General features: G+C 45.4%; 1 protein-coding gene across 1 annotated transcript; it reads left to right on the top strand.

The window, feature by feature from the left end:
• The first annotated feature begins 163,526 nt into the window (after positions 1-163,526).
• Positions 163,527-525,161, top strand: TNFSF11 (TNF superfamily member 11). The gene is made up of 5 exons (XM_069640032.1): positions 163,527-163,905; positions 294,973-295,140; positions 423,986-424,031; positions 448,388-448,480; positions 517,041-525,161. The coding sequence occupies exons 1-5, from the start codon at positions 163,705-163,707 to the stop codon at positions 517,472-517,474; spliced, it is 942 nt and encodes a 313-aa protein (XP_069496133.1). The 5' UTR covers positions 163,527-163,704; the 3' UTR covers positions 517,475-525,161.
• Positions 525,162-576,716: the final 51,555 nt, after the last annotated feature.

Genomic DNA, 576,716 nt, shown 5'->3' with positions numbered 1-576,716 from the left:
CCAGGGAGCTCATGATTACAAAGAAATGGAGAGACTACAAAAGGCTGTCGTGCCAACATGAAGAAATTAAAAGAAAAGATCTAGATCACATGTCGAAAATCAGCATGGAACAGGCCATGTCAGAGCAGGGGATACTGCTGAGGGGGTGCTGGATAGTTACCCCGTCATCGCTTTGCAGAGGACTGGTACAGTTGGCACACGAGGGACTCTGAGGGATAGAGGCAACTAAGAACCTGCTGAGACAATCGACGTGGTTCCCACAGATGGACAACATGGTTGAAGAAACGGTGAGAAGCTGCCTTCCATGTCAATGTATCGCCACTTCCCCTACAGCCTACAAGTATCCCCGAAGAGGTGTCGAAAGGGGTCGCAATGGACTTCTATGGACCACTTGAGGATGGGGGGCACCTCCTAGTGATCATAGACAAATTCTCAAGGTTCCCATCATTAAATACACCGAGTCCACAGCCTTCACCCAAGTGGTCGGTATCCTGGCCGAAGTATTCAGCGAATGGCGCATCCCCACCACAGCAAAAACAGACAATGGACTGCCGTTTAACGGCCATGAATTCTAGAGATTTGCTAGACACCTTGGCTTTAACCATCTGTGAATAGCACTGTGATGGCTGCATGCCAATGGGATGGTGGAGCGGTTCATGCAATCAATCAAAGGAACCATCCAGAAAGCAGCCATCGAGGGGATGCCAATACAACAGGCCTTATGCCGCTTGCTCCGCCACAATCGAAATACACTGCATTCTGTGACCGGAGTGTCACCCGGGGACCTGATGAGGGACATACCAAGCCAAGATACATCTACCCCAAGGGGCCGTCCGGACTCAGATGAGCATGGAAGACTGAGCAGCGCTAGAAGACAAGGTCAGAGAGTGGGATGCTGTGGCAAAAGAAGCAGCTAAAGAAAGGACAGACCAGACCTGGGGAGCGAAGGAGAACACCTTTGAAGAAGGAGAAAAAGTGCTAGTGAAACAGCGCATGCAGAGAAAACAAACACCCGATACGATGGCCACCCCCTCCGGGTGACAGAAATAATAAGGACCATGATAATGACTGCCAATGCACAAAAAGCCATCATGAGGAACGTGTGATTCTTTAGACACTTCAAGCCTGAGGATGACACTGAGTAAGGGGAAAACATACCCGGAGGAGAGATCGAAGAAGCAGAGGGACATCCCCTGACCCCAGAGGCAGTAGGGGAAGGAGACCCAGCCAAGGGTCGCCCCTGGCGACTCATCAAGAGACCATGCAGACTCATTGAAGAAGTGTAACATGGACATAAGGAGATATGTGAGGGGGAGGTGTTATGAGCTAGAAGGAGGACAAGAAGGAGGACAGTGAAGGGTTAAGTTATGTGAGAGGCAGGAGGAGGAGGGGCCCACCAAGGGAAGTGCATTAATTAGTTGAATTAAGAGTTATTATATAGACGTGTCCTGTCATTCTTCCGTCCTGTGCCAGGGACGAATCCTACTAGCAGGGCACTATGGCTTTAAGTGGTATGGGGAGCCCTGACAGACTTTAAAAAGTGCTGCTGATCTGGTGCTCCACCAAGCTCAAACCGAGTATTGAGCACAAGTCTTTTCTGAGCAGGTATCGGCACAGGTGGAAAGGTGGGCACATTGTTATAATTCCTTTTGCTACACCGCTGTAGAGGAGTAGTTGAATGTCTCTGCAGGAAGTCCCGCCCCCATTCAACCTATATGCTGGAACCCGGAAATTGCGACATGCACAATGTCGGTGATGGTGCCTATTGCACAAAGAGCCTTCGAGACAAGGTATCCATTGAGACAACCCTATATGATGTATCCCAGTAGAGATGATAGTCTCTTGGAGGAGATCCCTGAAGGAGTATGAAGACGAGAGAAAGAGAGGCCGGTGACGTCACAAGACATGAGCGTGATGCACTGAGAAGAGTGGCTGAAGAAGAGAATGCCTAGACCTTATAGAACCTAATGATGAAGTAAAGAATCGAGAAGACTTTCATATGCGGAATTAATATTGCATGTGTGAAGAGCACTGCAGAAAATGCAAGCCATTTCATAATTGTACAGATGCAGCAACACAAGTAGACTAAGTAATCTTAAAGGCACACTGCGGAAGTACCCGTCAAAGTGGCTGTCGGTTGAGTCAGATGTTGCTCCCTTGGACTCCCTCTGATATTCCTTTCTGTCTGGAGCTCTGCCCCCTACCTGTGACCACCATAAGTATAGCAGTGCGCACGTACTAGCGTGTGCGCACTGCGAAAGTGTCTGTCGAAGTGGCTTCGGGCTGAGTCGGATGTTGCTCTGCTCCCTTGGACTTCCTCTGATATTCCTTTCTGTCTGCTACACTTCTGCTTAAGTATACACCTTACACAGAACTGCTTCATGAACTCTTATTTCTTAACAACTATAAATCAAATTCAGCCTGTCTCTTTCTGTATTCATTAGGAGCTGTGCCCGCTTCCCATGATGACCATAAGTATAGCATCGCGCATGCACTAGCACGCACACTGCGAAAGTGCCCGTCAAAGTGGCTGGCGGCTGTCAGCTGTTCAGCTGTGCGGCCACGGCACTAGATCCATGATATTACTCCGGACGGGGTCAGAGCCCATAAGTAATGGCATTCTGGTTTTAGCCATCTGTGTTCTTGAAGTTGACTGATTTCCACGTGGATTGCTTGGAACGTTATCCCCCGTACACGTGGACCAGCAACGTCTCCGTTAAGAATTGAAATCGGCTACTGGGTAGTGCCTTAAGTCATCGGGTGAAAGGAGAGATTTTTTTCAAAACAATCTGCAAATCTTCTTTGTTTTCACATGCTGGTTTTCTGAATTGAAGTGTTCTGAATTTCGTGCGTTGTGTATGCATGTTTCCTTAAGCCTTCACTAATATTTGTACCACCAGTTTGGTGGTAGGGCTTTTGTTAAGATAGTTTTAGTTGAAGGCGCTCAAGCCTTGTATTTTTCTATTGGGCCTTAGGCATGAACCCTTTTCTTCACTGAAGTATGAGCAAATACAGGGGCCGGTGGATGTACGATGGCATTCTTTCGGCACCATTAGTTTTTACGCCTGTGAAAAATACGATGAGACGTGCTCTGGCTATGCCCTTGCCCCTGTCCCCTCCCCTAATTGCAGACCTCACAATGTTGGAGTTGGAGGGAGGGTGGACTTTGCTGCTTCTAATAGAAACCGGTCAGCTGCCTATTATGCCTGAGAGAGTAATTAGTTAGACGCTGAATGATAAAAATGTTCCCTGATATGGGGATGGATACCTCCCTTCTGGACACGCCTCTAATTTTTTGGAGGGTGCCATTTTGCTCACTGCACTCTCCTAGCATGTTGTTGATTGGATGGGAGAGGAAGAAGACCGGGTTTCTTCGGCTCAGTTACCTGGAGTCAAGAGGACACTTGGAGAATCATTGGAGGGGTGTGAAAATTGAACTTAGTATTTTGAATGAGGTGAGGGAGAATACCCAGTGTTTGAAATCCAATCCATCTTTCTGGTTCTACTCAAAATACAGAATGTAAGAGAGCTTGGTGTCAGTAAGGATTCTCCTCCCTGTTCTTGCTGTGATAAGAACAGTCAAACTAATAAGGGGGGTGAAGACATCGAAGCACCAATCCTGGATGGGCTTGAAGGACAGTTCCCCCATGCCCTCTGTGTGTGTGCCCCTGCTTATTCCCCTCGAGGTGAATCCGTACTTGGAACGTGCTAATGTGGGTCTGGAGGAATTGGGGGTACCCCCACTGAGAAGGTGGCCATATCTTTGAGCCAGGTACCTCCAAGAAAAGGTAGGAGCAAAAAGAGGAAGATTAAGCTCCCTATAGAGAAAGGAGAGAAAAAACATTTACGTAGATCTTGGCGTAACTTCATTGGTGAAGAGGTTGCGGCCTCTCAGTATTTGGATGATGATGTGGTTATTGTAGAAGAGGCAGTGGTGGCATTGGAACCCAGTATGTTGGGGCAAAGAGAAGGTTTTGGCCCAACGCCAGACTCCTTAAATGAGGCCATGAAACATAAAGGCAAACAAATAAATAACAAAAGAAATAACAACCATGGTAGGAAAGATCATAGAACAGCCTTGCCGGTACCTGGTCTTAAACAGGGTGCCAGAGTGTATCAGCTGTTCACTATAAACAAATCAGCAGCAGAAACTGCAGTAACGGGGAGAAATTCCAACCCTCCCGAGACAAAGAAATCGGGGACCACTCCTTTGAGTGTGGATTCCGTACCGGTTGTGGAAATTATCCTGACAGACCCTCTTTAAAAAATCCAGGATGCTGCTGTTGAAAGAATTTCAGGCCCAGGGTGTCATATAGTTCCTGCATGTAATTCCGCATTAGCCATTGATTCAGATTCTGTTCATGCTGCAGCTGTAGGCGTGATGGGTAACAACCTCCCCGTAACTGATGCAGGGTCCTCGCCCTCGGAGGATCTTGCAATCTTGGTTAGGCAGTCAATACTTAATTTGCTGGAGATACATCAAGGTGTGAGCGGTATCACGAGGAATGAAGAAGGGGTTGGGGCGAGGTTTGTCCCCCCCCCCTGCCCGTAAGCGTACCTTCTCCTCTTGATTTGAACAGAGGGGATCTAGGAGGTAGAGTATGGAATCGGATAGCTCCATTAGCCAATAAAGTGGTTTCTTTGACACAGCCTGGGGATGTTTCTGGAGGCAGAATTTGTAATACTACCTCTGAGGGGGGGGACTGGGTGGAGAGTTGGGAATTCATTAGTCTCTTCCACTAAGGAAGAAGCTTCCACTGTGCAGCAGGTAGGTGGGTCCCAGAGGGGCAGAATGTGTAACACCACTACTATGGGGGAGATGGAGGAGTCAGGTAGTGGACATGGAAGGGGAAAGCAGCATGGCACTGGAAGCACATCTGGGGGAGGTAGTGGGATAAGTAAAACCATTCACAACAGGGAGTTCAATTATGTGCTATGGAGACACCCCCACTATCCAGATGACCCCAGCGTTCTACTTTTCTACACGTTTTCGTATGGGGGCCAGATTCATTAAATCGCTGGAGGATTTTGGCACAGTTTAACGAAAATATCCGCCTATTCCGTATATCATCGGGGACATTAAATTGGTGGATTTTATTCATCCAGAGCGATTTGATTACGTGCGCATATACTTCCACTCAGGCGCGGTTTACGACGCAGTATTTTTGGAAGCAGAGTCCTTCAACAAATTTGGTTATGACATCTTAAACTAAAGTGGGGGGGTTTTAATCCTTGAGGTGCGGGGTCTCTGGAAGGGCGTAGAGGAGGAAATATCGACGAGTCTCACGTGAGGAAGATCTCATCTCAGGGGCCAGAGGTGAATAATGACCCGGACCTGAGATGGTTAGCCTTGAGTCTTCATGAGTCCATCTGTAAATTGCAGGGATTATAGGACAATATTTAGCCAGGCCCCAGAACTTTCCCTGTTGTCCTGGAATTCCAGAGGTTCCTGGTTCCTTTGGAATTCTTCTGAAACATGTAACATACTGGCCTGTTGTTCATTTATATGTATCCAGAAGACCTGGCTCATCCTGCCTTTTGCTTTGGATGGTTTCACAGTATTTTTTTAACCAGCTGTAAAAGGTTTGAGAGGAAGAGCCTCGGGAGGACTAATGGTGGCAGTAAGGACTGATATTAATGTGAAAGTATTGAAATGTTGTGAAAGTATTGAAATGTTTAATGTAACAAAATAATGTTTGGCGGTATTACTGGAGCAAAAACCAGGATTGTGCCACCATTTTTTGTTGATTGTTAACATTTATTGGACTCCGGACACTAATTTGAGGGACTTCCTTAAGTTATTGAATGTATTAATCCTAAAATGTCAGGAAATGTGTGCTCGTCTCCATATTGCTATAGCTGGCGATCTGAATGCAGAAATTGGCAAGAATGGGGGTCCAGTATCTTGTATGGGAAAAGCCTTAGGTATTTTTGATAGCCTGCCGAACAAACTTTGGGAAGGAAGTCACAAGGGTATGACGAGGAAACTATTTCAAGGGCATCTATGGTATAACTCCTTTATAAATTGGGGTCTATACTGTGCAAATGATTTATAGTCATCAGAACCCCATACCTGGACTAACGGGACCTTGTATTTTATTATTGATTATGTGTTCTTGTCTAAGTCTCTATTCGATGTGGTGAACTCATTCATGCTTTTACATTCACCCTGTAGCAATCATAAAATGCTTAGACTGATTCTTAGCTTGGAGGGGGCACGGGAAAAACTGGACATATACCCATTTACCCTGGTAACCAACAAAGCCTTGACATGAATATCTTGGCATAAGGATAACGTAGATAAATTGAACGCGGCCTTTGTGCACGACTTTACATTTCAGGAACTAGGAAAGAAGTTAACCTTCTATAGGCATGACGTGTTCGGCCATTTTGTTGAAACATCTATGCAGAAGGCAATGATTCCTGTGAGAAATAACAACTTTCATCCATATGTTTAGCAAAGACGTTAAATCTATGAAGAACTGTAGAAATAGGGAGATCAGACATATACGCAATTCGTTCTTTCCACTCTATGTTAAAATAACTATGATAAGGAACGTAAAAAACAAATGGAAAAATTGTGTGAAGAATTATCAGGCCCAATTCTATCAAACAGACAGTTAGAATGTGCTAGCTGCCCTGCGTGATGCCTCCTCGAGAAAGTTTTGGGCACTGATCAAGCGGAGGGAATTCTCGCTAGTGTTGGTTCCAACAGTCTCCATTTCAGAGGACGCGTGGGCAGGGCATTTTGGCTCACTTTATGCGCCTTCAGCAGTTGACTGGACCCTCCACACAGCAGTGCAGCTCTCCCCCTGGAGTTTGACCTTTTCGCAGGTGAAGATTAAAACTTTGATTAGTCGATTCTCTTCTACCCGTGCTGTGGGGCCAAATGGGTTTGGAAATGTAATTCTGAAAGGCAACAGTGATCTCTGGTCATCAGGACAAGATGTATTCCTGAAACTTGGCACATATCTTATATCGATCCTATTTACAAGAAGGGTAATAGGTGCTGTCCGTCCAACTACAGACCTATCGCCCTTCTTGATGCTGATTCTAAAATCTTTGACGGCCTTGTACTTAAGCATATTCAGGAGTGGTCAGACCAGCACAATTAGCCATTCGATTTTCCAGTTCGGCTTCAAGAAGAATGTTGGTACAGATACATGTGGTCTGTTGTTAAAGGTATTACAAGTGAAGGCCTGGAGGTCAGGCAGTTCTCCTATCTATATGGCCTCCATGGATTTTTCTCTTGCTTTTGACCTCGTTGGCAGAAATATACTTTGGTCGAAATTAGTCGTCGCTTGGTTGCTTTCCCATTTACTTACAATTCTGTACCATCTTCATGAAGGATCTAGGCTCAAAAACTGGCTTAATAATGCCTGTGTTTTCCCCCACTCTATATGAGTTTTGAACGGGTTACGACAGGGGTGCATTTTTACACCTACCATCTTCAACTTGTACGTTGCACATGTGGGTACAATTTTGCAAAGAGTTGCCTTCGCAGCCCCCACGGTGGAAGGTGTTAAGGTGTGCTGGACGGCCTATGCAGATAATTTTATGCTGTATGATTATACGCCCAAAGGCTTCCAGCGCCTCTTAAGTGCATTCAGGGAATACGCACTGTCAAATTAATTGAATATTAATACAAAAAAGACAGTGATTCTGTGTTTGTTGGGGAGAATGTGCCCTACGAAGTATTCGTGGTTCTTCAATCATGAGAAGTTAGTAGTCGCATCGTCCATTTGATATCTAGGTTATCCTATTTTTGGGTACAAAAAAAAATCAAACTATAGATATTTACCTGGATGGGAAAGTGGGGCCTCAGATAGCACAATTGAAAAAAATAGACCAAAAATATGGTAAATTCTCTTTTATTCCTACCTTGCGGTACTATAAATGTAAAATAATTCCTAATTTCTGTTATGGTCTTGAGCTTTTCCCCTTTGGTGTAGAGAGGAGCTCTATAAACATGAATCTCGTATTTTGAAGTCAATCTTAAGATGTCTCCCTAAGTGTGTGCCATTGGCCACCCTGAGATACGAAGTTGGCTTGTTCTCTATGGCGAATGTGGTGGAGTGGCGACGGCGCTCACTTCTCAGAAAGTTTGTTACCAATAGGATATCTACTCTGTATGCCATTATGGGGACTGGCCTGTGGAGTGGAGTTGCCGAATCACTGTATTTGTCGAGATTGAACATTGAAAGTCTTGACATTCTGGGTAAAATAGGGGCATCTCTTGAGCTCCCTATATTCAATGCACTGAAGGTAAAAAAAACTCCTGGAATACACAGAATGGAACAGTACGGTGGATATGGTCCTTGAAACCAAGTTGTATTGTCAACTTGTCTCCCATCACAAAAAGGGTGGGGTAATGGTGCCTTATCTGGTTAAATTCCCGGACAAACATTGAAGGCCGGAGTTTATGCGGTTCAGATATGCTCCGGACAGGAGAAATTATTGATATAAGAGAGAAAAGATCTGGGCAACTTTCAGTGTGTAGATTCTGTCTTAGGGCAGATGGTACTGAAACATTAAAACACGTATGGACAGAATGTGTAGCACTGAGAGCAGAATGTTTAGGATGCTTAGCAAATCTGTACCAAACCCCCAATGTGTAGACTTAAACATCCTGTGGCTGGAAATGATGTATGGTCGATGGGTTACTCTACAGATTGCCACAGTTAGTTTGAAAAAAAATTAATTGAGGTATTGTTTCTTTAACTGATTTTCTGAATCTAATCTGAAAATCTGCATTTGTGTGTGGAGATAATGGCCCTCATTACGACCCTGGCGGAAAGCGACTGACCGGAGCGCCACAGCGTAAATAGCGTTTCCGCCATTGCACGAAGGAGCAAAGTGCGGCCCATTCCGACCCATCGGGCACGAGCACCACGGCATGGCGGAAGTGCAAAGTCCGCGATGGCGGAAATGACCCCAAAACGGCCCACACCGCCGCCGTACGGCGCCCTAGGTGCAATACCGCCACCCCTCTTAGCGGTCACCGCAGTGTGCGCCTACCGGAAAGTACGGTGGCCGGAAATATACGGAAACGGAAGTTAAAACATGGGCCCGGAACGGGAAACATCCCGGCGTACACCTATAAATACACTAAAACCACACAACCACTAAAATCACTACCCTGAAACACACCCCAACCCGTCAACCACCCTAGCGAAACCAAGAAAAATGGGAAAAGTAGCGAAGAAAGCGTGCGACCGCAAGCGGCAGGTCCACTTCTCCCGTGAGGAACTCACCGTGCTAACAGAGACCCTCCAGGAGAATGCTGCCGTCGTCTTCTGCACGCAAATGACCAGGACGGCACTTGCAAACAAGAAGGCCATATGGGCTCTGGTGGCACAGCGGGTAAGTGCGGTGGGGACCGCACCCCGCACCCCACAGCAATGCCGCAAGCGATGGGACGACCTGCGGATACGCGTCCGCAGCATACTCTCTGCCAACCGCAACATTGCCACAGCCACCGGGGGAGGTCCTGAATCACCCATCAAGTTGACCCCCTGGGAAGAAATCTGTGCCTCCACCATCGGAATGGAGAGCATAGAGGGAGTCGGAGGGATGGAGAAAGGAGTGCAGACATCCGAAGATTCAGGTAGGTGGGCCAGATAAAACAATGCCAAATCCACACAGTCCATCCATGTGAAGTACCATGCGTCCACATAGTGCAACAGAAACACATGTCCAGGAGAACGTCCACACACATCGGCCTGCAAGCGCACGTTAAAACCCACAATAAATACATAAATAATTAAAAACCCCTAATACACGCACTACACGTGCAGCAGGCACACCCTAACTGCAGGCTGCCAGACAACTGCACCCTCACTCCACACACAAATCAAAGCACCTCCAAGGCCCCGACCCAAATCACCCTCAGGTACCACCCCAATGCATGTGATACAATGCCATTCCAATTCCCACAGACCCATCAATAACCCTCGCCCTCCTTTACTCCACCACAGGGTCCGATCCAAACGACGAGCTACAGGACACCCCTACCAGCACACCTGCAAAGAGGGCCAAGACCAACGGCCAGAGACCCTCCACCTCAGCTGCACGCATCAAGACACGGCAGCAGCACAAATCAGGTGCCAGCACAGAGGAGGGAACATCAACAGGCACCCCAGCAGCCAGCATGCCCACAACACCACCACCACAGGTCCCCCCAATGGATGCCACAGAAGGCACTGCCTCTGGTGGCAGCAGCACCATAGGTGACACCCCATTGATGGCAGCATGCTCGGACACAGAAAACGGGGATGCCGAAGTCAGATCCATCCATGACCTGTCCCAATCCCCCTGTCTGTTCCATCCCGTACAACATGAGGATACCACGCAGGGGCACCCACCAGACGACGACTGGCCATCCCCCACAAGCCCTGTGGCAAGGCAACATGAGGACAACAGCCCCTCTGTGACACCCCCGCAAATGGCCATGGCCCAGCAGAGGCAACAGTCCCTCGACCAGTTGATCGAACAACAGCAGCAACTGGCCACACTCCTCAAGGACCATGCCGATGAATGTGGGGGCACTAAGGCAGACATAGAAACATCAACTGAGACACTTAGGGCAGAAATGGCGAGAGGTACAGAGACGCTAAGGGCACAAATTGAGAGAAGCACCGAGAGCCTGAGGGGGGAACTGCATGCGACGTCCAAAGACGTATGTGCCGAACTTGCCGCAGTGCGCCGTGTGCTCACTGAGCTCTCGCAAACCCTTAGGGACATGCATGGACGTGAGCAGGCAGACACATCATCCGTTGCAAGTTCCGTCCAGGGCAGCCCCCAACGTAGATCTGGGAGGAACCTGCGCTCCACAGGCAGGGGTGCCCTTGATACCCGCAGAGGGGGCATGCAATAGCGACAGCCCACTTACAATGAGCATCTCTGGACACTGGTGTTCGGGGGGGAGGTAGGAGGGTGGAGGGGGTGTGTTGGGCTCACTTGGGTGGCGGGTCGATAGGGTGTTCAACATGATATCACATATGCCATAAAAAGTGCACGATCAACCAATGAGAAGTGTGGACATTGATCTTTGTGTACTAGGCCATCATAGGCGTACAGTCCATATTGTGCATGTCCCAGACACACGCAGTGCCACGAGTCCCGTGTCCATGTATCAGCCACCAGGCGTGAGTGCTAGAAGCATACATCAATGAGATGCTGACGAATGTCACGGGCCTCCGGTGCCTCGCAGACTCCATGAGGTGCTGCCACATCCCCACCCTCATCATGACCATCATCAGGTGCTTGCAGTTCTGCGTCAGGGGGCATGGGCACATTTCTACGTACGCACATGTTGTGGAGCATGACACATGCCATCACCATCTTTGCAACCTTCTCATGGCGGTACAGGAGTGCCCCGCCAGACCTGCTGAGGCAGCGGAAACGGGTCTTCAGTAGGCCGAATGCCTGTTCAATGACTACACGGGTACGTGAGTGGGCATGGTTGTAGTCCTCCTCATGCTGGTCCCGTGGGTTCCGGACTGGTGTGAGGAGCCATCTCTTCAGTGGATATCCAGCATCACCTGTATGTGGACGAGAAACGTATGATGTGGAATGCCATTGATACGTACGCACACCCCCCCCCCCTTCCTGGCAGGTCAATGCCAATTCACATACCCCACATCATCATGCATGTAATGAGACTCACCGAGTAGCCAGGATCTGTTCCCTGCGTGTCGCTCCATGTAGCGTGGTATTGTAGAGTTCCTCAAGACCATCGAATCATGGGTTGATCCAGGGAATCGGGCACAACAATGTGTAATGATCCTGTTGGAGTCACACACCATCTGTACATTCAGGGAATGAAATTGTTTTCGGTTGCGGTACTGGGCCTCCATGGCATGTGGGACGACCAATTCAACATGGGTGCAGTCGATGGCACCAATGCAACCCGGTATGCCGGCAAGTGCATGAAATCCCACTTTTGTGTTGGTTATTTCCTGCTCCGAGCGTGGTAGAGAGATGTAGTCGTCTGCGTGCTTCAGGAGGGCATCGAGCACTTGCAATAGTGTCCGTGAGAACAGTGGCTGAGAAATGCCATGCAACTGTCCGACTGTGTGCTGGTAGGTGCCTGTGGCCAGGAAGTGGAGTACAGACACCACCTTCAGTAGGGGTGGGATGGCGGTTGGGCTATCTATCATGCTGACAAGGTCAGCCTGTGTCATGTCCACAATGGCGGTTATGGTGTCCCGGTCCAGACGGTAGAGGGTGTGTATCTGCTCATCAGTGAGGTTGAACGGATGTGCTCGGAGGCGTGGGATTGCGGGCTGCCTGCGTGGTGGTAGTGGCTGTGCTGGCAGCCCTTGCTGGCCCTGCCTTGGCCTCCTCCTCCTCCTGCGTCTCCTCCGTGCGGCTGGTTGTAGTTGGTGTTCGTCTTCTTCTTGGAGTCGGAGCGCTTGCAGTGCTATCAGGTCCCCCAGGGCCAACATCGCGAGTCCTGCCGGTAGCATTTCGGTGTGGTTGTGGGAGGAGACTGGCTGTGCAATTTATGTGTTTTCAGGCTGTATGGCCTCCACCTGTGGTGATTGATTCCACCTGTGCAAACTGCTCTCCCCTTTGGCCGAGCACGTCCCGCGCACAACGCTGCAAATCGGGGAATTGTATCTTGCTATTGCAACCATGTATTTGTACCCGATGGCCGTGTAAGATTGGTTGATATGTTCATTCTGCTGTGGTCCCATTGTTTCACATACTATCTGTGCAGTCGCGAACTGACTTGTGAGGGGTCAGTGGAACGTAGTACTCGAGTAACGGTGGACCCTCATGCAACACTGCACCGAGGTTCAACGACGGGCGGGGCGTCCCATTCGTGGGTGAAGGCAGTTGCCATTTTCACACACAGCCGCACTCGATGGAATAATTAGTGATTTCAAACGGCCACAGATGCCTTTTCGACGTGATGTTGCAAATGAGGAATTCGAGGGGCGGCGCTTTCGGTTTCCAGCTAGCGGCGAGGAGATGCCCACAGGTCTGACTGCAAATGTAACGTTCTATTGTTCTATGTCCTTGAGACAGGGCCCATGGCGAGGGAGCAATGATTGATATGAATAGTTTGGGATGCGCAATAGCTACGTGGGCGATGAGGCCGTCCGTTCCCAAAAACATGTTACTTCACAACACTGGAATTACGGGCTGGGGCACTGTGGATTTAGCAGGCTGCATAACGCACGGACTCAATGGATGTTTCTAATGTTATGTGAGTAATTATTCAGGCATTTTGATCCCGGGATGAGGGAATGATGGATGGATGCATGGGCAGGTGATTTGATACAGAGTTTGCCATGTACAGGGCTTCTTGGGATCTATCCGCCTCCCCTACGCTATGTGATGCAGGGCTGCCATTGTGGGACCATCGTCCATCTGGCCTTGTTGAGCCCTCCCTGTCTCGAGGCGCCCTCAGACACTTGTGTCCATGCACGTTAACATTCCCATCTGATGGAATCTGTTTTGACAGACGCATGCACAGGTACACTCGTTTGTGATGGTGTTTGCACCTCGATATAGATGGCTATGAGTCGCAAGTGGTTTTGGGGTGGTGATGATCCTTTTGGTTGGGCTAGCATGCATATGGCTGTGGATTTCGTGTGATCATTGAAGTGAGTAGTTGGAATGTAGTTCTGATGGCCATTCTGTTCTTTTTCTTTTCTTTTGGTTGACAGGTATCTCCTCCCCTTTTGCCACTGCCATCTGTATGCCACTCCTGCAGATGGATTTTACTCCCGACACCTGCTGCTTCGTGTTAATGGGTGGAGCAGCATTATGATCTTATGGGACGATCGCCAATGGCCCACATGCCCTTACGCAGTACTGGTGGCTCGGAGCAACATTTCGGCCTTTCAGCTGGACTAGTGCCTCCCCATTGGGACGGGCATGCGGTTCTGTGCGCTTCCATGTTGCCTTTTCGTACGTGATTGTGGCTCTGTGTACTATGGGGGAACAGGGCGACACACAGGTAGTGGCTGGTCATTTCTTGCGGAAGCAGCCCACAATGGTGATTGGTGTTTTGGAGTTCATGGCCTGATGGCTGTATGGGCTTGGTGATTTTGATGTGCATTAAATTTCTATTCGGATTTGGCCCGTGTAGCGTTTTTCTTTGCAAGTGATGTGGCATATGCCAATTTGGGGGGCGATGTATTGTGAGGAGATCTGCATCGGGTTCCGGCTTCGGGGTTTAGTTGCGTGGTACTGTACTGGCCGCGTTTGCCTACGAAGCCCAGTGAGGTCAGGGATGGGGGCTGGCAATATGACAGTTTGAATGTTGTCATGCTCAGGGGCGGGGGATTGGGTTTTGTGTGACAGATGCCGGTCAGCCAGGTGGACTGGTGGAATGATGTGATTTTCGGAATATTGCTGGTCACAGGTGCCTGTGTTTGCGTGCGTTTCTTGGTGGGGGACTGTGGTCATGTCCATTGGGATGGCTTCTGTATTCGTGCCATCTGTGCCCTGCAGCTCCCATTGGCCCTTGTTGTGTTTCTTTTGTTCGTTGGCATGCATGGGTGACTTGTACATTTCAATGGTTGCATTGTGGCTTCATTGCACCTACGGGGAGTTGTACTTTGTGGGCAGGGAGCGGTGTACAGGCACTCAGTGGGGCCGTTTACGGTTGATTCGCGATGCCGTACTTCTCGCCATGGCGGAATGGTACATTACGCCATGCCTGATGGCGTTAGGTACATGTCCGCTAGGGTCGGAATTGGCGTACCGTTGCACCATGGTGGTGTTTGCGGTTTGGCATGGCGCGCGCGCGCGTGCTTGGTGCAGTTAGCGTTGGCGTTCACTACGGTGTCGCTAATGGCTTCGTACTTTGCGGTGACGGGTCATAGTCGCACCGAGCGCTATTCGATGGCGGTATTGCATTTCCGCCATCGTTTTTCGATTTCCGCAAGGGTCGTAATGAGGGCCAATGTGTTTTAATTAACATTGAGTGTTTTATCAGTATATGTTTTGTATGTTACTTTTGGTGTACAATTTTGTCAAAATTTATGACTGCTTTTCTTGTCTTCTGTATTTTTGTATTTTCTGTAAGTTTGTATTAAATTGAATCTTCTTTTAACTTTTGTAAAGGTTACTTTGTAACCATATATAAATAAATAAATAAATAAGTAATCTTAAAGGCTGGCTATAAGTAGTGAATAGACTGAAGGCGGTGCCGCCATTATATAGAATTCTGAACATCAGTGTCACATATTTTAGTAGGCTCAGACCCACAGAGGAAGAAGGATCGGAGGGCTGTGTCGGAATAGGAAAACAGCTGAAAACCGAGGAGAGGCCTGAAACGGCTTCTGGCTTGATATCAAGGATGGAGCAGCCAAGAACCGGTTATCTATCCTTTAAGAACAGTGGACGTAAGAAGCTGAATCAGCCCTTGTTAAGGTGCGAGGAAAGAACACCATGAGTGTCAAGTTTATTAATTTAAGACAATTAAATGCTACAAAACAGGACAAAATACAGTCACCATGCCCGTGAACTGAGGACGAAAATACGAGGGGATGTGCAGACCTGAACTACGATAAGGATTTGCCTATACTCCTTTTTATTCTCAGGAGCAATGATACTTTGAAAGGCCAAGTTCAAAGACAATCTGAATGGCAGATGGCAGGAGTGATGAGAGATGATGGGCTCACTGAGTCCACTCCCCAGCACCTGGGGTAAAAGCTTATGTGCTGCTAGTGAGCCGAATGTTCCAGAAGGGCACAAGCGTGCCAACCAATTGCAGAAGGCCATATAACAAAGGGCCTTATAGTCTGAGAGCCAATAATATGCTGTGTTCTTAATAACTGATGAAGATGACTTGCACTAGGGGTGAGCATAAATTGGCCACCTGACTGTAGAGACTCAAACACAACCCAACCATTTATAGAAAGTATAGTTAGATATTCCCCTTGAACCAACCACAATCCCATGTAGGGTTTCTTAGTTTGCCACATAGTATGACATCAAATATGTTAAGTTTTTGTTATGAAAGAAATGTTTTTTATGAAATGCGTTGAGGCTATGCTGTGTGACGTCCGTTGAAACTCCCTGTTTTAGACAATTGAAAATAAAACAGTCGAGAGAGACATTTCGCCAATTTCCTGAGTCGGTCTTATTGTTTAGTATTGCAGTAATTTCGTGTTACTGATTTAAAAGGGCACCCCGTGGGTTCACTGCCCTCTTATTTTGTTTCTTAATCCAAGGTGCCGTCCCCTGCAGTCAGTCTTTTCACTACAAAGAGTCGACCATCTCTGTTGGTTGGGGAAGGGCTGGGGGGGCCGGGTGGGTAGTGCTTGGTGAAATGACTTCCTTCAGGGGTCGGTGGCTTAGATTAAGAAACAAAAGGAGAGGTGGGTGCAACAAAATGAATGTTAGCAATTTGCCCACCTCTCCCCAACATTTTTTTTTAAAGGCACTGCCACCTCTTGTTCACATCCCCCAGCCAAGTACTTATGCAGGACCCCCTTGTTAAAGCCCCTTCCCGCTGATTCCCTGCCTCACTTAAAGCACATGGTGGGGGGTCACTAATTCATATTGCACGTCATCCTTGGCACGTCCTTAGACGCTTCCAAGGATGAGCGACCTCAACCGACCTTTCCTTCCAAATATGCGGCTCCGTCCGTGATCACAGCAGCAGCAGGAAATGTTTTTGTGTTTTTTGTATTTTTAAATGGGGCACTCATCCCCAATGTGCTCCCTAGTCTGCCTGTGTGCATGTGTGTGATGTGTACACAACTGCAAAGCTATGGTAGCCCCATGTCAGTTTCCTACATGCAGGACTAAAGAAGGGCCACCTGGCTCTTATATGAACACCTTTGCCAGCCCCTAGTTCTAGCCCCAACTTCTGTGGGCATTATTTTGTTTAAACATATCATTAATCATAAGCTTGACTCCATCAGTATGAACATGTTTCAGATTATGTTTTTTCCCAAATATTAGCTTTGTTGTATTTACTAAACATAGTAAACACTGTATGGGAGTGTATTCGTTGTTGTAAAGATATAGGGCTCCATGCTAAAAGGACACTATCGCCTGCATCAGACAATACTGGGATTTGAAGACCCCTCACATAGGGAACGGCTGCATTTCTGTGCACAATGTTAAGTATGGTGAGTTAGTAAATAAGTTACATAGGAGGGGGACCAACACACAACCTTGCCTGACACTTCCCCTTGCGTCGATTGGACTGCTTACTTTGCCAACCTTACTACATCTCACCACTGCGCTGTTACTGTCATGCAAGAGTATTACTATGTATAAAATGCCTAAAGTGTGCTCACCTCTGCCAAGGCAAGCCGCATCTTGGACCTATCCACAGAATCAAAAGCTGCAGCCACGTCCATAAACACCACGTATCGATTCTCCTCTTTGATGAAAAAGGTCCTGGCTAAAAGTGGATATAAATTCAGTACCTGATGTTCTGCCTAAAACCCAACTGGGAAATTGTTGACACAGTCGTGGAGCAGTTCTAGAACGATTTTACCACATACTTAAAGACATTGGGCCTCATTACAACAAGTTCGGCCGCGGAATGAACGGTGCCGGTAAGGGTCCGGCACCGTTCATTCCGGGCCGCCTCATTACGAGGTCTGCATCGGGTCCCGCTGAGGACGTCTGGTCAGACCAGGCGTCCTTAGCGGGACCCGCTAGCAGACCAGGATGCTAACAACAGGCCTGTCATTAACGGGCCAGAATCATCCTGGCTACCACCGAACCCCTCCTGGGAAACCAACAACCTCCGTGTCCTGTCAGGCTTCCCCCACTCATAGCCCAACGCAGAGGTGCATTTACAGAAGTCCAAATCTCCTCCTGCATTATGCGCCCCGTTCCGCACCATGTACAAGACGCGTCCCAGGACCTGCGCTGTACACGTAATGCGCACATAGTCACTTCCGCGTTCCAGCTCTACTCGCTGGAACGCACCACGACGACCAAGAGATGTCATCATCCTGCTACAGACGACGCAGGCACTACTCCACTCTCTTCCGGTTTCAAGTCCGAATGCTGGAACGCTCCGCGATGTTCCAACAATGTCATCACTTCGCCACGAACACCGTGGAAGGCACATCTGCGGCAGGCACCCGTAACTGAAGGGGCAATGGAAGCCTGCATTTTCAGCTGCCTGGGACACACCTCCTGCTGGCGGACTGCCAGCATCAGCGGGAGCAAGGGCATCCGCACAACCCGCTTCCTGGGATGCACTTCCCACACGGCGTCCCCAGACAGTCTTTCGGGGCAAGCACTTTCAGGACATATGAATCCCCCCAGCCAACAGAGCCCTGTCACTCTCTGGCTCCTGAACTCCGTCAGTTGTCCCTCCAGCACTCCGGACCAACACGCAACAGGAACTGCCCCTGCCAGCACCACCCGGCCTGCTGGAAACAGGAACCGGTCCTCACATTACACACCGACCTGTGTGTCACACATCCCCAGGCACCAGCCGGGCTTACACCAGCCACAAGCCCCACCTGGCCGACTTGTTCCTTACGGCAGACGTTCGGCAAACCACCGCACACCAACCTGTGTGCCGGTCGGTTTCCAAGGCACCAGCTGGGGATCTGACAACCACAAGCTCCACCCGGCCAGCTTGGTCCTGATGGCAGACACTCCTCAGATTACTGCACACTGGCTTGTGTGCTGGACAGGCTCCTTTATTCAGCACCACCCGGCCTGCTGAAGAACCTGCACAGTCCAGATCAAAACAACTCTGGACATCAACCTGCCGAAAGCTTGGTACTAGACATGAAATCACTGGAGGGCAATGCTTCCTGGATCCAGACTGTCCCCTCCTCGACAGGATCCCATCCTCGTCGCCAGTGTAATAACTTGGTAGCTGAAGAACACACGGACCAGCAGGTAAGATATTAAGTAGGTTTATTGTTGCCAGGAACAACATTGGCATGTCCTTTCCAAGCCAGCATACCTCCAACTGCCAGGCATAGAATCCAGCTTCAGATAACAACACACCAACACTCCACTCACACTGACCTCACCACATTCCATGTACAGTGATGTCATCACCTCATCCAAGATACATTACAACAGGGCTCAAATGGGAATGGGGATGTACCGGGTCTGGGTCCCGGGAAAGGGAATTACCGGGCCCTCCAAGGTCAGAATGGCCCAGCAGAACCCGGACCCGGTAACCAAACTCGAAATGAGGCCCATTGTTGTGCAAAGATATTGGCCTATAATTACCGGGTGTACTCCGTTTTTTAACTTGAGGCATAAAATGGCGTTCTTCCTATTGGCCTGGAATTAGTGTTTTTCAACAAATACATGAAATACCCTCGTAAACCGGGGGGCCAAAGGTCTTCATGGCTGATGAAGATGTCAGAAAGTCTGGGCCCAGCCTTTAACCAGCTTTAAGAGGAGATAATGCAGGCTTACTTCAAAGTCGGGGAAACCCATTCTCCTTGAGCATTAATAGGTTAGAGAAAGAAGTAAGTTGGCCAGTGGTAATCGAGCCGAAGTTCTTGAGGCAGCACAATCTCCATTTTCTGATTTCTTTCAAAATTGGGACTATGTCTTACCATTTCTAAAAATAATGTTTAGTTTGTGTTGTCTGCTGCTTCAACAAGGTCTTCCAAACCTTTATATGTTAATTCAATTTTACAGCATTTACGCACCGCGTTGCATCTTGATAGAATATTGTCTAGATTTGCATTCTTTTTTTTGAGGGTCTGCAGCACCTTCTTTTTTATTACCTTACAATCTCAATGTAACAAACTTGCTAAATTGGATTTGATTCTAATCTTATTTTGTTGTAGAAAAGACTTTACCTAGGCCTTTCATTGCAGTGGCACCTCGTCCATAATGGCGAAGAGGCACCAACCCACCTGAACCTTTGCCCTTTATGGACGAGCAGCGCCAGCTCAGTGTCGTCAAGGAACACCCCGCAGCTGCTTGTTGCCACGCAGGGACTGCTCAGGGGCTGGCTTAAACTGTCTAAGGGAAAGAAGGTTTCTCTTTGACAGTTTAATTCCTCAGCTCACATGCCCAATGAGCCATGCAAGGCTGGGGGAGTGGGGCTTTGCTTCCCCAGTCTTGCGTGGCCCATTGTTCTAGCTGGGTACATATTGAGTCTCATGCACTACTGCTCTGTCGTGACCTCCTCAGCACCCATCCACACGTCGGAGCTCCTGGGTTGCTTCCTGGAGCATAGCCATCCTTCCTAAATCCTAATCTTGGCCAAATCAACTCACGCATTTTAAGCCTCCTCTACGAACTTTCCCAAACCTGGACTTTAGTCCCCGAGGGCGTTCCTACTACAAAGCGCTTTGAGGCCATACACATGGGAAAAGGAGCTATATAAATGACTACTACAATACAATACAGGCTGGAGAACTGCACATTTGTATGTGAGAGGGGGCACTCCTGCACCTCCGCACACCTACAAACGGAACAGGGTGACAGCGGGTGTCGGGCAATCAGTGCTCCAGCACGCAAGTGCTTCAAAACCGATTGCAAACTGTCTGGCTTTTTATCCAATTTTTCACTGAAAGTGTGCTGTACATGGCACCATTTTAACCTATTATTTAAAAGAATTCTCGGATGGAAGCCCAACTCCGGACCGCCCTTGCTTGGTTCGGCTGCCTCGCTATGCTTGGTCACATTTGCAAATTTCTGGCAAATATTTACACCCCACCAATTAAAAAATTCACCAGCAGCGACTATTTCATATGAACATCATCATTTATCAAAATGTCATCTGAGGGAGCTAGAGCGGCTGAACATCCCTCCAAAAGCGTTATGTTTTTTATATAAAACATTCCGTTAAATGCTCGCGATTGGATATCTTCCAGCGTAAATTGCTGCTATATAATGAAAGTAATCAGCATAAAATAAATTTGGAATATAGATAATGCTGTGCTTCTAAGAATTAATAAAAACTTAAATGACCATATTTTTAGAATGTGAGAAAATGGTTTTAGCTAGGAATTTTTATTTGAAGAACATTCTAGCTATTACACAAGAATTATCCATGGAGGAGAATGTGGTGCATTTCTACAAATGGCATCCCAATTGTATAACTATTAGTTTATGTAGATATGTTTAGATATATTTAGACATTATTAGAGAGTAATGGATATGTACTTGTACTGTTTATGTTAAACCTGACATCATGCAAAGAGCAAAGACTGTAATGAAGGCTTTATTTGTATATCTATTAACATGCCTGATATGTAGAAGATACTTTTCTAACATGCATTTTTATTATTTGTATACTTTTCAATCTCTGCCCTTGGGAGAAGGTAGTGGGGAACTGAACATAGATTAACACCTGCAGGTCCTAGATGGCATATCAGTGGGTAACGAAAACATTCAAAAGAAGCCATTTACCAAAGCCCCCACCTCCCCCAATCTCCAAACAACGAAAGAGCCACCAACATGGATTTAGCTAAAGCTTCCATTATATGTATTTGTATTTATATTTGTATTTTCTTTATTTGTATAGTGCTCCAAGCACTAGGGCATCTGGGCGCATTTCTTCAAGGTTACAGTTACATTTGTACAGAATCATGGTTACAATTACAGGTACTGAAGTAAGTATAATGCATTGGCTAGCAGGAGTGAGAATGTACACAAAGCCATGTAACGCAGATACTAGGTGAAGAGATATTTACAGAGATATATGTATGCATCTTTGAATAGAAAATCTTGTGGTGTCTATTCCCCCTTGGAATGGCAAATCTGAAGGGGAAAGACACACTCTGCAAAGGGGTGTGTGAAGGTTCGACCGCTTTATCAATATAGAAACCAGGGAATCCAGAGCCTTAAGCCCACCCCAGGGAATCCTGAATTATTTTATGGCCCAACTACACTTCAAGGTTGCAATAGCCAGGCCCAGGCCCCTCTGGAAACCCTCAATCGGAAAATCCTGGATTCTTGGGTGCCCCCGCCTTCCCCAGTGATGAGTATGGGCCTTCCTGGCAGCTTTTCTCCTAGAAAACTGCATCACTTTAGCAGTTACTTCTGAGTGTCCCATATTAATTAGTTCCTGCTTCTCAACAAGAAGTCCAAGAGTTTGAGCTGGAAGAATTTGACAAACACCGTAGAAATAAGAGGAAAGACAACAAGTGATCCAGTTCACTATAAAGTCATCAGCGTGTTCCCTTGCCTTGAGAAGGGTCACAGCTTTGGGCTCATATAGGTGTCAGGGTATTTTCACATGTGCTAAACATATCTATCAATGAAACCTAAAACTTGTGAAAAATGGGACTGAAAGCCCATTTAGATAGACAAAAGTGTAAGGAGTATGGATACACCCTGCTGAGCTGACTCACCCTCTGTGTGTCGCCCCCTTCAATAGGTACACCGACAAAAGAGGAAACATGTGCTTCTGCACACTGCAGACAATGTTCCACTGCCATTCCCAGGGACTATATTCTCAAGCCCATGTACATGTTTATGTATGCTTTGTCCACTGTATTGTCTGTCCTCACAAGGCTAGAATTCCCATTGATGTGCTGAGAGAAAGTCCTAGGAGCTAGACAAATTGCAAATAGCGGGTTACAGTTGGATGAATTCTGAGCATGACACTCGGTCAACTCCTCTTGGGCCACATGATGCCTCCATGTGGCACCACATAACAGCACAGTTGTATCAATCATCACCTCTTCCAGGTCTGCTGGGTGGGGCACTGCCTCCCCTCTATAGGGAGCTTGAAATGACCAACCACTGCAGGGCCCCCTGATTTTCACTGACACTGGACCTAGAGTGTTGAAATCTTGCTATGCTCGATTTCAGTGACCTAGAAGATACCTTGATAGGGGTTTCAGGTGCAACCTGGTCTGTGGAACAAGAACAACTCCTGCTGTCTGTCTCACCAGACAGTCAGTCATTCCCTGGATGATGCTCCCTGACCTTTCAATAGACTGTGGATTCTCATCTTGGATATTTGCCTGTCAATGAGGGGTAAAAACAATTTCCCCAAATGCATCTATAATCTTACCCCTATGACACAGAGACTCTGTGATGAACTACCGGTGCCAAAAATAGCACACACTCAATGCATAGGCTTTGTTGCTCGATTTGCTGTATATCAGCATGGACCATCCAAACTTTAAAATACGGATGCATACCAATGAGACGTAGCAATCACACTACCAGTGCCCATTCTATTGTTACGCTTTGGGGTTTGGTTAGAAAAGTAGCACTTTGACATGGAAATATTGATAAAGTGTGGTGTACTGGGAAACCGCAGATGTTGAGTCAATTTGGAATGGATGATAAGCATACTGTAGGCCTAACACTGTTAAACAATCATCCTAATTAATGAGTGGGATGACCTGCTGCAGAGTCTCCATTTTGATATCAGATTTTTGCGATCCATTTTTCAACTATCTTATGATCCAGCACTTGTCGATATTGCCCCACCTTGGGAACCAAAACTATTATGAATTAGAATCTGAATCCTGCTTCCTTTAACTTCCCCATTGGACCTTTAAACAGATGTAAACCTTGATAACTCAGATTTTAACTGCAAAGTGTTACCATAGAGTGGAGAAGAACACTTCCTTCCATAAAAGGATGTTTTCCCCAAAGTTTGTTTATTTATCCTAATCTCCTTTGTAACATCAATGCAATTCAATGTCAGTCATTACTTTAAAAAAAAAGGAACAGATCATTATATAAATTGAAATCAACAAATGTAACTACAAATAATAAACCTCGTAAACAGGAATGCATATTATGATTTCTACAAGAGTGCCCTCCGCCAACCCGCCATTGGCACTATACCTAAGTAGCCCTTTCAGTTCATTTTTCCACGTCATCTCTTGAGCTTAGCTTACTCTTTTCTTCTGTGTGTCCTAAAAGGATTGTTTGACAAGATCGTTTAGCAAATCCCTGAAGAGGTTTCCTCTAGAGGGCATAATTATGTATATCTCATTTTTAATAGCATCTGCTATACAGTGCTTTATGTAGATACTTAACTGGGCTGTGGCAGACGCACCCCAAATTAGTGCTTCAGCCGTTAACACATCCATGGCCATATCTGACATATCTGATATCTAATGGGCCTGACACTCCATAGTCTGCAAAGTGTCTCCACTATCAAGCCATTTAGTGTGGGATCCCGGGTAGAAGTGGCTTTGGCCGTGATAGATGACTTGCCTGAAAAATTGAATACCAATGACTCCAGGTGTACCACATCTGACGAATCAGCGTTGTCTCTCTTATCAGGTATCTGTTTATCAGAATTGCTGGACTCCTCACTCAGGGGGATTCCAGTGAGCCCTTATATAGTGCGCAGTGTGACGCAGGCAGTGACCTTGGGATAACCTTTTATGCACTGTGCTTCTGATAGAAAATCCCTGCCAATGAACACAAATATCTGTAAGTGGATGTAATATTTGGAAATCGAAGACTAACGCTTTAGAAACAGTAACCAGGGCAATGGTGTAACAGACTAATTTAAACATTAAGACATAAATGCAGCCGTCGTGATTTCTGCGAGACGGCAAAGGTGGTCAGTGAGAAATATGATTCAGCTACTGAAAGCCTTTCTCAAATCAGGGCTATTTGTGCTTCGCAGCATTTAAATATTTATAGTCCTTGTTGGTTTGTTTGTGTTCCTTTTGTATAGGGTCCAATCCCTCGAATTCAAGCCCTCTGGCATCTCTCGCGTTCGCGCTGCTGCTCGCGCATTCATTGAAGCTCATTGAATGCACGAGCAGCAGCGCGAACGCGAGAGATGCCGGAGGGCTTGAATTTGAGAGTTGAAGCTGATTTGAGAAAGGCTTTCAGTAGCCGAAACACGTGTTATCACTAAGGGCATAATATTAAAACTCAAGTTTATGATATAAAAACATCTGGCGCATTTCTTGACTTCTGAGTATGTATAAATACCTTACGCAGCTAAATACACCCCTCTGCGGTCAGGCTACGCCCAGGTCTAGCCTTGTGTGTCAGGTAGAGACCTCATACACCAAGGTCAAGCTCACTAAACAAATAAAGCCCTGTAGGTAAGGTACAGTATCCCATTCTTATTTACTTCTATAGGCATAGTACAATGTGCATTTTTACTAGTGCTAAATGGGGCTGTAAGGCGACTACATGAGGAAGCAGAGGGAGAGGGAAGAGTCATGTTACATTGTGTCACATGGCATTTCTAGAGTGCTTAACAAACATTGGTATGGAATTAAAGCGCTGGGGCAGTAATGAGTCTCATAGCCCGCCTGTGTGAATACTAAATACCACTAAAGAGGTATTATGTGTAGTGACCTAGACTTCCTATATTGATTGAGAGGGTGAGGAGCTGTACTGGAACATTACCGCACCATTACACTTATAGGGCAGGAGACATCTGTACCTTTCCACATGCAGTTTAAATTTTAATATTTCACTCCACTACAGCTCAATACAGCTCAATACAGAGGTCAGACATTTTCTGTTTATGTCCTCCATAATATCTCTGTTTATTTTTAATGGGTGTATGCATTGCATGCATATATGCGAATTGCTGGACTGTGGAGATGAGCAGAGTCTCTACGTTGGCCCACAGGCACCTTTATCCAGGCAAAGTACCAATTCTGGCATTGCACAATTGTTTTGATTCTGTGAAAGTGAGACTGATTGTCAAAAGTGCAAATAGATCACAAGTTCCTCTGCAAAATGTGGGTCTTATACCTCTCTTTTTCCCTAGTCATACCAAACTACTAAAAGCTCATGGCAGAGCTATATCCCATGGATGCTGCATATTAGTGGGACCATGAGAGGGTCGGTGGCATCACTGATTTGCTTTAACTCTGGAAATCCATCTAAGGACCATTTAACAATCTCGTAGAGCAAGCATACACCCTCCCCGGCCTTCGCTTTCTGTACACACTCATAATACCAGCTAAACACCATAGCCACTTCCCTAGATCAGACATTTTGCCTTTTTTCATATTCTCTCATCCAATCTGTTATTCGGCCCTCACATTTCTAACTTTTGCCAGACTCATTCTTTCATCCATTTTATATCTCATTTTGTTCCCTTTATTTTTCATTTTCATATTTTTTGCAACCCTCTTCCAAGGCTACACCTATTAAATGTTTGTATTATTCACCTTATCATTCCTTTTATGCTTACACCTAAAGGGAACCTTCCCACTATATCATATCATATCATATCATATCATATCATATCATATTGCATTGTGAAACCTAGGCCTTTTCCCCACGATTCATGACTCTCAAACTTAAGTGTATTTTTCTCCTGTATTTAAAACTGCATTGTGAAAGTATTTAAAATTGTGTTGTGAAACCTAGGCCTTTTCCCTACTATTCAGGACTCTCAAACTTAGGTGTGTTTCCTCCTGTCTTTAAAAATTGCATTGTGAACCCTAGGCTTTTTCCCCACTATTCAGGACTCTCAAACTTAGGTGTGTTTCCTCCTGTCTTTAAAAATTGCATTGTGAAACCTAGGCCTTTTTCCCCACTAGTCAGGACTGGAGTGGCGTTCTGTGGTTTTGCCTCCTAGCAAAGCACTCATCTAGCAAACCTTTCAACCACTATCTAAGCACATGTCATTTTGTCCAATTGTCAACTTGTCTTGTCTCTGTCTGCTTGCACCCTGCGTCCTTCACTAGTGTTCTCCCCTACCACTTCCCACTCCCTTCCTCTTCTCTCCTCTCCCTACCTACTCTATGGTGCTCTCTGTCTCTCCTATCTTTTCTAACTGCTTCTCTATCGACTTTCCTGCTCTCCTCACTAAATCTGGTAGAAAGAAGTTTAAAAAGGACATCCGGGTCTCCAACCCAGGCCTCCATATCGCTGACACCTATACCCGTGCCTCCTCCAGGCAAACCTTCACAGATATTCACTTTATCATTCCCTCGCCAGACCTATGGACTCTGCATATGGTCTCTGTGCTCACTCCCTTATCTTCCTCTCCCATTAAGCCCTCCAGGCTTCCTTCCACTCCTCTAAGGTCATCATTAATATTTACTTGAATGGTACAGTCTTGGTCCAAGGCCCTCAAGCCAACCTTCTCATCTTTGATTGTTATGCTCAACTGGTCTCTGCGCAGGTGTTGGGGCACGGTTGCAGCCCTCCCTGAACTCGAATCACCCGCTTCAGGCCTCTCCTTCAGTAGAAAAGCTGTGAGCGGTGGTACGTGGTCATACTGCTCCTGCAAGGAGATTAGAGTTTGTGAGTGCGCCAATCTGTGATTGTTGTACCTCTCGAACCCTTCACCCTAAAGTACGGATTCTGTGAGCATACGCCGGCCCATAAAGCTCCCCTGTGAATTATGGGAGATAAGCTCTTTGTCCTGCTACTTCTGGCAGGGGTGCGTCAAATGGGATCTAGTTCCTTCACTGATACCTGATAAGGATTAGTCCAGTCCAGCTGCGACTATGCTTCTCCTTATAATTGGTAAGTCTTTCTCGAGCTCTTGTGATGCTGTTCATTCTGTTTAATGTCTTTATATGTTGCTCCTATTTATGCCCTCAATAATGTCTCTCTTCTGTTTTCTTCCCTTAGATGGAAATGCGGCCTCAATGAAGCTGTGAGACGCGAGACATGGGCGAATGGAAGATGGATGCTGCCACAATGTTCGACAGCAGGTAAGTAATGGTTTAAGGAAAAGCAAGAAGTATGGCTAAGCGCAACCTTAACTGGACTGTTTTTTCTATGTCTAACCTTGTCTTCTGTTTTTCCTTGCAGGCGCTGCTGTCGACGATGGAGCGTGGCGTGCTGCGGTGCCAAGATGAAGATTTTGGCGTTCTGGAAAGTGGAAAGATGAATACTTGGTTTGCTGATGAGATGTACAGGTAAGAACAGCTTCCTCCAGTTGGTAGGTATGCTGGCAGGAAGCAGGATGTCCAGGAAGCAGGATCTTCAAAGATAAGTCTGACCTCAGGCGACGGTGAGCGTTACGCTGCTTCAGAATAATGCAAAGCGTCTTTCTTGAGGACTGGGGCAGCTTATGTAGCTGAGATCGTGGGCACAGCCATTAGGGCCGGCTTACCAGCCACACCCTGCCACTCCTAGAGAGTGAGCACGTGCAAAGGCAATCCATTAGCAGCCACACCCAAGAATACACTTGGGGCTGCTTAATGGATGGAATGTTCAAGGTTAATGCATCCTGCTTAATGGATGGAATGTTCAAGGTTAATGCATCTAAAGTGCTATGTCCATAATAAAAGCTTTTTGGTGTTAAATGGATGTTCTTGTTTACTTTTGTTCATGAGCCTGGCGCCAAAGGCGCCAGGACAGTGTCCACCCAGGTCTCCTGTGCATGCGACCCCTGCATGCCTGTGCCCCTGACTTCATGACCATGACATTGATAGACGCTTCCCGCGCCTCATCAATTTCCTTTCTTCACCTGCTGTCCCCTCTCTCCTCCATGGCTTCCCCGCCTCCCCCTGCTGTCTCCTCCTGGGCTACCTTGCCCTCTCCCTCTTCTGCCCCCCTTTGGGCTGCTTCTTTACCTCCACAGGGCGTACCTCTGATTTGTACCCCTCACCAAAGTCTTTCAAGGACGGCAACCTTCTCCATATTGCCACTCTAAACTCCCGCTCAGCTGTCAAACATTCCTCTGACATCTGCAGCCTCTTGGAGGAACTTGACCTCGATTTCCTCGGTCTCACAGAGACATGGTTCACGGCCAGCTCTGTCACAAGCTTTGACACTCTGCTACCTGATGGCTACAAGATCCTCTCCGTACCCAGATCCAACCATTCCGCAGGGGGTGTAGCCCTGATCTTCCCTGAATGGATTCCTGCCTCTGTCATTCCTACACAGGCCTACTCCTCTTTCGAATGCCTCGTCTGCAGGCTCTCTCTCTCCTGGCCATTCCCTTACTGTGGCTACCATCTATCGGCCACCTGGTCAGATCTTCTCCTTACTCTCTGAGTGGGCGGACCTCTCCTCTTCCCTCCTAGTCTCGCCCACTCAGCTCCTCTTTCTTGGAGATTTTAATATCCACCTGGTTGCTTCCTGTCCTTCCTCTGGACTCATTCACAACCTCTGCAACTCTCTCTCACCTTCTTTTCTCCCCTCTGGCCTGACTCACTCTGCAGGGCACATTCTGGATACTCTGGTCTCTTCAGACCTTCCCCTTTCGATCCCTCTCATCACTCCTCTCTCCTGGAGTGATCACTTTCTCCTTTCTTCCCAGCTCACCCTCTCTACCCCTCAGGCCAAGCCAACTCTAACACTGCTACCTACCTTCTCGGTTATCCAACCCATGGAGCGTGTGTCAGTTGAGGCTTTCACCGCCACTTTCTCACCCCCCTCCTTGGCTGACTCACAACCTGACACAGCCCTTTCTATGCTCCACTCTGCTATATCTGATACTCTCAATGTTCTTGCCCCTGTCATGAGGATCCGCTTGAAGCGCAAAGCCAAGTGCAACTCTTAGTACGACTCAGACCTCGTCACCCTTAAACACAAGTGCAGGGTGGCTGAGAGGAAATGGTGTGCTTCCGGTACATCCTCTGACAAACTGGCCTGCCACCTGCTCCAAAGGCAATACCGGCTCTCTGTCTGCACCAAGAAGAGCTCCCACATCCAAGCCAGCATCTCTGCGGCATCTAACAACTTGGCTGAACTCTTTAAAATCTGCAAGGAGCTGGCCAATCCTGCTACAGTCTCTACCTCTCCTGTCCCCTCCCAGGCCCTCTGCATGGCCCTGGCTTCTCATTTCATCTCTAAAACTCAGGACATCCTATCCTCTCTCTCTTCATCTCCCTCTCCTCCCTCTACTCCCTGCTCTTCCTCTGGCCCTTCTTTCGGCCACTTCTCCTGTCTCCTTCTCTGCCCTTCCCCTGGTCTCCCCAGACGAGGTTTCTAGACAAGTCGGCCTCAACAGGAGGTGAACATTGGATACCTGACGCGGGAGCAGCCGTTCTCTACAGCTACGAGCAATTGTGGACACACACAACAGAGACCCACAGATGGGAGGGTGAGATCCGACCCAAAAGCTAGGGGACAGGGGATTACAACTTGGAGATTGGTGTTCGTATCCAATGAAGAAACCAGGCAAAATGACATCCAATTGAAAGCAACGGTCTACAACCCCTAGACAGAATAAGACTTTCCCAGTTAAGGAAGCCCGGAGGATCATCAGCAGTTATAACAGAATCACTGCACGAAATACACTCCATTGAAGACAGTAATGCTAGTTCTTCGAACCCAAACACCTCTAGGCTGGTTGTAGCCAGCCCTCAAATTTGGAAACACAGATTGGCTTATATAAGTGTGAATTTCTTTTTAATGGAAAGAAGTTGCATATGGAACACCAGGATGACACGCACTACATATCCAGCTGAACTATGCTAAGATGAATTGTTTTTTTTGTATCTAAGAAATATATGTCCTGATGAGGTGCACCAGAAAGAAATATCTTTTTTGGTCTATTATGGTGCCCGAAACTCGAGTAGACAACACCATAGTGCCCACTGCCTCTTAGTTGGGCCGTCTTGAGTTTTTAAAAAATATGGCTATTGACATAGGTTCACAAATAGGTGTTTTGAACATCTGCCTTGGTGAATTTTGTGAAAGAAATATTTAATTTTTAACATGCTTTTGTAAATACAACAAAATCTTTGCCCTAATAGATGGGTGTCCTATCTTTAGGACAAAGTTATTAGCATTGCGGTTTTTGCGCAGTACGTATGGTGGATTGTATGAATGTAAATGAAAGTGGATGTGAGTTGGAACGGTCTTGATATGATATGTGTTTTTTCTAGATGTGAGATGTATACTGTTAAAATTGACTTTTTAAATACATGAAATGTCAATGTGATCTATGTGTTTTTTTCTTATAAATGAATGTTTTTTAATGAGTTTGAATAATAAATGCAATAAATGAGCCTTAAACATTCACACTGTGAATCGTCTAAAATATATGCCCTTGAGTAGGGTTTTTCTTTTGGGAAGGATGTTTTGGTAGCGCTTCTTAGGCGCAAAACACTTTAGGAATGAATGGAGGGGTTGCACTTATCCATTGATAATTGCAGTTTTGTATGGAGGTTTCAAGACAAGTCTGATCTATGAAAGTCTCGTCAAAACAGGTTCACCCCTGTTCCTCCAAAACCATCAAGGACCACATTGACACCCTGGCTCCTGCTCGGGCTGACTTCTGCAACCACTCCTTCGCCACTGGAGTCTTCCATCTCCCAGCTTTATCTTCACACTGAATCTGTTGTCTCCATGACCCTCAGTCTGGCTTCAGAGCTGGTAGAAGCATAGAAACTGCTCTCCTGAACATCCATGAAGACCTGCTCTCCAACCTCGATTTCAACACCCCTTGTGTCCTCATCTTACTTGATCTTTCTTCCGCCTTTGACACAGTCAACCATTTCATCCTGACCGACCGTCTCTGTGATAACCTCGGTATCACCGATCAGGCTCTGGCTTGGCTGACCTCTTTCCTCTCTGATCGAATCTCCAAGGTCCAACTTGGGTCCTTCCTTTCCTCTATCTCTAACTCTACCTGTGTTGTTCCCCATGGGTCCAACCTCTCCCCGTGGCTGTTCAACCAATACCTGGCACTTCTTGGCCACCGCATTACTGATCTCTGCCCCAACTTTCAGTGCCATGCAGATGACACTCAACTCATTTTCAGGCTCCCTTCCGCCACCTCTTCTCCTTCTCTCATCTCTGACTGTCTCTCTGTCATCCAGGAGTGGTGTGCCGCCAATGATATCTGCCTTAATGCCAGTAAGAATGAGATTCTCCTCATCGCACACCGGCTCCTTCTTTTCCTGTCACTCTCTGGCCGACCTCTCTTGGCCCTCTTCCTGCTCCCACCTGTGAGGCTAAAAACCTCTGGGTCATCTTCGACTCCCCACTTTCCTTCTCTCCTCACATCTCTGACATCTCTAAATCACACTACCAGCTGCATTTCCTCTCCTTCCCCCAGAAGCTCACTGTCTCCAGAGCTCTGGTTCTCTCTAGGCTGGACTACTGCAACAGCCTCTTCCTAAATCTGCCTGCCTCTACTCTCTGCCCTCTGCAACTCATCCAAAACAGGACTGTGAGACTTGTCCTTGGGCTCAAGCCCAGGGATCGTATATCTGCAGGACTGAAACCTCTGCACTGGCTCCCAGTGGCCGCGAGGATTAAGTTAAAAACCCTCTGCATTGTCCACAAGGCCTTCTGGGGCATCTGCCTTGGTGAATTTTGTGAAAGAAATATTTAATGTTTAACATGCTTTTGTAAATACAACAAAATCTTTGCCCTAATAGATGGGTGTCCTATCTTTAGGACAAAGTTATTAGCATTGCGGTTTTTGCGCAGTACGTATGGTGGATTGTATGAATGTGAATGAAAGTAGATGTGAGTAAGAACGGTCTTGATATGATATGTGTTTTTTCTAGATGTGAGATGTATACTGTTAAAATTGACTTTTTAAATACATGAAATGTCAATGTGATCTATGTGTTTTTTTCTTATAAATGAATGTTTTTTAATGAGTTTGAATAATAAATGCAATAAATGAGCCTTAAACATACACACCATGAATCGTCTAAAATATATGCCCTTGAGTAGGGTTTTTCTTTTGGGAAGGATGTTTTGGTAGCGCTTCTTAGGCGCGAAACACTTTATACACACATTGATAATTGCAGTTTTGTATGGAGGTTTCAAGACAAGTCTGATCTATGAAAGTCTCGTCAAATCTCTCATCCGCCTCCAACTCCCTCAGGGTCAGTTGCGTCTCCAAGCAGCGAATTGGTGGTAGATCTCTTTCTTCTTCTGGGGCCTCCCTCTGAAACAGCCTCCCTGCCTCTCTGAAACTTGAGGAGAACCATGTCTGGTTCCGGAAGCACCTCAAGACCCTCCTCTTTGCTTCTGTTTTCTCTCATCCCCTCCCCTGCTGATCTCCTGGCTGAATCTGAACTGCACTGGTTACCTGGCTACCCTCTGATCTCATGCCCATGTCCTCTCCCTGCCAGTTGCACACCTGCACTGCCCTTCTGGCCATCCTTGCACTCGTGGACTGTTTCTGTATCCCTACAGCCCCTACTAGCACTTGACACCTGATGTCTGCACTTACCCTTGCACTTGCCACCAGCTGGCCACACTTTTATTTATTGTCTTTATTTATTTTACTGTTATCCTATGTACTGCAGTGCCCCCTCCCCTTTCCCCCCTTACCTTTCCGCTTCCCCAACCCCTGCACTTGTGCAATCTTAACTTATTTCTGTCTTCCCTCTGTGTCCCCTCTCTTGCCTCGTCGCGCCTTGAAACACTTGCGTATAGGCGCGTTATAAATGCTATATCATATCATGGCTTTCCACTGCTCAATGTTCACCCATTTTCCCTCACAGCCTTATGTGACTCTCCCCATTTTAACATGTGGCCAAGCACTTTCTCTGTCTCTTTCCCTATGAAGTGCAACTGGCTGCATTTTTGCGAAAGTATCCTTCACCATTCGGCTCTCTCACCCCCCCACCATGTTTTATGATGACTGCATTCCTGAGCTCCAAATGCTCACACCCAGCAACATGAGACAGGGGCCTAAGCTCTTATCTGATTGCCACCCCCCCCCCAAGCCCCCACACTTATGGCAGGAGACATCTGCACCATTCCACATGCAGTTTAGAGTCTATTATTTCACTCCACTACAGCTCAATACAGAGGTGAGACATTGGGCCTCATTACGAGTTTTGAGGTAGCCATGCCCTTAATAAAGGCATGGCTACCCCCAAACTCAGGTCCGGGTCCCGCAAAAGGGGATTTACCGGGCCATTCTGACCTTGGAGGGCCCGGTAATTCTCTTTCGCGGGACCCTGAGCCGGTACGTCCCCATTCCCATTTGAGCCCCCATAGGGCTCAATGGGGAAGATGGTGGCAGCGGTACCGTTCATAACCAGGCGTGCAGAGCGGACCCCGTGAGCAAACTCAGAATGTTGCGGTATGGTAACAACGACGCCGGTAGCACTACCGGCGCCGTTGTTGCCTTACCGCAACATTTGTAATGAGGCCAATTTTTTGTTTATGTCCTCCATATTATCTCTGTTTATTTTTAATAACTGGATGCATGCAGTGCGTGGATATATGCAAATTGCTGGACTGTGGAGATGGGCAGAGCCTCTACGTTGGCCCACAGGGAGCTTTATCCGGATAAAGTACCAATTCTACCCTAGATTTTTGTATGTATGCATGAGTTTGGCATTGCACAACTGTTTTCATTCTGTGTTAAGATGTTGACGAAATAGTCACTGATTATAAATGTATTCTTATTGACATTCACTAAATTTGAATACTGATGTAATTTATTCTATGTACAATGTGAAAAGTTAATTTATTAACTGATGCACTTAAAAATAAAAGAATGCTCTTTGCTTGTTCGATGCAGAAGTTCACAATTGTCCTCTGTGTCATTCAGTACTGATATTGGGATATGTCTATGTGTCCTAGCATGCATTATGTCCCACCCATACCTAATGTACACACGGGTATTCACTCCATCGTACGTAGTGTATGTTATTACACCTGACTATATGTCTCATATCACATTTGTCCTACACTGTTCACTTTTCAGCATAGGGATGCATTTCCTTGAATGTATTATCTCACTCATTATCGAGGTCTTCATAGTGGACTATAGGCTTAGTATAGCAGTCCCCATAGAGGAACAGCTCCATTCATGTTCTTTGCTTCTCACAGTGCAAATAATCATGTTGCACTACTTAACCAGAATGCACTTACTAGAAATGCCGCACAAGACTCTGTATCATATAAATCAACTGTCCCTCATGAATACAGACGCCTCAACAAAGCTATATATGGCATAAGGCATTCTACCTCACACAGTTCAGATGCCTCCCTCCACCACAGTCAAGACAACATGTCAAGGAAAGCTCTAATTATTTATTTCAACTTTTCTACAGTGCAGGCCTTATCAACGTATTTAGCTGGAGAGGCCAGGCTGGGTTAGTGGGGGTGAGAGGGGGGGGGCGTGGAGAGGTAACCCTTCTGCAAGGTAATTATGGAAGGGTTGTATCACTTAGTGCAGTTTATAAACCCCCATAAAACGACATTTCTTAAAAAAATACACTTTGCAACCCTTTGGTACAGTACAGATTCCCCCAACAGGACTACTTTTCTAAATAAAAATACACAGTGCCCATCAGTTCTGAGCCCTGCCCAAAAGGGCTACATGTCTCAGAATGCGAGTTGGTCAACGCCCTACTAAAGTTTCTAGCCGACTACACCTACTAGAATGCAGTGCGCCTCACTTAGCATGGATGCCCCAGCAGAGCTACATACCACAGAATGGTCCCATGCCTCAGAATGGAAGAGCTCCCATTACACAAGGAGTACATGTCCCAGTGTGCACTCTGCCCAACTCAGTACAGAGGATTCAGGGTTTGAGCCTTCCAGATGACTAATACACTGCACTATGGGAGATGTCTTTTTTTTCTGAGTGATATTCCTGTTAGAAGGATTCCAATAGAGCAGCACAGTGCACTAAGGCCAGTCTATGCCGAAACGTGGATATCCCTGTTTAAGCTCTTACGTTAGACCAGCAACGTGGATTATGGGGGTTGTAATGAAGAAAATACATAATGGTTAAAGGTTTTGCCAGAGACCAGTCAGTCCATTGGGCAACATGTGTTATTATCTTGAATATGCCAAACAACGGATATTATTAATGACGGCCTCTTGGAAGAAGTAACCTTGAATTTATCCTCCTGGACTACAGGGACGTCATTTCACCAAAATGCCTGGGGTAGCGGAAGTGACATCATATGACCCTTGACCTGTGATGACATCACAGGAAGTGATGTCATTTGACCCCACATCGAAGTGATATCATGGAAGCGATGGAACACGACCTTCCACACTTTGCAAAATAGGAAGTGGCATCACATAGCCTTATTCCTAAGTACAGTACGAAAAATATGGTTACGAGATCACTATAATGTGATATACATTTCATACAAGAGTGGATCCCCATATGTATCGTTAAGATCTGTGTGTATAGGCTCATATTACCAAATTACTGTGAATGCAAGCAGACGTCCATGGCCAAATGATAATGATGTATTACTATATAGCACTTACACTTATATAGACCAAATATACATACAATATCACTCAACCTGTGTTGGTACTCATTTATTGACCTCAGAAGGATGAAAGGCTGAGTTGAGGTGTTTAAGAATAGACTAAATCAGTGACTCACCCCGTGAAGTGTGCCTGAAATAAACCTTTAATGAGTCTGCAAATTATTATATAGAATTCGAGAATGACAAATAATTTGGTATTCCTATTCTTTCTTATTTAGGGACACTATTGCAAGTGTAAGACTTGTGGAACCCCTGTCCTTTGGGGGGGGGGGGTTGTAAGAGTCCTGAAAAAGAAAGACAGCCACTCCAGAAGCAAAGAGCGACATTGAGCTAGCCCCACAGCCCAGGAGCTTGCATTTTTAAAACAAGTATTTATTTTTAAAATATTTTTAGAGGTAGCAAGGGAGACCGCAGGGGTAGCATTGGAGGCCCCGAGGGGTCGCAGTTGTGACCCCCTGGTTACCCCTAAATGATGTCCCTGCTGGACTACCAAAACTTTCCACCCTCTGCTTGCCAGAGACACAGATCCTGAAAGCCAAGCCTACGTTTCCTAGAGCTCAGTTTGCTTCTCGCAGTAGACAACCCAAATGACTGCATGTTCAATAATGCACCACCCTCAAAGGGAAGAATGGTGAACTGCAGCTAAAACATTGCCCTCAGTAGCACTTCCCATCTTACCGACGAGTTCACCCATGAAGACTTTCATTAATTGGGAAATGTGGTGTGGGTTTAGGGCTAGGAATGTGATGGCTGCCAAATATCGGACGATAATATCGGAAGAGGTGGCCACCCAAAAGTGATGTAAATGATGGGCTTCCTCTTTCGTAGAAGGAGACCCACTGAACAACCAGTGCAAACTGCTCCTCTTCTGCTGGCACCACATCACTACCTTTCAGTGTGGCAGAGTCCCCTTTTTACTGTTTTCTTCGAATACAACAGCTATGGCTGACTTCAGGCAGACCACAAGATAGTTACATAGAGGTGGTTTTATATAATGTCTTTGGAGTATCTATTCCTTAATTAAATGTCTCTACAGTCTACCTGCAATTAATCTCAGGAAGTCCTTTCTCACGCTCTGACGCCCGCCAGAGTCTTCAAGGCTCAGTTGCTTTGTGTCATTCAAGCATCGCAGTACCATGTACATTTTCAGTGAATAAGAAGGTATGTGTGGTCTCCTTCAACCCCCTTAAGATGTACAGCACCTAGAAGAAATATATTTAGTGTAGTGAGGTAAACCCTCACTCGCTCATTCACAGATCACCCACTCTACATGGCTTTTCTGGGAACAGTGAGAGGAGATTTATTTTGCATTTGGAGTTGCTTAATCACTCACCTGCATGCACCATACCACTACTTCCTCGTCAGAGCCTTCCTATATGGGGTGGGATGAGCCCTTAGCCTGGAGACAGGTTCTATACAAACCCCCTAAAAAATGTTTTGCTCTTTCCATTTATTGACCTCCTTCCCAAAACTGGGTTTAAAAGCACCTCTGGCTCATCAAGACTTCCTGTTTGATTACCATGCAGTTTAAAACCACAATGGGTGTTGAGAGGGAGGGATGTTAAGGACTGTGACGAGGAGGACCTGGACTTGCAGTAATGAAGATTACCTGTAAGAAATCGGACCATTCATGCGTTAGTGAACAAGGAAAAGGCTGAGTGTTACTGGATTAGCTTCCGATAAGGAAAACAACCACCCCTTTGGTTTCCATATCTGACAGTCCTCTCTGGAAAACTGCAGCAGGGGATGTCTTTCAAATGTGCCCCCTTGAATCTGATATGGCAGCCACAATGTTCTGGTTCTCCTCAGTTACGTTCCCATTCATAGAAATGCCCCCGAAAATATAGGGCCTGATTCATGAATTATCTGCATGGAAAATAGGGTACTTGCGCGTGTAACTGCGTGCAAATCTGCCTTCGTCTATTCATGGAAGCAAATGCGCGCTACTTTTCCTGGACTTGCGTGGAGATCGCGCTGTACCCGCATGTTTCTGTGAGCAATCGTGGGCCTTGCACGAAAATCCAAGCAGAGCGTGGGTGTGGCTTGCGCAGAGGGCTGGGATGAGGGCCGAATACAAAAAATGGGGAAGAACTTGCAAAAAAGTGGGTGTTCTCAGGGATGGACTGCAGGTAGTCCCTCGCATGCCCACAATTGAGTGGCGCAAGATGTATTCATGGATGCAATCGCTCAACGTCTTGGCTGGGAAATTGCTGCGCAAGTCCTTCATATGATCGACCACCCCAAGGCAGGCGTAAGTACACTTGCGCGTAGGATTTGTAGTGCACAGGTGGGGTTGCATGTCGGATTTCGGGGTGCGCGTAACAGTGTAGCGCAGTGCAGGAACGTTTGACGGGTGTTCGCATGCAGATTTCCAGAGTTATTGCTGAGTTACGATTTTGTATACGCATGTTGTCGGGGTGCCGGATACAGTTATGGCGGACCCCGTGCAGGGCCTCCAAGTCGCAGGCCTGCTTATGGGGGATCCTACGCACTGTTTGAAGGGGGCGTGTATATGCGCCCACCGGAGTGTGCAAAGATAGCTGTTCTGGTTGTTTTTGCTTTGTGTGTGGGCGTGTCAGGGTGGTTCTGACCGCAATTTGTGAATACAGTTATTTTGAGCTGTAAATTCCTTGCATTTGCAGGGTGCCTATTTTCCTTTCTGTGCGCAGGCTTGCACAGTGTCCTTCTGTGTGTGCACCCCTTGCGGAAATGTTGCGCACATTTCCATGAATCAGGCCCATAATATTCTCCATAGTTTCTAATGGGCCGTATTGCTTCACAGCTCTGAGATCATGGAGTCTAGTTGAGGCTAGAATAATGTATATACTGCCCATGTACTAATGACACATTGTGATATTTTCACAGCTCAGGGACTCGCTGCACAATGGAATTACAGAAGGGTGGGAAGGTCCCTTATGTCAGGCTGAATGCTTGAGCGCTTAAGATCTGGATGTGCATTGAAAGAGGAAGGTTCCCAATTTCCTCAGCATCTGCCTGATACTCATAAAGCATGCATATTGCGCAATCTGGCCTTGTCGTGTGCTTTGCATTGCACAAAATCCCTGAGACGGCAGGTGCATGTATCACACTCTCATGGCTAGATTACCCTCTGGAGGGAGAAAGGACAGAAAAAACACAATATGGGTGCCATACTATGGGGGCATCAGGCTTTAAATGGGCTGGGGCAGAGCCCAGCAGTCTTTAAAAAGTGCTCCTGACCTGGGGCTGTGCCAAGGTCAATCCACTAGCTCTCCTTGGAGCCCAAGACTTTCTGTGCAGGTATTGTGCAGGTGGAGAGGTCGGCACATTGTTATAATTCTTTTTGCTAAACCGGCCTCTCATTTTGTTTTTTAAAGGGGAAGTTTGCTCAAAAATGTTACTGTCCCGATCGTTCGAACATGTATTTTTAAGCATACTATAATCGATCTTAAAAAACATTTCATATGCATATTACCTTAGTTTTCCTCACTTTTACACATGCAACAACAACACGTTGTGTGCCGCCATCTTGTGGCAATTTTATCAGTTGATGCATCGCCCTAAGTTCAAGTGCCCTCGCGGCAAGAATACAGATCGCCCGCCCCTCAAACTGACATCACTAGATGCTTACGCCCCTTTTCACAACACCAATGCACTTCTCGTGTCAACATTCTCTGTGCGCATGCTTTTGATGTGTTTCCATGGGAATGCCAGGATGCCTCTTTCCTTAACAAGCATAAACAGACCCTTTCTGAGCAGACAACATTGCAGTTGCTTTTTCAATTATCTCACTGTTTCTAGTTTCTATCGCCCGTGACTCGTCTGCTCTGTTCAGCTATCTTCTTAGTACGATGCCCCACGAACAGGTACTTTACACTAGCAGAACTGATTTAACTCAGTACTTGCATTTTATTTAAATATTTGTCATATAATGCATCAATGTCTTCACCAAACCTTATATCATTTCGAAATGTTATAGTTTGTGCCGATTGTGCATTTATTTGCTCTTTGGGTATTTTTAACGTTGCTATGTATTTTCTTCTCCTTCTTTACCAGTAGTTGCCACATACAAACAAAAACGTTTTTATTTTTCTGACTGTGGATTTTTTACTTATTCAATTTTCAGGAACTATGGCAACAAAACAGCCCTACCAGTACGAGCCAGAATATTCCAAAGAGGAGCTAATTAAAAGAGAGAGAGAAAGAAGTGGAAACGATGGGGAATCGTATGATAGTTGGGAAGATGTATCACCAGAGCCTGAGTCTGAGCCTAGTTGCATGGAAGATGTTTCCACCTGGTGTACCTGCAATCGATTCGCAATCATGCCAACCAAGGTGAAGAATTGCTGCTGCCAAGAAAACTCTGGATGCTTGTCCTACATAGCCAAAGAAGACACATCACCGCTATGCTTTACCGAGCTGCATGACTTCAAGGCAGTCTGCCTCACAAGGTCCGGGTTGAGGATTATGATGGTGCTTATGCATGAACTTCGCTCAGCAGTTAGCCCTCGCAATCGTATACTCTAGTTGTGTTGTAATTTGACCACTGAAATGACCAACATTTCATGTTGTTCTACATTGTCGTAACTTTGATTGATCACTGAAAAATGAATTTAATCTGTAAATTGATAACCTTTCTCTCACTTATTGCAAATCAGAGTGTTCACCACTTACGTGTCTTTCACTTTTGACTAAAAAATAATATTTCTCTATGGCCCAATGGGTGTTCACTTTTGTAATGTGTCGATACTTCAAAGCCCAATTACATGCTTCCAGAACTTTTCTACGGACAACTGTGCCCTCGAATTTAGGATGCTTTTTCAAGAAGGTGGTACACTCAATGGCGGCCGCTTTCATAGGGAGTCGGGGGCGCCGCAGAGAGGAGAGAAAGAAGAAGAGACAACTCTTTCTTGCTGTGCCGGCAATTAATTAAATAAATTTTTGCAGAGCTGCAGATTAATTATTTATTAATCTGCCGCCCTGTAGTATGCTGGGCTGCAAGGCCTGCTCTTGCCCACCTTCTACAGCAGTGGGGTGCATCCGGATCTGCGTAGACTACGTTAATTGTTTGTACATGTAGAGTACATGGAACTTGTAGCTCCACGCACTCTACGTATCCCATCCTCCCATTTGGGAGGCTGTCGGGGCGCTGGAGGGGTGGCCCCTCACCGTTGGTATTCTGCGCAAACAGCGCAGTAGGAGACCACCTCCTAGTCTACTCCTGTCACTGTGCTAGCATGCAGCATAGCAACAGGTTGTGTTGGATTGTCATTGGCTGTTTACCATCCAATGACAATCCATGTGGGTGGAGTCGGGTCATGGGCACACAGTGTGCCTCACCTTCCTTTTGTTCTTTCTGGTGAGATCCTAGTTGCTTGCTGGTGGACTTAGGGCTCGTGTTGTCGCAGTCTGAGTAGTGACCAAGGCCCAGCTGCCCCAAACAAGGGCCCATCCACAGACGGACGTTGTGTGCTGCTACAGCCCCAGGTAAGTCAGCGAATATTTTGGACCGTGGGCTTAGTTAAGTAAACTCTTAGTCTTCCTTCCATGATGCCGCATTGGTGAAGAAGAAGACTAAGAGTTTCCTTAACTAAAACGTAATGGCGGCCGCGGGACACTCGGCCTACATCTCGGCCTACATCTTCCCGGGCTCATGTGTGGCTGCTGTTGTCAGTATTGCTTGCTGCTAGCCCACGTGTCTGCAGGCTGACACTTTTATATTTGGGGTTGCCTTTCTTGGAATTTGCCAGCCCTATGGCAGTAACCTGATTGTCCCTTGGTTCCCTGAGTCTGTCATGTGTGCCACTCATGAACGGCTGCCCTCATTTGTTCACAGATACCCCTACGACTTGACCCCTGGGCATGAGGCATAGCAGGTGCCCCTATACCTCATACCCCAGGGGTCAAGTCGTAAAACAAAAAGTGCGGTGACTCATTAACAGACCAAATGTATGTATGTGGTGCCTCCAGAAATTAGCATATCAAGGTGCACTGCTCATGCCAAAGCCAGCAATTGGTAAGATTGTGGGCACGTCTGTGGTTCATCTGATGCTACACTCATAAACATGTGCTCTCTAAAATGGCCTGCATTATGTTTGTGATCAGGACTTGGGGGTAGCGATTGTGGGGTATAACCTGTGCAGACTGAGCCCCTTTTGCTAAGAGCGTCGCAGCGAATATGGGTCGCCATGGCCTGAGTGACAAGGTTGGAAGTGGGGGACAGGTACTTGATATATACCGCCATCAGGACCGGCAGTGCCAAGATGGTTGCTCTGCCCAGCCCCCCTCTCATCCCAATTCCTGGCTGACTCTTAGAGACTTCATCACAGGTACAGCTTAAGATGGCACTAGCCGGAAATAGCAGCGTGGATTACACATCAATGTGTGTATGCTGAATTCAGGAGATAACTGAACAAATAAGTCATTTAAAACCAAGAGAAAGAAACTGGAGTTAACAGACGTTAGAGTTAACAGGGCCAGAAAGAAATGGTTAGTCTTGGGCAAAACAGTATGTAGGACTAGGCCGGCATTCCTAATGACATTGTATAAGTTATGTAAGTTGTAGGTATGTTAATTTACAAGATATCAAGCAATCATTTTGGGTACAAATTGGTATGTTTTGTATTTTAAGGCACGTTTGGGCAACATAATGTGCAAGCACCTGCTACATTAGGATCCCGGCTTTAATGCATTTGAGCAGTGTTATGGCAAGATGAATTTGTTAAACATGTTGAAAATCATTTAATCGCCAGATACTTCAAAATGCCACATTTTATTAGCCTTCAGGTAACAGGAGAAATGCACATTTCGCCGTTCTTTCAAATACAAGACCCGGTAGGCAACCACACCATCTCAGTGATGAGGGACTGACTCAAACAAGGTCTACTACCCAGCTAGAAGCATTATCTAGTCTCCCCAGGGTCCTTAATGAACAGAAAATAAGCAAGACCATTTTTTATTTTTGGGATATTTGTAAGGCGCCTATACAACAACAAATGATGTTTCAAGGCGCCATAATTATTTTGCCCGGAAAGGCAATTCAGAACTTTCCATATGTCTCTGATGTGATGGTAAAGCAGCTGCCAAATGCACTCCCATGCAGAACCAGCAGCAGGATGCGTTCTGCCATTTACCATCCATGCAACACTCAGGTATTTGGCAACCGAGTCTCATGGATGTTGTTCCAGTGTCAGGATTTCAGAGTCGGATACTATTTTTTCAGCGTCATCCACAGTGGCGGCCGCTTACATAGGGTTGAGAGACTCTCTGAGAGATATAGGCTGAGTGTCCTGCAGCCACCATTAAGTTTTAGTTAAGTACTGAGAGATGATCTCTCACTGAGAGATGTAGGCCCTTCCCTTGGCTAGAGATGTAGGCTGAGTGTTCCCCGGCTAACGGAACAATTGGTTAACAAACAGTCGCGTGACGGACATCTTGGCAGCGTGTGATTGAGGCACGACTAGAAACGCTGTATTTTGGCAAGGTCAGTGCGTGCTTGTGGTTGGGGCCTTGTGTTGAACTTGAACCAGTCCTAACAATGTCATTTATATCCTGGACCCCCTTCTGAAAGTTGCAGAGTTAATAATACACTTCCTTTCATTTACTGTCATCTGTTCATCACTGTACTTGTGCTCATGAGGGCCAAGCATTTGCTGTGCTTTTGAGGGAAGTGGCAATAGATTTTTCAAAAGTTCATACATAGGCGGTGTCAGTCATTTTTGCAAATTCCTAGGCCGAAGAGGAAATGGTTTCTATGACCCAGCACATCATTTTAAGAGACGTTAATTTGGGAAGTGTAGCTAAGAGTGAAGAGCAATGAGGGCGTGGCCAGGCAGCGTGCCATTAAGACGCGGCTGCTGTAGGCTCCATGGAAGGGCGCCTGGCCACACACATTGAAATGCCCTAATTTACTTCACCTCGGCATTAAAATTGGCGGCAGGTTCCCTGGACTGGTGGGGCAGACTTTAATTCAGCTCGGTGATCTCCTTGGTGAGCCCGACACCGGAAACTTCAGGATGGGAAGCTGCGGACCTGCACAAAATGGAGGGTGGACCGCTGGTGCTTAGGAACGGCGACCGCTGAACGAGATGGCGCCTCAGTGCTGAGGGACGACAGCGGCCGCGAAAGTGAGTTGTAGCCGAGAGCTGGGAGCTGTTTGTGGAGCTGCCCGGAGAGAGGTAGCAGTGTGGGCGAGGATCGGGAGATCGGCCCACCTTCGGTGCTGGAGACATCGGGAGAGCAGGAGGAGAGACGGCCTGAGTGGCTCTGCCTTGGAAGAAGGTGATCAGCGGAGGCTTGTGATAGGGAGAGGTAGGAGGCGGGGGGGCGAGCTGAATCTCAGTTCAGATTTAATGTGAGTTGCTGGAGCATTCGTGCCGTGACCCCCTTCTGCCCCCCAGTGGGAGCCTTTCTGGATTGGAGGCCAGAGTCAATGATCTAGAAAATTTGGCTTGTGAGCAAACACATGGGAGTGAGGAGCTTGCTGGGAGGGTCAAGAATATTAAGGAGCTGTTGGAGGAATTGGGGGCCAAGCAAGCAAACTTGGAAAGCCAATCAAGAAGGAACAACATTCGCTTGCATGGCATCCCAAGACAAATTCTGGATCAAGACCTCCCCGGTTATGTAAAAGCTCTTTTCAAGTCTTTGTTGTCCCTTGGCGACTCGGAGGACTTGATTTTGGACAGGACCCATCTGGTCTACTCCTCACTCCAGCAGAGACGAAATCTACTCCCCGATGTTATTTCTAGATTCCACTTTTTCAACCAAAAAGAGGCAATAATGTCAGCGGCTAGAAAAGCAGAGCCAGTGAACTTCCGGGGATCTACAATTTCCTTCTTCCAAGACCTGTCACCATACACACTAGCGAATCGCAAGCGCCTCCAAAGAGTCACGACCTGGCTTCAAGCGAAGAAGGTCCACTAACGCTGGGGATTCCCTTGTAAGCTTCTTTTTGGTCTGCACAACCGATCCTACGCTATTGGCTCGGAGGAGGAAACAAAGGAGTTGATGGCGGGCCCTGAGGCTGATGGTGTTGAAGGGGGGTCACAGGGCTTCAAGGGAACGGTTGGCTAGCCCCACACCAAAAGACATGAAGAAGAAGCCCAAGGGCTGGGCGGTGGTGGGGAGCTCTCAGGGTAGGGAGACCAGGAATATGGACCCCTCCTGATATGGTGAAATGTCTTTAACTGAAGGTTCTCAAGGTTTATAGAATCTTGGACCTAAGCGCTAGATAGAGGCAACTTTCTTATAAAACATGCTTAGCTAAAAGTTGGTGTTTAAAACGCCAATGTTTTTCTTTTCTGCCTCCTAGGAAGCTGTGGACAGAGAGTCAAGTTGAAGGTTACTATGGTTATATGTTTTGCGTTGGGTCTTGAGTTGTACTCAAGATGAGACGGAGTGTGTTGACAGGGCGCCCAGATATGGATTGCGTCCTCTTTATCGCCTGAGTGCGATGCTACAATATGCGGTGAAGGCCGATGTGGCCTTTTGTTCTGCTCATATTGTTTTTATTCCTTTTGGCATATCTACTTATTTTGCTTATTTTAAGTTACGATTGTTTTACTTTTTATATTGGAAATGTTATTTTGACTGCTTCTATCATATTGTCAGTGCGGGTGCTCTCTTGATGAAAGATGTGGGTCTCTCTTCTGTCCTTAGGGCTGTTGTACTGCCAGGAGATTGTTCTCTCCTTGAATGGGCTGCTTTGTGCGGGGACAATAGGGGAGTTATTCCAGGGTGGTGGCTCCTCACTGGCAGAGATTTTGTTTTTGGAGCGAAGCAGAGGATTGTAACTGAACTGAGAAATGGGACAGAACTTTAGTTGTCTCACCTTGAATGTGCAAGGGTTAAACTCCCCCCTAAAGTGGAAAGCTCTATTCCACAGATTAATTACTCTTAATCCTAACCTCTTGTTTCTTCAGGAGACTCAGCACCTGCAATCAGATGAGTTTTGGCTTAATGATAAGTCTTATCCCAGTAGATATTGCGCTTCTGCTGGCTCAAAGAAAGGAGGAGTGGCTATCCTGATGCGTAGAGATGTCACCCTGAAGATGCAGAAGGTGTTGCGCAACAGGGATGGGAGAAATATTATGCTGGTCGCTGAGGTACGGTGCGGAAAGTAACCTTAGTCCCGCAATATGCACCTAACTCCCATCAGGAGGTGTTTTTGCCTCTTTATCGAAACTGCTATATCAACAGGCTGAGGGTGAACTCATGATAGCGGGAGACTTTAATGCTGTAGTTAACGCTTTAGTTGATAAGACCTTGCCCCCCTCTGCCGCAGACAAAAATAATGTTTTAGCACTCACTTCTCTGTTCCGCGAACACTCACTCATAGAGGCGTGGCGGTTTTCTCATCAGGAGGAGCGGGATCATACCTTTTGCTCTGCGGCACATGGGGGCTTCTCCAGAGTGGACATGTTCCTCATTTCAGACAAATTGGTTCCCCAGTTGATAGATGTAGAAATCCTACCGCAGGCACTTTCTAATCACGCCCTGGTATCTTTAATAATGGCCCCTTTCCAGGTGACCCCACTTCCTATGAGAGTATGGCATATGAATGAACTTCTGTTGAGTGATCCTCAGTTTCGAGATAGTGTCTCTGACGCCATAGTTCACTGCTTCTCTGAAAATGACACGGGGGAAGTAGACTACCTCGTGGTTTGGGATGCTGGGATGGTGGTAATTAGGGGGCACATTACAGCACAAACAGTGGTTAGGCAGGAAATTAGGAGACAGGTGCAGGTTCAGCTGGAAGAGGAACTGCGAGAGAGGGAGGAGCTGTACAAAAGGAGAAGGTCCTGGCGTCTGCTTAGGGACGTGCGAGTGGCCCGCAAGGCCTTAGAAGCCCATCACATGAGTCAGGCGGCATATCGTATTATGAGAACCAAGCAACATTATTATTCAAAAGGGAATAAGGCTAATCGGCTGTTAGCAGCCAAGCTGAAAAGGCAGGCAGGTCGAAATCATATTGACTCTCTAAAAGATGCCAATGGGAAATGTATCAACTCAGAGGGAGGGAAGCTCCAAATTATAGAACATTTCTTTAGGGAGCACTCGGCTCTGTTTCAAACGGACCTGAAATTAGCCCAGGAATTCACACAGAAGGCACAGTTACCTCAGGTGACTCGGGAGTCCCTGGATCGCTTGGAGGAACCTATTACACTTAAGGAAGTGGATCTCGCAATTCGTTCCCTTCCGTCTGTGAAGGCCCCAGGCCCAGACCGTCTCACGAACAGGTTCTACAAAACCTTTGGCTCTATATTGGCCCCCTACTTGACTAAATTATTTAATGCTATCTGGGCCACGGGCTCGGTTCTAAATCCATGGCAGAATCTGCAGCCACCTTGATTTTGAAGCCAGGGAAAGACCCGACAGAATGTATATCCTATCGGATATTCAGCGCAAGATAATATCCGATGAGCGATAAATCTGATTACGCTGGCCCCGAAGATCCCAGGGAAACTAGCCATTCTATCTCTAGACGCCCATAGGGCTTTTGACAGCATTTCCTGGGAATATTTGAGGCTGGTATTAGACGGATATGGGTTTGGCCCTAACTTCTCCAAACTAATATTATCAAATTTCCAATTCCCTTCAACAAGAATTCGGGTGAATACACAATGGACCGCTTTGCTTACCTTAGGCAAGGGAACGAGGCAAGGATGCCCCCTGTCCCTGTTAGTATTTGCTCTAGCATTAGAACCCTTGGCCCAGCAAATTAGACTCCACCCCGATATATTAGGCTTTGAATATGCAGGACAATATCATAAACTAGCCTTATATGCAGACGATTTGCTTTGCTTCCTAAGGGATATCAATAAGTCTATGCTACCGCTGATGAACCTTTTGCCCCGTTTTGCTGACCTCTCAGGATTTCGGGTGAATCCGTCCAAATCTATTGGTTTGGCCTTGGCGCAGATCCCCAGCGAGACAGCAACCATTCAAGCACAGTTTTCCATTCCATGGTCTACCACTGAGATCCCCTACCTGGGTATAAAATTGACTCTGTCCTACTCAGGACTCTACAAGGCCAATATTCCTGCCTTACTGAGGGAAGTGAAGGATTGGCTCTTGCAGTATGAATCTCAAGAAATATCTTGGTTGGGCCGGATTACCAAGCTCAAGATGACCCTGCTCCCGAAACTCTTATACGTCTTTCAGGCTCTTCCAGTTCGGATTCCTGAGGGGGACCTTATCGAGATGCAGAAAGCATTAAGTCGCTTCATCTGGAAAGCGAGAAGGCCTAGAATATCTCTTAAATTCCTTACCAGGGGAAAGCCATCGGGGGCACGGGATTTCCCTCGATTCAGAGATACTATAGGGCTGCACAGGTTGCTGCCATGCTGACCTGAGCTAACCCTTTGGAAGCCCCTAAATGGCAAGATATCGAACAGGCAGCATCCCCATTCCAGTTGGCACAGCTACCGTTTCTTCCTAGAGAGGGCCGGACCTGTGAGCGTGCTCTCTTGGCCACCACGAATTCCACACTATAGTGTTGGGATAAAGCATGTGCTCAAAGTGGGATCAAAACGGGCTTGGGGCCCCTCATCCCGGTCTCCCAGAACCCGGCCTTTACACCGGGTTTGGTAAGCAGCGCGTTCTGCAACTGGGAACCCGTTGAACCAGTACATCTGAGAGATCTGTATAAAGACCGGGAATCTCTGACGTTTGCTGAATGTAAGGAGAAGTTCAATTTGTCGGAAGCTGAACACTTTTGATACATTCAGTTGCATCACTGGATAACTAAAAGGGTCACTCGTCGAGTTGCGGATAGAGATCTGACTGGGCTAGAACTAAGAATATTAGAAGGTCAGCGGGCTCATAGAGTTTCCGCTTGTTACAAACTTTTAGAGAAGGTCCCTCCTGGGGACAAGCTCCCTTATATTCGGGCTTGGGAAGAAGAATTGGGAATGGAGATCCCAGAAGAATCCTGGCAAAGGATATGGCTCAAAGCCCAAATGAGCTCCCGATGCACGATTGTGAAAGAGAATTCCACTAAATTATGTTATCGATGGTATCTGCCCCCAAGTAGATTGCATGCAATGAATCCGGACTACCCGGACACATGTTGGCACGGCTCTGGTGAGAAAGGTGATCTGGCGCATATGTGGTGGCAATGTTCTGTTATACAATCCTTCTGGCTAGAGGTACACTCTAAAATTAAGATTTACACGCATCTGGCGACCATTTCTGGACTTTGTGCAGGACAAAGAACACATGTTTTTTCAGCCAATGTTATTGAAGCACTTTTTGAAGCATTGACCAGCATATTGAAGCCCTCATTTGCTTCCTGTAACTGACAATGTGCAATTGGATTGTGGTTTTTTTTCTCTTCTTTTCTTCTCCTTCCTTTTTCTAGTGCCTTCTATTACAGCCTCCCTCTATAGGCGCTGCTCTGGGCTCAATTACTTTTTTAAGGTGATTGCTGTAGAATTGGGGAAAGCAATGAATTATAAATATCTAAAATGCGGAAATCTATGTTAGAATTCATTATTACCGGCAAAGTATTTTCTGAATGCACCCTTATATGATGCTTACATCATTTTAAGTTGGACTATGAACTGTGTTTATTAAATGATGCCGGGCGGGTGTCGATTAGTGTTTAATAAATTTATGATGTGCTTTACTGATCTGTTTATTACTGCTGGTTTTCTTGGTTTTATACATTGAAAATCTAATAAAAATATTTGTTTAAAAAAAAAAAAGAGTGAAGAGCAATTACCCCCCAGAGGGACAAAGCATATCCCAAACAGCCACTGGTGTTAAACTCAAATATACGAACATCAATCATGCAATGTGACCTAACGAGAAGCTGCAACATTACAGATTTACTTTCTCCGAGAAAGTAAAGCTGTAATGTTGCAGCAAGCAGCCATGGACCTGTGAAGCCTCTGTGAAATAGGCCACAAAAGCACCTGGTCTGGCCCTAACAATGAAAGGTACTAGTGAGCCACTGTGATTGTCCCAATATGCACCCCGTCTTCAGTGTATTTACCAGCAGCAACATCAGAAGCGAAGTCCAGCAGAGTGTTGATAGGCTGGTAGGGAACCAGTTCAACAAAATTGTGTTTCCAAGTAGCCAGGCACCGGGCTACTAAACCTATTCCCTTTTATAGATTTCCTGGGGGACATTATCAGGCTGCTTCTCTTGTGTTAGCATATGCAGGGAACTGTCCATCAGTCAGACATGCTCCAATCCAGAGCCAGTACTCCTTTACCCACGCACAGTACCAAGATCAACACACGCCTGCCCTTTTCCTATTACACACAGTGGGCATGGCAGTCAAAAATACAGAAAGGGATCAGATGATAGGACCAGGTGGGAACAGTAAGGAGATGGAGAACAAAAGATGGGCAAAAGAAGCAGATTTTGGAATTCAAACAATCATATCTCATGTAGTTAAGTAAAATAAACTATGGTCAGTCAGTGGGTGGGTAATTAAACAAGCGACACCTAGAAGCTGTCAATCCCTGCTCATATGCCATTTCTCCCTGGTTGTGCAGGCAGAGGTAACTTCAATTTGGGGGAAGGGCAAACTTACTTGTGTGGGGGCATCTAAGCAGTTAACTCTGTCCTTCATGTCTGAAACCATTTTCATACTGCTCTCAGCCTTTACTGCCCTTTCTCAGACTAGTCTCTCGCTTTCTCTTTACATCGCATCGAAAACACATTTCATTAACAAATCCAACCTGTTTGAGGTTAATTGCAGAACCAAAAACATCGGACTTCAACCTGCATAGTGTACCTTTGGGATAGTTAATTGCAGTGACCATTCTCCAGACTGACAAGCCAGGTAAGCTACCATGAGTCTTAGGTTTGGGTGCTCAGCTTTAAAAAAAAAATGAAAAGAAGCCCATGTTTGTAATAGGTGGGGACAATCAGATGAACAGTACAGACTAAAGAATGGTATCTGTGGCTAGCTGAGAGGGTGCCTTGCAAAAATGGGAAGTCATAAGGCATATCATTTGAAAAAACCTGCATATGGGTCAAACAGAAGCAAACTTATTTTCCAATTGGAAAACTAATTTTGCAAGGATAGGATTTAGGTATCTGTTGCCACGTACCTGATGTCCTGATATCTTCCAGTTGAAAGGTATGCAGTGATTTCAGTTTTATTTTACAGCTGAGAAACTTCAGAATGCCTTCTTTCTTTCCCATTACTCCCACAGTGCTTGGGAGGGGTATGGCGATGCAGTTGGGAAAATCAAAATGCATTTCTCCACACATTGTAGATTTCTTAGAACAGTATTAACAGAAAAAACTTGCCTCATTTCTTCCATAAGCACAAATGTGCTAAACAAGCCCCAATACTGGCTGGTGTCAGAGTTGCTAATGGCCATGTATGTTCCAGATGTTATCTGCATGAGTTAACAATGTTAAGTCATGCAGATAACATCTGCAATTAGACGCAACTCAGCTGTACTGGTCAATGACAAGTACAGCTTAGTTGGGTATAATTGCAGATGTTATCTGTGCCTAGTACTGACAAATTATACTTCTGTGTTATGAAAGAGCATACCATTGAACAATTACTACGTGATCCCATATAAATATGTAAATCATACTTTGCTTATTAACAGGGTGTCATTCTTGATGAAAACGAATTTGGTGGATCAATTGCTCACAAAAACATTTTCCGGACTCGCACACAGTGAAAAACTGGAGGTGAAATGACTAGGGCCCGATCGCCCTGATTTAAAAATTTGAACAGTCCGCTAAAGATAGGGGAAAGGCCTGCACATGCACATTTTCCCTGGTTTGGTATGAAAAGAAGACATGGATCACTGGAAGTGTTACTAAGCGGTCTTTGTTCTGCTTCCCCTGCCTGCTGTTTGGTGGTGAAACTGCATGGACAAAAACAGGAGGCACTGACTTAAAGCATTTGTCAGAAAAAAGCAAGAGACATGAATCATGCAAATCTCATATTGAGAATATATTACAGCTGCGCATGTTGAGAAATGTAAAAATTGCAACACAGTTGGACGATGCCGGAGCGTGATGAAGCATAATTAGGATGTCGATAAAAAACGGTCCATCTTGTCAAAGTTAATCGACTGTGTGCATTTTTGTGGTGCATTTGAATTGGCTTTACGTGGCCATGATGAAACTGAAGATTCTTTGAATCTAGGTGTATTCGGAGGCCTGGTGGATTTTGTATCCAGCATAGACAGTGCTACACAACTGCATTTAAAGAATGCAACAGTATTTAAGGCCACTTCAAAAACAATTCAGAATGAGTTGCTGGACTGCATGCTCACAGTCACTAGAGAGATCATTGTAGAGCAGTTAAAACGCACAGATTATGTGGCTTTTCAGGCAGATGATACAATCGATGTTTCCTCTAAAACTCAGTCTGTGCTAGTCTATCGCTACATTGATGAACAATACAGAATTGTTGAAAGGTTTTATGGATTTACTCATCTGAAAGACTCTACTGTGCAAACCATTGCTAATGCCATAATGGAAAAATTGGACAAAGTTTTCCCTGAAGAATGCCACAAACAAAAGTTAATGCGCAAACATATGATGGTGCGAGTGTAATGAGGGGGGTGTCTGGTGGAGTCCAAAAGAAAATAGCTGAAGTGCATACAAATGTCCATTATGTACATTGCTATCCACACCTGCTTAACCACATCATGGAACAAGCTGTTTCCAAAATATCAGAAGCTCAAATTTTCTTTACTGATATCTCTGGCTTCTGTACATTTTTTTCTCATTCTCCAATAAGAACCAAAGTTCTAGATGAGGTATCAGATAAAAGACTTCCAAGACCATCTTGTACTCGCTGGAGCTACCATATTCGGGTGGTAGAAGCCATATATCAGCATAGGGATGCACTACGTATATGCTTTGAGATCACTGAAAAGCGGGATGGTTTTGAGGGTGTTACTGTGCATGAGGCCTGGGGATTCATCTGAACTCTGAAAGAGAAGGAGATCCTTTTCTTCCTTTTTTGTTCAATGACATAATGCCCCATGTTGACATTCTATATAATCAGCTTCAGAAGCGAGATATTGATTCTGTATATGTGCAGAAACCTACTGCAACATTTATCAAGTGCATTGGCAGAGTACGTAAAAGCACTGATAATTTGGAAGCTAAACTTCCAGCAAAGGCAACTTTTGCAAGTCGCAATGTAAATATAACCACTTTAAATTGTTTGGCAAAAGAAGTATGTGATATCATAGTTACACAAGCCCAAGAACACTTTGCATTTACTAAACACTTGGAGGGGGCCAAATTGTTGCAGAGTGACCTATCTCAAACACATGGACAGTCTTTTCCCAATGATGCACTGACTGCAACTGTCCAAGCATACCCCATGTTAAACAAGGAAAGACTGCGCACCAAGCTTTCAATTGTTTAGGCGACAACAGAATTCTGTAGTGCAAGTGGGCAATTTCATTATTAAAACTGTTCATCGAAAACAATCTCGAAGAAGCATTTTGTGAGAAAGTGCAGTTATTAAAAATTCTGATTACTACACCCATGTCAACAGCTGAGTCTGGGCTATGGTTCTCCACCCTGAAGTGAGTTAAAACATTTTTGAGAAACGCAATGACTGAGGATCGGCTGAATGCTTTGGCCATGCTGTCCATGGAAAAAGAACTCATTCAAGAGATCCCTGACTTCAACACATGGACTATTGATACATTTGCCTCTCTGAAAAATAGACGTGCACAATTTGTGTACAAACTTTCAAAATGATTGTGAGGTGACTGTTGTTCTGTTAAAGCTATTTATTTTGTAGGTTATACCTAATTATTTCATTGTTTCAATGTCCTTACATGTTAGGATTTTGTGTACGGTTGCATCAATCTATTTGACAGAACAGTGAGAAATGTGAAGTTTGTTTACTTGTTGATCAGATTATGATGTTATGGTTGTTGGTTGTGAACTTGTGATAATAAAACACTGACAATTATAAACTTAGTAAACTATTTCTGTTGAATTTTTCTCCATGCAATATGTATGTGCTATTTCTGTGACCTGTGCATGTCACGTGTTTCAACTTTGAGCAACTGAAGCAATGGCGACTCATGTTGCATTAATTAAGCGGTTAAAAAGTAATATTTTAGCTTAGGTTCTTCCCTTTCAGAAAATGCCTAATATCCCACCTTAGTAAGAGGATGAATGCATATGAATGCCAGTAACAGCATGACAAAATGATATTTTTCCATCGTTACTGACTATATAATGATGACTTTCTTTATGCATACATCATAGTACCAGCTATTCTAAATACAAGTGCTGTAAAATACACCATCACACTTGCAGACGTAAGAATAATGTACCACAATTACTATGTAAAACCTAATGCTTTTTATGTCATATTTCGGTGGGTTTTGGACAGTGAATAGCACATTTTGGAAGCAATTATTCTAAATGTTTTGCGGGGGGAGAAACCCCCCACAACCCTCCTGGGTGGTGTGGGCTCACGCGCTACGCGCTCTTGCTCACAAATTACACCTGAGAAATGTATGCCCCACCAGTTTTAAAACTCACCAACTTATCTGGTTCATTCAATTAAAATATGTATTTCTCACTTTCCCAGGTGGTACAGGCTGGTGGCCTACCGTTCGTTTACATGGTGGCTTCATGGGAACTTTGGATTCCGCGTTCGATGAGTATTACCCGCCCGTGTCGGTCGAGCCATTCGCGCCAAATTCCCCAGTGACAGCGGACAGTACAGGGGATTTTCACACACTGTGCTGCAACCTCAAGTATGCAATTTTTAGTTTGTTTGTGCCATCAACATCATCAAACTAAATAAAATACAAATGAGGATATACGAATAGTTGTTTGAATTTTTCAGTGAGTCAAGAACACGCCCAATCGTCTATGAGGGTCATGAAAGAATGGTTGGTGTCCTTTTGCGCTCCACTCGTCCCCATCCATACCCCCTCCAGCATCCCCCCTTCAGTTGTGGGTGCGTGGGAACGGTCAAGGTGCCAAACACCATGTATAACTCATGGGGATTCTCCAGACTCCCCTCTTCAAGACTCCACTCCAGCAATCAACAACAGTTTGTGTCCCTTCAGCAGTGTTTTGGACTTTTTGCGCTCACCTCATGCCCTTCCGTCCCCCCTCCAGTATCAATGGCAGTTCACACCTATGACTGTGTGCTCCCAATGGGGCTGGGAGGGTGGGAACGCTCGAGTTGCCAAACACCATGTACACTTCAAAGGGATCTTCTGGCAGAGGGACCATTGTTTATATGGCCTCCCCAGACCCACTGTCTCCAGACTGCACTCTTCAAGACCCCACCCCTGCAATCAACAGAAGTTTGTGTCCCTTCAGCAGTGTTTTGGCCTTTTTTGCGCTCGCCTGATGACCATCCATCCGCCCTCCAGTATCAATGGCAGCTCAAACCTATGACCATGTGCTGCCAAGGGGGCTGGATGGGAGGGAATGCTGAAGTTGACAAACACTGTGTACACTTCAAAGGGATCTTCCACACAGGGACCATTGTTCACATGGCCTCCCCAGACCCAGCATCTCCAGACTCCTCTTCAAGACCCCACCCCTGCAATCAACATACGTTTGTGTCCCTTCAGCAGTGCTCCGGCCTTTTGCGCTCACCTCATGCCCGACCATTCCCCCTGCAGTATTACTGGCAGTTCACATCTATGACTGTGCGCTCCCAAGGTGGCTGGGTGGGTGGGAATGCTCAAGTTGCCAAACACCATGTACACTTGAAAGGGATCTTCCGCACAAGGACCATTATTCACATGGCCTCCCCAGACCCAGTGTCTCCAGACTCCCCTCTTCAAATCCATCCATCCCCCTTCCTCAGTCCCTCCCCACTATCGATGGCAGTCGCACCTAAAACCATGCGCTCGCAAGGCAGCTGGGTGGGTGTGGACGCTCAAGGTGCCACAAGCTGTTGAATAGCTAGTCTCTGTCAGGCATTGAAAATATACATTACCCAGAATCCAGACTCCGCTCCGTTGAGCAGTGTTCTGGGCCTTTTGCACTTACCTCGTCCCCATCCATACATCCTCCTCTCTAGTATTAATGGCAGTTGACACCTATGAATAGGGTTGTACTGGGCCATAGGATTGTCTCGGGCAGCAATGAAAAAGTGGCCCACAGTTCGAAGTCGCTATTCATTCCTTTTCGGACACTGTTCGAATATTACCCAAAGGGGAGTATTTTAATGAAAAGGTAATGCAAATTGAGCATTTAAAAAAATATATATTCACCAACAGTGTCCACTACTACTAGCTGCATATTGAAGTAACTCATCAAACTGGCCCACATTGCCCAAAAAGTGGGCCACTTTAATAAATAAAATGGCCCACACAAGCATTTTGCCTTTGTGGTTCAACCCTGGCCCTATTGCCCTATAGGCAGTATGAGCAGGCCTAGGCCTGTGTGCGCACAAGCGGGCTGAGTGGGTGGGTATGGCAGATGTGAAACATTGGCATTGAGGCTGAGTGGGTATCAAAAACCGGTCACACATTCACATGCACACCCAATTTTCTAAGCCTTTATAAAAACCTAGACATTTACCAGGAGAACATCCACAAGGTATATCGTCTTCGAGCTACCTGTTCCACGGATACCTTTTCCACGGCTGCTTGTTCCCCGGCTTACTGACTCAGCTCATTTATTCATGCGAATAAGGGTAGGTCACCTATTTGGTTCTGTATGTTCAAAGATCGCTTCTCTGAAAGTTTCTATCAATTTCCACCTAATCTACACAGTATTCGAATGTTCATTTATCTCAAAGACTTCTCCATTATCTAATGATGTATTCTGATCTCGTTAAATAGTACATTGCACATTGCATCACTGTGCATTGTAAGAGAATGGAATGTTTCGTGGTCCATGTTTGAAAGCATGTTTTCTTTTGGTGCTTGAAAGTTCATTCAATGGACGAGTAATACGTTACAATTTGCGGTATAACTTTCAATTCTGTAAAAAAAGTGATCGCTGTGTTACTTCGACTAGGTTACACAGGTTGTCTTTCTTTATTTAAAACAAGCTTTACAGTTTTATTCACATTCATACATCATTATTTGTAATAATGAATTATGTTTGTTTATACAAATCTTACAGACTTCTCAAGAGTGCCTTCATGTATAATCGGTTGCCCTTCTGTGAGCTATGTATGTCAAAAATCAGGGCACAGTCCTGCATATATTCCCAAAGGATATTGATTAATAAGAAGATGAATTACAAATCGCGGTTTTACAGTGGACGAGATTGAAAGTAGAGCCAAGGATGTCTTGGGAGACGTTAGGGCTAATCGAGTCCACATCTGCAGCATGCACTTTACCGACGATATGTACAAACAATCAAAGTACACCTTAAAGCACTGACTCAGAATTCTTTGTAAATTGTTTCCAAATGCAATTCCGACTCAATTTCGGCACACGCTGGTTCAGGTGAGAAGTGGACTATGAATTTGATTTGTTTGTTGGTATGTAGGACAGTGGTCTGTATAATATGTCTTCTCAATCATCTCTCGATTAATTTAAAATAGTGTATTGACAAGGTAACTTCATGAATGGTTTAGAGTTTTCTGTGTTTATTTCCATTACTCAAGTTTTCCTAGTTACCGGAATCAGCCAAAGTTAAGATGTTTCACTTTAGACTACTTTCATTATCCCCACTTTCAGTACACTGTAATAAATAAATGAGACCCTTAGTAAAAACTTCCATAGTGCCCTCTAAAAGTCGCCTAATGTTTTCAAAATGTGTTGGTTGACATGTCCTTCTTTACCTAGAGCTCAATGATAGAAACACAGACACTTACCAGTGACGAAACCACTGACATGTCTAGTATCCCAATGGTGAGCCCTACTGACATGCCAAAGTGATATTTTAGAGCTTTGGATGTGGTCACATTTCTAATACTAATGTACCTTTTCCATTGTACTCTTTTCTGACAATGTACTGAAAATGAAGGAGCAATATTCTTCATCAATTACATTTCCAGAGTAAACATCAACCTCAGTCGCTTATCAAGTAATTATATTGTACTAGTCCTTTAGATGTGAATGAACAATACATGCATGTGTTATGCTTGGAATTTAAACATATTGAAAATTATTATGTATAGTATTGGTTATTTACACAAAGTGGCATGTATCGGTGTCTCTGTGCGTACCATCATCTGCATCTCATGTTTTCAGTTTAATTTTGCTTTTTCATCCATATTAAAACAAGTACTATCTTATAGGGGGATGCTGGAACTTCGACTACAATCACTTCCTCCTTTGGAACAGGTCCAGAGTATGAGGTATGCGTACTTGCAGTTTTGTTGCTAGAATAAAAGTAATTCCTACAAAGGATATACTTTGAGATTGAAATGCATCTAACCTTGCACTGTTTCAAACTTTTTTGATTTTAGTTCTGACATAACACTTCCTCCCTAATGCAGAATAGATTCAAAAGGAAACATTACAAAGCAAACTACTTTTGAAGGCAACATTTTAATCACTCTGTTTTGCAGTGTGATTTCAAATCAAGTCCACATGTCATCTCAGAGGGTTATCAGGTGAAATCTGAAATGTATATTATGACCAAATCACATACACAGTTTTTCGAGGGAATGTTCATACGAATGTTGTATTTGTATTGCAACAACACTCCTTATAGTATAAGATTTGCAATCATTTTAAACTACTTTTTTTATGATTCCTCTCTCCAAGGAATGTACAGAAAATGTTGAATTTGAAGAGGCACGTGGACCAGAGGTGTACATTACCTAATATGAAATACAACTGAGCATCACATTGGATTGGGATTGCATTTTTATAATGTTGTAATGTTTTGAAGTCTGTGAAGTTTGTTCTGTTTGTAGATACGTACATATGTTTGTTTGAGTCAAAAAGAAATTTGCTTGATTTAACCCATATAAAAATGCTCTTTTTTCAGCTTCATGTTGTGGTCGGCAAATCGAAGTCCACGATTTCAAAGCGAATTAAGAAAACAAGGTTAAAGAACAAACAAGTTTTTAAGCGGATGTTTTAGTCATATTATGTTTTTAGTTGGGAAATTGTATCTTCTCTATGTGTTCTATACATTGAGCATGTTTTTCTATAAACCTGTTAGAGGCCAAGAAGGAAGAGGAGTATATAGACTCGGACAACTTCTGAAACCAAAGATGTCGCTTGCCAAACGCATTTCACAATGGAGCAACTACTATTTGAGGCACAGCGTGGTGCAGTCAATATCCAGACTCGTGATGCATATGTCCAGTGGCCAGAATATGAATGGAATCTCACCTGCGAACCATGCAAAGTTACCATCGACCATTGCTACTTTGTTCAAAATTTCCTAGATGAAACTGAAGACAGTGAAGATGCATTGCAATTGCTTGCAGACCCTTTGCCACAATCTACACTCTCTAAAAGTTTTCCACCCACCAAACATTCAGTGTTACCTGTTTCTCCAATTCATGCGTAAATATCACAGCCTGAACTAACATAGGCTAAAGCTTCAATGCAATTGACTGAAGAATTAGCTCAAGATCTCGACTTCAGAATGCCTAGTTTGGGAGAATTGACCACCACTGTCGAGTCGCAAAACTCAGTACTGCAGGATGATTAGCTATTAAAGGAGCAAAAATACATTGGGGGTCATTACAAGTTTGCCGGTCCGGGAATTACAGTACAGGTAAGCTTGCCAGTACTGTAGTTCCCGGACCGGCAAACTATGAATTCTGTTCACGGGTGCCATTACGGCCGCCAGGTCTGACCTGGCGGCCGTACGGGCACCCACGAGCAGCGCATGTCAGATGCACAAGCACCATTCTGAATGGTGCCGGTCCATCCAACCTCCCCATTCCCATTCAGCCCTATGGTTCTCAAATGGGATGGGGAGCATTCCATTTTGGTGCCCGCAAATGGAAAATTACCGGGTCCGGCAGTTTGGCGGCAGTTTGCCGGTTTTTACCGGCAAGGTTACCGGCAAACTTATAATGAGGACAACGGTAGCCCCAGCACCGTTATTATCAGTGCCGGTGCTTCCGTGAAACTCTGCGGCTGGGTGTCATTCTGGCTGCCAGGTCTGGCCCTGGCAGACGGGACAGCACCCGCCCACAGAGTCGTACTATGACGGTCCAGTAATAATACTGTCGGTAGGCTTACCAGCACCATTGTTACCGGGCTGGGATGGTTATAATGAGACCCATTGACTGTGTTGGCCATGCATACTCATGGAATGGCTACAGACTTTGTTACCAGGACACATACAATGCCACCAAACATTGCAAACGAACCTTGTCCTCCAAAATTGGAACTTGTTGACAGGTTAACTTCCAGATTTAAATGATTTGCAGCTCTTTTCAAAACCTGCTGACAATCAAATTTTCCATACGTTCCCCAATGTTTGGACATTGTACTGAAACAATCTAATGATATTACACTTGCAATTTCAATGCTAGATAATGGGCTTAATTACAAGTATGGCGGTAAGGCAACAACGGCACTGGTATTGCTACCGGCACCGTTGCTACCGTACCACCATACTAGGAGTTCTGCTCGCAGGTGCCCTTCGAGCCACCAGGTCTGAACCGGCACCCGCGAGCAGAACATGATGATAGCACTCGTACCATTATTAACAGTACCGATGCTACCACCCTCCCCATTCCCATTGAGCCCCAGTGGGCTCAATGGGAATGGCGATGTACCGGGCCCGGCACCCGTGAAAGGGCAATTACCGGGTCCGGCTGGGCCGGAATAGCCCGGTAATTGCCCATTTGCGGGTGCCGGACCCGGATGCGAGTTTGAAGGAAGCCTTGCCCTATATAATAGGGTTTATGATCCATTAATGTATATCTTTTGCCTTTCTTTTATTTATATTGATTATCCTCTGTCTAGAAGACATGTGTCTGGGGTTGAAATTGGTACTCTTGTTCAGAACAGAATTGCCCGAACATTTCTGTGCTGGGCAACCCATCAGAAAGACTGAAATGAAAATGTATATTTCACATCTGTGACTTGGTGTCTGTCCAACCCTCTACTAGACCCAAACCCCATGCACACATGCAATCTATGGCGCTTGCGCTGATGGCCTCCCCATAGCAGATGCAGTAAGTCGTTCCAATAAGTGATATGTTTTTTATATGGACGAAGTGGAGGTGCGTCCCATCAACATTATAAGTTTGCTGGAATGGCAATGGAAAGGGGTAAAAAGCATGTCATTGTTCTTGTTCCTGAGACCACGCAATCTCCTACTTTCCTTCCCTAAATAGTACCCTCATACAGCTGTACACTCCTCCAATTCCAAGTCTATGACAGTCAAATACTTCTCCAATCTTAGAGTGGGTGGCAGGTCTCTCTCCCCAAAGGTGCCTGTCTTCCCAAAAGGATCCATGCACCTGTCAGACTTCTGGAGCACACTCTACAGTTCCCTAAATGGTAAAAACTGTACCCTTCAATACCGCTTTCCCTTCACCGGAAATGACCCAACTGCTGCAGTTACCGCTGGTCAGATCCTCATGATTCCCACAGGTTCCTTGGCCCATCCTCCGAGTCAATACTATTTAAACCTTGCATCACTTGCCTGTTTCCCCCTGGCACAACTGATCCCTTTTACACATGAATATCCCATAAAGGTGTTTGATCTTGGCTGGGTTAGCCTGCGCTCTATAGCCTATACTCACCTTTTGAAAAGTGTTCTGCTGCCAAGGGCACAGCCTACTCGAATACTGGGAACCGATTCTCCATCCCTCAAGCCCCTTCCTGACTTGCTACAGCTTTCCCAAGAAGACACACTTTTTGCTTCACCTGCTCAATCGTGCGCTTTTACGCACAACTGTACTGTTCTGTTCAGCACAAGGTTCCGCACTTCTTAGGGCTGCACTAGAAAGTTAGGGAACGAATCTGAAGAATTCTCTAATGCTCCTAGTGTGTTAACCAACCCTTCTCTTTACAGTTTGTGACTGTGTTTTCCTAATTTGTGACATTAGGAAACCTATTGTCTATATGCTGTATAGTAGAGTATTGGGTGTGGTCACTGTTTTCGCATCACTAAAATTTACCTGTGTCTATTTGTCTGGTCGACAATAAATATATGGATAACTTTCATATACACTTGTATAAGAGTAATTTGTGGTTCATTACTATGTGTGCCCGTTGTGGGCTTCCAATCACTCTCACCCCTCCTGAGACTTAGGGGGTCATTACGAGGTAGGCGGTAAGGGGTTAACGGCGCTGGTAAATGGTGCCAGAGCCGCCAACCCCTTACCGCTTCATTACGAGTTCTGCTCACGGGACACGCTAAGGACGCCTGGTAAAGCCAGGCATCCTTAGCGGGTCCCGCGAGCAGACCAGGGTGCTAACAACAGGCCCATTATTAAGGGTCCCGTTGTTAGCAACCTCCCCGTGGGGCTCAATGGGAATGGGGATGGGTTCCTTGTATGAGGAATTACCGGGCTCTGCAAAGTCGGAAGGGCCCGGTAATTCCCCATTCAAGGAACCCGGACCTGGTACCCGGTAAGGGGGTAGCCATGCTGCTAACAGCGGCATGGTTGCCTCCTACCTCCTTACGACCCCCTTAGTCTTGACCACCTGCCAAGCTAGCTACATTGGTCTGGCTGTCGGGAAAGTTCCCCTATTTCGCTAAACCGAGGATGGCTTCCTAAACTTCTGCCATCATGTCAGAGTTTAAAAATCCATCTCTTAACACCCTCCACCAGCAATTTTAGACCCATAGGCAGCCAGGAACTTAGGCTGTGGGAAGACCTTCACATTTCGGTCTGTCTGCCCACACCAGGAGTGTATTAGTAATTGCTCATGATGACTGATAATTGCTTTTTGGCTAGTGACGCTCATTTAACACCACAGAGCCACACCAACTCAAAGGATTCCTCTACAGTGACATTCAATAGACCATCCCTTAGAAGCGTATTGCACTATTCATCTCCAATGGCGGTCTGGTTTCTGATTATGTGGAAGGCCAGCAGAAGCACAGTGACTACCCACAGCGAAATTGGAAGATTCTCAAAGATAAGGGCTGCTCCAAAATTGCCTCTCATATTCAGTCTCCATATACTTCTCCTTGTCATACTATGTTGGTTGTTTATACAGTACTTATGCAGCCTAAGTCATGTTCAAATCGCTGAGAGAGAACCAAAGACAAGAACGTGAAGGTTGGATGATGGGACAGAATGAAGACAGTAAGAGCAAAGAAGAGTACATCATTTTATGTCATTTCGGCTTGCTGGTACAGTGTCCTGCACCAAAACTTTGTGTTGGATTCTTAATTGGATTGTTTATTTCAACAAATCCTTTACCTGATGTACGTAGCCCTGTTTCTCTTTTCACACCCATCCCCAATGTGCCCCATAGGCTGCCTGCATGCACAACCTAGGCCCATGTCAGTTTTCTACCAGATAGGATTAAAGAAGAGCCACTTGACTCGTATATGAACGCCTTGTCAACCCTTAGTTCGAGCCCCAACTACTGTGGGCATTACTTTGTTTAACATTTTTTTTTCTCCACAACTGCTGTCTGTTCTGCACGACTCAAAGCTGAGCATTTTGAAGGCTGGACATTAAGAAACGTATTCAGTTGTTTTGTTTTTGTTAGTCTGCACAGATGAGCCACAGTGAATAGTAGAGACATTGATAATTATAGCTTGAATACATTCTGTTTACTTAACCTACTTTACTCGTGACCCCATGGACATAGAAAAAAGATCCTAACTTGCTCTGTTTCGCTCTTTAATCCATGACTCATTGCCATGTGGTAAATACTCCAGCGCTGCATTTTCCATAAAATGTCAATCTTCCCAGCAAAAACGTCATATGCATTTATATTCAAAATTAAAACCATTGCATTTAGGTTCTGATTGCGGATATGCATGTCAGCCACATAGGAATACATAGGAATACAGTCATAAATGTATAGCTGCTAAACATTATGCAAATGACTTAAAGTTACTACATTGCCAGACTTATGTTTGTTCTGTTTGTTGCTCCAATCTACTGTGGTGAGTAGGTGGGAGAACAACTGGTCAGCCTGGATTTCCCAAGCATTCAAATAATTCAAGCGGCCTACCAAGAAAACACTGGTTCATGAACCTCCTGACCTGTACTTTTTTAAAACCTTCCATTAAGGGACAAATCGTGTTTTCCAGAGCTGACATAGTGTGCCTGCTTGTCCACCGAGCTTGAATTCAAGCACTCCGAGCCCCGTCCTGTTTTTCTTGTCCCTATGCAAATACCAACTTCATTCATTCATGCATTCAAGTTAGACTGCGTCAATGGGAACAGGAATGTGAAAGTGAAAACTGCCCTTTTATGCATGTTTTTAAACTGCCTTGTTTTCCACTATTTTAACCTTATTACTCAAGACTGCAACCTTTGGCAGTGTGCGCGCTAAAGAAAATAATAAATACAAATCGCGGTGAAAAAACATTGTTTATCAAGAACCATACTGGGGAAGGAGAATGTAGGGGGCACAGTATATGATAAAACAGGAACCAATAGTTGTGGCTTTTCTACACTCATTCTCTATAAAGTAGAATTGTATGTGTTGTGGGCGTGTGCACCACACTGTGGGGGTTTCCACAATGTCAGGGTTTGTGTGAGAGCTTTTTGTGGGCTTATTTACAGCGTAAGACTGTATGCTTAGAATGGGTGTTTATGTGCAGTGGGTATGGGCATGTGTAGTGTGATGGTACTTGTGCATTGTGAGCATGTTTGTGCAGTATGAGTATTGAGTTGATGTATGTGCAGTGTGTGGATGTACCGGCAGTGAATGAGGGTAAGGGCAGTGTGTGATTGTATGGGCAGTGGGCATGTGTGTGTATGTGTGAACAGTGTAATTGTGTGTGTGTGTGTGTGTGTGTGTGTGTGTGTGTGTGTGTGTGTGTGTGTGTGTGTGTGTGTGTGTGTGTGTGTGTGTGTGTGTGTGTGTGTGTGTGTGTGTGTGTGTGTGTGTGTTGTGTGAGTGTATGCACTGTGTGGACTTATATGCAATTTGATTCGCTGGAATGTGCGCAGGTAGGTACAAATAACCTATTGCTGGTCACAACATTTTAATGCGTAATTATTGGATCAGGTGATTAGACCATGGGCAGTGAATCCTCGCTGCAAATGGACACGTCAGTGTCTAATGGGGTACCAGCTTTAATGTGTGATACATTATTCATTGTTGATGCCAAGTCAAATTAGTCCACACACGAGTTATCAAAGTCGGATTTTGTCTGATGATTCCTGTTCATATCAGTTCCATTTATTCATTCAAGAGTTTTATAATGCCCTAACTCGCAGGAGTATCTCAATACAGCTCCTTCGACAAACAAGATAGGACATCGAGTACAATACAATAGTTGTATTGAATTCCGAGTACTATACAATCCATGCTTCCTTTTCTCTCTCTAAATATAGGGGGATTTCAAGCTCAAATCGTCTGCTTGGCTACAGTCGGTTTCAGTGATCTGAGCTGCCAGTTGAGTTACGCATTGTGCTGGTTGTCCAACTCCAGTCCTCCAGGGCCAGATCCATGCTAGGTTTTCAGGACACCCCTCATTAATATTCATTAGATACATTTGCATACAATGCTTCTAAATGTATGTACATTTTCCCCTCATGAATATTAATGAGGGATATCCTGAAAACCCATCAGGATTCCGGCCCTCCAGGCTGGAGTTGGACAACTGATACGCCATCATCTACAGAAATTCTGGTGCTTGCAGGTTATTTGTATTGCAACAAACAAAACAAGAGGACTTTAGCAAGTTAGACAAGACAGGAACATGTGATGCTGTTAGGTAACAGCTAAGTGCGGCTATGGGGTAAGAGTGCTATTTATAAGGTTGATGTCTGGAAGAAACATCCAACATTAATTCAATAATCCGTGGTCTTTGTGCAGTTCAGTATTCCGTACTTCATCAGATTGTGGATGCAAATTTGTTTTTCCTCAGGTTTGTTCTCCTATCTATTCTTTCACGCACATTATGCCCTTTATGCTATTAGTGTGTTTATAGCGTCAGTTCATAAATGCCCTTATAACTTTGCCTTTTCCTCTATCTAAGTAGACTCTATTACAATACTGTATAACATGTTCTGTGTTTATTTGATTATTTGTTTCCTATTGGGGACTTATTTGCATTGATTAAATGAAACGTGAAAATTGCCTAGTCACCTAATGTGTATAAGAGACAGCAGCTGTATCACGTGATGTGCACTGCGGTAGACTAGGAACTTGTACAGGAACTGATGGACAAATACAGCTACATGGGAAGTGGAAACTGGCGATCCTGTTCGTCACCCAATAGGAGCTTTCCGGAAGCTCCTATTGGGTGGAAGGATCCAGGTCAGATAATCAATGCATCAGAGGCATCGTCATTGAAAACAGACGTGTAGACTCTTCTAAAAAGAGTTGGACACGGGAGGGAGGCCTCCTCTCATTCTGGACGCTAAGTTATTGTTCTGGAAGGGTCTTCTTTAGGTATCACTTTCGATCAATAGGTCATAACATATAAAGATGGAGATTGGATGAGTGGGTCATTGTGTTGCGAGAGTGTTGCAGTAGAGTACACATTTAGCGCTGTCCATTCTCTTGCAAAAAAAGAAAGCTACCCCTCCTTGACTATGTCCTGTCACAATGATTGTGTAAGCTCTATTTTTCAATCACATTGCATCAAATTAAATATGCTTTTATGGATAAAAATTGTTTCAGACTCCCAGCCCCTTGTCAAGGCTTACAACGTTTTAGAAAACCAACTATTTATACATATTCCAAAAATTATTTAGAAAAGTATCGGAGCTTGTAAGTTTGAACAGAGAATATGATCAGAATTAGAACAAGTCAGAAAACAGATGAGTGGTTATCAGTAATGGGCCTCACACAACTCCTTTAGCCCCACAGCTCTTCATGCCCACAAAGACATGGCAAGTTTGAACTATTTTATGTAGTGTTCAGATTCTAAGCTGGTAGGAAGACGAAGGATTTGGTTGTCAGGGTGTGATTTGGCAACGCTTTGCTTACAGTGTTATTACACAGAGATTGCTGTGGGGTACAGTGCATTAGCTGCTTATAGTAGTGTGGACAGCTCAGTACTCAGACCACTCCTGTGCAGTTAAGAGGTGCTGGCCACCTGACTCTGGGCAATTATTGTGAAAGAGCTGTGTGTGGAGGCTCCTCCTCCGAATACAAGGCAGGTGCCACATTTTGTGCCTCCCATTTCTTCCCTGGGCCCTTTTTTTCTGTGTTCAACCGCCACTTGTCTATCCAGGCAGGTCGCACTGGCAAAACATCCCAAAAGCCATGTCCTCATGTTTCTCTCTTTCAATTCGTTTTTCCATTTGAGGGAGCACGTTTTTCTTTTTTCTTGTCCGTGTGAAGGTGGTGTTCTTCACTGATTGGTGTGTAAAGAATCCTTTATAAACTAAAGTATGCTGCTGGCTTCCTGAATGACTTAGAGGAGAAATCTGTTGACGATGGCAGCTCTACCATCCATTGTGGAGAATGGGAAAGGGCCTTATGCTCTGAGAGGGAGATGGGAGAGATTATTACATGTACTTGTTGATCAGCACAAGCAGAGTGAAGTGCAGTTGATTGACAACATAGCAACATGTCCTCCTGCCAAAGCTTTCTCAGTCTGTCCCTGAAAACCTATATTATGTTCCAAAACCAAAAATGAGTATCCATCTGCATCCTGTTACCTCTGGGTTTGGTGCGCATTAGAAATAACATAAACAAACATTAAAAGCCAATCAAAGCTATCATCTCAGATTCTTGAGACACACTCACTCAAAACAATGCCCTTCAGCTGCCCTAAACATCACTAGAAGAGAGCATATCTCCGAAATAAGATGGAAAGTAAGATGGATGCCAGTCCATGATAGAATCAGTTCCAAAACGATGGCGATTACCCATAAATGCCTAGCTAACAGCATCAAAATACCTCACCACCTGCTCACTCCAACCCAAACTACTAAGCCCACACGCGCTACCATTCACGCGCTACCATTCAGGAAGCTACCTCAGCTCACCTCCTAGCTGTGCCTAAATTTAAAAGAACCAAAGCCGGTGTTCGCAGCTTCCTTGGAGTAGCAGCAAAAGGCTGGAACTGTCTCCCTCTAGCCATCAGATCAGATCCATCCCACTCATCATTCTGCAGAAAACTGAAAAAGTGGCTCCTGTCACAGAATCGCTAGCATCCTGACCTCTGCTATTACCAACACACCACTAATGCATAACCATCCTGCTCAACAGCACTGAGATTCTGCACTGAGAACGCACTTTCTGTAAATTGTGTTGAGCAATCTGTATATATTGTACGTTTGTAACTTGTAATTCGGCACTTGTAAATTGAATGCCTATCTCGTATGTTGCCTATGGCAACACCTGTAATTGTACTTATCTTGCATCTCCAGCGCCCAGATGCTCATGTGTTAGGCGCGCTATACAAATGCTAAATAAATAAATAAAATACAAATGCTCATGCATATGCTCCTCATGATGTTTGCACTCCTGCAATGCATTATTAGCTGACGGCTTTACTAATGATGTAATGATGTTGCTGTTCAATAACGTGTTATTCACCTTGATCGTACCTTTTAAGTAGAACTGATTTGAAATCATCATTACTAATAATCAAAATGCTGCAAATGGGCTTTAGATTTAGTTCCTCATTGGTATTTGTACAACTATGCTTGATTTTCCGCAAGCACTAATGCTCTTATGTATGTCAGAGTCGTTGTGTGGAGGGCAACAGATAACAGATGGTCTACGAGGCATTAATCACCCAGCCTCAGCAATTTGGAGACTGCATGGAAGGTGTCCCATATAGAAACGGATTGTCTGTGACTTACATATGATGTTTTGGATTTCTAAATACAAACCATAAAAAGTATGTTATAATAACACGACTGCTTTTCGTTTGTTCTCTGTTGCCTTATATGACTACCTCTAAGATGTGTTGCATATACTGCATAAGGACCCAAGTCACGTACTAACCCTACCTTGAAAAATCTTTTTTTATAAACAGTACACATTGTTTTTATTTTCTGTTTAAAAGTATCAAATAAACTATTTTCGTTAAAATTGTGGATTTGGAGATAATGTGACCAACTACAAATGTTGAAAGGCTAAATAGTGCTGGACTAACCCAAACAAAAACGAACAAATCAGTCTTTTTCTTTATTATACACGCCTTGTATACTTCCCAATTTAGGACTGCCCCCCCCCCTAAACAAAAAACAGGGAAGTACCCAATTACATACTACCATCAATTCCCTTGGGTCATGACTCTGATAAGGCAACAGTCCCCCTCTCGGGGACTCATATGTAGCACAACAGGAAAGATGCTGTCCAAAGAAGGTGCCCATGCATCCTCCCATGTAGAACACCCTGGTGGCAGGTAAGGATTGGTCATTAGGGTGCACGGAAGCTGCAAGGTGACAAAAGAGAGTACATAAAGAGAATTCTAAAGGTGGTTTCACGCCTTGCTAAAGACTTCATTGAAAGGGTCCCCTCAAGCCTTCTACAACCCTTTGAATCGTTGAATGCACTGCTGTGTAGATATGATATGATATGATATGATATGGCATTTGTAACGTGCCTATACACAAGTGTTTCAAGGCGCGACGATGCAGGGAGGGGGGAACAAGGGGAGACAGACAACGATCCTACTAGGCCAGGTGTCATTCAGATCACGCAAGTGCATGGGTAGGGGGGACGGGAAAAGTGCACGGGAGAAAGGGAGAGGGGAAAGTGCAGTACAGGGTTAGTAATGAACAAGATAAATAATAAGGGCCAGCTGGTGGCAAGTGCAAGATAAGTGCAGACAAGTGCTGGGAAGGGGGGCTGTAGGGATACAGAGACATTCCCGCAGTGCAGGGGTTGCCAGGAAGGCAGTGCAGGGGAGAGTGGCTGGGCCAAGGACTGAGTTTGGTGAGTGGCCCAGTTGCTGATTCAGTACAGTTTCAGTGATTTAGCAGGGGAGAGGGAGAGAGAAAGCAGAAGCAAAGAGGAAGGTTTTGAGGTGCTTCGGAACCGGAGATGGTTTTCCTCAAGTTTCAGGGAGGCAGGAAGGCTGTTCCAGAGGGAGGCCCCTGCTGCGGAGAGAGATCTCCCCCCAACTCGTTGCTTGGAGAAGCGGCTGACCCTGAGGGAGTTGGAGGCGGAAGAGCGAAGTGCTCGAGAAGGAAGATATTTAGGAAGGGAGAGTTGAAGGTAATTTGGCCCCAGGCCCCAAAAGGCCTTGTGGACAATGCAGAGGGTTTTGAACTTAATCCTCGCAGCCACAGGGAGCCAGTGTAGCGATTTCAGTCCTGGAGAGATACGGTCCCTGGGCTTCAGATTGGCTTACCAAATCACACCTCTTGGAAAACCAACCTCTCATACAGGAATGAAGTCTATTCATAGATGCAGTCCTCAAGTCACTACTGAGCCCAAATAGAGCGGGCCTCCATACCGTGCTAAATGAAGGGCTGTGCTGTGAGTTTATTTGGAGGTAGTGATTGTGGAAGTATGCTGGCATCTACTAAAGTGTGTGCAGGCAATAGAAATCTATGTGCCAAAGTAGCATATCAAAACAGTTTATTCAATATCTAAATTCATACAGTGAAGACTACATCGCTGGGACACTTATGCTGAGTGTGTTAGTATAATCTCCTAAAACAGACGATGTGGTAAAAGAAAAGTTAATACTAAGGAAAAACATAAGAAAGACGCGCCACAATCTTTCAGTGCAGCAACATCAAAAAAGCTTCTCGTTGAGGAAGTCACCATGAATAGTTTCATCCCAAGTGTAAATTCTTACAATTGTGTCAACACATATTACAGCCAAGAGTGTGATGATTTCGTAATCAATTTTCTCAGGATCCAATGTTTAAAAGAACATATAAAGTGGTCTAGTTTTTTCGCAAACAGGTCTGAAGATCAGTACATGGAAACAGTATTTTGAGTGCCTGCTCATCCATAATGGGAGATGTGGTTTCGAGCTTCATTTGCAGTGTGTAACCGATGACACACTCCGGGGGCTGGCTTTGTTTCTAGGGAAATCTGGTTTCTCTGGGCTTAGAGTACCTTGCCTGCGCATGCCCAATGGGCACGGGAAGGGCGGGAGCATTTTGCTTCACCATTCTTGCACCGCCCATCGGGCATGCAGGTTGAGGCTGCAGATGAAATGCTGTGTAGCTGTTGCTCCGGCACATCACCCTGCGACTGGGGAGCTTGTCGGGAAGTAAATGGTGCTCTGGCCTTTTCCTCACATGTCAGGAACCAAGAAGGGAGAGAGGCCCCATTTACACCTCTGATCATTTCCTGATTCATAGCTGTGGGCGGACTCATTTCTTATCCCGGGCGGAGCAGACGACAGCCCAGGGTGCAGAGCTAAATAGCTCAGGGGGTGGCGCAGGAAGGAGCTGACCCAGAAAGCTGCCTCTGTGCTTGCCGGAGAAAAGATTTTCCTTGGACCCGCAATGGCCACAAATCTATGAAGGTCAAGGTCCAAGGCGGATAAGCAAGGGAGGCAGGCAGGGAAACCTTGGCGTCTGGTAGGCGCTTGCATTGAGGGCTTGACAAATGGGCTGTTAGCAACTTTTCGCCAGCACAAAGGACACCGGCTCCCACATGCCCCACCCACAGGGGCATCAAAGGGATGCCGCCAGGACATGCTAATGGGGGATGTCCTCTCAAGAAGGGATAACGGGGTGGGCAGTGCAGCAACACCGGCCGGTCTGGGGCTGGCCCCCAAAATCTAACACCTAGAGACCATACCGGTGTGGCCTCGGCGATTCTGTGGAAATAGACATCATTTATTCAGCTCTGCCCCTGGCAGTGGCAAGCGAATAGGACTGGAGCTCTTCTTACCCACCCTCATTTCCGATCTTGCAAGTAAGCAGCTCAAATGCAAATGAGCTATATCCAAAAGCAGAAGGAGGAAAGTGGCGAAAACAAACCTAAGGACAAAAGAAGGTAACATGTATAAAAATAATTTCACTTTCAATAGAAATGAAAAGAATGAAAACATAACATGTCCGAATGAGTATGCGTGGTTCATGTGAGCACCAAGCCATGTGTCTGTTATGAATTTAGGGATTCACACATACAATCCTTTTATCACCGAATTGTTTATCAAATATATAAATCTCTGATCATTGTTATATTCCTGAAATGCTCTGTGATTTTATGCAAAGCATACAGGAGCAAAGCATACAGGATCCTTCGTTGGTGCTATTTGGCCCCTTTCCCTCTCTCATAGAGGTATTATGAAAGAGTACAATAAGAGTGCACGAGACTGTCCATCTTGGATTGATAACCTTCTGTTTTAAAATAATTCATATTGTTAGTCTGGTATTGCCCCTTGCGAAAAACAAGTTAGGAGGTACGAACAGAATGCCTGCAACATAGGAGGTACGAACAGAATGCCTGCAACTCAATTCCAGTGGTCTCTGGGCCCACAGAACCGGCTGGCTGGTTACACCGCAGTGTGCCAGTACGGACAGTTTGTAACTGCATTCAGGCAAGGCCTTCCCTAAGAACAGGTGACAGAAAAAACATTTTCTTGAGGCAGCAACAGCTGTATTCTGTAAAAGTACTTGAATTACATGTAATGAAATCAGCTTCATTTATATACCAATTATTTATTGAAATTGAGGAGGGGTTTTGTCGCACGACGCAGAGGTGCAGTTTTGGAGTGACGTGTGCCAGTCTGCGGTGGAGGGGGGCCATTATAGTGCTTCTCCCTGGGCACAAAGTTGGCTAGAAACTGCCCTGCCTGTGGCATGTTAGGTAGCTGGGGTGTCATTCCGAGAAGTATGTATCTCAGCGACGGCAGTGCCTATCTGTTGGGGAGCTAGGCATCATGCAGGTAAGAACACACTATTCATGCTTATATATGTATGTAGGTTTGGGTCTGTGTACGTGCGCGTGTGAATAGCAGTGCCTGGCAAATGCCTAATTCTTGTACACAAGCCAAATGCTTGATTTTTACGGGACTTCAGTGAAGTGAAGGACACGACTGGAGCTTACACAACGAGTGGCTGAAGGCAGACCTGGTTAAGATATTTTATCACAGCAGTAGCACATTTACTACTCCAATTAAGTCATTAACACTCAGAAGACTGCTTTGAAAAAACACTGGCACGCACTTTGAGCGCAAAGTTCGATAGTAAGGATTGATTAAAGAAAGCTCAAAGTATGCCCATGAGGAGGTGTGAAGAGAGCGACATGAATTGGGTGGGAGTGGCCATAGGGATTAGCATGGCCATGGGTAGTCAATGGGTGGGCAAATAACTAAACCACACCTACAAACTGTGTGTTTCTCTTCGTATGTCATTTTTCCTCTGCAACAATTAGCGAGACACAGTAATCGAGGTTAGCAGGTAAACGCAGAGAAGCACTGGTACAGATGCTAAGTCAGCAAAAGATAGTTGCTCAGAGTTTTAGTGGTGAGTTTTGTCAAGTGCACCACCAATCTATCAATGTATGGGGTAGGGTAAAGTTGGAGACCTACTACATCTGCCACGCTTGGAAGAGGGCAGAAAAGGATTAATTGCTTACAGGGATGGCATTTCACTAAAATGCCTGGGGTAGCAGAAGTGAGACCACATGACCCTTGACCTCTGATGACATCACAGGAAGTGATGCAATTTGACCCCACACTGAAGTGACATCACAGCCAGCAATGGAACACAACCTTTCACATCTTGAAAGTGGAATTACATATCGTTCCTAAGTACACTAGGAAAAATATGATTACGATATCACTGTAATGTGATATACATTTCATACAAGAATGGATCACCATATGTATCGTTAATATCAGTGTGTATAGGCCCATATTACCAAATTACTGTGACTGCAAGCAGACGTCCAAAGCAAAATGATAATGGTGTCTTATTGGATAGCACTTACACTTAAGCACTTTATATAGAACAAACATACATACAATATCACCCAGCCTGTGTTGGTACTCATTTATCAACTTCAGAAGGATGAAAGGCTGAGTTGGTCTTGCCAGGATTCGGACCTGCAACCTGCAGATAACACACACACACAGGGACGTCATTTAGGGGTTGCCAGGGGTCGCAACTGCGACCCCTGAGGTCAGCCTTGCTACCCCTGTGGTCTCCCTTGCTGCCCTTAAAAAAAATGAGAAAAACAAAACTTTATTTATTTATTTATTTTAAATGCAAGCTGCTGGTCTCTGACCAGCGCATTTGGCTCTTTGCTTCTGGAGTGGCTGGGTTTCTTGTTCAGGCCTCTTTAAAAAAAAGACAAAAAAGACAGAGGCTTTGACAAGTCTAACACTTTCAGCAGTGACCCTAAATAAGAAAGACTAGAAATACCAAATAATTTGTCTTTCTGGGATTGTATACAATTTTTGCTAGACTCATTAAAGGTTTATTTCAGGTACACTTCAGGGGGTTAGTCACTGATTTAGTCTGTTCTTAAACACCTCAAAACAGCCTTTCATCCTTCTGAGGTCGATAAATGAGTACCAACACAGGTTGGGTGATATTGTATGTATATTTGTTCTATATAAAGCGCTTAAGTTTAAGTGCTATATAATAACATATCATTATCATTTGACCATGGATGTCTGCTTGCATTCATTGTAATTTGGAAATATGGGCCTAAACACATACATTTTAACGATACATATGGTGATCCATTCTTGTATGAAATGTATATCACATTATAGTGACATCGTAACCATATTTTTCGTACTGTACTTAGGAACAAAGCCATGTGATACCACTTCCTGTTTTGTCAAGGGCTGAAAGGTCATGTTCCATCACTTCCCGTGATATCATTTCAGCGTGGGGTCATATGACGTCACTTCCTGTGATGTCATCAAGGGGTCAAGGATCATATGATGTCACTTCCGCTACCCCTGGCATTTTGGTGAAATGACGTCCCTGCACACACATCGCAGCAGCGAGCGCTCAACCCACTGAGCTTTCTCACTTGCTATAGCTATCCTACTGACTATAGTAGAATGAGCAATTACATGTCTGAATGTTCTCAAAATCAGAAAGCAAATTACACTCTGTAGTGGATACCATTAAACTGGTAACTGAGATTTAACAGCAGGCCAGTTTATCTGCAGGTGGGGTGCAAAGTTGGCCACATGTCAAGCCTACGTGGATCTACTTTTCAAGCTTCAGAGGTTGACAAAATGCAAACCATTGGGAGGGTTCATAACTGTATATTAAAGAATTTAGAGTTGCGCAGGGAAAGCAGCCCACTCACATGGCACCCCGTACTCTGGGCACTCGTTACCATGGAGATAGGAAAGATAGACACATTACAACAAAGCAACAAAGCATTAATTGTGGCACAATGAAATGAAGGGCCTTTTATGTGCTAAGGACAAACATTTCTACACTGTACACAAGCTTTTAGGCAGACGGATTTTGTCAAGTGTCCGAGGACACAGAGATGGAATGTCTTGTTATGATCGTAACAGAAAAAAACATGCTATAACTGCAACTTGCGAAGAGAAAAATACAGAGTTCAAACTCGATGCTTATTCGACTCTAAATGCTTTTTGGATGTTTTGTCTGCTTTGTGAATTTGAGGTGTTAAGGAAGAGACTAAATCAGTGACTCACCCCCTGAAATTTGCCTGAAATAAATCTTTAATGAGTCTACCAATTATTGTATAGAATTACAGAAAGACAAATTATTTGTTATTCCTATTCTTTCTTATTTAGGGTCAGTGCTCAAAGTGCCCCCCCCTGTTTTTTTTTTTTTTTAAGAAGCCTGAACAAGAAAGCCAGCCACTCCAGAAACAAAGAGCCACATGGTACTGACCAGGAGCTTTAATTTAAATTAAAAAAAAAAACATTTGGGGTAGCAAGGGAGACCACAGGGTGACCTCTGGATACCCCCAAATGACATCCCTGATTGCTCAATTCATAACTTATTCGGCTACGCCTCTATTCCAAATGCAAATATGTGAGTCATTTGAGTAAACGTACCCCCTGGGTGGCATTTGGAGAATCTTCGTCAAAACTGGGGAGATGGCAGTCTATTTTCGAATAATACTTTTGAAAACATACACACACATTAAGTCTGTTTGCACCTCAATGCACAATATAGCCACAAGAGCACAATATCACAACAAAACATAAGGGCGAGTTTAAGCATGATCTACTTAATTGTACATAATTCCATCAGGCAAACACTTATTATATAAACTTGCAAAAGTGCTGCCTCGTTTTTGGTGATGTGCACACTAAAAACGTAGCTCACGGGTGTGTTGAAGGTGTCTTGTCATCAAAAAGCTGGCATATCCTCGCTTGTGTTAAGATAGAGATGTATGCAGTGTCCTAAGAGAGGCCACAACATATGTCCATTATTAAGGTGAAAGTGTGTGGTTAAGTGTGAATTAAGAGAACAGTGACTGACAGAAAGCTCCGGGAAACATTTAGTGAATTGTTAAATGTAAAAGCGAGCATGTGAAGCTTGCTGTTAGGCTACAAACATGATATGATATGATAGGTTATTTATAACGCGCTTATTATCCAGGGGTTTCTAAGCGCAGACACAGGGATCAAACCTGTGGTGCTCCGTGTCGTCTTGCTTCCAAGGCGAGCACATTGCCCCTGAGTTATACTAATAAAACACTCTTTAATCAATAGAAACTTTCATGCGTGAATGTTCACAGGGCTGCGCAGAGAGCCAAATCCCTGCACATCTGAATATGTAATCATAGTGCTTTCCCTTTACATAGTGCTTATAATGTAATAAAATCACAGCATCCTTAATAATCTGTTCTCCCCTAAAGCTAACTCCTCACCTCACTCAGCAGTTTGCATATTTACTGACAGCCCATGACTCTTCCTCTACCCCACCCCCATCAAACTGCTTGTAGCACGAGAACCCCAGAATCCTACCTCACATAAAGTAATGCTCCTCTTTGTCCCTGTGTGACCAGCGATCTCCCCCATGACCGCGCCAGACTTATTGCAATGGGTTGGCACCACCAGTTGGCTGGAGGCGTATAGCGCCAATTAACACATTTCTTTTTGACAATGCCCTCTCTTTCACATTATTCAGTTGAACAATCAACACATTCACTAACCATGCATTTCAAATCTTCATTATAGCTACCCTGCCCTTAAAGGATAGTTCCAGGACTTTTTTTTAATTGTCCCTACGGTTCGGCCATGTGTTTTTAAGCATAAATCGGTAGATCGTAGAAAACTTTCCTATGGACCATACCCGACTTTTCGTCCATTAACGCACTCGAAATCAGCCGCCATTTTCTGATAATCCTCTCACTTGCCGCATCGCCCTGGCTCACCTGCTTTTGCGGCACTAAATCAAATCCCCCGCCCCTGAGCCTGACATCAGCAGACGCGTACCGCCCATTTCCCAACGCCAAAGCACGTTTCATGTCAACAATCGCTGCGCCTCAGCTAATGACGTGTCGCCATGGAAATGGCAGGACGCCTCTTTCCTCAATAAGTATAAACACACCGTTTCACAACACACAGCAGCAGATTTTCGATTCCATTACTCTCTCTGTGTTACTTTGAGTATTCTGTGACTCGTTTCTGTGCTCTGGTCAGCTACCTTCACCACTTCTAGGCCTTGTGAACACCTGTACCATCTCTGTAAATTATTTTACTTTCTTTACCACACAATGGCTACAATAATGCCGTATATGTACGAGCCCGAGTACACCGAGGAAGAACTACTGGAAAGGCAAGCACGCGAAAACGATGGGGATTCGGACGGCAGTTGGGAGGACCAGTCAACGGATGAAGAGCCGGACCATGTCGCATGGACGGCGTCTCCACCTGGTGCACGTGCAATCGGTGCGAGCTAATGCCAACTGAGGAGGAGAACTGCTGCTGCCGTGAAAATTCCGGGTGCTTGGCCTACATTTCGGAAGGCGAGCCAAGTCCGCAATGCATCACCGAGCTGCCAGAGTTCAGGGAAGCCTGCCTCTCACGGACCGTGTTGAGGATGATGATGGTGCTTATGCACGAACTTCGCGGCACTGTTCGTCCGCGTAATCCGAGTAACGAGTAAGTATACTCTGGTTTTGATGTCAGTGATGCCACTACTATGTCATGGTCGTCTCCCACATTTAAAATTACATCTACATATCATTCGAATGCATGTAAATTGGGTCCATATTGTGCATTTTCTACATAGAATTTTTTTCAAAGCAGAATGATAAGAAAGTTTTGTCATTTTAATACAGTTTGCATCTTTCATTTTCACAGGTGGTACAGGCCGGTGGCCTATCGTTGCTTCACTTGGTGGCTTCACGGGAGGCTCGGACACCGCGTTCGGAGAGTAATACCTGCCTGTGCGGTACTTGCCATTAGACAACATTTCCCAAGCGACAGTGGACAATACCGCGGATTTTCCCTGGATGTGCTGCAACCGGAACTTTACAATGTGTAATGTTTATTATTTATGTTCAATTGAAATTAAGATCTAAAATAAAACCCAACATATATTTTAACAATGGTTGTTTTCATTTTTTAAATGAATCTAGTGTGTCTCCATTGAATAGTCTTCCTGTGCCTTGTCTTGTCACACCACATGTCTCCGGCCAGCATCCTCCCTCACGCTGGCCGCCCACCTTCAATCCACATAACCTTTGCACCCATATATTCTCCTGGGAGGGTGAGGTATTTATAAAGTCACCCCCCTGCCTTCCATGTACTAGATCCTGCAGCCTGCCTCTTACATGCAGTTAGATGGCCTCTCCTTGGTGAGGCCCTGCGGCAAACGAGTCTTGTCTGCACGACCACCGCCCCAATCCACCCCCCCGCCCTATCAAAGGCAGTTCGCACCGGGGTACTTGTGCTGCCAAGTGGAGCTGTCAGGGAGCGATAAAGGCCAAGAGGTGCCAAAGACCATGTACACTTCAAAGTGGTCTATAGAGCATGGGTTGTTGTTCCCATGTCTACCTCCAGACCCCGTGTCTCCTGCCAAGCATCCCCCCTCACGCTGGACGGCCCCCTGCAATCCACATAAGTGTGTCTCCATTCACGAGTCTTCCTGTGTCTTGTCTGCACGACCAGCGCCCCAATCCACCCCCCGCCCTATCAAAGGCAGTTCGCACCGGGGTACTTGTGCTGCCAAGTGGAGCTGTCAGGGAGCGTTAAGGCCAAGAGGTGCCAAAGACCATGTACACTTCAAAGTGGTCTATAGATCATGGGTTGTTGTTCCCATGTCTACCTCCAGACCCCGTGTCTCCTGCCAAGCATCCCCCTCACGCTGGACGGCCCCCTGCAATCCACATAAGTGTGTCTCCATTCACGAGTCTTCCTGTGTCTTGTCTGCACGACCAGCGCCCCAATCCACCCCCCGCCCTATCAAAGGCAGTTCGCACCGGGGTACTTGTGTTGCCAAGTGGAGCTGTCAGGGAGCGATAAAGGCCAAGAGGTGCCAAAGACCATGTACACTTCAAAGTGGTCTATAGAGCATGGGTTGTTGTTCCCATGTCTACCTCCAGACCCCGTGTCTCCTGCCAAGCATCCCCCCTCACGCTGGACGGCCCCCTGCAATCCGCATAATGCCACGACATATAGACGTCATTCATTCACAAACACACCCCTGTTTCGAATTCTTTATAACCCACTTCATATTTCTAATGAGCACTTCTTTGCGCTTTGCTAGTCAACCCGTGAAGGTGCTGGTTATCTGCTCTTCGTCTCTGTGAACTTCCGTGACCACTCCGAGGAAACTCCTCAGTTTGCAACCGGTGAACTGCTCCCTGTTGTACGACAAGAAAGTACTCTGATCCCTGCATCTAACTGTTTGTTCGTCAAGGTAAGGCCATGTACCATAATCATTTTGCGTCCAATTTCTTTTTGTTCAAGACAGTACATGCAAGGAACTAGTCACATGTTCTGAGTTTACATTGGTATTCATAGAGAATTGTTGATCTTTACTTTTCAGAACTTTCCACAATGCCTGCCTGTTCCATTGGCGGTTGCCCTTCGAAGACCCATAATAAATCTGAAGGTACTACAAGGCATGTTTTCCCTAAGACAATAGATCAGATAAGAGAATGGGTCCGATATTGCGGATATCCACCGTCTGAGCTTGAAAGTAGAGTCCTAGAAGTCTTTGCGGACAAGAGGGGTGATCGATACCGCATCTGCAGCAGGCACTTTAGCTCAGACATGTACTCCACATCATTGCTAATAAAGAAGAACACACCGCGAGCGAGGCGAAAATTGCTCTCAACCGCTATTCCCACTCTATTCGTCCACATCCCTCCACTGGTGAGTCAAGTTTACGTATTTATCTCTCGGCCTTGCGGTAGTGTGTAGCATTAGCTAACAATAATTTCCCCATTTATGTATCCACTCAATATGAAGGCGGAAGATTCTCCATCCGTGTAGTTATTGCAGTCATCAGCCACTTCAAGCGCCTATCGGGTAATCTTACTTGGCTATTCTGCCACTGACTTTTTTTAGGCATGTAAATCAATAGTTTTAATTTATCGTGTAATTATTTTACCTAATGGTACACCCTTGTACTCGTCCTCTAGTCTTTGTTTTCAGTTATAATTATTGTTATCCAAAATAATGCAAGTACTGTCTTTCAGGGAGATGCTGAGGAGTCCAACGTATTGACGACAACCGTTGATGTCACTCAGATGCTCGAGGTACGTTTCCGGACAGTTCCATCGATGGAGATCATCAGATCTTGCATTCTTGTAGCGTGATTGTTACACACAATGTTTCTTTCGTTTTTAGCCATTGATATGTCCTTCTGTCGTCGCCCTCCTATGTGTCTTCTTTTTTCAATATTGTGTTCATTACTAATGAAAGTCCTACGTTTCAGGGAGTCGATGGAGCATTAGTCCAAGAAGAAGGGGGAGCATGCAGTTACGGGTCGGCGCAACAGCTTGCAGAAGTGTGCACAGCAGTTACATCGTCCCTTGATGTTCTTATGCATTTCGAGGTATGGATACTGACAGTTCGATCAAGCGAAATCATATGACGTGATTACATCCGCTATACTTCCATCTTTATTAACGCAAGTACTATGTTTCAGGGAGATGACAGAGCTTCTTCTACAAGGACATCACCCCTAGTAGTTGATGCAGATCTCTGGGTGGTGACACTTCCAACGATCGAGCAAATCGAATCATTTACATATCCATTATTTATTTTAGACAACTGATCATTTGTGCAGGTCTATTTAGATGAGCCGTTGACGCCTGCACAAAGTTTATGTTCTTTTTAACAAAATAGAAAACCATACTAATGCAATTACTGTGTTTCAGGGAGTTACTGAAGCATCATTTTCAATAATATCATCAATGGAAGTCTATGAGGAGCCCGAGGTATGGATCTTGACAGTTCCATATAACTAGATCAACAATGCGTGAATAATTGTCGTTTGAATGTTCTACACAAAGCGTTCATTCGTGTTTTGCTATTGAGATGTACGTGGGTATTGGTCCCCAAGTACATTTTGTGTTTTCGATATTATTATACATACTAATGAAAGTTCTATGTTTCAGGGAGTCGATGGAGCGTCAGTGCGTGATGGATGTGCTTATCATGAAAATATAGTCGTTGCAGCGCAAGAGGAAGTGGAGACATGCACACACGAGTCGGAGCAACAGCGTCCTGATGTTGAAGTTCGAGGCAAGAAAGTTTCAAAGAAAAGAAAGCAAAAGAAGGTTAGTGTCCTGGTCACTATATTATGTTGTTTTTCACTGTTAATAGTTCAATACTGTAAGTTGTGTTTAAACTGAACATCCCTTTTCCAATCTGTCCTCTAGTTGCGAGTGGGTGTACGAACTAGATCTACACAGACAGTGAAGCGAACGAGAGATGTTGCTTGTCAAACCTTTTGGCAGGGACTTGAGACTGGAGATGCATCTTGCCAATGGGAAGAATATGAAGTGATTGACAACGGAGCTATACCACATCCAGCCATTGATAGTGAATGTCCTCCTGGTAGTTCGGATGCAGTCGGAGATCAGTTCACAGAATCCACACCCGCAAAAACTAAGACCGCGAGAAAGTTGAAGAAATTGTCTTATTCACCCATCGCCGGAGAAGGAACAGATGTTGCAATGGAAGAGAATGAAGTGGACGACAATGAAACACCATCAATATCACTGAACATAGCGGAAGACGATATCATAGATTCTACCTTTCATGTGAGTGACATGTCCTCAACGTTACAGGCCGAACCAGCTGGGATGCAGAGTGACAGTATAAGGAAAGAGGCCAAATTCATTGTATTCGATAGTTGTTTGATTGATATTATTATTCGGATGAAATGTGGGCATTCGGTTGGTGGGGAAGTATGTGGGGAGCCATTGATTAATGTGACTCGTGCAATTCGAGGCACTAACCTTAAAATACATGCCACCTGTACAAAATATCATCCTTTCTCATGGTCTGCACAACCCATGCTGGGGCAACTGCCAGCAGGCAATCTACTTTGTGCAGCGGCTGCACTTTTTAGTGGTTCAAGTTTTAAAAAGTTAGAGTCTTTCTTTCAGTTTGTGGGAATCCATTTCATTGCGAAAACTCAGTTCTACAAATACCAAACCGATTATCTATTTCCAGCCATTAGCGAAGCTTGGAGAATGGAAAAAATGTCTATTGATGGTACATTCGCGGGCAAACGGTTCAGGCTAGCCGGTGATGGACAGTGCGACAGCCCAGGATTTTCAGCCAAGTACTGCACCTACCACTTTCAGGACATGGAAAGTAAGAAAATTGTGAGTTCGGTGGTCGTGCAGGTGTCACAAAGTACATCCTCAGTGGCCATGGAGAAAGTTGGCTTTGTAGCATCAATGCAAGAACTACAATCGCGGGGAATGGTGATCGACCTGATAGCCACGGACAGACACGTTTCAATTGGCAAGACAATGAGAGAAGAGTACAAAAATATAAATCACCAATTTGACGTTTGGCATCTTGCAAAAACAATCAATAAAAAAATGTCTGCTGCAGGTAAAAAAAAAGAAACGCAAGGTATTTCACAGTGGTCCAAGTCAATCAGCAACCATCTTTGGTGGAGCTCAAAAACATGTGGAGGGTCGTTGGAAATTCTACTGGAAAAATGGCGGTCAGTAATGCTACACTGCACAAACGTTCACCGTTGGAACACAAACCAACATTTCCACAATTGTGAACATGGCCATTTGTCCACGGAGGAGGCACGGAAGAAGAAGTGGTTGATTCCTTCATCACCCACTCACAAAGCCATTGAAAAGATTGTATTTGATAAAACTATAACAAGAGATTTGAGGGGACTCACGGAATTCTGCCACACAGGAGATTTGGAGGTGTTCCACAATATGTGCCTAAAGTACAGGCCAAAACGATTGCATTTTGGCATGGAGGGCATGATAAATCGGACTCTTCTAGCGGTCTTGGCACATAACCATAATGTTGGACGTCAACAAAGTAGGACGACCGGAACTTTAGGGACGCTTCGCTACAATAAGGCCTTCACTAAAAGAAGTAAACAATGGGTGATCAAACCAGTGTTTGAGGATATGCAATATGAGTTTATTGAGAGACTTATTGTTGACGTCCTAGATAGGCACATAAATGGAGTTGTGAACGAACCTGTGCAGGGGACAACTGCATTGCCACCCAACATTGCCTCTGTTCCATGTCCACCTAAAGAAGAGCTCATTGAGAAATACACATCACGGTTTAAATGATTGTAATTTGATTGTCTGTTCTCTCGAGTCTCCTCATGTCGCAGGCCCATTGAATATGTGTATCTATGTAATGTGTAAATTAAAGTGATTGCTCAGTGTACATGCAATGTGTCTATCCAACCTTGTTCATCTGCGCATTAAATTAAACCAAACAGTATTATAAATCATTTTTCAAAAAATATAGAATGTCTCCGTATTTATGGTTCTCTGGGGCTGCAAAGCACGCAGACAAAATGCAAAAATGGAGTGTAAATTTCAAGTCCTGTGAGATGGCCTTACACTGAATGTTGCTAAATAGGAATGTGCGCTCGTTCAAAGTGAAGGTCAGCTGCTTTGATGTTTTGCTCGGGTGCCGGAATGGCCCACGACTCAGTATAAGGTTGTATTGTTATTTCACCTTGACAGGCCGGGACCATCCCGAAAGACTTCTTTTTGGGGGTGTGGGGCAATAACGTAAGAAACGATAATGAAGCCATTTCATGTTCGTTCATTAGAAGAAATAACGTCGGCATAGAAGGAGTGGTATTTCGGGGCTGCCCTACGCACAGACACAATGGAAAATGCAAATATAATGTAAGTAACTCTTTAGATGAGTTTATACCGCAATTTAATTACTATACAGTAGCTTTAAAGACGGGTTAAGTTGTACTTGTTCGTTCTATGTGGCATATTGTTTTGTACCGCCACTATCTTGAGGAGAACCATCTCCTTTTACGGAAGCACCTCAAAACCTTCCTCTTTGCTTCTGCTTTCTCTCTCCCTCTCCCCTGCTACAACTGGTCCACTGTCTGCGACCTCGGTCCTGGGCCCTTCCACTCTCCACCTGCACTGCCTCCCTGTCAACCCCTGCACTGGGGGACTGTCTCAGTATCCTACAGCCACCCCTTGATGTATAATACCCAGTTGCACTGTCCTAGCTATGAAATAATTTCCCGACCTAATATATAAAATGAATAATTTTAATAAAGATCTGATGGTGAGACTAATTTCATTTTTTATGTTTTTCAAACAGGTACATCATGCATTACTGCATGTGTCACGAGTACCAGACACCGGCGGATGGTTTTTTTAACCGCCAGTTGCTTCTCCGCGTGAACAACGTTACCACCCTGACCATTTTATGGGACGATCGCCAAGTACAAGTATGCCCTTACGCGGTACTAACGGCTAGATGCAACATACAGACCGTTGTGGTGGCCTAGTGCCTCGTTGTTAGAAAAGCCATGCGATTATCAGTGCGACCGAAGAGCTTATTTTATCGTAAACCAACACCCTGTGTACTGCACACGAACATCGCTTGCCTCAAGACGAACTATTTTGGATCGAGAGCAAAGAAAAATGCAAATCCCAGAATATTCTCTAAACATTTGATGTCGAATAAATGTACTTTGCCAAATGTACAATCTTGCCGTTTGCTTTTAAACCACAGTTTCATATTCCGAATTGTGGCGCTGTATTGTGAGATGATCTAAGACCCTGTGTACAGCAAAGGAACATCGCGTGCCTCAAAACGAACTTTTTGGAACGTGAGCAAATAAAAATGAAAATCGCTGAATATTCTCAAAACATTTGATGTCAAATAAATGTACTTTACCAAATTTACAATCTTGAAGTTTAATTTAAAAGTACAGTTTCATATTCCCGATTGTGGCGCGCTGTGTTGTGTGAGCTCATCTGTGTTGATTTCCGGGTTCTGTGTGGAGTCGCGTAGAAGACGCCTGGGCGCGTTTGCCTACGCAGCTCAGTCACGTCACGGATAGAGGCGGGGACTATGAATGTTTTGATAAAGTCTGTTTCAGAGGCGGGGGATTTGATTTAGTGCCGCAAAAGCAGGTGAGCCAGGGCGATGCGGCAAGTGAGAGGATTATCAGAAAATGGCGGCTGATTTCGAGTGCGTTAATGGACGAAAAGTCGGGTATGGTCCATAGGAAAGTTTTCTACGATCTACCGATTTATGCTTAAAAACACATGGCCGAACCGTAGGGACAATAAAAAAAAAGTCCCGGAACTATCCTTTAAAGAAGAGAATGCAAAATGCAAGCATACCTGGAAAAGTGCCCATCGCCACACCACGTGGGCTGGGGTCGAGAGAGTGGGTGTAGGGTGGGTGGGTAGGGGTAGAAAGAGTGAGGGTAGGGTGGGTGGGGGTATTAAAGAGAGCGTGGGTAGAGAGGGCGGGTGGGGGTAGTGAGGGTGTGGATAGAGGGGGTGGCACTAGGATAGGTGGCTGGAGGTAGAGAGAGTGGGGGTAGGGGATGGGTTGGGGTAGAGAGAGTGGGAGTAGGGTGGTTGGGGGTAGAGAACATTGGGGTAGGGTGGGTGCGGTAGAGAGGGTGGTGTGAGAGAGTGGGGATGGGGGTAGATAGAGTGGGGGTTGGGTGGGTGGTTTGGGGTAGAGAGAATGTGGGTAGGGTGGGTTGTGGTAGAGAGAGTGTGGGTGGGGTTGGGGGGCGAAGGGAGGGTGGGGGTAGGTTGGGTAAGGGTAGAAAGGGTGAGGCTAGGGTGGTGGGTGTGCAGTGTGTGTGTGTATGGTGGGTAGGTGTGGGTAGACATGGTGGTGGTAGTGTGGGTGGGGTAGAGAGGGTGAGGGTAGAGAGAGTGGGGTTTGGATTGGTGGGGTAAGAGAGGGTAGGGTGCAAGAGTGAGGGTATGGTGACTGGGTGGGGGTAGAGAGAGTGGGGGTGGGGTGGTTGGGTGATGGTAGTTGGTTGGGAGCAAAAACATGAAGAACAAAGCAGCCTTGGGGGACTCATCAAAACTAGCCCAAAATAGCCCAAACAAAACCCAACCAGCACATGTAATGTGGGTGGGGTTGGTGAATGGGGGTAGAGAGAGTGAGAGTGGGGTGGCTGGGGTTAGAGAGTGTGGGGGCAGAGGCTGAGACTGTGGGTGTGGGAGGGTGGTAGTCAAAAGGCAGCCTCAGGAGGAAAAAACAGACCTGTCAACATTAGCCAAAAAATAGACCAATTGTCTACGAAATAGCCCGAAATTGCCTAATATGAAATCACTGCAGAGTTGGGAAATGGAAAGCCTGGCTTTCGACTTGCTTCTTACAAACCAGCTGATTGAAGCAAGTATTGTTAGGGAACATCTCAATGGGTAGCACAGCTGAGGAGTTTGCAAAAAGATTTTAGCGATTTCGCAGTTTCATGCCGTGACATTTCCGGCTGCTTTGCCAAACAGATATTCTCAGCTCAGAACCCCTATTCCATCTCTCTCTTCTGTAACAACGGTTTTGTCAATTCTGTTCTGCAAGCGCCACAAAAACTCGCCAAAACAAAAAAGGGTTTGTGGGGAACACAACGCGTTTTTGACTAAAATAACTGCAAAGAAAAAAGCTATTCAGAAAATAGCAAAGGGCTTCTTCCTTCTCTATTTTCATAGTAACCAAACAGAGAAGGCAGATGTGTGGATGGGGGTGCGATGCAGAAGAGGCAGCAGATACGTGAAAATGCTTTTCATTTAGAGTTAGTTGCTAGAGGTGAAGCATGGCCATGGGAGGGAGAACGAGCAGCCAGCAGCTTGACTGAAATACATGGTTATATTGTTAGGTACAGACCGTGTTCTGGGACACCTAGTAGGTTGTCTCACCCACTCACGGTGCTTGTGATATTTAAATTGTTGAAAAAATGTCACGAATGAAAGAAAATGTTAAGGGACACATTAGACGTAGTCTGTGTGCAACATCTGTACCAAAAGCTCCTCCAATGTACATACAATATGGAGCAAGTGTGTCACTGGTGCACCAGAAGCTTCTCTAGTGGGTATACAAAAGGAGTCAGTGTGTCCCAGAAGAAGCCGAACTTTTCCAGTGGGCACACACTATACGATCGAAGTGTCGAAGGACCTTCCACTGTGCAGCCAGCTCTATTCTCCCAACTTATTAAAACTTCATAAGCGCCTACAAATGGGCAACTCCAGAAGCAGGCCTACCTTATTGTGTACAGTGACACAGTGAAATGATAGGTTAGTAAGAGTCTACGACCAATGAGAATTTTCTTTGTATGGAAGCATCCACTTCCTGCAAAATGGATCTTAATTTCCATTATAGTTTGTGATAATGTAGAACTGCTTCCCTACCCCCCCTCCCAAAAATAAAAGACACATGTATGCCTGGAACCCCTCCCTCTGACCCCCAGTTAACAATAAATGGGTTTCTTCTCTGTTGTTCTTACATTTGTCCAGCGAACTTGAGTGGGAAAGTAAGGACACCAGTAAGGAATCGCATGGCATAATAGAGCATGAATCCTCTGTTCTGAAAAGTACTTTTGGAATAGGGCTATCAGTTACACAGCAGGGGACTAAGCTGCACAAGCTGCCTGGGCCCAACCCTATTTTCCTAATAACAAGCAAGCAATGAAAAAGCCACAGGGTTGACTTCACTAAAGGGAACTCCTTCAGCCTTACAGACTGCATTCAATGTCCCTGGCAGGGTCCACTAGTGTGGTTTATATGCCCGAAGGAGCACAGCCATGCGAGGTAAAGGCAACATCCCCGCATTTCCCCAGCTGCACTCGCAACCCCAGTGATTTTCACAATATGCTGTCTGTTACTTGCCACATTCCATACATTTATAAAAACACCCGTGGAACACACTGGTGTCAAAGTACCACCCACGAGACAAAACGAATAGTGGTGCTAGCACTTCTTATGTGCCAAAGCTATGCAGCTGCAATTGGTCCTGCTAAAATGGCATGTATGTGATGTAAGTTATGTTATGTTATGTTATGTTATGTTATGTTATGTTATGTTATGTTATGTTACTAGTCTTATACAGCACACTGTCGCCACTTGCGTGGTCTCTTGGTGCTCTTGAGAGAAATATAATTCTGGTTCTAAACGCCACCTAGGATTTAAAACTAATTGTGATGTTAAAGCACCATATGCAAGCTGAAGCAAATTGTTTCTTAAATCTGCTACTTTTGAACCAAATCTAACTGTATTGAGTGACAAAGTGAGCTCTTGGTCATCATCTCAAGACCTGAAAAATTAATATCACAAGTTCCTCGAGGACCGGAAAGGTCTTGTAAACTTATTTGAAGGACAGGTCTCCCAGACTATTTAAAGGGACCAAACCGATAAGGATCACATCTCCCAGAATGCCCCTCTCTCACAGAGGGAAAACCAGGAAACTCAACTACAGATTCAAGGGCAGTAAGACTATCGGGAAACTCTAATCAGCACTACAGTAAAATAAATTCAATCCACAAAATGGTTAAATTCTGAACCTTTTGTGCATTACATGTAAAAAGTTGTGAGTGGGTGGAAATTAATGATGCCCACTTTCTTATTCCCTTTAAAGGTCCCCAGATAATTCCTCACTGTGATGGCAGTACGAGCTTGCAGTTCCGTTCAGTACAGTGAGAAAACAGCAAAACAATGTTGGGACAATTGGTAATGCTGGCACATATTGTGGATGCAGCTCCAGCATCATGAACGTTTTACAGGGGCAATGATGATGTATACTGTGGGCGCCAGAATCATATAAGTGTTTCACGGTGTCAATGATGGCATACCGGCATCAATTGGGGTTTTCATGTTTTTTTATGCATTATCCTACTGGAGCAATTGTAAAATGTTTGGATTTTTACACAATTTCCCCCAAAAATGGTGCTGAAAAATGCAAATTTTCAAACCCATCATTTAAATAAATTCTCACATGGAATCCCACAGTTTCACCCTGTGTTACTTAGATATCCCTAGCTACTCTCGGTCCCTCAGGCTAAATGAAGGGAATAAAGAATGCCCCTCCACTGAAAATGTTCACCAGCCACAACTAGCCTTGAATCTTTTAAAATGCTGGTGTCCCCTCAGGAGCACTGCCCTTGGCACCAAATGTGGGCTCACCACTGTGTAGATAGGACACAACACTGCCAACTGCATGCATCCTAAGACATACCTATCATTGATAAAATGAGCAGCTGGGGTGCTCCTGTCACTCTCCCCACATGCCCAAACAGTGATAACAAGCACATCAGGCTGCAACTGATAGATATTCATGCATCCTGTCGCGGTCTGAGATTTTGTGAAGTTAGGACATGGGTGGCCACTCTCTTAGCCTCTCAAACTGTGTTGAGTGTTCTCTAACTTCCTGCTTGATAAACCGTGGGGTCACGTGATGTGCCCTGTAGTAGGCTTCACACGGCTGTTCTCACACTCACTAATTTACTCATCGTCTCATTCACATTGATTCACCCAATGCCTGCAATCATGTATCCATTCCTACATGCTTTTTCAAGAAGCCATTGAGTCATGCCACATGTATGCATTTATCCATCCATTCATCCTCACACTATCCAATGCATTGTAACAGTTTATTGAGAAGCCACCTCAACACAAGGATTCCCATCCCTCCCCACTCAAGTGGTTATTCAACAAACTGTTTAACAGATTATTCTTTTTAGCCCTATCTCAGACACATATCATGCCCCTTGGATCCCTCTTCCCTGAGCTAACAATGAGCCAAGGACAAGGCCGGTGTACGGGAAATATATTGGTATTTATTTGAATTAACTGTAATAGAAATTAGCATGAATATATCGAAAACACCACTTTATCCGTGGCACATGATAATCAACTTCGCGCAGCATAAATAAATCACACAAGTGAGTTAAAAAGAACACATGCACAATTCTTCCCTTTCTGTAAATCTCACTTCACAAAATAATGACACTGATCAATAATATAATTTCCCCCCAAACCTTTAGTTTAAAATAAACACAAGGTGATTTGTCGCTTTGTTTTTCATACCCCCCTTGCTTTGGTGTATATTGGGAAGTCAGACTGAAACATTTGAATGCTTTGGGGAATTTTGGATTTCAGACCCCCCTTACTGAAAGGCCTGTGTTGGGGAAGCTTGATAAAAAGGTTGGACTGATTTAAGAACAAAGACACCACACGCCCTTATAGAAGTCAGGGTCAGCTGGACAACAGGGATTACCCAATTAAATTATAGGCTACAGTTCACAGCGCACACTGGGAAGTGAGCGTGGTTAATTTTGAATTTTAACAAAATTTTACAAAATTCACCCCGTAGGGTTCTGCCAAATGGGAAGTTAATTAAATTAATATTTTTGGTTATATAGGCCAAGGATCTACACAGTTTTACCCCCATCCACTATAAAGGGAAATGATTCAGGTCAAGCAGACTCCCCCACCTTTTGGTTTTCCAGAGCTTAGTTCTACTTACATAGCAAGCCTTTATTTAAGGTTCAGGAAAGCCATTTGCACCTCAGGACACTCTGGAAAGATAGGACAGGGGTCTGGTCACTCCACTCGCAAATATTGGCCTCCTGCTCTCCACCAAAGAACCCAGTCAGCTTTGAGGTCTTTCTAGAAAGGGACCGCTCCACCCAGATGAACTCTCAGCAATCTTCTCTGCTGTCTCCTTACAGCTGTCAGATGGTAAGTTTCAGCAGCCTTCCTGTCTTTCTCCTTTTTCTGTCACACGTTTTTCTTTTGTCTGTCCCCTGTGCAGTCCCCCTTAAATAGCAGAAATGACATCACCAATTTTGCAATCTTGGGTAAATACCCTGCAATAATCCCTGCCGCTAAGATTGGACATCTACTCCTCTCAATCCCGCCTCCAAGTCAGTATTGGTTTAGAAGTTTGGAGCACCATAAGGCAATTCTCATTTGTAATTGCCCTTTCGTTCTCCTTTCAACTTTTGGCAAAAACTAGTTATGTATCACAACTTCATAATTTTAGTAGCAACTGCCATACCAAACATATTTTCTGTTTTAGCTGATCATGGAGAATTAGATAAGCCGACCACCAAATCCATATGATGTAGCACGGTCATGTGGCATGTTTCTGTCATTTCCATAAAAAGCACAACAGTTATTAAGATGTAAGTTATTAAGCATATCCCTAATTTCATCCTCCACATTTTCACCAAATCTCACATTTGGAACATGTTCAGATTAGCCAGAAACCTAATCTAACTGGCCATTACAGTTCCCAGAGTCACAGGTAGATGCATTTTATATCCCCAGAATTGCCTGTAAATTACATAAAAATGGTACCAAAATGAAATCAATCCACAGTATGGTTGCTGCGAAAATGGCCTAAATTATAAAAGTCCTTTTAAAATAATTGTGAATGTTCATGTTCAGCAAATGGGAGGCCTGCTTCATCCAGCCCAGCCATCTGTCTCCCTGGGCCTCCCTGTGACCAGAGGTTTCTTTATGAGTCTCTTTGAAGTTGGTAGTTTGCTCTTTGAAGTCGGTGTCCCCATTTTCACACATATTAGTAGTGCTACAGCCAAAGGTGAATTTCCTTGAATCCCATGCTTCCAGAGCCAGCAGGTCTGGAGGACACTGGGCTTTCAACACCTTCAGCAGCATATTTTATTGTGGGGGTCATTACGTGGGAGATGTGACATCCAGGCTGGAAGTGGGAGTTTTCCTTTGTGAGGTTTTGACCACAGCCAGAAACAGGTGTTTCATGAAGACAAAGTGGCTCTTCAAATGTCACTGGAGTTTTGTAGTTGAAACATAATATTCATTGCTTTTGTCAACCCACACATGTTTTGTTTTCCTGACATTTTTCTGAGAGCAGTGATGTTCTTTCCCACTTTTTATTTGCACACACATGTGCAGGCTGTTTTTGTTTTCAAGGTTTAAGAATCCTGTTTTATAAGTCACAGGGATCTTTGATTCCGCCTTCTTTTGTAAATTAACCTGCTGCTTGTACATTGGTATTGACAGTTAGGCCCCTTTCCACATGGCTCTTTAACTTTACTTGAAAAACAAAAGCAAAAGCCAGGCAGTTTTCGTTTCAGTGTTTAAATGCCTGCCATTCATGTGAAAGGGACTTCTGTTTGGGCCTTTAAATGCACCCCAGATGCCCCCCCTATTCTTCCATGACTCTTTGTTGGGGAATAGCAGGGCAGAGTGGAGTTTCCTTAGGCATAATTTCCTTCATCACAGAGTGGGCACTCCAGACCCCTTCTGTCTCTGAGTTGGAGGGTATGGCATGGCACCCCCTTTTCTTTCTTCTTTTGGGAGTGGGCACTCCAGCCTCCCCTTCCATCTTTGGGTTGGAGGGTGTGGTACAGCACCCCCTTTCTTCCTTCCCTTCCAAGTCCCGGGGATTCTCACCAGACTCCGCTCTCACCTCCAGGCTGCAAGTTTAAGGAGGTTAGTTCTCTAAAAAAAATAGAGTTTCAGTACTTTTTACTCACATTTTTCCCCAGGAAGATTTACATAGAATTTACAACCACAACAACATACAGTTATAACATGACATTTCCGTTTCACACAACACATTTTTATTTTTATTTTCTTTACTTGTACAATAACACCAAGAAAACGACTCCCTGTTCTATATATATATATATATATATATATATATACATATATATATATATATATATATATATATATATATATATATATATATATATATATATTACATGGCCGTGGTAGTGGCCATGTAGTTATGGTTAAGTTGCTGTTTCCATAGGAAGAGCACCATTGGTTGGCTTATAACTCCGCTCCCCCTGGACGAATCCTCACTAAACTTTGCAAAAAAAGTATATGGGCCACTCTGAATTTATTTTTAAAGGTTGGTCAGAATTCGTCCAGGGAGATCGGAGTCCCAAAACGTCTTTTTTCCCATAGACTGAATGGGGGAAAAACTTTGCGCAGGGCTACAGGTGAAACCGCTGGACGGATTTTGACGAAATCTGCGGCAGGTACAGGGGCTTGGTCCAGAAAGCGTGCTTTTGTAAATTTTGTCACCATACGTGCAGTACGTTTATTTATAATTATGAAAAAGTAGGTCTGAAATAATTAATGATATCTATGTTCGCTCCGCGGTCACACTTCCCTGTTCGGTCGGCGAACAAGAATCCGATTGGCTAAGGGGCTGCCGTCATGACCGCGTACATGCGACGTCTCTGCCCATTGGCTGCTGCGAGACGTGTTCTGCGTCAGATGGTTTGGATGCGCCCGACATCTTGGATCCACGGAAAGCAGAGCAACAACCAGCATACACATGCTTTTTTCAGTAACCTATTTTGCTGTGTCACAGAGCATCGGGAAAGGTTCAGACAGTAAGAAATGGGTGATCTATGCATTTGTTCTTCGGCCGTCATGATGTAATTTCTATGGACACCTTGTACGTACAGTAAATGTGGGGGGTAATAACGATAGAACTTCAGTCCATGTAGCGGACAGGAAATTTGTAACTCGTGAAAGCACACGGGTATAGGTAGGCAACATTGAAATTGACAACATGCCGTGAACGCATTATTTCTCCCAATGGCTATTTTTATATTCATTAGCATGCCGCCATGGGTGGCACATGCTATGGTGGTAGTGTCCAGGGGCTACAGTCTTAACATATGGGTAATTAATGCACTTGTTCTGGGGGTCGGTCGTCATGATGTAATGTGTATGGACATCTTGTACGCACAGTACTCTTATACCTACTTAATGACGTATGTTCTATGGCCTCCTTGTACAAACAGAAAAGGAGGGGTCCAATAAGGCCAGTATTTGAGCCCGTGCACTGCATGGGGGAGTTGTTACATTTGTAAGGGCATGTGTGGTGTTAGCGAACATTGAAATTGCCTACATGCTGTGAATACATTACTGTTTCCAATGGCTATTATTATATTCATTAGTACGCTCCCATGGTTGGCACATGCTACGGTGGTTGTGGCCAGGGCCTAGAGTCTTGGATGCATGGCTGTCGGCCGAAGGCCAGAGGCCTTACTTCCAAGACTCTAGGCCCTGGCCACAACCACCGCCACATGTGCCACCCATGCACACACTCGTAGTGTTGCGTTTTGATTGGCAAGTTGTGGGGAGTGCGTGCAGTCTTGGGTGCATGGCCGAAGGCCATGCAAACAAGAACAAAGTGGTAAGTACTAGAGTTGGAAGACACTGCACACCCATCCCATGTAAGATCTACAGACATACACCTAGGAGGGAAGCCTCTGGGCAGAGGTACTTAACGATAACACACGTATAGAATAACCCCCACTACCACACATCACCAAGGTAGTTGTGGGGAGACCCTGCAGTCTTGGGTGCATGGCTAAAGCCCATGCACGCAAGACCGAAGTCATAAGCAGTGGAATTACAAGTTAATATGGGTGTGGTGGATTGTGGTTGCTGTGTTGATGCCCTAGTTTCTTCACTTCATGGCTGCAGACGATGGTCCGCAAAGTACATTTATAAGCAGCTAATTTACAAGGACCATGTTTTACATATGCAGCGATGTTTGTGGATAGGAACTGTACTCCTTGAAACTTGGTTGTAAGGCGTAGGTGGTAGGTTACTTCCCGCAGATGAAAGGCCAGCCTACAGGCACTGCAGCATATTACTACCATAGATTAGACGAGTTGATTCCCATGTGTAGAAAATTCCTCCCAATATTCTTACTCCTTACTTTGTTCAGAGTCCATACATTTTTTTAAAATTGGTTATCGTACTTGGCGGAAGTATCACTTTTTCCATTTCTGTGATGAAAGAAAAAGGTGTGTTAATGTTTGCAGTTTTTCCACATTTGACACATTGCATAATAGACAGTTATTTATTTTTTTTAGACCCTCATATTTAGTTTACAAACCAGTGTACTGTGCATTGCGCTCAGTTTCTGTGTTTGCTTTTCTAATCCTTGCGTCTGGGGAAAAAAATCCTTGTCGGATTAAAAAAAAACTTAATTTCTTATGCAACTAAGTACTTCATTTTTTCCTTTCAGTGTTTTCTTCATTATTCTAATCAATGTTATGTTTGTTGCCTTCCTGCCCATTTTTAACAACAGTTAGATACCTGTAGGCGTATTCTAACTGAGCATTTGTTCCTGCAGATTTTTGATACTCATTCATTTGTGTCGTTGTTACATCCTGTTTCCTTCTTCTTTCCCATTAATGTTTTCTTTGTTGCCTTCCTGCCGATTTTTACCAACACTTAGATACCTATAGGCATATTCTACCTGTGCATTTGTTTCCAATGATCTGTGATTATCATTTATTTGTGTCATTCTTCCATCCTGTTGGGTAGTTAGATGCCTGTAGGCGTATTCTAACTGTGCATTTGTTCCTACAGATTTGTGATACTCATTCATTTGTGTCGTTGACATGTCCTGTTTCCTTTATCTTTCCCATTAATGTTTTCTTTGTTGCCTTTCTGCCGATTTTTAACAACAGTTAGATACGTTTAGGCGTATTCTACCTGTGCATTTGTTTCCAACGATCTGTGATAATCATTTATTTGTGTCATTCTTCCATCCTGTTGGGTAGTTAGATACCTGTGGGCGTATTCTAACTGTTTGTAGTCTTTCACATACGTTGTTGACAATTTTGAAGTACACCTTTTTACGTATATTTTGGCTTCAAGAACATGAAATACGCATTTGTTAGGTTACCTGGCAACCTCTGCTTTAGAGTAATGGTGCTATTATTACATTCAAACCATCCAGAATTCGTTTTAATGTATGCAGTGTAGTGAGCTGCATCGGTTGTAGCTCCTGCATGGTAGATTATTCCTACTGTTGTAAAGGTTTTCTTTCCAAGTGACACTTGACCGTAAGTAAATCCAGTTAGTTTGCAGTTGTTTTTGGTGCCATCTGCATTATAACGTAGAAGCATAACTATTATGTAGGCACTATGTGATTGTATCAGTAAGGTAGAGCGATTGTCTGAATTGCAAATACTACATAATCTGCCAGGGTTTGCATTTTGTACAAGTTGCTGAAATGGAATGCTCTCACAATTTGGTATGGAAATATACACAAATCGCTCATTTGGGATTTCTTCCTGTTTCACTTTGTTACAGAGAGTGCATGTATGTTTCCATATGTACGAAATTTGGAAGATTTCATTTACAGGTATGCTTTTGTTTTCCAATACTAATAGTATGTACATTAGAAATTCTTGTGGATCTTCTTGTGAGTTCATAGTGAATCTCAGCATTCCAGCACAGTCGTCCAATTGTTGCCTTACTCCATGAACACTGTATGTGTTGTCAGGATTGCTTGTTTTGTTTCTATGCAGCACTAACATTTGCAAAAACAATTGGTCTGTGCTGTGCAGGTAAATATTGTTAACAATTGGTGGCAATTGAAATAGAATATTCATTGCTACATTTGCATAGCAACTTACCCCACTTTCATTTGTAAATTTGAATGGGCCAGCAAGTTCTGTATCTGAGTGCATTTTTCGGTTTTTCTGTTGCTTCTTTGCCGATGTGCCTGGTTTGCATTCCCTAATAGGTTCTTCTATGTTTGCGGCAATTGATGAAACTTTAGCTCCTTTTCTTTTTTTTGTGGAATTTCCTGTTGCATTCTGTTGCATTTCTGTTTCATTTACTTTTCTTTTACCACGTTTCACTTTATCTGGAACAGGGTATTGTTTCAGATGAGGGGTGTACAGTGAACGCAATCTATTGTATTCTAGAATGCAAGGAATATCAGCTTTGACTTTACTTGAATCATAGTTTATTAGCAATAGTCAAGTGTACGTAAACGTGATAATGCTACGTAGCTTATGCCTTCCTTAAACACTGTCTTTCCTATATCTATAAATGCTTTCTCTAGGGTAATACCTTGGGATTTATGAATGGTAACTGCATATGCAAGAGTTAGAGAAAATTGATCTCTATGTACATACATGTCTTTGAAGAGAAGGAATCGAGCCATTGAGCGCCCTATCCTTTTTACTTCAGAAACTTTATCAAAGCGAATATTGACAAACTGAATGCTGCTATCCCGTGGGTATGATTGAAAGCCAACAACTGTGCCCAGTGCCCATTAACTAGCCCTTGCTCTACATCAAGGTTACGTTTAAGCATTACTCTACAATTTAATGATAATTTCAATACTTTTTCCAACCCAGCTGTGTTGGATATTGAATTTTCTAAACTATTTAGTCTTGTTGTGGCTAGCTCACACATGGGTACTGTCAAACCATGTACATCTAGTTTGTCGGTGGCGCTAATTTCTATTATTGCTTGCATTTCTTTCTTTAACACTGTTTCATTGAATTTGAGACAGCTTGCAAGAGTTGGCATTAAGGCCATACAATTGACATTTTTGTGCGCTATTTGTTCCTTAACATCAGTTGCACATGCATTATCACCATAAAGTGCATGGATATGCCGCATTTTCAATACAGCTTGTGCTTCTTGCGATAATACACCAACTCTAATACTTTTCAAGATGTTGGCATAAGTGAGATCTGCAGATTGCCGCATGTTCTCAGTTAATTCTCTGTATTGGAAATGTTGCCAAAGGTTAACATTACCTATGCTACCAACAGTTTTACGGCAGAGTTTGTGGCTTAAGGTTTTAAAAATCGGTTCACCTTTTACTGGTGCCAATTGTAGAAGATCTCCAAAAACGATAATGTGTTTCCCTGCAAAGATTTCTTCGTTATTACTTTTAAGTACTTCTTGCAATTTGAGATGAGTCAAAGCCAACATTAGATTGGAGACCATGCTCACTTCATCTATTAGTAGCATTTTCATTTGTTTCAATACTCTATGTAATTCCATTGCAGCTTCTGCAGAAAGTTTGTAGTAGTCTAATTTATTTTGATGCTCTACTGGAAGCAGTAGTAAACGATGTAAAGTCACACCGCCTATGTTGTAGGCACCTAAACCTGTGGGGGCTGTTACAACAGCTGACAGTTTGTTGTTTGCCAATTGTTGAAGGAACTTGCTGATAATTTTGATTAAGAATGTTTTCCCTGATCCAGCTTCACCACTGACGTACAGCAGTATAGGTTTGTAATTTTGGCAGGTACATTCTTTATTTTCGTGTTGTACGCCATGCACAATTTGTTTTGTTACCTCTTCAAAAATGGTGCACTGATCGTTGTTATGTTTTCCTTGTTGTACAGTTAAGTCCTCTGTATCTTCTTGATACTGATATATGGTGTTTTCTACTTCTGCCATAGCAACTTCAGCCTCATTTGCTATTAGTGGTTGTCCTAATGGTTCTTGACTTCCTGTTACAGAAGGTTGACTACTGTCGGAAGAGTCTTTATCTAGTTGGGCCTGAATTTCTTCTTCATGCTGCTGCTCATTGTGTAACATTGTTTTGTACTGCGTAAAGTTAACATCGGTGATAGTGTTTCATTTCATTTGCTTTGAAAGCATCTTCATAAGACTCATAATTATCGAGTATGTCTTCCTCTTTTCTCTGTGGTTTGAAAAGTTGTAACAGAGACATGTAATATAGTTCTTTCTGTTGAGGAGTTTTTAATGACAATTTCACATGATTAAATAAGCTTTGTTTGTTAAGTTTCACTAAGCTCCCTTCACAATCGGTCACTCTATATCTACGTTTGCTTTCATCGGGTTTTACATTATTTTTGTATGCACAGTTTTGAGCTATGTGGTATAGACACATGCTTTCCAGAATGGTACTCCTGTTCGGATAGTATGTGTCCGGTAAATTGTTTTTTAGAATGTCTTGGCTGTTGGGATAATTTCTGGCAATTGTTTCTATGTCCTCATATGATTTTAGCACTATTTTTCTAGATTTTGCAGGACCAAGACTGAGCCATACTATGTTGTCTGATTTTCCATACAAAGCAGTGCCGGTTAAACGATCTGCTGCTTCATAGGCCCACATTCTCTATGAGAGAGCATTTTTATGCCTAGGCTGTACAATTTCTGTGATAATGTTTTGTCTGATGTTAGGTCATCCCAGAGGTCTTGAAGCTCTGTTTTTTCTGCTTTTGTTAAGTAGGCTGTAACATATCGTGCAACAGCAGTTGAATTGTCTGCATTGTACTGCACATCTATGTTTGCATTCCATAATAGGGCAATGATTGCATTGTAATCATTGATATATTTTGATTCTTCCCTTCTTTTTATGTAATACGTGTTTTTAGGTGATTTATCTTTAACACTATGTCGAACTGAAGACATGAAGTTGCTTACTTCACCTGTTTCTGTAACTGGTCTAGGGAAACCACAGTGGCATTTGGTTTAGTATTTATCTTTGTTTTTGTATTTACGGCGACAATATTTGCCACATTTGTGTCTTTGAAATTGTAAAATCTGCCCGTGCAGCTCACTATGAGGCTGATTCATGGAATTAATGTGCGCTGAAATTTTCAGCGCAAGCGTGCGAAAATGTGCGAATCGCAGTGCCAGTACGAAAATCGCAGCGAAACCCGCGCACAGCGATTCATGGAAGTCCGTGTGCGTTTAAATCCCAGGATGTGCGCCAAAATTCTGCGTGGCGCACGCTGGCGCACACGTCTCCAAACAGCGTGCGCTACGCGGACAGCGAAATCGCACATAGCGTGGCGCACACAACAAAAGTAGGAGGAACAGGGGGCGTGACACGCGGAATGGGGAACAACTCGTGAAAATGTGGGCATCACGGGGGAAGTACAGGAGGCAAGTGCGCGGAACGCCCACACGCACGTTCAAAACACGTATTCATGGAATCGAACGGGGCTAAGGCGTGCGCCAAAAAAGACGCGCGAATCAGGAAACACGTACGCCAGCAGGACACAGGCGTACGTGGACCCGCGCAGCACAAAAGTGCGCGCGAAACAACAAACAAGCACAGACGCCAGGATGAATATACCGTTCCTAGCAGCAGTGGTCGTGGGATACCGCAGGAGGAGGAGGAGGAGGATCGTCAGGCCCAGAATCTTTACACCCAGAACCAGCCTTTTTGGGATGCCTGATGACCAGGTGTATGGGAGGTACAGGTTTCCACCTCACATAATACTCGACCTGGTCAGTGAGTGGGAGGATGACCTCACATCACCCACCCTGTGCTCCCAAGCACTCAGCCCCCGGCAGAAGGTCCTCAATGTACTGCACTTCTTGGCTACTGGATCATTTCAGCAGACAACTGCTATAGTGGGGGGGTGTCACCGGCCACGCAGTCACGCTGCCTACACCAGGTCTTGGCCATCATGATTGCATGCCCATCAGTCTGCATGCACATATACCTGCCCAGAACACCTGCAGAAAGGCAGGCTGCCGTCCAGGATTTTTACTGGGTGGCACACTTCCCCAAAGTGCTAGGTGCCATTGACTGCACCCATGTGGCTCTACGTCCCCCCAGGGCATCAGAGCACATCTATAGAAACCGCAAGCACTGGGATTCCATCAATGTCCAGGTAGTATGTGATGCCAAGGGAATCATCACCTCAGTATATGCCAACTATCCAGGGTCCACCCACGACCGTTTCATTTACAGAATGTCAACCCTAAACCGGGACCTAGAAGCTGGGCGGCATGGCGATACATGGCTGCTCGGTGCTGCATGCATGTCAGATACTGAGCAATGTCACAACCCCACTAATGATACCCATCACCACCTCCCCAGGGGACAGTGCCTACCCTCTGAGCACCCACATGATGACGCCGATTCGGAACCCCACCACGCCACCCGAGGTAAGATACAACACAGCCCACATTGCAACCCGGGGCATAGTGGAGCGCACATTCAGAGTGCTCAAGTTACGCTTTCGCTCCCTTGACCGTTCTGGCGGGCAGCTGTTATACGCTCCCCCACGCTCCCCCAGTAGTGTGCAGGATCATAGTGGCAGCATGTGTCCTGCACAACATTGCAACACTCCGGGGCCTGCCCGTGGACATGGTGGTGCCCCCACATCCCCAACCACATGCACGCCCGCTGCGCATGGGAGGGGAAATGACATGGGGTGAGGCAGCCCATACGCAGCTGGTAGCTAATTACTTCACCTAAAATCACACCCCTGTGGAGTGCACACAGCCCTGGCACATACCATCTGACAATCAATGATGATGACATAAGGGACAATCAACTGTCACAACCATACCAGCCTGAGATTGGTCACCTGGAAGTGTTACATTGTGTGCATCCCTACCTACACAAACACCACCAATGCTGTGTCATCAAAAGACACACTTCTATGCTGCTAAAATCATTACCCCCTTGCAAAATACAAAATGACAACAGTGCCATGTCATCCAACCCCTCCCCAGCACCACCACCCAAAACACCATGGCATGTCATGCTATGTGAGAGCAAACAAAGCAATCCCCAAAACATGACACAAGTGTCAAAGTACAGTGTCCCTAATGGAAACTGCCCACACACAATATGCTCCCAGTAATGTAGAACTAACAACACACCTGACCAAATACTTACCAACAATACAATGCAGCTACACAACTTCAAACATAGCATAAACATGACAGTACTAAGTTAAAGTAGTGGTAGTCTTACGACCTGATCATGCCAGCACATCGGCCACTTCCAACTGTACAGTGCTGCTGCCACGCAAATGTCAAGTGCACTGCTTACAACTTGAACTCCATATCCAAAGTAGACGGCCTTGTGAAGACATGAGGAATTAACCTGCAAATTAGGCGAAAGACATGGATGCACAAGCACATAGCAATACACCATGCAGTGTACAATTCAACAACAATGTCCACTAGGAATGTATACACAGTATTGACTACAGACTGCCCACACAGCTCATGGGAATCCTACGTCACCGTGTAAGTCAATGTCACTTGGGCACACCCTTTGCAAGCCCATGGAAACGGGAAGCAGGAGGGGTGTGTGTCTCACGAACCCAAGCATCTAACCCAAACTCAGGACAAGCCTGCATGTGCCCAGCCGGAATACAGTGGATGCCCACGGGAGCCGCACAAGGCAACACACTGTAAAAAAAAATCAAAAATCAAAAATCTAAAATGGCCATGTGGGGGCTGGGGGGGGCCATCCAGGAGGTCCGAGGACAGGGTGCGCACCAACAGCCACCTGTGTGGATGTTGGGAAAAAAAAACACCTCCATGGGTTCATGGCCTGCACGGCTATGCCATTGTGGGAGAACTTCTGCTGTCGCTCTCAACACCCTCTGCTGCTGCCACAGGAGGTGGTGCTGCCACAGGAGGTGGTGGTGCTATGGCAGGCAGCCCACGCAAAGCCTTGGTATGGTCCTCCATGGCAGCAGGCATGCGGGTGTGGAAGGTCTCGTTCTGGAGGATTATAGTGCGGAGATCCCCACGCAGCACCTGATGTGATGCCCGGATCTCCTCCCGAGTTGCCTGCATCTCAGCTGAGAGCGAACGTGTGAGCCGCTCCAGCTGCTGTTCTGTCCTCAAGTTAGTGGAAGCCTCAAGGTCAACAAGACTCTCCCTGAGGTGATGGAGTTCTACCCTCAGGGCTTCCCTGTGGCCCTGGGACTCTATTGATATTGATTGGCGTAGAGTCTCCATTGTCGCCCGTCTGTCCCTGTTGGACGCCAACATGTCCTCCCTGTTTGATTGGCAAATGGAGTCTGTTGCCTGCTGTAGTTGCTCCATCTGCCTTTCAGGGGGGACAATGGAAGCCACCCTCTCCATTGCTTGAGCCATCATCTCAACTGATGCTGCGTGTTGGGTTGTCATACCGTACATGGATTGTTCCCATGCAGTACTGCCTGGTGGCATACGGCCACCGTGTCGGCGGGCACCACACCTGTTTGGGGCAAGGCGATCTGCGCCTTGCTGTGCCGGCACTGCCTGAGGCTGCAGGACTGCATTCCCCCTCTGATCTGCTGGCCCAGGAACAGGATCATATGTTGTGGAGTGTGACCCTGCATCCGTAACCGCCAAAGGCGGACTTACCAACACTGACATCCCCATAGAGGGTTCTGCCCTGGTACATGTGGGTTGGACAGAACAGAATCCCTGCCAGAAACACTTACCTGCGACGGCACATAGGTCACATCATCCGAATCAGCACCTGAATAGAGGTCTGGGGAGGTGCACCCAGAGGCACCCCTCGACAGAATGTTCTGCAGCAAGATTGGGTTCTCACCCACCACCACACCACGTCCCCCACTGGTGCCCGGTCGTGCCTGAGATTCCTCCTGGGTCTGCACCATCTCCTCAACCTCAACAGCATCAAGTGCGTCATCCCCTGCAAAAACATGAAAGACAAAAAATGGAAACAGGCATTAGCACCATAGCACACAAATAGGCCTGACAAGCTACAGAACCAGTACATGATTTACACATGTCCCACATGTCTATAACCCTCCCATGCATGCACTGTCACTGAGTTGGAAGGGGAGGAAAAAGGCAGACACTGATGACACCAACATGGAAGAGTAACACATTTGCTGCATGCTGGGTAGCACTGCCATCACACATTGGCCTGTGAGTGGCATGTCCAATACACATACATGACACATGCCATCACACAGATGGCATGTACCATAGCCATGGCACATTCCACAAGTACATCCATATGTCAGTGAATGAATACTGTCAGCCATCCATGTGAGATGGACATGATGAGATCAAAAATGCTAAAAGTGTGACAAAAATAGGCATGTGCCACACACTGCAACACATCCAGTGTACAAAAATACAGTGATTGCAGGCTGATGTACACATCAATGGTTGGTCACTTCAACATGACAGGAAAGAACTATCATGTTCCACATTCAAACAGGCCCCAAAGATTCCTGTGATCAGGCCAATACTCAATTAGCCTGAATGGACAAATCATTCATCTAACAAGGTAACACATGTGGGCCAATGTGGGGTTCATCAATGACAGAAGCATGTCACAAATGTGACAATAGGGCTGAGGAATGCGTAGCAAAAGTGGTAGAATTGAAACAATCAGCCTGAACGAACACTGAAAAATACAAACAATGTTGTTGCAAGATGCCACTTCAAGGGCAACTGCTGTAATGTTGAGCAAAATTACTAATGTGGGCAGAAGGGATACTGTCACACCCAAATCCAAGGCAGCTGAATGTTTTGGATGAAGCACATGGGTGACCCATACCACTCAGGCACACACACCCTCACCTGGCACTCAATCAGAACCCGTCACCCAAACAACATACACATGCATTACACACACATGCATGGGCACTCACCGGACAATGCATCATAATCAGGTAGTCCTCCCACACCTTTGATCTGTTCCTCTGTGACGAAGGCCCCAGCAACAGACTCATGTTCAGTGAGTTTGTTGTCCTCTTGTGGAGACCCACCGCCAGTCAGCAGAGTAGCGGCATGATTTGAGGCCAGCTTGTTCTTTGCTCTGCGTTTCAGGTCATTCCACCGCTTGTAGCAATCATCAGCTGAGCGCCTCACAAATCCAAGGGCACTTATTCGGTCGGCGATGGTCTGCCAGTGTGCCTTACGTTGATCAGGTGTGGTCTTGCACCCTGCAGTAACCAGCATTTTGTGGCTATGTGCCGACACATAGCCCACAAGTGCATCAAGTTCCGGTTCATTAAAGCAAGGCTTCCTTGAGGTACGGGAGTGTGTAGCCGTGTCTGGGGTCTCAGCCTGTCGTGCCAGAGCACCCTTCTTCCTCTTCTTTAAAGGTGGAGCAGAGCCAGAGTGGCTTACGCCGCTCTGGTCAGTAGGGGCAGAATCACCGGTGGACTGGGTAGTAGGAGTGTGGGAATGCACAATGACCATAGGTCTTGATGCAGGCATTGGTTGCAGGGTAATGTTGGCAGGGGGAACGTCAGTTTGATGGATCGGGACTGACACTGTCCTGGCTGGGAGAGTCAGAGCTGGGGCGGATGGAGCTGCAGCTGCCCTGCAGCCTCCCCACCCTGCATACTTGGGGCATCAGATGACATAGCTGCCCCAGATCCAGGTGGATTGGTGACAACAACTTGCACCGCCACACGTGGCCTAGACTTGCTGACCTGAAAGTCAGCCAGGGAGTCATCCTGTGCCAGGTCAGGTGCCACAATGGGCTGGTCCAACAGGGGCTGAGCTTGGATTGCGTCAGCCATGTTTTCCTCAACCATGGGGACGGCATGTGTGTCCCTGATTGTTCCTCCACACATGGGGGTATAGAGGCACCCTGCAAATCCCGGCCACGTCCCCTACCGCGCCCACCATGCCCACCTTTTGAGGGTCGGCCACCTTTGCCTCCCTTACCGCTTGGTCGCCTCCCAGCCATGGCACTGATGTTGTTGTGCGTATGGGAGTTGCAGTAAACTATTGTCCTGGGCAATTGGGGGTCAAAGGGGTAGGATACTAGATGGAATCCGTACCCTAGTGCTCTAACAAGGCTGTCTGTGACCCCTGGGGGAAGATGACGGGTCACCAAACGCACAGGCAACCCAATATCAAAAATTAACTTGCACGCAACCCCTCGTAGACCATGTACGTGAAAAAATGAACCCGCACTACGCTGTGGCACCCAGAAACACAAAAATAAGCGTACGTGTAATACACGCAGCCTACAATGACCTCTGAAGGGGAACGCGACACACGGGGCAAGCACAGTTGCTAAGTACGTGCGGAACTCACCTTCTGCCTGGAAAAAGAACGTGAAAAATACGTGCATGTGCGCGTTGGCAACACCCCCGCCAAAAGAAGAATTGTACACTGTCTGAGGAGACAGGACAAAAGGAGAAGTGAAATCTGTTAGAGGAAACAGGCCCAACAAAAATTCAGAAAAGAGCTGTCAGAGGTAACAGGGAGTACGAACTAGAAACGCTGTGAAGTAATCGCGTGTGAACCAACAAGAAGTACAGATTTCACCCACTCGCTCTCCACGAAAAGCACGTAGAAGGAAATGGCGTCCTACACATAGCTTTTAAACCGGCCCACACGTACACGTCAGAAACGCGTGTACGCGGGCGCTTTCCTCCAATTACACGCAATGACACTCGGACGTGCAGTTTTTCCACGTGTGCTCTGTCATCACGTGCTATGAGGGAAACGCCCGCGCGCGTAATGTAACTTACGCGCTTACACGCTAAGGGCCTTTGGTCCAATGGAATCGCGTGCGTGTGATGACGCACTAACGCGCTAATGCCCTTTCCTCGAATTACAGGCTGACGTGCAATTTTTTCACGTGCCAAATCACTCCGTATCAAGCTGACCACGTGAAAACACACAGAAGACCACGTTCCTGCCCAGAAGCCCGAATTACTGCCCACCAGAGCCCCGAGCACGCTCCCACCTGCCATCTGCTGCTGCCTGACTGCCTGCTGTCCACGTGCATTTGCTGCCTACACGTCAGCCAGGGGTGTAGTTGCTGTGACCACCCCTCCTGGAACTGAACACTCCCGACTGAGATTCCATCGCTCCACAGCCCAGCCCCAGGACTCAGTTGCCCACCCACACCTGCCTCTGGGGTTGCCATGTCCGGCACAACACCATCTGGCAGCACTGGCAACCCCCAGCCAGAGAAGCAGAGGGCCACCATCTTCACTGCCACCAAAGTTGGTGTCCTGGTGGAGCAAGTCCTGGGGCAGTATGATGCCCTCTTTGGAAGTTTGCGCACCGACAATGAAGGACGGACCAGAATCTGGATGGACATCGTGACTGCCATCAAAGCGGAGGGGGTGACAGTCCGCGACTTACATCATGTCAAGAAGCGCTGGGAGGACTTCAGGTCCAGGACCCTCAACAAGGCCCGGCGCTTCGCTAAGGCAGCGGATGCCAAAGGGCACCGGGGCCAGCTGTCGAACCATCAAATGAGGGTCCTGGAACGCATATGCCCAGCGCTCTACGTCCAGATCCTTGAGAGGCAGACCCGTCTGGAGTCGAGCGGTAAGTGTACATGCATGGTGATAGTATGCTGTGCGTGTTGTGGTGTGCCAGTAGTGTGCAGGTTGCACATGTGTTTATGTAGGGGCATGTAGGGACGTGTATGAACATGGGCGTGAGGCAGCCACATGTGAGTCCTCTCAGTTGTGAGACACATTGATGGTGTATGTGCTGGTAAGCATGCTGGGCAAATGCATGTGTGGGAGCACACATGTTTGAATTTCTGTGTATGTACATTGGCATGGTTGTGGCATGGATGGTGGTTCATAATGCATGTATATGCACTGTGTACATGTGCATGTATGTGTATCTGACAAGTGTGCAAATGTGATGCAACAAGGATGCACGTGACACTGATATGTAGAAGGATGAATGGCAGATGTGACATGTATGGCAATCTCATCACTGCAACAGTTGGAGGAGATGTAGACATGCATGCAAGTGTGTTGGCGTGTGTGCATGTCTAGTGCACTCCTTGTGTTTCATGTGATGTTAGGCTCACCTTTGCCTGTTCATGCTGTTGTATGTGTATGGATGGTGCTGCCTGGTGCAATGTTGCTGTTGAAATTTTCATGTGTGTGAGTTAAAATGACATGTGTGTCGTGGAGTGTGATGCCGTGTCTGTAGTTAAACAATGCCAGTCATGTGCAACTGTCATGTGTGTATCAGTCCATTGTACAGTGCCCTGATGCCTGTGTTTTACTCTCCCTGTCTGCAGCATCAACTGAAGAAGAGGGCGGAGAGGGTGCTGTGGAGCACAGCGGCAGGGATCATCCCGCCAGCCGGAGACGCAAGGCCCGGCTCCCCTCTCAGGTTGTCATCTTGTCGGGGAGTGAGGAGTCTGGTGCCGCATCCCAGGCCGCAGCTGCCGAGGGAAGGTCCAAGAGGCGGAGGTCGGAGTTGGCAGCAGAAGGGATAGCTGAGACCCCACAGGGTCCGACGGAGGAAGATGGCACAGAGTCATCCAGGTTGGTGGGGGGTTTGGTGGAGGAGGAGGCTGTGCAAGGGACAGAGACGGTGTCTGGAGGTGGGGATTCCACTGGTGCCAGTGGTGCAGTGCAGGGGCAGGGAAAGGAGGCAGCACAGGCCACCGCGGAGGTGCCTGTGTGTAATCCTGTTCCCGATCCTGTGACTGCATCATCCCGCACCAGCAGGAATGCCTACGTCCAGACCCGTTTTCAGGGAGGGGATCCGCTTACAACAACTAGCCTTCCTCTCCCTGCAGACGTGGCTATCCGGGACCGGGTTGAGCCTGTCCTGGGTGGGGTGGCGTTGCGCCAACGGGCCATGCGAGCTGACCTGCAGTCTTTCCATGAGGAGACTGCACGTCTTCTCGGATGGCTCATTGACCGCGTAGACCTACTGGGACAGCTCACCAGGGCCGGATTCCTCCGTTTTCTGGACCTTGTTCGACCCCCTCCTCAACTGAAACCCCTATGCCCCAGTCGTCCTCCATGCCATCTTCCCACCCATGTATCACCTGGGTACCCTGTGGAGCTGCCTCTGACCCTGCAGCCAGGCTGGTGGAGGACACATCCCTGCCACAGTCGGGAGTCGGATGTCCAGCAGGGGTGGCCACCTCAACAACTCCACCCCAGCCGGAGGAGGATGTGCAGGCAGCAAGAGCCAGGGCACAGGCAGAGGCACAGCAGCAACAGCAACAAGGTGGGAGCCATCATGGCTCAGGGCCTTCGACATCGGAGGGGCAGGCATCGGCCAGAGGGCAGGAGGACCCAGGACTGGAAGTGTCTTCCGTGTGGCAGCGGTTAGGCCATGCTATAGATGCGGAGCGGCAGCGGGCAGAAGAGGCACGGCTCACAATGGTCAGGGCGGAGAACTCCATGCGGAGGGCCCTGAGGCGGGCCGAGTGCCTCGAGGCAATTCGCAGGGAGTTGTAGGAGAACATGTCGCCGTCCCTGTGAACCCTCGGGGCCATTGAAGAGGACCGCTTCCAGGACATTGAGCAGGAGTTCGATGATGCCCTGGCCCGGGACATCCAAAAGTGAGCCGTCGGACTAGCCCGCTGCCCTTGTAAAGAGTTTTTAGAGTTAGGTCTCCTTTTCTTTTTCTTTTCTTTTTCCATCAGACAGTGCCGTGTCTGATGGTGCCTGCGCATCCTCCATCAGCTGGTCTCCAGTTGTGGTGTCCACCCCTGCTGGGCCGCCGACTCCCGACTGTGGCAGGGATGTGAGCTCCACCAAGCTGGCTGTGTTGGTCGGGCCAGGTCCACAGGGGGCCCTGGTGGAATCTGGGCCGGAAGACGGTGTGGAGAACGACTGGCGCATAGTCTCCACAGAGGAGGAGAGGTCCGCCAGAGTGCACAACACATGTAGGGACCCACCAACCAGGACAGAGCCCATACGTTCTTGGGACCCCTCGTCCGCAGGTAGTGGAGAGGCAGATGACATGGCACTCTCCCCTACCTGCGGACGGGCCTGGGACGGGTCTCCATGCTGGTGCATGGTGGTGCAGTCACAGGGTCAGGGACAGCGACATGCACAGACCCCACCGCGGTGACCTGTGCTTCCTCCTGACCCTGGCCCTGGACTCTGCACCACTTGCACCAGTGGTACTACCCCCACCAAGCCCCATGTGCGGCTCAGTAGCGGGCTCCTCCTCCTCTGTGGAGACCACCAACCTGGATGTCTCCACACCGTCTTCCGCCATTGGAAGCCCCTGTGGGGGCTCACCCGGCCCTTCCGCCATAGCCTTTGTGGCAGATGCAGCACCAGCCCCCTCGGTCCCGGATGATGGTAATTCCTGGGAGGGTGGCTGGGCTTTGCGTCGCTGCCCAGTGGAGACATCCCCGCCACTTGGCTCCACAGTGTCGTCTCCGCCCTCTTCTTCACTTGACACTGCGTAGAGGGAGACATAAAACACAAGCATCAGGGTACAGTACAAAATACCCTAGGCAGGAAGCAATAACACATGAGTGGCACTGTCAAATGTCACTTCCATCCTGTCATTCCACAACACATGGGTGAATGCACACAACACACATGCAGAAACAGTCCTGGCGCCTACAATCAACATCAACATCCATGTAGAAGGGCCCCTGTAAACCAAGATGTTGCCTTCAAAGTCACATGCAGCCATGGCGTTTCAAAGTCACACACACACTTCTCTGGCACACACACACACATGTACACCATACATGTACATGACATCAGCACCCATTCCTCACCCCCCCCCTTCATGTCCAGGAACAGAGACAGCCATGCTTTCATGTGTGCATTCCGCATAGAACTCCCCATGTTGCATTAAAACACATGCACCAACCATGTGGTTCACACATAACTGGTCTCACATGTATGACCATGATGTTCCTGCACACACACATCCATACATGGCCTATATCACACATACAGGCAAGCATCAGACTACCAGCACACTGCCACATGCCCTGTCTCACACAGCAATGCTTGGCCACTTACCGCTCAACTCCGGACGGATCTGCCTCCGAAGGATCTGGGCGTGGAGCGCTGGGCCTACGCATTCCAGGACCCTCATCTGGATGTTACTCATGCGTGCCCGGCCCCCCTCCGCGAGGCGCCGGGCCTTGTGGAGGGTCCTGGACCTGAAGTCCTCCCAGCGCTTCTTGACGTGCTTGATGTCGCGGGTTGCCACCACCTCCGCGTTGATGGCAACCACTACGTCATCCCAGATCCTCTCCTGTCCTTCCTTGTTGGCGCATGATGTTCCGAAGAGGGCATCATAATGCCCCAGGACATGCTCCACCAGGACACCAACTTCGGTGGCAGTGAAGCTGGTGGCCCTCTGCCTCTCTGTCTGGGGGTTGCCAGTGGTGCCAGATGGAGATGTGCCCACATGGCAACCCCAGAGGCAGGAGTGGGTGGGCAACTGGGTCCTGGGGCTGGGCTGTGGAGCGATGCTATCCCAGTCGGGAGTCTTCTGTTCCAGTAGGGGTGGACACAGCAACTGGACCCCTGCAGATGGCTGATGTGCAGGCACCAAATAGCAGGGCACGTGGGCAGCAGACAGTCAGGCAGCAGCAGATGGCAGGTGGGAGCGTGCTTGGGGCTCTGGGGGGCAGGAAAATGGCCTTCAGGGCAGGAGCGTGGTCTTCCGTGTGTGTATGCGTGGGCAGCTTGATACAGAGTGATTTGGCACGTGAAGAAATTGCAGATCAGCGTGTAATTCGAGGAAAGGCCCTTAGCGCGTAAACGGGTCAGCACACGTACGCGATTTCAGTGGACCAAAGGCCCTTAGCGCGTAAGCGCATCTGTGACGTATCGCGCACGGGCGTTGCCCTTTCGTGTGTCAAACTTCACGCGAACCACAGTTATACACGTACCCCACTCGCACAGGGCCCTTTCGCGTGTGAAACTTCCCTTGAACCCCGTAATACACGTACCCTGCTGTAATCGCGTGTGAGACTTCCCGTGAACCCCAGTTATACACGTACCCCGCTTGCACAGGGCCCTTTCTCGTGTGAAACTTCCCTTGAATCCCGTAATACACGTACCCTGCTGTAATCGCGTGTGAGACTTCCTGCGAACCCCAGTTATACACGTACCCCGCTCGCACAGGGCCCTTTCCCGTGTGAAACTTCCCTTGAACCCCGTAATACACGTACCCTGCTGTAATCGCGTGTGAGACTTCCCGCGAACCCCAGTTATACACATACCCCACTCGCACAGGGCCCTTTCGCGTGTGAAACTTCCCGCGAACCCCGTAATACACGTACCCTGCTCCAATCGCGTGTGAAACTTCCCGCGAACCCCAGTTATACACGTACCCCACTCGCACAGGCCCTTTCGTGTGTGAATCTTCACGCGAACCCCAGTTATACATGTTCCCCGCTTGGCGTTTGCTGTTTGGCAGCCCTGTAAACTGGTCCAGGGTTAGCGCAGCCCTTTGCACTGGATTGGGGATTTTGATAGCTTTTCCTTGCGCTAGGGGCGTTCTTGGGGACGTAACTGGTGCTACTGCAGGGTCGCTGCGCCACTCTGCGCCACGGCTGGTTTTGGAGGCTAAAATCCATGAATACGCTGTGCACGGAAATCGATTTTAGCGCACGCGGCTGGCGCAGACATTCGCACGCGCACACTGTGCACCAGCCGCGTGCGCCACTTTTGTGCAAAATTCTATGAATCACACTGTATGTGTCTGTTGTGAAGGGATTTCACATGTGACATATTTTTGGATAAACTGAAAAACAGTGCTATCACTGTCGTGCCCAAATTTCGGAGCACCTTTGATCCATAGCATCATGTGAATATGTGGTGCTCCTCTCGCTTGATATTCTTTTCTCCAAAAGAAGTGTTGCACTTCTCCAAGGTGAGGAACAGTTTTATTGCAAATAAAGTGTAGCATTGCAATGAAACGATGATGGAAATATCTTGAGACATTACCTGGATCTAGAGAGCAAAGTTCTCCAGGTGTTAATATATCTATGTTGTTTTTGTTGCTGTTTGCTATGCGTAGAAACTCATGTAAATCTTCCCATGCATATTCTGCACAACTTAGCATAACAAACCAAGTTGGCGGTCCAAGGTTTCTGATCATGCAATGCATGTCTCCGTGCCGTCTAAACCAGTATTTCTTTGTACCACGCATGTTTGCAAACAAATTTGTTATACTTGATTGTAAAACCTCATCTTTTTCTTGAACTTTTTGTATTAACTGTGTAGCTGACATTTTTTGAAAGTGCGTTCCAGATTTAAGAATGTGCGCAACTCCATAACATAGTGTTGCTAATTCACGTTCATAGAGTAGGTGGAATATGTATTCCACATTTTGCCTAAATCTGGGATCTTGCGAATAGATTCGTAATGAGAGGTATTCTGATGCCCCAATCTGAATGGGTCTATCATCGTATCTCCCACCTTTGCCAGTAGGAAATAGCAGTGGAAAAGCATTTGCTTCTATACTTTTTTCCCCAAATACTCATTGGTGACCCTTTGGTTTGTCGCATTTGGTAAGTTTCTAGTGCATCATCTATACTTTCATTGGAATGCAATGGATGAATTGTGTAATGGTCCAAAAGAGTGGATACTGTAGCTGGATCCAGACGTTCGAATTGCCCAGTTTCTGATGGCTCTTGAATTATTTCAGTTGTTTGCTTTAAGCTTTCATCAATATTTATTTCCTTGTAGTACTCATTGTTATCTTTTAGATATTGCAATGCTTGTGTAACTTTGTGTAAGTCTACTAGTTGTTGCCAATTTTTTTTATCCTTTGTTGGTACTCCATTTACCAAGACTATTAAAGAATGGTCTATTGAATGTTCCACTCCTAGAGTGTGCACATTTTCCGTTAGATCTAATGGCAAGTAAACTACTTTGCCACAAATTCCTTTCACCAATTCAGAGGAAGGTAAATTTGCTGTTTTTGGATGAAGGCGTATAATTGCTTGAAATGGGTGAACTGTTTGAATTATTATGCTCTCATACAAATTGAGCTGTTGCAGGATTTTTGGTAATGGAAACAATTCCAAATTATTTGTAATTGCATGTGAAGTAGTGTGGTTGTTGTCTAATTTTGCAGTACAGTAACTGCAACAAATTAGGCGTTCAGTTATTTCATATTTGCTTTCAGCTAAAAGGTACAAAGCTAATTCAAACCATTTAGAGTCTTCATTGTTTTCTATTTTGTATGTTATGTCCACATTTTTTGTGTTCCTTTTGTAAAACGTTCTGCGGCAACATACACACACATGGTTTGGTACTTCAGCCGATGACCTTTTAAATTTTAGTATTTCTTTTCTGTATGTGTGTAATAGAAGGTTGCTATGTGCAGAATTGTCGCTACTATGCTCTAAAACTGTTGCATTTTCTATGTGGTTTTCACTTCCAAAATACTTTTTCTGAATACGGTCCAATTCTTCTTGTAAGTATTTGGGTGTACCATGCAGAAGAGTGGTATTTAAATTGCCTAATTCTGAAGCTGGACTTTTTGCACAGTATATTTTTTACACTAAATTTCTTACTTTGGAATGATGTACTGCTATTCTTTTGATATCATGGAAGGTACGTTTGCAAATAGGGCCAGAAATGCAGGCTAATTAATGTCCTTTTAGTCCTGTGACTTTCTGCACTACACAAATATCCATATTTTGCAGCACTTTCATTTTACTTTTGTCTTTACCTTTTACATATTGATTGAGGAACTGACGTAAAGGTTTGAAAGCTTTGTTTGGAATGGCACACATTGATGTGCACGGCCATTTGTATACTGGACGGTGTGGTTCTGCTGGATCAAGAGGTAATTCTGAGTTTTCAGAAGACAGTTTTGTAAGCAGTGTTTCTTGTTCCATGATGGTAGTATTGATTTTCTCCTACCCTCGTCCACTGCTATGGATGGCAATTGTGTTTGTTTGATTTTGTTTGTATGCTTCTTCATTAAAAATATGGCTCTGTGGTTGTTGTGTGACTCCATTCACCACCACAAACATGCAAAAAAATGTTTTTGTACACATTCTGTTTATTGCTGAGTTTCATTTGTAGTTTGGTACTTAGTTTTATCAATGCTTTCATCCTTTTTAACACTAATATGAACAACTTCCTTTTGAGAAGGATTGCACTGTCCACAAGTGCTTGTAGAATTAACTTTCTACGCTACGTTTTAAGGGGCGAGGATGATTTTGGTCCTCTTCTTAGTAGATTCTGATGGACTCTGTGACAAAACATTTTTGCTAAAATACTTTTTTTACCATGGGTTCTTCTTACACTATCAGGATTATTAGGAACATTGTTAGCTGTACTGGCAGCTGTTTTTTTTACAACATTTCTGTGTTTTGTGACACTTTCTGATGGAGGAGGTACAGTTTCGGTAGTTGAGACTTCTTTTATTATGTTACCCAACTGCATTAGGTGGTTTGTACCAAGATTCTCCACTAACTCTACAACAGGTGGATGCTTACATTGGGCACCTTTATTTTTTTATTTGCTCTAATTCTGCGTTCCTTTCTACGGAGCTGCTTTTTGGTAGGCATTCTTTGGTGTCTGTTGAGAAAAAAAAGTATACTTTGGTCTGATGTCCAATGTATGTGTGCTGTGTGCATGTGTGCATAAGTGTGATGGGGAAGCTCTTTGGCATGGTGTGTCAACGCACAGTGACCTCTAACTATCATTTGGTAAGGCTACTTTACTGTTTGTATACTAGTACAATGTGCTTTAGATGAGAGTACAAAGTGCCCTACTTGTGACGAGAACCATTATTAATAACCGAAATGCCAAAAACTTGCTACCACAACTCACTTTCACAATCTAACCTTCTAAGGATTCCCTATGTTATTTCAGAACCAAACACACAGGGATTTGTCAGCCATTCCACCTGTTATTCTTTGTTCAATAAATGGATATTTGTAGGTAGAATGGTTTACAAATGAATGCTTGCTTTGGTGCCCAAAATAAACAAATAACCCACGCAGCCTCATTAAGGAGTAGTTACAGTATGAAGGTTGTACTGTACTTACTTTTTTGTACAAGATGACCAGGTTTCTTCGGATATGTCGTCTGCAGTGTAGATGCTGTGGATTCTCAGGACAGTAGTCTTCACTGTGAATTAAAAAAACAAAATCAATTACTTTGTGCGTTTGCAGCGATCATGATACTGCAGACTTTACTTGTACTTCTTTCGTCACAGGATTTAACTTTCATATTTCAACCCAGTCCACGTGCACATTTCACTTCTCTCTGAGCAGTCTTTCCATACTACTTTCAATATGGTACTTGAAAGTCCTTCAAAATAACTACATTTTTTAAGGGTTTGGAAATGCCTTGTTCTTTACAAAGTGTAGTATGCATAGGAGAGAGGTTTGTAAGCGATAAGGCAAAGTACTAGATGGGCAAACATTTTGTACTTGTTAATGAAAAGCACGATGTCCAAAAATCGGGAGACCCTCTGAAGGACATGTGAGCACCACAATCGGGAGCGATTACTATTCTCATACGATCACATTGCAAGAAGCATTACTGTAGGCAGTACAGAGTACAGAACTCTGACATTTTCACATACAAAATTGAGGTCTGCCCTAAATTCTACTTCTCAACTCACACGCTTTTGGCGGGTGTTACCCGCCTTGTAAAGGGCAGACTCACCCGCCAAGCCTCCTGCACGGCCATTCAATCCAATGGGCGTCTCACCCGCCAAAAACAAAATCGGCTGATTTCACCCGCCTTTAAGACAAAAATGGTGGAGAGCTATGCCTAAATAGGCATGCTTGCAACGTATGTACAGGTTATGCAGAAGACAGTAAGCGGTTGTGCGATTTGTTAATGACAAATCGGCATTGTTGCACTTTAAAAGGGGGAGCGTTGTTATGTGTTCCCTATGGAAATCTACCGCCATTATTTTGTCTATTTTAAATCATAAGGGTTCCACATGTACTCTGATTAAAATGTACATACCTGTACTCTATACTGATGCATGTGCACATGCATGGAGCTGTATGTAGAAATTCGCAATCCTTGCACAGTCGCTTGTGAAGTAGGTGCTTTGCAATGGTATGCGATTTTCATTAAGAATCATCGACAGTAATTTTGAAGTGCGCAATGTTGATGACGGAGTTAAAATTAGCGATGTTCTATGTGATTGGTGGATGATTGTGCGCTCGCTTAGTTGTGTCCAATGAGGGACTCGCTTTGATACTGCTGTAGAAAGGGTGGAAGGACTGGGTAAGAGTTACGTGCCGCACGTAGGAAACGCTTCTCCGCTGGTAGGGCGTGTCACATACGGGTTTCTACAGCAAATCCTGTTTGAAAGACGACTGTAGGCATCAGCCAATCAGATGTTCACATTAGTCTTTTGTGTCGCAAGACGGGGCGCACACTGAAAATGGCAGAGGTGCAGAGGGTCAGGGTTTTGCTGCTTGGAGACATTTTTGTGCAAGCTTACAACACTATACCTAGAGTAGGCATGTGGCACACCATTTCGATGTGCGAGGAGTGGAGGTGTTGTGGAGCGCTGACACTGATGCCAATGCAGCGGCAATTCTGCAAGTTTGCAGAGACATGCGTCGAATGACCACTCCTCGTGTGGTAATTTTGCACTACGGTGCTTGCCACTTGGGATACCTGACTTCACATACTTTGTTGTCAGATTTGGCACAGTTGGTTGAAGCACTCATGACCACCTTCCCAACATCGAAAGTTATTTTTTCTGCTTTACTCCTGAGAGTGCAATGGAACAACACTTCTGTTTTCTGTCCAGATCAAAGCATCGGGAGGTGCATCATCAATCACGGCATGCGTGCATTCATGCTATGAGTTGGTATTTTTTTTGTAGCCACGATAACATTGCTCCAAGCAATGCACATTACTTTCAAGGAGATGGTGTTGCGCTATCCTCTTTGGGAAATGCAATGTTTTTTTGGAACATAGACTTGCTTTAGAGAAGGTTCTGTAATGTTTGCACGAGTAAAGCAAGGACAAAAAATACAAAAAAAATACATAAAATACCACATGTCTGTACGATATGTGGCGAAAAATAAAAAATAAAACGGCTCTTTTCAGAGCCTACCTTAAAGGGGAAAAAGGGGAATAGTACTTTAATGTACCATAGTCACGCTCTGATCCTGTACATATCCGCGAACATGGCGGTAGTTAGCAGCCAGCACATATCACCACCGGGGATTGACGGGTGGAGCCGCATGTAAATGAGAATGAGCGGAGCTAGAGATTGGTCCATAAAGTTCAGTAGGTGTGTTCTGACCGACATACTTTAGTAAGACCGTCTTCTCCCTCACAGGACACCACACAGCCATGGCTTTCCATGCTCGAAAACAGATTATCTGGATTGTGGGAGACTCATGGATACATTGGTTGAAGGTGCATGCAGAAAGCTGCAGTTTATCTAAAAATCTCGGATTTCCACATGCGGAAGTGTACTGGCATGGCGTGCGTGGCATGAGATGGGTGGACTTGGTACCTCTTTGTGTTACTTTACAGACAGAGCGTCCTCCAGATATACTCATCATTCATTGTGGAGGAAACAGTTTAGGCCATGTGTCTGGCATTTCTTTACAATTTGGTATGAAGGAAGGACTCGCGAAGCTCATGGACATGTTTCCAAATTGTCAAATTCTTTTTTCCCGTATTGCCCAACGACAAAAATGGTTGCGTTCTTCTGCATTTGGTCCACAAATGGAGAAAGCGAGATGCAATGTGAATAAGGCTGTGTGTGCCTTTTTAAGAGATGTTGGCATGTCCTCTTTCCATAATGAAAACATTTTGTTTCGTAGCAGTTTCATTTTCCGCAGAGATGGAGTCCACCTCACATATGCTGGTAATCAGATGTTTCTTCACAATTTACAAAATGCATTGCGCCCTCTTTTGCAATCACACTAACCTATCTGACAATCCGTTTTCCCCAATCCACTGTTTTTGACCCACACAAATACCACCAAAAGGCTCTTTTCAGAGCCGCCACTTACTCCCAATGTAAACTTTATTGCATTTGTGCCACTTGCACCCTCCCTTTTTCCCCTCAATGACTGTCCGCGAACTTTTGCTGAACTCCGCAGGGGTCTACGGCCTTCACTTCATAGTTCTATTGTTACACTGAGAAAGGCGGCTCTGAAAAGAGCCTTTTCTGTCATTTTTGTTGTTTTACGTTCATTAATTAACAGCACTCGACACACTAGGAGAAGAGGCGAAAGGAGGCTAAGGAAGGGACACCAGCCACGGGGATAAGAAAGGGCAACTCAATAGACAAATATTACAGGTGATCTTTATTTAGGTAAGGAGCAAATCTTCTGGTGCTCGGTGACTGCAGCCTCAAAAGCACTTTGACAACTCTCCCCCCTGCAGAGTACTGCATCACAATACGTGCACACTACTGTCACCTTTGAAAGGTATGGGTCCACAGCATTGCGAATGGCTTGTGAAGCAGCTGGAGGGAGGCGCTCCACCACAGGAGTGTCTCTTGTGGTGGGAGGAGCTGATTCCGAGGATGCTGTGGAGGAACTCAAACGACTACGCTCTTCACATGGCACCACCTTGCGAATGTCCACAGTGTTGAACGAAGTGAGGTGTCGCTTCATTGTTGTCGTACCAAAACTGTACGCTCCAAATCTCCCACGACTCAACACCACATCTCACTGGTTACACTTCACCAGGTTCGCATGTGCTTTTGGTACGTTCCCATAAACGGAAAACAACCGCCACCCCCACGGCTCCCACCGAATGCTCCTAGTGCGGAGTTCTCCACTTCATTCTCTTCCTCCTCTTCTTCCTCAATCTCTACATCCTCACCCATATATCTCTCTGCAGGCCGTTGGTGAGGTGGTGATGGTGGCAGAATTTGGGGGTGATGCAGAGGCTAATAACCCAACAGCAGCCATGGAAACCATACCGATTAGTTTCCTTTTCGTCACTACAGCAGTAAAGGCAACGCACCTCTATCTGCTATAACTAGAAGAACAATGAAGATACGCTCGGGGGTGTGGCCTTTTGAAGGGGTGCAGGGGTGTGCCTCGCGACTGTCTTCATCCCTACAAAGCGGTACACACATTTTACACAGCAACTCCTGAGGTGGCCTATTGTTTGGGATGTGTGAAATTACATTTTTACACTCCTCAATACTTTGCCTTGTGTCTACAAGTTCATGTTTAGTGTTGTGGAAGCACACAAACTGCGGAAACTAGTCCCCATGCTCAGCTTAGGTGCGGTCACAAGATGACGTCCTCAACACATCCGCCCCCTTATTGAAAGTCCCCTGGATAGCAAATGCAAAGAATCAAACATGGGCATGCGCACAAGTGTCCTACGGACAGTGTTCGGGTTCTCAAACTACTTCAAAGTGCGACACAAGTGAGACGGACAGTTAGGAACTGGCACAATGTTGGCAATCCTTTTGTTTGTACTGCGCATGTGCACGCATGCTATGTTCACTGTACGGACAGTTCCAGTGTCCTTAGGACAACTCCATTTTGTTTGCCTGCGAACTTGCCGGCCACCGTGCCTGTTCTACGGACGGCACCATTTTGACTGCACCCAATATGGACCGCTATACTGTCCTTCACACACTCTCTTTTTACTCATTTACACCCATTCCAGACATCTTGTGTGTTCTACAACCATGTATTATCTCGTTTCCAAGCGGTACGCCGAGGTAGTATATCCTTTGGACACCCCTTTCTGTTTATGTACGCACATTTTGAAAAGATGGTACAGTCACACATCACATCTGTCTTACTTGGCACTAGACAGCATCCACATTCCATTGCTTGCGGATAGGTCAAACAGGCGCGCTGTTCGTGAACATTTTACATCTTTTTAAAAAAATAATTTAAACACAAACTCTTTCTCTACAACTACTGTACAAAACCATTTACTACACACACACACACATCAATCTAAAGAAACAGCGGGGGAAGCGGACACTGAAACAAATATGGGGGAATTTGGATTTAAAATGGGCTGGTTATGAGGGGAAGATCTGTGAGGGGAAGAAGGGATGGATGCTTCGTCGAAACATCTATTTTCCTCTTGTAGGTTTGAGGATGGGTCACTAGGGAATGGAGAAGCAGGGCAGGTGCAGGTGGGGCAATGGTACCGAACTTTCCTCTCACAATGTCCTCTACAAACTCCCGTAAACTTTGAAAATTGTCGTTCAAAATGTCAATTTTCTGCTCTATCCTTTTTATCCTGTCTTCTTCTATCTCGTTTGTTGCCCTTTCCTCTTTTTTTTCCTGGTCTGTTGAAAAAAAAACACCATAAGTTAAATGCCTATAAAATACCGGTCACTATTCTCCATATGCAGACCAATGTGTACCATTGTTGTCGCTGTCTTCAGACATTTCCCCGTGTGGGATATACTCCTCCAGCTACTCCAAAGTACTAGCCATTTCTGAGTCAAAACAACAGAAAGAAATTATTATTTCTGCACCACATACCAAAAAAAACCACACCCACATAAAAAAATGACCTGCACTCACTCTTTTGATGTAATCTCCCTTCGTTCTACTGCGTCCGTCCACTATCGTTCCAGGCTGCCGAGTTTCTGTAAACTGATTACAGTGAAGGCATCCTTTCTTTTTTTTTTGGTACCATCCACATTCTACATGGTTATTAAATGTGTTGTTTTCTTTTCCCACCTTCAGGTTTCCATATTTACTTATTACTAATTACAATATCTTTATGCCCTTCTTCAACGTTTCACATTTTTTGTCTAAGACAATAGTACATTTTCAGATACCCCCCCGTCTCTTTGGGTAATGTTGATCCTGTCCGCCCCTGTCCGCAAACAGGCGCTCAGTCCGTCCCTTTCTAAAATCAATAGGGAGGGGGTTCTGTATGTTCTATGTTAAATGTATGTCAAGTACATAGATTATACTACATATCTCTCAAAATCACATGATTACAGTATATATTCTGCTCAACAACTTCATTGCCACAATTTCATGCTTAGGTTCCAACTTCCAAAAACCTGTACAATTCCCTACAAAAAAATCTTTGTTAAGGGGATGTTATGGTTAAGTTGTCCTCCAAAAAACCAGTGAAATTCACTACAAAAAAAACATTTGTTGAGGGGACGTTATGGTTAAGTTGCCCTAACAAAAACTTTTCCACCTCCCCTTTATGCTTCAAATTAAAACCGAAAACCCCCTGAAATTCGACAGTTATGGTCAACTAAGCCCCCAAACCTGCCACCACCCCTATGCACTGCTAACACTGACACCCAGACCATGAAAGATGTCATCTCACATGTCAATGATGACATCAATGACAACATCACTTGTTTATCCCCTTTCTTTCCCTTCCCTGCCATACATAAATATGTATATTCAGTAAAAAGTTTTCACTAAAGGAATGTTACACTTTACAGTGCAACCAAACACCACTGCACATTCCCCCTTTATAGTAAGATAAGCAACCATAACTCGCACCACCTACGGGCATTGCTAAGACTAACACCCAGGACATCAAAGATGACATCACTGATGACATCACATGTGAAAATAATATTCCTAAAAAGTCCCTACCTACAAGGGGTTCTTTCTACTATGTTGGTAGCAATATGTGAGGGGTGATTGTGCAATGTTACACATGTAATAACTAGCTCACAAATCTAGACTTAATACACACTTGTGCTACAACAAACAATACATATGACGACCCAAAGCATATAAATGAGCGGCACATACTGGGAAACTGAAGTAAGTTAGAAAGAACTAGTAGCATCTGACAGTTTATCTTCCTGTATACAAATTAATTGTGTGTTTGAGGCCTACTATTGCCCCAAGCATGTGCATCATGAGCTGACACCAGACCCTAAGGAAAGTACTTTAAAAACACACGACAAGGGTATCGCTTTGCTATACAGCACCTTTTCAATTTTCATATTGTGCTGGTGCAGTGATTAAAACCACCTAGCCTCCATTTTCCAATGCACCAAAATAAGTGAGGCAAACATATGATGTCATCAGTGATGTCATCAATGTTATTTGTGATGTCATCTTTGATGTCCTGGGTGTTAGTCTTAGCAATGCACGTAGATGGTGTGAGTTATGGTTGCTTAGCTTACTATAAAGCGGGAATGTGCAGTGGTGTTTGGTTGCACTGTGAAGTACAACATTAATTTAGTGAAATCTTTCTACTGAATGTACATATATATTTATGTCAGGGAAGGGAGAGAAAGGGGCTAAACAAGTGATGTTGTCATTCATGTCATCATTGACATGTGAGATGACATCTTTCATGGTCATGGTCTGGGTGTCAGTGTTAGCAGTGCACAGGGGTGGTGGCAGGGTTGGGGGCTTAGTTGCCCATAACTTTCGAATTTCAGGGGTTTTTTTCAAAGCTTTCGGGGTCTTCAATGTGTCGATAACATTTCCCAATTATGGGGTCCTCTTTCTGTGCAGTGATCAAATCTGTATCTGGGGTATCTCTACACCACTGTGCTTTTGAGAGTTCGCTGTTAGCCCGCGTTTGTGACCTAGTGACAGCTGCCATTTGGATTTCACCCAGCAGAGATTCCATTTCTATGAAATCCCCCTGCAGACCTCCGGTTTTAGCCAGCTGGTCCGCCAGGTCATTTCCAGTCTTACCTGGCCCCTCCATATAGGAATGACCTCTTATTTTCTTCCAATAGATGGTCATCCCAGATCGTCGATTGACTCGGTCAGTTTGGCATGCTTTAGGGGTTTGTTGTTGGCACAAAGCATGCCTTGATTCTTCCAGTTAATCAGGTGCTCCAAAAACCCATTCCTGACATAATCGGAGTCAGTGATTATGACCTGTTCATTGAGTTGGTGATGCACTGCAGTGAGGATGGCTTGAAAAACAGCCATCACCTCTGTGACGTGACTACTACGGGGTCCTATTTTATAACCAGCAGAGGGTTCTGGGGTATCATTCACCCAGGCATTCCCAATGCCAGCCACCAGTTCTTTTTCCCATTACTATCAACATGGTAGGAGCACCCATCCACATAAACTGTGGGTATCCCCTGACACGTGTCTTCTTCATAGACCTTGTGTGGGGAAGTTAAGTATGCCTCCATTTTGTTGTTGGTCATTAGACTTTCGTCCTCGAGACAGTTTTCTTGAGCACCATCATGCAAGTCCGCCAACCCTTGCGCTAGGGGATTCTACTTGTTTTGCCCATATCTGACCTCCACCAGAAAGCCTTGCATGGAAAAAATCTAGGAAGTAATTCTGGAATTACTAACGTTCCCCACCCGGATTCTGTCACTTTGTAGATACTGCAAGGGTTGGTAAGGAGTTTCAAATATGATGTGCTCCCCCTGTATGAATGGGCGGTAATTTTCCTGGGGCATCAGACCTGGGTGTTGGGGAATTCTGGGAAGCAGGGTTAGGTTGAGAGTTGGACTGAGCCCTCAGCATGCACCCAAGATCATTGGTCAGTTGCAGGACCTGTCGCTCCAGTTGCGACACCTTGTCTGGGTGGTAGAGAGGTCTCAAGTCATAGCTCTGCTGCTCCTGAAAGGGGACTGTCCCTTCTCCCGGGTTCAGGGATCTATTGTCCTGGAAACGGGGAGAGAGAGGAGAATTGTTTTGGAAGTTCTGGTTTGGGGCATATCAGGGGAAAAAGTTCAGATTGGGAGGTGGAGTGATACTTCTCTCCCAAAGGAAGTTTGGAGGAAAGTTTCCTGGGGCAGTACTTACCTGGTTAGTTCCCCCCTTGGGCCGGGGGAATGTATACATACCCCAAGATTGGTTTAGTACCCTTGTAGCTGGGACTTATATAGGTGGCAACCCCAGACATGTTTCAGCCTCATTGGGCATCATCAAAGAGGTGCAGCGTGGGTCTCTGGGCACAGTATGACCCACAACTTGGCATACCCATCCCATTTGGTGTGACTTTGGCAACACAAAGGAGATGATGGCTGGAAGGTTTAAAATTGATCTTAACCGCTGGCATTGCTTTGGGAAACCCTCCAGACCATCATTCTTCACCTACCAAGCCATTACAGAAAGGGGAAAGACCAGATGTAAATCAGGCTTGGTCCCACCCCAAAGGGGCCAGTCCAGTCTGAGCTGCTTGGTCACATCACACGTGGCTTGTTTGCCCTGGAATGCCATCTTTGGTGCACCAGTACCATGAAAATGCACAGAGCTACCCTAGTAACTGTCAGCGAACACATTGGCTGAGAAGGCCAGCAATGGCAGCTCAGCAGCAGAGCCATAGACAGGGTAGGGCCTGAGTGGGCAAGGCTCACCCAAAATCTTTAAATGTCCAATCAGCAGCACTGTGTGGGCATTTACAGATGTTAATGTCACTATGTGGGCCCAACTGCATTAGCTTTAGATCCCACTTGTTAGACAATCCTGGCTACGCCTCTGCTCAACAGCAGTGTCCCTTCCTCTGAACTCAGATAAGGGTGCTGCTCTCTCTCGCCCTTCCCCAACTCATTTCAATTGCCCTGGGTCAGTTTCTCCTGCCTGTGGTTTTGGTGCAGCAAACCTGTGCTCCTTTCCTCTGGATCATTTGCCTACAAGGGCCCGCTCCGGGAGCTTAGCAGTGATGCATCTTGGTGCCGTTCCGATCAACTGGTGTCCCTTTTGCCAGCAGGTGCACCGGGAACTAGGTCTCCAGTGGGGAGGGCCACCAAGATCAGCAGAGAGGCCCTTACCAATGCCCACTGTGCGTTGCCTCTCCTTTCCCTGCGGGGAGGGGAGAGAAGAATAACAGCTTAACTGAAGCAGGAAACATTTTACTGGGGCATGCTGGGAAGAAAAGCGTATTATACCCTCAGGCAGTAGCGCCGGGGAAAGGAGAACACAATGCCAAGAAAAGAAGGCTTCCTGAATGGAGGTGGGTGACCTCATAAGCAGGGACGTCATTTCACCAAAATGCCAGGTGTAGCGGAAGTGACATTACACAACCCTTGACCTCTGTTGACATCACAGTAAGTGATGTAATTTGACCCCACCCCAAAGTGACAGCACAGGAAGCATGGAAGACAACCTTTCACCCCTTGACAAAACAGGAAGTGGCATCACGTAGCATTGTTTCCAAGTACACTACGAAAAATATGGTTACGGTATCACTGTAAAGGGATATACATTTATACAAGAATGGATGGTGTGAAGTCAAAGTTTCGAAACAATAGTTTCGAATGTCAATAGTTCTGACACAAAAGTGTCGAAAAAAATGTTTTGAATGTATTTTTTATATTAAAGGGTTTATTTTAATTTCGTATTGTAAAATAAGTGTTTTTAAAAAAAAAATACTGGGGTTTAGGGGTGGACCCTCCCCTCATAAAAAAAAAAGTTTGGCATTCGAAACTTTGACTGTCGAAACTATCACTAGGAACCGAATGGATCACCATATGTATCGTTAGTATTAGAGCATATAGGCTCATATTACCAAATTACTGCGAATGCAAGCAGATATCCAAGGCCAAACGATAATGATGTGTTATTATATTGCACTTATGCTTAAGCGCTTCCTATGGAACAAATATACATACAATATCACCCAACCTGTGTTGGTACTCATTTATCAACCTCAGCAGGATGAAGGGCTGAGTTGACCTTGTCATGAGTCGAACCTGCAACCTGCAGATCACACACGCATTGAAGCAGTGTGTGCTGAACCCACTGAGCTATCTTAACGTTTATAGCTATCAGAAAACCAGCCAATCTAGAAACAAAGAGCCACATGCTGCTGGCCACAGCGCAGTCCCCTCAATTTATTTTTTTGTAAAATTATAAAAAGATTTTTTGGGTGGGGAGGGGTAGCAAGGGATACCTCAGGGGGTCGCACCCCTGGCGACCCCTAAATGAAGTTCCCGCTCATAAGAAAGTACTGTGACAAAGAGAAGGGACGTAGGGGTATTGTTATTTGGGTTTAGGTCTCCTTTTTTCATGTGTGTTATTATCTTCGCTCTTCTTCACTTTTGAATACATAATCCACTTCATATGGGCAGAAACATTTTCCTGTGGGATGCATACGATGTTCTCAGGGCCTCACGTCATCACAATTCATAATTTATACGTATGTAGTTTTGTGGTTCGCCTCCTCTGTTAGTGGTATACCATGGCATTTCTCTTTTATTGGCAACGTCATTACAGCTACGACCCCTCGATCCTCCGCCTCTCCAGTCCTTCACTCTTCATTACAGTTGAAATGTATACCCGCAACATGCAGCCTTTCCTATAGCGTTCTGCAAAGTAGGTTGGGGGGTGGGGGGTTCGGGGGATTGGCACTGCTTGGGGATGTAAGGGAGAAATGTCAGTGCTTGGGAACTGTGTGAGAACATTTCTGTGTACTTGCAAACGTTGCAGTTCGAGATTTTGCTTCATTCTGTTTGGAAATTTCATTTCGTTAAATATATTAAAATACATAGAAAGATACAAAAACAACCATTGTTGAAGCCAGTAGACCTGGCTTCTTTAAATGCCCCATGAGCGCTCCACCGCTCATGCCCATCTAGTGTACTCATGCGCTGCCTCAATTGCCCAGATGTGTCCATCACATAACAGGTGCACTAATACATGCTTGCAACAGCCAACAAATGCACAAGACCAACCGCACATGGCTAGCCTACATCTCCTAGCTTGTATGCCAGATACTGTACAGGCTCCCATGTCAAGGATCTTCCTCCACATGTCAGAAAGCACGCTCATTCGCTTAGTTCAGAGGTCTCAGAGGACTGTTTTCCCCAGAAAGCACACTCTTCACATGTCCCTACAGAACACACTTCCTCCATTGCAATTTTTCGAGCACAGTGCAGAGGCCCCAGAGGACCGCATGCCTCAGGGCGCATTCTACATCACTTAATACAGCCTTGAAGTGCAGATCCCAAAAAGATCTTTGATCCCACAATACAGAGGAGCCACATGCATGTCCCAGAATGCAAACTGCCTCTCTCAGGGCAGGACTATACTTCCCAACGTATGATGTGTTTTAAGGAATACATGACCCGGTCCAAAAGGTCTCCTACTTCACTCTCCACATTAACTGTGTCGCTTTAAAGTGCCAAGGACGAGTATGCTGGTCCTTTTTGCATAGACTTGCATAATAGCCTGGCACTTAATCAGAGGCCCGTGAGCTACCTCTAATGTAGTCAGCACTGTAGCACTGCATCACCTGCACTTACATTCCAATAATGCTCTTGGTTAAACCTCGGGGGAGGGCGGTGTGCTGCTTAGTGGCAGAGCTGGAAGTGCCACCGTCCTGGCAGAACTCTTTTGTGGAAGGCAGTACTTTAAGCCACAAAAGAATGGAAGAGTACTGCACACCGAACAGCCGAAGAACTGTGTTCGAATGCTGCCAGGGCATGCACCTCCATCTTCATATGCTGAACTACACCAACATATGCTAGCTAGGCACGTGCCCGGGTACAGGCACTGATCGTAAGATCGCTGCAGCCATGTGTGCTAGGTGCAGCATAGGTGCAGCATAGTTGCCAACATCACCCACTCCAATCTGTGGGTGCTTATTCAGTCTTGTTTTCTTTTTTTGCATTCTGGGACTTGCGGTTTGAGTTTTATCATTGGAAAATTGTAACTACAAGTCCCACAATGTAATAGAAAACAGGACTGGATAAGCACCGACAGATTGGAATAGTTCCTGTTGGCAACTAGGGGTGCAGCCCGAATGCTAGACTTAGTGTACGGCCGCCCCATGACTGCATTACACAGAATTCACTTCACCTGGCTGACAACAGAGGCTGCACAATGACTATTTATTCCAGAATGCATTTAGCCTCCCACAGAAAAAAAATTGACACCGCCTAAACTATCAAGGAAACCTTAAGAAACCACCGTGAGTATCACAGTTGTTCACACAGGAGTACATATTCTAGACTGCAATATGCCACACTTGTTATAGACATACATTCTCCATAGTTGCCAACATGATACGCTCCAATCTGTAGGTGAAGAGTGGCGAAAGAATCGAGCAGGCATTCAAACAGAGTGAATGAGAGAGAGTGAGAGGGTGGCTACAGGAATGATTATGCATCATGTCTTTTTTTTAATATGCAGTGAAAATGAGAACATAAAATGAATAAAATACATGGCTAATGCATATCTCCCTATGTGCTAATGCCCCTGCTTATAGTTGTTATAGACTGGCACCTCCATTGTGTTAAGGGACGTTTTTTACCGTGGATAGGGACTGAGATAACCACCCTTGTTGTGTGGTTATAAGTACATGATTTTGAAAAGCCAACTGCTTTAGGTTTTTCTATTTTGTGTGGGCTCATTATCCAACAGCTTTATTTCTAGTAATGGACTTGTGTGGTAAAATTCACATGAAGAAAAACAATCAGGTTAGACCATGAGTCTGGTGTTATTTGTCTTGTGGAATGTGAAAGGGCCGCCAACACGAAGATAAGAGCAAGCCAAATAGGATGGTGGTTGATCTTTCAGAGTAGAAATGATGTAATTACAGGAAAAGCAGAAGATTATATTAGCAATAGCAATAAGCTCTGGTAGTTTCAGCACAATCAGGGGGTTATCTCACAAACTAAGAGACAGCTCAGTTCTAAAGTCCAAACCTGATCCATGTAAACATTCGATAATGCCAAATCATCTAGCAAACATCCTGAATTCACGTGACTGTTAATTTATGGGCAACAGTGTGTCATTCCCACATGCATTGTCTGACATTTGATAGACGTACTCAGTTTTGGTGGGTTACTATATTTTTAGGAGGTGATTGGAGATCAGCATTTTCTTTTAAACACATCTTCGGTATGGTGTTCCCATGCAATGTTTCAAGTCTGTTATGCTATATTTATGCTTCATCTTTTAATGTGTATATTTATAATGCTGGGTGCACCCAATAGCCTCCCCGCCAGGATACTTTTTCTTTTCTTACAGATATCAATGTTATACATGTCAAGGAATGGGCTCTATTTTCATCTCCTTATATTTCGCTTAAGAATTAATTGATATTAAAACAAATGCTAGATAGCTCTGAGAATATTCCACGATTAGTCGCTATGGTGACAAATTGAACTGCAGGAGTACAAAGGTGAGTAGAGGCTACAATGCCCACTCAGCCCTCACAGTTTTACAAACTAATGGCCAAAACAATCATAGAGGTAAAGCACAGTCCAGACCGCCTTTGCCTATTGTGGTAACGTGGGCCAAGGGAAGGCTATACTTTTAAAATGGGTGTGAATGTGGTTCAGTAGCAACCCAGACAGCGAAGAATCAGTCCAAAATAAAGGAATGTCCAATCAATGTTCCATAAAAAATACATGCACTTTAATTAAACGTGCAATGTATAATAATAACTAACTAGATAAACACTACACAAAACCCACCCCTGGGCAAAGAACACAGAATAGGCAACAATAGAAGATGCAGCATTCTGGGCAATGTATCAGGGGTGAAAGGCAGGCAAAAGCAACAATGTTCTTGAAAAAGGATATGTGCTGGTGAGCAAAAGGGTTCAAAGTGACCTAACCAGTCTCTATGGCCAAAAATGGACCAAAGGGCAGTTAGCAGTCAATAGTACCTTCTTTGCAGTTCTTGGCGGTTGAGCAGTGCAAAACCAGACTTATTGTCACTGTGTGATGATCAGGAGAGAGCAAAAGGCAGCAAAAGATGGTGCTGCTGGTTCAAATGTGTTCAACAGTTCCTGAAACGCACTCCAAGCACTTCAACGGTGGGAAACACTAGGATCCTGCCTGTCTTGGCTCTCAGGGTGCTGTGGGTCCCAATCCAGGGGCTCAGGGACAAGATTGGTCTTTTTCCTGCGCTCCCAATCAAGGAGGAGGCTGGCACACCACTGCAGGGGTCCTTCAACATGGGCAGGTCCTGGGTACCTCTGTGGCTGTCAGAGAGGCAGGTCCTGTTCCAGCAGCAGCTCACCCCCAGTGGTCCCTTGGAGTGGATCAGAGACAGAGCTGGTCTCTGCCTTTGAACATCTGCCTTCACCAAACAACTGGAGGACTTTAGAAAGAATTTCTCTCTCAGCAGGGTCCAGTGAAATCGTCTCAAGTGATGATCCAAAGATTTTTCTAGATTATTCCCAACATTATTCAAAGAAGTGTTGGGAGACCCCCCTCCCTCTTTTATAGGCAATGGTCCCCAGGTAATTGGACTAAATCTAGCCTGCTTTAGGGGTCCAATCCCTGATCCTTGAAATGTGTAGACTCTGCCTGTATGATGTTACACCCAAAGTACTTTGCTCCAGAGGAAGTGGAGGAGACAGGAAAGAAAAAGAGAGGCAGAAATAAAAACATGCCAGAACCCTCCCAACACTATACAGATCCCATTCTGGATAGCCCGCTCCCTGTCTCAATAGCATCAAAGTCCTTTAGGAATGCAGAACCCTGGTGTGAGGCCTGGCTCTCTCTGAATTGGTGTGCCTCTTGTTTTCTTCTCCCAGACGTGCATTCTGTGGAGTGGCTGACCCAGGGCAAAGGGTTTTACATTCCCTTACATAGGAACAAAGAGGGGCACCCCACTAGGCTACGCTCTGGCCAGTAGGGCAGGGCCCAGCCTGACAGCTGAACTGTGCCCAGAGAGCTGACACATGTGTAATATCAATTTAATGTGGTTGGGATAACTCTGAGAGATGCTGCTCACCATACCCTAACCCAGGCATGGCTTATATTTACAGTTTTATGTACCACCAGGACTACATCTTCAGAGTTATGTCATTTTTGGAACAAGGGTGCATATTTTAAATGCAGCCACTGCACTACAGATACTTGGGTTGTCACTCCAGCTGTCAAGAGGGCACCTGTGGCCTATGAACCTGCTCTGTGCCACTGGTAGAGCAGGTGATGCAAATCAGGATACTGATGTATCAGGCCACAAGTACATACTATGCTTTTTGGCATGGTGTTTATGAAAGGGGAATCTGAGTAGCAGATGTCCCTTTCAGAGATGGAATTACTCACAATATTGTATTATTTAATACAAATCAAAAAAGCCTTGGTTTTCACAAGATGGCAATTCATTACATACTAAGATTAGAGTAGGCAAATATGGAGAGGACCTTCCCAAAGGTAATTGGTAACTCAGATATAATTTAGGAACTAAAGGTGAAACTCATGTATTCTTCACCATTAAGATTGACACATCCATGCTATATATCATTAACATACCTTTGAATCATATTTCAGAGGTTTCATCATTTCGTTATGCACCATCAATAAAGACAAATATTATGAGTGCAGATTTTCAAGTGCCCCGGATCATTATAGCTTTCCATAACTGGCAAATTTCTTTGGTTTTTCAATTGTATCTTGCAACCATAAGATCCCTTCGACAACGTTTTTTCAATGAATTTCATAGGGTTTTATGAGTGCAACTTAAACATATGACCGGCTCCTGTCCCTTTCCTCTTTATCTCTTAATGACTTGATGACATCTGATCCTTGTAACAGAAGAACCTTAATAAAGTAACCACTATGCGTACCTGGCCTGTGTATCCTGAGTGTCCCTTGGAGTGAACCCTATGACCAAGAGCCGGTCATAACAATTTCGTCCCTTTAACAAAGTTATTTTGAGTGAATATAAATAAATACATGTTGGAAGTGTTCTTATTCTGGAGGATTCCGTTGAGAGAGAGTTTGTGTGCTGGTCCTGGGTGGCCATACCGGTGGTTGTTTTTTTAAATAAAAAACCTTTAACAAAAGTAATGTGCTGTTCTGTCCTCGATTGGTGATGTGGATGGGATCCAAAGCAGCATGTGCACAGGAATATGGATGTCGTCTATGCCATGAAACTGGTGGAGATTCCCAGTAGGATATGGAGTTAAGTGGCATTGATATTGGGTGCCCATGGGAAGTGTTGGGATGGGATGCCCATTTTACTGTTGAGTTGGTTGATGAAGATGCTTTGGGAAATGTGGTAAAAGCACATGATCCCAGGAGCGTTTCCAAACGTTTGCCCATGTTTTAGCTGCAAAAGTTGGGAATTAACATTAGATAAGTGTAACTGCGGGTTTAGAAAAAACCTAACTGCCACTCCCCCTCCTCCCGAGTTACATATCCAAGTAGAAGAAGCTGTCATGATGCCTACCCCCGGGCATCCGGACCAAGCCCATCAGCCCCAGGAGCAGGCATCCAGGTGCATACTAAAAGCCCAGCAGCCCCGGGAAGGGGCTGTCTGGGTACAGTCCTGGCGCCATTGGCGCCAGGCTCATAGAGGAAATCAGTCCTGGCGCCATAGACGCCAGGCTCATGTACATTACTTACCTCATGCAGACCGTGCTGCAATGGAGTCAAGCCAACGTGAGGCCTGAATGGGACTATTTTACTTCAGGGACTATTTTTTACTCGCGTGTGGTCCTGGGGGAACTTCTTACCTGGGACTACTTTGAAGGCTATTTAAACCACGCCCGAACAGTAGCACATGCCTGCATCCAGCAGCGTAACGCTCACTGTGCCTGAGTCAGCATCCAGTCTTCTGCCACGCCCGCCTTGAATCCAGAGCTCCTAGAAAAAGAGGAAAGAAGAAGGAAAGGTTAGAACATGGATATTATTTTAATTCCTTACCTGATTCCGGATCCATCACGTCTTTGAATTCGGAAAGGACATTATTTCTGCACGCGTCGCATCGCCAGCTGCAGCGCCGCGCCATACTCACCAGTCCTCACAGCATTTTTCGATTCGGCGCTGCCTCCATCATTTTCCTCGCCGAAATCCAACATCTAGGGGACAAAAGAAATATAAGGTGAGCCGAGAGAGCCAACAAATACAATCTCTTTTACCACTATAGACTTACCAGATTAACCACCGGAGGCATTATTCTTTAACATCCCGCAACTTCTTACGCCGCACCTGTAAGGAGAGAGAAAACAACAAGTTAAATACACGCATCTTTTACCGGACAGTGTTGGGTAATACAGACTCTTACCTGAACGCCATTAGCTACCACAAGACAATCTTCCCTTGGACCCAGCTGCAACTCAATAAGGGAATGGGAAAAGAGTGAACATCGGACATATTGAACTCTTTGGACTTTATACTTACGGGTTCTCGCCAGGAACCTCGGAGTCAATATTCATCCGGAACTCTTCCAACGCCTTCGAACCAGTGAAGTAACTGGTATCTACGCGCCCCTGTATTCCACGCAGGATGGAGAGCTCATCATTCAAAAACATAAGGTGAGATTACTGAAAGGGAATATCAGAGGTGATTAGTGGGGAGAACAGTGGGATGCCATTACTAGAATCCACGGGTGGCTAAATCCCTTTCTCCACTTGCAGGAGAATACTTCCACGGGTCAAGCAGACGAGATTAGACGGGCCAGTCCAGTCTGTCATCTCTGCACTACGCTTCACGTTGGGGGAGACCGCAGCTGTCCGGGTCCGATCGACGCCCCTGTGGGAGCCAGGTGAGCGTAACAGAACGCAAAGCCTATCTACAAATCCCCACCCGGGCGTTATGCAAACCTCAGAAACCGACCAACTAGCCCAATTATTAGGGGAACTTAGGGCGGAAGTGCACTCCGTGCGCCAAGAAACTAATGCCCTCAGGAGAGAACTGATTGTGTCAAAGGAACGCACTGATAATCTTGCTAGACAACTGCTGCAAAACCAAGCCGGGCAAACACCCCTACCTGGACTCGGGGGAACCCAACTCCTATTTCATCGAGCAATCCTGTGCAAGTAATTCTACCAGGGACTATTCCTTTAGCTCCACCCGAACGCTTTGCTGGGGACCCAAAAAGGTTTGCAGTGTTTATGAACCAATGCCGCTTGCACTTTTTATGTAGACCTGGAGCCTTTCTAAATGACCAAGCCAAAGTAGCCTTTGTACTATCATATCTTAGTGGCAGCGCAGCTGATTGGTCAATTCCACTAGTCAACCAGGATGACCCTCTTCTTCAGGATTTTCAGGGTTTTCAAAGGAGCATGGAAAGACTATTTGCCAGACATTCACAGGGACAGGACCTGGATAACAAACTTTTATCCCTACAACAGGGTAACCAGGATCTGCTAACCTACATCGCAACCTTCAATAGGATGGTGGTGGAACCCGGATGCCCTGAGGAGAAACGAATTACATTATTTCATCGTGGACTTAGGGGGGAACTCAAAGATGTTTTGGCTCAAGTTGTGAACCCACCTCAGGATTGCGCAGAATATATAGACTTAGTGGTCCAGTTAGACCACCGACTTCAGAATTGAAAGGCTGATCGAGCTAAGTTCGAGAATCAGGTATGGGTAAAATCCAATGTTACCCCCAAAGGAACAGATGCATCAGAACGTATGCAGATCGGGGGGGGGTTAAAGGACCCTTAACTCAAAAGGAAAGAGAAAAGAGACGGCAGATGCAATTGTGTCTGTACTGTGGAACCGCAGGACATTTTCTACGGGATTGCCCTATAAAGCCACCCAAGAAAGTAGTAGGAGTTGCTGACAAAAGCCGAATAGAGCCTGATTCGGGAAACGACCACGCTCGACAAGGGTAGAGGTCCGCTTGCCGAGCTTAAAGAAGGACACTCAGACCTCGCACCTAATCATACCAATGGTCCTTATTGATCCAAGGCAGCCATCACGTATGCACGCAGTAAGGGCATGCATTGATAGTGGGGCCGTAGGAAACTACATGGACCATGAATTGGCCTCAAGGATGAATCTACCCCTTTGCAAAAAGACCGCTTTGGATGTCATCACCACAGTCGATGGAACTGAAATTGCCTCTGGGCCCGTAACTCATTCCACTACTGAGATGACACTGTTGGGTCAAGATGGGCACCGAGAAACTATTGTGTTTGATTTAATCAAGGCCCCGCAATTCCAAATAATTCTGGGAATGCCATGGTTGGAAACACATAATCCTTGTATTGAATGGCGAGAGAAGACAGTGACCTTCCCGGATTGTGTACACACCTGTTACCCGGAAAAAACCTTGAACAAAGGCCTGGCCACAGTCACTAATCCAGTCGTGCAGTTACCTCAGGAATATCAAGACTTCCAGGATGTTTTTCAAAAAGAACAGGCAAACACCTTACCACCTCAGAGATCATACGATTGTCAAATCGATCTCGTACCCGGTGCACAACCTCTATGCAGTAGGATCTACGCCCTTACAGGCCCCCGAAAATCTTCACCTACGACAATACTTGGACCAATACCTTGCTAATGGCTTCATTCGTCCATCCAAGTCTCCTGCATCCTCAGCTTTATTCTTCGTGCCTAAAAAGGAAGGTGACCTTAGAACGTGCATAGACTACAGCGCATTAAATCAGATTACGGTAAAAAACCGATACCCATTGCCTCTGATCCCCGAATTACTAGACCAGGTAAAGGATGCTTGTATCTACACTAAGTTAGATCTCTGAGGCATATCATCTGGTACGTGTAAAGAAAGGTGTTGAATGGAAGACTGCCTTTCGCACCAAGTACGGGTTATTCGAATACCAGGTGATGGCCTTCGGGTTGTGCAATGCACCATCAGCCTTCCAGTATTTTATGAACGATGTCCTTCGTGAACTCATTGATGTCTGTGTTGTCATATACATAGACGATATTCTAGTGTACTCCTCCTCAAAATCAGACCATGTTAAGCACGTTCGTGCAGTCCTTGAGAAACTACGCCAGCACAAGTTATACGCAAAATTGGAGAAATGTGTTTTTCATTCTACAGAAGTTGAATTCCTTGGATTTATCCTGACTCCAAAAGGAGTTCGTATGGACTCTCGAAAGGTGGACGCAATCCTCAAGTGGCCATCACCTAGTTCAGTTAAAGGGGTACAAAGCATGCTTGGATTTGCTAACTTCTATCGCAGATTTATTCCTGATTTCTTGCATATTGTACACCCCATCACAGCACTTTTGCGAAAAAACAAACGCTTCTTGTGGACTGAAGAGGCTGAAAGAGCCTTCCAAGAGCTAAAATTGAAATTCACGTCTGCACCTGTCTTAAAGCATCCACGCCCTGAGCTTCCATACATAGTTGAAACCGATGCATCCAGTTTAGCCATGGGAGCTGTTCTGTCCCAGAAGGATCCTGAAACCGGTCAACTTCATCCAGTAGCATTCTGGTCAAGAAAGTTCTCGGCACCCGAGTTAAACTATGCGGTTACTGATAAAGAGTTATCAGCCATCAAATCTGCCTTTACGGCTTGGCAGCATTCTCTTCTCGGTACCAGGCATACCATCACTGTAATCACCGATCACAGGAATTTGCAATATTTGAAAACAGCCAAGGCCCAATCATCGCGTCAACTTTGATGGGCATTATTCTTTGCCGAATTCGATTTCGTGATCACTTATCGACCAGGTTGTAAAAACGGCGAGGCAGATGCCTTATCCCGAATAGGGATGGGAGAAGCATATTCGAACCCGGAACCGATGCCTATAATTTCAGAACAAAGAATTCTTGGCATAACTACTCTACACACTTTAGAAGATAGCCATTTAAAAATCCAACAACTTTTCGATACTGTAGCCCTGCAGGACTGGGTAAAGAAAGGCAAAGATTATTCAGTCAGCAATGACCTACCTTACTATCAAGGGCGTCTATTTCTACCACAAAAGGAACTACAAGAACTAGTTATCTCCAACTATCATGATGCTCTGATGGAAGGACACCCAGGTATCGCAAAAACTGAAGCTAAAATTAAAAGACAATTCTGGTGGCCCACCTGGTGAAAAGACGTAAAGTCACTTGTGCTATCTTGTGGTATCTGCGCCCAAAACAAAAGTCAGAAGAAAAAACCACCTGGTCTTTTACAACCTTTGGATATTCCACCTACACCATGGCATACTTTGTCTTTAGACTTTATTACTGATCTACCTCCATGTAATGGATTTAACACCATTCTAGTTATTGTGGATCTTTTTTCCAAGATGGCCCACTTTATTCCTTTAAAGGGATTACCTTCCGCTTCAATTTTGGCCAAGGAATTTCTCGAAAACATTGTTCGAATACATGGATTTCCTTCTGTATTGGTCTCTGACCGAGGAAGTCAATTCATTTCGCAATTTTGGAAGAGATGTTGTCAATTAGCGCAAAACGACGTGAGGTTATCAACCAGTCACCATCCCCAGACCGATGGTCAGACGGAGAGGACCAACCAGACTCTTGAACAGTACCTACTTTGCATGCTACACCAAACCGAAAGCAATTGGAAGGATATTTTATGGATTTCCGAATACGCATACAATAACTCTGTACATTCAGGAACCGGGCAAAGCCCCTTTTATACCATATATGGACACCATCCTCGAACCTCAGAACTTGATTCGCCTCAACACTTAGAAATGCCCGCGATGAATCATCTGCACTCCACTATTACAAAAGCCTTTAAGGAAGTAACAGAACATTTGAAACAAGCGAAAGAGAAATACAAGAAAAATGCTGATCAACATAGAAGTGAAGCTCCACAATACCAGATTGGGGATCAAGTTTGGCTGGCTACAAAACACATACCCCTAAAAGGGACTCTGACTTTTAATCCTAGATATTTGGGACCTTACACTATTAAGGCCATTATCAACCCAGTGGCAGTCAAATTGGAATTACCATCTAATATGCGGATTCATCCTGTCTTTCATGTTTCACTCCTGAAACCAGTTCAACCCGGGACAAGACTAGCCAAACCACCTGACCCCATCCTAATAGATGGGGAACCCGAATTCGAAGTTAAAAATATCCTGGACTCTAAAATGGTTAAATCAAGACTTTTTTATTTAATCGACTGGAAGGGTTACGGACCACAAGAAAGGTCATGGGAGCCTAGTGACCACGTTCATGCACCTCGGTTGGTGAAAAGATTCCATCAGGACTTCCCAGACAAACCAGGACCAGGGGGAAGAACACCTTTCGGAGGGGTCTTGGGGGGGAGTGCTGTCATGATGCCTACCCCCGGGCATCCGGACCAAGCCCATCAGCCCCAGGAGCAGGCATCCAGGTGCTTACTAAAAGCCCAGCAGCCCCGGCTAGGGGCTGTCTGGGGACAGTCCTGGCGCCATTGGCACCAGGCTCGTAGAGGAAATCAGTCCTGGCGCCATAGGCGCCAGGCTCATGTACATTACTTACCTCATGCAGACCATGCTGCAATGGAGTCAAGCCAACGTGAGGCCTGAATGGGACTATTTTACTTCAGGGACTATTTTTTACTCGGGTGTGGTCCTCAGGGAACTTCTACCTGGGACTACTTTGAAGGCTATTTAAACCACGCCAGAACAGCAGCACATGCTTCGCGTTATTCTGCAACCAGCAGCATAACGCTCACCGTGCCGGCAGTCAGTATCCAGTCTTCTGCCATGCCCGCCTCGAATCCAGAGCTCCTAGAAAAAGAGGAAAGAAGAAGGAAAGGTTAGAACACGGACATTATTAAATTCCTTACCTGATTCCGGATCCATCACGTCTTCGAACTTGGAAAAGACATTATTTCTGCACGCGTCGCATCGCCAGCTGCAGCGCCGCGCCATACTCACCAGTCCTCACAACATTTTTCGATTCGGCGCTGCCTCCATCATTTTCCTCGCCGAACTCCAACATCTAGGGGACAAAAGAAATATAAGGTGAGCCGAGAGAGCCAACAAATACAATCTCTTTTACCACATAGACTTACCAGATTTACCACCAGAGGCATTATTCTTTAACTTCGACAACTCCTTACGCCGCACCTGTAAGGAGAGAGAAAACAACAAGTTAAATACACGCATCTTTTACCAGACAGTGTTGGGTAATACAGACTCTTACCTGAACGCCATCAGCTGCCACAAGACAATATTCCCTTGGACCCAGCTGCAACACAATAAGGGAATGGGACAAGAGTGAACATCGGACATATTGAACTCTTTGGACTTTATACTTACGGGTTCTCGCCAGGAACCTCGGAGTCAATATTCATCCGGAACTCTTCCAACGCCTTCGAACCAGTGAAGTAACTGGTATCTACGCGCCCCTGCATTCCACGCAGGATGGAGAGCTCATCATTCAAAAACATAAGGTGAGATTACTGAGGTGATTAGTGGGGAGCACAGTGGGGTGCCATTACTAGAATCCATGGGTGGCTAAATCCCTTTCTCCACTTGCAGGAGAATACTTCTATGGGTCAAGCAGACGGGATTAGGCGGTCCAGTCTGTCATCTCTGCACTACGCTTCACGTTAGTGGAGACTGCAGCTGTCCGGGTCCCATCGTCGCCCCTGCGGGAGCCAGGTGAGTGTAACAGAAATCAACAGACTCACACATTTAGAATTGTTTTTGGGAAGACTATTTTATTAATATGGGGGAAGAAGCAAATTATGTGGATACCATTTTACCATGAATTGAACTTGCCTACCTAATTACCGTGAAATGACTGACATTGGGACTGCCCATTGACATGTGATCATATGTACATGCCCCTCTCTTAGATCTGGGGCAGGCTTCATCCTCTCTACTCCCCATACTAAAAAGCCTCTGTGGGGTGTAATACACCTTATGCAGTAACTTACATTGGATTGTCCTGAGTCTCGCATCTAAAGCTATCTCTCTGGCCGTCCCAAGGGCACATTCCCATTCGCCGTCCTCCAAAGGGCCCAAATCCCCTTCCCACCGTTCCTGTGATTTGATCAACGATTTTGCTGTGGTGCTGGCTCTCCACCTATAAGGCCCTGAAAGTGGTTTGTCCTCAAACTTCTCAGTTGCCATCAGTTTAAGTAATGGAGAGTCCAGGGGAATATCCAGATCTTCCCTGAACCATTTCCTAAGCACATGGCAGAGCTGTAAATATTGGTAAAATGGATTTGTGCCCACCCCAAAGGTGTTCTGTAAGTCCTGGAAGGGTACCATGCCACTGCTTTGATCACATCACCCAGCGTGTGCGTCTCTCTTTCAAAGCAACCTCGGGAAGCCTGTAAAGCCCTAAGTTTAGAGAGTAACCCATTGCCCCATAGAGGGTGATCCCTTGCCAGCCTCCTCCCATCTTTTTCCCTGTCCATCAAAGTGTGCCAAACCTTAACCATCACATTCCCTGGTTGTGGGAATTCGTTTGGGCACGTCTTCCCATATGGGAGTTGGTTGGTGGTTAGTGTTCCTATTTTCCTGGTCTTGAAACTTGTAGGAGGGTCACCATCCTCTAGGAAGAACCCATCTTTTGCTGCCTCTAGCTGGAAGGCCCTGAAGTATTTTTGCAAGTTCAGAAGGTTCAGCCCTGCTTTCCAAACCAAGTTCATCAGGCTGACCAACGCTATCCTGGGGCCGGCATTGCCCCAGAGCATTTGGTGCATTCCCCTATCCAGTTTACAAAAATCCTAACCCAGGATGACATAGGACATGCATGACATTTCAGGAATTTGGAAAATACATTCATTTTAAACAATGCAACCTTCTCCTATAACAACAGTGGGAGGCTGCCCATCTTGTGACATCCCTCAGAAAACTGTGGAGTATCGTTTCTCAATTTAAATGGAAGAACTCCTCTCGTGTCCTGGTAATCATAATTCCCAAGTATATAAATCGTTCTCTAGTGTGTACCAGCTCACAACACGGCTCGTGTCCTCCATATCCCCTAGTAAGTTTGTAGTACACTGACTTTCCCCAGCTAATCTTGAGACCGCTATAAGTCCCAAATGTGCGGAGTAATTACACAGCCCTTGGCACTGACCCTTCTAGGTTACTCACATAGAGGAGATCATCATCTGCAAACAGGCATATCTTATCTATATTATCACCTGGGCCTTCAAAGCCTGTGAGTAGCTGGTCAGATCGTATTTCTTCAGCCACAGGTTCAATAAAGAGTGTAAATAGAAATGTAGAGAGGGAACAGCCCTGCTCCGTCCCCTGCTGTAGAGAAAAGGAGTCTGAGAGACACCCATTCACCCTTATCCTTGTTGCTTGAGACTCGTAAAGCATTTTCACAGAGCCAATAAAAGATGGGCCATAGCCCAAACTCCCCAGGACCTCTCAGAGGTAAACCCAGTCAATTAATCAAAGGCCTTGTATGTGTCAAGGGACACAACTGCATTGTGTTCACTAGGCAACCATTCTGCTTCTGATTTCACACCAAAGAGCCTGCACAGATTGAGACGCATGGGCCGCCCTGGCATAAAACCATTTTGATCATGGTGGATCAAATGAGGGAGAACCTCTAGCAGGTTCAATTGGCCAATGCCTTTGCCAGGATCTTGACCTCCCCTTTAGGGAAGGTGCTTGGTCTGTAGGAGTCACAAAGCTCCTTATCTTTCCCCTTTTTGATGATCACTGTGATGACACTTTCCCTAAGATCTGGCAGCAACCTCCCTTCTACCCTACTTTTTTAAAACAATGGCAGCAAGCGTCTTCTCACCCAGCAGGTTTGATAATTCGGGAGGACGACCATTTGTACCCAGAGTTTTGCCTATTTGTAGCTGCTGTATGCTACGTTCAAGGTCAGACAGTGTCAGGTCTACGTCCAAGGCTTCTCTCTGGGTCACTGACAGCCTCTTTAACAGGAGGGCCTCTGGATAGGTAGCCGTCTCTGTCCGTGTTCATCCTGGTTTCTTAGTATAAAGCTTTTCATAAAAGCCTCTGAACACATCTGCGACCAGGAGGTCCTTAACATGCAATGTCCCTGTGTCATCCCTGATGGCAGGCACACACCTGTCAATCGCCTCCTGTCTCGCCAGACAAGCTAAGAGTCTTCCACTCTTGTTTCCGTGTTCATATACCCTTCCTCTACTGAGACAGTTTTAGTGTTTTGCCTCGTCCAAGGAAATCATGCTTAACCTGTCCTAAGCAATCCTCGGTTCCCTTTGAACCCTTTCCGTGTTGTCCTCTACACACTTCTCCATTTCTGTAAACCCATGCCTTAGCACTTCTTAGCTCTTTGCATCTCTCTGTCTCCTTTTTCCTGACCTCCATCATCGCCACCCTTCCAACACCTGTCTTGTATGCGTCCCAGAGACTCACTGGACTGTTGACCGATTTGTCATTTTCCCCAAAGAAGTTGTTGGTGGCCTCTCCCAGAGTGTCACCCATACCTGGTGTCAGCAAGTTGTACACGTTCAGACGCCAAATGCCCTGCAGCTTGTTCTTGCCCACTCCACCAACAATGGCAAATGACTGGAGAGGTCCCTAGGGAGGTGCCCCTCCTTTCGAATCTTATGGATGTGTTCACTGGTGATGAAGAAATAATCAATGTGAGACAGGGAACCATGGGTCCTCGGGAGAAACAAGAAAGTTGTCCATGTCTGGGTGCTGGTGCCTCCAAACATCTATGAGGCCTAGTGAACCTATCCATGTGTGTAGCTTTTTGGGATGTCTACCCCTGGATGTGTCATTGGTCAACCTGTCCATCTCTACCTGCATTATATCGTTGACGTCCTCACCTGTGAGGACGATGTTTGAGTCTGGCCCAAGGATCAAATCCTTCACCTCCCACAGCAGCTCATCTTTAACCGGAGGGTAGCCATAAACATTAATCAAGGTGATTAAGTCTGCACCCACTCTAGCCGTGGCGCATATGTATCATCCCCTTGTGTCTGTCTTGAGATGTTGAATGTCCCATGGGAGTGTTTTTCTTACCATAATTTCCACCCGTCTAGAGCCCCTAGCAAACCCAGCATGAAATACCCTGGAGTAGATGTTGCTCCCTAAAAATCAACAATTATTACCCTCCAAATGTGTTTCCTGGAGCATCACTACATCCAGTCTGTGATGCCTTTGGAATTGAATCATGGCTCCCTTTATAACCGTGTCTCCTAACCCTTGCCGTTACAGGACATGAATCGTGTCTTCCGCCATCTGGTCCTAGTATATCTATGGTCGAGTGCATTCAACACCTGCAGACAGTTCTGTGGGTGAACAGTGTTCTCCTGTGTCCCCCGTCACTTCCCCAAGAGCACTTCCACCAATGGTGCATGCTTCTCCATTGCACTACCCTGACGGTTTTGTCCAGATGCCCTGAATGCACATTGCCCTTTACCCCGAATGCCTTGCACCTGCACCCCATTTCCCCTACTTCTAACCCCAAGAAGCATCTGTCACCCATCCCTAGCCCAACCCCACCTATAAACAAAAGAATAATATAACAAAACAGCAAACAGTTGATTCGAACAGTGGATAGGCTAGCCGAGGCCCTCTGACAAAGTAGCAAGGAGGGCCCTCCCTAGTTCCCAGTTTTTGTCCCTCACCCACACCCCACAACTCCACAACCCTCCATCACGAAAGACTCAACATAGTTCAAATTAGGATTGAGCAATCCCCACACATCACAATTTCAAATAAAGTTGAGAGCTACTTTGCAACTCCAGCAGCGACATTTCTTTCCAGCACTAGGTCAAGGTACGTCAGGCGTGGGTCACTGAGAAATCCATTCGTAGCACCCCATTTTCATACACTCTGACCCTCTCCGATGGCCCCCAACACAGAGGACTGGAGGTTTTAATAGGATTTCCCCCACTCAGACCCTGTCTGCTACCTCTTACGTTCCTATTCTGACCTCCTACCAGACCGGTGCCAGTGGGTGCACATCCCTTTCCAGCCAGTTCCAAGAATCTCTGGGTGAATTGAACAGCCAGGATCGACTTCCAGTAAGCACCTTCAATTTAGCCGGGAAGAGTAGCATGCATAAAATGTCCCACTTTCTCATTTCACGCTTCACTCCTTCAAAAGATTGATGCTTTTTTTAACCTCACACTCAAATTCCAGGAAGAGCAGCACCTTGGAGTCACCCACCATGATTGGATACACTTGCCCTGCATTTTGCAGCATCGCGTCCCTGAAATTCAGAGGCCTTACGATTATAACCCTCAGAAAGGATCCTGGAGGCAGGGGCCCTGATGGCACCCTGCATGTGTCCTTTCAGCTGAGGAAAATGATGATAGACCTGTCTTGCTAATTTTATCCGGAAGCCTTTTTTCCAAAATGAGTTCAGTCAATTCCCCCTCTGCTCCTTCCGGAAGGCCCACAATACAGATTGTGTTACTTCTAGAGTGCCCTTCTGCCTGCCTCTCCAACCTCAAAAAAATGTTTTGGAGAAATGATATGTTGCCCCTCATGGTGGCCAGGTAATCTTCCAATGTAGAGATCCGATCTTCTGCTACCTTCGTCCTATCAGCAACATTCATGAGGTCCGCCCTCAACAGTGATATGCCGTGACCACTTCGCCAATCTTGGCCTCCAGGATTGACTGGCTGTTCCCTATCTCTTCCTACATTAGTGTGAGAGAGAGAGGTTTCTCTGTTTAGCTGTTGAGGCGCCTGCCCACCCATCAATTGCCCGTCGTCGTGCTCTGCCAGTTTAGGTCCCTGATGCTGAGATGTCCCCCTTCCGAGATGTACAGTTATCCATCGTGTTGGATTGAGGAACCCTGTTGTGATGAGCTGCCATGATGGCGAAATGTCCGAACAGTTTGCCGTTGCAGGATGGGATCTACAAGACACTGTCTGCACTGCAAGGGCCCACACAGGAGAGTAGCCTGTTCCCAGAAGATGAGAGGACCCAAGAACTAATACAGTGGGGGGTGGTAGCCCATTTCGACCACCCCACCTAAAGGTCACTTCATAGGCTTGGGTCAGGTCAAAACGATAAGAGGATACCACTCCTGCCACTCACCACCTCAGTCCATGATGAGTCACTCACCAAGGCCCATGGCGCCCAAATCATGCCCTAAGCAGGATTGCCCTCCAAATGACCAGCAGTACGAAAGATGGCCAAGATGTAGGGATATCCTCCTCTCTTCCATAGCCTCTCAGATGCACTGTGCCAGTGAATACTCACAGCGCTACAGGGACCAACAAGGCAGTCACCGCTGTGCAGCCCAGCCCCTCACGACCATCTCTCAGTGGCACAACCTGATCCAGGAGCCCCGCTGGCTGGGCTTCCTCCCATCTCCCACTGAAGCTTGTTGGGAGGTATTCCACTGCCTCCCTCCAGATTGACCAGGCTACCACCTCTGGGCACCTTAGGGGGCACTCGGCACCACTGCACAGCAGAAGTGCGGAACCCCGAGGCAGAACTAGCTGTCGACCCACTCCACCGGGGATGGGCACCTCGATGTTGCTCTTGCTCCTCACTGCTTCTCACTGCTTCAGCTTGCCAGAATTCTAGCAGGGCCCTGGCCTGACCTCCGCCGTGCCCCCTGCTGCAGATCCCATCCCCTGAAGGACCCAGGGTCCTAGTGACTTTGCCCGCCCTGATGCGATGCAGCCTCAATTTTCAGCCCCCGGCTCCTCCGCTGTGCCTCTTCTTCCTCTTCATTGATGGCTTCCATGGGGGATGGGAGCACTCTAGGTCCCGTTGTCCTGGCTAAGGACGGGTGCCCCCCTCCAACAATCAACTAGGCAGTGATTACCATCAGGATCCCTGTCTGATCACAAGGGTCTGGTATTTGATGCGGTATTCATGTATTTTTGGGCTCTTTGTACATTCTCAGGGGCTCCTTTCCATCCAGCCTGTATACAGCAAAGAAATCTCTCTCTAGCTGCATTTGCAAATACATTGCTGTATGTCAATAAATCAGTCTCATTCAGTATATAAACAATTCAATGATTAAATCACCCTCATTCCAAGTCACCTATAAGAAAGGGAAGGGGGCACATAGCACCAATGTGGGTCCTTGGCTGCTTATGATAAAATTAAATAGCATTTTGGGAACATAAAAATTACCATTGAATTTTATATTTGACAAATATGTCTGTGATTGAGTGATTCAAGCATGTAATCCTTCTGAGCATGCAATGTACACTGGCCTGGTTCTCATGTCATTTGCTACAGTACTCACCTCAACAGTAAAATGTCTATAACCATATGTACTCATTTGAACAGCCTCAACTTTCCGGTGTGAGCCTTGCCTGTCCTACTTGAGCAGTGGGCAACTTTTACTTTTCCCTTAATTCATTATCCCTATGTTCCCTAATCCTTGACCCAGTCCCAACTAAATGCAGGCTGTCTGCCAACCCCACAGAACATTACACTAAACCTCTAGAATACAATGGGCCTCATTCCGAGTTTGGAGGTAGCCATGGAGCTATTTGTGCCATAGCTGCCTCCAAAACTGGGTCTGACTCCGGTTTGGTGAGATGGGGACTTACCGGTCCATTCCGACCTTGGAGGGACCGGTAAGTCCCCATTTACCAAACCATTCCCCATTCCCATTTGAGCCCCCATAGGGCTCAAAGGGAAGGGGGAAGTAGCTAATAACGGTACTGCAATTTGCGGTACCGTTATTGGCCCTGGTTTTCCTTAGCGGGCCCCGTACATAATGCCTAGTAAAACCAGGCGTTAAGGAAGGGACCCGCTAAGGGAACTCGTAGTAGGGCGCAAAGAGATTACCGGCACTAATGTCCTTAACGGTGCCCGGTATCCCTTTGTGCCCTACTCGGAATGAGGCCCAATGTGTTCATGCTCCCGCTACAGTGGGTATAAAATGGCCGCAGTCACTCCCTAAGTCCTGTATATTTTGCTGCCCCCTTACAGCTGTTTCACGTAAGAAATATCTTGGTGGACTTGCCTTTTTTTAATCTCTTGTTTAGTTGAAAATACTTAACCAAAGGAAACTGCTTGGCCTCGCTGGACCTCTGCATTGCTTAACTTCATGTGCCTAAAAATGTGGACCATCATAAATTCCTAAGGTTGTTGATAGGGGAGTCTCCACTTACAATTCACCGTCCACCCCTTTTGTCCCTGCACAGCTCCAAGGGCTTTTACAAAGATCCTGGCCCCCTTGTGGGGAGGATCCAGGAGGAAAGCTGAGAGTCTATCCCTAGTTTGACAATCTTCTGATCCAGGGTTTTTAAGCACAGGAGGTGAAGAAAGCAACTGTCAGGTTTGCCTCCTTTCTAGCAGCTTCTGATCAAACTAAATAAATCTCATCTGGAGCCCTCGCAAGATCTATTATTTCAATCCATCCCTGGTCTGCTTCCCATTCACAATATCAGATTCCTTTGCATCATTCGCGAAGTGACAAAGATATGTTGGCTAAAGGAGTATCTGCCAGGAAATGAGTTTGGGTCCAGGGTCTGATGCCATCTTTGTTTTTTGTCACTCTCTGGGCCAGACTCCATCTCTGGGCCATCTTGCAGTATCTATGTCTCCATTGGTCCCCTAGATCAGCAGACTTTGAAAACTTGATTTCATTCTCTCTACAGATGGTTGCATCTCAACCATGGTGGACAGATCCTGTTAATTTCCCGAAGGGCTTACCCGACTATCCTCCCTGCCAGTGGTCATCATCACCAAAGCCTTCACCTGAGGATGAGGTGCCTTCTTGAGGACCATACGTATCTAGGGCTGTTGGTCCCCTAGAGTGTTCCTCTGATCAACCAATTGAAAGCTGTCTGACAGGCCCTGTTGGCATTCACCGCTCACATCAGATCACGTCATATGAGAATTCTGTCAGACAACACAGTGGTAGTGTGCTAACTGACCCATCAGTTGGGCAATGTGCTAATCCCCCTTGGTTACTACCTTAGTCATTCTGAGTTCTTGGGGAGAGAATCAATTGTTTTCTTTGGAGGCCGCTCACACCAGAGGGATTAAAAACACACTAGCAGATTCCTTTAGCAGGAAAATTCTCTCTTCTCTCAGATTTTCAGCTGATCACTCACTACTTTGGCTTTCCAGAGGTGGACATGTTTCCCGCCCAAATCAACCACAAGCATCCCTGGTTTTGCTTCAGGATCCCACAGAAAGGAGCCTGAGCTTCCAATGCACTCCTCATCTGTTGGCTGCCCAGATTCCTTTAAATTGTTTCACCCATCCATTTGATTCCACAGGATTCTGAGGTGTATCAAGCTCAGACAGATCTCATGGTGGCCCCTTACTGGACTCAGAGATCATGTTCTCGCTCCTCTTAATCCTGGCAACCGCTCCTTCCCTGCTGCTGCCTAGATCTCCTTTAATCTTTGTCAGAAGACCTGACAACGATCAACAACTAACAAAAGTCAAGCTGGTCCCTGAGAGGAAGGATCTAAAGCACTAATGCCTTTCCATAGTGATTCAGGCCTCTAAGACGCCCTCTACAATCGACGCCTTTGATAAGCACTGGGGTACATTTGCAATCTGGTGCAGAAGGAATCTCCTTCCAATTGACAGGGATTATCCTGAAATGTTTAACTTTCTTCAGGGTGGCTTTCAGCTCGTTCTTTCTGTTTCCGCTCTTCAGGAACAGGGAGCAGCCAGTCGTACATTCCAAGCTCCCTGAATGATTATTCAAGAAGCAGACGTTGTTATCTCTAGGCTCTGTGTACTTTGTAGAGGAGCAGCTGCATGCCTCTGCAGGAAATCCTTCCCCGCTACCTCCTATATGTTGGAAGCCTGAGATCGTGCCGTGTTTGACACCAGCAGTTGTGTCAATACCGCAGCGTATATTCAAAAGAAGGTACCCATTGAGACAACCCTATCAAATGTATCCCTGAAGAGACGACAATCTGAGGGAGGAACTCCCTGAATGAATATGATAAAGAGCAAAGAAAGAAGCCAATGACGTCATAAGAGAGTATGAACAACATCTCAGAATATTGACTGAAGAGGATGTTTGGATCTTACAGAAACTAATGACAAAGTAAAGAATCGAGTGAACTCTTAAATATGTAAATGAAGATTACACATGCATTAAGTGCTACAGAGAATCAACCATTCAATAATTGTAGAGATGCTGAAACACAAGTAGACTAAGTCATAATAGAAGCTGGCTGTATGTAGTGAATAGAAGGCAGACGGAGCCGCCATTATACAGCAGCTGGCCATTGGTATCATGAATTTAGTAAACCAGGATCCATGAAAAAGAAAGGGAGAATTGTGTGGCAGCGAGGATAAGTTGAAATCGTGAAGCTGCATGGCGAGGTTGTTTTGCCTGATGTCAAGACTGAATCAGCCAAGCTCGTCTATCTATTCTGGAAAGGAGTGAAAGTGTGAAGGATGAATCATCTCTTGTTAATGTGCAAAGAAAGAGCACCAAGAGTGACAAGTTTTATTAATTTATAACCTGCAAAATGGACCAAATTGTGGTCTCCTGTCACGTGAGCTAAGGATGAAAATAGAGTCAAACTTGGAGTCCTAGAACAACGATAGTGAGTACCCGCACTTCCATGCATTTCCAGAGACAAGGATACTTTGCAAGGCCAAGTTCAAAGACAATCTTCATGGCAGAAGGCATGGGTGATGAGAAATGTTTGGCTAATTATGTGGGAAGGTAGAGCCAGGCCCACCTCCTTGCACCTGGCTCTGGGCTTACATGCTGCTAAGTGAACCGAATGTTCCAGACATGGTAAAAGCGTGACTAACCAATTGTAGTGGTCCATAAAATGAAGAACCTTATAGTTTGAAGACCAATTAGAAACTGTGTACTTAATGGTTTTGAAGATAACATGTTTTAGAGGTAGGCATGTATTGTCCACCTGACAGTGGGCAGCCAATCACAATCCTAGTTCCTATATAATGTATATTTAGATGTTCCCCTTAAGCCTATCCCGATCCCCAGTAGGTTTTTCATTAATTGCCAGGTAGCATGACATCACCTGTGACATATTTTGAGTATATAATCTTGTTTTTATGAAATGATCATTGATAGAAATCGAGCGTACGTCCATTGATGTTTGTTGTAACTCCATGTTTTAGATAATTGTTCATAAAACAGTACTTTGCCATCTTCCTGAGTTGGTTCGTTTATTTGGAATCCGAGTTATTCTGTGAACCCATCCATTGCATGCACGTTCCTAAAGGGCTCTAAGCTCACGTGGTAGCGGTGCTGATGGTTTAAAGATCCAAACTAGTTTGTCTCCAGTATTTCGGACGATCAGGCATCCTCCTCCATTAACTGGAATATAGCAGGGTTTCCTATGGAGAGCGGCCGATAGAAATAAACTTGCAAGAAGAACCGAGACCGTGGGCAGGTCCCCCTTTGACGAAATCCCTGCCTGGTTTCCACGGGCACTCTGTGGACGGAAGGCGAAGTGGTCGGATTGGAGGAGGAGTCCATACCGAAGGCCTCAAGCCGATTAACGAATGATGAGTAGACTAAGGAGAATGGCAAATAAACAAGACACAATTGTGATAATTTTGGAGTAACAGGAATATTGTGAAGAGAAGCCCTGACTCAAGGGATTTAGAAGGAGACATCTCAAACTCCAAAAGGAGTAGGGTGAAACATAAAACACATAATTAGGATTACGTAAGGTGATGTTTCAAACCCTGTATATTGTATAATGTAAAGGCAAAGGAAAAGGTGATCGCAATGTTTATAATGTGTGATGTTTGTAACTAGTCTGAATGTTGTTTGTTGAGTAAAAATATCATAGAGCGATAGAGATTGTGAAAAATTTAACAAGTTGAAGAGCAACAGTGATTGAGTATAGCAGAGTGATTGGCGCCAATCGAGAGAATAGATACTTCAATTGAGAGAATAGACACGCCAATCAAAAGAATAGACAGATTATTGAAATAAGAGACTTGAGCTGTGATTGATGGTGCTTGCTCATATTTGTTGTTTTAAAAACATTGAAAAGTGGTGATTTACGCCAAGGTATAAGGTTTATTTAACAATCTGGTAAGTATCAACAGTCAATTCAGACTTGTCATTATGGGGATACTCCTCTCATGCACCTATGCAAGAAATTGCCAAAGCGTATGCCCAAGCACAACCAGTATAGTGCGGAATGGGTAAAAGGCACCGCAGATAAAATGTTCATGCCGTGGCCACAAGGGGGATCATTGTCATACACAGGGAAGGAATTAGAAGACATATGTATCAAGAGGAAAGAGAAGACCCGCCATCTGGGGAGTGGACGCTTAATCAGCATAAGGAGGAAGGCGTCGAGCCCTCAGCTCCCTTTACCTCACTTGAAGCAAAAGGTGTTACTATGGAAGAAATAGGGGTGTATCCTTTAAAAGAAATGAGAGCAGCGACGGGGTATGGTAATCCAATATATATTCCCCCGCTTACAGTAGTGATTATAGCCCGGAGGAGAATAAGAGAAAGGAAGAGATTTATAAGATCATACAAGACAAGGAGGAAAAGAGTGAGTGGTCAAAAGGAGTGGCTGGGAGGACAGATATTACTCAAAATAGATGAGAAAAGTATTGAGGAAGTTAGGCAAAAGGAAGATAAGGATGAACAAGAAAGAAAAGATGGCGAACAAGAGAAGAGATTGAAAGAAGATGAGCAGAAAATGAAAAGCAGGGAGGGACGAGTGCAGATATATCAGGAGGAGCAAGAAAAAATACAAGAACGGGCAGAAGAACAAAGAAAAGTACGAGAATAGATAGAGAACGATAGAAGAATTAGAAGGGATGCGAGAAATAGAATAGAAAAGGAGACAGAGAGGTCTCAACGCCAGTCTCATTTGTAAAGAACAAATGAGGCCGAACCCAGAAATACAATGGGACATAGCGGAAGAGATTCCTCCGATAAAGAAAATAACGCCAGCAGCGTTAGAAGAAGAAATATTTGATGCGGAGAGCCTTGAAGAAAGGATCGAAAAGGTCTATCATCAGTTAAAGAGAAGTAGCAGGTATGGAACTCAAGGAAACAGTGATCGATCCACAGTACCTCAATCACAAAGTGAGGAGGAAAACCTGTTCAGTGATGAAAGTCGAGCTTTGTCTTTGAGCAGACTGAACTTGGATAAGGGTGAAGGGGATGATAGTCACTCTAGTTAGGGACAAGACATATCAGACGAAGAAAGAGAGTCAGTTCTTGGGGCAGAAGGAAGAAGCGCATGCGACCCAGAAGGAAGTCTGAAAATGGATAAGGAAGTGAGATGGTCGGATATGGAACAGCCTAAAGATAGAGCACCAGATCCCATAGCATATCCTGAGCGTCCCCGAGGACGATCACATAGTGAGAAGGGAGAGTTTCCCCATATGTAACCAGGTTAAGGTCATTACACACAAGACGACAGACAGGAACAATTATCCCTGCCATGGGTAGACTAATAGTGGAATCCGACTATGGGACAGGGTTTACGCAGTTTCCCTTGTTAGAAAAAGGGGGAGCAAGACGATGGTATATTCTATGGCCACAGATAAATTGGCCAAAGGGGAAATAAAAGGTCTCCTGGCAGCCATTCTTGGAAAGAGGGCTGATGACATATGGAGGAGAGCGGGATATTTAAGTGTGACTGCACAAAACACAGCCTATGATGGCGCGCCGTTTAATAATTGTAGAGCAGATGTTGGGAGACCACTCAGGGTTCAGTATCCTGACACATCAGATAAGTGTGCAATTATGACACCTAATATGAAGGAAGATGAAGACCCTATTGCTTACATTCAGCATATTCAGGCGAAATGGCAACTTGAAACTCACGAGCCGTGGGAAAAGACATTGACACTGTTTTACCACATTTTATGTCAGGGGTTGCCTGAGCCAGTACAGAGGCAGATGAAGAAACAAGTAGGGATGGAAGCGAAGCCATGGGCTGAGATACAATTGACAATAGTGCATTGTTGGTTATTACAAGAGAAAAACAAGAAGATGGATGAGAATAGAAAAATAGAGGAAGCTAAATTAATTCAGAAAAAATTGTCAAAATCTGCCATAGAAGGGGCAGTATTGACAAGCAGAGAAGGATTGGGAATGCAGGAAACAATGGGTGCATCGCATGTGAATAATCTGCACCCGATGGCCCAAGGTGGATATGGGTTTAAAACACGAGGCAGAGGTATGGGTTACAGAGGAAGAGGCGGTGGATTGCAAAATAATCAAGGTGGGTTTCAAGGTACACAGAATTCAAACCAGAATGCTCAGGGAGGATATAACCAAGGAGCGACTAATAGGAGAGTTCCTCCAGTATGTTGGAATTGTGGGATGACAGGACATATTGAGCGCGTTTGTGGGAGCTAAGGGAATGTGCAAAATGGACAGTTCTCTAGAGGGGGACAGCTTACCCTCCACCATATAACACACAGACCAGAGACGGCTTTGCCTAGGATCACACATCTTATAAGACACAAGCGCCACAAGTACACAGATACCACAGCAGGGACAAGTACAAATGAATCCGACACAAGGGCAGTCACAACAAGCCCCTATGCAGTCCCAGCAATATGTGAACACAGGACAAGTATTGACACCCAGAAAAGGAGGTGTCACTGTGGTAGGAGGAAATCCTTTCACAGCGACAGGGATGAGCCTGTGTCCACAATAGGATAGCTCGCAGGGTGACTTGATGTGTTCAGAACTATGATACCAGACCCACAAGCGGAACAAAGAGTCGATGTGACAATAGAAGGCAAATCCTTTTCTTTTCTTGTAGACACTGGAGCAACTTGTTCGTGTATACGAGAGGGAAAATATCCCATGTCAGGTATTGCCATGAATACTCAAGTGTTATCTGGAGCTACGAGTCAAGTTCCTTTTACTGATAAATTACCAGTCTCCATAGGGGAATGTGACATGTCTGTTCCCTTCTTATATTCATGAAAGACACCGGTCAATTTTCTGGGAAGAGATTTATTGACGAAACTTAAAATTATGATTTTGTTTACTGATCAAGGAATAGTCTGCTCCACTCCAGGAATACACTATTTAAACATGGGAGAGTTTATATTGGCATTTACAGGGCAAGTAGCTCTGTGAGGTGTTCCAGTAGATCTAGAGATGTTTCTATATGGAGTGAACATGTTGTTGACATAGCTACCTGGCCTGGTGGGAAAGATTGTGAGAATACCTGATGAGTTTCTGTTTAGCCCACAAATACCTAAGGATGAAGAAGGTGGACAGACTATTCCTATACAGTTGGAAGCAGCCGTAGTACAAAAGAAAATTGCAATGCTCGAAGGAGTAGACGATGAGGGTAGACCATGGAGAACAGTGATAGCTCTTGAGGAAGGGTATAGATTGACTGACATAACTGATGATGATATGTTCGGGGAAGACCAAAGTGATGATGAAGTGGTGTTCTTCAAGAGCATTGCATACTGGATAAGGTTAGAGAGACGGAAAGTCCCACAGTGAATGGTGATAAAACGGCAAAGACCAACATTTTTTCAGGAAGATTTGGAAAAGGTGCTAGGTGTCCTGTGGACCACAGGCCCTTATGACGTAGGTTTATTGAAGGGGATAGGAGAAGTTAAAACAAAGCTTAAGCCAGGAGTGATTTTACCTCGAACAAAACAGTACCCCATGTCTTGGAAGCTGATGAAGGTATATTTCAGACTATTTAATCGCTGATGAATCAGGGGATTCTGGTGCCATAAGAATCATTGTGTAATACTGCAGTGTATCCGATTAAGAAATCTAAAGAGGTGTCATGGAGATTCATCCAGGATATGACACCGATTAACCAAATTGGAGATGCTGAGTTTCCTTTAGTTCCTAATCTGGCGACAATACTATGCAGTATCCCGGTGGAAGCACAATATTTTACGGTGATCGATTTGGAAAATGCATTTTTCCCAGTCCCGTTGCACAAGGACTCACAAGACTTGACTTAATTTACGTTTCGCCAAAAAAGACTGAAACATACTAGGCTGCCTCAAGGGTTTTGTCAGTCCCCATCGATCTTTAACAAAGTCCTGCAGATGGATCTAGGTAATATTGATCTCAAAAGTGCAGTGATACAATACGTAGATGACATCTTGATTTTCAGCACCACAGAAGATGAGTGCAGACAGGATTCTGTTCAGTTGATTACTACTGAGCAGACAAAGGATATAAAGTAGGCAAGGAGAAGCTACAATATTTCCAAGAAGAGGTGTTACATATAGGTCAGTTGAAAACCTCAAAATCAAACACAGTGAGACAGATGCAACAGTTTTTGGGTTTATGCAACTATGTTAGAGCCAGGGTGTTTGATTATAGCACATATACAAGGCCACTTCTGCAAGCATTCAAGAAAGCACAAGTTGGTAAAACAAAACTAGAGTGGACTAAAGAAATGGAGGAAGGATTTGAAGAGTTGAAAAAAGCAATTTGCACAGCCTCTGTTTTAGGAATTTCCAAATTTGCTGGGGAATTTCATTTGCTTTTGCACACAAATGGGACAGTCATGACAGCAGTGCTTACACAGAGAACCACATTGGGATACAAACCTTTGGCATATTACAGTGGAATTTTAGACCCAGTTATGAGAGGACAGGTCCATTTCGAACAATCTTTGGCATCTGCCGCGTTCGTGACTGAGAAGTCTACAAGTATTGTAATGCGCTGCTGTATGACCCTCTTCATGGAGCATACTTTATTTCCCATTTTAGAGAAATCCAAGAGTACATTGACATCCCAAGGAGCTTCAACTTATGAGGTATTGATTTCTAACCCAGCGATTAAAATCATAAGATGTAAAATAGTGAACTCTGCCACATTTATAGCTGAGCCAGTAGAAGGTGATCATGTACACAACTGTGCTAATTATGTTGAACTTTATGATGATATACTCTGTGTGAAAGGGAATGCCTTAGCGGGAGGGTAGATTCTCTTTATTGATTCGAAAATTAATCAGACTAGCGGGGAAAGGCATTCAGGTGCTGCAGTGATAAGACACAGGTAAATGGAGAATTTGAAGGAGTGGCGAGTGCAAGGGTACCCTTAAATGTTTCAGTGCAAGCAGCGGAATTGGTAGTGCTTATTGTCCCACTTGACAAACATGAAGGGCAGCAAGTGGCGGTGAACAGTGAACCCGCCTATGTGACGTCAACCAGACATGCAGGGTTAGCACGTTAGAAAAGGAGGAGTTACCTCCGCGCAGATGGCACTCCAGTGCAACATGCATCCTTATTGGATAGACTCATCAAGGCACTACAACTCCCAGTAGCCATACCGGTTGTTAAATGCGCAGTGCATAATAAGTGAACAGATTGTATCTCTTGCAGGAACGAAGCCACAGATGAAGAAGCCAAAAGGGTTGCATATTTTGAGGGACATAGTTTTTATTAAAAATGTTACCAGGAGGTGGCATGAGCCACGTTTTCATGGCCGCTTTATTATTGAAGGTGTCCACTTCAGCTGCCAAGGTACGAGGAAGAAGAGCTTGTCTACACCTGGGTGATGTGAAGATTTATAAAGACGGGACCTGCCCTCCCACCGTCGCTAATCCAGAAGCAAGACAAGAAGAATTTCAGCGTGTGCACACCCGATCGATGACCAACAAGAAGGAATATAAAATAACAAGTGATTAATTTATATTTTATTTGGGACTGGAATTCAATGAGACACTCCTAATAGATATTTTAGCAGAAAGTGAAAAGACTTGCAGAGAATGCCAGGAATTTTTTAATGAACTTCAGAAATACATATTGAAGCAGAAAATAATGCATCAGAGTTATACCTAAACGTCAGTTCTTGATCAGAAATTGGAAACGAGACCAGTATCCAGATACATTTTGTGGAGAATATTTGTTTTAAGTGATTAAACATATGGAACCTGCCGATGGTGACGTTCATCAGCTTGTGCTAGCTGTCTTTGTGTTCATAGTTCAGTTTTACCCTGCTCTTGTCAGAAGAGACGTTGATATTCACAGTTTCTTGCAGGATCCTAAAAACGGCCAGGTTATAAGAAGACTCCTTATTGCTATAATTGAACAGATTTTACAGTTACAAACATTTTTTTAAAACTTGTATTAGAAATGATTAATGAAGAGAGTGGCACGTGTCTAGAAAATGAACAAGTGCAACGAACAGTATGGTGGTGCGAGAGATGGATGCCTATGTTCTTATGCATAATACACACTTGCATGATTGTCTCTTTGTCTTTCTGTTCCTTATCTTTCACAGTCTCTATCATGCTAGTACTTCCACTGCAGAAGTCCCTATGGTGCTCCCTACTGTGAAAACTACTTTTGATTTACTGTATGATTACTATACAGATTTTGGGAGATGCATAGGAAGATAGTGAAGGGATAAATACCTATCTCTATAACACAGCTCACCTGGGGAATACCATGTGGTACCAACACATGTGAAAGGAGAGGGAGAAAGTATCTGAGGATGGTTGCTACGTCTGCTCTCTCATCCCCTATGCCATGAATACAGTAGGCACTTTCATTTGCAGAGAGGTTCCAGGGCACGATGCAAAGTGCATCAGTCATCTTGCAACATGTACAACTCAAGGACAATTCCAAGGAAGCTGGGTGACCTTGCGGTGGAGATCGAAATGGTCGTTTCCATACCAGGATGACTGGTATGAAGGATGAATGCTACAAATGGAAAAGGAGCCTGAATGGAAGAGCAAGATGCTTGTGTATCCTGCTACAGGACAGGATGAGTTGATAATTGAAGAGATGAAGAGAATGAATTGCCCTGATGTGACAGAAATAGCTGGATCACCTGGATGTTGGGAAAAAACTCAAATATTGATCTATGGATGAGTGAATTCCAAGAAGGGATGGGAAGAATGAATGATGTCCTGTGCAGCTCACCTGCTGAAAACAGATACATACAAGAGGTGCAGAAGGTGAATGATGGATGTTTAAAGTCATGGCCCAAACACTCCAAACTACTGACATGGGTAGAAGACAAATCAGGCTCAGTAGTTGTAATCCCATTAGTTAATGCGACACTGTGCCTCCGAAAACACAGAAAGAATCATGTGGGATATAACAAAGAATGCAAAACCCCAATTGACATTCTTAGGATGGGAGAAGGGACAGCCGTCCTTATGGAGCGATATTGGGCTTGTGGATCTAGAGCTTACATAAAGTTGCCCGAGGATTGGGACGGAGTATGTTCTTTAGTGCTCATCCATGTTTTAGCATTAGTATTCCTGAAAGCTACCTGAACATTGGAGAATGTCCAAAAGTGGATGCCCATTTGCGAAAAAGAAGATCACTTGAACTTCTCTTTTGGATAGAAACAGAGAATTATTTCTCAGCCAAATCAATAACAGCATATGACTTCCTGCCTGGGGAACACAGGTTGTTCAGCAATACTGCCACAATATGTACGACTACATTCATGCCTGGGATCCAAAAAGTAGCAAACGCCAAGTGGCTACAGATCACCAGATGGGAGCTTCTGCAGACAATCAATGCTACAATAAAGCGATTCAACGCTATAAAGGAAGAGCTGGGGGCCATACGACTGATGACCCTCCAGAACAGAAATGTCCTTGATATGATCACAGCGGTGGAAAGAGGAGTTTGCGCTAAAATTAGGCCATCATGTTGCACATTCATACAATCTCATGATGAGCAAAATGGGACCTTGACAGAGGCCATAAAGTTGTTGACAGAGACCTGCATACCAAGATGGAAGATGAGACACATGACAGTGATGTTGACAGTGGTTTGCCTCCATATTCTTGTGGATTACGCAGTGGTTGGAAAATATATTCAAGATTCTTGAAGTAATATTAGTGCTGGTGATGTTCAGATTTTCTGTAATCAGGATAGCGATTGCCCAATGCAAGAAAACGGCAAAGAAGGTGGTAGGAATGAAGATCATGATCGATATGGAACCGAACCCTAACACCAAGGAGTTGACCGATGAAGCTGTCAGAAAATATATAGAGGCCAGCATTGTAGCACTTGAAGGAACAAAGTTCCTGTATCTGAAGAATCATAAGAAGTACGTGGGACGATGGGTCTATTGTACCCCGAATGGACAATGTAATTACATGACCTAGATTGTAGATGAACATGTCAAATCAGCCTGCACCCTGAGTGGGGTGATGAAGATATGGACGCCAAAGAAACACTACTTCAAGAGAAAATATCAGCATGTGGAAACAATTGAGGAGGTGGTCGAAAACTCCACCAGAGGGGGGAATGTAGAGGAGCAGCAGCATGCCTCTTCAGGAAATCCTGCCCCCCCTACTTCCTATATGTTGGAAGCCTAAGACGTGTTTGACACCAGCAGTTGTGCCAATACTGCAGCGTATATTCGAAAGAAGGTACCCATTGGGAGAACCCTATCGAATGTATCCCCGAAGAGACGACAATCAGAGGGAGGAACTCCCTGAAGGAATATGAAAAAGAGCAAAGAAAGAAGCCAATGATGTCATACGAGAGTGTGAACGACGTCTCAGAATATTGACTGAAAAGGATGTATGGATCTTACATAAACTAATGATGAAACAAATAATCGAGTGAACTCTTAAATATGAAAAATAAGATTACACGTGCACAAAGTGCTACAGAGAATCAACTGTTCAATAAATGTACAGACGCTGAAACACAATTAGACTAAGTCACCATGAAGCTGGCTATATGTAGTGAATAGAATGCAGGCAGAGTTGTCGTTATATAGGAGCTGGACATTGGTATCATGAATTTAGTAAGACAGGACCCATGAAGAAGAAAGGGAAAATGGTGTTGCAGTGAGAATACGCTGAAATCGTGAAGCTGCATGGCAAGGTTGTCTGGCCTGGAGTCAGGAATGAAGCAGCCAAGGTCGGCTATATATTCTGGAAAGGAGTGAACGTGCAAAGGATGAATCATCTCTTGTTAAGGTGCAAAGAAAGATCACCAAGAGTGCCAAGTTTTATTCATTTAAAACCTGCAAAATGGACCAAATTGTGGTCTCCTGTCACGTGAGCCAAGGATGAAAATAGAGTCCAACTAGGAGTCCTAGAACAGCGATAGTGGGTGCCCACAATCTCAGGAATTCCCAGAGACAAGGATACTTTGCAAGGCCAAGTTCAAAGACAAACTTCATAGCAGAAGGCATGAACGATGAGAGATGTTGGGCTAATTGGGTGGGGAGGTAGAGTCAGGCCCACCTCCTTGCACCTGGGTCTGGGCTTACGTGCTGCTTAGTGAACCAAATGTTCCAGACATGGCACAAATATGCCAACCAATTGTAGTGGTCCGTATAGCGAAGGACCTTATAGTTTGTAGACCAATTAGAAACTGTGTACTTAATGGTTTTGAAGATGACATGTTTTAGAGGTAGGCATGTATTGTCCACCTGACAGTGGACCGCCAATCACAATCCTAGTTCCTATGTAATGTATACTTAGATGTTCCCCTTAAGACTATCCCAAACACCAGTAGATTTTTCATTATTTACCACGTAGTATGACGTCACCTCTTATGTATTTTGAGTATATAATCTTGTTTTTATGAAAAGATTGTTGAGAGAAATCGGTCGTACGTCGGTTGATGTTTGTTGTAACTCCCTGTTTTAAATAACTGTTAATAAAACAGTACTTTTCCATCTTCCTGAGTTGGTTTGGTTATTTGGACTTTGAGTTATTCTGTGAAACCATCCATTGCATGCACGTTCCTAAAGGGCCCTAAGCTCAACTTTCTCTATCACCAGACCCAAGATTAAAATCTTGACTCCTCCTTGAAACCTCTTCCTGGGTCTCGATTCCCTACAAAGGTCTCCTTTACAAACCCGGTTTTCTGCAGACTTGAAGCACTTGACTTTGAAGACTGCCTTCTTGGTCGCTATTAGTTTGCGCTGTAGAATTGGGGAGCATGATGCCTTCCTTTGTTCTCCTCCTTACCTTTGCATCACACTAGAGGTAGTCACCCAATGGTGTAAGCCCACGTTTTGGCCAAAGGTTGCCTCTGCTTTCGACATTACTAATGAAATCGTGCTCCCTGTCCCTCTGTGTGGAGGTCAGGGATCAATTGTCATTCTTGTATTTTCAGGATCAGATTCTGGCTTATCTGGACAGAGTCCCACAGTTTCAGTCTTCAAACAGACCTCTGAGACCTCCTCAGTACTTATCTGATTGTATCTCTGTTTACTCACCATCTCATTCCCTCTGATCGTCCTCTGCACTAAACCTTACCATCCCTTACCCTCCCAGTGACTCCTCTTGCTTCTGCTCTTTCACCCTAATTGCACCGTTCCACTGGAACCCACTATCCATAACAATCAACAGTGGATCACTTCAAAGATTGGCATAAACTTCACTTACTCGCTAAAGAGGGAGCGTCCTTTCTCTCTCTCCCATCCTCCCTACCTGGCCCCGCCACTGCCTCCAGTGACCCTTAATAATATAATTTAGTATGTTTAAATAGTACTGCTCTTTAGTTTTAAGCACTTGCCTCCTTAGGTTAATGTTGCCTTTTAAGCAGGGTCAGCCTTAACTCAGGCAGCGCCGTGGGCAGTGAAGCAAAAAGCAAAAATGTGCACCCTCCCCTCCACACCCCTGCGCGCCCCATGTCAATGCTGGGGATGGGACCATTTTTTTTTAACTCAATGCTCGAGCGCCAGAGCAGGGAGTTAATCGCTGGGATAGGGCGCTGATGCTAATGCATCAGCACCCTATTTGAATGAAAACCGCCTTGCTCTTGCGCCGGAGCGGGGAGGTAATCACTTTGTATTGATATTAAATGCACCTTGCTCCCGCACTGGAAAGCCTAGCACCAGCACAAGAGCGGGGCACATCTCATTTCAATAGGGCACCTTCTGCGCCTTCTCCTACCACCCAGCTCAGGGAGTTGAAAGACTCTCGCGAGCTGGTGTGGCAAAGGGCTAATGGTGACTGTCTCTGGCCCTGCCCTAAGGCCGGCCCTGTTTGTAAATCACCTGTTTTCTTATATATTTTGTGTATATTTGTTTTGTCCTTGGTATACACCCTTATAAACTGGCTCACTACTTGTTATCATCTATGTGCTAGTGTACTGGCACCCTCTGTGGGAATGCCTCCACTATCAGTAAATGTGTTATTGTAAGTCATTTCTGATCAAAATTGACATCCCTTTTCTTTAAATAAATACACATACAAATAGTGGGGAAGTCTACCAGGTGAATGGGCACATCATGGGCTGACACAAGGGGTCTCCCAGTTGGACATTTGCAGGGCTGATACCTGGTCTTCTTTGAAGATGTTTGCCCATCAATGCGGACTATCAATTCCTGGGTGGTCTGATCATGGGTTTGCCTCTGCAATTCTACTATCTGTTCTTCCTTAGGGCCTGGCCATGTTATATAAATGCATTAAAGATGCATGTATGAGTCAGTTGCATGTATTTACGATTCTTCTTTTCGTTGGGACTGAAACGAGGAAAAGGGAAGGTGGGGGTAATGCCCTGAGTATTTACTGGTAATCTTCAGTAAACCTAATCCCATTCTTCCACGTCACAGTCCTGACATTGCTCCTCTGCCTCCCGGGATGCTCGATCACCCCATCTCCTATGAGAGTGACTGGCACCATCGTATACCCTGCATGGTGCAGTGGTCGAGGTAAGGCGAGGAGACGTAAAGTGTTATAGGATATTTATTTATGTAACTGGGCTAAGCAAAGGTGGACAGGCCCCACCGACCATCGGCAGTAGCTGAACTCAACTGTTACATTTGAATCTAGATCAGCGTCCTCCCTCACCACATTCTATTCATCCTTTTATCACGAGGGGAGCGCGCGCAGAGCCTGGTGATGAAAGGATGATGCGTAAATTACAACATTACACATGGGAAGGAGATAAACAAATGTTATTCTAGATAACTAGCCAGCTGAGAATTACCTAAAATGTTTGGTACTAGACTGTGCAATCATGGGTGAACTGGACTGATATGTAAATAGATATTGCTCCTCAGGAACCATAACGCACGACAAACTAAAGCGCGCTTAAACAGTGACAGGATCGCATAAAGTAGTTTATATGGCCTTGCTGGTTTTCAGTAGAGGGACTCCTACATTTTTGTTAAACATAAAAGAAAGCATATCCGCAATATACCCTAGTCACACACCCCTGTAAAATGTGGCCAGTAGCTCGTGATTTCCCCTCTCCCATAGACTTAAACAGGTCATATACAAATTTGGGAGAACTTTAATAGCGGAGACCAAACCCTCATGAACTGTTACACACATGCCATAGAATTACAGTGCCCATGGCAAATACACCTGAATCTGAGCGAGCCTGCTTAAATTCCGAAGTATTATTTAACTAGAGATTAATATCTGATCTAGAAACTCAGAAACTAAGACGGCGAACCTTGCACTCCTCCGCCTCCCCCTTGCTCCCGCCACACAGGCTTTACATGACTCTGATATTCCATCTGTGTTTAACTTTTGGTGGCAGCCAAATAAAAACAAACTTCAGGTTTAAAGCCAGAACGCGGTTTATTCTGCAGCATAAGTCACGGGATGGCGCGGCGTAGCTTTTTTCGTTTTTACTACACAAAACCGAAGTGATCTTGCAAAAGCTGCTCACATCACCACCACCGTGCGCTGACACAAGAGCGAGTTGGATTCTTCACGGTGGAAGTGCGCGCCAACTGTCACTTTACTGTAAACCGTCTCCCGCGCTGAAGTGTCTCAAAGGGGCGTGGCTACAGTGCTGCTGCGTCAACCTATTGGCCGCTGTCCCAAGCTGCTGCAGCATACTTTATAAGTGCTGCCTTTTCCACAGACACGTTTTTTAAAATATAATTTGCATTTTTGAAGTCACGAAGAGAGCAGGTCTCTCTTACGTCTTTGGCCCACGGGAGTTCACAGAGGATGACAGGAGCGATGACGGGTACTGGAGCGCACCGAAGTCACCAATATCTGCGTGGTTCTGCAGAGCTGGGGGACAGAGGACGTGAGGAGTCGTTGAACCGTCAATCACGCCTGCCACGCTGCGTGCTGCTCGCGCTCGTGTCGCTGGGCGTGGCGCAGGTGGCCAGCACGCTCGGGTTAATATTCTACTTCAGAACGCAGGTAAGTGACGTCGCACCTCCGACTCTCTTTCTCTTCCTTGCTCTGGATGTTTCCTGCGCTGGTTAAATCAGCCGAGAAGCAGGGCACAGCGCCCAATAAAGGGGTGACTGTTCAGAAATAAGTTTGACCGGTGGTTTCTTCCTCTGCGTGTTTGGTCTCAGCGTTTGTTTTATTTCCTGCGTTTGGCAGTTCATGTCACTGATAGATAAACAGGTTTAGGCCTTGGTGGTCGAAAACCTCACTCTTAATGCGGGCAGGTGTTGCCGGCTCTGATACTCAGGTGTGTCTTGGGTATCCTACAAACGAGGAGTAGAGTTCGTTTGTTACAGTGACCTGCCTCTTTCATGATCATTTCCAATACAAATGAAAAGGTTCACCCATATTTCTATGTGAAGAGAACGTCACTTATAAAGGCAGTGTACGTTAGAAATTGCATCACATGTCGCTGACACTAGGCCCACATTTGGACAAGAAGGTAGGGCAGTTCATTGTGCACTTTGAAGTCCACAGCCATGGGTTTTGGGGGAAGAACTTCATCTTGACAGCTGTTGAAGGCGTCATCCAATATTAAATAAATACGCATCTCTAATTGTAAAACGATGTCCATTGCACCACTACTTATGTGATCTAAAATAGTTTCCAGCATATGCCCTTTCGGTATGTAATCTAATTGTGAGCGTCAGAGGCAGCCCTTAAAACGTTTCCGTACTGCAAGAAAATAGCAGGGAGACACCGACAAGAGCATGTAAAAGAGTAGTACCGAGAATAGCAGCTATATTAGCAATACATGTGAAAAGACTGATATCCTATTGCAAGGGCAATGTCCCCACTGGGAATTTGTGATGCAAATATGGACTGGATTACAGGTGAGCAGTGCCAGTGGCCACCTTTAACATATTTAATAATTCAAAGGGTCATTAAAGGAAAATTGAGGTTGTCACATAACCTATTACATGTGTATCCAAAAAGAAAAGTATTAAAATCATAGCAAACTATTTTACAAAACCTGTGCAAAAACAGTTGCGGGTTCTATGACTGAAACAGTGCATCGAAATAACAACACTTAGCTATGTAAATACACGAGACCCTGGGCCTGATTTTCAAAGCATTTTCAATGGGAACATCTCGTTGAAAAACACTTTGTTATTCAGGTCCTCTGTCTTCCCATTTCACCAGGCTGAATGCACATGTTCTACACTTCCATACACACAAGAAGCACAGATGTTACAAGCCTGACAGAACCTTCCTGTTTCAAGCACTGCACCACATCTCCCTACTCTAGCTAACTTCCATTTTGGATTAGCTGCTCTTAGACGCGTTATGGAACGACCAAGCAAGTTATGCTGACAAACCTTTAGGGCCTGATTTACACTCATGTTTTCAATGGAACTTTCCAATGTTAAAACATGTTTGTAAATCAGGCCCTTCATCTCAGAGTTGGGTGCATCATGTACCACGTTTGCGTAGGGAGGCTTCGGTTCTTACAGCACCATGGCCAGGGGTTCCAGTAGTCTAGCTCTCTAGTGCACAAATACACGTTCACATAGGTGCAGAAGCACAAGTAGAGACGTGTAGAGTTGGCAGCCCAGTGAAGGCATATGGTATTCCCAGACAATGTATGTGCATTTGTTGAATTTGGAAAAGATAAGCCAAGCGTTGTATCAGAAAGCAAAAGGATTTTTGTGATTAAATATTGACATGACTTATCTTCATGAAAGAACCATAGTAATCTTAGTGACAAAAGATGTGCAGAAAATCAGTCTGTTCAGTGTCTGAAATGAAAGAGGCCGGAAACGAGCGACTATTACATAAATTAACGTTTGCGTTAGTTCCTTTAACGTTCTTTGGATTTTAGTCAGTTAAAGTTATGTTTTGTCCGAAAACACGAGGTACTTCCAAAATATGTCTAATTTAGGATTATACAGTGGAGTTGTATACTCTTGTCATAAGCACGTTGCTTCTTAGTTGGTCCTTTAGGTGTGGCTAATGTGCTCAACATTTGGAAGGTGAAACAAACTTAAGGCTAAGCTTGAATTACCCAAAGCAAATGACCAGATAATTGAAAACATATTGCGCAGAATTAAAATTCACCCACCTGATCACCCTCAATTCAGTGTTTATCATTTCACGAAACTTCGGAATTTCAAGCATTTCTTAATCAATACCTCTAATACAATAATTTCTTCTGCAAGGGATTTTTGTAGCATACACTCCCACAAACGAAAATAGCATTTTTTTACAGCAAAATCCATGTTTGAGGCGCTCGACAAATAATATGTAACTTTCTCGTGCTGGTGAACTCTGAAACATGTTAGACAAAATGTTTAAGTGAAAATGATTCCAAATGCAACATGTATTCGGGAGAAATCAGGAAAACTTGCTTTTTTTGGTCAAGAATTATTCCAAACGTAACATTAATGTGCTGGCAAAAACTCATCAACACTGATTTTGCCCAGAAATATTGGGCAGCGTTTATTTATTAATTTATGTCAACGTTATTTTATATAATACTAATTGATATACCAGGCATTGCCCGGGCTTTAATTCACTCATAAGTACAGGTAGCGCTGCAAAAATTGGTGCATATTGGTGAAACAGTGCTTAATTGTTTTCAAAACAGCATTTTGCATAGTGTTGTTCTTCGTTTTATGGGAGCAACATTCAACAGTGGGGCTGTGCAATGCCGGCATCAGCGAAGGTAAGACCCAACACTGACGTTTAGGTGGTGTTTTTGTAGTGGTGAATACAGTGCTAACAATTAAATTGGGCTTTGTATTTCAGAACCAGGCAGAGGGCTGTTGTGTTGTGGGTAACAGTCTCCTGAAACTTTCAGAAGGGAAGGATGACTTGTTTTTTCATGGGGTTTGATTACTGCAGTTTGAATGTTTTTGTCTGGGTCTCTGAGTTCCTTCAGAGGAAGTGGGAACTGAAGTTTCCATTTTTTCAAGAGACAAAAGAGCAACACGTTGTTTTCTTTAGTTTCTGAGATCAAAGCAAGCTTTTTGGTTGTAAAAAATGGGGTTATTTCTGTTGGCTGTGATCAAGCAAGATTCTACCCACGAAAACCCTTTTTTGAAATCTGACTGGCAGTGTTTGATAAAACGTCAACGAATCGGGAGTAACATTGAAGTAACACGTTAGTCCACTTTCAGACAAGGGGGATCGAAAATGCATATGTTTTCAAACGAGTAAATTCACCAGCTGGAATCGGAATGAGTCCATAGAATTACAAACAGGAAATATTGTGCAATAGCCGCAGAATGGAGATTGGGTGGAAGTTAACATACCTCACCCAGTCATGGCAAACTCTAGGTCTGTGGTTGCAGATAGTAAAGGATTTCTGAATGTACTGTGAACACGAATTCCTAAAACATGCCATTGGAAGATAACAGCAGCACACCTGCAATGAAAAGCGTGTTCATCTTGTTTTCAAAATAGCGATACATTTCTGCAACAGGTTCATGTTTTGCATTTTATTTGGATGTTAATATCGAGTTTAAACATTGGATATGAAGTACCAATTCCTTAACAAAAGACCTTTGCTACGCATGGATTTGAATATTTTGAGAATTATTTCACATGAAACGTGTAATCGCGTCTGGTATTATGTAATATTATGTCTGTGAGGAATGTACACCTTTATGAATTCTACAGATGTTTCAAATATTAATATAGTTTTTGTATGCATCACATACTTCTTTTTCAGAAGGCTTCCAGCAATGATAACGATCACGTCTCTAATACCCAATTCACCGGTACTGTATGATCAACATCAGAAGAATAACATGTTTAGTGGACCTTCTGGGATTCCAGCCTGTTCCTTTCAGATTGTACACACATCTCAGCAACACACAGGAGCTCATTTTCATCAGGGGTGTAACGTTAATTGAAGGCGTAAAAGCCTTGCGCAAGGCTTTTCGGCCTTCCATTAACGTCATCCCCATTTTTGTCCATTTGTATGCTGGACAGGAGGGGCGGAATGCAAGTTGCATTTCCGCTACTTCCTTATCTCTCTGCCACACAAATGCCACAGTATTTGCTGCGGAATGCACTTTCATGCCGGCACAAATGCTGGGGATCCCTATGGAGCCGGCCAGCCGGCTTTATGCGGCAGCATAAAGCAGGTGGACTAAATAGGGATCAATTGTGCAGGCTGCCTGCCATGCACGCCTGGCAGGCAGTTTTAACAATGAAACGCTGGTAGGCTGTGTTTGCAATTACAATTAAATGGTGCGTGCCATGCGTGCATGGTAGGCAGTGTTTTCTCATGTTGCCGTGCAAATGACCAACATTTTGAGGAAGGGGAGACGTATATGTGTATGTCTACACGTAAAAGCTCCCCGCCGCCAATTTATGCCCTGGAGAAATCTCCACAGTGAGCTACCTTACGAATTAATGTGGCATGTCAATGTTGTTCATTCATGTAGGGATTATGTACTGGTCATCTTCTTTACCTCCACATACCTCTTCATTGTCCCAGATGTTCATGTTAGGAATAGCAAAGCCAGAGGTGTGTGGGTCTATAAATCACTCAGACCGCATAAGTATACTGAGTGCAAATTCATTCGCCATATTTGTTACGGATAACAATCCAGTCTTCACTCCTTATTACAACTGCTGGCACTATACACTCTGTTAAAGACTGTAGAAATGTGAACGGTGCGGTCAGGCGATAGTGTTCAATACAAGTATGTGGCTGCCCTGCAGAGGCCCTAAATTGGACCTCCTTTAGCCTCTGCTTATGATGTGGACATTACCCTTGTTTCCCTCCACTGGTTCAAGGAGAGAAGGGGATGAAAAGCTGCTGAATATGCTTCCACAATCGTCTTCCTAACCCACCTACTTATTGATGTAACTGATGCTTTCTTACCATGATTATGACCGCCAAAGTTCATGAACAGGCTGTCAGATTGCCTGAATGCTGCAGTTCAGTCCACATGTCAGGGCGACTCACTTCACATCAAATATATGTCATTTGCCGTCCACTAAGGAGGAAAGTTTCTAGAAGAATGCTGGAAGCACCACTTCCTGAGATTGATTGACGGAACTCAGAAAATACCTTAGGGATGAACCTCGGATTGCAATGAAGAACCTGAAGGAATGGAGCCCTGCACAGAAGAGCACTGATTTTCCCCAACCCACAGGTTCAGCGAACGGCCACTCGAAAAAAAATGATATTATGCTAAAACACCTGTGGCTAATAGAATCAATTGGCTCAAATGGAGGAACCTGCAGAGCCCTTACTTACCATGAAGGGCAAATTCCAGGCTATGACTCCTGCTTCCATGACTGGGTGTTGCAGAGAAAAACTCTTCAGAAGCTCTGCTACTAGTCCCCCTCATCAGTCCGTAAACTCCAAGGTTCTCTAAAGGCACTAATGGCATCCCATTGCACTCATAGGGAGGATTTCCTTTTTTAACTCTTTTTATTAGCCACACAAACATAGATATTATAACCATTTAGTGGAGATTGGAGACATGCCAGCACAGTGGGTTCTAGAACTTATTACATCCAGGGCCTGATTTACAAAAACACTTTTGAATGGGAAAACCCTGTTGAAAAAGGCTTTGTAAATCAGGCCCTCTGTTTCTTACATTACATTTGCTACATAACACAGTTATTCTGTATACGTAGCAATCTTTACATTTTAAACTGAAATCTAGCTTACTCAAATTCCTTGAATTAACTTGTGATGCAGAGCAATTTCCTGCTGTTTGCCGGTTACTGAGCAAATCATTTTTATAAGGAATCCCAATCCCAGTGTACTAATAAATGCTTCGTCAGTTTCATAATAGTATGTAAAATCATGTAACACTAATTGCAAAGTAGGGGCCGGACCTTTCCATCATGATTTGGCAATGTATGTTTGGGCTAATACAAGGAAGAGCCCCACTAGTTTCCAAGCATATGCCGGTATCACCCTTGTGTAGCCTAACAGGTCAGTTGGAGGGGACATTGTAATCCTATTATCTACTATTCCCCATGTTATACAATCATTCATCCCACTACAAGTCCAAGTTAGATTAACAACATATTTGCCAGTTTCGTATACCAGCGTGTACACATTGGAGGGATCTCCAGAGAGCATTTAATCTAGCAGGGGAGTAATACATTTGATGTACACATTTTAAATTCATAAGATTATAGCGGGCATATAGGGATCTTGTCTGTGCACAAACCTAGCACCATTCCTCTTTTATAATCGTACATTGTAATTAGCATTCCCACAATCTATGAGGTTCCTCATGTGCCACGCTCTTACGGATACGGCTGCTGTACAGCATAGGGACCATTTGGCTTTCTCCCAGAGCTAGAACCATGTCCTGAAATAATTATGTTGTCTGTGGTTGGGTTGGAATATAAGTACATTTTTCAGTCTTTCATGTATTCATGTAATACAAAAACATGTCTAATGCAGTATTAGCACCTCTGTCCTTATAGTTTTTCAGCGATGTAAATTGTGCACCTTGGAAGAAGTCACCAAACATTTAATTTCTATCTTGTTACTGGTCTGTATATAGAATATTTCAGAGGAGTTTGTGATGTTAGCTATGTTGGTTACTGGAAGTAATGCGGAGTGTAAGGTTCATTTTTAATCTCTCTCAGGCTTTATACATACAGTCTATTATATTGATCTCACTTCTATTGTGCTTCATAAATTGCCGAATGACTGGGGAGCTGCTATTGAACGTTTGATTTGAACATGTGGGCGAGGTGTGGGGAATAACAATATGATAAGAAATGCGCTTGCATTACTTGATAGCAACTTTCCAGATCATGCAATGCTTGTGGTTCTCTTTCTCTCTCTCTATCTCTCTCTCTCTCTCTCTCTCTCCATCTCTCTCTCTCGATTCATGGAATTATCTGCACGAAAAATAAGGACTTTGCGTGCCAAACTGCGTGCAAAATCCCGTTTGTTGGTTCATAGAATCGACTGCGCTGCACTTTTCCGTACTTTGTGGGGCCTTCGCACAGACTCAGCATGTCACTGCGAGAGACAGAGTGCCTTGCGAGAGACACCACACAGAGCGCATGCATGGCTTGCGCAGAGGGCTGGGTAAGGGGCGGAACACAGAAAATGAGGAAGAACAAGGCAAAATGTGGAGGTTACAAAGGACAGCCGGCAGGCAGTCCATCGCACACCCACTATTGCATGGAACGATACGTAGTCATGGATCTAAGTGCACAATCTCTCAGTGGGGAAATGGCCACACAAAGTCCTCATAATATCCGGCAGCCGAAGGCAGGCGTACAGACACTTGCACATAGGATTCACTGTGCAGAGGTAGGATCGGGTGTCGATTTAGGGGTCCCTGTATGCAGCCACGTTTCCGATCTGAATTAGGGGAGTGCATATGCAGTGTAGAAGGATGCAGGAACGGTTTACGGGCGTTTGCATGGAGATTTCCTGAGTTTTATCAGAGTTACGATAAATCACACGCATGTTGTTTGGGTGTCGGCAACAATTACGGGGGACCCTGCGAAGGGTCGCTGAGATGTAGGCATGCTTGCGTGGGACCCCACGCACTGTTTCAAGGGTGCATGTATTTGCGCCTGGGGGAGCACACAAAGGCAGAAGTTCTGGCTGTTTTTGCTTTGTGTAGGGGCGTGTTGGGGGCGTTCCGGTCGCTACTTGCGTATACGGTTACTTTGCGTAAACAATTCCATGAATACGCAGAGTGCGCAGAATTAATTCTGTTTGCAGGCTCGCTCAGTGTTGTTCTCGGCACGTGGCCTTTGCAGGATCAATGGACACTTTACCACAAATCGTGCCCTTAAAAACAAGTAGTTAAACTTGGTATTATCATCTTAGTTAGTAAGACCCTACTGTATAATCATAGTGAGAGATTTTTCCAGCCACAGACCATATGTTTCAATCTCTCTATAGCCGCTCCATAGTTTTCAGTGAATTGGATCATTGGATCTCTAGCTATAATTACTCCTAAATATCTTGTCTTGACTGCTTGCCATTTGCATCACACGACATCCCAGAACTTTTCCATACTCTGTGTGAGAAAAAACAGTTCAGATTTGTTGGTGGCTATTGTAAGTCCGAAATAATCGCCAAATGTATGCATATCTTGAATCACTGGAAATAAGTTATCCCTGGCGTTCTTAAAGGGATACTCTAGTAAAAAAATTTATTTCAAAAATAGATAGGCCACATTAAAAAAAAAATACTAGCATCCTCCGTTTTAAAACTTCCTATGTAAAATTTTGAGATATTTAAGCTCAAAAGCAAGCACAAGGGCGCCGCCATTTTGTGAAATGGAGGCCCTCCTGTGCTGGCTTTTGCGGCACTAATGAAGGAAAAGCCAGCCAGCTGTAGTAAACAAAGTCTACCGCTGGGTGGCTTTCCCTTCATTAGTGCCGGGACTCGGAGGACGCGGACCGGAGACCAGAGCAGGAAAGCTGCAGCTGAATCTCGGTAGGTGCTATTTATTTTTTTTACAAAAAATAAGCACTAGCTGCGGTTTTTTTTCTAAGTTTTCCGGGCTGGAGGAGCCCGGAAAACTTAGAAATAAAACCGCAGCTTTAAAAACGTATTTATGTTTGCGGTCGCTTTTGAAGCGACCGCAAACATAAATACAACGTTATTGTGTTGGAAAACGCTGCGGTTTTAAAACCGCAGCGTTTTCCAACACAACCGTGTTGTGTCTGCCTGAATCTGCTTTTCCATTTGGGGCTCTCGGGCTCCCGGAGCCCGAGAGCCCCAAATGGAAAAGCAGATTCAGGCAGACACAACGCGGCATTGCAGAAAACAACGGCGTTGTGTCTGCCTGAATCTGCTTTTCCATTTGGGGCTCTCGGGGGAGCCCGAGAGCCCCAAATGGAAAAGAAGATTCAGGCAGACAACGTAGCATTTCCCATTTGGGGCTCTCGGGCTCCCCACGGGGAGCCCGAGAGCCCCAAAAGGGAAATCAGCTGCAGGTAGAAACACTACGCGGCATCTAAACATAACCGCGTGTGTTTCTGCCTGCTGTGGCTTTCACTTTGGGTCTCCGGTGCTCCTGGGAGCACCGGAGACTAAAGTGATAGCCACAGCAGGCAGAAACACACGCGGTTATGCTGGAAAACGCTGCGGTTTTTCGTTCCAAGTTTCTCAGGCTCCTCTGAGCCGGAGGAGCCTGAGAAACTTGGAACGAAAAACCGCAGCGTTTTCCAACACAATAACGTTGTATTTATGTTTGCGGTCGCTTCAAAAGCGACCGCAAACATAAATACAACGTTTTTAAAGCTGCGGTTTTATTTCTAAGTTTTCCGGGCTCCTCCAGCCCGGAAAACTTAGAAAAAAAAACGCAGCTAGTGCTTATTTTTTGTAAAAAAAATAAATAGCACTTACCGAGATTCAGCTGCAGCTTTCCTGCTCTGGTCTCCGGTCCGCGTCCTCCGAGTCCCGGCACTAATGAAGGGAAAGCCACCCAGCGGTAGACTTTGTTTACTACAGCTGGCTGGCTTTTCCTTCATTAGTGCCGCAAAAGCAAAAGCCAGCACAGGAGGGCCTCCATTTCACAAAATGGCGGCCCCCCTGTGCTTGCTTTTTCGAATTTTGAGCTTGAATAGCTCAAAATTTTACATAGGAAGTTTTAAAACGGAGGATGCTAGTATTTTTTTTTTAATGTGGCCTATCTATTTTTGAAATAAATTTTTTTACTAGGGTATCCCTTTAATACATCATATCATCGTCTTAGAGGGATATTATTAATGTATGGGTCTATAGTTGTATACCTCTTTGCAAGTGATTGTCTCATATTACCACAGCAAGTTGGTTCCACCACAATAGCAAATATCAAGGATGGAAGAGGACATCCTGCTGTGTGCCATGGCCCAATGGGATCTTATCTGATACTTGTCCATTCACACATATTCTAGCGGTCATCTAAATCAGGGCCGGCTTTAAGGGCAGCAGCACCCTGGGCGAATTGGTGTCCCCCTTTTCCACCGTGCGCCCCTGGTTAACAGGGGCTGGGGTGGAAGGGAGTGGGGCCAGGACGGGGCACTTTAAATGTTTTTTTTTTAACCTCCTCACTCTGGCGAGGAGGTTAAGTAGGGCGCGTTAGCACCCCATTGTCATTGAATGAGCCCACTGCCGCGGGTTCATTCAATGCAATGAGGTGCCTGCCATGCCTTCTGCCAGTATGCCAGCTCGGTGGAGCCCTTGAAAGACTCCCCAGAGCTGGCGTTGGTATGGGGCTAATGGCGCATTTTCTTATGGAAAGTGCCCGTGGCGGAGAGGCGCATTTAAATGCACCCATCGCTGCAGGCACATTTTACAGTAAAAAGCTGCCTGCTGCGCCTTCTCCCACAACGTAGCTCGGGGGAGCCCTTGAAAGACTCCCCCGAGCTGGCGTGGAGGGGCCTAATGGCGCCCTGTGGGGCGTGGTGCCCCGGGCGGTCGCCCGGCTCGCCCGGCTCGCCCCCCCTAAGGCCGGGTCTGATCTAAATGTAAACAAACTGCACCCTAGAGAGCAATCTAGAACATAACCCATTTTACACACTACTGCAAAATGAAAACTCCTCTCAATGCAATCAAAAGCTTTCTTAGCATCGAGTAGGACAGCAACCATCTGAAATGCAGGCTGAAGCGCTTATGTCAAATCAAACAATCAACGTAAACCATATGAGTTAGATCTGCCCGGGATGAAGCCCTACTAATCTGTTATCCATGTTGATGAGTGATATGGGCCCGAATGATAAACAGCTGGTGGGTTCTTCGTTTGGCTTTAGCAAAAAAATAACCAGAACCTCACGCATTGTTTCTGAAAATATCCCATTTTTTTTTGCTTCATCGTAAACATTTAAGAGGTGTGGACCCGGGGGATGCTGTTGCGTGGCTAGAAAATGGCCACAGCCAGAGAAACTCCAGCAATGACCCGAAATACTTTCACAATATCCTGCGACCTGGGCCTCCGTTTCTCCCTGGAACTCATGGCATGACTCCATGATAGGTGGGGGCAGTGACAGATCAAAACAGCGGGCCGCTGCGAGCCACCGGTGCAGTGCAACGAATCATCCGCTGGACTGTGCCACCTACTGCAACACCATGGAGCCCAGCTCCCAACCTTGTTGCAAAAATGGATGCCCTTACCTGCAAAGTCAATGTCTCAGTCATACAAATTGATAAACTCTGTGGCCGAATAGGTGAAGTTGAGGACAAGTGGCTGCACTTCAACAAACAGTAAGGAAAGTGGTGGCAAAGAACGAAGACCTGGAAGGATGATCAAGACAGAATAACATCAGCATCCTGGGAATACTGGAGTCCACACCAATCGATAACATGGAGAAATTTGTGGAAAAACTGCTTGCGGAAGTCCTGAGGGAACCCCTGGTAACAAATATGTTCATGGTGGAACGGGCACATCGATCCCTGGTGGTGAGAACACCCCCTGGGGTGCCAGAACGCCCCAGCATTGCCAGAATATTCAGTTATCGTGACAGGGATATCCTGCTTCTTGCTGCCAGAGACAGGAAAGAACTACAGTGGGGATCTGCTACTATCCGCCTTTTCCCTGACTTCAGCTCGCTAGTCCAGGAACAAAGGAAAACCTTCCAGACAGTAAAAAACACCCTGCAGAGAAAGGAGGTTCGGTAGTCAATGCAATATCCTGCCAAGCTCAGAGTGGACCACAATGGTACAGTAACCTTCTTAACCTCCTCAGAGGCTGCTAAACGCTTTGCACTGGGCCTCCCTGACCCCAGTGGGTCACCTCGGTGCTCGCCTTGAAACCATCAGTACTTCGCTATGGATTGCCATATTGCTGCCCATTCACTCCAAATGGTGACTTCCAGACGGGGCGGAAAAAGACCCTAAAATGTTGGACATAGCCATTGCTGTAAATAGTAAACCTGCTGCCTGCGCCTCCACGATTTCCACAGTCACTGAGGACACTGTTTGGGTGGGGAGGGTCAAATGGGACCGGGAGGTTTAGGTTTCTGGTGTGGGTGGGGCATGGCTATTGTTGGGTTTTGGTATAGTACATGTCCTTTCAACTTGGTTTAAAGCGGGGGTTGGGTGAGGGATTCGGGCACAGTGCAGGAAAGAGCTAACCAATGTCCATGGCATAACATGGTAACAATGTGGTTACTGGTCCGACTACAACCGAACCAAAAGGGTACCATAGATTTTGACAATCCTTACTACTTTTCACAATATGGGAATGCCTAACGTGATGAGGAAACTGGACAACGTAATGTCATTAATGTCATGGAATATACGCGGCTTTACCATTCAGAAAAAAGTCTGTCTGATAACAAATTATGTCAAGAATCATAACGTAAACATTTAATGCCTGTAGGAAATGCATTTAACACGGGGAGGGACCCGGGAGGGACCCTCCCTAGCATAGCGGGCTGGGGAATACACAGGTATTACTCTTCGTACACCTCACACTCCAGGGGAGTGGCCACTTATATACACTGCTCCTTAGAATAAAAACTACATGAACAGATTGGGGATGAGGAAGGATGGTATATCAAACTGGCCGGGGAGATATTTGGATTAAAACTCCTTCTGATGAACATATACGCCCCAAACACAGACACACCAGAATTCTTTCACTGTTGCGCCAACCATATCCATAAATTCCCGGACTATGACATTGTGTGGGTGGGTGATTTTAACATGGCCATCACTTTAGACCTTTATAGATCATCTACAGTACAACACACCCTACCACGTGCGGCCCAGGCATGGACCACCATCGCAGACTATCACGGTATACACGATACATGGCGCAGGATGCCCCTCGCTGACAGGGAATATTCCTTCTACTCAAGTGTGCATGGTAGCTCCTCCAGAATAGACTACATTATGGTAACATTCCCCTTGGCTAGGAATGTAATTGAGGCCGAAATGCTCCCCCGGATCCCCTCGCACCACTTCCCAGTGTTAATCCACATTGCGGGACCAACTAAACCCCCGAAACAATTACGCTGGTGGTTTAGGGATAGTGCTCTAGATGATGCAGTGTTCCGTGAAGAAATTGGGCAGGATATACAAACCTACTTTTAAACGAGTGCAGGCTCGGTCCCTGACACTGGGGTGAACTGGGTGGCTTTTAAGGTGTGTATTAGGGGATGTTGTATATCAAAAGAAGGTGGGGTTCTGAAAGCTCTACGCAGGTCCATGTTCATGCTAGAAACTGCTATTAGAGACTTAAAGATTCAGCAGGGATCCAGCGACTCACCAGAGGTACATACCACTCTGAGATTGAAAAGAGGGGAGTTGAGTTTGTTGGCAATCAGAGAGGAAAGGTTTCTTGGAGACCCAATTGCAGCTGTAAGATACAGCGAGGGCGACCGATCTAGCAGGACATTTTCCTGGTCTATCAAACGAGCACACTAACTGATGCCCATTAGGTGAGTAGAGGACCTCTGTGGGAACTTTAGCAGAGACCTTGAGGGGATCAACTCTGTCTTTTGTGAATTCTACAACCGTCCATACACATCCCAATTAGACATAGGACACAATAGCATACTGCAATATCTGGACAAAATAGCTCTGGGGTGGCTAGAACCGACCAAGGGAGAGACTCTGAATGCGCCCGTCACGGACAAAGAGATCTGTAAAACAGTCTTCTCCCTCCCCAAAGGAAAGGCCCCTGGCTTGGTTGGGATAACGGCTGAACTCTACAAGGGCTACATAGCCCTCTTGCTGCCACACCTACGAGAAATGTTTGAGAACACTGCATCCACAGGTATCCTCCCCAAATCTACCAGAACTGCCCTGGTAACAGTGCTCCTTAAACCAGATAAGGAGCCCCAAAAGTGCACCTCATACAGACCACTGTCCCTAATCAACACGGACAACAAAATCCTAGCAAAAATACTTGCAGACCAACTTCTACACCACATGTCTGCACTGGTACTCCCGGACCAGGCAGGATTTATTCCCGGGGGTCAACCCAAAATAACTTCAGACGATTACTTACACTTATGCATAATGTCAACCCAGAAATCCCCATCACTGTGGCCCCACTGAATGCAGAGAAGGCCTTTGACTCTGTGGAATGGCCCTTTCTGTTCGAAGTCCTCCGTCGTTCTGAGTTTGGCCTTACATTTATAAGGTGGGTCCACCTGCTATACACTGCACCCTGGGTCTCAGTGTACACTAACTGAACAGCTTCAGAATGCATCCATCCAACACAGGGGACGCTCAAGGGATGCCCCTTGTCGCCAATCTTGTTCGCCCTAGCGGTTGAACCTCTGGCCTGCTATATACGAGAATATTATGCTCACCAGGAAATAAGGATACAATCACACCTCTCCATTGTCTCCCTGTATGCACACAATATAGTATTATATGTAAAACATCCTAGGGAGAACCAACCACCACTGACACAGGAAATAAGCAGGTTCTAGGATTTCTCAGGGCTGAGAATAAATTGGACTAAGTCAGAGGTGTTACCCCTAACCCCAAGTGTTCAACAATCAGATGTTGGGAAGGACTTCCGGTGGTGTCCACAGGGCATACAGTATCTGGGTGTCTTAGTGACTCCATGAGGGGGAGATCTATATAGGGAAACTATGTATAGGCACTTGAATTACTGGAGCACTGAGTGGGATTGTGGATCCTTCTACCTATCTCCTAAACTGCCTGTATCTCCATGGCTAAAATGGTAGTCCTGCCGAAATGACTCTATATATTTAACAATGTACTCACCTGGCCCACTGTAAGCTACTGGTGGCACTTTAAGAGCATGATGGTGCAACTAGCCTGGTCAGATAAACAGGCAAAGGTGTCCTACGACACCCTCACCCTTCCCTACGAATGGGGCAGGTTAGAATACCCGATTTATATTTATATTTTCTGGCTGCACAGATTCAGTACTCTGTGTGGTGGTGGTGGTCCCCCACAACCAAACTCCCGCACACACTTCTATCGAAAGCAATCACTTATCCAAATGACTTAAAGGGAATTCTATGGGGCAACCGGGGGAAGGTGGCACGATCTGAGATCCAACCAGTGGAAACCACATGTAAAGCATGGAGGCAAATCTGCCGGGTGGTGGGTGCGGAGGCCTGCTATCCCTTGAACCTCCCTATTTTTAAAATATGAGGGATCCTGATTACACACGAGAAAGTATTCCAGACACACTTACAGAGGCTGGGAATCCTAACTTTAGGGGACCTGGTACAGAATTAGCAGTTTTTAACATGGGACGCCTCTGAAGGCTAGAGGCGAATGGACGGCTGTAACTATGCTGCTCTGCTTTCGACTCAGAAGTGATCAAATCTAAATGGCCAAGTTGCCCGCAAGCCCCCACCCCCTCTCTACTACTACAATACGTGATTAACCCACTGTCCACTAAGAAATTGGTGTCCACCATCTACAAGATGATCAGAACACTGAAGGAGGTGAGGGGTCAGAACTATAGAAGCAGGTGCAAGCTGTCGCTAAGGACAGTGATAAACGAAGAGCAATAGAATCTCCTATGCACACAGACATGTAACCTGTCCCTGAATAGTCGGCTCCGATTAATTCACTACAAGTTCCTGCACCAAGTCTATTACTCACCAGTCCGCATGTGTAGGTTCTTCCCTGATAGATCTCCCCTTTGTAAAAGATGTGACTGGGATTCAGCCAATTTCTATCACGTGGCATGGTTCTGTCCACGCAAAAAATTGAAGATGCTATGTCTCAAATGTTAACATCCCCGCGGGATTACACCCCGGAGCTCTGGCTATTAGCAATGATTGAGGGGGGCTTCCGTTCCGACAGGAAACTGCTGGGGATGGCAACAGTAACTACCAGATATATAATCGCTAGAACTTGGGGGAAACATAAATCGCCATGTTTTCAGAGTTGGCTGAAATTTAAGAATATGTGTGAGAAAAGAGAATCACGATATAAAATAATACAATAATGCTTCCATATGGTAGTAGACCTCTTGACTACTTGGATGCTTTCAGGCGCTACATGCCGAGCGGATGCAGGATTCGTTAGCTGTTGGGGTGAGTCCTACAGCAACAGGATCTAACCCCCAATGAAAATGTACAACCGCATGTATGTGGGAAACGAACTTTGGACAATACGGACATGGGTGAGATGTGAACCCCTGAGCGCTGATACACCGTATTGTAATGTGAAATATAAGAGTACCAGGACTAACATGGTTAAACTCCAATATCATTGAGATGGTCCCTGCTGTGTTGTGTCAAAACGAATGATTGTATATGTATGTATAATATCCACTGTACTGGGGTGCTCGAAAGCAGAATGGGGGAGTTACTGTTGGGGTTACTGTTACTATTGTTAGTATGATTACCATTTACTGTTATGTAAAATCAATACAGTTGTGACGTCGTTTTACCATGAATTGTTCGATCTGATGCGCAGGTTTATGGCATAGCGATGAATATACATTTGTGTAGAATCTTATAGACTCTTGTAAGATTTACTGGGTCACTATGATGTAGGTGACAATTATCCCCATTAATTGCATGAATACGTGTATTCGTTTTTCGGTCTTTGCCTGTCATGCTAATTTCTGTCCTTCCCCATATTGTCTTTCCTTTCTCTGGCAGCCTGGATATTTGACTTCCCGTTGTACTGTCTCTCTAAATTCCTGTAATGCAGTGTGCAGTTTAGCCAGTATGTGGGATCTTTACATAGGACGTGCATTTTTTCTAATTCCCTCAACTGCGCTTAATGTTTATCTAGTTCACTTCTTATGGTATGTAGAACCCAGGCTTCTTTAGAAATGCAGACCTGTCTTACATTCCTATTACATAACATTTAAATGTCTCCCATATTATATTTGGTGAAACCACTAACCCTCAGTTTGTTTAAAAGAATCCTAGGATTTCCAGTTGCAAGTCAGATTGCAAGATTACATACATCAGCAGAGATCGAATTAAGAACTTGATGATTAAGAGCTAAAAGCAGCTCCTAAGTAATGAACATCGTAGAGTGAGCAGAAGGTACCGCTATGGAACAAGGAGACACTCACTACCTAGCTTGCCATCACTCTGACTTTCAAGTGAGGAGCAAATCATACCTTTATTTTGATTTTATACCACCAATTATGTCTTCATCATAAACATCCCCAAACACACAGAGTTAATCTCAGATACACATTTGTGTATGACACTCGATGACCTAGGAGTCAAAAGTGGGTCCTGCTAGTTGTTGGAGTCAAGTCAAAAAGGCTCTCTTAAGCCTTAACCAGTAGCTAACTAGCTACAAGCTCCCAGCAATTTCGAACCCATTGTCAAGGCTTGTGATTTAAATCTTCAGCCTCTATTGCCCATTCTACTAGTGGGAACACCGAATTGTAGGGTCACTTTGGAGTGGTAAGATATTGTCTGCTGGTAAATAGAAGTGTCAATCACTGATCTAGCTCCTGTCTCTGACATTCAAAAAAATATGTAGGAGCTGTTACATTTTGTACAGATGACTAACAAGTAAGTCTCTATCTGGGTGATGATGACTTCACCAGACAGTCGTCAGGCAATATTGATCATGGATTTGATCAGTTCTTTGTGACACTTTGGGTTTACGGGAGCATGAGGGAGGAAGGTCAACCTAATCGTTCATCCAATACTTTGTTGAAATGTCCTCCCCATATAATTTCCTCCCCATATAATTACTATATCCTTACACTTCCAAATTTCATTTGCTATTCATTCATAGTATTCAGTGGTATCAGTATTGGGTGCTACACTATTAGTCAGAGTGATCTTTTCACCATTAATTTCACCTTCTACAATGAGGGATCAACCTTTTTGATCCTCAGTATATTTGTGCAGCTTAAAACCTAGAGAGTGGTGAATCCATATTGTCACTCCCTGGATGAGTTGAAAAGGAGGAGAAATAGTGGAGGCATCCACACCTTGCAAATCCTGCATCTGCTGTGGATGCATGATGTGGTTCTTGAAAGAAGACAATGTTGAGTTTATGTCTTTCAAGGTATAGCATGATCTGTCTGGTTTTAGCATGATGATTAACACCCTTGATATTCCAAATTAACACAGTTACCAAACCCTTATCACCCCATTCATGCCATATTTAACTCATTTTGTCAACATTGTGTACACAATTCTACACCCCCATGTAAATTATATATTTCACTTACTCTTTCTTCCCGTCCCCTTTCCTCCATACTTGTGGGACATTACGTCCATCGTGACGGGACTGGAGCACTTTTGAGCACAAAAAAATTACTTTTTTTGTCCTTCAGTCCTTTTCTCTGTGCAGTCGGGGTCGGACGCACTTGCATCACAGGGAATATTTGTCTTTTTGTTCCTCTGTCCTTCATCCCTGCTCCGGTTTCGCAGTCATCTTTCGTCCGTCTATGCCAGAGCTCTGGGATCCATGTCCTGTTCATCGTACGAACATCGTTTCGCGAGGGCGGATTCCCGCTCTCTTTGTTTGGAGTGCTTAGGCCCAGAACACCGTTGGGCCGCATGCTTCTATTGCAACTCCCTATCCATCCGGGCGTCGACTTGTCAGTTGGGAGGAACGCGTTCCTCCACCACTATTGCAGCAGTTCATTGAAGAAAAAAAATAAAATGGCCGGTAAGTTTGTTCCTTTTTATGGTACCCCAGCTGGGGAACTCCTTCCCAGGGTCTTCTGGTTCCTCTTTTGGGGGCTAAGGTTAGGCCCAGTATTTCTGGGGCTGTTGTCACCAGTCAGCCCCGAGGTTTCCACATCTGGACATAAATGTACTGAGTCTCAGCTCGAAGTCCCTGTCAAGGTGACTAAATTTACTGGGGTTATCCCAGAAGTTCCCAGCAAGGTTGAGGGGCCCCCTTTGAGGGTTATGGCTTCAGGGGGTGACTCTAAGCCTTCCCACACTCAGACTTGTGGTAGAACCGATCCTGCTGAGGGGGCAAAGAAACCGTTTAAACACCTTAAGTCTTCGAGTACTGGCTCTGCCGAGGTTGCCTCACTTCGGGCTAATTCATTCAGTTGCGGTCTCTAAGGTGTCTCAGAAACACCCTAGATCTGTTAGTACCGGCTCTGCTGAGGTTCCTTGTGACAAGATTAAATGGAACATAAGACCCCTGAATCCCCTGTGTTGACCACAGCCTCACTTACACCTGTGATGCACTTCACCTCAAGTGTTGACAAAATGGCGGTCCAACCCCGCAGTCCATGGTGGCCATTTTGACTACCTCTCTTACACCAAAGTTCACTACGGCTGGTGCTGAGGAGCCTGTTTTTGGGGCAGAGCAGCCTTTTCCACGCTTTGTGGATAATAAGAACCTGCTCCGCCCTCCAATGGATTGGCTTGCTTGGACTCCACTGCCGCATACAGTTTCACTCCCTCCTGCTTCCACACATTTGATTTACATGGTTCCAGTTGGTGGGGGACCATCCTGGCACCCATCCTCTTTGCGTTCCTGGGGGTATGCCACTTTAGAGCAGCCTCTACCCATTTCAGCGCCTAGACCTTCGTCTGAGGATGCGTTTTTGGAAAGTTTCAGGTGCTTATGTATTTTGATCCCATGAAGGCATACTTTAAGGATTTATTTAAGGACATTTATCCTAAACTGCCAGAACCGGCACCCCCTATGCAGGTCCCGGTAGTGCCACCTCTGCCACCACTTCCAGTGGGGCCTGCCCCTCCACTGCCTCCTCTGCCTCCACTTTCCCCTGTGGAAAAGACTCCTGTTGTGCAGTCAATTGCGCTTTCGGGCCCTGAGGCACCACATGCAGCGGATCAGACTTCTGCTTCCACATCACTGGATGAGGACCAGGCGGACTAGGACAGCGATAACCCACCCGCTCTATCAGGGCCTTTCAGGACCGGGTGGTGGACATGATGGCGTTGATAGACATCCCAATTCCCGAGGCCCCAGCTCCACAAGAGGGGGTACTTTCTAGAGCCTTTACTCTGTTGAAACAGGAGCGCACCAGCCTGTTCCTTCAAAAGGATGTCCTGGCCGAGGCCCATAAGGTCTGGGAAAAACTCATTCCGGACAACACCTAAACAAGAAAATTGACGCTTGCTACAAGTTACATGCGTCTGAGGACATATCCTTGTCTGCATGTCCACTCCCTTCGTTGACGGTGGTGGCAGCAGCTATGCTCCAGTAGAGGCTGGTCTCTATATCCTCCACTGCAGCGTCTCAGATCCTTTCCAAAGAGGACAAGCTTCTTGACGCCATTGGGAAAAAGGGGTTTTCCGATTCGGCTCTTCAGCTGCGTCAGGCTAATCCCAAGCTTATCCTGGCAGCGGCTAATGTCAAGCTGTGGAAGGAGCTCGCTGAGTTTCAGGAATGTATTCCTCCTGATAGGCTTGAAGACTTTAAGGGCGGCTTATCCGGTGCCAGGGTTCTGGCGCAGGATCTACTTGAGGCTGCGGCCCATCATGTAGATACTTCCACTCGAGGCCTTATGGTCGGAGAAGACATCTCCGGTCAAGCGTGACTGCATGGTATGAAGTTTTCGAAGGAGGTTCAGGATAAGTTGCTTGATCTTCCCTTCGAGGGTAAAGAACTGTTACACTCCTCTACGGATGAGGAACTCACAAAGACCAAGGCAAGCACTCAAACTGCCAAGTCATTGTCGGTGCCTGCAAAAACTCCATCAAAGGCCCCTTATACTCAGAGGTGGGGTGGCAAACAAGGTCCTTTTCTGGTTTCAGAGGCTTTCCGGACGACCAAGCGCGCCGAGCCGACCCTCCAGCAAAGGCCCTGCCGAAAACAGCAACGTCAAGGTGGCCGGTTTTTCTCTCGGCCAGCAGCCTCTTCTTCAGCAACGGGTGGTCTCCCCGCCAATAAAACATCTAAATGATATTTTCTATTGGTCGCACAAGACTCTGGTGGGAGGACAAATTTTGTCTCATCTGGAGGCATGGCAGACCATCACAGAAGGCCGATGGGTTTTGTCCGTCGCCTAGGCGGGCTTTGGCTTGCACCTCCCCCTGCCCCTCACTCTCACCCTCCTCTGCAGCAGACTGGGTTGCCCTCCCTCAGGGACGAGTTATAGAAACTTCTAGACCTCAGAGCAGTGGAACCTGTTCCCTTGCGGGAGCAAAGAGAGGGCTATTACTCCCATCTGTTTACAGCGCCCAAACCCAACCAGGCTTCAACCTCTCCAAGTTTAATCTCTTTCTACCCTGTGGGGTGCATTTAAAGGCCCCAAACAGAAGTCCCTTTCACATGAATAGCAGCCATTTAAACACTGCAACCAAAAACGGCCTGGCTTTTGCTTTCCCTTTCACATGAATGGCAGGAATTTAAACCTGTTTTTTTCTTCTGTTCATGAAAAATTAAATAACCATGGGGAAAGGGGCCTACCTATCATTATCAATGGACAAACAGCAGTTTAATTCACAAATGAAGGAGGAATCAAGGATTCCTGTGACATGGAAAAAAGGATTTTTAAACATTGGAAGCAAAAACGGCCTGCACATGTGTTTGCAAATAAAAACGGCTTTAAAGAGCTACAATGAAAAAAGATATCACTGCTCACAGAAAAGTATCAGGAAAGCAGAACAGGATGAGTGGGTTGACCAAAGCAATGTATATATGTTTGACCCACAAAACTCCAGTGACAGTTGAAGAGACACTTCAGGAAAAACCTGATCTGGCTGGGTGCAAAATCTTCACAATGAAAAGCCCCACTCCAGCTGGATGTCACAGCTCCCATCTAATAACCCTGCAGTAAAATTTGATGCTGCTAAAGGCGTCAACATTCACTATCCTGCAGACTTGGCAGGAATGCCGGGACCATGACTTAAAGGTGTGAATCGTTGTTGCACCCACTTCAAAGAGCACACACTAACTCCAAAGAGACTCATACAAATCTCTGGTCACAGGCTGACCCAGGGGAAATGATGGCTGTGGGGGTTGAAGCAGACATTCCATTTGCTGACAGAAACACTCATCATTAATATAAAAGACTATTTCATTTGTAGGCCTTTTGCGCAGAAATCAGACTGAGGATTAATTTCATTTTCATGCCATTTTTCATGTAATTTCCAGGCGGTTTTGGGGTTATAAAATGCATCTACCTGTGACTCTGGGAACTGTAATGGGCAGTTAGACTAGGTGTCTGACTGATCTGAACATGTTACAAGTGTGAGAATGGGTGACAAGGTGGAAAATAAATTGGGAATATGCTTGATAACTCACATATTCATAACTGTTGTACATTTTATGAAAACGACAAAAATGTGACACATGGCCATGCTACATCGTATGGATTTGGTATTCGGCTTATTCAGTTCCCCATGATCAGCTAAAATAGAATATATGTTTCTTATGGCAGTTGCTAGTACAATTATGAAGCAGTGATACATAACTAGTTTTTGCCAAAAGTTGTAAGGAGAACAAAGGAGAGTGACAAATGGAAAAAGACACATGGTGCTACCAACCCCTAAACCAATCCTGACAGGGGGTGGAGAGAGAGAGGGTAGCTTTCCAATCCTAGCGGCATGGATTATTGCAGGTTACTACCTTTAGATTGTAAAATTAGTGATGTAATTTCTGCTATATAAGGGGAACTGTAGTAGGACTCAGGACACACACACATACACAACAACCGGGGAAGACAGAAAAAGGAGAACAGAGAGAAGGCTGCTGAAAATGACCATCCTTAAGAGGGGAGTGACCAGGCTGGCAGGCTTTTCAGACTATCCTGAGATGCAGCTGGCTTTCCTGAAACTTAAATAAAAGGCTTGCTATGTAAGTAGCAATAACCCCAGCCCTAAATTACATAAGCCCCTTCTTTTTTGTAGCAGTGCATCCAATATTTCCCCATTGAAAACATCAATTGCCAGTGTAGTTCAGTCATTTCCCCATAGAAGAATCTCTTGGTTGCCTGTGTATGTTAGCATATTCCCATTGAAAAAACCCTCATGTGTCTGTGCAAACCCTTAGTATTTTTGTAAGTAAATCAATGAATTCCCCCATTGAATTTCAGAGGATCAGGATTGGTGGAGTTTGAAACCAACAATCTTTTCCCCAGTGTTTTTATTAATTGTTATAGTCATTAAAGTGATTAAAGTGTTGCCCAAAAGAGTCAATCCCCTTGTGAGCTGAAAAAACATATTTGTCCCTGTGTTTAAATTATGCCCTGCTAAGCGAATTTTCATTTGCCAGTGTCATTCCTCTTTGCAGCCTCAACCAAAACTGATTTTAGTTTTGTGAGTTAAACCCCTTTCCCAGAGCCTATCCGTCATTGTAAGCCTCAGTGTAAACACATTTCCATTTGCTCCCTTTGCATTTGCTTTCTCCCAAAAACCGATTTTCCTACTTCATTGCTATTTTGCCTGGTGTGCTGATTAGTATTCTCTAAAACTGTGCTTATCTCCTAAGCGTAAGCAGTACACATTTTCTTCTATTCTGTGCCCTAGCAATTGTGAGAAAGAATAAAAACCCCATTCTTCCATTTTGCTCCAAAAAACAGATATTCCCTTTCTTTGCTGGCTTCCCATATTGCGGTGGTGGGCTTCACCTCAAAACCGATTCCCCCCCTATATTCCTAATCCTTACAACTGCCTTACATTCAAAGGGACCAAGTCCAATTGATGTTTGGAGGTGAGTGTTGCAGTGGGGAGTGGTTAACTGTAGGTGCTATCACTTTGTGTGGAATTGTTATTTTCCTGTTTTGTCATTGAAACAAAAGCGTGTTTAGCAGTCTATTTCAACCTGGTCGCTCTAGATAGGATACTGCATGTGTGTTGCCACAATTTTGGTGGCTGTTGTATTTTGATTATCCTCATTTACATTGAATAATACATTAATAAAATATCTTATTAATACACACCGGCCTGGTTCCTAGTCCATTGTGACATAGAGTGCTGGTGGAGGTTGGGTACGAGACGGGCTGGAGGCCAACTCAATAAGAATCCGTAGTATACTCAAAATAAAAAGCGTTTTATTGTGCACCACATTCAGTGTAGGGGAAGGAGTTCCCTGGATGGCGTGTGCTGTGTAATAAACTGTGACAACCCCAAGAGAAATTCAAGATGATTATGCCCAGCCAGATAAAGTCCTCTCTCCGGAAGGACGATTGGCTCAGCGTGGTAGACCTTCAGGATGCATGCGTTCATATTCTGATTTGGAGCCTGTATCAAAAATATCTGCGGTTCTCTGCGGGAACGGAAGACTTCCAGTATTGTGTGCTTCCGTTTGGTCTTAGCCCGGCACCACGTGTCTTTACGAAGATGATGTCGGTAATTGCAGCATTCCTCAGACTGCAGGGGGTTCATGTATATCCATACTTGGACAACTGGCTCCTGCACAGTCCTTGTGCACAGGCTGCTACAGTCAATCTTCAGTCACACCTTCAGCTCCTGTTCCATCTTGGGCTGTCAGTGAACTGGCGGAAATCATCGATGACGGTCGCTCAAGACCTGATCCTTCTGGGTTTCCGTTGGGATACAGTCAGTACCAGAGTGTTCCTGACGGAGGACAAGATTTCAGACCTTTTAATGACGTGCCAGCTCTTCCTAAGGTCCTCCCACATGTCGGCCTGGTGGTTCCAGAGACTCCGGTTCCATGTAATAATGTCGCCACAAAAATATCGCCGAAAAATAGTCATTTTTTGCCGCTATCGCCACATATATGGTCACCCAAATAATATCGCTACAACATTTTCCCGGCGATATTATTTACGGCGACCATATATGTGACGATATTAATACCTGATACCGAGACTCCTGGGCCTCATGGCCTTTGCGTGTTAGCTCCACCTCTTGCACGACTGAAAATGAGGCACACTCAGCTTGCTCTTCGGAGCTGCTGGTCCCAGGCTACGGATCCGGATTGCAAGATGATTCCAGTCCCATCCTGCATGACGGCGGATCTTCAATGGTGGTCATCCGCCAACAACCTTTCAGTGGGGACCTCCTTCCAGAAGTCCTGACCACAAGCAACAGTTATTACAGACTCCTCCCTTCTGGGTTGGGGAGCGACACTGCGTCACCTCGAGGTGCGCGATTTGTGAACGCCTTAGGACAGGCGGTTCCATATCAATTACCTGGAGCTCCTGGCAGTTTTTCTGGCGCTCAATGCTTTTCAACCCTCTATCACCAACAGTGCGGTTTGAATTCGCACAGACAATTCTGTAGCGCTGTTCTACATGAACAAACAAGGGGGTACCAAGTATCCCCTACTGGTGGACCTTTCTATCCAAATTTGGAATTGGGCTATCCAACACAATGTCTGGCTTCAGGCTGTTAACATTCCGGGTCATATCAATGTGGCTGCAGACTCCCTCAGCCGCTAATCTGCGGCGAGTTGCAAGTGGGAGATTGACACTGATGTTCTCACCAAGATCTTTCAGCAATGGGGCACTCTAGTGGTGTACCTCTTTGCGACAACATCGAACAGGAAACTTGCTCTTTATGCTTCCAGGGATGGGCTTATAGTGTCTTGTTTGGGGGACGCCCTCGAGATTCCGTGGGACAACATGAAGGCTTACGCTTTCCCTCCTTTGGCTCTGATTCATCGGTCACTCTGGAAACTCAGGAGTGCATCGAACTGCACTCTGCTCTACATAGCTCCTTGGTGGCCAGCCAGGTTGTAGTTTACGGAACTGCAGCACCTGTCATTGTCCTCTCCGATCAGGTTGCTGCAGATTCCCGACCTTCTTCACCAGGGCAATCACCAGTTGTGGCACCCCTCCCCACAATCGTTCAGCTTGGCTGCCTGGTGCCTGAGCTCCGATCATTAGCGCAGTTCAGCCTCTCTGAACTGAAGACAACATGCGTATAATTCAAGCGGCACGAAAGCCCTCTACGAGAGCCAAATACAGAAGCAAGTGGCTCTGTTTTTGCCATTTCTGTATAGCCAAAGAGCTTGATTTCAGGCATGCTTCTATTGACAATGTCTTGTCTTTTGTATCTGAGTTTGCAGCCTCTGGCATCCATGTCTTATCATGCAGGACATATTTGTCTGCCATTGCGGCTTACCTGTCTACAGACAGTTGCTCTTTTTCACTGGCTAATCCAGTCATCAAAAGACACTTTGCAGGTCCTCTCTATCTTTTCCCGCCGGTTCGGGACCCTCATCCCAAATGGGATTTGAATATGGTCCTCACCGCCCCATGTCATAAGCCTTTTAAACCTATGGCCACTACCAATCTCAAGTACCTTTCTTGGAAGGTGCCTTTTTTGATATACAGTAACATCCGCAAGACGAATAAGTGACCTTCAGGCTCTCTGTGGAACACACGTTTCTAACTTTCCACAAGGATAAGGTTGTGCTTCGCATTCATCCTTCCTTCCATCCTAAAGTGGTTTCTGAATTCCATTTAAACCAGTCAATATCTTTACCGGTCTTCTTCCCGAACTCAGTCTCTGTGACTGAGAGGGTTCTACACAACTTAGACGTCAGACGAGCGCTGAAGTTTTACCACGACAGAGCAAGCAAACTCAGAAGCTGTCCACAACTATTTGTTACGTTTGGTGACCCAAAAGGAAAACCAGCCTCAAAAGAACCCATCTCCCATTGGATAGCTGCATGTATTTCCGGGGCCTACAAGATTCAGGGCCTCCAACCACCAAAGGGCACTCATGCATATTTTGGTCCGTGGCAAAGCGGCTGCTGTTGCCTTCCAAAAATACGTCCCTTGGGAGTCCATTGCCAAGGCTGCTACGTGGGCCTCCCCATCGGCTTTTTGCAGACATTACTGTCTTGACCTGAGCTCCTAGGTGATGCCCAATTTGGCCAGGCAGTTCTCAAGAATATGTTCCAATAAGGGACATTTCCAGCCACCCGTAATACCTATGGTCAGTACTTGGGAATATCCCACAAGTATGGAGGAAAGGGGACGGGACGTAGGAATATGCCAAAGTTACTCACTGTAGTGACTACCTTACTCCTAGTCCCTAGTCCCCTTTCCTCCATACGCCCGCCCGCCGTCCCCTCTAATAAGCATCTTCTATTATTGCTAAATTATCCTGACCTGCCTTTTGCCATTTTTTGTCTTCACTAAACCAACCATCAGAAACTTTGTAACTTTGTTGATAGAAACATAAGACCCTGCACTTTCCCCATTGTTATTGTTGATACCCTTCCCCACCCACACTGACAAACCCTAATGGTTAGTGATAGTCCACCCATTAAATAAAAAAACTAAACTTTTTAGTGGAATGCTCCTAGGGGTCCTGGGAGGCCAACCAATAACACCTATAATTAAGGTAGGATTTTCCAGTATCCTGCTGTGGGAGAAAAACATTTGGAGGCATTAAAGAGGGGTCCAAAAATCCCCCTTCTTTCTATTGGTGGTCCTTATTTATTTAATTTTACACTTGTAAAGCACCCAAGCCAGAGGGCATCTAGGCGCTGTCGTGAACACGGGACTGAAACTGCGCTACTTGATTTGAAAAACCAGATGGACGACGCCAGAGACATGGGCAAACCAGCACTCCTCCTACTTCTCGACCTATCAGCAGCCTTCGACCTTGTAGCCCATGACGTCCTATGCCACCACCTCTCTGCCACCACTAAATTCTCCCCTGACAGAACCATGCATGTATTCTCTGACTTAGCCTCCGCCTCACACACCATCATCCTATGTGATGTGCCCAAAGGCTCCTGCCTCTTCCCCACTCTCTATAACATCTTCACACGACTCCTCTTCCTCATCCTCGACGCCATGAGTATCTCCTACACCAACTATGCTGACGATACCCAGATCCTCCTCACCCTCACTGGCAACTATGGCACTGACTCACTGACCCTCAACAACCTCTACAACACCATCCAAGCCTGAATGGCAGACAATGGACTATGCCTCAACTCCAACAAGACAGAACTCCTCCTGGTAGGTTCCCCCGACACGCTAAAAAAGCTAGACTCCCAATTCAGTCATTTCATCATCGACTCCATTAAAATACCTGTCTCAGACTCGGTCAAAACTCTTGGTGTCTACTTGGATTCCAACCTCTCCATGGGCAGACAAGTCAACGCAATAGCCTCCTCAGCTGCGTACCAAGCCAAACTAATCAATGCAGTCAGACCCTTCCTCTCCAAAGAGAATTGCACAAACATAGCCAGAGCAATCACCGGCTCTAGGCTAGATTATTGCGATGTACTCTTCCTAGGAACCTCCAACAAAAACCTGGAAAGGTTACAAATCGTACAGAACAATGCCCTTCATGCTGCCCAAGGTATTATGAAAAGAGAACACATCTCTGAGGCCAGAAAATTAGCCCACTGACTACCAATAAGGGAAATAATCATCTTCAGAGCTCTGACACTGACCCATAAGTGCATCCACCTCACCGCCCCTGTCTACCTCTCACAAAGAATCCACCCTGTATCCTCCGCAAGGCCAACCAGGTCACCATATACCAACATGCTCTGAGTACCACTAGTAAAAAGAGCCAGAGCTGGAGGTTCCAGCTTCCCTTATCTCGCACCATCACACTGGAATGCCTTACCTCCCACAATCCGAGGCGAGCCCTCCCTCACTGCCTTTCGGAAAGCTATGAAAACCACCCTCTTCACATAAGTCTTCGCAGCACCATGTGTGCCAATAAACTGTCTGTAATGTAATAACCAAAGATGCATGAGCTGTAATGACTAATATGTTTGTAGCAATCATAATGTGCCAACTACTGATACCAATCCTGTACCCCCTGTAACTAAGTTCCTGCAAGTAACAGCGCCACAATGCCCCTGGGCTGTCTGCGTGCTATATAAATATAAATAAATAAACACAGTTGCACACAAAGATGGTGAGGAAAAGGGAGGGAGATTGTGGGGGGAGTAAGTTTGTAGTGGGAGACTGTAATTCAGAAAAAGAGACAGGTTTTCAGGGCCTTTCGGAAGGGCCAGTAAGCCTCCTCGGCTCTTAGGGCTGGAGGGAGGGCATTCCATTGGTTAGCAGCCACAAATGGGAAGCTGGATCCTCCTCCTCTAGCACTTTTGACTTTTAGCAAGGCAATGCGCATGGATTGTTCTTACCGGTCTGTTGGATTGGTATTTAGTCATCTTTTGGGATAGGTATTCAGGGGCAGTCTTTGCTAGGCATTTATGTGTTATGGACAAAGTTTTAAAGATAATCCTTTCCCGAATTGGGTGCCAGTGTGCTTCTTTTCTTACTGCAGAGATATGCTCCTCTTTAGGGATGTTGAGCGCTGAGCGAAGAGCATTGTTCTGGATTACTTGCATTTTGTGGATGTTCTGTTTGGAGTTTCCAGTGAAGAGGGTGTTGCAATAATCAAGTCTTGCCCCGATGATTGCCCGGGCAATAGTTAGGCAGTTCATATGCATAAGGAATTGTCTAGCTTCAGTGATGAGTTTTCCTGTGTAGGCGGTTGCAGAGGCAATTGTGTTAACTGGTGTCTGTATTCAATCTATCATCAACAAAGTGAATTTGGAGTTGAGCTTCTTAAGCACTGTTGGGGATCCTGCCAGCAGGATCTCTGTTTTATCGTCGTTGAGGCACAAACCGCTGGTGGCCATCCAAGCCTGGATCATGGAGTAGATTTTGTTAATGGAGTGGCAGTCGACTGAATGGATACCTGAAATGGGGAGGAGTATTTGGGTATCATAAGCATAGTTCGTGTAGGATATGCTGATGGAATCTAGGAGGCGGAAGATGGGTCTGATGAAAATGTTGTAGACGGATGGGGAGACACATGAGCCTTGTGGGGACTCCACAGTGAAACAGTATGAGTGGTGCACTGGAGGTTTCAGAGAAGACCCTCATAGATCTTCCTTCTAGGAAGGAGGCTATCCACATCTTGGCTTCGTGGGAGAAGTTGGCGGTGGTCGTCAGGTGGTGGCAGATTGTCTTATGGTCTACCAGGTCAAAGGCGACCGAAAGGTCTAGGAGGAGGAGAGGGGCTGGCTTTCCTTTGTCTTTGAAGATGTCTAACTGGTTTTTCAAGTCTAATAGTGCTGTTTCCGTGCCGTGGCCTGGTCAGAAGCCTGATTGGCGTGTGCTAAGCATATTGTTGATTTCAAGATAGTGTTGGATTTGGTTATAGGTGGCCCTGTCTAGGATATTTAGCAGGAACGAGACCGTGGTGATAGGTCAGTAGTTGTTAAGTTCAGATGGGTCGAGCGTGTTTTTTTTAGAAGGGGTTGGACCCATGATTGCTTTAAGCTGCCTGGGACTAGATTTGTGGCAAAGGAGGCATTGATGAATTTAGTGATAAAAGGGACTAAGGCTTCTGAGCATTTCTTTATGATATTGCCTGGGCAGATGTCTCCTTTGCAGTTGGAGGGTTTTAGGTTTTTGAGGATGTTGGCTGTTTCTGTTTCTGAGATTTCTTTAAAGCGAAAGGGAGTTACCTGTGGTTTCGAGGTGAAGGGCAGTGGGGGAGGATAGCGATGAGGGATCTTCCTCCCTATTTTCTCATGCAAAGAGGTTATTTTGGCTCGCTTTGCATTCTGGATGGTGATGCACCATGTCTCATCTTTAGCGATCATGGTGGGTGCCTTAGAGGGTGTTTCTAATTCTACGAATGTTGCTTGATTTACAGCTGGCATTTTTGATTCTTGTCTTGTAGACTGCTGCTTTAGCAGCAATGATGGCTTGCATGTATTCTTTTGATATCTCGGTGAATGCAGCTTTGGTGTGTACAGTAGGTGTCTTTTGTCAGTATCTTTCTGTTTGTCTTTTCTTTGTGCACAGAGCTGGGAGTTCTGGGGTAAACCATAAGTCAATGTTGTCTGTTGGTTTGGCTTTTTCTAAGCTGTAGAGGGACAACTGTGTCTATTGCTGTTGCCAGGGTGTTCTGGTAGATGTTACCCAGGACCTGTGGATCGTTGCAGTTAGAATTCTATGGTAGGAGGGGTGAGATGAGTGGGGAGATGGTGTCTTTGGAAATCTTCCAGGAGCTATGGGCCTATGTAGGTGGCAAGGCTATGGAGGTGGTCAACTGTTGTTTTGTGGGGGATGGGGGAGAAGGTCAAGATATGGTGATCTGACCAGGGGCAGGGTGTGTTAGGTGTGATGGTGACTTGCCTGTTATGGTCCGCTATCCAGTCCAGTGTTCTACCCTTGATGTAGGTGTGATCTGAGATGCACTGTATGAATCCATGTGCTGGGAGGGCATTGGTTAAAGCTGTGGCGGTCATATCCGAGGGGTCGTTGCTAGCTAGGTTTAGGTCTCCCAGCATGATGGACCTGGAGGTGGGTTTGATGTTATTTCCTTGCAAGAGAGAGAGGTTTTCCTCAAAGGATGTAGTGGTACCTGGAGGACAGTAGATGAGGTGGATAGTAATAAAATCATTAGGGGAGGAAGAGAGTCTAGCCGTGAGGTTCTCGCAGTTCCCTTGCAGAGAGTTTAATTTGTAGAGAGTTCCTGTAGATGAGTGCGACGCCTCCCCCCAGAGTTTAATCTATCCCTTATTAGGATGGAGTGGCTATTTGGGAGGGCTGGGTTGGAGGCTTCCTGGAGCCAGGTTTCTGTGATGGCTAGCAGGTCTAAGTCTTGGGCGGTGATCAGATCATGGATATCCAGGGCGTGTGTGGGAGAACGCCTTCCGGTTGGTGCTTGCTGCCTCTCCCCCAGTCTGGAGATCTTTGTGACTGTCGAGGGCTGGGGCTGGCAGGGCTTCCTCCTCCCACAGTGGCAGCATGCGCATGCTGTCCCCCAGGCAGAAGTTATTTTTACTCGGCACACACTGCTTACTCGGCAGACCAAGCCATGCTGTTGCTGGCTTCCCCCCAAGTGGGAGAAACTGGATGAAGCGGCGGTGCCACGCCATTTCAGGCTTCCCCGGGTGGGAGCCCTTTTTTTTAATGCGTGTCTGTGCCGCGTCTTCCCCCCCTGTTGGGAGCAAAACTACTTCTGTGCGGTGGAAACGGCTCCTGATCTCACCCAGGCAGGAGACGATGACCACTTTATCCTCTCGCAGTGGCTGAGGCCCACCATGCTCTGTCTCCCCAAGGTGGGAGTTCATAGACCTCTTTCACAGAAGTGGTTGGAGCTGTGCCACCAACCCCCCCCTTCTGGGTGGGAGTGATCCGACATGCAGGGTCAGACAGCAGGCAGTGCCTTGCCTCCTCTCACCCCTCCAGGCAGGGGTATGGTGCAGCAACAGAGCCGTCCGCGTGCCCAGCATCCTCCCACTCAGGCTCCCCTTCCCAGGGAGCACCATGCATGCACTGAGGACCGGCTGCAGTGTGGGAAATCATGACCTCGTTGCCAGTTGTTCTACTGTCACAGGCTCTGGCAGGGCTGGGGCCGGAGTCAATCAGCAAGCCCAGACACACAACACACACTCAGCCATAGTCATGATTAACTGGCGCTCGGGCGGCCGTATGTTCCTTGAATTAACTAGATGCGATGTGTCCCACGTGTCACCACACCCATGACTTTGGCACAAGCCCAGGAGGGACTTAAGTCACAACATGCTCCCTTTAAACTCCTCAAAACGCTCTAGAATGTATTGTATTGTCATGAGAGTTTGTTTTCTAATTTCATGGTTTTCAAGTATCACGTGACCATTGGCTTCTAGGTCATGATGATGAATCTGATAACTTCCATTTCATCCTTTTTGGGCGAGGGGTATAGGTCCTCTATCCCCTGATGTACTTTAGTCCCCAATGAGGGGCTCATTGCCTTTACAATGAGGGGCTTGTTGCCTTTACTAGTTTAAGCTGCAGAGCTGTCAGAAGCACGGAAACTGCTCTGCTGAACATCCGTGAAGACCTGCTCTCAAACCTTGACTCTAACACTCCGTGCATTCTCATTTTGCTTGATCTCTCTTCTGCCTTTGATACTGTCAACCATGCCATCCTGCTCAACCGTCTCTGTGATAACCTGGGTATCACTGGTCAGGCTCTGGCGTGGCTCACCTCTTTTCTCTCCAATCGACCCTCCCAGGTCCAACTGGGGTCCTTCCTCTCTAACATCTTTTTCTCTACCTGTGGTGTCCCCCAGGGATCTAACCTCTCTCCCTGGCTGTTCAACCAATATCTGGTACTCCTTGCCTACCGCATTTCCGCTCTCTGCCCCAACTTTCAGTGAAATGCGGATGATAACCAGCTCATTTTCAGGCTACCCTCGGCCTCCTCCTCTCCTTCCCTCATCTCTGACTGTCTGTGTGCTATCCAGGAATGGTGTGCCGCCAATGACCTCTGCCTTAATGGTAGTAAGACTGAGATTCTACTCATCGGCACACCCACTCCCTCCTTCCCTGCAGCTCTCTGGCCGGCCTCTCTTGGCCCTCTTCCTGCTCCTACCTGCAAGGCAAAAAACCTTGGGGTCATCTTCGACTCCACACTCTCCTTCTCTTCTCACATATCTGACGTCTCTAAGAAGTCACACTACCAGCTGCACCTCCTCAGAGGTATTCTTCCATTCCTCTCCTTCCCCCAGAAGCTCACTGTCTCCAGAGCCCTGGTTCTCTCTAAGCTGGACTACTGTAACAGCCTCTATCTAAATCTTCCTGCCTCTACTCTCCGCCCTCTGCAACTCATCCAGAACAGGACTGCGAGACTTATCCTTGGCCTCAAGCCCAGGGACCGTATCTCTCCAGGACTGAAATCTCTGCACTGGCTCCCAGTGGCTGCGGGGATTAAGTTCAAAACCCTCTGCATTGTCCACAAGGCCTTCTGGGGATTGGGGTCAAAATACCTTCAACTCTCTCTTCCTAAATCTCATCCTTCTCAAGCTCTTCACCCATCCGCCTCCAACTCCCTCAGGGTCAGCTGCTTCTCCAAGCAACAAGTTGGGGGTAGATCTCTCTCCACGGCAGGTGCCTCCCTCAGGAACAGCCTTCCTGCCTCCCTGAAACTTGAGGAGAACCATCTCCGGTTCCGGAAGCACCTCAAAACCTTCCTCTTTGCTTCTGCTTTCTCTCCCCCTCTCTCCTTCTAAATTCCTGACTGAAACTGCACTGAATCTGCAACTGGGCCACTCTCACCGATCTCGGTCCCTGGCCCAGCCACTCTCCCGTTGCACTGCCTCCCTTGTCAACCACTGCACTGCGGGACTGTCTCTGTATCCCTACAGCCCCCCTCCCCAGCACTTGTCTGCACTTACCCTGCACTTGGCACCAGCTGGCCCTTATTATTTATCCTGTTATTCTACTACCTCTGTACTGCACTTTCCCCTCTCCCTTTCCCCTTGCACTTTCCCTTCCCCCTCTGCCCATGCACTTGCGCGATCTGAATGACACCTGGCCTAGTAAGATTGTTGTCTGTCTTCCCTTTGTCCCCCCTCCCTGCCTCGTTGCGCCTTGAAACACTTGTGTATAGGCGTGTTACAAATGTCATATCATATCAAACCAGTTCAGTCCACAAAATGGAGAAGGGAAAGCCACACAGAGACTACTGTGCTTTAAAAAGAAAAAACGCTATTGCCAGTAAGACATGAATGTGGCAAAGGCATCACAAGGGAAAAGAACGGTTCCAAGAAGAAAGGCTTCTGTACCCTCCTCGCTATTTTCATTACCCTCCCCATTCCCCTGCATGTACAGTAACAACGTCACTCTGCTTCATTACAACTTCAAGGGCACATTCACAATGCAATGCCAAAAGGTAACAGTTCTTATCCAGAAGGACAACCTACATTTCCATGAGAGTCCAACAGGCAAACTTCATCTAAGTCCACAGTATTGGTTTGCCTAGCCCCTCTCCAATCAGACTTTTAGGGCATACTGGCTACCAGGACCTGAAACCAAACTGTTCCTGGTTGGGAGCAGCTGTAGTAACCTCCCTTATTTCTTAAGCATCTGGGAGGATCTGGACCAAGGTTCAACAAATTTAAGACTGATAGTTTAGGAGTTTCCTTTCAGGTGTAATAGCTAGGTGTGTAGTTGCATCTCAACCTTTTTTTTGGGCCATTTTGAGAATTGATTATTTGCATTTGGCTGTTTTAATAGATATGCCTGTTCTATCTAGATTTCGTTTTATTACCTGATTTGTATTCATGTTTTGTGTTGTTATATCTCTTTGTTGTTCGTTATGTTAGCGCCACTATGCCTGCGGGCCATGTCTTGTAGACTATATAAATACAAATAAATAAATAAACAAATTAATTTCCCGGCAGAAAATTATTTTTGAAAAAAGTAGGACTGGGCATACAGTTGCAGTTAGCCTCTGTCTCCGATGTGTGACCATCCGCGTCCTGTGCTTAAATCCTTTTTCCCTGCTGGTGGTTGGACATTTCTTGCTTAGTTTGTGACATTTAATGTTTTTTTCCCCTTGATTGAACACTCACCTTGAGGTGTAGTCCTTGTGTCTCATATGTTTAAGAGACTTTTTTTTATCAGAGTTCTGCACAGTTGACCTACATTGTTTTGACTAAATGCCTGTAGCCCAATCACCCCATAGTGATCTGCTTAGAACTCCTAAGCAGGGCAGAGAGCGCTGCACACTTATGTCAAGTACCCGGCCGTTAGCACTCTTTCGCCCTCCAAAAATCAAAAACATCCTCCTGCTGTAAACTTCTGAGCAGATCACTGACCCCTTCACCATCTTTTTCAATTTTACGTTTGCAACCCATTGGATAGTTAGGATTTTGTTGCTAAAAATGTAAAGGGTATGTTTTCCTTTTTCCCCTGTGTTAACATTTTGATTTTGAATATATGTCCGGTCCTCAATCCTGTCCTCCAAAACTCCTCAATCAAATCTAATTCTCCTGTGGCCCCTCTGTCTACACTAGTTCTAGCATGCACCCTTTAAAATATGCATCAGCATTGTCTGCGTCATCAAAGGTGCTTACTGCAGGAGCAAAGGGTGTAAATGGCTCATTTGGGTAGCACTTGAACCTCTCAATATCAAATTCTGGGCACGGTTGATGCAGAGTCCTCTCAGTTCCGTTGCATTCAATAATAAACACAGCACTAAATTCAGCATAAGTATCAACGGAAACATCTGCGCTGAACAGGAGCAGTGGGCAGAAGAAATCAATCCATCAGGATGGAAGGCATACCACTGCCTGATCTGGAGGTATGGAGGTCACATCTGAAATGCCAGAGGATGAGGCATAAATACTCACGTTGTCCACATTGTTGTTGGCTGTCAATAGTTCGTTGGGATTATCTGCCCTTTTAAAACATCTTTCAGGCTAACAAACAGAAAATCATTTGTCAGTGGTTTAACTCTGATCTAGCCTGCATGAAAAAAAAAAAACAAGGGACCTCATGATTGGGATCTACTATTGCATTAACACCCATCCTTGGCAGTGTCAACCTATCTTGTGCTTCTATCAATGCTTTTGTTACCCAAATGGTCAAAGCCTTAGGGGGTCATTATGAGTTTGGAGGTAGCCATGCTGCTATTTGCGGCATGGCTGCCTCCAAACTCGGGTCCGGGTTCCTTGAATGAGGAATTACCGGGCGATTCCAATCTTGGAGGACCCAGTAATTCCTCATTCAATTTACCCATCCCCATTCCCATTAGAGCCCCCCCATAGGGCTCAATGGGAATGGGGAGGGAGCTAGCAACGGGCCTGTTAATAACAGGCCCGTTATTAGCTCCCTGGTCCCTTAGCGGCTCCCACTAAGGGCGCCTGGTAAAATCAGCCACCCTTAGCGGAACTCGCTAAAGGACCTCGTAATGCGGCGGTAAGGAGTTAACGGCACTGGCACCCTTACCGGCACCTTTAATCCCTTACCGCCAGCCTCGGAATGAGGCCCTTAGTCTCATTCACTTGCCCTTATCTCTCTGAGCTCTTTAGCATGAGCCTCTCCGCTGGACTCGTCCCTGCCTCATTCAAATTTGCAACTTTCTTACCCCTATTGAGATGGAAAGGCTGCAGCAAACTATCACCCAGTTTTTCTCCTTCACCATTATTCAAAAGTCCTGCAGCAGATGGTATTTGACTGGATCACTAGATATCTTGAGGATAATGGCCTTGGAGATCCACTTCAATTTGGCTTCCATAGTAAACACTTCACGAGACTGGACTCATTCATATCTCCAACTTTCCTTTTGTAACCTTCTGTTGATTTCGATACTGAGGACCACTCCTCTCTCCTTCTCACTCTCTTGGAGCCTTGTTTTTACAAATCTGCTCTTTCCTGGATCACCTGCTTCCTGGAAGGTTGATTCTTTCAAATCTTTTGGAAATCACTCACCTCTGACCCCCGCCGCTCTCCTTCGAGGTGCCCCAAGTATTAGTCTTTGAACCTCTGTTCTTCACTCTCTATACCTCTGCCCTTGGAAGTCTTATCTCATCCTTTGACTTTCACAATCACCTTTTTGCTGTTGACACTCAATTATTTTCACATTTCCCTCCTTCTCTCCAAGCATCTCGGAATGAATTATAAACTGTCTGACTATACATGGTCACTGGATGGCTCTCCACTGCCTCATTCTGAACTCTTCAAAAATGGAAGTCATCTTTCTCCTAGCTGCCAATGCAATGCCTGCCCTTTCCTCACCTATCTATTTCCCATCTGACCTTCTTGCTCCCTCACCCAAGGCTTCCAATCTTGGGGTACTCTTTGATAGCGACATGACTGCAATCATTCATCACTGTTTTTTTCTTACTGTCAGTTTGGTCTAACTTATCCTCTTCTTCCGAATATGCCCCCGACTCCCCTTCCTCCCTTTCCACCTCACCTTGAAGTTTCCGGCGTTGTGACAGCGTTGGGTTGTCTTTTGCTCGAGTCTTTACTCCTTTTTTTTGCAGATGAAGGCGACCAAGGTAGGACGCCACAGTGACACCCAAAGGGTGATCTGTGGCAACCCTCCGCAGCTGCCGAGTACTGGGGAAAAAGCCAAAGGCATAAAAAACCCCGGAAGAGATGAGATTCCGCAGCTGAAGAGAGCTCGAGTATTATGACTCCAAAGGATACTGCAGTGAAGTAGGAACGGATCCAACACAGCGAGGGTGGAAGTGCTGACAAGAAAGGCAGATAGCGGTACTCAGAAAGAGTGAACCCGTAAGTACTCCAGCCAGAAATGGTAGGCAAGGCAATCCGAATAATAGGCAGTGGTCGATACACGGGAGGAGCAACAGGTAAATCCAAGCAGGAATGGGCGAGGCAGGCGCTCCGATATGCAGGCAAAAGTCGGAACCGGGAAATCAGTGGAGAGAAAAGAAAAGAAGGAGAGAGGAAGGAGAACAAACTCCGCGAGGGAGGAAGGAACCAGGGTAGCCAGGAAAAGGTAAACTGAAAGAAACGAAGGGAAGCGCACTCACAGAAGACGGGAGGGTGGAAGGGAATATTAAGTGGATCAGAACAACAAGCGGGGAGGAAAAAATGTAAGAAAACAGAGATAATCAGAAAGGGAATTCCAAACGGAGATAGCGCAGGCAAGGGACAGAACGAAAACTGTACGTTGCAACGCAACCCGACACCGGAAGTGAAATCTATAAATACCGGTGTCGGGAGGCTGCAGGAACAACTAGACCGACACCTCACGTTTTCATTGGACGTGATGATGCCAGCAAAGGCGGACGCAGTCTCCACCTATTCCACAGCCGCCAGATTCCCCGCGGTGTGACACTTACTAACTACTCTACACAATCTCTGATCTCTATTCTCGTGCTCAGAAAACTTGACTATTGCTCAAGCCTACTGCATGAACTTTCTATATATTCTTTCCTCCATCTATACAAAGTCCTTAACTTTGCTACCCACACTCTTGACTAGCTACTCAGATCCTGCCTCACTTCTACCTGCAGATAACATGGTGGTTGGCTCTACATGCACAACCGCTCTCTTTTCAAGCTCCTTATCCTTGTCTACAAAGCTATTAATAGTCTTGCTCCTCAGTATCAGTCTGTTTGCATGTCAATGTACTCACCATAGCATTCTTCTTCTGCACTCAACCTCACTGTCCCATACCCTCTCTGTGCCTCTTCTAGTCCTGCTCCACTGAAACCCACAGCTCATAACAATCAATGCCAGCACACCTGTGGATCTCTTCAAAGCTTAAACCCTGCTTACTTACTGCCCGCTCTCCCATACTCCCTACCTGACCCCACCACTGCCTCCACTCCAGTACCGCTTAATAATGTATATTTGTATATTTGAATAGTACTCCCCTTTAGTTTGAAGCACTTGCCCCTTTAGGTTAATGTTACCCTTGTAAATCACCCGTTTTCCAATATAAAATATATATATCATATACGGGGTAGCGGCCGGGTAGTCATGGGTAAGTTGCTAAACCCATAGGAAGAGCACTTTTTGGGTGTCTTATAACTTCGCTCCCCCTGGAGGAATCCTCACCACACTTTGCAAATAAAGAATATGGCCCCCTCTGATTTTTTTCAGCAAGTTTTTTTCTCCATAGACTGAATGGGCAAAAATGTTTTGCACGGCTACAGCCAAAATGGCTGGACGGATTTGATCCAAATTTGCTGCAGGAGTGGGGGCTTGGTTCCAAAAGCATGCTTTTGTGTGTTTGGTGGAAATCCGACCTGTACTTTTGTTGCAAAGAACTGAAATGTATATCTAAAACATTTGTGATATCTGGCTCCGCTGCGCAGACCATTTCCCTGTTCGTTCAGCGGACAAAAGTCTCATTGGCTTGCAGTACGCTGTGATGTCAGTGAACATTGGACGCAGCCGGTGGTTGGCTGGAGGGAAGCGTGCTGTGCATCAATGTTTTTGGGAAACACCACCATGGTGTATCAGAGGATAGTTTTCTGGTTTGTGTGCCAAGCCCCTAAGGCATTGTGTACATGGCTGGGGCTCTTGTACGTAACAGTGTGCCCACTAACATTAGTGATATCTGGTGCCGCTCCGCCATCCCATTTCCCTGTTCGCTTTGCAGTCACATTTCCCTGTTCCCTCTGCGGTCAAAAGTCTGATTGCACTGCAGTGTGCCGTGACGTGATCCGCGTCATAAGTTTTGGATAATGCCAGCATGTTGTATCTGAGGACAATGCAGCGGCAAAACATACTTTACGGGATCTGGTGGTGGGACGAAGGGATGGAAAGGGTGGGGCAGTGAGAAGTGGTTCATCTGATATATCTCATTAGAAGAAGACAGTGTTGTGCCAGCGCTATCCGTGTGTACTATGCCAATTAGCGGCTACCTCAACAGGCAACAACCTTGTGTGGTGATTGTAGGCAGGCTTCGTTATGGCATGACAGCTCCAGTGCCGACCTCTTTGTGTGATGAGTGGTGGCAGGCTGAATTGCAGAAGGGGAGTGCATTCCACATGACATGAACATTTAAACATAGCGTGTATACTATGGTGTGTTGCGTGTGGTAAATCCGTAGCCCCTTCGATGCATGGCTGGAGCCCTTGCACAGAAAATTATGTCCACTGGTTGAAAAGTATGTCCAGTGGTTGCAAGTAGGTTTGATATTGTTACTTTGTGTGTCTGGTGTGGCTGCATTGCATACATTGTTGGTTCCATGGGTGTGGTAATTGTTAGAACATCCTACAGTTGTCGGTGCATGGGTGGAAATGCTGCAGTGAGCAGTACTGTAGTGTGTCTACTGGGTGCAGTGTTGGAATTGTGTCCATATAGAAGAGGGTACGGTTGAACTAGTTCTTATATGTGCTTGGGTAGTCGCCATTGCGCAGATTACTAAGTGTTGTACTGCACTATGCAGTATTGGTTCTATGCACTTTCTAGAATGTTGGAAGCAGGACCAATGTTGTGAAGATTTTGTCGTTTGGTTGGCAGTATTTCAATGGTATGTGAAGAGGGTAGGGGTGCCAAACACTGTGGTATGTTTGTGGATTATGATAACTGGAACATGTTTGCATGCATCGCTGTAGTATGGTGCGTCGGTTGGGTAGAAGTGGCGGTGCCTATGTTGTCTTTGTGAATTCTGGTACCTGACTACATGTTCCCCTGAATGGCTCTGTTATGTTGTGGCGATTGTGGGCAAGGCCTAGACTGTTGGGTGCATGGCCAAAGGCCGTAGGCTGTAGGCCATGCACCCAAGAGCATCCACAGCCACCACAACATAATGCAGGCATGCAGGTGTAACTCTGCATGTGTTTGAAGTTGGTGACCTTTATTATTATTTTTTTGTATTGTTGTAGTTGTTAAACAACTTTTCAAAAAATTCTTATTTACATAAAGTAATATAAAACAGTAAAATTATGAAACAAAGATACAAATACAGTGATACAAAGGTGCACAACTAATACACATACAGGTGCCTAATCACCACCAATCAGGAGGCATGTTAGGACTTAATCACTAATCGATAATCGAGAATCGATAACTCAAAAAAGAAAACAAAAAACCCCAATCATTTGCATCATTACTGATCATAAACATCAAGCGGATCATAATAAGGACAATAACAGTAAGCTTTGCCTGCAGAGATTGTCATCATCGTGATTGCAAAAATCAATGGACTGTCCATGAATGTTATACACAGCTTTAGTTTAGAGAGATATTCAAGGGTCTAGATTAAGTAAGAGTATGCATTTCGGAATTGCGATTTGCAACCGCACTACTCTTGTATGGTACAATCTCTTCCAAAGGTCTTCAGCAGTTATAATTATTTGTTCTTGGAAATTAGGTTTAAATGACATCATACGTTGTAACAATGCAGGACAGACAGTTAATATATGCTGAAGGGTTTCATGACATTGTAGGTTACAGCAAAATCTACAGAAATGTTATTGCTGCGGAAGGTGTTGTCTCTGTGCTCATAAATCTCTAGTTGGACAGAGGATTAGATGGAATTGCAAGAATGTACTTTGCAGTTTTTGGTCAGGAAATTATTCTGAATCTCTTGCCTTCTAAGGGGTTTTCTCTGCAAATTGTATATGTTTTACAGAGGTCCATGGTATAGATCCAGTCGAACCGCCATAGGTTGTATTTTGCTTTTGTGGGATTTGTTTTCAATAATAATTCCGAGATACTTGCTGTAACCATTAAAGATTTTACAAACTTTCTCCAAGCTCGTGGCTAAGAGTGGAGAGACTCCAGCATATACTTTGCAAGTTTCACTGAGATTGTATTGGATTCAGGTGTTAGCATTAGTTTTCTGTATAGGGCAAGCAATTTCCAGTTAGCCATAGCATATAGGGAGGGTAATCCCAGTTCATATCTTATAAGGCACAAAGGATGACTCTTGGGGAGATTTAAAATTTGTTTCCAATAGCTCCCTTCTATAAGAGTCCAGAATTTCTTGCTTTTCAGTGGTTTAGTTTCACTTACATATAGAATTATCGCCAACACTTTCTGCATATAGAAAGTAATCGCTGGTTGGAAAGAGAACGTCCCATATTTCTTTTGTATAAGCATTGCTTGCGAAGTATTAGCCATTATCCTTCCCTTCAAATCATCCACGTATGCGTCATCTTTCTGATCATTGTCAATACTAATCCCTAGATATCTATACTCATCAATAGTTTCTAGTATGTTCTTATCTAGGTGCCACTTGTAAAGTGATGATTTAGTAGATGTTTTAATTTTGGGACGCAGAATCTTGGTTTTGTTTGTGTTTATTTGTAGACCATTTGTTTCGGCATACTGATCAAGAGCGAGCAGTAATTTTTGAAGGCCTAACGTAGTCTTGGACAGTAGAACCAGATCATCTGCAGAAAGGAGCCAAGATATCTCAGCTTGTCCTAAACGGGGGGGATCTGTTGTCAATGTCATAAAATTATTTCGAAGAAGAGTGCTCTAATGAAAACACACTGTTTCACCCCTTATTACCCTCTGCATTAAAGGAGAAAAAGAAAGAAACTCACTTTCTTTGTTGTTTGGAGAAAATAATAGTTTGTTTATCTATGCAGTTGAAAAAATCAACATAGAGTGAACAGTTCTCCAAACAGCATAACATCACACGGTTTAATGAAACCAACCGTACAGGCTTATAGGATATATTTACAAACACATGGGGTCACATAGTTTGACACAACAGTCGTGTAGGTAACGCAAACTCAATCAAAATACATAGTTTGTTATGGTGATTCATATACTTCAGTATAAAACAACACAATTAGACAAAGTAAGCAACAACAGAAAAAAAAAAAAAAGGGGTTCGTGAATTGACAATTGGTAGTGGACAGTGACAATGCACTGTTGTTCGGGGTGCGTCTACACCAAGGTGTTTCGGCCGTTTAGGTGGACCAATTATGTCCCAGCATATGTACGGCCTTCATCAGGACGAAGTGCTGCACGGGGTGGAATAGGTGCTGCAGGGGAAAGGGAAAAACTCGTCAGGGGAGTGTGTTCGAGCGTGTATCATTTAAACAAAGGAATAAATCCAATACTGGGAGGCCCCAGCTTACCTGTGGATAATTATTTCCACTGGCACGAATTTCTAGTATTACGCCAGGCGTGGGAAGGATCTTAGTGTAATCCTATTAAAAAGCAAAGAAGGGCACTCAATAGTGATCTGGTGTCTTACAGATACTTAAATAACAAATGAGTTATAGGTCAACCAATCTTACCTCACTTGTGAGGATCTTGGAGTGGGATGGACTCTGATTTTAAATATGCGGTCCTCGCGCGGAAACCTGAACACCTAAATGAATAAGGGGCATATTAGTGGGGGTTCCACTCAGGGAACAAAATGCCTGACCTAATGGTGGTGTGTCTACAAAGATCTTACCTTTGTTCATGAATCACGAATAGCGGGCCAGTGGAGAGCGCTGTAGAAATGTGCTGACTCACTCCGGGGCTCGAAAGGGGCCTGGCGGCATAGCGTTAGTAACGCTGTTACTAGGAGCCTTTTCTATTTATACGGCGGCCATTTTGGATCGAGTGCGTCCGAAAATGACAGATAACTCAGCCATTAGGGCTCGGACTGGAAAAATACACTATTATCAGTCTTGGCCATGGTATGGCCAATCTAAAAACGTAATTTAGAATATAAATTTGAAAAATGATATCTATGTCGGCCATGTTGGATCGAGTGCATCCGAAAAAGACAGATAACTCCACCATTAGGGTTCGGATTGGAAAAATACACTAATATCAGTCTTGGCCATGGTGTTGCCAATCTAAAAACGTAATTTGGAATGTAAATTTGAAAAATGATATCTATGTCGGCCATGTTGGATCGAGTGCGTCCGAAAAAGACAAATAACTCCACCATTCATGCTCGGATTGAAAAAATAAACATTTATCAGTCTCAGCCATGGTGTGGCCTGTCTAAAAAAGTAATTTAGAAGTGTAAAATTGAAAAATGGTTTCCATGGTAACCTCAGAAGCCTTGTTGAAGAACAGGGCGTATTAGTGAAACTAAAGGGAAATTAAAGTAAATTGGAACACTGAAAGCGCTCCTTGTGCTTGAAATGACTGGCAGGGTAGTGACATGACGTGATGTTGACATGCTTTTAGTAATGGAAAACAAATCCACATAGTAACATAGCACAATTTGTACACATGTTCGACAAGGGACAATTTGTATACAGGTTCGAGTGGCCCAGTCAACTCAGTGTTATGCATGCCATTCGACATTGTTGGAAATCTTTACAGCTGATAAACACTGATAGGCATCTTAATTCATTCATAGCCCTTTGGTAGAGATTTCATATTACATTTCTTGACCGCAGGTCATAGGCATTTTACAGGTGCATATACATAATGACGCTGCCAATGTTTGGGATCTACAGAAAAGATTTCCATTCTACCGCAATATTCAAACCTGCGTGCACAGTGTTTAGTTTGTGGACCCAACGCTGTTCTAATTGCGTCAGTGTTTTATTTAAGTCTCCCCCCCGCTTTGCAGGTGTTACTTTTTGTAGAATGAACCATCGTAGATCTGTATCTTTGTGGTTTTTGTTGGTAAAATGTTCTACTAGTGGCTTGTCGGCAACTTTGTTCCTAATACAGGACCGATGTTCCGATATTCGCATCTTGATGGCCCGTATGGTTTTGCCTACGTATATCAGGTTGCAAGGGCATTGTATCACGTAGATCACTCCCTTCGTGTTGCAGTTAGTGAAATCATTCATGGTCCATTTTACTCCGTGATGTTCAAAAGTTTTTTTCTGTAGAGTTAAAGGGCATGCTACACAGTGGCCACACTTGTGGTGGCCCACTAAGGGAGGCATATCCCATAATGTGGCTTGTATTGCTCGTGGTGGTTCTATGAACGTGTGAACCAATGCGTCTCTTAAGCTTCTGTTCTTTTTGAATGCAAAACATGGGACCTTGTCCAGTGTCCCCGGATGTTTGATCAAATGCCAATTCTTTTTTATGGTTTTCTGAAGCAATGGACTTAGTGGTCCAAAGGTTGTGACACATACCATCCTGTTCAACTCTTTCTTGGGTTTATTTTCCAGACAGATATCTCTTGGTGTGTTTTTGGCTCTTTTTCGGGCCTGACTGATGGCCTTTCGTGGGTAACCCCTGTTGATTAGTCTTTTTCCTAAATCCTCTGCATGCAGTTGAAATTTTTCCATGTCTGTGCAGTTCCTCCGTATTCTTAAAAACTGCCCGTAAGGTAGGTTATATTTTAAGCCCATAGGATGGTAGCTTTGAAAATGGAGAAGACTGTTACGATCAGTGGGTTTCCGAAAAAGTTCTGTCTTCAGCCGGTCGCCTGTTTTGTAGATATGTAGGTCTAAAAAGTCGATTTGGTGGTGATCCCATTGTATTGTGAACTTTATGTTGGGATTTCTTGAGTTTATCCAGAGATGAAAGTTCTGTAATTCCAGAGGGGTCCCTTTCCATATGATGATAATATCATCGATGAATCGTTTCCATAAGGAGATGTTTCCTAGGAAAGGGTTCTCTTCACAGAATACATTTTTGCTTTCGTAGTGTGACATATATAAATTAGCAATGTCAGGGGCAAAAGTGGCTCCCATACTGACACCCTTAATCTGTTTGTAGATCTGGTTTTGGAAAAGGAAGAAATTCTCCGACATCGCAAGTCTGGCACACTCCAAAATGAAATTCGTCGGGGCGGACTCAGTATCATTTCTAGTGTTCAGGCATTCTCGTATGGCTTCTAGACCATCAAGTTGGGGGATCGATGTGTATAAAGCCTCTACGTCCATTGTGGCGAGTAGACTGTTGGTGCTCAATGTGAGATCGTTTAGCAGATTGATAGTGCTCGTTGTATCCTTTAAATAGGAGGGCATCTTCAGAACGAAGGGTTTTAGAAAATGGTCTGTGTAAACAGATAGTGGTTCCAGAAGTGATTCACAGGCAGACACTATTGGTCTGCCAGGGGGTTTTTTAACATTCTTATGCATTTTGGGCAGAATGTAAAATGCCGGAACGCGTGGGTTTGTTTTATTTAAGAACCTTTTTTCTTCTTCGCATATCCAACCCTGCATTAGAGCATGCTGTGTCAGGCTGGCAATTTCTTCCTGAAGATCTTTTGTGGGATTATGATCCAGAGGTTGATAAGCAGCTCGATCGTCAAGGAGGCGTAGGCATTCGATGTTATAGTCAGCGGTATCCCAGACGACTATCCCTCCTCCCTTATCTGCTGGTTTTATTGTAATGGACTTATCGGTTTCCAAATTCCTCATGGCTATTCTTTCTTCTTTATTGAGATTGTCTTTGTAGTAGTTGTCCTTTCTGAAACCAGCCATTATAGTTTTAGTGACCACTTTCTCAAAAGTTATTATTTCTCCAGGGGTACATCCCTGGGGGGGGACAAAATCTGATTTTTCTCTTAGGCCAGTAGCGTTCTCTGCTATTTTTCCGGACTGTTCAGGCTGTGAATCCCTGGTCGAAGGTAGATATACTTCGAAGAAGTGTTTTAAGCGTATGTTCCTGAAAAATCTCCGTAATTCCAGCTCCAGTTCAAAAGGACGTGCTCTTTGTGAGGGGACAAAAGATAGACCTTTTCCAAGCAGAGTCAGTTCAGGAGCGGTCATGGACCTGGGTGATAGGACGAAGACTGGTATGCCATGTTCGATCCTTGGTTCTGGTACCATTGTCGCGTTCGCATTCGCTGTCCAGATGGTGCTGGGTGTCTCCTGGGTCTTCCTCTCTGGCCCCCCCTGGGAAAAAAAGGTTGCGGTAGTTGTTGCCCTGAGGAGCCTGGTAAACTGGAGGAGCTTCCACTTCCACTCGATGAGGTACCTGCAAAATTCACTGACCTATTTCTGCGGTTATAGCCTTGATTCGCTTGTAGGTCTGTGTAGTAAGTTGGTTTTAAATAAGGATAGGTCCTCTCCTCTGCGTAGGTTGCCAGATCTTTTTTGAACTTGTTTACCTTTCTGTCCAAAGTCAAGTTTTTGAATTTGGCGATCTCAATCTCAAGCTTTTCAAGCTTGTCCTTTGCGTCCTGAATTGATTTATCATCAATGAACTTTTTTTCCAAAATTAACAATTCTGCGCCTTGCTTATCGCATTCTTCTTTTGCGGTATCAATGACCAGAATCAGCCAGTCGCGGCTACATTTATTTCCTACTCCACTGAAATCTTTAGTAAACTTTGGGTTGTCTGTAAAAACCCTGGGTATATTACGTACTTGTAGTCCTTCGGGTATTATACCTGCTCTTAAGTACTCGAGCATAAACTTTCCATGTAATTCTGTACGTATTATTCTTTTTTTCTTTTGATTCAATATCTCAAGCTGGTCTTCTGTCAGACCCCTAGTAATCTCACCCTCCTCGTTACGAAGCGTGGATGCGGGTCCCAGTAACTGTTTGAAGTAGTCATCGGTGTACGAGACTACGTTGACTTTATCCATAGAGAGGAATTGTTCAGAACGATGGTTTTGTCTTGATTGTGACTCTGCAATGAGTCAGTGAATTGCCCTCAGCCACGGGCTGTGCTAAATAGATTCAAAAAATGGGCTCCTGGTTATGGACCTATTCTACCCAGGAGGGTTACTTTAAGACAAAAATTACAATTGAATAGGTACAAAGAAGAGTGCTCTAATGAAAACACACTGTTTCACCCCTTATTACCCTCTGCATTAAAGGAGAAAAAGAAAGAAACTCACTTTCTTTGTTGTTTGGAGAAAATAATAGTTTGTTTATCTATGCAGTTGAAAAAATCAACATAGAGTGAACAGTTCTCCAAACAGCATAACATCACACGGTTTAATGAAACCAACCGTACAGGCTTATAGGATATATTTACAAACACATGGGGTCACATAGTTTGACACAACAGTCGTGTAGGTAACGCAAACTCAATCAAAATACATAGTTTGTTATGGTGATTCATATACTTCAGTATAAAACAACACAATTAGACAAAGTAAGCAACAACAGAAAAAAAAAAAAAGGGGTTCGTGAATTGACAATTGGTAGTGGACAGTGACAATGCACTGTTGTTCGGGGTGCGTCTACACCAAGGTGTTTCGGCCGTTTAGGTGGACCAATTATGTCCCAGCATATGTACGGCCTTCATCAGGACGAAGTGCTGCACGGGGTGGAATAGGTGCTGCAGGGGAAAGGGAAAAACTCGTCAGGGGAGTGTGTTCGAGCGTGTATCATTTAAACAAAGGAATAAATCCAATACTAGGAGGCTCCAGCTTACCTGTGGATAATTATTTCCACTGGCACGAATTTCTAGTATTACGCCAGGCGTGGGAAGGATCTTAGTGTAATCCTATTAAAAAGCAAAGAAGGGCACTCAATAGTGATCTGGTGTCTTACAGATACTTAAATAACAAATGAGTTATAGGTCAACCAATCTTACCTCACTTGTGAGGATCTTGGAGTGGGATGGACTCTGATTTTAAATATGCGGTCCTCGCGCGGAAACCTGAACACCTAAATGAATAAGGGGCATATTAGTGGGGGTTCCACTCAGGGAACAAAATGCCTGACCTAATGGTGGTGTGTCTACAAAGATCTTACCTTTGTTCATGAATCACGAATAGCGGGCCAGTGGAGAGCGCTGTAGAAATGTGCTGACTCACTCCGGGGCTCGAAAGGGGCCTGGCGGCATAGCGTTAGTAACGCTGTTACTAGGAGCCTTTTCTATTTATACGGCGGCCATTTTGGATCGAGTGCGTCCGAAAATGACAGATAACTCAGCCATTAGGGCTCGGACTGGAAAAAAATACACTATTATCAGTCTTGGCCATGGTATGGCCAATCTAAAAACGTAATTTAGAATATAAATTTGAAAAATGATATCTATGTCGGCCATGTTGGATCGAGTGCGTCCGAAAAAGACAGATAACTCCACCATTAGGGTTCGGATTGGAAAAATACACTAATATCAGTCTTGGCCATGGTGTTGCCAATCTAAAAACGTAATTTGGAATGTAAATTTGAAAAATGATATCTATGTCGGCCATGTTGGATCGAGTGCGTCCGAAAAAGACAAATAACTCCACCATTCATGCTCGGATTGAAAAAATAAACATTTATCAGTCTCAGCCATGGTGTGGCCTGTCTAAAAAAGTAATTTAGAAGTGTAAAATTGAAAAATGGTTTCCATGGTAACCTCAGAAGCCTTGTTGAAGAACAGGGCGTATTAGTGAAACTAAAGGGAAATTAAAGTAAATTGGAACACTGAAAGCGCTCCTTGTGCTTGAAATGACTGGCAGGGTAGTGACATGACGTGATGTTGACATGCTTTTAGTAATGGAAAACAAATCCACATAGTAACATAGCACAATTTGTACACATGTTCGACAAGGGACAATTTGTATACAGGTTCGAGTGGCCCAGTCAACTCAGTGTTATGCATGCCATTCGACATTGTTGGAAATCTTTACAGCTGATAAACACTGATAGGCATCTTAATTCATTCATAGCCCTTTGGTAGAGATTTCATATTACATTTCTTGACCGCAGGTCATAGGCATTTTACAGGTGCATATACATAATGACGCTGCCAATGTTTGGGATCTACAGAAAAGATTTCCATTCTACCGCAATATTCAAACCTGCGTGCACAGTGTTTAGTTTGTGGACCCAACGCTGTTCTAATTGCGTCAGTGTTTTATTTAAGTCTCCCCCCCGCTTTGCAGGTGTTACTTTTTGTAGAATGAACCATCGTAGATCTGTATCTTTGTGGTTTTTGTTGGTAAAATGTTCTACTAGTGGCTTGTCGGCAACTTTGTTCCTAATACAGGACCGATGTTCCGATATTCGCATCTTGATGGCCCGTATGGTTTTGCCTACGTATATCAGGTTGCAAGGGCATTGTATCACGTAGATCACTCCCTTCGTGTTGCAGTTAGTGAAATCATTCATGGTCCATTTTACTCCGTGATGTTCAAAAGTTTTTTTCTGTAGAGTTAAAGGGCATGCTACACAGTGGCCACACTTGTGGTGGCCCACTAAGGGAGGCATATCCCATAATGTGGCTTGTATTGCTCGTGGTGGTTCTATGAACGTGTGAACCAATGCGTCTCTTAAGCTTCTGTTCTTTTTGAATGCAAAACATGGGACCTTGTCCAGTGTCCCCGGATGTTTGATCAAATGCCAATTCTTTTTTATGGTTTTCTGAAGCAATGGACTTAGTGGTCCAAAGGTTGTGACACATACCATCCTGTTCAACTCTTTCTTGGGTTTATTTTCCAGACAGATATCTCTTGGTGTGTTTTTGGCTCTTTTTCGGGCCTGACTGATGGCCTTTCGTGGGTAACCCCTGTTGATTAGTCTTTTTCCTAAATCCTCTGCATGCAGTTGAAATTTTTCCATGTCTGTGCAGTTCCTCCGTATTCTTAAAAACTGCCCGTAAGGTAGGTTATATTTTAAGCCCATAGGATGGTAGCTTTGAAAATGGAGAAGACTGTTACGATCAGTGGGTTTCCGAAAAAGTTCTGTCTTCAGCCGGTCGCCTGTTTTGTAGATATGTAGGTCTAAAAAGTCGATTTGGTGGTGATCCCATTGTATTGTGAACTTTATGTTGGGATTTCTTGAGTTCCTCTGGAATTACAGAACTTTCATCTCTGGATAAACTCAAGAAATCCCAACATAAAGTTCACAATACAATGGGATCACCACCAAATCGACTTTTTAGACCTACATATCTACAAAACAGGCGACCGGCTGAAGACAGAACTTTTTCGGAAACCCACTGATCGTAACAGTCTTCTCCATTTTCAAAGCTACCATCCTATGGGCTTAAAATATAACCTACCTTACGGGCAGTTTTTAAGAATACGGAGGAACTGCACAGACATGGAAAAATTTCAACTGCATGCAGAGGATTTAGGAAAAAGACTAATCAACAGGGGTTACCCACGAAAGGCCATCAGTCAGGCCCGAAAAAGAGCCAAAAACACACCAAGAGATATCTGTCTGGAAAATAAACCCAAGAAAGAGTTGAACAGGATGGTATGTGTCACAACCTTTGGACCACTAAGTCCATTGCTTCAGAAAACCATAAAAAAGAATTGGCATTTGATCAAACATCCGGGGACACTGGACAAGGTCCCATGTTTTGCATTCAAAAAGAACAGAAGCTTAAGAGACGCATTGGTTCACACGTTCATAGAACCACCACGAGCAATGCAAGCCACATTATGGGATATGCCTCCCTTAGTGGGCCACCACAAGTGTGGCCACTGTGTAGCATGCCCTTTAACTCTACAGAAAAAAACTTTTGAACATCACGGAGTAAAATGGACCATGAATGATTTCACTAACTGCAACACGAAGGGAGTGATCTACGTGATACAATGCCCTTGCAACCTGATATACGTAGGCAAAACCATACGGGCCATCAAGATGCGAATATCGGAACATCGGTCCTGTATTAGGAACAAAGTTGCCGACAAGCCACTAGTAGAACATTTTACCAACAAAAACCACAAAGATACAGATCTACGATGGTTCATTCTACAAAAAGTAACACCTGCAAAGCGGGGGGGAGACTTAAATAAAACACTGACGCAATTAGAACAGCGTTGGGTCCACAAACTAAACACTGTGCACGCAGGTTTGAATATTGCGGTAGAATGGAAATCTTTTCTGTAGATCCCAAACATTGGCAGCGTCATTATGTATATGCACCTGTAAAATGCCTATGACCTGCGGTCAAGAAATGTAATATGAAATCTCTACCAAAGGGCTATGAATGAATTAAGATGCCTATCAGTGTTTATCAGCTGTAAAGATTTCCAACAATGTCGAATGGCATGCATAACACTGAGTTGACTGGGCCACTCGAACCTGTATACAAATTGTCCCTTGTCGAACATGTGTACAAATTGTGCTATGTTACTATGTGGATTTGTTTTCCATTACTAAAAGCATGTCAACATCACGTCATGTCACTACCCTGCCAGTCATTTCAAGCACAAGGAGCGCTTTCAGTGTTCCAATTTACTTTAATTTCCCTTTAGTTTCACTAATACGCCCTGTTCTTCAACAAGGCTTCTGAGGTTACCATGGAAACCATTTTTCAATTTTACACTTCTAAATTACTTTTTTAGACAGGCCACACCATGGCTGAGACTGATAAATGTTTATTTTTTCAATCCGAGCATGAATGGTGGAGTTATTTGTCTTTTTCGGACGCACTCGATCCAACATGGCCGACATAGATATCATTTTTCAAATTTACATTCCAAATTACGTTTTTAGATTGGCAACACCATGGCCAAGACTGATATTAGTGTATTTTTCCAATCCGAACCCTAATGGTGGAGTTATCTGTCTTTTTCGGACGCACTCGATCCAACATGGCCGACATAGATATCATTTTTCAAATTTATATTCTAAATTACGTTTTTAGATTGGCCATACCATGGCCAAGACTGATAATAGTGTATTTTTCCAGTCCGAGCCCTAATGGCTGAGTTATCTGTCATTTTCGGACGCACTCGATCCAAAATGGCCGCCGTATAAATAGAAAAGGCTCCTAGTAACAGCGTTACTAACGCTATGCCGCCAGGCCCCTTTCGAGCCCCGGAGTGAGTCAGCACATTTCTACAGCGCTCTCCACTGGCCCGCTATTCGTGATTCATGAACAAAGGTAAGATCTTTGTAGACACACCACCATTAGGTCAGGCATTTTGTTCCCTGAGTGGAACCCCCACTAATATGCCCCTTATTCATTTAGGTGTTCAGGTTTCCGCGCGAGGACCGCATATTTAAAATCAGAGTCCATCCCACTCCAAGATCCTCACAAGTGAGGTAAGATTGGTTGACCTATAACTCATTTGTTATTTAAGTATCTGTAAGACACCAGATCACTATTGAGTGCCCTTCTTTGCTTTTTAATAGGATTACACTAAGATCCTTCCCACGCCTGGCGTAATACTAGAAATTCGTGCCAGTGGAAATAATTATCCACAGGTAAGCTGGGGCCTCCCAGTATTGGATTTATTCCTTTGTTTAAATGATACACGCTCGAACACACTCCCCTGACGAGTTTTTCCCTTTCCCCTGCAGCACCTATTCCACCCCGTGCAGCACTTCGTCCTGATGAAGGCCGTACATATGCTGGGACATAATTGGTCCACCTAAACGGCCGAAACACCTTGGTGTAGACGCACCCCGAACAACAGTGCATTGTCACTGTCCACTACCAATTGTCAATTCACGAACCCCTTTTTTTTTTTTTTTCTGTTGTTGCTTACTTTGTCTAATTGTGTTGTTTTATACTGAAGTATATGAATCACCATAACAAACTATGTATTTTGATTGAGTTTGCGTTACCTACACGACTGTTGTGTCAAACTATGTGACCCCATGTGTTTGTAAATATATCCTATAAGCCTGTACGGTTGGTTTCATTAAACCGTGTGATGTTATGCTGTTTGGAGAACTGTTCACTCTATGTTGATTTTTTCAACTGCATAGATAAACAAACTATTATTTTCTCCAAACAACAAAGAAAGTGAGTTTCTTTCTTTTTCTCCTTTAATGCAGAGGGTAATAAGGGGTGAAACAGTGTGTTTTCATTAGAGCACTCTTCTTTGTACCTATTCAATTGTAATTTTTGTCTTAAAGTAACCCTCCTGGGTAGAATAGGTCCATAACCAGGAGCCCATTTTTTGAATCTATAAAATTATTTCGTAAATCATGAATGAAAAAATTGAATAAGACAACTGCCAGGACACAGCCTTGTTTTAATCCACGATACGTCCAAATTGGCGCAGAAAGTAAGCCTTGCATATTTAGTCTTACGTAGATGGAAGTGTCCGAGTGTAATTGGACTATCAAAGCTAGAAGGGTTGGCGGGCATCCAGCGACCACTAATTCGTTCACCAATAAACCTCGACTCACTGAGTCAAAGGCGGACCTAAAATCCACAAATGCAATGTAAATCCCTTGTTTAGAGTCATGAGTCTGTTGTTGGATGGCAGTCACTGCTGTTAAGTTGATTGCAGTTCCAACACCCGGGATAAAGCATGTTTGATGGGGATCGTTTAGTTCCATTCTTTTTATCCACTGGTTGAGGTCACGAAGGATCAGTCTACAAAAAAGTTTTCTGGGCACATCCAAGAGGGCAATTGGACGGTAACTTTGTGGTTGTTGGCGGTCTCCTTTCTTGAAAATAGGAAGTATAACTGATTTGTGCCATGAAGGGGGAATTTTTCCAGTTCTTAGAGTCTCAGTGAAGATGATATTCAAGATCGATGCCCAGAGCTTGGAGTTAGCTTTTATTACGGTGTTTGATAAACTGTCAAGACCAGGGGCCCTTGAAGTTTTGAGCTTCGAGATATAGAATTCTATATCCTCATTATAAAAATGTAAGCTCTAGGGAGTGACCGGTTAACAGCATGTCCCTTATCGAGGTAGCCGTTTTATTATGAATCGCATATAAAGCTGAAAAATGCTTTATCCAATTCTGTTCACGTACTGGGTTTGCCTGTAATGCGAGTTGGGGGCATGTGCAGATTGATTAAGTAATTGCCATATTGATCTAGAGTTTTTCAATGTTAGGACTTTCAACATGTTCTCACCGTCATTCTGGTACATAAGGGACTTCCTTCCTGTTACCCAGTTTTTATATGCTGTCTTTAAGTGTCTAATCAAATCCAGATAGTTATGGACTTTCAGCTTTCTTTGTTCTCTTATCGCTCTCCGTAAGGTTTTTTTGGTGCTTCAGCTCCACATCGAAGGCATGTTTGTAAACAAGTGAGGGTTTTTTCCCTCTATTTTCAGGTTCAGAGAATAGTTGCAGCGCAGTGACATAACAGCCCTCTGTGCGATTCATATCAGGATTTAGGTAGAAGGTTTTTAGATGATATGATGGAGTAAGAATGAGGTCACAAGCCCATGTGAGTATTAGTTGGTCATGGTCACTCTGTGATTGCTTGCGAATGAATTTCGGACTTCTTAACTAGTAAAAACGTATTTGAGTCAGTATAAATGTAATCAATGGTGGATTCTTGGTCCATCCGTCGTCAGGTCGGTCTATGTGGGACATCTCCCTCCACTGAACCATTCAGCATGTATAAATGATAGTTTGCCATAATTGCTGAACATCTATCAATTATTAGCATTTCTTGAGGTGAGTTTTTTTGGAAACAGTGTATATTAAGATCGCCTACAAGCATAGTCGCAGAGGTGGAGCCATCTTATGCAATTAGGTTCAGAAGGAATTCAATGTCAGAGAAAAAAACATTGAGGGATATGGCTGCTTGATTCCAATACACATTATCAGTGCAATTGGGTATGAATTAATGCACATTTTTACTAGTTGCATATACTCATTAAGAATGGCCCATTCAACAATTGTAAGTCCCATAGACTTTTTTACTGCAATAAGCAGACCTGCCATTGGTCTGCCTCGAGGAGGTTGTATTGCCTGTACCATTAATACATCTAAATTTCCCCAAGTTGGTGTAGCTTTTAACCATGTCACTTGCAATGCAATGATATTGTAGTGATGCAAATCACTTACGGTATTATTTATCACGTGGGCATGGCCACGAGTATTCCAACTAACCAACTTCAATTTTACTGTTGGTGGTTATAAGTCAGGGCTAAATCATGGCATGTTACGGGGGATTTTCGTGATCATGGATTCTAAACTTGAGGGCTCATGAATTTGGTAGGAATTTAATTTAGGTTTTTTGGTTGTCGGTTTCCTCTGAAAAGTTTCATATGAGATTGTAAATCCAAGATCAAAGATATCACGTCTGGCTTGCCATATCAAGTTTAGAATGACCCCAGATTTTATCCATAATCTCGCGCATGTGAGCTTTGTATCGTCCAAAAATTCAACTTGGTCTATGTCAGTAGTAGACAGATCTTCAAGTGAGAGAATTTCAGCAAAGAAAGGCCGTAGGCCATAGGCCATGCACCCAAGAGCATAGGCCTTCACCACAGCCACCACAACATAATGCAGGCATTCAGTTGTAACTATGCTTGTATTTGAAGTTGGTGACTTTTACACAATGGTTGTGGAGGACTTTGTAGACTTGCTAGAACAGCAGAAGTGAGCTGCTATGCGTACATTAGCATATGGTGTAGATAAATCCACGCGTTGCACATTAGGGAGCCACATGTGACCATTTGCGTTTGCTATGGTTTGGCCCTTATAACACCTTTGCTTTAGGAAGTGATTTAAGATATTGTGCCATGGATGGAAGTACTCGGCATCACACATGTAAAATATGGACCATGTACACAGCCACGTAAATACCGTTTACCACACCCAACGCAACGTCATGCAGCCATGCATGCAAATATGTGGCCAGGGGGAAAGCTGGCAGGCTCAATTGCAGATGGGGAGTGCATTGCACATTATATGAGCATTTAAACATAGGGTGTACAATGGTGTGTTGTGTGTGGTGAGGGCCTAGTGCCTTGGATACATGGGTGGAGACCTTGCACAGACAACTATGTGGGCTGCTTGCAAGTAGCTTTGATATTGTTGCATTCTGTGTGTGGTTTGTGAGCATTGCATACATTGTTGGTTCCAAGGATGTGGTGATTGTTAGCACATCCACAGTTTTTTGTCCGTGCCTGGATCTAAAGGAGTGAACACTCCTGCAGTGTGTCTACTGGGTGCTGTGTTGAACTATTGTGTGCATAGAAGTGGATAGGGGTGAACTGGACATTTTATCTGCTTGGGTAGTGTCCATTGCACAGATTACTGATTACTGATTATTGTACTGCACTTTGAAGTATTCATTGTTTGCACTTAATAGAGTGGTGGGAGCAGGGCCAATGTAGCGAACAGTTTGTGTTTCGGTTGTCAGAAGCTGTGCTGTGTTTGTAGATTCTGCTAACTGTTACATGTTTCCATGCATAGTTGTATTACGGTGTGGAGGTTGGGTAGGAGTGCTGGTGGCTGTGTTACATTTGTAGATTGTGGTACCTGGTGACATGTTCGCATGTATGGCTACATTACGTTGCGGTGGGTGTGGGCAAGGTCTACACTCTTGGGTGCCTGGCCAAAGGCTGTAGGCTGTACACAGCTACCCACATACCGTTCAACACACCGAATGCAATGTTATGCAGCCATGCATGCAAACATGTGGCCAGGGTGAAAGGTGGCAGGCTCAATTGCAGATGGGCAGTGTATTGCACACGACATGAGCATTTGAACATAAGGTGTACTATGGCGTGTTGCGTGTGGTGAGAGCCTGGCACCTTGGATGCATGGCTAGAGTGGAAAGGGAAGTAGGATTGTCCCTACTTTACTGGGAGGCGCCCCTAGCTGTAGTTGGGAAAGCGCACATGCCACATCCTGCCCTTTTAAGCATGGTGTGCATGGAAATGGAATTGTGGCGATTAGCCAATCAGGTGTCATGGGTGTGCCTCACAGGAATGGCTGGTACTATTTTTCCCCATTAGTGCAGAGTGCTAATCGTGGGTGATAGCTTTATGCAAGATCTGTACAGGTATGCCGTGCAAAGAGGCATGGCTGCAAATTTTGCGTTGGAAGGAGTGGAGGCTTTCTGGGGCACTGTCTATGAGGGCAGTTTTGGTGGTATGGTTGGCCTTTGCAGATGTGTCGCCTCTGTCAGTACTGCCGATGTTGTTGTGCTGCATTATGGAGCTCTACATTTGGGGTACATGTTGTGTGGACATTTGCTCTGTCGCCTAAAGAAGTTGATGGAAGAAGTGATGCAGATTTTTCCCACTGCCAAGGTGGTTTTCTCAAGCATACCACCAAGAGGCGCATGGGACCATGCGGGTGTAATTTGTCCCTAGCCAGAGGTCGGAAGGTGTGTTATAAACAGAAGCATGTGTCGATTTATGTGCACTTCTGGGATGTTCTCCACCGACTATGACATCATTAATGAGCACAATTTGCACTGGTTCCATGCAAATGGCATTTTTTTGACCGCCATTGGCAATGCTGTTTTGTTGTACATTGTGCAAAAAGTGTTGAAGAGAATCCTGTAACAATGTAAGGAGGCAAACAAAACAGAAACTCAGACAAAGAGCAAAACAAAAAAGGTTCTTGTAACTACATAAAATAAAACCTAAAAAAACAACAAAAAAGGCTCTTTTCAGAGCCGCCACTAAAGACGAAATCCCTTACACTGGTTGAAATGTGTTCTCCCACTCATGGCAATGTGCATGAATCTGGATGCAGAAGTCTTGGATAGTTTCACAGACCTTTCTACTGGAAGTGTTTGCGAATGACCTGAGACTTGCACTCTGAATGTTTAACAGTACATATGGAGTCTCGTACAGAACTGATAGTGTAAGATGCAGAGGTCGTGCATGTGATTGGTGGAAATGTGTGTGACTGTTTAACAGTACCCAATGAGGGAGTGTTGGAAGAAAATAGTGCAAAGGGAACAAGGACTGCTCCAGCTTTAATGGGGCGCAGCCCTTGCGATAGTTGGGGAAGCGCACGTGCCAGATCCTGCACTTCTTAGCATGCTGGGCATGGGAATGGGACTGGGGGAATTGTCCAATCCGGTGATGAGGTTGTGCATCACAGGAAAGGGCGGCAATATTTTTTTTAATTACTCTGTGTAGTTAGGCTGGCAGAGATGGAGAGATGCATAGTGTTCATCGTGGGTGATGCCTTTGTGGTAGATGTGCACAATTTTGCTGTGGAAAGAGGCTTTCATGGCAATTTCAATTTGGAGGGAGTGGTTCTTTGTGGTGCTGTGTCGATGTGTTCAGTTTCGGCGTTAGCCACTTTCACTTCTGTACATGTTCTGGTGGTGCAGTATGGAGCTTCGCATTTGGGTTTCATGCCTTGTTCACTTGTGTTCCGGCAACTGATGAAGGTGATGAAAGCAGTGAAGTGCATTTTTACCACTGCAAAGGTGGCTTCCTCATGCATACCACCAAGAATAGTATGGGACTATTCCAATGAAGGTTGTCGCCAGCCAGAGGTCAGAAGGTGTCTTATCAACAGAATCATGTGATGTGTGATGGTCGTTCTCCTGTGAGATTGACATCATTGATCCTCGACTTGTGCACCTTTTCAATGCAAATGGCATTTCTTGGTCCACCAGTTGCAATGCTACTTTGTTTTACAATCTACAGGCTGCATTGAAGACTTTATTGTAATAATGTGTGGAGGACTACTAAACAAAAAACCCTACAAACAACTGAGAAAAATATATTTCTTTGCAAGCACTTTAAAAAAAGTATTGAAGAGAATCCTGTAACAATGTAAGGAGGCAAACAAAACAGAAACTCAGATAAAGAGCAAACATAAAAAAGGTTCTGTGTAAGCATGTAAAAAAGAAAAAAAGGCTCTTTTCAGAACCACCACTACAAACGAAATCCCCTACCCTGGTGAAATGTATGCACCCATTCCCGCACATAGTACAAAAAGTTTGCGGACATTGTGATAGTTCCAGGATTTCACGTGTCACATCTGGGGATTTTGCGGATGGAGGGCATGGAAATGGGACTGTGGAGGCTAAGGGATTGCTCAATAAGGGTTCTGGGTGTGGTTTTAACCCACGGACTGTGGTACACAGTGTATTTCTAGACTGAAATGCAGAAGGTACGGTTATGGCTGTGTGTTTCACAAGCCAGAGTGTACGGTTTTTGGGGGAGTTCTGAATACATTGATTGAAAGTGAATGCAAAACACTGTGCAGTGCCTGCTAATTTTGGATTCTATCATGTGGATGTGTAATTGTATGGAGTACCTGCAATGAAGTGGCTGATTTTGGTTCGTCTTTGTCCCACTTTGGTGACGCGCGATCATGCAGACATTATTATTCTTTATTGTGGAGGGAAAAGTTTACAACATGTCACCAGAATTTCTGTGCCGAACACCTGCATAATGTTATCGCATTACGTAGACACAGATGTGGCTGCGTTATTTGTTATTTGTCCGGCAAATGGAGAAAGTGAGGTACATTGTGAAGAAGTCTGTTTGTGCATTCTGAAATGGAAATATTCTGTTTCACAGCACAAAACCTTTTCCCCACAAATGGCGTCCTTCTTACTGATCCTGCCATTCTGATTTTTGTACGATGTATCCAAAATGCCGTGCTGCGCTTCTTGGAAGTACAGCAAGAATTTTTGTACTAGGTGTTGCGCACTTCAACGCTTCGAAACGCAAAGTAACATGAAAACATGAAAAAAAAATATTTTTACAGCCAGCCCTTTCTACCCGATTCGACTTCAATGTTTTCCACAGAGGCACGCCTCACATTATTTACCACACAATCTGTGGAGCGTATACGCTGCACGGCGGCCTACATCCGTTCATTTGCAATTCCATTTTTCAACTCTGAACTGAGATTTCTTTTGACTTTTTACCTTTTCCTTTGTTCCATTGGTTTGTATTTATGTTCCTCTTCTAAACCACGACACAGAAGGGAAGGGCTGGTACAGAAGGGGCACCACCTACAGGGATAAGATAGGGCACGGGCAGAGAGAGGAATTTGTGACATTTGTGATGTCATCTTTCATTTTATGGGTGTTAGTCTTAGCAGTGCACAGTGATGGTGCGAGTTATGGTTGCTTAGCTTACCATACCTGGCAAATTTCTGGGGGTTTTCAGTTTTAGTGCAAAGTGACTATAATGTCCCTTTGAAATAGTTGTTGCATTGAATTTGGTAGGTTTTTCTTAGGGCAACTTAACCATAACCTCCCTTTAACAACGTTTTTTGCCAGTGAATGATACTAAATATCCCAATGGTCATAATGTAGATGAAGAGATGCATACCTTTGTGTGAACTTGACTCTTCTGTTTTTCTTTGTTCCAACCCCTCTCTTTCTCTTTTCTTGTTTATTTGTTTGATCCTGGTCTCCTGCTATTCAATACTGCTACTCTTGTTTATCACTAAGATTTCCTGCTCTGGCCTGTAACTGCTCCATTTGTTTTAATTGTACTATTTTTGTTTTCCAACTTGAATTATTTGCTTGTTGGTCTTGTTTGGCTGTCTTGCCTTCCTGATGGATTAAGGGTATGTGATTTTGTGAGTACATTATGATATCTGTATTTTAAATTCTGTTTTTGATATTGCCTTCCTTATCACTTTTCTGCCTTTCCTTTACATCTTTTATATTCCACAAGCCTAAATACTGTGCAGTTGTGTCTCCATATTGTTGTTCTCCTTTATGTGGGCATTTGAATCAACAACTAATTCTGGTTTGTTGGAGCCCAGGGTGTGCTTGGTTTTTATTTGCACCCGAACCAGTAGCTGCTTATATCTGATTATGGACGCATATGATAGGAGGACATCAGTATTTTTTGCACTTGCATTTTATGATTACTGATTTGTCTGCCTGTTTATTGCTGCTATGTTGATATGTTTACAGTATAATGCACTTGCACTTTATACTGTAGCCTTGGTCTTATGTCTTTATGAAGGTTTGCTATTTGCACTTTATGGTTCCTGTCTGAAACATGTTTTTATTCTAAGGGTTATATGTATTTATTGCTTGTAACTGCCAATTTAGAGTCCACATTGACAGCATTATTCTGCCCCTGGCTTTCTCCGACTGTATATTGCTGCTATGTTGCTATGTTTAGATAGATATGCACTTGCATTTTATTTTACAGCTATGGGCTGCATTTTCATGTTATCATGTTTATATGCCTATATAGGTATGCTCTTGCACTTTATGCTGCAGTATTGGATTGCCGAGTTTCTCTCATAGTGGGATCTGTTGATACAAACCTCTTTATGCGTCCCTTTTTTTTATTAGTGTGATTACATGTTCTTTGAAGGACACCAATGATCAATGCAACTACTTTATACTGTTATCTTTAACTTGATTTTCCAATGGCTAATGCAGGATACTGCTACATTCCAATATGGCTGCCACAGCTTCGTGACCTAGCTGTTGGCTTGTGGAGATAGGCAACATGGGAAAAGGACTTATCTGCAATATCTATTGTAATTGTTTTCACACCCCCCTAACGTGATCAAGCGCTCAGGGAAGCGCGAAACGCGTCGTTCAGGACACTGCCCTGGTGTCCTGCTTTGTTTTGCTGTGTATTTTATGCCTACATTTTTTTAGCACTTATTAAACTCGGTTTGTTATACTTGTATCCGAGTTTGTTATATTTTTTTCAGGACCTTCAGTACCTCACGCTTGGAGTGCGGTTTTTTCCTCCATGTCTTACCGATATATATATATATATATTACATGGCCACGGTAGTGGCCATGTAGTTATGGTTAAGTTGCTGTTTCCATAGGAAGAGCACTTTTTGGATGGCTTATAACTTCGCTCCCCCTGGACGAATCCACACCGAACTTTGCAAAGAAAGTATAAGGCCCACTCTGATTTTTTTTGCAAAGTTTGGTGAGGTTTGGTCCAGGGGGGGGCAAAGTTATAGGGGGGGTCCCAACATTTTTTTTTCTATAGACTGAATGGGAAAAAACTTTGCTCACGCCTACAGCTCAAAACGCTGGACGTATTTTCACCAAATTTGGACCAGGAGCAGCGGCGTGGTCCTGAAAGCGTGCTTTTGCAAATTTGGTGAAAATCCGTCCAGTAGTTTTTTAAAAAAATGACCAAAAAGTAGGTCAGAAAAAATTAGTGATATCTGTGTCCGCTTCGTGGACACACTTTCCTGTTCGCTCCGCGGACAGGACAGGGATTGGGCAAGCGGGTTGCGTGGTGTCCGCGGACATGTTACGTGCTTTCCCATTGGCTGCAGTGCTGCGTGCAGTGCGTTGTATTTTCAAGACGCCCGCCATCTTTGTTTGTGGTTTGCCTGAGAGCCGAGGAGTGGGATCTGCCGCCTGCTAGTAAGTGTCTTCCTTCCGTTCCCCCCACCCCCGCTCATGCCCGTGTCTTCCTCCCGTTTCCCCCACCCCCCAATCATGCCCCGTGTCTCTCTCCTGTTCCCCCCCACCCCCCGCTCATGCCTCGTGTCTCCCTCCTGTACCCCCCACTCATGCCCGTGTCTTCCTCCTGTTCCCCCCACCCCCTGCTCATGCCCCGTGTCTCCTTCCTGTCCCCCCCACCCCCGCTCATGCTCCGTGTCTCCCCTGTTCCTCCAGCCCCACTCACGCCATCGGCACACAGTGGCCTGCGGAGGGCCGAGGAGCGGGATCTGCCGCCTGCACACTAAGGTTATGTCTGTTTCTCCCTGTCGATCCCCCCCAACCCCCCCGCGTCTCCCCTGTTCCCCCACCCTCATGCCCCGTGTCTGCTCTGTACCCCCACTCCCCGCTCATGCCCCCTGTCTACCTCTTGGTCCCCCCCACCCCCTGCTCATGCCCCGTGTGTGCCCAGTTCCCCCCCACCCCCCACTCATGCCCCGTGTCTCCCTCGTGTCGCCCCCACCCCCGCTCATGCCCCGTGTCTCACCTGTTCCCGCACCCCCGCTCATGCCCTGTGTCTCCTCTGTTCCCTCCCGCCCCCCGCTCATGCCCTGTCTCCCTCCTGACCCCCCCACTCCCTACTCATGCCCCGTGTCTGCCCTGTTCCCCCACCCCCTCTCATGCCCCATGTCTGCCCTGTTCCCCCCACCCCCGCTCATGCCCTGTGTCTCCTCTGTTCCCCCACCCCGCGCTCATGCCCCGTGTCTCCTCTGTTCCCCCCACCCCCCGCTCATGCCCCATGTCTCCCCTGTTCCCCCACTCCCCGCTCATGCCCCGTGTATCCCCTGTTCCCCCACCCTCCGCTCATCCCCCATGTCTCCTTTGTTCTCCCCACCCCCCGCTCATGCCCTGTGACTCCTCTGTTTCCCCACCACCTCCGCTCATGCCCTGTGTCTCCCTTCTTCCCCCACCCCCGCTCATGCCCCGTGTCTCCCTCCTGTCCCCCCACCCCCTGCTCATGCCCCGTGTCTACCTCTTGTTCCCCCCACCCCCGCTCATGCCCCGTGTCTGCCCTATTCCCCCCACCCCCGCTCATGCCCCGTGTCTCCCTCCTGTTGCACCCCACCCCCTGCTCATGCCCCGTGTCTGTCCTGTTACCCCCACCCCCTGCTCATGCCCGGTGTCTCCCTCTTCTTCCCCCCACCCCCTGCTCATGCCCTGTGTCTCCCTCCTGTCCCCCCCACCCACGCTCATGCCCCGTGTTTGCCCTGTTCCCCCAACCCATGCTCATGCCCCGTGTCTCCCTCGTGTTGCCCCCACCCCCCGCTCATGCCCCATTTCTCACCTGTTCCCGCCATCCCCCGCTCATGCCCTGTGTCTCCGCTGTTCCCCCAACCCCCCGCTCATGCCCCGTGTATCCCCTGTTCCCCCACCCTCCGCTCATCCCCCATGTCTCCTCTGTTCTCCCCCACCCCCCGCTCATGCCCTGTGTCTCCTCTGTTTCCCCCCCACCCCCTGCTCATGCCCTGTGTCTCCCTTGTTCCGCCCACCCCCGCTCATGCCCCGTGTCTCCTCTGTTTCCCCCACCCCCTGCTCATGCCCTGTGTCTCCCTCTTCTTCCCCCCCACCCCCTGCTCATGCCCCGTGTCTCCCTCCTGTCCCCCCACCCCCTGCTCATGCCCCATGTCTACCTCTTGTTCCCGCCACCCCCCGCTCATGCCCGGTGTCTGCCCTATTCCCCCCACCCCGGCTCATGCCAGGTGTCTCCCTCCTGTTGCACCCCACCCCCCGCTCATGCCTCGTGTCTGCCCTGTTACGCCCACCCCCTGCTCATGCCCCGTGTCTCCCTCTTCTTCCCCCCACCCCCTGCTCATGCCCTGTGGCTCCCTCCTGTCCCCCCCACCCACGCTCATGCCCCGTGTTTGCCCTGTTCCCCCACCCCCTGCTCATGCCCTGTGTCTCCCTCGTGTTGCCCCCACCCCCCGCTCATGCCCCATGTCTCCCCTGTTCCCGCCATCCCCCGCTCATGCCCTGTGTCTCCGCTGTTCCGCCCACCCCCCCTGTCTCCGCTGTTCCCCCCACCCTCCCGCTCATGCCCTGTGTCTCCTCTGTTCCCCCCACCCCCCGCTCATGCCCTGTGTCTCCTCTGTTCCGCACGACCCTCCGCTCATGCCCCGTGTCTCCCTCTTCTTCCCCCCACCCCCTGCTCATGCCTCGTGTCTCCCTACTGTCCCCCCACCACCCGCTCATGCCCCGTGTCTACCTCTTGTTCCCCCCACCCCCCGCTCATGCCCCGTGTCTGGCCCTATTCCCCCCAACCCCGCTCATGCCCCGTGTCTCCCTCCTGTTGCACCCCACCCCCCGCTCATGCCCCGTGTCTGCCCTGTTCCCCCCCACCCCCGCTCATGCCCCGTGTCTGCCCTGTTCCCCCCACCCCCCGCTCGTGCCTCATGTCTCCCTCACGATTCCCCCACCCCCTGCACATTCCCCGTGTCTCCCCTGTTCGCCCCCACCCCCCGTCATGCCCCGTGTCTCCCCCTTGTTCCCCCCACCCCCTGCTCATGCCCCATGTCTCCCTCTTCTTCCCCCCACCCCCCGCTCATGACCCGTGTCTCCCTCCTGTCCCCCACCCCCTGCTCATGCCCCGTGTCTCCCTTCTGTCCCTCCCACCCTCGGCTCATGCTCTGTGTCTCCCTCCTGTCACCCCCACCTCCTGCTCATGCCCCGTGTCTGCCCTGATCGCCCCACCCCCGCACATGCCCTGTGTTTCCCTCGTGTTGCCCCCACCCCCACTCATGCCCCGTGTCTCCCTCACGATTCCCCCACCCCCCGGTTATGCCCTGTGTCTCCCTCCTGTTCCCCCCACCCCTGCTCATGCCCTGTCTCTCCTCTGCTCCCCCACCCCCAGCTCATGCCCGTCTCCCTCCTGTGCCCCCCTGCTCATGCCCCATGTCTCCCTCCTGTCCCCCTCAGCCCCCGCTCATGCCCCGCGTCTCCCTCGTGTTGCCCCCACCCCCGCTCCTGCCCCGTGTCTCCCCTGTTCCCCCCACCCCCCGCTCATGCGCCGTGTCTCCTTCTTCCTCCCCACCCCCTGCTCATGCCCCGTGTCTCCCTCTTGTCCCCCCACCCCCCGCACATGCCCCATGTCTGCCCTGTTCCCCCACCCCCGCTCATGCCCCGTGTTTCCCTCATGTTGCCCCCACCCCCTGCTCATGCCCCATGTCTCCCCTGTTCCTGCCACCCCCACTCATGCCCTGTGTCTCCCCTGTTCCCCCACCCCCCGCTCATGCCCTGTGTCTCCTCTGTTCCCCCCACACCCTGCTCATGCCCTGTGTCTCCTCTGTTCCCCCCACCCTCCACTCATGCCCCGTGTCTCCCTCTTCTTCCCTCCACCCCCTGCTGATGCCCCGTGTCTCCCTCCAGTCCCCACACCCCCGCTCATTCCCCATGTCTACCTCTTGTTCCCCCCCGCTCATGCCCCGTGTCTGCCCTATTCCCCGCACCCCCGCTCATGTCCCGTTTCTCCCTCCTGTTGCACCCCACCCCCCGCTCATGCCCTGTGTCTGCCATGTTCCCCCACCCCCTGCTCATGCCCCATGTCTCCCTCGTGTTGCCCCCACCCCCGCTCATGCCCCCGTGTCTGCCCTGTTCCCCCCACCCCCGCTCATGCCCCATGTCTCCCCTGTTCCCCCCCACCACCCGTTCATGCCCCGTGTCTCCCTCACGATTCCCCCACCCCCCCGCTCATGCCCCGTGTCTCCCCTGTTCGCCCCAGCCCCCCGTCATGCCCTGTGTCTCCCCCCTGTTCCCCCAACCCCCGCTCATGCCCTGTATCTCCTCTGTTCCCCCCTAACCCCCTGCTCATGCCCTGTGTCTCCCTCCTGTCCCCCCCACCCCCTGCTCATGCCCCGTGTCTCCCTCCTGTCTCCCCACCCCGTGCTCATGCCCCGTGTCTCCCTCCTGTCCCCCCCACCCCGCGCTCATGCTCATTCCCCGTGTCTGCCCTGTTCCCCCCCAACCCCGCTCATGCCCCGTGTCTCCCTCGAGTTGCCCCCACCCCCGCTCATGCCCCGTGTCTCCCCTGTTCCCCACACCCCCGCTCATGCCCCGTGTCTCCCTCTTCTTCCCCCCACCCCCTGCTCATGCCCCGTGTCTCCCTCCTGTCCCCCCCACTCCCAGCTCATGCCCCGTGTCTGCCCTGTTCCCCCCACCCCCCGCTCATGCCCTGTGTCTCCCTCGTGTTGCCCCCACCCCCGCTCATGCCCCGTGTGTCTCCTGTTCCCCCCACCCCCTGCCCTGTGTCTCCCTCCTGTCCCCCCACCCCCTCTCATGCCCCGTGTCTCCCCTGTTCCCCCCACTCCCACTCATGCCCCATGTCTCCCTCTTCTTCCCCCCACCCCCTGCTCATGCCCCGTGTCTCCCTCCTTTCCCCCCCACCCCCGCTCATTCCCTGTGTCTCCCTCCTGTCCCCCATCCCTGCTCATGCCCTGTGTCTCCCTCACAATTCCCCCACCCCCTGCTCATGCCCCGTGTCTCCCCTGTTCCCCCCACACCCTGCTCATGCCCCGTGTCTCCCCTGTTCCCCCCACCCCCGGCATGCCCCGTGTCTCCCTCCTGTTGCCCCCCACCCCCCGCTCATGCCCTGTGTCTCCTCTGTTCTCCCCACCCCCCGCTTATGCCCTGTGTCTCCTCTTCTCCCCACCCCCCGCTCATGCCCCGTGTCTCCCTCATGTTGCTCCACCTCCCGCTCATGCCCCGTGTCTGCCCTGTTGCCCCCACCCCCCGTCATGCCCCGTGTCTCCCTCCTGTTGCCCCTCACCCCCCGCTCATGCCTCGTGTCTGCCCTGTTCCCCCCACCCCCTGCTCATGCCCCGTGTCTCCCTGATGTTGGCCCCATCCCCACTCATGCTCTGTGTCTGCCCTGTTCCCTCCACCCCCCGCTCATGCCCCGTGTTGCCGCCACCCCCCGCTCATGCCCTGTGTCTCCTCTGTTCCCTCCACCCCCGCTCATGCCCTGTGTCTCCTCTTCCCCCCACCCCCCGCTCATGCCCCGTGTCTCCCTCTTCTGCCCCCACCCCCTGTTCATGCCCCGTGTCTCCCTCCTGTCCCCCCCTGCCCCCGCTCATGCCCCGTGTCTGCCCTGTTCCCCCCACCCCCCGCTTATGCCCGTGTCTCCCTCTTCTTCCCCCACCCCCTGCTCATGCCCCGTGTCTCCCTCCTGTCCCCCCCACCCCCCGCTCATGCCCCGTGTCTACCCTGTTCCCCCCACCCCTACTCATGCCCCGTATCTCCCTCATGTTGCCCCACCCCCGCTCGTGCCCCGTGTCTCCCCTGTTCCCCCCACTCCCGCTCATGCCCTGTGTCTACCTCTTGTTCCTCCACCCCCCGCTCATGCCCGTGTCTCCCTCGTGTTGCCCCCACCCCCCGCTCATGCCTCGTGTCTGCCCTGTTCCCCCCACCCCCGCTCATGCCCCGTGTCTCCCCCACCCCCCGCTCATGCCCTGTGTCTCCCTCACAATTCCCCCACCCGTCTCCCCTGTTTGCCCCCACCCCCCATCATGCCCCGTGTCTCCCCCCTGTTTCCCCCACCCCCGCTCATGCCCTGTGTCTCCTCTGTTCCCCCTCACCCCCCGCTCATGCCCCGTGTCTCCCTCCTGTCCCCCCCACCCCCTGCTCATGCCCCGAGTCTCCCTCCTGTCCCCCTCCAACCCCCCGCTCATGCCCTGTGTCTGCCCTGTTCCCCCACCCCCGCTCATGCCCCATGTCTCCCTCGTGTTGCCCCCACCCCCGCTCATTCCCCGTGTCTCCCCTGTTCCCCCCACCCCCGCTCATGCCCTGAGTCTCCTCTATTCCCCACACCACTCGCTCATGCCCTGTTTCTCCCTCTTCTTCCCCCCCACCCCCCACTCATGTTGTGTGTCTCGATCTTCTTCCCCCATCCCCTGCTCATGCCCCGTGTCTCCCTCTTGTCCCCCCACCCCCTGCTCATGCCCCGTTTCTGCCCTGTTTCCCCCACCCCCTGCTCATGCCCCGTGTCTCCCTCGTGTTGCCCCCGCTCATGCCCTGTGTCTCCTCTGTTCCCCTCAACCCCCCAACCCCCGCTCATGCCCCGTGCCTCCCTCTTCTTCCCCCCCTCCCCCTGCTCATGCCCCATGTCTCCCTCCTGCCCCCCGCTCATGCCCCGTGTCTACCTCTTGTTCCCCCCACTCCCCGCTCATGCCCTTGTCTGCCCTGTTCCCCCCACCCCCTGCTCATGCCCCGTGTCTCCCTCGTGTTGCCCCCACCCCCCGCTCATGCCCCGTGTCTCACCTGTTCCCCGCACCCCCCGCTCATGTCCTGTGTCTCCTGTGTTCCCACCCACCCCCCGCTCATGCCCCGTGTCTCCCTCTTCTTCCCCCACCCCCTGCTCATGCCCTGTGTCTCCTCTGTTCCCCCCACCCCGCTCATGCCCCGTGTCTCCCGCTTCTTCCCCCCCACCCCCTGCTCATGCCCCGTGTCTACCTCTTGTTCCCCCACCCCCCGCTCATGCCCATGTCTCCCTCGTGTTGCCCCCACCCCCGCTCATGCTTCGTGTCTGCCCTGTTCCCCCCACCCCCGCTCATACCCTGTGTCTCCCCTGTTCCCCCCACCCCCGCTCATGCCCCATGTCTCCCTCACAATTCCCCCACCCGTCTCCCCTGTTCGCTCCCACCCCCCATCATGCCCCGTGTCTCCCCCCTGTTCCCCCCACCCCCGCTCATGCCCTGTGTCTCCCCTGTTCCCCCCACCCCCGCTCATGCCCCGTGTCTCCCTCCTGTTCCCCCCACCCCCTGCTCATGCCCCGTGTCTCCCGCACCCTCCGCTCATGCCCCGTGTCTCCCTCCTGTCCCCCCACCCGTGCTCATGCCCCATGTCTGCCCTGTTCCCCCCACCCCCGCTCATTCCCCGTGGCTCCCTCGTGTTGCCCCCACCCCTGCTCATGCCCCGTGTCTACCTCACGATTCCCCCACCCCCCAGTCATGCCCCGTGTCTCCCCTGTTTGCCCCCACCCCCCGGTCATGCCCCGTCTCTCCCCCCTGTTCGCCCCACCCCCGCCCATGCCCTGTGTCTCCTCTGTTCCTCCCCACCCCCCGCTCATGCCCCGTGTCTCCCTCCTATCCTCCCCACCCCCTGCTCATGCCCCGAGTCTCCCTCCTGTCCCCTTCCCACCCCCGCTCATGCCCTGTGTCTGCCCTGTTCCCCCCACCCTCGCTCATGCCCCGTGTCTCCCTCGTGTTGCCCCCACCCCCGCTCATGCCCCATGTCTCCCATGTTCCCCCCACACCCCCGCTCATGCCCTGTGTCTCCTCTATTCCCCCCACCCCCCGCTCATGCCCTGTGTCTCACCTGTTCCCCGCACCCCCCGCTCATGCCCTGTGTCTCCTCTGTTCCCGGCCACCCCCCGCTCATGCCCCGTGTCTCCCTCTTCTTCCCCCACCCCCTGCTCATGCCCCATGTCTCCCTCCTGCCCCCCCACCCCCGCTCATGCCCCGTTTCTACCTCTTGTTCCCCCCACCCCCGCTCATGCCCTGTGTCTGCCCTGTTCCCCCCACCCCCCGCTCATGCCCTGTGTCTCCCTTGTGTTGCCCCCACCCCCCCTAAAGGCCCTGTGTCTCCTCTGGTCCCCCCCGCTCATGCCCCGTGTCTCCCTCTTCCCCCCCACCCCCTGCTCATCATGCTCTGTGTCTCCCTCCTGTCCCCCCACCCCCCGCTCATGCCCCGTGTCTGCCCTGCTGCCCTGTTCCCCCCATCCCCCGCTCATGCCCTGTGTCTCCCTCGTGTTGCAGCCACTCCCCGCTCATGCCCTGTGTCTCCTCTGTTCCCCCCACCCCCTGCTCATGCCCCGCGTTTCCCTCCTGTCCCCCCCACCCCCCGCTCATGCCCGTGTCTCCCTCGTGTTGCCCCCAACCCCCGCTCATGCCCCGTGTCTCCCCTGTTCCCCCCACCCCCCGCTCATGCCCTGTGTCTCCTCTGTTCCCCCCACCCCCGCTCATGCCCCGTGTCTCCCTCCTGTCGCCCCACCCCCTGCTCATGCCCCGTGTCTGCCCTGTTCCCCCATCCCCGCTCATGCCCCGTGTCTCCCTCTTCTTCCCCCCACCCCCTGCTCATGCCCTGTGTCTCCGTCCTTTCCACCCCACCCCGCTCATGCCCCGTGTCTCCCTCCTGTCCCCCCCACCCTCCGCTCATGCCCCGTGTCTCCCTCACGAATCCCCCACCCCCCGCTCATGCCCCGTGTCTCCCCTGTTTCCCCCTACCCCCTGCTCATGCCCCGTGTCTCCCCTGTTCCCCCCACCCCCCGTCATGCCCCGTGTCTCCCTCCTGTTGCCCACCACCCCCCCGCTCATGCCCCGTGTCTGCCCTGTTCCCCCCACTCCCTGCTCATGCCCCGTGTCTCCCCGTGTTGCCCCCACCCCCTGCTCATGCCCCATGTCTGCCCTGTTCCCCCCACCCCCCAGCTCATGCCCCGTGTCTCCCTTGTGTTGCCCCCACCCCCGCTCATGTCCTGTGTCTCCTCTGTTCCCCCCACCCCCGCTCATGCCCTGTGTCTCCTCTTCCCCCCACCCCCGCTCATGCCCCGTGTCTCCCTCCTGTCTCCCCCACCCCCGCTCATGCCCCGTGTCTGCCCTGTTTCCCCCACCCCCCGCTCATGCCCCGTGTCTCCCTCGTGTTACCCCCACCCCCCGCTCATGCCCCGTGTCTCCCTCCTGTTCTGCGCACCCCCCGCTCATGCCCCGTGTCTCCCTCCTGTTCTGCCCACCCCCCCGGTCATGACCCGTGTCTCCCTCCTGTTGCCTCCCACCCCCCACTCATGCCCCGTGTCTGCCCTGTTCCCCCCACCCCCCGCTCATGCCCTGTGTCTCCCTTCTTTTCCCCCTCACCCCCGCTTATGCCCTGTGTCTCCCTCCCGTTTCCCCCACCCCCAGTTCATGCCCCGTGTTTTCCCTGTTCCCCCCCACCCCCTGCTCATGCCCTGTGTGTGTCCTTTTCCCCCCCACCCCCCGCTCATGCCCTGTTGTGTTCTCTTTATACACCCTGCCTTCCCTTTCCATGGTGGCCATCTTGGTAAATGATTTTTCTTCCTACACCGGGATGCCGCTGGCGTCCAGGTTTGGGAAGAAAAATCATTTTTTTTACCACCTGGGGTTCCCACTTTGAGGACCTAAGATGCTAGTGGTCTTCATCTATTGAAAAGGATGTTATGGTGACATTGCACTAATAAAAACCTATGAAATTCAATGAAAAAACTTTGTTAAAGGGACGTTATGGTTAAGTTGCACTAATAAAAACCTAATAAATTCAATGAAAAAACTTTGTTAAAGGGACGTTATGGTTAAGTTGCGCTACTAAAAACCTATGAAATTCAGTGAAAAAAATTTGTTAAAGGGACGTTATGGTTCCAAGTAAAACCGAAAAACCCTTGAAATTCGCCATATATATATATATATATATATATATATATATATATATATATATATATATATATATATATATATATATATATTCTTTTTCCTGTTTGTTTTGTTTTGTCCATGGGGTATTCCCACTTTTATTTAAACTTTCCCGGAATGCCCCCCTCATCCCCATGAACTTGACGGCCCGAAGAGCCAAGAATGCACAAAGTCATTCACTATTCGGACAGCCTCCAGGAGCACCAGTCTCTGACATGTATGCAGAGAAGTGCTCCCTCAGACAGCTGTTCAAACCTTATCAAGTGAATGACTTTATGGATACAGGTGCTTCAACAGTGGTCATAGACCCAAATGCCATGATGGATGCTGTGGACTAAATGCCAAGAAACCACTGTGCTGATGTCATTAGTGATACCACAACATAGCCACATTAGTCATGTAGTACGCTCACAACCATGCACAGCTTTACACAAACACACACTCGTATACATGAAGAACATGCTTACACAGTTCTGTAGATAGAGGACAGATGCATATACATACTGTCAAAAGCTTTTATTATTTTTCTCATTAGCTAAGTCCAGAAACGTTGAACGCAAGGCAAGGAAGAGATAGAGAGCAAGCTTGCAGATGCTTATGGCGACTAACCCTATGGAACTACTGGACTATTTAAGGAGCCTGGCAGGACCAAATAGGACTAACCTATAGGAAACATAGCACAATATACAGAAATCATAGTATAAGTATAAGGAATATCACATAAAGCATCAAGTCGCAGGACAAGAGACAAGAGGAAGCAGAACCAGGCTGCACAGAGCTGGGAGGCCAGGGCTTGCAGCCAAGGTCAGAGCCAAGCAGCACATTTGAAACCTAAAACAATAAGGGGCCATCTGCAGAAAACCGGAATAAATCTTCATAATTGCAGACCACAAGAGCTTGTTTTATGGTCCTCAACCACGTGATGTGGCTGAGCTAGACAATGATCATTCACTGCGAGGGTTGACATGATTTTGGGAGTGATGACTGCAGAGATTTCTGAATGTACTGTATGATCCTTGACGGTTTTTGTGATAAATGACAGTTTTAACTTGCCCTTGGCTGAGTCCTCTGTTTGTTCTGGGGGAAGGGTTGTTGGGCCCTTGGGAGCTGAACGAGTGAGCTTGTAGTAACCCCCAGACCTGACCTCACCAACAATACACTGGATCACCACTTGTTCTCATCTTAGTGCTAGTATACAGTTACCCTTTGAGGGAATGCCTCTTCCATCTGTAAATGCGTTATTTTAAGTTCTTTCTGTGCAAAATTGACATCTCTGTTCTTCAAATAAATACAAATACTAATACTAATAAATGTTCCCAGTGCTTGTAAATTGCACAGAAGGGTCATTATGTTTGCAATTATCCCTGCTTTTTATGAATGACAGGCAGAATTCTCTTTGGATTAGTATGGAATCCACCTGATTTTTGCTGGTGCTAAAAGCTGACAGATTCCATAGGAATCCACAGTATTTGCACCAACATGAAAATGTCATTCTGAAGTGAATGCTTCTGAATTTGTATGTTAGAGATGATGGAGGTGTCGGAAATGGTCATTCTATTCCGTGCCTCGTCTCAACCAAACAAATTAATGAAAATATGGCATGGAGTAAAAATCATCTGTACAATTATTTATGCATACATTTTAAACATGATTTTTTACTCTATTACATAAGGAAAATGTCCTCCATAGAGACCCGCTGAAAACCAAGTGGTGCTTCTCTTAGTTTGTGGGGATGGAAGCCTCTAAGACATATACAATAAAGCAAGACTATATAGCTAATACAAAATAATAATTATGTGACTGAGTTAAACATCACAATTGTTTAGCCTAAGTATGGTTTTTATGGCTTTGCCCTATCAAGTTTGTATGCATAAGGATCCTAACGCCAACTGCTTGGAGCACACCCATTTTATTCAATTTAAAGTCCCTGAAATTTGAGATAAAATTGATAAGGGTACTCATAATATATATATATATATAAGACACTTTAAATAAAGGGAACAAGGTACTAGATGAAAACCATATAGTACCACATTACTCGGATTAAGTGGATTATTTCTCGAAAAAAGTTGCAGGCACTATGCACTTTATGTCATAAATGGCTAATGCACCATGCACTTTACATGAAGGCATAAAACATTTCATACTTAGAGAATTAGGTATTTTATGGTAATTAGAGATTACCACACTACTTGGATCACGTGGAAACCATATAACAAATCTGACATTTGCAGGACTAGTACAAAGTGTGCCGTAGAAGAGACCATACCATTAAGAAGCTATTAATAGTTCATGAAGGATAGTACTGGGTATTACGAAAGTCTGCAATGATTATTTAATCACTGACTTCACATGAACCAAACTAAAGGATAAAATACATCACAGGAACCAAGCCTATCTTAAGATGGCCGCCGGCACACAATCAACTAGTTACAAACATGTAATACCCTTGTTTGTTTCCACTAAATGTCGATCCACATGTCCTGTTTCTACGCCTACAGTCATGTCTCTTTGTATTTTAACACTATGGTGATAGGATACTGGTGTTGTGAGCAAGCGGCGAGTAACGCCGCGAAACGCGTCAACTTTTTGTTGGGAAAGCCGAGATGCAAGGCGGATAATATACGTGTATGCCAACTTTTAACCAATAAAACGGTTATAAAAGATATGCTGGTAGCGATGTAAATTTCTGAAGTATCATCCGAAGGCGAGTGCTCCTCGAATGACTGATGGCAAGTCAGTTGCATGGATAACATATTTCCACGTTGCTACGTGACAACGCGGAGGCAGTACCGGTGGTAACAAGATTCACTGAGCGCACGGAAGATCACGAAAAACAGACGGACGTCCCGGAGCAGCTCGGGCTGACTAATGAAGTGAGGCAAAATACGCAGGATCGGCACAGGAGGCTGTGAACAAAGGGCTCTACACGGCGAAACAAATCTGCAGGTTGGAGAACGTACCGAAGAGTGAAGCCGGGTGAGTCAGCTGTGTCTTTCACCCCCCGTAACTGCTTTTGCCTCGTAACACTTCATGTAACTTACAATTATTTGCTCAGCCTTTTGAGAGACAAACCCACAAACAGCACGATTGACTGCGATTCAGTGCTATTTCTTCGGTCCTTCAGAATACAGAAAAGACATGATTCTGACATCTAAATTGGAATTACAATGAACCAATGATACCAGTCTGATTGAAAATATTTGGTAATAACGAATACAGCATGGCTACTTCCCAAGCCCATAAAGAGCCAACAAGAAAGGCACAAGCCTTAGATTTGTTTAATGAAACACTGAAAATCAGCCATAAAGAACCCAAAACTGCACGGGTAAGTGAAGAGAACAATGAGATCGCTCTTCTTAAAGAATTGGAAAAGTTACAGAGAAGAGAAGTCAGCAAATGGTGGGAAGAGCACTCCCTAAAGAATTATATCGAAGTGGGGAGAATACCACGAGGCTTGAGGATTTTCACCATCCCCTCCTTTGAAGAACAGGACCCGGAGATGCTCCATGAATGGAGCGAAGCGACAAACTGGTGCTCCAAAACTTTTCTTAAGATATTGGTTAAATATGCCGGTGCAGATAGGGCCAAACTGCTGGACAGAATCCAAGAAATGGAGGAGAAACTTAAACTGATACCTGAAAGTGAGGAGGCGATAAAACTAAAATGCAGCATGCTGAAAAACATGACCAAGTATGAAGAGGAAATAAAACAGAGGAAGCAAAGGAAATTCCTAAGAGATAAGGAAGACTACGAACAAGGCAGAGTATATACGTTTGCCAGAAGGTTTGAACAACTAAGACAGAGATCGATCCCAAGGGAAATTACAACATCAGCGGCAAAGAATGGAGAAAGTGGATCCATTTCATCAGCATCTGAATCAGATGCAACTGGTAGTGAAAGTGAAGAGTCGAACATACGGCTTAATTTTTTAGACGAAATGAGACTGCTTTGCCAAAAAAAAGCAAGAGGTGGAGCACAAGCAAACAGCAGAGGCAGAGGAGGCCGAAAAAAACGAGGAGGGGGCACAGGGGAAACAAGTGCCCCGAGCAGTACCTTGGGCAGATCGCTGCGCTCTGGAAAATAGAAAATACAAGTCAAAACACTGAGACAAGTTTTAAAATCATAAACCTGTCGAATCATACCTTGACTGACAATCAAACGAAACTATTAGGTATGGGCTTGAATTTCTGTCCAACATCGGGTTTTGACTATGTACAAACCCGCATAGACTTTGACCATTTCGTCAGAAAATTACGTTTGAAGACATTTTTCTCCACTACTGACTTCTAAGCACGAAAAACCGTAGTACCAGAAGGCAGAACGGAGATAACTATTGCTGAAATTGGGGTCCTTTCCGTTCTGGTGGAGCTTCAGAAAGGTACAACAATCGATGCTGATCAAGAGATGGAATCAATTGATTTTCAAGAGTTGGAGATACGAACAGATTGGATGGTTAAAAGCAAACTTAAACAAAAATCCAAGTTCAATCCCATGATGAATACCGCCAATAACATTGAGGCGTTTCAAACACTGGTAATAGAAGATCTCAAAAAACTCAAGCGTAACAAAGGACATCAAGAAAAAAGTAATCTAACCATGAAGGATAGAGTGGCCCTTAAAGAACTATGCAACCTGACCAACTGCGTAATTAAGCCCTCTGATAAGGGACGTAATATTGTACTCATGACTCGTGAGAATTACATTAAAGAGGCATACAAACAGTTGAATGATATAAACTGCTACGAAAGATGTGATGGAAATCCTACAAAAGAGCTAGAAGAAAGAATAAAGAAGTTTGTAGCAGGTTGGGAGCAAAAAGGCATTCTTACCGAAGAGAACTATAAATTTGTACAAACGACAAACTCCACCACACCCACTATATATTTCCTTCCGAAAATACACAAAAATTGTAAAAAACCACCAGGGAGACCGATTGTTTCCTTAGTAGGGTCAGTTCTGGAGAATATGTCTAAATTCATAGATGAAACTTGATTTCCTTTTGTCTCTACGTTACCTTCCTATCTCAAAGACACCAAAGACTTTCTGTCACGCATTAATAATATTCCTTGGGAATCAAATTTCATGATGGCAACAATGGATGTCGTGTCCCTATACACATCGATTGAGCATGACTATGGGAAAAAAGCTTGTGAGAGATATCTGAACACGAGGTCTCTCAATTATCTTGAACACACGCAGATGATCTTAGAGATGATTGACCTCTGCTTAACCCACAACATTTTCGTCTTCAATGAAGAATACTTCAGGCAAACACAGGGCACAGCCATGGGAACTAGATTTGCCCCGTCGTATGCAAATCTAACTATGGGTTTCTGGGAAGCCTCTGAGGTGTGGACGGAACAAAATCAAGAATCAACTGAAAATGTGGTCATCTGGCTCAGGTACATAGATGATCTGTTTATAATCTGGAAGGGGACCGAACATGGATGGGTCGAATTTGTGAAGCAGTTGAATCAAAATGAGCACAACCTTAGGTTCACTGAAACCCACAGCTTCTCGTTTATCACCTTCTTAGATGTGAATTTACGAATAGTGGAGCAATCGCTTACGTGTGAACTACACAGAAAACCAACAGGGTCAAACACGCCACTTCATGCCAAAAGTGGACATCCGAAGAGTTTAATTTGGAGTGTACCATACGGACAATTCGTAAGGATAAGAAGAAACAGCTCTACTCTGGACACATATGATGCAGAGAGTAAAACCACAGCTAGAGGATTCTTACAACAATGTTATCCGAAGAAAGTCATCGAAAGAGCGTACCTAAGAGCCAGAAGTCACGATAGACAAATTCTCCTGGCGGATAAAGAAAAGACAACGCCGGAAGAGAATGAAGAGACACGTCTCATCCTAACGTATGATAGTAGAACGGCAGAAGTAAAACGAATGTTGCAGAGACATTGGAAAGTGCTCACTAGTGACAAGGACATTGGAAAGTTACTAAAGAAACATCCAGATATCAGCTTTAGAAGGAACCTTTCGATTAAAGACAAGTTAGTTCACAGCTTTATGGATAAAGAAATACTCGATGATGCGAGCTCCTGTCTGAAGAATCGGAAGAAAGGTTTCTACAAATGCACAAGGTGTAATATGTGCAAGCTTGCAAAAAACTGTGCTACCTTGGAGCACCCAGTAACAGGGGCAACTGTACACATCAACGAAAAAATCACGTGCGACACCGAATATGTGGTATACATTCTGTCATGTAAGTGCAACAAGTGGTACGTGGGAAGCACCAAGTGCAAATTGAAAACAAGAGTGCAACAACATGTCAGGGCTATACACAAAAAAGATGCAAACTATCCAAAGGCCAAACACTTTACTGAATGCCACGAGAACAACATGGAAAGTTTCGCATTCTTTGGAATCCATGCCATTGATAATGGCCCTAGAGGAGGAGACCGAGAAAAAAAGCTACAACAACAAGAAACTCGTTGCATTCTATATTTCGAAACAAAACAGCCAAGGGGCCACAACATGGACGAAGAACTTTATACCTTTCTAGGACATTGATTTTTAAGATCAATGGCCCATATGTCTGATATATAACTGATTAGAAGTGATTTCATTAACTGGTTTCCAATAAGTGTGAATCCAGATTTGTTGCAGATTTTTAACTAAATGTTTATCACATGTGTTGTGGTGATGGGTATTTGTGTGCTTTTTGTGGAGAGCCACGATTGTGGATTGTTGTATATTTTTAAAACATTTGGACCAGTATGAACTGACACATAATGTAGGCTAGAGACATGTAGGTAACAATAATTGGGATATTTCCAAAAAATTAATCTGATCCGAGGTTGCTAAGCACTAACCACCAAGCACTTTATGGACAATTAAGTCTTTATGCACGTAAGCACCTGGCACTTTGACAAACTGCAGGCACTAGGCACTTTATTTGACAAATGTCGAATGCACTATGCACTTTATATTAAGGCATAAGACACTTTAAATAAAGGGAACAAGGTACTAGATGAAAACCATATAGTACCACATTACTCGGATCAAGTGGAATATTTCTCGAAAAAAGTTGCAGGCACTATGCACTTTATTTCATAAATGGCTAATGCACCATGCACTTTACATGAAGGCATAAAACATTTCATACTTAGAGAATTAGGCATTTTATGTTAATTAGAGATTACCACACTACTTGGATCACGTGGAAACCATATAACAAATCTGACATTTGCAGGACTAATACAAAGTGTGCCGTAGAAGAGACCATACCATTAAGAAGCTATTAATAGTTCATGAAGGATAGTACTGGGTATTACGAAAGTCTGCAATGATTATTTAATCACTGACTTCACATGAACCAAATTAAAGGAAAAAGTACATCACAGGAACCAAGCCTATCTTAAGATGGCCGCCGGCACACAATCAACTAGTTACAAACATGTAAAACCCTTGTTTGTTTCCACTAAATGTCGATCCACATGTCCTGTTTCTATGCCTACAGTCATGTCTCTTTGTATTTTAACACTATGGTGATAGGATACTGGTGTTGTGAGCAAGCGGCGAGTAACGCCGCGAAACGCGTCAAATTTTTGTTGGGAAAGCCGAGATGCAAGGCGGATAATATACGTGTATGCCAACTTTTAACCAATAAAACGGTTATAAAAGATATGCTGGTAGCAATGTAAATTTCTGAAGTATCATCCGAAGGCGAGTGCTCCTCGAATGACTGATGGCAAGTCAGTTGCATGGATAACATATATATATATATATATATATATATATGATTTGATCTGAGAAGGTATTGGAAGTAAAGATTAATGAAACTCCATCCACACTGACATCTAGCATCTCTTATTTCCAACTTTTAATTAATTCACTTTTTTAAGGAGGTATCTAATGAAGGTGGTATCTAATTCCTCTTCGCACATTAGATGGATTTTCTACAAATATATTTTAAAACATCATGCCATCCATCGTAGTGGATTTCCAACCTAGAGTTAATACGTCCCCGGATATCCAAATGTGTCATAGGAGCTGAAAACAGGCAGTCATTGTGGCTCCTGTAAAGACATTGGGCCTCATTACGAGTGAGGCGGAACGGGTTAACGGGCTCCGCTAAAGGAGGCGGACCCGTTAAACCCGTTCCGCCTCATTATAATCTCCCCTCGTGGGACCCGGTAAGTAACGCCTGCTCACACCAGGCGTCCTTACCGGGTCCCGCGAGGGGAAGAGGGAGCAAACAACGGGCCGCTCGTAATGGGCCCGTTGTTTGCACCCTCTCCCATTCCCATTGAGCCCTAAGGGGGCTCAGATGGGGAAGGTCCGGGCCCGGGTTCCTGGAGGTAGGAATTACCGGGCCCTCCAAACTCGGAATGGCCCAGTAATTCCCCATTCTGGGAACCCGGACCCGATTTCGGCGGCAGCCATGCCACCAATAGCGGCATGGCTACCGCCGAAGTCGTAATGAGGCCCATTGTCAGCGAATCCAACTCCAATCAAGAATGATCGACCCAGCTTCCATGTGCAGCATGTGTAATGGAGAAGATTGTCACCACCCAGCCACAAGCCTATGCGTTAAAACGTGGTCTTTTTCAAGATTTAAAATCTGCCTTTGACCATAGGAGAGGCACAGAAACTGCCATCCTTGATATTTCAGGACAATGGTGAGGTAGGGGGTTTTAGGCAATCCAGTTGCACCTATCTTGTTAGATTTTTTAGCAGCATTTTATAGCATCGACCATGAGATGCTGATCGATTGGCTCTTTAATATGTTCAGAATTACTGGTCCAGCCTTAAATTGGATCTGGTCTTTCCTGCATGGCAGGGTGCAGCAAATTAGTTGATAACCAGTTGCTTATTAACCTTGTTCAGAGAGCAGGACATGAGGGAGAGTAGGTAGCTGTATGGTTAGGGCCCATGCCTGGGTGACTCACTCTGCCATAATGCTAGAAAATCAGAGGTCCTATTCCTGGCTCTGATACTGCACTGAGATCCCCCCTTCTTTGTACTTCGCTGCAAACCCTAGGACGTGTTGTTAGCGCTGTTGTTAAAAGTGCCCATTACCATTTTCGCCTTATTGCAGATGTATGCCTCCTGCTCAGCCCTGCCCATAGAGGTGCTCTGAACCAGACTCTTGCTCTTTTTAGGTTCAGCTATATGCACTAGTGTTTGCATGTTTATTGAAACGAAAGTGTACATAAACAGCAGATGTGCTATTAAGCTATTAGGTCATATGAAGCAGAAATAAATGTGAGCAAGTTACTCTTCACAGACAGAAGCTGGGTTGGCTCCGTAGCATCAACAGATTAAACTCCAGGCAGTATACATATTAAGGAATGCACAATTGGCTATTGGTCCGTAAAGGTTGCCAATGCATGCAGTGCCTTATCGTCCAATCAGAATGTTGCACTCTCAATATGAGCACCGGCTTGTGCGCATGAGAGTGTATAAACACAAGTGTGGTGGCAAATGTCCCCAAGCATGGGGTATTAATGTGTGGAATTATGTGCCATTACGCGACTGTCAACTGACCTTTCATGAATCATTCATGAGGAAAGCAAAAGCATATTTGAAGGAACATTGGTACCATGTGAATGGACACACTTTCCTGGCCTGATGTACTGTGACCTGCATTTGGACTTTTAAGATGGGTGTTAGTAGGGTTTGTTTTATCTATTTTTTGTCTGTTGGACGTTTGTTCTGTTTTTTTTTGTGAGTGCATAAAAGGTACGTTTTGCTTTTTGCACACTTAAGAAAATAAATAAATGAAGGACATCGGGGACTGTGCTTTCTTTGTACCATTCTAGGGCAGAGGACTGCCTCCTTGCCACAGAATTACCCCTCTCAATGTCCATACTACTCCGACATTGGGCCATTACACAGGGCACACAACGGTAATCAGCCTGTGTCTGGAACCTTTGACTGGGCTCTCTTTGTATGTATTACCTGTGAAGAAATAATTGTTACACAATTCACTTAAAAGAAAGCTGAAGGTGAAAAGGCATTGGCAAAAACCAAATGGGAATTAAAGGACTTCTTTTAATAATGAAAAAAACTCGTGAGAAGGTGGTGTTGTTATGCTGTTTGGATTTTATTTTAGAAAGATCCTTTCCGAAATGTGTACTGAAAGTGTTTCTGAGGCCCAGCATGGTGGCTGGAGATAATTGTAAGGATACGAATCTGGGTAGTTAAATTCCCCATTCGTATGCTGTGCACATTGTAACATCTGGTAGTTGGAAAATTGTTATTGTTGCCCATGTACGTCTTAAATGGATATCATTCCCCAATTCTCTGACATAGTGACTCATATTGCCATCTTTGGATTTGTTTTCCACCTTCACTTTCAGTGACAGATTGCGCTGCCAGTTTAGAAAATACCAGAGTTGCCAATAGAGCATTTTGGTGCATTGGAAGGTGGCGGTCGCCACTCAGGGAGACGATTGGAGAGGTACAGAGAAACTGCTCATCAAAATCCCAACTTTTCTATCATGAATTCAGTGTCGAACCTGCTTTAAGTTTGAGTTCCTAGCGAATTAAGTTCCTGTGAGTAGACTGATAGTAACTTTCTTCTTTAATGGGAAAATGAAACCAAGTGCAGAACTTTGTTTGTTAGTATGATAAATGGGGTGTCATATGCAAGTATTTTTTTGTGTGAGACATCCTTGCATCTCCTTGTAGACAACCTTAAGCCACGGACGTATAGGGAGATTTCTTATGAAAGAAATAATAAAAGGAGCTTTTTTTTAAAGGTAACTCCTGGCCTTAAGCGAGCTGACAAGATTTCTTCTAGAGTGTGTTGGTGTCAGTGGTGTCACTAGGCCAAAACACAAAAACATTGGTCCTCCCAATAAGATACAAATCCACTGTGACAAACAAATTCAACCAGCCTGGTAGATACGCCTCAAGCTCCTCTCTTACAGAGGCTTCCCCTTATCCAGAGTTATACGTACTGACCAGGTATCATAGCCAGTATTATGTTCTTCTTCAAATATCCTGTTGCCTTTTACCTTAGATAGATCTGTTGCCCTCAATCTGAGGGGCTTTAGTGAGGAACAGGCGTGGATCTCGCACTTTCACACAAGAGGCTAGATGTATAAAGAAGTGTACATGCCCCCCCCCCAATCCTTTCAGCTGCCATAAAAGGGTCGCTGTAGAACACTTATATTATTCATTCCCACCATTCTATTTACATAAAGTGCCAATCTGATAAGTTGTAAATGCAGGGGCGTAGGAGACCCATAAAATCTGGGGGGACAGGGGACACCTTGGGGATTTTTTTAATGTTTTATTTATTTGTTGTGTTTTCGTCGAATAACTCGACTTTTCACAAAATTAAAATAGCAGTACGTATTAAATTACAGATATCATCACCGTATAAAACAAGAGAAAAGAAAACCGAAGAAAATGAAGAAAAAGAAAAGCAGTGCAGAGTATAAAATCCTCCCAGCGATGGATCTTTTATAATACTCTCACCTGCGCCTTAAGTGCAGATGCTTTATGGAGTTTCGCCAACCCATCCTATCCTATTCCACTTGAACCCTCAATGATGGTACATGAGTGTGCCCCTTTACAGCAGTGTATTGCTGCAATCATACCTCGGCACCAGAGTATTCGCTGGATTTACATGGATAGCAGAACAAGTGCTGTTTTGTATCTCGAGGCACTGCTTTATTTTTTTCTGGATCACCCAGATGGCTTATGGTGGCCTCTATTAAAACTTGTCTACAACTCATTATTCAGCTGGTGGTGGGTACCAAAAATGCAGTTGCATCCCTATTTTAAAACAAGCGTTGGCATCGCCAACCATTTGGGCTTTAATGTAGGCATGAAAAAGGCACTTGCCAACCACCGCCATAGTGGTATTAGGCACCCACTGATGTTAATAGCATTGCCTGGCAAATACCCATAATGTATAGACAAGCAAACACTTGCCATTGCTGGTTTTTAGCAGGACTCAAGTGAAGGAAATGCATAGTGCTAATAGAGTGATTGATTGATTTTTGATTGATTGTTTATTTGTATAGCGCCTATACACAAAGTGTTTCAAAGCGCATCAATGGGGGTGGGAGCATGGGAGAAATACAGTTACATTCTTACAGGTCCTTGAAACAATTAAGAATGTGAAGAATAACTATCATAATCAGCCTGACAACATTTCAGATAGTGCAAGTGCAATGAACAATTAAGGAGAAAAGGAGTGGATGAAGGCATCCCTGGATGAGACATTTGTATTACACCAGTAGTATGTTCCCAGCTCCAATTAAGTTATTAACTAGACAAGGCTTTGTAGTAAACATCACTAAGTCAGTGGCTTTATCTAAACCAGAACTGGCACTTCCTGTTCCCTTTATAGATCATTCTAGTGTTTTTTTAAAGGAATAGCTTATGGCGTAAAATGAGTCTGCAGCCTGCGTGGCATCCATCCACCAAAAACCCATGAAAGTTGCTAAAATAGCCCAAATAACATGATGCTGTGTCGCAAGGCAAGATGCCACGGACACTGGCACACGCTCCCACTACAGGCCATTTTAGAGGCGAATATATACCTCATTTAAGGTTAGTCCTGACTTCAGACCTAGACTGCAGGTAGGATTGAGTGAAAAGGGAGTTGATGCAGGAACAACCTGCTGTGACTGTCTCTTCCTGGAGAGGAACAAGACAGGAGCGCAGATGACATTGGGAGAGTGCAAAGCCCGAGCTCCCACGTTCCCTCTAATAAATCCTCCTCATGCCAGTCTGCACCTGGGAGAGGGGGGCCACTTTGTGTATTATCAGGCCCAATCAATGTTCAGACAGATATGGTGTAGTGTATATATCTGCAATTATTTCAACAAACGACTTCTTATCGTCCTCGTGCAGGCCTCGTGAGCATGGATCAAGTGTTAAAAAAAGAGGCATTCGCGACTTCACCCTTTATCTGGAAACATGAGGCGAGGCACCATTCTTCCTTGTACATATCTCCCCTCTGTACCCTTCTCTACTCCACATTCCCATCTGCTGTACACCCCTTTCTCCAAGGTCCCTTCTCAGCACCCCACAGCAAGTCACTCCTCTCACACACTGCCCTCTGCACTTTCTCACTTGTCTGTACTTCTCTCTCATTTGCAAAACCCAAAGCACCCCCTATGCCATTTCTGCCCTACACCACTCTCCCTGTGTTCTGGTCTTTCCTGTACCCCTCTCTCCCCTGCACACACTGGTCACCCTGTGCTGCAAACCATCCCTATCTTTCATCTGCACTCCGTTCTTGTTCCCATCTCTCCCCTCGCTTCCTCTTCTATTTTTCTGTCCTCTGCTCCCTTTCTACCCTTTTTCACTTTGCAGTCCCACACTCTAATGCAGCCCAGTCCCTCGCTTACCATTCCCCCATGGCTAGCACCCCACAACTCTCATCTACACTTACTCAGCACTTTCTCCTCAGTCTTCAGAGCACCCTCAATATCCTGGCTTACATTTCACAGGTTGTCACTTGCACGCCTTGCATGTCCAACCACTCCATATAGGTTCTCAGAATAAAATGGAAGAGGCATGCCAGATCCATGACCTTAAAAGGGCCTATTGATACCTACAAGCATTAACTCTTAAGAAATAGTCAGGAGCATGGCTATTTGGAAGGGGGGGCAGACACAGAAGTCACTAAATCCACGTACTGCCTATGCTCTGCCCCCAAAATCTGATCGCACTGCGACCACTCACGTACGCTGACAGAAACAGCTATGCTGAATAAAACAGGATGAAGCTTAGCCAAGACCTATAGAAGATTAGCGCCTGATTTCTTTTAAGAGATGCGTAGGATGGGCACCAACAAATGGTTTATTTTGGGCAGGGACACAGTTCAGGTCTGTGCTGATAATAGTTTGTTTTATGGAAAATAATAACACTTTGGTCATAGTGCTTCATGCTAGATGCTTTTCGCTTCTAGGCAATGTAATTACAGGTATTATTACCCTCATTTGAACAGTAGTGAATTTATGAAAGGTTAAGTGGACGCTGCTGCTGGGTTTGAACTAGCGAAATGCAGGTTGCCCTCATGTCAGAGACCAAGCTTTAGGTGTGGTACCATCCAAGCTTCAAGCAGGTGTGAGTTGTTGGGAAGAGGTGGAGGGTTGTGCCTTAAGTGAGGCCTACTGATATTAGAGTATACATCAAGTATTTTCCCTTGCCTACTTTAGACATTACTATGGAAAAGAGCACACATCCCACGTAGCGGCCTTTCTTGAGATTGGCTCATCCTCATTTTACTTTATATGGTTTCATGAGGATTTGGTATACAATGTCAGGCTGATAGCTCAGGCAGTGTCTGCACTTTGCAAGCCAGGCCTGGGGTACAGAGACATCTTGTAGAAAATCCGGTCTTTGCCAGATTGTGTGATCCTGGGTGAATCGTGTGACCCCCCCGCTGTACATTATTTTCTCTATATGTTTACTTGAAATCACCTAGAAGTGACTCAGTTGGCAGTGTACACCATAACCAAATGCCTCAATTGTAAATGTTCTAACATAGTTTCTTGTTGCTGCATGTATGCTAAGCATGTTGAGTGAGTGTCAAGAGGGACAAAGTGTTACAGCAATAGATGTCACCTCCAGCTGGGGGACCGGGTCGCATTTTGGGAAGCAGTTATAGATACAGAGAATTTGTAATGTTTTTTTGGAGAGAAACGTATCAGGTGCAGTCAGCGTGATCCAACTGTAAGGAAATAAAGTACAAACAATCTCAAAGTAACCGGACGGTTTAGGGGCACTAGCATAGTGTAAGCAGCAAAAATAATCGTCAAGCCCTTCTCCTTAAAAAAGGCAATAATTAATATATTAAACAGTGTTGTGGCATTTGTAAAGAAACTGCATGTACATGTCAATATATACCGGTTCCCATTGTGCACCCTTGATCCTCTGCTGTATAGGTGAATGGCCTCCGTATTTATTTGTGCGGCCTTGCAAGCCTGTGTTGGCCAATGCTTGGAGCTTAAATGTGAGCCCTGGCTGCCCATCAGTAAGGAACAAACAAAGTACCGTTCCAAAATGGGATGTTCCTCTTTGGCAGCGGCTGGGGTACACTTTCATGGATTGAAAAACCTGAGGGCGGCACTGGCAGGGCCTCAGGTTTTTCAATTCATGAAAGTGTGCCACTGCCAACGTCTCATATACAGTTTATAAACACACGCGGCACGTTGCAAACTGATCCGGGAATCCTGGCCTCTTGAGGCCAAGATTCCCTGATGAGTTTTGCAAAGCGCTGCGCATGTTTAGAAACTGTATATCTGAAATTGACACATTGAATTAACCCCAAATAAATCCACTGCCGCCGTCAGATATACAGTTTATAAACACAAGCGGCACGTTGCAAACTGATCAGGGGATCCTGGCCTCTTAATGTTTCATCATGAAACATTAAGAGGCCAGGATTCCCTGATCAGTTTTGCAATGCGAAGCGCAAGTTTAGAAACTATATATGATATTGGCACAGCCGCCCATTCCCTCCAATAAATCCTCCCCATGCCAGCTTGCACCTGGGAGAGGAGGGGGTGAGGGCACTTGACTGACTTACCTTACGGTAGCTGCTGCCTGCTCAGCCTGTTCTCACTCTGTCTCCCTCGATAACACACACGCTGTCACAAGCACAAAGTCACTGGAGCACGCCTTGCTGCCTGGCTTCTCCTTCATTCTGAAAAACAAAGTCTGAGGGTGCGCAGCAGTGCACTGCGCAGGAAGGGCAGTGCAGTTGGTTTGTTCCCCGGCCTGGGCACGTTCATTATGCACAGGCGTGGGGCAGGCGCAAGGCAGCAGCAGAATTTGCACACAGTCAGTCTACTGTAAACTTGCTAAAGTAAAAGTAGACTGTACTTGCCCATGTATAAATGCACATGTTAAAAACATCAGCAAGTGTCAGAGGATGGGAGATAAGGGGTGTGGAGCTACCCAGTGACTTCACGCATTAGCATAGGAGCACTACAAGCTGTTCTGAGAAGCATGCATTTTTGGTTGCGAAAAACCGCTCCACGGGAAATAAAGAATACACGCCCCCCAATTTCTCCTTTTGTACTATGCCTGGGGAAAGGATGAGAGCTCTGACAGACACCACTCTAAATTGACCAGGCATTGTGCCCAGTGGGATCTGCTTTGCCCATCAGGGAAACACCAATTGGGAAAAAACAGCGTTTGTCAGATGTTCGTCAAGTGGTCTTGGTGTTGGCCAAAATCTCTAGTAATCTTTTCAGAAATGTGTTGCAGTGTCTCCAGCAGCCCTCAAATCGCCCTCACATGGCACACAAAGGGACAGCTAAAGTGAACCACATTCACCAGCTTTTAAGGCAGTTCCATCATTTTGGTGTGAGTAATACTGCTCAATCCATGCATGAATTTCTTCATGGAAAGGTCTATGAGATGCAGAGCAAGAATGATCAAAGGTGGAGTGAGGAATTCACACAATGTACGTTAATCAGTGTTCGCCATTCCTTGGCCTAGAAGGGCACCGTTGGCACAGAAAGATGAAGCTAAAATAGGCTGACAGAGAAAGCAACTGGGTGTGGGGGAGGAGTGCATTACATGTCTGAGAGTGGGTAGAATGTGAAACCACACAATACTGCGATCTTGCATTCACAGTATCTCTGTACCCAGAGTGGGTACACCTTTCTCAAGAGAAAATGAACGAGTCTGGGCACAGGGCTCTAGAATGAACAGTTATCTCATAATTTGTTAAAACTGCTTCGTGGCACTAGCAGCCAACTCAGTGGAATGTAAGGGCTGCACATGATTTCCGTCTACTTTGAAGGCAGTCACAGGCAAGATGTTTGTTATTATGCATCTTCAAATGCTACAAATCTTTGCAAGAGGTTCTTCAAGGTGTCCCATGGGTTCAGTAAAGAACTGTCAAAGCATAGCCCATGGTTAATACATTTCATATTATTTAATATATTTCTTTTTAAAACAGTAACCTAATAAAGCTGCTAACAACCCACCTGTGAAGTTTGGACTATTTTGAAACACAAAGATTCAAGAGACAAACAGTGTGCTTGTCACTGGCTGTATAGATTTAATGTAATCACAATGCCATTAATTGTTAAATCTTCAAAATTACAAAACACTTACAGTGCTGATTTTCAATCTCCCAAAGGATAAGTAATAGCTTCAGGTTTTTATACTATGTTTTATACTATGTTATTACTATTTTAACAAGCATTGACAATGACAAATGTGTTGGCTTGTGTGTAGTCATGGGAAAGGCCTTAGCCAAGCACTGTCATAGTGGTATTATCTGGCCATCAATAGTAGCAGCTGCAAAATGGTGCGAATACCTGGGCATATAATAGCAGTGCTTGGCAAACGCCTAATATCTATACACAAGTAAAGACTGCTGGCTTTGCCAATGCTTGTTTTTTAACAGGACTTCTGTGAAGGACATGCACAGTGCTTATAAATCAAGTGGATGAAGGCAGATCTGGCTAAGACATTTTTTATTACATGAGTAGCACATATCTAGCTTTAATTAAGTCATTAACTCTCAGAAGATTGCTTTGAAAAAACCCCCACTGACAGCACATTGTTTCATGGCAAGTCTTGATAAAGCTAGCTCAAAGCGATCCCAGAGGGATGTGTTTTTGGCGGGGATGGGCAGGAAGTGGGTGGGAATGGCCATAGGGGTTATCATGGTCATGAGCAGTCAATGGGTGGGTAAATAACCAAACAACACCTACAATCGTGTGTCCCTCCTCAAAGCCCTGGAGGACTATATCACCTTTAAAGCAATGACCATTGTCCATCACTGTACATATGTATACGCAGCCGTATACCTAGAAAACCAAATAACCACATACGAACCATGCCACACCTTAAGATCCAAGGTTCAAGGATTTGTGAAAGTAACACATTCCAAAAAAGCCAATGGACTTGGACGAGCATTCCCTACAAAAGCGGCATCTAAGTGGAACGAGCTCCCAAACAGCCTAAGGCTAGAATCAAACTACCGATCCTTCACGAAGAAACTGAAGACACTGTTGTTCAAATAAAGGACCTGCTTAAATACTAATGTCCATGTAATGTAATCTAATCATACCAGTAATCTTACTCTACTGTCCCATCACTTTTCTGATGTCCTTGTCTTCATGTAATGCGTCCTGATGCCTGTGGGCTTCGGCGCTATAGAAATAAATAAATATTCCATTTTACCCTAGCTGTACTGTAATGCAATAGTTTTGACTTATAAACAGTGCTTTAGTGCCACCTAATATACAAAACTAATAAAATGAAATAAACATACAACATGATCAATAAGTAAAGGGAAAAAAGAGGAGAGATTTATTTAGACGTATACCTAAATCCAATCAATATAAGTTAAATTGATACTTGGTACTACTCAATAGTTTATATTGGTTTAAATTGAGTTTAGGCCCTTAAGAAGCATGCCCCTTGTGAGAATGTTTGGGACACAAGTTGTTTTGGTTAAAATATTTTATAGATCTAGTTTAGAAAACAGTTTTTGTTTGTTGTCTTCTTTAATTTCTACTGATACCGCTCTCCTCAATGTCAGCAACTTCATCTCTTCTGCTCGGTATGCAAACATTCTCATTCTTCTCGACCTCTCTGCTGCCTTCGATACTGTCAACCATTCTGACGTTTCTCTCTACTTCAACTCTTCTTGGCATCAGAGATGAGGCTGTCGCTTGGTTTGATTTGTACCTTCCCCCAGGCACTTTCAGGTGTCCTGGCCCAGCCATGCCTTCCCACTCATTCCCCTTGCTGTTTATTTCTTTATTGATTGTGCATTTGCTTATACATCAAGACATTGGGCCTCATTACACGGACGGCGGTAAGCGTTTACCGGTACCGGTAAGGGCACCGGTACCGGTAAACCCTTACCGCCTTACTACGAGGTCCCTTTGCGGGTAGGTACTTAAACGCCTGCTGTTTAGCAGGCGTTAAAAACCAACCCGCAAAGGGACCAGGGTGCTAATTACGGTACCGCAATTTGCGGCACCGTAATTAGCGCCTTTCCCATTCCCATAGAGCCCTATGGGGCAAAAATGGGAATGGGGAAGGGCAATGGGGGAAGGGGGAATTACCGCCCTGCCAACCTTGGAATAAGGCGGTAATTCCCCTTTCCACCAAGGCGGTGCCGGTATTTTACCGGCATGGACCAAGGTGCTAATAGCACCTTGGTCCTCCGCCTACCGTGTAATGAGGCCCATTGTGTTTCAGAGTGCCCCTGTTGAAGTTCTCTAGGGGTCTGTCCTTGGTCCACTTCTCTTCACTCTCTATTCTTCAGCTCTTGGCGCCCTGATCTCCTCTTGCAGCTTCTCTAATCAACTCCTCACTGATGACACTAAGATCTTCTTCTCCTTTCAAACTTTATCCGGCAAGCTGTTGTTAAAAATGTTAGACTGTCTCTCTGCCATTCAATATTGGATGGCGTCGCACTCGCTCATGCTCAGCTCCAATAAGACTGAAGTTCTCTACTTTCCAGCCATATAGGCTATTTTTTCCCCTTCTCCTCTTCTTCTCTTCTCTCCTACTACCTACTTACTCTGCTTCTGCTCGTAACCTTGGTGTCATCTTCGACCCATCATGCAACTAGTCACTCCTTATCTCTAAAACCTGTCACTGCAGCCTGACACAACCTCCTCAATATCAGAAAAATCGATCATCTTCTTCCTTTCAATACTGCTAAACAGCTAATCTCCTCTTTAGTCCTTTCTAGGTCTGACTACTGTGCCAGTGTCCTCTATGGCCTTCCCAACAATGCTTCTTCACCTCTAGACAAAGTCCTCAACTTCGCCATTGGCACACTTTTCAATCATTCTCATTTACCTCTAGCTCCTCTACCCATCGCTAAATTGGCTAGCTATTTACGAAACAAAGGTCTAAGTATAAACTTCTTCTCATCATCTTCATAACTATCCATGGAGTCACCCTACCCTACCTATCTGCTGATCTCACTGTCTACTCTGCTCCTTGCTGATTAAGATCATCCTCAGCTCACCTCCTTGACACCACTCGATCCCCCTGTGGTCCCTCTCATTTGCACTCCCCATCTCTCCTTGCTCCCCTACTCTAGAATGCTATTCCTCTTCTTCTTGGTACTACTCCAACTGTACCACTATTTAAATCCAACCTCAAAGCTCTCCTTATTTCTGAAGAACCTGTTTCCTAGCATTCTATGCTACTGCATCGCCATGTTTTCCTCTCTCCTTAGCCTTCATGGACATCCCTACAGCACTTTTCATCACCACTCCATCCTTAATTCAATACTTTCGCCAGAATCCCTGTAGTGTCTGAGCGGGATATCTGCATTGTTATTTGTAAGGGGTGTGTCCTGAGGGAAGAGGAAGGACTGGGATGTGACATGGGGAGGAAGGGCAGAGTAGAGAAGGTTGCTAAGGAACAAACACACGTTAACCCAGTCTCTGTGTCCACCCCTTTATTGGGAAGAGGCGCTGTGTGGGAATGTTGTAATAACCAGCGGAGGTCACACTGTATTTAGGACAAAACATTGACGATGATGTGGATGACCCGCATTGCATGCCACAACTGCTTTGGATGGCAGAGGCGGGGCAGCACGAAGGCGGCACGACAGATGTGCGCTCCACCGGAGAGGTGTCCGAGTGCCACGTCACCATCAGCCTGTCGTGCTGCAGAAGCAGCCGTGAGGCCAGGGCACTTACAGCCTATAAAATAAGGAACGAATGAATGGTAAGTGGATGAGGCAGCAATAAAGAGGGGATAAGAAGAACGTGAGCAACTCAGGTGCTGTGGAACAGAAACATATAAAGGCTGTGAGAGTGAGAGAAAGAAGATGGGCGTATACAGCCCATTAGAGTGGTGAGCAGGAACACCAAGGCGCAAGAAGGCTGAGACCATAGGACATCTCCTACACCACAAACCACCACAAAATACGGTGCTGCAAACCCTAACATGTGTCAAGAGGACATACCAGCCACAGGGGCAGCGACCCCACAAAATCCATTTCAGGCACACTTGCAGGAATCCTTATCTTTACAGCTACCAAGGGCATTTGACTTAACCGAAACAAGTAACATCGGACCCATGTGGTTGAGATGGGTGAGAGATTTTGAAGTTTATATCGATGCGCTTGGTCCCCTCGACAACCATAGAAAAACAAATGCCTCCTCGCGTTAGCAGTACGACCGGCCACAAGAGACATTCCTTTATGAATTACCGGAAAGACATTGTGGACACCTTGGGAGGCCTGAGAACAGCGTTAAGAGACTATTTCACGCCACGCATGAATGCTGACTATGAGAGACACGTGTTGCACACCACAACATCAAACAAAGGGGATACCATGGATGTGTTTGTGATGCAGCTACAAGTAAGAAGAATGAAACACTTTGCAGTTCACAATTATTCGAATGATGAAGACATAAGGTCCCAGATAATTGCAGGTTGTGAATCAATCCATTTCAGGAAACAGCTACTCCAGAAGCCATGATTCCTGTAAGAAATCCTGATGCTAGCACACCTGCAAAGGACAGTAGAACGCTAAATCGAGGCAATGAATACATCGAAAATACCCTGGTTGACACCAGCTATGGTAAATAAGTTGGCAACAGTGACACATCCACAAAGTCAGTTGGATCAATTCTGCTTCTGGTGCGGATTCAAGTTCCTGCACAAAATCAATTGGGCAACTGTGCTCAGCCCATGGAGGTGAGAATCACTTCAAAGCAGTGTGTGGAACGTCTTGTAGCTTGACAAGAGGGGATATGATGGGCCCGTCGGTCATAAGAATGGGGGGGAGGTCAGTGGCAGCGACTGCCGCCACGTTTGCATTTTCTCACTTCCTTGTAAAGGAGTGCCAAAGGAGGGCAGAAATATCCACGGAAGAGCAGAAAACACCCGAAAGGTGGAAGTCATGCTCATCGGCTTCATGGTAACGCAGGCTGTTGCAACTCCATGTAAGATAGCTAATTGAACTGTGGTCATGGAATTCCCACACCTAGACCTGTTGGTATCACTGACCCCGCCCCCTCCGGCGCTTCACAAACTGGGACTGCTGCCATGTGTATAGACACAACAAACTGTCATGGGCAGAAATCACAACTGCACTGCACACATGTCACCACGGCTCCATGCCTTTCGGTGCCGCACCACAGGAGCACCAACTACAACTGTGTGCCAGCCATCGCTGCACTACTGTATCACGTGTGCCTCCTTCAACATGCACACTGTACCGTTGGAGCACTCACTCGAACTGTGTGGCACTAAACTGTAATCCCGAGCCTCAAGTTTGCTGTATTACTATAAACATGTAACAGTGTAATGTGATATTACACTATAGACTCTTGTGTGACACTGTACCATTAAATCGCTCACTGTAAATGTATGTCACTAAGATGGAATCCTGTGCCACTGTTTGCTATATTACTATAAAAATGTAACTGTGGACTGTGCTATTAGACTATAGACACTCATGTGCCATGTGTTCCCCGCTCCCCTGTCCAGCCTGCACCCACATTGGCCGGCCACTCCATGGCCTGACCAGTCTGCCCAAATCCTCCCCTGACCGCCCCCTGAAACCAAGTGCGCCAAGTGCATACAAGAACTATGGCCATAATCTGCTATTGGAACTGTCAATAACTACCCATGTATGACTATGGTCACTGCTGTCACCTCTAACACAGGCAGCCCTGGCATTTTACAAGATGACCTCTCACAGTGGCCATGTGTAACATTACAGCACCCCTGCACCCCACCTGGCCAACTTCAAGATCCTTGAGTCACTGTTTATTGCTCCTGAACAGCTGCCAGGATGGCCTCCTCTCCTCAGACTGGGAAGGGACCTGTTTGTTCATTGCACCTCCCGCCCTTGGAGGAGAATGCCTGTTATTCTTTCTTCACCAAGCAACTTGTCTCCTGACCCGCGAAGGGGAAGGGACTTGTTTGTTCAGCACACCTCCCGCCCTTGGAGGAGAATGCCTGTTATTCTTTCTTCACCAAGATCCTTGTCTCATGACCTCAGACGGGGAAGGGACTTGTTTTTTCATTATCCCACCCACCTTTGTAGAACAATCCCATGTATCTTTTTTCACCAAGCCCTTTCTTTATGCAGTTTATGAACCCTGATCAGAAGACATGATAGGGTCCTGCAACTTCCTGCTTCTCCCAACCTCAGCTTTCCAGCTTGGAAAAGCTGTTTGCCTGGGGTGCTGGGGACAGGGGGACTTCTGACAGTATAAGAAGGTGACTATAACAAGGCTCTAGGTCTTAACTGGCCAACCACCCCACGACTCTGTCGAAGCATGCTGCTGAGCTTTACTGTGCTGCCTACTCTATATTCCTGTTCAGCCCTGTGATACCTGGACACACAGCAAATCCTCACCCATCTTTCCTCCACTGCACATCTAACTTGTGTGCCCTCTACCAGAGCAGCAGCGATATCCTGTGCGTGCACTAATACTAATACACTCTGCTGGCAACAACAATGTGGGTTTGTGAGGACTCCTTTCCTGAGCCGGGGAGGGGTGGAGAAGGACACAACATCAGCGAAGGAAACAGTAACACCTGAGTGGGCTATTGATGGATTCTGTTGGAAACCAAACACAGCACAGAGTCTCCCTGATTCGATATCCACCAGAAGCTGTGGGAGATGGTCAGCAGTCCCTCCCCAGTATGCCACTTTGCCCGATCAGCCAGGCCTGCAAGAAAACATATCTCCATCTGAAAGTGGGTCAAGCTCGTCAGCAGAGGAACAAAGACACAAAGGAGGCCTAACATGCACTAGGAAATTAGCAGCAATACAGCAAAGCCTGACTCTGTTACTACAAATCAACAAGCTACGAGCTGAATTCTTAGTAGACAATGGAGCCACAGTAAACATGATCAGTGAAGAGACATACAAGAGCATCCCGAAACCCCCACATTTACTACCATCAAAGGTGGTGATCTAGCTGCATGGATTCAAGACACCATTATCGTGCAAGTGGTACTTTAAAGCCACCTGTTGATACAAGATGCAATCAAAGAGGCTACCCATAACTGTGCTAGAGGTAGCAGCCGAGAGTGGATGCATATTAGTTTTAAAGCCGCACTTGATATGGACCGGATACATGTGCTGTATAGACTGATGGCACATAAATATATTGACACTATAGCAAGAATGGAACAGCTTTTCCCATCATTGTTCAAGGGATTGAGTAAATTGAAACACAAACAAATACAACTGCATATTGATCCAACCATCCCTCCGGTAGCCCATAACTGTCAGGGTATATCAGTGAACATACAGCAACACGTTGAAGAGGAATTGTACAAGCTAGTAGAGCATGACATCATAGAGCCGGCGTCAGGACCTACTCCCTGGGTGTCCCCCATTGTGCCTGTACCTAAGAAATCATCAGATACCATCAGACTCTACAGAAACATGAGGCAACCCAATCAAGCGATCATGTGGGAGCCTTGCATCACAGACATGATACATTTATTCAATGGGGCACAAGTCTTTTCGAAATTAGACCTAAACAATGACATCATCAGCTCGAATTGAGCCCATAATGAAGGTACATCCCCAACTTTGTGACACACCTGGATCTACACTGATACGAAAGGCTCATCTTTGGAGTATCGTCCGTGGCTGAGATCTCACAGGCCGAAATCCACAATGTCATCAAGCACATCCCAACCTGTCTTAATTACAGTGAGGACATTCTGGTTTTCGGCATAGACACGGAACAAACGACAACTAGAGTATACATAGGACTGTAAGCGGCTAACCTCACGCTGAACAAGGACAGATGTGAATTCCATAAAGGTACGCTCAGATTCTTTGGTCACATATTCTCGGCATCAGGAATGACACCACAGAAGGGGGCTGCCCTCAACAAAACACCTCGATCCACAAATGTCTCTGAGCTGTGATAATTTCTAGGAATGGCCAGTTAATGCACCAGATACATAAAGGAGTTTGCAACAGTCAGCGAGCCCTTGAGAGGTCTTACAAAATAACACACCTTGTTTCTACGGTCCAAGGAATGCCAGGAGGCATTTGAAATCATCTGTCAGAGAATCTCGACAGCAGACAACATGGTGTATTTTGACATGGCACGTTGCACAGAATTGACACTAGACGCCAGCCCGGTGGGGTTAGGGGACATCCTGGTGCAAGAGGATGAAGACTCATCATGAAGGCGACACATAGTCTTGTATGCAAGTCAGAGTTTGTCCCAAACAGAACAAGCGTATTCACAGGCTGAAAAGTAGGACTTGGTGGTGGTGTGGGCTTGTGAACATTTCCATTTGTTCGTGTAGGGAAAGCATTTCACCATCAAAATGAATCATCAGGCTTTCCTTTTTATCTATGGCAACTCACAGGTGAGGATGCCTCCCAGGACAATGCCATGGGGGCTACAACTACAGGACTATGCATTCAATAAAATCCATCATCCATGAAAGGAAGAGAATCCTTACCTCTTATTAAGGCACCTTGTGGAATCGATGACTCCTGAACCGTCAGTAGCAGATCGATATATCCATTAAGAACACCAGGCGACTCCAAATGGTGTGGATCGTCTAAAGTTGCTACGAGAGTCTGAACAACACCAGGCAATTTGCATTGTGGTGGATTGTCTCAAGACGGGGCAGTGGAAACACGCCAAGAAGATGGGGAGGTTGCATCACAAGATTTTCAGAATAATATCAGGAGCTTGTTATTAGTAAAAGAAGAACTCTCGCTATCAGAAGATGGACTACTATTAAAAGGAACAAAACTCCTCATATCAGGCACATTGAGAGACCAGGTGGTTGAGTTAGCACATGAAAGACCTAAGGGCATTTTGCCAACAAAATGATTATTGAGACAGAAAGAGTGGTTCCTGCAGCTGGATGTTAAAGTGGAAGAAATGCTAAAAGTGAGTCATACCTGCTAGGTCATAACACCCCAAACACGCTCAGAACCCCTTCAAATGACTCCTTTGGGAAGAGGTGGGTATTGACTTCTTCAGACCAATGCCTAGTGGACAGTACATATTGGTAGCTGTGCATCAATACTCTTGATTCCCCAAGACACATATGGTGGCATCCATTGCTGCTCACCACGTCATCCCTGCCCTAGACAGGATGTTCATGGTGTATGGGATTCCCAGCATGATCAAATGGGACAATGAACTCCCGTTAACCAACCAAGATTTCAGAACCTTTGTGGAATACATGGGATTTAGGCATCGCCAAGTTATCCACCATGGCCTCAGGCCAATGGGATCGCGGAAAGATTCATGGGAAACTAAAAAGAACGCTAAAGATTGCGCACCTAACGAATAAGCCATTTGAGCAGTTATTTTATCAACTGTTGAGGCACTATAGAAATACACTTCATAGCATGACGGGGAAAGTCTCACAGAAGTCATGTTTGGGCACAACATAGGAACAACAATACCCCACCTCCCGAAGCTCAAGGAGATCTATCAGGAAGATGAAAATATGAAGAATAGAGACGGACAGGCAAAAGAGAAGATGAAGGCTTATGCAGATACCAAATGCCAATCAAGGGCGTCAGGCCTGGTGGTGGGTGATGTGGTGATAGATCATCAACCCATGATGCATAAGCATACCACAGCTTTTCATGCTGACTCCATGGTGGTCATTCAGAAGAAAGGATCCATGCTAAAAGCAGAGAATGGCAGTCGCCAGGTGACCTGGAACTCCTTGTATTTTAAGAAAATGGTTGGTGATCCTGGGTAAGGGGGTATCAAAGTGACCGTGAGGTGGACCATTATGCTTCAGACCCATCATACCAAGTTAATGGGGAAGAGTTGGAGACTGATGCCACAGAGGCATGGGAAGAGAAATCACCTGGACCTGGAGAAGTAGATCAACTGCAGAGACCTCAACGGACGAGGACCTGAACCCACAGACTCATTGAAGAAATTGGGTGAAGAGGACTTGTGGTTTAAAGGGGCAGGGGGTTGTACTGTCATAGTGGGCTGTCCGTGTAATGTGTAAGGGGCAGAGCCTGAGGGAAGAGCAAGGGAATGGGATGTGTTGTGGGGAAGGAGGGCAGATTAGAGGAGGGCACGAAGGAATAAAGATGTGTTAACCCTGCCTCTGTGTCCGTGCCTTTAATAGAGATCCTGCTGGATTCAGAACACAACAATCCCACTTTTATGTCATTCTGTCGTGTCCTCGTCACAGATTTATGTTTCCACCTTCCTGTGCAATATCTGGTCTTAATGTCACATTCTTGCACCCCATTGCAAAGGACCCATGGCCTTCACTCTGTTATAAATGGCAAATTCAGTATGCGTTTTTGTGCCAAAAATGAATTGCTTTCCCTGTTATTACTATAATAAAAATAAATAAATCAATGATAGATTTACTGGCATTAAAATAAGTCTTATCCGGTAGAACTGTGAGCCTTGCTACTTGAGGAGGTATTTCCATGCAGTACCAGAAATAGACTTTATAGAAACTGACCAGTTCTGGTCTAGCATTAATGGGGCAGCTTTGGTGATATTTGCTGAATATATTGAGTAAAAGGGAAAAACAATGAGCTACAAGGCAGGGTATAATTATGGTTTATTCCAGAATAACATTTGAGGACAGCTGTTAATTATGAAATGAGGAGTAATGCTATGTATGCATTTTATGTATCTATTTTTCATGTGTTGTGCTTAATTTAAATGGCATTTTATATTGATCCAATTTTAGTGTAATAAAATGTGCTTAAAGTTTAATATTTAACCAAATGCACAATACATTTTTAAAAAAATGTTTAAGTTGCAACCTTGAGGATATATATATCATTCGGATTGGTGAAAATCTGCACTGAAAGTGTCTTGTAATTTAGAAGATTTTACATTTGATTTAACAATTGATGATACAGTAATTAGATTAAATCTATACTTCCATTAACAAGTGCACCATTTGATCTTGAATCTTTGATTCACCGCACTTGGCCTAGAGTTCTGCAGTTATCAAAGATACATGCATTAACAAACCTGAATGCAGTATTTAATTACAGAGGGCCTATCCTAGTATGTGATGTGGAAGAGAGGAAACATATTCAAAACTACACAGAAGTCCTAGTTATTACTCGAATCCTCCTATTTCTAACTACATTTTCTGCCTTGGCGGGGAGGATCTAACAACATGGAATTTCTTTCTCAGCAGACACAGGATGGCTTAGTGTTTGCAGGAATAGGCTACCGGGGGTTTCCCCAGCACAATATGTGAACTGTTCCTACAGGGGACATCCCGGGGTCACGAAGAAATCAGCTCACACGTAAATACCTATTTGCAGTACAACAGGTGCTTCCTCCACAGGTGCTTCCTCCAAAGGGATAAACCTTCTGTATTATCTGTAGTGTCTGGCAGTTTCTATGATAGTTTTTATAAGGTGTATGTGCTTTAAATCTGATGCTAAAATTCCCTGTTCATATTGTGGCTGAGTGCCTTATGCTTTCATGTATGTGCTCTGATTTCACTTAGAGGTGTGTTTGTGTGCCCCCCAATCGGTGCTATCTGTTTTCATTTACTGCTATTTCAAGGTGTGCATTCATTTCGTGCACTTTTGGTCGTCATGAATCTGACCATTTTCTTAATGGCCCTCTCCCATACCGCTCAGTCCACACCTCCACCGCGTCAACTCCCAAATTCCAGCCCTCTCCTACCCTACCCCCACATACACATATGCATGTATGTTTATATGTAATTGGTCCATTTATACTATCAGTGCACAAACAAAATGCAAACTTCTAGATAGCCGTCTATGAAAACACTTATTACAGTCCCAATCACATGCCTCATGTATCTACTCTGGGTGCATGCAGAGCCATGTATGTTGCAGCTCTTATATAGGTTACCTTTGCAGTCATGCAATGTCTAATTTGATAGATTGTGATATTATAGTGCACGCATGAGGGTATGATGTCCTTGCAGCATTATGGATTGTGTTTAAGGATGTGCTTGAAGACGAGTGTGAAGGGTGTGTCTTTTCTGTGGATGCAGATCTTCTGCCATTCTTGTAAAATATCTGGGTTTGTGTGGAGTGATTAATTTCGTGTCTGATCTGTGGCCAGTTGAGTGAGCATCATTGTGATGTGCAAATGCAGTGGAATCACAACCTTACTATTGCCAAACATGCATGGCATGATAATGTGGAACCCTGCCCTATGAACACCCTGCATTAAGGCTTGTTCCCTGTCTTGCCTGCCTCATTTCATCACTTTTACTGATCTTTCTTTGCCTTCTGCTCACTTGCTTCTTTTTCACTCATGATGGCAATTTCTAACACATTTTAATATACACACCCTATAAATGTTGGTAGAAAGCTAGGTGGCGTCCATGCAGCTAGTGTACCTCTGCTATTATAACAGCAGCTGAACCCAAGAGGGTAAGAATATGGAGCTGTATGCATGCTCACCAAGCAACCATGACTGCCCATAAGGAAATGGCTGGGCTCCAATTCTTCATGCAAAGATGTGGAAGTCACGAATCTAAACATTTTGTATGTTTCCATTAGTGAGTAGCAGCTCAGAGATCTGCATGACAGATCAGTGGGGCATTAAACCTTTGTCTATCATGCCTGTTTATATGCATGCAGCAGGGTCACAATTTCAAGTTTTAAGTTACTCGCCACTCATACAACCACTCGCCCTCATTTATGAATGATGGCCAGCATATGACGCAAGCACAAGGACCCCAAAACTAATACATCAATGTACATTTTAAACCTATTTAAGAGGAGATGTAGACTTTGGGACCAGGAAACATGAGTTTCAATCCTGACTTCCCGAGATCACCAAACTGCCTTATCCTGGGGAAATCATTATTTCTCTGTACCTCGGCCCACTTATGTGGCAAAATGGGACATTGAAAAAGTAGTTACTACACTGGGTCATTACTGTTGGCTTGAGAGACTTTGCTGATTAATTGAAAATTGATGATGCAGGAAAACTAGGCACATAGACTGCTTCTCCACTTGACCAAGTTCTGTGATTCTAGCTACATGACTTTGGGCCTCATTCTGAGTTGGGCGATATTCTGGCGGTAAATCCACTGGAATACCGCCCAACTGAATTACCATTACTGCCACTTGGTCTAGCGGAATTACCACCAGATTACAAGTGGCGGTGGGTGTGTAAATCCCCATTTTGTATGAGTCCATGGGACTCTATGAGGGCTTTTATGGCAGAATTACCACAGTGGTAATTATGCCACTGTAATTCTGCCGATTTTGCTGATTTTTCGGCAGAGAGTTGGAGGATTTACCTCCAGCATAATGCTCTAGGTAAATCCTCCACTCCAGGTCCATACTCATAGAATGGCGGAGATGGAATACTGGCGATAATTCCATTACCCACAATTCTTTCCCACATCCTGGAATGAGGCTTATCTCACTGTGCCTTACTTTGACTAGCTGATAAAGGAGGGATCACTTTGACACTTGCAGTGCTGAGTTATGCAGAAATCGCCACACATAGTTGAAGGGTCATTTATACAGAACATCGTTTTTTCAACCAGACTTGAGAGATACTAAATGACATAAACAAGTGTTCCAAACTTTGAGGAAATTGCAAGGATGTAGATGTTGAAACGATGGAGCTTAATACAATGGTAATTGATTATATTCCTGCTATGCACCAAACTTCTTGGGTCACATTTTAAGGATGTCAGGAAAAATGCAAATATAAGAATTAAAAATGTTGATAGTAACAAGTAGCATAATGTAAATATGAAAGTTATTTTGATTTAGGAGGATTAAATTTAGCACTAGGCCCAACTTAGACGAAAAAGAGAATCAATTTTGAATAGTGTGTATGCAGGCAGAATGGAGATGAATTGCTTTGCAATTAACAATGTATTTACTCACGTATTTGAAACAGCTGTAGTAGCACAAATATCTAAAGGAACACTTTCACTGTCAAAATTATATTAAAGCACACTGATAAGGTTGCTTCAGATGAACACTGTTGGGGGAATCTTAATTCTTAATTGTATTATTTTCTTTCTCACAATTATCAACGTGCTTCGAAACCTACATGTTAGGCTCCGGAATGCAATATTTTAGTTTTTGTGACTTTCATTTTTCAGTATGCTAGGAACTCTCCTCCACAAACTCTGTGATGATTCAGGGCATCACTTTCCTTGAGCTTCAGGCTCAAATAAAGACGGAGCTCTCAATACAATTTCTAGAGTGAAGGTAGTCACCTTATTTGTTTTTCAGGCTCAGATATCCTAGAAATGTTCTCAACCAGGTCCAGGGTCCAGCGCATAACTATCTTTTGCTTCCTCTTCCAGTGTGCTTGGAACACCAAGTACAAGTTCTAGGGTTTGCGCGTCACTCTACATTACTGGCTATATGGAGCTCTCCACATTCTCTGCTCTTTTATCTATGCCTCTATGGCTGGATCTTCCCTGGCAACAAACATCAACCATCAAATTACCCCTGCACTACTGCATCTCCTTGGCAATTAATTTCAGGTATCCTAATGTCTTAGTGGTCTCCTTCCCTTTCATTAGCTCTAGCACTCGTCTTCTATGGCGGCAAGTTGAGCCTTCCTTCTAGCTCACGCATTGCATCACTGCAGTGTGTTATGGCCTCAAAGTCAGGCCTTCACTGGCAATCAAAATTTGTATGTATGTATGGGATCTATAAAACACAAACCTAGCAATGGAGTGCTGTACATAGCGATGCATCCAGGCAGGGGGTTAAAAGAACGGTGTGGCTTTATCAGAGTTGCTGGAATGAGTAGGAGGAGCAACAGAGGGGACCGCTTTGGAGGGGAAGAAGTGTGGTTGAGTGGAGCGATCAGTGATAGGTGAGATGTACTTTGAAGAGTAGAATCTTCAGGTCCTTCTTGAAGTGTAGGATGAAGGGGCCCAGTCTTATATGCATTGGTTACATGTTTCCAGTGAATACTGTGGCTTCTAGTGGTGTGTAGACGTGGTCAACAAACAAGTCTGGGTAACAAAACAAAAGCATCCTACAAACAAAAAAGTAGGCCACATTTGGGATCACCTGCGATTTGCGACTGCTGGCAGCAAAACGCATGGGAAGATGGGGCAAAGACTGTATGGCACACATTTGAAAAAGTTGTGGCCAATATTAATTTAGCTCCTTGTAAAGAAACAAAAACACAGCCCCTTACATGCTGCCCTTCAGAGCCAGAACCAACCAGTCTGTCCTCATGAAACCCACTCAGACATGCACCCAACAAGTCTACAAGCAAATGATGCTCCCACTGTGGGCTGCAGAATCCTCAAAGTGTAGGGGCGCAAATGCCTTCCTCGAATTGGCAAATAAAATCGAATGAGCGCAGTGAGGTGCAATGGTGAATTCTACAGTACAAACCACAGAAAACTTGGATAAGAAGCCACACAATCCACATAGGTTTCTGTAGTGGAACACATGAACAATTCCAACGGATGCTTGCCAAGTAGCCAACAGCACCCTGGAATAGTGCAACACCCATGCTTTCAAACTGGCTGTGGATGAAAGAATCAACAACACAGGCTAGCATTAACTTGAATGTGCACAAAATCACAAGGTCTGTCTCAAACATGCAAGCATGTCCAACTAAAATACACACCTTCATGTTTAAAGTGCGAGATGTGTGGCAATTAAATACCAGTGGGTGGGTGTCAATAAACACAGGGTGAGCGAAACGCTGCTTAGAAGCTTAAGTGAAAGGTAAGGATGATGCAGAAGAAAGAATATAATAGAGGATCTGTGTGCGAGAGGGGTTGTGTGTGTGGGATGTATGTGGAAGAGACTGGTGTCAGAAGAGGGAATGTAAGTGTACATGAGAGAAAGGGAGAGTTTGAGAGAGAGAGATATGGAAAACGACAGCTGCAAGTTACACTGATGCCTGACATCCCACCAACCTATCTGACAGGATTGAAACATCTAACTTGTTTAGAGCTGATTTCATAGTTCCAAAACATTTGATTAAACCGAGTTTCAGAAAATACATTAAAAACAGATTGAGGAGAGCAAGTCTAGAACGACTAAAGGTAGTTCAGTCTGTGAAAAGATACAATAAAACACACAGGTGACAATTTTGCAATTAAACTCATAACAGTGAAAAAATGTATAAATGGGGAGATAGAGCTGGGCAATATCAAGAGGATACTGGGCGGTGTTACTTCAGACTTGTAGCTTTCTAAACAAAATTTGTTCTTGCAGTCATTCTGATTCACTGTACTTGGTAGTGTATGTTTATAGCCGGTCATTAGTGTCCCACCCAACTAAATGAGAGCAACCAGAAAGAACTTAGAACAACAACAAGTTTAAGGTGCATGTGGTTACTTTATAGGAGAAATAAAGTGAATGGGAGCTGTTCACCCTGTAGCTCAGTAGAACAACCGAGGCTGTGGAGTGACTACATTTGTAATATTTATTTGTTTAAGAATAGCAATGTTTACCATAGCCTCATATTTTTGCACTGCTGTAAATACTGAAAGCTTCAAATGCTGTCACTAGTCTTTTTATAGGAGATGAAGTTAGAAAGAAGTGTGGTACTTGCGGAGCGGGGAGGGAAGTGACGTTACCTGTGAGTGGCACATACCAGAAGACAATAGCACTGGTGGTTGGTGGTGCTCGTGCCTACAAGGCGGCCACCATTTTGGGGGTACAAGATCATGCAGTGTTGCAGTGGACATTGTAGGGACTGAAATTTCCACTGGCCATCAGCGAGTCCAGGCCAGGAGCTGCCTATGAATACAGCAACATCACATATATCAACCGGAGGACACTGCACAGGGGTCAGCATTCCTGGTTAAAATGTCTGACCTGGACGTTCCAGCCACTGTTCCTGTCACACCACACGTGCAGGTACACCAGAGAATTCAGGAATCCCTAGCTGTGCAGTTGCCAGGGATTTTCGATGTTTCTGACACCAGCAACATGGGACCCAGATGGGTCAGGCGAATTAGGGACGTTGATCTATATGTGGGTGCCATGGGGCCCATGGAAGATGACTGGCAAAAAAGCCTATTGAAACTTGTGGCTGGCACTGCCACCAGGGACATCCTTGATGAATTGCCAGCCGACTCCATTGACAAAATCCAAGGCTTAAAAAGTGCTCTGGCTACCTACTTCACGCCACATACCAATGTGGATTACGAAAGGCACATATTTCATACCACAAAGCAACTGAAGGGTGAAACCATGGATGCATTTGTGATGCAACTACGCATCAAAATGAAACGCTATTTTAACAACTTCTCCAACACTGAGGCACTGAGATTTCAGATAATAGTTCGAATAGCTACATTTCAGGAGGAAGCTACTGCAAAAGTCCAGGATGCTAGAGGAAATACTAATGTTGGCGATAGCAGAACTGGCAGTGGACTCACAGGTAGAGGCGTTCTGTGACACTTAAGGGTCACAGACTCACAGGGATACCATACAAAAACTGTTGGGAGCACAAAGACCTCAAGGAGAGCAGTTTTGCTACTGGTGTGGCTATCAATTTCCTCATGATAGCACTCACCAGCGATCGGACAAAGGTGCTCAGCGTGGGGAGGTGAGAACTATTTCAAGTCATTGTGTCGAATATATCAAGGGCTAGGAAAAGGAGACTGTGAAGTATGCAGCGCATTCAGGCCCAGAGAAAAGGCACAAATCACGGTCTCAGAAGCGTCTCAAATTACACGCCCAAGTAGACGGGACACATAGAGATGAGGGCGATGAGAACATGATCGGGTGATGACAAGCCAGTGAAAGATCGGAGAGAAGACAAACACACAAGAGATAGAAGAAAATACCAGATTGCATCATCGCGACCAGAGTTACGATCAAGACACAGCATAAGGTATTTGGCTGAGCAATCACCATCTGACACTGAATTGAGCTCCTCTCAGGGGGAACAATGGAGGAAAGGGTACCTGTATGCTTTGGGCAACAAACAGACCACAGAACACAGCCCTATACTGCCCATGCACCTAAACAAGCGGCAGAGTTTTTAATAGACACTGGCGCTACAGTGAATGCAATAAGTGAGCATGTATACAAGACCTTACTTCGCGCACCCAGACTTCGCCCATCGGAGGTGGACATATACCCATATGGGTCAAAAACTCAGTTGAAGTACATGGGGCAATTTGAGGCAAAATGCAGGTACAAGACACAAGAAAAGACTATTCCGATTCATGTGATCTCCACACCAACAAGACAGCTGTAGACATGGGTCTTATTCATGTATTATACAAACGAATGGTCCACAAATACATTGACACAGTAGACAAGATTGATAAACTATACCTTCTCTCTTGAAGGGCATTGGACAACTGTGAAATAGACAGGTCAACCTCCACATCGATGAGAACGTCCAGCCAGTGGCACATCACTATAGAGGTATGCCTGTCAACATACAACGACAGGTAGAGGAGGAACTCCGTAAATTACTGGAACAGGACATCATAGAACCTGCGGTGGGTCCCATGCCCTGGGTATCCCCTATTTTACCAGTACCAAAAAAATTTTGGAAGCCATCCGGCTGTATGTAGACAAGAGGAAACCAAATCAGGCCATAAAGAGGGAACGGCATTCGGGGAATGGCATTCGGCTCCCCGCATCACTCACATGGTGCACCTACTAAATGCAGCTAAGGTGTTCTCAAATCTGGACCTGAACAAGGGCTATCACCGCTGGTCCTAAGACCAGAAAGCAGATACATCACCACCTTTGTGACTCACCTTGGCCTGTATAGGTATAAAAGACTTCGCTTTGGAGTCTCTTCAGTAGCAGAAATCTTTCACGTGGAAATTCATAATGTCATAAAACACATTCCAAACTGTTTAAACTACAGTGTTGACATTCTAGTGTTTGGCACAGATGCAGAAAAACATGATGAAACCCTCTCAAGAGCATGCATGGCGCTAAAAGCAGCCAACCTCACATTGAATTGAGACAAATACGAGTTCAGGAAAGGAACTCTCTGCTTATTCGGACAAATCTTCTCGGAAAATGACATGACCCCGGATCCTGAGAAGGTGTGTGCACTCAAAGAGACGCCACCACCAAGAAATGTCTCAGAGCTTAGATCATTCCTGGGACTGGTGAGCTATTGCATGCAATATATAATAAGGATTTTGCCACCATGAGTGAGCTGTTGAGGGCCCTCACAAAACAAAATACACTGTTCCAATGGTCTACAGCGTTCCAACAGGCATTCACATCCATCCGTGATCGGATACCACAAGCCGAGAAAATGGCATATTTTGACACAGAAAGAGAGACCAAGCTAACAGTAGATGCAAGCCCAGTGGGTCTCGACAGCATTTTGTCTCAGAAGGCACCAGACAACTCCAATCAAAGACCTATTGTGTTGTATGCCAGCAGGAGCCTATCAAAAACAGAACAGCGCCATTCGCAGTATGAGAAAGACGCTTAGCGTTTGTCTGGGCCTGTGAAAACGTTCATTTCTTTCTTTACGTAAACCCATTTATAATCATAATGGATCAGCAAGCCCTATTATTTCTTTACAGAAACCCCCAGGCAAAGATGCTGCCCTGATTTGCTTGGTGGGGCCTGCGGCTACAGGACTTAGCATTTAATATCGTTCACTGGCCAGGGAAAGAAGAAAACCCTGCAGATTTTCTATCTCCACAAGCAAGGAGAGTGCTGGTGCCATCGTTGGCAGACAGGCATATCTGATACCTGGTTCAACAAGCAATCCCACAGGGCATAGACCTGATCAAATTGACGCAAGAAGGGGAAAGCGATATAGCATTACAGATCGTCATAGAGGGGCTGAGGTCAGGAAGGTGGCGGAAAGCGAAGTAGAGGAGTCGCCTTGAAGATGATGAGGTGAGGAAAGAGGTGGACAGTCTGTTATTGGTGAAAGAAGAGTTAGCAATGTGAGAGGAAGCGTTGCTGCTCAAAGGCACCAAAATAATAGTACCCACATGGCTGAAGAGACAAGTGATAGAGCTGCCTCATGAGGGTCACAGAGGGATCGTATCAATGAAAAGGATGTTGAGGTAGAAGGTATGTTTTGCCCCGACTCGACTTGATGGTGGAGGACCGGCTAAAGGCGTGTCCCACGTGCTGTCTCATCACGCCTACCAGACACCCCGAACCACTAAACATGACGGTGCTTCAAAAAGAGGTGTGAGAGGAAGTGGTGGTCAATTTCTTCGGTCCTATTGAAGGGGGGAAATATGCGCTAGATGTGGTGGATGAGTATTCCCGGTTTCCAGAAGCACAGATGTCACTTCCACGGCGGCTCACCACGGAATTCCTGTGCTCCGCAGAATCTTCATGGCATACAGCACTGCAAGACAGGTGAAATCTGATAACGGGCCTCCATTTACAAGCCAGGACTTTAAAGTCTTTGCAGAATATATGGAATTCAATCATAGAAATATAAATCCGCTATGGCCAAAGGCCAATGGGGCAGTTGAACGTTTCATGGCCAATTTGAAGAGAGCCCTACAGATCTCACACCTGACGGGGCAACCATATGAACAGGTGCTACATCAACTGCTGTGAGATTATAGGAGCACGTCACACAGCTGCAAAGGGAAATGTCCTGCTCAGGTCATGTTTGATCATAACATTCGCACCCAACTAACACAACACCAAGTTGTTTCTAGAAATTATGCAGAAGATGAAGACATGAGGAGAAAGGATGAAGGTGCCAAGGAAAAGATGAAACACTATGCTTGCCTCAGGAGAGGTGCTGAGGACTCCTAGCTGAAGCTTGAGGATGTGGTAGTGGTAAAGCAGTCCAAAACCAAGAAACACACTGCCATTTTTCACGAGGACCCATTGATCATCACTAGCAAGAAAGGCTCCATGATCACTGAAGAAGAAGACTAGCATCAAGTGACGAGGAACTCATCGCACTTCCAGAGTCTGCCCGGCAGTGTCCAGTTGGAGAGAAACCACCGTTGTGAATTGGAAGTCACTTACTCATCACACGAATCCTATCAAGGTGATGGAGAGGACTCTTCATGAGGCTGAGCAAAATAGCCTGGCGACGATGTACGGATAGGAACAGTGGGAAGGGAGATATCAACGACTACAAAGGGTAAGATTATGGCCCGAAGACTGATTGAAGAAATGGGGTAGTGAACCGTTGTTCATGTTTAATTTGGGTGAGGAGTAGTGTCAGGAAATGTAGTTCACTTGTGTGTGTGGGACTTGGGGAGCGAGGAGGGTAGTGATGCTACGAGGGAAAGGGAAGGCTGTTAAAGTTGAAAGAGAATGGAAGAAAGACTTATTCCTAGACACTCTGAATCCACTTATTTATTGCTGGTGTGTCGTTGGACCTTCGGCGATCACAGGAGGTTCTTGTGATTACTAGACAGGACATATCCCACCCTCAACCTCGTCCTCCTAGAACCTCCACCTCATTTCGGGCCTCAAAGCTGCCTGCCTCTGTTTCAATTTTGCCATACCAAGCCTGTGCATTTTTCGGGAAAGACAAGGCTCCCTGTAAATCAGGCTGGCAGGTTAAGGCGTCTCTTGCATTTCAGTGTACACGAGCATCAGAGATCTGTGACAGCTACAAAAGCAGATCCCTGTATGCTTTACTGTTTGAAGTATCACAACCTGAGGGCATTGCGCTGGGACTGGGACCTTTTAACCGTTAAAGTACAAATTTGTTTAGTTTGCCAAAAACTCCTGACCTGAACGTGAGGGCTCCAATGGTCCTTGGGTCGCTCTGTTTAACTCGACTCTGAGATGATGTTGGATGCAGCAGGCCCTTTAAACAGTGCATAACACGCACACTGCCTTGCTCAGGCTCTCTCGTGTTCAGCATGTGAATCTGCTGAATATGCGCAGAATCAGACAGTTCCACAAGCAGATAAATTAATATCAATCTTGATCAGATGTACATAGAGCTGGTAGCACCGCGGCAGGAGGGTTTTGCACAGTGACTGTGACTCATGCTCGCACAAGCTGTTGGAAAACCTGACTTTGGAGAGCGAGAGTGCAGACAGTTATCAGCTTCAGCTGACCTGTCCGCCTCAAACAAATACAACACACACCTTTTCTTGATGCATTAGTCCATGGCACCAGCCCACAGAAGTTGGATTCCCATTTGGGAAATGGTTGATTTTCCGATGGGCATGTCCAACGCTGTGCGTTGGCCTCTGGAAAAGTGAGTCTTAGCTAGGTGGAGTGGTGGTTTGGTTGTGACTGATTTGTACGTGGCACAGGCAGTCTTGAACATGGAAAAGTATATTTATTCTAGTGTAACCTTATTTTATATCATCAAAGATTGGAAACCTGAGAAAAATATATTGGGCCTCATTACAAGCATGGCGGTCCAGGAACTATGGTACCGGTAAGCATGCCGGTACCGTAGTTCCCGGACCGCCATACTACGTGCTCTGCTCGCGGGTGCCATTTCACCTGCCAGGTTTTTCCTGGCGGGTGTATCGGCAACCGCGAACAGGGCACGTCGGATGCACCGGCACAACTCTGTATGTGCCAGTGCATCTGACCTCCCCAACCCTATTCAGCCCTATGGGCCAGAATGGGGATTGGGAGGCCCTTGATTCCGGCACCCGCAAATGGGCAATTACCGGGTCCGCCAAGCTCGGCATGACCCAGTTCTTGCCCAATTGCGGGTGCCGGAAAAAATGCAACTCCGGCGGCAGCTGTGCACTTAATAAGGGCACGGCTACCGCCAGAGTTGTAATGAGGCCCATTGTGTTTTAATGCATGATACAAAGGAATTGTATAACTCCTATTTCACAAATGCTTTTTCCATAAGTGCCAAGTGCCAACACATGTTTTGAATTAAAGGACTCTTCTACAGTGCAATTGCATTGCTATGTGTGATTAGTAAATCATAAGTGACCTCAAAGTGAAATAACGTTACTATTGTTAATTAAGATCCTTATACATTCTTGAAGTAATGTGTTATATAGTTACTCGTGCAACTTGTACTCTTGTGCCTTTCTTTTTTCAAAGATGGTGGTTTAATTGCAATATTGCATTATATGATGGTTTCACATGTTAATTCCTTGTGAGGGGAGGATTGTGTTAGATCCTTAGGCCTGATCCCTGTGCAGAAACCAGCTGGCACATGTGTGCAACACCATCATACAATGCATGTTTTCAATGAAATCTTCATCTTTGAAAAAGGACACAACATAATCCTTGTTATCTATTTAATTCAATTTCACACTTTTTTAAATACAGTTTATTAGAGGTTTTCACATACATTCAAAACAATAAACCAAATCGCCTACTGGATAATTGTTCAAGAATAAGGGAGGAAGCACTATAATAATATATACATATAACCAAACAAATGACTTCCAGATCTGTTTCAATACTAGCACACTCCTTTCTAAAACGTTCCACTTTGTGTGCTGGTTAGTTCTGTGGCAATATTGTTTCCTCAGTAGGTTCGACATAATATGGGTGTTTATGAATTTGGGGGGGCTAGATTTGATCCCAAGCCAAGTTGAACTGATCCTATGACCTAATTCAATAATGAGCAATTTAAAATATGACATACAACTCATTAAACAAGTTCCAAATTAGCTGATGGTCATCTAACAGCTATTTCTTCACAGTCACTTTCTTTCATTTCTCACACGGAACCAAACGGAACTGAATGGAAGGCACTGCAGCCATCCATCCCCCCTTTCATAAACACGGAAATCAGGAATTTGTTTTGGGCTTCCCTTTTTAATTTTGGCTAGTAGGTGGCAGTGAAAGCGCTACCTATAAAGTCAAAACGATTGTCATTAAAATAAGAGTTTTAACACGAGAGCTTGAAATAAGGGCTTTGAATGTAGGTTTGTAATGCTTTTCAATGCAGGTTAACATATGAGGAGGGATTTATATAGTTTGACTATGTGTCCCACCCATTTAACACACATTGCTAAGTGAAATCTATAGGTTTTTCCTCCCATTCCCATGCCTTTTCCCTCCAAACACACCTCTTTATTCACTCTTTGGCTGAATTTGTACTTTGTGGTGAATTTGTCAGCCATTTTTACTTCCAACATGGCGGATGGCATGTGTTTTGACTTGATTGATGCTTTAAAAAATATTTACTGAAGGGTTTGAGTTATGTTACATATTGCAATGTATTTTGTAATTCAAATAAACAGGTTACTGTTATGAATATGTTTTTTGGCAAAATGTCTGTAAAAATGTCCATGTTCCTATTCGTGGATGTGTGTCTAGTGTGTTCTGATGAAGCAGTACCTGATTGGATATGCAGTGTGATGTCACTATGATGTTATTGGTTGGATAGTTGTGCTTTTTTTTACATATGACAGCCATTTTGTTTCACAGAATCGGCCAAGCTTCCAGGGATAGATGCTGCGGCCTGCGGGTTGCTCCCCCGCCACCCGCTCATAAAATGTTCCCTCCACTGGAGCCACGTGGGTTTGTATACAGCATTAGAAGGGGGAGAGGTGGGGATGTTTATTTAGTATTTCTGTATAAAAATGTGGCAGTGAACAAATGTGGCCTTGCAATTCGCTATTAAAATGGCAGACTGCAATGCCTGCATTGTATGCTGTTCAAGATTTATCTACCAAATCTGCGGTGAAAGGAAATGTTTCAGAGCAAAGCAGAACTAAATGCACGCCAGTCAAAGCCCCTTGAAAAAGACTCTGCGTTAGCTCGACACTGCCTTGATCTGCTACAATAATTATACTGACGTGCGCTCAGCAAAGGGAACAGGACTTCCCATCCCACCCCCTCTCCTCCGAGCCTATCCGTGATTGGCCCAGGGCCCTGCGTCAGGAAGAGTCCCTATGAGGGGAAGGAGGCAGGAAGGGAGGCTGTCTGAGCACCCCCCCGTGGCCAGTGCAGGAGAAGTACAGGCAGCCCATGGAGCTGAGAGTGCAGACAGGCGCTGCATCAGCCACAGCATGGACCCCTCCCGGTGCATCCAGCACGAGATCATCTCACAGAAAGATGAGGTGGGCATATACGGTTGGGGTCTTTGAACTGTACCTTATTACCTGTGGCCCCGCAATAGAGGTCTGCGATGGCCACCAGCCCCATGCTGCCGTGTTTCCCTCCTTCGCACCTGAACTGTGATCTGGGGCGGGGCATGGGGTAGAGTTCTTTGTACATTGTACAAAGCCGCCTTTTCCCTGCTGCTTACAAGAGCAATTTGTTATTTTGTAGAGCACCACCAGGTATGTTATTGTGAATCAAGGAGCTGCTTTGGCATTGGTTCTTGTAATGTTTGGCAGCGGCAGTTGTCGCAACTCTGATACGCCTGCTGTAAATATATAACAAACAATACGGCTGCCCCTGTGTGCGAGCGTGAGTGGGGGCAAGATATACTGGTTAAACAGAACGGACAAAAGGGTACTCACACTGTAGACAGTCCTAAATTCTGTCAAAAATTTGAATTAAATCTCCATATCAATTTGAGGCTAGTGCTTGCAAAAGCCAGTCACTAAGGAAGTAAACCAAAGAAGAAGTCTAGAGTATGCTGACAATAGATGTATTGTTGAAAGCACAGTTTTTTAATAGATCGGAATTTCTTATGCTTTTGACAAAAATTGAATAAAAGCAATTGAAAAAAGTGAAGAAAGACATAAAACATAACATTTATCATGAATACATAGAGTGCAAAAGAACAACATGTTCATCAAATCACAAACGTGGATTGTTCAGGAGCATTTAATGAGAAGAATAAAACAATCCTTTCAGGATACCAATTGTTCCTACAGCACAGGGCCTTCCTGGGTGTATTAAAATTACCCTGGTAGGTGTAGAGAAAAAATATTCAATTCACTAAATTTGCATGTTTATCTGCCAACGTGTAGGAGGAAATCATAAACTCGTTCCCGAGGGGAACAACACACATAGATATCACGTTTCGGCGTGCCAGACTGGCATCAATAGTAGAGGCCTTCCTCAGGGCAGGATTGGAGTAATTTGGTAAAATCACCCCAGTACAGATTTAAAGAAGATGGGGTGGAGTCCGTGGGAGCTACTTTTCCAGTTTATTAACCTTCTTGCATGGTATAACGGTGCCGCCTTGTTTTGAGAAGAGAGTGAACCTGGTTAACGGTTCTAGGCTCGCTGTGGGGGGAGTACACCAACTTGTATTATTGTACTCCAGGTGGGGCTGGTTCATGGAAAAGGGTAGGATTGGATTTCCAACTGGTACAGTAAATGTTGGTCAAAACCGGCGCCACAACGGGTGCAGTGGCTGTGGAAAGAGGCTCAAGCAGCAGGGCTCGCGCAGTCAGAGCCAACGGGAAGAAAATGCCGCGTCATGCTTCTGGGAGACGGATTGCCGTGAGACCCTCTCGAGACAAGCAGCTGAGGCTGGTGAAAGCCTGCTATAAATGGCTGCACAGTGTATGGCTGCACAACCTGGCGAATATTGCGTTGATTTTCCAAGGAGTCACATACATTATGTAAATTACCCGAAGTGCTGTGTTTGGGAATCCCGGGGCTGTGGCTTAATCCACAGAGCAACTCTGTCTTTAGTGCACCATAGCTATTAAGTTAGCTCCTGTGACAATGCACCTGCTGCACTGGGAATGGAACCTGAGAACAACTGAATTGATGTAGTTGGGTATTACTTGCTTCTGTGTGGTGACCTATCAGAGCACAGAATATTAATTAATGCTCGATCTTGAAGTCTGAGATTTATTTAACTTTGCATTTACAGGTCAGAGAGGCTTTAAGGCCTTCCGAGGCCGACATCGGTTAATCCCAACAGCTATTATTAGAGCGACCGGAGACGGTAAACACTGCTAAAATGAGCACAGCTTGTGTGTTCCTTGTTACTTCACAACATTTAAAAGTAATACCAAAGGGCCTGATTTACAAAACATTTTCAAATTATATTGTGCCATTGTAAAAGGCTTTTGTAAATCAGGCCCAAAGAGTTTTAAAACAGCGCTCTTTTTAGCATTGTTTACTGTTTCCGCTCACTGTAGTAATAGCTTGGATTCTAACATGTTTAGTGCAGGGAGGTTGCACAGGGCGCATTAGGGGCTGGAGCCTAGGTGGGGGAAATGAGTGACATCTTTCACAGGTTAGAAACTGGTGTGATATGGATGACATTTGCCTCAAACACTCTGGATTCTTGCTGTTCAAGCCAACAGCTCAGCGGGTCAGTACCCCTGCTGTGAAGAACGATGCACTTGAGTTACATATTACTATTACTGCCTGTCCTGTGCACGGAAATGCATTGTCCATCTAAAAGCGCAGTATACAGATATTAAAAGCTAATAATAAGGATCATAACAACTGATGTCTTATACAACGAAAGGTGACCTATGTTTATAAATCACAGCAGGACTAGAATGTAGAATCTGAAACACAAGTTAATCTTTCTTCAAAACAGGTGGGCTGATCCACTGAGCTGTTTTACCCAGCTTGGTCAGAAACTATGCCGAGTGTTTGAGGTCTATGGGATCCACATCATACAAGCACCTAGCCTTTTAAAGGTGTCACTTATTTCATCCTCCCAATCTCCTAACCCCTAGTGCCCCCTGTGTTGCCTGCAGGTGGGCGCTGGTTTCCATCGGTGTAGCTTCTCTGGGACAGGACAAGAGCTGGTCACATCAGTGTGAGCCCAGGCAGTAAAGATCGGGGTGGGGGATGCACAGAGCAATCCAATTAACTGGGGCTCCCTTCACCTCTCACCCACAGCAGAGATACAAATGGCAGCAGAGTGCAATATGAAATATACTAGTAGCATGTACATCTAACCCTAAGGCTGCCTGAGTCACGTAGGTTTGGTTGGCTTTTCTGCATCACACCCAAGCCACAGAGGTCTCACTGCCAACCCCCTCCAACCACCATGTCATGTAATCCACTAAATCAGCCCTACAAATGCAAGCAACATTAATCACTTTGCATTCTGGAAATTGTAGTTGAATCCCTTCCCTGCCTTCATATTAAGCATAGCGAGTTCCTGCATAACAAGGACTGTTAACCAGGGCTTAAAGTGGGCAGGGGGCTAGCCCAGGCAGAGCCATGGCAGTCTCCAAAATGTGCTCCTGAGCTGGGCCTCTGCAACCCTGCCACCTCCTTTCCAACTATCCCTAGATGCGCCAGGATGGGATATTCTGAAAGACTGATAGTACAAGTAGAACGCATACTACAATATGTATGCAACACACAAACTGTATTTCGGAGAGTTTTAAAATACATTTTGCAAAACTGTAAACTAATGCGTGCAGAATAATATTTTAGTGGGTCTACCGCATATCTTTGTTGTTGGTCTTCCCACATGCGCACACACACATTATCGGGAATTTAAAGACATTTGTTTCCTGAGCTCATATTAAAGGCACCTTGTTTACAGCAGCACAGCTGAATTTTAACCAACATTTGCACCTGGACTAACATTTCACCAGTACAATGGATTCCCCTTCTCGCTCTATTGCACACCTGCACCCCTTATGACATCCTTGTTTCACACTTTGCACTCTCCTCTTTGCACCAGGGTGCCTATAAATACATAATGCAAAGAAAAAACAGTAAACGCCAAAACTATTGTCATTGCCAATGCTTGTTCATTTTCTGGTGCATGTAAAGCACCCCCTCCCCACTCTCCTACTCCTCGCAGTGGACAGGCCTCTTCAGGCCACCCGTGACAACAAAGCCAGGCAAGGTAGGAGCACCAGGCCAGGAACACCCAATTTCTCACACGTAACCGAGTGGAAGTTCAGTGCTGCACTCAGCCATCCATTCCCCCTTTCACGAACACAGGAAGCATGAATACATTTTGGGCTTTCCTTTTTCGTTTTCTGGTGTGTGTAAAGTGCAATCTGCACTGTCACTCATCCCCTCACCCCCTCCCTTCTTACCTCCAATCCCCTCCTGTGTAGGCACTGCTGTAGGGGTATGAGGTTCAAAATTGTGTGAGTACATGGGCATCTAATAGCAGTGCCAGGCAAATGCCTAATACATTTACACAAGCCAAAAACTGTTGGCTTTGCCACTGCTTTTTTAACAGGACTTGACTGAAGGACACACACAGGCCCTCATTACAACTCATGCGTTAAGGGTTAACGCCACCGTTAACCCTTAACGCCTGATTCCCACCTTAACGCCTGCTTTTTGCAGGCGTTAAGTTCCATGGTGCTAAGGCACCTTGGTGCTAATTACGGCACGTAATTAGCGCCTTCCCCACTCCCATTATGCCCTATGGGGCAAAAATGGGAATGGGGAAGGGAAAATGGGAAATGGGGATTTACCGCCCCACTCACCTTGTAATGGGGCGGTAAATCCGCCATCCACCATGGTGTAAACGTAGTTTACACCATGGTGGTAAAGTTGGTGCACTTAGCACCTCAGTTGTAATGAGGGCCATTAACTCTCAGAAGACTGCTTTGAAAAAACAAAGGCACGCACCTCGAGTGCAAAGTTTGATGTTAAGACTCAAGAAGGAAAAACCTACAGGAAGCACTACATGAGGCTTGTGGGTTAGACACCTCACCAGAGGTTGAATTCGGCAGGGCAGACCCGGGTGACCACTGAGAAGTGACATACAGGCAACTGATGTCAAGAGTTATGGAATATATGGCAGGCAACTGATGTCTTGGACAGAAGACCACAAGAGGAGCAAATTGTGCCTTTCCATCAAGCCTGGCTTTGAAATCGGCTAATGCTACGTGCACGTTAGCAAGGTTTATACACACCCTTTGGGAGTGCATTTCCATGGCGGCTGAGCATATCCCTGAAGGGGAAGAGCAAGATGGATTTCTAAACATTGTCAAGGATGGGAAAGATGCAATGTGCGAATCCCTCCATACTGGTCTTGACTCTGTTGACAGTATCAGCAGAACTATGGAGGCAAGTACAGTGATGCGCATATTTGCCTGGTTGAGAAAGTCAAGATTTGTCCCAGATATACAATCCAGACTTCTCAACAGAACTGGACTGCCCATGTGGGTGGGACAAAGACTGATATGAAAATGGATATTTCCCATCTGGTAAAGGTACAGTGAGCAAAAAGCGATGGCTGCGTACTCTCAAAGTGGTAAAAAACCACAGAACAGGTTATCATGTCATGTTCTTTCTGGAGAGGGGTGCCTGCTACCTTTCTTATAACATTCTTGCAAGGAACTTGGGGTTGGTCATCATGAGTTACCGGGGGACCCAGCCGTGGACTCCCTGCTCACTGTGCTCAGAGAGGCAAAGCTCCACCTCACTGACGAGAGCCCAACAAGGCTGAAAAACGTGTATGGGGTTGCTGTTGGTACTCTTGTTCAGAAGGGAATTGCCATAGCATTTTGGTGCTGCACTGCCCATGTGGGCAGGGCAAAGACTGATATGCAAATGGTTATTTCCCATCTGTCAAAGGTATAATGAGCAAAAAGCGATGGCTGCAAACTCTCAAAGTGGGAAAAAACCACAGAACAGGTTATCATGCCATGTTCTTTCTGGAGAGGGGCACCTGCTTCCTTTTTTGTAAAATGTTTGCAAGGAACTTGGGGTTAGTCACCCTGAGTTACCTGGGGGGACTCAGACATGGACTCCCTGCTCAGTGTGCTCTGAGAGGCACAGCTCCACCTCACTGACGAGGCCCGACAAGACTGAAACACGTGTATGGGGTTGCTGTTGGTACTCCCTTTCAGAAGGGAATTGCCATAGCATTTGGGTGCTGGACTGCCCATGTGGGCGGGGCAAAGACTGATATGCAAATTAATATTTCCAATCTGTGAAAGGTACAGTGAGCAAAAAGCGATGGCTGCGAACTCTCAAAGTGGGAAAAAACCACAGAACAGGTTATCATGCCAGTTCTTTCTGGAGAGGGTTGCCTGCTACCTTTTTTTAAAGGTTTTGCAAGGGACTTGGGGTTGGTCACCCTGAGTTACCTGGGGGGACCGAGCCGTGGACTCCCTGCTCACTGTGCTCAGAGAGGCACAGCTCTACCTCACTGACGAGGCCCAACAAGGCTGAAACACGTGTATGGGGTTGCTGTTGGTACTCTTGTTCAGAAGGGAATTGCCATAGCATTTCGGTGCTGGACTGACCATGTGGGCGGGACAAAGACTTATATGCAAATGGATATTTCCCATATGTGAAAGGTACAGTGAGCAAAAGCGATGGCTGCGAACTCTCATAGTGGGAAAAAAACACAGAACAGGTTATCATGACATGTTCTTTCTGGAGAGGGTTGCCTGCTACCTTTTTTGAAAGGTTTTGCAAGGGACTTGGGGTTGGTCACCCTGAGTTACCTGGGGGGACCCAGCCGTGGACTCCCTGCTCACTGTGCTCAGAGAGGCACAGCTCTACCTCACTGATGAGGCCCAACAAGGCTGAAACACGTGTATGGGGTTGCTGTTGGTACTCTTGTTCAGAAGGGAATTGCCATAGCATTTCGGTGCTGGACTGACCATGTGGGCGGGACAAAGACTTATATGCAAATGGATATTTCCCATATGTGAAAGGTACAGTGAGCAAAAGCGATGGCTGCGAACTCTCATAGTGGGAAAAAAACACAGAACAGGTTATCATGACATGTTCTTTCTGGAGAGGGGCGCCTGCTACCTTTTTGTAAAATGTTTGCAAGGATCTTTGGGTTGGTCGCCCTGAGTTACCTGGGGGAACCCAGACGTGGACTCCCTGCTCACTGTGCTCAGAGAGGCACAGCTCCACCTCACTGACGAGGCCCAACAAGGCTGAAACACGGGGTTACTGTTGGTACTCTTTTTCAGAAGGGAATTGCCATAGCATTTCGGTGCTGGACTGACCACGTGGGCGGGACAAAGACTGATATGCAAATGGATATTTCCCACCTGTGAAAGGTACAATGAGCAAAAAGCGATGGCTGCAAACTCTCAAAGGGGGAAAAAACACAGAACAGGTTATCATGCCTTGTTCTTTCTGGAGAGGGGCGCCTGCTACCTTTTTTGTAAAATCTGTTGACTGTATCAGCAGAACAATGGCTGCAAGTAGAGTGATGGGCAGATTTGCCTGGTAGAGAAAGTCAGGATTTGCCCCAGACGTACAATCCAGACTTCTCAACATGCCCTTCGATTGCACATATTTATTCGGGAGCATAGCTGATGAGAGTTTGGAGAAGCTGCAAACTTCCAGGGCAGCACCCAAATCCCTTTGTGCTGCAATCAGACAACCTCCAAACCTCCCCACGGGTACACCCTGGAGAGGTAGGTGCTTTTGTCACTACTCCACATTTGGAAGGGGCAGAGGACATCCAGCTGAAAGAGGACAAAGAAGATTCCCCCGCGTTGGATGGGGAAGAAGTACTAAGGCTGCAACAGCAGCAGCTGCTTTACCTTCAGCCACTGCGTCAGCAACTCCAAAACCTCTCGGAGGACTTGATTCACAAGACTGCAGTGAGAGGCAGATTGTCAAAGCATGTGACAGAATAGCAGGCTATTACTTCAAATACATGGGCATTGGAAACAGGTGCCCAAGGTTACTGCATCCCTTTTCTGTAAAACCCAAGAGTCATCCACCGGGGAACAACTCTTTGAAAGTTCCAGATCTGCTCCTCTATAGCTCCTTTAACCCTGCTAGAGAAAGGTGCTATAGAACCAGTACCTGTAGCGGAGAGGAACAAGGGTTGGTACTCCCCGTATTTTCTAATCCCTAAGGAGGACGGAGGATTTAGACCCATCTTGGATTTAAGAGACTTGAACAAGTTCCTCAGGAAGGACAAATTCAAGATGGTAACCCTTTCTCAGATCCTTCAGGCCCTCCAGCTTCAGGATTGTATGGTATCATTGGACCTTCAGGATGCTTACTTTCATATGCCGATCCATCACAAGCACAGACATTACCTGAGGTTCGCCATTGGTGGTTCTCTTTGTTAGTCTCGAGCTCCACCATTTGGGCTGACCTCTGCCCGAAGGTATTCACCAAACTGATGGCGGTTGTGGCAGCGAGTATCAGGAGGGGTGGAATTCATGTTTACCCCTACTTAGATGATTGGCTGATCAGGGCCAGTTCCCCTAAACAGGCCTTGGAACATCTCATCTACACCTGCCACTCCCTTCACAGATTGGGCTTCTCCTTCAACTTCAAGAAGTCCCACATGATACCATCAAAAAGACTCCAAATCATTGGGGCAGTCCTGGATGCATCCCTAGGAAAAGCCTCACGTCCAGAGGTGAGGGCTCAAGACATTCTGCAGATGGTGACCCAATGCCAGAATGCCCAGCGCCTACCGGCCTTCGATTTTCTAAGGTTGCTCGGCCTCATGACATCCTGCATTTGTCTGGTGCCAGAGGCTCATCTAAGAATGAGATCTCTCCAATGGGCTCTCAGGACTCAGTGGTCAAAATTCTCAGGAAGGATGTCAGACCTCCTACAAATCCCGAGCAGAGTCTCACTTGATCTTCAGTGGTGGGCCTGTCAGGAGAACATCTTGAAAGGAGAACCATTTAGTCAACCATGGCCAGAGATAACAGTAGTGACCAAGGCCTCACTCACGGGGTGGGGAGCCCATACCAACGATCTGACAATCAGCAGTCGTTGGTCTCCATCAGAGTCCAAACTACATATCAACCTTTTAAAGCTGAGAGCAATCAGACAAGCGCTGAATGCTTATCTACCATCTATACGAGGAAAGAATGTCCTGATAATGACAGACAACACAGTGGCCGTGTACTACCTCAAAAAGAGAGGAGGTGTAGGGTCACTACCACTGTGCAGCTCTGGTTCTCGGCAAAACAAGAAGGAATATCCCTGTTTGCAGTTCATTCAGCCGGGGAGAAGAACACACTGGCAGACGCTCTGAGCAGGCAGAGCACAGTCTCCCATGAGTGGAAACTAGATCAGGAAGTCCTTCAAGAGATCTTCACCCTTTGGGAAACCCCTCAACTGGATCTGTTTGCGACCGGTGCAAACCGGAAGTGCGAGCTGTAATGCTCAAGGTAATTTCCCCCAAGAGGAGCTCTAGGAGACGGGTTCGTAGTGGACTGGGAATTTCCACTCCTATTCGTGTTTCCTCCAGTCCCCGTCATTCCTCACGTAATCAGAAGGGTGAGAAAGTTCAGGAAATCCATGATTCTAGTTGCCTGTGATTGGCCCATGAGAAGATGCTACCTGGACCTTCTGGACATGTCCATCTGTCCTCCAATATGTCTTCCACAAAGAGAGTACCTTCTCTCGTCAGAGGAGGGTCGGGTTCTCCATCCGGATTCAGCTTTCACGCATGGTTTCTGAGAGGCTGAAATACAAGGATTGGGACCTCCCGGATGACGTAATGGAGATTTTGCTTTCGGCCAGAAGGCCAGCAACCAAATCTTTGTACCGCTGCCATTGGAATAAGTTCTGCAGTTGGTGTACAGATAAAAATGTTGACCCATTTACATGTAATACACCAATGGTGTTATAATTTGTGTTACATCTGGCAAATCTGGGGCTCCAGATTGGTACAATCAAGGGATATTTGGTGGTGCTTTCTATCTTTAAGATACCTCTAATAGTACAATTTTGAAAGGCACTGACACATGTTTTCCCTCCAATCCCTTTTCAAGTCCCACTTTGGTATCTCAATTTAGTGCTAAACCTTTTGATGCAAACTCCTTTTCGAGCCATTACACTCCTGCCCTTTGAGGCTACTAACTCGAAAAACCATCTTTTTAGTGGCAATTACATCTGCCCGAAGGGTGAGTGAGCTACAGGCTTTATTCTGCAAGCCTCCTTACACTATCTTTTATAGAGACAAAGTGGTACTGAAGGTGAAGCCCACTTTTTCTCCCCAAAATTGTCTCTCAGTTTCACCTCAATCTGAAGATAACGTTACCATCTTTTTATCCTCCGCCACATCCTGGGAAGGAAGAGAAAGGCTTCACAGGCTTGACCTTCAATGTGCACTAAGCTTTGACATCTCCAGAATGACAAGGTTAAGACAGGATGATGTTATTTGTGGGCTATTCAGGTCACAAATTGGGTTTGGCTATTACCAAACAAACTCTATCCAAATGGATTATATTGGCAATATCGGAATGCTACAAACTGGTGGGGAAAGATCCTCCGGAACGCCTAAGAGCTCATTCGATCAGGATTTTGGCAACCTTTCTGCTTTGCAGAGCGGAGTTCCAATAAGGGATATATGTGCAGCTGCCACATGGTCGTCTGTACACACCTTCACTAAACATTATAGTTTAGACTCTTCTTCGGGTCAGGAATCTGCATTTGGCAAAGTAGTGTTGCATTCCATCCATACACACCCATGAAATGTCATGTCATACTGAATTCTACTCCCTCCTCCAAATTATTTAAACTACTTTGGGAGTGTATCAAAGATAAGGAATACATGGGAGGACACAATCTATTCGAAGAACAAGTTACTTACCCCTGGTAACAATCTTTCGACTGGATGTTCCTCCCACGTGTTCCTTATCACCCCTCCCAACCTACCCCGCAGTAGAATTTTCATTGCGGTTACAGTCTATGCTCTCTCATGAGGAGTTATCGTCAGACACAAGATAAATCCTTCACTTATGAAAACGGAACTGAAGCCAACGGGCGTTGTGCGTGCTACATATAGCTTCTGTGACGTCGACATCGAGACAGAGGCCTCCGAGGCGAGGGACATCGAATCGACAGGCATCGACGCACAGCGCCCCCTGCTGAATTTTATTTTCTCCGAAGCAGCAAAGCTGGATATTGGAAATATCAAAGATAAGGAATACGTGGGAGGAACATCCAGTCGAAAGAACGTTACCAGGGGTAAGTAACTTGTTCTTCTGTTTGATGTAGGCCCAGCAAGTATAGCCCATCTAAAATTCTAATATGTCTGCTTCAATACCCGAATCCTTTGACCTGGATAAAGTCTCATAATACTCCCTGAGGTATTAGTGATATCCTAATTGCACATCTAGGCCACCCCATCCTCCCATATTGTGGATGTTACATGCCTATTTTCTATTTTCTTTAGTCTGTTGGCTAACAAAGATCCTGTCTTTTCTCCACATTCCCAATAAGCCTTCCTGGTGTAGAACAGGGCTCATTCATCTTTTTCTGTGAGCCATTTTTGCCTAGCACTTAGCATTACTTCTGTTGTCCTATCTGATGGATCATTAACATTGTCTTCCTCAGCTTCCCTCAATTAACTAACTTACTTACGTCTCTTCTTCTTTTTAAAATATTTTTTTTATATGTGATGTGAAGCTTATACCTTTCCGTTTAACAGTTGCCTTTAGTGCATCCCAAAATGGAAAAAAATATCTTCCACTGAACCTCTGTTATCATTTACATAGTGTGATATCTCAAATGAATTTCTTAAATGCAATGTCGGAAAGCAATGACATACTAAGTGTCCATCGCTCTGTAGATTGTTGCACCATCATTGAACAGTCTAGTACCAAGCTGATATCTGCATGATATTACCACCACATCTGACCTCATGGAATCTGCCAATAATGTTTTTGAAGTTAAGAACAATTATATACGTGATGAAGAACAATGTGATTTTGAGTAAAATGTGTATTGCTAGTGGCAAGATTGAGGGATTTTAATGGAACTATCAAATCCCATCTTTCCACAACTCCTGTAAGGCCCTGACCTCCCCATGACATGGACTACCTGGTGATCTATCAATTTTGCTGTCTGTGACAAGGCTAAAACCACCTCCTAAAATAATTCAATCTCCTTGTAAAGCATATAATACTTCCTCTATCTTCAAATATAAATGGCCTTACCTTGTGTTGGGGACATAAATATTCTTGAGGATTGATTGAGGATAAAAAAAACGCTAGTATGACTTCTGTTGCCAGATATGTACCCTCCATGTCTACTATCTTCTTCCCACAAACTACACTTATTTCCAGCTTGAATAATACATTCTATTGACTATATATCCCTTGTTTTGTTCTAGAAGGTGCGTCCCTTGCATAAAAACAATATCAGCTTTCACCTTGTTATGTGCCAGTAGCTCTTCCTCATCACTGGGTTATTGACCCCTTTAACATCTCTCTGCCTCTGAAATATCATTCTCTGTTCAGTCTGCGTTTGACTTAAATTTGGCATACATGGCCATCGTTCTTTTTCTCAGAATGGCAATGGAGAATGTGAAGAATCCAAGGGGATCATCAACTCTCCTGAAGGGGGAGCCACCCCCTTTGGGAAAAGGATGATGAACTTCCTATGCTTAACACCCTCTAGAGGACAGGGTAAGTGGGATCCACGGGACAGGAAACCCCCAGAGAGGGGCATGTGTCACCATCCCCAGAAATTAACACCTTTATGGGGCACGTAGGGGCTAGGGTGGATGAGTTCCTGATGAATCCTTTAATAATGACTGACACATCCTCTGACCCATGCTGTGCCCAATCCCCATGGAAGACAGCAGAAGGACTAGTAAACTGGCCCCCCTAGAGAGAGACTCATTGAATTCAATGGCACTGAAGCACCCAGAGGAGGTGTGGCTAGAGGGAGAATATGCCAGCTGCAGTGTATCGGCCCACAGTGCGCACTAGAAGAGTGCAGCCAGGCACTGTGAAAGAGCAGCCGGAACAGTCTGGAGCAACCATAAGAATTAAAATCTCATGGGCCGAGGCAAAGCCCTGAAGAGAGGCCACCTACAGGTCCCTGCCGAGCAAGCATGAGAAAAGCAGGAGAAAAGAGTTGCCAACAATTTGCGTAAACAGCTCTGCTGCAGGAGGAGGCACAGGCAGACTCCATAATCCTCCAGAGGAGCACTGCTCAATGCAAGGAGGTACACCATGGTTCCAGTGGAACGGGAGGCAGGCGGCAAGGTGGGCAAGAGAAATACGAACCCCAGAGTGTAGTTAATGAAATGACCCTGCAGTCTAGTGTACATAGGTAAAACTACGAAGACAATCAAAGAATGACTCACAGAACATAAAAGCGACATAAGAACCTAATGAATCTCAAGACTTAAGGAATGTTTATCATTTGTCATTTCATTAAAGATTAGTGATAAGTTGATTGCTATGTCCCAAGGCAGTATTAGATGCTGACCTAACCCGCTCTTTGCTAGTGTTTATTCAATGTTTAGTGTTTACCTTCAATGTTATAGAAACATAAACATAGAAACATAAAAACTTAATTGAAGTCAATGTGTGATCTGTCTTTCTCTATAACGTGATAGTAGATTGTGAAGGCAAAGATTCCAGACTACGTTTGTTTGTATTGTTACATTTATGTTTTCTTGACCCCTTGAACTGATAGAGAATTATTTTAGTGAGTAGTTGCTTTTGACGGCAAGTTCTCATTTTGGATCTCAGCCACCTGTTATAGAGCTTGAAACTTTGTGTATCCAAATTTAGCGGTCAAGAAGTACTATTGCTGAGCAAAATACAGGGCCTGACTCCACAAAGAAATGATACAGTTGTTTAAATAAAATCCACTTGAAGCATATCATTGACATTTCAGTATAATTGCTGTCAAACTTTTGTAAAGTAATTGATGTCATGTATTCCCAGTTTAACCAGGTAGTCTGTCTGGGAACCCCCTGAGTAGGCCTGCTTCCCTCCATGCTGGTCTCCTGTTGGAATATTTCCCTCTCTAGTCTGGTCTCTACTGGGCCTTCAAATCTTTGCCCCTCCTAGGTACTGTTTGTTTCTAAGCACGAGAGTCCACACTGTTCTGTTCCAATTTGCCTTATGGATCTTTATTCATGGCTTCTCCTCCCCACTTCCTGGTCTTCATTTCTTCCCCCCTTGTCCTCTCCCCCTGTGTCAGCCTTATATATCATGATAACCCCTCCAAACTCAGCGGTTCACCCATTTCAAATGCTTATATTTTTTCAAAGTCTTTTAAAGCTATATTCATGTTAGTCTAAATTTCAATTGGTTACTTCACTCTAGGGGATATTGTGAAATTCCCATCAGCAAAGTCATAATTGGCTATAAGGATTGTAATGTATACATATCTGGATTCCTATTTTGGATCTATCTTCTACCTTGGGGAATCATCACATGTTCACTTTCCTGCTCCCTTTAAAAGCATCCCCTTCACGGACTTTCTAGAAGCTTTCAATTCCTTATTAAAGAGATTTGTACACATTTCACACTTTGCCAAATGACAACATATCACGTGCTACTCTATCCAGCTTAAATTGCAATAATTCAAAAGTTGTGTGAGTCTCAGAAGCAACAATGTACAATCTATCTATATCAGAGTAACATGTCCTTGTAGTGCCTTTTAAGTCTTTCACAAACATGCATTTCGAACATCTATCATACACGTGTAAGCATTTTAAACATTTTAAGGAGTTATGGATATCCAAGGGCACCTCTTGTAACCGTTTGCAATGTAAAATGTCTAACCTTATGCACACAAACTGGGTGTTCTTCTCATCGTGGCATTAGAATGTGCTTCTGTAGCACAGTGATAATAAGCCTTTTTAATGCTAGCTTGGGGAAAACCTGATAGTATGGGATTTCAGCTCTACCTACGCATCTCCTTATAGTGAGTCTAGAAGACCAAGCCTCTGTACTTCACTTTCTATATGAAACCACTAAAAAGGTTCCGTTGCCAAACTGAACACCTCTATTTATGATAATGGTAACCCTATGAGTCCCCTGAAGCAAGCATGAGTAAAAAGGTTGCATGCATGCACCACTCAGCTTTTCCATTCCGACATAATTACAAGGAACATTTGACTAACTATGGGAAATCTGTTCCAACTGGTGCCATTCATTCCTCATTACCCGGGGTGAATTGGAGAATGTTTTTCAAAGGCACAATTCATGGTGAATTTGTAAGCATAGCAGCCACAGTCTCCAGGACCTTGTCTTAAGAGAAACATAAACACGAAACACCTTTTTAAAACCCATGAGACAAGTGAGCCACAACTGTTTTTTGGAGCTATTGGTATAGTGCTGTCCTGGCATGGTCAGCCATTTTGTACAATTTAGCTATCACACCTTATGTTAACCTTACATCTTGGTTAACAAGATGACCAAATGTGTTTGCAGTTTAATAAACATGTTTGTGCTCATTGTAAATTATGGATAATAGAGCAATTAGATTGCTTTGGCCTAACGTGTGAATACAAAAAGAATACACAGCTGCACTATTTCATGATACATGAACAGTAGCTCCTTTCCGCAATTTTACACAATGATACTTGACACTTAACATCTTAGAGTGCAGGAACATTTCTGTTTGCAATTTCCATCTTGTATAAACATCTGTAACCTGTTGCTTCATAAGACGAATTCTCCTTTTAAACACAAGCCTGCAGTGGTCTATCACCATTTTGACATGTCAAGCCCCAATTACAGATAGACACGCTGGCTTATTTGATCTGTTACATTTGTATATTGGAGCACGTAGAGTTTGTTTTCTATTTATTATATAACATCTCTACAGTTAGTGGCATCGTTCAGAGGCTTAAAAGTAAATCTGAAGATGCACTGTCGTGAAAACTTGTGCAATATTTGGAGAAAAAGCGAGATTAAAACTACATTCTACTGCAACATTCTACTAACTGGTCCGTCAAAAAAGCAGGATAGCCCAAGGCCTGAACGTTTTAAAGTGCTTAGCCAGGTAATTGACTACACTAAGGCTGCTTCATGATTTCTATTGACTTGTTTCAGTAGTTTGTTCAATCCCATAACTGTTGGCTGGGCAGCTCCTGAATATTACAAATGAGCTTGCATACTGTTTGGATTGGGTAATAAACAAATGCATGCATATGTTGAATCCAGGATGATGTTCACCACGTATGTGTGGCAGCATCCATTCAATGGTGGCTGCCAATGTGATAATCGCTGACGTCATCCCACAATTGAAAATTATGGATTGCACCTGATTTTTGCAGAGGGAAGGGAATTGAGTACAAATCGCCTGCCTCATGAGAATCCGCATCAGCTCGATTGAGCTTGTAGAATCGTGCGGAGCCACCTGCTGCAATGTGGGCAGGGTATCCACAGGCGCAGTGATCCCATGGCTCCCATGGTTGTAAGAGGAAACCTCGTCTGAATATAAAGTGGCAACAAACACATGTGGAATAATTTTGGTGAAACTGCACTATCGAACCATTCTTCTGGATGGTGTACCAAACTCTTCAACAGACAAAGGGTTGGAAGAGGTTAGCCATGTTCCTTACCTAATTGCACTTCACATTACCCCTGCTCTCACATGTCTTCAAGTCTCCCAGGGCAATCATGAACCACCCTCGTTCTCCCCACCCTTACACATATTGATCTATGGCAAGAGCACAAGAGACATCTTTTACTTATCATTTTCAATATACAAAAACATGCACTAAACGAACGCAGGGACATATGATGCTTCTCTCTCCAACTACATGATGTTTCCTATGTTTGAAATTCACAAAAATATGGACAGCCACACGCAATGCGGTCTAGCACAGATGCATCTCTCCTGTTATCAGAAAAACGTTAATTTACCGCAAATCATTTGCCATAGATTAGTTCTAAGCCCTGAAAACTAAATATACATTAATCACAACCACTCAGCAGAACTTCCCAAAGACGAACACACAAACTATATATTTCTGTATCCGTAAAATTGCTAGCCTCCTCTTAGCATGGAATAGGGCAATAGCCTGGCAAATTGTGTAAACCTCAACATGTTTATGGCCCCTGTGATGTATCAATGACAGAATCTCCTGCCACAGACAAAAACAAAAACATGAATTTGTTCAACCCCAAATCTCTAAAGGGTATGGTTCTTCAGCGACTCGGGTTCAGCAACCATAAACAAAAAGGTTTACAAGCAATTCATCCTCTCAGTTTTAAAGAACAGCTCAGACTCACTTCTTCCTACTCAGAAAGGGCTTGGTTCAACCAGTGTCTTTTTAACTCTGCATTATGTGGCTGGACACATATATCAATAAGCACTGTGACATTATCCTATTCATCAAATTAGGATCGCTGTTTCATTGTGAAACGGCCAAAACACGTATCAACTGAGCTTTATATTAACGAAAATGTCAACTATACGGTTCATATATTAAGTGAATATAATGCATTTTTGTTAAATGGTTCACCTTCTAGACATTCATTTGTATTTGAACTGATTTCAGATGGGCCCTGGAAGAACATTTCAAAAGGGGACAAATGCAGCCTGCTTGGGAATGCTTTTTACACTCCAAGAAGATTCTCATTTAGAAGACATGATTCAAGAAGATGGTGAACGAAATTCAGATAAATGCACAGAAGTGAAACAGGTTTTTCGAGCGGCAGTCGATAAGGTAAATATACTCAAGTATGTCGTGGCCTGACTATACCATGGATGTTCCCAACATATATATTTCAAACAAAGTAGAAAGACCTGTAGTTTATACCGTTCTTGTAGTTCGGAATAATAATGTATTTATTATAGAGAACCTTGAAGTTATTATGAATAGAAGAATTCATGTTCTGCACAGAGCAGGTTTAAGGGCCCGATTTACAAAAATGGATTACGAGGGTGCGAACCGATTGAAAAACGCTTTGTAAATTAGGTGGAATGGTTGTCTCCGCCAGTTAATTATGCTCCTAGCCATGAACTCGAATGTTAAATCACGTTTGCTTATATTCAGTGTAATATTTTGGTGATGTAAAAATGTGTTTTATCAGTTGAATACCAGCTCAGCTCACTTATCTGTAAAGATCTCTTGCCTCAATCATTGGTATGAACACTTGTCCTTTTCCTTCCCCTATTGAAAGGTTGTGCCGTAGACCTCCCACTGATGATGCACAAAGTTACCACACTGACATTGCATTGTATGTGCTAACAAAATCTTTCATTGTGGTTAACCATGATTGCAGACAGACTAATTGTGTGCTGCCTAGAATCACACTGACACAAACAAAAACACAGTCTTACACATAAAATAGAACATCATGTTTCTGGTTTATAGTTTGGTCATGATGCTGCAGTGGACAGTAGGAATTATTTTTTACGGTGTTGGCATAGCCGTGTGCTCCTTTCTGCAAACTATGTTCAAAGTAACTATTTATATAGGCCTTCCACTTCTGCATTTTCTCCTGATAATGTGTTGCAGTAAACATTAAACGCAAAGTACACAGTTTTAGCATCACCCATTACCAGGGTCAAGCCGGCCGGCCTTTAACTTTACTTGGAAATAAATGCCAGATTGGCCGGCTGCAGTAATGCCTTCGGTGCCAATTCCCGGATAAATTAAAGAGTAACTGTCAAGAGTCATTTTATTTTCAAACATTAAACATTTCTTTCTAATATTCCTCCTTACTTCCTGGACATCACTAAAGGAAAGCTAAGGCTTCTGGCAGCACGCCTGGCAATCTCCTTGTTACACCTGGCACTGCCTCTGCGACCCCTGGCTTGCTCGCCATAAGGAGGGATGGCAATGAGTGATATTGTTTAGTGAAAAAACACTTACCTTTAAATAAATCACTTTAGGTTTTGGAACTTTAAGTGTGCTTGGTTCTCAATCGCATCACAATAATTCATCCTTATTTTACCCACCATTGTTTTGATAAAGATTTATTTTACGTTTTCAGATTAGTTTAAAACGTGGTGTGTTGCTTCGCATATCTGTTTTATGAAATACCAACTATTTCGGTTCTGAAAGAACACAATGCAGAAATCCTAGTGTGTTGGTGCGCAGTATGATGGGAAGATAGGAGATTTGGATAGAGAAGCGATCACCTGGGCACACATCCCAGCTTCTCCACTTGATAAACATGTGAATCATTTCACCTCATATTGACTAATTTTCTCAACATCTCGGTTTGGGATCACGTAAAAGTGCTATGTTCAGTTTGCATTCTAACAAGCTGTATCCTTTATATAGTCATAAGATAACAGTACTTGGGTGATATGTTCAGTGCATTTTGGCTTTTAAAGCTGCAACTTCCATGTGATGACTATACATGGTAAAGGTCCAGCTCTTATGTTATTTCATGTTAAAGAAGTACCAACACTTTGTCACAATTCATAAAACGGCTTTCTACATTAATGCTCTGATCATAATATTTACTGAAATAAGGTTGGTCTTCATTTTAGTTTTTGGCTTTTGGGTGGTGCTTAGAGTGCAGCTTAGGGGAGATGACATGATTGGGTACCCAGCTTGGATGTGTTGTTTGGTTATTTACCCACCTTTTGACTACCCATGGCCACGCCAATCCCTATGACCATTGTCACCCTCTACCAGCCCATCTGTGCTATTTCTTTGAGTTAACTCTATCAAGAAGTAACATCAAACATTGACCTGCCAGTATTATTTCTGTGCAGTCTGCTGACAGTCTGGTTAATTGCAGCTGTGAATGCACGACTGGTGTAATGCAAATGTCTTATCCAAGTGTCCCTTCAGTCACTTGATTTATATCTGTTCATTGCAATGAGGTCTTGTTAAAAATAAGCAATGACAAACCCAACCGTTTTGATTTGTGAATGGGTATCAGATTGGCATTTTACAAATTGTTTCCTGATTACGGAAACCCGCGTCCCCTGCACACTATCAACAAGGGCTGTGGCCCGTATAGAGTTTTTAAGGGTTCAACTAATAACCTTATTGTTTTTTACAGGGTTTGGTTCTTAATTTCAGTAAGTTTCTGTGCTTTGCTATGACTGCAAAATATTCTGAAGTGCCTCAATTAATACTTGACAATTCATCTGTTTATCAGAAAAACAGTAATTTATTCAGATTTTTAACAAAAAAACATTCAAAGTATAATCTGGCCCAACGCGTTTCGAGTATCAATTTTCACTCTTCATCAGGGGAAATCTGTTCAGTATTCTTTACATTAAGTATAAACACTGAAGAAGAAATACATTAAATTAATAATCTAATATTCATATTAATATTCATATGTACATTTAAGGCAGAAAACAGGGTTCTTCAATAACCAGTTAGAAGCACATATATATGTTTTTCTATGTACATCATTACTTAATTCTTTGAATTCAGGATCAGTTTCATTGCTCAAAAGAAAAATATATTAATATATTAAGAGATTAGCTAATGCTGGGAGCCTATTAAGATAAAGGACAAACTGATCTTATCTTGAATATGCCATTACTTCCTAATAATAGCAACAATTTGGATGGTGGCTTGAATACTAACCTGAAAGGTTGTATAAAATAGTTCTGATCTACTGGGCTAAGTGCTGATATTATAAAGGCACTTACTTAAAAAAGTAGAAAAAGTATCCATAGGTTGTAATAGAGTCTGTAGATTATGTGATAAATATTGAAGTAAGGGTGGTATATTAGGATTTATTAGTGCAGGAGATAATAGTGAATGGAACAGATCTTACTTGTAAAAGAAATGTAGGACTCCACAGACAGTCATCTAAGGCTTCTCTGTAGATAGGATGTCCCAATCTGGTAATTTAAGAAAAAGAGAAAGCAAGGTGTATTAAGAAAAAGGGTGAACATTGGCTATGAGGCTCAATGTGGTTGCCGAGTAGCCATACTTACAAGTTGAGATGAAGAAAAGCAGAAAAGCAGGTTTCCCAGATGTAGTTGTTACCCGAGACTCTCCATCCGCTTCCGAGTGAAAAATCGGAGTGGATCGAGTATTTATAGTCGCGGGTGACGTCACCCGCGCATGCGCGTGATGATGTCTAAATGATGAGAAAAAGGTGTCTCACCCTTATAGGAGATACGCATGAGCGCCTAAAATTCTATCCGGGTAGTGAATGCCAATATGTATTAGCTATACATCTAAACATCTAAGACATGGTGATGTGGAAATCATTATGAACTGGTGGTAGTGAATATAGTCTGATATGGAAATGTGAGCTAATCGAGAAGCTGTGTGTGCCCTACCCCCGACTAGGAGAAGATAAAAGAATAAATATGAATAAATAGATAAGCTAAAAATAGATATAGAAGAAAAGAAAGGGCAATTTAAATTGAAAACACAATAATCATGACATAAGGCTGTTTGTCATAGAAAAATCAAAAGAGGCTCCCTTGCATTAAAAACAATAGCATAAAAAAAATAACATTGTCTGTACATATAGTAGATTTAAGTAACTTTTCGTCTGACCCACTAGGGGGTGTACATTCTTATTGTCTAGTCATGAGATTGTAATTTCTTGTGTATCTCTTCTGGATCTCTAACCTAAATGAATATAGGATTTAAATCCTGTTTGATTGAATTAGGTATAGTTTAGTCTAATTCTGATTTAAACTAAAACATAAGGTAGACACTAAAGAAGAGATGCCATGTCTATGTTTGCTAGCGAGCAGAAACCCTGCAGTTCAGGTGGCAAGGCGTTTCAAAGCTTGGGCGAAGCATAGTCAAAGGCACACTGTCCACCCGATTCAAGATGTCTTCTCTGCACGGTCAACAGATAGGTAAAGTTGGACCTCAAGATTCTCTGTGCAGGCAGCCAAGACATTCTTTCCATTAGGTAGTTAGGGCTACTGCCAAATAGGCATTTGTGTGTGAGGGTGAGAAGACAGAAGGTTATGTGAGCTTCCACGTGCAGCAAGTGAAGTGTGCACCTGGCTTGAGAGACGTGATCTCTTTTTCCTAATCTTTCAACCACTCGCACAGCTTCAGTATCACTTGTAGTTTAGCAATACTTCCCTTGCTTATTCCATACAACAGACTACCACAGTAGTCCATTTTAGCTCAAATGATTGGCCTTGCTATGATAACACAGCTTCCACAGGATCTAATTTGAATCAGCAGCTTCAGATGGTATGCTGATGTCGAAACTATGTTAAAATGAGCCTTCATAGACATTTCTGAGTCTAAATAAACACCCAAGGTTTATACTTACTCCTATGTCCCGTCACCTTTCCTCCATACTTTTGGGACATTCCGTCCTTTGTGATGGGACTGGAGCACTTGTGGAAGCATCAGAAATATGATTTTCCTTCTTTTATTTTTACGAGGGGCGATTGCGCGTGGCTGTATCCCTGTCTCCATGCACCCGCCCAGTGCATCACCCTTCTGTCCTTGTCTACACATGGTCAGGGTCGGACCCACTTGCATCATTGGGATTTTGTTTTTCCCATCTTGTCCTTCAAACTTCCTGCTCCAGTTCTGCAGCCATCTTCATTCTGTCTATGCCGGAGCGACTGGGTTTCGTGTCCTGTTCTTCTTGTGAACGTCACTTCGTGAGAGCAGATCCTCATTCTCTTTGTCTAGAGTGCTTGGACCCAGAACATCGGAGGGATTCCTTTCTTTAGTGCGACTCTCTATCCATCCAAGCACTTAAGCATAGGCTTGTCAGGTAGGAGGACGTGTTCCATCGGTTACCTCTGGCTCAACTTCAACAGTTCATTGACAAGAAGAGGAATCTGCCTTCTAAATTCTTTACTTTTTAGGGCAGCCCTTGCTCAGTGACTGCTTCATAGGGTTGTCCGGTGCTGGGAGGGTCCTCAACGGATCTTACCAGGGTCCACCCTGAGGTAACCCCGAAAGGGATCTAATATGGATGACGGAGTCGCCTCCGAGGTTCCCATTCATGGGGCTAAACGTACCGGGGTCACCCCTGAGGTTCCCCAGCCTGGGGCTAAAAATACCACAGTAATTCCTGAGGTATCCCGCACAGGGACTTATAGTACCGGGGGTTCCCCCGAGGTTCTGCAGTCAGGGGCTAAATGTACAAGGGTTTTCCCCAAGGTTCCCTGGAGAGGGGCTAAAAGTACCAGGGTCATTCCTGAGGATCCCAAAATAGGGGCTGAAAAGAAAACCAGCAGGACTGAGAGTCCCCACTCGGGGTATCTTGGTTCCAGGCATCGGCCTGATGTTCCCCTCAAGGTCTTCAAATATTGGCTCTGCCGAGGATCCCTCACAGAGGGCTAAAGTCAATTCCAAGGCTCCTAAAAATCCTGTCACAACAATGCCTTCAGATAGGCCCATGACAGAGGTCTCTTCAGAGTATCACAAAATGGCGGCTCAGCTTGCACTGTTGTCTGGCCCCTCCAAATCTGCCATTTTAATGAGTTCATCAGGAGGACTTGGGATAGCGATAGGGCCCATCTTTTCACTGCCTGGGCTGGATAACAGAAATCCTTTTCGGCTGGCATCCGACTGGAGTACGAGATTCTCTCTTCCGCCAACATCAGCCCCTCTACATTATGTTGATCAAGTAAGGGTTGGGCCGTCTGGGCAGCCAATTTCGATGGAGTTGTGTAGGTACAGTCTGTTGGATCAGCCACTGCCCACGCCTCAGCCTAGGGCTTCTTCAGAAGATGCTTTCTTTTGTAAATTTAACGTTCTCATGCACTCAGACCCAATGAAGGTGTATTTTAGGGATCTCTTCAAGGATTTGTGCCCCAAGCCTCTCAAATCTCAACCCACACCTCCACCACGGTCTCAGAGTGGGCCAGAATTGCCTCCTCTGCCTCATACAGTGCCTCCTCTGCCTCTGGCCCCGCCAACTCCAGTTGTGCAACCTCCAGAACTGAAGGTGTCCAACCTGCCATGCGTCTTCAGTTCACGCCAAAAAGGACGAGGGGGATATGAGCGAAAACAATGAGGATCCACCCCTTTCTTTTAGGGCTTTCCATGATGGAGTGCTGGATTTGATGGCATTGCTAGATATTCTAACTACGGAACGACCAGCTTTGCGGGAGGGAGCTCTAACGGGGGCCCTGACATTAAAATTACAGGAGCGCTGAGGTCTTTTTCTGCAGAAGGATATGCTGGCAGTGGCGTGCACAATTTGGGAGAAACCCCATGTGGCTTATAACATTAACAAGAAAAGTTATGCTCGTTACAAACTTCAGTCACCCGAAGACATTCCTTTGGTTTCCTTTCCTCTTCCTTCATTTACAGTAGTGCGGTGGGTACGCTTCAGTGTAAGCTTTCTTCCTCTTTTTCCACCGCCGCGGCACAGGTGTTGTCTAAGGAATACAAGATCCTTTCTTGCCATTGATAAGAAAGTATTTGCCAACGCAGGGCTTCAGCTACACGAGGCAAACACAGTGGTGATACTCGCAGCTGCTAACCTCAAATTATGGAAGGAGTTGTCCGAGTTTCAAGGCTGTATTCCTCAGGGCAAGCTGGAGGACTTCAAAGAGGGTCTTTCTGATGCCAGGGTGTTGGCTCAGGACCTGCTGGAGGCAGCGGCCCATCATGTGGATACTTCAGCTTGAGGCCTCATGATTGAGAATCATGTCTCCCACCAGGCGTGACTCCACGCTACCATATTTTCAAGGGAAGTTCAAGACCTGCCCTTCAAGGACAAATAACTTTTCCATTCTTCCACAGATGAGGAACTGAACAAAACAAAGGCTAGTACACTAACAGCCAGGTCTTTTCTCTGTTTTAGCAAAACCTGCTTCTTCCAAACTGTCCTCTCTCCAGAAAACAGACTCCTGATCAAGATCTTTAGAGGGCTTTAGAGGGTTTCAGGACCATAAGTGGCTCCAAACAGATTGCTCCTCTAGTGGGACTTCAGGCAAGCAACAGAGACAAGGCAGATGGTTTTTCTCCCGATCTTCAGCCTCCTCTTCTGCTACAGGTGCCCTTGCCTCCGATAAGTCTGCCAAATTTTTCATCTGTCCCACGAGTCTCCAGTGGGAGGTCGTATTTCTTCTCATCTGGAGGCATGGTAGATCATTACCGACGACCAGCGGGTTTTGTCTGTCGCCCATGTGAGCTTTCGGCTGCCCCTTCCAGATACCCTACCTTCTCATCCTCCTTTACGACAGACAGGGTCTCCCTCTCTCCGGGCCGAGGTGCAAAAACTCCTGGACCTCAGGGCGGTGGAGCGTGTTTCTCCATCCGAACAAGGGGAGGGATTTTATTCCTGTCTGTTCACAGTGTCCAAACCCAAACCAGGCTGGTCCGCGCACTATTGTAGATCTGTCCAATTTCAACCTTTAACTTCCTCAAGAGAAATTTAAGATGATTACATGTTAGATCCTCCCTCTTGAAGGACGATTGGCTCTGCATGGTAGATCTCCAAGATGCTTATATGCATGCTCCAATATGTTCCCAACACTGCAAATTCCTTAGTTTCTTGATAGGGACGAAACATTTTCACCTTTGGTCTCAGTTCAGTCCCTTTTATGAAAATGAGGGCGGTTATTGCAGCGCTCCCTAGGCTCTGAGGAGTCAATTTCTATCCATACTTGGATGACTGGCTACTTCGGAGTCATTGTCCGCAAAATGCAGCAAACCATCTTCAGTTTCTTCTCCAACTGTTGTTCCAGCTTGGACTGCCAGTGAGCTGGCAAAAGTCATTGATGACGGTTTCTCAAGACCTGATTTTCTTAGGTTATCCCTGGGATACCATCAAAGCCAAGGTTTTTCTGACCGAGGACAGAATGACAGATTTGTCAGTCACATGCCACCCGTTCCTCAACTCAACCCACAGTTCAGCTTGGTGCTTTCAGAGGCTTCTGGGCCTTATGGGATCATGTGTTCTGGCCCTTCCTCTGGCAAGATTGAAGATGAGACATACGCAGTTGGTACTAAAGAGAAACTGGTCTCAAGCTTCAGATCCAGACTCCCGGTTGATTCCAATCCCCTCGATTATGGTTACAGATCTCCAGTGGTAGTCAGACCCCACCAACCCCTTGGTAGTAGCTTCCTTTTGGGAGCCCTTACCTCAAGTCAGAATAACAGCAGACTCCTCCCTTCTGGGCTGGGGTGCAACGTTGGATCAACTAGAGGTTTTCGATCTGTGGTCATCCCGGGACAGGTTTCCCATATCAATTACCTCAAGCTATTGGCAATTTTTCAGGTGTGGAAAGCTTTTCGACCTTCTATCTTCGGGAAGGTAGTGCGAGTATGCATAGAAAAGTCGGTGGCAATGTTCTATGTGAACAAACAGGGAGGTACCAGGGCTCCGCTGCTTTTAGACCTAGCCATTCATATTTGGTAATGGGCTGTGCAGAACGATATCTGGCAGCAGGCAGTACATACTTTGTGTCAGAACAATATTGTGGCGGATTCTGACAGCTATCAGTCTGTGGTGAACCACGAGTGGGAGATGAACGAGAGGGTTCTTCGCCACCTTTCGTCGCAGTGGGGTATTCCAACAGTGGACTTGTTTGCAACATCGGCCAACAAGGAGCTTCTGCGTTATGCTTCCAGGGAGGGGCTCAGTCCACATTCCTTGGGGGTTGCTCTTAAAATTTGGTGGGACAACATGTGGGCGTACGCCTTCCCTCCACTACCCTTGATTCATCGGGCACTCTTGAAACTCAGGGGTGCCAGCAATTGCACTCTGCTCTTCAAAGCTCAGTGGTAGCCAGCCAGGATTTGGTTCTCGGAACTTCAGCATCTGTCAGTACACAATCCGATCAGGTTGTCGGAGATTCCCAATCTTCTACACCAGAGCAGTCTACAGGTGCAGCATCCTTCACCACAATCCTTCAGCTTAGCAGCATGGTTCCTGAGTTCAACTCTCTAGCGCAGTTCAGTCTTTTGAAAGAATATATGCGAATAGTTCAGGCAGCACCCACACCTTCAACACAAGCTCAATTAAAAAACAAGTGGCTTTGATTCGGTCACTGGTGCCTTGCTAAGTAGCTTGATCGTCACCAGGTTTCTATTGACTGTGTCCTGTCGTTCATCTCAGACCTGGCAGCCACGGGCATCCACTTTTTGTCATGCAGAACTTATTTGTCTGCCATTGGTGCCTACGTTAGCACAGGCTGCTTGCTCTTTCATGCTAACAAATCCTGTCATAAAACGGGATTTCGCAGGGCTTCTTCATCTTTTTCCTCCGGTCAAGTCACCTCACCACAAATGGGATCTCAAGGTAGTCCTCACCATTCTCTGTCACAAACCCTTTGAGCCACTGGCGACTACAGAGCTCAAGTTCCTCACCTGGAAAATGGCTTTTGTGATAGCTGTTACATCAGCCGGAAGAATAAGTGAATGACAAGCCCTGTCTATTGAGCATCGCTTTTTGGCTTTTTATAAGGATAAGGTGACGCCCTGCACACATCCTTCTTTCTTTCCAAAGTTTGTTTCTGATTTTCACATTAACCAGTCGATTTCCTTGTTGTTTCTTTTCCAGGCCCGGCTTCAGATGCAGAAAGAGTCCTCTGCAATCTAGATGTCAGGAGGGCGCTGAAGTTATACTTACAAAGAACAAGCGACTTCAGAAGTTGTTCACAACTTTTTGTTACCTTTGGGAATCTTAAGGGAACCCCAGCCTCCAAAGCTTCCATTTTGTATTGCATTGCTTCATGCATTGTGGAAGCTTATACGGTACAAGGCCTTCATTCTCCAAAGGGAACACACGCACACTTGGTGCGAGTGAAGGCTGCGACTGTTGCTTTCCAAAAATATGTTCCATGGGAAACCATTGCCAAAGCGGCCACATGGGACTCACCGGAGCTTTTTGTAAGCACTATTGTCTTGATCTCAGTTCACAGGTGGATGCCCAGTTTGGTCAGGCAGTGCTTTTTCAGTAAGGGAATTTTCCATCCACCCATTTCATAAATTGGTACTTGGAAATCTCCCAAACGCATGGAGGAAATGGGAGGGAATGTAGGAGTATAACAAAGTTACTCACCGTAGTGACTATCGTACTCCGAGTCCATAGTCCCCTTTCCTCCATACGCCCGCCGCCTTCCCCTCTAAAAAGTTTCCTCTCTTTGCTAAATTGTAGGATTAGAACAAAGTTACTCACCATAGTGAGTATCGTACTCCTAGTCCATAGTCCCCTTTCATCCATGTTCCCGCCGCTTTCCCCTCTAAAAAGTTTCCTCTCTTTGCTAAATTGTCCTTCTTCTTTGGCGATAGAAAAGGACTGAAGGGCGACTGGCTGGGTGGGGCTCAGGAAGGCGGGGCTACAGCCACGCGTGATGGCCTCGCATAAAAATAAGGGTCAAAAAAGGTCAATAATATGTGTGATGCTTCAAAAAGTGTTCAGGTCCCATCACGAAGGACAGAATGTCCCAAGTATGGAGGAAAGAGGACTATGGACTAGGAGTGTGATAGTCACTACTGTGAGTAACTTTGTTATTCTCTGTGGTGGCAATGGTCCAACCCACAATGGTAACGTTTTAATAGACAGAACCTAATTTCTTAAGCCTGACGGCAGTGCCTGCTAACATTAACTCAGTCTTAGAATCCTTTAGAGCCGGCCCATTATGAGCCATCCAATGTTGGATAGGGGAGTACCTCTCATTCATAACTTCAGAGTCCTTCTTATAATCCCCTGAAATGGTGATAAGGCCCTGAGTGTAATTTGCATTGTTAGCCCTTAGCATCCAATAATTCAAACGGTGGCTTTGTAAAAATGTTGTATGAGGTTGGTGATAAACACAAACCCTGTGGCACCCTGCAAGGCACATTGACAGCATCTGCTGCTTCAGCCCCACTAAACACTCTAGCTGATCGATCGAGCAGGAAGGATTTAACCCATTTAGCCGCCAAAGGCAGTTTTAATTGAGGGAGCAGTGTATGGGAGGCCCAACAGTCTTTTTAAAAATGCACTCTCTCCCACTTGGAGACTGCTGATGTTAGAACAGTCCTAGAGTGATGCTCAATAGGTAGCCATCGATATTGATTGAAGTTTGAAAATCTCCTGTGCATGGGAAATAGTGGTGCCATACAATTTTGGGGCAAGGTTGGGTATGTCTTTCCTCCTTATTTAAACCTTGGAGGGAGGAATAAGTCCAGTGCTGGGCAATTATTCGCTGATATAATGCTAAACCTGAGGCAATTCATCTCATTTATGTTATCCTTTTTGAGTGGCACCTGTCTCACTATGCATTCCTTAATTGAGTGTAAATGGTCCTAACCTGTCTGTGTGGTGAAGCAGTCGGTCACCTTTGTATATTTCTTTTGCAGGGCCATGCACATAAATAGCATTTAAAAATATGATCCATGTAAACCTCAACATTCTTGATGAATATTAAAATCCCCTAATACATTTGCCAGGTGTTTAATTTCATCCTGAAAATACTTAATTGTGTGGCCTTCCCTTGGTGAACAGACCTCGTTGCTCTGTATTTTTTTGTTTGTTTAGCACATCATTTATTTTTGAGAAAGTGTCATTAACTTTTGTACCACGGAGTCAAACCAATTCGAGCATTTTGTTTATTTTTTGTCTGGTTTAAATTAGTTTATCAGGAATTCCACCAGCTGGGCAAGCGCTGAATGCAAGTCATTGTAGTCTGACTTGCATTCTTAGTGTAGTCAGTGCTACACTAGAAGGCTTCCCTTTTAAGTCGACAAGATGTTTCATCACAATTCCTCGATGGGCATTCCAAATTGCTGTGGGCATAGCATTTCAGGCGTTGCCATACTTTACAAATTGAGAAGAAGGGGATGTTATCTTCGTTGCGCCAAATAGTTTTGTCACATATTTATGAAATGCTTCACGCCATATTGCTTCCACTTCTAAGCACTTGCTTTATTACACGACCTGCAGTAACAGCCGTGTAGTTATGCTCAACTCATAGAAAGAGCACTTTTTGGGTGGCTTATAACTTTGATACCGTTTGACAAATCCTCACCAAACTTTGCAATAATAGTATATGGCCACCCCCCAAATGATTATGCAAAGTTTGGGACAGCATCGTAATGGGGGGGGGCAAAGTTATAGGGGTTCCCAAAACATTTCCAATCCTCATAGACATAATGGAAAAAATATTTTGCTCACTCCTACCACTACAGCCCAAACCACTTGGCGGATTTGCACCAAACTTGCGCAAGCAGTGGCGGCTTTGTCCCAAAATTTCCTGGGGTTTTTGATTTTACTTGTCACCATAACGTCCCTTTAACAAAGTTTTTCACCGAATTTGATATATTTTTGTTACTGCAACTTAATCATAACGTCCCTTTAGCAACGTTTTTTCAGTGAATATGTGTTATTATAACCCAATATAATGATGCTCAATATATATCACTCTTGGATAGATTAAGTGATTCAGCCCTGCAGGGATTTGAACCTGCGTCCTGCAGATGTAACCCCTATTTACTTTATTGGGCCTTTTCGGGCTATATAAATCCCCTCTTTAAAACTTGTGTCTCTGGTGCTACCTGTAACCTTAAAAAAGAGAGGGACACCTAAGTACCCGAGTGATACAGTGCAATGCAACTCCAAAAAGGAGATGGTGTGAAATACATCAGAAGTTGTTCTAATATGCAGTTACAAAGCGGTCAATCTGTGCTGTGTTAACTGTGCTAACAATCTATTCCTTAGCATAGCCGCATCAATTATTTTGTATTACCTGTTCAATTCCCTGTCTTACAATTTGACTCCACAGCATAGCTATGTCAATTACTTTTGTATTAACCATTGAATCCATAGCATAGCTGCATCAATTACTTTGTATTACCTGTTCAATTCACTGTCATAACATTTGAATTCATAGCATAGTTACATAACTGCCCTGTCGTGCCAATGCAATCCATACCATAGCATAGCTATGTCTATGTATGTGCTACCGGGTAAATCCATGGAATAACTACATCAATTATATTATTTTACTTGTTGAACCCAGGGCATGGCTACATATATTGCACTATGATACCAAGTGTAGACCACAGCATGGCTACATTAATTATTTTGTATTAGTTGTTTCAGTTCAGTTTGGTACCACCTGACACAATAGTATAGCTACAATAATAATGTGTGTAGTAACTGTCAAATCAATAGCCTAGCTACTTCAGTGGCACTGCAATGCCAATTGAATCCATAGCATAGCTACATCTACTATTGTATGTTACCTATTGAATCCACAGCATACCTACACCAATTATCTTGAATTACCTGTTGAACCCATAGTCCACCTACATCATTTACACAGTGATACCAATTGAATCCACACCATACCTACATCAATTATTTTGTGTTGATTGTTAAAATCCACTGCAATACCTTTTGATTATATCGTATATTTACATCAATGAATTCTGCATTAAATACTAAATGCATAGCACTGCAACATCATCTGTGCTGTAATACCAATTGATCCCATTGCATAGTTATATATGTCATGTTGTACTACCTTCTCAATTACTAGCATAGCTACATGTATCTTTTGGATTAATGGTCGAATCCATAGCATAACTAAAACAATTATCTTCAGTCACCAGTGGAATCCAAATCATACATAGATCAATTTCTCAGTCCATTGTGATACCAATTGATTCCATTGCCAGGCTACATCAATTAAGGGAAGGGACTGACAAGGGCAGTCAGCAGTGTGAGCAGTGAGCGCTGTTCGAGAGCGCAGTATTTCCTCACTTTCCGTTGGAGGCGTGTGCTGAGAGGCGTGTGCTCTGGTGAGCCTCTGGTACATAACCATTCCCCTCCGCGAAGCGGACCGCGAAGGGACTGACAAGGGCAGTCAGCAGTCCGCGGTCGGCGGGAGGAGGAAGGAGTGCTTTTCAATCAGCGCGTCTCAAGGGAGGGGCCCTCTCCACCATGACTGAGTTGGCGCAGAGAGCCAAAAGGAAACCCTCGGTAAACGAACTTGAGCCGAGAAATCTACGGAGCAAGAAACCGCGGTGCCCAGAGTTTCTAAATTGCAGCTCCACCGATGCAGCTGAGCAGGTAATGGAACATGGCCCCTCGTTGGATACGCATCATAACCTCCCCCTAACAACATTTCCCAACAATGTAAAGAACCAATTACAACATTCAGAGTGTGTTTCCAGTTTCCCCACGATCGAGAGGAGTGAAAACCGGGGGGAGGAACCAATCACCTTGGGGAAGGGCGCCACAGACTTCTCCATGATTAGCGAAACGCCCAGGCCCAAAATTTTACCCCATGCGACAAAAGGGAGAAGCAGGGAACCCCAAGTGTCATCTAAAACAAGTCCAGTCCCACGGATAGAACCCCCCCATCAGATCTGAGAACTATTTAAGCCCGCTCGCTTCGGAGAGAGAGCCAGTGGACGCCAACCCGTGGAAGGGGGGCTTGGGGGAGGGTCTACCCCACACGCCTTCTATGGGGGGGGGGGCAAGTGCGCATCATGATACATACGATGGGGGAAATGGATGACCTGCGAACACCGCCAGGCGGCGAGGAGATTTCCCCGCCTACATCACCAACCGATCCAGAGGCTAGCCCCGTAGCACTGGAATCTAGTCCTTCTACCTCCCCGAAGAGACTGGTGCCAGTAGCCGGGGTGAGATCATTGTCGCCTCAAGGAGAGGTCAGGTTAATGGACTCTCCAAGCTCCCAGGACTACATTGCTTCGGCTACCACAGCGTCCCTTAGCCCGGCAGCTCTGTCTCAGCCGAATGCAAGTCCTTTGCCCAACGCTCCTCCAGTGATCACCCCACCATCGAGTCCTCAATCTGACAAAAGGAGGACGGAATCCTCTGTTCACTCAAAGACACAGGGGAATTTACAGAAAATGCTCCCCAAAAGACCAGCGCGTTTAAAAGCTCCGTATAAGAGAGGGGGACTAGGAGGGAAAAAAATTCAGCATCAGAACCCTTCAAACGCAATGACCACCCTCAAAGACTTTTTTGGTAAAAAATCGCGCAGAGAAGGTCGTGGACAGAAGGACTTTTCTGATGCGGAGCTGCTGGCCATAATGGAGGACACGGCCCTACATCTTTCAAATCTAATTCTACCTTTAAAACCTAAACCTCATGTGGAAGAGGTTATCAACAAGACGGTGCCAGCGAAGTTACCCACCGGACCTGTAAACGATCCATCCAGTAATATGCTATCAGGGTTGGAGGTTGGGTTTGGTGATGAAGGAGACACTCATGCTGGTCCGGATGCGAGGAGTAATCCTCCAGAGATAAGCGACGCTCTTGAAGTGGCACGCAGAGAAAAAGAGGGCCCTCTCGCTGCCAAAGTTCAGGACCCCCGTCGACAGCCCCAGGAAGATCAGGATAAGGACAAGAGGGGCTCGTGGGAGAGGATGGGGCAGACCTCTCTTCTATTTGACCCTGAAGAGGGGGCAGCCTCCTCGTCCAAACCTTTCCTCCCTTCGGCTCCTCTTGACTTGATCTCCCCCTAAGGGAGTTAAGGAGATAGGGTTAGGAAGCGGCCTAGACAAATGCATCGTGAACGATCAGCACGTGAACTCTCCTGTGCTTCCTGGACGGATGAGCGAACTTACTGCCAAACCGAAGCCAGAAACACCTGTCAAAAAGCTAGATCCAATGACGATCCTGTCCACCGTCACGATAGCATTGGCGCCGTTTGGGAAGCTGTACGAATCGATCCATGAGACACTTACAGATCAAAACACTCTAATAGCATTTATGTACTCCAAACTCACCTATCTAGAAGGTTTTGTGTTGGCCCACAGGACTTGCGTGCACGACTCTCAAAATGTTACAGGTAATAAGAGACCTCAGCATGCGGATGGGGGCCTGATTGACAACTCGAGGGCGCCCAAACAGGTCTCCTTAAGTGACCAGGAATCCCAAACAACGGAGGATGTTTACAGCTCAGCTGATCTGAGGGCCACAAGTGGAAATTCCATCCCCCACCAGCCTCCTAGGATTAAGATGGGCTCAACTGGCCCGCAAACAAAGAGCTCAGTAGGCACGAAAAATGGTGCGGTAGTTCTTAATCTGCCGGAAGACGGTCAGATTCAACCAGCAGCGACGGGAACCAATTTTGCAGCAATTAGGGTCCCGTCAACTTTTGAAATCTTTAAGCATGTAGGAGCTCCTTACCCGGCCCAAGGAAGAAAAAAAGCCCAGAAAGCGGCCAAACCAGCGCCAATTGTCTCGAGAAAAACAGCAACGCTGAAACTAAACAACATAAGAGAGTCAAAGACGGCAAACGACTTGTCACCTGTGCAAAACAGAAAAGTGTTCAAACTAAAGCCAGCTGATCAAAATCAGGAGGACCGTCCTGACATGGAATCCTGTAGCGACTTAGACTCAATTGATCTAATCGACCTCAGTACATATTCGGTGGAAGAGGACGAGATAGACCCGTTCCCCCCAATCCAGCAAAAACGAAAAACCCCAGAGACTCGCGAAAACAGAGCCGCGGAAGAACCAAAAACAAAAGCCCTCCTCTTGGACTCGCCAACATGTACCCCTCGGGCCAAGAACAAGAGGAATTTGAGCCAGACCTCCAGGGCAGGTCCGGAGGGAGCGAGATCCAAGAAGGATAAATTCTCACACAATTCCAGGGAAGATAGGCGCTCCCCCCGGCTTATCACCAGGACGAAGTGTTATAGCGATAACAAAAGAACTTCCGTAGATCTAAGAGTCAGGATGCTGAAGGAAGAAAGAGACCGTAAGGAGAGATCAAAGGCCGGAAGAGTCTCCCCAGCAGTCCTAGACCCGCATTATAAATCACGAGTCCACGAGCAAAGGTGGAATGAAAGGGGAGCCGCGTTGGAGGGGCTCCCACGAAGGGCAGCTGTGGATCAAGAATTTCCAGGAAAAAAAGAAAAGACTACCAGGATTTTCAAACTCCAAAGGGTCCATGAAAAACAGGACAGTTGGATCCTGAACCGTAGAGCCCTGGCAAAACTATTTAGCGAGTCTCATCTCTCGCAAATTAATATCACAAAGGAGATCAACATCCTCGAGCCAAATCCCAATGGAAGAAAAGACAGCTCGTATCTCCACATTGACTCAAACTATACACAGCGACAGATCTGGGGGAAAGGTCAAACCTTCTCAAACTGGGTTTCGAGCTGTCCTACGTCGCAGAAGGTATCCTGGGGCCTAAACCACCCCAAGAGAATGCGACAAATTATAAGGCGAACGAACAAAATTACGGACGCCAAAGGCCGATCCTGCAAAACAGACGAAGACACGAACTGCGAAGTGAAGAGGGGGGTTCCACTAACACTGGCAAGATGGAGGACGCCCCTCCAGCAAGAAGGAGTATCCAGCAACACTCCTCCGGAAGAGGCAGAAATGAGAGGGAATGGGAACCCGATGAGAAGCCGATACCTTCTACTCGTAGAATTTTCCAACTAGTAGAACAAAAATTGAGTGACAGGGGGGCTTGTAGGGTCGCCTCCTCGTGATCTAAAGCCCTCGAATTTCAACGATCAAAATGGAGACAAGCCGGATTCCAGCAGAGGTCCCCAAAGAAGCAAGTAGCCACCACAAGGATTAATTACTGACTCCTTTGAGGATGTCAGGGCATCTTCGACATGGGACCCCCCCTCTTTAAAGCTAGGGTCTTGGAACACCAGGGGCTTTAAACACCTGACTGTGGAGTCAGATGTCGACCTCACAAGTTTCGATGTGCTGTGCTTACAAGAAACTTGGTTAAGGGAGAAACCTATTTTGGACGGTTACCACCTGATTCACTCGCCGGCTCTTAAAGAAAACAAGGGCAGACCCAGATCAGGGCTTATTATCGCCATCAGATCGGGAAGTGGCCTTCACCTGAAAAAGGTACTCAAAACAACAGAGTTTATATTAGCGGTAATCATCACTTGGAACACTTCCCGTAATGTTGGTGATAAGGCCCCGCAGTTTGAGATATTACTGGTGAATACCTATTGGAACCCAAAACGGGTGACCTGTGATAATTACATCAACCAAATGGAGACAATCATCGATGATCATCTAACTTCAAGCACCGCCAATTATACCATCCTGGTAGGGGATTTGAATGTTGACTTAACTAAAGGACTAAACTCTCCGACGGGAAGAGCCCGCAGATGGACAAACCTAATAAAGGCAAGAGATATACATAATCTGCTACAAAGAGTGGCCCCTAATGCAGAGGCTATCCCAACCTGGGAGAGAAATAACCAAACGGCCATCATCGACTACATCCAGGTATCAAGGAGCTTTTTAATAATAAAAGAATCCTTTGAAGTGACCAGGACTAAATATAGCGATCATAATATCGTGAGTTTTTCTTGGGCTTCTCCAAGAGCAGAAGCCCGCTACACAAATGCAAATTTGGAAGTCAATCAAAGTGGCACACGGCTGAAGATGTCCGTATCCGCAATCGCCCAGCTGACACAACTGTATAAGGAGGAGAAAAACGGGAACCTTATTGGGGCCAAGGTATCGACAGACTACGCCTCAGTTCTCTCGATATTCGCCTCTAACAAAGGAAAGAAGCAGCCAACAGCAACGTCATTTAATCATGTATTTAACCCACAACTAGTAGAACGCAGAAAATGGGTGAGAAAACTGAAGCGAGCAGCAGCTACTTCAGAGTCCCCAGAGAAAAAAGAAGAAGCAATTGTGGCGGCGATTAATTATAAATCATGGTTAAGGTCATTGAAATATCAGCGTGCTCAAGATGACGCAGAGTTCATGCTACGAACCATTTGTGGTAAGAACGCGCGAGACTTCTGGTCCCTAATTAAGGGGTATTCGAAAGTTCTGAATCAAGCCCTTCAAAATTCAATAAACGATGGAACTTGGGTATCTCACTTCTCTGACCTCTATGGAGTCCCATCATCATCTAAAAATCTACCAACACCAGATCAGCAGACAAAAAAGACCGTTTGGGCTGTTCCAATTGATATCGAGACGATCGAATGGAAAATTAAAAAACTTAATGGCTCTAGAGCAGCCGGCCCCGATGGCATCACGAACCATGATCTGGAAAAAAATCCGAAAGCGTGGTCAATTTTCATCAAAGAGGTGTTCATGACGTGTGTTAAGCTCTCAGAGATTCCACTATCATGGAAAAAGGCGATAGTGGTACCTATTTTTAAAAAGGGCTCTAAAGACACCCCCTCGAACTATCGCCCAATAGCGCTGCTAGACTCCATAGGTAAAGTTTTTGGAGCTCTATTGTTGGACAATTTTCAATCGTGGATATTAACATCAGCCCTCTTCGATCCTCTGCAGGGAGGCTTTGTGAAAAACATTGGTACGACGGCAAATATATTGGCTTTGAGTGCACTGAAAGCTAAGGTATCAGAGGGGCGGCCCAAAATATACATGGCTTTTATTGATTTGGTCCAGGCCTTCGACCGTGTTGATCGAGGACTACTATGGGAGAAACTACATCATCATGCTTGCCCCTTACAGATCCTGGATCCAATAAAGGCCCTGTACTCGGAAACCTCAATGTGTGTACGGTTAAACAATCTGGGTCGCCTCTCTTCCGAGATCAAGACAGAGAGAGGCGTCAAGCAAGGCTGCCCACTGGCTCCGGCCTTGTACAACGCCTATATAGCGGATTACAAGGAATACGAGGAGAGAGTACGTAGCATCCCGCCGACATTGGGAACAAGTAAAATATCACGCCTGCTATATGCAGATGACATTATTCTCATGGACCTCACACCTATAGGCCTGCAGAGACAGATTAACAATCTTAACGCCTATCTTAAAGAAAACCCTCTCCAGATGAACTTTGATAAAACCAAAATAATGACGTTTGGAAAGGCGTCCTGTGATGCAGAGAAATTCGTCTGGGCAGTAGACAACAAACAGCTGGAGAAAGTGACCAACTTCGAGTACCTTGGGATTATCTTAAATAAAAGCTTAAAAGAAGTACCAATGCAAGACAACATAATGATTAAAACTCGCCTACTCACAACCCAGGCAAGAGCAGTAGCGACCAAATTTGGCCGTTTCACATTAGCGCCAGTCCTGACCTTCTACAGAGCGAAGGTAGTCCCTACCCTGATTTATGGAGTTGAAGCCTTACCCAATCTACCATCGAACTTCTGGGAAAAAGTGGAGGGACTCTTTTGGAAAAAACTGCTCAACTTGCCACAGTCGCTTCCAATTGTATTAATAAGGAGAGAGCTGTCGCTTCAATCGCTGAGCTCCATTGTGGCTCGAAACGAAATTATGCTCTACCGAAAAACGTTACTTCCCTCTCCGCCTCTGATATTAAAGGAAATACATCAGGAAATAATATCAGGGTCGTGTAAAATGCTGTCGGATTGGTCACTAAGAATGACAACTCTCCTAGATTGGGCGAGTAGTTCTAGTGACAAACTCATTAACAATCTGGTAAAGGTGAAAGTGCGCATTATGGAACAAGACTGGATTGACACATTGGAGAAGGCCTCGACTTCGAAATTGATATTTGATCTACCTTTGAGCTGGCAGAAAGTCAACTCCACAAAACAGTACCTGTTGAAATGTCCTGACAAGAAAGTACGAGAGTCCTTCCTGAGAATTCGACTGAACATCATTCATACTAAGGAAGTTTTGTCAAGAAGGAATATGTCAGAAGAAAAAGGGTGCAGATTCTGCAAACTGGGGGACGAGGTGGAAACTATTAAACATCTGCTAATGAATTGCCCGGCTGTGCTAGCTGCACGTACACTACACCTCGGTCCTCTATTCAGTCATTTGCAGCTCTATGATGAAGAGGAATGGTGGTGTCGTTTAATCAACGGGGAAAAGACGTCTTGGGTTATAGCAGTGGTGGGCTTTTTTCGTGCTATTGGTCTAATAACTCAATAAGGATGGGAAAGTAAATGGAAATCACGGCTTTTTTTTTCTCTCTACTACCCTTACGGGAGGTAACAGGGAACAAGCAGGATTTTTGTTGTTCTCCTCGCCTTTATCCTCCTCTTTTTCTTCCGCTGCTCCTTGTCTCCCTTTTGACTGTGCTACCCCTTTATCATCAAGGATTTTTTTTCTTCTTTTTCTTCGCTTTTCTTTTCTTTTCCCCTTTTGACTTTAAGGATCTAAAACCTTGTAAAAATTGTTTTATACAATTAAATCAAGTAAAATAAAAAAAATAAAAAAAATTATTTGTCTAACCTGCTTAATCCACTGTGTTAACAAATTGATTCCATAGCATCATCAGATCAACTACTTTGAACTACCATTTGAAACTCATAACACCAGAAGACTGATTATTTTGTGCCACTCACTCCTGCTCAGTCCACTAAGACTCTACAGTTTCCATGTAACAAATGCAAAAACATTCCAAAAAACAGCAAAGACAGTAGAATCAGAAAGGAGCAAAGGAAAAGGAAAGTGATGGAAACTGCCACATAAATGCCTTCAGACCAGTCTTCAAGTGATCCCAGAGGACTTCCAATTCCCCACTTCAGAAGACCCTTAACAACCTTCATATCCAGAAATTACCTGAAACACCCATCAGAACACATTGTCTCAAAGGAACCATATAGTCAACAGACAGCAACTACTAAAAAAGAAAAAAGGAGAAGTTGTAACTCAACAAACCCTCATCCACTTAAGCATTTAAACTTCCAACCATCTACAAAACCACAATTACAAGATGTTACGCTCAACACACGTTTTGTCACATGACAATCTAAAACCGACACACAAGAACTCCAGGATGTGTGCCCTAAGCCTAGCAAGAACTTACTTAGCCTTTTTGACTCTGAAAGCTTAATCCAAGAGTGCTCCACCAACAGCTGTCATAATATGGCGGGCACCAGACGCCTTCTGGCCAACATGCAATCAATCACCAAACACTCTTCTGAAATATTTGACCCTGTGTCCAAGGACAGCATTTATCTACTTTTTATCACAGAAGTCTTGCTCTCTGATGGTCAATTACCAGTAATCCATGAAAGCATTCTAGCAGGATACAACATCAAATGTGCAAATCGCCCTAAACTAAGAGGTGGAGGAATAGCATTAGTCTACAGAGAGTGTATCAAAGTCTCATCAACATCCTCTGTCAACAACATCCCGGATTGCAGGTCACACATACTTATCTGTTAGATCTCTCACCTCTTCTCTAAACGACCTCCTCGTTTACTGACTAGCCTCTTCAGCCAACCTTTTGCAGACAAACTCACGGATGCAGCCGCCAACCTATCCTTGGACTGTCAGCATCTAACAGTACTCTGCAATTTCAATATCTGACAATCCCATCATGAAATACCTCACAATCAATCTCACTGGACTACATCTCAACAACTGGTGAAAGATGCTACCCACATAACCGATCACATGCTTGATGCCATTTTCTTTAATGAGAACAATGTCACAGCCTGCTCCCCAGTAAATCTTCCATGGGGAGACCACTTATCCATTCCATTCACAATCTTGACAGAAGCTCTGTAGTGAGCAGAACCACCTTTTGATGCAGTGATCTTGCCCATACCCTGGACAGACGTGAAACACAACCATGTATTAGAACAACTGGAATTGAACATACCAACCACCACATCCGACCCACCAAAAAACACGTAAAATGAAGAACACAGCAAAATTCATACCTGGATCAACATGGCCATAGATCACTCTGACGAAAACTTTCAAGAACTTGCAGAAGATGAGACTACACCACATGAAGAAAGAGAACCGAAATTCTGACAAAATCTAGAGCATATGGAACAGATCTGCCTACCATCAACAGATACATATCCAGAGTGCAGAAAACATTAAAGTCAAGAAAGTGCACTACTCCAGGGGCATTGAATCAGCACAAGAGAGGCCAATAGAAATGCTCAAGATAATTAAAGAATATAAAAACCAGCCAGCCTGAAAAATAACTCCTATCCCAAACGAAGAACTATTTATTTATGTATTGATTATTTATTAAATACAGCATAAAGTACAAACTAAGGCACATAGGCATCTAGGCACTAACATTGACAGTAACAAGTTAAGAAAAAAACAATGCAAATCAATTTTAATAAATTTCACCAAAAAGATACTAATCATCAAATAGTTTCTGGACAACAAATGGCCAACACCTCCCAATCCTCCAACGAGACCTTACTTCTGGAATCAACCTCATTATTGCTAAACTCCTTCCATTCATTCTCCCTGCAGGACTTTCTCACTAGCATAGACTCCTGCAACCCTGCAGACTCCCCGGAAGATCGCGTACCCCAGTCACTTCAAAATCATCATGAAACATCAGCACTTAACATCTTGCACTTTTATCATTCCTAAATAACTCAATAACTACTGGGAACATCCCCGTATATGTCAGCCATTCCTCAAAAAGCAGACATTGGCCCTGCAGACTATCGCCGAAATCTCAACTACTTCTTTCATCTCTACCATAGTGGACAGACAACTCTGATATTTAATTCAAACAAATAATGTGTTTCACAAGCAGAGTATGGTTTCAGACCCATAAGGGCACAGAAGGAAGGAAGGCCCAATCTTTGTTCTATTTCAGAACTACCCATACCAGCATGCTGCTCTGCTGCTAGAAACTACAGAGAGCTGAATGGAGTAACCAGCGGTCAAGGAGCCACATGCCGCTCAGGAGGAACCAGGCTTACTCTGCTGTCTGCAGATGTTGAGGCAGAGACAAACACCAATCTGCCCAAAGCCCTAAACCAACTTTGAATGCTGCAGGGTGAAGGGTGCGGGACCAAGAGAGGTTTGTTAAGACTTACAGCATGAAAACCCAACCCCAGGGAAAATTACAGACAAAGATTTGCCCCCAGGGTCAGTTAAGGCACCGGACCTATGGAGGGAAGGTGGAGGCTAGAGCCAGGACAGGAAAAGTGTAAAAGACTGGCCAAAGAGATACAGAGGGAGGGATTTTCAGGTGAGGTCAGGAGGAGCGGAGGTGGACTGAGAGACCAGGTGGAGGACAAACAGTGAAACTGTGAAGAAATTACATCTGCTCTGCAGGAGTACAAGGATGGGCAATGGTTAAACCGCCTACTCGGCACCCACACTTCAACAAACTAATAGAGATCTCAATCATAAAGGTAAAACAGGCACAGCTAAGAGCTATAGCTTCTTCACCTTTTGTGGTAAGATGGGGAGAGGGGCGGCAATATTCTTAGAAAGGGTGTGAATGTGATCCAAGCAGCAATAGTGCAACAGTTCCAAAATCAAAATAAAAGATTGCCCAACCAGATTCCTATAAAAAATATATACTTTAATTACACAAATCAATTGTATACTTAACTATCAAAAACACTATAAAAACCACCCCTATAAAAGGAAGACAGAGAAATGCAGATTGTAATGAAGCAGCACTCTTGATACTTAGTAGGGAGGAAATAAAGGCAAGAAATGCAACAATATGAAAAAGGATATGTCTTGAAGGAATAAGGAGCACTGCAGACTTTGCCAGTGTCTGGGGCCCAAAAGGTGGACCATGACGACAGGGTCACTTGAGAGTACCTGATTCAATTATTAGTGGTTCGATAGTGTACTGGGCTGAGCAGCAAACTGGCATCGAGTTGGTTAGAAGAGGGAGCTCAGAGCGGTTTGGATATGGCTTTCTAGCGAGGCAGTGTGGGTGGCTCACCAGGGACGTTTCGCAGGTCAAGTCATTTTGAGATGTCTTTAACTGCTGGTTCGGGCTGATGAGTGTAGACATGCTCCAGTGGTTCAAGTCAAGTACTGGCAGTTAGAAGCTATGACCCTAATGGTCCAATGCAATGTTCAAGTGGCAATGGTTCCAAATTGTCTTCAGTGGTGAGCTCATTGTTCAAGCTGAACAGGTGGTCTGCTTCACCTGGTACAAAAGAGGTGAACCAATTTAAAGGTTCAGCAGCAGCAGTTTGATGGTCAAGATAGTGATGAAAGCAGAGCGGGATTGTCCCGTTGGTTCAAGGGTGTGCAGCATGGTATAAAGATGGCTTGAAGCTGTTTGACAGAGAAAAATAGTGAACTTGATGGTTCCAGCTTGCAGGATACTGTGAGACCCACTCCAGGATCTCTAGGACAAGGTGCATCCTTTCAGGTTCTGCTCTCCAGTCTAGGGAAGGTTACAAGCAGAGAGGCAGGCATTGGTCCTCAGCATGAGTCAACCCCCATGTATCCATGCCTCTGCCTTGGACCAGGCTTACTCTGCTGCCTGCAGATGCTGTGGCAGAGACAAACACCAATCTGCCCAAAGCCCTAAACCAACTATGCTCTCTGATTCCTGTTTCCCAGGACAGCTCCTGCTGAAGGCTGTCTAGTTGGAGAGAGGGGCTATCTGACCTCACAAAGGGTCAATAGAGAGGCAGCTCCCACTGGCTATTGCTATCCCAGATACGTACTGGGCATTATAAGAGAAGATTCAGATAGCAGACACAATACTGATGACCGCATGGTTCAAAACACTCAGGAGTGTATGGAAAAAGGCTGGATACTGGTAAGAGCCCATCTCCAAGCTGCCCAGGCCAGGCAAGAAAAAAGGCCTACAACCAGAAGGCAAGACTATTAACCTTCCAAGTAGGTGACAAGGTGATGGTCCTTCTACCAACCACTCAAAACAAGCTTTTGGTCAAGTGGCATGGGCCATATATTATTATTAATGCTGTATCCAATCTGACCTAAAAGGTCCAGCAGGCAGACTGCAGAAAATCATATTGGCTGTATCATGTCAATAATTTAAAAGCCAGGTGTGAAAATAGTCAGCCTCTTTTACTGGTTCTGTATGTGAACATCTCTAGGGAAACTCCTTTCAACAATGTCCGTACATGTACATGTACATGTACATGTATATAATATACATGTACATGTACATATTTTGGAAAATGCAATTACTTCTGAAAAGTGGCCATGATTATTAAATTCATGCAGTGCACGGTTATTTGCCCGCCAAGAACATGAACGGCACAGGTTACTTAGATTCACTTATCTTTCTAGGCTGCTTGTGACAGTTTATTCAACTCTGCTAATTCTACTGACTAGATTGACAAAAATAATATGTAATTTATTGGGAAGTACATACAGATCTGCTCTACTGAAATGTAAGGAGCCTTTTGTTTTTACTACTGGCTTTGAGGCAGCCACATTCTTCAACAAATATTTATTTTAGAGTCCAGGGGTGCAGAGCTTCTTTTACCAGAGAGCTGAATGTACCTTACAAGCTGTCTACAGAGGGCCGAATTGTTTGTGTGGCATAGCCGGGAGGGACATGTGGTGAATTTACGACCCGCCCTCAGTCATTTTGTTAAGCATGTGGGGTAAAAAACAGGCATTTTGAGGTGTACCCCTTGTCTTCATTACTATATGTGCTTTCAATTCTGCAGCACATTTATTAACCAATACAGTTTTTCTAGTGCTTATTATCATACTTCACAGCACTGGTGTTAGTACACATTATTATCAAACCAGTAGAAAAACTGATTTGCCCCTGTGCTTCAGCATGTTATCAATAGTGTGAGAACAAAATCACCCCGCACCGCCAACAACAACAACTTAACAGAACTAGCTGTCTTACAGGTGAAAAAGAGCTGTGCAGATGTGGCTGTCAAGTGATCTGCCCACATTAATGACTACAAGAGGAAGCTTTCCCTCTGGATCTTAGACGAGAATTCAGCCTCCAAACCTTTGCACTTTACAAAATTGCAGTATGGGCAGACAAGGAGGCCACTGACATCATAGGATGGCATCAAATTTAAAGAAAAACCTTTGCATTTGCATCCTCCACATGCCGCCACAAAACACCTCTGCAATCAGAAGTACTGCCACAAAAGACTTCAATACCCACTGTCAACATTGCTTTGTTACCAGGGCAATTCATTAATGTTCTCTTTCCAATACTTTGCTCCGAAGTGGGCAAATTGAAGGCAAGTGGAGTTATCAGGAGGAAGCTCTATGTGCTCTCCATTGCTTTGGCACCCTTACTGGCAGTTTTTTGGAAAATGAAACAAACGAACAATCTCCAGCGTGGAAATAGCTTGCTGTCGCTTTAAGCCTGTGTACCCCTGGGAGCCCCCCTCTCTCCGTTCAGATTGGACTGCAACTCCTACCTGACCTCCCTTCCTCCGGGAAGCGGAGCGAAGTGGAGGCAAGTGGTTATCAGGAGGAATCTCTGTGTGTTTTCCATTACTTTGGCACCCTTACTGGCAGTTTTTGGAAAAAGAAATCAACAATCTCCAGTGTGGAATTAGCTTGCTGTTGCTTTAAGCCTGTGTACCCCTGGGAGCCCCTCTTCTCTCTGTTCGGATTGGACTGCAACTCCTACTTGACCTCCCTTCCTCTGCGAAGCGGAGCGAAGTGGAGGCAAGTGGAGTTATCAGGAGGAAGCTCTGTGTGTTCTCCATTGCTTTGGCACCCTTACTGGCAGTTTTTAGAATAAGAAACAAACTAACAATCTCCAGCGTGGAAATAGCTTGCTGTTGCTTTAAGCCTGTGCATGCCTCTCTCCGTTCAGATTGGACTGCAACTCCTACCTGACCTCCCTTCCTCCGGGAAGCGGAGCAAAGTGGAGGCAAGTGGAGTTATCATTAGTTCGCAGTGGTGAGCTAGCGGTGTGTGTACCCGACGGTGAACTGCCCAAAACTGGCTATGCAAAATATGAACATGGGTACCTGTCCTCCGAGCGCAAGGATGAGACTTCAGGTAAGGATCTCCGTTTTGATGCTGGAGGATCGTAGCTCTCAGCGGGGGTGGCGGAGCAACGTGATGAGGTTGGTCTTGCTGAGGGTTGTGTGACAGAACCCTCTATCCCTGTGGAGAAGGCGAGGTGGGCGAGGGATCCGCCTCAGTGTGATCATCCGACTGCGTGTGTTACGGACATGAACTTGTCTAAAGAAATTGCCCGGCCGCAAGGGAGTTCCTTAGCGGCGGCTGGTCAAGTGCTAAATCCATGTGCTCTGAGTCCCCTGTACCCCAGAGGTTGTGACAAATGCCCGGGTTCAGGGGTTTCTTCTGCAGAAATTCCGCCGTACTTGAGGGAGAGGGGGGCCCAGTGCTCTGGCGTGCAGAAGCGTGCTGGAACTAAAAGAGTCTCCCCCAGTGGGCACTGATGATGTTGCCGACAAGCAGGATATCCTCCCAGAAGCGGGGGCTAGCAAGCTGATCCCTGTGTTACGCTCACCTGGGTTCCACAGGGGCGCCGAGCAAAGCTGGATTGCAACGGTCTCCACCAATGCGACTCGTAGTGTAGTGATGAGTGATTGCGCTTGCCCACTGAGTTTTGTCTGTCTGGCACGTAGAAGGATTTTCCTAGAGTGGTAAAAATGGCAAATTAGTTGACCGCTGGAAGGAGGTTTTGACTTCTGCTTCCGTAACCACTTGGTGTTCTCCCTTATATGTCTCACCTTATTGTTAAGAAGGATGGGCTCTCCATCCTGCGTCGGAATGCAGGGGTGCATTGAACTTGGAGATCCAGTTAACTTCACTGATCCTGTATTCTTATGGCAGAGTTCCGGACAACAATGACTCAAAGGTAAGTCTTATGCTAGTCCAAGGTAGCATGTAATGGTTTACAGTTCAAGTTGTCTTATTGTTCACTCTTGTGCCTTTTCCTTATGTTTCTTCCTCTTGTAGATTGCCCAAGACAGGTGTCTCTTCTTCGAAAGGAACAAGGTAGCGCCAAGGTAAGATTCGGTATGTGCAGTAAACAAACAGTCTTAGTATGCAATGTTGTTCATTACTGTGATTAATCAATTGTCCTCTCTTTATTCTGCAGGTGCAGTGTTCCCTTGGAGTGAAGAACGTATGGTGGAAACTCGCCGGACCTCGAGCGAGTATTACCTCAGTAAGTATCTGGTGATGCGAGGTCTAAATGTCTTTTAGCGAGGCGCAGCTTACCTGTTAACTTTTCTTATCTTTTTGCAGATGCGGATGTTCCGGACGGCGATCCCGTCAAAGTGCCTCGCTAGATCGCAAGGATGAAATGAGCATCGGTGAGTATCCAGCGGCGCTGATGCTGGCTGTATAGCGCAGTTCCTTTTCTTGCAGGTGCGGCGACTCCCGGATGCTTGCGATGACAATGGAAGGATCCTGTTCTAATCTGCTTTCTTTCTTTTTCCCCTTTGCAGGTTCGGATCGCGAAGAACAAGACAGGGGTGGCTGAGGACTGGATACTGGAGCTGCAGGCACGGTGAGCGTTACGCTGCAGGAGTGCAGAATAACGCGAAGCGTGTTCTGTTCTCCGGGCGTGGTTTAAATAGCCACTAAAAAGTAGTCCCCAGGTAAAGTAGTCCCAGTACCACACTCAAAGAAATAGTCCCTTGAATAAAGTAATCCCTTCAAAAGGGCCTCAAGGTGGCCTGTACATGTTTTCTCCACAAGATGACCTGGTTTGCCTGAATGAGACAATATGAGCCTGGTGCCAACGGCGCCAGGACTGTGTCCTAGAAGCCCTTAAACAACCCCTTGGGGCCTTACAGGTTCCCATGGGTGCTAATACTCTGGGCAGACTGGTCCGCTCCTGATGTCTGGGGGCAGGCATCGTGACACCCTGCAATGGTTGATGACACCTCTAGCGGTCCTTCAAATTCTTTGGGTAGTATCGAAGGGCTAGCCAATAAATTGCCTAAAGACTTGGCTGATTGAATAATGAAAATTGCTTGGCAAAAAAGGCTAAGCCTATCAAGAGTGAATGACTGTCTAAGAATGTTGGACATGTCCCTGGCTCAAGCGGACGCCACAATGGAGAAACTGGAAGTAGGCCCCCCTGATTGTAACCTCTACCTTGGAAGTTTTATGGAGAGTGAGAGGTTAGATATGCAAAAGGGGGCCAAAATTCAAGATCTCATTCCAGAGGTGGAGCAGGAGGAGGTGACTCGTAGCCATGAAACAACTTTATCATCTGATTTGAATGAATCAATGGTTGCCTGCCTCAGCGGGAAGGAAATGAGTGGGGCTTGTGTGGGTGACGATGTAAGTTTGAACCTACGGGGGCAGCCGAGCTCTTGTGCCGCTACCTCTACCTCCTCCTCTTCGATGTATACCCCCTCGGCACCCAGGAGTTCTAGGAGAAGTAATGGGGAGCACAGGAGGGGCCTGGAATCAGAAGATATGATGCATCTGCAACAATTAGCAATGGCTTCTTTGTCAATGTCCTTAGCACCCTTCATGAAACTGTATGAGGGTATAGATAATAACTTCCAGGATCAGGCTGCTCTGATTGCAGGACTAACTGATAAACTGTGTATGATGGAACTGTTAGGAACCAGGCTGGAAAAGAGGTTGGATAATGAGGCTGAATCCTCGCTGGCTTGGCAAAACAGGCTCTGAGATTTGGCACAACGGGAAACCATTGAAACATCTTTGATGATGGTGGCTCTGCTCCAAGATTGTGAATGGATGAGAACACACTTAAAAGATCCATCTAATGCACTTAGACCTCTGCGGAAAGCTAGCAGGGGAAACATTTATTTGACTAAACCACAGTCGGAATGTAAGGAGGCGGAGGTGGCTATCCCAACAGTGGTGGGTGAAACTATGAGCACTGGCCCCATGGAAAAAAAACATCTTCTTAGTGTTTAAATCTGCAAAGTGTGAGGCGATTAATAAAGAAAAGAGTGAAGGTCGAAAAAAAAAGACATCCCGAAAAAAAAATCTAAAAACATGCCATCTAATTCCAGAAGGAACGCGAAGGGCTCTAGGGCCTTCTTGAGAAACATCCGATCTCACTTAGAAGGAGATGATCTCCCTGATCCAAAAAAGGACCGAAATGAATCATCACTTCCTAAAGAAGTGTTGTTAGAGCTAAATTCTACCATGAAGGAAAGAAACATCTTAGAGATGGTGAGCCCCCTAGGGGAGATTTAAGTGATCTGAACGATGAAATAGAGAGAGTAGAAGAGGATGATAGATGGAACGAAGCAAGCAATTCTGAATGGGAAAATATAGAGGGCCTTTTGGATTTTGGCCCCATCCCTGTGGTAAGCTCCAGGGGCCCGGGGGGGGTGAAGTGTGGGGAAAAATAACGAGGACATCCATTAGCCCCCAAAGTTTCTGAGGTTAAAAGGATGGTTGACGGCCCCCACTCCGCTATAAGGTCCCTGGAGGGCCCCAAAAGTGTAGCCAGGAGACCGGAGCCTCTGGAAGCCAAAAGCTTGGGTGATACCAAATCTCCTCTGTCTAAGGGGACTAAACCAGTGGGAGTAAAAAGGAAGGAAATGTGTCCCCCTGCCTCTGGGGAGGCGATGACAGCTTCCAAAATTTCCCCAACAAGGTTTTTGATGTTGGAAGAAAAAGAACGATCGCCCCTTCCTTGCCCCAAAAAAAAGCTTAAAATTGGGGAAGAAAATTGGGGAGATGGGTGCTAAAAAGATGGGATGGTTGGATGGTCAGAGATCAACACAAAATGCTATCTCCAAATCAATCGAAGGGATGAGTTCTAAAATCTGTGTGAAGGGAATTGAGATGGATCAAAAAATAATGGTTCTAAATAGAAGGAATGTTCTGCGACTGATTAACTGTATATTACCAGCACACAAATTTAATACCAGAGACATCAAGATTGTAGAGTTTGTGGAGGAGAAAGATGGACTGGGTAATTTTGCATTTGAATTCCCGGTTCAAAAAAGATCTAGTCTTGGCATCTAGTGAATTATTTCTACGCTTGGGATATGAAATAAGCGACTATCATGACCAAATTAAAGCTAACTGGATGGAAGTAACCTGCCCAAAGAAGAGCAAAATGGTGGGATCTATTATAGCCGACCCGAGTAAATATGCCAAGGCAAAACCGAGGTTGTCAAAGGAACGGAATGAGGGAATGATGGAACCATCTATAGAGAACTTAAAATCTATAAAATTCACCATTGCAAATCAAAGCTCAACATTGCACAAACCTAGGGAAACCCAGAAGGCAGAGGGGAAAGAAGGGAGTCCCTGGTCTTGGTATGTGAGAGCTCTGACCACTTCAAGTGCAAACTAGATCTCGGTTGAAAGTGTTCCCACAGTCTTAAGGATTGGCTGCTGGAACACTAGAGGATTTATGGTTCTCTTTACGGACAGAGTTCCGGATTTGGATTTATTTGCCATCTTATTATTCCAAGAAACCTGGTTAAGGAAAACTCTGCAATGTGATGGGTATTTGGCTTTTCTGAATACTGCACCAAATGGCTTGATGGGTCGTCCCTTTGCAGGTTTTTTGGCTTTGATTAGGATTGACTCAGGCTGGTCAGTGGTGGATGCTAGCTGCCCAAACCCTTATGTGCAGATCCTGTTCTTAAAGCTAAAACTTGACCCCTCGGATGTATTGCTGATTGTTATTAATGTATACTGGCGAGTAAACATGTCATTTGTAGACTCCATAACAAATTGTCTGGATGAAGCATTGTCTAGATGGTAAGGGATTAGGATTGTATTATGTGGAGATTTGAAAGTTAGATTGTTGGATAAAACTGGTCAGTTGTTAAAAAAGAGTGAATGGAATGTACGAGAAGGTGTATGGATGTCCAATATGAAGAGTAGAGAAATGCATATGCTAAATGCTCAAATGGAGGGAGATATCCCAGGTCGCCCAACATGGAAGTGTGGCGAGCTGCAATCCTGTATTGATTATTGCTTTGTCTCTTGTCAATTTGAAAGAGAGGATTGAGAAATTCTCGGTCCTACCTCACAAATTTAGTGATCACGACCTGTTGGCCATATATATCTTAGGATGGGCACCTAGCAAATCCTTAACGAGAATGGAACAGGTCGACCTAGAGTCCTGCAGAATTCGTTTAAGGCTAAAACTGCAGGATGTTGATAAAGTTACTATTCAGTAACAGGATCGGATCAGAGAATATACTCTTCATATTGACTATTTGGGTCTGCTGAAGGATTTGTCTGGGAAAAGTGATCCTAGATTTCGAATGAATTGAACCCATAACCATGTATACGATTCTGAGGTGGTGAAGGGAAGGAAATCGATGAGAACCATGATAAAAATAATTGTTGGAGACAAGTTAGAGCTAAAAACTGAACGGATAAGGGAAACTCATCAGGCTTATAGAAACTGGTGTAAAAGCACAAGAATAATACATGCACAGAATGATTCAGAGGCCACACTCAGAGCGGTGTGCTCCAAAGCTTCAAAAAATACGTGGGAGTTGATCAATAATGGTGGGGTATTTTGCCAAACTAAGACATTGGCGAAGGTTGAGGAGAGAGACTGGATCCTCCATTACTCTGGCCTATTCGCTGAACCTGGTTGGGAATTTGATGTAGTAAATGAAGTGTGCTTGTTACCATGATGAGCACAATGCCACCATGATGATTGGAAAGCTTAGTGCTTCTCGGGCAGCCGGCCCGGATGGCCTGTCGAATCAAGAACTAAATAAAAACAAAGAGCAATGGGCAAAATTGGTTGTAATTATGTTTTCCCAAATAATGAAAAATAAAAAAGCTACCAGCGTGTTGGAGGGAGACTAATGTGGTTCCAATTTTTAAAAAAGGGCAATAGAGCGGAGCCCAAAAACTACCTCCCTATTGCTCTTTTGGATTCCATTGGCAAACTCTTTACCACTGTTCTATTGAGGGATCTGAGGACCTGGGCTGAAAAGAGTGGGATTCTGTACCCCTGACAACAGGGCTTTGTAAAGGGGGTGGGAACTGCCCTAAACCTCTTCCTCATGAACCTGTTAAAAGAAAGAGTATTTGAAGAGGGGAAGCCTCTGTTTTTGGCCTTCATGGACCTCGAGCAGGCCTTTGACTGTGTTTTGAGGAAAACTCTCGGGGCTAAATTGCGAGTCTGGGGATGCCCTAGGGATCTCGTGGAGGCTATGGAAGCCTTGTACACAGACACCTCCGTCAGAATTCGTTTGTCAGCTAACGTTTCGCTCTCAAAAATGTTTTCACGTTCCGGGGCTTAAGCAGGGTTGCGCATTGGCGCCCCTACTTTTCTGTTGTACATAGTGAATTTGGCTGTCTCCAAGGGAAAGATAAGAGCATTCCCGCTGAGGATCAATGGAGAAGAGGTGCCCTGGATCCTCTTCGCTAATGATTTGGTCTTCCTGGACCAAACTCAGATTGGCTGCAGAGGGGGTGGGGTGCCTTCAAAGCCTACTTAAAATAGAATGGTATGAAAATTAACAATACTTAGTCCAAAATCCTGTTTATGAAGTGGGCTGGTCTGAAGAAGATAAAAGAATTCAAGTGGAGGGTCGATGGGACAGTGCTAAATGCAGTGGAATATGGTTTATTTGGGAGTAACTATTAATAGAAATCGTAATAATATGGACCAGCTTTCATATCTGAGATTGAGATTGGTATCATTAACTAATCAAGCCAGACTATTCCACAGCAAATTTGGGAAATGTACCTTAATTGAAACAATCTCCTTTTATAAACAAAAGGTGGCCCAAATCTTAACCTATGGAGCAGAAACCTCCCTCCATCTGTCATGTCTGTTGTGGGATAAATTGGAGGGCCAGTTTTGGAAGAATGTGTTGAGCCTCCCAAATGGCTTACCAACATGTGCTATTAGGTATGAACTAAGACTCCAATCGTTAGAATCGATCGCCTTGTGGAAAACAATCTCTCTATATAGAAAATGTGCTATGGACCCGGTGACAGGGCCTTTTGCTATTCTGAATCTGTGCAAGAGCCTGCTTGATAAACATCTGGAACGGTGGAGGAGAAAGGTTGAGTGTGTCCTGAAAGGAAATGATATAGAGCTGGACATGCTGATGCATGATCCCAAAAAGTTGAAGAAGAAGCTAATGTTGAGGGATTGGATTACTACCGGCGAGCAATGAGCTAGATTCTCTAGAGGAAAATTGTTTAAACATTCTACCAAAATATCTGAAAAATTTCCATCACAAAGATATAGAGATGTGCTACTTAGATGCCGTCTGAACATCCTTTATACGAGGGAGGTTCAATGGTTATGGATAATACCAGGGGTAGTTAATGCCCAGTGTAGATATTGTCAAAATAGAGACACAGTGGAAACCCCAATGCATTTAGTAGTGATATGTGATGCTTTAACACAGACCAGAAGTTTCTTTTTAGATGCATTTAAATCTATGGGACAAACACTTGGCCCAGAAGACTGGTGGAAATGGGTGCAAATTGGTGACCAGACTCGATTGGTAATTGCGGCTATGTAAATGTTGGAATTTGTCCTGTCTGCCGATTGAGTGAGTAAGCTTTGGATCTTTTGCTTACAAAGAGATTGGGGAGGCTTTTGATTCTGATAGGATGGGGATTTTTCTTTTTCGTGGATGGATTTGTTTTGTTTTAATGTTAAAGGTTTTGCTTTGTTTTACTGTGTATAACTATGAAACCAACAAAAACATTTAAAAAGAAAAAAAATAAAAAAATTAACATGCTTCACAGCACTGGTGTTAGTACACATTGTTATCAAACCAGAAGAAAAACTGATTCGCCCCTGTGCTTCAACATGTTATCCATAGTGTGAGAACAAAATCATCATGCACTCCCTGCAGCAATAACCTAACAGAATTAGCTGTCCTACAGGTGAAAAAGAGCTTTGCAGATGTGGCTGACGAGTGATCTGCCCACTTTAATGACTACATGAGGAAGCTTTCCCTCTGGATCTTAGACGAGAATGCAGCCTCCAAACTTCTGCACTTTGCAAAATTGCAGTATGGGCAGACTGGGAGGGCACTGACATCATAGGATGGCATCACATTTAAAGAAAAACCTTTACATTTGCATCCTCCACATGCCACCACAAAACACCTCTGCAATCAGAAGTACTGCCACAAAAGACTTCAATACCCAGTGTCAACATTGCTTTGTTACCAGGAAAATTAATTACTGTTCTCTTTCCAATACTTTGCTCTGAAGCAGCATACAAAGGTGATGTGTACAGGCCATGGAAAGAAAATATAACTGAATAGTTAGTTTTCTATACTGCTTATTACCATGCTTTACAGCACTCGTGTTGGTAAAGTTGTGTACTAAACCCAGATGAAAAACAAGGTTGTTACTGAGTTTGAATATTACATCCGCAGTGTGAGCACAGACACTCCCTGCCACCCCAGCAGCATGCAAATGACACAGCAAACCAGTTGTCCCACATGTGAACAGGAGCTGTGCAGACCGCACGTCTGAGAGGGAAGGGGTGATGGTGAGGCTCTGTATGTGGAACTTCTACCTCTTGCAATTGAAATGGACCCCACACATTGGGAGGCCCTCTATGACTTGGCCAAATATATTTTCAGGTGGTCATTTAGGTTTTGACCACCCCCACTGACTGCTTTTCTTTGCTCTTTCGTATAAGGGAGAATAAACCGGTTTCCTGACACTCTGTTGCTATTTCCATCCCCCTCTCTCCATTGCTTTATCTAGGTCAGATTTTTTGCCACAGAATGAAGTCCTAAGATGGTGCTGGTGGTCTGTACATATTCTCTAAGGAAGCTTCAGTGTTCACAAACAAATGGCTGTGTCACTTCAAACGTGCATTTGATGGCCAAAGACAGAACGCTCCAGAAGTTATCCAGAATTCACAGACATCTTTCACTCAGCTCTTTGGTGTGAAGCAGCGAGTATGGTTGGAGATTGGCTATTTTGGGATTGTGCGTGTGTGATTGTGGGGAGCTTTACCTGTGTGTACTTAGTTACCTGGCTCCATGTTCTTTGAGACTTGTGTAGAGTGCTATGCAATTTGAACATAAAAACAACTTTCCCACCCCTAGTAATTGTGCTCGCGGCCAACGATAAAGAGCACAATATTTATTTATGATTTGTAAATATGCAAAAGGTACCAGCAAACTAAACTTCAATCTCAAATAAATATGCAGATCTTCTGGCACCATATCAATAATACTAATAAAGTTTAAAAATTCATAAAATCCATTAATTAAGAATTTTATATATAATGGATTAGTAAAAGTATTATCCGACATCTAGTACTTTGACTTGGCCATACACTGTGGCACCCATAAGAGAGCTATATTAATTTAGAACCATCCACCTCCTGTGATGCTCAAAAAGATGTGAGCATGGCTGCACTGTGCAGCACAGCTTGAGCTCCTCTCCCTACCCCCAACCCTCCAGCTTCAGCCACAGGCTTGCCTTGGGATCCGAAATCTGGTGATGATGGGCAGGTGGGGGCAGGCAAGGCCAGACATGGCAATAGGTATGTGTGGGCAGACAGAGAAATCAGGCCACGGGGCAAAGCATGCCATGGGGACAAGGCAGGCCAAGGGGGGTGAGGCGAGACATGTGAGAGTCTTCTGTTCCATCAACAGTAAGTAGGCAAGAGTCAATCTTCCCAATCCCAGCAGTGATTCTCACATTTCTGGTCCTCTATTGGCTGAGCACACGCACTATGTGAAGAATTAGACATCCAGCCATGTAGTGCATATGCTGTGCCAATAGAGGACCATTAATATTTGGCATCACTAGAAATCAGTATTCGGGAGGCAAACCCGGGGGGGCACACATACAACAAGGTGGGGTGGTGGTGGCACATTACATTTATTATTTGGAGGGGCATAGATAATTCCCCCAATTATGCCAATATGATGGAGCGTAGCAAGGGATCCCGAACTATTCCTCCCCACCTCCCTGAGAACATTTTTAAAACACAAGCATACACACTGGCATACACATATTTAAATTAAAGTACCTTCTTCCCTGGTCCTGAAGTTTCCTCCCAGCGCTAAAGCTCCCGCGTAGCATGAACAGGAAGGAAAGAGCGCTTTCTTGTTCGTGCACATGCGTGCAAGAGTCGGAGCATTGATGATGAAGAGCCCCTCTCCGTTTGTATTTGGCAGGAGAAGCAGGAGCACCTCTCTTGCTCATACAAGCATGTAGTTCTTCAACCAGCATACCAATGGGCCATGCAAGGTTGAGGAAGCAAAACATCCCCGGCTTTGCATGGCTCATTGGATATGCAAGGCTGAGGAACAGAACTGTCAAACGGAAACTGTGTTTCCCTTTGACAGTTCCAGCCAGCCGAGGAGCAATTCCTCAGCTTCATATAGCAGCTGATTGAGTGCTCAGTGGGCTGCCTCCTCCATTATAGACGAGGGTGCCTGTGGGTTGGCGCAACCTTGCCCATTATGGAGAAGCCGCCACTGGTACACCATCAAAAAACTATGCACAGAGTCAGTGGGCCAAGGTTGCAGGTACCAAGATATCACATGCGGCGGCAGTAGGCTAAATACCCATTCCCATGAAGTCCTATAATATGAAACCCAGAAACCTATAGCCCCTATAGGACTCCATGGGAATGGGGACACTGAACCACCGCACTGCTGTTAACGGTGCCAGAGCTTGTGTGAAAAGCATGCCCGTAGGGGCCTGAACTCCCGGCAGGGTAGGCATGCCGAAAGTGCAGTACCCCTACGGGCGTACCTATAGTTTGGCAGTCTGGAAAGGGTGCTGGTACGTTGCTACCAGCACCTTTTTTTCTGTACCGCCAAACTCGTAATGAAGGCGAGCGTGGCTGGAGATGGCCCCGCTTCGATCCTCCTCATTGGCTGAGGGGTTGCCACGCCCCCTGCCGGGGACAAAGGCCGTGGAATCCCGAAGGAGGGATTCCCGGCCGGTTAGGGACCTGGCGAGAGCCAATCAGAATGCTTGTTGCATTCAAATTGTCTCTCGCCGGGTTACTAATTGTGATTACGCAGTTCAACAAGCATATAACAGCTTTGGAAATATATCCTGTGAAAAAACACTAAGGAAGGGATCAGAGGCGTTGCTAGGGTGGGCTAAGGGGGCTGTAGCCCCGAGTCTTTTGGTTGTAGCCCCAGATAGAAGCTCAGGGGCTACAACCAAAAGGCTAGCTAGCCCTGAATCCCGACAATCCGGACATTAGTGTAGCCCCAGATTTTTTCCAGACCTAGCAAAACACCACTGTAAGTGACACAAAAATCACAGGGTATTTGTGAGGCAGTCCGACCAAAAAAATAAACACATTTCGAAGAAAACTAATAATGAATGTAAGTTCAAGAAGCATTTTTCAGTTTGGAAATATCTTTTTTTTTTCTAGAGAAGTGTAAACTGCCCATTTGGAAATGTATAGTGTGCCCACCATGTAGGTAGCCTGCTTTTATCAGTGATGGTCCCCACTGCAGTGATATTTATGCCCCATTGCTTCCCATGGTGTGGTGTCCTTTTCAGGCAAGAAGAAAGAACACAGGTTGTGAAAATAGAACCGGCTAACGCGCGAATGACCGCTGGGCAAAGGAGCAACTTTAAGGCCCCTACAAAGAGCTCTTTGCCAGAGGGGGTTTGGGGCTACAGGCCATCAATTAGGGGGGCAGAGAAATCAATAGAGAGGGGCAATTACCCCTTTCTATTGGCGCCTATGCCAGAAATGTCTCAGGCTTTAAAGTATTTTGTAATGAAGTGCAGCCAGCTTTGTTTTCCGTTGCTTGAAGTGGCCCGCACTTCATTATGAAAGTCCTACCCACACGGGGCCACAAAGCACAATAGGGCGGGCTGCATATGGCCGTCGGGCCGTATTTTGTGCACCCCAGTTTTAGACTGATGCCTCATAGGTTCCTCTTGGAACCAAGGGGTCCCAGGTGCAAAACAATGCATTAAGGTGGGAGTTTGGTTGCTTTTGTTTATTCTTCTAGAAGAGTGAATTTTGATAAGGAACAATAAAAGCAAAGGGGGAACAATGTTATCAAGGTGTAGATATTCCATTTGAAACAATCACTATCAATGATAAGATCTGGTTCACCTCCAAACTGCCAAATGTTATAGTTATTGTAACAGATTTAAAAACAAACATCACAGAGCATCAACATAAGACACATATTTTGTTTTTCAACTTCTGTTTATTTTATTCCTTTATTAAATCTAACGTTGTCACTGAAATTATCACAGGTGTGAATTAAATGGCATTCCTTGTTTCTGGTGAACAATCAAAATGCTTACTTGAAGCGAAACTGCTCTATAAAATAAATTTGACAGGATAAAGTAGGAAAGTCAAAAGCGCCAAAAAGAGCCTTTATGCCTAAGAGATCAAGCCAGTAAAAAATCCAGCAAATAGATTTACAAAATCTATTTGCAAATGTACAACATCTAAAAACAATGCACCAATCAACTTTCCTGAAAAATATGAGAACTTCTGCTGTTTTCCAATACAAAGATCGCTTAAGATATAATCAGTAATATTGATAATTTCCCTCATCCCATTTTTTGCAAAGGCTTGCTCACTTGCATGCTCTCCCAGAACATATATACATACATACTTATCTCCTTTCATGTTTCACATCAATATGACTGGAACAAGTCATGTAATCATCTCTTAAAATAAAGGCATCCTAACTACCAGCCAAATTATGCTCAGTCTATTGGATTAAATAATTCTTCCCATGCCAAACCAGACTTCGCAAATGAGATAATCTCTTCCCTCCCCAATATGTCTGTATCCAAACAATTTAAATGTGTAATGATAATACAGCAAATAGAGAAATGTATTGGAGATCCATGATTTCTTGAAAAACGTCATCCTTTCTTGAATCTGCCCGCCTCGAGCAATATTGATAATATTGTTAAAATAAATAGACAATATGCTCCACAATTCGTTTTGGTATTCAGACTATCTAGAGGACCCAAATGCATGCTCGTAAATATTTATAAGAACCTTCCCTCGGCCTGGGGTCAACAATAGAGAGCAACCCTAATCCTTTTCAATCCACCAGCTGCATATGACACATTGGAGTTAAATTCCAGACCAACCAACCTTTAGGCCGTCATTACGACTTTTCGGGTTCGGGTTCCCAGAATGGGGAATTACCGGGCCATTCCGAGTTCGGAGGGCCCGGTAATTTCTCCCTTCAGGAACCCAGGCACAGACCTTCCCCATTCCCATTTCAGCCGCCATAGGGCTGCATGGGAATGGGAGAGGGAGCAAACAACGGGCCGATTACGAGCGGCCCGTTGTTTGTTCCTTCTTCCCCTTGCGGGACCCGCTCTGCACGTCTGGTAAAACCAGACGTGCAGAGCGGGTCCCGCGAGGGGACATCGTGATCAGGCGGTATTGGGGTTGACGGCGCCGGCAACTTTACCGGCGCCATTAACCCCTTACCACCTGACTTATAATGAGGCCCTTAGACTATGTAAGGTGTGTTAAAAGGGCACAGGGGTAGGTAATTTCCATCCGCCCAATACAGAGCCAGCAGTTACAGATGTGTACTTTCCATTCCACCATCACTTCTGTACCTCAGCGTTTCGCTGCTCCCCACTCATATGCAATGCTATATGAGGCTGCACATACAAATAAAGCCCCACCTCTTTTGTTAAAAATATATGCAGGTGATGCACATGTCTTTCTACTAGATAGCGCAAAGGAAAACCAGCTTTTCAGCACTAAGTACTAAAAGCACATGAATTAGGAGTGCATGGATTGATCAACATTGAGGTAGTGAGTTTTGTGGCCAGTTCCTTCAAACCTTGACTTTTGTAGGGCTGCATTAGCTAGGAAAACCCTCTACCACAGCAACAAAAGCTCACATCAAGGGGTCCTGTTCAACCTGGCACCATCATAGAATAATTCACTCTTGAAAAACACTAACGTACATGTGCCTGTGCTAAGAAAGATCCCCTCACTTCTGCAGGTACTCCATAAAGCTTACACTACTGCAACATCCTTTGCACCAGCATGATCAAGGTCCACATCAAGAAGAAACAGAGGGCCTGATCACGAGTTGGGTGTTAGTCCATGAATGCAAATTTAAGGACTGGCCCTATTGCGAGTCGGGCGTGTTTACCCCCAGCTTGAAGCTGGGGTAAACACGCAGAGAAAATTCCAATTTTTGGCGCAGTTACTGCCGGCGGTATAACCGTGCATTCATTGCGCCGAGTCTCCATTGAGTCCAATCGACTCAATGGGGAATGGGGACTTACAGTTAGCGCCCAATCCGTGATCCGGCGGTAATACTGCCGGACAGGTGAGCAATAACGCTAATAAAGGTGTGTGGTATCCCATCAAGGATACCGCCCATCTCGTGATCAGGCCCAGTGAATACAGAATTGTTCCAACTGGATGTGCCTAAACCTAGAAAGTGTGTCTATATCACACTGGCTAGCCTTGATCCCTAATGTCACAGGGAAGGCTGTGGCTCCTGAACACAGCGCCAATTAGCACAAAGAGATGTAATGAGACTGGTATAGTTGGCAGGTTCTTGGCTTTGATAGTGGCAGGATATTTGTAAGATTGACCGGAAGTGGTCCATTCTGATTCAGGTTAGGAACAGAATGACTACTGTATGTGTTGTTTCTGCAACCCCTACCCCCAAAAGGATAACCAAGAGGGCCCAGGCTCTTTATAATATATAAAAATATAAGAACATTTTCCACTGCTTATATTTTGTATTAAAAGCAGTCACCCTAATTCTTTTTTTATATTAAAAACAGTAATCTTAATCTCTTATTGAAGAGTCTGGGCCCCTGTGGACATCTATCGGTCCCTCCTAGGAGGCCAGCGCCCCCCAATTTAAAGACCACTGATGTAGAAGACAGTGGCCAAGATCTTATACAAGGTGTCTTGAGAAGAGGCACTGCCATGCCACAAAATAACAACACTGAGGACAGTGTGAACACCATGGGTACGTCTGAGATGTCCCGATCAATAATGTTTGTGAGGGTGGTGGTGGAACTGCCATCCTTTTTAATTTCTAAGGGGCTCATTTATCTTTCGCCAACCCTTTGACTTTGTTATCCTGTTTTGAATATCACCGTGTTCTACCAGCTTTCTTTCCTAATTGCATATCATCCTCCTTCCCCTCTTTCATCCTTTTGCGATGATACTGACTTACAGCTCTCGTTTCCCCTTTCTTCTAACTCCTCTTTCTTTATTCTTGGCGGCCTTAATCCTCATTTCTCTTTTCTTCATTCTTCTTGTCCTTTTCTTCATATCACTGATTCCTTTCAATTACTTAAATTCCCTGCCCCCCCCATTTCTCCATTCCTGGCCTCTCTGTTAACACAATTTTGAATATCCATTCTCCTGATCATTCCATTTCCGCATATCCTTTCCTTTCTACCAATCATATCGTTCTCTCTTTTAGTCATATTCATCTCTCTGTCTTATCTGTGCTTCACCCAACTGTCTCCTTTCCACGCCATGATCTTTGACATTTTGATTCATCCCTCTTTTCTAACAATGCTCACTCTTCTCTCCCCCCACTTGACTGTTTTTTCATTTCTCTATCCTGGTTATGCTTCTTACCTTTCCTCTTCTGCTATGTTATTCACACTGTATTATCTCTACCCTTCCTTTTCCTTTGTTCCATCTTGGAATTAATCTTAACCTGGGTTTACCCCTTCTCTTCAGCCAAGAGTCCAGAGTAAATCAGTCTTCTTCTGATCTTTTTGCTCTTTCTTTTCTTCACACCCTCATGATATTTAGCTCTTTTGCCCTATGCGCCTTCCAAACTATTATTTCTACCTTTGCTTCACCCCCACTACCTAGTCCCTCCTTTCAACAATCTATTTGCTCTCTTCCACCCCGATCTGGCACTAAATTCCTCTCTCTACTTTTGACTTATTTTCTTCTAGAATTGATATTGCCCATTCTTCTTTTGCCACAACTTGGCCTTATTCCTCTGTATCTTCTTCTTTTTATGGCTTTACTCCTCTTTCTGAAAGCTTGGGGTTTCTCCTGTTTCCACTGTGAAATCCTACTGGTGCTCAAATGGATCCCATTCTCTTGGTATAGCCTCTTTTCTTTGACTTTCATATCTGACCACTTTATTTAATTTCACTTCCTCTACTCATATTTTCAAGTCCTGCTTTAAGCATGCTGCCATTCCTCCTATATGTAAAAAACGTTCTAAATATTTCTCTGTTTCTCTGATTTTCACCCTCTTTCTCTTCTTCCTTTTCTTTCAAAGGTTTTGGTGCATCCTACCTACTCTCAGCTACCCTTGTATCCGCAAATTAACTGCTCCTGCTCATTCTACAGAAACTGCTCTTCTTCATGTCACTGTTTGTCTCGCCAACTGAAACAATCTTTTCTTCTTAAACTTCTTGTCTTGTCTACGCCCTTTGCCATTGTGTATCACTGTAGTCTTTGTTCTCCTCTTTAATCTCTTTGTATTTCTAGACCTGCTCTTGCTTGGTTTTCATCCCTCCTATATGACTGCACTTAATGTTTCTTGAGCTGGTAAATATATATGCCTTTATCACTGCTTTTCAGTGTGCCACAAGGCTGTGTCCTTGACCATTTGCTCTTGTCTCTATATAGCATTCCTCAATCTACCATCATTCTGTCTTTTGGCTTTCATTGATTTTTCTATTTTAATAATTCCCAGAACATTTTCTCCTCTTTCTTTTCTGATCAACTTAATTTTTCTCTTTCTCATAGTCTCTCTTCTGTCTATGGCCCTATCAATTTACTTATCGGCAATTACTGGGTAATTATTCCTGAGTTCACCAATCTCAATAAAGCAGAAAGTAAAGAAGTACCTAGGATCTGTCGGAGAGTCTATCATGCCTATAAGTGTATTGACACTTAGTTCAAAAATATCTGAGGTTCCAAGGTGTTAACTCAATATTGACATTCATTTATTAACATGTTTTAGTGTTTCGCAAGGTGTTAATTAATTGTTGACATGGATTTATTAACAGGTTTTGGTGTAAAGTCTGATACATTGGTATTGGTATGGTCTGACACATTGACAGTGTCTGCAGGCCTTAGATCCATCTACAGTATTTTAAATCAATTCTGTGATGGGTACTTATGAAAGAAATCACAATGAGAGTCCTGTTGATTCAACCCAATCAGTGTTATAGCTGTGGACGATGCCAAGGGCATGCAAAAGGCAGGAAGAAAAATGGCAAAAGGCGCTTTTTACTCTTGGCATCTTGCTCTCGCTATACCTGCAACACCCACCATCTCCTATAAGAGGCTTGCCGATGTATTGGATTAACACTCCAGTGATCCCTCACCATTGATTATGCTGGATAGATCTGATGAAAAGAGCAATACAAAACATATGGTGACCCAAGGTTGTCGACCCTTTGCCTTATAAGGTGGGTATTCAAGGGGACTGAACCAGATTTGGGGTGGCACAGGTGTTCCCTGTGCACACCACATGTAACTAGACCCTACAGTGTTTCTTCATATTGACGGTTATGCAGGAACACCACTCGTGCACTGGTGGTATGCTGACGTTGATAAACGAGATGCAATGTTGAAGATTGTATTCTCTTATAGTTGGCACATTTGACTGTTTTTGAAGTGTATCTTGCAGATTGTTGATATCTGATACTGTAGTGATAGGGATATGTTCTTATAGATGGAACTAATCTGCAGAGGAATAACTGCTGAGTTTGCATTGTTAGACAGGCATAGTGGAAGGCCAGTGTTCATACTGTGCACAAAATTTGTCAACCACAGGAATTCACTTTTAATCATTAGGAATTTACTTTGGAGATTTGGCCAGTACAGGTACTATTAAAATTAATGTTGACAGCGAATATCTGTTTTATATGAAAAATAATATAGTGGGGTTTCTGTGGGTTATTGGTGTCAACTCAACATATGTTTATGGTGGTAAATCAAACTAAAGCAGGGGATGAGGGCCCGAGTATCTTCACAGATGGGCAATGTCCTTGCTTATCACCAATATCTTTCCAATATTTTAACTTAGAAAATTAAAGTTTGTAGCATCCTACATATTGTCTGCGCAGCTTCTTCACAGTGCAATTGGCATTTCGCGTTCTCATCTCAGAGTAGGCCTTGTTTTTTTATTTGTAAAATAATTGCCAATGTCTCCAAATCTGACAGAACATACAAGTCATTTCTGGTACATATCTATTGTTCCAACGCATTCCTCTTTTTACCATTACATTGTTTATAGTTTAGCATGACAAGGTCAGAGCAAGTGAGTAATCTGTTTTAGCCAGGCATAGTAGTTTTGTGGGAATTGCGTCGAAGAGTCTTGTTATTCAGCAACATTCTTGGCCAGGCAAAATAAGCTTACCATCAGTGCTCCATGTGCTTCTCAGACATCCTGGTAATGACACAGCTTTCCTGCTACCAGACAGCAGATTTTGACCTCCATGGCATTTGACTGAGTACTTTATTGTAAGGTGCTGCCTACATTCTATCACGTAAAGGAATCAGAACACTTCTTTACTAATGCCCGGAAGCACATAATGTATGATTTATTTAACTAAAGAATGAATGTGTTTAGACCTCAGCTGCAGTCACATACAGCAAGCATGTATTTATGCAAGTCTTTGTATCTTTACCCATGCCGTCACACGTTAAAGGCGTTCAGTAGTTTCAACATCATAAGTGGAGGCAGTACACAAACAAAACTGCACACAGAAGAGTCCCAATTTAGGTACACAAAAGTTTAACAGTGCCAGATTAGCAGTCCAAATGACAGGCCCATTTCACTGCAAATGGGTTCCCATCAACCGTTTACAATAACTTGTGACTGCAACGAACATTTAATTGCAGCAAGAAAACCAACCTTTAAAACGGAGCTTGTGACTTAACTGCCTCAAGAAACATTTTGAGAAAGTCCCCAAACGATGCAATATTTCATTATCTGGCACAGTTCCCAGGAGTTGTTTTTCTTCTCTGTAACTTTAAAAACATATATGTGTCGAATTGACCCTTGTTAACCCAGTAGAGGTAAAGTGACTGCAAAGCAGAAAGATAGCTACTCTCCAGCATTGGGCACCATTACGAGTTCGGTGTTGCAGTTAAATGCAATGGTAATTCAGTAGCAGACACTTTTATTTTGCAGTAACAAAATTACTGCCACTTTGACCACACCCTCCAATTCCCGAGTTTGGAGGTAACGTGGAGGACTCAACTCCAGGAGAATGTTACACGTGAATCCTCCACTTTACCTCCAAATATCGCCAGATTTACCATGTGGTATTACCGCTAATGGTAAATCTGCCAAAAATCTCCCCGGAGTTCTCCAAAAATGTGGACTTACACCGCCCTACCACCACTCGTCATCCTGTGGTAAGCCCACAGGACAGAGAGGCAGTAACAGTAAACGGGTTTGGTTGTAAATTAGCACTGATTTACCACCAAACTTGTAATGAGGCCCAATGTCTTGCTATAGAAGAAAGTATCATCAATAATACTGTGCAAGGGGAAATAACATGAGTTTTAACTCATAGGCCAGGAGGTAGCTAAATATGGCACTGAAGAATGGGAGCCTGTTTCACTCCGCACCCTTTTCTCTGAGCATTCTGAGATGCTCCGCATAGTGAATTTTTTTGTAAATCTAATTGTATTGACATTTTTGCATAGCAACAAAAAGAGGGCACGCTCAGTCCATGCAACCAATGTTTTGCTTTCTGTCTCCTTTCTGCCCTTACCCAACCCCCTGCCTCCCAACTCACACCCCCCTTCAGAGCACAAGCAAAAAGAAAAACTGTGTACTTATTTTTGCATCGTCTTGTCCGAAGTTATATATTTCCCCAAGAAGGGCAGCCATTGTTCCTCTATGTTCTGTTTGGTTTTCTTCAGCATGTTTGTGAAACTCTCCATTGTTTACATCTCCCATGGCTTGCTTACCCACTCCTTTCTCGTGGGTGTTGTTCTTTTTCACTGTCTTGCTGCACAGCTTTTTGCCACCACCAGTAGATTGCATGCCATGTGTCCCAGTGCATTACCCTCCTCTTCATCCTCACTAACCCCAAAAAGTTCTAGAATGGGTGAAAGCAGGGAGGAGATTCCGTCTGGCTCTCTGATGCAGGACAGGACTTCCTTCCAAAAATGTATAATTGCCCCACATTCCCACCATATATGCCAGAGTTCAGCGGCTCCTCGTCCACACTTCCAACAATTGGCCCTTACATCCAGGTGAATTTTTTGCCAGTACTTGTGGGGCATAATGTCTTTGTCGTAGGATCTTCATTGCCTTCCACCTAAGTGCTTTGGAGTAAAGCGCTCGATAAATTCAATAAATACAATACAAATATATTGTAAGGAAGTTGAGGTCATATAAGCCTTAAGTCTAATTCGGGCCAAGGTTTCCTGAGATTTCCTCCCCCCATATCCCTGCTCGGATTGGGCCTGTACCTGCAAAGGTTCTCTCTGCTCTTCCATTAATAGCTTGCATTACAATAATTCGATCAGGCCTTAGAAGTCATGTTTAGATATTATATGTTTCTCAAAAGAGGTTAGCTCCAGACACAAATTCTCCCCCAACTTTTATCAGTTAAAAACCCCTTCAAATTGATATAGGGAAACACCAGCAGATCTCAATCCTCATGCTCTCGCTAAGTTTTTCCAATGCACTAAACTTCTCACATGACCACATCTGCCGAGCCATCACAGCCCCACCTCTTACCACCTCTGAGAGTGTAGGGGTTCATGAATAAGGTCCCTCAGAGGTGGAGCCCATATGCAGCTTTGTGGAAAACGCCAGGAAGCCAGCCAGTGTGTACGAGGCTCCTCCTTCCAAATGTCCTACAATACTACCAGTACCAGGTGTTGGAGTATTCTCCAGGATATTCTATTCTGTGAGACCCATAGCCACTCCCTTAGGGGTATCGGATCTAAAACTGTATTGTCTAGAGGAACCCAACTACAATGCCTACTTGGGCCGGTTAGAGCTGGGAAAAGCCAACCCTCTCTGCACCAGAGTCTGAAGTCACCTCTTTGTCATAGAGGAACACCTGACCTTAAGGAAAGCCCTAAAAACATGACTCTGTGATTGGCCAACATAAAACACCAAATCATATCCTAAAAGAATTGTGCAGCTCTTATACAAAGAGGCAGAATCCAAAGCACTGAGTCCTGCCCAGGATTCAAAGGTCACGTGTACAAACAGATTGGCCTACCAATGAAACAGTGACCAAACATTGCTAAGGACAGCACAACTCATTTCTGTTTAAACATCGAACAATCTATGTAACAACCCCACAAGACAAAGATCACCCCCTCCTTCCACTAACTCTCCTAAAATCCTCCATGCAGATACACCCCACATCAACCAATTAGGATACCCACACATGGCCACACACTAACACGTAACAGCGAAACCTAACACCTCCTCCAATAACCCACAGAATCATAAAACAGGCAGTCCACCCTACACCACCTACAGAGAAGAACTCCCATACTAAGGCAAATGCATGAACGTCCACTGAATGCATACCACCTTGAAGCAAACCCACACAGAGTGACCAGTGTTTCCAAACAGAAATTACCTGTAGAACAGCAAAAGCATTCTTGCACACACCCTTTCCTCCAACTATTTAACCCACCCGGTCCCTTCTTTCTTTTCAGATCCCTCTGAGTGCCTGGAGTCTGTGTAAATGGCAGCAGTGCACAACACAAATAACATTAACATAACATAACATGAACCACACTTGTTGCCCTGTAGTGGCCACCCCTATGCTCACCATTATCCTATTATGATGTGGTGTAGGCTCTGACCATAAGTACACAGACCAGCTATGGCACCACGTAGCTTAAACCAAGATGCTTTATTGTACATAGTCACATATGTACAACTCTGGTTACTTGTGGGTATGTACATAGCAGGATCAGGTAGACATAAGTAGACATTTAAGGAACAGACCCACCAGCCATGCTCTCCCTTCCAGCTCAGGCCCCCAACTGACATTCATAGAACACTCACACACAACACTCACTCAACATTCTCCTGAGCTGTCTATCATGCATACATCAACATTCCAAAAGCATGCCAGCCTGGCCAGTGATACATAACAAGACTAACTCACATTACAACATCTCGCTTCCTATAAATAGCCACACACCACAACATAGCCATAGATGGCATAGTCTCTGAACGATTTACTATCCCCACCATGCAATCATAACCTCATACAAATTCCCCTACCCAAAGACAAGCAATGTGATGCTAGCAAACCCATTGGCACTACCTGATACCATTATCTTCAGCCCCTAACTTAGATGCTATTGGGATCCAGGTTCAGGCCCACAACCTCACAAATACTTGAAATCCTCATCCCACAAGGTTATAAGCTCCGAAATGCTGACAGAGACTGTGGGTCTGGTGGTGGCCTTGCTGTTATCTTAAAGACATCTTAAAGATATCACTCTTCCAAACCTTAGCATTTCTTCCTATCTACAGTCCCCCATTCTGCCTTTAGCTTACTACATGATATAACTGACCTAATGACTCCTGCCTCGGTCATGAGCTCAAAAGATATTTTTTTCTGACGTTAACCTTCCCGTTACTGCAGGCCCCGTGGTGAACCAGAATAAGGAGTTGGACTAGGATTTAGCATGTTTCACGATATTTACTCAAACAATAAGAAAATGCCTATCCAACCTTATTGCTATGAGGGCAATTCTGAACCTAATAAACTAAACTAAGGGTGATCATCAAATATCCAAAACAAAATAGTCCTCAGTCCAAAACCTACTTGCTATCTGGCCCTACCACTTTAGAAAAATGTAACAAAAAAATAGACCAGAGCAATAGGCTTTCCACTTAGGCTTTTCCTGGCCAACTACCTGGGTCTCCCAAATGATGCTCGTCAAATGATCAAAACCTGTTAACTTTTCAGAGTACTCTATCCTCTTTTCGGGTTCTGAATGACAAGTCTTACATCTTCACACACATCCAATACTTTCAGTTCTTTAAAGGGAAAAAGGATTCATTTTGTGTGCGAATTCTTCCCCTTTAGGCCTTGTCTTTTGGATTTGCTCTTGGTTTGACTTTGAGAAGTGCAGCCCTCCAGGTTCTCTTTGGTCCCAGTCTTTTTAATGTTATTTGTCTTTCTAGGGCTCCCTAAAGCCCTCTGTAATTCTGAAATGTTTGGTGTCCGTCCATGTACAATGATCGGGTTTCTCTGTCTCCCGTAACCCTTTCCGTCTCCCCAGCTTCTTATAGTAACATTGCTTGGTTTTATTTATGGAATTATTACATTTATAAAGCACACAACAACCCAAGGGCATTGAGGCGCTGTTACCATGCACCAGTTACTTGCAGGTGATACATCAACAACATCGGATAACATACAGTATGTGAGGTGGGGCATTAGAGGGCAGTGGTGTGTGTGATGGAAGGTTAGGCAAATAACCATGTTTTCAGGGATTTCCAGGAAAGGCCAAGTAGGAGGGTTCTGCTCTCAAGGAGGGCGGGAGAGAGTTCCATTGTCTGGCTGCGATGGATGGGAAGCTGGAGCCTTCAGCTTTAGTGCGTCTTTCTTTGTGCTGTTTGTAGGTGATTTGCATACATAGATCTGGCGGTCTAGAGGACTGTGTTTTAGTGAATTTCTGGGAGAAATAGCGGGTGCCGTGTTAGACAGGCATTTGTGAGTGATGGACATGGTTTTAAATATGGTCCATTCATGGATGGGCAGCCAGTGGGCTGCTTTTCTGGCTGCAAAGATGTGCGCACGTTTGGGAATGTTTAGGGGTGCTTGGAGGGTGTTGTTTTGAATGATTTAGAGATTTAGAATGTTTTGGGATGAGGTTCCCGTTAATAGGACATTGCAGTAGTCCAGTCTCACGCCGATGATGGCCCGTGCTATATTAAGGCAGCTGTCAGTGGATAGGAAGGGTCTAGAGGTGTTAATCAGTTTAGATGGATAGGCCGCAGAGGAGGCAATTGCATTCACTTGCCGGGTCATAGAGAGGGTGGTGTCTAGGTGGACCTGTAGTGTTTTAATGGCTGCAGAGATGGGGATCATGGTGCCATCAATTTTAAAGGCTGTGTATTGATGGTTGAGTTTGTTGAGCACTGTGGAAAGACCAACCACCAAGATTTCCGTTTTATCCCAATTTAAGCACAGGTGGTTGGCTGCTATCCATGCCTGGACGGTGGTGTAGGCATGGTCGAGGGTGTCAGAGTTGTCTGTGTAATCACCAGAGAGGGGCATAATTGGTGTAAGCGAGGCCGATGGAATCAAGTATGTCAAAGAGGGGTCTGGTAAAAATGTTGTATAGTGGGGGTGATATGCAGGATCCTTGCAGGACCCCACAAGAGATAGGTTCTGGTGGGGCATTGACATTGTCGTCAAACACTTGTATGACCCTTCCGTCTAGGAAGGAGGTGATCCATTCTGTGGCTTCTCTGGAGAAGTTGGCTGAGGTGGTGAGGTGGTGGCAGAGGATTTTGTGATCTACCAGGGCACATGCAACTGACAAATCGAGGAGGAGGAGTAGGAGGGCAGGCTTCCCCATCTCACTGAGAACATCTATTTGATTTTTTAGGTCGAGAAGTGCAGATTCTGTACCATGGTTTGGGCGGAACCCGAATCAACGCATTCCTAGGATGTGATTAGTTTCAAGGTAGTTTTGGATCTCTAGATATACTGCTCTATCTATAATTTTGAAAAGGAATGAGATGGTGGTGATAGGCCAGTAGTTATTGGGGGCTGTGGGGTCTAGTGATGGCTTTTTTAGGAGAGGGAGAATCCAGGCTTCTTTGACACTAGTGTGCACTTTACCTGTGATGAGGGGTGCTAGGGTTTAGGAGCAGTCCTTGACGATGGTGGCTAGGCATACATGGCCTTTTTACTTGGATGCTTTAAGGCTGTTTAGGATGGCAAAGACTTGTGGCTCTGTAACTGGCTGGAAGGAAAATTGTGGGAAGGTTGGGATGGGGGCAGTGTGACCTTCTTACGGTGGGGCGGTGACTAGTTGTGCATGCATTTTTCTTTGTATAGTGTCGAGTTTATTGATCATGGCATTTTGGATATTTAGGCACCAGTTTTGGTCCTTGATGAGGGAGGAAGGGGTGGAGGTTGTTTCGAGCTCTCTGAGGATGGTGAAGATTTCCTTGGTGTCAGAATTAGCAATGGCTATTCTGGAATTGAATGTGGTGGATTTAGGGGAGACTCTCCAAAGCCCTCTGGTGTTCTGATGTGCTTACTTTAGTAGGGTTTCTCTTGGGTGTCTGCCCGAATCCAGTGTTTGGGTTTCTCTGGCTCCGTAACACTTTTGTCTTCCCTAGCCTGGTAAATCCATATCACTTGTTTTTCTAGGGCTCCTCCAAAGCCCTCTGGCCCCCTGATATGTTTAATTCAGCAGGGTCTTGCTTGGGTGCCTGCCTGTGTCCAGCGTTCGTGTTTTCTGGGCACCTGTAACAATTTCAGCTTCCCCAGCCATGTATATCAATGTCACTAGTTTTTCTAAGGCTCCCGAAGCCCTCTTTACCTCTGATATGCTTAATTCAGCAGGGTCTTGATTGGGTGCCTACCTGTATCCAGAGCATTCAGGTTTTCTGGCCTCCCTAATTCTATTGGCTTCTCCAGCACTCGTGACCATAACCGTTCACCCCTCTCCCTGCCGTTACCTACTCGGGAGCGTATGCTTCCCTTTCTCTACCCGGCTCGGCAGTTGTCACTCAAGCAGAGGTTGGTGATTTGATCTCTCCCACCGTGGTCAGGTCGCGGCGTCAGTTAGTGGGACCCAGGCTCACCACGGCTTCGGTGAGGTCGCGCCACCAGGCAAGACGGTCCTTCTTCCTTCCCCGTCTCGTTCTCTCTTTCGGATTTGTTGGCTCTCGGGACACCAGTCTTTCAGCATTTCCCTTGTGATCAGCTCGCTCACCACGCTACCACTGGTTCTGCGGGCTAGCATAGCTCTGCCCCACCACGACATCTTCAAATCAGAAGCTGCCTTTGCGTAGGATTCTTTCTGCTCCATTCAAGGTTTCTTGTCTTTTTATGTTTGCTGCCACTAACAAAAGGGGTGTGTTGTTCCTATTTGACTGTTGAGCTCATGGGGAATCCAACATTACCACTGTTATCACACTAATACCTCACAACACTACATTGTCCCACAGATGTCCCTGCTCACGGAGGCAAGGGGCTTTTAAAAAATTGAAAAATTAAACCCAACAAACACTCCGTGTGGGAAAAGAAACTCTATCCATTCAAGAACTGCCATAATAATAATTAGTATTCTTTTATAATGATTAACATCAGATTCCTCCCGAGTAAACCTCAAGAACCCCTTATCCAGGTGGCCAGGGAAGGACTGGAACTCTCAGATACCAACCCTATGGGTCGACGAGCGAGGGAGGATCACCTGGGTAGGGTAGCCCGGGGTTATGCTCGGGGGGAATCCTGCAAACAAGACATGGCATTATACCAGGGAAGAAGAGGAGGAGAGCGAAGTCCTTGAGGCTTTTATAGGCTGTGCCAACTCAACCTCCCTTCCACCCAATGAATCACCCTTACCAGAATCCAACAACCCCTACGCATCTGGTAAACCTATTAAGAGCCCAAACCCTGTTACAGTAGGAAATTACACCACCCAGAATCCCTGTTTTCCCGGTTGCCTAACCGAGTACTCCCAGTCATTTGTCTCCACGTGCCTCTGGTTATTATTTCTCAAACTCCCAATCTGCTTGATTACCATTCCAACAATCCCTCCTGTTCATTTCACAACAATAACCCCAGTCATTACCTTGACCGATCTTCAAACTATTATTTTTCTGATCTTTCCCATTCATTTCACAAACCCTACAAATCTCACCCTTCCTAGTTTTCCAACCCCCCTAGTACTAGGGCTATAATTCCATATAACACCAGAGCCATTTACCTGGCATGTCCCAACACAAGGGACAGGCAGAGTCAGGCAATTGACAATGACTACACACATAGGGATAAAAGGTGGGCACATGAGCACACTGGGAGCAAGGATAAGCGCACAAGGAGATGACTGCTCCAGGATGGCAATTCAAAAGAAGGAGAAAAGCGGCGATACCTAAAAGGATGACAAGGAGGGAAGTGCTGTTGCCCCTTTTCACCCAGATTCATGAAACCTCTGTGAAAGAAAGCATAAGACTGGGAACGACAGGTAGTGTGTGGTGCAATAGATGTCAACGGTACACGGCGGCCTTCCACCCTGTTAACCAAGAGGAAGAGGGCGCTTGCCTCAGTGGTACTGTCCTTGACTCCAGAGACAAGAAAGCCAGAGAGTTCAGCTCAGCAGGTGAGTCAAGGGGAGAGCCAATAGCAGACAGGGCTGCGTTGAGTGAAGGTTGCAAATGACAACAAAATATGAATGAAAAGAGTTTGTGAACACAAAACTTGTGTGTGTTAATGAACTTTTGAGAATCCAAGGGAAGACCAGCAGCAGAGTAGTCCGGCACCACAGGGAAGCTTATGCGAAAGACTCTGGATGGTCCCCTTTCATTGAGCTACAGATACAAGGAGGCCTTGGGAGAGGGCGACGTAAAAGGTCACAGTGGTCACACAAGAGTCGAGTAAAATCCCTTATACAATTGAAAGTCTTTGGCGGTCATTACAACCTTGGTGCTAAGTGCACCAACTTTACCAGCATGGTGTAAACTATGTTTACACCATGGTGGATGGCGGATTTACCGCCCCATTCGAAGGTGAGTGGGGCGGTAAATCCCCATTTCCCATTTTCCCTTCCCCATTCCCATTTTTGCCCCATAGGGCATAATGGGAGTGGGGAAGGCGCTAATTACGCCGCCGTAAATTACGGCGGCGTAATTAGCACCATGGCGGGTTAGCGCCATGGACTTTAACGCCTGCCAAAAGCAGGCGTTAAAGTGCTAATCCGGCGTTAAGGGTTAACGCCGTCGTTAACCCTTAACGCCGGGGTTGTAATGACCTCCTTTGACCCTTAACCGCGAGAGTAAATAAGACCCATGAACTTTGTGAGGACAAGCATGAACCCGACTGAGGGATGTTTGCTGTGAGTTGATGGTCCAAGCCCGATCGAGGAAGGCTATCACAAAGAAGCAAGAGAGAAAGGGAAACCCACAATAAATATAAAGCAACTACAAGTCCCAAGAGGAATTGGGGCAAAGGTGAAAACCTGTACAGAAGGAAGCCAAGGCGCAAGAACCATGAAAGAAGGTTTGAGTCTGATGGAGGGGAACCTTATGTGATAATAGAATTGTGTTAAGTCTGCCTGGGGGCTTAAAAGAAAGCCTGACTGTGGGTTTAAGGGAGAGCCTGAATGGGGGCTTAGACCCAGACTTGGGTGAGAGAAGAAAGCTAAGGGAAGTGAATCGCACAGTATGATAAAACCCAAGTGAACTGTACAGCTGACAAATGTGAACCCGGCTGAGGGATGCCTGCAAAGCGTGGTGAAGCATGATAACCCCGTGATCATTGTGTTGACAAGAGTGATCCCGGCTGAGGGATGTCCACAGTGGAAGATTGTTTCAAAAGATGTTGGGACTCGTGTACAAGACAGGGGAAACTATTCTGAGTGAAAAGCTGTAGTGAACCCGACAGAGGGAGGATAACATTCGAGAGGATCAGAGCCCGGGTTGAGGGGAATCCAGGTTTGAAGAGTTATGACCCTACAGAAAAGCATACGAAAAGGACATTTTGTTTTATTATTTTGATACATCAGGCCCTCGGAGGCAAGAGACTTTTGTAGGAAAGAGACTTGACCACTGAAGGTCTTGATATCGCTGATAGCAACTGTAGGCTTGTGCTGAAGAAGCCCAGGAGTGTTATGTGCTCAAGAGTCCCGTGCTAAAAATGTGGGGAAGGGAGACCCCAGCCATAGCATCCTGACTTATCATTTTTGTGAACATTTCTTTCTTTTTTTGTGAACACTATGCCCCACTGCTTTTGTAAACTTACCGGGAAGGATTGGCAATATTTTTATTTTTTTAGTATAGGCCCTTTTATTTAACAAGACAACACAAGGACTGCCTTATTATTATTTTATGTGTGTAGCTTGCTCCCATCTTAGATTTAGGTTTAGATTAGGCATTTTTCTTACCCCTTTATACAGTTTAATAAACACCCTTGAACTGTGATCCCTTACACTGTTGCCACCATGAGTTCCTTACAGCACCAATATTAGGTCATATTACCCAATGCAATGTTGCTTTTATAGACATCAAAAGGACGAAAGTCTGAGATGGCTCTGATGAAGGATTAAAACTTGTGAAGTACAGGCATGCCCAATGTCTGAGGTGAGCTCTTAACTCATGAGTTATCTACCTGGAGAAATATGTCCTGGAAACCTGGCGGCTGGAAGTCAGAACATTACTTCTGTATGTTTCATGCTTAGTCTATCAGAAGTCCCATCAGGAGGCTGCCTGGGGTTTTCCACCAAGGCTTGGTTGCATCGGGTGTTACGTCCAGCATGTAACCTAAAGTCTGATGCCTCAAAAAAGGTGGGGCCCAAAACAAATCTAGAAACAAAGAACACCTGTGAGAGACTCATATGTTTTTCGTAACTCTGACCGGCCATCTATCACAAAAACATAATTACTCCATTTTGCTCTCTGAAGTATAGGCACCATATTAAATGGCTCCTTCTTAAAGATAAGACTGGATTTACCTTATCAAAAAAACAAAACTTCCTGGTCACAAACACAGATCTGGGGTTGCTTTGTGAAGCAAAGTTTCAAACAGCCGCTAACTTGTTAAAGCTGTTTCTGTGGGAACAAACATAACATAACATAACTTCCACAGAGTATCTACTAAAGAGGTAGAAAAGGTCATCCTCACCCTCAAACCTTTGAATTGCCATGGGGACCTATGCCCCGCACAATTGATAAAGGATGCGGCTCGTGATCTCGCACCATTTATTACCAAACTAATAAATGCGTCATTCACATCAGGCAGCGTACCTAATAATCTCAAACAATCTTGGGTCCTCCCCCTGCTTAAAAAACCGAATCTAGATCCCTCTACTCCCACCAATTACCGTCCCATCACTACAGTACCCTTCCTTCTTAAAATCCTCGACAAAATAGCATACCAACAAATCCAACATTACCTTGAGCACTTCTATCTCTTAGGAGTCAGACAATCGGGCTTCAGGCCTCAACACGGCACCGAAACCGCACTCATAGATCTCAAGGCACAGATAGATGAGCTGAGAGATCAGGGTAAAGTGGCACTACTGCTTCTTCTTGATCTCTCGGCTGCATTCGACCTGGTCGAACAAGAGATCCTATGCGACCACCTTCAAAAAGCCGCCCACTTTTCTCTTAAGGCAACTGACTGGATCCAATCCTTTCTAAACAATCGCACAATGAGAGTCTTCTCCCTACTAGCAGCAGCCGACCCAACACCCATCACCTGTGGCGTACCTCAGGGATCTTGCGTCTCCCCGACCCTGTACAACATCTTCACGAAGACCCTTTTTTATGATCTAGACGGTCTGGGTATCACCTACACTAACTATGCCGATGATACGCAGATCCTCATCCCCTTGACGGGGGATTATGACAAGGATTTGGCCTTCGTCAACAAAGTGTACCTTATCATCCAGGCATGGATGGCCTCACACGGTCTATGCCTGAATGATGACAAAACAGAACTCCTCATTCGAAGGGATTGTGTCCTCCGACGTATTCCTTATCTATGATATTTGTATCTCCAGCTTGCTGGCCTCGGAAACATTTTTTCCCAGTAGAGGGCGCTGTGCATCAACGTCCATCGAGTAGGTGCTCCTCGACGGCCACCGTATCGATGCCGACGTCATCATGCCTATAAATGGGCATGCGCAGCATCCGTTGCTCAGTTCCGTTTTTCCGCGCTTCGTGTGCCTCGGAATACCGTTGCTCAGTTCGTCAGTCGATATATATTCATATTTCCTCGAGAAAACCGACTCTTACTCGATGGCTTCCTCCTCCGACCCGACAACTCCTCGGTCCGGTTTCAAAAAATGCCGAGACTGTGGGAAGAAAATGTCGTTGACAGATCCTCACAGGATCTGTTTGTGGTGTCTGGGAATCGAACATCAGTGTTCGGAGTGTGAGGAATGCCTATCCATGACGGCGAAAGCCTTGAAGGAGCGTAAGGGGAAGCTCGAGAGAGGTAAGTCAGTTTTAACTTCCTCGAAAGTTTCCGCGGTAGAGTCGAGACATTCGTCTCCTCACCGTCGAAAGCATTCTCAGTCTAGGTCTCGAAGTGGCTCCCACCACTCGTCGAGGTCTAGACACTCGAAAAAGAGACGAAGAAGATCCCCTTTATCGTCGTCTTCTAGTTCCCCTGAAAGAGTAAATTGCCCCACAAAACACAGCTCTCAAGCTGAGTGGGAGGAATTCAGAAAAAAGATGCTAAGCGTCTTCTAGAAAGCGGCCTCGACCCCCTCGAAGTCAGCTGAGGGTGATACCCCGGGTGAAAAGCCCACAAATCTAAACGCCGCGAGTCGAAGCACCCGGCGAAAGAGTCGACCCGAAAGCGCCATGAGCCATCGGGAAGTAAAGCATCTTCGACGCCATCGTCGAAAGCCCCTTCGAAGCATAGATCGGCGCCATCGATGCCGTTATCGAAGGGTTCTTCAACGCATCTGTCGATCGAGTCGACGCCGGCGTCGACGCCGACATCGACGCCGATAAAAGAAAAACCCACGGCTACTCCACAGCCAACGGTTACACCGAGAGCCTCCGACACGACATTGAGAACGTTGTCGACATCCTCGAGCAGGATTCCGATCCTCTCGAGTTCTTCGAGGCCTCTTCCAGTTTTCTCGACGCCTTTGTCGGCGCCTTCGAGGATTTTTACATCGGTGTCGACGACATCAACCTTTTCAAAGCCACTGATGATGGCTCCCTCTGCCTTAGAGATGGGGTTTATACCATTTCACAGACCAGAGCATCCCCCCTTAACTTCAATTTTTGAAGAAAGGGAAGATTCTGATCAAGAAAGGCCTTTTGGGCTGCAGAGGACCACATTACCTGAACCAGAGACTTTTGCCTCTGAGGAAAGAAGGTTGAAAGACCTTCAGGATGCATTACAGGAAGCAAGTGGCCTAGACACTTCCCCAGAAGTAGAATTTGTCAAACCAGACCCAGGGGAACATGCTGATACCCCTTATAGAACCCTAATGTCAAGAATTATGGAGTTCATGGGTTGGTCTGCGCCTTCACCTGTTTTTCAACAGGATGACCTCACAGATATTCTGGATAAAGGTCCACAGGAGGATCCTGTGGTTCCCTTTCATTCTGCTTTACAAAGAAAGATTTCAACTAACTGGGAAACTCCTGAAGTTGTCCCTGCGGTTAACAAGAAGTTGTCAGCGAAATATAGGGTATCTGCTGCTGACCCTGAATACCTATCTAAGCACCCTACTCCAGAGAGTCTTGTGGTCCAGGCTGCAACTTCATCAGGCAGTACATCTGCATACCCCACTGCTCCTCAGGATAGGGATGATAAAAAATATGATGCCATGGCTAAGAAAGTCTTCTCGGCCTGTAGCATGGCTTTAAAATCTATTAATGCAACTTGTACGCTCGCTAGGTTCAGCCACACTCTTTGGGAGTGTGCTTCATCAGCGGCTGACTGCCTCCAGGAAGGAGAAGAAAGGGGCGCATTTTTAAATATCATCAGAGATGGTAAAGATGCAATGTGTGAGTCCCTTCAAACTGGCATTGATTCTGCTGACAGTATCAGCAGGGCCATGGCGGCAAGTACCACAATCCGCAGGCATGCGTGGTTGAGAAAGTCCGGCTTTGCTTCTGACGTACAGGCCAGACTTTTAAATATGCCCTTTGATGGCTCGTCCCTATTTGGTAAAAAGGCGGATGACAGTTTGGAAAAACTACAGACATCTAAAGCAGCAGCCAAGTCAATAGGAGCTGCAATCCGCCAAACTAATTTTCGTCCCTCAGGATCCTCTTGGAGAGGAAGGTCCTTTCGCTATTATTCCTCATATGGAAGAGGCAGAGGACGGCCGGCTCAAAGAGGGCAAGGAAAATGTACCTGTGGTGGACGGGGTAAAGGAAAGAAAGCCGCATCAGCAGGAGCAGGAGCCGCTTTACCTTCGGCAACTGCATCAGCCGCTCCCAAACCACTCTGAGGTCTCCCATCACAAGACACCTGTAGGGGGCAGGTTAACTCACCATCTGACGGAATGGCAGGCTATTACGTCAGATGCTTGGGCATTGGAGACAGTTGCCCAAGGTTACTGCCTGCCCTTTCTACGCATCCCTCAGAGCCATCCACCGGGGAACTGCTCTCTGAAAGTGCCGGATCCGCTCCTCTTGCAGGAAATTGTAGACCTGCTAGAGAAAGGTGCCATAGAACCGGTACATGTAGCGGACAGGAACAAGGGCTGGTACTCCCCCTACTTTCTCATACCAAAGAAAGACGGAGGACTGAGACCCATCCTGGACTTACGAGAATTGAACAAGTTCCTCAGGAAGGACAAGTTCAAGATGGTAACTCTCTCTCAGATCCTTCAGGCCCTCCAGCTTCAGGACTGGTTGGTATCTCTGAACCTTCAGGATGCTTATTTCCATGTGCCAATCCATCCCAAGCACAAGAGGTACCTGAGGTTCGCAATTAGCAACTCTCATTATCAATTTCGAGTTCTGCCATTTGGGCTGACCTCCGCCCCGAGGGTCTTCACCAAGCTAATGTCGGTTGTGGCTGCAAGTCTAAGGAGGGAAGGGATTCACGTCTACCCCTACCTGGACGATTGGTTGATCAGAGCAGATTCTTCGGAACAAGCTCAGATCCAACTAGATTATGTCTGCCACTCCCTTCACAGACTGGGCTTCTCCCTCAATTTAAAGAAGTCACAGATGATACCATCACAGAGACTCCAGTTCATTGGAGCAGTCCTGGACACGTCCCTGGGAAAAGCCTCACCACCAGAGGTGAGGGCTCAAGATATTCTGCAGATGGTCACCAGGTTTCAAAATGCCCAACGTCTCCCAGCCTACGACTTTTTGAGGTTGCTAGGCCTCATGGCATCCTGCATATCCCTTGTGCCAGAGGCTCACCTGTGAATGAGATCCCTTCAGTGGGCACTGAGGACTCAGTGGTCACAATTCTCAGGGAGGATGACAGATCTCCTCCGGATTCCGGTAAGGTAGCCCACGACCTTCAATGGTGGGCCTCTCCAGAGAACATCTTGAAAGGAGAACTGTTTTGGCAACCATGGCCGGAGATAACAGTAGTCACAGACGCCTCACTCACGGGGTGGGGAGCCCATGCCAACGACTTGACCATCAGCGGTCGTTGGTCTCCATCGGAGTCCAGCATACACATCAACCTGTTGGAGCTGAGAGCCATCAGACTGGCACTGAAGGCTTTTCTGCCATCTGTACGGGGCAGAAACGTCCTGATAATGACGGACAATACAGTGGCCATGCACTACCTCAAAAAAAGAGGAGGCGTAGGGTCACTGCCACTGTGCAGAGAGGCGATGCATCTCTGGTTTTGGGCAATTCAGGAAGGAATCTCTCTATCAGCAATTCACCTAGCCGGAGAGAAGAACTTGACAGCGGACGCTCTGAGCAGGCAGAACACAGTCTCCCACGAATGGGAGATAGCTCAGGAAGTCCTTCAAGAGATCTTCGCCCTTTGGGGAACCCCTCAAGTGGATCTGTTTGCCACCAGTATCAACAGGAAGTGCGACAGATTTTGCTCAAGGGAATTTCCCCCGAGAGGAACTCTAGGAGACTTCTGTACGCGTTTCCTCCGGTCCCTGTCATTCCTCAAATGATCAGGAGGTTGAGAAGGTTTCGGAAGACCATGATCCTAATTGCCCCGGATTGGGCCAGGAGAACGTGGTACCCGGACCTTCTGGACATGTCCATCTGTCCTCCAATTCGTCTACCGTACAGAGAGGATCTTCTCTCGCAGAAGGGAGGTCAGGTTCTCCATCCAGCCATCAAGACCCTCAACCTTCACGCTTGGTATCTGAAAGGTTGAGGTACAAGGATTGGGACCTTCCAGATGACGTCATGGAGGTGTTGCTTTCGGCCAGAAGACCAGCAACTAAAACTCTATACCGCTGCCGTTGGAATAAATTTTGCAGCTGGTGCAGAGAAAAGAATATCGAACCCTTTCCATGTGGTACACCTGCAGTGTTATCCTTCTTACTTTATTTGGCAAATTCAGGCCTTCAAGTTGGCACTATTAAGGGCTATCTCGCAGCGCTATCGATCTTTAAGCGCACTGCAGAGGAGCCATTGTATTTCAAAATTCCATTGGTAATACAATACCTGAAAGGTCTAACTAATGTTTACCCTCTAAGACCATTTCAAGTTACCTTATGGGACTTAAATCTAGTTTTAAACTTCCTAAAGGGTGCTCCCTTTGAACCACTCCACTCTTGTTCATTGAAGTTTCTCACCCACAAAACTGTTTTATTGGTAGCATTAACATCTGCTAGAAGGGTTAGCGAGATACAAGCCCTATCTTGTAAACCTCCTCATACAACTTTTCACAAGGACAAAGTAGTTCTACAGGTGAAGCCTAACTTCCTCCCAAAGGTAGTTTCGGAATTTCACATTACTCAGAAGATTACTTTACCTTCATTCTATCCTCCTCCCCATCCGGGGAAAGAGGAAGAGAGACTACACAGGCTGGACCCTAAGCGAGCCTTGAGTTTTTATATCAGTAGACTTGCTAAAATTAGACAAGCAGACCAACTCTGTGTAGGTTACGCAGGACATAAGTTGGGATTACCAATAACCAAACAAACCATCTCCAGATGGATTATTTTAGCCATTCTGGAATGCTACAAACTGGCAGGGAAAGAGCCCCCTCAAAATCTAAGGGCTCATTCGACCAGGGGTATCGCAGCATCCTCAGCTCTTCAAAGAAGGGTACCAATTAGAGACATATGTGCGGCTGCCACATGGTCGTCCGCACATACCTTTACCAAATTTTAAAGCCTGGATTCCTCCTCTAGTCAAGAGACAAGATTTGGCAAAGCATTGTTACACTCTGTTCATTCTTAAAGGGTAACATGGCATCTCTTACTCCCGCCTCCAATCACATACCACTGCTATGGGAGTCTATCATAGATAAGGAATACGTCGGAGGACACAATCCCTTCGAAGAACAAGTTACTTCTTACCTTGTAACGTTCTTTCGATGGGATGTTCCTCCGACGTATTCCTTATCGCCCCTCCCATCCATCCCCGCAGTAACATTTCCCTTGTGGTTGCAGTTTACGCTCCTTCAAGGGTAGTAACCATTCATACAATAACTACTTTACTCTACAAAACGGAACTGAGCAACGGACGCTGCGCATGGCCATTTATAGGCATGATGACGTCGGCGTCGATACGGTGGCCGTCGAGGAGCACCTACTCGACGGACGTCGACGCACAGCGCCCTCTACTGGGAAAAAAAATTTCCGAGGCCAGCAAGCTGGAGATACAAATATCATAGATAAGGAATAAGTCGGAGGAACATCCCATCGAAAGAACGTTACAAGGTAAGAATTAACTTGTTCTTCTAGGGTCCACTCATAACCTGAACAAACTAGACCACAACTACTCCTCATTTGTAATTGACAACAATAAGATCAAGGTAGCCAAGGAGGTAAAAACCCTTGGCTTCTACCTAGACTCCACTCTCACCTTTAAAAAACAAGTTAATGCTATGGCATCCGCCACTTCTTACACATGCAAACTCATCAGAGCAGCCAAACCTTTTTTCTCTCTGTCTAACTGTACCACCTTAGCCAGGGCTCTGATCTTGTCCAAGTTGGACTATTGCAACGCACTTTATGTAGGATGCATCAAATACATCACAAACAAAATTCAGATCCTTCAAAATAATGCCCTAAGAGAGGCCCTCAGTATCCCAAAGAAAACCCACATCTCTGATACTAGAAGGTCTGTCAACTGGCTTTCCACCAAAGACAAAATATTCCTCAAATCGGTTTCCCTGACCCACAAATGCCTCCACCAAGCAGCCCCTCAATACCTTATCTCTAGATTCACCAGACCCACCTCTGCTCGCCCCTCTAGAATGACCAATTCTAATCTCCTCCTGGTACCAAGGTTTAAGCGTTCCATGTCGGGTGGGAACAGCTTTCCGGTTAAAGCAGCACAATACTGGAACTCCCTTCCACCTCCTTGCAGGGAGGACCTCCCCTACCACCTATTTAGAACTAAGACCATCCATTGGCTCAAGATTCATGACACCTAACAAGCTCTCTTGCTGCCCTGACACTCCACTACTATGTTTGTAAATATGTATATTTAGGTGGCCAACTGATCAGTGCAGATACCTTGTCACTAGACAACCGATGTATTGTAAATAGTATTGCCTATGTTGTATACTTCTGTAACCCATGCCTCTTCGGCGCGCGTTGTTTCTTTTTGGCATTTCCAGCATTGTAACCACGGCTGGACTTCTCTGCCCTGTATGTAACCAAGCTTTGCAATCCTCTTGTTGCCCCTGCGCTTTGCTACCCTTTGGGGTTAGGTGCGCAATACAAATAAATAAAATACAAAATACAAATGTTTTTCTCCTGCTGGCCAGAAAAGGCTTGAAGTCTATTTTAGGCCTACATAACCCTTAGAAGAGATTTCGTTGCAGATACACCAATTACTTAGGGATTCTGTGTGCCCTAAAAACAGATGGAACAGCATCTGCTGCATGGAACAGGGAAAGCTACTAAGAGTCTCAAGTAAGTTTGTCAACTCTGACGGTCTGATTTTAAGAAATATATGCTGAAAAAAATATAATCTTTTGATGTGACTGATTTTGTGACTGAGATTGTTTTACTTGTTCCTTTACTTGCAGGGGTAGATACTGGAGAAGATAAGGGTCCACCCGTGCCATATATACCTTTCAGTTTCATCATGGGGAGTCAATTGATGTCCGTCATGATGAAGGTCCAGTCAAATTGAGGGGTGGTGAAGATACAACTACCCCACAAGAGGCCAAAACACACATCTGTCGACACTGTTTTGTTTGTTTAATATGTTAAAAAATAAATATGCAGGTCTGAGACGGAATACTTGACCTTTGAAAGTTAGTTTCGATTGTCATGTGTCTGCCACTGTCACGTGGCCAGAAGAAAATATGGTAGGGTGTGAATATTGTTACTGGCCAGAGGAAAAACATTGAGGTGACAAGTCCAGACCACTGTCTGTGTAATAAGAAAAGTGAATTTGTTGTTAAGTGTAATGTTTCTATTTAAAGCGGTTTTCTGAGTCACCTTTACTAATCCTATCCCCCATTTCTGTGAAAAATAGCCCACCGAGAGTGGACTTGAAACTGTCTTTTGCTCCTATTGAGTTTTTAATATTTCTTATATGCTAAAAACATTTATTGTTGTACTTTAAACCATTGAGCACAGTAATATGTATGCAGGTAGAACCTTTATGAATGGAGTGGCACTGAGAGAGAATGATGATGATAGATGGCTGTTGAGAGTCACGAAAAACATGTGTGTCTAGCACAGGTATTCTATTTTACCTAAAGTTTGCTGTGTATCGTGGACCACACCCTGTGCTTTCCTACCAGGAAGGCTGAAATCTGAAGAGCACACATATGAATTACGATGTTTTAATCAGGTGACATCTAATTCAGAGGAATTTTCCACCCAAACCAAGCACACACAATTTTCCTTTATTTAATACAGTTCTTTTTATGATCCTGAAACCCCCAATTTAACAACTGTGGTTCCCTACAACCTCCCTACCTTTCGGGACAAGAGGAGGAATGCAGGTTTTTGTGCCCTAGAGGGGAGTCACTCCCAGTGAGGTACCACTTTCCCAGTCCCCTAGGAAGTATCTTGCTTAGCGGGCTCACCTCCCTAGCCTAAAAGGGGGTGGCTCCCCTTTGGGGAGTGGGGAGGAATAGTGCAGATTTGTTATATGCCACTCCTGTTAAGCAAGTGACTCCCCCTTTAATGGGAAGAGGCAAACAACTCAAGAAATCCACATTTCCTTGCTCTTTCCCTTTTCGATGTTTCACAGAGAAGCTCCCCTCTTCGGAGTCAATTATTCTTTGTTGATGGTCATTTTCCCGTGTCCACACAGATGGTTGATGATGAGGAAGAGTATTTCTTTGAGGAATTATCAGCAGAAGGGTGGTTTAGGAGATCTGGGAAGGTTGGGAAGTCCATAACTATGATGACTTCCTCCAGTAGACTGAGTATTATGGCTGTTCTTATCTTAGTGGGATGATGAGCCCTAACCTCTATGGTGAGGTCAGTTTTTTGATTTTTGGATTTGCCTCCACATCCCTATGCACACACGTGATTTTTACTGCCACTTCCCCTTTTAGATCTTCTGGGTATACTTGATCGGAGCGTGTGGCTGTTTGTTTTCTTCCAGAGTCAATTAGGGCTTTCACCCAGATGTTATTAAACCAGATGGTCTTTTGGCTTTGGAAGGGCTGAAGATTGCAGTAACAAGCATCTGCCACTTTCAGACTCTATTCCCTCTCTTCTTCTTCTCCTCCCCATTCTTCCACTTTTAGGGCAGTGTCAGGCAAAATGGCCCTTTCCTCCGGAGGAGAAACCCATGGGCATTATAGGAATGAGAGGTTTTGTCCGCCCAACTTCTTCTCCTGGTATCAATTTTAGTTTTCCCATAGGTAGAGACAGAGTCCTCTGAACAGTCGCTTCCTTCAGCTTTGGCCTACTAGGGAAGGGTCTTTCTGATTTACTATCGGTCCGAATAACTGGGACTCTCTTGGATGGTTTCAATTCCCTTCTTTGTTCTACCTGCTTCTCTGCAGTTTTAAAGTATGTAAACACCTTGGAGTGGGCTTGAGGCATTTGAATAGCCATCTCTAGAGAAGGTTGGGGTTTGTTGGAGTACGACTCTTTGGAGGGATGGAGGTAAAGCATTGCCAAATCGTTCCAACGCTATAGCCTCTAACACCTTGTGTAGATATTTTTTCCACAATCATTGGCCGTGAAGATTTTGTATTTCTCTGGCCTTCCATGGGAAGTTCATTAGGAATCAGCTGTGTGTTTCAGAATTTCAGCTGAAAGAAGGCCTCCGTTTGACCCACCCGCTCTAACAGGGCCCTTTTTTATCTCAGAGATGGAGGTAGTTCCTTGGGGGTTGATATTCTGATAAGACACCTGTAGATCTCCCTTCAGTAGAGGGGTGAAATAACACACTTTAAGGACCTCGTCCCATTGGAACTGGGTGGCTAACAGCTCATAATTAGTAATGAAGCTGCTGAGGTCTTGTATAGTTGGAGGACCCCATGAGGTAGGACCCAGTGGCTTTGCCCTTACCGTAGTTGGTTGAGACTGTCCTGGTGGTGTTGGTCAGCTCATGCCTGATTGTCAATGATCCTCCCCAGAAGGGCCTCAAGCGATGTCATTTCGATTATGCGCGCTAAGATTTCTGTGGTTGAAAAACCTTTCAATGAGGGGGCTTCACGGGGGCTCATTACGAGTTTTCCAGTAGTCTGGTGGTAAATTCCCTCCAGCGGTAATACCACCTGATTACAAGTTGCCAAAACAAAACCATCTTTCCCAGGGAATCTCATGAATGTGATGTAAAAAATTGTTGGTATCCGTGAAAAAGGAAAGTAAAGCAGAGACAAACAAAATCAAGGTTTGGTCAATATACCGTGATATGTTCTCAATTAATGATCCAGACACGGTAATGATGAGTCTGCCAGGTGGCTTGATAAGGGATTTATGAATTTTAGGCAGGAAATAGATTGTTGGAATGGTGTAGAAAGAAGGAACAAAAAAAGTTACAAAATCTCCATCCATCATACCTGTCTCATTCCTCCTGGTTACTAATGCCCTCAATTCAGATTGCAGCATGGGAAAGTGGTTGACTGTGAATAGCACATGTGATCTTTAAGTTGCCTGAAAGCTTCGGCAACATAATCTGCTCAATCAAACAACACTATATTTGAACCCTTGTCGGAGGGTTTAATCACAACATCCTTCAGACTTTGTATTACATTTAATGACTCCAATTGGGAACTGTTGAGATTATTTCCTTTTGTAGAAAATGATGTGGATCGCAATTCCTGCAATGATGATAAAATGCCTCCATGCAACACCTAGTAGGCATCGGCGGATTAAACTTCGATTTATGACGCAACCTGGAAGAACAGGTTCGCCCTGTATCTATATCAAACTCCTCAAAGTTGAAGTTTTCAGTGTCAAAAGAGGGATAAGACACGCAGATATATGGGCCCCTTGCTCTGCTAAATAACCTACTCATCTATGCAGAATAAAAGGTATATAGATATTAAGTGGAGGGAGTCTTTCGTAACTACGGGAAAGACTGTGTTTAATTAAGTGCAGAATGCTGATTGGTTGGATTGATTGGATTTTATCAAACAATTTGACATTATTTTTTTTCAAGAAGATTAGGATTGGGAGCAGGTGGATCTAGAGCGCTTTGTTTTGATTAAGGACAGAAGTGAGGGATGTTGGAGTGGATATTCTATAAAGTGTCTGTTTAAAACAAGCCGCTAAGCGTGGTTGTAGGTGAAAGGATCTAAAACAAAAGGATCTAATGCCTTTTTTTCGACACCAAAAGTGCTAAAAAAAAAAGTTTAGAATGCTTTTGTTTTATGTATTTTTTTAATGGGGGGTTGCCCCCCAGTCCCCTGTTTTCCTTTTAAAAAAACTTTTTTATGCATACTAAACTAAAAAATATAAAAATATAAATATAGAAGCATTCTGATTTTTTTTCCGCTCCTTTTGGTTTTGAAAAAAAAGGGCATTCGATCCTTTGTTTTCGACCCTTTGACTGGACACCGCTAAGCGTATCATTGTTATAATAAATGTGTATAATAGATCAGCAGGGGAGAGGATGAAAGAAAGCAGAAGCAAAGAGGAAGGCCTTGAGATGCTTCCGGAACCAGAGATGGTTCTCTTCAAGTTTCAGAGAGGCAGGGAGGCTGTTCCAGAGGGAGGCCCCAGCAGAAGAAAGAGATCTACCACCAACTCGCTGCTTGGAGAAGTAACTAAGGCGGATGAGCGAAGAGCTTGAGAAGGAAGATATTTAGGAAGAGAGAGGTGAAGGTATTGAGGTCACAGGCCCCAGAAGGCCTTGTGGACAATGCAGAGGATTTTGAAGGTAATCCTCGCCACCAATGGGAGCCAGTGCAGAGATTTGGGTCCTGGAAAGATACGATCCCTGGGCTTGAGGCCAAGGACAAGTCTTGCAGTCCTGTTTTGGATGAGTTGCAGAGGGCAGAGAGTAGAGGCGGGCAGATTTAGAAAGAGGCTGTTGCAGTAGTCCAGCCTAGAGAGAACCAGAGCTATGGTGACAGTGAGCTTCTGGGGGAAGGAGAGGAAAGGAAGAATACCCCTGAGGAGGTGCAGCTGGTAGTGTGACTTCTTAGAGATGTCAGAGATGTGAGGAGAGAAGGAAAGTGTGGAGTCATAGATGACACCGATGTTTTTTGCCTCACAGGTGGGAGCAGGAAGAGGGCCAGGAGAGGCCGGCAAGAGAGTGATAGAAAAGGAGGAACCAGATGTATTAAGATAGATTTATTCTGCTGCTCCGGAGATATCAAGCAATAAACACGTTAAATCTGTCCCCACAATTATAGCCAGAGATTTTAACTTGGGAACGGGTAAACAACTTCATCTGGAAGTCTGTGAAAAATGCTATTTAGCCTGTGGTTTGCTTGGACAGCACTATATGTGATAAAGGTCTTGTGTTGTGGGTATTATAAATTGTCTATGGGTATAGATCTGTTAATGCCACAATTTCTCCAGACATAACTGCAAGACCAACTTTTAATAAAGGAAGGGCTTGCAGCATCAATGATTATATATCAGTCCCCATTTAGCATTGGAATATGATGCTCGCATTTGAAATATGCGAGCGCCTAGAAAGTGATCATGAGGCACTCGCTATGACGTTACAGTTGAGATTTGGAAAGCGTGCCCCTGGTATCGCAGAAAGATCTAGCCCAGTGATAATGACAAAAAACTGGAGCTCTATCAAATGGGAAACCAAAGCAGAAAAATCACTCTATGATGACCTTATAGTTATAGGCAAGGAACAGGTTGTGATGTGTCTCATGTCAAATGCCTCCAAAAGAAACATAGAAGGTGCTTTGAGAAATTAATTACAGTTATAGGTCAGTGGTTAAAGAAGAATGTATGAAGAGGTGGCTTAAAACAAGTTTCCTTGTTTGATTCAATGTGTAAACAGAGGGGAAAGGACCTGCTTGCACCACTCAAACAAATGCCTGTGATAATGTTTCTATACAATTAGCCAGGGTATAAAAAAAGGTAATACAAGATAGAAAGGGCAACATTTCAGAAGATGTTCGTTGAAATATATAGTCACAGTATTAAGATAAATGTCTCAGGTGAATAATCAGTAACTTTCTTCACGCAGCACTATGCTCAGAAGAAAGATGTATTAGGAGTTTGGAATTATAAAGAATATATATTTTTTCTGAGTGCTCATATTTTAGAGTGATTTTCAGTAAGGAAGTGGAGAGAGCTGGAGCTAGCCAAGGGTGACAGAAAACTCTGGTGGCTGACTGGATATGGATGGGTATTTTTTAAATAGAGACTATAACTTTTGGCTCCACATCTAACAGTGGTCTTTAATGCAAGTTCAAGAATGGGCATATTTTCATCATGTTGAAAAACCATGATAATGACACCCTTATTTAAGAAAGGCGATAGGTGTCTGCAGGAGTCTCCTACCGGGGACTTCTAAAATATTCAGGAAACTCATTGATTTAAGACTAACTGAATGGTGGACAAGAAGACAGTTTGTGAGAATCCCAATTGGGAATTCAAAGGAATCTGGGCACAGTGTATCAGGATTTACATTTGCTGGTGGTCATAAATTAAGTATGCATTTGACAGCAATAGTAAGATCTATCTTTCATTTATAGAATGAATGGGCGGTTTTGATATTGTAAGTTTGCTGCCTTCAGGATTTTGAAGAAAATGGGCACCCCAGATAGATTGTTGTGAATATTGATGGAACTGCATGGTGATAATGTTGCAGGAGTGGGGTTTGGACCAGATGGGAAATTGTTAAATGACTTTGCCATTAATAAAGGAGTTTAACAAAGGTGCGTTTATTGCCAACCCTGTTTAATTTATACATGAACTGATTAAGAGACGTGTTAAGGGAAAGTACCTCTGATGTCCCTAGGATAAGGAAAAAGGTACCCCTGTTCTTAGTTACGATGGACATCCTATTGATGTGTACTCCAGCAGCATTGAACATTTTGTTGACAACTTACTCAAACTACATGTGGCTTGATAGTGAATTTTAGAAAATCCAATATTATGGTTATCTCAAGGAAAACGTGTAGTTTGAAGGTGATGATGAATGGGGTGAAAATTGGTAGCTTCACCCATTTTGTGTATCTTGATATTAAATTAAACTCACTTCACATCAGTGGACTCCTTTAAATACTTGTGGATCCAAACTGCAAACAGCACAGTTGAGACAGACACTGTGGATTTGTTAAGAGGGAAAGTTACGGCCTGGCTAATCAAGCCCTGATTATAAAAAGCAAGTTCTGTCGATATTCGATCTTACTCATCATCGAATTTTACAAAACCAAGGTGATCCCTACTCTGACGTATGAAGCCGATGCCCTCCTGATGTTGCCCCAAAAGAACTGGGCTGGGTTGGAAGGCCTATTTTGGAAAAAACTCTTGGCCTCCCAAAATCAGTGCCGATCCGAATTATCAGAAAGGATCTGGGTTTAACATCATTAAAAGCATCAGCTGAGTGGAAATCGTTGAACCTTTGGGGGAAATGCATAAATGGAAATATATCCCCTATGCTGGAACTCATAGAAACAGAATTGGAAGGTCTAACAACGTTTCGGCAAAATGGGCTGCAGACTGCAGTTCTTGGCTAATGGACATGGGTGCCACGGCTTATGAACTACTTTTGAAGCCAAACAAATTCAATAAAAGGTTATGGACATATGATTGGCTAATTACCGTGGTTGAAGCAAGAAAATACAAGCTTCACTATTGTCTGTCACAGGAGGTAAGAAGCCACGGAAAGCCCCCTGAGTACAAATGCCCAGAGGGTAAGACTGAACCTGTGCAAAACAAAAGAGGCGACTCCTCTTAGAGCTAGTCAGGGACCAACAAACACCACTTGTAGATCCGGTAAAATGCGTCCATTTTACCGGATCTACAAGTGGTGTTTGTTGGTCCCTGACTAGCTCTAAGAGAAGTCGCCTCTTTTGTTTTGCACAGGTTCAGTCTTACCCTCTGGGCATTTGTACTCAGGGGGCTTTCCGTGGCTTCTTACCTCCTGTTACAGACAATAGTGAAGCTTGTATTTTCTTGCTTCAACCACGGTAATTAGCCAATCATATGTCCATAATCTTTTATTGAAATTGTTTGGCTTCAAAAGTAGTTCATAAGCCGTGGCACCCATGTCCATTAGCCAAGAACTGCAGTCTGCAGCCCATTTTGCCGAAACGTTGTTAGACCCTCCACTTCTACGACACCTTTATGAGACCTGCACCGGTCTAACCCGGGAGAGGACACTGTATTTTGAATGCTTCCTGGAGGGATATAAAGCAATGTCATCAGAAAATTGGTGGCGGACACTAATGAGAGGGGAGCAAACTTCGCTGATTATAGCAGTGGTCAAATTGTTCAGGACATGTGTGAATCCTCGGTTAGGACATACGTAACTAATGCTGACTGGTTCATCCAAGGGGGATGGATGATGTGGCTAATGCGGAATTGTGTTGTCTTGATGATATGCAAAAGAGTTTACATGTTAAACTAAAAATGCTTTAAAAAAAAAATGAAACTCACTTTGACAGTGGGACGATCATATTTCTGATCAAGCTTTGAAAATGATACAGCAAAATGGAGCTATAAAGAATGTATTGAAAAATATTGGTATAGCGGCAATTGGGAGGATTTTACAGGTCTCTACAGCTAAGTCTGTCTTAATTGGATTGTAAGGTGCAGCAATACGGGTTTGTTTTCAGTAGCACGTTGCATTCAACAAGTTCAGAATTGCTTCTTATGTGCCTTACTGGTCTACCAAGGTCCACCTTAACGTATGTAGTGCATAGGAGGGTAGGGATTAACTAACCAATCATCTGAACTAATAGTTGTGATGTGGACGAAGCTATGCTAAATGAAGATGCAATTCTTACAAATGTATTGGTAAGGGACCTGGTTGATAGTTTTCTAATAAGTTATATCATTTGGTTAAACTATATTAGGGACAGATTGACTATGCTCGCACAGCTGGTTCAGCCAAACAGATACCGTCTGCAGACCCTGCCCTAGTTAAAAATCTAATGATGTCAACATTGGAAGTTGAAAGGGAAGAAAAGCTTGTTGGTAAGGTTCAGCAGATTATCTGGAGTGGGTGACATGGGTGAAATGGGGAAAATCGGAGCTACATATTGACATCTATGAGGTTGGAAATGTTGCACATCAGTAGTCAGCAAGTTGAGGACAAAATGCAGGATGTTGTGCACTTTTTTTGTGCAATAAAGAAGAAAAATTAGGATATTTCTTTCTATATTGTACCCTCTGCAAGGACATCAGGGTGGCTACCTTGCTTAGACTGTGGAGACAACAGGTATCACGAATATAAATTCAGACAAAAACCTATTCATGAATTTGGGAGATCTATGTATTTGTTGGGTCACAAGTTCATTCTTACCTAGGTCTATCAAGAGACAAAGGTATTGCATACATTATTCAGTTGAAAATGCTGCACTGATATGTAGATTGTAGTAACGTATTGTATGTTATTTTACATCTAGTAGGATGGGGAGGAGCCTTTTAGTGATGCCATTTATTATTGTCATAAATTAATTCTTTACTGGATTATTGTTTTTATAAATTGATTATAACTGGTAAAACTAAATTATGTTATTTGTTATTTAATTGGATGTCAAAAAATATTATGTTTATGGATTAATTAATCCAAATAAAGGCTTGATGATGATGTATAAATCCAGGGGTTACACAATTCCTCCTCTTAAAATATCCTTGCCCTTGAGGATAAGGTTGCTCAGGAGGGAGAGGTATGTGATATTACAATGGCATGTAATGTGCTAAGAAAAATCTCAGCAGTGGCCCCAGTGTCGCCCTGGCATTTCTACAGTAACCGGTGATGGGCCTAAACTCCCTGAGTTAGACTTCTAGATGGTACATGACATTATCTCACCCCTAATCATCTGAATGAGGAATAGCATGCTTAGGCAGGGTCACTCTGAGTTCTTATGGTATGGAAGCACAACAGACATTCGCAAGGCAAGTACTAACACACACATGACTTGAAAAACCTTGAGTATCCCTGTGCTACCCAAGCATTCTTTTTTTATCAAACTATCATATATTGTTTTAAATGCAGTGTACATCATAAACCACTGACTATGTTGGGTACTTGCATTATTGTTTTATTATGCATTTTCTGGTTCTTCTACACATTTTTTGCACAAAGTTTTGATACCTATATTAATTTATTTTCCAGCATATCAATAATTAAAAAATACAGTGCGCCCAATTCATTGAAATATGACCACATTTATTGATCTGTTACCATTGATATAGAAATAATTAAACAATTATAATGACAACAATACCGAACACCCAGACATACAGACCTGGCTATCAAACCATGAACTGTGAGGGCTTCACACCAGAGCTCACCTCCTGCACCAAGTCCTCCCGGTTCCACATTGACAGACACCTCTCCTTCAAGATGCACATAGCTAATAAAACTCAGACAGCTTGGTATCAGCTTTCCCTGGTATGGTATGTTATGGTATGGCATTGTTTCTTTATATAGCGCCTATACACATGCAAGTGTTTGAAAGCACTCAAGGAGGGTGGGAACATAGGGTAAAAACAAACAGTCGCTCAGAGCCCTGGACAGTCTGAGGCGATAATAATCTACACAGGCAGATTAAGTGAGTAAAAAATATATTTAACAGTTTTAACAGTGCAATTAAAGGGTGAAGACAAGGGAGAACAGACATATACGATCTTCAGGCATGGTGCGTATGGATCAAGCAAGTGCACAGAGGGTCATAGGGGGATGGATCAAGTGCACCCGTTCCGTTGAGACTGGGGTAAGTGCAGAGAGAGACACTCTCTAGGGTACTTTTCTCAAGTGCATTGAGTGTGGGTGAGGTGTAGGACCCTGAGGCAAGTGCGAAAGAGGATTGACAGGGTTGCCAGAGACTAGTGAGATTCTTATGTACACCCGACGACGGCCAGGCAGCATGCTGTAAGGAAGAGGAGGGAGAGAGGGAAAACAGAGAACTAGGTTAGCAGGTTAGAGGGAGAGAGAAGGAAGAGGAGAAGAGGAAAGTCTTGAGGAGGCTCTGGACTTTAAGGAGATCTGGCTCAAGACGGAGGGCAGCAGGGAGGCTCTTCCAGAGGAAGGCACCTGCTGAGGATAAGGATCTCCCTCCAAATCTCTGCTTGAATTACCGGCTCACTGGCAGAGGGTTGGAGATAGATAAGCGGAGGGCTCGCGAGGGACAGTATTTAGGTAGGCAGCATTGCAGGTAGGTAGGTTCCAGGCCCCAGGAAGCCTTGCGAACAATGAAAAGGGTCTTGAATTTGATCATTACAGCCACGGGGAGCCAGTGGAGGGATTTCAGCACCGGAGAGATGTGTTCCCTGGGCTTGAGGCTAAGGATAAGTCTAGCAGTTCTGTTCTGGATGAGTTGCAGAGGGCGCAGGGCAGAAGAAGGGATTCGATTTGACTCCTATTGGTGAGTTTTGCAAAGTTTGGCCCGGATTTTCAAAGATTTGTCTGCTGCAAAGGAAGAGTATACCATAACGCATCCTTTTCCTTTGTGCCAGGAAGAACTTACTCTCTCTTCTCAAAGAGCTTCAGAATGTTGCATGTCATAAACACTCACATTCTGATGACCTACGCCCATGCACAGTTGCACAAAGGGGAGAAGGTGGGGAGATTTATGTGCATTTTAATGTGCATCCCAAACTAAGAAACGGATGTGCTTTGAAATGCTCAGAAATGAGACACATTCCCCACCGCCTGTTTATAACAAGTACGTGGGGATGTACAATGCATGACAGGATTATTCCTGAAACTGTCATACATTTTACCTTAAGTGGAACTGCAGTGGTCTAAAAAGCTGATGTCCCACTTGAATGTCTTCATACAATGATTAAAATGTTTAAAACAAAATGTCACGTTGACACTCCGTCACTGAAATGTGCGTCCAGTGCATCATTTGCGGTGCTGTCCAGCCCACCCCACCTCTGGAAATACAAAGGTGCCCTTTGATAACAAGGTGACCTGCACATTTCCCAAAATGGAGCATCTTATTACATTGCATCATCTACCCGATTTCTAGATACCCGATTTTCAGCCTACATGTTTTGCCACTAAACAGATTAATATCATGGTAGTTATTAATTAGGACACTATTTTAGGTTATCTTTAAAAATACTTCTGCATTTTTATAGCTAGCAATGTTCTCATCAGTGACACTTATCACTACAATTCATACAAATGTGTAAGTTAGTTGAGCCATCAACGTAATGATGTTTATCTTGATTGAACACTCCATATCATATATGCTTAATAAGCTTCCCTTATACCATTTCTAGCACTAGTTTTTATTAACTTTCTTTGTTTTTCTTCTTTTTTTATTTAACTGGATACTAATTTGTAAATCACCAATAAGTTCAAAGTGCGTTTGTTTTGTATATCTGTTCATTGCACTGATCCCTTTTTTGCCTTCATAAAGCTTGCTTACAGTGAACACGTTAGCAAGGGTAGTGAATAGTTACTGTGTTCCCAAAGATATGGACAGCAAGTTATTGTCATGGCTCTTTCTAGCTGTAGTAGCTAATTATATTCAGTTGTCTAAATATAATTATTAGTTTTTTGTTATATCTCTTTACTAAAATATTTGCATTTAAATTGTAGAAGAATCAAAAATTGCTCAATGTAAAGGTTATGTAACAAGTACATAAAATGTGAATAGTTACTGATGCACACTGGATTTTAAACAAATAAATAATTATTTGCTATAGCCGCTTGGCAGCACAGGTATACACACGATTTTTCAAGTCACTAATTGTGTTTCAGGTACTAGACCAAACGTGTCTTGTTTATCCGTGGCAAGCCGTTGATTTTGTAAATTCAATGGCATTGTGTGGGCTCCATCGCTCCCTTTTAAAACATAAATACAAAGAGGCATAAATACAACTAAGCACAAAGTACTATTAAAGCAGCATTCCAAACACAAAGGCTAGTTTAAGTTCAAAGAGTGTTACATAGAAATCTTAACTTTTTATTTTTTAAAATAAAACTTTTTATTGTTTTTCATAACAAGGTCGAAACAACCACAAAACAAGAAAGCAAAAACAAACGAAAAGGTCAGCAAAAGCATTACAGAACAGCATCCCCCGTCAAAGCTCTGCCAAGTATTAATGTCACCGGCCACCATCGTTCCTCCCCCCAGGCCTGCTCTCAAGCCAGTCACACAATGACTACCAGCGTCCAGCCCTCAGGGCCCATATTCTTCCCATTTCCCCCATATTTTGGATGCTTTAGTTGGGCTTCCTCTCACACTGTAGATCCGACGTTCCATCATGGCACACGAGTCCATATCCAGTACCCACCGCTCCAGGGTTGGGGGGGTCCGGGACTCCCCACTTTTGTGCAATGTTACGTTTCATTAAGGCCGCAGCGGTATTCTAAAGCAGTTTCTCCCATTTATTGGAATCGGATTCATCAGGCACCCCAAGGACCAGGACCCGTGGGTCCAGTTCGATAGAGCGATTGAGTACCCTAGATAGCTCTGTGCAGCAAGAATTCCAAAAGACGTGGATCTGGGGGCATGACCAAAGGATATGAAAGAAAGTTCCTTCTTCCTCTCTACACCAGAGACAGTTTGGGTTTGTTGCCCTCCTCCAGCCATACAGGGTGGTCCTAGGGTAGTACACCCTGTGCAGGATCTTAAGCTGCACAAGCCTCAACCTGGACGAGATGCCCACCTCCCGCAGATGCATTAAAACCTGTACCCAGTCCTCTGGAGCTATTTCACCCACATCCCTTTCCCATTTGGTCTTTAGTCGCAGTAATTCGGGGGTAGAAAAGGATGTGATGGTGTTATAAAGGATGGACGTGCATTTGGCGGGGATGTAGGCTGGGAGTATATTACGTTCTATGGGTGTGTAGTCGGGGACTACCTCCTCCAGAGGTATGTGGGTTCGCAGAGCGTGAGTCAATTGCATAAAGTGGTACCGCTCGGTATTTGGCAGTTGGAATTTGTCCTGTAAGTCTTCGAACGAGATTAACTTCCCGTCCCTCAGGATGTCTTCTACCCTCAAGATTCCCGCTCTCACCCAGCGTGGCCACGGTTCAAACTTCTCTATTTTTTTCAAGTTGCTGTTATACCATAGGGGTTGTGCCGAGGTAATCTTGTTTGCCCACCCCACAAACACGTGTGCCTGCCTCCAGACGGCGGTGGTGTGCGACCCAATCGTCAAAAGAGAGGGCCGATGTGGGGATTGGTATAATAGATGTATTGGATCTGTACATTGCATGGCGTCCACCTCAGCCTTGATGTGAGGCAGTGCCCGGTCACCGTGAAGCAGGTCATTGACCACTACGAGTTGTAAAGCCCAGTAGTAGGTTTGGAGGTGGGGTATTCCTATCCCTCCCTCCCAGATGGATCTCTGCAAAGTGCTCAAAGCTAAACGTGACTGGCCTCCCCCCAAGATGAGTTCCCTAAGGAGGGTATCTATCTGGTTGAATTCGGAGGTGGAGATCGTAAGTGGGGCGTTCTGCATGACATAGAGATATCGTGGGAGTGCCATCATTTTGAAGAGTGCCGCTCTGCCCATGAGAGTCAGGGGGAGAAGCTTCCAGTGACGGATGTCAGCAGCAAATCGGTCAGTGATCGGCTGGAGATTGTGCTTTGTGTAGGTGGTAAGATCACTCGTTATCCAGATTCCCAGGTATTTAAAGCCCTGCCTTTCCAACTGATACGGGCAGTCCGGCGGGATGGCCTGTTGCCCCCCTTTCACCGGGAAGAGTACGGATTTCTTCCAGTTAATTTTCAACCCGCTAAACTCCCCATAGTCCACGAGCATCTCGGTTACCAGAGGGCAGTTCCGAATCGGTTCAGCCAGATACAGCAGAAGGTTGTCAGCGTAAAGGGATATTCGATCTTCGTGTCCCTCAGGCCATCTGAATCCCGCCCATGCCCCACTCTGACGGAGCCAGAGAGCCAACGGTTCAAATGCAAGGGCAAAGAGGAGGGGGGAAAGGGGACACCCCTGTCGTGTACCCTGGCCCAGGGGGAAGGATCGGGAAGTCCACCCGTTCACTCTGACCTCTGCCTGTACGTTCGTGTATAGCAGTTTAACCCAGCCCAGAAAGCCCTCTCCAAACCCCATGCGTACCATAATTTCCCAAAGGCTGTCCCACCGTATTGAATCAAATGCCTCTTCAAAATCAATTGCTAAAAAGGGCCAGTGGAGTATCAAGGATAGGAGCCCGTTCCATCGCCAGGTGGAGTCGGCGCAGGTTCATTCGGGTTGATTTATGAGGCATGAAGCCACACTGATCTGGGTGTATCAGGGTGTCCGCCACCGGTTGGAGCCGGTTGGCTAAGAGCTTGGCTAAGACTTTGGCTTTGCCATTAATTAACAAGATCGGCCTATAAGAGGCACATATGTCCGGGGGTTTGTCCGGTTTAGGAATGACTACAATAGTATCCTTGCATAGGTCCTGTGGGAGGGAACCCTGGTCTCGGGCGTTCAACAGAATCTGGTGCTTCCTAACTTCTGCCAGATTTCGATCGGGAACCCGTTAGGCCCCGGGGTTTTCCCCGATTGCAGTTGCGCTAGGGCCTCTGCTACTTCGGCTTCCGTGAGCTCGGAGTCAAGTACCTCCTTCTGTTGCTCTGACAGGGTAGGGATTCCTATGTTATCAAGGAGGGTTGGGTCAAAGGGCAGAGTCGGAGCCTGATACAACTCTGCGTAGAATTAGGCAAAGGCCTTTGCTATGTCAGTGTCTGACTGGCATCTCTCTCCCCCTGGGGTGAGGATCTCCCAGACACATTGCTGTCCTTCGTCTCGCCTCTCGAGCCACGCCAGCAGTTTCCCAGCCTTGTCCCCAACCTCATATATCCTTGCTCTGGATTCCCAGTGGGCTTGTTTGGCATTGTCTAGCATAAGGTTCCGGAGTCGTTCGGTGGCCCGTGTGAGGGAAGTGTGGGTCTGAGGGGTTGGGTCAAGGATATGGTCATTCTCCCGGTGGGTCACCTCCTTCTCCGCCTCGCCTATCTTTTCCTATTTGCTGTCCAGGAGATTATTTCACCTCGCAGCACGTTTTATAGGCCTCCCATACCACAACTGGGTCACTTTCGCCAGTATCGTTAATCTCGAAATACTCCGTCGAGATTTCCGTGAGGCGATCCACCAATTCCGGACAACCCAGATAATAGATGTTCAGCCGCCACGTCCTGGGGGGGATCGTACCCTGCAGCCCCGTCTCCACCACCAGAGGAGAGTGGTCAGAGATTCCCCTGGGAAGTAAATCTGCCGAGATTACTCTAAAAAGCTCAGTGTGCAGAACAAATAGATAGTCGAGCCTAGAAAGGGAGCCGTGGGCGCCCGAGTGGAATGAAAACCCTCTGGTTCCCCAGTGCAATTCCCGCCACACATCACAGAGACCCAAGGCAGATGCAAAGTTGGATAGTCCCGTGGGGGCATCCGGGTTACGGTGTCTAAGGTGGGATCGGTCCATGGTGTTACACATCACATCATTAAAGTCTCCACTCAGAAACCACTTATCTGGTTGATACTTGCCCAACAGGGTGGTCAGTTCCACCAGAAGTTCCTGCCCCAGACCCGGTGGGGAGTAGACCGAGACAAACCCAAAGCTCTCCCCCACGAGTGTCCCAAGGACCAGCACATAACGACCCCTATGGTCCCTCTCCACTTCTTGCGAGGCAAATGGGACGCGCTTATGTATAAGAACAAGGGCGCCCCTGGATCCCATGGTGTACCCCGAATGAAAGGCAGCCCTATAGTTGGTCCGCAGGAAGAAGTTAGAGTGTGAACCTGCAAGGTGTGTCTCGGTGAGCAGGGCCACATCGGGCGAGTATCTCTTGAGCAGTTGTTTAACTAAGCGTCGCTTAATCGCGGACCCCACCCCATTCACGTTCCAGGTGAGGACCTTAAGGGATTTGGGACGTGTAGTCACCGGCAGTTGAAATTGGTCAGGTGCCACCTAGCAAGAGCATAAGAAGGGCTGGTGAGTGAAATATGGGGGTAGAATCCCGGTGTATGCCGGTGTAGTGTAGAATCAACAGTGACTGGTGACTGAAATGCTGTTCGAGTGTGCTACGGTCCCAACTGACCAGGAACCCCATCATTCCCTGAAACCTGCAGGGGTAAAGTGGCCCTGGGGTAACTAAAAACTCTTCCCAACTGTTCCCATCCTCCCCCTCCCCATACTCCACCCTAACTCGAAGTACCTGTCGCCCTAACCTTGCTGACATTCAAAAACAGTTTGGTGCCAGCACTAACAGTCCCAACTGTAGTTCAACGAAAAACAAAAGTTTGGAAGGGGGGGGGGGGGTGGCACCCAAACGCAAGGGTATCAGTCCTCCGCTTACCGCCCTGTGAATATGTGAAACGCTGTGTGTGGGTCACCGAGGGCCTCCCGCGGTGTCGTCCATAAAGTGACCGGCTGAAGGGTGAACCCATATCACGGATCAGGGCAGGCTCTGTCGTCCCAATCTCTCGGTCGGTCCAGCGGTGGTGGTTGGTCTGGTATTCAACGCTGCTCCGGTGGTGGTCCAGGGTTTCTGTCTTTAGGGCCTCGGGATGTTGACTAGTCTCCTTCGATGTGCTGCTCCGCCCAGCGCCATGCCTCCCCGGGGTCTTCAAAGTAGACCGTTGTCCCTTTGTGATAAATTTTCAGCTGTGCAGGGAAAAGCAAGCCGTACTTAAAACCAAGCTTTTGCAATTGTTTTTTAAGCCTTCTGTACCTCCCTCGTGTAGTCGGGGAAAAAAGCCAGCCTGGACCCGTTGAAAGTAATCGTGCCCTTCGAGCGTGCCAGTTGTAACAGTGCATCCCGATCTCGGTAGTTTAAGAACCTTGCAATCACTGTGCGTGGAGGAGCACCAGGCAGCAGTCGTCCCGTAGGCATACGGTGTGCTCTTTCTATAGAGAACATTTTTGAGAAGGGTTGCAGGTCGAACAGGTCCATTGGTAATTGTTCCAGAAATAGTTCCATGCATGGTCCCTCCTCCTTTTCGGGGATGCCAAGTATGCGAACGTTATTCCGCCTGGATCTTCGTTTGCCCTCTTCCACCCTTGCCTCCAGAGACTTGAGCTTAGTCGAGACCCTCTGGAGTTGTTGTTGCGTGGTATGTAAGCCTTCTTCTGTATTTGAGGTGCAATGTTCTGCTTCTCCAGTACGTGCAGACAGTTTCTGTAAATCATGCCTGAGGAGGGACACATCCAGGCTTATTCGGTCTATCTTCTGCTCCATAGATGAGCGAGAGTCGGCTATGGCCGCCATGATGTTTTTAAGGGAGAGCATATGCGTGGAGTCAGAGTCTCCAGTGGGCTGCGGTTGGGGGTCAGCGGGCTGCGATGGAGGGACAGTGTATTGCTCAATCCTGTTTTGCAAGGTGGGTTTCTTCGTTTTTTCTTTGCCCATGGTTGCCGCTCTGAAGCACCCAAAAGGCCACAGGGTACCGCGGGTCGCGGGTGTGGTAAGCCGTGCAGCAGAGGAGAGCCACGGCGGGCGTGCCGATTCCCAGCCTTTGTCGAGGGCGCGCCGCCACTTCTCTGCCCCCAACGCAGCCGGGCGTGGGTGTACTCCTTCTGAGCCCGGGAGGCCGTGCCGGGGCACCCCCTGCAGCCCAGGCCGCTCTGATCCGGTTCCCAACAGAAGGCACCGAGGGCGATCTCCGCTCCAGTCGCCCGGCCACACCTCACAGCTGGGACAGGCTTGCGGCTCCGGATCTCCTCCAGCCAGGTCTCCCAGCCCAGGTCGTTGGCGCGAAGATCAGTTGGCGGCCATCTTGTGCCAAAGGCACCGCGCGCTTCCCAAATTTCGACACGCCAGGATTCAGGGCTGCCGGCACCTACAGCCGTCAAACTTCCTGTGTGTACGCCACGGATCCTCAGCTTTCAGAAGGTCTCTTTGTCATACTGCTGGCGATCGTAAAACAGGCTGTAAATGCAGGATGTATAGAGCGGTGGCGGGAGCCGAGGATACTCACATCCGCATTGCCCCGCAGTTGGCCACGCCCCCAGAAATCTTAACTTAAAATATATATACAACTAGGGCGAGAGAGACACCAATACATAACTAAATACAGACATCCCACATATTATAATTGTAATTGTTTATTATACAGTGTTTATACACAAGTGGAGTGCTTCAAAGCGCTTCAAGGTGGGAAGGGAACAAGGGAATACAGTAGTCATTCTTAGGCCTTGAAGTTTCTGAATGATCTTGCAAAAACAAGTGTAATAGGCCTGATGGCATTTCTCCTAGTGCAAGTGCATGAAGTGTTTCAGGCACGGCAAGCTAAAGAGGGGAGACAGAAAAGGGGAGCGGGGGCAGGACAAACAAACTTACTAGTCCAAGTACATTCAGGACATGCAAGTGTACAGACGGAAGTGCGAGGTAGGTGGAAGGGGGAAACAAGTGCACCCAGTCCAGCATGGCCCCAATGTTAAATGCAGAGAGGTTACCCCTCTCCTGGAGAGTAAGCTGAAAGTGCAGTAATGCTGAAAATAGTGCAGAGGCCCGGAGGCAAGTGCAAGACTGGTGGGGGAGCCTGGGACCTGTAAGGCTCTGGACGTGAACCAGGCGACCAGTCAGCAAGAAGCTGAACAGAGTTAGTGAAGAGAAGGAGGAGGGAGGCAGGAGAGAAAAGAAAGGATGTTAGCAGGGGAGAGGGAGAGAGAAGGAGGAAGAGAAGAGGAAGGTCTTGTGGAGTTTCCGGAAATTAAGATGATCTGGCTCAAGACATAGAGAGGCAGGAATGCTGTTCCACAGTGAGGAACCTACAGCAGATAAAGATCTAGCCTCAGATCTCTGTTTGGAAAAATGCCTCACCGCAGAGAGTTGGAGGAGGACGAACAGAGGAAAAATGTTAAAATGCCAGAGACAATTTACAAAGTAAACCAGCAAGGCCTTCGGAGTACATGACAGTACTTTTTTCATCCCTAATTCTTAATGCTTTTGGATGCAAGTGTCCCAATGACCAGCAAACCTTTCTATATAATGCAAGCAAATTATATAAATTTCAATATCCTTAGCCAAGGATATGAAATATTTTTTTAGAGAGTTAGAATACCATGGACAGAAGAACATAACAGATATATTTGTTTTATTGAATTACTATCTCACTTACAAGATTGGTCATTAGAGCAAAAATTCCATTTTGCTTGATTTGATAGTAATGGAAATTGATGAAAACCAAGTTGAGATATCGATTTTCTTCAATAAACGTTGGACACACACACCAAATAATCGTCATAGTGATGGGTAATATTCATATAAAAGCAAAAAAGCTTTCACAGTAGATGTACTGTACTCCGTACTAATGCTTTTGAATTCTTCTCAACACGAATCTGCTTGTAGTAGCATAGGCTTTGATTGTTTATTTAGTTTCAAAGGCTACCCCTAAGAGCGACTTGTACCTGTATACTTCATCCATCAGCCCAGTTGGAAATTATCTAAGTTAAGAACATCTTTTAGTATTAATGTAGTAAGAACAACTTCTAATTTCTCCATATTACGATCCACAATAAAGAAGAGCCACTTCTACCTACACAACCAAATGATCAATCAATCTTTTGGGGTACAACAATTCACTAGCAGTTATGCCAAGGGCACCCCCATAAAATCTTAAAAGTATCCCTACTGCCTTTTCAGTTTGGGACAATGAGATCAAAGCCCATACTTATGATGCATATCATTGTGTATAACCTGTTTTTGCAGCACAGACTTTCAGGGATGGAAATATGGCTTGGCAACCACATGTTATAAAGAACCTCTGAATGCCAGCATTTGCTTGGGTCATCTGCCCAGCTGTATGAGGAATCTGAGGGTGCCAAAACTTAGCGGAATCAAATTTAACACCAAGATAAGCAAATCTTTTACATCTTATTAGTGCAATGGAAGCAATTTCAAACAGTCGTATTCTTGTCATTTTGTTTATGTTGTGAAGCACCAACACATGTAATTTAACAATATTGACAGACATATAGCGAGATGACTTAAATAATGCCTATCCTGTCAGCAATGTTTGTAATGTAGCAGTACTACTTGTCAAAGAACCACATTTTATGCATATCCTAGACTAGGCATTTACCTAATTTCTGCCCTTGGAACATCAACTGTCAGTGTAGCAAGATGCTCCTCCAGCCCATTAGCATTTATATTTACCAATAATGGCACAATTCCACAGCCGCGCTCTGAGAGTAATGGAAATCAAATCTGTGCATTTGACACCATGTTATACACTTCATACGCTGAGGTACTGACACATGACTGCATTTTCTATGCTTTTCAATCTACAAGTCGTTCAGCACTTACGATAGCTTGCCTTGTTCTATTCACTGACTCAAAAGTCATAGTCAAGTCTATGAAGACCAAGAAGAGCTTTCCCTTCTTGGCCCTGTGATGCTTGCTGATGAGAAGGGAACGATTTTGAGATTTTTCTGATGGACAAAATCCAAGTTGGGTGTCTTGGAGGGTATGCTGGGTGTCCACCACGTTGTATAACTTTTCATAAGTAAACCTCCCTAGAAGTTTCAATGATACATCACTCTGTTCTGCTTTTTGCAAAATTTGAATGATTTCATAGAGCAACCAAAAGTAATTACTCCTGCAAGAAATATGTTCATTAACAATGGTCCCCAGACGTCAATACTACATTTATAAAGATCACTTAGAACCCCATCAAGGCCTGCAGCTTTTGAATGGCCTACCTACTCCATAAGTATATATTACCCAGACGTAGGTTGCGTGAGGGATTATCAACTTCCAGGAGACTAAAAATGTAAGACTATTCCATTACATCTTTACTACCATAGTTTCTATAGAAATGGTTAAATCAGTCTGGATCGGAAATACTTCCCATTGTTGAATCTTCCACCAGATTGTCAGGTGACTATAATCAACTATCCAACAGTATTGCCTCCAAACATTGGGTGTACAATATAGATTGATGTGGTCCCATGCCTCTTTTTCTGCCTGAAGTTTGCCCCGAATTGTGTTTATTTTCAATACTGCATGTACTTGTCTTCTAGATTGTTCAGGGGAGTTAGAAATATTGATTGCCAATAAGAGATTATATTCAGCTTCTCTACAATCCCTATCAAACTGTGATGGTTTACGTTGGGGTGGATTGTGGCACCTGTTAACCTATTCACTAACAACCTTATTGAACTTTTCAAATATTGCTTGTAAATTACCAAACTCAGAGTCCAGATGTTACTTTAAAATTTAGAACTATCTCAGATTAATGTGGTACCATTTTAGATGTGAAAGGTTATTTGATTCAATGTTCATAGAGTTAGTAATGTTCCTGCCATGAAGGCTTGGGAAGTCAGTCCTTAATTGTATAAGTTATGAATAGAGGTGCCTTTTTGGTATTAACATAGAAACATCAACAATGCAGCACCAACCCATTAATGTACACATATAAACAATGTGACCTTATGGAGTAGGAGGAAGGTGACTTTTGATAAGCTATCTGACGGAATATGTCTGTGAAAAAGTCTTTCAATAAGTTATGGAACTGCTTTCCTTGTTAGTTTACAAAAGATAATTTGCAGATCCTTTCAGGAACACTGAAGCCTCCTATTTTCTTTAATCTAAATAAAATTCAACAGTACCTGCACCTATACGAGCGTTGAAATCATCAGCTAATAGGACACAATCTCTATCAATCAAATCCTTTTCTTGTTAGAATAAAGACTGGTACAAATCAAAGAAAGGCTATCTAAACCAATGGGCTTAAAATATCCACCTCTAAAATGGTTGTGATCGTCGAATAAGATTTCAGAATTAGAATTGTGCACAATGTGAGTAAGGACTTTTATGTTGGAAGTGGGACAAGTCTGCAAAAAAGAAGATTGCAGGGCTACCCCTATGGGAAGGTGTCATTGCAGTGAAAAAATTACATAGCAAGGCAAAGGGATAGTATTCAAGGCCCAGGTTTCTTGTCAAAAAATGATGTCATAGTTGATAATAAACAAACACCAATCAGGTTCAGAAATCTTTGAAAAAAGGGCAGCAATATTCCAAGATATTATAGAGAAATGGTTAGAAACACTAGGAATAATACATGAACAATTCTCAGAACATCACAAATGACTCTCCTATTGTGTATGCTACTCAGGGATACTTTTTGTTATCATACTTCTTTTTTTCTACTTCAAACGATTCAAAATCAATATGTCAATCCAAAATAATTAGCTATGTATAAGGTATTAAGTTATGAGTAGGGGGGTATTCTTTTTTTCTGGTTGACAGAGCCACTTGGGGTAGTGAGCTATATTCAATGCAGACATTCCCTCTACCATACGTATGCTTGAGAGTAGGTTAAGTAACATTAGTTTCATCTCTATAGTGAAGATGTTCTGCTTTAGTAATATAGCTATCTATTACCAATAGATAGCCCACAATATGATGTAGGCACTTTTGTTGATAAGGGTGTCTTCTCTTTCAATTTTATTCTGGGATAAACGGGATATTCCACACATATAGATTACATTAGGCAATTGTTCATAGCTAACTGGAGGATCACCTATGGCTAAACTCAGTTTACTATTTACTTGTTTTTCCAACGATTAGTCCCTCTGTCTTAGAGCTGTCTTAGAGATTTTGCATGGAGTGCTCAAATTATCAATCTTTTAACAGATGAGGGTGGAGGGTTCAGATTGGAATATTTGGCAATAACATTCAGAACTAGGTCTGCTGGCAAAAGATGATAAGAGCAATAAGTACTCAAATTGGGGGGAACAACCTGTTTATTGTAGTCAGATGCTGCACGCTGTGATGGTGAGATCAGCTACACATTAATAAATTTGATGAGCTACCCACATCAGAAAATACATCACTGTTGGGCCCTGGCATAGTAGTTACAAGTTTCCTGATTGTGGCTAATTAATCTTTCAGACCTCTCACTTGGTCCACCAAGAGAAGGAAATCATTCTTAATGTCAGATATACCCCTGTCAGTGGATAGCTACTTCATAATACAGGGCAGCAATCTGCCAAGGAAACGTATGGAACAGAAAGTTCCAACTCTGAAATGAGTAAGAAATTAAGTGGGGTGAGGCAAGCGGACCTACTTTTGACTCTTCATTTATTTCATCAAACACCACATCAATATGCTCCAGTGATTTATCCTTGGGCTTAAAGGTTAGCTTGAGACTAATGCCCACTTGTGTTTTGAGCTCTTTAGGATGTTGCTCAGGACAGCGCTCAGGATAATGTATCCCTGCCCCTTTTCCATTTCTATCAAGGAGGGGCTGTCACGTGTTTGCGGTCTCTGCTTTAGCTCCCGCATGACTGCTGTGTTTCCTATGTGCCCATAGTGAATTGGACAGCCCCGGCGCTTGGTGGATCATAATGCAATAGGAGGTAAGCAGAGCAGCAGTATGTGTTAGTAATGATTCCATGCCACAGAACCCAGAGTCATCATAAGTACACCCCAGGCCAGGTCTCGGATTGTTTGTTTTGTTTACACAGCTTACTGCTCCTGCTCCATTTTTATGACACTATTGCGGAAGTGATCTACACCGCTGAAGCAATGGCACATTTTTCACTGGCTGTCTGGCAGGTGGCTTTAGTTGCTAATTGAGTTAATTAGACACTCTGGTTTCAGCCACACCACTAATACACTTCCCTAATTGGGTTGTTCGTTTCGCAGCCTGTTATAACAGTTGGATTGTCTCTATCAACTTCAGTGGTACTCCGGAAGGTGGGGCCACCAGTTGACAAAACTGTGATACAGATGAACTCCAATTTCATTGATTTTCAAGCTGTCTGTGCTGGAGACCCTTACATTGCTTGCAAAGGTAGCACACTCTAAAGGATTTGTTGGTGTATTAGGCACTGTTGTGGGTGTGCTGATGATTATGAAACAGGCATATGCAGCTTCAGGGCGAGGTGTTGGACATTTTAGTTATGATTTATTTAATTCAATTGTGTGGTGGGGTTTCACGCATCCACAGTTGATGACCCTTTTCTGTACAGGCTTCCAAACAGTGTATTGGTGCCTGATGCTTTAGTTAACTAATTGTATGTGATTTAGACGACCCAGACTTTGAGTACATTTTTATTATAGATTGTGTGTGTTTTGATACTACTTTATGCAGTTGGCTGTATATTGATTTGAAAATGTGCATATGTGTATTTGTTCTTAGATTTATTAATCCCCCTGATGAAGATGTTTTTAGAATTATGTTGTCTATGTCGAAACCGGTTGGTGCTTTCTTTTGGAGTAGTATGAAGTCAACATTGGCAAGATTGAGCCATTTCAGTCTCCTCCTGTCTACATTTCAAATGATAACTTTTTCTAAATATTTTTTCTTTGGCTTTATTGTTTCATTTACAATTGTCCTCTATGTTTTAATGGTTCTTGTACACAGTTCTATTGAATGTATAGTTTAACTGTGTTCATGGATGGATTGAATGGGTTGTATGGGTTGAATGAATTGAATGATTGAATGAATAAGTGCATTGTGCTATTGTTTGTAACTTTCTTGAACGTTTTGAAATATAAATAAAAATAATTGATTTTCAGTTATGAGTTAATATTTGTAATGTATTGTTAATTCATTGTTGCAGATCTCACTTTTTCAGTTATTGCAATTAAAGGTAAGCTTAGACTGAATCAGTGATTTAGAAGTACAAGATTGAGATATAGTTAGTACAGAAGTTTTTAGGTTGAACTGTTGACCATTGTATTTATGGATGTCTTTCAAAAAGGATTCAGTCTCAGTATTAAGAGTATTGGCCTCCTGAAGAGAGCTTCAGGAAGTCTCCAGTTGTTTTTATACAAACGTATAGGGGATAAGGAAATCCTACATTTCTTTTTACCCATTTCTCATTAGGTGTACAATTAAGTCAAGTATCTGAAAATGCAACTGACTATAATCCTTCAATTTAACTAAAAATTAGACAAGCAAACATAAATTAAAAATAAATAATTTGATCGATCAGTCCAATAATCCAGACTAGTACACAGAGTAACATACTGGAAAGAAAAGTGCTAATTAGTAAAAGATGTGAGGTGCACCGATTAGCTTGTGGGGCTGCCAGAATCTGGCTTCTCACATTTGTTCCATCAATAATGAAAAATATTCTAAAATGTCTCCAAGGGAAGCAATGACCAAAACAGCTAATATGTTCAGTTAAAAAACCAGGAGGACAAATCGTGAATAGCTGGGCAGAAGAAAAAAGCATTGATGCTTCGCTTATTTTCCTATGTCCTCCAAATGCAGGGCCACCAACACTTGACTTCATCTTTTGTTCACAAAAACGATGATTTTATGAGACAGATAAAGACGCATTTATCAAAACATCCTACTAGTGATGCCTCAAAGTTCAGATGCATCTAAACGGGTAAAAAGACTCTTGTTACCAATCTGAACTTTGAAGAAAAGTTAACCAATTAGTCCAATTATGTAGAGCCGTTTTTCTCTTTCTCAGCGAGTTGTCATCACATGGGGAAAAGCTCTCTTAATATCATACAGCCCTATTGATATTGCTCTGGCACTGCAGAAAGTTTGAGTGTCCTATGTTGCTCCTAAGTAACTTCTTCATTGGTGACCTCATCAAATACATATTGGTACAGGTTCCCTTTAAATGGCCCCCCAGTCACCTGAATATAATACTAACATAGTGCGTTGGCAGACATCTCGTGTCTCCAGCATCAAAGAAATAAAGATAACTCATCCCAAGACCTCCTTCACCCGGGTGCTTAGTAAATGTCTACCTTTGATTGGAGTATGTTGTCTGGATTGCTGTTCAAGTCCTACCTGAAGAGGACCATGAAATAAAGGATAAAAGAATTCTAGGTGCAAAAGCAAGAGCGGGAAGAAGATTGCTTAGAGAGAGAGAGAGAGAGAGAGAGAGATGGAGATGGAGAGAGAGAGAGAGAGACAGAGACAGAGAGTGAGAGAGAGAGTGAGGGAAAGAGAGAGGATTTTAGAAAGGTTAACAGTATCTTGGATGCTGCCGGAAGTTCTTCTTTCATTTTCCTTTTCAGTGCTACATCTTGCAGCAGCATTGCCCATTACAGTGAGAGGCAGACATTGCAGAATGACACATTTTCTTCTTCATTCTTTACACTAGAACTAGACACTAACTGGATTCACTCACACTTGTCTTTAACGAAGAACCCATTGTGCATCTACTCACAGCTGCGGTTAATGATTCCTTCTCTTCTGCCCTCATGCCCGGTTCTCTTAAGCACACTCTCATTCTTCCTCTTCTCAAGAAACTGAACCTTGATCCCTCGGTCCTGAGCAACTTCCATTAGATTTCTCTTCTCTCCTTCTCTATGAAACCCTCGGAAACGTTGGTCACCCCCCTCCTTTGCTCCTTCCTTGAGGAATCTGGCTGTCTGGACCCCCTTCCAGTCTGTGGAACTGAGTCCGTTTTGGTGGCAGTGGTAGACGACCTAGCACAGATCAGGCATCAGGGTGGCACCACCGCCCTGATCCTGCTGGACTTATCCGCTGCCTTGGAACACATTTGACTGTGGTATCCTCCCGGAGAGTTCTCAGTGCCTTACTCTTCCTCCAATTGTTTCGATGGCTAAACCCCTCATGTGTCATGGTTCTGCTCTCTCTCCTCTTCTTTTCAATCTTTATTTCGAAGGGATTGTGTCCTCCGACGTATTCCTCATCTTAGATATATATCCTTCCAGCTCTGCTGGCCTCGGAAATTTTTTTCCCAAGAGGGCGCTGTGCATCGACGTCCCTCGAGTCGATGACCCTCGACAGCCGCCGTATCGACGCTCGACGTCATCCTGCCTATAAAGGCCGCGCGCAGCGTCCGTTGCTCAGTTCCGTTTTTCCGTGCTAACTCGGTGCCTCGGAATACCGTTGCTCAGTTCTTAGTACTATTTACTTCAAGTTATTCGAATCGTACTCGATGGCTTCCTCGTCGGAACCGACAACCCCTCGATCCGGCTTCAAAAAATGTCGAGATTGTGGAAAAAAGATGTCGTTGACCGATCCTCACAGAAATTGTCTGTGGTGCTTGGGAGCCGAACACCATTGTTCGGAGTGCGAGGACTGTATGTCCATGACGGCTAAGGCCCTGAAGGAGCGTAGGGGGAAGCTGGAGAAAGGTAAGACTTTTAAAGCTTCTTCTTCTTCGACGAAGTCGAGACATTCGTCTCCTCGTCACCATTCACGCTCCAGATCTCGGAGTGGGTCTCATCACTCCTCGAGATCGAAACACTCGAAGAGGAAACGTCGAAGATCTCCTTCTCCGTCTTCCTCTTCCTCTGTTTCGCCAAAAAGAATCCCTTGCCCCACGAAACATAGTTCCCGGGCTGAATGGGAGGAATTCAGAAAAAACATGATGAGCGTCTTCGAGAAAGCGGCCTCGACCCCCTCGAAGACTGCCGAGAGCGATGCTCTGGTCGAAAGACCCAAAGGTCAAAAACGCCGCGAGTCGCAGTACCCGGCGAAAGAAACCTCTCGAGCGCGTCTCGAACCCTCGAGTAGGACTATGACCTCCAAACCTTCCTCGAAGGTTCCGTCGACGCCGTCGACGAAGGTTCCGTCGACGTCGAGGTCTTCGACGCCGTTGTCGAAGGGACCTTCGACACACAGGTCTGTCGACTCGACGCTGGCCTCGACACCGGCGTCGACGCCGAGAAAAGTCACGATGACCACACATCCAGTGACGATTACCAGGCCCTCGACGTCGATGGCGTCGATATTGTCGAGTAAAATTCCAATTCTGTCGAGGTCCTCGAGGCCTCCACCTCTGTTTTCGACGCCACGCTCGAAGCCTTCGACGTCGGCGTCGACGACATCGACGCTTTCGAGGCCAATAATGACAAGTTCAGCACCCTCTGCCTTGGAAATGGGATTTACTCCCTTTATTAGTTCAGAACAATTGAGAACTATATCCTCAATTTTAGAAGAGGGTGATTTGTCAGAACAAGATGAGTTACAGGGACCTGTAACCCCAGTTAGAGAAGAATTTTCCTCTGAAGAGCGCAGATTAAAGGATCTTCATGATTCTTTACATGAGGCAAGTGGTTTAGACACTTCCCCTGAGGTGGATTTTGCTAAACCAGAACCGGGGGAGCATGCTGAAACCCCCTACAGAGCCTTAATGGCCAGAATTACAGAGTTCATGGGGTGGTCTACACCTTCACAATCTTTCCAGCAAGATGACCTCACAGATATTCTTGACAAAGGCCCACAAGAGGATCCAGTGGTGCCTTTTCATAAAGCTCTTCAGAGAAAGATCATGACAAACTGGGAAACCCCAGATGTAATACCAGCAGTAAATAAAAAACTGTCTGCAAAGTACAGGGTATCTTCCACAGACCCAGAGTTCTTATCCAAACATCCATCCCCAGAAAGTCTGGTGGTACAAGCAGCATCCTCTACCGACGTCAAGACGGCTTATCCTACTGTCCCACAGGACAGGGACGATAAAAAATATGATGCTATGGCTAAGAAAGTCTTTTCAGCATGTAGCATGGCGTTAAAGTCTGTTAATGCTACTTGCACCCTTGCTAGGTTCAGCCATACACTTTGGGAGTGTGCTTCTACAGCGGCTGACTGCATCCCGGAGGGAGAAGAAAGGGATGCGTTCCTGCATATTATACAGGACGGTAAAGACGCTATGTGCGAATCCCTCCAGACGGGCATTGATTCGGCTGACAGTATCAGCAGAGCAATGGCGGCAAGTACATCAACCAGGCGGTTCGCTTGGTTGAGAAAGTCGGGTTTTGCCCCAGATGTGCAAGCCAGGCTCTTGAACATGCCATTTGATGGCTCTTCTTTGTTCGGGAAAAAAGCGGATGACAGTTTAGAGAAACTGCAAACTTCAAAAGCAGCAGCAAAATCCCTAGGAGCTGCAATCCGTCAGACTCCTTTTCGTCCCACAGGAACCTCTGCGAGGGGCAAGTCCTTTCGCTTCTACTCCTCATTCGGAAGAGGTAGAGGACGACCGGCTCAAAGGGGTCAAAGAAGAACTACCCGAGGTGGACGGGGTAGATATTCTAAAGCCGCAGCAACAGCAGGTGCCTCTTTACCATCGGCATCTACATCAGCCGCCCCAAAACCACTCTGAGGACTTCCCTCACAGGACACCTGTAGGAGGCAGGTTGACTCAACATCTGACGGAATGGCAGGCTATCACGTCAGATGCTTGGGCATTGGAAACAGTTGCCCAAGGTTACTGCCTACCTTTCCTACGTATACCTCAGAGTCATCCACCGGGGATCAGCTCTCAGAAAGCTCCAGATCCGCTCCTCTTGCAGGAAATTATAGACCTGCTAGAGAAAGGTGCCATAGAACCGGTACCTGTAGCGGAGAGGAACAAGGGCTGGTACTCCCCTTACTTTCTCATTCCAAAGAAAGACGGAGGACTGAGATCCATCTTGGACTTGCGAGAATTGAACAAATTCCTCAGGAAAGACAAATTCAAGATGGTCACTCTTTCTCAGATCCTCCAGGCCCTTCAGTTTCAGGACTGGTTGGTATCTCTGGACCTTCAGGACGCTTATTTCCATGTGCCTATCCATCTCAAACACAGGAAATACCTGAGGTTCACAATTGGCAACTCTCACTATCAATTTCGAGTACTGCCTTTTGGGCTGACCTCCGCCCCGAGGGTCTTCACCAAGTTAATGTCGGTAGTGGCGGCAAGTATAAGGAGGGAAGGGATTCACGTCTACCCCTACCTGGACGATTGGCTAATCAGGGCTGTCTCTCCGGAACAAGCTCAGATCCAGCTAAATCACGTATGCTACTCCCTTCACAAACTGGGCTTCTCCCTCAATTTAAAGAAGTCTCAAATGATACCATCGCAGAGACTCCAGTTCATAGGAGCGATCCTGGATACTTCCCTGGGAAAAGCCTCGCCACCAGAGGTGAGGGCTCAAGATATTCTACAGATGGTTACCAAGTTCCAACTTGCCCAACGTCTCCCAGCTTTCGACTTTTTGAGGTTGCTAGGCCTCATGGCGTCCTGCATTTTCCTTGTGCCAGAGGCTCGTCTGAGAATGAGATCCCTCCAGTGGACACTGAGGACTCAGTGGTCTCAATTCTCAGGGAGAATGACAGATCTTCTTCAGGTTCCCGGCAGTGTGGCTCGAGACCTTCAGTGGTGGGCCTGTCAGGAGAACATTCTGAAAGGAGAACAGTTTTGGCAACCCTGGCCGGAGATAACAGTAGTCACGGATGCCTCACTCACGGGGTGGGGAGCCCACGCCAACGACTTGACCATCAGCGGTCGTTGGTCTCCATCGGAGTCCAGACTACACATCAACCTGTTAGAGCTGAGAGCCATCAAACTTGCGTTAAAGGCTTTCCTGCCAGTTGTACAAGGGAAGAACGTCCTGATAATGACGGACAACACGGTGGCCATGCATTACCTCAACAAAAGAGGAGGCGTAGGATCACTACCCCTGTGCAGAGAGGCGATGCAGCTCTGGTTTTGGGCAATCCAAGAAGGAATCTCTCTATCGGCACTTCACCTAGCCGGAGAGAAGAACTTGACAGCGGACGCTCTGAGCAGGCAGAGCACAGTCTCCCACGAGTGGGAACTAGCTCAGGAAGTCCTTCACGAGATCTTCACCCTTTGGGGAACCCCTCAGGTAGATCTGTTCGCCACCAGCCTAAACAGGAAATGCGACCTGTTCTGCTCAAGGGAATTTCCTCCGAGAGGAGCTCTGGGAGACGCGTTCATAGTGGACTGGGAGTTTCCGCTTCTGTACGCATTCCCACCGGTCCCTGTCATTCCTCAAATGATCAGGAGGTTGAGAAGATTCCGACGAACCATGATCCTAATTGCCCCGGATTGGGCCAGGAGAACGTGGTACCCGGACCTTCTAGACTTGTCCATCTGCCCTCCATTTCGACTTCCTCTCAGAGAGAACCTACTCTCACAGAAGGGAGGTCAGGTTCTCCATCCAGACATCAAAACCCTCAACCTTCACGCTTGGCTTCTGAACGGATGAGGTACAAGGATTGGGACCTCCCTGATGATGTTATGGAGGTGTTGCTTTCGGCAAGGAGGCCAGCAACAAAGTCTTTATACCGCTGCCGTTGGAACAGATTTTGCAGCTGGTGTAGAGAACAGAATATCGACCCATTTTCATGTGGTACACCAATGGTTTTGTCCTTCCTACTATATTTGGCAAATTCAGGCCTTCAAGTTGGCACAATTAAGGGCTATCTCGCAGCGCTATCTATCTTTAAGCGTACTGCGGAGGAACCATCCTATTTCAAATTACCCTTGGTAATACAGTTTCTAAAGGGGTTAACCAATGTTTATCCCCCAAGACCATTCCAAGTTCCCCTATGGGATTTAAACTTAGTATTAACTTTCCTGATGGGGACACCTTTCGAACCACTCCATTCTTGTTCGTTAAGATTTCTTACCCTTAAGACTGTTTTATTAATAGCACTTACATCTGCTAGAAGGGTGAGCGAATTACAAGCTCTTTCTTGTAAACCCCCTCATACAATCTTTCACAAAGACAAAGTTGTCCTACAAGTGAAGCCTAATTTCCTCCCAAAAGTAGTCTCTGAATTCCATATCTCTCAGAAGATTATCCTACCATCTTTCTATCCTCCTCCTCACCCGGGGAAAGAGGAAGAGAGGTTACACAGACTAGACCCTAGGAGGGTTCTAAGTTTTTACATTAGTAGACTAGCCAGGATAAGACAGGCAGACCAGCTGTTTGTAGGCTACGCAGGTCACAAGCTGGGATTACCAATAACTAAGCAGACCATTTCCAGATGGATCATTCTAGCCATTCTGGAATGTTATAAACTGGCAGGGAAAGAGCCCCCTAAAAACCTTAGGGCTCATTCGACCAGAGGTATTGCAGCTTCATCGGCCCTCAAAAGAGGCGTGCCGATTAAAGACATATGTGCGGCCGCTACATGGTCGTCTGTCCATACCTTTACACGTTTTTACAATCTGGATTCCTCCTCTAGTCAAGAGACTAGGTTTGGAAGGGCTGTACTACATTCTATTCACCAATAGAAGACAGCGTGAAGTCAGTACTCCCTCCTCCGAATATAGAATACTGCTATGGGAGCCTATCTAAGATGAGGAATACGTCGGACACAATCCCTTCGAAGAACAAGTTACTTCTTACCTTGTAACGTTCTTTCGACGGGATGTTCCTCCGACGTATTCCTCATCGACCCTCCCATCCATCCCCGCAGTTTTACTTCCCTTGTTGTTGCAGCTTACGCTCCTTCAGGGTGATTAGTCTAGTCCAAACAGTAATACTGTGGGCTACAAAACGGAACTGAGCAACGGACGCTGCGTGCGGCCTTTATAGGCAGGATGACGTCGAGCGTCGATACGGCGGCTGTCGAGGGTCATCGACTCGAGGGACGTCGACGCGCAGCGCCCTCTTGGGAAAAAATTTTCCGAGGCCAGCAGAGCTGGAAGGATATATATCTAAGATGAGGAATACGTCGGAGGAACATCCCGTCGAAAGAACGTTACAAGGTAAGAAGTAACTTGTTCATTCAGCCACTTGTAAAGTTTATTCACTCTTTTGGTTTTCTGTGTTTCTCTTGCGCTGAAGACACACAGATCCTGGTGAGACTAGACCTTTCCCTTCCTACCTCAGATGAACGATGTTGCTGCTTTCTGTTGGCTATTCATCTCTGGATGAGTCAAAACTGGCTTTGCCTCAATGGCGAGAAGACAGAGTTTTTAGTCGTAGGCCCATCTCCGGTTTCCGTGGGTTGGTCTTCGGCTTTCTGGCGATCTGAACTCAGTCCTCTGCCCACGCCCTCCCTGGTGGTGAAGAACCTGGGAGTTAAGCTCTCTGACTCTTTATCTATGCAATACCAGGTTAGTAGTCTGTCAGTCAGTTCGCTTTAAACTTTGCATTCTTCGGAAGGTGCTTCCCTACCTTCCCTCTCATCTTCGGCCTATGGTTGTATCCTCTCTTACAGCTGTCTCTCTAGAGTATTGTAATGCTCTTTACCTTGCTCCGCCAGCATACCTTCTTCAACGGCTGCTGGTGCTGCAGAACTCAGCAGCTCAGCAGCCTCCTGGTTCAGCTCTACCACGCCGATATTGGGAAAATTGCATTGGCTTCGGGTGGCAAAGTGCATTACATTTAAGGCTTTGTGTGTGGTTCACCGGGACTCCTATGGGCAAGGCCCTTGCTTTCTACAGGCAAAATTTCACCCCTACAGTCCGACGAGGAACCTTCGCTCAGCTTCGTCCCTGAGGGTTACTGTTCCCCGGTTTAGGCTGGCCCATGTGGGTGGCCTTCCTTCTCCGTGGCGGCTACTGCTCTTGGAACACTGCCCCTCTGTGTCTGCAGGCACTTGAGGATCACCTCTCTTTCCGTCGTGCCCTAAAGACATATCTTTTTACAGCCTAACTGTTGTCTCTATGGTCAGTCCTGAAACTCTACGCACCATTATGCACCTGCTGGGGAATGTGCACTTCATAAATGTGCTTTACATTACAAATATCCACCTTGCTCACAAGTGCAATCCACGTTGCTCACTAGTGCCCTATTTGTGCTGTTTGAGTAGAGTCACAACAGCGTGACACTGTCCATTAATTTAAGCTATCATGCATAGTTATTCTTGATAAAAATACAAAAATGCATATCAATGAAAATAACACTACATTTCTGGAGCAAAAAGCGACACATATATCAATGCCTTTTTTCCACGGAAAAGCAGTGTATCATATTGAAAGTGTTACTCCTGAAAATGTATTCCTGTTTGATACAAAAATATGTATTCAAAAGCAAAGTTTAAAAAGAAAATTAATTTAAAAAATCACTTACTTTAAATTAGTTTACACATTCACAGATATACCAATACTAAGAAGAAAAAAACAACTAAAATTGGAGGTGAAATATGTATAGTGCGGTTAACCTTTCCTATCAAATTCTAAAGAAAGCTGTACTTGGATTGATTCAAGTGTTGATTTGGAAAATAATGTCTCTTCACATTTTAAAAGGTGATTTGTGTAGACATTAAATTCTACCTACTTAGAAATGTGGCATACATACAGTGATGAAAATGGCTATCACTTCACAATTGAGGCCAACCACACAAAAACCCAGGCTTCCATCTTACATTTGTCTGCAGATTCACCTTTCCATGACCTTAAACTGGGGCAGCTATTACTCACACTTTGTCAAACCACAATGGAAATTGCATTCATCCACCTAGTGTGCAGTCGTAAAAAGGAAACGTTTAAACTCACGATCTCTGACATGTTCTAAAGATCATTTATAAAAAGCCTGAGTATTTAATTTGTGATAAAAAAAAACATTTGCATATGTGTGTTATGTATGGTGAGAATTGACATTTTCATCTGAATTCTTGCAATGTTATCTAGTGGAAATATGCGGCTTCACACTATTTCTCACACAAAACCACATGCATTTAGTACATCTATACACCGCTTTGTGGTGTTGCTTTCCACTGCACTGTACCTACTTGCGGCTCAAAACATGAAACATTTTATATTCTTCCCAAAATACACAAGCAACAAAACTCTGTTTGGGCCAAAATCGTGGGAGCTGTCGCTATGGAAAACCCAACTCTGGTTGAGTCTGACACATCTTGAATAATGCTGATAAACAAAACGGCCAGTGACCTAAACTATACCGATGATCCACTAATCAAATTCCTTGTCACCAGGCCACTTTTAAAGGGAAAAACATTACCAACTGCACTGCGGATGTGGAATCCCTCCAAAATAACAAGCAACTGGGATTTGAAATACTGTGTGAGTTCCTGGAATAATAAGGTGCACCCCCAGAGACAGTTGCCCAATTCATACAGTTTATACACACTGGCAGCTACATCTCAAGAAGTACGATCATGCCTCTGTGGCTTCTGCCAGTACAGGCTTGCATCAATTTCAGTGCTCTGTATCATGAGAAAAGCAGCATGGAATCTGGGCCGCAAGAACCTCTTGAGCCATGTCACTAATTCCATAACCAAGAGACATCTATAGTCCAGTACCATAAAATAGTTGTCCCCTGCTACATTCACAATTAAAACGCTGCAGAAAATCCTTTTCCTGAGCAGATCCAGAACTTTGGAAAGTGCTCCTATTGGAGTTGTGATGAGAACCAAATCACCTTAAATGCAGAAACATTGTAAAGACTCTGCGATTCCTAAAAACATTCCCCCATGTATCATGATCTGATCAATAGTCACGTCTGCAGCATTTTTATTTAATCTTTGCAACTATGAAACTGGTTCCAGCGCAATGATAACGTTTGTGTTAAAAACTTTCCTGCCTTTAGGATTCGAACAGGCTGTGTCTGCACAGCACTATGAATGACTTACGGTTTTCTATGTTTCCAACAGGGTACTACCCCTCCCTTTACTTCTACCCACCCCTTCCTTCTTACTTGTTCGCTCCCCTCCACAACCCCCAGTCTACTTTTTCCTAGTCGCTCTGGAGTATCCTGTATGCCAGAAGTGCATGATAAAACACCAAATAAATAAAATAAATGAAGACATTCTTAATTCATCCCTTCAACCACAGTGTGGTTTTGGCGGCCACATGGATCCAGAGAGTCACTCCAAAAATGAGAAGTATAGTTATACAAATTAATACAAAACAGATCAATGATCAGCCCCTTTGTTAATTAATCATACATCTGGCATGCAGAGGAATGCTAGGAATCAGTTGCCTTTTGTTCAAGAAGTTTCCCTGGAAATAGCCCAGCTATCCATCAGACAACCCATCAAATTAAAATGAAGGATGTTCAAATGAATGCAGACTCACAAGCCAAATAACAGAATGTGAATTTCATAGGTATAGCTGAGCCTACATATGCTTATGTAGGCTCAGCTATATGTCTCTGTTCCTTACTCTACCATGCTCTTGCTGCTTTTGGCTTTCAAAATAGTCAGTGGGTTTGTTGCCATCTCTCTTGTCTGCATTGGCAAGCATTGCAGGCTCCATCATGTCGATTGTCTTTGTGCATGTTTTGCTATTGGTCAGTGCTGGAGAAGGACATACTCACAATGGATCCAGCACCTCAAAGCCCACAATGCAATTCATAACCCCATGCATGCATTAATGACATATCTTCTCTGGGTAAGTGCTCTACAACGAGTTCTCTAACTGTGTTGTTACTCTGGTTCCTGCTTATCTTAGTGTCCTGTCTCCAGCTGCTCCCTGTACCTGTTTCTGGATCTTTCTTCAACTTTTGTTTCTTCATCTCCTTAGCCTGTTTCCCGAATCTGCAGGTTTAGGTTCTCTCTCTCCTATATGGATTACCCTATATATGTTCTACTTGCCATAGGCAAACACTGTTCCGTCTGCATGCTGGAGAGTGTACACTTTCTCACTGTCTCATGATCGCTGGATGAAGCCCTTGGTAGGCAGTTTTGTGATATGTTAATTCTTTTCACCGACCTGTTTTTCTTTGAATGCCAGCTTTTTCTTGGAATGTTCTCAGTCCCTTTTTTTTCACAATACTCCAGTTACGTTTGTCTATTGAATGCTCATGGATTTTATTTCTCGTGTATTTAAAATGCACGTTTTACTTGCCTTGTTTTTCCCTATTTTCCGTATAGGCCAGGATAGTGATCAGCTGTTGACTTTTGCTTCTTCCCCTGTATTTTGTTCCTTGATTCAGATGTGTAGTCGTCTCCATGGAAGTCTGCCAATTTGACACATTAATTCCAAAAAAATCTTGATCGGTCTGATCGAGAAAACTCTATAATTGACGCAATTACGACTATAAATGGTCCTTGCCTACGCTCAGAAAAACAGGAAAACTAACTTAAGCCAATTGAGGAAACCTGCCTAGAGAAGGCAAAACACAAACACAGTGAGTAACTCAACACTGAACCCCAAGGCAATCTAGCTATTTCGACAACACCTACCAGAACGCCTCCATGAATACATCAGGAATCAAAATATTCCTTTACAAACCGTGTATATATATTTAATGGTGCTGCAACATTGCAACTTTCACCAGCCCAAGGACCTCCGTGTGGACTGAACTACAACACAAGAAATACAGTACACGTACAAATATGTATCAATGAGAACCACGCTACCCACCACACATGCATAGATTACATTGTGGCTTGAAGGTCTCAATGCAGTGTCAAAAGACAAGAGAAAGTCTTGTGATCACAAATAATGGGGCATTAACAACTCAAAGCATTGATCCCACTGTCTCAAATGACCAATTGAAGACCATGATTACATACCAATGGCCCGATTCATGGAATTGTTTGTGTAATAAATCCAGGATTTGCTCAACAAAATGCATACTGAATCCCGTCTGTCGATTCATGGAATGACTTGCGTGCATTACCAGCATCCTATGCACGTCTCTGTGAGCGACCGAGTACCTTGCGCGAGAAACCATGCAGGGCATGGGCAAGGCCTACACAGAGGGCATATTTGTCGGTGGAACACAGAAAATGGGGAATATCATGCCAAAAAGTGGGCGTTACTAGGGGCGGCATGCAGGCCGTCCAAGGCACACTCACAAGTGTGCACGACAAAGCCTATTCATGGATGTGACCATGCAACCTCTCGCCTGTCAAATGCCCATGCAGATCTCTCGATCTCTCATCCACCTGAAAGCATGCATGCAGACTTGCGCAGAGGATTTGGAACTTTGGAGGTGTGTTTGCATGCTGCATTTAGGGGTGCGTGCAGTCAGATGGGATTCCGATCATAGTTAGGGGTGCGCATATGCAGCATATCAGGGTACAAGAACGGTTTATGGGGTTTCCCTGCAGATTTTCCCTCATTGTAACAAGTTATGATGAATCTTACGCATGTTGTCGGGGTGCCATTGACAGTTGCGGGGACCCTGGTCAGGGTCCCCGAGGTGGAGGCCTGCTTGCGGGGGACCCAGCACACTATATACAGGGTGCATATATGCACATCTGGGAAGCATGCAAATGTTGCTGTTTCTGGCTGTTTTGACTTTGCGTGGGGGTGTTTTGGGGTGTTCCCCCCTTCCGAATACGGTTCATTTGCCTTAGGGATTCAATTAATACACAAAGCGCGCATTGTAACTCCTGCGCGCCGGCTCGCATTGGGCCATTCTCAACACGCAGGAATTGTGGGATTTATGCATGCTTTTCCATGAATCAGGCCCTAAATGTGCAAATGCACTGTGCACCCACACGGGCATGCCTCAGACAACAATTTGAAATAAATGAAATGCAACATGCACAACACATTCACTTGCAGCCAAGACTAAAGGAGCATGAACTATAATTCAACACATGCTGCCCAGCCGAGGAGACCATGTACCAACAGACACCTCTGTGCCCAAAGCAGTTGTGACATCTTCTTTGTACGCACTTCCCTTCACTGGCAACATACGCCTTTAGAAAAATGACAAATGGTGGGGGGCGGGAGGCCCTAACACATAAATGATTTAATTAAAGATATCTGGAAGAATATCGATACAAGTACTTTATTCGGATAAACTTCAGGTGCAACGGGGCGAATGCCACGAGGCCACTCAGGGCTAATTAGAGACTAGAGAAACGAAACCGTGTGTCACCACACGGTAGCCCCACATGCACTCCAAGTGGGAAAATATCCCTGGTATCACTCAAAAGTCTCTCTACCCTGCAATCCCAAGAATGGGATGCACAGGGGAGTATAGGCTAATACCTAGTGAATTTGTTTTAGGGAACAAGTATTTCACAAACAATTAGCAGGCGTTACTCTCAAAAAGAGAGTGGGTATATTTCCGTTACGCCTTTTACTCATTTGAGCACCCATCACAATGACTATCAATCTGCAAATATACATAATTTTGCAAACAGCTGGCCCAGCAACAACAAAGCCAGGGTCTAGCAACTCAGTTGTGCAGCTAGCAGATACCATCAATGCCACCCAAACCAATTCACCAGTGTCTGAGTCAAGGGATATGATACCTGCATCACATACAAACATGCCAAATCCCTCATATCTGCAGTGGTCCTGATGAAGCCAGCTCCGCACATCAACAGGAACCACTTGGCTCGACCTTCATGAACAACAGAACTATTGTCACAGCATTTTAAGCATGCCACTCTACTGAAACCATCATTGAAACAATGCAGTATCAGATGATGAAGAACTCACTAACAGCAACAGAACCTGTCAATCAGCAATGGGCTCTGCCCAGGTGCAAACAACCTTGTGCATGCCTACGCTTGGCCTCGTATGAGGTCAAACTGCTAACCCTGATCACACCTAGCAGACCTGCCTTACATTATGAAAAGCCCTAGAAGTCGTGCACTGGGGAATGAACAGATTCTTCCTATACTCCTACTGGTACAGACTGATGGTAGAAGATGCTTTCCCCATTAGTTACAGAGCCAAGAATGAGTCACCTCCATTGCTGTCAATGGAGCCACCACTTCTGGTCCTGGGGAACTTGGGATACAGAACACCTGACTGGGGGGTCAGGAGTCTATACATTCCCAGACAGGACTTCCCAAGGCCCCATTGTACCAGGAGAAGCCCTTCGTCATATCCACCAAATCCAGCAGGGAGCCACGCTGTGGCTTTAAATGGAATCCTCTGCCACACTCCCCAGAGATCAAAAGTGACCTACACCAAACACCCACTGGGGGAAGAAATAGGGCACCCGGACCTTTTTTGTACGTAAACAATACCTCCACCTCATTGAGACAACAGAGCACAGTGGAAACGCTCCCCCTCCCTATTAATTTATTATTGTTCCTTACAACCTCACTGGAAATACCATAATGCAATTCTCCCTGTAGAAGGGATGCAAACAGGCCCCAGGAATTCGAATTTACCCATGCTCAAACCCTCTTACATGTGGAGAGGCCACCTGACGCACATGTAAATAGGCAGACGATTGTGGGCAGGCTCACCCAAACTACCCAACTGGATCAACAGGTCAGGATACAGCCACTGTACCTTTGCTTGACCTTAAAATGGTGGGCAAACAACCACAATATGTAGAAAACCTATCTTGCCTGGAGTTATAGTGCAGGGGTGCTAAACCACAATGTAAGGGGTGGGGCACAGTGCCCAGCTCCAATCAGGGCATGGGAAAGCAAGGAAGAGACCAAACAACCAATCAGAATGATTGTTGTGCCAATCACCAAATATCCGTAGTATAAAAGTGGCTCTGTTTCCTCAGTGTAGATGAGGGTATTTGAAGTGCAGACATGCTTTGGAGACATGTGACAGAGGAAAAAGGAGGAAGGTGGTTAATGAAAGGTAGAGGCTGCACCTGAGGAAGGGAAAGAAGGAGGAAGGAAAGATTTTAAGGTTGGGGTTGGCGGTCGAGGAGAGAAAGAGAAAAGAGAAAGATTTAGGAAGGAGGCAATGGTATCTTGTGAACTCCTTCACTATAGGGCATGACATATTTCATAGTAATGAGCACAAGCCACCGAGCATAGCGAGGGAGTCTGAAGCCCAAACCAACCTACGGTAGTTCGAGAGGAGGGTGGATTCTATCCCTGTTAGAAATGTGTTAGAATAATGTGTTAAAATGCTGCATTTTACTGCATACATTTTGTGAAGAATTGAGTAAACAGCCTTACAACAGGTTCTGTAGAGTAACTTGAAAACATCCAACAGATGCCAGGTTACCAGCAAATATACAGTATTTTCCAATACATTTTCATGTCTGTGCACACATGATATGCCAGCATTGCCACTAACAAACACTTGCCTGCACCTACAACATATGCTATCATTCTACTGCCAATCACATTTTCATGTTCTTTGTACTAATAATTAGGCCTGTGTTAACCATATATGTCAACAGTATAACAAAAACTTACATTTTCATGCTGCTTATATTTGCATTTATTTGGCATTTATTATGTTCTTTATTCCAAAACGCTGAACATAAAAATGGTTACAGTACAATAAAGTGAACATTTTTAGATTACAAAATGTTTCCAGGTAAAGAAATATGTACAATCAAGTAATAATTAGTTAGGTTAAAAGCAATTGAGGTAGGAAGTTAAGATTGAAGAAGACAGGTCTTTAGAGAAGTACAAAATGCAGGGTAAAAGGGAGTAGAACAGAGGGGAAAGGGAGAGACTGCCAACGGTAGGGAGCAAGAAGAGAGAATGAGCGGAACCGGGATTGGGTACAAGGGGGATGAGGGACTGATAGCAAGAACTGGATTGATAACAAGTGGGAACATAGAAGGAGACCAAGGAGGAGAGATAAGAGGTAGCAAGACCGTGGAGAAATTTGAACACCATACACAGGTAATTGGATTTTAGCCAGGAGGAAAAAGTGAGCAACCAAGCGAAGAGAGAGATTGTGAAATGGAGTCACAATGGGAAAACTGGTAGAGAAGACGTATGGAATCATTACAAATTGATTTAAGAGGGGCCAAACGGGAAAGAGGAAGACCAAAGAGAGTGTAAAAAACATTAAAACAGGCAAGAAAATATCAGAGATGAGATCAGCAGTTTGGTGGTGCCAAAGGTCTGAAAAAACTGCTCTTCACGAATATTAAAGAGATGGAAGTCCATATCAAAGTAAAGACCAAGATGAGAGGGTGCTAGAGAGCCGTCCAAAATGGCGGCTTCCCAGTGAGCTCCATGCAGCTCCTACATCAATCCTGATTAATCGCTGCTTCTGTGGTGCCTAAATCACTCGACAACGCCACCATCAAATTTGCGAGGCAATTTGGCACAAAACGTAGCCCCTATTCCAGCTGATGCCCACTAATTAGCCCCAAAGATCTGGTGGAGAGGAGCCCCCCCCTCTGCCCACGCGGAGCCGCGGCCTTCAGCTGGGATGCTGCGAGCACCAAGAGGGAGAGCGGCCTGCCGCGGAGCGGACCAGCGCTGAAAAGGAACATCTGGAGAGCACCAGACACATCCTGCCGGGAGCTTCGGGCCGCAGCGGGACACTGACGTGCGCGTGGCCCCGGCACCTGCGGGAGCGGGGAAGCTCCTGGAGCTGTGGAGGACCGGTGCGGAGGGAGGAGGAGACGCTGCTTCGTCCAGACGAGCTCCGGACAAGAATCAGGTACGAGCGCCCCACGCGGCTCTACAGACGCTCACCCGCACAGCAGGCTCCCCAGCTGACCTGGTCCTCCCGTGTGACACAATACTTATTGACAGTCGCTGGGGTACCCGGCACCTCTGCAGCCGAGGCCCTGTGTGCTGAAGGGACTCCGATCACGGCCGGACCACCCAGGACCACATAGAGGGCGAGCGGCACAACGCAGAGGCCCGCCACAATTACCGAACACTTAACGGGAACACCCCGGGACAACGTGCATACTGATGGTGGAGGGAGTGCCACACAGCCCCTCTCCAGTATACCAGATAGAGAGACTGTGGGGGAGAGGCCACCATCAAGTTACTGTCCCACACCATCAGAAGTGGCCGACAAGAACTGTAAACACTAGTCGTTAAGAACAGAACCGTGGCGGTATCAGTACACAACCCCAGTGTGCTTCGAGCACAGACAGGAATTATCCTGCCCACGCCTAAGAGGACCGCCCCAGTCCCCTTACATAACCCCACCACCAGCACGAAACTAGGTGGTTGCCACACACCACAGCCGGCACAAATCCCACGTCCCGGAGTAAGGCAACAGGCACAGACCTCCAGCAGAGGACAACACCGTCACCATCAGCCGCAGCTCAGTGTCTCGATTCCGCGCCTACCCAACTCTGTGAGAAGCGCGGCGAAACCACGCAATGCTCAGCAGCAAAACTCCTCGACCTACCCACAGCAGTGAGACAATCCACCAGATATAGGTGTAGACAACCAGCCAATAACCCCAAATCTGATCCAAGTCATCACCTGAGCACAAAAGTACTCACATCAGAGAAGGAAATTTGGAAAATGGGCAAATCACAAAGAAACTTGAACTTCGAAACCAGCTCCTCCTCCAAAGTGCCTAATCCCAACAGCAGACCACAATCACCCACTCAGGCGCCCCCTCAGGAGGAGGAAGAAGTGCAAGACTTCGACATCAGAGAAATACTATTAGATCTGAAAGTAGGAATTGGAGGCCTGGGAAGCAAACTAGACTCACTTTCATCAAAAGTCGACCAGCTCCAACACCGTCTGGACAAGCACGCAGACAGACTAGACGCAGTTGAACAGCGGGTGTCAGACCTCGACGACGGTGCAACGTCCCTAACCTCCAGGGTATCCTCGCTGGAATAACAAATGAAAGCAGTGTGCGCCAAAAATGAGGACTTAGAGGGACGCTCTCACAGAAATAATATTAAGATTATTGGGGTCAGAGAGCAACAACTCAAGATCAAAATGGAAGAACACGTGGAGAAGATCTGCATGGAGCTTTTCGGAGCAGAGACCCTCTCCAAGCTGTTTGTCATAGAAAGAGCACACAGAATTCCCAATACGAGACCAATCCCGGGAACAAACCATCGCCCAATTATAGCAAAGCTGCTTAACTACAAGGACCGTGATGCAATACTCAGGGCAGCCAGAGAAAAAGGAGACCTTCAATTCGAGGGAGATAACATACAATTCTTTCCAGACTTTTCCCAGGCAGTCCAGGCGCAAAGAAGATCGTACGCAGCTGTGAAACGCTGATTGCAAGATAACCAAATACAATACTCAATGTTCTTCCCGGCGAAACTCTGCATTCAATATGAAGGCAGAACCGAGTTCTTTAACACACCGGAGGATACCAGTGACTATCTAGACCGTGCCGGCTGCAGACCTGCCTCGAACAATGGAAGACCACAAAGGAGAGACTGGATGAGAAGAGACCCGCCATAAAACCACTCCACAGGAAACGCAAAGCAATGGCATCATGTCACCACCAACACTACGATATAACCACCACAGAACATATCTACGACAGCAGAAGGGAGCCCACCCCCCTCTTGGAGGGCTACCAGCGCCCCGAGCACAGCAATGTTGACTGTTTTGTTTAGAAGGGAACGTTCATGGTGGGCCAGTTGGGGGTTGCCCACGCAAGGGAGGGAAGATAGTTGTACGAAGACGCCATTAACTGCTCACCCACACACCACAACGTCCACACAACGGAACGGCATCTGGATGAAAGCAATTTCCAACAGACTCCTACACGCACCTAGACTCCAGCCGCAACCAAACGACCAAGGCTGGCCCACATCCAACTGTCCTCCCAGATGCCAGTGACACTGTTTAAAGTCGCCACCTGGAACAATCGTTGTGGTAAGCAACCAGCAAAAACCAGGAGAATCCTCCAATACCTCCGGAGACAGAAAATCAATGTCGCCATACTACAAGAGACACATCTCCTTCCTTCCTCGGAACAACATTGGGCCATGTCCTGGGGATGCCATAGATATTTCTCGTCCTACTCATCCTTTGCAAGTGGAGTCGCAATCCTAATTGACAAAAGAGAAAACTTCAGCCTGATTGATTCAATGAAAGACGCAGAAGGGAGAGTCCTACTGGTGAGAGGGATACTGGCATGGAAATCAGTAGTCATAGTAAACTCTACTGTTAAGTAGAGTAGTCAAAGTATGCTCCAAACACCGACGGGCCAAACAACTTTAACTGGGTTATGACTCAACTAGGAAAGACCAATGCAGCGACCATTATTTGGGGAGCGGACCTCAACAAACCACTGGATCCCAGAATCGACAAATCCCACAACACAGCAGGGAACCCATCCAAGGCGAGCCTTAAAGTCAAAGAGATTTGCCAGGCATTTGATCTATCTGACACGTGGAGACAATACAACCAGGATGCAAGAGAATACACTTTCCATTCAGCTGTCCATAACACCAGCTCCTGTATAGATTATATTCTGGCATCTACCCACAGTCCATTCAACTGGGGTGTGAGCCAAATTCTCCCACGATCCTTCTCAGACCACTCAATGGTGATACTCGAAGTCACACTATCCGGCGCTACAACACCTGCTCTCAATTGGAGGTTCAAGTCTGGTTCACTAGCCGACGCTGTGTTCACAGCAGAACTACACCAAGAAATCTCATCATTTCTAGAAGTAAATCAGGGCTCTGTAGACTCGGCCAGCACCATATGGGAAACATTAAAATGCTACATCCGGGGAGTATGCATGGCAAAGGAGAACGGCATGTTAAAACCGATCTGCAGAGAGCTGGCCAGTAGTGAACAGCACCCGAAGGAACTGGAGCTCAAATACACAGCCACCATGGAACCACGTACCCAAGCTGAGCTAAAAGAGGAACTACAGAAGGTCAAAGAAACTGCGGAACGCGAACGGAAATTTTTAGGACACAAACATCAGATCCGCCAATTACGGAGAAGGGCAAAAACTGGGTGCACTGCTGGCCCGTCTATTAACAATCGACAAAACACGCACCCGCGTGGAACGCATCAAAGACGCACAAGGGGCACTAGTCTACACGGAAGAAGAAATAGCCAACGTGTTTCGCAACATCTACCAAAACCTGTGTAGTTCCAAAGGCAGTATAAGCCCAGAGTCAATGCAAGACTTCCTGAATGACACTGAATTGTACTGGGTAGCCACTGAGCTACGTGAACCCCTAAACGCACCTATAACACTAGAAGAAATTCTGGAACCAATTAAATCCCTCCCAAACACTAAAGCGCCAGGCCCTGATGGACTCACAGGGGAGTTCTACAAAGCCCATGCAACCACCGTGTCCCCCCTCCTGCTTCGTGTCTATGAAGAGTCATTAGAACGAGGGAGCCTCCCCCCCACACTGCGCAAAGCCAACATAATAGTATTGCACGAAATAGGCAAATCCCCAGAAGACTGCGCATCATACAGACCGTTCTCCCTGATCAACTTAGACAATAAGATTCTGGCTAAAATCCTGGCAACACAGTTACTCCCCCTAATGCCAGCCCTAGTACTCGGCGACCAAGCCGGATTTCTCCCAGGACGCAGCACAACCTATGGCATCAGAAGGCTTTTTGGCATCATAGAGGCCCTTGATCCAACACAACAGGCAATAGCAACACTGCAAATGCAGACTTTCTCCACTTGGCTTAGAACTGCACTGGAATAAACCATTTCTGGACCGTTTCTGGACCACCGTTTCACAAATAACAGCCGACATTGTGGGGGAAGAAGTGGCCCCACTCCCACTGGGGGCCCTCCTCGGGTTGACCAAGTACCTACAACCTGCAACACGAAAACTAGCAGCCCTGCTTATGGTGCAGGCACGGAGGAGGATAGCCACGGCATGGGGCCGCGGCCCACTACCTACAATTGAAGCCTGGAAAAAAGACATTCTGTACTGCCAAGACATGGGCAATGAATTCATAAAGACGCTACCACTACATGCACATCCCCCCGACATCTGGGGGCCATACATAGTATATCTGCGAAATAGCGTGGAGACCTCAGACTCAGAAACCCCAGAAACATAAACACAGCGTATGGGACAGTGAAACTCAGAAATAGTGCAAGAGACAGACCACATCGGCGTGGTTGAGTAAATGATTTGATGTTTAATGAAGCGGGCGTCAGGGGCGGAGGGAATTTGAGCAGGGACGTTTGAAAGTTGATATTGTTATGGATGCACCCGTTTCGTGCAAATGTATATGTTATGTATGCAAATTCCAAAAATAAAGTTCTTTAAAAAAAAAGTAAAGATCAAGATTGCGAGCAGTACTGGAGAGAGGTAAAGTTGAAGGGGGAAAGAAGACGGAGGAGGAAGCGGATAGAAGGAATAGTGGTGGAAGGGAAGAAAAGAACTTCAGTTTTTGAGGAGTTTAGAACAAAAAAGTGGTCTGACATCCATGATTGGATAGCAAGTAGGCAGGAAGATAAGTTATTGTGAATAGCAGGAGTAAGGGTAGAGGAAGAGAGAAAAAATGTGTGTGTCATCAGCATAGAAGTGATGGGAAATCCCAAAGGACGAGATAATGGCAGCAAGACGAGAAGAATAAAGGGAAGAAAAAAAGGGGCCAAGAACCGTGCCTTGAGGGACACCATGAAGGAGGGGAAGTGTATGAGACCGGAACCAGCCCAGGAGACAGAATAGGTAAGTTTGGAAAGATAGAAAATAAAGCAAGAACAGAGTCGACAAACTCATAAGAAGTCATAGAAGACAAGAGCAGAGTGTGGTCAACAGTGCCAAAAGCCGCATACAGATCTAGAAGTATGAGAAGAGAGAAATGCTTAGTGTAACGTGCAGAGACCAAAGAACTACAGAGTGCGGCTTGATGCCCTGCACTTTCCTCATGCCCAAGGACTGCCACATATCACTGTCACTGGCCAAATCTGCCCTATGTGGCTATCCTTATTTATTTATTTCATTTGTTGACAGAGCCCAGACCCAGAGGTATCACAGTGCTAGTTCATAACATAGTAGCAAGCGCGACAGCTTACTTGCCTCAGTTCTGCCCCATGTTGCTCTCCCTGAGCATTTTGTTCCCCATGATGCCCTCTTTGCCTAGGGCCTCAACAAGTCTGTTTACATGTTGCTCTTCTTACGCCAAGATCTCACCAATGCGGCTCTCATTGTTCAAGTTCTGTTTCATTACCACTCTCTCAACCACCTAATATTATACATCATACAGTGTGGGCAGAATTACTTAAGCTTTGCTCATTATCATATTTGTTGCTCTCCACATGCCCACAACAAATGTCATTCAAGCTGCCGTGTGCAATGCTCAGGTGGAAGGTTTTGCACTGCTTTGCAGCCTTGTAGTCTTGGGCAAACACTATTAATTTGAGCTCGTCAATTTAAAACTTTTGGTTGACATACTAAACAGATAATTATTCAGTAGTGCAACATTGTCTCCTTCTTAAATTGTACCACATTGCAACATATTGTCTGTGCTGCCACCTTCTCCGTTAGAGTTTTGTAAAATCCAGACTACTCACTGCTTGCAAATCACCATTGTGAATGTAAATGAAGGCAGCCCAAATATTTTGGCTGAAGGAATTGAGCGGCGGAGGTATTGGGATTGCATTGCAGTACAGCCTTGAAATCGTGGGCAAACGCTGTGTACTTTTAGCGTTTCTGTTCAGCTTGAAAAGATGACTTGATTTATTTAATAAAATATTTAGCACAATGAACACATTTGTTTCATTTTTAAATACACCACATGACAAAAAGTCGGTTCTGTCCCCTTTATTCCAATTTAGAATTATTTTTATAAATGACTATGCCACAACATTGATATCTGGGCGACACTAATATTTGTGTGATCCTGACTCCCAATTCATCAACTACCCCAGCCTACTGAAACTCCCTGCAGCCTTCAGAGCTTCTACACTTTAGGTGTAACCCTGCGGCACAGCTTTACCTTCTGGCTATATCTCCCCTTCTCCTTTCACTAATTTCTTTAAATGATACTGGGCCTCATTACAAGTCTTCTGGTACAGTAACAACGGTACGGTAAGTTTGCCGGTACCGTTGTTACCGTACCGGCAAACTACGAGTTCTGCTCGCGGGTGCCTTTTTCGGTGCCATTATTTAAACTAACTACAGTTCTAGAATATTTGGGGAAACTGTTGGACAGTGCCTTTAACAAAATATATTGAGTCACCCTCTATGTTATTTCCAGCGATTGAAACCTGGGAAACCGCCAGAGGATTGCGGATCGTATCGTCCACTCTCTCTCATAAACACGGATGTGAACGTTTTCACAAAGATACTAGCATCTCGGCTAAATCCTCTGATGCCCTATATGGTGCATGAGGACCAGGCTGGTTTCATACAGGGGCGATTTACAGAATCCAATATCCAGAGGCTATGCAATGTTTTGGCAAAAATCCTGAAGGTCACCGAGGGGGTCTCTGGACATGCAGAAAGCCTTCGACACAATATGCTGGCCATTTCTCTTTAGGGTACTACACAACTATGGGTTCGGTCCCAACTTTGTGAAATGGGTGAGGCTTCTGTATACACGACCACATGCCAAAACTACGCGATATCCCCAGGAACGGCCAAAAAATCTGCTTTGGCAATATATAAACTGGCACTGGCGGCTAGAGAGACTCATGCACCAGACATTAAGGGCAACTGGGAGAGGGACCTGTGCACGTCCTTTACAGATGTGCACTGGCTCCAGTTATGCAGGTTGACAAAGCAGTATCGTACAACTCTAACCCCAGCCCGTCTTAAGAGAAAGTTTGCAGCAGCGGACGGGAGATGCCTGAGATGCTGTAGTGAAGACGCAGATTTAGTGCACATGTTGTGGTCGTGTGGGGCGCTCACTGAATATTGGCACAAGATATGTGGCGCACTTGAGCTGATGGCAGGACACCCGTTATGCTGGGAGCCAGCAATGTGCATTCTGGGATATGTGATGAAAATGAACCCGCTGAAGCGTAAGCTTATTAACATTGGTCTGTTGTTAGCTAAGCGTGCTATACTGTTGAAATGGAAGAGTGCTGTGTCTCCTACGCTGGAGGATTGCTGAAGGATATGACCTGGCGAATGATAAGGCGGAAGTGTATGCCAGCCTGCTACCCATTACGAACCGACTGAAAGATATTTGGGGAAGTTTCCGCCTTTACCTGATTGAGAAAACTGTTAACTAGTGGGTTGAAATGTGTCCAAACAATGCCATATGACGTTGTGCACTGCATAGCCTGTTTATGTATTATCATGCTGATTCCTTTACAAGTCTCAGTTGATTATATGCATCCACAATGTTGATTATCTGTGCAAAGTTAAATAAAGTTTTTAAAAAAACAAAAAAACATAAAGATGTCAAGTATGTACTAGATGAAGCCTGCTTATGAATTGGAGGGCAGGGCAATAGGCAGCGTGACCAACTTTGCCTCAGCCACTGACCAAACCCTGGTAATGGACAAAACCACAGAGAGGCTATCGACAGAAATACAATGAAGTCAGAAGGTTTCACTCTGAATGTCATGCAAATCGTTCACATGTGAGCCGCAATATAGTGCATCAGCACTTGATAGGGCAGAACAGGAAGTCAAGACATGACTCACTGCCTCCAGAAATTCAGCATCAGAACAAAACCGACATGTAAATTTTTCTTTTTGCAATACAAACTAAGCACCCCTAATCGCCAAGAGATTCAGCTTATTAAATCTAATTAACATATACGACCTTCTGAGCTTGGCCAAACGGCACTGATAGATAATGGTTGCAGCCTCTTATAGGCTAAAAACATCCTAGCGAATGTACTCAATGACTTAAGTTTCCCAACATAATCATGGTTATTTGTCCAATCCCATCTCTCCACACATTTATTAAAGGTTTTCATTAATAACCCACAAACCTCTTCCCACACTGGGGTCCATGCAATTTGCTCAATAAAGCATTCATTGGCCACTTTAAACTCTTTCAGGGATCATAAGCATTGCAGACAATGGCCCTCATTACGACCCTGGCGGAAATCGAAAAACGATGGCGGAAATGCAATACCACCATCGAATAGCGCTCGGTGCGATTATGACCCGTCACCGTAAAGTACGATGCCATTAGCGACACCGTAGTGAACGCCAACGCTAACTGCACCAAGTACGCGCACGCGCGCCATGCCAAACCGTAATTACCACCATGGCGCAACGGTACGCGAATTCTGACCCTAGCGGACATGTACCTAACGCCATCAAGCATGGCGGAAAGTACCATTCCGTCATGGTGAGAAGTACCGCATCGCGAACCAACCGTAAAAGGCCCTACTGAGTGCCTGTACACCACTCCCTGGCCACATTGCACAACTCCTCGTAGGTGCAATGAAGTCACACAATGCAACCAGTGAAATGTACAAGTCACCCATGCATGCCAACGAACAAATGAATCTAGGGGCTCCAAGTGCCTTGTGAGTGGCCATCCATATTTGCCATGGCACCATTGCCGCACTGATGCAGCACAGGCATGTGAAGGTTCAAGTCCAGCAACATGAACTGAAATATGAGACAAACAAAAACAGGCCCCCCCATCGACTGACACCAGTGTAAGGCAACATTCAAAGCAGTATCCTGAGTGAGACTGCACCAGCCCTGTACTCCTGCCAGTAAACAAACCAACCATCAGCATAAGCATGTACCACACAAGTTGGCAGAGTGACTGAGCAGCCAGGCTCATCTCAAGAGGGGCCAATGGGAGCTGCAGGGCACAGATGGCACGAATACAGAAGCTATTCCAATGGACATGACCTCAGTCTCCCTCCAAGAAACGCACGCAAACACAGGCACCTGTGACCAGCCATATTCTGATAATCACATCATTCCACCAATCCACCTGGCTGACCGGCATCTGTTACACAAAAGCTAATCACCCGCCCCTGAGCATGACATCATTAAAACAGTCATAATGGTAGCCCCTATCCCTGACCACACTGGGCTTCGTAGGCAAACGCGGCCAGTACAGTACCACGCAACTATACTCAGAAGCCGGAACCCAATGCAGATCTTCTCACAATACATCGCTCCACAAATAGGAATATGCTACATTACTTGCAAAGAAGAACGCTACACGGTTAATATCAGAATAGAAATTTAATGCACAACAAAATCACCAAGCCCATACAGCCATTAGGTCATGAACTCCAAAATATATTTCATTATTGGGGGCTGCATCCGCAATAAATGACCAGCTTCTTCTTGTGTGACGCCCTGTTCCTTCATGGTACACAGGGGCTACATTCACGTTCAAAAAGGCAACATGGAAGCGCCTAGAACCGCAGGGCCGTCCCATTAGGTAGGCACTAGTCCAGCTGAAAGGTCGATATGTTGCTCCTAGCCACTAGTACTGCGTAAGGGCATGTGGCCCATTGGCGATCGTCTCATAAGATCATAATGGTGCTCCACTGATTAACACGAAGCAGCAGGTGTCGGGAGTAAAAGCCATCTGCAGGAGTGGCATACAGATGGCAGCGGCAAAAGGGGAGGAGATACCTGTCACCCAAATGAAATGAAAAAGAATAGTATGGGCATCAAAACTTCATTTGAATTACTCACTTCAATGATCACACTAAATCTACAGCCATATGCATGCTAGCCCACTCAAAAGGATTATTTCCACCCAAAAATCACTTGCGAATCATAACTATATAAATCGAGGTGAAAACACTATTACAAACGAGTCTTTGTGTGCATGCGTCTGTTAAAACAGAATCCATTAGATGGGATTAGTAACGTGCATAGACACAAGTGTTTGAAGGCGCGTCGAGACAGGGAGGGTTCAACAAGGGCAGATAGACGATGGTCCCACTATGGCAGCCCTGCATCACATAGCGCAGGGGAAGTGGATAGATTCCAAAAAGCCCTGTACATGGCAAACTCTCCATTAAATCATCTGTCCATGCATCCATACATCATTCCCTCATCCCGGAATGAAAACGCCTGATTATTTACTCACATAACATGTGAAATTTCCATTGAGTCTGTGCGTAATGCAGTCTGCAAAATTCACTGTGCTCCAGGCCGGAATTCCAGTGTTGTGAAGTAACATGTATTTGGGAACGTCCTGCCTTATCGTCCACTACGCTATTGCGCATCCCATACTATTCATATCAATCATTGCATTCTCGCCATGGCCCCTGTCCCAAGGACATTAAACAATAGAACGTTATATTTGCAGTCAGACATGTGGGCGTCTCCTCGCCGCTAGATGAAAACCGAAAGCGCCGTCCTTCGAATTCCTCATTTGCAACATCACGTCGAAAAGGCATCTGTGACCGCTTGAAATCACAAATTCATCCATGTAGTGCGGCAGTGTGTGAAAATGGCAACTGGCTTCACTCACAAATGGGACGCCCCGCCCGTCGGTGAACCTCGGTACAGTGCTGCATGAGGGTCCACCGTTAATCGAGTACTGCATTCCACTGACCCTTCACAAGTTTGTTCGCGACTGCAAAGATAGTATGTGAAACAATGGGACCATAGCAGAATGAACATATGAACCAATATTTCACTGCCATCGGGATCAAATACATGATTGTAATAGCAAGATGCCATGCGTCGAATTGCAGCGTTGTGTGCGGGACGTGCTCGCCCAAAGGGGATTGCAGCTTGCACAGGTGGAATGAATCACCACAGGTGGAGGCTATACAGCCTGAAAACACATAAATTGCACACCCAACCCCCTCCCACAACCACACCCACTCCAAAATGCTACCGGCAGGACTAGCGATGTTGGCCCTGGGGGACCTGATAGCACTGCAAGTACTCCAACTTCAAGAAGAAGACGAACACCAACTACTATAACAACCGGCCGCACAGAGGAGACGCAGGAGGAGGGCAAGGCAGGGCCAGCAAGGCCCGCCAGCACAGCCACTACCACCACGCAGGCAGCCCGCAATCCCACGCCTCCGAGCACATCCGTTCAACCTCACGGATGAGCCGATCCACACCCTCTACCGTTTGGACCAGGACACCATAACCGCCATTGTGGACATGACACAGGCTGACCTTGTCAGCATGATAGATAGCCCAACCGCCATCCCACCCCTACTGAAGGTGGTGTCTGTACTCCACTTCCTGGCCACAGGCACCTACCAGCACACAGTCGGACAGTTGCATGGCATTTCACAGCCAGTGTTCTCACGGACACTATTGCAAGTGCTCGATGCCCTCCTGAAGCACGCACATCGACTACATCTCTCTACCACGCTCGGAGCAGGAAATTACGAACACAAAAGTGGGATTCCATGCACTTGGCGGCATACCGGGTTGCATTGGTGCCATCGACTGCACCCATGTGGAATTGGTCGTCCCACATGCCATGGAGGCCCAGTACCGCAACCGAAAACAATTTCATTCTCTTAATGTACAAATGGTGTGTGACTCCAACAGGATCATTACACATTGTTGTGCCCGATTTCCTGGATCAACCCATGATTCTATGGTCTTGAGGAACTCTGCAATACCACGCTACATGGAGCGACACGCAGGGAACAGATCCTGGCTACTCGGTGAGTCTCATTTCATGCATGATAATGTGGGGTATGTGATGCGGCAATGACCTGGCAGGAAGGGGGGGGGGGTGCGTACGTAGCAATGTCATTCCACAAACATCCTTTGTTGTCCACATACAGGTGATGCCGGGTATCCACTGAAGAGATGGCTCCTTACACCACTCCGGAACCCACAGAACCAGCATGAGGAGGACTACAACCATGCCCACTAACGTACCCGTGCAGTCATAGAACAGGCATTCGGCCTACTGAAGACTCGTTTCCGCTGCCTCAGCAGGTCTGGCGGGGCACTCCTGTACCGCCATGAGAAGGTTGCAAAGATGGTCATGGCATGTGTCATGCTACACAACATGTGCGTACGTAGAAATGTGCCCATGCCCCCTGACGCAGAACTGCAAGCACCTGAAGATGGTCATGATGAGGGTGGGGATGTGGCAGCACCTCAAGGAGTCCGCGAGGCACAGGAGGGCCGTGACATTCGTCAGATTCTCATTGATTCATGCTTCTAGCACTCACGCCTGGTGGCTGATACATGGACACGGGACTTGTGGCACTGTGTGTGTCTGGAACATGCACAATATGGACTGTACGCCTATTAAGGCCTCGTACACAAAGATCAATGTCCACACATCTCATTGGATGATTGTGCAATGTTTATAGCATATGTGAAATTATGTTACACACCCCATCGACCCGCCACCCAAGTGAGCCCAACACACCCCCTCCACCCTCCTACCTCCCCCCCGAACACCAGTGTCCAAAGATGCTCATTGTCAGTGGGCAGACGCTATTGCAAGCCCCCTCTCCGGGTATCAGGGGCACCCCTGCCTGTGGAGCGCAGGTTCCTCCCAGATCTACGTTGGGGGCTGCCCTGGACGGAACTTGCAACGGATGATGTCTCTGCCTGCTCACGTCCATGCATGTCCCTAAGGGTTTGTGAGAGCTCAGTGAGCACACGGCGCACAGCGGCAAGTTCAGCACATACGTCTTTGGACGTCGCATGCAGTTCCCCTCTCAGGCTCTCGGTGCTTCTCTCCATTTGTACTCTCAGGCTCTCGGTGCTTCTCTCCATTTGTGCCCTTAGTGTCTCTGTACTTCTCTCCATTTCTGCCCTAAGTGTCTCAGTTGATGTTTCTATGGCTGCCTTAGTACCCCCACATTCATCAGCATGGTCCTTGAGGAGCGTGGCCAGTTGCTGCTGTTGCACGATCACCTGGTCGAGGGACTGTTGCCTCTGCTGTGCCATGGCCATTTGCGGTGGTGTCACAGAGGGGCTGATCACCTCATGTTGCCTTGCCACAGGGCTTGTGGGGGATGGCCAGTCGTCGTCTTGTGGGTGCCCCTGCGTGGTATCCTCATGGTGTACGGGATGAAACAAACAGGGGGATTGAGACAGGTCATGGATGGATCCTACATCGACATCCCCGTTTTCTGTGTCGGAGCATGCTGCCATTAATGCAGTGTCACCTATGGTGCTGCTGCCACCAGAAGCAGTGCCTTCTGTGGCATCCATTGCGGGGACCTGTGGTGGTGCTGTTGTGGGCATGCTGGCTGCTGGGGTGCCTGTTGAAGTTCCCTCCTGTATGCTGCCACTTGATTTGTGCTGCTGCCGTGTCTTGATCCGTGCAGCTGAGGTGGAGGGTCTTTGGCCGTTGGTCTTGGCCCTCTTTGCAGGTGTGCTGGTAGGGGTGTCCTGGAGCTCGTCGTTTGAATCGGACCCTGTGGTGGAGTAAAGGAGGGCGAGCGTTATTAATGGGTCTGTGGAAATTGGAATGGCAATGTATCACATGCATTGGGGTGGTACCTGAGGGTGATTTGGGTCAGGGCCTTGGAGGTGGTTTCATTTTTGTGTGGAATGAGGATGCAGTTGTTTTGCAGCCTGCAGTTAGGGTGTGCCTGCTGCATGTGTAGAGGGTGTTTTTAGGATTTTAAATTATTTATGTATTTAATGTGACTTTTAAAGTGCGAATGTATGTGGACGTTCTCCTGGCCATGTGTTTCTGTTGCACTAAGTGGACACATGGTACTTCACATGATTGGAAATTGTGGATTTAGCATTGTTTTATTTGGGCCACCTACCTGATTCTTCTGATGTCTGCACTCCTTTCTCCATCCCTCCGACTCCCTCTTCCAATGGTGGAGGCACAGATTTCTTCCCAGGGGGTCAACTTGATGGGTGATTCCGATCCTCCCCCGGTAGCTGTGGCAATGTTACGGTTGGCGGATAGTATGCTCCGTACGCGTATCCGCAAGTCGTCCCATCGCTTTCTGCATTGCTGTGGGTTGCGGGGTGCGGTCCCCACCGCACTTACCCGCTGTGCCACCAGGGCCCATATGGCCTTCTTGTTCGCAAGTGCCGTCCTGGTCATTTGCGTCGAGAAGACGACGGCAGCATTCTCCTGGAGGGTCTCTGTGAGCACGGTGAGTTCCTCACGGGAGAAGTGGACCTGCCGCTTGCGGTCGCACGCTTTTTTTGCTACTTTTCCCATTTTTATTGCTTTCACTAGGGTGGATGACGGGTTGGGATGTGTCTCAGGGTAGTATTTTTTATGGTTGTGTGGGAATTCTGATTTTATAGGTGTACGGCGTGCTGTTTCCCGTTCCGGGACCATGTTTTTACTTCCGTTTCCGTATATTTACGGTCACCGTACTTTCCGATTGCCGCTCATTACGGTGACCGCTAAGATGGGTGGCGGAATTGCACCTAGGGTGCCGTACGACGGCGGTGAGGGGCGTTTTGGGGACATTTCCGCCATCGCAGACTTTGCATTTCCGCCATGGCGTAGTGCTCGTGCCCGATGGGTCGGAATTAGCCGCACTTTACTCCGTCGTGCAATGGCGGAAACGCTATTTACGCTATGGCGGTCAGGTCAGTCACTTTCCGCCAGGGTCGTAATGAGGGCCAATGCCTTTTACCTCCTTTATGGTAAGTGCTCACAGTCACCTTTCTTCTCTTCTATGTCGTATCCAAGGTACATGCAACAACTGACACTTTCAATACTTCCTTCCACAGTATATCTTTATTGAACTTGCCAAAGCACATGCATGTTCACAGACATGCATTATTTTTCGCGTAGTCCAGTACCGCCTGCGCACTCCTACTAATGCCTGCAAAGGTGCTGTCAAATACGACTACATCATCTGCGTAAGCTACCCATCCAATTCCGAATGGCCAAGCCTAGGCAGGAACGATTTTACTTCCTTAACAGGCATTACCAAAATCATTTAGAAAGAGATTAAAAAGAAGAGTGGCCAGCACACATCCCTGCCTGACCACTCTACTTAGCTCCATAAGTGCTGACAATTCGCCCAAACTGTTAAGTCTGATTCTAGCTCTATTATCATGATGGATGAGTTTACAGGGGTACAATAGACCCTCAGGCACACCCATACATATCAACTTCCTCCACATTAGAGCTCTATCGACAGAATCAAATGCAACTTAGAAATAAACGAATAGAGCATACAACGCGAGAGCACATTTTTTTCTTACTTGTTGAATAAGGAATTTAAGACCAAGATATTATATGAAGTTGACATACCCTTTTTGAAACGGGCTCAACACCTGACCACACTGCATCCAAGTATTCAACCCACGTAAAATTAAACTTGACTATGTTTTATTCATGCCGCCTAATAATGAAAGTAAGCGATCATTCTTGTATCACTTTTCTTCCCCTGCTTGTGGACAGGAACTAAGTGAGCCATTCACAAAGACCAAGAACAACCCCATGTCTGTTCACCTTTTCAATTAATAACCACATAAAATCTGCTCAGACCTTCAGATTAGCTTTCATAACAGTGTTAGAAACCCCATCTGGTCCAGGGGCACGCAGGTGCTTGAGCCCCTGTATTGCCTCAATCATTCTTTAATGATCAAAATCAACCCTGGCAAACCCAAGAGGAGGGGAGGGGGCACATTATTACCACTAAACCAATTTGCTAAGAACTTGCACCATGTTTCTTCACTGATAACATTTAATGGCACACACCATATTCCTAAATGTTTCCCACAATTTCTTAGAGCTTTTGTCATTTAATATAGTGTACATTTCTTGCCATTACCTTTTATTGCTTGACAGAGTCTGATCTTAGGTCCCCACAAAGAATAATTGAAGGCTCCTTTTGATAGTATGATTCATCACTGCCTTGGCCACCTCTTCTAGAATTTTATTTGTAGTGCCCTTTGATGGGTTCCAGTAGATGTTTATAATGGTTAGAGTTTTTTGGGTGGTTTGATTTGTCTTCCGAGGGCTCCCTTTGTGCCCCAAAACGGTTTGTTGAATGAAAGGGCATCTGATGCGATGAACTTTTACTTCCATGTCAAGTCCATTCCTGATCAGAGTCAGCAGACCTACTTGGGGTCGACCCGTCATGCCCTTCACTGCTGGATTCAGGGGTGCAGTGAAGCCGTCCAGGACTGGACAGTTCCGCAACCAGGTTTCTTGTAAGCACACAAGATCAGACTCAGCCCAGTTCAGTTCCCGTTTAGCAAAGAGATGCATGAAACCGTTTGTGTTTCAAGGTATAAAGGTTAGGGTCCTCCTCTTCTTCACCAGGGGGTTGTCCTATTGCATGGCAGATGATGCTAGGGTAGCAGCCAGCCAGGACCAATTCTCCTCATCTTTTAGGCTTGCTGTTTTAGCAGTCCCATGCTTCTCTTCATCAGCGGACACACTTGTTGCGTTCCGCTGGGTTATTGTCCAGGTCACCCTTGTATCCAGGTGTTCACCCAGTGTGTCTGAGTTATTCATGAATCTCACCCCTGGACCCTGAGGGCGTATATGTGGTGACCTAACCCAGGTTCGGTTTGGAGACCCACTGATGTTCCGGGACATCCTTACTCGACTGCCAACTTCATTTTTTCTTTTGTCATTTGTGTTTTTCTCCACATCTGTTACGTCTGTCAGATCGTAGCCTAAGAGCAGGAAGCTTGCGGCTATTGAGCATCATGTTTTTTACCACGATGGAGCGCAGATGGAACTGAACTAGGTCATCCATTCTTCTTTCTCAAATTCCACGATCGCTAAATCGTCTGTGTTGATTTGTCTTATGTTCGGGATGCAGTGACAAAGTCTCAAGGCATATCTTCTATTCAGGATCAGCTCGAGACCTTTGTCAACAACCCTCTCAAGTCTCATGCGGCGTTCCGGTGGTCTGTGGTCTAGTTTCCCTTTATTGATGTTGTGCAACCTGGCTATACAGGCCTTACCTTTTAGGGAAAAATGCTGTCCTTTTTTATAATTATCTTGGTTGCTGACTCTGTCTCTGTTGCTATCCGTTTTACACCATCTGTCACAGCCTGATTTTGAAGAGTATGGTTCCTGGCATTCCTTGTTTTCTTCCCCTGGGGTCAGTGCGAATAGTTGTCCTAGTTACAATTGGCCACTTTCAAACATGTCATTTTAGGTCTGTATTGCTCAAGCGCCGATGCAAGAGCCACTGCTCTGTCTCTTCTTTCCTCCAAGATTGGGAAGTCATATACATATGTGTCTATATTCTGATGGTTCACTCTTTGAACGGTCAACAGTGGCGTTGAGTCGGCTCATCCAGACTCTAAATCATCATCGAAATCATCATTTAGTATGTATCTTCTCTGTCCTCAGAGTAGGTTGAGAGGTTTAAGAGGACATTTATCGTTTCCTCGTCCGAAATCAGATCTCGTCCTCTTCTTCCTGTGTTGTCAGTCAGGTTTGCACCATCATCAGTTTTTTGCACCATCACCAGTTTTTCTTTCCTATGTTTGGGCCCCTGTGGGTTGTCCTTTATTTCTGTGGTCCCTGCCCTGAGGCTTTGGGTCCGTTTTGCTTTGGGTGGTATTTTGCCTTTTTTTAGTGGAGCTTTTGACAGGGGCTCTGTTTTCTTTCTATGGTTCTCCCTGGAAGGGCTAGTCATTTCTATTCTCCTCCTCTTCCTCCCGAACACTGGGAAGGACTTTGGTTTCCCTTTTTCTGTGGTTCGATCAACCACTGGGATGCTCTTCGGCTGTAGAGATTGGGTAGTTGCCCCAGTATTGTATGTCCCCTTATAACCACAGTTAGACTCCGTGTTGGTGGGCAAACTGCTTTCTGTTTCTTCGGATAGCTTAATCGTTTGTGACTCCTTATCAGCTAGATCCATGTGGTTATCATCATCTGTCCCATTTTGACGTGTGGAATTTGTCTCCATCGGATTCTTTTAAATGAGATTTTCCCAGAGAGTAATCTGCTGTGATAGAGCCCTCGATAAAAATCAACCTTGAGTGGAGCATTGCCAGTAGGGTTGATTGTTCCTTCAGTGTTTCATTTATGGCCTCATAAAGTTTCATAAATGGGACCATTGCAATAGTTACCACCAACAATTGGCCAAAAAGGTCTTGGCCAGATTTTCTTTGGTGATTGCCCTCTTTCCTTCCCATTCGATTGATTTCTGGTTCTTTCGCAGGGTCTTGTTGTTTGTGCGGTAAATAGGCCCTCATTGAGTCTTCCCTTCCTACAGGGGTGTGGGCCGTTTTCTTTTCTCTCAATTTATTCAGTGAGATGTTGGGTTCTGATGCTATTCTGCTGTCATTTGACCTTGTTGCATAGGCAGCAGGCTTTCGACTTTTGAATGATCGATTGGTTGTAATCTCGTGATTTGTTCCAGTTTCCAAGGTCACGTATCTCTGGTTTGGGTCGGCATTTTCACCCGTGTTCAAGTCCCATAGGTCGACTTCTGTGGGTCCATCCCAGTCAACCCCATTTGCCCCACCACTAGGTTGGCGTGGTCATCGGTGGGTTGTGTGATGTCCTTCATTCTCGTGGTCTTTGATAGTGGATTGGTTTTCATTATGTCTACTTGAGGTGGCATATGAATAGCCCAGGTAGGTAGAGTAAGTGTTGCTGTTGTTAAGGCTTCTACATTATTATTCAAACATTTTCCAATTGTACCGGGTGGCCGTTTTACCTCACGACTGGTTGATGAGTTAAGCCTTGGCCTTTTTTGTGCTGGGGTTCTGGTCTTGCTGAGCAATTCATCAATGCTAGGCAGTTTGGGATGACCCACGAGAGTGACGTTAAACAGTACACGCTCAAGGAGCTCCATGTCCTTCAAATCCTCCTCTTCTACTGTTGGGGTATTAATCTTACTCCTGTCTGGTCTGTTTTTCCTTTGGTCCAAGTTCACATTGTTCTTAAATGATTGAACACTCACAACGCCTGGAGTGGGGAGGTTAAGGTTAGTGGACCCACTCCATTTCCATTTCTTTTTAGTCAGACAAGTTTGATCTTTTGTAACAGTCTTGATTCCATTTATGGTTAGCCTGTTTTGCCTTGCCTGGTGGTCTGAGAAAGGGGCTTTTGTCCTTGGTCGACAAGGCAAGGAGGGTACATCTGGGGGCGATAGAGGCTTAGGTTCCCCCTTGGTTGTTTGCTTTTGGGGGTGGGGTGGTTGCTGAGGTCCAGTTAGGTCCAGTTGAATAGTCTTCCAGCACACATGCTGAGCTAGTAGAGGACGGAGTAATCACATTTAAGTCTGGTGACTCAGCGGCGGTTGCATTTTCCAGCTCTGTATTAGCGTTCACGTTGTTGGGCTCTAATATAGAGTCCTTAGGATATGTTTCTTGGTGGACTTGCCATTCTTTATGCCGCGAGGGGGTGGGGGGTCATAGCTCTGACAGGCTGCTTGTCCTGTTTATCCTGCCTTGTTTTGTTCTTCGGTGGTGAGGCTCCATCCCCATCCACCTCTCCATCCTCACTCAGCTCCCGGTCCGCAACGGGATCCAGGGGAGTCTGCGAGGGTGGGGTCCTGGTCCCCTTGTGTACACATGAAGCACCAGAGTCAATCAGCTTCCCCCTAGTCTCCAAAGGTGAGTCTAACCGGGGCCTGGCCATGGATGTGGAAGTGGCAGGCGAAGACAGGGACAGTAGGGCTGGCGGAGATAGCACACAGGGAAGGAGGGGAAACCAAGTATTCAAGTTTGCTTGAGTCATGGCTGGGATAGGTGCTCCCCCACCCCTGTGTCAGCATGGCTCCCGGCCCCCAACTTACTTGATAGGTCTCTTCCTGGCCGTGTCGTCTGTTGGGTCGATTGTTGTTGCCAGCTGCGCATGCTATACGCTCGATCTCTGCTGTCGCTTCCTGAGTTAGGTATATCCAAGATGCCATGTTCGGTCAGCTTTCTGGTCATGAGTCCTCCTGCAGCTGACTCTGCATGCTTTATTCATCCCTCAATTTGGGTGAGACTCAGTCTCCAAGCCGAGACCCCAGTCACACTTGAGTGGCTGGACTTGACATGGGATCCGCGCAGGTGCTCCGGGCCTGTTGTCAGCTGAAATAGAGTTTACTTTTCTTTAAAGTGGCAGCAGCAGCTTTTCCAAGTATCGCTCTGAGCTTCCCAGCACAGAGATTTACGAGCTACAGCCTCCCAGACAGTCCCAGACAGTCTTTTTCATGAGTGACTGGACTCCCATTTTAAGAAAGCACACAGCATGTGGCTAACGAGGGTTGGTCTGGCCTGTAGGGAACTCTAGAGATTTCCTGGTGGGCCTCTGCACCCTGGGCCTCTTTTGTGTGGTATTTCCAAATGTTATCAAAAGAAAAGCATTCGGCTTGCTGAAAATGTGTCATATGGGGCCACTTTGAAAATTATTTTTAGGGCCTCTTTTGGTCCCCAGTAATTATTTCTAGGGCCTCTTTTAGTTCCCAGTCCATCCCTGTGGCTAGCTCTGGTACAGCAAGTATCAAGTTTCACGCAAAAAGCATAGGAGAATGCCAGAGTGAGGCTCTAGTGTCCCTGTGTTTTTAGAATTACTGCATTGACTTCCTAAATAAGCATATTTCAGTATCACTAAATTGTTAAGGAAAAGATAGATGTTCCTATTGTTATTTCTTTGATATCACTATTTATTGCAGGAATCCACAGTTCTTACCTGTGATATAAATATTACCTGGAAATATTAAGGAGAATAGACTTTTTAACCCTATAAAACTTATTTTCAGCAGCAGAAAGTTAGGAAGCATTGACTCACAACTTTTTAAAATAAAGTTATTGTTGGCACATTTTATAAAACTTTCTTGAAATAATTGTTTTCCTGTTTAGGAGTTTAATTTCAATCTTAATTGATCACTTATTTTATTACCTAAAGCAGAGAATATTTAATATCTAAATGTTTTGTTATTTCTTCTCTTAGGAAGTACAGCGTATACTGAAGGAAACGCCGTTAAGATTTGACAAGGGTAAGAAGTATTTAAAGAAGTATGCGTGTGCATTGGAAATAATTTAACATTGCACCTTTCCATTACCATATATCCTGTTTAGAGATTGATTCTGAATAGACACCCCATTTAAAGGTCACAGTGAGGTTGTGCGGTAAGAAGATGAAAGTCATTCAGCTGGTTTGACTTCTAGCAGGGCACACCTTGGCAGAGCACTTTTGAAATAATCTGATTCCACTTGATACTTCTTTTGTGATTTAATTACATTTCACTAATCTCGTTTCATGTGTTCCATTGTGCAATCAGTGTGGACCTCTCATTGCTTTTCTAGCAAAACATCTACACTCTATAGCCCTATTCCATAGCAAACGTATTACCCAGCTCCTTTTAGTTCATAGTTCATCCAACTTAATCCAATTGAATGGTAAAGTTAATTCAGCACATTTTAGGTTTTCAGAGAATACCTTATCTCACCAGTGTAACTAATAAGCTGAGCAGTTCCAAGTTACCATTCATGCAGGATATATTTATTTCCATGGGGAATGAACCAGTTATTTTTGCTACATTGCCCTGCATTTAACTCAACGGCGCAGATCTTCTCAAACATTCGTTCACTTAAGAGATCCTGCACTGTTCTGTTAATGGATACTCTAAACCTGATTTCCCCTTGCTGGCTTCTGGGCTGGACAGCTTTAGTGTGTGTGAAGCTGTGACGTCAAGGTTTAAATACACCTCAGCACCTGATAATATTGAAGTGTCTTTACTATGGTTTAGCTTGATTATAAAAGTCAATGCACAACACAACTGATTTTACCAAAACAAGCTGCAACATAAATTAAGAAAGGAATGCATGTGATATATCACTGGCCAATGGCTACTGGTGAGTGCAAATGTTGCACCCGGCATATAACAGGGTATACAGTAGATGTCCTATTTGTTTTAACTACATTATCATTAATTTTGTTTAACAGTAGTGAATAATTGTCCTCTCATTACATAGATATTCAAAGCAAAACATTTTGTGGCGAACAACCTAAGCGGGTATGAAGTAAGCTTTCATGTCCCCATGTAAAGATCTTCTAGACCAGTGGTCTTAAACCTGCTGTCTGCATCACCCTCAAAGCCTGGCCCCCACAGGACTTGATTGCCACAGCTTGATGAATCATTAAGGAAGACCCATTAAGAACTGCTCACCTTAATAGCAGCAGCATCAACCTTTCACAATTAACCGGTGCAAGCTCAGGCTTTACAAATAGGAGAGAGGCAACTGTCTGAAGACATGTAGAGGCTCAAAGCTCATCGAAACTGTGTTTATTTCCTCTTTGATTTAGTCAGCACCTGACTCATATTACTACAGTGTATGAAGTGGAAGCAGGCACTAATGGACCCTGTCCTCTCACTACACCAAAGTTGAAAAGAAAACGGTGTGGAGAGGATGAAGAGAGAGAGAAGGGGGAAAGGTACTGGTGGGTAAAGTCAAAGGAAATAGAGAATGGAGAGACAGAAGGAAAATAACCAAAACAAATTAAGGTACCAGAATGGTATCAATACAGAGAGGAGAGGGAAAGAGGTTGTACAATGGTTTTGCCTTGAACAATTGCAAAACAGAGCTTATAATCTTAGGCACTTGACTTCCTGCAAGCTGGGTCATTTAGACCAAGCATACTCCTCCATTCAAATCGCAAATTGTCTGCTGCCCACTCTCAAGAAAGTGAAGACTTTGCGAGTCACCTTCGATCAAGAACTTTCATTGAGGGCTCACATCAGCCACCTACTGTCCAACTCCTCTTACTATATCAAGCTCCTGGCTCAACTCGGACCTTTTCTTGAAATGTCCAGCTCTGCTATCCTGGCTAGAGCTATTATAGACAGTCGTCTGTACTACTGTGCAAGGATTCTACTGGGTGTGGGTAAGGGGGAGATCAATCACCTGCAAGTTGTTCAGAACAATCCAGTCAGGGTAGTAGCAGGTCTGCGAAAAACTGACCATGTATCGGCGGCAAGGAGATTGCTACACTGGCTTTCTATAGCCAATAGGGTTATGTTTCGTACCCTGTGCATTGTGCACTCCTGTCTCAATGGAAAAAGTCTGGCCTATTTGACAACTCAACTGAAATGGCTACCAGACAGATGCAGCCTTAGGTCTAAAAACACTGCTCTGCTGGAATCACCGAAAGCCAAACTGCCTCTTCTAGAAAGGGGATGCTTCCCTTTCTCGACCCCACGCCTTTGGAATACTCTTACTCCTACGTCCCATCTCCTTTCCTCCATACTTGTGGGGATATTCCGTCCTTCGGGACGGGACCAAAGGACTTTTGTAAAAAAGCATCAAACATTTAAATTGTTGTCCTTCTTTTTTTTTTATGTGGGGTACCGCATGTGCCCGTAACTCCGCTCTCCTGAGCTACAGCCCGCTCATCGCCCTTCAGTCCTTTTCTCTGCGCGGTGGGTGCTGGACGCACTTGCATCATTGGTAATTTTTATTTGTATTCCCTTTGGCCTTCCTTCCTGCTCCGGTTCCATGGTCATCTAGCCCTCCGTCTATGCCGGAGCATCTGGGATTCGTGTCCTGTTCTTCATGCGAGCATCGCTTCGCGAGAACGGATCCCCATTCTCTCTGGTTGGAGTGTCTAAGCCCGGAACATCGCTGGGATTTGTGCTTCTATTGCAACTCCCTTTCCATCCGGGCACTCCACCGTCGTCTTCTTCGGCGGGAGGAAGTGTTTCAGCACGTTCCTCCACCCCATTTACAGCTTTTCATCGACGAAAAAAAGAAACGCCTGGTAAGTTCCTTACTTTTTAGGGCACCCCGGCCAGGGGACTCCTTCCCGGGGTCTTCCAGGACCGGGAGGGGTTCGAGTAGCTCTGTCACCAGGGGTTCCACTGAGGTGCCAAAAGGGCCTAATAGGTGCACCGGAGTGTTCTCTGAGGGTTCCTGTAGTGTAGCGGACCTGCGAAACCCAAGACTGTTCTGAGGTTCACCGTTCGGGTGCTAAAGTTCAGCCCAGTTCTTCTGTGGCTCTGGTTATTGGGGTTCACCCTGAGGTCTCAATTTCTGGAGCTTTCCACACCGAGTCACGACTCAAGGCCGCACTTGATGGAGCTATTCGTCCTGGGTTACAACCCGAGGTTCCTCTTCTTGATGCTAAGATCAGCACTGACCAAATCGAGAGATCCTCTTTGAAGGTCTTGTTAGTGAGGTTCGTTCCTCATCCATCCCACGCTCAGGGTCGTGGTGGTACCGATTATGTTGAGGGGCAAAGAGGGCAGTTACGGACCACAAGCCTTCTAGTACCGGCTCTGCTGAGATTCCTCCACTGGAGGCTAATTTTGGTGTAGTTTCTAAGATGTCCAGTAAACATCCAAGACCTTCCAGCACCGGCTCTGCGGTGTCAAGGCTAAAGTTTTACTTAAGTCCCCTGTCTCCCCTGAGGAGGCAATTGCCTCATCCTCACATTTGACGCAGTTCTCCTCAGGTGCCAACAAAATGGCGGCCCATCCTCCTGGGTCCACGGGGGCCATTTTGGATACCTCCCTTACACCAACGTTCACAATGTTTGGTGCTGGGAACATGTCACTTGGGGCTGAGCAGCCTTTTCCACGTTATGTGGACAACAAAAACCTGTTCTGCCCTTCATTTGACTGGCCTGCTTCCGCTCCACTCATCTATATGGATCCGGCTGATGGTGGGCCCTCCTGGCAACCATCCTCCTTGCGTTCATGGGGGTATGTCCCTCATAAGCGGCCTCTGCCTGTTCCAGAGCCAAATCCTTCGGCTGAGGATGAATTTTTTGGAAAGCTTCAGATGCTCCTGCTTTCTGTTCCCATTAAGGCATATTTCAAAAGTCTTTTCAGGGAAATGTACCCTGAACCTCCTGTCCCACCTCCGGCCCGGCTGTTCTTACGCAGGTTCCGGTGGTGCCACTTCCTCCACCGCTTCCTAGTGGGCCCCCTCCACCACTCCCTCCTCTGCCCTTGCTGTCTCCTATAGAGAAGACACCGGCAGAGTGAGACACCACTTTAAAACCTGAGGCGGTATGCATGGTGGACCAGTCTTCTGCTTCCCCTTCGTTGGATGAGCCTCAAGCGGATCAGGATGGCGATGAACAGTTCCACTCTGTTAGAGCATTCCATGACCGGGTGCTGGATATGATGACCCTCCTTGATATTCCAGTACCTGAAGCCCCCACTCTACAGGAAGGGGTGCTTTCTGCAGCCTCCCTCTCACCTCAGGAGCGTACCGGCCTGTTCCTCCAGAAGGACGTCTTGGCTGAGGCCCGTAAGGTCTGGGATAAACCCCATACTCGGCTACACCTCAACAAGAGGATTGACGCTCGATACAATCTTCATGCCTCTGAGGAGATAGCCTTATTGTCCTGTCCGCTCTCTTCCTCAACGGTGGTGGCAATAGCCACCTTCCAGTCAAAACCGACCTCTACATCTTCCATGGCTGTGTCCCAAATCCTTTCTAAACAGCATAAGCTTCTCGATGCCTTGGGCAAGAAAGTCTTTGCCAATTCGGCGCTCCAACTCCGTCAAGCCGACACCGAGCTCATCCTGGCAGCCGCCAATCTGAGGCTGTGGAAGGAGTTGGTGGATTTCCAGGATGTTTTCCTGTGGATAGGCTAGACGATATCAAATCGGGCTTGTCGGACGCCAAAGTGTTGGCACAGTATCTACTGGAAGCTGCAACACACCACGTAGATACCTCCGCTCAAGGCCTTATGGTCGGGGTTGACATCTCCCGCCAAGCGTGGCTCCACGCAACAAAGTTTTCAAAGGAAGTGCAAGACAAAGTACTGGACCTTCCTTTTGATGACAAGGAATTGTCTCACAAAGACGAAGGCAAGTACCCAAACCGCCAAATCTTTATCGTTCCTGGCAAAAGCTCCAGCTAAGGCCCCTTATACACAGCGGTCAGGATCCCAGACTCGGTCCTTCTCTGAATTCAGGGGGTTTCAGGATCGCTGTGCACACCGTACTGAACCTCTGAGTGGTGGGCTCTGTCGAAAGCAACAACATCAAGGAGGTCGGTTTTTCTCTCGCCCATCAACCTCCTCTCCAGAGACAGGTAGTCTCTCTGCCAACAAGTCATCCAAATGATATATCTAGTCGGTCGCACGAGACTCCGGTTGGAGGCCGAATCTCATCTCATCTGGAGGTGTGGCAGACCATCACCGAATACTGGTGGGTTTTGTCCATCGCTCGGGCGGGCTTCCGCTTGCCCCTCCCCCTATCCCACACTTCAATCCTCCCGTCCAGCAGATCGGGTCTCCCTCCCTCAGAGCTGAGGTACACAAACTTCTAGACCTCAGAGCGGTGGAAACTATTCCCCTTGGGGAACAAGGGGAGTGCTTCTACTCCCGTCTGTTCACAGTGCCCAAACCCAACCAGGCTGGCCTGCGCACTATCCTTGATCTTTCCCAGTTCACCCTTTCTTTCCCCAAGAGAAATTCAAGATGATCACACCTTGCCAAATAAAGTCCTCTCTTCGGAAAAGCGACTGGCTCAGTGTGGTGGACCTTCAGGATGCATAGATGCACATCCTGATATGGAGCCCGCATCGGAAATATCTGTGGTTCTCCTTGGAAGGGGAACATTTCCAGTTCCGTGTGCTCCCGTTTGGTCTCAGCTCGGCACTGCCTGTCTTTCCGAAGATGTCAGTCATCGCAGGTTTCCTCAGACTACATGGAGTTCATGTATACCCATATTTGGACGATTGGCTCCTGCGCAGTCCCTGCCCACAGACGGCATTGATCAATCTCCAGTCTCTCCTCCAGCTCCTGTTCTGCATGGGGCTGTCGGTAAACTGGTGGAAATCTTCCATGACAGTCTCTCAAGACCTGATTTTCCTGGGTTTCCGTTGGAATACGGTCAGTACCAAGGTGTTCCTAACGGCAGACAAGATTGCAGACTTAGCAGCCGCGTGTCAGCTCTTCCTCCAGTCTTCGCACATGACGGCTTGGTGGTTCCAGAGACTTCTGGGCCTCATGGCATCTTGCATGCTAGCCCTTCCTCTTGCACATTTGAAGTTGAGTCATACTCAGCTGGCTCTTCAGAGCTCTTGGTCTCAGGCTTCGGGACCGGATTCCAAGATAATCCCAGTTCCGTCCTGCATGACAACGGATCTAAAATGGTGGTCTTCGGCCGACAACCTTTCAGTGGGGGACTCCTTCCAGGAGCCCTGCCCACAAGTGATGCTTACCACAGACTCCTCCCTTCTGGGGTGGGGTGTAACGCTGGGCCAGCTTCAAGTAATCAACCTTTGGACACTTCAGGACAAGCAGTTTCATATCAATTTTCCTTGCTCTTTTTCTGGCGCTCAAAGCCTTTCAACCGTCCATCCCGAACAAGGTAATCCTTATTCGTACAGACAATTCTGTGGTGATGTTTTACTTCAACAAGCAGGGTGGCACCAAGTCCCCTCTTCTTGTGGACCTAGCCACACAGATTTGGGAATGGGCCATCCAGCACAAGATTTGGCTCCTGGCTGTAGACATTCCGGGTCATATCAATGTAACTGCAGATTCACTCAGCCACCACTCAGCAGCCAGTTACGAGTGGGACTTGAACACAGATGTTCTCTATACCATTTTTTGCCAATGGGGCACTCCAGAAGTGGATCTCTTTGCGACTTTTACAAACAGGAAACTTCCTCTATATGCATCCAGAGATGGTCTCGGGGTGTCCTCCCTGGGAGACGCTTTAGAGATTCCATGGCGCAACATGAAGGCTTATGCCTTTCCTCCACTACCTCTGATTCATCGGTCACTCTGCAAGCTCAGGAATGCATCGAATTGCACTCTCCTCCTCATAGCTCCTTGGTGGCCAGCCAGATTCTGGTTTTCGGAACTTCAGCATCTGTCGATTCTTCCACTGATCAGATTGCCGCAGATTCCCGACCTGCTTCACCAGTGCGGTCGCCAAATGTGGCAACCCTCCCCTCAATCGTTCAGCTTGGCGGCATGGTGCCTGAATTCAGATCTTTAGCGCAATTTAATCTGTCCGAGGACAATATGCGCATTATCCAAGCGAGCAGAAAACCTTCTACGAGGGCTCAATATAGGAGCAAATGGCTCAATTTATGCAACTGGTGCTTCGCTAAGCAGCTTGACCCCAGACACGCTACGGTTGACACTGTTCTTTCATTTGTGTCTCACCAAGCAGCCTATGGCATTCATGTCTTGTCTTGCAGTACTTACTTATCTGCCATTGCGGCTTACATGTCCACTGACAGCTGTTCCTTTTCTTTGACTAATCCGGTCATTAAAAGGCATTTTGCAGGTCTTCTGCATCTTTTCCCGTCGGTGCGCACTCCTCATCCCAAATGGGATTTGAATATGGTCCTCACCACGTTATGCTATAAACCATTTGAACCTATTGTCATGATTCCTGTCCCTCATGTCCCCAGCCCTCCAAGATGTCAGGCTGGAGCCAGGCCACAAGCAACCAACATAGCCCTCAAGGGCCTCTCCATCCCTCCAAAGACCCACTTGGTGTCAGACTTGGAGCTTGTGGCACCAGACTCACTCACTCCCATAGGATAACATTGGGGATTGGACTTGTAGTGCATTGATGGGGACAAGATGGATGCCCCCACATATTTTGATTCCCAGAACTGCATGTATGGTCTAGTCTTTTGGGTGTGGTTCAGCCCAGATGCACCTGGGATACCCAGAGACTATGTAAGCCACACCCAGGCTGAGAAACATGCTTTACATTTTCTGCACCTGCAGCGTGACACTCGCCGTGTTCGGATCGGTCTCCAGTATGCCTGCATCTTTCTTCTGCGCTCAGCTCCTGCAAGAACAAGAACACCGTTAGGAACAGCCTTACCTTGCGGTGCTTCTGCCCATCAGTCATCGCTCCTTCTTATCTGCGGGCATCTTCGGTGGTGTCAGTCCCATCCCGGCACGCCGCTTCCTAAGGAGAAGGGAAAAGAACAGAAAAAAGGCATTAGTAAGCATTCTGCAAATCTTCGCTTATTTTTAAATACTGTACGAGCTTCAAATGCTTACCTGAATCCCAGCCACTGTGGGGGAACTCTGTCTCCGGAACTTCTTATCCATCTGCAAGAGGGAAGAGACACTCCAGGTTAGCGTGGAAACATCTAGAGGCGCTGCATACCGTGCTTACCCACCGCATTTGTTGTTCATAACCGGCATCCACGCTAAAAACGTCGCGGCACCTAAAAGACACAGAAAAAGAACTCAGTTCAATGCAAATACGTAAGGGCTGCATTGCGCATCGCGCTCTCACTCACATTCAGTGCTACTCATCTCAGCAGCACGCCGCCATCCCCGGACGCCGGCCATCATCTAAGGAAGGAAAGGAACGAAGTTAGAGAACTGTTCAAAAGGCTCATTATACTAACCTGTCGGACTCTTGCCAGTGAAGTAACTAGGCAGCAACGAGTCTGCATCAATCAACGCTCCCCTGCACTGAAGGCAGGACGGAGAGCACACTATCCAAGAAAACAAGATGAGCTGTGGATCAAACGGAAGGGTTGGACCCCGTGGAAGAAGGGGTTCAAGCACACAGAGACAATACGGAGTTAAGCTCTACCAATCCTGTGTTTTTTGGCCCAGTCTCCAGTCGAATAGCCTCCAGGGAAGGGTTCGAGGTCAGAACAGGCTGAGTGACGTCCCCGTGGATACCAGGTGAGCGATACAGAACGCAAAGCCTCACATCAAAATCCACCTGGGGGTCATGGAAACGTCAGAAACCGACCAGTTAGCCCACATGTTGGGGCAGCTACGTTCCGAAGTACATGCAGCCAGGCAGGAGACCAACACCCTGAGGAGAGAGCTGATAGTAGCCAAAGAACGCACTGATGATTTAAGCCGGCAACTTCTCCAGTCACAAGCAGGGCATGCACCATTGCCGGGAAGCGTGCCCTCGATGCCAGCGCCATCAGCCAATCCTGTTCAGATAACCCTTCCTGGGGCAGTTCCCTTGGCCCCGCCCGAACAATTTACGGGGGATCCCAAGAGGTTTGCAACGTTCATGAAGCAATGCCACCTGCACTTCCTTTGTAGGCCAGGGGCCTTTCCGAATGACCAATCACGGGTTGCTTTTGTGCTATCCTACCTGAGTGGTAGCGCCGCGGACTGGTCTGTACCCTTTGTGGCCCAAGACGATACTTTGCTGCATGACTTCAGGGATTTGCAGCAGGAGATGGAAAAGCTGTTCGCCCAGTCGTATTCATGGGCAGGCATTAGACAACGAACTTCTGTCCCTACGCCAAGGGAATCAAGACCTATTAACATACATAGCCACGTTCAATAGACTCGTAGTTGAAGCAGAATGGCCTGTGGAGAAGAGAACCACGTTATTTCATCAGGGGTTGAGGGGGGAGCTCAAGGATGTTCTCGCACAAGTAGTGAACCCCCCGAAAGACTGCTCAGAATTCATAGACCTTATTGTTCAACTGGATCATAGGTTGCAGGACCGAAGAGCAGATCGAACCAGACCGGACCCTCGCCCTATGTATGTGCATTCAAAAGACAATATTGCCCGAACAACGGAAGGTTCAGGAGAACCAATGCAAATCGGGGGGGGTCAGATCCCCCTTGACTAAAGGGGAAAGGGATAAAAGGAGACAGCAGCAGTTATGTCTGTACTGCGGAAGGTCAGGTCATTTCCTTAAAGAGTGCCCTGTGAAGCCATCGAGGAGGACGGTAGGGGCCACGGACAAGGAAGATACCATCAAGGAATCGGAAAACTCCCCAGCCCGGCAAGTGTAGGGGTCCACTTGTCGAGCGAAGAAAGTGAACTACAGACCTCCCATTTTGCACTATCTGTGGTCTTGATCAATCACCAACAACCATCTCGGATGCACGCAGTAAGAGCGTACATAGACAGTGGAGCCATTGGGAATTACATCGACCAGGATCTTGCGGCAAAGGTGGGGCTTCCATTATGCCCTAAATCAACCACCGACACTGTTACCACAGTCGATGGCACGGAAATAGCTTCTGGTCCAGTATCCCAATGCACTGCAGCTTTAACCCTTCTGTGCCAGGATGGACACCAAGAATCTATCATTTTCGACCTCTTAAGGCACCACAGTTCTGGTTGATTTTGGGAATGCCATGGTTGGTAGCTCATAATCCTCGAATCGATTGGCGAGCAAAAGAATTGGCTTTTCCCGAGACTTGCGCTCACATATGTTATTGCCAAGAGAAACAACCAATAGACACCAGAACCTCCACGCTTGCGACTGTGGCAATCAGCACCATACCAAGTGAATACCAGGACTTTCAAGATGTCTTTCAGAAAGAACAGGCTAATACCCTGCCACCGCATAGACCATACGATTGCCAAATTGACCTGATACCCGGTGCACAAATTCCTTGTGGGCGAATTTACGCACTCACGGAACCAGAAAACCAGCGCCTGAAGGCCTATCTTGACCAATACCTGGCCAACGGGTTCATCCGTCCCTCGAAGTCTCCAGCAGCCAGTCCGCTATTCTTTGTACCGAAAAAGGAGGGGGACTTGAGAACGTGCATCGACTATCGCGCACTGAACCAGATTACCGTAAAAAATCGCTATCCCCTGCCACTGATCCCTGAATTGCTTGATCAAGTCAAAGATGCCCAAATATACACAAAACTAGACCTGAGGGGGGCATATCACCTTGTTCGCGTAAGACAGGGGGACGAATGGAAAACCGCTTTTCGCACCAAATACGGCTTGTATGAATATCAAGTAATGCCCTTTGGCCTTTGCAATGCGCCTGCTGCATTTCAATACTTCATGAACGATGTCCTGCGGGAATTGATTGATGTCTGTGCTCTAGTGTACACCGACGATATCCTAGTATATTCTGCATCAAAGCAGGACCACTTTAAACACGTCCGATCCATATTGGAGAAACTCTGTGAACACCAGCTCTACACCAAGCTCGAAAAGTGCTCATTCCACGTCTCCGAGGTGGAATTCCTGGGCTTTATTCTCAGCCCAAATGGAATCCGAAAGGATGTACACAAGGTAGATGCTATCCTGAACTGGCCATCCCCAAATTCATTCAAGGGGGTTCAAAGTATGCTGGGTTTTGCAAACTTCTACCGCCGGTTCATCCCAGGATACTCGCAAATCGTGCATCCCATCACGTCATTACTAAGGAAAAGCAATAAAAGGTTCCAGTGGACAACAGAAGCCGAGGAGGCTTTCCAGGAACTCAAAGCAAGATTCACATCTGCCCCAATCTTACGCCACCCTCGCCCTGATCTCCCATACCTGGTGGAAACGGACGTCTTAAGCATGCCTATGGGAGCCGTCCTTTCACAAAAGGACCCCAAAACGGGCCAGTTACACCTTGTTGCCCTCTGGTCGCGTAAATTCACACCCCCTGAACTCAATTACGCTATCAAAGACAAAGAACTCCTGGCCATTAAGTCAGCCTTTAAGGCATGGCGGCACTACCTCTTGGGCGCCAGACACACAATCACCGTAATAACTGACCACCGGAACCTCCAGTACCTAAAAACGGCAAAGGCCCAATCATCACGACAACTACGTTGGGCTCTTTTTTTTGCTGAATATGACTACGTGATTACATTTCGACCAGGGGTGAAAAACGGGAAGGCTGATGCCCTTTCCCGTATGGGGGTGGAAGAGCAAGGGTATCAGACCCCTGACCCAATAGCAATCATCCCGAGTGACAAGCTCCTAGGAATCACAGCAACCATAACTCAGATAGAATTACATGAAGAAATCCAAAACCTGATGAGTCCGGAGCAATTGCAAGCGTGGAGTGCACAAGGATAACATTACATGATAAAAGATCAGTTGCTCTACTTTAGGAATCGTTTATTTTTTACCAAACCAAGAACTACGAGAACAAGTCATGTTCGGTTATCATGATTCCTTGATGGAGGGCCACCCCGGAATAGCTAAAACCCTAGCCAAGGTAAAACGAAATGATTGGTGGCCCACGTGGCGTAAAGACATTATCCAATTCATCCTATCTTGTGAAGTGTGTGCTCAAAACAAGTCATCCAAGCAGAAACCGGCTGGGCTATTACAACCATTGAAAATCCCACCAGCACCCTGTCACACATTGTCCCTCCATTTTATTACTGACTTACCACCCAGTCAAGGGTTTAACACTATTCTTGTGGTTGTGGACCTCTTTTCAAAAATGACACATTTCATTCCTCTTAAGGGGCTCCCAAATGCTTCCACTCTGGCAAAGGTATTTCTTGAAGGCATTTTACAGCTCCATGGGTTTCCTTCAGTTTTGGTCTCAGACCGAGGTACTCAATTCGTATCTAACTTCTGGAGAAAATGCTGCTCTATGGCCCAGATCGACATCCGGCTATCCACCAGTCACCATCCCCAAACGGATGGTCAAACTGAGAGGAAAAATCAGACGCTCGAGCAGTATCTGCGTTGCATGTTACACCGAGCTGAAGCAAGCTGGTTCGACCTATTATGGATAGCTGAATATGCTTATAATAATTCCCTACACACCAGCACTGGGCAGACACCCGTTTATACCATGTATGGCAGGCACCCACATACTTCTGAGTTGGACGTTCCTACAACCCTGGAAATGCCAGCAGTCAAAACCTTGCACACAACCATTTCTCAAACCTTTAAGAGGGCAGCTGAACACCGACTTCAAGCTAAGAATCGCCAAAAGAAGTTTGCTGATCAACACCGAGCAAAGGCCCCCAACTACCAAGTGGGAGACAAAGTCTGTCTGGCATCTAAACACATGTCCATTAAAGGAGCCCAAACTTTCCGTCCAAGATACCTGGGTCCATTGACCGTCACCTCCGTGATAAATCCAGTGGCGGTCAGACTAGCTTTGCCGTCAAACATGCAAATTCATCCTGTGTTCCACGTGTCTCTCCTTTAACCTGTTCAACCTGGGACCCGAGTAGCAACGCCACCGCAGCCAGTAGTAGTCGCCGGGGAGCCAGAATTCAAAGTCAAGGACATCCTAGATTAAAAGTACGTCAGATCGCATTCGATAGAGTCGACTGGCACTTCCTCGAGGCCACATTGCAAAAGATAGGCCTAGGCCCCACACTCCGACGAGGAATCAAAGCAATCTATAAGTCTCCAAGAGCATCGGTCTCGGCGAACGCTCAATTCTCCCGGTGGTTCCCCCTCAACAGGGGTACAAGACAAGGTTGCCCCCTATCGGCGATACTGTTCGCACTGTCCTTAGAACCTCTCGCCGTGATGCTACGAGCTGATCCTGCAGTGGAGGGAATCCAAGTGAGTGGTAAAGAATATAAACTAGCCTTGTATGCGGACGACATTCTGCTCCACCTGTCAAACCCAACGTCTTCCGTTCCGAGAGCGATCCAGCTAATAGAGGAGTACGGTGCACTCTCGGGATTTAAAATCAACAAATCCAAATCTACTCTTTTTCCACTTCATGAACCATCGTCGGAACACCAGAGCGCCCTTGCGCAACTCGGGCTGATCGTCGGAGGCCCGACATTGAAATATTTGGGAATCAACTTAACGCGACACCTCGACGGCCTCTACGAAGCCAACTTTCCCCACCTCCTCGAGGCTCTCAAGGCTGATCTCAAGAAATGGAAACCGCTTACGATATCCTGGATGGGACGCCTGAATGCGATCAAAATGGTGTCCCTCCCACGGTTTCTCTATCCCTTTCAGGTCCTGCCGATCACAATTCCGGATCACTTCTTCAAGCAAGTCAGAAAAGCCATCCTACATTTTTTGTGGAACGGAAAGAAACCCAGAATCCCCTACGAAGTCTTAATACTACCAAAAGAGTTAGGGGGGGTTGGCCTACCGGACATAGAACGCTACTATCAGGCCACACAGCTCAGGATCTTAATCCCACATCTCCGAGAAAGGAAAGACCTCCAATGGGTCCACCTAGACAACAACGTTCTATACAACGTGACTCTGGCAGAGTGGTTATGGGTCCCCAGATCGAAGCTATCGAGGAAGCTGCGCAACCACCCGATACTAAGCACGTTGTGGAACATATGGAGGAAGGGAAGAGCAATGTCAGGAGTCACCACATGGCCCTCGCCACTGAGCCATCTTTGGTCCCCTGGAATCAGAGAGGAAATCCCGGAACATGCCAGATACCAATCTTGGTTTGATGCCGGCCTTGAGAGGGTCGGCCAGCTATGGAGAAAAGGGAAATTCATTTCGATAACGGAACTCGAGGAGGCCCTCCAAATCCGCCCGATACCAGTTTTCCTGTACCTACGTCTGAAAGGCGTCATATCTAGGAAGGAATGGAAGGATACCACACAGAGAGAACTAACGCCCTTCGAGACAATCCTAGACACAACTACCACCTCCAAATGCCTCATAGCGAGAATGTACAAAGCCCTAATCACCAAAGACAACGCACCTAATCATCGTCTAAAAGCAAGATGGGAACGAGATTTTGCCAGAGAGTTCGACCAGCAAGCCTGGAATAAAATATGTGAAACACCGTCCAAAATATCAATCGCGGCCCAATATAAATTGCACGCAATAAAATTACTACATAGATGGCAATACGACCCACAAAGACTGTCCAAAATGTTCCAGACCTCCAGTCCGAGATGCTGGCGACATTGTGGAATGAACGCCGATTACTGGCACATGTGGTGGGCTTGCCCCAAAGTCCGCATCTACTGGCAGGAGGTCCTGGGATGGATCAAACAGCTGGAAGGCATAAATAGAGAACTGTCACCCCTCCTGATCCTGTTTGGCCTCGAAGAAGAAGACGACGAAATGACAAGAGTGAAAGGTCTGGTATCCCCCCTCTTACTTGCGGCGAGAGCTGCCCTCGTGATAAAATGGAAAGCTCCTCGCCTACCTAATAAGAGGGACTGGATACGGATCGCTACAAATATTTACACTATGGAGAAAGTAACAGCAATATTACATGACAGAGCTGCGCGACAGGAGGAAGTCTGGTTCGATTTCACAACAAAATACATCTCGCGCTCGACCATGGAAGACTCGACTCAGCAGGGAAACTGCTCCTGATCCACGCCACCAATCACTGAAAACTGAAAGACCCCTTGCTGACAACCCTTGCGTGTCACAGACTATACAGGAGAACAATGATCATCAGATGTTCCAAGATGCGCGTCACGTAGCTCACTACGACTCAGAAAGCCAATGCCCTGAAGGAAGCGGACATGAGAAATGGGGATAGGGAGGAGGGTGGGAAGGGGGGAGGGGAGGGGGGGTTTTCTTTTCTCTTCTTTATTCTCTTTTTCTTTCTTCTTTCTGCTTTCTCCTGGAATGCGAAGCGTTAATGTTGATAACTGTTGTTAAGGTGGACTTGGAGTTTCTAATGAAGTAGCTCGCTATGTACAATGTATACCCACCTGTATGTTCACATCCCTTGTTAAAAACAATAAAAGTCAAATTTAAAAAAAAAAAAAAAAGTACGTCAGATCCAAATTATACTACTTAGTAGACTGGAAGGGGTATGGTCCACAATACAGGACATGGGAGCCTTGTGAGTACATCCATGAACATCGCTTGCTTAGACGATTTCATCAAAACCATCCAACCAAACCAGGACCAGACAGAAGAGCCACCTTGAGAGGGGCTTTGGGGGGGAGTGCTGTCATGATTCCTACCCCTCATGTCCCCAGCCCTCCAAGATGTCAGGCTGGAGCCAGGCCACAATCACCTACATGGCCCTCAAGGGCCTCGCCATCCCTCCAAAGACCCACTTGGAGTCAGACTTGGCGCTTGTGGCACCAGACTCACTCACTCCCATAGGATAACATTGGGGATTGGACTTGTAGTGCATTGATGGGGACAAGATGGATGCCCCCACATATTTCGGTTCCCAGAACTGAATGTGCGGTCTAGTCTTTTGGGTGTGGTTCAGCCCAGAGGCACCTGGGATACCCAGAGACTATTTAAGCCACACCCAGGCTGAGAAACATGCTTTGCGTTTTCTGCACCTGCAGCGTGACACTCACCGTGTTCGGATCGGTCTCCAGTAGGCCTGCACCTTTCTTCTGCGCTCAGCTCCGGCAAGAACACCTTCAGGAACAGCCTTACCTTGCGGCGCTTCTGCCCATCAGTCATCGCTCCTTCTGTTCTGCGGGCATCTTCAGTGGTGTCATTCCCATCCCGGCACGCCGCTTCCTAAGTAGAAGGGAAAAGAACAGAAAAAAGGCATTAGTAAGCATTCTGCAAATCTTCGCTTATTTTTAAATACTGTACGAGCTTCAAACGCTTACCTGAATCCCAGCCGCTCTGGGGGAACTCTGTCTCCAGAACTTCTCATCCATCTGCAAAAGGGAAAAGACACTCCAGGTTAGCGTGGAAACATCTAGAGGCGCCGCATACCACGCTTACCCACCGCATTTGTTGTTCATAACCGGCATCCATGCTAAAAACGTCGCGGCACCTAAAAGACACAGAAAAAGAACCCAGTTCAATGCAAATACGTAAGGGCTGCATCGCGCATCGCGCTCTCCCTCACCTTCAGCGCTACTCATCTCAGCAGCACGCCGCCATCCCCGGATGCCGGCCATCATCTAATGAAGGAAAGGAACGAAGTTAGAGAACTGTTCAAAAGACTCATTATACTTACCTGTCGGACTCTTGCCAGTGAAGTAACTAGGCAGCAACGTGCCCGCATCAATCAACGCGCCCCTGCGCTGAAGGCAGGACGGAGAGCACACTATCCAAGAAAACAAGTTGAGCTGTGGATCAAAGGGAAGGGTTGGACCCCGGGGAAGAAGGGGTTCAAGCACACAGAGACAATAGGGAGTTAAACTCTACCAATCCTGTGTTTCAGGGCAGGCCCAGTCTCCAGTTGAGTAGACTTCAGGGAAGGGTTTGAGGTCGTAAGAGGTCAGAACAGGCTGAGTGACGTCCCTGTGGATACCAGGTGAGCGTTACACCTATGGCCACTACCGATCTCAAATACCTTTCTTGGAAAGTCACCTTTCTGATTGCTGTGACATCGGCAAGGCGAGTAAGCAAGCTCTAAGCTCTTTCTCTGGAACATCCATTCGTCACCTTCCATAAGGATAAGGTTGTGCTCCGCACTCATCCTTCTTTCCTGCCTAAGGTGGATACCGATTATCATTTGAACCAATCGTTCTCCTTACCTGTCTTTTTTCCTAACCCAGCATCGGATGCCGGGAGAGTCTTACGCAACTTGGACATTAGGCGAGCCCTGAAGTTTTATCTCGACAGAACGAGTGAACTCAGGGCCTCTTCACAACTCTTTGTCACATTCGGGGACCCAAAAGGGAAACCGGCTTCCAAAGCAACCATCTCCCGATGGATTTCCTCCTGCATTTCAGAAGCCTATAGCATCTAGGGCTTTCAACCTCTGAAGGGCATCCATGCTCATCTTCTACGTGGCAAAGCGGCTGCTCTTGCCTTCCAAAAGTATGTTCCTTGGGAAAGCATCGCCAAGGCAGCTACGTGGGCTTCCCCATCAGCTTTTTGTTAACATTATTGCATGGACCTGAGCTCCAGGGCCAATGCCCAGTTTGGTCAGGATGTTCTTAAGAACCTATTCCAGTAAAGGGGTTTTCCATCCACCGAAACTAACTGTGGTGCGTGCTTGGCAATCTCCCACAAGTATGGAGGAAAATGGACGGGACGTAGGAGTATAACAAAGTTACTCACCGTAGTGACTACTTTACTCCTAGTCCATAGTCCCCTTTGCTCCATACGCCGGCCCAGCGTCCCCCTAAAAAGTATCCTCTATTATTGCTTAAATGGTCTCAGACCTGGCGATAGAAAAGGACTGAAGGGGGATGCGCGGGGCAGAGCTCAGCAGGGTGGGGTTACAGACACATGCGGTACCCCGCATAAAAACAAAAGAAGGACAAACATTTCTATTTTTTATGCTTTTTTACAAAAGTGCTCCGGTCCCGTCACAAAGGATGTAATGTCCCCACAAGTATGGAGGAAAGCAGACTATGGACTAGGTGTACGGTAGTCACTACGGTGAGTAACTTTGTTAATCACCTGATTTGAGACTATGTTCTAGCTTGGTCATTTTCAAACGTCTTCTGAAAACTGCTTTTTGAATAAACCTAACACACTTGATTGTTGTACATCAGTCTTAGTGCTCTCATGCCTTAGGGCTTTTTGTTTCAGCGCTCTACAAATAAATAAAATAAATAAGAACATGAGGGAGAGTGAACTGAACTGAAATGTTGAAAAACTAGGAAGGGAAATAGGAGAGGCAAAAAACCATGGGAGAAGGGGCAAAGGGAGGGGAGGGACAGACTAAGGAAAACCTGAGGATAAAAGCGAGAGACAGAACAGGAGGCAGGGGAGAAACAGAGCACAAGTAAAATGATGGTGAACAGGTATGTGAAAGAGAGGCATAATGAAAGGATGGAGAGAAGAGTAATAATGGCAGATGAGAGACAACACAACAGAAGGAAAGAGAGGTAAAAGGCAGAACAAGTTAAAGAGTAAGAGACGTGAGAGGACTAGAGAGTTAATGAGAGCTAGAGAAGTGAAGACCAGAGGAGGAACAGAGAAAGAAAAGGAGGGGAATAAAGAGAAAAAGCACTAAAGGAGGGAGAGACAAAGACAGCATGAGAAGACATTAAAAGACAGAAAAGGAGGGAGGCAAAGGGGACACCGTGCAGAGAGAAAAGGAGGCACACAAAGGACAGACAAAACAAAAGGTAGAGACCCAGTGGGTAAGAGAGAAGTGGTAGGAGTGAACTAGAGAAGATTGAGCAGCGCAGTGTTTGAATACAAGAAGTAAGGGGGAAGGTGAGAGAACATGAGAAAGAATGAAGGAGTGAGTTGAGAGACACGCCTGGTGAGGTAGGAAAATAGGTAATGGAGACAGAACAAGGGAGGGACTATGAATTTAATTTAATTTAAACTTGTATGAAGCACTCTCCCTACCCAGAGGCTCTCAGAATGCCTAACAAAGGTCAAAGGCTGGAGCTGAAAAAGAAGTTGCAATGTCTTCAGAACAGGATTGGAAAACCTGTATAGACAAAGGGCAGCAGAGACATGCTCTGGCTGGGTTAAATATCAGGAAAAAGGTAAGATTTAAGACTTTTGTGGAAGGTGATGATGGAATTTGTGGTAAGGGGTGTGGCACGGGAGGGCATTCAAGGTTTTGGGTGCCAATTGAGTGAAGGCTTGTTTATCTGTGAAGGTTAGCTGACTGTAAAGACCAGAGAGGGGGTCTGCACTTCTGCTCTCTATCTGGTAGAGCAGAGGCACAGAGTACCCCAGCCAAGATTCTCTATTATTGGTACGTGGTCGAGCAATCAAGGCCTAGCTTCTCAGGAGGTGATGCAGGCTGGTTCTTAAGAACAGTGTAGTATCCAAGCACCCACAAAGGAATGTCCGCACACTGTATTAGTTAAAACACAGTCTTTATATAATTAATATTCAAGGTTATGTACAAAATCACGATAACTCACTTTGTACTCAGTTATCTATGATGGCAAATATACAGTTCTACGTGGTACCACAATTACTATTAGATCTCTTTAAAGTGCATCAACTGTACGGTTAAATGTCACACAAATCAGTTCGGAAAGGAAACCAACAATAGATATAAGAGGAAAGCAGTTGGTTGGAACAATTGGCAGAATACTGGCCCTGATACCTAGACACAGTTCTGTGTGGAGATCCCCCCACCTGGGCAACCTGTATAATAAAGATATATCACAAGACCAGTCCATATATTGTTCACAAGAGACTTTCCAATAGTTCTGCAACCCCAAAGTACCTAGCGCTGTAGCGTTCCTCGTCGGGGAATTGACGGCCCTTCTTGAGTGCCCTCCCCTTAAGACAGGAGTCACGGGTTGTCGAACGTCCGACGGAGAACAGGGTGAACTACGGCGGTGAAGTGACAGCTTCTTTCCTAGCGGTGCTCGTCGACGGGAAAGCGTAAACGTCATGCAAGGAAGAGCCGTGTGGGGCTCCAGCCAGTCTGGTCGGCACTTCCCCACACTACCATATATGGAACTTCCACCCAACAGCAAGTCAGGGGGAAGGGACAGAGTCAGGGCTTCCCAGGACTTCGGGAAGATCAAGGTTACAGGCAATGGAAGGCAAGAGGCCACGGGGGCCATCTTGTCTCCATCAGGAATCTACTGATTCCAATGGCAGGGCTTGGGCATCCCAAAATGGAGGATACTCAGGGCACCAGTTAATTCAGCACAGAGCTGCCACCAGCCCGCCCCCTGCTCTGTGGGTCACACACAGGTGCCCAAAAACATACACTAGGGGCACAAAGTTGTACCCCCACCCATGGGTGCCATAAGGGTATCCCATGGGTCTGTTCACCAAAACCAAAGGAGAGAGCTGCACCGCCAGGAGTCCCACATGAACTCCTGCGTGTAAAACACGGCAGAACACACGATAAAAGGCAGTAAAGGACAAGGATACGGAGGCCCTGTCCCCCCGATGCATTTCCAGCATCACACTGGCATAATGGAATGCGATGTTGGTTGTCTTGTCTTGTGCTTGTGTGACTTAGAGGTTTCAGTTTGTTGTGAAGGTGAAATAGGGGTTTGAGGTGGATGGCCTTGTATATGTTGCAGAGTCTTTGAAAGCAATCATGTTTCTGGGTTATGGGTAGCCAGTAGAGCTGGGAGAAAGCTGGGGTAACGTGTGAGTGTTTTGGTAGGTATAGAATGAGTCGTGGTACTGCTTTATGTATGGCTTGCACGGGGCTAGGTTGTTGATGAAGAGTCCAGTAAGAATTGCGTTTCTGTAGTATATCTTGGAGAGAACTTGTGCCTGGATGGCTATGCTGAAGTCATCAAGGGTAAGGATCTGTTGTACCTTGCATAGGAGGTGTAGCTGCATGTTTCATCTTTTGGTGATGGTGGCTATGTGGTTTGTGATGGGTAGGTGGGGGTTGATGATGAATCCTAGTGACTCATCTGGTGTGGGTAGGGATATATGTGGGTTGTCCATGGGGAGTTCTTTGATCTAAGGGGTCAGGTTAGATTTGTGTCTCATGGCAAGTGAGTAGGTATTCCGTTTAGGATGGTTTGAATTGAAGGAGATGGCTGGCTATTTAAGTGTAGCCGCTGATGAGATGATTTTTGACGGTGTGGAGTACTACAGGGACGAGATTTGGCCATACATTTGCTTGTCATCTGTGTATTTCTGAAAGTGAATGTTATGGGTGCTAAGAGTATTTCCAAAGAATTCAACATATAGCTTGAACAGGAGGGGTGATAGGGATGATCCTTGCAGTACTCAGTATTTGACTGTGGTGAGATTTGATCAATAGGGGGCCATGGAGAAAAAGTGTGCCCTGTTAATGAGGAAGGAAATAAACCAGTCAAGAACAGTTGCCTTAGAGTTTCATCCTGTGGGACAGGATCTCAAAGATGGTGTGGTCAATGGGCTGAAACCTGCAGAGTTTGACAAGAACTCAAAGGAATGTGTGTCCTTTGACAGAGAAGTTGTGTAGGTCATCCAGGGTGCACAGTATTGCAGTCTTGGTGCTGTGGCCTGGGGAGGAACCCTAATTGGAAGGGTTTGAGGAGGTGATGTTTTATTGTAGTTGCCTTGTGACAAATGTCCTATGATTCTGGTGAGGTATGACAGGATTGTGAGGAGACAATAGTTTTCATGCAGCATAGGGGTGGAGGGTTGGTTTCTTGGGAACGGGGGAGATTTGTCCTGTTTTGAGTGTGGAGGGGATTACACTGTGTGAGAGACATGCATTGATGATGTTGACCCAGTGTGGAGCCAGGGTAGTGATGAAGTTAGACACCTCTGCCGGGCTAGCATCATCTAGGAAGTGTGGCTGTCAGGTTGTCTTAGTAGATGCTGTGGAATGTGTCTCATGTGTTAGAGGGTTTGACATTGGTGTTGTAAGAGGGACTCAGAGGGGAAGGCTTGTCTGATGTTCTGTATGTTGGATTTTAAGCAGTCCTTGAGGGAGATGTAAAATGAACTGGATAGGGGTTCCCCAGGGGTGGATGGCCATCTTGTCTTTGGAGCTGCAGTCGTGGGGTGGCATAGGTTCGTTTGCCAAGCTCTTTCTAAGCTTTGGTTTCCTGTTTAAAGGTAAGGAAGGAATTGGTGGGCCATGGCTTGTAGTGTTGGTTGTTGGGTGTCTGTATTTTCAAAGGGGCTATTTGGTTGTTTGCCTTGGTAAATGTGATGTTGTAATTGTTGTGGAGTAAGGTGGGGTGGGTGTGTGGGAAGCTGGATGGTATAAATGTTGCGAGAGCGTTGAATGTGATTTGTTTGATATGCTTGTCTGAGGGGTGGGGGACATGTGAGGGGGAGGTGGGATACAATTGTGTGGGAGACAGAACCTGAAGGAGGTGGTAAAGCGGTCGTATCACAATACCCAGATTCAATTTTGCAATGACACCTTATTTGTGCTAGAAGGTCAGGAGAGTTCCCAGCTATGTGTGTTGGATGGGTGATGTGTTGGGTGATGATGCAGTGGGAGAGGAGTGGAAATACTGTTCAGAGTGGAATTGTTTGGGTGGGAATTGTCTGGGTTGAAATCACCAGGGTAAATGTTGGTGCAGGTCGAAGCAGTGGTTGGTGGTAGTGAAGACAGATCATTCAGTATGTAAATGAGGAATGTGTGTTGGGGCGGTTAATGAGGTGGATGAATGTGAGGTGTGGGTTTGATGGAGGGGAGCAACTGAGAGGCAGGGATTCAACAGACGTGCATGTTGGGTGTGTGGGGTTGCTAAGTGTAAGTGAGTCTTTGTATATGATGGCAATGCCACCACCTCTTTTGTGTGTGCCGTCTCAGTGGTGGATGCGGTAGCGTGGGGAGAGCATGCCATGGAGGATTGACGTTTGGTGAGGTTTGAGCCATGTCCCTGTTTGAAAGAGCTTGTCTGGGGTGTGTATGTCACATGATGATGCCATCGAATTCATGAGTGTGCGCTGGTGCAGAGTGGCAGTTGATGAGAATGCATGTGTGTAAATATTTGTCTCAGTGGAGCTATGTAATAGAGTATGGTCTGAGTGCAGTTTTTTGTATTTGTGTGTTGTGCTTGTGTCCTGTTTGTGGCATCAATTGGCAACCAGGCTCTATAATGTTCACAGCAAGATATACAGAACGATATATGTGCCTCATTACGGGTCTGGCGGTAACCGTGCCGGTATTACCGGCGGGTTGCTCCCAGACCTGTAAATATTTACCAGCGCGTGAGTTGCCGGTAACACCGGGGTATTTTATATAATTCTGTGGTGTCGGAAAGTCAGGCGCCGTAAATAGTAATTCTCCATTCCCCACAGAGTCGCATAGGACTCTATGGGAATGGGGAACACGGAAGCACCAGCATCGTTATTAATGGTACTGGTGCTTCCGTGATGGTCTGCCTACCAAGTCCGCTGTGTCCCGCAGGGTCAGACCGGCAGGCAGACCTGTAATATGCCGGTCCAGAAACAAAGGTGGCAGTAAGCTTACCGGCACTGTTGTTTCGGACCGGCATGCTTGTAATGAGGCCCATAGACTCCTGCACTTAGTTCCTTATGACCTTTGCTCAGGATGCACGGGCGACGGGACACTCTAAAGGAAGTTGCTTAAAATTCTAAGTTTTCCCAAGAAAAAGTTCCAAATGAAGTTCTTAAAAATCGGAATAACAAGCCAGTTCTGTGAAGGAGGGAAAGAAATAGCATGGTAAGAAGCAAGGAGTGAAACTGGAAAGAGTGGGGACAGAGATAAAGATTGAAGGTGGGGAGAGAAAGAACGCATTGACAATACTGCTTAAATAAGCAGACACAATTAAATTGTGATGAATGAGCTTTGCTATGGGAATTCCGTTTTTAGATTGGCGGGATGGGAGCTGTGCTGCCTCCTATCCTGTCTCAACAAAACTATCTGGGACAGGATGCCTTTCGAGCGACAAACCCTCCTGCCACATGAACATATATTTTATCTTCTAACATCTAGATAATGTCAATCTCTTTGGGAATTCATTATTATCTTTCCAGCAAAGGAAATGCCACATATTGATTTAACCAAGCTCATTAAAAAAATCGAATTCGCCTGCCTGTTGTCAACTACCCTCTCTGACCAGGAGCAAATTAGTCTATGATATGGTCCCCCTAAGCCCTGCACCCCCTATCTGCTGCCCCTTCTCATGGTCACTGTCATGACCAGGGGTGAGCAGGTATGGGGCCCAAATCTGCTACATTTTGCTGAATGGGGTCTCGGCATAAAGAAGATTGAAGACCATGGTTCAAGACTGATAAAGCAAGTATTTTGTTCCATATAACTTACATGCAGATACATACAACTGTCCATTGAGCTGCACATCACATTTGATAATATAGTTGCCTTTATCACTAAAGTAAAATGTACTTTTGTCCAATTAAAATGTGTCCCTATATCACGCAGTCAGTATTTACAACAAACATTAGTTCAATTCTGAGTGGAAATATCCTTTGTGTTTTATCTGCAGTTGTAGAGGATGACTCCCAGCTCACCAGGAGAAGCAAATATGGAAAATGGCCTCTTGCACACCTTACAATCAACCTCTCAAACAGCACATGGGGTAAGCTCAAATTGTCGGAATGTTGCAGCTTTTGGGGTTACTGTAGATAGCTCCCAGCGAGTTTCTATGTACCTTTTCCCAAAAAATGCACAAACTAGTGGTGCATTTGAGGAGTTCTATGTATATCTCTCTGCTAGTGCCTAGAAACAGTGATCTGAATTCATTACAATTGATAAATGTATTGTATGCATACACACCCATACAATACAGCATTAATGTATAGCTTATACATTTATGATGAGTATACTGAGTAAGTGCACAGCGTCCATTCAGTAAAATGTATTGCACACCATAAGGCAAGGTCAGACACTCTTCATGTGCAATATTTGCATTACTCCGACTAAGAGTATTGTTATTAATCTTACTTTTTCAGAGACTCCATACATAGGATTATGATTTTGTATCAAAACTCACATACCACACATAAGCCACAAAGGATTCATTCTACATCATGGATTCCAAACCCTTTCTATTGAGTTTTGTGAGGTGGAACTCTCATCTTCTGTCGGATAAGACTTGTCTGCATCAACTCCCAGCTTTCAGCATCTCCACGTGCTATTTATTCTTTCAAAGAGTTGTCTAGGTGATAGACAGAATGACATATTCTCTCTCCTTTTTATCTATTTGGTTGGTGAACTATCCTCCCATACCCCCACGAAAATAACAGACTTGACTAGCAGTGCATGTTCATAGTAGGGAATTTGCATTCTATCTTTAACACCAGGATCCTCATTCATCAATTCCCCAGAGTTTTGTGCTGGCACTGAATATTTCCCTCAGAGTCTCACTCCTTTCAGATGTTCTTTGTCGATAATCCTGCATACACGGTGACCTGCTCACCAGGGAGTAACATCTGTCCTGTCTCATCTTTCCACACAAATTACTTTTCATCAGACTACTTTACCTGCCCCATTCTAGGTAACTACAAACTCTGATACGTAAAATACCATGGCATTTTAATACCTGTATTTAAGTTCTTTTCACTTGCCTAACACGTCAGAAATAATACACCCATAGTGATAATCTGCAGTGCTAATACCGCACCCTCAGACTCCTTACTTCTTCACTTGTACGTAAAGAGGCACACCCTTTTCTGACCTATACTAAACAGGAAAGCAACAAGTGTTGGAATTCTGCAATGGTCGACACATTCAAGTTCCCTTATACTGTTTGCTTTAATCCCTATACCAGACTGCGTGTATTTAGCTTATTTTATAAGGCCTTACACTGTAATCCCCCACATAAAAATAAGTGTACCAAAATGGCTGTATGGAGACACATTTTGTAGTGCTGTTGATGTAATGAAGGGAAGGCACAGAGTTGTGGCTACCCATCTGATATCTGAATGCATCTGTTTTTTTTTAATGTTTCTTTGTTGTAGTTTTCTTTCATGTTACTGTTCCATCAACAGAGATATTAGTCATGATTTGGGTTTTACATCCTTCTTATCAAGTGTTTTCCGTTTATGTTTGCAAAGTATTGATGTTGTTTTTGTAAACTCTTAGAACTTTATAAAACTAACATAGAAGTCAAAATGCTTGTAAGTTATGTTGATTCACATGTTGATTCACAGAGTACGTCAGAAACATTGGCAGGATAAAAACATATTGACAAAAGTACAGGCTCCCAATACAATTGTCACCCACCATTGCTGATTCTAAATTACCATATTAGAATAGTAATTTGAATGTTGTGGGATGTTTTTATCCACACATCCAAGCCCTACCTCAAAACTGTGCAGTACTGGCATTGAAAACATCATGATGGCCAGAGCTTCCCAGAAAATGCCCAGGGAAAGGCATGAAGAATAGGCTGCCACCCATTTTGCCGATGTTATGGGCACAGAAGGGCACTGCCTAAAACCACCATTGGACTACCCACACAGTAGCCTGAAACCATTGGGAATGGCAATGCTGATTGCCAAAAGCAACCTAGAATTGTGGGGAATTCATTTTCTTAAATCCCAAAAATGGTTGCATTACCAGTACTCACCACTATCAGAAAGCCGGCGGTTTAAAACAACACCAGACTTTTTTCTTTTTTGTGTAAAACTGAATAAATGAACCCAAGGCAGGCCAAAGAAAGACTTACTGAGAGGTGGATACAATCTAAAGTTATATTCTGAAGTGACTTGAAGGTTTATAACAAGACTGGCTGAGTTGTGGATTTCAGCAGTTTAAGTAAATTTGGACTGAAAGACACTAAAAATCTAAATGTTTAAAAGAAATGAGTGACCTACTTTTGAGTGTCACATAGGTTGCAATTGTTTAAATATCATAGTTTTAAACTTAGAATCAGCATTCTAGCTGCATATGTAAAAATGGTTCATTTTATTTGAATGCAGAAAACTGGGTAACTAAAAGTGACATTAGCTGGGGCCTGGTTTAAGGAACTGAATTCTGCCCACCAGCTACCCCCGACAGGAGATGAGACTTGCACAACAGCTGTGTTCCCAGGCCTAGCTGCCCTTTTGCTGCTCCCACCAAAAGGGATATGACACTTCCCTCATTGAATTACCTGGGCTCTGCAGGAAATTGAACAAAGCCCTGTCCTGACTCAGGCAAATGTTTTATTATGAGGCCGTAAAAGTGGCTTCCTCCTGGAAGGAAAGGGGAGGAGCACTGCCTGTGAGAGCAAGCTGGCTTGGCAGAACTGGAAAAACCAGAAATTCAACCTTGTGCTGGGGGGAAACCACACTGTAGCCAGAATATGGTTTTAGAAAAAGATGAATAACTCATAGTACGGACTTGTCATAATTATTTAAATGATACCATAATTCTTGTGATTTTTCTGCCCACATTTTAAGAGGTTTTTAGAACCGGTGGCATGATCTGGGGGCAAACTAGCAGTTAAGAGGGTATTACTTAAAATGTCTGCATGTGAAAAGTCTGATACTTCATCAATTAATGCCTGCATGCCTTGCACACATTTGGGTAAATTTGAGTAAGAATCTGATATTGGTAACCTGACCAAAAAGTGAAATATGTTGCCATTTCTGAATGCAAGCTCCCAGGAAGAGCAGATTTGGACAGGGTATACCTCCTGTGATATGTGATGGGTGCATGTATTTTTAAACAAATGTGTACCTGTGCAAATATGTCTTTTGGGTCAAAATATAGATTGTGTGTAATTTTACAGGGGTGGGTTCTCTGTACCATAAACAGACCTCATCATGATGACACTTCATTTCATTCCCCCAATCAAGGGGAAGAGGATGAAGTGGCCAATGACAAGTGGAGAGGGGTAGGGCCTAGGAAGCTAGCCTCTCCACCCATTTTCAAAACACATAAAAGCAGACAGTCAGGACAGATAGGGACATTCAATTCCATTTGCTGCAACGCACTCTGCCGGACCATACCACATCCAGACTTCAAATCCATCAATCTCCAGAATCCAGAGAGGCTAGACCAGCAGAGCAGAGCTGACCCAGACCACTGTTAGCAGAACCAGAGAGCTGACCCAGATCACTGAAGAGACCCAGACCAGACCAGAGTCCAGTCTAAAACCTGACCAGATCCCTGGCGAGGCCCATTCTATTTCTAAAGATATTGTGAGTACCTAGCGGAACTGTGCAGAACCAATCTCTTAGTTAAAATAATATAATTCAATCGATTTTAATCTAAGTAGAACTGCCTCCTAACTGTCACCTGACATTTGCAAAGCTGTCACCTGTCATTTCTAGTTGCTAGCTGTCATTTGTCATTTTGAACTTTAAAATTTCAAATCTGAAAAACGACCTTTACCATTTCGCTCATATCTCCCTCCGTGACCGTTTGTCTTAGAGACTTGCAGTAACTTTCCTCTGAAAGCTTAGAATCTTAGCTTTTCAACGAACCTAGAACCGCATTCCTATTCCATACACTTTTGCCGCAATCGCGAAAAACGCACTCGCGAATTTACCGCGATTTGCAAATTTCTCCACGTGTGAAAACAGCAGTTCTTGCTTTCCTTGCTAAAGATTCGTTTGCCTCTTAAGAACCATCCCTGAATCATTGCTAGAGTGAGCCTGGACTAATATTAACTAGATACCACTCACCCTGAACCTCTAGAGGGAATTAAAAGCATTTTAGCATATTTTTCACTTCATTGCCAGCACATATAAAAGCATTTTGGGCCTGTGTTTCCAACTTCTGTAGTGTAAGCTTGCTGGGGTGAACTTAATTACAGTTGATTGCATTTCTGAGAACTGTGTGCTTTCCTTCCATTTCCTTGCATTGCATAAAGGGGGGAGGGGATTGCCAGAGAAAAGTGATTACATTGTTTTGTTGAAATCATTTTGAGTATTTTCTGTATTGCATTTTCATTCAACATTACATCCATCTGAGCTTATATAAAGCATTCTCTACCACCTTATTCTTCTGTTCCTATCCACAAGTGTGCTAGTGCCAGACTATCCATTATTGATTACTGCTCAGATTCAGTGTGATATTCAATTATTAAATTATTATAAAGTGTGATATATATATCTATTGTTTAAATTATCAAATAAACCTTTTTAACTTGCAAAACAGAACTACTTCTCGGCTCAGTGGGGTCAGGGGGATTCCAAGAGAGGGGTGTTATATAGGGGTAGTCATCCAGAACGCATGAACTGGACATAAAGATATATTAATAAGGGTTTCCATTCAGTATCCCAGACTAGGCATTGACTTAGCTGTAGTGTTGAATTGAATCATCTTACAAATTGGGGGCTCGGGCCGGACGTTTGGGTTAGATCTATCACTTGTGCAGATTAATACAGTGTGCCAGCTGACCAGATACACATATCCGGTCGGATCACCACGCTGTGTTAGGCTGTAAAGCACTCCTCAAAGGAACGCTCTAAGAAAAAGGTCTGTTTTGCAAAAATAAAATACTAATTTCTGTAAGTCAGGACAGAGACCAATCTCTAGAATGACGACCTTAGTAGACATGAAAATAGCCAGAGAGCACTTCTTACATAAGTTATTTGTGAGAGGTGAGTGGACTCACCAGGACCGCATGGTCTGGTTGCAGGCCATCACGCAACAGGTCACTGAAACAGGGTCAGATATATGGGGAGATCAGGGTCCCCTACATGTGGCCCTGAGTGAACTATACATGGCTCCTAAAGCTAAGGATGAACAAGACAAGATGGTTAGGATAGCGGCATACCTGTACCTATATATGGGAGACATGCAGGATAAATGTACGGAAAGCCAAGATCTGGCGAACAAGCGAATGATGGCGTTAGAGAAGGTCCAATCTGACCTGGTCTCTTCTGAGCAGAGGCTGCAGGGGAGCCATGAGTCAGAAAATGATAGTAGGCAGTATATCATTAAAATAAAAGAGGACATGGATATACTGCAACAGGAAAAGACAGACCAGGATACCAGAATTCTGGCTTTGCAGAAGGAACGCCAAGACAGTTTGGACTCCCTACTGCAGAGCCAGAAAAAGCTGGAGCAACAGATCAATTTCAACAGGGCATGCACAGAGCAGGTAGCCACCCTGCAAATCCAACTAGACAGAGAGAAAGAGGAGAGCAATAAACTGATCCTGAAAGACCTGGATACCGAGGCAGAGTTTGATCAGGAGCGCCAGAAAGCTGGTGCCTTCCAAAGGCAAAGGGACGACTTGGCGTCACAAATTCAAGCTCTTGGTCAGGAAAGGGACACCTTAGGCCAGGAAGTCTGCCACTTAAGGAGAAAAATGGAAGAAAATCACCTGGCCCACCAGGGACTGGGTGACTTCCAAAAAGAACACCAGGACTTGCTAGAGCACACTAGGAGGGTGGAGGAGGCTCTGGCAAGACAGGAGCAGGCCAATAGGGACACAGCTCAGGAGGTAACCCTCCTGCAGCAAAGACTGGCCCAGTGCTCCAGGACCAATCAGGAAACGCAGAGAGAGAATGAGGCTCTCTGCCAGCACAATGATAGACTCCAACAACAGGTAGTGATGCAGGAGAGACTGATAGAGTCTAGTAAGGCCTTAACTGAGGAACTGAAGGCGCAGGCTCTTGCATTGCAACAGGGAGCAGGGGCGGATAGAGATGAGGTTCGCTGGGAAAGAGAAACTCCTGAGCATAACCCCAGGAGCCCTAGTACCAGAGGCCTTTATTTCTCTCAGTCCCTGGACTCTGCCACCCCCATGTCCCCTGGCGCACATGAGCACAGGGCCACAGTGATGGCAGATTACTATCCAGCCAGAAGCATGGGGCTCATAGGCCAGTACCACCCAGGAATGGAGGGGCGGGCATCCGGGTATGGGCACCCAAGCACAGTGCAATTTAGTGGGGAACCCCAGGAGAGTAGGCCCATTAAGGGCATCCTGAAAACCTCTGCCCAGTTAGGTCAGTGGGGGGGGTACCCATCAAATCCTGGCAGCAAAGAGGAATCTGAGGACTCCTCTGAACGGTACAGGACACAGGAGACCAGGTCCCCACATTCTGCCAGCCATTCCCAGGCTCGCAGAATCCGGGAAAACCTGGAAGATCAGACAGGAACCTCTGGGAGCAGTGCCTCTGAGTCAGAGGATGAATGGACCAGGGTTACCCGGACCAAAAAGGCCAATAAGGCAAAAAGGGCCTTGCTTAAGGACCCATTGAAGCAGATTAAGTCAATCAGGGGTGTCATCACGCTTTATCATAAGAACGCCAAGTACTCTGTTTGGGAACACTTGGAGCTCTATGAGCAAATGATGGAGACTTTCCATTTGAAGGACAGCAGTAGCTGCATCCAGTACGTCAAATGGACATTCTCCCCAGAATACTCCAGTTTCTTTGCGGGGCTGGAGGACCAAAATCATTTAAGATGGTCCACCTATAAGGCGGCCATCTTGAAACATTTCTCTGTGCACCGAAATCCTCAAGAGGCTTGCAAGGCAGCCTACAATTTGCAATGTGGGGAGGATCAGGCCCCACAAGAATTCGTGCAAGAACTGAAACGGGCCTTTGCGCAGACCACCAGAAGGGTGCGCACAGACAGCAGAGAATTTGTCAATACATTTTTCCATGCCTTGCCCAAATATATAATGACCCAGCTCGTGAGGGATTTTCACGAGAAAAGATCTTTAGACTGGGTCATTGAAAAGGCGACCCGGATCTATGAGGTGCAGAAACCGGTGGAAAACAAAAACCAGCCAAAAAATCCCAAAACCAACAGCACCCCTGCTGCTGCCAAGGTGGCAGAGGTAAAGGTCACCCCCGATTTGGATTTGGAGATGGGGGGCCTAAAAACCTACCTGCACCTAATAATGCTAGGCCCAGAAGGTCCTCGGGCCAGTCACAAACAGGGAGTCAAGGAGGTAGTCCCACAAATGGGGTCCCTCGCTCTCCTGACTATGTAAGTCCCCGTTATAAGGGTAATCGACCCATCCTGGGTTATGTGTGGACTCCTCCAGCCCAAGGGGGGGATCCAGCCAAGCACCTAACCCAGGGAACTTCCCTCCTAACTTCCCACCGGAGGGCAGAAATTCTCCAAATCCTGGGCAGAACTTCTTCCCCAGGTATCCACCCAATTTCCAGCCCCAAAATCATCCATCCTTCTTTCCCCAATTCCCTGAGCCCAGACAACCGAATCCGGGAGAGGGGAGGCCAAGGGTGGAGGGGTATCCAAATCTTCCCAACCAGGGGTACTACCAAAGAAGGGATAGCTACCCTTCCCGGGATCAGCCCAGGGGAGAAAACAGGGCCCCGTATCAGCCTGAGCGGGTTTCCCAGTTAGAGCGCCAGGTTCAAAACATGGCGCGGGATCTGGGTCACATACTGAGGGCTCAGCAGAACCCTTAGATCGGCATGCCGGCGCAGAACGCACCCAACTCTGGACCTGGTGCTCCAGAACAATGACGGGGGCAGCACCCCGATAACACACCGGTTCCCAGGGAGGAGGCACAAAGGGAAGGGGGGTGTAAAGCCTTGGAGGAAGCTTCCTTCCTCACTTGTAAACAGCCCCTGGAAACCCAGGAACCGGAAACAAAATCTCTTGCCCCTGAAAGTCTGCCTCCTAAGGAACAGAGGGGGGGTAGGAGAAACAAAATACCCAAACAGACACAGTTTGAGGAGGAGGTACAGATCTTCCAATTTGAGGGAGAGGGATCCTCAGAGGATCCTGGGAAAAGGATCTTCTCCTTCAGAGAGGGGGGAACTCCTCCCAAAGAAAAATGGGTCCCTAGGGATGCAAATCCAGACTGGGGAGATGGGGAGACTGAGCTACCGCCGCCCACCATCTCATCCCAGAACCAACAGCAAGAAAATCCCCTGGTTCAAACCCATCCTGATGACTGCCTCCAAAAAGGGGGGGGCGGCCCAGAACCGGAGCCAGGGGAACCCACAATGGCTCTGATCTCCAGTTGCCAATTTTTTCTTTCAGATTCCCAAGGCTCTCCACAGAATTCTGCCCAAATCTCTTCGCTAGCGATGTCCAAAACCAGAAAGTTAGCCCACCAGTTGTCCAAAAATGTGCATTATCTGTGCCCCCTTGAGGAGAAGGAGGGAAGATACTATGCCCCGGTACAAGTACAGGGCCAGGGTACAATTTTGGCACTGGTGGACACTGGATCTCAAGCTACCCTTCTGTCCAGAAGGGCCTTTGATGAACTAAATGCAGGAAGGGGAGGGAATTACCAAATTCCTCTCACCTCACTTCCTGGACAACTCCAGAATTTTGACGAGAAGGAAATTCCAGTCGAGGGGACGGCAGACTTGGACATTAAAATTGGGCGACACAAGTTGAAACACCCAGTCATAGTTGTGACTCCAGAGGGCACCCCTTGTTTACTAGGGAATGACCTCCTGAGAAGGTTGTCACCCCTAATAGATTGCGTAAACAAGGTCCTCTGGACCCAGACTAGCCGACCAATAAAATTAAAACAGAGTGTCAACCATGTTAGTTTAAACGGCACCTGCCACATGGTTGAACAAAAATCTGACCAAGTAGAATTCCACTTCCAGAATAGCCAAATTCCAGACGTGACAGTAATAGCAGTAGGACAACAGACTGGTGATGGAGGGTCCTCTCTATTTCTGAAAATCAACCTTCCTTCCAGTCTAAAGTGGTACTCCACACTGGAAGGAAACACCCTGAAATTCTTTACCAATCCACAATCAGAAACTCCAACTCCTATAGTCCAGAAAGATGTGAAATCAGCTCAGAGCCTGGCTGATATTCAGCAAATTGGAGAGCAGTTGTTCATCCCTGTTCAGTTAAATGATGGGAAGGACTCTGTTCTCGCTCGAGTGTGCGTGAACAATGGTAAGAGCTTCATCAGCGAAGCCATGTTTCGCCAACACCCAAAAGATCCAGCCATTCCCACATTCAAACTGATAGACAAATGGGAAATGGACCTGGAAGCGCCTAATTCCAAACATCTCCTGCCAAGCAGGTGTATGCTCAAAATCTCCATTGGCAACAAGAGCATAGTCCATAATTGTTGGGTCGTGCGAGACGTCCCTGCCGCCTTTTACTTAGGCAGTGACATCCTCAATCGCTTTGCCATTAGTTTGGACCTAATAAACTTCAAAGCTTGGTCCCGATTAGCGGATAATCCCATGGGCTTTGATGATCCAGAAAAAGCATTTAGGTCAGCTCAATTGCTACCTTATGCAGTTGAAATTCAGATCAAAGAGGAAGTCACCATCCCAGAAAGGACCCGACAATTCTCCCTGGAAGTGAAAGTTAAAAGAGGACAATATTTGCAAAACCCTGATGCTTACATACATCTAAACGCTTCTCTCCAACAGCAAGGGTTGGGGGTAAACCCAACACCATTAGTCAACATAGAACATGACACCATTCCAATAGAGGTGGATAACAGCGACTTAAAGAGTATTACTCTAGCCGCAGGCACCATTATTGGAATGGCGGTTGATGACCGTCATTTTTCCATCGATTTAGGTAATGAACTGTTAGGGCCAATCCCCAAGGACTGCTTTGACAGTGACAGTGATGACAATACGACACCAGACAGGATTTTTACCCGGCATGGGGGGAACTTCCTGGTGTACACTTCTTGCCCTTATGGTAAGGAAGATGTGACTTGTGACTTCAGGAGGGATGAGGTGATTTTCCAGGTCCATGAGGGCTGCCTTTCCCACCTGAAGCCTCCAGTCCAAATCAGCACTCTGACCAGGGACTTCTCCACCCAGCTGGAGGAGGCCGCTGAAATAGCCAAACCAGAAGTCTTTCCAGGCTTCAGGCAGATGGTGGAAGAGAGAGTCAACCTAGCTGATGCCTATGTGACTCTGGAACAAAAGCAAAAGTTGAAACAAGTTTTCTTGGATTTCCAAGATCTCTTTGCGGTAGACTCATATGACTGTGGTCGCACTGACATCCACACAACAACAATCCCCACGGACCCTGGCATGACTCCTGTGTTTGTGAAGCAATATCGCTTGCCTCTCGCATCAATGGAGTCCCTTACTGAAATAATTAAGAACCTTGAGTCCCGGGGAATAATCCGTCCAGTCCACAGCACCTTCAATAATCCGGTGCTGGGAATATTGAAGCCAAACGGCCAGTGGAGACTCTGCGCCGACCTCAGGGAGCTCAACAAACGGGTCCATACTTCCCGATGGCCTCTGCCCTACATTGACCAAGGGCTGGCCCAGATCCACGGGTCACAGGTATTCACTGCAATAGACCTGACCAATGGATACTGGACTGTGCCTGTCAGCAGGGAGGACCAATACAAACTGGCTTTTACCTTTGGGGGCCAGCAGTATACATGCACCCGGACTCCCTTCGGATACCTTAACTCCGGTAATGAGCTCAATATTTTCCTACATAAGGCCATGCCCGACCTGGGTGCGAGGGGTAACCTGGCTTATGTAGATGATGTCCTCATCAAAAGTTCATCTGTGGAGGAACACATAGCGGAGATCCGTTATGTTCTGACGCAGTTGAGGGCCGCCGGAGCAAAACTTTCCTTTCAGAAAGCACAGTGGTGTAGAACCCGTGTTAATTTCTTGGGGCATGAGATTACTCCTCAGGGTCTCTGTCCCCAGGAAAAGAAAGTGGAAGCACTTCAGAAACTGAAAGACCCCACAACTCTGCGGGAACTAAGGAGCCTCCTTGGACTGACTAATTACAGCAGAAAGTTCATTGAGGGCTACGCAGAGATCACCAGACCCCTGATTCATCTCCTGAAGGGGGGGGTCAAGTGGGAATGGGGTCCAGAACAATCCGAGGCAGTAAGACAACTCAAAAGAAGCCTCTCACAAGCGCCCTGCCTAGCTTACCCTGTCAGAAACAAGGAGTTCTTCCTGGAGACGGGGTTCTCTGATACGTGCTTGACGGCAGTATTATACCAAAAGTATGACAAGGTCAATAAAGTAATCTCCTATGCGAGCAAAACTTTATCCTCTGTGGAGGAAAAATTCAACGATTGTGAGAAGGCACTCCTGGCAACGGTGTGGGCATTGAAGAATTACCGCCCGTTTATCCAGGGGGAACAGATCATAGTGGAGACTCCACACCAGCCTCTGCAATATCTCCAAAGTGATAGAATCCGGGCCGGAAATGTGAGTAATTCCCGAATTACTTCCTGGATTCTGTCAATGCAAGGCTTTCCTGTGGAGGTCAGATATGGCCAAAACAAGAAGAGTCCCCTCGCGCAAGGTCTGGCTGACTTGCATGATTGTGCCAGAGAAAACTGTCTCGAGGACGAAAGTCTAAAAATAAAGGACAACATGGAGGCATACCTTAATTCCCCCCACAAAGTCTTTGAAGAGGACAAGTGTGAGGGAATGCCCACTGTCTATGTGGATGGATGCTCGTACCATGTTGACAACGACGGGGAGAAAGAACTGGTGGCTGGCGTAGGGAATGCATGGGTGAATGAGTCCCCAGAACCCTCCGCTGGATACAAAATTGGTCCCCGAAGTAGTCAGGTGGCAGAATTGATGGCTGTGCATCAGGCCATCCTCACTGCTGTCCAGCATCAACTCCACGAACTGGTCATAATCACAGATTCGGATTATGTACGGAACGGGTTCGTGGAGCACCTGGTCAATTGGAAAACCAGAGGCATGTTATGTGCTAACAACAAACCCTTGAAACATGGGAAGTTGATCCAAAACATTGATGATCTGGTCACCTTGAATGAGATGACCATCTATTGGAAAAAGATCAAGGGTCATTCCAAAGTAGAGGGACCAGACAAAACTGGAAATGACTTAGCTGATCAGCTGGCCAAAACCGGGGCCATCCAAGGGGATCTAATTGATATTGAGTCCCTGTTGGGGGAAATCCAGGTCACTGCTTATCACTAGGTCCCAGACAAATGCTCACAGTGATCTTTCAATTGCCCAATGGAGCAAGGAGACCCCTGATGCTGATTTGATTACAGCTCAGAAGGGGGATCCAATTATTGGTAAGTTTTACCAACACCTTGAGGACCCTGAGAACTTTCCCCTGACGGATACCGATTACATTGGGAAAGAGGACCTAAGAGTGTTGATGAAATGTCCAAAAATGTTCCGAATCCAAGACGGTTTGCTGGTAAGGAAATCCAAAGCTGGCCACGATCAGTGGGTGGTTCCTACCTCATTCCGAAGCCTGATGTTAAGTCACGCCCATGATGCGGCCACCGCCGGTCATAGGGGGTTTCACACAACATTGGAAATCTTAAGAGAGGTTGCATACTGGCCACACATGGGGCAGGACCTTAACCAATACTTGAAGGGGTGTCTTGTGTGTGCACAATTTCAGCCATCATCCCTCACGCACCGTGCGCCTCTCCAAAAGAGGGGGATGACACTGCCATGGTCAGATTTACAAATCGACTTCGTAGGCCCCGTGATTCGCTCTGCTAGGGGGAATAAGTACATGTTGACTGTGACATGCTTGTTTACCAAGTGGGTGGAATGTCTCCCAGCCCCAAATTGCAAGGCAGAAACAGCAGCTGCCCTGATGATTAACCACATCTTTTCCCGTTTTGGTCTACCTCAAAGGATTGAGTCAGACAGAGGTAGCCACTTCACCAGTGAAGTAATGACAAAGATGTGGGAGATACTGGGGGTCAAGAGAAAGCTACACATTGCTTACAAGCCAGCTTCGTCTGGGGCAGTAGAGAGATATAACCGAACCATTGTAAGCATATTAAAGAAGTTTGTGGCAGATTCTGGGCCAAGTTGGGATATCCGATTACCTCTGGTCCTAATGGCCATCAGATCTACCCCTTCATCTGCAACCAAAATGTCACCATTTGAGTTGATGACTGGGCGCAAGATGGTGCTTCCTCAGCATTTGCTCTACAGGGCCCAAGAGCAGACACTGATAAATGCCTCCACAACTCATGAGTATGTGGAGAATGTAAGGAAACACCTTCAACATGCTTTTGCTTATGCTCAGCGGAATCTAGAAAGATCAGCTGATAGCATGAAGACCCACTATGACCTGAAAACTTCCAGGAAGGAATATCAGGTGGGGGACCGGGTCTATCTATACAATTTCCAAAGGAACCAGGCCAAACAGCGAAAATTTTTGCCTACATGGAAGGGACCCTTTGAGATTATAGACAAAATCTCCCCTGTGGCCTACAAGATCCGCTTCCCCAAAGGCGGTTTGGCAGAGGGGGAAGACAAGTGGGTCCACATAAACCAGTTGAAGTGTTGCCATCCCAGGCACACTCTGCAACAACTGGAGGAATCCTCTGGAATCCTAGAGGGTACTGTCTCAGATTAATTCAGTTCTAACTTAAAATATCCTACATATCGCCTATCAAATTCTGAGTTTCTCAATGTGGGTGTTTTCGTTTTTGAATGCAAAAAGAAATGTGCATATCCATATGTTTTGACTATAAATGTATATGCCACCCCACTATATCAATGGTGGGGGAAAAATGTCTATGAATAGGTATTGCCGCTCTTCCTTTGTCGTCCTAGGAGAAAGAAAACCTGGAGACGGGCCAAGGAGGACGATCCGGAGACCGGGAGCAGAGACGCAGGGGGCCCAGTGTACCGCCCAATCTTCCCATCAGGACCGGCGAGGAGAACCGATCGATCAATACCGGATGGAGGAAAAGATGCTGAACTGTGCCATCTATTGGAAGAAGATGAGGAAACATCCCAGGTCTTGCGAGTTCCATCAGTGAAACAGAATGGCCATCGCAAGAGGGGGGCTTGTGGGATGTTTTTATCCACGCATCCAAGCCCTACCTCAAAACTGTGCAGTACTGGCATTGAAAACATCATGATGGCCAGAGCTTCCCAGAAAATGCCCAGGGAAAGGCATGAAGAATAGGCTGCCACCCATTTTGCCGATGTTATGGGCACAGAAGGGCACTGCCTAAAACCACCATTGGGCTACCCACACAGTAGCCTGAAACCATTGGGAATGGCAATGCTGATTGCCAAAAGCAACCTAGAATTGTGGGGAATTCATTTTCTTAAATCCCAAAAATGGTTGCATTATCAGTACTCACCACTATCAGAAAGCCGGCGGTTTAAAACAACACCAGACTTTTTTCTTTTTTGTGTAAAACTGAATAAATTAACCCAAGGCAGGCCAAAGAAAGACTTACTGAGAGGTGGATACAATCTAAAGTTATATTCTGAAGTGACTTGAAGGTTTATAACAAGACTGGCTGAGTTGTGGATTTCAGCAGTTTAAGTAAATTTGGACTGAAAGACACTAAAAATCTAAATGTTTAAAAGAAATGAGTGACCTACTTTTGAGTGTCACATAGGTTGCAATTGTTTAAATATCATAGTTTTAAACTTAGAATCAGCATTCTAGCTGCATATGTAAAAATGGTTCATTTTATTTGAATGCAGAAAACTGGGTAACTAAAAGTGACATTAGCTGGGGCCTGGCTTAAGGAACTGAATTCTGCCCACCAGCTACCCCCGACAGGAGATGAGACTTGCACAACAGCTGTGTTCCCAGGCCTAGCTGCCCTTTTGCTGCTCCCACCAAAAGGGATATGACACTTCCCTGATTGAATTACCTGGGCTCTGAAGGAAATTGAACAAAGCCCTGTCCTGACTCAGGCAAATGTTTTATTATGAGGCCGTAAAAGTGGCTTCCTCCTGGAAGGAAAGGGGAGGAGCACTGCCTGTGAGAGCAAGCTGGCTTGGCAGAACTGGAAAAACCAGAAATTCAACCTTGTGCTGGGGGAAACCACACCCCTGTAGCCAGAATATGGTTTTAGAAAAAGATGAATAACTCATAGTACGGACTTGTCATAATTATTTAAATGATACCATAATTCTTGTGATTTTTCTGCCCACATTTTAAGAGGTTTTTAGAACCGGTGGCATGATCTGGGGGCAAACTAGCAGTTAAGAGGGTATTACTTAAAATGTCTGCATGTGAAAAGTCTGATACTTCATCAATTAATGCCTGCATGCCTTGCACACATTTGGGTAAATTTGAGTAAGAATCTGATATTGGTAACCTGACCAAAAAGTGAAATATGTTCCCATTTCTGAATGCAAGCTCCCAGGAAGAGCAGATTTGGACAGGGTATACCTACTGTGATATGTGATGGGTGCATGTAATTTTAAACAAATGTGTACCTGTGCAAATATGTCTTTTGGGTCAAAATATAGATTGTGTGTAATTTGACAGGGGTGGGTTCTCTGTACCATAAACAGACCTCATCATGATGACACTTCATTTCATTCCCCCAATCAAGGGGAAGAGGATGAAGTGGCCAATGACAAGTGGAGAGGGGTAGGGCCTAGGAAGCTAGCCTCTCCACCCATTTTCAAAACACATAAAAGCAGACAGTCAGGACAGATAGGGACATTCAATTCCATGTGCTGCAACGCGCTCTGCCGGACCATACCACATCCAGAGATCCAGACTTCAAATCCATCAATCTCCAGAATCCAGAGAGGCTAGACCAGCAGAGCAGAGCTGACCCAGACCACTGTTAGCAGAACCAGAGAGCTGACCCAGATCACTGAAGAGACCCAGACCAGAGTCCAGTCTAAAACCTGACCAGATCCGTGGCGAGGCCCATTCTATTTCTAAAGATATTGTGAGTACCTAGCGGAACTGTGCAGAACCAATCTCTTAGTTAAAATAATATAATTCAATCGATTTTAATCTAAGTAGAACTGCCTCCTAACTGTCACCTGACATTTGCAAAGCTGTCACCTGTCATTTCTAGTTGCTAGCTGTCATTTGTCATTTTGAACTTTAAAATTTCAAATCTGAAAAACGACCTTTACCATATCGCTCATATCTCCGTGACCGTTTGTCTTAGAGACTTGCAGTAACTTTCCTCTGAAGGCTTAGAATCTTAGCTTTTCAACGAACCTAGAACCGCATTCCTATTCCATACACTTTTGCCGCAATCGCGAAAAACGCACTCGCAAATTTACCGCGATTTGCAAATTTCTCCACGTGTGAAAACAGCAGTTCTTGCTTTCCTTGCTAAAAATTCGTTTGCCTCTTAAGAACCATCCCTGAATCATTGCTAGAGTGAGCCTGGACTAATATTAACTAGATACCACTCACCCTGAACCTCTAGAGGGAATTAAAAGCATTTTAGCATATTTTTCACTTCATTGCCAGCACATATAAAAGCATTTTGGGCCTGTGTTTCCAACTTCTGTAGTGTAAGCTTGCTGGGGTGAACTGAATTACAGTTGATTGCATTTCTGAGAACTGTGTGCTTCCCTTCCATTTCCTTGCATTGCATAAAGGGGGGAGGGGATTGCCAGAGAAAAGTGATTACATTGTTTTGTTGAAATCATTTTGAGTATTTTCTGTATTACATTTTCATTCAACATTACATCCATCTGAGCTTATATAAAGCATTCTCTACCACCTTATTCTTCTGTTCCTATCCACAGGTGTGCTAGTGCCAGACTATCCATTATTGATTACTGCTCAGATTCAGTGTGATATTCAATTATTAAATTATTATAAAGTGTGATATATATATCTATTGTTTAAATTATCAAATAAACCTTTTTAACTTGCAAAACAGAACTACTTCTCGGCTCAGTGATGTCAGGGGGATTCCAAGAGAGGGGTGTTATATACGGTAGTCATCCAGAACGCATGAACTGGACTTAGCTGTAGTGTTGAATTGAATCATCTTACAAAGTATTTTCAGTTAATGATTTTAGTCATACTTAATAAGCTCCCCCCAAATGCTGTTTTAGTGATACTCCAACATCCTGTCACCTTTCCTCCATACTAATAGACGATTCCCACCTGAGGACTGGACCAGTGCTTTTTTTGTCAGTAAAAAACTCTGCCCTAATTTCTCTGACGTCTCACCTTGTCAGCCACTGGAATTTCTTCCTCTGTTACGTACCCCATTTCAACCAGTGGCAGGCTGATTAAATACACTGTGGTTTTTGCAACATTAATTTTCCCTTCAAACATCTGCACACACTACGCCTAGACTGCTTTGAACCAGACCATATGTTTCATCTTTACGTGTTCCACTACACTTTTTCAGTCCACTTTCTCAAATATTGGTTAGCACGCTGGGAGGAGATCTTCAAGAGGCCTCCTTTGCTGAACATCAGATAGCTCTCCAAGGATAAGACCATGATAAAACATCAAGTAAGTCAGTTTCTTTTTTCAAAGCATTTCGACCCTGAGATGTTTCCATGTGTCTCTGATCCTGGGAGGGTTCCTCAATAAGCTCTTGTGACTAGCCACCATGGTACCAGTGACCGAGAGGTTCCCCTTTCTGTGTGTAAGACTGTACTTTGAGCTGAGGTCTCCTAGGAGCCTGGTATCAGGGACGTGTCCTAGGTAACATCTATGTAATCTAAGGCTGTTCAAGGGGATAGGACCAAGACACACATTCCTGAGGGACTTGGTCTTGGCACTGGGGCAAGCCCAATGTTCCCCAATCGGTTTAGTCTATGGCCGCTAATAGTATCACGGTCACTGACGTTTCTCAAATGTGACACACATTCAGGTGGTATAAAAGATGTCTCATAGACCTCATAAATTAGTTCTGTCTCACGGACACGGATCTCACTTGTCAGAGAGTATAATGGCCTCTTAATTCCGTAACAGGATAATGATCACTTGCACAACAACCTTAGTTTATAGATAGTGTTTGCCACTAATCACAACCTATTTTTTTCTCCATACAAAACAGCACTTATTAGTTTTCAGTAAATATATTCTTTACTAGATTGCCAACACATGTTTCAACCAAATCACTAAGGTCTTCTTCAGGACATTTTTCTAAACATTTTAGATAATGGTTGATTGTCAACCCAAAAAAATGAATCAGTCTGAATGAGGTCCCTAATTACCCTGGACCCCTTACACACAAAGCCAAATAGAGTACAAAAATGGTATCTGACCATAAATTACAAGAAGGACCACTTCATAACTTCCTAACACCATTACAACATAGCAAACACCAACAAAGGATCAGCTACATCAGGGATACCATGTAGTTAAGGGGTTTCCCTAGAACAGAAGAGGGCCAAGGATATCAAGGAAACAACCTCTAATTTTCTCTGCAAGGAGACCACTGCAGTCTAGTGGTTTCAGATATTTCTAGTTTTGATCGCTTTGTGGGTCTTGGCCATAGCATGCAGATGCATGTTGAGAGTCTTTTGGAATTAGAATGAGCAGAGCCAATCCACTCTCTTTCCTTTATCGGAGGCAGTCACAAGAAGTGATGTGATGGGCAATGGACCCAATGGCTTGCACATTCACAGTTTATGGCACCTACTAGAGATGCTTATGCCTATAAATGTCCTAGAGGTGAAGGCAATATTTCTGCCTTTAAAAAGGATTTTCTTCCCATGGTTATGAACACATGGATTATGATCCTCATAAACAACATCACTGCAGTGGTTTATGAGAACAAGCAGGAGGGCACACAATGATCCCAATTATTTCAGCTGGGAATAAGCCATCCTTCATACAATATTTATGCCTGCGACCCACCTTCACAGAGAGAGCAGTGTCGAAGTGTACAATCTCAGCAAGTCTATCCTAAGAGACACAAATGGGAGTTGGCCCTGTCAGTTCTGCATCCCATTTTATGGACCCAGTGTATACCCCCATATCGATCTTTTCACAAAACAGGCAAATGCAAAGTGATTTTTGTAGGCCATAACCTGTTGCTCTAACAGAGTATAGTAACTAAGAGGAGTTTCTAAATCAATCCACTGGCACGGAAAGAGTAATCAACGAATTTTAGTGAGGCTCTTAGGTTTTACCTCGACAGAGCAAAGCAGTTTAGACATTAAAAGAGATTGTCACATGTAGCCCTGCAAATCAGGGCAAACAAGCTTCTATACTTGCTATTGCGAGGTGGGTGGTATTGCACATCAGCAAATACAATTTTTTCTGTGTCTATTGCTTTAAAAAGCAGGTCCCATTTGATAGCATTTTCAGAGCGGCCACGTAGGCCTTTGCCTCTTCCTTTTGAAGGCATTATTCTATGGATAGGAATCATGCAACATTTGGGCAAACTGTTTTACAGAATTTATTTCAGTACATTTTTCTTTTTTTTAATTTAAATGTTATAAAATGTTCAACGCAAGGGTAATGCACAATGGTACAAAAATGTTAACTTCACATTGTTACATTGTTATCTTATTATAATTGAACAAGGATCATACCAATATCTCAATTAACTTTTCCTTCCCTTTTTGCGTAAAGATGGTTTTGTTCATTCTCCTTCTCCCCAATGCGGTCGGACAGTTTTATCTTGGTCGTTGGCAAGGACTTAAGCGGTATGTAGTGTAAGCTGGGACGTTTTCTTCGCTTGGCGTATGTAGGCTCATGTTGTGCAATGGGTCTCTTCACCTGTGGAACGGCGTGTGGTGGTTAAGGGTCTTGTAGATGTGTGGTTTGCATTGACTCCGAGTCTGTGAGTAGACTTTGCCTTTGGCTTGGGACATATGTTGCGGCAAAGTCTCACCAGGTTTCTTCGTGGCGTGCTGCTTTTCCGTGGAGGGCCGCCGTGATTTTCTCCATCGTATATATGTTTGTTGTGATGCTTATCCATTCTTTTTTTGTGGGAGGTGTGGCGATTTCCATTTAATAACTAGGCGTGCCCTTGTGGCTAGTAGCAGTGGGATGTGATTCCCCTTATCCTGATTAGTTCGTCATCTTCTTCTTCGAGGCCAAACAAAATTAGGTGCAGAGTTGCGTTTTTTTCAATGCCGTCTAATGTTTGATCCATCCGAGCACCTCAGTCCAGTATATGCAGACTTTTGGACAGTCACACCACGTGCCAATAGTTGGCGTCCATTCCGCATTGCCTCCAGCATCTCGGGCTGTTGGTCTGGTACATTTTTGACAATCTGTGGGGATCGTATTTCCATCTGTGTAGTAGTTTCAGTGCGTGCAGTTTGTATTGTGCGGCAATTGATATCCAGGATGGTGTTTTGCAAATCGTGTTCCATGCTTGTTGGTCGAATTCTCTGTTGAAGTCCTTCTCCCATTTCTCTTTGAGGTGGGGTTTAGGTTCAGGTCTTTATTGATCAGGGCGCTATACATGTGTCTATGAGGCCTTTGTTTGTGGAGGTCGTATCGAGAATTTTTTCAAATGCAGTGAGGTCTCTTCGAGTCTTGGATTTTCATTCTCGTTTGGATAGGACGCCCTTCAGACAGAGGTAGAGGAAGATCTGTATTGGGTGCAGTTGGAGGGCTTCCTCCAGTTTGGAGATTGGTATGAATTTGTCGTCACGCCATAGCTGTCCGATCCTTTCGCGTCTGGCGTCGAACAAGGTTTGATATCTGGGGTGTTCTGGAATTGCTTCTCTGACTCCCGGAGCCCAAAGGTGGCTTAGGGGGGATGGCCATGTGGTTACTCCCGTCATTCCTTTTCCCTCTTTCCATATGTTCCATATCGTTCCCAATATTGAATGGTCACGTAGTTTTCGTGTGAGTTTCTGTCTGGGGACCCATAGCCATTCCGAGAGTGTAGCGGGGGTTAGGTTGTCATTGTCCAGCTGTACCCATTGCAAGTCTTTTCTGTCTCGCAGGTGTGGAATGAGGACTTTTAGCTGGGTCACCTGGTAGTATTGCTGAATATCGGGAAGGCTGACCCCTCCTTGGTCTTTGGGTAGGATGAGGGTTTTGTAAGGTATTCTGGGTTTCTTCCCTTCCCACAGGAATCCGGTTATTGCTTTTTTTCACTTGTTTAAATAAGTCTTCTCGGATCGACACCGGGAGGACCGGGAAGGGATACAGGAAGCATGGGAGACTGACCATTTTGATGGTGTTCAATCGTCCCATCCAGGAGATCGTGAGTGGTCGCCATTTTGCAAGGTCTGCTTTAAATGCAGTGAGGAGTTGAGGGAAGTTGGCTTTGTATATGTCGGCGATGTTTCTCGTTAGATTGATGCCCAGATATCGAAGTGCAGGGCCTCCGATGGTGAGGCCTAATTGGTCGAATTCCGCCTTCTGGGTTGTGGTGGGTTTGTATAAAGGGAAGAGGATGGATTTGATTTTGTTAACTTTGAAGCCTGATAGTGTGCCACATTCTTCAATGAGTTGCATCGCTCGGGGGATTGACGTCATCGGGTTCTGTATGTGTAGGAGAATATCGTCTGCGTACAAGGCCAACTTGTGTTCTCTCCCTTGCACACACATGCCTTCGACTCGTTGATCCGCTCTGAGAATTTAGGCCAGTGGTTCTAGTGAGAGCGCAAACAATATTGCAGAGAGGGGGCACCCTTGCTTCGTGCCTCTGCTTAGTGGAAACCAGCGGGAGTACTAGGAGTTCACTGTTTCGGCTGCCCGGGTTGATGTGTATACTGCTTTGATTCCTCGTCGGAGAACGTGCTTTCTCTGCGTCGATCGATAGTAATGCGGGTGTGTTAGGCATTTTCCTTGCCTCATGTATGAGGTGGAGAGTCTTGCGGGTGGAGTCTGCTCCCTGTCTGCCGAAGATAAATCTGAATTGGTCGTTGTGAATAATGGTAGGCATGTGCGTTTCCAGCCATGCATTGATGATCCATGTGTACATTTTGGCATCTATATTTAGGAGGGAGATGGGGCGATATGAAGCACACTGTTTGGGATCTTTGCCCTCTTTGGGGATGACCGTGGTGAGGGCCTCGGAAAATGATTCGGGGGTTGAGCCGGTCTGTAGGATGTCATTAAAGAGCTCGACCACAAACGGGAGGAGGGTATCGATGAAGGTTTTATAGAACCCTGTTGTGTAACCATTGTTTCCGGGGTCTTTCCCTGTTGGGAGCTTTTCGATCACATCTTCTACTTCTTTGTCTGTGATGGGAACGTCTAGGGCTTGTGATTTTTCCGTGGAGAGACTTGGGATGGTTATCTTGTCCATATATTCTGCAATTACCTTCTCGTCGTGTGTGGTCTCTGAGGTGTACAGTTTTTCATAGAAGTCAGCGAAGGATTCAGGAATGTTGTTGGGGGGATCATCCGTGGGGATCATTCTCTTTTTCTATGGCTCATACTCATCTTTCTTTGCATTGTCCACGGAGTCTGGCTGCGAGTAGTGCGTCTGCTTTGTCTCCTTTCTCATAGGTTTTCTGTTTCAGATATTGCAGTTTGCACACAATTTGGTCAGTTTCCAATTGTCGCAGTTCATCTCTCTTTCTGATTGCCTTAATTATTTTCCCTTCTCTCTCGGCGTCTGCTGTTTGGGCACTAAGGTCTAGTTGCGCTATTCGTTTCTAAGCTTATTTTCTATCAGATGGCGCTCCCTTTTCTTTGCCACTCCCTCTTTGATTAGAACACCTCTCCACGTGGCATTCCCTGCTTCCCATAACGTGTTCTTCGAGACTTCTCCGGTGTTGTTTCGTTTGAAGTATTCGTCAATGTCCTTTGCCAATTGTTCTCGGAATATTGGGTCCTTCCAGAGCGTCTCGTTGCAGCGCGATTTCGAGCTTCTGCAAGGGAGCTTCATCTGGTTGAGGGTGATCGTGACCATGTCGTGATCTGACCACATTATGGGGGATATTTTAGATGTGGACAGCGCATCTGTTAGCTCTGGTGTGAGATATATGTAGTCGATTCGGGTATATGTGGCATGTGGCGCAGAGTAGAATGTATAGCTCGTTTGGTGGGGGTTCATATAGCGCCATGCATCTTTGAGTTTATATGTGTCCATCATGTCTATTACTTCTGAGCGGCCTGCCTCTGGTGGGTTATTCGCTTGGGGGTTGCCGGCTTGTCTGTCCAGTGTTGGATCTGCCCACATATTGAGGTCGCCTCCTAAAATCGCTCCGTCCTCTGCTTCGATCATCACTTTTGGGACGATATGTCGTAGGAACCTGGATTGCCCAGAATTGGGGGCGTATATGGAGGCAAGTGTGATAGTTGTGCCCTGTATGTTGCCGACCAGTACGATTGCTCTGCCACTTACATCTACCCAGGTTTTTTGGACTTCAAATTGTAGTCGTTTGCTGATTAGGATTCCAACGCCAGCTTTCCGGAGTGGGCTTGAGCCCCAATATTCCATTCCTGACCTTGTGTACAGAACTTTTCTTTCTTTTCCTTTAATGTATCTCATTTCCTGAAGGAAGAGTATGTCGAGATCTGCCCTTTTGAATTCTCTGCTCAGTAGTTACCTCTTGGTTGGAGAAATGAGTCCCTTGACATTCAATGTCCCAATTTTAATCGTGCCGAGCCCATCACTTGCATTGTTGTGATTAATGGCCATTGATGTATTTCCTCCGTTTGTTCACTGGGTGCCATCTTTTATTGCTGGATGCCAACGAGATTGAAGCGTTTTGTGGGACGTGCCTGACCGTCTTGGATGTTATTGTTTTCATCTCCCATCCCCCCACCCTGCCCACAATGTTTAACAAACTAACATTCCTTTCCCAAAAAAAGGTAGCTGGCGCTCCTCTCCAGAAAGAACATGGCATGATAACCTGTTCTGAGATGAGAGTTTGCAGCACACACTTTTTACTCACTTACTTTCACAGATGGGAAACATTCCTTTCCCTCCTCCCTTGTTCCCCTTCGTGCCCCCTCCTGTCTTGGGCTTCCATTCTTGATTGGTGGCGTCCGATTCGGACTGAGTGAGAACTGTCAGTCCAGTGTCGGACCACCGGTGGGAACCGTTATCGCTTGGTCCCTCCGGCAAATATAATCACATTCATATTTAGAGCCCCCCTAATACCTCCCTCTCCCCCAAACGTTTAGAACTCAACATTAACTTTTGTGAAAGGATATACAGTGAGCCGTATTGTTTCATGGTGTGTCTCCAGCTGATCGTTCCGCCTCTCTCTTCCAGTGTGGACTCATCCACGTGTCCGACCTCGTGTCAAGGAAGTGTGGGTTGTTTAGTTCTTGACAGTTGCTTTGCTGTCTTTGTTCGAACACCGGCCTCTTGAGTGCAGGCCACTGAGAAGCTGTTTTCATTTGTCATTGTCTGGTGCGTTGTTGCCCCGCCTGAACTTTCTTGACCCCTTCACTCTTTTTCTCCTTGGTCCTTGGAGTTCCCATCGTGATCCACTTTGTTCAGGTTCTCGTCGGGTATCTTCTCTGGGGCCTGTTCCAAGGAGTTCCACAATGCAGTCTCGGATCTCCGCTTCCGATCGCAGCTGTATTCTCTTGCTACTGTGCCTGAATATGAGGGAGAAGGGGTATCCCCATCTGTATCTGGTGCCTTGTTCTTTGAGGCATTTCGTCAATGGGTTACAGAGGCGTCTCAGTGCCAGGGTAAGCGAGGATAGGTCCTGGAAAATGGTTATCTAGGCACCTCTGAAGGTGAGGGGGCCACCGGATCTGGTGTTTTCTAGTATCCTGGCTCTGTCCTGGTATCGATGGAATCTGGCGAGGACTGATCTTGGGCCACCAGGTGGACCTCCAGCCCTGTGTATTCTCTCTGTTTTGGGCTCATCGATTTCTTCGTCCGCCGTGAAAATATTGATGATGTCATGAATTGTTTTTTTGAGTTATTCCACTTTTTCACCTTCGTGTTCAGGAATGCCGAAGAAGCGTAGGTTGTTTCTCCGCTCGCGATTTTCCAAATCGTTCAGCTTTAGTCGGATTTCTTCTTCTCTCCTTTCGATTGTCCGTATTCTGAGATCCATTTGATTGTCGAGGGTATCTATGGAGGCCTGATTGTTTTCAACCCCTTCTAGTCTCTCCTCAATGTTGTCCATTCTCTGTGTTATTTTATCTATTTTGTCGCCTAGGTTGGCCCCCATGTTCTTTATTTCATTCAGGAGGGCCGTGATGTCGCCTTTGGTAGCCGCAGCACCTGTCTCGGAGGTATACATTGTCTCTTTGTTTCTGTTCCCTGGTGACGACGAGAGCGGTTCGTAAGCGTATCTAGCCAATTTCACCTTAGTGTTCATGGGGTGGTCACTGTGGCAGAGGAGGCACACGCCCCTGGTTCGGGGGCCCAACCCTGTGTGCTACAGTATGTTCAGGGGGCTTCAGAGTGATTCCAGGTTGTTGACCGGTGGTAGGGTCTACCATCTGCGGCAGAGGTTAATGAGGTGGGTGTGGGTCTCTTCAGCCGGGTTTGTGTGCCGTCTGGCCCTCTTGTGGTCAAATATCACTGAGGTCTCTTTCTGGTTTCTGTATTGTCTGGAGGCTAGAGCTGCATCCCCTCCTGGGCACTTTTCTTTGTATATGTTGTAGGAGGAGCTGTGGTCTGGATTTGATGTTCCCCTCGAGTCCCCTATTAGGTACCCAGTGGACTTACTTTGTTCCAGCATTGTTGAGTGTTCCTTGGAGAGGGCCCATGTGAGTGCTCTTGATTAGTCGTGTGCACAACCTTACCCCTCTGTCGCCGATTCTCTGTACTGTGTGTATAGTGGGATGGGGTCCTCAGGTGGTGGAGGGGGTAGTAGGAAGGCTCTGGTGATGCCGCTTTGTACCTTTGTGGTGCCTCAGGGGCCGTTCTTATCAAGATATTCAGGCTAGCCTCTTCTTATCTCTTCTTTGCTTCCTACCAAAGAAGTGCGCAGGCTTTGGGCACTTTGATTTTCAAAATACCCACATCCGGGCACACTCACTAGCTGGATACTGGCGGAAAAATCTAAAGAAATTTCCGCAGTGAGCAATGCTAGCCAAGACTCTATTCTTACAGAAAATCATTCAATTGATAATCAGTTTTCTACCCCTCAAAGGAATAACCCTAACAGTACATTTGAAAGCACGGAAACTGAAAGTGATACACCGGCACCAGCAAGGGAAGAGAATAGAGAAGAAAACAAGATTTGCATTGTGAAGAATCTGAATCAGCAATGCCATGGCAAATGGCTTCCTCGGTCAGGCATGCTCGAGAAACTTCATCTAATACCTCAATTAAGAGTTATTAGATCTGAGGATTTCTCATTTGTTGAGCCTTTATGTACCACTAATCCTAATGTGACAGCGCTGCATTGTACGGTCCTGGCCTCAGCTCAACTGATCCGTAAACATAGGGTCAATTTAGCGCAAGTAGGTTTGGGGGTAGATGTGAATCCTGACGATGTAGACCCTCTGATTAAAGAAGCTCCCGAGCCTACTAAAACTGACAATAAAACTAAACCACCTCCTCTTGCTGGGACCCAAGTCCAAATGAGTGACATTCAGAACACTCTAAAATGGCTTGCAGGGGCTTTGCCCACGGTTATAAATCAACCCTGAACTTGCTCATTACTATCCTGGAATACCAGGGGCTTCAAACATATTACTGTAACTAATGGCTCGTTACCTTTTATTATGAATTATTCCTTTTTTCTGTTACAGGAAACCTGGCTAACTGCACCAATCATAATAGATGGGTATAAGGTGTACCATACTTTTGCTAAAAAAGGCCAAATGGGAAGACCTTTTGGGGGGTTGATGATCGGTGTAAGTAAAACTATAGCATCTAGTGAAATTACTATCGATCTTGAGGATAACATTAATGTGGTGGAGGTGATTATACCGGTCAATAATAGTCAGACGAAACTTTTGCTGGTCAATGTTTATAATCCACACGATGCATCAAAGAGTGATCAAATACAAGATAGATTACACGATCTACTCACTAAGTGGAAGAATGAATGCCAAAATAATCTTTTTGTTATTGCTGGAGATTTTAATTGCTCCATTAAAGGGGATGGTGGTACATCTAATAACAAGTATTTACACCCGTATCCCCTCATGCTTCAGAATTATAGTGATGAAGAAGGGGAGAAGTGGTTATGTTTCATGAAGAGCTGGGACTTGGAATGTCTTAACGGTCGAACTATGAGTGACCGTCCTGGACATTATACTTGGAAAGCAGGTGTTGCTCGCCGCACTCTTGATTATTGTTTCATTAGCCCGGAGGTGGCATCCCTGGTTAATGACATGGAAATAATAGACAATGATTGGAGTGACCATAGAGGCCTGAGTTTAAGTCTGAAGTGTGAGCCTGTATTTCCTTCAACAATAGCGACAGGAAGTATGTTGGTTAATCATGCTGGTTCACGATTAATATGGTCTGAGAAAAATATATCTAAAGCATGTCAGGATTGTGGTGAATGGGATGCTGATTATCACACTATGTTTGTTAACCTCTCAATAGAACATCTTGAAGGGTGGATTTATAATTTTACGGGTAAATATGCTACAAAAAAATCATTACTTGTTATTAGAGAACAGGGCTCGATTGAGGTCTATGACAAGACAATTCGTGATGCTAAACGTACTCTGAGAGGGGAGATACGTAGAATCAGAGCCCACTCCCATCTAATTATGGATATACATACTAAGATCAGAGAGATAAAAAATAGGTATAGGACGTGGTTAAAACACTGGAACAGATCGAAAAAATTGGCAAATTGGCAAAAATCTGTGAAGACTATTTGCTCGAGAAATCCCCGGAATATCTGGGCACTCCTAGGAGAAGCTAGGGGAAGCAGGGTAACCCCCCAAATAAACCCGATTGATGCCGAGGAATGGGTTAATTTTTTGGAAACGCGTAACGGTATGGCAGCAGCTAACCCTGAAACTTTTCCAACCACCTCTTTAGTTCCGAAGCCGTTCCCTATTTCTCTAGAAGACCTGATAGGTAAGATTGCTAAACTTAAATCTTCCCGAGCCCCGGGGCCTAACGGTCTCTCCAATTTACTTATGAAGAGTAACCCAGTCTTCTGGGCTAACCTTCTGAAAATTCTCTTTGAAAAAGTTTTAAAAGAGGGAATAATACCGGAGACCTGGCAAAGAGCAATTTTAGTGCCAATTTTTAAGAAAGGCAATAGATCTGATCCAGCCAATTACCGTTTGCTATCTATGTTAGATTGCTCTGGTAAACTATTTGCCTCCTTACTGTTACAGAAATTACAATCTTGGACTGAAACGGAAGGGATTCTGGACCGCTTTCAAAGCGGATTCAGATCTGGATATTCAACCACTCACAATCTTTTCATCATGAATAGCCTTAGAGATAAAGCCCTACTCCCCAATAATCCGCCTTTGTATGCCTTATATATAGATTTTAAGGCAGCGTTTGACATGGTCAACAGAGAGAAGTTATGGAGGAAGCTTAGGGGCCTGGCGTGCCCTGAAGGTTTGCTCTATTATCTGCAACTCTTACATCATAACACCACAGTCCAGCTGAGGCTTGATGGAAGTGGATCTACAACTAGGGTGATAGAGCAAACAAGAGGGGTGAAACAAGGCTGTGTTACCGCACCCTTGTTATATAATTTGTTTGTTTCCGATATTCCAGAATGTATTAGAGAGGTGAGCAACTGCCCTCCCAAAGTTGGCTCTCAACACTGTTTAATCCTGGCGTATGCGGACGATGTGGTTATTTTTGACCACACATTTAGTGGCATCCTACGCTCGGCTGAGCGACTTTGGGAGTATGCGGAGGAGAATGAACTCACAATTAATCACACGAAAACAGAGTTGATCCTATACAGTCATGGCAAAGTGAGCCGCCCTAGAATGGCTATAAGAGGTCAGGAAATTCAATACACCCATAGCTATAAATACTTGGGAGTTGAATTCGACTCTAAGGGAAATTCCCAATCATGTGTACAATCCCGCAAAACAAAAGCTGCGCAACTTACCGCTATGATATATCAGTTCTCTCGTAAGAAGAGTGGATATTCCATGTGGGCAGCCCGCCAACTTTACGTCCAGTGCCTGATACCCACGGTAATCTATGGACTGGAAGTCCTAGTTAACCTTAATCTGGATTGGCTACAGAAACTGGAAGGACGTTTTTGGCGAAAGCTGCTGGGACTGCCACCGGGAATACCAATGGCGATACTAAGATTAGAGCTGGGTTTACCCTCGCTAAAAGCTCTGGTCTTGAAGAAAAGAGCCGAGATCTATATTAAGCTGCATACTAACCCGACTAATCCCCTTTTGATAACCGTGAAAGAAGATATTGATAGGAATAAGCAGGCCCGTTTTGTGAAAGAAATGAATGCTCTATTTGAGACGATAGAATGGATCCCTAACTGGGAAGACAATTTTATAAATCTAAAGTCCCAAATGGCAGAACGACTTAAAATTTGGGACTGGCAAGAAAATTTTAGACATCTTGCGAGTCTCCACAGCTATGGATTCATAACTCATGTTTTATATACCTTCAGAAGAGCACAAGGATATCTCAACCTTTGCCCCTCGGCTAATTTAAGACGCTTCTTACTACTCCTACGTATCAACCATCTACCAGTCCTAGCGGTGTTGGGCCCTGAACGGGCCATCTCTAAAACAGAGCGTTTTTGCAGGATATGTAAGAATAAAGACTTACTTGAAACTGCAAGACACGTTCTCACACTATGCCCTAGTTTGGGTTTAACTTACATAAAACATTATAGTAGATATGTACACAATCTCGACCATATTAAGTCCAAAGACTTCTGGATAGCATGTATTAACACCTTGAATCCTAGCCTACATTTGGCCATATATAGAGTATGGTATACAGTAAAGGGAATACTTGAAATTTGAAGGCTAGCTAATCCTCTCAGTATCAATAAATAATAAACGAGTCATTATATGAAATCACATGAAACTGTATGAAAGTTAACTTCAGGCTATAACCTATGAAATTTTAATAAGAATGAATATGAACATGATTTTAAACGTTTTTCTTCTTTAAATGATGAATTGCTGTTTAAATTGTAAGAAGAAAAATTATTTTGTTGATCTATGTGTAAAGTTTTTGTTTTTAAAAAACTGTATCACATTAAAAATAAAATAAATAAATAAAATACCCACATTTGAATTTTTGGGTTGGAGGGCACTGTTTTCTTTGCTCCCTTCTATGGGTTACCTTGTAATGCAGCCCTGTGAGTGTTTGTTATTCAGCTGCTTTCAGAGCCTCTAGGGTCCATTACGTGCGGTCGGGCTGGCAGGGTTGCATGTGTGGGGTACCCAAGCTGGTTGGTCAGTGCTTTGGCCTCTCTCCCCTCTGCCCGTTACCTCCGGGCACTGCGTGTGACCAGCCTGCTGTTGGCGCACTGGATGTTAGAGGGGGCCTCTGGTGGGGTCGGGGGTGTCCGTTCGTGGGATGCTGCGCTGGTGGGCGGAGCAGCTGCTTGGGCTCTGCAGCTCTCTGATGTGTGTCTGCACGCTGCTGACAGCTGGAGCTCCGTCTCGACACGCGGGTTGGAATCCGCAGCGGGGGAGACCTTCTGTGCATGCCGGGCTTTCTGTGCATGTCTTCACTCACCGCTTGGATGGGGGGCACAGGGGAAGGTGAAGGGAGGTGTCCGGCGGGCCTTTCATCTGGGTGACCGCTGTCCGTGGAGCACCAGTCCCTGGCCGGAGCGTTGGCGTCCGCAGGTTTCACTTTCACTTTTGAGGCGTACCGTGAAGTGCCACTTTAGACAGTGGTTTCTCCTTTTCTCTGCGTTTTCTCCTGGAGGTGGTGGGGGGGTGTTCAATCAACGTCTCCTCTGTTTGTATAGCAGGGGGTCGCGAGACGGTGGCTCTAATCTCGTCTTGGACCCGTGGCGAAGGAGCTCACACAGAGTGGCTGCTCATCCATGCACCCCACTGGTGGCCAACCTTTCATTTCAGTACGTTTTTATCCATCCTCCTGTTTTCTTACTAATGCTTTGTGTTTTCTTACTAATGCTCTGTGTATATCTTCCATCAATATGGAGAAAAGGGGGCAGGACTTTTTCGTGTACAAAAGTTACTCTCCACAGTGACTTCTATACTCCTAGTCCAAGGTTCCCTTGCCTCCATGCACCCTCCCTCCATCCCCTAAATTACCAGTTAGTTGTCCCAGCATAGACAGTTGCAGCTGACTGGTGGGTGAAGCGGGAGGGCAGATCATTCACAGACATCGCTGTGCTCGGCTCATTGCCTAGAGATTCTTTTAAAAATTAATGGATTTTTGAGGACCAAAACGGCTCTGCTCCTATCCTTTTGGTATTGAGGAAAGGGGGCTTGTGGCTAGATGTATTATAGTGACTACGGTGAATAACCATTACATTATAGATATTGATATTCCATTTACATTTCAGGCACACACTTTTCATAATGACCAATATATTTGTTTTGTTTTAATTGTTCAATTTAATTTGTTTGATGTTCTAACTAGAAATATGTTATCATGTTCTGTAAATGATCAACTCTTTATCAATCTCTTTCATAGTGATTGATACACAATCATAGTTCTTAAATTGTAAAATAAATAAGTGTTTTGGCCCAAAATGTTCAAGCATATCTGTGCCATGACAGAATGGCAGCCCCACACCCATTTATGCCACAACCCTCTTCTGTTGCCCACAATGTTAACATATTTGATGCTATTGCTGCAACTCCTACCAGCTGATTGGGAGTGGTGGGTGGACTACCCATGGCAAATGTTTGCTGTAGAAAATACCACTCATAACAATATAACATCCAAGTCATGTGTCCAGAGGAGACATCTTGTTTAACTACTTCTTTAAGCACATCAGTCCCAATTCTCAAACCTTTTCCCTGGGCATGTGAAAGATGTGCCAGAAATTCGCCAGTGCATCTCACACTTGTGAAAAAAGATGCAGACGATTCACAGAAATGTGCCTCTTCAGGGTATTTGAGCGTGCAGCATCTCAATGCATACAAGCATTAGTGGCCATTAATACTGTGCACAACTGCAAGAAAAACCCTACTTATAACACAAGAGCAAATCATTTTTTCAAAAATTCGCCAATCATCATTTGCTCTAATCACAAACTGGAGCACAATGTCAAATCCAGAGGGCATTATGCTAAAGTTTTGACTTGTGAGGAGGCAGCAGAGGGGGGAATGAATATACAGTTTCTGTCTTGGCACTGGCAGAAGAGGAGGCCATTTTCGGGTATCACTTCCCCCACAGCACTGGATATGCTACAATAGTGAGATGGAGACTTAGCGCACCTACCATGAAAGGACATGCAATACATACAGTATCCATACAGGATGCACATAGAAGGGCAGGTATAGTACGGGCATTGATACAGTAGAATTCCCTAGGGTATACAGTGTCATTGATAGTACCCATGTGGTCCTAGGCCCCTCTGGAAATGGAACACCTGTACAGGAACTTGAGAAACTGGCATTCCATGAATTTGCAGAGGCATGAGAGCCACGTGGCTGCAATCAATAAGGGGTGGGAGAAATATCCGCCTGCAAAGCCAGAAGTGTGGAATGTGCAGTAGAATTCGCTTCTGCCTGTTCTGTGAAATCACCATTATGGTTTCACCGCCACTGAAATTTCATCCGGCTTTGTCCAATTTAGTGCAGAGCATGGTGTTTTGTTTCCATGTTGGTTTCGTGTAGTGAGATGAGAAAATGTTCACAGGTATTTGTTTCGATCCATACTAGTTTCGTGGACCGACACAAGAAACTTTGCACAGTTTTCCCCGATCAGTGCTAGTTTCATGCATAGACATGAGAAACATTGTGCTAGCCTTTTTCCAATCCATACTAGTTTCACACTGCGGCATGAGAAACTTTGCACAGTTTTTGTTTCGGTTCCTACTAGGTTCATGCAGCAGTACAATACACTTCACGCAGTTCTTGTTTAGATTACTAGGTTCGTGCAGCTACACGAGAGACTTTGTAATGCCCTTTTTGATGTGTGCAGTGTTTGCGCAGCAATTGTTGGGTTCGTGCAGAGGGACTATAAACCTCCTGCCGCTCTTTTCGATACACAGGGGTGGCAGAACGGTGGATTGCGGCGAAGCAGACCGTAATCGGACAGATTTCACTTTCCCATCTGGCGGAACAGAATCGTAACAATTTCGCCCCCGGCCCCACATGAATGACACTGTATGCCCATGTTATACCTGCCCATATATTTGCATCCTGGTGCATGGATACTCTATGTATTGCCTGACAGAAGTAAGAATCGCCCTGAGGGTCTGGTGTCGCACCACTGACTGAGAGGATTCAGAGGTCATTGGTGTGATGCCACTGGTTCTTTGGAAGAAGCTAGTTGCAAAGACATGTGAGGCTGCTACCATGTCCCTGCATGGTAGATGCAGGTAAAGGTAAAGTGGCATGGCTTATCTAACATCTCTGATACAGAGGGTTCTGGGCAAGTTCATAACATCCAACATCCATTGCACACTGATACTAATAGCGCCCTATGGCCCTCCAGAGCATAGTTTTCCGATCTCATTCGGATGGCATGCAAGGTCTGCTAAGGTTAGATATCTAAAAACATAATATGTCAAAAAGAGGTATCAGGGCTTCACCCGAAACCACTAGAAATGCCGTTAGCTGCTTGGTTGCTGAAAAATGAACATTGGGGGAACCTTCACTTTTCTGAGGGCAATATAGATACAATAAAAAGAGCAGGAAATATTCTACCAAAGCTCAATATACAGACCCTCCATCGTATAGCAATTTTGCCTTCCCGCCAAATGCTGTGAAAACAGCAGTTTATTTTTTTTAAAAAGCACAAAAATGTTTTTTTTAAAAAGTGCACCAGAGAAAACGGCAGTTTTTGAAAAAACGACTGTTTTATTTAAAAAAGACACAAGGGGCCAGGCTCTCAAAACTTTTTTAACCTAAGAAATGAAATGCGCAAGCACATCTTATCACGTGCACCAAAAAAAGAGCAGCCAAATCCACAAAAGCCTTTTCCTCCCTTTGCGCAAATCAGGGGCCGTTTCTGCACATTTAAAAGCATATCCCAAATTACAAACAATATACATTTTTAAATGTGCATTAATTGTAGCGAACCCTTGCGCCTGCTTTGAATAGGCGAACAGGGGGCCACAAGCTTGACAGGGTCTTTCCTGACCCTGTCATCCAATACTTTTTTTAAAGTGTGACAGCAGATGTATGAACCTCTGTTGGCTCACTTGCCTTTCTGTTCCTCAATTGGGATAAAAATGAGTTTTTTTGGGTCACATTTTATAGTGGCAGGCCCTTTAAGCGCCTGTCACCGTGAAATGCGCTAGAAGCCTGTACAACATTGCTGGGAGAACACTTCAAACACAAATGTATTCAAGGCGCGCAGGTTATCTTTGAGAAGAAGGTGACCTGCTCATTTTCGAAAAAATGGGTTCTCTAAAAATAGCATATACTCTGCTTTATGTTTAGATGCCCCATTTTTTGAGGCTCTGGACCAAAATCTGCACTTTACATTTTTTTCTTTTGTTTTAAATGGTCGCACTATAAGAGGGAAAGGAGAGAGGTGGGAAGTGATGGGTGAGATGTGGAGTGATAGGCAAGAAAGCAGAGGGAGAGTAGTGGGTCAGAGGGGGAAACATTGGGCAAGAGGCTGAAAGGAAGTAGTGGGGCGGTGGACCAGAAACCAGCGAGGGAGCGGCAGACCAGAAATCAGGAAGGGAACAGAGGTACAGACAGTAGAGGGAGCGTGCGATTAGGGGGAACAGCGGGAGAGGGAAGGGTTAGCTGAAAAGAGGCAGCGAGCTGCAATTTGGGAGAAAGGATGAGTGAAGAGTGCAATAGAATGGGAGAAAGGATGCAGTATGCATTAGTAGCACCACAGAATGATGGACTGTATATCGAAAGAGGAATTGGGGAGCTTAAGGTGTGAGTTGGGAGTGTGATTTGGAGTATGGCAGGGGGTGGGCAGTGCAAATTGTGACTTGGCAGTGTGACAGCACGTGAGTATTTGCATGACTGAGAGTAAGAGGTTCAGGAATGCAAGTTGTGATGCGGACTTGGTGAAACATGTGAGGTGTGTTGGAGACAGAATTGTGTCAGTGTTTGGGGGGATTGGAGAACAACAAAGAGGAATATTTTCAGCAGTACAACTGATAATGATCAATACAGTTAATATTAAAAAGACATGCACATTAAACCAAAAACATAGCCAAAAAACACTGTTCTGCCAAGCCAGAGACATCTGGGACTCTTCCTATAAATTTTTTTCAAACGGTACAAATAATGACACTCTGGTTCTCTTGTAACCTTGCACACTGCCTCTTTCCTGCAATATGCCAATCTTGCACCCTCCAGCCAATAAAAAATGTGCAATAAAAATGCTGCAATAAATAAAGATTGTGCCACAAAATATGCCACTTCATGCTGCAAAAAATTGCCATTTCTTGTTGCAATATCTTGGATGGTCTGAATATAAGAGTAAGTGAGTAAGTGGACAAGATGTTGTCACTGACCACAGCAGAAAGGAATTGATCCAGTAGCTTACTCTCTTGATGATGTGTTGTCCTTTTCTGCTTACTTAGCTCGGATAGGGGTGCAGGTTGATACTTGCAAATATTTACTAGCAGTTATAGGGCATACAGAAATGTAGACCAGACGTTCCTCTCCCAAATCCTATAGCCAAAATGCATCTGGAAGGGTTGACAAGATTGTTTCCTCTGGTCAGAAGGCTGCATCTCGGCTGGGATCTTAACGTGTAGAACATAAACCCTTTGAGCCAATAGCCTCAGTGTCAGAATGGTCATGCTTAAGACAGTATTATTAGTTGCACTGACTTGGGCTAGAAGAATCAATGAGAGTCAAGCCCTAGCGACATTACAGACTCATCTGCCCTTTTTACCAACAATTAAGTAGGTGTTTCATGTAAATCAAGAAAAAAGTCTACAGACATTCTTCCGTCACCCTCAATCTCAGGCTGATAAAGTGTGGCACTGTTAGATTTCAGGAGAGTGTTGACTTTTTATTTAAGTAGCACAAAGGAGTTCAGGTTGTCCAAAGCTCTGTTTGTAAAATGTTGTGGTATTTCACCATGCAAACAAGCTTCAAAAGCCTCTAGATTGATGGTTACCTGCCTTTCTGAAGCATATAAGGTTCAAGGTAATATCCCACCAGAGGGTATTCATGCACATTTATTCAGAGCAAAAGCAGCAGGAGTAGCTTTTTAATGTCAAGTTTTGTGTGAAGTTCTCAGTAAAGCCACTTCATGGGCTACTCTGTCAACTTTCTGTTGACATTACTGTCTGGATGTTAGATCAAGAGAGGATGCAGCATTTGGCCAGGCAGTCCTCAGGAATTTGTTTGCTTTAGGGGTGCATCGAACTTCGGCTTTGTGTAAGTATTCAGCCGAATTTTGTCTGAAAACCAGCTATTCGGCTTTGGCCTATTACTTGCTGGAATACTTACTCAAAGCCGGAGAACTCTTTCTATGATTGGTAATCTTCTCTATGTTTGAGTGATAATAGCCAATCATAGAAAGCAGAACAGCAGGGAATGCTACAGCAGCCAATAAGATGCTGTCTTATTGGCTGCTCCAGTCCACACAAGGAAAAACACAATGAATCACTGGGGCAGTGCATCAAGGCACCAAGACAGGAAGAAGACACCTGAGGTAACACAGACATAGGGGCAATCAAGCATCTGGGAAGGTCCCTGCTCTCTCTCCCTTCTTCCCGCGTCAGCACACCAATAATACTGCATTTACAATGGCAGCAGATGCCAAATTTCCCTCTGGATATTTGGACACTCCAGAGTTATAGCCCTAGGATTTCCTGTTGACAAAAACGTGCATACTAATGTAGTAAACCCCCTTCTTGAAAACAGTAAATTCTGAGTTTGTATCTTGGAAATGCTCTACAAACTGTTGTAAACCTGCTCTCAAAGTTCCTTTTTTAGCCTGCTGCAGCGTTGGCTGCAAACACTGCAGAAGGACGAGCACAGAAATCAGAGTGGGTGAAAAACAGTATTCAAACTGCACAGCAAAGCATCTTGATGGCAATCTGGTTGAGCGGCATACGTGATTCTATTGGATGTTGAATGAAGGGATGTCATGAATACCGGAGTGCATTGCAAATAAATCATATAACCCTGTATTACCATGTTTTTTGTCTGAGTTTGTGGCAGTGGGCCTGTGTGATGTCCTTAATCCAAGATGGCCACCACTGCAATTTATTAATCAATATTTGATATATAACTCCTTTCAGAGTGATCCTATCAAATATATTTTAAGGACCTTTTTTGTTCACCATAAAAACAGAATAAAGAAGGTCAATAAAATAATTTGATATCTCTTATTGTGTAGAAGTTTCTATTAATAGTTAGTTTTTCCTGATTTGTAAACATTTTTTCGTTATATTTGCTACAGGTTCTGGTAATTGGCAAGAAAATGGGAAAATGATTTAGGAGCAGTTGAAGTGTGAAATTTGATTCTATCTTCCAGTAAAATCAATTTTTTCTATATGTCGATACCTCCAGATATCAAAAGTCATTTAAAAGTAGAACTTCCACTATCAACCAAAAAAAGAAAACGGATGACAGACTTTTCCTTGTGTACCTTATGTCAACAAAGAAAGAAATCTCCCCTGCTTAATACAAAGTGTTATAAAAAGGTTTTAGAGTGTATTAAGAAGAGAGCCGAGTGGAACAATAACAAAAACGTGTACATAAGTCTACGATTGGGCAACGTAATACCTGAAGAACTGAAAAATGAAAAAGCATCATGGCATTCAGAATGCTACAAGCAATGTACTCATAAAGCAAACATGGATTGCAGCAAAGATTGCACGGAGAGCAGTTATGTGAGCCAAAGCTGTCAGCCAAGAGGAAGAAGTAGAACAAAGCTATACTACAAGATCCAAAATATGTATGTACAACTGAAATAAATCTTTCTTTTTCAATAAAGAAGGAAAAAGAAAAAAACAGTTATATTTTATAGCAACTGATTGAGCAGGCATCTGTTTGAAGAGAGCAGTAGAATTGGCTAACAATGACGCATTAAAGATTTGTCTTAGCGATTGTACAGATCCTGGAGGCTTACACGCAAGAGAAATTGCATATCACAAGGTATGTTACAACCCACATGTAGTGAATGTCTTACAACACAAGCCTACGATAAGTGGAAAGATGCAGCCAAATTCACTGTCTGATGAAGCAAAACATTTAGAATTCATATCTTCAATCAGTGATTTTCTCCTTGAAGGCAACGTAACAACAATGGGGGAAATTGAAAAGGTTTACAGGAAAATTACAGCTAGCAATGGTTTAGAAAACAGACAGACGAAAACAAGAAAACAAATCAAATGTTTCATAGAAGAAGAACTTAAATGTAATGCCATTCTTTTTTTTTGGTAATCCCAAAAGGGTAAATGAACTACAACGAGTCTCACTGAGAACAGCAGGTATTGCACTCATGCAGAAGAAGATTTGGAGGCAATTGAGAAAAATATGAGAACCTTTATTGAAGCAGCTGCGATTTTACAGAGAGCTGTGAAAAATGAAAATTCACTAGAAGTTTTGAAGAAGGGAATTTGGCAGATGTTGTTCCAGAGGAAGTTGTTCTTTTTTGTAAGTGGTGCTGTCAAGGACAGATGGATATGAAGAGTAATTCAGAAAAGCGGGATACCACTGTAATGAACAGGGCTCATAAAACGACACAGATGTTTATATATGAAATGCTATCACCACGTCAAGCTTCCTACACAAGCACTTCTGCCACACGGCCTACCCGTGAAATGCCCTTGCAAGTGGCCGTTGGGCTCACAATGCACACTGCTACCCGCAGCTAATTATACGTTCAACTTCTGCATAGCATGGGAGCTTCTGCCATAGATTATGCCAGTGTCCTTCAGTTCAAGACACAGCCACAGTGAAAATATAATGCATGGATGAGTGTGGAGGATCATAAGGTCCCTCAGAAATGGTCAGTGGCAGATTTGTCTATTGTGCTGCTGACATCGACTTCCTTGAGGATACTCTGTATGGTAAAAGAACTTTGCACAGTACAGTTATGTTGGTCTATCAGCAGAAGGCGGAGTCAGATGTCCTAAGCCCAGTTGAAATATCTGCGCCATCATCACATTGATCCCTGCAGAAGTTCCTCATTCCATGTTTGAGGTCATGTCTTGCAACATTCCCAAAGAGTGTAGACCGCAGAATCCTGTAAGCAGTTAAATCACTGATTTTACCGAGAGGAATGAGATTATTATAGATTCCAACAAGCTTAAGGACTTACTTTGGGTGATGACAGAAGTCTTGCTGTTGAGTGATTTTCAAGAATGTTTTGGTGAAGAATTGCTGGATCGCATTGTAATCTCACTGAAGAAACCGAGACTGATGAATGTGCAACAGAGTAAGAACCACTCACTACAGTTCTGACTTGGATGGATTACAATGCCATTAAAAGTGATCCTCTAACTAAAGAAATGAGAGTCTGTGTACTCCTAGTCATAGATGCCAGCCCAACAAGCACACAAACAACGCTCACATTAATGAAGAAATTGGAGAAAATAACATATGTTGTCACCCCTGAATCAAAAACAGTTGTAACATTGGATCTTCGCCTTTACAAGCCTGTATTAAAATAAGCTATGAAGACTTGTCAAAGAACTGGATGCTTAAATGAGGTTAGCTACTTATGATAACAACAATGCTTCGATTTATTGGTTCTTCTTGGATGGTACAGACATTGAGGCCACCTTAACTGTAATTTATGTTGCAAATGTTGTGTCGAAGAGTCTATCAGGAAAGTGCGTAAGGAGAGCAGTTGAAGTACACACGTCACTAAGGCTTGCAGTTTTCAAGTGCATCATCGATGAACTTTACAAAGAGCATGTTGAAATCAAGGAAAGTATAGAACCTGAGCTTAAGAAGTTACTAAAAAGTCAACAAGTGGATGATTCCCAAGAAACAAAAAGTCAGTCCATAAATACATTGTGACAGTTCTGACAAATTTGAATGTGATGGCCAAAATGGAAGCATATGAAGCTACAGAATGTAAGAAAAACCAACACTGAGTTGCTCATCAGTACATTCATATGGTGGGCACAATGCTATTATTTATCAGATCCATCAAACTGCAAACTGGGATTTACACCTTGCCTCACTTGAAGAGTTTGTTGAGTACTTTTTCCCCCTCGATTTGATAAACTACCCAAGTATGATAGCATGGTACTTAGCAGAAATAAAACAGTTTAAAAGCAAACACCCCGACTTGAGAAGTGAGTTTCAGAAAGGCAATTGGGTAGTAAGTAAGATAAAAGTACTGTTTTGTGCTTTAGATTCAGATGAAGCTCTGCAACATCAAAACAGGGCAATGAAAGTACTGCGTGGTGTGGTTAATATTGCTCAACAGAACCAGGCTCTGTTACAATTCTTTTTAGGCTCTCGCTTCGCTCGGGCCTATAACTATGGGCCGCAGGATATTACCTGACTCGGTAATGCCCCCACCGCTCGGGGCATATTGCTTAATTATTTTTAAAAAAACGTTCCCATAATACTTTATGGGCTCGAAGCCCGAATAGCAATGTCCATCTCCTTTCTCTTGATACTTGAAGGAAAATATTGGAGACAGGTTTTAAACTTGCCTTCATGCATACCCAGTGCATGGATCAAATACGAGCTGGGGATAGCATCTCTGAATTGCATGTACCAGTGGCGCCTATGTGCACTTTTCAGAAAGTGCCTTTTAGCTTCAAAATCGGTGACACTATTAAAAACACTTTTTCCGATTACATTCTCTTGTCTGACCATACATTTCTGACTCAGAAGAAAGAGTTAATATTTCAGATCCATGCCACCACTGACTTAACTATCGAAGTCCTTATTATTTACCCCAACTGAGCCAAAATAAAACTCTATCTTGGGGAATGTATTGAAACTCGCAGACTTTGTCACCTATACAAAGATTTCAAAAATAATCCATTTGGAGATAAACGATTACATAAAGCAGAGCCATATTGTCTAAAACATCCTTCCCCGCTCTTCAGAACATTCAGCTTGTGTTTCCGTTTAAATCTATGGCCAACCAGAGACATTATGGCTAGACGCTCCATTATCACCAAAGAAAACAACTTCTGCTGTTTTTGCCAGTTTAAGGAGCAAAAAGAAACCTTACAGCGTGTGGTAACGGAGTGTCCAGCCTTATTACTGCAAAGACTTAAGCATTTTCCAAATCATCATGTACATTTAAACAATTTTGATGCCAAAACTTCATGGCAACTACTCTTAAGTACAACAAATACTAGCCTTAGAATATCCACAATGAACTTTTTTATTGCTGTGTTTGAAGTTAATACTCACACATAGTGGTTGTATCTTTAACTGTAAAATATCTACCACTGCTAATATTGAACTAACATATATGCACAACATTGTTTACTGAAATGAATTTTTTGAACTTGAATGTACTTAACTCACCTAGGAGAGGACGTTATTGAAAGCTGAGAGCTTTGTGCATTTCGCAAATTGACATGAGTTGACTATACTTGAACCTACCCTAATCTGATTTTTAACTTGAATATTTTAATATTGATTATGTTCTTATCCTTTGTCATACATTAATTATGTTTGTAACATCATTTATTTTCATTGGAAAAGTATTGACATAATTGTTTTATTAGTGATATTATTGTAATCAAATCAACTGAAGGACTGATTCAGGTTTTTCTACTGGAAAATATTGTAATATTTGTTTTATTGGTGTTATTATTATAATCAAACCATTTGAAGGACTGATTTAATTTTGTAAAAATATATATTGAAAAGTTGGTTTTCTTTTTAAAATGTTTCAATTAAAAGTAAAATAAAGGTAGCAGGGAATCCTGGTTCGAGCAGGCGTCATTGCCTTTGTTAAAACTATCAGGATCAATTGTTTGATTCACGTGTGCACTCGTTGTTTCCTGCTCGTCATAGTCCATTTCTGTGGGGCTTTTACAACTGTCCTCTTCATCCCCTGACGTGTATCCCGATATGTCCAGGAGGTCTTCTTCAATACGATTAAATTGCTTTGACGTCATGTCAATGGCATTGTTGTTTATCCGTGATTCATGTGAATAAAAATCGGTTTGCTGAGGCGTTTGGTTTTTGTTCTTCGTTCGTTGTGTGTCTGTCAAGACATCAGGTAGTAAAAGATTTCTTATAAATGTCAGAGAATAATTTTATTAGCTTTTTTTGTAGGCTTCTGATTTTTTTTTTTGCTGTTGGTTCCTCAGCTGTAGTTTGAGCTGTGTTCCCTACTGTTAGTGTGATGATTTTCTCTCGTGGTTTCCGAAGGGAGGTAGTGGATTTTTCCTTTTCTTTCTGTTGGTCAAATATAACATTTTTCTTTTTCAGAAATTGCTTTCTTCTGTTTTTTTGGTCCAAGTGTTCACTCTGGATTTCTGGTGCACTCTTCTCTTCTTCCTTGTTTGCAGTGTTATGAAGTTCAACTGAACGGACATCTCCCCTCTTAGATAGCTCAATGACGTAGTTCTTTTCTCCATGTGGATCATTGGTTATTGTGCCGCCAATTTCTGTCGAGACAACTAGAGGGGTGATGTCACTCAGAATCATGTGTTGTTCTAGATTGATCACTTACTCAGGCTTTTCCTTGAGCGCCGTTTGCATTTGATCTTGTTTCCTGATGCGTCTCTGTGTTTTTTCTTTCGTGGCTGATGAAGTATGCTATGAACAATGTTTGTGACTTACACCGCACTTTTGTCCAGGTTGTTTTGGATTGCTTTAATGAACCCTTCAACAAAAAGCATCTTTGAGTGTGTCATAGCAATCATTGTAGTTTAATCTTTTAACTGATTGTTAATGCTTTCATACAATGTCATGAATGGCGCTAGTTTCACTGGCAAGATCACTATCTGCACACTCTTGGGTAGGTTGAGTAGCCTTCTGACTATTTGCATCATATAATTGGTGCCTTTTATGTGTCATCAGAGTGAGTTTTTCTGGGGTGAGGTTGTTCGCTTTAGATGAGGATGGGCTTCAGGCTTCACTCGTGAGTCTTGGTCTTTTGTTTGTTTTCTTATGCTGGTCCAGTCTCAGACTGTCAATCGAGATTTCACTTAAGGCCGTGTTGTTATCGTCCTCAAGGATTATTGCCTTATTGACCATAGGTTTCAATTTAATTAAACTAGTTGTTGCTCCAATATGGCTGTAAATCGGAGATGGTAGTTCTCGATCTACGTCTGGATCGTGTGTTATGGGGTTAGGTATTAACTTGGCTTATGTCTCCCCATTTGACGGACCATAGCTATGTAATAAGAGTTCACTTGTGTCCTCAGTTTTTGAGTATTAATTGTGGTAGATAACTGAGTTTCATGGGTAATTGTCTTTCTGTGTTTTCTTCAATGAGTCTGATACCGCCTAGCAAAATGCAATTTGGCACTTCGTCCAGTTTGCCTTCTATGTGCCGACTTTCCTGGTCAGGTTTCTCTTTCATTTTCGAATACGGTTTCCCATAGTGGAATCTTTGGTGGTTTAAGGGTTCACTAATGGACAGTCCTCTTGGGCGCCATATTGATTTGGTGGAGGTCTGATTCATTTTGAATGGCGGTTGTTCTGGGTGTTGTTAGCCTGTTAATTTTCCTGATGGAAGTAATACCTGGTTTGGTAAGAGTTTGAAGAAATATAGCTGCCCTGTCTGCAGTTTTCCCTTGAGCATTAGTTGGAGATGCAAAATTCGTCTAGCAAAATGCAATCTGGCACTTCGTCCAGTTCGCCTTCTATGTGCCAAGGTTCCTGGTCAGGTTTCTCTTTTATTTTCAAATACGGATTCCCATAGTGGATTCTTTGGTGGTTTAAGGGTTCTCTAATGGACAATCCTCTTGGGCGCCATATTGATTTGGTGGAGGTCTGATTCATTTTGAATGGCAGTTGTTCCGGGTGTTGTTAGCCTGTTAATATTCCTGATGGAAGTAATACCCAGTTTGGTAAGAGGATGAGGAAATTTAGCTGCCCTGTCTGCAGTTTTCCCTTGAGCGTTAGTTGGAACATTTAATGCAGCCATGACTTATGTGCAAGTAGGCCAGGTATTTAGTATCCGCCAATAGGGACTTTCAGGAGAGTTGTGAGTCCTGTCATTGGCTAATCTTTGTAACGCGATCCAAGTAATTATCCTGCAGATCGGTGGTCATCACTATTGATTCTTTCAGATCGCTTGAATTCCTGTCATGTATGGGCTTGCACTCTGCTTCATCTGTGCATCCCTTTGTCAGCGGAGATGTAATTTGCGGGCTGCATAAGAATAACGCTGTGCTGGCAATTATTTGGACGGCAACATCAAAGGGGATATGTTCTCGTGTGTCCGTGGGCTCTTCAAGCTGTCCGTGAGCATGTATTAGAGGAGTGTTCATTAGACTCGCTTTTGAGCTCTTGTTTTGATTGTCGCCAAGGGCAATAAAGCTAATTGGACCACTCACCTCAGTGTTGGGCAGTAGGTCCGGAGTCAAGGTGGCAGAGTCATTATCTTTGAGGCACTGTGAAGGTGAGGAAGAGCCCTGATTGATTAACTGGATGGTTTGAGTCTTCTTGGCCCTCCACTAATTGCATTTTTCGAAGGGGTCACAGCTCTTTACTACCCGCAATCCTCAGCAGAAGCTGTGAGGAAGGTATTTTATCCTAGAAACCCAAACAGCCCATGCGGACTGTGCAGACTGCAGTAAACTCTGTGAAAAAACTCTGCAGCTGTTCCGCGGCAAGCCAGAGCTTTTGAAGGCGGTCCTCCTGCTTCAGTAGATAACATAGAAAGACCAAAGCAATGCAGCAGGTAGCAAGTGGTAGCAGACTGCAGCAAACTCTGTGACAAACTCTGCGGCCGCTACGCTGCAAGCTGGAGCTTTGGAAGGAGGTCTTCCTCCTTCAGTAGATAACGTAGAAAGACCAAAGATCCGCAGCATGTAGCAGGTGGTAGCAGACTGCAATAAACTCTGCGACAAACTATGCGGCAGCTCTGTGGCAAGCCAGAGCTTTTGAAGGAGGTCCTCCTCCTTCAGTAGACAACATAGAAAGACCAAAGCACCACATCAGGTAGCAAGTTGTAGCAGACTGCAGTAAACTCTCCATCAAATTCAGCGCAAATAAATATTGTATAACATAACATATCCTGAAACGTCTCCCGAAATGTGTGGCCTGTTGAATAATGTATTGGTTCAGAACACAGACAACATGTTTCCATCTCCAATTCTCCACGTATCATAATGTAATTGTCAACATATGTTTCGAAATACAGTAACTTTCTTCATCAATAAGCCTGTCCTTCTCAGGAACATGTCTTTTTCACCAGCCTCAATCCACTTCTCATACTTCTCACAGCATAAATTCAAAAATGGGTTGTGTATTGTCTCTGCATTTTAACTTCCACAAGCACTGATTAAGCAACCCAATCTGAGCAAAAGCAAAATAAAGTATTGAAACTACTATACATCTAAACATTGGTTGGGCCGGAGATCGCTGATTAGCCCTTCCTGCTTCTCTATTTACATATGCTTCGAGGTGCACTCTGTTTCTATTGTCATTTTCTAACATCTCATATCCTATGCAGAAACATTTGCACCAGAATAGTTACATGATTCTGCTGATAAATTGCAGTATATGCTTCCAGTCCATTAAGCTCTTTCTTTTCCCGCCTGGGCACCATATCCTTTCTTCGCTTGTTCGACGCTTTCTGGCCTCTTTACTGCGATTACTGGTGACTGCCCACTTCTGTTCTAGCAACATGCCCTCCCTATCACCCCCTCCCTGTGTTGTGACGTAAGCCCCCGTAACAGTCTGCCCTATGCATGCTCCCAGTTGGGTAAGGTGGCTGCAAGTTTCCTCTGTCTTTCAAGTGACTCATACCCAAATTAAATTGCAAGTTCCTGCAGCTGCACATAGTTCATGTATATATACAATAATTAAGCACTTTCTTATGCACTATGCACTTTATCAAGGAAATAGTGATTGTCGCTGTTATGGCTCTGATGAACAATAACAGTATTGTTTACCTTTTTTATATTCATTAAGCACTTTATGATCATAATATCGAAAAAAAACTGCTGTTTTGGTTTTATTTATGAGTAAAGCATTGCTCAAGTGCTACATATTTTTATTGAATGTACAATAATTATTGTAGTCATGGCTTTGATGTATTTTAGCAACACACAAGTAATTGTCCTTCTCTGTAAAACTGTATTTTCTACACAGGAAAATAGCCTCTGAAAATGGCTAATCATATTTGCCAGTGAGAAAATATGCCATAATTAAACTCATACAAGCGCACCAGTATTGGTTCGAAAACTGGCTTAAAATGGCCGCCATGGTATTCGTGTGTAGAACGTGGAGAAAAGAGGAAATAGACATAGGACAATCACAGAGTGGAAACCATAGAGACTAACAATGTGAAAGAGTATATGTATCACCCCGGTGTTTGAAACATTTGTATGTGAACAAGCAGCGAGCACGCTGCGAAACGCGTCATACGAGCGTTCTCCTTTTATAACAATTATTTAATGGCTTAATAATTAAATTAAACGTTGGATATTACGAGAAGAAAACAACAGAGTCAGGCTGGTTCTTGAAGAGTCAGCGCAGCACAGACGTGCGGATCGATTCGAGTGCAGATCCTCCTTTGGGGCACTGGAAGTCCGGCTGTTGTCCCCTTTGTTCAAATCAAATATATATATATATATATATATATATATATATATATATATATATATATATATCCATTTGAAAACTTATGCAAAACCATAACAAGGGAAATAACACCTGTGGAAATAGATGATAGTGCATCAGATGGACAGGTTTCCTCAATGGCAGGAACTTCTGAGATTTAGGGTGAGAAAGCACCAATTAGGATTAATTTCTTAGAGGAAATGCAAATTCTACATCAAGAATGCAAGCAAACAACCAAAAGAAGAGGAAGAGTAAATTTGAGAGTGAATTACGAAAAGAGAAAAAAGAGGACACACAGAAGCAAAAGGAGAAATAAAAGCTCTGACTCAAAAAGAACAGGCACCACAAGAGAGGCCAACACTATCGGAAACAGAAGGCACAAGTACAGAAACATTAACAGAAGTGACAAAAGTTATATATTTGACGAATAAAGAACTGACAGATGATCAGACACAATTATTACTTAAGGGTATTAGCTTCTGCCCGACGCAAAGTTGTGATTATGTGACAAATTGAATTGACTTTGATAACTACAGACGGAAAATCAAACTTACATAATTATTTTCTGAACATCCCCAAAGGAAGAAAATACCAACATTCACAGGAAAAACTTGTCTAACTTTTGGTGACCTACCTACAATCAAGGATTTGACTACTTTGAATGATCCAACCAATATGGAATATTTCCTGATTGATTTTAACACTCTTGTGACTGATCGTGCATGGCCATCAAAGAGTCTGTTCAGCACAAACTCCCATTTCAATCCTCCCTTGTCCATGTTCGCATGCATAGAATTATTACATAATCTCATGATTTATTACATGAAGAAGTTAAGACTGTCAAAAATTGTCAACAAGACCAACAAGATGACAAAAGAAGATTGGAACATTATCAACAAGTTAAAAGGGAATGGGAACGTGATGCTTCAACCATCTGATAAAGGAGGCAATCTAGTAATGATGACTGTAATTGAATATAAAGCAGAAGCACATAGACATTTAAGGGATACCAGTTGTGCTAAACTGCAGGTACATGCAACAGAAGAAATTCCAATGATGGTTGACAGTCATCTAAATAAGTGGTATCCTGAAGGCCTGACTGATGTTGAAAAATCCTATTTGAAATCATGTTCCGATCATGCCAATAATATACCTCCTGCCGAAGGGGTATACAATCTGAAAAAGCCACCAGGAAGACCTTTTGTTGCATCCAATGGTTCCCTTTTAGAGAATGGAAGTAAATATGTAGATGAGGTATTATTTCCCTTAGTCACTTGTTTGCCATCATAATTGAGAGACACAACTAACTTATAAAAAAGCATAACATGGGAGGATAATTTTCAGCTTGGAACGCTAGGCGTGGTAGCGCTATATACATCTGTAGAACATGCAATATGTATAAATGCATGTAGTCGTTTCCTCAGATCAAGATCATTGCATTTTCTTAAACATTCAGGAACGATCCAAGAACTGTTCACCTTTTCTCTAAATAACATGAATTCCTATTTGATGGTAACTATTACCAACAGTTACAAGGTACAGCCATGGGCCCCACATAGGCAACACTTACAATGGTTGGTGGGAGGAGATTTTGTTATGGACACCAGAAAACATGATTTGCACACCAAAAATAAGGCTCAGGTTGAGATATATTGATGATATTAACATAATCTGCAATGGGAAAGCATCGGAATGGGAAGAGTATATGAGAATTCTAAATGCATATAGCAAATTTACTTGTACATCAAGTGTCAAATCTATTGAATTGCTACATGTCCTCTCCTGAATATTCCTCCTTCTGTTTCCCTGCAGCCTGCTCCCCTGCTTCAGCTGCCTCCTCCCTCCTCATACCCTTTCCTCCTCGTCCCATGTCGGTCTCCTGCTATATTTCCTACTAAGCCCTGCCTCTTACTCCTCTCCGTTCTTCCTTTGTGTTGCTCCACAGCTCTGCCTCCTCACAGGTCCATATTCTCTACATCCCTGCCTCTGGATCCTACTGTAGCCCTACTACTAGTTGGTTAACATCCATTACAATACATCCTTTGTACAGATCACTCAGATACCCAGACCAAGAACCTCTTCCAGCTTCAGGATTACCTCCTTTGCATCACCAGCAAGAGGATCCTGATTTCATCTTGGGGTTTTCTTCCCTATGAGGATTTCCCCATATTGTAGGCTTTTCCTGGTTTAGGTCCTCCTGATACCTGAAGCAATACAGGAACTAGGCTGGCCTCCTAAAGGGATCAACGATAACTCTTCACATCAAGACACAAAGAATAGAGATGGGCAATGAGATCTTCTGCTACCACCGCTAGTGTGGACCCAGTTCCTGACAACAGCTTTCTTAAAAGTTTGCTACACAAAGAGGATCGATCTTTTGGTGACAAAAAAAGACAGAGAACTATGTTGGGTTTAGCATGACATCAGGTCATCAATACTGGGACAGACAAGATAAGAATGATTAATAGACACACAAATCAGTCGCAAAAAATGATGCCATTTCAAAAAAGCACTGGCATGTATTAATGACTGATGACACATTGCAAGAAAATCTCAAGGTTAATCCACACATAACCTTTCGCAACTCACTATCTTTTAGTTTTAGTTCTGAGCTCATTCACTGATAAGGTAAAGGTCAAACAAACAACATGGCTAACTAAAAAAACTCATGGTTTTTGTAATTGCAGGAGATGTAAAGCATGCCAGTATGCCCGCAATTGTGACCAATGTGTGCATCTGGTCACAGGTAAACTGGGTAAAATCAAAGAGAGAATTAAATGCAAAACAGAATTTGTTGTATATGCTTTGGTTTGCTCATGTAAAACAATGGTATCTAGGTAGCACCACAAGCAAACTGAAACTCTGAATTTTGAAACATATAAGGGCAATCAACAATGAAGATCAGCTCTACCCAATTGCTAAAGACTACAGTGAAGCTCATAAAAAAAACCTGAAATGTTTTTCGTTTTTTGGGCTTAAGCACATTAAGGTGCAGCCTCAAGGTGGTGATCAAAAGCTCATTCTCAGAGAAATAGAAACTAAATACATCATAGATCATAATTATAAGACACCATCTGGTCACAGTGTAGATGAAGAACTACTCACATGGTTAGGATAAACCTTTTGATGACCAACAGTAGGTGTTATATTTCTGAAATTCTGGTTGGTTACAATGTAGATAAAGATTTACCCACATGGTTAGAATGAACATTTTGATGCCCAACATTGTGCGTTGTATCTCCTGTACTTTTGATACCCTCAAATTGATCGGTCCCAATAAATAAGTATCAATTTGTTGTGCTTTTTCAAGTCAGGACTATATTTCCTTTTTCAGATCTCTGATACATTTTGATCCTAGAATTAATTTATCACACCTTGCCATAGTTCTTAATATAGCAAGACCTGATGAGAATGGCAATCATGATACAAGTATCTGGAAACAGAGAACAATTCGGTTTAACATCATGTAAGCAGTGATTACCTTTTTTGTCTTTACAGGTATGCATAGATGCATATCAGTTTAAGAACTGTAAACTACTTGCAGCCATTTGCGCATTGTTTGTAAAGAAATGTTGCTATTTTTATATTTCTAATATTTTTGTATTCATATATCCCTTTCCCCTTTTATATGCACAGAGATTAACTGAATTTTTAATAGTTTGTGCGCCTTTGTTATAAATATAACAAATATACACCATTTTCTGAATTTCTTTTAAAAGCAAAGGAACAATGTTGCTCTTGAAGTATTTTTTAATGAAATGTCCAAAGTTTAAAGTAGGAAGGAAAGTACACATTAGTGTATACTGAGACAATTTGTAGAAAATGTCAGGAGATTTATGTCCAAGAGATCACATTTACAGAAATGTTTATTCATATGAAATCCTAAATCATGTAGCAGCTGTTAGTGATCATTTCACTAGTGCTGCGTTAACTTTCATAGGGAATTCCATGGATTACAGAGATTTGTTCGAAGTTGAAATGACCAAGGGAGAAAACACCAAGAGTCATTTTTTCAAAAATAACTTTTGGTTTTTCCTCCCCCTGGCCATTTCAGTTAACCCACTCCCATCCACCTCCTTACTTACCCCTCGGTGGCACACTTCACTGTGTGCCGCTGACTCGTTTTGTCCCTGCAAAGCCGGTTCCCTTCACTTCTGTGATCGAGAACCGGCGCCTGAGAGTTTTTTTATTTTGTAAACGTTATTGTTCGGGAAGCGGGTGACACCCCCACAACCCTCAAGGCCATTACAGTAAACAAGGGTGTGGGGGACACCACCAGTTCCTCCACTCCCCTTGTACACTGTAATGGCTCTGAATGGGAGAATCAGTCAAAATCTTCAGCTATACATAATTTTCGTATAGCAGAAATTTGATTAAATCGGCCATTCATTTTTTTTTTTTAAGAATTCTTCGGAATCCAAATTCCATTACTATACAGAAAGACCACTGAGCCTGATTTATTGTATTCCACTTTTGCGAATGTTGATATTTATACCAACATTCCTTTTTGAATTTATACAATATTGCATACGTTTTCACAAACATTTAAGTGAAATTGGTGTTTACTTTGAATCAATCTTGCCCACTTGGCCTCAAATTTTCAAATACAGCACTTGAGAATGTGGACTCTAACAGGAGTATTATTTATTTATAAGGACTAAAACATCAAATAATGCATGGTATAATAAAAAGTTGTATTTCTTTGCAGAAATGTAACATGTAATGTTTCTATATTTAAACATATATTCTGTATATGCCTGTTTGTTATAAGATGGCCAACATGTAGGATGGTCATTTCGACCTTACTTGTAGAAAACCTAAATTTATTAAGAAAGCTTATTATGTTATTACCTTAACGGTCCTATTGCTTCTGTTTGTAGACCTTATGTCTACAGACCTTATGTTTTTGTTGGTTAATCCTTCACTCTTTTGTAAAGAAAATATGTTCAAATAATTGCAACTTTTTTTATGGATACATGGTTATTGATTGTTGTAATACTCATACGCTCTGCTCTCGTGTTGTTAGTTTTATTTATTTTATTTAATGTGATATAGTTTATAAACAAAAACTTTACACATAATTCAACATAATAAACTAATTACATAATTTACATAATTTACACATATACATAAATAACTTTTTTCCAGCAAAAAAGAAAACCATCTTATTCAATTTCAGTGTTGCAAATTTGTCCAAATCAACATCATATGTACCGCCAAATAACTTAATCTAGTAACTTATTTCCTTGCTATTTCTGGGGTGGTTAACTATTCATCAAGTTTTACCTTGACCATATTCCATACTCTATAAAGAGCCAGATGTAAGCTTGCATTCAGGGTATTAACACACATATACCAGAAATCTTTTGACTTGATGTGGTCTAAATTATGAACATACTTACTATAATGCTTCATATAGATTGTATTCAGTCTAGGGCATAGCATGAGGACATGTCTCGTCGTTTCAGGGGAGGTTTTATTCTTACAAATCCTGCAGAAGCGCTCTAATTTAGGGATAGCCCTTTCAGGGCCGAGAACAGTTAGGACTGGTAGATGGTTAATACGTAACAGTAATACAAAACGTCTTAAATTGTCCGAAGGACATAGGTTCAGATATCCTTGTGCCTTCCTATAGGTGTAAAGTGTATAGGATATGAACCCATAGCTATGTAAGCTTTCGAGATGTTTAAAGTTATTTTGCCAGTCCCAGATTTTTAATCGCTCCCCCATTTGATATTTCAAGTGTTCGAAATTCTCACTCCAATTAAGGGTCCACTCAATCCTCTCAAATAGAGATGTCATTTATCTTGCAAACTTAATCTGCTTGTTTCCAATTATCTCTTCTTTCATTGTCAACAGGAGAGGATTGGTAGTGCTCGTATGCATCTTAATATAGAGTTCAGCTCTTTTCTTTAGGACTAGAGCTTTTAGGGAGAGTAGCCCCAATTCCAATCTTAATATCGCCATCGGTATTCCCTGTGATAGGCCCAGTAGCCTACGCCAAAACCTACCCTCCAGTACCTGGAGCCATTCAAGATTAAGATGGATCAGGGCTTCTAGTCCATAAATTACCATTGGGACCAAGCATTGGATGTAAAGTTGGCGGGCCGCCCAAATAGAGTACCACTCTGGTTGTAAGAAAACTGGCAAATCATAGCGGTTAATTGTGCCGCCTTTATTTTACGATTTTGTACGCAGGATTGAAAATGTCCTCTATGATCAAATTCCACTCCTAGGTATTTATAGGAATGTGTGTATTGAATTTCCAAACCTCTAACCATCATTCTAGGGCGGCTCACCTTACCATGCCTGTAAAGAATTAGTTCTGTTTTCATATGATTTATTATAAGTTCATTCTCTTCCGCATATTTCCAGAGCCTCTCAGCCGAGCGTGAGATTCCACTGAACGTGTGGTCCAAAATAACCACATCAACCGCATATGCCATGACTAGGCACTGCTGGGTGCCTATTTTGGGGGGGGCAATTATGCACCTCTAGTATATATTCCGGGATATCAGAGACGAATAGATTGTACAGGGTGGGAGCAGTAACACACCCCTGTTTCACCCCTCTGATTTGCTTTATCACCCTGGTTGTAGTCCCACTTCCATCTAGCCTCAGCTGCACTGAGGTACCTTGATGAAGGAGCTGTAGGTAGTAAAGCAATCCTTCTGGGCATGCCATTCCCCTTAACTTCCTCCACAGTTTCTCTCTATTGACAGTGTCAAATGCCGCCTTAAAATCGATATATAAAGCGTACAGCGGAGGGTTATTAGGTGAAAGGGCTTTATCTCTAAGGCTATTCATGATCAGTAGGTTATGAGTAGTAGAATATCCCATTCTGAATCCGCTTTGAAAGCGGTCCAAGATTCCTGTCTTTTCTACCCAAGCCTGTAATCTCTGCAGAAGTAAAGAGGCAAATAGTTTGCCCGAACAATCTAACATGGAAAGCAGACGATAGTTTCCTGGGTCCAATCTATTACCTCTTTTGAATAACGGCACTAGAATTGCTTTTTGCCAGGTCTCCGGAATTCCCCCTTCTATTAACACCTTTTCAAAAAGTATTTTTAGAAGATTAGCCCAGAAAACCGGGTTATTCTTCATAAGTAAATTAGAGAGGCCATTCGGCCTGGGTGCACGCGAAGTTTTAAGTTTAGAGATCTTATCTATAAGCTCTTCAAGATGTACCGGGAAAGGCTTAGGGATATGTATGGTAGTACCAGAAATTTCAGAAATACCAGCCACTGACCCATTACGTTTCTCAAGAAAATTGACCCATTCCTCAGCGTCAATCGGATTTATTTGAGGGGTTTCCCTGCTCCCCCTTGCCTCCCCCAATAGTGCCCAAATATTGCGGGAGTTTCTCGAGCAAATGGTTCTCACAGTCTTTTGCCAGCATGCCAATTTTTTTGATCTTTTCCAATGTTTTAACCATGACCTGTACTGATTTTTTATCCTTTTAGTCTTAGTATGTAGGTCAATGAGGGATTTTGTATTGGCCCTAATTTTACGTATCTCCCCTCTTAATAAGCGTTTGGAATCTCTTATTACCTTGTCATAAGTCTCAGTCGCGCCCTGTTCTTTAATAAAAAGTACTGATTTTTTTGTTACATATTTGCCCGTAAAGTTGTAGATCCATCCTTCCAGGTCCTCCATAGACAGATTAGCAAACATGATATGATAGTCCCAATCACCACAGTCCTGGCTTGCTCTGAGTATATTTTTCTCAGACCATATTATTCGCGAGACAGCATGGTTAACAAGCAGATTTCCTGTCGCTATAGTTGGGGGAGATTCAATGCCACTATTCAAGGTTAGACTGAGACCATTATGATCACTCCAATCATTATCTACGATTCTCATGTCATTAACTAAGGATGCCACCTCGGCGCTGGTGAAGCAGTAGTCAAGAGTACGACACGCCACACCCGCTCCCCAAGTGAAGTGCCCCGGGCGATCGCTCATAGTTCGTCCGTTTAGACATTCCAAATCCCAGCTCCTCATAAAACATAACCACTTCTCCCCTTCCTCATCATTATAATCATGTTGCATAATAGAACACGGATAAAGGGACTTGTTGTTAGTCGTGCCTCCTTCTCCTTTGATAAGGCAATTAAAGTCACCTGCAATAATGATAAGATTACTTTTACATTCATTTTTCCACGCACTCAGCATATCATGCAACCTGTCTTGAATTTGATCACTGGCTGAAGCGTCATATGGATTATAGAGATTGACCAACAATAACTTGGCCCAATTATCCTTAATTGATATGACCACTTCCACCGCTTTGATGTTATCCCCCAATTCGGTGAATATTTCTCTAGATATTATTGATTTCCCTACCCCGATCATCAATCCTCCATATGGTCTTCCCATTTGCCCTTTTTTAGCAAAAGTATGATACAATTTATAGCCATCTATTACAATTGGTACAGTCAACCAGGTTTCTTGCAACATGAAAAAAGAATGATTAATGATAAAGGTTAATGACCCATTAGTTGCAGTAAAATGTTTAAAACCCCTGGTATTCCAAGATAACAATGAGCAAGTTCAAGGTTTATTTAAAGCCAGGGGTAACACCTCCGCTAGCCATTTAAGAGTGTTCTGAATATCGCTCATTTGTACTTGTTTCCCAGCAATTGGCGGGGGGTTGGTTACATCATTAATTTTAACAAGTTTCATTTTATCATTAATCAATGGATCTACGTCGTGAGGGTTAACATCTACGCCTAACCCCACTTGCGTCAGATAGTCTTTGTGTTTTCGAATCAGCTGTGCAGAGGCCAAGACCGTACAATGTAACGCCGTCACATTCGGGTTAGTAGTGTGTAAAGGCTCCACAAAAGAAAAGTCCTCCGACCTGATGACTCTTAATTGGGGGATCAGGTGGAGTTTTTCAAGCATAGCCATTCGTGGTAACCATTTACTGCAAGATTTCTGATTTAAGTTCTTCACAATACAGATCCTATTTCCTTCGCAATTTTCTTCTCTTACTGGCACAGAGGTTTCCCTCTCAATGTTCACGCTTTCACAAGTACTATTAGCACTATTCCTTTGCGGGGTGGAGAATTGATTGTCCATAATAGAATGGTTATCTATAAGAATAGAGTCTTGACTTGCATTGCTCACCGCCGATATTTCTTTGGGTTTCTCCGGCAATATCCAACTAGTGAGTGTTCCAGGGCCCTTCCTTAAGAGTTTCTTCCTTTTCAGAGCCCTTCTTTTTGCCTTTCTTGATTTTTGTTGCGACTTTGCTGTATTAGGCAGAGTTGAAGCCACCTCCACAGGAACATTCCTTAGTGCTGCTCGCTTCACACTTCTACGCTGTTTTTTGGTCAAATGGATACTTTCTTCTTTTGTAGGAGACTCAGCCCCCTCAATGTTCGTGGGAATAGCCGATATTTCAGGCTCCTTTATTTCTTCGGGCTCCTCTTCATAGACAGAATCAGTGCCCGGGCCAGGTAAGTTCAACTGCAGAACGGTATTAACATGTATTCTCCCACAGAGTTTTAGGAGGATTTTTAACGCAAATTGCAGCGAGGTCATTGACGCCTGCAAATCTGCAATAGCTTCAAAGTTCAATTGAGATAATTCATTCAATCGATCTGCATTATGCTTCCCTGGTTCTTCAAGATCAATCAATAGATTAGGCGATTCAGATAGTCGGCCCATACAGGGGGCCTCTAATGAGGCATTTGCAGGTTGTAACACCTGCGCTTCTACTGTAATACTTACAGCTTTCTGGATGTTCCCCATCTCAGCACTCCCACCCCTATCAATCTGTGGGGTGAGGGGGGCATTGATTTCTGTATGGACAGACATAAATCGAGTAAAGAATTGTTGTCTATATCGTCAAAATTCATCATATCCAAGGGACGACTTCCATTGTGCTCTGTCAACAGTGTCTCCTCAGTATGTTCAATACTGCGCATTAGTGGAATTTTTTCAAATAGAGCAGGTATAGTTCCTCTAGTATTAACTGGGGATTTCAAATTGTTCCCCCCAGACAGATTGGTAGCAGGCATATTTAGGTTGTTGGTCTTGCCTTTCCTCAGGTTATAAGACATTTTGGCACCGCGTGCTTTTGGTGGCATAATGTCTCCAGGGGAGTTGATACAGGGGTATTAAGGTCAGAATAATAAAAGAATTGCAGACCTATTCACACTGCACTCTCGGGCGCAATTATTAAGTCCGATAATCACCCGTGCAGGCAATAGTCAACAACGGCTGTGGGATCAAAGGAGAAATCACTCCCCCGCAGTCTCCCACAGACAGCCTTGTTCTCTGCGTACTTGCTTACCCTCCTGCAGCCTCTCGGGGACTCTCGGGGGCTCTCGAGGTACTCACAGGTACTCGCAGGCACTCGCGGTATGCTTCACCAGGGTCAACGCCGCTACCAACGGGACACGCACAACCCTGTCACTTCTGGGCCAATTCCTCTCTCCGTGCTCCACTCCAGGCCGGCCAGCCCTGCGTGAGCTCACACAGCCCGAAATCGCAGAGTCACAGCGGCGCTGTAAGAGTCTCTGGACAGACTCTTCCCGTTAGAGGAACGCACCTTCTACCACGTCACTGTCAAACCGCCCTGAGACAGAAAACACAAATTCAGCCGCCTCCGACAGTCTATCGCTACGCTTTGGTAGAAGATAAGCAATAAGTGATACGCTATAGAGATACTATCTACTCAGGGCACTCACCCTGTAGTGTGAATGTAATGATATAAGTAGGAGTAGTAGCTTACTACTTCGGTAGGGCGCTACTAGCGGCAGGCAGGAAACCTGTCTCACCTCACCTTACCTTCCGCCTAGATTTTCTCAGTACCTCCCCCTGCTCATACTCAGTAAGCACCAGTAATGAAGTGCTTATGCCCATAGAGCACACAAAAAAAAAAACACACACCCTAGATCGAGCTCAATAAGCTTATAGTTGCCTGTCAAGCAGTGCGTAGGACTCAGGATGCAGGAAACAGGGTGCAGGGCAGTCACAGTTCTCTTACCCGTCGATCCTGATAGTCTAGCAATCTGGATTCTGGGTTATCAGGCCTACAGGGTCCGCCGCATGTATCAAGCGCGGCACTCTTCTGCGCCCCTTAACCTGCGTTTTGCCCTTTAGCCGCCCCCCCAGGGGTGAATTCCTCAGTGGAACGGAGCAGGGTCCTCCTCAGGCGGTATCTTGCATCCCACGTCCCGCATCTGCGTTCGGCAGAGTAAACTCAATGAGCTGCAGCGGCTCTGCCGATTAGAGGAGAGGACCTCGCAACGTCCTTCTGCCAGCGTACTACGGGAGTAGACAGTCAGGAATCAAGCCGCACCTCGTATGCACCCACTCGTACCAAAATCGCAAGAGGCCGCTTCCGATTCCCGATAATCATAATAGAGTATGTGTTGTAAGGGTGTATGTCATAGGACCACTTTAATGTGAATTCTTAATATTTATACGAGGGGTATATAGCGTTTCCGTTTCGTACTTGTGTGCCCTTAACAGCTCCTGAAGTAAGCCCTGACTTTCATGTCAGTTTTCAAAAATGTAAATTGCGTAATCTACGAACTTTGAAAATCATACACCCCTTTGTACAGTTCATATGAACAATGTACATTTATTACATCCCCTAAAAAGTAAAATCATTCCTGACTGATGTTCATTCTCAGATGTGAACTGCATAATGTACGAACTGTGAAACTCATACTCCAGTTGGTACAGTTTGTGTGAAAAGTGTATATTAATTCCATCACCTTGAAGCTGACATTAAAGTCGGCTGTGACTTTCCTTTGATGTGAGTTTTTAGAAGATGTTAATTGTGTAATATACAGTCTGTAAAACACATTGGCCCTCATTACGACCCTGGCGGAAAGTGACTGACCGGACCGCCACAGCGTAAATAGCGTTTCCGCCATTGCACGAAGGAGCAAATTGCGGCCCATTCCGACCCATCGGGCACGAGCACCACGGCATGGCGGAAGTGCAAAGTCCGCGATGGCGGAAATGACCCCAAAACGGCCCACACCGCCGCCGTACGGCGCCCTAGGTGCAATACCGCCACCCATCACAGCGGGCACCGCAGAGTGCGCCTACCGGAAAGTACGGTGACCGGAAATATACGGAAACGGAAGTTAAAACATGGTCCCGGAACGGGAAACATCCCGCCGTGCACCTATAAAACCACCAAAACCACACAACCACTAAAAACACTACCCCGAGACACACCCCAACCCGTCATCCACCCTAGCGAAACCAAGAAAAATGGGAAAAGTAGCGAAGAAAGCGTGCGACCGCAAGCGGCAGGTCCACTTCTCCCGTGAGGAACTCACCGTGCTAACAGAGACCCTCCAGGAGAATGCTGCCGTCGTCTTCTCCACGCAAATGACCAGGACGGCACTTGCCAACAAGAAGGCCATATGGGCTCTGGTGGCACAGCGGGTAAGCGCGGTGGGGACCGCACCCCGCAACCCACAGCAATGCAGGAAGTGGTGGGACGACCTGCGGATACGCGTCCGCAGCATACTCTCTGCCAACCGCAACATTGCTACAGCCACCGGGGGAGGTCCTGAATCACCCATCAAGTTGACCCCCTGGGAAGAAATCTGTGCCTCCACCATCGGAATGGAGAGCATAGAGGGAGTCGGAGGGATGGAGAAAGGAGTGCAGACATCAGAAGAATCAGGTAGGTGGCCCAGATAAAACAATGCTAAATCCACAATGTCCAATCATGTGAAGTACCATGTGTCCACATAGTGCAACAGAAACACATGTCCAGGAGAACGTCCACACACATCGCCCTGATAGTGCACCTTAAAACCACAATAAATACATAAATAATTAAAAACCCCTAAAACACCCACCACACGTCCAGCAGGCACACCCTAACTGCAGGCTGCCAAACAACTGCACCCTCACCCCACACACAAATAAAAGCACCTCCAAGGCACCAACCCAAATCACCCTCATGTACCACCCCAATGCATGTGATACAATGCCATTCCAATACCCACAGACCCATTAATAACCCTCGCCCTCCTTTACTCCACCACAGGCTCCGATCCAAACGACGAGCATCAGGACACCCCTACCAGCACACCTGCAAAGAGGGCCAAGACCAACGGCCAAAGACCCTCCACCTCAGCTGCACGCATCAAGACACGGCAGCAGCACAAATCAGGTGGCAGCACAGAGGGGGGAACATCAACAGGCACCCCAGCAGCCAGCATGCCCACAACACCACCACCACAGGTCCCCCCAATGGATGCCACAGAAGGCACTGCCTCTGGTGGCAGCAGCACCATAGGTGACACCCCATTGATGGCAGCATGCTCCGACACAGAAGACGGGGATGTCGAAGTCAGATCCATCCATGACCTGTCCCATTCCCCCTGTCTGTCCCATCCCGTACAACATGAGGATACCACGCAGGGGCACCCACAAGACGACGACTGGCCATCCCCCCCAAGCCCTGTGGCAAGGCAACATGAGGTCAACAGCCCCTCTGTGACACCCCCGCAAATGGCCATGGCCCAGCAGAGGCAACAGTCCCTCGACCAGTTAATCGTGCAACAGCAGCAACTGGCCACGCTCCTCAAGGACCATGCCGATGAATGTGGGGGCACTAAGGCAGACATAGAAACATCAACTGAGACACTCAGGGCACAAATGGAGAGTAGCACCGAGAGCCTGAGAGTCCAAATGGAGAGTAGCACCGAGAGCCTGAGAGTCCAAATGGAGAGAAGCACCGAGAGCCTGAGGGGGGAACTGCATGCGACGTCCAAAGACGTATGTGCCGAACTTGCCGCAGTGCGCCGTGTGCTCACTGAGCTCTCACAAACCCTTAGGGACATGCATGGACGTGAGCAGGCAGAGACGTCATCCGTTGCAAGTTCCGTCCAGGGCAGCCCCCAACGTAGATCTGGGAGGAACCTGCGCTCCACAGGCAGGGGTGCCCCTGATACCCGCAGAGGGGGCTTGCAATAGCGACAGCCCACTGACAATGAGCTTCTTTGGACACTGGTGTTCGGGGGGGTGGTAGGAGGGTGGAGGGGGTGTGTTGGGCTCACTTGGGTGGCGGGTCGATAGGGTGTTCAACATGATATCACATATGCCATAAACAGTGCACGATCAACCAATGAGATGTGTGGACAATGATCTTTCTGTACTAGGCCATCATAGGCGTACAGTCCATATTGTGCATGTACCAGACACACACAGTGCCACGAGTCCCGTGTCCATGTATCAGCCACCAGGCGTGAGTGCTAGAAGCATGCATCAATGAGATGCTGACGAATGTCACGGCCCTCCGGTGCCTCGCAGACTCCTTGAGGTGCTGCCACATCCCCACCCTCATCATGACCATCATCAGGTGCTTGCAGTTCAGCGTCAGGGGGCATGGGCACATTTCTACGTACGCACATGTTGTGGAGCATGACACATGCCATGACCATCTTTGCAACCTTCTCATGGCGGTACAGGAGTGCCCCGCCAGACCTGCTGAGGCAGCGGAAACGAGTCTTCAGTAGGCCGAATGCCTGTTCAATGACTACACGGGTACGTGAGTGGGCATGGTTGTAGTCCTCCTCATGCTGGTCCCGTGGGTTCCGGACTGGTGTGAGGAGCCATCTCTTCAGTGGATACCCAGCATCACCTGTATGTGGACGAGAAACGTATGATGTGGAATGCCATTGCTACGTACGCCCCTCCTCCCCCCCCTTCCTGGCATTTCATTGCCGCATCACATACCCCACATCATCATGCATGAAATGAGACTCACCGAGTAGCCAGGATCTGTTCCCTGCGTGTCGCTCCATGTAGCGTGGTATAGTAGAGTTCCTCAAGACCATAGAATCATGGGTTGATCCAGGGAATCTGGCACAACAATGTGTAATGATCCTGTTGGAGTCACACACCATTTGTACATTCAGGGAATGAAATTGTTTTCGGTTGCGGTACTGGGCCTCCATGGCATGTGGAACGACCAATTCCACATGGGTGCAGTCGATGGCACCAATGCAACTCGGTATGCCGGCAAGTGCATGGAATCCCACTTTTGTGTTGGTAATTTCCGGCTCCGAGCGTGGTAGAGAGATGTAGTCGTCTGCGTGCTGCAGGAGGGCATCGAGCACTTGCAATAGTGTCCGTGAGAACAGTGGCTGTGAAATGCCATGCAACTGTCCGACTGTGTGCTGGTAGGTGCCTGTGGCCAGGAAGTGGAGTACAGACACCACCTTCAGTAGGGGTGGGATGGCGGTTGGGCTATCTATCATGCTGACAAGGTCAGCCTGTGTCATGTCCACGATGGCGGCTATGGTGTCCCGGTCCAAACGGTAGAGGGTGTGGATCTGCTCATCAGTGAGGTTGAACGGATGTGCTCGGAGGCGTGGGATTGCGGGCTGCCTGCGTGGTGGTAGTGGCTGTGCTGGCGGCCCTTGCTGGCCCTGCCTTGGCCTCCTCCTCCTCCTGCGTCTCCTCCGTGCGGCCGGTTGTAGTTGGTGTTCGTCTTCTTCTTGGAGTTGGAGTACTTGCAGTGCTATCAGGTCCCCCAGGGCCAACATCGCGAGTCCTGCCGGTAGCATTTCGGAGTCGGTGTGGTTGTGGGAGGAGACTGGGTGTGCAATTTATGTGTTTTCAGGCTGTATGGCCTCCACCTGTGGTGATTCATTCCACCTGTGCAAGCTGCTCTCCCCTTTGGCCGAGCACGTCCCGCACACAACGCTGCAATTCGAGGAATGGCATCTTGCTCTTGCATTCATGTATTTGTACCCGATGGCCGTGTAACATTTGTTGATATGTACATTCGGCTATGGTCCCATTGTTTCACATACAATCTTTGCAGTCGCGAACAGACTTGTGATGGGTCAGTGGGACGTAGTACTCGAGTAACGGTGGGCCCTCATGCATCACTGTACCGAGTTGCAACGACGGGCGGGGCGTCCCATTCGTGGGTGAAGGCAGTTGCCATTTTCACACACAGCCGCACTCGATGGATTAATTAGTGATTTCAAACGGCCACAGATGCCTTTTCGACGTGATGTTGCAAATGAGGAATTCGAAGGCCGGCGCTTTCGGTTTTCAGCTAGCGCCGGGGAGATGCCCACAGGTCTGACTGCAAATATAACGTTCTTTTGTTCGATGTCCTTGAGACAGTGGCCATGGCGAGGAAGCAATGATTGATATGAATAGTTTTGGATGCGCAATAGTGACGTGGGTGATGAGGCCGGACGTTCCCAAATACATGTAACTTCACAACACTGGAATTACGGGCTGGGGCACTGTGGATTTTGCAGGCTGCATAACGCACAGACTCAATGGAAAGTTCGAATGTTTTGTGAGTAAATATTCAGGCGTTTTTATAACAGGATGAGGGAATGATGAATGGATGCATGGGCAGGTGATTTGATACAGGGTTTGCCATGTACAGGGCTTGTTGGAATCTATCCGCCTCCCCTGCGCTATGTGATGCAGGGCTGCCATAGTGGGACCATCGTCTATCTGGCCTTGTTGAGCCCTCCCTGTCTCGACGCGCCTTCAGACACTTGTGTCCATGCACGTTAACATTCCCATCTGATGGAATCTGTTCTGACAGACGCATGCACAGGTACACTCGTTTGTGATGGTGTTTACACCTCGATATAGATAGTTATGAGTCGCAAGTGGTTTCGGGGTGGTGATGATCCTTTGGAGTGGGCTAGCATGCATATGACTGTGGATTTAGTGTGATCATTGAAGTGAGTTGTTCGAATGTAGTTCTGATGGCCATTCTGTTCTTTTTCTTTTCTTTTGGTTGACAGGTATCTCCTCCCCTTTTGCCACTGCCATCTGTATGCCACTCCTGCAGATGGCGTTTACTCCCGACACCTGCTGCTTCGTGTTAATCAGTGGAGCAGCATTACGATCTTATGGGACGATCGCCAATGGGCCACATGCCCTTACGCAGTACTAGTGGCTCGGAGCAACATTTCGGCCTTTCAGCTGGACTAGTGCCTCCCCATTGGGACGGCCCTGCGGGTCTGTGCGCTTCCATGTTGCCTTTTCGTACGTGAATGTGGCTCTGTGTACCATGATGGAACAGGGCGTCACACAAGTAGTAGCTGGTCATTCCTTGCGGATGCAGCCCACAATGGTGATATGTGTTTTGGAGTTCATGGACTAATGGCTGTATGGGCTTGGTGATTTAGTTGTGCATTAAATTTCTATTCTGATATGGGCCGTGTAGCGTTCTTCTTTGCGAGTGATGTGGCATATTCCTATTTGGGGAGCGATGTAGTGTGAGGAGATCTGCATTGGGTTCCAGCTTCGGAGTTTAGTCGCGTGGTACTGTGCTGGGCGCGTTTGCCTACGGAGCCCAGTGAGGTCAGGGATGGGGGCTGCCAATGTGACTGTTTGCATGTTGTCATGCTCAGGGGCGGGGGAATGGGTTTTGTGTAACAGATGCCGGTCAGCCAGGTGGACTGGTGGAATGTTGTGATTTTCGGAATATTGCTGGTCACAGGTGCCTGTGTTTGCGTGCGTTTCGGGGGGGGGGACTGTGGTCATGTCCATTGGAATGGCTTCTGTATTCGTGCCATCTGTGCCCTGCAGCTCCCATTGGCCCCTCTTGTGTTTCTTTTGTTCGTTGGCATGCATGGGTGACTTGTACATTTCACTGGTTGCATTGTGACTTCATTGCACCTACGGGGAGTTGTACTTTGTGGGCAGGGAGCGGTGTACAGGCACTCAGTGGGGCCGTTTACGGTTGATTCGCGATGCCGTACTTCTCACCATGGCGGATTGGTGCTTTCCGCCATGCTTGATGGCGTTAGGTACATGTCCGCTAGGGTCGGAATTCGCGTACCCTTGCGCCATGGTGGTATTTACGGTTTGGCATGGCGCGCGCGCGCGTACTTGGTGCAGTTAGCGTTGGCGTTCACTACGGTGTCGCTAATGGCTTCGTACTTTGCGGTGACGGGTCATAGTCGCACTGAGCGGTATTCGATGGCGGTATTGCATTTCCGCCATCGTTTTTCGGATTCCGCCAGGGTCGTAATGAGGGCCATTATCTCTGGGTAAAGTTTGTATGACTTGCCTTTGATGTGAGTTTGTAGGAGATGATAATTTTGGAATGTACCAACTGTATAACTCATACACTGTACGTACAGGATTGCAGCACATGTTGTAGGTGCCTGTGTGGTAGGAGTGCATGTCATAGGAGCGCATGTTGTAGGAGAATGTGTCGTTGGAGCGTGTATGGTGTAGTAGGGGCACATGTAGCTGCACTTGTCACAGGACATGTGTTGTCGGAGCACGTGTTGTAGGAGTGTGTGTCGTAAGCGTTTGTGCTAAATGGGTGTCATGAGAGTTTGCATCAAAAGAGTGTGTGTCTTAAGAGTGTGTGTGTTTGGGACATGTGTTGTAAGATCATGTGTCGTACATCCACATGTTATCTGTTGTTGACATGTGTATAGTAGGTGAGCTTGTCATAGGAACATGTATCATAGGAGTGTGTGTTGTAGGAGTGCATGTCATAGGAGTGTGAATCGTAAGATTGTGCAGTATGTGTGTGTCATAACCGTGTGTGGTTGGAGTGTGTGTCATAGGAACACATGACATAGGAGCTCATGTCAAAGGTGCATGTGTTTTAGGTGCATGTGTCGTAGGTGCATGTGAGACATGTTGTATGTTCACATTTTATGTGTAGTAGGCACATGTGTATCATAGGAGTGTGAGTTGTAGGAGCACTTGTTACAGCACTGCATGTCATAGGAGCATGTGTTTTAGGAGTGGGTATTAGAGTTTGTGTCATAATAGTGTCTGGTAAGTGTGTGTGTGGTAGTAGCATGTGTCATAGAAGCATGTGTTGTTGGAGCCATAGGTGCATTTGTCATAGGTACAAGTGAGAGCATGCATAATTCGTCCACATGTTATGTGTAATAGGTACATGTGTAGTAGGTGTGTGTGTTGTAGGAGTGCTTGTCACAGCAACATGTCTCAAAGGAGCATGTATCATTTTACGTTATATTAAGTTATGTTATGTGAAGGGAGCTTGACATAGCACAGCTATCATCCGGCGGTATCTTGGCGCTGTAACAGGACACCCAGCCAAGAGAAGACGAAAAAAAGAGAGGCAGATAACATGCTGACATAGAAAGGGTGGCTAGAGTGGGTAAATAAAGGTTTTTAGAGCCTTGGGGAACTCTACTCATCCATGGGTTTTAGAGCCAAAGGGAGAGAATTCCACAGTAGAAGGACTGCGACCTGGGGAGGCATGTGGAATTTGGGGAAAGCAGCCACCAACCAAGCTGTAAAGTTTTGAACAACCTGTAGTTTCTGTAGATGTTATTTAGGCTGGGGCAGTAGAGTGGCATTACAGTAGTCCAAGATACCCATAACAGCACAGGCTACCACAGGGCTCTTCATGTTAGAAGGAATAAAAGGCATTCCTTTGTTTAAGGTTCTCATAGGAGCATGTGTCGTAGGAGCACGTTTTGTAAGAGTAGGTGTCATTAGAGTGTACATCGTAAGAGTGTGCGGTAAGTGTGTGTCGTAAGAGTGTGTATGGTAGGAGCGTATGTGGTAGGAGCTTGTGTGGCAGGAGCATGTCACATAGGAGCATGTGTCATAAGAGCATGCATCGTAGAAGTGTGTGTGGTGGGGTTGCATGTGTCCTAGGTGCATGTGAGAGCTCATGTCATACGTCCGCCACATGCTATGTGTAGCAGGCATGTGTGCAGTAGGTGCACGTGTTATAGAAAAATGTATTGTGGGCGTTGGAGCATTTGTCACAGCAGCATGTGTCGTACGAGCATGTGTCGTAGGAGTGGGTGTCATTAGAGTATGTGTCATCAGGTTGTGAGGTAAGTGTGTTGTAAGTGTGTGTGGTAGTAATGTGTGTCATAGAAGCATGTTTCAGAGGAGTATGTGCCGCTGGTCCAAGTGTCATTGGTACATGTGAGAGCACATGTTGTACGTGAACATGTTATATGTAGTAGGCGTGTGTGTGAAATCAGCACTTATTTTGTGGGTTTTCAGATGTAAACAATGTAATGTATGAACAGTGAAGTCAGCTGTGACTTGCCTTTGATGTGAGTTTTAGGGGATTGTTATTGTGCAATGTACAAATTCAAAGACTCATACGCTCTGTGCACAGTTCGTATGAAAAGTGTACATTTATTCCATCACCTTAAAATTGACATCAATGTCAACTGAGACTTCCCTTTGATGTGAGTTTTTAGATGTTAATTGTGTAATATACAAACTCATACTCTCTGTGTACAGTTTGTATGAAAATGTGCATTCTTTCTGCACGTGTGTCATATATAGATACATTTAAAACGTTAATATGTCAAAATTGTCCCAAGTCAATGTTCACATTTTTGTTTTCAGTGCACCTATTTCAGTTGAAATCTAGCTGCTTGCAAAAATTGTGACAATTGAAGCGGCCAATTTTGAGCTATTTGGGCAGAAAAACATATTTATAGGAAACCCCCATTTTAAAAGCAGTTCAAAACACAATCAAAGTAAACATTTTTAAACTATAAAGCCACTAATGTAAAATTATGAAATGGTGCATGCACAGGCTCTAAATATTACTTTGGAATATTTGTTCATGCAAGTGTTCAAAGGTTATTGAGAAAAGTTATTTTCGGAAACTCCATAGAGACGTTGGGCCTGATTTACAAAAGAGTTTTACAATGGTGCAATCCCACTGAAAAATGTTTTGTAAATCAGGCCATTCGTCTTAACCTTAACTATGTCTTCCTTCATATATTCACCAGCAAAAAGTGCCAAATTCGGTTCTTACTTTTAGCGTTGAAGAGAATATTGAAATCAATGTGGAAAACAAAACAGTTCAAGACAACTCACCTCGCAGTAATTTTGTTTGCACTATGAAAAGAAAAACAGTGCTATGAAAAATATTTGTGTATAGTCATTAATTGCTTCTACTTTAGTTCATCAAAGTCTTTAATAATTACAAAATGATCCCTAGGTTCCATTCCATGTCACTCATTGGGGATTTCCTATTCCTTATGCTTTCTATCTGGCTAATTCCATTATTTGCGTTTGTAATTACTTTTTGGATATGCTGGTAAGCTTGTGTACTTGTCCTCACATGTCTAAAGCTGTAAGCGATCATTCCCCAAAGCCTTCCCCAACTGAATTCTCAGTACTTGGTATTCCATTCTACAATTGTGATTGCTACTCTACAGGAGATCCCATGCTACGGAGACTATGGTCCTTGTTACAAGCTTGTCTATAATTTGGCTGTAGATCCTTGGAATTACCACCAAAAGAATGTACTGTTACCGACAGGTAGTCTTGTGTAATTACTACGGGATTACAAGTCAGTGTAAATCCCCATTTTTGACATCCAAGGGACTCCATTGGCATTGTATGGGATTTACATGAGCAGTGTTTCCACTTTTGTTCACTTCAACTTCAAGAACCGAAGTACGGTTCTGTGGGAAAGAAAGCAATTACCATAATTTCACCACTGTACCCATACTGCCAAACTTTGATGATTCCCAATTTACAATTATCCCTAGTTCTTCAGCTGGTGTCTGTGGGAAGCTCTGATAGAATTTGACTATTACCACTTTTTTGAAGGAAGTGTTAAATCATTCATGAATGGCTTTTATTAAGGGAACTGGAATGATTGTCAAGGATAAACCTTTTAGTGTCATAAAGATCCCAATAAATGAAGGGGCATATGCTTGTGGATAGATCAAAAGTTTATTTTTCAGGTTTATGATGACTGCCAAAACAGAGTGGTTGCAGTAAGGTAAGTCCTAGTTTATCTTCTTCTGTAAGATTATAAACAGATCAGGTACCTTTCTCAAAGATGATCCGATCAGTCAGTTATTGAAAAAAGAACCCCACAATGCAGCTCTAGTGGGTCATCACATTGATACTTTTAAGTAGCTGTGCATTTGCTGAATCCTGTCCATGTATATTCTTCCTATAACACATGTTATGTACAAAAGAGTGAATTGCCCTTTCCTAACCCAATGTATCTTTATTTATAGGACCTGAGAAAAGAGTAAATCTGACTTCCTGGAACTACAAAGAAGGTTGGGCAAACATATCCAACATGACATACAATCATGGAAAACTTAAAGTTAACCAAGATGGATTCTACTACGTGTATGCAAATATCTGCTTCAGGCACCATGAAACATCAAAAAACAGCAATATACTGGACAGTGGTCTTCAGCTGATGTTGTACATATCCAAATCAAATAACAAAAGGAAACATTCAGAAACTCTAATGAAAGGTGGAAGCACGAAATACTGGTCAAAAAATTCAATATATCATTTTTACTCTGTCTATCAAGGAGGGATTTTCAAGCTAAGGGCTGGTGATGAAATATTTATCGAGGTATCAAATCCATCATTACTGGATCCAGATCAAGATGCAACATATTATGGGGCATTCAGAATACCTGATTTTGGACCTTGACTCTTTTCCAGTTGTGTACTATATTTTCCTATTGTATATATTGTATATTCATGAAGAAAATGTTGCCATGTCATATGAAATGATACTTTAAGTCCAACTATCATATGCACATTTTCAAAATATTGATATTAACCATACACCTGGTTATGAAATCACAATTTTTATCTGGAAAGTTCTTGAGAGTAAGAAATTACCCCACATAGTGTAGATCCAGTTTCATTGGTGAATGTGGCTGTTAGCTTTTTTTATCTATTATTTTTATCCTTGGAGTACAATTATGCTTGAATAAGTATTGAGATCATGCATAGAGTCAATCCTTTGGGCCTGAATATAAGTATGTCGAAATTTCCCCTGCAAATACTGCCTTACTCATTAACTGTTACTTCCACTGTGGTGGATCTTGTGAATGGCAGTGTCTACTAGAAGTTTCGAACATTTCCCACAAATGGTAATTTCACCAGCAGTACATCCTCAATGTTTTGGAGGTAATGCAATGGACAAAACAACAACACTTTGTCTGAATGTTTTTCCTCCACATCATTTCAAACCTTGCAGTAAGGTGATGTTGTAAAAGTGATTGCAATTCAGCTACTGCCATGTTTTTACCACACTGCCATGCTTGTAGTGAGGCCCTTTATTTTGATAATTATGTTATTTATGTAATAGTTTAAACATTACATCATGGATACATTCTAAGAAGTAGAATTATGTTTAGAGTACAAAGGTATGATAGTTGTCCTTAAAATAGTATGTTTCATGTGCTATGAGGAAAGGTTGCTGACACACATTTTTTAAATGTTAAGGATGTACTGTAAAAATGTAAATACGAGTTAAACTATTTGAAAAAGTATATTGTGCCTTAACTCAAGAGTACTGCCAATACAAATGTTTGAGTGCATAAACAATAACAAGACCAGAAAAACATTTGATTTAACACGCATCTTTTTTACATTTCCTTTAAATTGATTTGGAAAAAAAGTCATTTTATTGTATTGCCCACATCTCAATATGTTTGACAGATTTTTCAAATCTGTTTTGGAGCAAGTGACGGAGACGGACAAGTGCAGCTCCTTCCATTGGACTAAAGTAAAGTTGTGCCCTATTTACAAAGGAACTCTGTATGTGTGCATCACAGATGGGTACATACAAATGTATTTTCCCCCCTGCTCCATGCAAATGCGCAAATCACATGGTATTTCTGTGCTCTACGAAATACATCCCAAATCCACAAACATGATGTGCTTCACAGCGTGAAGAAAATAAACACATCCCCTGTGCTTGACAAGTGCAAGGGATGTGCAATGCATGAGAATGATATTTCTGACTCTTACGCATGCTTGTTTTCACTGTGAAAACAGTGTATGAAGCAATGGTGTCCCACCTGCATTTCTATCCCCTAAATTAGAATATAAATTTATATTTAATTTTTTAAGCATTTCACAATGACAGACCCTTAAAAGGTGCCCGTCACTGTGAAATGCACGGTCTGAGAACTGGTCATACATTAGTGTAGAAAGTCGGCTCCCAACACTAATGTATGTAAGCGGCCTGGCCAGTGGATCATTTGTTGTAATTCACAGCATCTACAGGAAATGTGACCTATGCATTTCCTAAAAAACAGGCATTTAAAAAAGGGCATCATCTGTGCTATTTTCAGGTAACAATTTCTTGAGAACCAGGCTGCTTGTGTACAATTTAAGAAGGACCATAAATTGTTAAATGTGTTCTTTTGACTTTATGCGGTCCTATACGTAGGATATCACCCTGAGAGATTTCTCACATCACATTAGGTGAGACTTTGGCAAAAACATATAGAATGTCTTGCAACCTCTTATATTGCTTGTGCCAGTTGTCTCAACTGTTAGAAACATACATGTTCCTTCATTTTTTCTACAAAGCGATCATCCGAGGTGGACTTCAAATGCTCTTTATTGTGGAATTTCAGTTTTGCTAATTACAGTCATATTGATTTTCCTAAACCCCTTGCAATTTGTTTTCTAAAGACCAAGTTTATTTTGATAAAGTTTAAGCCGAGGTTACATGTGTATGTTAATTTGCATTCACTGTGTTGAGAAAATATTGTGGCTTATTCCATACGTTAACATAGAGCAAACCTTTTGACAGAAAATTAAACTTTCACATTATTTCCCTATCACATATAGTTTCCAATTAGTGTCTAACACTTACTGCCCACACTGTTTGGGACTAGATCACAGATCATCATTGGTTGTGTTATGGCCTGCTGTTACAGACAAAGCCAAGTAAAAGCCCCAACAAGCTAACTTTGGAGCAACTGCTTAACTGAAGTACATTGTGTTTCCCAATGTTCTGCATTTTCCCATGAAGACCATGAAGACATTGATTCTGATGTTGAGAGGGTGCATATCCTGAAATGCACTTCAATGCTTGTGACTTGTGGCACTGTTTTGCTTATTACCCCTTCTTGATTGATGGAAATGCCTGCTGGGATTAAGTGGGGGTTATCAATACAGCCTACTTACATAAGATGTTATCCAGGGAAGTGGCTTCAAATCGAGTCTGCTTTGCGTGAAAGCTATGCTCATGCTCTGCTGGGCTGGGGATTAGTATATACAAATGATGGATTGTATCTTGTCAGGGATGGTCCAATTCCAGGCACACTTCATGAGTCACAGGAGAGAGAATGTCACAACAGTACAAGAGCTCTCCTTTGCGACAACACCTTTTGTTCCTGGGAACCATCAAAGGGAATCTAACGGCATCCTTTTTTACTACTATCCAGTTCCTGCTTTTAGAGTTTTTATTGTTGCTTCTTTGGTGTATTATTGATCTTTTCAATATGAAGTTGGTTGCAAGGCCTTTTTTTTCTTTCTTCTAAATTATACTTCTACAAGACGAGTGGTTGAAATATATGCTTTTTCTTTGGGTCTTCCATTTATTATTTTCCATTAGACAATTACGTACTGCATGCCAACTTACATTTCGTGCCTCAGGTTCTCACAGTGTTGTCATAAATGGTTATTGGAAGGATGCCTTACACATATTTTGCACAGGAATATAGGGAAATATCAATTATTGGTGATTTTTGGCTAACAGTCTTAGTAAGAAATAAATGATTCTGTCTTGATTTTTCTGTTCTGAGCTTACCAAAGAACCTCTTAGGGGCGTCGTCAGCAATAGCGCACCTATATATTAAATATTGTTCACTTTTTAGATGATCCATACTAATGCAAACAAACAAAGCTACAAGGTTGGCCTTTTTACTGTTTTGGTTCTTGTACTTTGAATGATGTCATGTTTGCAAGGGCAGACCTGCCAAATAATGATCTCAATTGCCTATTTTCATCAAATATGATATAACAAACGTAGATAGGGAATTTACTACGAGCTGTGCTAGATTAAAACATATCATGTAGCAGTAGACCTCCTAGTTGGTTAATCGTCTAATGATGCACCATACCTCGAAACCTGCGCATGTTTTCACTTTGGTCAACCTAGTGCTGAGTTTACCTCTGTGAGTACCACTGATGTATATGTCTGTGAGTACAACCTCTACTCTATATGAAGAAGTGATTTAGGCCTCCTTCACTGCTTAGTAATATTTACTTTCTTGGATTTGTAACATTTAGTAAGTGTAGTTGGCAGGGGTATGAACTAAAACTAACAGAAACTTAACGTGCCAAGTCAAGTTCAACTTTATTTTGTGCCTTTCTATGTAGAAGTGCTGCTTTCAAGCAGTAGTTTTAAGTCTGACTTAACTTACTTGTAGCTGCCACAGCTGTGTACTATACAAAACACTATAAACACCTTCAACATTGACAGTTTGACTCCTGCACTAATACAGTAGCCTTATGCAATAGCTAGAAACAAAGCCAAAGTGGTGTGTCCACATGGTCCTTCATTCAAGGTTTAAGGTCTCCAAATTATTCTTAAATGACATATTTTTGCCACGGCCCCCCACCCCCTTACTGCGTGATATTCTTTCCCCAGAGAGTTCACCCAACAACTGTGTAAATGCTCCTCAAGTTGATAACCAGTACTGGCTCATCTACATTCTTCACCTGGGGCCTACTTTGATAGGCTATCAAGGTGTTGTATGGACTTCTTTCAACACATGCCTTCACAGGGGTGCTTCATTGATATAACACTGAAGGGACTTGCTCTAAAGGACCATTTGGTTCTTTCCCCGCCAAAACATTACTTTCTAAATTGAGCTGTCCTACTCATAAGGGAATTATGTTTTACTGCCGAATGTATTAAACAAAATATATTTTCTTTTTGTAAGCTAAGTATTTTTTTTCCCTCAAAACCTACATTAAATTGAACCCTTTACTACATTCTAAAGAAAATACATTGTATAATGTATTGGAAAGACAGTAAAAAGGCACTTATTAGATAGGTAAATACTGCATGTTGTTGGTTGATTCTGCACTCCCATAACTTTGTACAGATGCCCATATCTGCCATAAGGAAAGCAAGTGTCACTAATGTGGTATTTACAGCCCATTTGGAGAGGGTTGTAACACCAGCCAAAAAGAACATAGAGGTCAACATTTTGTTAAAACTTAATTATTTCAGGAAAGCAGATGTGATCTATTGCAGGTGCTTTTTGTTCAACAATAGCAAACAATCATGACATCTTTCCTTGGTTCAATTTTCGATGTAGTCTTAATTTGTTTCCAACACCTAAATCCCCCATTGGCTCTCAAAAGAGTGGGATGTCCTCAGTGGTGCCTACCTGATAGGTCTAACAGTGTAGGGTTATTATAATAACATTTCCTTGTGATAAAGCCTAAGAACCCTGAAAAGATAATTGGATTGACACGTCTTGCCATCAATGACAACACCAATAACAAAGACTAAATGATCAGCCTACGATGCCCAGTATTTACTACTGGTCCCATGATAGTCTAGAAGAGTTTTCACTCCAATGTACTCAGGTGATCTGGGCTAACATGTCAGTATTGTTTTTCTCTCTGACATACAGAAGTCAGCAAAAATGTCCTTGTTGCTAGTAGCAGCCATGGCTGAAGCTGACGACTATCTTTCATCTTAAATTGTCCTCATCTGAGATCAGTGGCTACTTCAGGTAGGATGTGATGCTGTTGGGCTTCATGAGCTCTATACAATTGCTGTAAGGGTTACTGGACCCGGCTCTTTTAGTGGCACTTACATAACTATTCTGTAATAAATCTTTTCGTGCCATCCTTATCGACAGTTTTTCATGTGCCCATGGATCATGGCCCTTGCCTCCTATGAGTTCTTGCACCACGTTTAGAGGCTTTTGCATTTAAATGATCGAATCAAGGAGGGATGTTTTCAGCGAGGTCTGATAGCCTCCTGAGTGCAGTTGTTGTCCACCATCTGTCTATCAGACCTTATGTAGTGGTATCAGGATAACATTGTTATTTGGATATCCATTCCTTCCACCACAACCTGATGTTTCCTTTAATTACAGACCTTTCAGACAATGCTAATATGGAATAGTATTACCACATTCATCTCTCGTTGTTATCCCATTGTGCAAATTGCTCTAGTCTTCACACCCTTACTACCATTGCTGAAAGGCATGAGGTTGTTGATTCAAACTGACAACATCCTGACCATTTTCTATATAAGCAAGGAGAGGGTCACTCACTCACATCAGTTACAGGTGTGAGCTCTTATGCATGAATGTGTAAGTAATATATCAAGCACTAGTAGACTTCAGGATTTTTCCTATGCAGGAGTAGGACATCTTGGATTTTTCTAGCCAGCACTGTGTCTTCTCTTTGCTTCCCTCTTCTTACTCCGATCCCCAAAATGTAAGAAATTCTAGACATAATACCTGGATGCTCCATGACCTTCAAATTCTCATTTTGAAATTATCCAAATAGCCTTGAAGAGTACAGCTATGCATCTTTATAAAAACAAATGGCGATGTTGCTGCCATTGAGTCCTCCTAAAGAAATACATCTCTTATCACATGAGCTAGATGCAATTCTTTCATTGTGTATACCTATTACTACTATACTGCTTGCTTGCTCTCTCTCTCTCTCCCTCTCTCTCTCCCTGTCTCTTTCTCTCTCTCTTTATCTCTCTCTCTATCTCTCTCCCTCTCTCCCCCTCTCTCCCTCTCTGGTAAGGATAAACACACACTCTTGTCAACTTTTTTTCTTCACAGAATATTAAGCACCACTTCGAAGGCCACTTGCAACTTTTTTCTCTGTGGTGGGCAACCTGGGGCCCACCAGAAGTCTGACCTACAAGTCCCATTAGCCCACCTATTATAGTCAATGGCAGGGGATCATAGGAGTTGTAGAATAGCACATTTGTAGAGCTGCAAGTTAACCACCCCTGCTGTACAAGAAGATCCACCCGGCCTAAAATCCAAATGTATTTTTTTAATGTTTTGAGCCATAAATCATTTGAGCTTTTAGCAACCACTGATCTTAAAATGGTAACTTGGAAAACTAGTCTCTGTAACCATAACCTCAGCCAGAAGAGTAACTGAACTTTAATCTCCAGCCTCTTGCAAGACTGCTGGACAGTCTTTTGTATCTTGAAATGCTACAGAGGGGTTGCTTGCTCCAGCATCCTCTATTAAATATGCATGCAGTTTGTATGAAGGTGTCATAAGGTGCCTTCTAGTATCATGTCCGTTTGAATAGCATCTGCAGATCCACTATATAAATGTCTATTTATTCTGCAAACACTATGATACACAAGTCCTGGATTTGACAGGGCTTTTTAAATAACATATTAAGGTGGTTGGCAAACATGCGGGTGCGTAGACCAACCCCTCACAGAATTCACACTTTTCAGTTGTATGATGACATGGGAATAAGGGAGCACTGTGTGTACTAGTAAGCACAAGCAACTCCTTCTAGAAAATCATTCAACCTGCATGGTGCACATGGGTCCAATCTCCTGGCTACAAGCATATTCCCATAAGTCTATAGAAGAAGTCATTAAGGATTACGAGTACATGAGTCAATATGTTCAGTAGCTTGACATTTCTCACCATAAATAGAGCTGATGTGGTAACTGTGTTGCACAGAGTGATACATATTTGTTCACTGTGTTTCACTTTGAAAACATTATTTATTTTTTCATTTGTATGTTTTTGTGAACTGATATTCAAATTCAAAAAGTGTGAACACATATTTATTTTGTGGTAAATATTGAACAAAAACTTCAGGCCTAAGTTATCTTGTTGCATGCATGGACCTAATGCATTAAGTTAGAGCCAAATACTGCAAATGAAAGATTTTGGCCTTGCTTCTCTCCTTGAAGTATATTCTACCTAAAGCCATACAAAAGTTTTAGACATAGCATTTACCAAATGTTATAATTTTAACGGGTATATCATGGATACAATTACAAGTACTTTTCAGAAGAGGGCCATTAAACACTTTTGACAAAGTGTAAGGCAGGAATATTTTCTGCTAAATGTATATTTTACTTTCTTTGTTATTTTGTTGAAACTATTTAAAACATGTCATCTCATTTGTATATTTTATGTTTAATTTTATAGGTTGATGTACAGATATTGAACTTTTGCACTTTGTTTTTCCCATTGAGGGGATATGCAGCTGAAATGGTTGCTACCAAATGTAATATATTTCTTTCTACTCATTCTAAGTTGACATATTTGTCTTAAAGCTGTTCAGTATTTGCAACAATTACTGGAATGTAATTTTATGATTAAAAGAATGATTACTTTGAAGTATCTCCTGATTACTGGTCATTGTTTCACATTCAGCAGTTTGTTTGAATATTTCCAGATGCAGTATCACACAAATATAGATATATATTGTTAACCTGCAAATAATTCTTTGAGTTATATCATTGTTGTGTTTACAAACATAATGTGTAGTGATGCCTCAAGTTACAAAGCTCACAGCTGTATTATGGCAGCTATGTTCTCAAATGAAACATCAAGGAAGAAAGTGGGCAGTGACTCTTTAAGTCGGAGGGAAGCATTACTCTTTGATCTGTTGGAATGAAGCATCCTACTTCCCAGGTCAGGTCTTCAGTGCATCTTTGTGAATACAAATGTATGGCTTCAATCCCATCATTCAGAGAGAGCACAGAGTAGGACCTACAGGATGTGAGGTGCCTTCACCCACATATATCCACTAAAGTACAGCCTTCTTGCAGTTACTGCTAGCCACTGTACGGTTTGCTCCTTCCATCCCAAGGGAAAAGTTACTCTCCCATGCTGGTCCAATGCTCCACTGCCTCAAGAAGTGGCATAGACAACATAGTAACTGTGTTGAAATTGGGAACCAGAACCAGGCTAATTGTTGTGGTAGACGAATCAGTAGTGTATCTGGTCGTTGGGGTGTACCCATCTACAATGGCCTCACAGTTAACCTAGGGACACCCAACAGTATGTATCTGCAGATAATGAGCTTACCATCAAATCAGAGACACTGGGAGAAACACAGCATATTTAGCATCTCTTGTGCAGTCCCTGAGTTGGCATCCCTCTGAAAGACCTTACTCAGCCCTGCACTTACCCCCTGAACAGAGCCATGTGCTGCTATTTTTAATGCCAAAAAGGAAAAGCCACTACAAGACCATTATAAAGTCACAGAAGTCCTGCGCTGAGGGAGCATAGATTGCACATATTAGTGTCACTTAGCAAAGACAAGTAACTCTGAGGTTTCATGAAATATCCAGTTACATAATCAATTGGAACATCTTCTATATTCCCTACGGATTGAGACTTTTAGACACTGAGAACGTTAGACACTAACATTGGGGTACTTTTTCCCCTTGCCACTGTGTCCGACCAGGATCCAAACATGGAAATACCTGGGAAAGTGTTGGTGCACCAGCATCTCAGGCAATCCCAAAGTTAGTGGGTGAATACTGAGTAGCCAACATGCTGCCGGTGTATCCATTCATGAATTCCAACAAGCACCCACAACCCCCCTCATTCCACATATGGAAGGAATGGACCGAAACATGAGTAATTTACTTCGAAGACATTGGTACCACCAAGTATCAGACTTTGAAGAGAAATTCAATGTTAGTAAATTCCTTAAGCTCAGACGGGCAGAGAGACTTTAGTGAATAACTAACAATTTTAATGAACCCAGAGGATGATGCAGATATTTGTGAAGCCACTAAGTTGAGAAGCATTACAGCCCAAAAACAGATATCTTCATTTAAGAGATAGGGCCGTATTATGAGTTTGGAGATAACTGAAAAAGCTGGAAGTAATGGAATGCCCTTCAGCTTTTTCTGTCCACCTGTTTGAATTGCAAACCCATGAGAAGGTAATACCTCTAGCATACAATGGAGGAATTACCTCCAGTGGAATCCCCTGCCAAGGCAATTCCTCCATTCTACATTGAGGTTCGGTGGGACCTAAGAATGGGGACTTACCACTACTCACAATCATTTGTAAATTCCACAGTTGCCACTGTTGGTAGCTGTAATTCTGTTTAAATAAATTAGCACAGAAAGTAATCCAAACTTGTATTAGGGCTCATATTTGTTATGGAAGATATCAGTGAAAAGGGTAACAGCTTTCAAAACAATATTGATTTCATGTGGATTCGGACCATTTTTTAATTAAATAATCAGAGCTCAACTCATGGAACACCTTAATGACAGCTAGAGCATTATATAGTCGGCCAGGTACTGAGGAGCAATGTCATTGATAGCTTTGTAAAGAAGAAAAGGAACTTGAAAGAAAGCTGTTTTGTATGGTAACACGCATAGTGTCAGTAGGTAAAAGTTGGGGAGGATCACAGTAGATTGTAAAGAGTGTTGGTAGCGAAGTTCAGCACTTTGTTTAAAAGGAATAAAGCAGTAGAAACACAGGCTAAGGGGTAGGCATGAGCAGAAGTCTAGTTTTCTGAGCACAAGGAGATTACATGCAGAGAGTTTGGAGTTGTGAGCATAAGAATACAATTTATCAGATGCATGACCTTGCCTGTCTTCCTCTGGGACTCAACTTCTATACTCTTCTTTACCTCATCAACTGAACATTGCACTCTGGAATGCTCAATCTATGCAACAAAACTTCTTTTATCACAGACTACTTTCTCTCCAGCTTTCCTCCCAGAGACATTCCTGCTATCACAGAAATCTGGATTTCTCCATATGACCCTGCGACTCTGGTGGCCATACACAACTCCAAACTATCCTTCATTCACTCTCCTCGACTGACTGGCAGAGGTGGAGGCATCAGACACCTACTCTATACCCTCCTCCATGCCTCACAAATCTCCAATGCCACATCCTCTCCTACCTCTTTTGAATTCACCATCTACACTATTGCTCTGCCTTACTCGGTTCACATCATCTCCATCTATAGCCCTCCTGGTTCCACTGGACCCCTTCTTTGATGATCCTGGGCAACTCCTTGATTTTCTTTCCACTAAGCATCCCCTCATTCTCTTAGGTGACTTTAACCTTCCCTCTCCAACCACTTCTCATAAATCTGAACTTCAGTCTTTTCTTAGGTACCATGCTCTCCACTATATCCATAACCTACCTACCCACACAGGGGGTAACTCTTTGGATCGCTTATTCATCTCCACCTCTCTCGCAGCCACTATTACTACTGTCAAACCATCCATATCTGATCACTCAATTCTTTCCAGCACATCTTCTTTCCACCCTATGACCTTTCCTCACCACTTGCTTCACCTATTACTAAAAGGAAATTTAAACCTTCTGCCATGCTCCTCTTTCTCTGCATTCTACAGTTCTCACAATCCTCTTTCACACCCATTGCCTCTTCCACCAACACTGTCTTCTCCAGCTTCCAATCCCTACTATATGACTCATTCTCCTCTCACGTCCGACTGCTTACTTTTACCCCTAAGTCTCAGCATCCTCAACCATGGGTCACCCCATTCATATGCCCTCTGTGCACAGACATGTGTCAGCTGCTTCACAAATGGAGGTGTACTCACTTGCATGATGACTTGCAGCTTTACCTCTCTGCCCTGAACTCTCTCAAGTCTACTCTTGATAGAGCAAAAAGGGAATACTACCTAACCCTCATTGACACTCACTCCTACCATCCTCACCGGCTAGAGGGCACCCAAACTCATTCCATCAACTCCATTCTCCCAGCTGATGACCTAGCTGAATACTTTGCTGCAGAAATGTCCAAAATTAGGGACTCTCTCCTGGCTTTCCTCACACTCCCATCTCCTACAAGTTACACTCCGCCTAATCTACCATCATCCTCTGCCTCTATCCCCCACTTTAGTCACACTAATATTGACGAAGTGGATTTAATGACACACATGCCTCACAAGTACACTAGTGCGCTTCGCAGGACACATTATTAAAGCAGTATTTAGAGCTGCCTTAGTATAGGTACAGCTGCCTACCACCTCTTCCTCAGCCCAGGGTCTTGGTCATTTTTACAAAAAAAACATTATATGTCTGCAATATTTCCTTTCTTTGAGAAAATCCTGGATGACAGAAGAGTTTTGCTTTTGAAAATCCAATTCCTCAGCTACATCATGGGAGATATGTAGACGATGTTGGTGCTGGGTTACCTCACACTGCCTAATTTTAAATCGAAATTACTAGATGGATTATCATCAAAACAACAAAAGACATACTCTACTGTATTGTGCTGCTTCTAAAAAGAAATTTGAAGGAAATGAGTGCAGTGGTTTGGGCTTTGCACCTCTTTGAAGACTACATTTTCCCTAGAGCAAATCCAAAGCAGAAAAATAAAAACCACACTTTTTTCACATGTTTAAAACTTGAACTGTTGGACTACATTGTACCAACCTTTAAATGGTAATATAAAATGCATTGATCTAAAATAAAACAGTTGATACCCTTATTAGGATAGTTACGTCATAAATGCACACATTTCAGAACTCTATAGCTAAGGACACATCCTTAACATAGGAAAATGCTAAAAAGTTTCTAACTTTTGTTGTCATCCATGAAGGTTGACCAAAGTGGGCATTTTTTCATGCCTAGGATGATTTCTAAAACCCTTATTTGTATCAGGATTTTCATAGGGACTGGTAAATGCATATTGAGTCTACCATATCTCAAAATTGTCTGCTATGATGTTTTGAGTTTTTTGCATGCACTCAGGCATTTAGCTGAAGCAGTGTAAACAACAAAAAAATCGGATAAACCCAGCTTACAATCTTCGCTTCTTGAGGCCATAACATTGTTTCGATATTTCTGTAGATACGCAGCAGATGAGGAATGCAAAACAAAATGTGGCATTCACACGCTCGGAAGGGGGCTGACATGGCCGGAAAGGGCCTGGCAGCCCTTGCCAAGGTAGGCCTGAGCGAATTGAGAGCTTCAGCGAGGATGGTGGACCGTTAGTAAGTGAAAGTCATTCGCAACACGGAATTTCACCTGGATGCAAATGGTTTTCCTTTTTTTTCTCAGTCAGGAGATGAGTTCAGCGCAGAGTGTGGGAGGCTGAAAAAAAAGAAGGTAATAAAATGGCGGCTGATGATGGCCATAAAAAAATATGTTAAAAATGGCAGTCCCTTTTCTATTTTATGCCACAGGTTGCGGGGTGTGATTATAAAATCGCGCCGGGATAGACAGATTGTGACTGGTCAATCTGTCTTTCCCAGGTGCACATGAGGTTTATACTGCTAAACATATACACCACTTTAACCAGCACAACCAACATGAAGCAAGTTCACAGTAAGGTTTCTGCCACGGCTAGCCAGTGGAGGACAATCAGTGTCATACAGATGCGGTCCCTGGCCTTGACGTCAAGCATAATTCTTGCGGTCTTGTCCCGAATGAATTACACAGGGTGTGTATTAGAAGCATGGAGTTTGTTCAATAGGCAGTAGCGCTAGTGCAGCCTGCCTAAAATCTGGCCTGTGGAGACAGTGACCTACTGGTGGAAAGTGAGAAAAGGTGTTGTACCTCAGAGGCGGTGTATCAGATAGTTGTACTCCCAACATATGACTGAAATGGTACATGAGAAGGAGAGAATTGAGGCAAACATGACCACAATCATTAACATCTGTGCAGGTGGTTGTGGCTGTATGTCCAAGGGAGTATGGCCACAGAGAAAGTGGGAAAGCTGATTCTGGGGCCACAATGCAAATGAATCCAGCACTGCTGGCGTCAAGGCAGAGGTTATTTTGAGCAAACCATGAATGAATTGTGGACAGTCAGATGTGTGTGATGATTTTGATGCAGCTGAGGGTAGCATGAAATAAAGTACTGTGTCATCCACATCACGCTTCTATCCAGAGGTGAAAGTGCCTATCACATGTGCAAAGTCGGCCAAGTACAGGTAGATTCACCACGGTGATACCTACATCCCTTTTCAGCGGCACTGTTAGAGCCATAGAAGATTGCAATCTTTAGTTGTGCACGTGTGATGGGTGGGCAGAAAGCAATGAGTTAACCCACACCATAGATTGATTCCTGAACCCTGTGCACCATACACACACTAAAGTACACGAGCAGCATTTTTGGATACCAACAAGTAACATTGCTGTTAAAACTCTAACCTTACCTAACCCTCAATGTAAAAGAACATCTTACCTGTGCCCCTCACATGCAGTTCACACTCCAATTTGCGAACATGAAATACCTATCATTACCAGACGTATCTGCAGACACAGAAAAACATGAAACATTGTCATGTACCACAACATGCATAAAAAAAGTTCAATACACGCGGGCACCCATCAGTGAACTTAAACACATGCAAACCACAAATACAAATACAGACAGTAACATGTCCCTGCACACATGCCAAAACACCTGTACACTGCATGCTATGCAAACATGCAATGCACACACCCAAAAAGTAATCACACACTGCCTGCACACATCCATGACATTCAGCAAATGTGCATGCAACACATCCACAATCATTACACGTTGTCACATCCACAATGCAAACTTCACAAGCTGCATGAAACTGTGAATACAGCACATATGACAGAATTGTAAAAAGAAATTAAAAAATGGTGACACCCTCTGAACAATAGCAATGTCTGGATATCCACCTGTGTATTATCGGGACATTGCACTCCACACAGTCATGGAAGCACATTAGCAATGAACAAATGTGTCGCACATAGCTCAGGCATACATCCAATATCCAAATACATTTCTAAGTGCATACAGGAGAACTGGATGGGGACATGTTAATGTACACAGTCATTCACTAATACAGATCAGACCATCAATACGTCCAAGAAAACATGACAATCAATTGAAGGGGAGACAAGGCCACAATGCTGTGTCAGTGTTCACATGTGCAAGTGTACAGGTGATGTTGTGAAGGCTAAAGGTTGGGATTAGTGCATGGAGAACATCTTGTGCAGAAATGGCAACAAAATAATACACTCATGGAAATGATTAGTCACGTGTCGATGCTGATCGTGAGCAAGAACACCATATACACAGTACCTCACATGATACATGTGGTGGGTCAGGGAACCAAGGACACATAAGGCACATGGACATGAAGCACGGTACTGCATCAATAGCACCAAATACAGTGGGAGATGGAAGTGGAGAAGAGAAAGGACTACATGATCAATGTGACCTTAAGGAGCACTTGCTCAATGTGCAGGGGGAGAGTGAGTCTACCACAAAGGAGACATTCACAGAGCAAATCCAACAACCACCATCCCTTCCAATACCTAAGTGCTTCACACACAGGGAGTAGTTGCCAGAGGAATGCAGGAGTCAGACGGGTAGTATATAATCATGAAGCGTTGAAGATGGTACAGGGACCCCAACATCCCTGTGGATGATATCCCGGTATCACAATGTAATATGTGCAGAGTCTGTGAGCCTCACAAGCATTCATATTGCAGGATAGACGTTGGCCCTGGCCCTGAGTCAATTGATGAGTCACACATACATAATCTGGCTAAACTGTAGGTGTTGCAGTGTACAAAAAGGAACACTTATGAGTTTGATGTTGCAGTGTTGTAGCCAGGAGAGTACCACAGCACGTGTAACATTGCACCTCTGCTTGATGTTGTGGAAGTGTACATTAACTGTCAGCATCAAGACCTGCAAGTCGACTCCTTCACAATCACACAAATAAGTGGCAGTAATGTAAGGGGGTAGGGGGGTCGTTGAACATTAATGCAACATTCCTGCATTGGGATGAGTGTGCAGGGAGTGAGAACATGTAGGAAGGACTGAGTCAATGGCAGAAGTAGGCTGCAGTGGAGTAAAATTGGGACATGCAAATTCGTAAATGGCGCACAAGCCAAGGTCATTTTGAGGGCACCAGTCCAGGATGGCTTTGTGGCAGACATGTTGAATAAGGGTGCCATTGTGTTACTAGGAACTGTGCTGAAGATTACTCTGTCCACAGCATAGCACATTAATCATTAGGACAATGTTTCAAATATGCGTTGCAGCAGGCAAAGATACATGTCAAAGATGCATGGAAAAGGAATGAACACCTGCATGATGCCACAGATGGCGGCTGAAGAAAGGTAGAAGAAAGGACACGGTATGGGGTTTTCAAGGAATAGATTTTCTGGAATGACATAAGCAACTCCACTGTCCATTCATGGATCATCAAATTGAGGATGGAAGGCATCACTGTGTGAAAGTAAATGAGACGTCAAGGATGATGAGGACAGCAGGGCATCATGAATGGAGGGAATATGTCATATTAACGATGTTGTGCACAAGTTAGTGCCTGATGGAGGATTGAAACTGAACACCAGTAAAGGAGAGTATGCATAGATCAGCAAGAGCTTTAGACATAGAGGAGATGTTGACAATGATGGTTCTGTAGGAGCAGCTGTACACCAATAGGGATGACACCTTCATGTACTTGTGAACTTGGTTGAGTACTTCAGGGGAGACATGAGTGAGCAACTCCACTGTCCATTCATGGATCATCAAAATGAGGATGGAAGGCATCACTGTGTGAAAGTAAATGAGATGTCAAGGATGATGAGGACAGCAGGGCATCATGAATGGAGGGAATATGTCATATTAACGATGTTGTGCACAAGTTAGTGCCTGATGGAGGATTGAAACTGAACACCAGTAAAGGAGAGTATGCTTAGATCAGCAGAGCTTTAGATATAGAGGAGATGTTGACAATGATGGTTCTGTAGGAGCAGCTGTACACCAATAGGGATGACACCTTCATGTACTTGTGAACTTGGTTGAGTACTCCAGGGGAGACATGAGTGAATGAGGATAATGAATAATGATGGTGAGTGTCAGGGTGCGCCGACGTGCGGAGGGTTGTGTTTGAAGAGTCTGTCAGTAGTTGGTTCAGTCAGTCATGTGTATTAGCAAGACATATGTGGTGCAAGCGCATACCAAAGGTACTGTGAAAGAGGTCTTGGAGAATATACAGTGGATGTCTTCACAATCAATCGGCCAATCACCTCTTGCTCCTCCGCCAGAACCCTGCTTCGTGGCACAAAGTAATACTGCACACCGATGGAGCGGCAACAGAAGACATAAGCCAACAACACCAAGCCAATATATAAAATCATAAACATTTAAATAATGGTAAAAGTACACTCAACCACCAGACCATGGCCAATACATACTTCATTGTCACCACTTACCAATGCCGCACCACCATGCACCCAGATGCGTTGCACTAGAAGCTGAATACACCATGTTGCCACATGCCTGATAAAAGGAAGAAAACCCACTAACAATATGAAACCTGATGTGCTGTTAGACCAAATAGCCTACATACCAGCAGACATAGCAACATGTTTGTGGATTCACAATGCTGTAGCACAGACTAATAGTTGAACCATAAATTTGACCCCCCAAATGTGAAAAACATCCCTGATCCCACGCACCCTGATAGGGAGCTGATGTGTCACTCATTAGACCTGATAAAAGTTGAATGAGGTATACCGTAGCTCAAACATCTGCACCTGCCACAATCCACAAAGTGTTGACCATGCTACACACTCCCAAACAACCATAAAAGCCGGACCCACAGTTAGAAAGCATTGTCATCATTATCAGTGAACATTGGCGGCAGCAATCCATCAGATTAAAATGACCATAATCATTGGAATCAGCCCCGGGTGATCAATGCCCCCCTCGAGCAATAGTGATAGAGCCCAAGGTAAGTAAATCCAGAGGGAACACACACAGTGCCCCACTCCCGTGCAAACACCCCCGAAATGTCGGCAAATGCCATACACTCATCTGTCCGTGGAACTCACCTGCCTTGCATATGATGCACACCATCGGGAGACCCTTTACCTAAATGGAATGCAATGCAGAGTAACAGCACAAACTACATGCACATACATGATCATAATTGATCACAGAAAGAAAATATGCATAGAACACAGAATTCAGGAGCAGCATCTAATTTGTTAAAGGAACGACAGTGTCTGGTGGAGGTCATGAGGAGCGTGGACTTCGAAAGATGCAGGGTGTCTCATCCGGGACAGCAGTCACCGCCACATCACAGATTACTGGAACAATATTGGAGAACATATTAAAACAGCCATTGTGCAGTATCATTGACACAGCACACACATGCTACGCAGTGGTCGAAGTCTACGAAAAGAAGTAGTGGAACTATGTTCCCTGCTGGACTGACACGCTCCCCACAAAACCCATCCCTGCGCCCCCTCCCCCACACAATCCAAACGCCCAAACAAACACACCTGCTAATTATGGGAATGTGCAGTGCAGTACACTGAAATGCAAGCTTCAACTTCTTCCTACACTTTTATTTTAAAACTAAACCATTCCAAAACGGTTTCTTTTTAAAATAAAAGTATAGGAACAGTGAAACTTAACAATAAAAAGTATGGCAACAGCGCTCCCGACCGCTCCCGCCCACTTCGACCTCTGGTGCTACAGAACAACAAACCTATAATTACCTGCCCATCCCATCCTGTGCACCCCCATGCAAACATTATAGTTCACTTCACTAGCCATGCCTGCACGTACACCACTGCAAACGTGCAGTTCATGAGGAGTTAAAGACACACCTCAAGGGCAAGCAATACAAAAATGACCAAACACCACAAGGAAAGGGCAAAACAAAATATGATATGCCAACATCTGGCCAGGTTGCATCTCAATAGTTGCATCTCCTGCTGGTACTGTGTACTGCAGGCTGTCTCTTGGACTTCCATTGAAGCTCTGAGGGCCAGAAGCTCTTGCTTCAGGAATTCCCTATGGACCGAGCCTATGCATGGAGGGATGCCTGAAGAGACGTCAGATCGGCCCGTCAGCTGCTGCTGGCCTCCAGGTACAGCTTGTGGGACGGCATGTGGACTGCAATTCCTGCAGCTGGTGCTCTACCTATGTTTCTGGGGGGATCATGGAATTGGCCACCCTATCCATGTCCTGAACTAACATCTCTTAGGAAGCACCATGTTGTTGTGAAACACGCAACATTGACTCATCCCACACTGTCTCCCCAGCTGCCACACGTCCACCACGTGTGCAGGCCCCACGCCTGCCTGACCCAAGGGAGCATGGCTCTTGATGTGATGCTGCTATCTGTGGCTGCAGGACTGCATCCCTCCCTTGGCCATCCGTCCCAGGACCAGAAACCAATACAGTGGAGCGTGACCTTGCATCCATAACCACCACAGACAGATGTGACAACACTGACTGGCCCTGTGAGGGGACGTGAGCCCCTGCAGACGCAGAGGCTACAACAGCTCCAACACTTGATGCCCTCACCTCCGACAGAATAGAGGAATGGACATCAGGTACACCACCTGAGCTACTGTTTTCACTGGAGTCTGATGGCCTGTAGCATGTGGATTTTCATGGGCTGCCACAACACGTGCTCCACTGGTGCTCTGTTTCCCGCTCAGGCTCCCGTTCCTCCTCTACTTCCTCCCCTGTATCTAGTGGCTCATCACCTGCACGTGGACATATAAAGACATAAAGAATCATGTTAATTGCATCGACTACATACATTGTTATCACAATGTTTTCCTACAACACATTGCCATGCATGTTACCATGCCATAATTTGCATACACACACTATGTACAAAAAGCATTGAGGTCATGCCGTTTGCAGACTTCACACTACATCCCATGTCCCTGAACATGTAAGCACTGGACACATTGTCAACAGACATGTATCTGTGGAAGTACATTCTGTCCCATGGTACTGCAAACAGTAGACTAAAACATGCTAATTGGGACTCATCAAGTGGATATGCAACATGCCATTACCATACATGTGAACATGTGCAGACATAATCACTGCCAAGTCCACTACAATTACATGATACACCTGTCGGGGGGAAATTTTCCCGGGGTCGGCTGGGCCATCCGCAGACCTCCGGGCAGGGAGGCCCCAACTCCTCCCGCGTATCCCAAAAATGAGTATGAGGCACACGCAAGAAGCAAGGTGATTCTGCTGTTTATTAAACAAAACGGCAGGGATGGGTCAAGGATCGTACGCGTCCGTCCTGACACACTCTCTATTCGTGGGGCTCGCAGGCCCTTTTTACCTCAGTATGACGCGCTACTTGCGTCACCTGGGAAAGTTAGCAAAAAACCTATCGCCACTCTGGATTGGTTCCCCGAGTGGTAGGGTTAGTATAGCATACGTATAGAGAACGCTGTTAGTGGTTGAGGGTCAGTCAGGTGGTATACTTGGGTTGTCCCTTCAATTAGATACATGAAAATTGTTACATGAAGACCCCTGAGGATTGGCTAATGTTAATGGCGTCAGTGATAAGTGCCCCATGTTCTGATTGGTCCACTCGCGAGCCCCCCAGTCTGGGACCATCGCTGTTCCCAGCTCGCGGTGCACCTGTCATTTGCAACAATGTATAACTATGGGTATGTGCAGACAATGCGAGGATTTGTTCATATGCTGGAGGGCAGACTACTCCCACCGCCGCAGATGTCCATTGAGTCGCTTAATTGTTGCTGCCTGTGTCTCAAAACGTGGGATCCAGGCGCCTCCTTCCTCCTGGGCCTGGCACCCTGTCAGGTTCGGCTTGGTCACGTGAGGAGAGACCGTGGTTGAGGCAGAATTCGGCACATTTAATATTGCATTTTCCACTGTGCGTCTGGCTTAGTTTGCAGGTGTGAACTTGGCTTCGGCTTGTGGCATGCGAGTTTGCAACATTGTGCCCTTGACTGTCTGTTCTCGCCGGGCTCACTCTGCAGGGTCAGCAATTGTACTCTTGCTCGTTCAATGTTCATGGAGGCTCTTGCTTGCGGCCTACTTGGGCCTGGTGCATAGGTGGGGATGTTTGATGCACGGCGCTTTAAGTTACGGTGTCATATTGATTTATCCCCAGTATCATGTCTTCGTTATATTTCTCATTGCAATGCATGGGTTAGGAGAAGCGTCAGCAAGCATTTTAGATGAGTTCATTGTGCGTCTTGCGTTTCTGCATTTTGAAAAACCTATGTGAAAAATAATAAAGATGCGCATCAGTGGGTGTGTCTGTCACCTACGTCATAGCACTGAATATGTTCTTCGTGTGGATTGGTGTGGGAGTGTCCAGTGTGCATGTTTGCACGGGTGTGCTGACCGTTGGCTAGGTCGTCATGGCATCTCTAACGATGTGTTCATTTACTGTTGAATGGTTCAGTCGAGTTCATACATGCCGCAGGTGTCGGCATGGGCAGGGCAGGCTGGTGGGCACATCCGTATGTTCCTGTACCAGGGTATTTGGTCGTCTGGTAGATAGGCAAACTCCTCTCGTGGCGGGTGTCTGGGCCGTGATCCTCTAGGCCAGGGGCGTGAGGGGATTGGTGGGAGCCTTTTGTTCCATTCTCCCACTTCACACCAGTGTACTACTGGTACAGGGAGTGCTCACAATGTTGACATGCACTGAGTGTGGAGTCCCAGGTGTATGATGTAGAGAGAGTCATGACAAGCGCTGTGACAAAGGTTGTGGGAACATTGACACACAAGAGGGACAGGGCAATGGACCCATGGAGTGTGTGTTGAGTGTGGCAGGTCAACATGGATGACTCCTGACAAATATTTTACAAGGGGGGGTCACTGGCATAGCTGCAGCTTGCATTTGCACAGTGTAGTAAAATGCTATGTCATGGTATAATGTCACGCCGGCTACACCAGTGTTCATGGAAGTTATGGGTAGCATGAAACCACCTAAGGCCATGTGTGGATGGACTTTCAACAACATGCAGTGCATGATGTGTAGCACGTTCTTCAGACACAAGCACTTGACTGGCATAGCTGAGTCACTAATATCACTGATGGAAATACCCAGATGCCACGTTGTGTTGGCATGCCGGAAATGTCTTTTTGTATTTGAAGGTTGGTGATGACTACTATCCCAAAGCCATGTTCAACGGATGTGCAGCACATGGGTTGTATGCAGTCTAAAGTACACTAAGCATGAGTCAGTACACCATGACATGCTTCACCCATGGTAGTCATCCAAATGCAGGCAGAAGTGCTACACAATCATACTAATTTATTTTATGTACATACAAATATTCAGGATGCACATGCTTGATCACTCACCTTACGTGTTCTCGTAATCTGGCTGGCCTTCCACGCCTTGAAGCTGATTTACATGAATTAACAAGCTCATGGCTTCTTCATATGGTGTGCGCTCATGCTCCTGTGGTGACCTCCCTTAAGTCACCAGAGAAGAGGCGAGGTTGGCACCATGCTTATGTTTGGTTCGACAGTGGAGGTCATTCCACTGCTTCATGACCTGACCAGCAGTGTGCCTCTCGTTGCCCAAGGTGTTGATGTCTGTGGACCATACGCTGAGCAGGCATAGTTGTGCTCCCTGTCTGTGTGCACATGTCATGGCGGTGTTCACGCACGTAGTCCACAAGGATCTGGATTTCATCATTGAAGCTTCTCTTCCTCAACGTGGTGGTGTCCTGTGCCGTGCATTGGGATTAAGCCTCTTCGTGTTCTGCACGTTTTTGCCTCTAGGCATGTGGTGCAGACCTTGTGTTGCTGAGACCACTTAGGGCAACAGACACTGGACCACTAGTGGCCTGGACCATGCCATCACCCACTGATGCTGGGACAGAAGTTGCCCCTGCAGGTCCCTGTACCTGGGGGCTGCGGCCAGGACCTTTAACTGTACGACCCTTCCCCTTGGATGCACGGACATCAGCTGCCCCTGTGTGTCCATGTACCTGGGGGGAGTGACAACAGCTACTGCTGTAGCCACCTGATCCTGGCTGTTGGGGACATCAGCTGCCCCTGCAGGTCCCTGAACCTGGGTGCTGGGGCCAGGTCCTTTAACTGTATGTCCCTTCCTCTTGGACGCACGGACATCAACTGCCCCTGTGTGTCCATGTACCTGGGGGGGCAACAGCTACTGCTGTAGCTACCTGACTCTGGGTGTTGGGGACATCAGCTGCCCCTGCAGGTCCCTGGAACTGGGGGGATGACAGCTCACTGCACATTCCCTGCACCTGGAGGTGGGGGAACCAGCTTCTGCTGTACATCCCCGACCACGGACACCTCGGACACCTTTCCGTCTTGAGGCCTTCTCACTCATAGTACAGATGGACTTGTACAGTGAAAGGCACACCAAGCGATTGTCCTGGGCAATCGGTGTGAGGGGGCAGTGTATGTGATGTAAAACATACTAGTGTGGTCCAGCAAGGCTCAATATTACCCCTGGTGAAAAAATAAACGGGATGCGTAAAGCACAGGCACCCCAAAAATAAAAAATGCATGTACACGACCCCTCGGTAGCTCCCGTGAAACGAAAAAGCATTATACGATACGCTGTGGCACCAAGCAACACAGAAAATGCATACATGAAGCCCAGGAAAGCTACTGTAATATTGATAATGGAGGTACCCGATACACAGGGGCACCCAGAGTATGAATAATGTGTACGCAACTCATCGTTAGCCTCTGGAAAAAGAAAAGTAAACGCGCGTGTGCGCGGAGGCAAATACCCTCCAAAACAAGAAGTTTGCACTGTCACATGAGTAGTGTACGTATTGCCTGGCACCCCAAAATTCTCTGTAATGCACTTGTCTGTCCACTCCAATTTGCATGTGCAGTTTAATTTTCTCCTATGTGCTCCTTCATCCCGAATCTGAACGCCAACGCCCAGCCCGTGTCACGTAGCTCATGCGATGAGGCCCTTTCCTCTGAGTTCATGTATCCGTGCTAATGTCAGATGCACAGAGTAATCGTCACTCTGTTTCCGGTTGCCCACGCGAGAGACACAGAAGACCTACGCCCTGCAATTTGAGTGCCTGTTGTCCAGCCATTGCTTTTGCTCCTGTCCTTGATCCTGTGACCACCTGAGCTGATTCCGAAGACTCCCAACATGCCATTCCATCGTGACTGCTCCCCAGCCCAGCCCCAGGACCAGCTTGCCCACACGCACCTGCCATGTCTCAAGCAACAACATCTGAGATGAGTGGCAACCCCACGGAAGCGAGGCAGAGGGCTGTCAACTTCACTGCCAGGGAAGTTGACATCCTGGTGGAGCATGTCCAGGGCATTATGATGCCCTCTTCAATGCCCCAACGCAAGTCGGCAAGGAAGGGCGGAAGCTGATCTGGGACCGGATCGCGGATGCCATCAACACAGAGGGGGTGGCATCCCATGACTACAACCATGTGCAAAAGCCCTGGGAGGACCTGAAATCCAGAACCCACAGAAAGGCCCAGCACTACCTGCAGGCTGGTGCCAAATGAGGGGGGCGCAGGGGCCAGATGAACACCAGTGACATGCGGGTCCTGGAGATGTTCTACCCGTTACTGCACACCCAGGTCAGTGATTTACAGCAATGTCTGGAGTCATCAGGTGAGTGTCCATGTGTTGCTGGGCTCCACAGTGCATGTGCATGTTCATGTATGGTGGAAGAGTGCAGCTTGGGCTTACAGCAAGTATGCCTCTTATACGGATGTCTGTGTGCATGTCCTGGACAGTGCTCTACATGTGTTCAGTGAACCATGTGTGATTTCAATGGTCCTCCATTTGCATTGTGTGTTGTAATGCAGCATTTCACAACGTGCATGTGGTTTGTTACATGGTTCTGGGATGTGCCCGTGTGAACAGTGTGACAGATGAGGTGGTGTTGTGAACCTCATGTGCATGCATGGTGTTCCAGTGTATGTGTCTAAGATGTGATTGTGTGACTGGCCATCACTCCTGGATGGATGTAACAGGTGCATTTCAATGTGTGACCTAGTCATGGTGCGTGATTGCTGTTGAGGGGATTGTGATGTGATTGCTCAGTGCACTGCTTGAGGACTGTCAGGTGATGTGTGTGCATGGCATATGCATGAGCCCATGATGCATGTGTGTGTAGCATGCACAATTGATAGGTTGTGACAGTGCCAGAAGGGATTGTCTGTTGTGAAGGACAGACATGAACGTGTATGTATGTACATTGCATGTTCCTTTGTGTTGTAGAGGGTTATGATGGTTGTACCCTTTAGCAGTGTACTTCATGCAAAAGTGTTTGGTGGCAAGCACACGTCGGTGCAGTACCCTGATGTTTGTACTCTAATTCTCCTTATCTGCAGTTGCGTTGGAAGAAGAGGGCAGAGACGGTGCTGTGGAGCAGGGCATCAGGGATGCCTCCACCAGGCATAGGTGCAAGACCCACCGCATCTGGACCATCGACCACAGCTGCTGATGGGAAGTCCAAGAGGGCGAAGGTGGACGTGGACTCCTCAGCAGCGGGGGGGACAGCTGAGCAAACACAGAGGCCATCCAGTGCGGAAGACTCTCGTGAGGCATCCAGAATGGCGGGGGAGGAACAGTAGGAGGGGGACATAGTAACCCAGTCCATGGGTTCAGGCGGGGGTGATGAGGTGGGTGTGACTACTGTAGTCCAGCCCCATGGGCATGAGTCTGTGCAGGTCACTGTGGAAGTGCATGTACAACATCCTGTCCCTGGAACAGCGCCTACAGCTGTATGCACCTGCCGGCATGCCTCTTCCCGTACCTAGCCCCAGGTGTCAGATGCTTCCACCCAGACCGACACCCCAATGCCAGCGACTGTTGCCATTCAGGACAAAGTGGTACCCCTGCTGATCGGTATTGGTAGGTGTACCGGCGACATATGTGATGAGGTGCAGGCCTCCTGTCAGGTGCTTGCACATCATCACAATGACGTCTGGCGTCTACTCAACTGGCTAGCAGCATTCCTGGTCTCGAGTGTGCTGCATGGCCTGACCACTATTTCGACCCCCTCCTCGTTTTGCTCCTCTGTTCTCCAGTCGTCGACCAGGGCGCCATCTGGCCCAAATACCACCAGGGCCCCCTGTGCACCAGTCCCACCCTTGTTGGCCCGTCTGGTGGAGCAAACATCCCTGCATGAGTTGGGAGTCTACAGTGGGTCAGCTGAGGTGTTCACCATGCTGATCCAAGCTATGACAGCAGCAATGACAATGGAGGGAGAGCAGGCACCCAGGAGCAGGGCACGGGCCAGACACCCCTGGGTAAGTCATCAGCCCGGAGGGTGTCCACACAAAGCTGCCACTGGGTGCTATGGCAGCAACAGGCTCTGAGAAGGAGGCTATTGTACTCAGGGAATGCCATCTCAAGGCGGCAGGTATCCGTCGTAAGGCAGGATGCAAATGTGGACCTGAGAACCAGGATGTCTTCTGTTTTCATGCGATACGGGCAGCGAATCGGGGCAGAGAGGCAGTGGGCTTGGGAGGCGAGAGTCACAATGGCCAGGGCGGAGGTTGCACTGCATCGGTCATGGAGGCGGGCTGCTATCCTCGAGGATAATTGCAGGGAGGCGGAGGGCAGAGGCGTTGCTAGGGGGGGGCTGAGGGGGCTATAGCCCCAAGTCTTTTGGTTATAGCCCCGGATAGAAGCGCAGGTGCTACAACCAGAATGCTAGCTAGCCCCGGGTCCTGCCATTCCTGACATTAGCTTAGCCCCTGATCTTTTCCAGACCTAGAAACACCCCTGGCGGAGGGGATGGAGAGTAGCATGCTGGTGGCCTTGCAAGCCCTCGAGGAGACAACGGAGGCCCACCTGGGGGTAGTAGATGCAGTGCTTGATGATGCCCTGGTCCAGACATTGAGTGAGATTGGTGACGAGGAGGACTAGCCCGCTGCCTGTGTACATAGTTTTGGAGATGTCATTTTCCTTAGATTTTTTGTATTATTTGGAGCTTGAATTTCAGACATTACTCAATTTCTTTTGTACATAGTTATTTCTGTGTAAGTTTCCTTTTATTTATGTTTTTCTTTAGAGTGGACTCTTTGGACTATCCTCCATGTTTATTTTGTACATAGTTTTTTAGTCTGTGTTTGAGGGATCCTGTGAACCATGCTTTATTGGCATTTTTTATTGTAAATATTGTTATACACATGAAAATGTTTATTTTTCTAATTTTTACATGGACATCTTTCAAAATTGTATTTACAGACTGTATGAAAATAATACAACTGTTCAATATATGTTTTGTTTTTTCCCACTGTCATTGTTTGTCACAGTATTTTTTGCAGTGTGCCTGTTTAGTAGTCCATTTAGTAGCCCTGATTCTGACCATTGTTAGTCATGTGTGTGGTTGCTTACATGCATGTGTTATGTACAGTGTTTATTTGTGGGGTGAGTATACACATGTGACTGACCGGTGGTGGTGTGTGAAGTGGAAGTTTGGTGTGCAGGGTCAAATGGCATTCCCTTTCACATGTGCAGCATCACTGTGTATTATCCCTCACTGTGTTTGTGAGGAAGGCGGGTGGGGTGACTGTGGGACTGTTACATGTTCAGGATATTGGCACATGATTTGCTTGATGTTGTGTAACACACATGTAGTGCTTTCCCCTTCACCAGCATGTGTTTGTACAGTTACCATTATCTCTGGTGTTTGTCAACCTCTTGCATTGGGATACACTAGTGGCATTTCTTTGTATTTACACATTGGCTGCCCAATGCAGTGGTCTCTGTGCGTGGTGCACTGTCTGATTGCCATGTCCTTCACACATTCTAGTACTAGCAGCTCAATGAGGCTCAGGCTGTGAGACACCTGGCCAGTATTTGTTCACATGGAACACATTGAGGGTGGTTTTGATTCTGTCATTGAAGAACAGTTTGTCCCTGGGGATTGATGACATGACATTGTCACATGGCCAGCAGGGCCTCAATTTAACATTAACTTGTTACATTTGTATGTTGGGAGATGGTTGCGGGCAGCAATTGTGTTTGAGCAGATGCCACACTCAAGATTGTGGCCCATGTGAATGCCTTCATTTTGGTTTGCAGGATACACGTTCCTGTGGATATTCTGGCTGGTGTCACAACATGGCAGTCAAGGTGCACAACACACAATCGATGGAGCGATGAAGTGTCACTATGTCAGGGTACAGCACAACACACAATCGATGGATCGATGATGTGTCAATATGTTTGTGTACAGCATGCAGGTGATGTCCCGTCTGGAGTGGGCTGCCTGCAGGGCGGGGTCATGGGTGATGGGGGCTAGGGTGGGGGTATCCCATGGGGAGGAGGCTGTCTGCAGGGTGGGGTCACTGGTGATGGGGGCTGGGGTGTCCAACCTGGAGGGGGCTGCCTGCAGGGTGGGGTCACAGGTGAAGGGGGCTGGGGTGGTGATGTCCCATCTGAAGGGGGTTGCCTGCAGGGTGGGGTCATGGGTGAAGAGGGCTGGGGTATCCCATGTGGAAGGGGCTGCCTGCAGGGTGGGGTCATGGGTGAAGGGGGCTGGGGGGTGTGTATCCCGTCTGGAGGGGGCTGCCTGTAGGGTGGGTTCACGGGTGATGGGGGCTGGGGTGTCCCATCAGGAGGGGGCTGCCTGCTGGGTGTGGTCAAGGGTGAAGGGGGCTGGGATATCCCATGTGGAGGGGACTGCCTGCGGGGTGGGGTCACGGGTGATGGGGGCTGGGGTGTCCCATCTGAGGGGGCTGTCTGCAGGGTGTGGTCACGGGTGAAGGGGGCTTGGGTATCCCTTGTAGAGGGGGCTGTCTGCAGGGTGTGGTCATGTGTGATGGGGCTATGGTAACCCATATGGAGGGGCTGCCTGCAGGGTGGGGTCACGGGTGAAGGTGGCTTAGGTATCCCATGTGGAGGGGGCTGCCTGCAGGGTGGGGTCATCGGTGAAGGGGGCTGGGTTATCCTATGTGGAGGGGGCTGCCTGCAGGGTGTGGTCATGGGTGAAGGGGGCTGGGGTATCCCATGTGGAGGGGACTGCCTGCAGGGTGGGGTCACAGGTGATGGTGGCTCGGGTGTCCCATCTGGAGGAGGCTGCCTGCAGGGTGTAGTCACAGATGAAGGGGGCTTGGGTATCCCTTGTGGAGGGGGCTGCCTGCAGGGTGTGGTCACGGGTGATGGGGCTAGGGTATCCCATGTGGAGGGGCTGCTTGCAGGGTGGGGTCACGGGTGAAGGGGGCTTGGGTATCCCATGTGGAGGGGGCTGCCTGCAGGGTGGGGTCACAGGTGAATGGGGCTGAGGTATCCCATGCAGAGGGGGCTGCCTGCAGGGCGGGGTCACGGGTGAAGGGGTCTGTGGTATCCCATGTGGAGGAGGCTGCCTGCAGGGTGTGGTCACGGGTGATGGGAGTGCGGTATCCCAAGTGGAGGGGGCTGCCTGCAGAGTTGGGTCACGGGTGAAGGGGGCTTGGGTATCCCATGTGGAGGGGTCTGCCTGCAGGGTGTGGTCACAGGTGATGGGGGCTGGGGTATCCCATGGGGAGAGGGCTGCCTGCAGGGTGGGGTCACGGATGAAGGGGGCTGGGGTACCCCATGTGGAGGGGGCTGCCTGCAGGGTGTGGTCATCGATGATGGGGGCTGGGAGGTCCTGACTGGGGGGGCTGCCTGCAGGGTGGGGTCATGGGATAAGGGGGCTGGGCTGGAGGTGTCCTGTCTGGGGGCGGCTGTCTGCAGGGTGGCGTCATGGGTGAAAGGGGTTGGGGTATCCCATGTGGAGGGGCTGCCTGCAGGGCGGGTTCACAGGTCAAGGGGGCTGGGGTGGGGGTGTCCCTTCTGGAGGGAGCTGCCTGCAGGGTGGGGTCACAGGTTAATGGGGCTGGAGTATCCCATGTGGAGGGGGCTGGCTGCCAGGTGGGGTCACAGGTGAAGGGGGCTGGGGTGTGGCTGTCCTGTCTGGAGGGGGCTGCCTGCAGGGTGTGGTCACAGGTAATGGGGGCTGGGGTGTCCTGTCAGGAGGGGGCTGCCTGCAGGGTGTGGGCATGGGTGAAGGGGGTGGGGGTATCCCATGTGAAGGGGGGCTGCCTGCAGGGTGTGGTCACAGGTGATGGGGACTGGGGTGTCCCATGTGGAGGGGACTGCCTGCAGGGTGGGGTCACAGGTGATGGGGGTTGGGGTGTCCCGTCTGGAGGGAGCTGCCTGCACGGTGGAGTCATGGGGGAAGGGGGCTGGGGTGGGGGGGTGCCGTCTGGAGGGAGCTGCATGCACGGTGTGGTCACGGGTGAAGGGGGCTGGGGTATCCCATGTGGAGGGGGCTGCCTGCAGGGTGTGGTCACGGGTAATGGGGGCTGGGGTATCCCATGGGGAGAGGGCTGCCTGCAGGGGGAGGTCACGGATGAAGGGGGCTGGGGTACCCCATGTGAAGGGGGCTGCCTGCAGGGTGGGGTCATCAAGGATGGGGGCTGGGAGGTCCTGTCTGGGAGGGCTGCCTGCAGGGTGGGGTCATGGGTTAAGGGGGCTGGGCTGGAGGTTTCCCATCTGGAGGGGGCTGCCTGCAGGGTGGCGTCACGGGGTAAGGGGCAGGGGTATCCCATGTGAAGGGGGCTGCCTGCAGGGTGTGATCACAGGTAATGGGGACTGGGGTGTCCCATGTGGAGGCGACTGCCTGCAGGGTGGGGTCACAGGTGATGGGGGCTGGGGTGTCCGGACTGGAGGGGGCTGCCTGCACGGTGGGGTCATGGGTTAAGGCAGCTGGGGGAGTGCCGTCTGGAGGGAGCTGCATGCAGTGTGTGGTCACAGTTGAAGGGGGCTGGGGTATCCGATGTGGAGGGGGCTGCCTGCAAGGTGAGGTCACGGGTGATGGGGGCTGGGGTATCCCATGGGGAGAGGGCTGCCTGCAGGGTGGGGCCATGGATGAAGGGGGCTGGGGTACCCCATGTGGAGGGGGCTGCCTGCAGGGTGGGGTCAGCAATGATGGGGGCTGGGAGGTCCTGTCTGGGGGGGCTGCCTTCAGGGTGGCGTCATGGGTTAAGGGGGCTGGGCTGGCAGTGTCCCATCTGGAGGGGGCTGCCTGCAGGGTGGCGTCATGGGTGAAGGGGGCTGGGGTATCCCATGTGGAGGGGCTGCCTGTAGGGTGGGTTCACGGGTGAAGGGGGCTGGGATGTGGGTGTCCTGTCTGGAGGGGGATTCCTGCAGGGTGTGGTCACAGGCAATGGGGGCTGGGGTGTCCTGTCAGGAGGGGGCTGCCTGCCGGGTGTGGGCATGGGTGAAGGGGGTGGGGGTATCCCATGTGGAGGGGGCTGCCTGCATGGTGTGGTCACAGGTGATGGGGATTGGGGTGTCCCATGTGGAGGGGACTGCCTGCAGGGTGGGGTCACAGGTGATGGGGGCTGGGGTGTCCCGTCTGGAGGGGGCTGCCTGCACGGTGGGGTCATGGGTGAAGGGGCTGGGGTGGGGGTGTCCCATCTGGAGGGAGCTGCCTGCAGGGTGTGGTCACGGGTGAAGGGGGCTGGGGTATCCCATGTGGAGGGGGCTGACTGCAGGATGTGGTCACGGGTGATGGGGTCTGGGGTGTACCATGTGGAGGGAGTGTGTAGTCATGGGTGAAGGAGGCTGGGGTAACCCATGTGGAGGAGGCTGCCTGCAGGGTGTGGTCACGGGTGTTGGGGGCTGCAGTATACCATGTGGAGGGGGCTGCCTGCAGGGTGGGGCATGGGTGAAGGGGCTGGGGTATCCCATGTGGAGGGGCTGTCTGCAGGGTGGGGTCACGGGTGAAGGGGGCTGGGGTTTCCCATGTGGAGGGGGCTGCCTGCAGGGTGTGGTCACGGGTGATGGGGCTGGGGTATCCCATGTGGAGGGGGCTGCCTGCAGGGTGGGGACACGTGTGAAGGGGGCTGGGGCATCCCATGTGGAGGGGGCTGCCTGCAGTGTGAGGTCACGGGTGATGGGGGTTGGGGTGTGGGTGTCCCATCTGGAGGAGGCTGCATTCTGCGGATTGCGATGAGCAGACGCACAATTTTTCTGGGGTGCGACCGGAAATTGCAAGTTGTTGGGGCACGATTTGGCTGGTTTAGGGGCTGGCCTTGCATGGGAGGGCACATGTTTTCTATGGGGTGCGCCCGGGGATCGCGGGGTGTTTCTGCACGATTAAGCTGGGTGTGGCCTGGGATTGCGAGGAGTTGTTGTGCGATTTGGCTGGTGTAAGGGCTGGCCTTGCATGGGAGGGCATGCATTTTCTATGAGGTGCACCTGGGGATCGCGAGGTGTTTTTGCGCGATTACGCTGGGGTTGCCTGGGAGGGCATGCATTTTCGATGGGGTGCACCCGCGGGTAGTGGGGTGTTCCCGTGTGATTTAGCTGGGGGGGCTGTATGCCGAGCCATGGATGGCGCGAAGGCTTGTGCTGTGTTAGGCTTTTCACTTGCTTTTAGTGTGCGTGGAGGCGTGTTGTGGGCGCTACTCGCGCAGCTTGCTGTTACTTGAGCGACAATTACTGATGACTCTCGGAATCCATGAATACGCGTGCCGCGCAAGGATTTCTCTGCGCCACGGCTCACGTACACTCCTTCTCAGCACACAGCCCTTGTGCCTTTTCTGTGCCCGATTCCTGGAATCAGGCCCTAAGATTGGAAGGAAATATATTTGACATTTGTTTAGTGGAAAAAGTGTTCATAATCAAAACGTGAAGAATACTTCCAAAAGTATTTTTCAAATGAGGAATCCTTGAAAACAAGAAAATAGTTCCCTTCTCCTGATTTGTAGTAGAATGGCCAAAGTGTCTCTTTTAAACAACAATTCCTTGAGGTAACCAAAAAGCATCTCTTTTAAACAATTCCTTAATGCTTTTATCGTGGATTCAGAAAGTTATTGTTTACACAATATCTTTCAAACCATCCATCAAAGCATTTGGGGCAAAAGTGTCCTTAGTTCTTGTACTATAAACTTAAAATTGCAGCTGGTATATTTTCCAGAATCCCTGGTAAATCTCCTTGCGAGATATTTTGTATCACTGTTAAGTTTTCCTTTACAATCTCTGTTGGATTGCATGGTATACTCCCCTGCCAGGAATCCTGCCACAATGCACAGTCTTTTCACAATTTCAATGGATTGCCTTTTATACCCTCCTGCCAGAAATCCCTTCTCTTGAGGTATTACAGATCCCCTGATGGTATATTCCTTTGCCAGGTATCTTTCCACCCCCAAATGTCAACTGCCTGACATCTTCTCTTTACCAGTACTTCTCTATTGTCTGTACTGGTACTTTTAACATATCACATGAGCATCTGTTTATGTTCTGTACAATGTATTTGATGAAGTTAGCACTTGCTTCGGCTCACCCCCAAATTGACATCTCATGCATATGTAATCATTCAGATTTCATTGTGCCACTTTTCCTTGTTGGTTTTCAAATCTTCTTACTCTTAAAGCATGATCTAACACCAGGTTTTGCCTGTGTGTGAATCATTTATGAATAGTGTCCAAAATGTCAATCTCACATATTTCATTCACTTGTTTTCTGATTTGTTAGTATGCCTCAGGGGTCTCCAATGGCTCTAGGCTGACTCACCAGTGGTTTGTGGCATCACCAACTCACAGCGTGCCTCTGTGGTGAAGCTGTCGCCCTCGTTTGGCTTCCAGGCGATGCAGGCATCTCTTCAGTGTTCCCTGCGGCTCTGCGTCTACTCGCCGGGTTCCTTCTGTATCCAGGAACGGAGAAAGTTGCTGCTTGACTTGAATGCATTTCCAGGAGCTCCGCTGTGCTTCTCGGTGTTCCCACGGTCCTTCAGCTAGGCTGGCAGCCCTTCTCCTTCTCTCCCGCCAAGTCGGGGTCTGTAGCTCGCATTAGTGAGCCACTGTATACAAGTGCCCATCTACCCCTTTGCAGTTCTCTCCCGTACTGTTATTGTGAATGCTGCAGTTGCCATTTTTGAAAGTCCCGGCAATCTAGCGTTAATAGAACAACTAGTCCGCACATTGGTCTTTGGACTTTGCTTAATCTCCACTATCTCTTCCTCCCTCTTCTTTGTCTCAGTATTTGAGGCTTTATGGGATCTGAAGTCCATAGATGCAATTGGATTTTCAACATGATGTTGTTCAAAAACTTCACATGCAGAAATGTCATAAACAGAAGATCTTTTCTGTGTGTTGTGAATGTTGGCGGTATACATGGAGTTTTGGTTGGAGTGACAGTATACCATTAGCAGTTTGGGTATCTTGGAGATCTCTTCAGGGGAACGGGGGAATACCACGTTTTCTCAGATGAATCACCCCTTCTCCCTGGAGGCTGTCCCCTCCCATGCGATCCTCCCTCTTGAAACACCCCCCAAAGTCAGAATCAGGTAGCGGTCCCCTGGCCACATGGGAGGAGGGCCCCTCTGGGTTATTGGTGATGACTCAACTGGATTCATCACAATAGTCAGGACACCTTAAAAAGGCACATATCATAAAAAGCTTAACATTTGACAAATAATAAAGTACTTGCTTGCCCTGATCCATGGATAATGGTACGCTGTACCACTGTTTGCAATCCAACGCCCCTCCCTTAAGCAATTTTAAAACTTCCTTTGACTTTGATTGTGATGGGCAGTGGGTTCCAATGGAGCAGCGTGAGTAGGGAGAAAGAGAGGAAGTAGGAAGAGGTCAGGGTTCATGGGGCAGTGAGGTTGAGTGCAGAGGAGAGCATAGGGAACATGATGGTGAGTAGAGCATTATATAGTCAGCCAGGTACTGTGGAGTAATGTCATTGATAGCTTTGTAGATGAAAAGAAGGAACTTGAAAGAAAGTTGTTGTGTACGGAGAGCCAACGAGCATGGTGTCAATAGGTAAAAGTGGCGGAGGATCACAGTAGATTGTAAAGGTTGTCGGTAGCAAAGTTGAAGACTTTGTTTAAAAGGAATAAAGGCGTAGAAACAAAGGCTAAGGTGTATGCATGAGCAGTAGTTTAGTTTGCTGAGCACAAGGGCATTATATTTGGAGGTTTGGGAGAGAGAGAGAGGCAGTTGCACACATGCATGAGCGCAGTCTCTGTGGAGTGTTTAGGATGGAAATCAGATTGAAGTGGATTTAATGAGACACATGCCTCACAAGGACACTAGTGCACCTCACAGGAAATCATTATTAAAGTAAACATTTTTAAAGCAGTAGTTTGACCTGCTCCAGTAAAGGGACATCTGCCTGCGGCTTTTTCCTCAGCCCGCCAGCATTGCTATTTAAACAAAAAATTACATGTCTGCAATATTTCCTTTCTTTAGATGACTTTTTCTTTTTCTGAAGAAAATCCTCGACGACAGCAGGTGACAGCAAAGTATTGCTTCTGAAAATCCAATTCCTCAGCTACATCATGGGACATACGTAAAAGATGTTGGTGCTGGGTTACCCCACACTCCACCAAATTTAAAATCAAAATTACTAGACGGATTAATATCGAAATAACCAAAGGCATGACTCCACCGGACTGTGCTGCTGCTAAAATGAAATGTGAAGGAAATCAGTTCAGTGGTTTCGACTGTGCACCTGTTTGAAGACTGCACATTTTCCCTTGAGGAAATCCAATGCAGAAAAGTAAAAAAGACACTTTTTCTTACACAGATATAACTTGAACTGCTCGACGACTTTGCACCTCCCTTTCAATGGTAATACAAAAAGCGTTAATCTAAAAGAAAACAGGTGACACCCTTATTAGGATAACACAGTAATAAATCAGCACATTTCAGGACTCTATAGTTAAGGACACATAGTTAACATAGGAAAAAGCAAACATGTTTTTAACTTTTGTTGTCATTCATGAAGGTTCACCAAAGTGGATCAAGTTTCATCCATTTTGTCATGCCTGGGGTGATCTCTAAAACAACATTTTTTTATAACAGGGTTGTTTTCTTACAGGCTGATAAACACATATTTAGCCCACCTTTTGTCTACGTTGATGTTTGGAGTTTTTGGCACGCACTTTGACCGTTAGCTGAATTAGTGTACACAACAAATATTTTGAAAATCGGATCAACTCTGGTAAAGATATTCGCTTTTTGAGGCCAAAACAATGTATCGATATTTCTGTAGACACGCAGCAGATGGGGAATGCCAAACAAAATGTACACTGCTAAACACATACACATCTGTAACCCACACAACCAGCATGGAACAAGTTCACATTAAGGTCAGTGAGACAGAAGGAAGATATACATTGAAAAAGACAAACCGAACTGCATCATCCAATGCCCATACCACCCCTCCCAGTCCAACCACAATCCACCCACTACCATTACAAGTGACAGAAGGAAACCTTCTCAAATAAGATACAAAATGCGTGAGAGCGACATTTGCATAAGTAGCTTTTTATCTAATATAACGGCCAGCTAACAAGCAGAAACAACATTTCAACACGTCAACAAAAGAAAACCTCAGATGAGCCAGAAACTAAAACCACTGGCCAAACCCAGCCCCACAATTCCACCACAGACAAGGGCCCAACACTGCAAAACCTCTGCAAAGGTGCCCGATCACAAATATCCCATTGCATCAATCAACAATAAAAGCTGCTCTAAAAATGGCATAGTTTGTTTAACATAGTCAGGACACTTTAAAAAGGCTAATATCAATAAAAGCTTGATATGACATAACAATAATAAAGTACTTGCTTGCTCTGATCCATGGATAATGTTTGCAATCTAACGCCCTCCTTAAGCAATTTTAAAACTTCAGTTGAGATAAATATTTTAGCGCTTGAAACTTTGTGCCACCTACAACAGAACCATCATAGATGCTAGTGGGTGAAATGCACATACAAATAAGTGAAAAGAAAATGTGCATAGGCAACTATCCTCTTTCAGTTCCAGCCCAGATGTGTGGTACGTTGTGGTTTCTTCCATCAGCTTAGCCTCTCAATGGCACTGTCAAAGATACAAGTGTCTCAAATGTACAAACCCTTGCATACACTGAAAGTGCTTCTTCAAGTCTGCTGAAATGTCCAATTATCCGATGAGGCTATACAGCCAATGTTTGGATATTCAAAGCAAACAATGCATCTACAATAGAGCACCTCAATTGCAAAAATGCAAATCAAATACATACAAAAATATATACAGTGGAAACCGCTGTCAACAAAAACTCATTATTTAAAACAATTATCCTGATGCATAGGGATCATTGCTCCATTCGTGTGCGTATTACAAATTATACCTGTATAAAAAAAAGAAAGAATGTAATAACTAAGAGGAAGGACCTCTCCATATATGGAATGTTCACCCCTAAACAACAGAATAACAAAAGTACAAAAATAATAAACACAGTTGAAAACAAGGCAAGTGGAACAAAACATATTATTACAGGGCCTGTCAGGGGTCACAGGGACCCTTCTCTGCCTGGAGCAGGAGGCCTCCCAGGGTTGCCACTAGAGCCAATCCTCCCCCAGAGGTGGGATGAACGATTTGGGTGGGATACAGTCTCTGCCCCAACTCCTCGTTTGTGCCATGCGGTATGCATCAGGTACCACTGTCTATCACCCAATGCCTGCTGTACCCAATTCTGTTCATAAATCTGTTTCTGTTCTTACAGGACAACCCATCAGAGAAGGCCTTCCAGTGGAAGGGTCTAGGTATGCTATATGAACAAAAGTACAGGCGTGGCTGAAGAAAAAGAAACAATAGGCTTATACAGTGAGGCGCTAACCAATTCTAGAATCACTGCATCTCAGCATTGGCAGCCTAACCCTAAGCGGTATACACTACATATTATCCCCACCAAAAATTTCGCCGTATATATGGTTGTTTGGAACGGCCATAGGTGATATTTTTGGGGGGGGATCATTTTGGGGTTTTTTGGGAGTGGGAGTTGCAGGGGTGTCCCTCGCTCCTTTAAAAATAATGCAGGGGTTGCGGGGGTGTCCCCCGCAGGTTCCATGCCTTAATATTGCCACACAAATATGGCGATATTTTTGTATGGCAAAATTTTTGCGTGGATATTAACACATTGAACCCCCCAAGGGCATTCAGAAAAGAGACTGCATTACATGCTATGTGAGAGAAGAGGACGGGGCTACAGAGTGGTTTTGAAATCTCCCACGTCTTTGCCACAACGCTGGGGGAAACAAGGGGGATAGATTGGCCAAAACATGCAGGTGATCAGGATGACAGGGGAAGTCAGAGGTTTAAAACCACGTGAATCAGGCAGGATGAGAGTGTTTGAGAGAGAGAGGGCAGGTGGAGCAGTGGCCGATGGAGAGACCAGGCGGAGGAAGGATGGTGGAGCAGAGGATTTAGAGATTGTTGTGGAGAATGTTAAGGGTGAGGTGTTGATTGTTAGAGAGAGTGGTACCTCATTAAAAGAGTAAGTAAGTTTGCTGGAGCATGAGAAGGGTGTTAGGTGTAACAGAATAAATGAGTAAGAGTAAGCAGAGTGGTTGAAGGAGTGAAAGACGTGAATGAAAATAGAATAGGTGGGGGAAAGCAACGGGGGAGAGTAGAAAGGAAGGAAGGAAGAGAGGAGAGAGGAGGGGAGAGTAGAAAGAGATGGAAGGGAAGAATAGAGAGGAAGGGGAGAGTCCAACGGAGAGAGTGGAAAGTAGCCGGGGAGAGAAGAAGGGAGTTTAGAGAGGAGGGGAACATAGAGAAGAGAGGGTGAGGAGAGTGAAGGGGGAGTAGGGAGAGGAGAGAAAGAAGGGGATAGTAAAGAGAAGAGAGAGCAGGGGAGATCAGGGAGAGGGGAGGGGAGAGTACAGAAGAAGGTGGAGAAGAGAGTATGTGACCATCGGAGGGATATAGAAGGGTAGGAGGCAGAGATAGAGAGAGGGAGGAACTAGAGTAGGGGAGAAGAGAGAGGAGAGAGAATGGGGAAAGGGAACTTTAGGGAGAGGAATGAGAGTTAGTGAAAGACCAGGATGACAGGAAAAGGGAAAATGGAAGGGCACCAGAACAACAAGAAACCTACCCACCCCTTATCCCATGTTATTGAAAGGATAGGATATCACCTTGCACAACACCAGAGAGAGAGAGCTAGAAAATGCAAAGGCCTTTAGTCCCTCACCTTTGTCAGAATATCAGATGGTAGGGCTTCCCTGTCATTACTATACAACCTGGAGTGAAGTGATTCCAGGTTAGCCAGGCAGGACGAGCTATGGAATAAGAGCAAATTTTGGTCATTAGTGTGCCACACTTCAGGCTGCTCCCATCAAAATATTGTATTGCTTGCAGTACTTGAAATGAAAGCCTTTGAACCTATTTCTGTTGTTTGGGTATTCGTAAGGCTCTGACAATATGCCACAATAGAAAATCATACTCTGAAAAACATACCAGCAAGCAAATCAAGGATTGACACCTAATAGCTACATATTCTGCATAACTATGGAATAAAATAGCAACAAATCAGAAACAATCATGGCCCCCAAATCAATTGTCTACTCAATGTGCCTATTGTAGAAAATAAATGTTTCTAGCTAGCTAATCAAAATATGACCAGTAATAATATGGTCGAACTTTTATTGAATTAAGCGATCGATACAAATTTAATATTGTTTCCAAACACCACTACTCACTTGGCCAAATTCCACATTTCCTTTGCCAACACTCAAAAATCAATTGCAAAGTCTGCTTCCAAAAACACACGTTTTAGCATAGAAATAAAATAATTTGTTACATTTTTAACCAACACAACATCATATGAAATTGTAACAAATAAGTACATACTATTAGAGTAACCACTTATAAGTAAGATGTAGGAGACCCCTATCAGAATGGCCAACAGACACTCAAAAGGAAATACTACTCTGTTCTGTGGCACGTAGAGGTAGGCGAACAGAAGGCATGGCAGGAAAATATCCCATTTCCTCCTCAGGTGCTCTTGCAAGCCACATATATGCCTTTCAGGACGTTGAGCCAGGCTTTTTGGTGTCAAACCAGGGGTTCTGAATGATTTTGGCATTGGGTCGTGGGGTATACGCATAAATGACTGGAAAAGAAACCATGAATGGTATAGTTGTTCGAATTTCAAACGTTTGAAAATTTTGAACCGCCGAAAATATTGAACAAATATACCATTCCTGTCATTATAGCGAACAAGGAGAGCGTGGGTTGCGGGGGTGTCCCCGCACCCTTGTTTGCTATTGAAGGCAACCCCTGAATGGTCACACCTGCGAGAATACAATCCACTAGGGAAGAAAGGCCCAAGTCGATATTGTAAGGATGACAAGTTTTAATCTCACACGCAGTTGAGAGCAACAGCAAAGAACTCTACTGCTAAGAACAATCTGCCCAAAAGTAGTACAAGCAGAATCTTATAAGGAAAACATTGTCATAAATGATGCAATACATACACTAAAAACCTGCACGGCTGATTGGATGAACCCTTACATGTACTACCTCTATCAATAAGGGGTGGAAGTTTATTTGACCCAGCCCAGTCCATCCGTCTCAAATCACGTGGGTGCTGCGGGGCTCCTCTTCTTCCCACGTCGAAGTTCAGAAAACAAATTAATTATACTCCTACTATACAGCTTGTTTGATAACTCATACTGTGCACTTGGCAGGATTTAAGACCAGGGTCGGACTGGGACAAGAAATATGCCCGGACACCCAAACAAAAGTGGTCCACCCTTTGCCTCAAAAAAGTGACCCACCCCTCGCCTCACGACCCTTGACCTCTGACATCACCGGAAGTGATGTCATTTGACCCCACCCCAAAATGACATCCCGGGAAGTGGTGAAACACGACCTTTCACCCCTTGACAAAACAGGAAGTGGCATCAAATAGCATTGTTCCTAAATACACTAAATTACTGTGAATCCAAGCAGATGTCCAAGGCCTAATGATAATATGTTTTTGTATAGCACTCACGCTCTTTTTTATACATACATATGCATACAATATCACCCAACCTGTGTTGGTACTCATTTATCGACCTAAGAAGGATGAAAGGCTTTTTGAAAAAAAAAAAAAAAGGGAAAACTAAATATTTTTTTCCCATTTTTCTTTTCTTCCAAACCGGCCCAAGCATGGCCAGAAACCGGCCCCCACTCCCCAGGGACGATTTCTGCCCAGCCACGGCCCGAAAGGCCGATGGGGCCAATCCGACCCTGCTTAAGACAGGCACACAAGAGATTCTGGGGCACTCTAACATTGACACACACATATTCCCAGCACAACGCTATAAAAATCACACGATTGTCGCTTCAAAAAAGTGCCCTGTCCATCCCCTTTGAACAATTCAGGACTTGTTACTTTGGAGTTGGTGGTCAAAGGGCATCTGGTTCTATGGCATACAAGGATATTAGGGTTTAGTCAGTTATATGGGCTATAACTCGTGGTCACCCGGGAATGGGCCAGGTCATGCTTTGGCCAATCTGAGTTAACATGCACACCAGGCGCCGGTCTCTGATCACGGCCTTGTAGGGCACATTCCTCTTGGGTGAAAAACACATCTTTGCAACACTTTTGGAACAATGAATAAACAGTGGGGTGGGTGGGGGTGCAATATGTCCTCATAGGAGCTTGGCCATGACTGGAGATTTCTGTGGCCTCGTGAATGTGGGCTTAGTGTATGCTATGCCACATTTACCGCGCAGGAATTCCCTTCTACCTAGGAATACTAATATCTATGCAAAATAGCGATGCCGCCCATGTAGTTAAACTGTAATTGGTATATTAACATGGGGTCCTGCTGGACGGGAAGGCGTCCCTCTCACTGTCCCCCCAGGACTCTGGCTCATCACAATGCCTAGAATGCATTTTGCCTTACTTTAAAGTTCCTGGGGGGGCAAGGCTGCCCCTTCTCAACATTCCCCCATTTCGTTACTTTTGCGCTCCCACTCCCCAGTCTCTGCATCCAAATATAGCTGCGTTCTTACTACTGGCACCCACGCCCTAAACACTGATCCCAAACTCTCTCCCTTACACGCATATTCTTCAGGTGAACAAGTCATATAAATGCATCCTCCCTCCCCCACCAGGTCCACCCAAACCTCTGTCATTCTATGGATCAGGGGGTGGGGAAATGATCGTGTGGTATAGAGGATCAACTTCATCTCCATATGGGATGGCATTTCATACTTCGGGCCACCCTGTGGGACATCAATTTGTACTTCAATATTTTTTTGGGAAGGTGCTTTTGGAACCCCAATTGATACCATAATTCTTGCAGTATCAGGTGCCACGGTGGCACAGCATCGCAAAACCAGCTGACAAGTGCAGAAAATGACCAGGATGAACTCAATGATGGGCATTAACACCTTCACGATCGCTCGTAGCCACGACGGGGCCCAGTTAAATGTCATAGTCAGCCAATCACTACCCTGAATTCCTCCCTCCTCCTTCATGTGAACATCCAGACCATGGACAGCTACAACGATGGGAGATAATGATTCATTCTCCATGTCCTTTGAAGACACGAATGTACAACCAGAATCACCAATTTTTTTGTTTTGCAAACCCCACCCCCATCACTGTTAACATGTCCAGCACATAGCGATTTTGCATTGTCATAAGTCTCAATGCCTGCAACTCAACCTTGATTCTGTTGAAGCCATTCTCTATGTCGTTCACGAGCTGGACCAGTTCCCGCCTCACTATTTGCAGCCATCTGGCATTGGCTTCAGCCTGCACTTCTGGCAAGAGTAAAGAGGAGAAAAAGGATTCTACTGAACTGAAAAGCCTATATTCTTCTGGTATTTCAGCAAGCAATGTGGAAGGGTATTTAGATGTGTAATTCAATCTTTTCATCCTCTGTGGTTGTTGGAACTGTCCTTTTCCTATCCGGATGTGGGCATCTTGTGTGGGCACCAAGCTCTTATCTTCATTTTCCACTGTGGGGAAATTGGTGGCCCCTCTGCGGGCAGTACTTCCCCTTCAGGTGTTCTTCTGGGATTACTAATAGTGCTGAGTGCAATGTGGCCAGCAAACAACAGCCCCTCCATGATGCTGGGAGGTGGAATTAGGTTTGTTGGCCGCAGACCCAGTAGTAATCCATCAGCTCAGCTGTTCCTTTCTTCATGTATTGATCAAGAGAGTTTTATTACAGTGTTCATTTGTGCCGACAAAGACTGTACCTTTGCTGCCTAAAAAGAGTCTATATACTTCTTCCTTGTGCACTTGCACCAGCTTTTCCATTGTTGCAATCCACGTCAGCTTTGTGATATGCTCTGTCCAGATTTGCACACAGAAAGTGACCACTTATGCTATCCTTTCCTTCTTATTTGTTACCAGTCCCTCTGCCAAGCAAGGTAGTGTGATGTCCTACCAGTTGTCAATGACATGTTTCTGCCCCTTCACCATCAGATAGGGTAACTCCACACACTTGAAGTTTTTGGGTTTTCGGTGCAGTTTACAAAATCTGGGCCCACCATTTTCAGTTGCACACTTTGTGCCTGGAACGTTCCTTTGATTCTGCATAGCGCAAGATAAACCAAGCATTGTGCTTCTATAGTTGGGACTGCTTGCGGTACTAACACCTTGGGAGTCCATGATGCGTGTGGAATGAGTGAACACACATAACAGCTCCTATTCACAGTGTTTCTCCCCACACCACTCATTTCAGAGTACTATGAATTAGTGAACTCAGGGTGATAAATATCCTCAATTACATCAAAACCCAGCCCTTGATACGTATCATACATTTGTTGTAGTTCTCTTTTCATTCTTCTTTACACATTCTCAAGGATGGCCGCTTTAGCAGTACTGTCATAAGTAACATTATACCATTTCATAGTGGTAGACAATCCCCTACTTGTTGTAAACAACCTATTCTCTGCTCCCTACACTGACGTAACCTGCGTATTAGAGTCCTTAAATTAATTTCCATTATTATTATTAGTGTTCACATTAGTACTGATATATGTAAATCAACTCATATTATTAACATTTATATGTATTGTTCCATTTGAATAATATACAATCATATTGCCCCAATTCCCACCCTTTGAGAAAAAGAGAGGGAAAAGAGAGAAAAGAGAGAGAGAGAGAAAAGAGAAAGAGAGAGAGGGAGAATGAAAAGCACTCCCAGAAAAAAGAAAAATACAGAGGTTGCAGCTGAGTGTTGGCCTGCCACCTGGACGTGCCACCACACCTGTATCGCCCATTGACAGGCCGGTGAGATAGTCGGGGTACAAGTACTGTTACCCCTCGTTTTAAGATAACTGATGTACCAGTGTGTTCTCTGGAGGTGCCCTTTGAATTTCAGAGAGGTGGACCAGTAGCGTAATTCTTTTACTTTAACTGCGAGGGGAGTACAAAACACCACCTCGTATGGTCCTTTGAACCAACGGTTGTTCCATCTGCATACAAAATTGCGAACATAGATGTAGTCCCCAGGCAGCAGTGGTCGAGTCGTTATGTGCTCCGGATCTGTTACTGTAGTATGTTCAGCATCTAGCATCTCTGTCGTCACAATCCTGGGCGGTGCAATCTGTCCTGAAACATATTTAGTGGCCCGAGTTAATGTCATCAAATATTCTTTGAATTCCTCTCCTAAGACTGCTGCAGCCCTATGTGCGTCAGAAGCCCTTCTTACAGGGGATTGGGGAGTTTGCATATGACGGCCAGTGACCACCTCGTGAGGTGACAAATGGTGGTCTTTGCTTGGCTGCATGCGTAAACTGAAAAGGACCAGAGGTAAACAGTGCACCCAAGGAAAAGTACTGTTACCCCTCGTTTTAAGATAACTGATGCACCAGTGTGTTCTCTGGTGGTGCCCTACAAACGTCAGAGAGATGGAACCAGTAGCGCAATTCTTTTACTTTTTAACTGCGAGGGGAGTACAAAACACCACTTGGTACGGTCCTTGGAACCGAGGGTTGTTGCATCTGCATATAAAATTATGAACATAGACATAGTCCCAAGGGCAAGGGGCGTGGCTTGACGGCCATGAGTTGAGGCAGCAGAAACCCAGAGCTCCCGATGATCCTATGTGTACAGACATGAATCGGGTCCGATTTGCTAAGAAACTTCACGGAAAGGGCGAAAACCGCAGAGCGAGGAAGTGAGGAGCTAATACACAGTGGCTCGTGAAAAAGACGAGACGTGTGGGTGCCAAGATGGCGGCCAGGGACTGGCTGGCCTGAAGAAGAGGTGGAAGAAGGTGGGCATGCAAGCAATGGGCCTCATTACACGGTAGGAGGTCACGGGAGAGACTGGGGTCCGGGTCCGGGTAGGCAGTATGGGGACTTACCAGGTCATTCCGACCCTGGAGGACCCGGTAATTCCCCATTCCACTTGGAGACTGGAGTGTTGAAGCGGGAGAGAAGGCGCAGCTGCGGAGCGAGCGAGAAACACACAAGGGAGTGCCAACAAGAAGAAGCTAACCCAGGGCTGGATGCAGCATTGGAAGGGGGCCGGCAGAAGAGAGAGGTGCACGACAGCCGATAGCACAGAGGAGTGGACTGCACTGTGGGCAACAGGAGCAGTAGGGTGAGTCTACAGAGAAGAGCAAGCGACCCACGGGGGAACACAGCCCCAGGTGGAAAGAGTGCCTGTGGTGCTGAGCAGCAGCCGCCCACCTCCATACACTGCAACATGGGGAATACCGCCAGGTCAGCGTGTTCCTGAAAAGAGACCTGGGGAACACGCTGGCGAGGCACACAGTGTGAGTTGCGGGATGGAGGCGACCGTGGCAGCAGCTTGCCTAAACCTGGAGGAAACCTTCCAACTGGCAGGGCTAGTGGAGGCTGCACTGCCCTGGGGAGGAAAAGTAGAGACACGACAGCATGGCATACGGCGTAGCAGGAGTGGCAGCACGAGGAAGTAGGAGCAGCAGAGGTGCTAAGAGGTGTTGGACTCCCTCCCCGAGTCCCTCCTGGAGTGGGGAGGTGATAAGACTTAGCGTGGGGCTGGGGATAGAAGGAAGGAATGTAAAAGATCCTAATCATCATTAACATGTCCCTGGTCACTCAGAGAGCGGCAGCGGCACAGAGCAGCTATTGCACTCGGATAGTTGCCTTACTGTGCCCTGGAAGGCGCTGGGGGTTGGGCAGGAGCGGCCCAGCAAAACAAACACAATAAGAAGAAGGCAAACACCCAGGGAAGAGGTGGGGGTCAGCGGCGAGAGCAGACCGCTCCTCTCCCCAGGTAACTCTAGGGGAGCTAAAGAGGAGCGTAGGGAGAACAGGGTCCAGAACACAGTGACTTGATCAAGAGTATTGGGCTGAACAGTGTGGCCTTGGGCCGAGGGGCCTGATCAGCAGGAACGGGGGGGTGCATAGAGGATGGAAGTCTTGAGAAAGCACAGCACCCACACCACCCTTGAAGAAATTTGGCTGACTTGATCAATCGCATCAAACCAGGGGAAGTGATAACAGCTTGACCTGAAGTAACAAACCGCAGGTCGGCAATATGCCAGACAAACAACATGGGAGCAAGGGCAACCAGACCAGCATGGAGTCATACGCCCGCAAGAATGACAAGGGCCTGCACAATACAGTAGACACAGGCGCAACAGGATCTGAACAACAAGAAGGGCACCAGGAGGATGGTCCTATCCTGGAAGTGATAGCAGCACTAAAGACAGCACTTGAGCACAAAATGGATGCTGTGATCGTGGATGTAGGCCTGCTGTGCCAAGACATTTGGGCACTGGTGGATTGAATGGGCATGGTGGAGCAGCAAGTGCATGATCACACTACTAGTATTGCAGGTGCTCAATCCCAAATCACGGACATGCTTGGAAGAATGCAAACCTTGGAGCTCAGAGTCGAGGATGCAGAGGGAAGGGCCCGATGAAACAACATCCGTATTGTTGGCCTACCAGAGGCAGAAGAGGGGAGGGACCCTACGAACTACATAGAAAACCGACTACTGCAAAAGGTGGGAGCTGGCACGCTCTCGCAGGGCTTTGCAGTAGAAAGATCCAATAGATCCCTAGAAAAAAAAATCCTGGCGCCTCGCCAAGGCCCATGATAGCCAGGATTATGAATATCAAGGACCGAGATAAGATCCTTACTTTCGAGAGAAAGAGACAGAGAGATTGAGAGAGAGAGAGCGAGAGAGAGAGAGAGAGAGTAAGAGAGAGAGAGAGAGAGAGAAAGAGAGGGTGGTGCGATCATCAGGAACTCCTCAAGGCTTGCAATCTATCCAGACTACACTGTGCTGGTGCAAAGGCAAAAAGCACAGTTTGGACCAAACGAAAGAGCACCTGAGAAAAGAAAATGTAAGATACATGCTGCTGTATCTGGCCAAGCTAAAGGTGCTCCACAAGGGAAGATCCCATTTCTTCGAAACCACTGAAGAGGCTTACGCCTGGATGGATCAGCACGGCATACGCCAACTGGAAGCCAGACGTAATAATAACAATGAGAACGCACCTCTAAAAGCACATGGCAAACACTCCTGTAGAGATCTGGAGGTATAGAGACAGACGCCAAGATAAGGAACTAAGAACAGAATTATTATGTCACAGGAGTCAGAGAAAGGGCAACCCTGAGACTGGCTCGACGGTTGCCACAGCAAGCAAATCCCCCGAAACAGTGAAAAGTTGAAGATGCCAGTTAGAAGTCATTGCACTGCAGCGGGCCATTTTCAGGGAACTGAGACTGTGCAAGAGAAACAGCAGAGCCTGAGCAGGGGGAGGGTGGCTGGGTGTTGGTTAAAAGTTCAAGTTTGTTGGTTAAAAGTTGGAATGAGATCGGGAGAACACATCATCTTCAAAGAGCAGTCCGAAAGCGCACAATGAAAAAGGATACATACACAAGGGAGAGTGGAATCATATGTGCTAATTGGAAAGCGAAGGAGGTTTGATCGACCTCCCCTACTGAATGGTCGTAGAGGATATAGAAGCAGAACCAGGAATCGACACAAAGGCAAGGAACCAGGCAGAACTAGTCAAATGGGTGGACACAAGTAACAAACAGGCTCATGGGAAAAGACCGGCCACAATAAGGGCTGCAGTGGTAACTCATGAAGAATATCCTATAGAGCCACATGGAATGTACAGGGACTGAATAAATATGTCAAAAGGCTGAGGATGTACGCATGGCTAAATAGATTGAATGTGAAAGTGGCAATGCTACAAGAAACACACCTGACAAAAAAAACCAGTCCAAGATAGCAAAAACGTGAGGGGGGGGGAGTGTACGGATCAACCTACTCTAACTATGCCAGAGGAGTACTAACGTGGCTAGCCCCCAGTGTCCCCTTTCAGCTCATAACAGTGGAACAATACAAGGAGGGTAGGCTCGTAATAGTGCATGGACTGCTAGAAAACAGAGAAGTGTGCTTGGTGAACACGTATGCATCGAACCATGATGCCACTGGGTTCTTTAGAGCACTTGCTCCCCAACTCTCCCCATACAGAGGGGCGGCATACATCGGGGGCAGGGGGGAGATTTCTACTGTACACTATCTGATGTTAGACAGGTCAGATACCAAGCTTAAGAAACCAGCACCATTGGCAAAAGCCTTGCAGGCACTCTTGAGCCAGCTGAAGCTGGAGGACAAATGGAGGGAGACACATAATGAAACTCGTACTTACTCCCACTATAGCGCACCACATTGTACATACACACGGATAGACTACATTTTCACTAGGACGGAAACACTGGGCAAATTACAAATATAGAATTTAAGGCAAGGACCCTTTCAGACCATGCCCCGTTAGTGGCGATATGAAGGTACACAAATCAAGAGGCCCCCATACCAACGTGGTGACTGAGAGCAGAAGCACTATTAGATGGGGAATTCCAAAAACGCATGCAGAAGACCATAGATGAATACTTCCAACATAACACTGGCAGTGTAGACAACTCGGGAACTCTGTGAGATGCTTTTAAAGTAGTGGTTAGGGGGCAGCAATAGGGAAAAATGGGGGTCGTAGGAGGAGCATGCTAAGGGAGATGTCTGACACAGAAAGGGACATAGTAGAAGCAGAGAAACGGGCCGCAGTCACTGGGGTGGAACTGCCTGAACTAATATCACTAAGACTACAGTGCACAGCCATCTGGGAAAAACTGGTGAAGCTAGACTATGGAAAATATATACAAAGACTACATGCTGATGGCGACAAGCCAGGCAGACTCCTTGCATGGCTGACCACGCAGGAAACACAAAGAGACCCGATAAATCCAATAAAGAATAAGACTGGGGAAATTGTTGGAACTCAAGAGGGCATCAACCAGGAGTTCTCACACTTTTATGAAGAATTGTATTCTCCAAACCAAGGTGCGGAAGCCTGGGAAATCCAAGAGGCCCTGACCCAAATAGTATTACCAAAACTAACAGAAGAACAGGTAGCGCACCAGACGCCCAACTTACAACAGAAGAACTCGAAACAGTAATTGAAAGGCTCCCAAAAGCAAAAACTATGGGGCCTGATGGACTAACTGGGGAGTTGTACAAGAAATACAAACAAACAATAGTAGCTAAATTCCCATTCCCCGATATGGACTGCCCTAAACAGATTACTTCCTGCTGGCAATATTGTAATTTGGCCTTATCGACCTTGTACCTCTTACAGGCCAACAATTGTAGGCGTGCAATGGAGTCGCTTTGCCAGTGCTGTTCGCTGTCACTACACACTAGCAGATCGTCCACGTACCACATCATCATGCAAGGCACCTGAATATTCCCTACATCGTCATGCAATATTCTGTTAAATATGATCAGGCTCTCACAGCACTCCTGGGGTAATTTAGTGTGTTTGAACTGCATCTGGCCATCTCTTAATGTTGTGAGGTACCTTGATTCCGGATGGAGTGGAATTGAGAAGAATGCATTTTTCAAATCCACTACAGTAAAATATGTGGCTTCTTTGGGGATGCAACATAAAATTGTCGTAGGATTCAGAACTACTGGAAACTCTTTCTGTACTACATAATTTAGAGGGTGCAAGTCCTAGATAATTCTCCAATTGCCCCCGTTGATTTTTTAACAGGATATATTGCTGTGTTACACGGGACGTAGATGGCACAATAATCCCCTAATCCAGTAGGGCCTGTATCGTTTTTCTAATGCCCTCATCTGCTTCTCTTGATAGTGTATATCAATTTTATACGCACAGGTGTTACATCCTTCAATAATCCTACATCATGTGGATTTGTAGTCCAGAACTGTGAAGACAAGTGCTGTAAATCTTCATCAAAAAATGGGGATGGAGTTAATGCTGCCGTTAAGGAAGACAACACTTTTCGGTCACTATGTCGCATTGGATGCAAATCTGTGGTATTTTTTCCCCCTCATTGTCATTATTCCCAACCAGTTCATCATCTGTCATCTCATTTAGCTGCACTGTTGGTTCTACACAGAGCACTGTGCACCACTCACACCCACCCCCCACAATTCACAATAGGACAACCCTCTTGTCCAAAACCAAAAACCCCTGGAAATCCATTGATAATATTGCTCCTGCCACCACACAGCTGAGCAAAAAATAAAATCAGTGGGCACTCACCAGCATTGCTTGGCATCTGGGGCACTGCCTTCACAACTACTGTAATACCATAGATAAACATGTCCGGGTCTACGGGAATCCCGCACACTACCACCTCCCTTGTCATTGTGTGTATTATTAACATCGCCCTTACAGCACACATCCCAGGCGTGGAACAGATTACTCCATGATCTGTAAAGGATATAGTCATGTTTAACTTACTGAGCAAGTCCCTACCCAGTAAATTGACTGGGGAACTCTCATATTATACTAAGGGTGCCCGTACTACCTGCCTTCACACCTTTACATCCAACTCCTCAGTGTAGCGAACCTTCGAAATAGCCCCAAAGAATCCCTGTGCGTAAAGATATTATGCTGATAGTGGAAAGTTTCCTTCCATGATACATTATTTACTTGCACCAAAGTCCACCATGAATATGAATTGCTTATTTCCTATCTCCACCACCACCAAAGGTTCCTCTCCAGGGTGGATAGTCGTGAACAAGACCCAACACGCGAGTACTCTCTGTAGGCTGTCCTAATCAGGATACATGATTGTTCTGGGCACAAGAAGGCACTGCCTCCTGCACCCTGCTTACCGGGGCAGCACCACCCTGCTGTTGTTGTGGCAGGTGCCGCACTTGTGCGTCCGGTGCTTAGGGCTGCTGATTATAGGTTTTGTACTGCCCACGTGAATACTCTTGATTCTGGTACCCTTGACCCTGTTGTTGATACCCTAGTTTGTGGGGTTCTTCGGGCCCTTGGCCATGTTGCTGTGGCCCATAATTATATCCCACTGAAGACCTGCTCCTGCATTCCCTTGTGAAATGCCCCCACCTTAAACAATTCAACATTGGGACTGTCCAAACCACCTCCCCTGTGTCCAAACCCCCCTCCTCTTGCCCAGAGCATGGCAATAGCAGCACTCACAACTAGTGCTCTTTGTTCCTTCTACCTGTACTGGCGTTGATACAGTCCCCTGAACTGCTACCTTTGCCAATTATTTCTCCACCATTTTCACTTCATCGCCTGACTCTGGGAATCCCTTCGCCTAAATACCCACAATCTTATCTAGCGCCTTCTGCACACCTTTCAGCAAACCTCTCTTTACAATAAAATAGGAGAATAGTATTGATTGATTCCACATCCCTCCCATTTCGGCTCACGACTTCTCTTGCATTTTAAGAATAAATCTATCTGGGTCCTCATCATCACCCATGCTGTACTGCCTCAAAGACTGTAAATCGGGTGTATCCGGGAAGGCCCTGCATAATGCATGCCATACCATTGCCCTGGCTCCATGAAACGGTTCTCTAACATGCACATTGTCTCCTAAAGTTACTCCTGGGTATCTGGGCTTAACCCACACATCCCCGGCGTGGTCCCCAATTATGGCAACCAACAGGCTCTTAGGATCCCCTATTGCCAGGGGCACAACTGCTATTTGGTTTTCAAATTCGCATAACCATTTTCTCGCCCCTGATGTTAACTGCGGTAGTGCCTTAATTAAATTAATCTTATGCATTTGGAGCCAGGGCACATACTGTCTCCTCCCTGCCCCCTTATGTATGAGGGGCATCTGCATCTTTGCTCTACTCCCCACACCTTTCCTCATGATTTCTTTTCTCTTTACCAACACCATCTGGCCGGCCCTAATCCTCAACCTGCCCCCTGCCAATAAACCTCCTCCTTGAGGGGTATTCCCTGCTGCCTCTTCACCCCTCCCTTCTCCTTTGCTCTGATCCTCCATAAACGAATCAGCATCCCCTTCTTCCACATCCACTCCCAACACCGTATTCTCCTCTCCCAGGATAATTCATCCACCCGGGCACCTTTCTTTCTCAACACCTACACATCTTATACCATCTGTATCCATCTTAAGAAGCACTTCCAATGACTTCCACTCTCCCGACCCTTCTCTCAATGCACTTATATCCCTCACTGTTCCTAGGGATGTCTGTATCCTTTTCAGTTCTGTTAGTAATCCTGGCAACCTATCCTCAAACTCCCTTGACCTAAAACCTGTCAATACTGGCTCTTCAGGTGGGTGAGTATACAGAGGTGGGGGAGTGGTAGCTTGGGGTGTTACTGACACTGTGGGAGACCCTACCACAGCAGAAGGGGTCTCTATTGCACCGGGTACATAGCTTGGATAAATGTACCATTCTGCAGGATATGTTGTCAAGGGATGTAATCCCCTGCCCTCAAAAGGACCCTGTGTTGCCGTTTCCCATCATTGGAAGTGGAGGAAACCAGAGTCGCAGGGAGACAGGGAGTCGGTGACACACAGCGAGGTGCACCGCAAAAAGATAAGTAAGCGGTTGGGAGGGAGTGTGTTGCCAGAAATGTCCAAGGGAGAAAAAACAAGTCATTTTCGTTCAAATATTTTTTGGTTTTTTTACTCCCTCAGACATTTCTCATTCAATTATTTCATGGAAAACCGGGTCGAGGTTGAGTCGTGGATGCAGCAGGATCAAATGATGGGGTGCTATTCGACAGATGCACTAGCTTGTGGGTCGAGGATGCTGGGAATGTCAGGTGATGCCGGACTGTAGTGCAGGAAGTCCTGGTGCCCTTGGTGAAAAAGAAGCCGAGACTCAGCTGGCGCAACACAGGGCCAGGGCACTGCAGCAGCATTGGCTGGGAGCTTGCAGAAGTTAGTGACCAGACAGGGTCTCATGTTGGGAAAGCTACAAGACTCAGTGCATCTCAGATGTAGAGATGGCAGAGCTTTGGCATCAAGGACCCTCAGAGATGCAGAGGCAACTGAGTATCAAGATTAAGGATGGCTTTGGTGGCCCTTGCAGCAGCTTGGACAGCATCGAACATTCCCAAACCAGTGTTTTGCAGAATCCTATTCAGTGCCCTTAGGGACCACTGCACAGAGTTAAGACTACAAGTGGTAATACAAGTTCACCTTTGGTACAAGCCTGTACTACACAGAGAGAGTGGTAGCAGTGACTGAGCAGCCAGACCTATCTCAAGAGCAAATGAGCAGTAGTAGAGATTACACAAAGGACTACAATTACTGTGACTCAAGCAAACACTGAGTCAAGGTTTCTGGTTAAAAAATATGGGTACATTTATGTTTAATCCATCTGTTCACAAAACACTTCACTTCTAGTAATATAAAAACCACACTTCAAATACACTAACGCAACCAATTCCCCTTCAGCAGAACAACTCAAGGTAAGTACCTTATGATTTGATAAACAGGTGTTATGAAACAAAAGACGTTACCGGGAATACATATGCGTTCACTTTTTGAGAGTAATGACAGTTCAATCTTACCAAAGATACGCGTATCCGCGGGAAGAAATGTTACCGTAGTAAAAACACACTTAGCACCTGAGTTAACACAAGAGAGTTGGGGGCAAAAATCATAGGCAATACTTTTGTCAAGGCAGACAGAATCAGAGAACACTTTCTAACCCAAAGATAAAAGTCAATAGGCCTGCGCCAGTGTTAGATGGAACAGGGTTTCTGTTGTCGAGGATCACACGGTCAGATAGTTCACGATTCAAGGTTGCCAGGAGTACTTAGATGTTGTCAGAAGAGGAGGAAAAAATTATAAGAGGGAAGGAAGAAAAGGACAACCCTTTAGTGAGGAAAAAGGGTTCACCCTAGTTCCTCGAAGTCGGACACAGTACCTTATTCTTGGAAGAAGCTGGTGCCACGGCAGTTGTTTCTGGTAGTTTCCTGCAGACTCACAGTTCCTGGAGCTTCTGTCGTGGTGACAAGAAGGAGGACATCTGGAGCGATCTGCACTACCCAGGGATGAGGCCAGCAGCAGCGACGTTGAATAAAAGGTGCGCTGCTTTAAAACAGGAGAGGCTCATCAGATGGCTATCCGGACCACTACAGCTGTGTGCAGCGATTTCGACCATGAAGAGGATCCTCTGGCTGTGAAAGATGAGCTGGTTGACCCCACCAGGCTCAAGGGAAGAAGACTCCAGACTGGATCTTCTCTGGTCGTTGAAGGGTAGGTAGCTCAGGACTGCAGCAGGGCTTCACCGGGACTCGGGGTTGCAGCAGCCGTCTTCTTCTCTGCTTCTCTTCGGTTCCTTGCAGTTCCAGTGGCAACTCTGACTTCCAGCCCAAGAGTCCTACCTTTTATGCAAAAATCGCCCATTCACACAGCCTGGCTGTCAAATCACCCAGCAGGGGGATTTTCCGGCCCGGACAACCACCTCAGCCAATCATGACAAAGTGCGACTTGGGTCTCCATGGAGACCTTGTGCAGTCGGTGACTACACCCCTCCCTCACATTCAGCCCACCTAGACACCCAGGCGCCAAGAGGAGGGCTTCTCTGTAGAAGCCCGCCATAAGACGGTGAACAAAGAAGGCAAACCTGGTTTGCCACGCAAAGTAAAACACAAGAAGGACTTTAACAAAAAGAAATGGTGACTAAACCCAACCGGAGCGAAATAAAAAGTATTTGGGCAAGCGGGTTTAAGTTCGAGGCTACCACAATAGCCTGGAACAATACCACGTTTTTTATGATATACTCGCTGTAGAAAAGTTAGGGTAGATACCACTGCCACTAGCCAAGTCTAAATGTTAAAAGAGAAAAACAAAGCTCAGAGCGGCACAGACAAAAAGGGGTAGGAGTTAACCCTTTCCAATGCTCCATGTAAGATGGGGTGTACTGGTCTGTAGTTTAAAAGTGACTATATGAAGTTAATGGAAACTTTACATGTTTCTGGGGGACAGTAGTCAGCCCCAGAAAAATTGAGTCAGTGGGAAGTCAAAAAGACAACCCTGTGTCACTGCACTGAAGGTGCTGTGTAAGACAGACACACAGTGGGGCTCATGGAGTGGTGTGCTCCAGAGCCCAAAATCACACAAACAGTAGAAATACACATTGCAAAACACATGGAAGAGTGGGAAAAAGGCTCACACTCTTACCAGGTGGAAAAAATAAACCCCAGAAATCCAGCAAAGTTGCTGAGGGACTCACTAGGTGAGGGGAATCAGCCATAAATGAGATTTCTCCTTAACACTCGTCCCCCCCAGACTAAGGGACAGAAGGATTTAATCCACTCCTGGATGGACTTCATACCTCTAGTCGGTTAAAAACATCCTAGAGAGACCATCAGCATTTTGGTGGTGACATCCTGCTCCCTGCTCAATAGTAAAATCAAACCCCTGCAGGCAGATTGACCATCTAAGTAAGTTTAGGGTTTTCCCCTTTCATTTGCATCAGCCATTTCAAGGGTTGGTGGTCAGTCTGAATAATGAAAGTAGATCCATAAAAGTATGGCATAAACTTCTTCAGTGACCACACAATAGCAAAGCATTTGCGTTCTATTGTTGCCCACTTTGTCTCAGGATCCTTTAACTTCCTGTTGATGAACCAAATGGGATGTTCTGTACCTTTCTCATCCAGTTGACTAAGGACTGCACATATACCTACATTAGAAGCATCAGTTTGTACGATGAAGGGTTGGTGGTAGTCAGGAGGTCTTAGGACTGGAGCTTGACAAAGGGCTTTCTTCAGGCCTTCAAAGGCTTGTGTGCACTCTTCAGTCCATCTGACCTTTTTAGGGAATTTTGGAGAGGAGATCACATTAAAGGGAGAAGCTATGGTCCCATAGTTCTCTATGAAGTTCCTGTAATAACCAGTGAGACCTAAGAAGGCTCTCACTTGGGTTTGAGTAGTAGTGGTTGCCCAGTTGTGTTCAGCTTGTACTTTGCTCCTGGATGGACCTCATACCTCTAGTCGGTTAAAAACATCCTAGAGAGACCATCAGCATTTTGGTGGTGACACCCTGCTCTGTGCTCAATAGTAAAATCAAACCCCTGCAGGCAAATTGACCATCTAAGTAGTTTAGGGTTTTAAACCCCAGAAATCCAGCAAAGCTGCTGAGGGACTCACTAGGTGAGGGAAATTAGCTAAAAATGAGAATTCTCCCTGACAACCACCATCAAGGTGGTTCAGAAATACAGAGAGAGCCAGAGGTCCTTGGTTCTGTGGTTTCTATGAGTCCCAACCCAGGGGCTCCCTGACAAGGCAAGACATTCTTTTTTACTACTAACCAAGGGAGCTTGGCTGGTTCCTATATAGACTTCTTCGCTGCCAGTGAAAGGGTACTGGTTTCATTTGGGCCACAATGAGGCCTTGATCCAACAGCAGTCACCGCCACTGACCCAGGAGGTAGTTAGAGGACAGAGATTTCAACTTTCTTTGATGTCCTCTGTCTTCACTTCCTTGGCAGAGGACTTTGCAATGGACTGTACTTGCAACAGAGGTAAAAGGTGTATTCTTGTTCTTCTTAGAGAGCAGGAATGAATCAACAAATGAGGTTCCACTCTCCTTTTAAAGGCAAGTGGCAAGAGGGCATGAGTCCAAAGCAAGCCTGATGTAAAGGTTGCAAGCCCTGTTGTTGTAACGAGTGCCTTTTACCTTATGACATCACACCCAGAATACCTTCCTTGCAGAAAATGGAGTGGACTAGAAAGGGAAGAGAACACTAACAGAGAGCAAGATGATGGGACTACCATCCCTGTCTTGCTACTCTAACACCACCCTATTCCCATGCCTGTTAGCATCAAAGGAACTCCAGTAATCTACACCCTGGTGTAAGCATGGCTGTGTTAAGTCAGTACTGCCTTTGAAGCACCATTCCCAGGAGACCTCTTAGGGGAGGTATTTATGCATTGGGGAAAGGTGTGATCACCCCCCCGCCCCCATTGGAGAGTAAATGGGGGAACCATCCTGGCTATTGTTCCACAGGGCAGTTCTGGAGACGGTAAACCTGGACAACAATAAAAATCAGTCCTGTCATGGTTAAGCCCTTTTCCCAGAGTTGACAGTGGTGTGATATCAAATTGATGTGACCTCATAGTTGTCTGCTCTTATCAGTCTGTGTGCCAAAACTAGGCATGACTTATATTTAGAGATTTGCCTGCCACAAGACCAATCAAAGGAGACAATTATAATTTAGATAAGAGGTGCAGATGTTAAATGTCTACCTCTGTCTGCAGTGACTTTGTGTCCCAGCAGCTGTCTGTTAGGGATGAACAGGTGATCTTTGAAGCTGCTCTGTTCTGGACCTGCCATGTCATTAGGCTATTTTCAGCAAGGCACCTGCGTGCACTATACTTTTGGCATGTAGCATTTTGAAAGGGTGGTCTGATTAGCAGATCTTCCTTTCAGAAACAAATTTACCAGCATCATTATATATTAATAAAAAGCTACGTTTTTCACACCTGTGGCAGATGGCATTCTGTCATAGACAGATTGTGGGCAAAACTATTGAATTTTAGAGCAAGAATTATTGATCGGAACGAGAGCTTGTTCAAAGTGGAGATACTTCTTATTGTTTGGTTCACAGTATGACAAAATGTTATTTACAAATCAAAGGGGTTTATAGGTGCACCACAAGCCAAATATAGAAACAGTAGCTAGGCCAGAGTGACCCTTTTCTTTATTCCAAACAACTGTGAACCATTGAAATTGCCTCTTGAAACAATAGAGGGCATAAACATTGGTTTAGTGACGATGGTTATTTAAAGTTGTTAAAATCCAAGAAAATGTTTATACTCCAAGAGACGTGATTTACCAGAAATGTGTAAATAGATCACTATCGAATACATCAGCAATTTGCCGCTAAGGGAGTTGTGGGTAGGCCAGGAAGTGGCCTCCTGGCTGTGGTGAAACACTCAATTTCGTCTTGTATAGACCATCTATGCCATGTAATAGCTTTTTGGCTGTTGAAAGTTTCTTAAAAGTGTGAGGATTAGGTACGAGATGCATACTTGTTAACATATATAATCCAAATTAAGGTTTAGAAACTGAGACCACTATTAAGATTATCTGTAGACTATTGGCTGAATGGATTGTTGATATTAATAAGGACTTTATCTTAATTTCTGGCGATTTGAATGCCCGGTATTTTGATATGCCTTTAGAGTCTGCAATAGGCCACCTGAAAATTGACTCAGTGATGAAATGTAAACGTTTGGATGTCCAAGGTGGACTCTGGGTGGAAGCATTGAAAGAATGGGGAGTGCTGATGCTTAATGGCAGAACTCTGGGAGATACCCCAGGTAAACAAATGTGGGCAAATGGTAAGTTTAGATCGACACTGAATTATGTTTTTGTTGACCCAGTTTTGGCTGCTGGTATTAGTAACATAGTCATTCACCAATTGAGCCACATGATCATGCAATGCTTACGATCACTGTTACCGTGGCTGGGAATGAAAGGGTACTCGGTATGATCGGTGACATAAATGTACATGTGGCAAGTAATAAGATTACATGGATGGACTGCAATAGTAATAAGTTGAAAGCACACGTTGCTAAACTTGAAACTAGGGAGACTGAAACCCTGATTCATGGAACTGTGCAAAGTGTTTTTTTGCAGTGCAAATTCATTGCAAAGTGATTTTTGCAGTACAAAATGAACTTTGCACTGAAAAAATACACTTTGCACAGTTCAATGAATCAGGGTTTGAATGTCTGAGTATAAAACTGCTGAAGAGATCGAGAGTTGTATTAGGCAACTGACATTGAGATTTGGCCGACAAAAGGGAATTTATATAGTATGCGATAATAATGCGGGCAACAGAATATTCCGATTGTGCCATTAGAGATGCTAAGCGCAATATGCATAGGGAAGTTATTATAATTCTCTAGATTTTCCTATGAAGAAAGTAAGTGTGAAAATTATGAAAAATCGCTATAGAAATTGGGTCAAATCGAGAAAATGAATCAAGCATAATCAAGGATGGCAGAAGATGGGCGAAAGGTGACTCTAGAATGATTTGGCATCTTCTGGGCACTTACAATGATGTAACAGCAAAGAAAGTGACAAATTCTATTACAGAAGCCACGTGGGTAGAATGTATCTCACGGCAATTTGCTGGGGCAGAAGATGGTGTTTTTTTCTGAACAGGGTGCTGGGGGTTATGTTGATCTCGCAATTGATAAAGAGAGTCTGGTAGGTTTGATAAAGAAATTGAATACCTCCTTGGTTCCTGAACCTAACGGTCTGGCTAACGTTGTCCTGAAGTCTGATCCTTTGGCATGAGCTTGTCTGGCAGACATTTTGTTTAAGAAGATAAGCTGCGGTGGTAAAATCCCATCACCATGGAGATCCTCACTTCTAATTCTCATGCATAAAAATGGAAACCGTCTAGTACCTTACAATTATCAGCTTTTCTCGATGTTGGATGTTACTGGAACGTTATTTGCTTCCACGTTACTTAAGACCTTTCAGGAATGGGTTTTTAGGGAACATTTTTGGATGACACGCAATTGGGTTTTAGAGAGGGGAGCTCTGCTTTTCACAGCTTGACGGCGATTGATTTGCTCACAGGTCGAGCTAAAACCAGGGTTGCTCTATGCAGCATTTATAGACTTTTGTGCTGCTTTCAACATGGTGAACCACATTAAGCTTTGGAAGAAATTGGCTAGGTTGCATTGGCCCTGGAGGGTGGAATTCTTCCTTGAAGACTCTAGAGTCATATGCAAAGGAAAACAATCTTAACATTAACCTTGGAAAATCTAAGGTGATGTAGTTTAGTTAAAGATCTGTTCCTCGACCATCTATTTATTTGCTGGGATAAAACCTGGAATATGTTGATATCTGCAAATACCTGAATATAGCTATTGACGCTGGTTGCCATTATATGTCTCTTATATTAGAAAGGAGAAGAGAGGCACTTACCTCTCTAATAGCTATGTAGACTTATCAGACATCAGGATATAGTGTATCTGGTACAATTAGTCAATTTAGACAATGTTTTGTCCCTTAATGTTTTACAGCCTGGAAGCACTTTCAATTGTTGATTTAAAGTGTTTGGGAGTGTTAGAGGGCAGGTTTTGCTGTCAAGTTGTGGCTTTATCCCCTGGAGTATCAATGTCTATTTTGGAGCTGGGATTGT

This window comes from Ambystoma mexicanum, chromosome 7q, assembly GCF_040938575.1.
Source record: "Ambystoma mexicanum isolate Mex_15411 chromosome 7q, UKY_AmexF1_1, whole genome shotgun sequence".
Lineage (NCBI taxonomy): Eukaryota > Metazoa > Chordata > Amphibia > Caudata > Ambystomatidae > Ambystoma > Ambystoma mexicanum.
Note: the sequence above shows the minus strand (reverse complement) of the source record. Positions and strands in the feature narration are given on the sequence as shown.

Excerpts from the sequence above, each read along its gene's own strand:
- TNFSF11 (XM_069640032.1), top strand. The coding sequence starts at position 163,705 with ATGACAGGAGCGATGACGGGTACTGGAGCGCACCGAAGTCACCAATAT. Across the intron at positions 295,141-423,985 it reads TTCGAGCGGCAGTCGATAAG|GAAGTACAGCGTATACTGAA; the intron begins GTAAATATACTC and ends TTCTTCTCTTAG. Across the intron at positions 424,032-448,387 it reads GCCGTTAAGATTTGACAAGG|TTGTAGAGGATGACTCCCAG; the intron begins GTAAGAAGTATT and ends TTTTATCTGCAG.